This window comes from Lepisosteus platostomus, chromosome 3, assembly GCF_059453375.1.
Source record: "Lepisosteus platostomus isolate fLepPlt1 chromosome 3, fLepPlt1.hap1, whole genome shotgun sequence".
Taxonomy (NCBI): Eukaryota; Metazoa; Chordata; class Actinopteri; order Semionotiformes; family Lepisosteidae; genus Lepisosteus; species Lepisosteus platostomus.
In genome coordinates, this window is record NC_142613.1 from 72,414,556 (window position 1) to 72,991,271 (window position 576,716).

The 576,716-nt window shown below is 41.3% G+C and overlaps 13 protein-coding genes and 1 pseudogene across 27 annotated transcripts; 6 read left to right on the forward strand and 8 right to left on the reverse strand.

Annotated features, from left to right (window-relative positions):
• Positions 1–9,780: 9,780 nt before the first annotated feature.
• On the forward strand, positions 9,781–14,006 carry pnrc1 (proline-rich nuclear receptor coactivator 1). Its single transcript, XM_088626746.1, has 2 exons — positions 9,781–10,954; positions 12,219–14,006. The coding sequence occupies exons 1-2, from the start codon at positions 10,523–10,525 to the stop codon at positions 12,690–12,692; spliced, it is 906 nt and encodes a 301-aa protein (XP_088482872.1). The 5' UTR covers positions 9,781–10,522; the 3' UTR covers positions 12,693–14,006.
• An 8,391-nt stretch (positions 14,007–22,397) lies between these two features.
• LOC148675421 (xaa-Arg dipeptidase-like) lies at positions 22,398–30,478 on the forward strand. The gene is made up of 7 exons (XM_088626748.1): positions 22,398–23,144; positions 24,976–25,124; positions 25,635–25,777; positions 25,935–26,089; positions 27,473–27,608; positions 28,627–28,734; positions 29,088–30,478. Exons 1-7 carry the CDS (start codon positions 22,716–22,718, stop codon positions 29,288–29,290), a joined length of 1,323 nt encoding a protein of 440 aa, XP_088482874.1. The 5' UTR covers positions 22,398–22,715; the 3' UTR covers positions 29,291–30,478.
• A 219-nt stretch (positions 30,479–30,697) lies between these two features.
• LOC148675422 (gamma-aminobutyric acid receptor subunit rho-1-like) lies at positions 30,698–66,936 on the reverse strand. The gene is made up of 11 exons (XM_088626747.1): positions 66,388–66,936; positions 51,284–51,358; positions 50,308–50,367; positions 48,378–48,484; positions 43,343–43,410; positions 41,618–41,841; positions 37,107–37,189; positions 36,854–36,994; positions 36,307–36,459; positions 35,808–36,004; positions 30,698–34,710 (listed from the first exon to the last, which is right to left on the reverse strand). The coding sequence occupies exons 1-11, from the start codon at positions 66,489–66,491 to the stop codon at positions 34,417–34,419; spliced, it is 1,506 nt and encodes a 501-aa protein (XP_088482873.1). The 5' UTR covers positions 66,492–66,936; the 3' UTR covers positions 30,698–34,416.
• Positions 66,937–95,861: 28,925 nt separating this feature from the next.
• LOC148675423 (gamma-aminobutyric acid receptor subunit rho-2) lies at positions 95,862–130,385 on the reverse strand. 4 transcript variants are annotated; one of them, XM_088626765.1, is made up of 9 exons: positions 126,455–130,385; positions 123,947–124,053; positions 111,068–111,135; positions 106,569–106,792; positions 104,968–105,050; positions 104,076–104,216; positions 98,879–99,031; positions 97,732–97,928; positions 95,862–96,866 (listed from the first exon to the last, which is right to left on the reverse strand). In XM_088626765.1, the coding sequence occupies exons 1-9, from the start codon at positions 126,577–126,579 to the stop codon at positions 96,561–96,563; spliced, it is 1,404 nt and encodes a 467-aa protein (XP_088482891.1). In that variant the 5' UTR covers positions 126,580–130,385; the 3' UTR covers positions 95,862–96,560. The 4 variants fall into 4 exon arrangements, with proteins under 4 accessions (XP_088482891.1, XP_088482892.1, XP_088482895.1 ...); XM_088626766.1 differs by lacking the exons at positions 123,947–124,053; positions 126,455–130,385 and adding an exon at positions 118,619–119,645; XM_088626769.1 differs by lacking the exons at positions 123,947–124,053; positions 126,455–130,385 and adding an exon at positions 116,675–116,697.
• Positions 130,386–130,728: 343 nt separating this feature from the next.
• Positions 130,729–156,160, reverse strand: ube2j1 (ubiquitin-conjugating enzyme E2, J1). Its single transcript, XM_088626771.1, has 8 exons — positions 155,816–156,160; positions 142,472–142,545; positions 141,666–141,797; positions 140,810–140,894; positions 138,508–138,613; positions 136,887–137,016; positions 134,982–135,110; positions 130,729–131,509 (listed from the first exon to the last, which is right to left on the reverse strand). The coding sequence occupies exons 1-8, from the start codon at positions 155,844–155,846 to the stop codon at positions 131,261–131,263; spliced, it is 936 nt and encodes a 311-aa protein (XP_088482897.1). The 5' UTR covers positions 155,847–156,160; the 3' UTR covers positions 130,729–131,260.
• Positions 156,161–158,353: 2,193 nt separating this feature from the next.
• On the reverse strand, positions 158,354–184,252 carry rragd (ras-related GTP binding D). Its single transcript, XM_088626770.1, has 7 exons — positions 183,701–184,252; positions 176,698–176,993; positions 175,588–175,787; positions 174,176–174,290; positions 170,664–170,806; positions 164,694–164,842; positions 158,354–160,799 (listed from the first exon to the last, which is right to left on the reverse strand). Exons 1-7 carry the CDS (start codon positions 183,831–183,833, stop codon positions 160,648–160,650), a joined length of 1,188 nt encoding a protein of 395 aa, XP_088482896.1. The 5' UTR covers positions 183,834–184,252; the 3' UTR covers positions 158,354–160,647.
• A 1,012-nt stretch (positions 184,253–185,264) lies between these two features.
• LOC148675426 (ankyrin repeat domain-containing protein 6-like) lies at positions 185,265–239,640 on the forward strand. 4 transcript variants are annotated; one of them, XM_088626762.1, is made up of 17 exons: positions 185,267–185,422; positions 205,469–205,590; positions 220,773–221,045; positions 225,119–225,217; positions 226,683–226,781; positions 228,042–228,140; positions 228,757–228,855; positions 230,483–230,581; positions 230,980–231,078; positions 232,191–232,268; positions 233,090–233,194; positions 233,815–233,931; positions 234,241–234,417; positions 235,353–235,505; positions 236,336–236,449; positions 237,172–237,409; positions 238,099–239,640. In XM_088626762.1, the coding sequence occupies exons 3-17, from the start codon at positions 220,923–220,925 to the stop codon at positions 238,695–238,697; spliced, it is 2,298 nt and encodes a 765-aa protein (XP_088482888.1). In that variant the 5' UTR covers positions 185,267–185,422; positions 205,469–205,590; positions 220,773–220,922; the 3' UTR covers positions 238,698–239,640. The 4 variants fall into 4 exon arrangements, with proteins under 4 accessions (XP_088482887.1, XP_088482888.1, XP_088482889.1 ...); XM_088626761.1 differs by lacking the exon at positions 205,469–205,590 and having other exon boundaries at positions 185,265–185,422; XM_088626763.1 differs by lacking the exons at positions 185,267–185,422; positions 205,469–205,590 and adding an exon at positions 214,504–214,816.
• A 1,202-nt stretch (positions 239,641–240,842) lies between these two features.
• LOC148675427 (insulin pseudogene) lies at positions 240,843–241,183 on the forward strand (annotated as a pseudogene).
• A 39-nt stretch (positions 241,184–241,222) lies between these two features.
• lyrm2 (LYR motif containing 2) lies at positions 241,223–243,348 on the reverse strand. Its single transcript, XM_088626772.1, has 3 exons — positions 243,163–243,348; positions 242,668–242,808; positions 241,223–241,884 (listed from the first exon to the last, which is right to left on the reverse strand). Exons 1-3 carry the CDS (start codon positions 243,205–243,207, stop codon positions 241,804–241,806), a joined length of 267 nt encoding a protein of 88 aa, XP_088482898.1. The 5' UTR covers positions 243,208–243,348; the 3' UTR covers positions 241,223–241,803.
• Positions 243,349–244,711: 1,363 nt separating this feature from the next.
• Positions 244,712–325,435, reverse strand: mdn1 (midasin AAA ATPase 1). Its single transcript, XM_088626750.1, has 102 exons — positions 325,158–325,435; positions 323,791–324,017; positions 323,439–323,663; positions 322,391–322,498; positions 321,176–321,359; positions 319,226–319,435; positions 318,649–318,780; positions 317,318–317,421; positions 316,564–316,678; positions 315,288–315,484; positions 313,115–313,196; positions 312,354–312,449; positions 311,723–311,835; positions 310,685–310,833; positions 309,815–309,875; positions 308,560–308,771; positions 307,428–307,531; positions 306,849–306,993; positions 304,699–304,795; positions 304,385–304,498; positions 304,140–304,287; positions 302,509–302,616; positions 302,246–302,397; positions 301,140–301,318; positions 300,358–300,566; positions 299,826–299,972; positions 299,606–299,747; positions 299,178–299,312; positions 297,870–298,008; positions 297,069–297,207; positions 296,477–296,607; positions 295,919–296,057; positions 295,563–295,692; positions 295,076–295,315; positions 294,574–294,771; positions 294,255–294,463; positions 293,900–294,022; positions 293,421–293,618; positions 292,806–292,913; positions 291,750–291,938; positions 290,206–290,295; positions 289,624–289,899; positions 288,944–289,199; positions 288,472–288,631; positions 287,263–287,379; positions 286,792–287,000; positions 285,711–285,859; positions 284,959–285,161; positions 284,239–284,459; positions 283,619–283,732; positions 282,899–283,028; positions 282,503–282,624; positions 281,981–282,117; positions 281,698–281,858; positions 281,233–281,353; positions 280,638–280,851; positions 278,575–278,818; positions 278,207–278,330; positions 276,388–276,555; positions 275,960–276,174; positions 275,087–275,477; positions 273,531–273,643; positions 272,606–273,269; positions 271,691–271,846; positions 270,824–271,100; positions 270,255–270,490; positions 269,917–270,012; positions 269,734–269,828; positions 269,477–269,601; positions 269,093–269,248; positions 268,332–268,441; positions 267,953–268,026; positions 267,563–267,746; positions 266,806–266,959; positions 266,101–266,247; positions 265,740–265,866; positions 265,267–265,372; positions 264,763–264,878; positions 262,467–262,913; positions 262,034–262,263; positions 261,462–261,605; positions 260,875–261,053; positions 260,311–260,472; positions 259,663–259,800; positions 259,104–259,242; positions 257,246–257,427; positions 256,739–256,879; positions 256,338–256,482; positions 255,840–256,132; positions 255,258–255,422; positions 254,671–254,772; positions 253,697–253,895; positions 252,417–252,584; positions 252,096–252,259; positions 251,264–251,353; positions 250,801–250,916; positions 249,916–250,090; positions 249,475–249,548; positions 248,645–248,759; positions 248,056–248,122; positions 246,700–246,842; positions 244,712–245,997 (listed from the first exon to the last, which is right to left on the reverse strand). Exons 1-102 carry the CDS (start codon positions 325,251–325,253, stop codon positions 245,812–245,814), a joined length of 16,656 nt encoding a protein of 5,551 aa, XP_088482876.1. The 5' UTR covers positions 325,254–325,435; the 3' UTR covers positions 244,712–245,811.
• An 833-nt stretch (positions 325,436–326,268) lies between these two features.
• Positions 326,269–341,515, forward strand: casp8ap2 (caspase 8 associated protein 2). The gene is made up of 10 exons (XM_088626751.1): positions 326,269–326,398; positions 327,603–327,707; positions 328,198–328,284; positions 328,396–328,502; positions 330,068–330,142; positions 331,118–331,233; positions 331,701–334,336; positions 334,713–337,263; positions 337,877–337,976; positions 339,508–341,515. Exons 2-10 carry the CDS (start codon positions 327,647–327,649, stop codon positions 339,568–339,570), a joined length of 5,796 nt encoding a protein of 1,931 aa, XP_088482877.1. The 5' UTR covers positions 326,269–326,398; positions 327,603–327,646; the 3' UTR covers positions 339,571–341,515.
• A 2,567-nt stretch (positions 341,516–344,082) lies between these two features.
• gja10b (gap junction protein alpha 10 b) lies at positions 344,083–349,129 on the forward strand. The gene is made up of 2 exons (XM_088626764.1): positions 344,083–345,805; positions 347,099–349,129. The coding sequence occupies exons 1-2, from the start codon at positions 344,297–344,299 to the stop codon at positions 347,135–347,137; spliced, it is 1,548 nt and encodes a 515-aa protein (XP_088482890.1). The 5' UTR covers positions 344,083–344,296; the 3' UTR covers positions 347,138–349,129.
• A 2,662-nt stretch (positions 349,130–351,791) lies between these two features.
• bach2b (BACH transcriptional regulator 2b) lies at positions 351,792–458,969 on the reverse strand. 7 transcript variants are annotated; one of them, XM_088626755.1, is made up of 5 exons: positions 458,627–458,969; positions 380,784–381,038; positions 369,292–370,827; positions 359,766–359,972; positions 351,792–357,204 (listed from the first exon to the last, which is right to left on the reverse strand). In XM_088626755.1, the coding sequence occupies exons 2-5, from the start codon at positions 381,024–381,026 to the stop codon at positions 356,698–356,700; spliced, it is 2,493 nt and encodes an 830-aa protein (XP_088482881.1). In that variant the 5' UTR covers positions 381,027–381,038; positions 458,627–458,969; the 3' UTR covers positions 351,792–356,697. The 7 variants fall into 7 exon arrangements, with proteins under 7 accessions (XP_088482881.1, XP_088482885.1, XP_088482883.1 ...); XM_088626759.1 differs by lacking the exon at positions 458,627–458,969 and adding an exon at positions 456,489–458,558; XM_088626757.1 differs by lacking the exon at positions 458,627–458,969 and adding an exon at positions 456,245–456,456.
• A 21,657-nt stretch (positions 458,970–480,626) lies between these two features.
• Positions 480,627–511,549, reverse strand: map3k7 (mitogen-activated protein kinase kinase kinase 7). 3 transcript variants are annotated; one of them, XM_088626773.1, is made up of 18 exons: positions 511,257–511,547; positions 510,821–510,909; positions 506,818–506,928; positions 506,374–506,439; positions 505,996–506,041; positions 503,715–503,853; positions 502,792–502,920; positions 500,609–500,733; positions 499,325–499,455; positions 498,312–498,393; positions 498,000–498,130; positions 497,366–497,525; positions 495,511–495,591; positions 490,467–490,534; positions 487,754–487,853; positions 486,971–487,032; positions 486,337–486,452; positions 480,627–483,954 (listed from the first exon to the last, which is right to left on the reverse strand). In XM_088626773.1, exons 1-18 carry the CDS (start codon positions 511,315–511,317, stop codon positions 483,774–483,776), a joined length of 1,878 nt encoding a protein of 625 aa, XP_088482899.1. In that variant the 5' UTR covers positions 511,318–511,547; the 3' UTR covers positions 480,627–483,773. The 3 variants fall into 3 exon arrangements, with proteins under 3 accessions (XP_088482899.1, XP_088482900.1, XP_088482901.1); XM_088626774.1 differs by lacking the exon at positions 495,511–495,591 and having other exon boundaries at positions 511,257–511,546; XM_088626775.1 differs by lacking the exons at positions 480,627–483,954; positions 486,337–486,452; positions 486,971–487,032; positions 487,754–487,853 and adding an exon at positions 488,417–489,935 and having other exon boundaries at positions 511,257–511,549.
• Between the last annotated feature and the right edge of the window lie 65,167 nt (positions 511,550–576,716).

Sequence of the window (576,716 nt, forward strand, 5' to 3'; positions counted from 1 at the left end):
TTTATTATCTATAGTTTGACCCTGAGACAGTGGCAGCAGTGTACAACATACAGAACAGAAGAGGAAACTAGACACATGTGTGTTATCACGGACAGCAGATTTACAGGACCATTAGTATAAAACTTAAACTTGTAGTGAAGAGTTTTAAAAGAAATTAGAATGCCTTGTGCCCGGTCTGTCCCTTTGAAAAGGCACACATGACATTTTTTTTAAATGTCTCTGTTTCCATGATAACTGCAAGGCATTACTAAAGATTAGGTACAGCCATTTTATTGAGCAGACATGACAAAGAAAGATTCATCATGCCATCAACTGGTCAGATTGACAGGGATTACACAGTGAAATCCACAGGCTAGTAGCATGTGTGACCATGTCTGGAAGCAATAGAAGTTGTGGGTAGCTATAGCTGCAGGAGCTCACAGATGCTGTCTTGTGGGATTGTAGCCATTTTTGTAGTAGTGCCTTGATAAATCTGTGCCTTTTCATTGGCCTCTGAGCCCATAGTCCCACACATTGTCCCAGTTCATCCCTCAGATTTTCAATGGGACTCAGGTCTCACAAGTAGGGTATCTACACATCTACACACCTACTCCTCTCGCAAGAAAGCCATTGGTACATGAGCAAGATGAAGACATTCACTCTCCTGCTGGAATATTGTCAGGTCAGCATGAGTTTGCCAGCGATCATACAACTCTGCAGCTCACCACTGGCAGCCCACTGAAGCTCAGCAGGTGTGAGCCTGCTCAGTACCTGGATGGGAGACACCTGGGAAAAATAACGTTGCTGCTGGAAGAGGTGTTAGTGGGGCCAGCAGAGGGTGCTCACCCTGCAGTCTGTGTGGGTCCTAATGCCCCAGTATAGTGACAGGGACACTAAACTGTAAAAGGGGCACTGTCCTTTGAAGGAGACAAAACCAAGGTCCTGACTCTCTGTGGTCATTAAACATCCCAGCGTGTCTCTTGAAAAGAGTAGGGAGTAGTTACCCTGGCGTCCTGGACAAATTATCCACTGGCCTTTACCAATCATGGCCTCCTAATAATCCCCATCTCTGAACTGGCTTCATCACTCTGTTCTCCTCCCCACTGATAGCTGGTGTGTGGTGAGTGTTCTGGAGCACTATGGCTGCCATTATCTAGGTGGGTGAGGAGAGTCCCTATTACCTGTAAAGCATTTTTAGTGGGGTGTCCAGAAAAGTGCTATATAAGTATAAGCAATTATTGTTATTTACAGGAGGAAAAGCCAGTGGGCTCCCAGGACTTGATCTGTAAAACACTGTGTTGACAGGGTGCCAACACTGAATGCAGTTGGAGTTCTGTAGTGACAAGCCACTCCTCCCAAGTCTGGGTGATCTTAAATGTTTATTTTGGGGAAATTCCAAGTGTTAGTAAACTGGAAAGCGAGACCATTTTAATAAAATGAACAATTCCCTAAAGTAAAGCTCTCTCACTAGACTGATGTTAAAGAAAGAAACTGTCTACAAGACTGATGGTTTGCCACAAATCTGAAACATACAGCCCCTTCTCCTAAATTTTATCTGGGTCCTTCCAGTACCAGATACTTGACAGGTTTCTGTTTGTTAATGGGAGCTCCAAACTGCGGTACTGTTTGTATTACACAAACTCTTAATTTCTCTTGTTTTTTCTGTGACTTTTCCTCATTCATCTTCCTTGCTTTGATCTCTGCTTTAAACAGTGTTGAGCACAAGTGCTAGCCCTCACCTCAAAAGGTGTCAAAACATTTGGTTCGCTCCACAAAATTGTGAGCTTCTGTCCAGTCTAATTACCCAGAGTTGTAATTACTTTACAAGAATTTACAAGAGACTTTACAAGAATTCAGAAAGAATGATCATAATGTTACTTTTGTAACTTGTAACTTTTGTAAGTGTTGAGTACATTTAAAGAAATAATGTTATGATTATTCTATCAGTTGGGGGCTGCGCGTTGGTGGTAGTGAAGAGGGGTCCCCATTACCTGTAAAGCTCTTTGAACTAGTGAAGTGTCCAGAAAAACGCTGTATATGTACAGCATAAGGATAACTTATATGTATTATTTATAATAGTGCTATGGGTTCTTAAATATAAATCTAAAAACAAGAAGAAGAAGCATTCCTCCAAAATTAAGGTGTTTCTGTTTATTTACTGTATGTATCTAAATATAATAACCCGGTATCAGAAATCAGTCTCAGCCCGACATACATACTGCAGCGATCAGCTGATCACAGCCGTTTCTCTACTTTCTTTAGTTATGTAAAAAATGAAAACTTGCATCTTTTTTTATCTAACCAATCAAAAGGTAAAATTCAAAGTCATGTGATGAAACTTTCCCCCAGCAACACGGACTAGGGAGCTGTTGCCTGGCATATTTCCGAGTCCAATCCAATCCAGCCTGAAAACCCTGCTTAAACGCTTTGCCACCCTTCTGGGGATGCATCTCTAGTGCGCTGAATACAAATGTCTACTTGGAAAGCAGACCAGTATCTGTGTATCGGCATTGGTTCACATTAAATTTTTTAAAATTAAAATACAAACTGAATGCAAATTTCTCGTTTTGTGCTTGTGTCCTGCGTGTAAATACCCAAATCGAGTAACTACAGCAGATCGCATTCCCAGATAGCGCCTTTAACTCGCCATTACTGACCTTTTTCATAAAACCACTAAATACAATAATACAATCGAGGATAAGAAGCGGTCGGGGAAACGAAGAATCAAGGCCAAGTTTCTATCAGCTAGTGAAACTAAAATTGTACAAATTAAACCGTCCAGTTGTTGTGATGGTGCTGATTAAAGGGAATATGCTGTGGCAACGGCTTTAAAAATACTGTATTTTTTAAAAAATATAATGCAAAACCGGATTTTTTTCTAAGAAATGCAAATTGCAACTGTAAAACAAAGGAAACATTTGAGCGCACTGAGCACAGGTGACTGGCCACGTCAGCGCTGTACAAATTGTGAAACGAAAGAAACGTCTTGGAGTCGGAAAAAAAAAAGACGACAAGAGGAAAACAGACGAAGCCACAAACTGTGTCGAGAATCTGCTGACATTAGTGTGGGCTGTTAGGTGAAGTGTTGAACCCGAACCCGACCCCAGAATTAACGCACCCACTAACAATCACTCCCGGTGTTTTCTTCAGCAGCTCTATAAACACTCATAGCCCTAGCAGATTTGTTTTGTTTATCGTTAATGTCACCGAAGCACTGTTTTTTTTTTTACTGTTCTCAATTACGAAACAACAACAGTAATACAATAATCTCATCCACAGCCATGCCACTGTACATACAGTAAGAACAATGCTTATTTACTTAAAAGACAGAAAAATATCCAAGACGATGAAAGAAAAAAAAGGTTTCCATTTGATTTTATTGGGTTCATACTGGCCACTGGTCACCAGTCCATCACACACAGAGGCACAAACACACACTCATGCCAGAGCCAATTTGCCCAGAAGCCAATCAACCTACCAGTATGTCTTTGAGCTGTAGGAGGAAACTGCCAGAGGAAACCCATGCGAACACGGGGAGAACATACAAGCTCCACGCAGACAGCACCCCAGGGCCCCAGCACTGCTTACCACTGTGCTACCATGCCACCCTGTTCAATGTTCTTGTTTAATAATATTGATGATGTGCAACACACAACACAGTATAAAGCTCCGCTGCTGCTCTGCATGCTATCATAACATACTATCATTGTCAGCAGCCACATCACCCTGCAATTAACAGCTGGCAGCCCACTGAAGCTCAGAAGGTGTGAGCCTGGCCAGTACCTGGGAACCTAAGGTTGCTGCTGGAAGAGGTGTTAGTGGGACCAGCAGGGGGCGCTTGCCTTGCGGTCTGTGTGGGTCCTAATGCCCCAGTATAGTGACAGGGACACTAGACTCTAAAAAGTCTTTTGAATGAGACCTAAAACTGAGGTCCTGACTCTCTGTGGTCATTACAAATTCCAGGGTGCTTCTTGAAAAGAGTAGGAGTGTTACCTTGGTGTCCTGGCCAAATTTCCCCCCCGTGTTTATCAATCATGGCCTCCTAATAATCCCCTTCTATGAATTGGCTTCATTACTCTGCTCTCCTCCCCACTGAGAGCTGATGTGTGGTGAGCGTTCTGGCACACTAAGGCTGTCGTCGCATCATCCAGGTGGGGCTGCACACTGGTAGTGGTGGAGGGGAGACCCCATTACCTATAGAGGGCTTTGAGTGGAGTGTCCAGGAGAGAAATTATTATTAACATACTGCCTGAGACTCGGTGTATCGACTGAGAGATCCTGGACAGGCTTAGAGGATGCGAGGGATGTGCTTGTCATGTTCGGTAGTCTAAGGTACAGTCTGGAAAGGGCTTGGTTCTTCCTGGATGAATAAAAAACTTAACAGCAAGGACACTGCCTCTCATTTTGCCAATTCCACACCAGCACCGGCGTCAGGAAAGCAGAAGGAATGCCAGGGCGATGTGATCTGTCCCAGACACAGGCTGAGGGACTCAGAAGAGCCATCAGAGCCCACCTGCTCCCGTGGCAGCGAGGAGGGCGTAGACACCCTCCCAGACCCCAGGGGGCGCTGTGAGATCCAGGGCAGGGTGAGAAGCAGGTAGGAGATTGCATCACCTTGGTGCAAGGTGGCGGTGTGTGGTAGCTCCCAGAAGACACCCGGGTGTTGATGATCCCACGCCAAAGAGAGTGTCACGCCCTCTACTCACCACATTCTCACACGGAAACGCACACGCACTAATTACACTCCAGCCCTGTGCACTTCTGCCAAACGACACCGCCCCTGCAAATCAGCCAACCCCAACACTTCCTCAATCAACACACCTTCTCCCTCGCACAGTACTTAAACCCTTCTGAACCCTCTGCTCTTGGCCTGGTATTGTTTGTTCTTTTGTGCATCTACCTTGCCTTAGAGTCTGTTCACGTCTCACCCTTTGTTACTAACCTCGGAACTCACCTTCAACTACATCTACTGTCTTGCCCTCCTTCGGATTTGGAAGCCTTCGCCTTTTGATCACGGAACTGCCTTTTTGACCACGACTTCACCTTGCCCTGTTCTGGATTGGAAACCTTCTCTCCTGCCTTTTTCTATGAACCTCGGAACTCGACTCGGACTTCGCTTCTCGTCTAGCCCCTTAGGTACCTCATAGGGTCCATCTTCCCATTTCCTCAGCGGGTCATTTGTGACAGAGAGGAGAACTTGGCCTGTTGGCAACAACAGGCAATGACAGGCTGCTATCTGAACTGATAGGGGCTGGTGTGCCTCGGCGACAGAGTCAGCACAATGACTTTTACACTCTGGCATTAATCAATTGGTAAATACCTAAAAGGATGTTTCATCTTGGAGAAATATTATATACAGTATATGATTTAGTGTTGTATTTTGTTGAATCTACTTTTTCTGTTGTCTTTTCATATTTAAATGGTGCCTTGGCACATTCAGTAATTTCATCCCCTTTTGAAAGTGAAGGTTGCTCTTTTGCTAATTAATTCAATGATTCAATTAATTCAAATTGCTGAGCATTGGCAGCAGTGTCCTAATTTGGCCTTCCACTAGTCAGAGCCTTGGGAATTTCACAGGGAGAACAGTCTAACATTAGAACGAGATCATAAACCATTCTATATCAAATGTGTCTCAGTATTACACAGTTTAAATTACAGATTAATTTGTTCCATGGTCTTTATTAGAAGTCCTTTTTTAAAAAAGCAAGCATGGCTAATGATAGCTGACACTGGCCATGCTAATAAATGCACTCATTTTGAACACACACAAGCATTTTAAAAGGACTACAATATACTGTACATCTATTAATATAGTATTTGTCTGAAAAACAGTGTACCTCAATAACAGACTACAGTGGACCACACAAATTGTGGTCTTTCATACACCCAAATGCTACTGCATAACGCAACACTTTGGATCGTCCAAAGACCTAATTTGAAGGGCAGTTAGATCTTGAAGATACTCCATAAAGTGGTTTACATTAAACTTGAAGAGGCATTGGGATTCACACTGCTTTACAAATTAGCCAATATTGTAGCAGGGAAGTAGTACCCTACAAGAGGATGACGAAATAGAACTGAAAGGAATATTTGCATAAGAGCGTGCCTGATATTCAGTAGTGGTGTAATTGATGCCGATTGTTGCTGGTGATGTTCTGAAACTATTCTCTGTGTGCTAGCTGACAGAATGTGTGGGCTCTAGCACTTGGAACCCTGTAGGGTAGTGTCTACTGGGCAGCTGAGGAGACTTCAGCTTTGGCTGCAGGCACCTGGCAAAAAATGGAAACATCTGGGTAAAGGAGGGACATCAAGCAGATTGAAAGCTTCTACACAGGTGTGGCTCTTGCATTAATCCAGTGAATGACATTCCAGCATGTTTAGGGTCAAGAATAAAAGTTCTGGACAGGTCAGAACTAGCATGGCTGAAAGAGGAGATCTCAGTGACTTTGAGAGAGCGGGTGCTTCTTGGGACGTGTTTGGTAAGAGCTTCAGGGACCAAGATGGCTCAATTTCCTGAGGTTTCATGAGTAACTGTGTTGGAGGTGATGTCAACATGAACTTCTGTGGGGAAAGCTGGGTGGAACAGTGGAACGGGAGGGCCCTACTCCAGGATTGTGAAATCTGTGCATTTGTTTGAAGCTCAGGGCAAAACAGTCGAGCAACTGGAGATCAAACTTTAATTAAACGGGCTGGTGATGGCTCCACAGAGCAGGACATCATCGGGCTGCAATGCACAAACTGCTTGTTGCACCTGACAGTGCATGTTTGCAAGTCCACTGGTGTAAAGAGTGCACTGCAGAATCATGGAGGCATGTGATCAGATGATTCATCTTTCACCGCTTTCTCAGTAAATGGATGAGTGCTGATTTGAACTCTATTGCTGAGAGTGCCTGGTCCCAGCTGTGAAGGGTACTGATGGTTCTGTGGGATTGCGGGGTTCATTTGTTGGTATTTGGGCAGACTCATTCCTCATTCACTCGGTCAATGCCCATAGCTTCTTAATGGGTTTGAGTGACCATCTTCAACCCATTTCTCTCCTGCCAGCAGGGTTGTTCCTGGATGATGCAGCTCCTCTCCACAGAGCTCCTGTGGTCACCCGGTGGTTTGCGCATGACAGTTATCCATATGGATACTGGACTGGCCTTCTCAGTTACCAGCCCTGAACCCACTGAGGTGTTTATGAGATACTCTGGAGTACCTGCTTGCTTTCTACATCCATTAACCAGGCATGAGTTGTCTGATAGTTGAGATGAGTTGCCACATCCCTCCTGCAGAATTCCAAATACCCATAGACTCTGTGCTGTGGTCCATATGTGCCACACAATGCCCTATTATGTGTGTTTACATTGTTTGCATTTGCTGTCCACTACCCATAGGCAGTCAACGCTTTGTGTGAAGAAATGCCTCCTGTTCTCAGTAAAATATACTCCCTTGCACAGCTCCATCTGAGTGCTCTGGTTTGTGTTGTTGAGTTGGAAATAGTCCCTTGTATTTTGATTACTGAATAAGTTCCCCTTATTTTATTCTCTGCTTCACCATGTGATTTCTTAGTCTTAATTTGTGTTAATCTTACAGCTCTAGTATAACTTCTGAACTTAACTTACTTTACCACAATCTAGATTTTTTATATAAATTAATAAGAGTAGTGGTTTTCATATAGCTCGTGTCGTATACCACCACCTACAACTCCCCAGTTTTAACACACCTTTGCTTTCTGTTTTATATGCATTAACCAATTCTCAATTCAAAGACACTTTACTTTGATTATCCACCACTTGCAATTTGAGAATTATTTTTCTGTAGAATTTTATCAAATGCCTTCTGAAAACTTAAAAATACAGTAGTTCTTGTTCTACCCATATCTGCTTTAAAGAAATTGAATACTTTGAAGCGTATTTATTGTGAAACCAGCTGAATGAGATTATTGTAAACAGGGGCCAAGCAACTAATTGCATAACGTGTTAAAGTATTTTTTGTACAGCTGAACTAATTTCTGTTTGACATAGCAAAGGGGTGAAAACCAAAAACATTATAGTTTTTCCTTTCAGTTTTTGTTCACATTTCATTTCTTTCACCCATTAAAAGTTTTGATTGAAATAGTGCGTGCATCGCTTGCATTTCAGTAAAATAGGACATCATTGGAAAAGAAGTGAATAATTTCGCAGGACACGAACACGAGAGGATGCAAAGTATTTTGCAGGACATTCTTTTTGAATGCAGCATGTGAGCATTAAAACTGAATAGCTGAACTCTTTTGCCCCATGCCCTGGCTAATCCAATTAGTGTTTTTTTTCTATGAGTTGTACATAATTATATGGTTTGTGAATCTATTGTTCAATTGTTCAGTGTGAACAGGAAGGGAAATTAAAAAAAACATTACAAATACAATTCAAGAGCTGTTGGTTTCATTTTATTATTGGAAAATCCTTTTCCATGAGGATGAAGTGAATTCACAGTAGAGGATTATGGACATTTTTTGATCAATTTAAGTGCACATTGGGAAATACCACAGTTAAGTGCAACTTTCTTTCTTCCTGCATGAAACATAAAGAAGAACATGACTGCACAAAGAAATTCCAGGAATGACTCTCACTTCTACTCTTCATTCTCGGTGTTGTAATAATTCCTTTATTCTAGAATTTGTATGGCTATTTAATGTAGATTGTTTGAATATTTTTTCTTATCAAATTCACTTTGTAGTAGTTGGATCTGTGTAATTGAGTTGAAAGACTATGGGTTCACATTTTCGATGGAGCACTGCTGTTCGCTCATACTTCTATGGTAGGAAGCCGAGCTGTATAAAATGATACACATGGAAGTTGCTTTCGTTAACAACATCAGTTAAATAATTATTTGACTGAATTACTCTGATTCTTTTAATTATACCAAAATATTTAAATTACAGTAATTATTTATATATATATTATGTCAGCACTCAAATAATCCCTGGGTTACAGTACAGCACGGTTACATCTCAAACAGTGGCCAAGTCCTGCTCTTGTAAGCTATATTTAAATCAAAAGGTTTTAGGGTAAAATACTGTACCACTTACCCTGGTTATGAGTATTAGGAGTAGAATGGGAAGCATCACTAGCAGTAGTATTTACAGGAATATTCTCTTGAAATATTCCTGTAAACGTCTGTAAATTACATCATATAAAACTTTCCAATACAATTGACCTAAATAAGAAGGAATTGATAAAGTTGATAAGGAATACCATATATATACTGTATAAACGTAGGGATGTCCGTAGTTTTTGTAGCTCACTAAACAACTGAACTTGTTGTTTCGCTAATACAGTTTAGCCTGTATTAGCGAGTGAGAAATTGTATATGCACAATAAGTGTTAAGCTACAACACTAAATGAGCTAAATATTTTCTGTACAGTATTTCATATTATGAAAATGAGATTTATAAATGTTTTATAGAGCGTTACCAAAGAACAGTCATCAGAAACAATCCACGTTTTCATAGAATTTTAATTTAATTTTAATTAAGTCGGTTACAAATGACCAGATTACAGGGCTTCACATCGCTGATAATATATATATATGAAAAATATTAAACATATATGCATTACATACTTGTATATAAAGACCGACTTTACACTGTGAATTCCTTTGCAGCGCGTCACGCTGAATTACTGTACATTGCATCATTAAGCAGTTTCCACTACGTAAGGCAACCGGTCGAAGTTTTAATAACTTCCTCAAAACTCCCAGTTTCGGAAAGTCCCTGGTACAACGAGCAAATGAGATTGAGATGTTGCGTATATGACGTCTCTTAAAAAGGAGGTCCCAGTGGCAGGAATAGAAACGGGCGATTGGCGTAGCAGTTGTAGTTAATACCTTCGAGGCGTTCCCGTGTTTGTTTTAGCCTGCATTGTGTTGCTTTTATAGAGGAGGTGCGGACGGGGTTTGTGTTGGTAAAATCATTAAGCAACATAGTGGGAGGCGGCCTTGAAAAGCATAAAGTTTGAATTTCTGAGAACATTTTAGACAAAGGGCAGCGTCTTGATCGACACCGAGTAGCTCGACCTAACACATCTAACTCAAATTTGCGTCGTGGTCTTGACGTTGTTTACGAAACGTAGCGCATTAAGTTTTCAGGTTTCAGAATACAGATGTTAAAATCCACGCAAAAGGGTAGATCGGCGAAAGTAGCACTCGTTTGCTTTTTAATCTTGTTTTTCTTTGCGCGGAGTCGTTGGCGTGTTCTCGGATTTTTTGTTTACAATAAGGAAGTGAATCTTCCTGCTCCGCCATTTTCGTTTACTCTGTATCCTGCGCCATCTCTTTAAAGGGGACTTTTTGGCAAGAGAAAAAACAATTTTTTCGGAAAGAAAAGATTTTCGGAATCGGAAGATAAACAAAGGCCGAGGCTCCAGGTACAGCTTTACTTGACTTGTTTAGCAAGCGAGCAGGTTGGACTCAACAAAGAGTGAGGAAACGGCCGTGCGGAGCAAGTATATGGGCTCATTGACAAGGAGTCGGAGCTGTTTTGAAAGGAAAGTTTTTTTTTTTTTGCCGCTCCAGGTAGCCGATGTATCCTCCTTCGTGCGACTTTCAGATCATGCTCGGGGAAACTCTCAGCCACCACATCGAGTCTAAACTCGATAACATCGAGAACAGCAAGCCCACCCCCGTCGGGTCGAACCTGAACAAAAGGCAGGCGCTGCTGAAGAAAGCGGGGAGGCGAGTGCGCTCAGCCTCCACGGGCTTGCAGAACCGACACCATTACCACCTCCTTCACCACCACCACCACCACCAGCAGCAGCAGCAGCAGGGCCAGAAACACCCGGCTCTGCTCCGAAATGGCACCACACGCTTCACAGACATCAACAACAACAACAGCAGCAGCAGCAGCAGCAGCAGCCCCGGGGCTGGCATCAAAAAGACTGAGGCTGTCGCCAACCGAGCGCAGGCTGCTACTGCAATTACACTCCACCACCTCAAGCAAGGGGCCAAAAAGGAGGTAAGATGTCGATTAAGTTCTCGTTTGTGAAACATCACCGGGTGCGTGATAAAGACGAGAACAACGGGTGGCGATATTACTGTTGTAGAGGGTCCCAGGAACCGTGTCATCGGTGTCAAAGGTGGTGGGGGGCAACAGCTTGTTTTGCTACCTGATGTAATTCGCTTGATGTATACCAATAACGGAAGTGAACATTTCACGTTTTATTTGTTTAGAATAGTTTAGTAACGCATCCATGCGTAAATATTGTGGTCGTTGAGGTGACGACACTTCATTAAGGGCTGTGGGTCCCCAGCGTTTGTTTTGTATACATTGCCCATTATGTGGTGCGCTGGGTTAGCTGCCCGCTACCGCTGTTCCAATTCGGCGGAAATCAAACGAGTTTGGTTGACCCACCGCTGGAAAATATGACGACGGTTCTCAGATCAGCCAATCAGCGCGGCGGTCCTCGGCAGTATGAATAAGTAATGAGGAGCCGCGAGCCTGCGGGGGCAGGCGGTAGTGGGTTAGGTTGTGCCAGGTGCGAACGTGCAGTTTGAGCCGAGGTTGATGAAGGATCCTCAACAGTTTTCTGATGGCGCTGTGCCAAGGCGGTCGGGTTATTATGTAATAATAATCACCCCGAAACCGGATGACATAGTCTAATAACCGCCTTGTTGTTTAAACGTCATTACTGGATTTATTTTTCTTGCGATATAAGCTTGACCTGCCCAGGAGCGGGATGAAGTTGGAAATTACCCCTGAATGTTCTTCGGTTACCTATTGTAGAAATTACATAACGTCTAGAATCACTACTGTAAACAAAAAAACGCAGATTCCTTTGTAGTTTGTGATTGAAGTATCGGATAACATGGAAAGCATGTTGCACTATTGTGCTTTTTCGACACTCAATCTGTATATACCTATGCACGTCTTGTTTTACAGTGAGCGTATTTTGCAAACACTTATATATTTATTGTGTATTACTGTACGTATTTTAATTTTCCGTCTATTCTGATGTCTTGTTTTTGCTTGTCTTGGGCTGGGCCTGCTGTAACGCCTCGATTTCCCTTCGGGATCAATAGAGTCTTGTCTCTCTGGAACATCAAAACCTCTTTAACTGACACTGAAAGTGACAACAAAGAGTTCAAACAGCGAGGTCGTTTCTCCGATGTACTGCGAGATGGGAGAAACATTTTTCTAAGGAGCCGTCCTTAAACGCGGGTTTAAGTTGTTGCGATCTAAAGGCGCATTTATTCTTTTTTTTTTTCCCCCACCCCCTTAGGTATTGAAGTCAAAAACAGGAAGAGCCGACAGAGCCCCCTTTACCAGCGGCCACTCTGTGTACAACCTGAACAAATGTGAGCAGCCAGCCCAGCCTCTGAATGGCAGCAGCCAGAGGGCCAGGCCCAGCATGCTCGGCGAGGTCTCCCCAGCGAGGGGGCAGGAGAACGGCCCCCGCCTCAGGTCTCCTCCTCTGGAGCTGTGCGGCGGCGAGGGGAAGAAACCGCTACACTCGGGTGACGTTTTCCACAAGCTGGCCGCAGTCCGCGCGGCCGAGCCCGGCCCCGAAGAGCCCCTCAGGGATGGCGAGAAGAACTACGCGGGCGCCAAGTTCAGCGAGCCGCCCTCCCCCAGCGTGCTCCCCAAGCCCCCGAGCCATTGGGTGGGGGAGAGGGGCCCCCGGGCCAGCGGCCCCAGCCGGGAGCTCATGACCGTTCACCTGAAGACTCTGCTGAAGGTCCAGGCGGAGCCGTGACTGGAGATTCGGAAGCAGAAGGAAAAAAAAACGTCGTACCCCTCTGGGAATCGGCACTGAAAACACGACTCGGAGGAGCACTGGAATAGGAAATCGTTGCAACAGGAAGTCCCGAAGTTTTGGGCTGTTTTAGATTTTATACTTGTGCAGAACAGCGGCCTTGTACAGTTTAAGGAACTTGTGTAAATGTAAATACTGTAATATTTGTGTATATTTTTTCATGTTATTTTAACCAAAGTAAAATATAGTTTTGTTACTGAAACTTAAAATGTATTAAGCACCCCGAGGTGTTGCACTTTTTAAATGGTTTTATTTTGTCTAGAAAACAAAACTGAACAAAAAAAACCTATACATTTGAAGACTGCAGTACCCATTGGGGCACAATGAAGGTAAGAAAAGATTCTTACAAATTTGCACAAGACTGATAACCACACAGGTGCTGAGGCACCTAGCTTCTAACATATATGGAATGAACTGTGGTTCTTAAAACTGCGTCATCCTGAATGGCTGCTATTCATTGAATGCACTGCGGAGGATTCTGCAATCCAAGTGGCACAATCTTTGTGAAGTCCAAGAGCTGGGATGAAGATGTGAAAGTTTTATAATGTAAGAATTGCGACCTCAGAGAAGGAAAGCTGCCTGCTAGACTGTTAAAGAAGCATCGTTCTTGAGGTGGTATTACCAGCACTGACCTGAAGTTCAAGAAAGAACATTTATTTATGTGTCTTTGTTGTATCTTATAATGTCATCTGTGAGTTCTTGGGTTAAGATCCAAAGAAAATATAATGGAAGTTGTCAAAGGAAAGATGTTTTCTTGTGATTAGATAGGTTGATTTTAAAATAGGCTTGTTCTCTCATGCCGTTTTTTAGGGGTTCCTAGCTTGTAGCTTTGAAATGTGAAATCCAGCAGGGTTTCAATGTCTCCTGTAGGTAGCTCTTCATCTAGGAGAAGTGTTAAATTGATCCAACTTTAAGATTTAATTGGAACTTTTTCCACAGCCTTAAGCACTTGTTTTAAAAAGAGACACGAAAGACCTACTGGACTCTAGTCCATAGCTGGGAACCTCTGCCATATGTAGTCAGGCAGCTATTGTGATTTCTTGGATCTAAAAAGGTGCAGAAATGGAAAGTAATATACAGTATCAAAATTCCAGACTTTGTGTTGCAACAGTTTATTTTTATTATTCCAGGATCATGTGATAAGAAAAAAAAAGCATTGCTGCTTGAGCCCACTAATCTGCAATTTGTTGAGTGTGTGTCACACACGTGTGTGTGCTCTCAAATTTGAATTAAAATATTTGGCATCCCCCACAACAGCCTTTTTGTCCTTCATTTAATTTTACCTTGAATGTGTTTTGGTTAAAATCGTTAAGTCCAAACATACACCTGTAACTGTCAGCCATCTTGTTCTCTGCAAGGAAAAAAAAGAATCTATAGGTCCTCATTGCTTTCTCTAACGAGGAGTATACAATATGGAGAATGATTTCTAGAAGAGATCTCTGTGCTACAGGGTATTCGAAAAATGTAAAATACACATGGCCGAATGTACAAACGTGGTGTTGTGATGGTGCGTGGCTCAATGTGATTGGTTCCCAGCCCATCACATGCTCTATCCTGTGACACCGTAAAGTTCGAAACGTGAGGTGAATGCAGTGGCTCTTGGGTAGAAAATCATTTGCAAACAGTATACAGAGCTCCACGCATGTCGCCAAAGCAGTGGGAATAGTCGAGATGGAAAACCCAAACTGTTTTGTTCAGCTAGTTTCTAGCTTGTTTAACTCGTCTAGAGCTGATCTGGAATGAAACCCAGCAGACACACCTCCTCTCTAGGACATGTGGACACATCTGGTCTAGTCCTTAATTGTATAAGAAGCAGACACTGGCTTTTGACACTGCAGGTTGTGTCTGGTAAGTAACCTTTGGGTAAGTACAGAGGTTTTATTGGTTATACATCCATCTGATGCACACTACGTGTCGACCTTTATTGGCATGTTTAATAAATACAAGAAGGAATAACCTAAGCAAAAGAAGAAAAGTGTGAAACAATGAGCCTGATTGTAATGAATGCAATATGTGTGTGATCGTGGTCTTGACAGCTGAGCAGTAGATCAGTCTGCCTAGTGTGTTGTCGTTAGTCACGACCAGCCAGAGCTTCAGCAGCTCATCAACTTGGAAGTTGTCGTTTGACACTCCAGCAGTGTTTTACAACTGAAATTATGTAAAGGCCTGAAATGGAAATCTAATAAGTAAATTGATTCTTAAAATGTAGAGAGCTTTAGGAAAATATATAACAAGGATGTAACTGCTGTGCTCCGTGCAGATTTTTAGAAGACAGTGTGTCAACAAACTACGCACTGTCTAGGTTACTTTTAGAAGACAGTGTATCAAAACAGGATGTACTGTCTGAGTCATTAGATTAGCCAAAGGTAACTGTTAAGCTTTGAAACAAATCTATTGGTGCTTCTTCTTTCGTTTTTATGATGTAATCTGTTTTGTCTTAGGGAAAGGGGAAGTGTTAGAAGGGACAAAGTGCTGAGCTTTCTCTTACAGCGCAACATCTTATAAAAACCCTGTCCTGCTTGTAACGAGTTGAGCCTTTAATGCACGCTGCAGAGTGGCAGCAGGGCTCCCAATATTGCAATATTGAAATAAAGTCCTTACTCAGGTGAGAACTCTCTCTTGTGGCTTCCTTGATAGTTATATTTCCATGACAGGCCCCGTTTGACTATTAAAAGCACATTGAAATTAAACATTTAAATTCAAATTTATTCTGTCTGCTGTTTGAGCAACAGCCAGGATGTCTGTCACTATCACTAAGGTGCCTTATTATGCCAAGTTATAAATTCACAACCATCTTCCAAAAAACAAAAAAAAATCAATGTTGATCAAATTTCTGATTACCAAAAGGACAGCCAGAGTAGCCAGAGCAAACAAAGCAATATCACAGTGTCTCTGTGCTGTTCAAATGTGTGTGTGATGCAGTTACTTAGGATCATAATAATTAATTCTTTACACTTATATAGTGTTTCTCCAGACACTCCACAACCACCAGTGTGTAGCACCACCAGGATTAGTCAACACCCCTACTCTTTTAGAGAAACACCCTCAGATTTTTAATGAGCACAGCAAGTCAGGACCTCAATTTAGGTCTCATTCAAAGGACAGGGCCTTTTTACAGTACAGTGTCCACATCACTATACTGGGGCATTAGGACCCACATGGACCACAGGGTGAGCGCCCCCTGCTGGCCCCACTAACACCTCTTCCAGCAGCAACCTTAGTTTTTCCCAGGAGGTCTCCCTTCCAGGTACTGACCAGGCTCCCACCCACTTAGCTTCAGTGGGTTGGCAGGTGTGAGTTGCAGGGTGATAATAGCCACTAACATGACAGTTCATTAATCATTTGTACTTATGACTGAAGGCCATTTTTACCATTTTAAATTTCTCAAAGGTTTTCAGTTTGATTTATTTTTTTTTCATTTTAGAAAATACGATAACATGGAATCCAGATGAGAAAAATTCAGTTTTATATCATCCTGTATAACTGATATGTACATCTTATTTTTTTCTTCCAACAAATTGGAGGGCGTTGTATCTCATTTTCAGAAAGCAGGGTCCTGCTATTTAAATATGAGCTAAACCAACACAGAAATATTGGCTATCAAAGAATCAGAGCAGTTGACTGCACCTCAGCTACAAAGTAGTCAGAACTAAGAACAACGCCTTGTATTTCTAACATTGTTATAGCCTGTTGGTTATAGTTAAGGTCTTATCCTACAATGCAGTAACTTCTGTACTGTTCAACAACAGTGCTGGTAGAACCCAAACTGCTGCTATATATCATGTAAACTGTAGAAACAAAGTTTAGCAAAATACATGTATTCATACATTAAGGGGCTGCTTACACACTACAGTATGTGTGTCACGATTGCAGTCCCTCCCCCTTAAGGGCGCTCCGGCTCGTTCACTTTTTAGTTGCTGTTGTGCACCTGCTCCCTGTTCCAGCCCACCTTTAAAAGCCCGGCGCTCACTCTGTTCCGGGCTCTGCTCGGGAACACGGACGCCCGGAGACTCGCCTACCACCGAGTCGCCCTACGTCCGCGGCTCGGGTGGCGTTCGCCTCCTAGGTGTCCTAACCCAGCCGAACCCGGGACCTGGAGCGCCTGGTTCCGTTCCCCCTTCCCCCCCCCGATCCTTCGCCGGATCCCGCTGCGGTTTTTAACTTTGTTTTATTTCGTCTTGGATTGATCTCCCGGCCCTGGACTTTCGCCTGCACTGGATTTCCCTTTGGACAGTTCGCCTGGACCACGGGCCCCCGCCCGCTTCCTCGTCTCCCCCCAGTGTGTGTTCACTCCCCTCCGGATTGTGTCCTCTGTTTAGGGTCCTGAAAGAACGTCTCGTAACAATGTGCTTATACGTTATGTGTTGTGTAGATATTGTGCAACCTCTATAATTATACCAACTATAATATAAATACATTTATGCGTACGTGCATGTCTAGTCCGGTAACAGATGTGTTGCTTTTCACTGCTTTGCAGATTTTCTTGCTCTGTTTCACAGCACTCCAATCAGTGCCTTTTGATGATCCACCTTCAAGCCAGAAAGGTCGGACAGACCTTTTAACCGACCTGCTGCGAAATGCAGATCAATTTCTTTCCACAGTGGGGAAAGTGAGACAGACCGTGAAGAAGCCTGAAGCTGTGTGATCGATGCCAAGGCTGTGGACTTTTATGAAGACGTAACCAGTTAGAGGAACATGACAGAAGCGTGTGAATTCTCCTGTAATTTAAAACAAAGAGCTTCTCTTTACTTTCTCAGGTTATTACAGCCAGCTGAAACATTTAATAGTGCAATTTTATTTGTCTTTATTGTCGGTAATAATTAATCGCTTTGAAAGGTGAGAAATGATCAGCCTCGCAGTTCGCAGTTCAATGTGGCTGTTGTAATATACTGTAAACACAGATGATGGATTTTGATTCACAGATGCCGAAAGCCCCCTGCTGTTGAAAACAGCAAATCTTGAATGTAGATTTTTGGGTACAATTCCAACTACTAATGCTGCTGCTGCTACTACTATCTACTACTGCTGCTACAAGTAGTACAAGTCCTAATTCTCAAAGCACCCTAATAAGACCACGGTAAAAAGAAGACCGCGCCCCCTAGTGGCAAATGTGAAAACCTTCTGCGTTTGTAAACAACGTGTCCTGAGTTTATTCCTGGGGGTTGTAAACATCAAAGCTTTCGAGAACTTTGTAGAAGTCCTGAATATGTACAGTCATATGTGCCTTGTGGGTAATGGTCTTTCGTGGGAAAAAACAGAAAAAATCTCAGACGAATAGAATGTACAGACACAGAAAACGATTGTTTTTTTAATAGTAATAATTTTATATATATGATAATAAAAACTATAATAAACTTTATTTTATATAGCACCTTTAAAGGTGGCTTCTCAAAGCGCTTTACAGGATGACAACAACAATAAATAAGGAGAATACACAAGATAAGACACAATTACAATATACAGAGGAGACATGGATGGTGGTACTAAGAAGAGCAGAGGGGTGAAGAATGGAACCAGTTAAGTAAAGGCTTTTCTGAAGAAGAGGGTTTTGAGTCTGGATTTGAAGGAGTTTAGAGAAGGTGACTCTCTGATATCCTTGGGCAAAGAGTTCCAGAGCTTGGGGGCATAACAGGAGAAGGCCCTGTCACCCATACAATGTAGACTGGCTTGGGGGACAGTAAGGAGGGCAGAATGTGAAGAAAATTTGGACATACTGCAGTTTGTTCAGAGTAGATTTTGATACCCCTGCGAGTAGAGCATTGCAGTAGTCAATTTGAGAGAATACAAATGTGTTGATCAGCTTTTCAGCCACAGTTAATGATAGCATAGGGCGTAGTCTTGCGATATTAGGTGAAAAAAAGATTTTTTAGCAGTATGCTGCACATGTGGGTCGAATGTTAAGCCAGAATCGAATATAACCCCAAGGTTTTTCAATTTTGATTGAAGCTCAAATACAGAGCCATCTACAGATAGGGTTACAGGACTGGCTTTACGAAGTTGATGGGGGGTGCCAATAAGCATGACTTCAGTCTTGTCACAGTTAAGATGAAGGAAGTTTTTAGTCATCCAAATTTTTATGTCAGAGATGCAATTAGATAGAATAGAGACAGCCACATCAGTGTCGGGTTTGGTATGGATGTATATTTGAGTATCGTCAGCGTAAAAATGAAAGCTGAGGCCATGTGAGCTTAAAAGCTGACCAAGAGGGAACATGCAAATGCTGAAGAGCAAAGGGCCCAGTATTGAGCCCTGAGGAACACCAGACTTAACAAGACCAATTTCAGACCTGTACCCATTAAGAGAGACATAGTGACAGCGATCAGTGAGGTAAGATTTGAACCATTTGAGAGCAGTGTCAGAAACTCCAAACACAGTCTCAAGATGAGAAAGTAAGATGTTATGGTCAACAGTGTCAAAAGCAGCACTGAGATCAAGGAGGATGAGTATAGAAAGAGAACCAGAATCAGAAGCTATTAGAAGATCGTTGGTGACTTTGACCAGGGCCATTTCTTTGCTGTATTACGTATTCATTCACAGCTCGTCTATATATTTTTATTTGATGGGAAGTGGGGCTGCTGGTGTAGACGTAACCGATTGTGTAGCACTGCATAAAGCAAAAAACAAAATCACACAGCCCCAACTTCCAGAAACATAGGCATCTGTTTTTGGGATTTATTGGCTTGAACGGCCAAATACATTTAAACCAATCTATAACCTTAAAAAAGTTAATCTTGAGAACAACTTTAGAACCATATTTTCGAGGAAATATTGAACATCTGCTGTATGCCTGTATGCCTGTAATGTCATGTACTGTCACACTGCTTCGTTAAATGCCTTGGGGCAACCTTGTTGTGAAAGGCGCTATATAAAAATAAATGGAATTGTATGCTGACAGGAGTGCTCCTTCTACTGATGTTGTTACATAAACATTCTTGACATCGTGTGCTCACCAGGAGAATCGAGATGCTGTTTTATTAACTATTGTGGAAGAAATTCACATATAAAAATTAGATCACTTCACAAATAGCAAACAGCACCTTTAAATCACCAAACCCTACTGGTAATGTGTCACATCCTATCACACCAAATCAAAACTGCAAGCAACTCCTCAGCTGTACGCAGAAATGTCTAGTGTGTAACACCATATCACGACGTTACTGCCCAGTCCACACTGGACGTGTGTATATTGGATAGCTCTCGGATATCCTCAGAACTTTTATTACATTTCCAAATTGGCAAAATCCACACAGCTGCTCACTAGAAGGGCTGGACATCGTTTAATGCTCCTGGGATGTTCCCGAGGAAGATCCTGAGCGAAGCAGGTGAGTTGCACACACTTCGGATGACAAATTCCAATGAGAATGAAAAAGAAAACTGAGTGCTCCCCGTCAGCCTCACTACAGTCATCATTTCTGCCCTCTTTTTCCAAAACCATTTCCAGACACCCCGAGTCTCCCAGAAATCAGCGTCTCCGCCCTGACTCCCTCCCACCAGTGATCCATGATCTCCTGGAAATCGCCCCCCCCCCCCCGCTCCCAACGTTTTCTGTTGGCCACACCCCCGCCCCCAAAAACCATCAGCAAATTATTTAATGATATAAAATGACCTTGAGCCATCTGAGAATCTGCTCAGAACTGCTTAACATGCCCCATCTCTGTATGACGAGAGTTTGCAAAGAAAGTGAGGTTATTCAAGTGGACTGGTGAGTTATAGTATTTATAGTGTAATACATACAGTATATATATTATAGTATCTATCGGCAAATTATTTCATTACATGGCTGTGATTTTTTTTAAAGGGGGACGGGATGGACAACCCCCCCCTTCCTGAAAACAATTTTTCAAAGTTGGGATGTCTGCATCTCCTTTTAATTCTTACACCCACGATCAATCCATCTGGTCCTTTCTACGAGCCCTGGCACTGCGGCCCTTGGTCTTGCCTCATTGCCCCACGTGACTGGCACCTGACACCCGATCCCTGCACAACAGTGGAAGGGGCTGGAACTGAAAGAGGGGTTTAGACTCACGTCTGCAGCTCCCACTGCCAAGAAAGCTGTTATTGTCCCCCGAGCGCTGCAACTGATACCAAGAATATCACTGTGACTGATTACTTTCCAAACTTGTTTATGCTCACTAGTTTAGAAGAATGCAGTACACTGTAGATATGAATTCTGTAAACTGTATAAACACTTCCCTTGCAAACTCTTCTCTCAATAGAGATCCTTATTGAGGTACTAAGTTGATCAGATGACTGTTTTGTAATACTTGGAACTTTCTAGTTCCAATTGCAGTAGATGCAGTGGCACAAAATGTCCTTACCATATTGTAACAGACAAATAAGTTCTGGATCCCGAGATCAAGTTTAAACAACTGAGTTTATTGCATGAAAGGAACAATAAGATTAAAGTATTGTTTGTAATATAGGTACAAAACATCCAGTTTATACAGCAAACTTCAGCCACTTCTGACGCAACTTGTTACCATGGTAGTTGGGGGAGGTCACCTGTGTTCGGGCATTCCCAAGACCTTGAGCACTTTGAATGGCCAGTTGTATCTTCCCTTAGTTAGGGAGTCTGTCTTGAATTGGATTCTCTTATCAGTTAACTCCCATCCCTGCCATAACTCAAAAGTGCTTAAGCACTTGGAATGTCTTGCGTCACGAGAAGTCTTTGTGCAGAAAGAAATCAGTTAACCCGTTTTTCATATCTTATATCTTTCTTCAATCTCATTCAGTACAGTTTCTAGCCTGCCACCTTACCACGTCCTACTCTTCCACATGATAATCTCCACAGTGGACTCCAGTAACCCCTAACCCTGGACTATCGTATTGTACAGTATGTGCGATATGATAGCCAAATACCAGCCACTGACCTACTAATCCCCTGCCACACTGGGGCTGAGCAGGATCTGGAATAGGCCTCCTTCACAATATCACACAGGAGAGACGTATCCCAATATGTCTGGGACAACACAGCATGAAGAACAGCAGGATGCAAACTACTGCATTTTGGAAGGGACCCAAAGACTGGCACAGCCATGTAAGAGATGTTTGCTCTGGGATTGAACGGCCAACACAAGGGGCAGGAATTTATATACAGTATTTCCCCCATTTTCATATATAAGTGTGGCTCCCTCGAGCAGGTGGAGTATGATTTGAAGAGTATTTCGCGCCAGGAATGGACAGCAGTCCCGCACCACAGAACAGCAGGTTCCAGGTTCAATAAGCGTAACTTCATTCAAAATCCTATTCAAATCCTTCTCTTTATTTTCGGAGTGCCACCTACCTCAGTTAAAATGTTTCCCTTTAAGGAAGAGTGTCTAATGTATTTTAGCTTTGTAGAGGCCCGCATGTTAATCTGCTTTTCACGGTACCGTGCAAGACCAGTTTTCTGGGAAGTCAACAAATACTTGATTGACCGTCCCAGTTCTGCGGCAGGTTGCGCAACTTCACGATCTGCGCCTGTCAGCAAACACAAGCGTCTCCTGGCTCAACGTCCAGAACTGGAAGCAAGAAAAAGCTAACTGCATGCATGGACATGTAGTACTGATCAATTTTGCTGTGAGGTTTTTCTGCCTGAAAGCAATTTCTGAAACTACAGTTACCACAATGCATCGATACTGACGGTCCCTTTAAAGAGAGGTTGGTCAGGGTGCAGAAGTGTATTGGTGCTTGGGTGTACAGTAGGTGGCTCATGTAACGGGAAAGCTCAGCTAATTTAAGAAGAGGACAGCTGTCATTAGACTTTTAGCGACACAAATAAAATGTATTATTTTTTAAAAGTCAGAAATATACAGTTACTCATACAGTAACTGTCGGATAGCCCAAAAGATTATTAAACTCACAGTTTTACCTATAGTTCAGGCAGCATCTTAAGGGTAAATCTATTAACTGGTATAGATTGACAGTTTTCAGACTTGTCTTCTGTCGGGGAAACACAGAGCAGTGGCAGGTGTGGTCTTGGCCATGTGCTCGGCGGACCGGGAGGCAGGGACGTCCCTGCGGCAGCTGAAACGACTCGCCGGCAGCTGTATCGACGCGGCTCGGGACAGGCTGTGCGCCTTGAGCAGGGACATATGGAGCTGCCCCGAGCTCGCTTACGAGGAGAAGAAGTCCCACGACATCCTCGTCCGTTTCTTCCAGGAGGAGAAGGGCTGGAGCGTCGAGCCCCATTACAAACTGGACACCGCGTTCCGGGCGACCTGGGGACCCAGCGGCGGCGGCGGCGAGGATGGGGAGAGTTGCCTAAACATCGGGTTCCTCTGCGAGTACGACGCCTTGCCAGAAATCGGCCACGCATGCGGGCATAACCTGATCGCAGAGGTCGGTGCAGCCGCAGCCATTGGGTTAAAAGGTGTGCTGGAAAGCATGGGCGATCCTTCCGTCCGAGTGAAGGTAAGGCACGCCGAGCAATGTACAGTACGAATAGTGTTATGAGCTTATTATTATTATTATTATTATTATTATTATTATTATTATTATTATTATTATTATTGCCTTCGCCACAGTCAGCAGGATAAGCGGCGTCCTGATGATATGTAATGTTGTAATTAGACATGCGATAGAGGTGTCTGTGTGGCGCGTTTATCTTTGCGTCTTTTCTGTAAGTTTATATTTAGCTGTGCAGTGAGAGCAAAGTGCCTCCTTCCCGGCTTGCAGACAGTTTTGAGACACTGCGAGAGGGCACAGGACAAGTCATTTTGCGCGAGTGTCATAAAACAAGGTTAAAAAGTGTCAAAGCGTTTCATAAGCGACAATACAATCAATGATTTTGCCACGGAGGCAACAATGATAGTGCAAATTAGCTCTGCGTGTATAATTTCACGTACAGTATGTTGGGCACACAGCGCAGTTGTCACGTCATGTCATTTGCCAAACCACTTTATATCATACGGTGTCGCGGGAAGCCGGAGCCTACCCGGCAAGCAACGAGCGCAAGGCAGGGTACACCCTGGACGGGACGCCAGTCCATCGCAGGGCAAGTGCAAGCCAATCATACATGGGGACAATTTGGAGGCCACGGTAAAGGCCGAGGGGTCAGAATGTGTCCCGGACTCCGGCATAACTCCGTACTCTTATCGAGAAATGCTCCTGGATCTTTAAGGACCACTGAAAGTCAGGACCTCGGTTTAACGTCTCACCCGAAAGACGGCAGCGCAGCGGTCATGTACCGTATTGCGTCCGTGTCTGTGCGCACGGTGGTCGCACACGAGAAATCCCTTTCGAAAGCTCTAGAACCTCCGGTCGACGTCAAACTTTCCCCCCAAGTGATAGGACTTGCAACATAGGACACAGCCATTGGAATCGAGCAAAACTGAGAACAACCAGCTGCCTGGGCTGTGTTTTGGATCAGTGTAGTTGTAGCGAGTTACAGGTCCTGTTGGGGACCTGGGATAACAGGAACATGTTGTGAAGAGCGCTGCCGGCGTGGGGGAGGAACAGGGTGGCGAGTTTTACAGACTCGCTGAGAGTTTTTTTGCCCCTTCCATTGCCACCTGTATGTAAATAATTTTCTATAATTTATTATATTTTTTAATGATTTTATAAAATTTAATAATCTTCCAATAATTTTCGATTTTTGCACTTACAAAATGTAGCCATATGATGAGCTACTACTGTTTCCCCATAGCAGAAAAATTATATGTTCAAATATTCGGTTTTTGGTTGCAAAAAAGTCCCAGCCCCCAGTTACATATCTGGATCCCTGACCACGGAGCTACACTGCTGTTTTGTGTCATGTGCTGTACAAGGCCTTTCCTAGGAAAAATTGTACAGTTAACCTTGGCCACCCTCAAGGTCTGGTTGGGTGCCGAATTAACCGTGATGTGAGTGCTTGAAATTTGTAATCCTTACAGTGCAAAAAGCTTCTACAGAACAGTAGGTTGGGAAATGCTCATGACGCATGCCTAATCCGGTGTTGGTGATCATGGTGCATGACTCGTCAGCCTAAGAGAAGGGTAATTTATCAATATTTTATAGGTAAAATATTTAGATTCTTTGGTAAAGCTGCAGCAAGTTGGCCTGGCGGCGGAGATATTGCTTGTTCGTGTCTTCACCGCGGCAGGAAGCCCGTCTGTTTGGCTGGCGCAGGAGAAGGCAGTGGCAGGTGCCTTGGAGGCTTCAGTAATCCAGAAGCCTGCTGCCGCTTCTACGGTCATCTCAGGCGCTTGGCGGGACGATGGCGGTGCCCTCCCGTGCGTGAGGAAAGAGTGTTTGGCGTCTGCAGGTGACAGCGATCGGGACTCCGGCGGAGGAGGACGGGGGAGGGAAGATCGACCTGATGGAAGCCGGGGCGTTCGAGGGCTTGGACGTGGTGTTCATGGCTCACCCCTCTCAGGAGGATGCTGCCTACCTCCCTGACATGGCGGACCACGAGTAAGGGGAGCTGGTTACCGCCGAGTGGGCACACGGGGGAACTGCAGGGCTACAGATGGAAAGCCCAGGAGCAAGCGTTTATGCAATCATTGTCTCCCACACCTATGCAGAATCGAAGTACAGCTTCAAAAACATAGTTATTCATTGACCAAGCCTCGGCATTTAGCCGCAGAGTGATCCGAGTGGCTAATGCTAACTATAAATGTTACGGGACAGTGATGAACTAAAGATCTATACTCATTTTGGTGCAAAGAATCATGAATTGCGTTGGGAATTAACTCTACTCTTGAAACTCCAGTAAATAAAACAATGCAAATATGTAATTCCTCCAAATGGTATAGCATGACCAACACTTTATCTGACAAAGGTATAGAGCACTGTTGCACACAGAGACCAAAAATAACCATATTAACCATATTAAGTGGTTTGTAAAGTGCTTGTCCGTTGTGACCAAAGCTAAGTGAGGTCTGAATTTACCAGTACAGACGTTCCCGTGTTTTTGTGTTTCAGTGTGACTGTGAAGTTCTATGGAAAGCCTTCCCATGCTGCCGCTTACCCCTGGCAGGGGGTCAACGCGTTAGATGCCGCGGTTCTTGCTTATAACAACTTGTCTGTGCTGAGACAGCAGTTGAAACCTGACTGGAGACTCCATGGTGAGGACCCCCGCACTACTGCTGTTTATATTCCCTCTCGCTGACCGCGATGGTTACCTGAATGTAACTGTTTGCGAAACAAATATTGCTTTAGCTCCACGTGACCGGCTGGCTGAAGTTTCCAGTACTGTTGGTGTCGCCTCCCTTCCTGTTTCAGGCATCATCAAGCACGGCGGAGTGAAGCCCAACATCATCCCGGCCTATTCCGAGATGGTGTTTTACCTGCGGACGCCGAAGCGCTGGGACCTGCCTGTTCTCCGAGAGAAGGCCGAGAGGTGCTTCAGGTCCGCGGCCTGCGCAACAGGCTGCCAAGTAAGCATGAGGAGCAGGGTGTTAGTTTGGACCTCACGGTCTTGCACTTCGCTGTCCTCACACGCCACACGGGCCCCTTGTAGAAGGGGTTTGGACGGCAGTTGTGAGCATGAAATGCACCCCGCTGTAAAAGCAGCCTGGAAGATGTCTTAGAGCAGGGGGTCGGCAAACGTTTTACAGCGAGGGCCACTAAAAAGTTCTTACTAACCTTGCTGGGCCCCCCCACGTGAAATCCTCTTATCTAGCCGGTAAACTCACCGACTGGACTAGGCCGCGTTTCTCCGCGCACATCTCCTCCGCGACCTCTTGCACACGCTGCTGAATAAACTCCCCGTCCGCGGGGTTCCAGGTTTCGTTAGGCAAAGCAGGTCTTGCCAGCTGCTGCTAGAAGCCGTGATACTCGATAACTAGCTCGGGTAGCCCCAACTTTTTCTCAGAATCTTCTCTTGAACAGTTTATGTAGCCCCCTAAGCTTTCAACTCTTCTGATTTTTCCCTTTGTCCATCTCCTGTGTGTTCCGGAAACTTAGCCTGATGTTTTGTCTTGTAAGACCATTTTTATGTTGTATTCTTTAATCAGGGCGATTGTTTCCTGAATGATAAGACGCTGTACATGACCTTTTCTTTCCAAGGGACACAAAACGTGCTCTTCTGACCACTTGTCGTTGAGTTTCCGACCCTCCGCATCCATCTTTCTTTTTTTCGACATGGCAGGAATATCTTACAGTTAGCCTCTTGTCAGTTATGACTTTTAGAACCGTTTGAAATCATGACCTGCTTTCAAACAAGATAGCAAACAGTAGACGTCATTTGCGTGACTGAGCCAATCACAGTAGGCAACAAAAATCCGAATGTATCTACGGTAAGAATCAGCTGTAGCACAGGCGTATGTAACCTGAGCTAAAGCTAGTCTGATAGGCTAAAAGTCAAATGCTTTGTGCAAAAGGTGTTTTTCTGCAATTGACCGATAGTGCTGAGATAAAGCAGCAGAGCCACTGACGGAAGATTTTCAATATCTGATGCAAAAAGTTACCCCCGAGATTCAAACAGTAGTGGGCTGCGGGCATTTGGGCCGCGGGTCGTAGTTTGCCAACCCCTGACGTACAGCCATATAGACAGGACTATCCTCTCCTTAAAGAGGATCCTTCCCACCAGACAAGTTCTGAGGCCCGTTGTCACGGCACTGGTGAAAAATGGCCTGTTTTGTGACGCTGCAGTTGATGGACTTTCTCTGCGTTGGAGTCTTTGGATTTTAAATTTTCCATCGAGTCCTGAAAGCTTCACATGAAGTAAAAGCCGGGACGTTATGAAGCAACAGTTACACAGTGCTTCTATTTTCAGCTCATTGTGAAATGGCAATTCAAACCAAGGCTTTGTGTTTCAGGTTGAGCTTCAGTATGCGGCACATGAATACCACAATGTTCTTCCTATTAAAACGCTTCATCGCCTCTATGAGGAGAATGGAAAGTTACTTGGTATCGAATTTACAACTGATGAGGAAGTCCTAACTACTTCTTCAGGTAAAAATAAAGCTGGTTTCACACGTGGTGCTGTTTTGTTGCTATGTTAGTAATACGAGTGGGCTGGCACAAATACAAACTTGTTTCCAGCAGTGGGGAGCGAGGCATGAGTAATATTACATTTCAGAAACCCTTATGAAAGTTAGTGGTTCAGGAGCCAGAAGCAATACTAAGTCAGCCACAAACCGCTTTTTAGTGTTTAGTTTTTTAAAGGACATCACAACTGACAATGTGCAGTGAAGCATTTTCAGTCATTCCTGAAGTTTTATGCCAGTGTCAGGGCTGTGTGACTCTAATTGTTATTTTTCTCTGCTCAGATTGTGAAGATTTTAAATTTATTCCAAGAAGTAAAAGATGGGAATAATGCTTTTCAGGCAAAAGAGAAAAAAGGCTTCCTGACCAAAGTGAAAATAGAATGAGATGAACTGTTAGCTGCAGAGTCCATAAATGAAGCCAGTTATTTAAGAGCAAATAACTGGTTCAAGAACAAACCATGTTTAAAGTAGAAACAAGGACAAAATCCTTAAGGACTTAAACTCGCACTACGTACATAGGAACATGGAAACACGGTTTAAGAAAATTGTTAGTGGCTATAAGAGACGGTTGTGTGAATATCTTCTGAAGCCACATACTTGAAGTGTAACACAGTTAGACTTTGTGTGACGTATTTTAACTCATGTCCAAATACTCCCCTTTGGATTCCTGTGTAAGTGAGGTGATACACCTCCATGAAGCCTTGGGAGTATACGGTTTTAAATAACTCTTTTAATAAAAGTATCAGCATATCATTTTAGTGAAGTTCAATAAAACCCTTTAACAAAAAAGACAGGAAAAAGAGTTTATAGCACTTCTGGTTGTTGGTGAGGAACCTTGAATTCAAGCCTGTAACTCGTTTAGGACTGGCTTTTGAAAGTCTTATGCTAGGCATTTCTGAATGAACCTAGTTTAAAAAAAACGTTTTTGTGTGATTAATAGCACTCCAGTAATTAAAAAATAATCTTGTTTTTGTTCTTCACAGGCTCCACAGATTTTGGCAATGTGTCACAAGTAGTTCCAGGAATCCACCCCTATTTTTACATCGGCTCCGAAGCACTAAATCACACAGAAGAGTATACTGCTGCCGCCGGTACGACTGAAACACGGGTCAAAACGTCTACCGCTGTGCTGTGACCAAAATCCAGAGTGATGATCATAAATATTAGCTCCATAGGCGCCAAATAGCATTTCCTCACATTCAATAACAAAAACCTGTTTCATTTAATTACTGTATTTGTTTACTATTTCCCTTTTTATCTTTCCTGTTGAAAAGTTGAACTTCAAATCCATGCAGTTCCAGGTTTCGTTAGGCAAAGCAGGTATTTGTAAGACTAATTAAACGAGGTTCCAGGTTAGCAGGCATGGCTCAGTATTATGCCCACGTCTTTGATCGTTGGTGTTTTTGTGCTGAAATGTAAAAGACAGCATTACTCTCTCCTCCAGGTTCAGAGAAGGCTCAGTTTTACACCCTGAGAACTGCTAAAGCCCTGCTGATGACGGCCCTGGACCTGATTTTCAGCCCGGAGCTGCTGAAGCAGGTGAAGGAGGATTTTGCGCTGACCAAGCGGAGTGAGGAAAGACAGCTGCGAAGGAGAGAACAGGGCAGAGAGTCAAACTCTGTGCACTGCAGTGGGGCGTCTCAGTGAACCAGAGCACCAGGCTGCTGTCCAGCCGGGCACCTGCTTTTATTCACTGTTCACCATCACTGTAACACTCTTTCTACTGTCAAACATTGTACCAGTGGCCTTTTGTACTACATATGCTGCATAGACTTTTTTTTTGCTTGAGACTTTTTATAGTGTGTTACCTTTACAACTTTGATATTTTATTGGATTGTGACGTGCAAGCTCTCCTGATGGAGCTTTTAAGGACTGACAGTGGAAATAAGGGTGGCATCTTTCCTTTTTGTTTTACTTTTTAATGAATCGTCAGGCAGCAGCTTGTCCAGGCAAGCCTGGGTACTGACCGGGAGCACAATGTGAACGCTGGCCATTGCTCCACACCTCCTGCTACAAGAGGACATATTTAATCCACCAAAGACGCACCGGCCTCAGGAAAGCCAACCTGGAAAATCCCTCCTCAACAAGGCTCATCCAACACCCTCCTGGCCTTCACCTCCCAAGACAAAAGTGCTGCACTCTGAACTGCTTTAGGACTCAGACTAAATTAAAGACTAAATTTAGGACTTAGACTTAGACTAACTTCAAAGAGAAGCTTCAGGAGAGGAGTCTCGAAGAATCCTAGTCAAGTCTCAAAGCCAAGGCAGGTAATATTTAAGGCAGAGAGGTTGGTGAGTGGAAGGACCTCTGTTCAATTATAGTGAGGTTTTGAATTGCTTGTTATTTTTAATCTCGCTGATGCTTTAAGTGAAAGCATTTATACTCATTTATAGACTTGTTGAGAAGAACAGATCACTTTGATGGCTTTGAACTGTGAGGGAACTCCAGATAGGCTGGAGGCCTGTAGATATTAAATACAAATATCACCCATTTTGGGGGAAAAAAAAGTACTGTATTTAGCAGGACACTTTAGGTTGGTAGTACACTAAAAAACTTGTTTCCATTTCTTGGACTTGCCAGGACCAGATATTTCAGCTGTTCTAACTACCCTGAATACAGGTGTATTCCCACAAATACAGGTGTATCCTCTTATTCAGTTTTCTGACTGCTGCAGGACAGTATGATGTCACAGTTTTTAGTCTTTGTGCTTCCTTTTAGTACAAAAGTATAATTTGCATATAAACTTTCCTCTATGAAGGTAAATGGATTTTTAAATTAGAAATGGAATACTTAAATTATGGCAAGAAACAATTGAATAAAGACAAAAGTGGAGTGTTTTGAAGTACATTTTATCTTCACTAAACTACATCTCTCACAAAGTGAACACAGATCTGTTACCTCATATTAGGAAAATAACAAATCGGGTTCATTCTGACAATAATAGTTAATCTTTCAGAATTTAATGTCTTTTCAACCTGTTCACAAAATTGTGCTTTCCATATTTCAAGTGGCACATAAGACATTGGGCACAAAAAAGCAAATTCTAGTCTGAAAAAGTGTTGTTAGTTTATTAACGGTTTCGGGGGGTCACATCTGAAATCTTGCAGAAAGACAACATGCCATTCTTCCAAAACTCAAACATGATCTGGCTTAAAAATAAGAAAGTGTGACAAGAAAAAGTTAAAGTTATTTAAAAACAATAGCAAATATAAAAGCAAGACACCCTGGAGGTCCCTGGTAAGGAAACAAATATAAAAACCTGCATGTTCACATACAGCACGACAGTTTGCAACACAGTGATCATTTCAGCTGAGCACTTCAAGCTTTTCCAGATTCAACGTATTGGTGAAGTAGTATATACAAATCAGTTAATTAAAATGATTACAAATAAGACAGATAAAACATGTTTTAAATGCTACCAGGAGCATCTACAAAACACTCTACTGCACTGACTCCTCCTTCTAAGGACAAATGCTATCTCTAGCAGTCTAAGCTAATCAGTCTGTTGCTTACGGCCTTAGATTTTAGGAATGATAAAGACAGTTTAACTACAATACATTTTCCAAACCTACAAAAGATTTAAGACCATTCTTCAGAGCACTGCAACAGTGTTTTCCCAGTATTTATCCTTCTAAATGGAAACGAAGCACAGAATTGAACAGTACTATGTTATCTGGAAGCATCCATGAAGTCCACGAAAAAAAAAAGGTTTCAGATGTTCCTGGTTTGTTTTGTGCACTATCAGACTGAAAGACACAAAACACTATGCAAGACATTCAAGAACTCAAGTTAGTATGAGCACTAAGCTCAAATACTGAAGTCGACAATAAATGCATCATAATAGTTGCGCAAATCATTTCAGGTAGTGCTGTAAGCCAGCTATTTAGTCAGAAAAAGTGGATGAATTATACAATTATAAATGCATTTCAGATTCATTTACAAAGAAATGTAACTCAAAATGTCAACATATTTGTATTTTAAATAAATTGTGGTTTAGTTGCTCACTTCTACACTTGTAACGTTTTAGGGGAGTATGTGGAGCCTTTATTTCCTCTGAAAAGATTTTATTTAGGTATTTCAATGGTCTATATAAATATATAAAGAAAATCTGCCTTATTGTTAAAAAATCTATTTAATTTCCAAAATTCAAAGCAAAAGGTTTTCGGGATCTATGGTACCAAAACGCTGAAGGAAATCTAATTTAAAGCCCTCTGTTGAACGATGATGTACAGCATACTACCACCAGAGGGAATCGTTTGCTACATTTAGTTTTTTTAACTGTTGTAATATCGATCTCTACTCCTTTTTTTAATAGCAAATGTTCAGGACTTAAAAACTTTGAATGATTGCGAAGACTGTTAACTGCCATACTTTCACGGATTATAAACACTTGGGTCACCAGCCTGGCTCGCTTGTCTTGTTGTTTCAGAGCAGCTGAGGTGAAAAGGCTGACGAAGGAGAAACTTAAAAGTTGTGGCATTCTAGGTTCACAAGTTGAGACGTGATCTTTGCTGGGAAATGTAAAATAAATTAATCTGTTCAATAACTCACACTAAAAAAATAAAATCACTGTTGTAATAGGTCCTCCCTGAAGTGTGTTAGTATATGGAAGATTTGGGGAAAGGAGAAGGAAGTGTGGCCTTTGGACCATCGGAGGTTCAAAAGTGTTTAACGCGGTTTTAAAAATGTCAGTGTAAAAACACAGACGTTGCATTTTTCAGGGAACAATAACATCAGTAGTAAAATGCCGAACCTGTAACTACAGAATGTGACTTGTAGTCCTGAGTGTCAGTTTCCACAAATACTACAATCAGGTATTAACGCAGCCTAAGTATCTAAAAATGTACAATTTCCTTGTGGTCTCCTAAACATTTTCAATGATATATGGTCAGCATCTGGAGAAACGTTTTCATCACAGAGCTGTCTTCTCAAGCCAGTGACACTGATGAATTGGAGGGATTTATATATACTGAGCCATCAGATCGTCACTTCTTTTAATGAAAGATAAGCACAATGAAGTAAATGTGAGGGGCACAGCTCCACAGTCGTGATCATTGCAGAGCTCCAGCTCTGAGGCCCTGGGTTCAGTTCCAGATTTGGGGCGCTGTGTGCGTGGAGCTTGTATATTCTCCCCGTGTTCGCGCGGGTTTCCTCTCTCACAGGCGTGCTGGAAGGTCCATAAGCATCTGGGGAAACGGGACCTGGTGTGAGGGTGTGTGTAATGGACTGGCAGCCCCTACAGGGTGTACCCCACCTTGTGCCCTTGGCTTGCAGAGATTGGCTGTGGCTCCCCTGCACCCCAGAATTGTTTAAGTCATTAGGAAATGGATTGATAGAAATAAATGTGCAATGAATTCAGAAAAAAATGAATTATACTCTATGTATTGTGGATATTGATGAAAAGCTTTCTGGTATCATTTGGATGAATTGATTGTTTATTACTGACTGTGACCTTTTTGCCTTGCGTATTAAATCACCTCACCTTTGCACCGTCAGTATGTCACTGATATAAACTGGGAAGAGCAGTGGTCTTACTGCTCTATTTCTTGACTTTCTCCTGAGGCATTGTGACATGACTGGATTCCAGCAGCAATACAATAGCTTTCTTATGACATGGCAATGAGACCTGAGCCCCACTGGAAATCTGGGGTATGAGCAGCCCCGACCTGCGGCATCTGGGGCTCAGAGACCAGTGAACAGGCACAGACAGTACAGGTTCAGGGTCTATGAGGAATGAGACCCAGTGCAAAGCACGTGTCGCAGTTGTGCAGCTTATAGTGCTTCCATGACTTTCACAGCAGACCAGGACAATTTCTTTTTGGCATAATGAATTTATGTGATTAATAAAAATGTCAGTGGTGCTTTTTACAGAAAGAAATGTAATTTTCCTCATGTGAATTTGTGGATGTTCTAAGTTTGTTTTGGTGCTCCGTGTACTGTATAGGAGTCTGAACAGGGTTTCCTTTCACCGTATCCTTCCTATAAGGCAGGGGTCACAAACAGGTGGCCCTGAAGACCTTTCATTGTAGCCCTGAGAGGTTACAGTTATAGTTTATAGCATGAATTTCAATGTCAAAAGTACACCTCTCGGGTTTTGCATTGCTAAAGATAAAAAGCTGTGGGGGAAATGATAAAAATAAAGATAAAAATGTTGTTCTGTGTTGTTTGTGCGTTTATTCTACATTAGGACTGAGAAACTGTGGGAAAAGGTTATAATTTTAAGTGAGAAATGGTGGGAAAAAGTTTTACACTGTATTCTCAACTAGCCACGACTGTGTTTCTTTAACACTGGTGATTGCGTGGATATGCTCCAGAGAAAACGCATTATCTAGTTGTTTCTTCTTTTTTGGCTCATTGTCAAAGGTTTCTGTGACACCTATATGGCGAATTGAAATTTTTACATTCCACTACACGTTCTACACTTGCCATTTTGTTTAGGAGCTATTGAAAACCTGCACACTTCCTGCGGCAGTGCGAACTGTAGGGTAGACGGCCAATTCGATAGTGATGCTTTCCCACGTTCACGTCCATTGGTCTAAATCTCCCCCAATGCCTCCTCCTTAGAGTACAGCCGTGTATATCTGACATTTTATATCTGGACTGCATTTCAACTTTCAAAGTTTCAACAAGATTTAAAAACCTGAAGTGTTCTTGCTAGAAGCCGATTTTAAAATCGGTAGACAATGGTACTAAAAAAGTAAGAATTATTGCATCGCCACTTGAGTTTGAAACCAATTGATCTGCAGTCGTTTCCGAGCAATGGGACTGCAGGACTAAGAGTAGATGGACCAGTAGATGATGTTGAAGAGGATGTAGGCACCAGGAAAGATGATGCGGGAGTACTTGTCGATGGCGTGCGTGTCGATCCACATGCTCACGTAACTTCTTGAGTTCTTCCTTCTACTCGTCGTCCGATCATCCCCCAGCGCCAGGTGCACTAAGATCCTCTCCTGCTTTTCCCCGTTCTCGGGCACGCCGTAGGTCCCAGTGGTGTTGACGTCGACGTCGCTGTAGCTGGTTCCCATGATCAGCTGCCGGGGATGTGCCAGGCCGCAGGTGCAGGGGAGCTGCCGGCGGAAACACGGATCGCACAGGTCACCCGGCTACAGAACGCGCCCAGCACAGGACAGCCGTCTCACCTCGACGCGATCGCGCATCAGGCATAGGGAGTGCTCGCTCGTTAAACTGTCGCCTTTATCGACTCGGGGTGACCTGTCTTCTAATGAAGGTGTTCACTCTGCTCGGCCTGTCTCGGCCCTCGGGGTCTCATCTTGCCTCGCCCTCTTGCCTGTCCGTTCCAGGAGGGAGAGCGGAACTTTTGGAAATGCCCAGAAAAGTTGCGTACTAGTGTGCAGGAAATGACAGATGTGAAAGGGCCTCTTTCTTTAACTAAACGCTCCTAACTCAAAAAGAGCTGGAATCTGTGAAAGAACTGAGAGTTTTCAAAAGAATGAGCGGAGAGAGAATCTAGAAGGTGGTAGATCCTTTGCAGCTTGCACTCTAGTGCAGCTCCACTTCAGAGATTTGAGCCTTACGCATTTGAAATAAACAGGTTTATCGATGCAGGGCCTATTCTCGCCTCCCATTCTCTTGAGATCTCAGATTTAAACTCTTTCATCAATATTTATGCTACACACCCACCCAATCTGGGCCCGCCAGTTGTGTTAAGACTCATCTTTCTGGCAAGGTCTCCTGTAACAACTTAAGAAAGTGACATGTGGTCATGCTGCTCTAGAGCTTGTCACGTGACACTTCATCAGCCCCACAAGGCCTAACAGGAGTGTATTCTCCAGTTCAAGTACATCCCTGACTGATACCTCTGTGTGTGCCGGCAGGCACCTGGAAAGATGCAACACTGTGTCTCTGACTGTCCTGTCCTGGCTAAGACAAATCCCACCAGCCTGGTGTCACTTCTGTGTCCTGTTGCTCCAGAACACCATCATAGTCAGCTAGTGACAAGAGCTTAATTAATGTAGGCTTAATGAGGCATAGATTTGGTACATCTGGGCTCAACCTACTCTTGCAGCAAGCACCTTTACTGAATGAGCCTCTCGACACTTTCCCTCCCCCTTCCCAGCGACAGCAGAACTTGTGTGCTACAATAATAGGGATCCTACCCACATCTGGAATTCCTCCTCCTGCTCCGGCACTTGACAGATCTTACCCTGTCTCGTATCTTTCTCTCCTTCCTCTCCTGCACGGTGGTCAGGTAGTTGACGGCGGCGTACTCCAGCACCGACAGGAACACGAAGACGAAGCTGACCCAGAGGTAGATGTCCACCGCCTTGATGTAGGAGACCCTGGGCATGGAGGCGTTGACTCCGGTGATGATGGTGGACATGGTGAGCACCGTGGTGATACCTGCACACAGCCAGAGAGCACCCTCGTTAACACGGGGCCCCGGGGCTCCGGCTGCTGCTCAGCCAATGGAAGGCAGAAGGCAGGGCTGTGGCCAGCGAATGGGAGGACCAGAAACACCCACGAGACTTGGCGGCAGCTGATATGGCTGCAGAGAGCAGCTTGCTATAAATTATATAGGAAACCAGTGCAAACAGCGTGCATGGAGGTGTCGATAGAAATACTGTTATAAGTCAACATGACTCCCTCAGATCTTTCTCATTTCCCCACTGAAGCCAGTACTGGCTTTGAAAAGACGTCCTCACCCAAAGGGACTCGAGCTGGTACGGCCCTGCGGTCGATCCAGAAGGACACCCAGGACAGCATGACCATCAGAGTGGCCGGGAAGTAGGTCTGGAGCAGGAAGAAGAAGATGTGGCGCCGCAGAGTGAAGTTGATGTACAGCCTGTTATACCAGCCTGAGAGGGAAACCACAAAACACACCGCTGCACTTACTGTATAAGCCCATGTTCCCTAACACAGTCTGGGATGCTGAGTGCCTTTTCCAAAGAGGGGGACTTTTTCGCTGCTCTGCTTTTGCAGATTTTGTTTCAAGTGATTTCACTATTGTACGGTGTAAAAACAGTGGTAAATTCAAGATGGAGTTATTGTAAATGGCACGGACATCTCAGCATTTGAAACAGGCCTCTTGCATCTCGGTGTCAGATAAAGAACACATCGGCTTCCTGCCTTTTGTGCAAGATGCTCTTTCACTTCAGAAACCTGCATATGCTTCTCAGCATTGATAACGCCGGCAACATTTTTTGTCATGAATCTCCACAAAGAATATATAACAGTATCCAAAAACAATACCTGTGCTGCTGTAAAATGCCAGCTTTGTGGTTGTGTGGAACTTCTGAATGAGAAACTGGGACAGCGATATCCTGTCATCAGTTTTGAGCGAGTCATTCCCTTTCTTCCAGTACAGCATCAGATCATCATCAGTGTAGGCATCTGAAACAATATCAACTCCCTTGATTGATACAGAGACGATGAGCTGCCCGATTCTCTCAGCTCTACAATAATTCAGAAAGCAGAAGGTTCCTGAAGGACGATGGAAACTTACAGCTCTCGATCTCTAAGGAACAGGTTTGAGTGTCCAGTGGGAAACGACTCAGGTCCATGTTGCACATGGCCGTGACTGTCACCCTGAGGATACACAATAGTATTAGGGACGGTGTGGTGGCTCTGTGGTTAAGGATCTGTGCCTGTGGCTGGAAGGTTGCCGGTTTGTATCCCACGGCTGCCAGAGGAATCCTACTCCATTGGGCCCCTGAGCAAGGCCCTTAACCCCAACTGCTCCAGGGGTGCTGTATAAATGGCTGACTCTGTGCTCTGACCCCAAGCTTCTCTCCCTGTCTGTGTCTCATGGAGAGCAAGCTGGGGTATGTGAAAAGACAAATTCCTCATACAAGAAACTGTATATGGCCAATAAAGTGATCTTATCTTAATAGTAGGGTAATGGGGGTACAATAAAATGTATTTCTACTTCTTTTTTAACAAGAGGAATGTTTTGGTTTATCCACTGGTTGGAAGAAATACACTCAAACATTTCACACATTTTAATCTATAATAGTTAACAATGCAACGATAATTGAGTACTCCTGTTAGGTGTGATATCATGAAATTTCATGTTGAAAAGTGGTCCACACAGGAAGCAGGAAAATACACTGAAATAATTCCTTGCATTTATACAGCACTTATAATCCTTCAGTATCTCAGAGCACAACATGTCCACCTACTACACCCACCACTCAAGTGCAGTAAACCCTTGTGGATAAAAGCAAACACAAAATTGCAGTGATACATAACATATAAATAATGATACAAATGAGAGAAAAATGTAAAACAACAGGCAAGGGGCGTTATTACAGCTGTAATTTTCTGGCTGCTGGGGAAAGGATGACCAAAGAAAAATAACGATATATTGTTAAGTTGTACCTGACTTCCCATTGTGTAAACACGTCATGTACCTCACAGTTATGGCAAGCTGGGGCGCCAGTGGGAGTGCTACCTCACAGCTCTTGGATCCACAGTTCAGTTCTGACCTGGGAACACAGTCCGTGGGGAGTTTGCATGGTCTCTCCCCAGCCAAGTGGATTTCTCCCACAGTCCAAAGACGTGCTGCTGATGCACACTGTCCTCCCTGTTACCCTCCTCAGTGCACGTGTCTGACTGGCTATCTGCCCTACCCTGTGCCCACTGTCTGCTGCCTGGATCGCGCTGTGTGGTGACTGGAAACGGGTGGCTGGGAGAAATGATCTTTTGGCTCATGTGTCAGGAGCTGTCAAAACAAATTTCCAGTTTGTTTTGGAAAAAAAACTGCTTATGAAAGGTGGCAAGCGGCCCACCAATGTGTTCTTGGTGTCTTCGATGCACCAGGGTGGGAGTGGGGGGTTTTAACGGAACAGCTGTCCGTTGTCGACACGGTGATTTAGATGCTTCCCACAGATCTCCTTATAGATTAGTGCCGTGTTCACTGTGTGAGCATTAAGCCTGCAGCCTCCCTGCGCCAGTACTCCTGTAATTAATGACATATTTGTTCTAAAGAGAAATGACGTGGGTGGAAACCCTCTTCTTCACAGCTTGTCGTGGTCAGTGGCAGGCGCTAGTACTCTGATTTAGCTGTAACGTGTTCCAGAGAATTAACTTAAAATAACGCACCTCAAATCTTAAATTCACCCATCTGCACTCATGCCTCTGGGGTAACCAAAACATTTTCTTTGTGCTTGATAAACATCTCTTCATTTCTTTATTATTTTATACAATTCTATCTTCATTCAATTAACCATTATTATACCATTCTAAAGGAAAGCCCACAAGTGCTGTATTGGATTGCTGTAGGTCTGTGCCAGTATTTGAATCGGCTGTTTTTTTTTAAAATAAACATGCAAGTATTGGGATTTTAAGTTTTCATTCTGTTAGAAAGTGAATATTTCGCTTGAAAGAAACATCAGATTTTAAACGTCCGGCATGAACATTCAACAAAGTGGTGAAAGGAAGTTTTAATATTAATTAATAGTATTATTTTCACACACCTCTAGAAGAGGAGTGTGTCTTTTTTTTTTTTGATGTGGAATTTACATCTGCTGGCTTTGCAGCTGCCTTTTACGTTGACACGGCTCCCAAAATACAGACATCACATTTTGGTGTTTTAACTTGTGTATGTTCTGACTGGCCACAGGGCTACTGAGCATGTGCGTCTGGATTATCGTATAGTCACTCCGTTCAATCCAGACGGAGGAGAGCTGTGAAGTCTGTAAGGAAGCTGTGAAGCACACAGATACATAGAAACCCTTCTTTACGTCGGAGGTATAAAAAAATTGTGACTAGTATGTAGGAGGCACATGCCCGGAACAGGAGATCAATTTCTCGAATGCTTTATAATTATATGTGGAAGACTGTGTTTTGGAGGGAATTAAGTAATACTGGACCTGCCACTAGTGGTCACCAACAGCCTCTGGCACATGTCAATAGGAGCAACAGTTGATGTATTTACTGGATTATTATTGACGGGATTAAAAGTACAAATTAATGGTGTGGTGGTATATAAAAAATCCAGGCAGAGGGAAAAAGTTTTGGTGTCGAGAACAGGGTTCTATGGTTTTTGACCTGCTAAACCTCCACAATCATCATGAACCTCGAGTACAGTTATCGTGAGCTGTGCTCTCAGAGGTCTGGGCCCTTTTTAATGTTTTTTTTTCTTCAAACTGTGTAGTTACCTAATCTGTTAAATTATTAAAAAAATATTGTACACATTTCATAAATATGGGAAAAGCTTGTTGTGATACTTTCAGACTTGAAGACCTAGCATTTCTCTCCGGAAATCTCTTGAAGTGAGAAAATACTGGACAAGAGCAACAGTGCATTATTTCATGTAACATAACATAACTTTATTAGCCCTATACAATTTCTTGCACTAGAAATCCGTCTTTTCGCATACCCCAGCTTGCTCTCCATGAGACACAGACAGGGAGAGAAGCTTGGGGTCAGAGCACAGGGTCAGCCATTGTACAGCACCCCTGGAGCAGTTGGGGTTAAGGGCCTTGCTCAGGGGCCCAACGGAGTAGGATTCCTCTACCGGCTGCGGGACTTGAACTGGCAACCTTCCAGCCACAGGCACAGATCCTTAGCCACAGAGCCACCACTCCGCCCCAAAGCTTTTTTCTTTGTGGGCTTGAACCCAGATCTGCACTGACCAGACATTAGTCTGGGTATGTACCCCATACAAACATTGATGCTTCAAATGTGTGGCCATCAGAAAGCCCTTTGCACTGGAAATGCTTACACTCTCCCCTCAGACAATAAAAAGAAGGTGGAGAGAAACTCAAACTCACAGCAACAGGGACTGCCTGAGTTAGAGTATCAACATAAGCACATGAAACAATAATGGTTACAAATGAAAGGACACCATTTGACTGATCTCGTTTGGTAGTTAATTGAGCCAAGGATCATACAGCTGTTTCTTGAACAACAACAGGGTTTCAGCATCAAAAACACAGCTGGGTAGCTTGTTCCATACTCCCACAAGCCTTTGGGTAAAGAAGTGCCTCCTGTTTTCAGTTTTAAATGCACTTTCAGGTCGTGGAAACGGCTCTTGCTTGGCCATTGTTGTTAAATCGGTAACTGAAGCTCTGCGGGTGATGAGATCATGCACACAGTAAGTGGACCTCAACTCCATCTGGACAGATGTTGTGTGAGAAGGGTGTAGGCATGTTCCTAGAGCAGGCATTGCTCCGCATAATCAGAAGAATCCCTTTGGAACTCGGCTGTGGATATTTACTATGGAAATAGTGGAAATGTCCAAAAGGAAAGCATTTGCTTAGTGGGTTACAATAGTACTCCAGTGTGGCATCTGGTCAACTAAGTAACCACAACCTGGTAATGAGGTCCTGAAAAGAAAGAGAGAATCCCCTGCCTATCACTGTGCTGTGACATGTCAGAGCAAGACAAGTGTTCTTCGTTGGCTTGGTGTAAAGAATTTCTCTTAAATGATTACTTGGTAAGGTTTGCAGAAGAATGGGGAATGTTTGAAATTCTAGCAGGGATATCTGTCTGCAAAACCACTCCGTCAGCCTGGCCCACCTCCTGTTCGTCTTGGCAGATTGCTCAGGATAATGAGGTTTCGCCACCCAGTTCATCAGGCCACCCGGGTGCAAAGTGATTACATCTTTTATGTAACAAGAGTCTTTGGCTGCTAAACTGTTACCCAAGCATCAGGGCTTCTCCCTTGCCTGTCTGCCCATCTATTACATGGCCAGTCCTAGTGTTTGATAAGTACTGTGAAAAGCACCAAACAAATGATAAACTACACTTCCCATTTCGTTCTGCGGCACTGTGGGCACCCATTTAGAAGGAGGTGCAGTTAGAGGCTCTTGTAGTGAACAAAAAATAACTAGAAATAAAAGGGGAATGAAACAGTAGAGCCTTGATCAGGAGAAGAGCTGGGATCACGATAGCAGAAAGGGAACTGCCAGTTCCCAGGAGAGGAACCACAGAATTACCTCGCACCGAAAAGGGTGCAGATTATGAACAAACATATTGGTGCATCAATGTTTTCAGAAAACGAGTTATTACCTTAAGCTATAAAGGACCTTTCCATCTGGGTAAACTCTCAACATGACATTGTCGGTGGTTGTGTCGTGGATGAAGGACCTCTTGGAATGAACAAAGAACATGTCTGGGACCCAGATCTTCTTCACCAGTCTCCCATCAAAGGTCATGCTCTGGTTGTTGGTGCTCGGAAAGGCTAATCGCTCGTCTTTCCAGTAGTGTCTCAAGTACAAGGTCATCGTGAAATCCTGAAACACGCAGCAACAGTGTTAGATATTCTCAAATCGCAAAGTGGATCAATGGCAGTAAACGTGATGGCAGCAAACTACACTTTTCAGAAGGCTTTTTCTAAAGTAATGAATGTTTTTGGATAGAGAACTGCTTAACCGGTGAACAGACACCAGCAGAATAGACACTATTCAAAATTATCTTTATGTTGACTAGTTTGGGTTTTATGGGGTACACCTGGTTGCTATTTTTTGTTAAAATATTTTGTGTTCACCCTCTTCTCTACAAAGTGCTTTCATGTGATGGGTGTAGGCCTGTTTTTGTTTTAGATTTGAACGCTTTTTTTCCTGTATCTGGATTTCATCAGTGACCAGGAAGGGGCTTCCACAAGACCCAGTTGGGAGGATGTTTCAAGAGCAGAATGTGGTGGGCACACAGATTTCACCACTGGACACAGTAGAGGACGGGGACACCAGAGGTGTACCCTACAGAAGGAAGGCTTAGAATCCATCTACCTCACCCTGCCCTGTGTCAGACTCGCAGAAACAGGGTGAGGGAGGATAAGGGACCTAACTGTTTAGGAGGAGCAGGACTGAAGAATTTGCCTATCAACACCAAAGGGCTATACAGTGGAAGAAGACACACTAGGCTACAGATCAGAAATATTTCATGTGAGTATTGCTTTTAGACTTTTCTTTCCTTATTTGGGCCTGTGGTTTTAGTTTACTGGGGACTGTGACCATAATGTGTTTCTGTGAGTGCATGTGTCCCTTGTGTCCTCTGTGTGATGGGTAGGCAGTGTTGACTGCTGTACTTGCTTGAGAATAAATGTGGATGTTGCCTTAAGCAATCCAAATGGTTTTCAAGCCTGCTGACACGTCAATGATTCGTAATGATTAAAAACTAAGATCTCAGATTATTCAAATAGAACTTGCTATCCATAATGAGGAAAAATGGAATGGTTAGTGCAAATATTTAGATTATCACAAAGTAGTAGTCAGGATCCATTTAATGTCAAGGGACGTTCATAACCAGCACATCAATTTCAATCAAGTTATTCTTTTTGATTTAAGCAATTTAGGAGTAATCTGATGGTGTGCTTAAGGTTACCATGCTGCCAGACAAACCCTTAATCAATTAGCTCAGATTACTACACTGATCTGATCTGAATGTAACAGACATTACTACTGAACTGTCCTCCATTTTTGTTGTAAGCATTTTTGGCAACTAATACAGTTAAAATTCTTTAGACTTACTTTGTATGTGTCAACAGCAATGTCCCTGTGAAACTTTACTTACTGGCTTGAAATGCCCAGCAGCTACTTCATGTAATGCAGCACATTGGAAGCTGTTACACCAGCACGAACACATTAAAAATATGAACAAAGCAAAAGGGCCCTCCGACGTCCCAATCAAGAGGCCAGGATAATTCGATCTTGGATTAACAGGGGTAAATGCAATACAAGTCTGGCAAGTCAGTCAAAAGCTATATGCCAAATTATTTGAATTTGAAATGTTTACCATATCAACTTCAGAAATCGTATCAAGGCTCTCAACCTGAACATCCACTCCAACAGGGATCGCTGGGCCTAGAATAAAATCAGAAAACCATTAAAAGGTTTACCCCTCTCACTCACCATGACGTCACAGGGCTGGACATCCAAGCTCTTTCACTCATTCAGACAGATGCTTGACACACAGACACATACAGTGCCTTGCGAAAGTATTCGGCCCCCTTGAACTTTTCAACCTTTTGCCACATTTCAGGCTTCAAACATAAAGATATACATTTTTTATTTTATGTGAAGAATCACCAACAAGTGGGACACAATTGTGAAGTGGAACGAAATCTATTGGATTTTTGAAACTTTTTTAACTAATAAAAAAATGAAAAGTGGGGCGTGCAAAATTATTCGGCCCCCTTGCGTTAATACTTTGTAGAGCCACCTTTTGCTGCGATTACAGCTGCAAGTCGCTTGGGGTATGTCTCTATCAGTTTTGCACATCGAGAGACTGAAATTCTTGCCCATTCTTCCTTGCAAAACAGCTCGAGCTCAGTGAGGTTGGATGGAGAGCGTTTGTGAACAGCAGTTTTCAGCTCTTTCCACAGATTCTCGATTGGATTCAGGTCTGGACTTTGACTTGGCCATTCAAACACCTGGATACGTTTATTTGTGAACCATTCCTTTGTAGATTTTGCTGTATGTTTGGGATCATTGTCTTGTTGGAAGATAAATCTCCGTCCCAGTTTCAGGTCTTTTGCAGACTCCAACAGGTTTTCATCCAGAATGGTCCTGTATTTGGCTGCATCCATCTTCCCCTCAATTTTAACCATCTTCCCTGTCCCTGCTGAAGAAAAGCAGGCCCAAACCATGATGCTGCCACCACCATGTTTGACAGTGGGGATGGTGTGTTGAGGGTGATGAGCTGTGTTGCTTTTACGCCAAACATATCGTTTTGCATTGTGGCCAAAAAGTTCGATTTTGGTTTCATCTGACCAGAGCACCTTCTTCCACATGTTTGGGGTGTCTCCCAGGTGGCTTGTGGCAAACTTTAGACGAGACTTTTTATGGATATCTTTGAGAAATGGCTTTCTTCTTGCCACTCTTCCATAAAGGCCAGATTTGTGCAGTGTAAGACTGATTGTTGTCCTATGGACAGACTCTCCCACCTCAGCTGTAGTTCTCTGCAGTTCATCCAGAGTGATCATGGGCCTCTTGGCTGCATCTCTGATCAGTCTTCTCCTTGTCTGAGCTGAAAGTTTAGAGGGACGGCCAGGTCTTGGTAGATTTGCAGTGGTCTGATACTCCTTCCATTTCAAGATGATCGCTTGCACAGTGCTCCTTGGGATGTTTGAAGCTTGGGAAATCTTTTTGTATCCAAATACGGCTTTAAACTTCTCCACAACCGTATTACGGACCTGCCTGGTGTGTTCCTTGGTCTTCATGATGCTCTCTGCGCTTTCAACAGAACCTTGAGACTATCACAGAGCAGGTGCATTTATACAGAGACTTGATTACACACAGGTGGATTCTATTGATCACCATCAGTCATTTAGGACAACATTGGATCATTCAGAGATCCTCGCTGAACTTCTGGAGTGAGTTTGCTGCACTGAAAGTAAAGGGGCCGAATAATTTTGCACTCCCCACTTTTCATTTTTTTATTAGTTAAAAAAGTTTCAAAAATCCAATAGATTTCGTTCCACTTCACAATTGTGTCCCACTTGTTAGTGATTCTTCACATAAAATAAAAAATTTATATCTTTATGTTTGAAGCCTGAAATGTGGCAAAAGGTTGAAAAGTTCAAGGGGGCCGAATACTTTCGCAAGGCACTGTATTGTGTTTAATTTTAACCTACACTTTATTTATAAAATCAACCTACATGCGAGTATCAGCCTACAAACTTGTTGGTGCTCATTCCACTGTGTCACCCAGTCAAAGCAATGGGAAATGTTCTGCATCAGGTACCTTATACAGCAAAGTCTGCTCAGCATTTGATCAAAAAGAGCAATTTGTGGAAATGAAAAGCAGGGAAATTTCATGCAGTGTGAAATACATTTTCTAAATTTACATTATATCAAAGTAATGTTTTAATGCTCTTAAGATGTACTGGAAGTAGAACAGTCAAATTGTTCAGTAAGCCTGTGCAAAAAATAATTCCCATAGATGTAAAGTGTGAATTCAAAGATTAGTTCAGAAATTAGAACGTGGTGAAAATAAAATGTCCTTAAATAACGAATGGTTTCTTTTTTACAAAGGGGCACTGTGTGCAGTGAGCTCTTAAAAAATAGACCTAAAGTTCTACTTTAGCAGAACTGAAGTGGTGCAGGAATTTCTAATGGATACACAGAGAAATCTGATGATTTATCAATCGTCTTTCACTCCCTTTAAATATGTACTGGTATGTACAGTAGCTGTTTGGAAAGGGTGTTGCTTCAGCACAAAACATGGCTTTGTGATTTGTCTGTGTTTTGGGGTCATGTTGTGATCATAATACTATTTTATGGTTGCTTTTGTCTTAACCTTGTTTCAGCTTTTGTGGTATGTCATCCTCAGTGGAGCAGAAACACAATTAGGTCAGAGCAGAAAAAAACTCTGGACATTTAACAGCTGGACGGCATCCAAGCAGCTCTTTTCCCTGCAGATTTTAAGCTCATCAGGGTGAACATTCAAAATTGTAGACCGCTGAAAGAGGCCAGTAGGGTCATTTTCTTCTGGGTGATCTTTATTGGGATTATGGAAGCATTTTGTTTTTCACCCAGGGGCAGCTGAGGAAGGTTTTCCTTTGATGCAACAAATCTGTTATTATTGTTGTCTGGTGCATATTGCCCAGTGTAGCGCAGCCATAAATCCTGATGTGAAATAGTTGAGGTAATGGAGAAATTTGACACCTTTTTGCTCAACCTGTTGCTGAATATTTTTTCAACACATTTTATTTATAGCCAGCTGACAAAAATTACATTTCATTCTGGCTCATAATAATGGTTTCCCCTGACTCCTGGCTAAAGGTGAATCAATTGTAGGTACTTGGTCTGACTATAAATACAGACAAATGATACTGTACAACCACTTCACAAGGCATCTGAATGCATGTACATGACATGAATAACTCAGGGTGATGTACACTCATTGGATATATAGTATTTATTGTTGCCTGTCCTTTGCTTTAGGGCGGTGCAGTGGTTCTGTGTCTGAGGATCTGTGCCTGTGGCTGGAAGGTTGCCGGTTCGTATCCCACGGCCGGCAGAGGAATCCTACTCCGTTGGGCCCCTGAGCAAGGCCCTTCACCCCAACTGCTCCAGGGGCGCTGTATAAATGGCTGACCCTGCACTCTGACCCCAAGTTTCTCTCCCTGTCTGTGTGACTCATGGAGAGCAAGCTGGGGTATGTGAAAAGACAAATTCCTCATACAAAAAGCTATATACAGGTATGGCCAAAAAAGTGATCTGATCTTTACATTTTAGGCATCTTCTGTGTTCACTTCATATTGGTGTCTCCAAAGTATTTTTGCCCAGTTTTAAAAAATACTTACTGTAAATGGCTCACACCTACAAAAAGACCTTCATAGATATTTGATATTTAAAATGCAATCTTGGGTACACTAATTATCTAGAACATAATGAAATCCAGCACTTAATTCTGTTGTCCAAAAATCCAAAATATCTAAATACTGTAAACCCATCCTGTTTATTAACAATATATTCCAGTAAGAAATGGAAATTCAGAGTAAGGTTGGTTTGCTTCTGTGTATCAACAGGACTACACTGCAAGGTGCAAATGGAGCCCTAATTGCTGTGCTGGAAGTTTCCAAAATCATCTTGACTTAACCAGCTGTCTTGTGCAGAGAGTCAGCGGACAATGGGCTATAAGATCAAGGAAATGATATAATTTAGTACAACTTCCAAAAAAAAGAGAGGAACATTTTAAATTGGATCAATTACAGAGAATCTTGAATGAATTATGTGCATTTATAGCGAGCAAAAATACACATCTCCTCTATTCACTGTTTGTGCTGATAAAATCCCACACTAAAAGAGCCTGCAGCTCCGAGCTGCAAGACTGGAAAAGATTAAAGAACAACTTCCAAAAAATAAAGCTTGAAACTGGCTCAAGACTGGAACTAATGACTAAACCAGCCAGCGCTTAATCCTGTGTGAGTTATGTGACCGACAGATAGCATGAACTTCACAAGACTCTCTTGTTAACATCCAAGATGTTGTCCCTTTTATAACTAGAAGATCGGTAAAAAGAATTATCGAATGATATCCACATCAGAAAGACAAAAATTCTCATATACGAACCTTTCTGGGGAATATTTTTCCCATGTCATATCTTCTGTGCACGAGGTCCCAAAATTCTTTTTTGTTTTTGTTTTGTTTACTTCAAAGACAACACGAGGAAATAATTCAGGCCACAGCTCACCTGCAGTCAGTCAGCAGTTATAACCAACTTTAAGCCGTTCAGGGGATATCCGTTGGCATGAGAAACAAATGACTTTTTGTATGTTTTTCAGTAGCTCTATCATTGCCAATCACAGAGCACTAAAATAGTACAAGGTAATTTATCTGTAGTCCGTCTATGCCGCTTTGGACAGATTCACGAGGAATGACAACGCCCAAAATCGAAGCGCAATGAACTACCGTGGAGCGAATATTTGTCTTAACCCGCTTGGCTGAGGGCCGACCTCCTGGCCAGAGGACGAGGAGGCCAGGACTCCCTCTCAGGGTAACCAAGGGGCCGCTGCAGAGGTGGAGTTGGGCTGGAGGTGGGATGCAGAAGTCACACGCGAGGGAGAGAGAGATAGCATTCGGTATTTATAGCGTTCGGCGGAGGAAGGACGAAGGGAGTGATTGCTAATCGCCGACGGCTGGGGATGATTGAGCGTGGTTGTTGTCACCCCTCCCAAACTTTAGTTCAATAAACTCCATTTATCTCTTCCACTAACCAGTATTAGTTTAATTAATAATTGTTCACAGTAGATACGGTATTTGGTCACTATTCAACAGATAAAAAATACAGAGTACACATCAAGAAATCTGGATAAGTGCCTCACCTCCAAATCCTGGTCTCATTGTAAAGTCATGGTCGTCTATTCTTAGAAGCTGTTCAGATTTGGTCAGTGGTGCTTTGGTGATATCCGGACTTCTTTTCAGGATGGGGCTGGAATGAAACACAGATTTCAGGTGGCTGTTGGATAGTCCCGTTCTCAAGATAACAATTCTAGCATGTTTCATCTGAGCTGTGCTTCTCCGATAGGCAGCAGGGGACAGAGGGTTTTCTACATTTATAGTGACATAACTGTATTCTGGATTGGCAACGTCATTTAAAAAGAATGCCCTTTACAGGGTAGACATCCCATACAAAAGCGAGCAGTACATGCAAATATTTTACACGTAAAAATAATATTTTTGAAGGCTTTTGTTGTCTTAGACAAACAAAGAAGAAAAATAAAATGCCATGAAATAAGTTTTTAAGGCCTGTGAACCACTAGCTTATGTAGTTTAATACTTCTCCCCAAAATGAAAATGTTTCTTCCTTCTTCTGGGGAACCTGCAGGCCACCCTAAATCCTGAGTTGCCTTTCCCTGCAGTGAGAGTCAGTCCGAGCAGGACCGAGGCACTCTGGCCACAGAGATTGTAACTGCCACGGTATCACGGCCAAACAGTTAGGAAGCAGAGGGGCTTAGTAGAGTTAAGCTCTCTAAAATTGTCTTTAGTGTTGTACGTGGATTAAAGGCGGGTGATTAATCAAAGCTGTTTTTGATTCTGACCTCTTCAGCCGGGGGTCTGCACAGTCTTGACCCTGGCTTTATTATTACTTTTGAGAAACAATATTAAAAAATTGTACTTGTCAAGATAACCCTCACTGCATTCACAGCAGAAGAAAATACCACTATTATTAATACTACACATTGCTAATGAAGACAGCGATGGGCAACCTCCTAAGGTATTCAACTCATCCAAGAGCCTAATTAATTGAATTAATAATTTGAATTTGAATGAATTAGATCCTCTTTTGAGGTCTTATTTAGGTGCCAGTTGAACAGCTCCTGTTGTACACACACAGGAGTGGATTTACATGCCTCTGATGTCAGATATGAATATCTGATAAGAACCATGTAAAGGCTCATACGTGACCGCGAGTCCTCCCAGCTCTAGTGAGTTCTTTACCGTGTTTAAACATTTTCTACCTTGTAATCTCCTAGTGAACTTCCATTGTTCTGGATGTTTTTCCTTGTGATTGAGTGTCGCCACAGAGGCGCCCAATCAGTAGCATTTTGCAATCCTCTGTAATACAATTAAAGATGCTGAGAAAGTGCTGTGGGGAACTTGATTACTTCATAAAGATACCCTTAGCACACCAGCATATCAGACTTCACAATGTAAAAGAATCAATATACTTAAGACTAATTTACCGTATCTAGGACTAAATCTGTAATCTACATGGCCATAATTACTACCACAGATAATTATATTTCTGCAATTCATAATTTTTTAGTTTTTAGTGTATATACAGTCTAGCATCACTTTTCAGTGTTGCTTCTTCACAGCTCTATACTCCAGGATTCAATTCTAGTTCTGTGCTACGTCTCCACCTGGAGTTTACATGTGCGCGTGTGTTCATGCGGGCTGTATCCAGACACCTCCCAAGGACACGCAGCACAGGTCCGAGCGTCAAATTTAAATCATCTCCGCCCGTCTGCAGCCCTTGGCTCTCTTCAGGAAGGGAGCTGGTGGAGCAATTTCATCACATGCCCAAGAATGGCACAGAGGGGTTCATTAAAACCTTCAGATTACCTGTACCCAGGAGCACAGGGGGTAGTTCTGTTCAGATTCGCAGAAAGAGTCCCCTTTAAACATTATGCTTGTAAATCTTTGCAAGTGGGAAATGTTCCTCCCGATCCGGACATTTCAAAAGGCTATGTGGATATTTGGGAAGAACTTGCCTTCGATATTCAGTGCAGCCTGTGGCTCCCCACTCACCTGCCAGGCTTGTGGGTCTCTCCTTCCTGTCTGGGGGCTTCTCTCTTTGCCCTGTGGCCCCTGTGGACAGTCATGGGGAACAGCAGAGACCCACGCATTAATATGACAAACACGCAGCTGTATCCTGTGCAGTTTCTCATGATGCTGTGGAGAATGTCTTTGAGCGCACAGCTGTGATACTAACACGAAACAATGCCCCAGGACAGCGACAGACCACAGGACATACCGCATCGTTCGGTTCAAAATAATGTGAATTGGCATGTCATCTCTCCAGAGTGCAAATGTTGGTCAAATTTAGCATCACTGGCAATATTGTAATGTTAAGCTAACTAAATCACTACATCACTGTATTGTTCACTACAATAGTTCACAACTCCAGTGTGCTCTTATTCACTAGGCATGAACAAAGGTGCCAGTGAGCAAAACCTCCAAGTTCAGTGCTGCCTTAATCATAAAGACACTTAAAAAACATTGCATTAATATACCAAGTGACATTGCATGGGTCACTACTGATGCATCCAAATAATTCGACTAAGCTCCTTTTTCATTATTTCCAGGAACGCTCTTCAGATTTGTGCACGGTTGCACAAGTGCATTATCACCTCTCTGCCCTCAGATCATCAGACTGATACTGGCTCTTCCTCAGTGCTCCTCTCCTATTGCCTTGGAGACCAGCTATTAATAAAATTAACCAGCTATTAACTACCAAACAGATGAGATGAGCTGGATCACCTCATGTCAACTGGAACATTAACCATCAATAATGTTAAAATGACAGCAAAAACCACAGGCACATTGAGCCAGAAAAGCCTGAACTATGAGGTCTCAGACATGTAATGACATTCATTTAAGCATTATGTTTTCAGACACTATACATCTAAGAGCTGTGCTCAACAAATATCCAAGCTCCTCTCTTGGAAAGACTTCACAAGTGAGAAACGGCAACGTGAGGCCTGCTCAGTCCTGCAGCTCGCACCTGGTCAGTTTGCGTGCTGCTGCTGTCCTCCAGGGCCTCTTTGAAAATGTGATGTGAACTCTGGAGGGTTCCCTCCTGGTGGAACAGCAGAGAGAGTACAGTATTAACGCAAGACAAGGCCACCCAGAAGGACACTTCCCACACAAGAGAGAGGGAACGGGCTCATATCCCGGGACTTGTTATCTGAGACATAAGGAAAATAAATTTCCCACCTGCAACGCTGTTCGGCAACAATCATCTCAAGCCTTATGAGATCCGGTGTATACGTAACCAGGGTACAAATGAATGTGACAGGTGACAGACCAGCTTTCTTTCCTTCATGCTGAGTGTGTTTGAGCTCTTATCTTCATTATCTTATCTTCATTCCCTACGGGATTAATAAAGTATTATCTATCTATTATATCCATTGCTTAAGGGCCTAATGAACTCATTGATCTAGGAGGTCATTCCTGTAGTTTTGTTTCTTTTTCGTGTTCTACGGTGATTTTAACATGAGGGGCTAAGTCAGTAAATAAAGTGAATTTGCTAATAACCCCCACCTGCCAAAACCCTGTTTTATTTTGCCTCCGTAATCCAATGATGTAGGTTGGTCCCTTGGAAACGCCTGCTGTACTTGGACTTCAACGCCCCCATTGAAGATCTGACCCGGGACGGCTCCCTCTGGGAGCTCAGACAGGTGTGAGGGTGGGCTTTGCAATGCACTGTACTGCAGCCCTCTCAATGCAGACATGCTTGGCCATGTGGTAGAAGGGCAGTGGGGGTGAGCGCCCCCAACATGTCTGGTATCAATCCCAGAAATGCCGAGCGCGGGAATCTGTATTGACCAAAACATCCTCCTGGATCCACAATATTTCCACCTTGCCTTTTCTGACACTGGGACTTGAGGTGAAATTGTGGTCTACTGCATTGTATGAAGCACCATTCATTTTTTACTGCGCTGTGTAGTTATTCTCCCACGACTCCTCACTATGTAACAGTGAGCTTTTGTAAAGACTTAATTTGGCTGAGGCTTTTTTCCAAAGAAGCTAGCAAAACGGTACCCGTTTACTCCCACCAAACAGACTGGAACAAGCTGTGTAACGTACCTTGTACAATACAACGGCAGGGTTGTATTATTAAAGCGTATTAAAGAAAAGGCACTCTAATATGAGCAGCAGACACGTATCTAACATGCAGGTATGTAACCAGAACAAATTGAAACAACTCTGCAAGAAACTTAAAAACAGGACCATTTCGGAATTTCTCAGGAATCCTACCACAACCGGGCAAAAGCCAACAACGGACAAAGATAATCTGACATCACAACACATAGATGGGAACATGATGTGCAGTAGGGAGCTTTAGATATTTTGGCCACAGACTATCTAGGATTACATCAGGACAAAATGGGCACCAGTCATCTTGACACGAGGATCCATGAAGGAGTCCGATAACATTTAAACTGGGAATGGATGAAGGGAGGAACCGAAGGTCATCGAACAGGGAATTACAAAGACCAAGGGAACCAAAGGGAAAAACAAATAAGCAAGCAAGGCAGACACCGGGGCACAGCGGTGAGCACTGCTGGGGCCCTGTGCTCAGTTCTGGCCCTGGGGTGCTGTCTGTGTGGCGCTTGTAAGTTCTCACGGCTTTTGCCTGGGATTCCTCAGGGTTCTCCAGTTTCCTCACACAATTCAAAGACATACAATACATACATGGCCAGCAGTCATATCACCCTGCAGCTCACCCTGCCAGCCCACTGAAGCTCAGCAGGTGTGAGCCTGGTCAGTACACCTGGATGGGAGGCTCCTGGGAAAAACTGTGTTTGGTGCTGGAAGAGGTAAAACTCCCAGGGTGTTTCTCAAGAAGAGTCAGGGTTTTCCCCTTGGCCTTTACTAGTCATGGCCTCCTAATAATCCCCATCTCTGAACTGGCTTCATCACTCTGTTCTCCTCCTCACTGATAGCTGGTGTGGGGATTGTACTGGTGCACTATGGCTGCTGTCACATCATCCAGGTGGGGCTGCACACTGGTGGTTGTGGAGGAGAGTCCCCATTACCTGTAACGTGCTTTGAGTGGAGTGTCCAGAACAGTGCTATACAAGTGGAAGCAATTATTATTATTATTCTTATCCTGGAAGGTTACACGGATTGCTTGTTGGGATAGGCTGCGTTAACCCTGCAACCCTGTATTGGATAAAGGGGTTAGAAAATAGATGGATGATCAAGTAATTAAGTGTTTCTGTCTAAATGCTGGAAATATCAGAAACAAAAATCACATTAGAAAGCAATTATGATGTTACTGGAATCACATAGACTTGACTCACCAAAAATGTTGATGAGGAATGTAACAGTAGTGGATACATTCTGTTTCAAGAGAGAACAGAAAAGAGGAGCAGGTGTAGCACTACATCAAAAAGAGCATTCAGCTCAGGAACTCACGCTGGAAGAATCAAGACTCTCTGACTACTTATTGGTCGACTCAATAAAAAAAAAACTATCCAAAGGCATAGGGTTAGGAGTATGACTTAGTTCACTAAAAGAAGATTTTCTTTATAATTCAATCATCAATGTATAATGAAATAATAACTTATGTGCAAAAGAAGAAATTGTATGGGGATCTTTCCTGACAGAGTAAAGAGATCTCTAGGAGTATTAGCAGCAGTGGTACACAGCTTTCTCAGCCCATTCTTGGAGCACCTACAAGAGGAAATACTTGCACAGATCTTTCCACACGAAGATGGTGCGCTTTCAAGTCTGCTCTGAAACGGTTCAGGATCAGTCCAAAGCAAAAGAGAGTTTAACATTTCCAGGAAGATGATTTAAGGAATGAGACAGCTGAAGAGAAGTAGAAAGGGACAGAATACTGTGGTGATGGCCAACCCACAAATCACAAAATGTCGCTCTGATGCAGCTCATCACCTTAACACCCGTGCAGCTGAATGTGGTCCGCCACTGCATGTTACAGACAGAACCTCTTTGGGCCCCAAGATGTGCCAGTAGAGAAACCCGCACAGCCCACTGTTCGGCTGCTTGTCCTTCAGAGATTTTAAGTAGCACACGCAACAATCCATCGTCCACTCTTCAGATCAACTCATCCGTTTTCCGTGTCTGGAAGGCCGTAGTGGGTGAACTCCTTAAGCTAGGTCTCTCCATTACATGACACAGACTTGTCCCTTGTCTACTCAGACACCTTGGTGCCTTTAGCTTAGCTCAACCCTTTACACCCAGTCTCTTTACTGTAGCAGTACTAATCACCTTCCCTAATGGGACACTGCAGCTTCATAAACTAAATACTGGCATAGATCACCAGAGTAAATGAGCTACTGTCACTCTGGGTCTTTCTTTCAGTAATCACCACAAATCCTTAATCGCAGCTCTTGTGAACTTCTTTATTCACACTCACTCGTGTTAGAGCTTCTCTGGCACAGAGCCTGAAAGCCTGGCCTCTGGTACTGGAGCACATGAGCCAAAAGACCGCACCTGCGCTACAGTACCTACATGGATTTCTGAGCTCTCACTCTCTTGAACTTGAACTTTATTGCCATATGTAACCGGTACATGTACTGGTACAGTGGAATTCTTACTTCCAGAAAGTCTCTCGATTGTTAAAACAAGTGTAAAAACACAAAGTGGAGACAGAGCATCAAGACAATATACAAACAAACAGTAGACAATGTACAAGTAAACAAGTAAACAGTTTGAATGTAAACAATGCAGACATGTAAACAGTGACTGGAGATGTGCGATAGATAAGAAATCATAAAGAGGTAGATGGTGATGGTGTAGGTGTGGTCCGAGGGGCATGGCCAAATGTGTTCGCCGATCTCACTGCTTGTGGGTAGAAGCTATTGAGGAATCTGGTGGTAAGTGTCCTTATGCTCTTGTATCTCTTCCACTCCTCCAGGAGCCCAGACACAGCTTCCAGTCCTTGGCCAATTACCCACAGAGCCAATGATAGAATCCACCTGTGTAACGTCACACTGGAAGTCAATAGAGTGAGCTATACATGTCTAACCTTCACTCCAATAGGGAAAAACAAAGCCCCCACTTTCACCATCACAGACAGGTAACGGTTACAATTAGGATGGCAAACTGATTCTGCTTAAAGAGCAGAACAAATTTACCCAAAAAGAGATTAACTCCGAAGTTAAAAACATGAGCACAAATGGCTCAACAAATAAATGAGGAAAAAACGATATGAGAAAAGAGAACCAATTATGAAATTATATAAAAACAACAGAATCCAGTTAAAGACTACAGAGTACAACAAGTTGCAAAAACAGGTACAAAAGGATATTAGAAAAGCCAAGAGAGAAACTTAAAAGGAATATTGTAGTTGGGTCTAAAATACATAAGACATTCTTTCAGTAATACAACAGCAAATGCACCATCACAGGTGAAGTAAAATGTATCTGTGACACAAGAGGTAAGCTCCTAGACAATGACAGGAAATGGCTGATGTACTGAACAAGTACGCCACTTCATTCATTCTTAATTGGACAGTATTAGCATAGGAGACGGATGAGTGTTTTGGATATAAGAAGCAGTCAAGATAAGTAAATCCCCAGGGCCTGAGGGCATTTTACCCACTGTAGTCAAGGAAAAGACCGGACTTGCCTAACCAACCTGTTAGAGATCGTTCAATAAGCAACAACAGGCATGGACAAGGGGCATATGGCATGGTGGGATTTAGATTTTCAGACTTCCAAAAAAAGCCTCAAATAACAGGTCTTAGACATTCAGGGAAAGGTTTGGGTTGAGAACGAGCTAGGATGAATGAGCATGCAGGGTGAATACTCAAAGTGGGGTGTGGAACACCACAAGGCCCTGTTCTACACCCACTGCTCTTCTTAATGAATATCAAAGACCTAGACTGCGGAATAATGAAGTACTTGCCACTCTGCAGATGTTACCAAATCAGGAGGATGAGCAAACATTGTAAAAGCAGGAAATAACATTAGAAATGATTTAGATCAAATTCAAAAGTGGGCAGAAGACATTCACTGTAGACAGCAGTCATGTAGTGTAGGGTATTGCACACAGGCAGTAAAAACTTAAATACATACAGCATGGGAGAGGTTGTGTCAGGAGAGACTGCTCAAGAAAAAGACCTAAGTGTTTATTTTGACATGTCATTTACATCTTCGAGACAATGTGGGGAAGCAAATAAACAGGCCAACAAAATGCTAGGATACAGTATATACTGTAAGATTTAGATGAAGGGATGTCATGTTATAGTTGGATTGTACCAGTAAAGCCTCATTTGTAATATTGTGTGCAATGTTGTTCACTCCATTACTGCTGCTTTACTGGAACCAGTCCAGACACCTTTAAGGGCATAAATGCACAATGTTTGGTCTTGAACAAAGGAAATCCTAATTTGGGCACTTCTTTACCCAAAAGATTGTGCAAGTATAGCTCCCAAGCTAGCCAGCCATGTTGTTGAAGCCGATACTCTGGTTTATTTCAATAAATGGCTGGATGAGATCCCTCAATCAATGAACTACTATCAACTGGTCTATCTGAGACAGATGGCCTCCTCTTCTTTGAAACCTTTCTTAAGTTCTTATGTTATTATTACATCTAAGGGCTTCTGCATTGTGACCCATTCATATTGATGTAAGCTACATCTAGCATATGGACAAAACAGAAAAAGAGAAAGCTCCATATGTTGAGTTTATGATATAGAAATGTTTTCAGTCCAAATTCAATCACTGCATCAAAATTCCCCTGGGTATCTGCAGTTTAAGTAGAAGAAGGTAAATGCCTTTACATACAGCCAAGGAATTAAATGTTACACAATAGCCAACCTCACAGGACTTCCAGGAGGATTAGACATGATGCTAACAAATAAAAAAAATACCCAGAAATAAAGATATACTAATAATACGTAAAATAATACAGAACTCTTGATGCTACATGACCTCACAGCCTTGCAGCTAATGCATCCAAATACACATATCACGTTTTTTTCCTCAATGGGAATGTTATCCATATGCTTTTAATTCCAAACACATTCCTCCAAAGAAATAATACTACCCTTTTCAAGGTCATTGTAGATTATATTTGAAAGTGCTTCAGTTTATCTGTTAGCCTACAAGGATTATGACCATAAAGTTGAAAATCCATCTGTACATCCATCATGATTGTATCCTTCTGTTTACTGATGTCTTTTGAAAACAACATTATTAATAACAATCCCAGGTTTGAGAAGCAGTATTATACATTTGGTAATAATACACTTTAATAAGCATAATAAGCTTATTCCCATGTATTGTTTTACACACTAGAACAAAAATAATAATTAATAATTCCTTACACGTATATAGCGCTTTTCTGGACACTCCACTCAAAGCGATTTACAGGTAATGGGGATCCCCTCCACCACCACCAGTGTGCAGCCCCACCTGGATGATGGGACAGCAGCCATGGTGCACCAGAACGCTCCCCACACATCAGCTATCAGTGGGGAGGAGAACAGAGTGATGAAGCCTTCTTTTGAATGAAACATTACACTGAGTTCCTGACTACCTGGACCTTGAAGATTCACCGTTATCCAGACAACAGTGAATGGAAATGCAAAATATTAGAGTACTGTAACACTAATGAATGAAAATCACTGCAGCTTGTGCAAATATCAGGACTGATTTATGCCTATAGATGCAGTGTTTAATCATATTTATTTCTAAACCCTTAAAGGTATCAAGTACTTTCCTCTTATCAGCATGAAAGCAGCTCTTACCCTAACATCTGCAAGGCTGAGTCTTTTGGAACTTGGTGCAATCGAGAGCTGTCTCATTCTGTGCACCTGTAATTTGTCACTTTCTTAAAGAGCAAGAACTGGTTTGGAGAGGAAAACGGCAGCCATACACCTTCCTATCCGAAAGAAGATGTAAAGCTGGAAAAACCTGTGTGAAACATATCAGTGTGATTTTGTCACGATTGTAGTCCCTCCCCCTTAAGGGCGTTTCGGCTCATTCACTTTTTAGTTGATCTTCTGCACCTGCTCCCTGTTCCAGCCCACCTTAAAAGCCAGGCGCTCACGCTACTGCATTGGAACACGGACGCCCGGATGCCCACCTACCACCGAGTCGCCCTACTCCCGCGGCTCGAGGGCATAGGCCTCCTATCGGCGTCCCGAACCCGCCGAGTCCAGGACCTGGAGGGCCTGGTCCTGTTAATCGTTTTTATTCCCCACCTTGCACCGGATCCCGTTCCGGCTTTTACCTGTGTTTTGTTTCGTCTCCTCTTGCATTTTTTGGATTTTTTTTTTTTACTTCACCCCGGTTTTTCCCCTGGATTCCCTTCGGACTGTTTGTCTGGACCACGCCCCCCTGTTCGTCTACCAGCCCAGTTCCTCGTCTCCGCCCCGTGTCTGTTCACTCCCTTCCGGATTCTGCTGTCTGCACAGGGTCCTGAAAGACGCTTCGTGACAGATTTGCCAGCATCACCATGATCCCGATGTCCTCCTGTCACGGTACAGTATATTTCTTATTTGTCTGCAATTTGTGACTTTGTGCTGTGTAGCGACATGGAGAAGGTACTGAGGGACTGTCACCAACCAAAGAGGCAGATTTCCCCACAAGAATACAGAGCACTGAAGTGTCTAATCTCCCTTTCTCCCGCACAGAAGGGAGTTCTGAGGCTTAACCTTTTTCAGAGAGAAAAAAGGGCAATAAAGAAAACTAACACTTCTATAAAAAACTGAAAGGAAAAAACTGTCTCAACCTTTAATGTCGTTAACAAAGGATTCCCAGGAAAAAGCTCACCGACCTTACTCTGTGGTCAGGGTAGTATCCTCACTAAAACTGAGTGCCATCTTAAAGTCTTGGAGAAACTCACTGAGATGGCTTCCAAGCAATGCACAGTCAACCACACTGCGGAAGAACAATATAAACAATACATTTACAAATTCACAAACACAGAAGGCCAGGGGTGACATACATAGAGACTGGCAGTTTAACATGGAGACAAACGCCTGCTCTTCCCACACTGGCATCAAAATGAAACTTTGTCACTTGTAAAAGTGTACCAATGTCAGTTTACAGCGGTAAACTGTGAGGTTCTCTTTTACATTATATGGTCGAACTGACAATATTTTAAAAATTCGACAGTTCCAATTATTAAGCAGTTTTGCTTCTAGCTTATAACCGCAGCGTGGGAGGACAGCTTGCGCCTCTTCAGGGTGTCTTGTGGATTGTTTTTCTCTCTGTGCGGCCCACAGGGTTAACTGACCACATGTCCACAGTGTCCACATGAAATGGAGGGGACTTCGCTGCCGTAGAGTCACCATGGCCGGTGATACACGGTCACTGTTCTGTAAGCGAGACACTTGCAGCACGTGCCACAGCTGGGGCGACACAGTCAGCTAACGCCAAAGCCAAGACCGTCAAAGCGGAGATCACTTGGGCCCGTGGTTCAACCTGCACGCTGAATGAATACTTTCACATCTCGGCTCACTGGGAAGGCTAAATTCTCCTGCTGTTTTCAGTAACAACAGTGCTAAACCCTGCATTTTCTCTATCGATGACATGAATCAATATTTTCATACGCTGTATTCTGTAGCGATGCATGTGCAGTACACAGTATGTGACTTTTCAAACAAACAGATACAGTACATTTTAAAAAGACCCTGCCTTGGTACCAAAACATTCTCTATCTAAATGCCAGGTACAGCTTTAGTTAAGTAAAGCCTCAATATATCTGGTCATTGTTTACATTTGACGTTACCTATACAATTTGAGAAAATGAAAATAAAGATAAAGTGTTCACGTCAATGCCATCTGGAGCTCATATCGACGGGGCGATGTAGCCATACACGATAGTTTATATTCTATCTGGCACAGAATTAACCAGGATATTCTGACACATTTAGTGACTCTCAGTGCATTTTCAGTTTGAGGAACTGACTGAAGTGGTCTGTTTGAACCAAAATATCTGGAGCATCTGATAGTAATGGTACAGTTTAGAATTACACTGGTGACCCACTGATCAGTCCAAGCTGTAGTAGTACAATAACAACTTCGTTATGCTCAGCACTAAATTCTGATGACTTTCTGATCCATTTTCAATACACATATAGAAGCTACATAAAAAGTGAAGAGCAACATTTGCCATAAATATTTTGAGTTACAGTATCTAAAGGCATATTCACTCCTCACAAGGTTTGCCATGTTCTATGGATCGCGCATCTTGAAGTAGCGGCTGGCTTCTCTTCTTTTTCATAGGCTTATGTGTAAAATATTTGACCAGGAGACATATAGTCATGCTGTAATAAGTTTATATCTGAATAACTGACATCAGGTTTATTAGTTATTTTTGATTTGCAACCTGTTAGAGGCTGGTGTGCCTAAATGAAATCCCAAAGATCATGTGTTGAGAGATATAAATGCACCGTGTCTTTAAATACAAACATTTATTTAGATTCCTGGAAAGCAACTGATGTGCTTTGCAGAGTGACAACTGCTGGATAAATTGTGGCAGAATCTGATGCTAAAAGTTTAAGCCAAGACCAGCTGCCTGCTAATCTAGCTGAAGCTATAATATCCAAACTTCCTGTACCCACAGTAAAAAGCTGCCTCCTCTTTTCCACAGGGCCACACATTGTCTGTAACCTCATATTCTGAATGAAGCTGAACAGAATTGGATGAAAAAATAATATTCCAAAGCCTACATACAGTATATTATGAAAGTAAATTAGAATATTTTGTGTTCTTTTGTTTTAATGCTGGTGTATTGCTCCAAGGGGGGCGTGTCCAGTGTGGAGGCGGAGCCCTGGTAGAAGGGTGACGCCTTGTCTTTGTAGTCCCAGCTGTCCTGGCTTCTAGATGATGAGCCCCAGCCGGGCAGGTCCTATAGAGGCACACTGGACACCCCCCTACGGGACGAGCTAGGACAGCCCCGGAAGGGGGAGTTTATACCGACAGTCCCAGAGGGGATTGCACCTGTGTAAGGTGTTCTTTTTCTTTTTCTTTTTACCTGTCCCATCACAATTTCTCCGGGGCAGGCGCACACACACAAACACCTTTTTCACCCACAAAGTTCTTGTTTTGTTTTTCCCTTACACACCCTGCTCACCAGACTGGACCCCGCTAAACCGGGTAAGCCCAGCCTGGAGGTCACGAGGCACAGCGGCACACTTTCTTTTTACCTTATTTGTACATTTTGTTTATTCACTCTTTTTGTGTCATTTTTGGTCCCTGCCAGTGCTTCTGTCCCCTCACCCGGGGCGTTGACTTTTTACCGGTGCCTGCCGCGGCGCCTCCCCCACTGCACTGTCACAGAGGATAGCACAGTGGACAGTGCCCAGTGGTTGGCATTGCCGCCTCACAGCGCTGGGGCCCCGGGTTCAATTCCAGACCTAGAATCCACCATCTGCGTGGAGTTTGTATCTCCTCCCCATATTCACATGGGTTTCCTCCAAAAACATACTGATAGGTTATTGGACTGCTGGGAAAACTGGCCCCGGTGTGAGTTTTTTCTGTTTGTCCTGCGACGGACTGGTGTCCTGACCAGGGTGTACCCTGCCTTGTGCCCACTGCATGCTGGGATAGGATCCAGCTCCCCTGCGGCCCTGAACTGGATGAAGCGGTCAGAAAATGGATGGATGGATAACGATTCGACAATATTCCACTTTAGATGTCCTTGTCCTAATATTTTCATGAATTAAATTGGAGTTCAAACAAAAGTCTGTGAAGGGTGAGGGCAGCCAGCCTAATTCAGCTCAGCTGCCGCAACCCACAACCAATCCTGATGTAATTCCTCAGATTCCCATATATACTGTACCACGTCACCCTCTCCTCTTCCTCACTCGTTTTGCATCCCTCCTCCACCCCAGTTCCACTTTTGCAGCTGCCCCTTGGTCACACCTCACTCTTCACGGGCATCCAAGCCTTGCTGTCCTATGGCCGAGAGATTGCCCCTCAGCCAAGTTTCCACAGACTCAATAAACTCTTCACACAATCTTCAGTCGCCCTCACTCCTCCTAAAATACAACGACCCTCAACACGCAGGCAGATCTACTCTATTACAGTTTGAATGAGGAAGAAGATATGGGCGGAGCGGTGGGACTGTGGCTCAGGATCTGCGCCTGTGGCTGGAAGGTTGCCGGTTCAAACTGAGCGGCTGGCAGAGGAATCCTACTCCGCTGGGCCCCTGAGCAAGGCCCTTAACCCCAACTGCTCCAGGGGAGCCGTAGAAATGGCTGACCCTGCGCTCTGACCCCAAGCTTCTCTCTCCCCGTCTATGTCCCATGGAAAGCAAGCTGGGGTATGTGAAAAGACAAATTTCTAATGCAAAAAATTGTAGATGGCCAATAAAGTGATCTTATCTCATCTTATTATGCATTTTGAATTGGCCAAAAGACATAAACCCTATTGGGATGTGACAGCAGAAACTGAAAGGAGCTGGTGATGGAAGGCCCTCAAATGTCCCCGACATGAAGCACTTCTGTAAAGACCAATGGGCCAGAATTCATCCATGTTTTTGCGAGAGATTAATCAAAAAGAAATGTCTACCTGAAGTAACTTCTGCTCAAGGAGGTGCAATCAGTTACTGAGGATATTTACTGTTATTAATCATCTTAATCTTTTCTTAAAGCTTTCATGAAGATCAAACGATCTGGTCATTAATCTATGAGAACACAGACCGACATAGGGGCTCCACAAGCTTTTCCTTGGCACCATATGTTTTAGCATTTACAAAATGGAGTGGTCAGGTCTGGTAGGTGAGATATAGAAGACAGCCTTCAGCATACTTGTGTGCTGAGCTGTACCTTCCTTTCCCCATAGCAACGCTACAGAGCTGGTATCCTGCTATGCTATTAAATACTGGACAAAACTATAGGTTAAATGAGATTACTGGCAAAAAGGATGATTCAGATAAAAAAGGAGATTGAAACCTGACAGAATTGTTTTATGTCCCTGCTGGAGGGCTGTAGGACTAAATCGTGTAAATAACTAATCCTCATTCCAATGCCTGCCCATTAAATCCCACCCCCTTTCATTACGTAAAATACACTGTTCAGCTGCCATGCTAAGAGAATGATAGGTGAAAAAAACATTTTTTGCGATCGGGTTCAGCAACAAAACCAGGCACATTTATAATACACCCTAAAAACAGTCTTGTATCTCATTCTACCTGTAAATCAAGGATACTGTGTTCCAGAAAATCGGTGCAGTTGCCGAGGTGATGCATCATCATTGACTTAACAATGTCTTAATTGAAATTAATCTAAAAAATAAATATTTTTTCTATAATGGGCAAATTAAAATTTAACAACTAAATCTTCATGGGAACATTTTTAAGTTGCTGTATTGTAAACCAGGACCCAGTAAGAGCTCTTCTGCTGCTCAAACCTTAATCATAAATGCTATTTTCAAAAAGAAAGCAAAAATGTTTAACTATAGTTTTCAAAACCTAAACCCTAAACCTTGTGTCTACCTCCAACAGTTATCTCTACAATAACTCTGGATTGATAGATCAGAATAAATCTTTACCTGATGATTATTCACATTTCTGCTCATATACTGCAGTATCCTTACAGTTTTTTTAAATATTTTAATTAGATAACAAAGCTTTTATCTTAGGAAGACCGGAATACTCTTTTATTTGTAATCGGTTTTCTCATTTGTATTTGTATTGACATATCATTTACATCTTCAAGACAGTGTGAGGAGGCCATACAAATGCAAACACAATGTATATACAGTACAGTCAACAATACAGAATTGAAATCAAAGAATGGTACATTAAAAACTATATATTGCATAAGACTTGTTTAAAATGTACAGTCAAGAGAAAAGCAACTAGCTCTAGTACATTCCTAGCCTCACACTGACACCTGGTCCCTTAGGAATGGCTGGGCAAGTTCCTTGGATCAGATAGCTACTAACCAAACTACATAAGATGAATGGACTACTGTCATTTCTGACCTTGCCTGTGTTCTTCATATTTTCCAATCAGTTTGACGCTTGGAGCAATAACAAACTACCACCTAATTTCTGGCCTCTCGTTAATAATTAACCTAAATAATTAATAATTCACAGAGCTAACACCCTGGAAATCACATTAGCACTACATACTATAATCCAGTAGCTGCTTTTAGATCACACCTCTTAGGAATTGCATTAGTATAATAAAGCCTTCTTCCCTGCCTGTAATTGCCAAACAGCTGCCAAAAACCATTCAACAGTATAATTGCCTTGACAATAGTAGGCTGCTACAAGTTGGGTCATATACTGTAGATACAGATTTAAAGAAAGGTCTACAATACTGAGTTGTTGACCATGTTTGTTTAGAATTTTTTTTCAAGTATTTCATAAGAAGTATTTTATAATAGAAAGTTCAAGAACAAGAGTAACAGACTCTGATTCTGGCATTAGCTAATACAAATAAAGCTCATATTTCAGAAGTGATGGAGTTCCATGGGTTGGATGTGTAAATATAACATTACATAATTTATGTCACTGCTGTGACAGGGAGTAGGTAAATACCACTCAGCACTTCACAATGATTAAAGAGCACGCTGTAAATCCATGGAATTTTTCTCAGATACTGTCAAGGACAGCAGTGGATACAAGAATTACATGGCACTGGCTTGGACATACTGGGCAAACGGTAAAAAGTCACTGTTCAAGTCAGCGTTAGTTATATCTGCCTTCTAAATGGCAGACACCTCACAATTTAAAACTGTTCAAAAGTTGCCAGAATACAAATTGATTGAACAACATCAAATCATTTCTGGATCCTCACATGTAAGGAAAGCTATTAAACACTACAATACTAGGTGAATATGATTGTTTAAGGCTAGAAAATGGGCAGTATAAACTTTTTTTTAAAAAAAATTTATTGCACCACACTTTGATAGTCTGTTTTTTTTCCAGAAACCTGTCTTTGTTCGAAGCAGCTATATTTTACCCACACAGAAACGCCCAAAACATACAGACAGTACCAGTAAACTTTACATTACAAATAAATATAACATTACATATCAGACGTATCTATCCATACATATCCATTTCACAAAGATAACTGAGATCATTTCAGATTGCCCCACTTAATCACAACAACCGATTATTAAAAGAGGGAGGTAATGACTCTACTCTTAAAACAGGGAAAGCAGTCTTTAAACATAGTCTTAAACGACTTTAATATAATAATACACATATTAATTAACTCACTTTTTATCTATTGTGCACGATGTAATACTTATTATATTATATATTTAATATATAAGCGTTCTATTGTGGCACAGCCATAAATATATATGCAGTATTTTTAAATATTCTCATCCCATTTTACTATTCAAAAAGAAAAAAACAGCAACATTTGAAATCAACACTCCATGATTACTAGCAGGTTTTCTTCTACATATGGATAATCGGTTTTAATCAAACACACTTCTGGTTTCCCAAAGTAAAAAGAAAGGCGGGCCGTGCTAGCCTATCCTTCCCTTGAGATAACCTTGACCAAGCTGCCAGATTGCCGCCATCTGGATGATTGCAGAAAACTGCAATAAATTAAAAACGCAGGACAGCGCTGGAACAATAGTAACGATTAACGTCTTTCAGGAGAAAAGACTAATTCCAAGTCTGAACTCACAGACGTTGTCTATTTTTCCATTTCAGGCAGTAAAATAATTTGGACCCAGATTCGTTAGAAATGTGGTGATTTATTGTCAACAATAGCAACGAGATGTGAAAATCTCAACAGGTTGACATTTCCTCTAACAAATGGCTTTGAGGTGCAACCGAAAGAACATCAGAAGAGCTTTTGAACAAAATAGCCATTCCTGTACTGTCTTTACTGAGAGGGACGTGTATATTACTTTGCATGGTACTAGACTGGCAACTGCATGAGCCGTTTACAATCTCCCCCAAAATGACACGATGTAAGTTTTTTTTTTACATGAATAACGTAAGGATCACAAACCGTGAAACACTTTCAGTATTTCCAAAAATGACTCACTTTACAGGTCCTTAACATCAATTTGTGATTCCCCCCCTCCTCTAAATCAGATCTGATCTAGTCTTATCCAGAACTCCCCCCCCAGAAAAAGGCAAAGGCATTCCCTCGAAAGGTATCCCACACCCTCTTGGTTTTCTTAAAAGGCTTCTTCCTTACCTGCTTTTCTTGTATATTTCAAATGCCTGGCTGCTTTGCCGAGCAAATCTCCCAGCAGCCCCCAGCATCCAGAGGCAAAGCAACAGCAAAATATCAACCTGCATGGCGCACACAGCCCAAAGTCGGACCCAGGCACGGAAATCCGAAAGTTCAGTTCCCCAGCAGTCGACGTTAAAAAAAGAAATCTTCTCCTCCCAGTCACATTATCGCTTGCTTCAGCGTTGTAACAATGTGCAGTTATACGCCCCCCAGAAAAACTACCCCACGGTATTTAATCTCCACAGTGGGAAAGCAATTTCGTCTAAACCGATAAATCCTTCAACGTCAGCTGGCAGGGATTTTCTTTTCAGTCTCAAATACGCGTATCTCCCGGACTGTTTCTCATACGCATTTTTTTTTTTCAGTCGCGCAGGTTAAGGTGACTTACATTATGGTTCATCCACTGGCACTAAGCAATTCCATAACGAGTTTGCAAGTAGTACTGTACTCGTAATGCTCTTCATGTTGAGACTCTTGTGCTCCTGTGCAAGCGTTACAATGATACACTTAACTTTCATTCCACGCATTGTGTTGTGCACAGTGTTTGGGTCAAGATTCATACCTAATTGATGTTGCAAGCTGTAACTCAAAATGGAAAACGTGCACATTCTAATCTGGATATTCAGACATTCATAGTATTCTGAACTGTGCAAATTTCAAAGGGCGTTGCTGATAGAGCTTCTATACAATATCATACACACTTCTCCGTGTTCATTAGAATTATTTTTCTAATTCATTTTCACTCACAATACAATTACTGGAATGTATACTTTATGCATTGGCATGGATCCTGATAGACCAGTGTTTCAGCTGCAGTTCAGGCAAAACTAAATGACCTGATAACAAGATATTTAAGGGTTAGAAACTGTGGGGTAGGCTTATAACTGTCACTATAGTTTTAGATTACAGATTGTTGGGGAATCCCAAGAGCTGAAAATAAAAAAAATGAGCAGATTTCAGAGGGATCAGCATGAGATGGCTAATCGTTGCATTTTTAAACTGTGGAAATCTGTTTTTTCCTCTCCTGTATTCAGAAATTTAAACATAATTTGGTTAGGACATGAAATCACATTTAGCCCTTGCCAAATCAAACAGGACATTTGGATAGAATTTATACATACTGTACTGTATAAACTTTATGCACACTTTGTTCTTATGGTCCATATGCTAACAGAGTAATTATGAAAGGTGAAGACACAACTTCAACCTTGGAAGAGTTACAGCTGAAACATTCCCTCTCTGTGATCAAGAGTCAAAGAAAATTGTATAAAACAATGTTAACTTGTGCTGAAGCAAATATTACAGTAGGTAAGAGCAGAATCTCTAATGCTTAAACAGAGTTGCACAAATTTGTTGCACAGGGGAACATATCAGAACAATGGGGTTCAATGCACGTGAACCCACAAATTAACAACAATTAAAATATGTTTATGCAAGGTTTTCCCAAATTCATGTATTTTTCACTAAGAAGAAGACCAGGCTTTAAACAGGTTCTATCTTGTGAAAGAAGTATAACTTTTTGCTAATTGTTTGCTTCAGGACAGAATTTCCACAGATTGCACACCCTTCACTTTTTTTAAGGCACACACAGAACAACTAGTTTGTCGCCTGATTCTTTGTCTTGTAACTTGATTTCATAGTGTCAAAGAGAATTCAGTCTTCACTCAGGTCAGGAGATTGTCAACAGAGATCTTTAATTCAATCAGCTGAAGGGGAGCACATCGCAGAGAAAGGGTTTCCCCTAGCACTCAAGACATGCTCACTGGACTGAAGTTGTACTTTCCTTTTTATACATTAAAAGTAGGCAAGACTTTAACATGTCAAAGAAACATACAGGGAAAGGGGCAGTGTCAGAAGTCATACGAACAGGACAGGAAGATGCCATTTGGCATCCTGCAATCTGTTTCAATTCTCTCTGGTTAACTGGGTGTGAGGAATCACAGGCTTTAGTTTGCAACTAAGACATTGGTCTTAGGTGTGAACAGAAAACCTTTCCCGCGCAGTCACCGTCTTGACCTTTTGTCTCGGTCTTCCACAATAGCCAACATTGTACCATTTAAATTGCCTTCTTTAATTTTTCCACAGTACGTCAACATGTGGCCAGTGTAAGCATAATGAAAGCAAATTTCCCACTTTTTCCTTTCTCATGTTCTAAGAAGTAAAGAGTTTCTACCGAAAGTTTGGGAGGGCTGACAACAACCAAGCTCAATCGGACTCAGCTGTCAGTAATTAGCCATTGCTCCTGACATCCATTCGTCCACTAAAACGCTATAAATACCTACGATCCCTATCTCTCTCTTGCATCCCACCTCCACCCTAGCTCCCCCTCTGGAGCTGCCCCTTGGTCACCCTGCAGGGCGGTCCTGGTCTCCTTGTCCTCTGGCCGGGAGGCCAGCCCTCAGCCAAGAGGGTTAAGCCACAATTTTGCTGCATAATCCTTTCATGACGCTTTGATCTTGGGCATTGTCATTCCTAGTGAATTTCCTTTCTCATGTTCTAACAGGCATGTGGGAGTCTGGAACAAGCTACAGTACAAAGCTATGTTGTTGAAGCCGATACCCTGGATTCTTTCAAGAAATGTGAGATCCTTCGCTCAAATAACTAGTAACTACCAACTAGCCTAGATGACCTACAAGACCTCCTCTCATTTGTACTTTCCTTGTGTGGCTGGGTCTGGGAAATGGTAAATAATGTTGGAGGACCAAAAGGGTTTCACTTTGCCTTCAGGACCCAGATTTCCAAAGCCCAGTCCACATCTGTGGTGACAGGGGCCCCTGCTGTCCGAGGTGCTGTCCTGCAGATGTCCTGACAACTTGGCCATTAAAGGGCTCGCTCCTAATCTCGTCTACGGAAATCTGTCCCCTGATTCAATTCGTGAAGTAATTTCTCACTACACTGTCTGATCTCCTGTCCATAGTGGGTGTCGTACATTACTCAGTCTGGAGCTGGATGAAGTGGGTTTCCTTCATTTTGGGATATAACGACCTATGCAAACAAAAATAAGATTTATCAGCACATAATATTTTAAAGGCTCAGGGGGAAAGGCGTTACTCAAGAAATATCTTTTCATAATGATCTGGCAAATCAAATATAAAGCGTGATTGCTTTAAAAAAAATAGGGACCCACCCCAAAATAACTAATAATAGTTCTTTTGGGGTGGGTCCTCTCACACCCAAAGAAGGCGCCATGGCCGAAATGTTGTGTTTTCTTTCTTCTCTTTTCAGCATGGAATAAACCTATTACTTGTTCCTTAACCTAACTAATAATATATACTGTAGATGCAGCAGCACATATCGTGATGCAGCTACTCTTACAGGAGTCTTTAGGCAGTCAGGCAGAAGCAGTCAATGTCAGAGAGGACGTTAGGAGCCCCAGGTTGGACCCTATGCGGCGCTGAGCCTGAAGGTGATAGCCACCGATTGGCATCCAAATCCCGAAAGCAAAAGGCAAAAGTTGGGGTTGAAACAAAAGAACAAAAGGTCGGGTAGCCAAAAGAATCAGGTCGAGTGAATCCAACTTCGAGACGAGAAGCGAGGGGAAGTCGAAGCAGGAGGAAAGAAGGTCGGGTAGCTGGGAATCAGGTCAAGAGTAGTAGCGCGCACGAGAGAAAGCCCAGGGTTATTCTCACTAGTGAGCGGGGACTGAGTGGAGTGAGAGGGTATTAATAGGGAAGAGTGTGAGGAGTGACAATTGATTAATTAGTGTGCGGGTGTTGGCGGTGAGAGGTGTTCATAGGAATGCGGTTCGTGACAGAAGAGAGGCTGACTCAGAGATCCCTTTAAAGGAGAACTGCAGTCCCAGTTCCTCAGGCTAGTTATTAAATATCGGTAACAGAATAAATTCATTGATGGTATTGCAAAATGTTTAAAAATTCAGAATTAGGTACAACATCTCACAGGCTAGAGTGTGCAAAAAATGATGGACTACAGAGAGAGTTCCCATGAATTGCGGTGTGATGTGGCCCTTCCTGCTCCCTAGTCACTGTGATGACTAATGTAACACGATGTATGAGCAAATAAGTACAGGTTGTGCCGCAGACATTTCACCACAGTAGAGTTCCAACATGATCTGCACGCAGAGTTAACAAGTAAATTGGTCCTGTAATTGTCGGCAAAACCACCTCGAAGACGAGATCGGTATTTCTATTGGATTTAAAGAGGTCGATTCACAAGCCTGCTTGTTTACAATGTTATAGGTGTGCTTCACCTCGCTGGAAGTTTTATTGCCTCGCTCTGAATTGCAGAATATGGCACCATGCATAGAAATGTAGTCTATTTTGTGATGGAAATTGGAGGTCTTACACATTCTGTGTACCCTTGCTTTCATTGTGATTGGAAATGCATTCATCAATGCTGATTCTTTCAAACCCCGAAGTATAAAAATAGTGTTGGAGTTCCCCTTTTAAGTCCTGTGAGTGCCTCAGTGAGGGGTTCTGGTTAGGGCTTCTGCATTCACACTACTCATCATAGCTTTAGCTGAACACTTCTGCCTGTCAGGAAGCCAGTACAGTCTAGTACAAACGACATCCACTTGCTATGGTCAGAGCATACTAGAAGCACACAATACTCCCCTGACACACTGTAATAACAAAGAGAGACACAATTCAGTAAATAGGATTGTTTTTTGATAGGTTGAAATGGTAAGTAACGAATCCATTCAATTCTGTGCCAGACAGAAAGCTCAGATTAACACATATAAAATGGCACGTTGATGCTAAAATACAGCATCTGGCAACTGGAGCCCTCTGTACAAATGCTCAGTATGCTGTTTTACGCAACTAGCTTTCTCCTCTGCAACCCTCAAATTAGGGAGAACAAGTTTAGGCTTAAAGCACAGAAGCCAGATGTAGATCTTCCTAGTCTTTAACTTCACAGTGAACAAGCTGTGAACCTAAACGCTACCTTCCTTTTGCAATGAACAACGGCTAATGGAGAAAAAACACTGAAGTGTAAATTAAACTCTGATAATGAGGTGTGTACCTGTAATAACATTAAAAAAATGATAGCACCATTTTATTTATTGGTTGTGTAAGCAATACCACCTATGCTTAATTCTTTATGAAAAGTGGGATCATCAAAAGAAACCTTTAATAACGGATTTATTTAAGCACAAAACACAATTATTTAATGTTGTAAAATGTCCTGTTTAGTGTGAGTGTAAAGTTAGGGAGTAGAATTGCTTATTTTTTTTGCTCATCATGGTACTTAACATTTTCTTACATTCTCACCTCTTCCCTTTATCTGCAGTGCTTTAACCTGATGGTAGAATGTGGTAACAGGACTCAGAAATAATCTGTCACTCCTCTACAGTTAAGATTAATTTGATGTAATTCCTATATAGGGCTGATGTGTATTTGTAGCAGTATACTCAAATGTTGGCTGCACCCGAACTGTGCTGTGAATATCATTGCATCGCTGTAAATTATGTCAAAGGGCTGATTCCAGTTGCCATACTAGGCTGGAAGACAAGGGTGCCAGAAAGTCAGCATCCGCCAAACTCAAGGCATACAAGGCTGCACCTTGGGCTAGCAGGGGGGTATTCATCACTGTTATTTCGTGGAGTTTACAAATATCCAATAAACTACAATGAACCACCATCCTCCTCCATCTTTAGAACCTTTCTAATGTTCTTGAACATGATGCCAATAAAAAGGGGGCTTTTGGGCCAACTCACTTCTTGACGGTGAAAACTCGCGGTCACTCATTATGAGAAACTCACCAACGTCAGTTATAACTGAGACCTAGATTGAGTCCATCCAAAGTATTCAATATTAAGACAATGTAAGTCCAATGTCCCTCAGATTTCTCCCAGTCCTATTTAGGAGGAATGAGTTTGAATTTCCATATTCTTCCCACTCCTGACCTACACTTTAATCCAGGGGGTAGTGTGATTGAATTTCTCTGCGGCTCTTCCTGTAGCCTGAAACTGCTGTCTCATTCCGGCAATGGGACTAAACTGCAGACCGACACGAGGGTTTCCAGAGCACAGCTCGAGAGCTACAGCCCAAGGCTGTGTGTTTGAGCCTGGGCCTAGTCTCCCCTGCCAGTTCTGGCCTGCATTGCCCACGCACACGCACACGACTGGCAGGGTGCCGCTGTGGGTGAGGCTGGGGTTCGTCAATAATGGGGTTCTTGCGGCTCTTCAGAAAACCAGTGACTCCCGGACATCCCCCCTGCCTGTCACGCCCTCTGCAGCCAGAGGGCGCTCCTTCTCTGTCCTGTCCCTAGTTTCCGGTCTGCTGTCCTTCCTGTCCCTCTCTTTCCCTTGGGCTATATATTTCCGGGTCTTGCACTCTGTCCTCGCTCAGCATTGACGTTCGGATGTCCTGAGACCCGCCTAGCACCAGGGCGCCCCACGTCCGCTCCCTGAGGGCATAGGTTTCTATACGGCATTCCTGAACTCTTTGCACTAATGAGCCCGGGCCTTTTTCCCGTCTCGCCGCTACGCATATGGGTCTTTTTCCGCTCTCCTGCTCCCCACGGTTAGTCCCTTTGGACGTCCGTGACACTGCCGCAGGCTTGGTAATATAAAGAGTATACAAAGATCCATCTGTCCCACACTTGGCACCATCACTCCTGGGAGGATCTCCAGTGGAACTCAAGGTGTGTAAAATGAAGGCCTGGATAACCTCAGCGCTTCCCCTCTTGATTGGAATTCATCAGTTTCTACAGAACTGTTCCCCTGTGTGGTATTTTAGTCACTTCTTTACCTGGTCCAGTTACAGCACCACCCCAAGGTCAGGCCAGACATTGTTTCCTTACTGTTCAAAACTGTAAATATCTGCTCAGGACAGGTTTCGAAAAGGTGTCTGTAATTAAAGTTTCTTCGTTCCTGACTTTGGCATTTCTCATTAAACACAGAAGTAAGTGGAACCTACTGTACCTATTTGGCCTTTAACAGTGCTGGTTAATTTCTGTACTGTAATTAACCAGCACTATTAAAGGCTAAACAATAAAATAAAGATTCCCACACAGCAAGTTTTGATACAAAGGTTAACACTTTATCTTGAACATGCATGGCATGTATGTTTTGGAATTTTATTTTTCAGGCTTAGTAATTAATTTAGAAGTTACAGTACGTGTATGCATGCAAAATTGGATTTTGATGTAACAGATTTGTAACAAGTGGTCCTGGTTTTAGAAAGTACATAGTGAGCATAGGTCTTTTCATATGTCCCCTTTTGTCTCTTTATTTATTTAGCCACCTGAACAGTTGGATTTTAGTATTATGATTTGGGTAATCCCTGCCAAAATACAATTTAAAAATTAATGTAAGCATTGCTACGCACTGATCACGTGAAGAAAGGAAACAGGGACGTTTCAATCGACTTAAGATCTTCAGCACACAAGCAGGATACATCCTGCTGTTGTTGCTATTAAACAGACACATTGAAATAGAAATATGTAGGTCAACACTACCGGGCCTGTGCTACTGCAGAGGATAATGTGATATTTTTTTCCTTCTACTGCTTCCACTTTGAATTCCATGGTCTAAACTCGTGTCTATACCTACAAAATGCCATTAGTAGATTTCTCTCATTATCAGTTACAACAATCATACATCACAATCTGGTAGCATGAATCACATATCAGTAAGAACAACTTTATTTTAATTGTATTGTAATGAATTAAAATACAGCCAAAGCAGGGATGAGATACAGTGAGTTTACCTTCCTTTACCTTTAGTAAAGAAAAGGCAAGATCACTGTATCTCATCACTGTGAAAGTAAAGAAAAGAATGGACTTCATAAAAGGTGAATTAAATTATATTTTACATAGGCACACACATAAACTGCACTCGCTTCCACATGCACATATAGTGTATACAGGTACTGTATATGCTTTTTGTGATCATATTGTTTCACAATCAGTTTTTGACCACAAGGTCATTTCAAATGACTAATACTGTACATTTAGGTTTCATAGCAGGATGAACTGCAAAATTCTTTATATATACTGTATAAGTATAAATATGACATGTACTGATGCATTCAATAAATACATCAATTAGCTCTACTGGATTTATTCATATATTTTAAACATGCAGTAGAAAACAAAATCACAAAGATTTAAAGCAATATGGCTCAAAGAGTGAAGGTGCATTGTCACAATGAAATTTTACAATGTTAGCGCTGGGTTTGACTGCCCTGCACATTAACCCAGTCCTGACAGTTCTGGCACACGGACTTGTCCAGTCTTGGATCAGGAGAAAAAGCTGGCCACTGCAAGACCTTGACATTCTTTTTCAGACATACTGTAATGTTATTGTTACCGCAGCACTGTGTGGTCTTGCATTGTCCTGCTCAAAGTACTGATACTTATTTAGTCTGAAGGATTTAAATTAAAAGACTTATTCTAAAATTACAGGTGATAGGCATTTAGGGAAATACTTATGTTTGGATTGAGAATCAGGGAGTGGATTGAAAACAGGGTATAAACAGGCAGTGAGTGTTATTAGTGGCATACAGTAGGGATCTGTACTAGGAACACTGCTCTTAATGGATAATATCAGTTATCCATATTCAGTTTAGGTTAATAAACCTCTTGAAATATTTAAAACCCTTGATGGCATTGACAAAGTAAACTCACTAGAAAATATAAGTGGAAAACTACCTGGATGTATATTTAAACTCAAGAACAGGAAGGACTTCTTCATCTAAAATGTGTGTGTATAGAACAAGCCACCCATCCATGTTGTTGAAGCTGATATCCTGGCTTCTTATATAAAATGATTGGAAGAGATCCTCAGTTCAGTCTTCATAGTCACTAATCAGTGAGCACTACTCATACCACAACCTTCAATGGAGCTCAAGTCAGAGTAGGGCACTCATGGCATAAATGCCACATTTGCAGCTCCCAACAAACTGTTGTTACTGTACATGAGCAACATGAGGACATGTGTTGTCCTGGTTGAATGACCTCACATTAGAATGGACCTGCAGGGAAGAGAGAATGAGATCCTGAAACCTTATCCATGTAGCACCATGCGGTCGGGTTGCCACCAATCACTACAAGTGGAGACTTCTCTTTGAATATATACCAAAGAGAATCCAGGAGGAGAAGGCAGAAGGCAGACAAATCCAAAACGCTAGACGAGATCAAGTCAAAAGGTAAGATCCGGGTTCGAGTATCCAAAAAGCCAAGAGGAAGTTAATAATGCGAGGCGAGGAGTTCCGAAGAAGCTAACAATACCGAGCAGTGTTCAGTGAAACAGAGGAGGCATAAGTAAGTCTGGAAGTGGAGGGTGTGTCGGCAAGTGAGGAGCTCTGATTGGATTGAGGGATAGATCGGCGGCGGAGTTTGCGGAGATTGCCTCCAGCGGGCGCTTGATTGGGACGAGACCGTTTGTGTGGAGGGTTCTGGTTAGCAGTGGACGTGACAGAGATAGCCACAGGGAAGGGAGTGAGATGGAATCATGTTGCACCAGACATCATTGAAAGCTAATATGCCATCGTGCCTGGTGCAAGCTTGATGTTCCAGAGAATCTCAGAGCAAAGATGGTAATTAAGGGTCAAGAGCTGCTGGTTCTTTCTCCGTCAGAGTTCTCAGCTTTGTAAAACTTTTGTATTCAGAAGGTGCCCTAGCTGGATCTGAATTCAGTTTCTTCTGTAGTTTATCAGCCTCAATTTTCCTGAGACTGCTTCCAAATTGAGATTTGTTATAACTGGGGTTTTCCATGGAGACCTTCGGGAACGCAACTATCACCTTACGGCAGGACTGGCTGACCAGTGCTGGAAAGGACAGATCTCATGGTTTGGAGGAGCACCAGTTGCCTGTTATAGCTGCTGAGGGCTACAGTATGTTAAGCTGCTACCCAGACCATCTGTTGCCACCCCAAGCATGTGGACAGCAAGTCTGAGATAGACAAGCACTTTGCCAGACAACAGAAATGTCCCCAAATTGCACATCAAGTATATTAACAATCAAACCAAACATTAAAAAATATTGAAAGGACGTCTGTTACTCTTCTGTGAATAGCCTGGACTGTGATTATGCCTTAATGCTTTTAAATTGTCAGGGTTGTTGTTAATAACAGCATAATACGGCCTGGGACTTTTCCAAACTCATTAAAGCGTTAAATCCCAAACTGGTCACAAAAACCTACGAGACTAACATTATACAACAAATCAGTTTGAAAAACAAGTCTCAGCAGTCCGTTACGAAATATGCATCTGCCAAAAGCATAAAGAAGCCCTGTTACCAGTTTTGGTAAATAGTTCTTGCTAATCTGTTTTTCTGTATTCAACCTTAAACACATGGATGCAACAAGCTGTACTGGTGGCTGAATATTCGCATAGGACTACTAATAGATTCTGCAAACATTCATCATGGAAAATTAAATGTTGGTACATTTGGTGCTAGAAATGTAGTGCAATAATCAGAACATGACTGAGCAGTCTGGCTTTTCCTGCTTTGGTTCCTAACTATAAGACACTTTGCAGGAAATAAACCAATGTAATTGCTAGAATTTATAAGATGCGAGGACTAGTTTCTTCTTGCACAGGTTTGCTGCTGTGCACCAACAGAGCAGCAAAGGGTTCAACTTCACAGAATTGCTGTATTATTCTAGCAATTACAATAAGGTGTCAACAATCTACTTGAAAACAAGGGAACACTAGAAAAAAACAGTACCCAAGTGTCCACAAGTGCAACACACACATAAAAAAGAAATTAATATGGGTCCCATAGTCCCCAGTCACCCCAAAAAACAAATACCAAGGAGCATTCCTTACATAGTATATAGTCTCATCCCTCTCTGTTCCTTGCCACATCCCCAAAATAATTCAACAGGGTCCAGTTTCTCAAATTATTCTTCAGGCCTGCTTCTTTCTGCCATAATGAAGAAGAAGAACTCATTGCAGGCCATTGGTAGTCTCTAGGATCCTCATGTAATCAAGCTCCTTACATCATGTTCTATTATACTTCCCCCAACCTGTTGTCTGCAACACATACTGTACAGAGGAGGGGACAAATGGTCACACCGTGTGTTGCTGTTTTGTCCAGTGCTACACATACTGTACAGTCAGAGAAGGCAGTATTCAGTGATATGCTCTGGTAGGCTTTATTTCCCTATTATGCACTTAGCTGTAGCTGTAGCTGAAGTTTTTCATTAGAATCGTCCATTATGCTTTTGTTAATCCCACCCTGTTTAGTGGTGTTCACATCTCCCTTATGGGGTCAACTGCAATGATCTTAAAGCTGTGTACCAGCTGGGGACAATCACATAGTTACTATGTAGTCCATTCTAATTCCTTAAATTCATTGTAATTGACCTTCAATGCATTGATTGCTCCATAGTAATATGTTTTGTATCTAAGCCTTTCCTATGTTATTTGTGGATTGTATTTGCAAACATCCGTGTGTTTTTTCTTCTTTAGACCTTAATGCATTTCAAAAGCTAACTATGTCCTGAGGGTTTTTTCTTAATTGAACTATAGACTCTTTAGATCTCTGTTCTCTTGACTTTCTCTTGATTGTGTTTGGGAAGACTTTTCTGTGTTCCTCTGGTAATACTTTGTTTCCGTCTTGCTGACCGTCCACAGTGATGTGACAGAATAAAATTAACACCTGTGTTTTGTTACATTGAAGTTCTTAACTGAAGTTTGTGAGGGAGGATGACAACCAAGCCACATTCACCCAGCTGTTCTTGTATCCCATGCAACCCGCCTCCTCCTTTGCAGCTACCGGTCAGTTAACAGGTTTGGCCAAATCTCACTAAACATAAATGCTGAACAAAAATTCTCAAATGCATCTAATTCTCGGGTGTTGTTATCCCTCATGGAATGTATCACACAGGATTTAGACTGTTGATGCAAGTCTAATATGGCTTACTCATGAAATATGAGTTGGAAAAAGGAGGCAATGCGCTTAGAATATAGAGAGCTATTCAGTGAGCTCCCCTGGAATCGGTCTTATCCATTGCGGGCGTTAGAGAAAGGATGAAGTGTGTCGTACCGCAATAAAAAAATGAACACAATTTCCAACAGCATTATAAAATAAACAAATACGCAATGGAACGAGTTTTATGCCTGAAAAGGTTATCTTGTTTTTAGTAATATACTGTAACAAGACAGCACATGCTAGTGTCTCCTCTCAGCTGGCAGTGAAAAATGTTTATCTGAGAGCGCCATCTTCTGTTTGGTTCAAGCATCAACATTTCTGGCGGGTAAAGGCACAGACTGGAGCTTATTGGTTAACAGTACAGTATAGGAAAAAACAGATCTCTACTGCTCTCTGTCTACAACACATCCGCACAGCAGTACTTAAATACACCAGGGCCAGCAACAACATGCCTCCAGTATTTTCTTCCTTTGACATCTCAGTTATTTATCCTTCTATCCTCAAATTGTTTCAATCTCTTAAATATTTGTAGGTAAAATTACATACTGGTGTCATGTAACAAGTTAAGGTTCATAGCGGAGAGAGAGGCACCCTGGCACTGATACTAGAAAATTCTTGAATTAAATTATTTTGATTCATAGTAATCATACAATTGGGCTTTGTTTATTTATTACATATCTCTTACAGACTGTATGTGTTTTTTTTGTAAATGCCTAAACTGTTAATTGTCCTTTATTTGGTATTAGATAGTTTTGCTTGTTTCTGTTAACATTGTGAATGTAACGTATACTCTGAAAATCAATTAAAATGAAAAAAACTGTGGACAAAATAAATAATTAGCTTAATTTAAACATATTTCTGCTTAGTGATTCAGACCTTGATTCCTTTCTGAAGAACATGTTAGAAATGAACATCTAAAGATTAAAACAGCAGATTTTTTTGTATTTCGTTTTGCTACGACTGTTCCTGTATCCATGCTCCCAGGCTGGGACATTTGTCAAAGAGTCCAGATCTTGGCTGGCTGAATAGGTGACAGACTGTGAAAGGAGGTGTGTCTGTTATGGAAATAATAACTGTGTGCTAAGAGATGGGCGTCTGGCTCCCACCAGAAAGCTCCCATGAATGAGGGCCACGTTATGTCACGCCCTCTGCAGCCAGAGGGCGCTCCTTCTCTGTCCTGTCCCTAGTTTCCGGTCTGCTGTCCTTCCTGTCCCTCTCTTTCCCTTGGGCTATATATTTCCGGGTCTTGCACTCTGTCCTCGCTCAGCATTGACGTTCGGATGTCCTGAGACCCGCCTAGCACCAGGGCGCCCCACGTCCGCTCCCTGAGGGCATAGGTTTCTATACGGCATTCCTGAACTCTTTGCACTAATGAGCCCGGGCCTTTTTCCCGTCTCGCCGCTACGCATATGGGTCTTTTTCCACTCTCCTGCTCCCCACGGTTAGTCCCTTTGGACATCCGTGACACGTTAGGAGGCATTTCCTGAAACGACTACTTCTCTTACTTCAGAAATAGGCGGTGATCTTCGCTCCAGAGGATCAGATGCCTATTCTGTCTTCAGGGGTCGGAGGGCAGCACTGCTGACGCTGTGGAGCGCCTCGTCCTGCCTCTGACCAGCGGGGGTCACGTTTCCGGGGGGCTGTGGGAGGAGGAAGCACTTTCTCCAGTGGCCAAAATGAAAGGGTGGGGGGGGGGGGGGAGTGACCTACCCAAAAAATGGGTGAAGGCAAAAGAGAGTGATGGGGGTAGCCTCTCCTCCCCAGTTTCCCCGCTGTGTCACTGGAAGCCCGCAACGGGAGCACTGCCTCAGTGGGTTTGTGTTGAGCCCAGTGAAAAATAGGGGCCTGAATGAACTGGTGGAGTAAGAAGGAGGAGATGCAGGTTGTTGACGGAGCTGCTGAGAGGCTCAGTACTACAGGTGCTGCTGCTCATAAACAGGGGGGATCATGTTTTCATTCCAGGCACTTTGCACTGGTTACTGCACACTGGTTCGGTGATGCCAAACAGGGATACCTGTCCACAGTCAGCAAAGCCAAGAGACAGAAGGACATTAGGGGCAGGAAAACTGCTGGGCTTATATGCCACTGACACCTGCAGTCAAAGACAGAGCAGGCTTTTGCAGGCTTGTTGAGAGGCCTATCCTGCCCAGCCTACATGACCACCCAACCCCCACCTCCACCCAATCACCGGACTCATGAAGTCTGGACCAAGCGTTGCCGAGAGAGCAGAAGATAAACCTGGAGGACAGGGAAAGCAATCAGAGACTGAGGAGGACCCGAGTTGCCGGAAGAGGTGGAGGGAGAAGCCTGCGTTGCTCCACCTGAGAAATCTGAAAGCTCCTTCTATGGTGAATGAGGAAAGCATGGCCACCTGAAATCTAAACGCTGCAACCAAAAAAAGACAAGTCTAGAGCAGCTCTCTGTGACCAAATACTTCTCAGGGAGTCTAGTTCTAGGGACAGACTGGTGAGGGCAGCATTTTGTCTCTGGACAGCTGTGACCGATTCAACACAGAGGACAGCTTGTGTGCGAAGCCCAGGCCAGAGGGCAGACTCTAGTTCTTGAATTCTGCCTGGCCCACTGATCCATGCTTATCAGGGCTTCATTTTTTCTAGTGGTTGGGGAGCAGCTGGAATTAGGAGCTTGAGAGTTATAACCTGGGGAATGGGTCTTATGGGTCATCTCACTGACTAAGAAGTCCAGCAGTCAGTTCCTCGATCCGGAGGACTGTCAACAGATGTTGGAGCTGGATCACAGTTGAGAGCCGTAGGCCGTGCCAGTCATGGAGCATCAGTGTGCCCCCAGGGGTGGAGAGAGGACGGGGCCGAGTCAGGCTAGCCCTGAAGAAGCCAGTCCAGACAGCAGATGGAGGGTTGCGGAACACCCTCCGACCCGAAAAGCTGAGCCAACTGCTTCCTGTGGTGAGGGCCAGGCAGAAGAGGAGCTCTGGGAAAGCAGCGAGCGTGGTAACGGGGTGACTCGGGGACTGAGCACAGCCACTCCCCGAGGGAACACAAGGACAGCGCCAGCCCTCAGCTCCCGGCCACCACAAGGGCCCGTATGAGGAGGCAGAAGCAGACTGCAGCTGGGAACATGGTTGAAGCAGATGACAGCAAAAACACCGTGACTGACATGAGAGGCGACACCGACCCAGAGGATGCGGACTGGATTTTCCCAGCCATCTCAGAGGACAAGCCGAGGCCCAGGGACTGTAAACGGCAGCTGCCCCTGCACAACAGCAGCGGTGTGGAGATCCCGACTCCGGGGGCAGCCGGGCCAAACCCGCCAAGCGCGGGCTGAGCAGCGGCAGCCTGTACTGTAATGGACACAGTGAAAAGATCGGCGACAGCGAAGTGCGGCGTGGCTCAGTAAGAGTGGGAAGACAAGAAAAACGTGCTTGCAGCTGGGGATACTTGGGATAGAGAGGCACACCTGTCGGGAGCAGCATCGATCCACCAGGAATAAAGACACCTGGGGATGAAGCGTATTGAAAGGATTATAGAGTGGTTCAGTCCAACTCTGGCTTAACCTGCTTGGCTGAAGACTGACCTCTTGGCCACCGGACGAGAAGGCCGGGACCCCCTGCAGAGTGAGGAGTGACCAAGGGGCAGCTGCAGAGGGGGAGATGTGGTGGAGGGGGGGTGCAAAAAGATGTGTACAAGGGAGAGAAAGGGATAACATATAGGGTTATAATATAATATATTACTCGAGGAAGCGACGTCACGAGTGACTGCGGATTACTGACAGCTGAGTCTGATTGAACTTGGCTGATGTCATCCCTCCCGAACTTTCATTAGAAACTTCATGTGCTACAAACTCTGTGCTACCGGGGGCACCCCAGCAGGCCTGACGTGTGTTCAGCCACCGAGCTCAGACCGGCGGGGGGGGGGTTCCTGAGTTATGGAGGATCGTGGTGGAATGGTTGAAGCAGAAGCAGAAGACGCTGTGGTCTACAACACGCAGGGGTGTGAGTTTGCCTTTGGAGAGCAGGTCAGCAGCTTTTGCGCCCCATTACGATCAAGGACTTTCACCTACGTTGTTCCTGGCCTGGAGGGGACTCTGTGTTGTTGTACTGGACAGACTTTCAGGGGTTATTTAACAGGGCCCAGAGTAGAACTGTGTAAGCGAACGAGTAGTTCTGAACCCTGTGCAGGTCACTGAGAGGGCCCGATGGCTACGAGTCTGAGAGGAGTGAGGCAGCAGAGTGGTTGGTAGCTCCAGGCTAGAGGTCGGAGTCCGGTTAGAGAAGCCAGCGAGGCAGCGAGGTCAAAAGGTCCAACGCTAGAAAGGGCTGTATTTCAGTAGCCAGAGGTTCGAGGACGTTCGAACCCCTGGCTGCTCAGGTGGCAGATGGATTCCTGATACCGAGCGATGTTACCGGGCAAACTGAGGGTTTAAATAGTGAAGGAAGGGGTGTGTGAGGGAAACTGGGTAATGAGGGGTTAATAAGGACCAGCTGCAGCCGTAACAAACCGGGGGCCAGTGTGAGGCGCTGGGACAATGGGACAGAGGAGCCTGTAATGACCGAGGAGGCGGACGGCCTTCTAGCGCCCAGGGCTCCTGTACTGCCACCCGCGGGCCTGAGATGTGGCTACGGTACTCAGCAGCCCTGGAGTGCCTGGCTGTTCATGAGAGTCGTGCAGGAAGGCCGGGACTGTTGTGTGCCCAGGCGTGTGTGAAATAGCTTCTTTTACAGAAATAAAAACCTTTCTCCTCGGTGAAGGTGACCATAGGTTCTGTGTTCTGTCCCACTGATGCACTGCGCCCAAAACAGTTCTGTGACGAGGAGATGCAAGAATCAGGGGTGATCCCTAGAGCAGAAAGGATGACAATTGTATTTTTTTTCCAAGCTGAAGAGGACTTAGGACTTGTCCAAACACCCAGCTAAGGGGGGTGGGGACAAGTCTATGAAGGAAGTCGCAGCAGAGGGGTTCTGCAAATGTCAAAAAGCTACAAAATAGGTCAAAGGGGATTCGGGCAAGACCAAAGTGTTCTTCATTGATAACATTACGCATTGCAGTACAGTGCATTACAAAACACATTGGGCCCCATTAGAACTGACATCACACATCCAGATACATGTAGTTATACTTCTGTACAACATCAGTATTCTGTAAGAAAATAAATCAATGGCATTGATAGTAATTTCTTCCATGACACTGAACACAGGGATGAATGTAGAAAATAAATCATTAACTTTTTCATTGTAACTATTATTTTTAATTATATTATTATGAAAGGAGTAAACAATGGAATTGCTGACCACACTCGGCACAAAGTGGGCATGGCATCGGTATTTGAATATCGTTAATACCTCCTGTGTACCTGTCCTTTCTCCCACATCTAACCATTTGAACCTTTCGAATAAAGAACCAGAAAATCCTTCTTTGTTGACATTGGAAGAAGCCGGGCACAGTTTTACCACAAACACTAATCTTTCAGTTCTGAAAATGTCAGATTTTTCTGCAATCAAAACGTGCTGAAACCCTTGCTGTTGAGGTGCAGTTTTGTGGTACCTTGGACGGTAATTTTCGAGAGCTGCCAGATTTTTTTCCCCCCCAGCGGGGTTAATCCGGATTTTATGGTGAGCTGTGGGTGGAAGATTGTAGTACTTGATGTAAAGCCAAACGCATTACATTACATAAGGGTTTTTTTTCTCCTTCATTAGGAATTAATCTGTACTAACCAACTGTCAACCGAAGGAGACAGATCAACAGAATATCACAGGAGGGATATGGCAGTTGTATGGCTAGTTTTATCTGATGCTTCAGCGTAATATGAATAGTGAGCAGCACAGGGCTCTTGCTTTTGCACAAATTAAGTTCTTTCATTTTTAAGCCTTTTTGCTCACGTTTTTTCCTTTTAAAAGACAAGCATTGCAGTCCCAGAGTGGCTTATCTGATAAAAGCTTCATTATTTGTCAGAATGTGCCCTATGGCATGTGAAGGCGTGTTTCGAAGCCAGCCTCTGTAACCACCTGCCTGCTGTCAGAAACTCACAAGTGGCTGAGCTCCAATGGCCTTGTCCCAACGTCCTCCAGGGGCAGAGAAGCGTACTGTACATACTGTATGACAGGGACTGGCTGCCCCCCATCCCAAACAAAAGCCTTGCTGTTAGCTCTTTGGGCTACTGAAAAGAGCAGTACAAGCGATCTGACATTTACATGACGTAATATTTGATACAGCCCATTTCAAAGCTTACCGTGGTGATTTTGCACTTTTACCATGGATCCATCTTGCAATTGCCATGTTTCCCTTTGAGTTTTACTCTGCTTGTCTTCACTGGGCCTTAGCAATGCTGTGATATTCCATTTCAATTATTGTTTACAACCAATCTGAGGGGAGAGGTGCGTCAGTGTGCAGCTGCAAAGGAACAAGTAAAGCTTAATTCCATACTATAAACTACCAGTGTGAGAACTTGGAGAAAACCTAACAGCTGAAACCTTGTGTTTCTTCCTTCTACTTTTCAGAGTGGAATAAACTTTTACGAGTTTCTGACCAACATCGACTATGTTACACCATCCATCCATCCATAACCAGCAGCTATATCACCCTGCAACTCTCAGCTGGCAGCCCACTGAAGCTCAGCAGGTGTGAGCCTGGCCAGTACCTGGAGGGGAGACCTCTGCTGGAAGAGCTGTTTGTGGGGCCAGAATCTAAGTTCAGACTGATGGATTTCAGTCCATCAGAGTCTTATAGCTGAAAGCTTTCTTTGCAACCATAATGTGCTCAGGGAACTTCGTCTTAAAGAATACCCTATATTTTGAATCGATAGAAGTTCATTGAAACAAGCAGGAGCATCAAGCTGGATACATTTAAAAAGAAACTGGTATCAGTGCAGCTGTCACCTGTTGGAAAGCAATAAGCATTGAAGTTTCTCATACATTAGACAATGGTGGGTTCTATAAGGACATCCGAGAATAAATCAGCATAGATTGTTGTAAGTCACATCCAGCGTGGACAGCTGAATCTTAGATGCTTTCCCATTGATTGTCACCATAATCTATGAGCATCAGGGGCTGGGATACAAGTGTCTTTCTCATGTATATATTATAATTAATGTGTTTTACAAAACACAATTCAGAGTGAATCCTCAAACCTAAGCATTTCATGCATTCGAGCCTTTCAAGTGCTGAACCAACACTGGTATAAATGATCAAAGTATGTTTTACAGTTCTCAGCCTTTGTCTTGTACCGTATAAATAATATAATGTAGACTTTTTCCTGAGTAAACCTACTACTTTTGCGTTGCATCAAAGTCAGTTTGTAAAGACATTTGTATATGACAAATTCAAATTAGAGGTGTAAAGCATCTGTATATAAATGAATACTTGAAGTTGTACATAATAAGCATAATACTTTGATCAGAAACCAGACTGAAATGGTCGTGATAAATTGAACTCATTAAAACAATCAGATATTTGGGAACAGTTGTACAGATTACTGATATCATTCTATTATTATTTAAATCAGAATTGCCACCTTTATAAGGCACATGCTAGACTATAGACCTTTAAAATTGTGTTGTTGAAATAAATTCAAATTTATTTTCAGCATTATGCTCTTATAATGGGACAGTAACGTGTATCTGAAAGTTATGTTACAGTAGAACCTAGCGCACCTTCAGCAGATGTGTTTTGCTCAAAGTGCAATGAAAAGTCTATGGAAACATTCAGAAGTTCAATTTGATCAATTTAAATAAAGAAAGGAGGTTCTGAATGAGGCAAATGTGCAATACATGAAACAAAATCTTACCAAGCACAGAATACCAGAATGAAATGAGTGTAACGGTCATTGACAATTTCACAAATGCCACGTGTTGTCCAACCAAGAGTGAAGAGGCCAACAGAAGACTCAATCTCTAGAATATTTTGGACTAAGAGTCAGTAAGTCAACTGCACATTGCGGAAATGAAAGCTGTGGTGCTACAGAAACTTCTGAAAGAATGGTCACCTTGCTGTGTGTCTGTGTGGAATGGCTGTGTTTTCATTGCGTTTCTGTGCGTCAGAACGGAATGGAAAGTGCAGAAGTCAGCAGGGGATGTGGCAGGACTCTCCGCACGCTCTGCAGGGCAGTAGTATGGAAGAGATGCTCCTGGCAAAAGAATGACATTCATCTGAGGAAATCCAGCACAAGATCATGACACACAACAGAATTTGAAGGGGTTCTGCACAACCACAACTGGACGCAGATATATTTGGGGCTTTTTCATAGAAATGAGGAATGAGTGCAGGCATTGTGGCATGAATACATTCAGGTATGTGTCCAGTAATTGTACAACTGCTACGCTGCTGATTAGGTGAGTAGATGAGAATTATGCATGTGTCTTTATGAGCATGTACTTAAGGTACTGTATGTGAGCCACGTTCACCAGTACATCCGGAGGTCTGTGAACTTTGTCACATTTATTTGATTATATTAAGAATTTATGTATCCTGTGTTGATATTGTGTAGTTGGTATTTTGACTGATGATAATGTTTGTTAAGGGTTTGTCATATGATTGTGCCGTAGTGCCTAAAATGAACATTTCAATCAATTTCATGTTTTGATTCTATGAGTTGCTTTTACATGATGTACAGTATATCTCACATTTCCCTCCATTCCCTGCTACAGGTTTTTGATGCTTGCATGAGAAGTCTGGGTTTTTGGTGTTAAGAGTTTTGTACTTCAGCATGGATACTTACTGTATGGTATGTGTCAAACCAAAGGTAATCAGTTGAAAATTGAAACCAGATTACCAAATTACAATTCTGGCCTCTCCATTATGTATCATTGTAGATTGTGTGGGGAAAACACGATGCCTTGTTGACGACAGAAGAAAAATTGAACCACAGAAAAGCCACACACTTAAGGCCTCAGAGCAAGTGCCCTGAGACTGTAGAGGATGACTAAAGCTGATGGTGTCCAAATTGAAGGCAGTATGGAACCCATCCATAAACACTCAGTATCTTAGACCTACCTACTGACCATGGTTTTACACATTCATGGATCCCTGCTTTAATTAATCTTAGACCTCACAACAACAACGGGGTGGAGAGGTGGCTCTGTGGCTAAGGATCTGCGCCTGTGACTGGAAGGTTGCCGGTTCAAATCCCACAGCCGGCAGAGGAATCCTACTCCATTGGGCCCCTGAGCAAGGCCCTTAACCCTAACTGCTCCAGGGGCGCCATACAATGGCAGACCCTGTGCTCTGACCCCAAGCTTCTCTCCGTGTCTGTGTCTCCATGGAGAAAAAGCTGGGGTATGCGAAAAGACGAATTCCTAATGCAAGAAATTGTATAGGGCTAATAAAGAAACATTATCATTATTATCAATACAAACGTAAATGCTTGATGTCTAAATGACCTGGCGAAGATGAAGCTGTAGTCCCATTTAGGAAGTAAACACGGGTTTTGCTAAGCTACTGTACTTCCAAATGGTAAGGTTTGGGCTTTCAGTGTTCATCAGGAGGAGGAGGAGTTTGATTTGATGTATTACCAGATTTGATTCCTGGCTGATCTGCAGCCCTTTTATCCAGGACAGGCCACCAGCACTCGGGAATTGCAAAGGTGGCACTAACCATCTGTCAGCAGGGACCAAGTATTTATTCTGTATAGTACTGTACGTCCCTGACGCAATGACTGGCAAAGCTCTGCATTTAATGGAAAGATGCGCATTAAGATGTATCAGTCCTGATTAGGTAGCAAGAGAACAATGCGTTTCTGACCAACGTCGGGTGCTACCGTAGGTTACTCTGAAGGCCTGCAATCGCAATGTGTCGTACACATATTGAACGTATGAAACAGCTGCTTTATTGAAGAATGAATTATTTTAGGCACACAAAAAAAAAATCAGATTCTCATAAAGGAGGATCATGCGAGGCTTTGGAGTTTATTTATGGATTTCACTATTCAATTCTGTGTCATACTCTACTTTTCAGCTCAGCAACCCCAATGACAGCATTTTCTGCAGTGTTCGTGGAGGTCAGATTTGTGGTCATTGTGACATCTACGCATCTGTCTGTCTAAAAGTAAAGAGCAGTAAGCATGTTGCATGAATGTTATTCTATAGTTCCCAAGGGGCGAGTCCAGGTCTCTGCTGAGAGTTTCTGTTTTCAGTTCTTTGTACATTTGGACAAGTTATAAGTTGACCGATTCTACCATATTTACAGTATGTTCACTCTATATGGAGGAATGTATGCAACACACCGCATACTCTGTGATTTCTGTTCCACAACAGCAGAAAAAGACAGCCAGATTTAAAGCCTCTGCTTTTTTGGTTCTGTCTCCCAGCCACTTGTCTTTTATGAACAGGTCAGGCGACTGAGGATGGCAGATCAAAACTCGTTGCCTTCTGAGAGAAGCTCCATCTTTTCTCAACCTACCACCCTGCTGCAATACATATGGAGAATCATTTAAAGCACAGCAATTTGCCATTAGCAGAGGATTTGCTGAGTAGAAATGAAGGTATTGCATTATGCAGCTCTTTAAATGATGCCTCTACGTATTACAGGTAACAATCAATGTGGTGCACTTGCTTTTGTTTTTAGTTACTCATGCCTTCTGCTCTCTGCAGTTTTGTAAGAAGAGAGAAGTCTTTATTAGCAAACAAAAATAGTGAATTATTTTTATTAGATATTGACCATTGCAACATTAATGTATGTACTGTAAGCTGCTTGTATCAATATACTGACATTTTTCTTGATATCTCCCCTCTTCGGCCCTTTGAAAGTGAAGTAGACAAACTTCAGAACTGCAGTTACTGATTTTTTTTTTCACCCTGACTGAACCTGATTGAGTAGTAAAAACATTAAAAAAACAAAACTCTCCACAAGAGGGACTCACTCTTGATGACAAATGTCTTTTCACGCCTATGCATATCTGTGTCTAAGGACTTGGAAATGGATTTTAAAAAAAGCAAGAATCAACATTGTGTGAACTGAGATCAATCAAACTGGAGGCAGGCAGCTGTCTTCTCTTGCTGTGATTCTCAGTTGGAATAATAAGACCAAAAAGGAGGCTTCACACGATTGTAGTGCAGAGTTCTGGACAAGGTGACATTCAAGGGTTGGCAACTTCAGGACTAAATCTTTAAAAGCTCCAAAACATGCAATTAAACCCTTCCAAGGAAACTGAAATGACTTCTTGATACATAGCCTCACCTCTCATTACTCCATATTCAGCTGGCCTCCCAAATCTAAATCAGAGGGAATATTCTTAAAATCTGCAGAATTATATGAAAACCTCAGACAAAGCCCCAAATTAAAACACTAGTGACATATTGCATTAGCATGAAGTGATTTCAATTTGCTTATGTCATCTGCCCCTTCAGGCCATTAGAGAGGCATTTACTACAAAGAGATTAAATAAAACATAACCATTTGTATAGACAGAGTCTGAATTCCATAATACCCCATTTTTCAAGTTTCATAAACATGAACGTTTATTCGTTTTTTCCTAAAAATAAAATTCAGTCTGTGAACCAAATATGCAATACAAAGCACATGAATATATACAGTATTTGTGCTATACAGAGTAGACACCAGTAAAACCGATATTTAATACTCACATGTAAAGCTCTTGATATGGTTCCTTTTCCAGCTTCTAGTAGCTTCTATAGATAACCAGTATATAATTCATTTTTTCTCTGGTATTGTAGAGCTCTTATGACGTTTACCATCATCTTCACCAGGGTCAATACAAATCCATTTGCACAAGTGGAGGTGGTCTTTTTTATCTCTTGTAAAACTACTATCACATTCACAGTTATTTGCTACTTGTAGTTGTACTTTTGGAAACTACTACTCAAAAGCAGTTGTAATTTATTTTGAAATATCATCACAGTCTTGAGACAAGCATTTTAAGCCTCTGGTTTACATCATAAAATTGCACCACAAGATAAATCCCAGCTTCGCTGAATTTTCCATCGCACTTCAACATCAGTATTTATTATGATCTTTGAAGGCATTTATATTTAAGTATTGACTCAAAGGTTTCTTCTATTGCCTCGTTATAAAGTAAACAATCTTTCTCACAATTATCTTTATACTTGTCGTATCATCTACTAACTTGATGGCTCGCAATGTAAAATCAGTTTCAGCAGGTTTTCATACTTTGAGTCCATGCCAATTTGTTCAGAATTAATTTCCTATCTGACTTTCTATACCGAGGAATTAAAAAAAATACAACATTCTGTTTTCATGACTCTTAGAATAGTTGGTGGGTTGAAAAAGTCCTCCCGTTGTGAGCATGAGGGTTAAAACAAGCCCATTACAAGTTTATCATGGAGTCCTGTCTCTGGCATAAATTGTGTTTGCTCAGTTCTCAACACATTATTTCCATGCTGTGGAAACTGTTTACAAGCGGCCTCTTTCCTGGCAATAGATCTACAAGATCTATTTTGCAACACTGTTGGTATGTTACATGTAATTTTAAATAAGATAAATGAGCAACGACATCAATAGAGACGTTACATTAAATCAGACAACACTGCCACCTTGGTGCCCCTGCTGTGTGCTGTGTGTGTTGTACACTAACTCACAGGGAGGATGCCACTCTTAATTATGTGGGGTCTAAATTCCACTATTCAGAAACAGAAATGAAAAGATGAGGGATACAATCAGAAACCAGATACCAGCTGTTTATGAGAGAAAATGCAAAAATGTGGAAATAAAAACGACCCTTAACCCAGGCCTGCCTGATATCTGAATTTCTGGCCTCTCTCTTCATACGAGTTACAGAATTGGGTCAGAGAGACAGCCAGGGGATGTTAAAGGGATGCCAACTTCCTAACTGGATTTACTCAGAAGAGCGGTTTGATTGCGCTCTGATAGTGTAACAGATCCTTCCGTGAAAGACATTATACAGCTTTATGCAACAGAGGAGCAATTACAGCAGATCAATGATGGTTTCATGGTCGCTTCAGACTGTTGTCAAATTGCTGAAGCAAATCTCTGAACTAGTAGAGCTAGTCTGTTGTAATGAATTGAAACGTCCGTGACCTTATTTTTTACTTGAATTACAATTTCAGAAAAGTGTGTGATTACTATGGAAGAGCGTTGCTTCCATCAACAAAATATTTCTTCAGTTATCTCGTAATAGCGAGTAAATTATCTTGGAAATACGAGATACCGATGATCATTTGAGTGTACGAACAACTGGTTGCATTGTGCAATGACGACACCTGGAAGCTTCCGGGCTCGGCTCTGACTGTGGAAAAGCTTTGGCTCATCTTTGGCTGTGTTCGTGACCGTGTCCAGCGCTCAGAATGTGCACGGTCATACTTTCCACCTGGGTTTAGTCATTATGACGTGTTTCAATTTGTGAACACAATCGTTATAACCATGAGGACAGTCACGTGTATTGTTAAACAAGAATGAGTGTAACATGCAAACGATTTCAAATTGAAAGTCAGCTAATGATAATGTAGGAATTGCATGGCAATTGTGGTGTCGTGTGATGATCACATACAGTACGCAAGAATGTGCTATCTCATTATTCCGATATAGTCTGCTATCTGGCAATTATGAGATAATTTTCTTGTTATTACGAGATAACTAAAAAAAAATGTTTTTGTTGACAGCAGCAATGTGCAATGTGTGGGCTACATCTCATTCACAAATGTATTCACCTATAAGGCTCTGCATGGCTTGGCACCTCAGTACCTGTCTGAACTATTATCACCCTACTCCCCACCTCGCAACCTTCGCTCTTCTAATTCTGGTCTCCTTACTGTCCCCCAAGCCCGTCTACATTGTATGGGTGACAGGGCCTTCTCCTGTTATGGCCCCAAGCTCAGGAACTCTTTGCCCAAGGATATCAGAGAGTCACCTTCTCTAAACTCCTTCAAATCCAGACTCAAAACCCTCTTCTTCAGAAAAGCCTTTACTTAACTGGTTCCATTTTTCACCCCTCTGCTCTTCTTAGTACCACCATTCACGGTCTCCTCTATATATTGTAATTGTGTCTTATCTTGTGTATTCTCCTTATTTATTGTTATACTCTTCTTATTTATTGTTATTGTCATCCTGTAAAGCGCTTTGAGAAGCCACCTCTAAAGGCGCTATATAAAATAAAGTTTATTATTATTATATTATTATTATTATTCTGATGCCAGTTCCTTAGCTTTCTGAGTGGTATTTTCCAGCAAAGGTAAGGAAAAAAGGGCACCTGAAGACATACTGGACATCCAAACTCCCCTCAATGAATTTTTTGAAAATAATGAACTGTAACTTTGCTTGTTTTTGTGACCAGCAGAAATCAATCCTTTATATACAGTAATGACCTAAAACAACATACTCTTTGCTTTCATTGATAGCTTCTGTCATCCATGAACTGGAAGTCCCTTGGAAAACACATGACTCGACCTGTGGCAAGTTGTTTTTGTGTATGATGACTCAGCACAAACAGTGGCCCTGAGAATTCCCTGAATGTCTTATGTAAGACCTCTGCCCGGCTGGATTCTCCAAATAAAAGTTGACAGGATGCGGACTCGAGTGCTGGCGGCGCAAAGCACTTAATATGATTTGTTGATTGTGGAGGATTATGTCGTTCTGGAAATCTGGATCAGACCGAAGTACGTCACCCTGGAAGATAGTCTCAGGACTGTAGATTTTCTTCTGGGTTGAATAAAAATATGCGTTACCACGCCGCTCCTCATCAACAGAAAGATGAGGCTGCATTATGGAAGTGTTACGGGCACAGCCGGACCTCGTTAATTACCGATCAACATTCCGCACATGACTCTCTATTAAATCCCTCTTCAACCCGCACTTCACTGCTCGGTATTGGACAGCCTGCTGTTTTCCTGAGCTCCTCCTCCACCTCCTGAGACCTTCAGTGAATAACCCCTTCTACTGCTCTGGATCCTGACACTGCTTGCCTCACGACTTCGTCTTCGTCTGGCCCCTTCGGGTTTGTTCGCTCTCGTCCACGGAACTGACCAGCACAGGGTTCTTCCTGACGCTCCGTAACAGGAAGTTCTTCACTGACGGTCAGGAGTGAGAGCATTGACCAGTGACTCCTGCCTCAGCTGTTCCTGATGTCATTTCCTGAAAGTTGTGTATCGCGCGTGAAGCTCTGTTTTCCCATCCTTCCACCTCTGCTTCTACTCCTCCCTCTGCAAGGGGGATCTGAGCCTCCTTGTTCTACGACCAGGGGCCTGGTCCTCAGATAATAATAAAAATAATAATAATAATAATAATAATAATAATAATAATAATAATTATTATTATTATTATTATTATTATTATTATTAAACAAGAATAACAATTTATTATTAAACCCACAGATGTGTGGGTTAAGCCAAATCTCACTAAACCGAAAATCAGGCTATGTTATTGGTCATGAAGTGCCTTTCAAATGACTGCGGCTCGTTTTCAGATCTGAACGCGCAGGGCATTGGTTAACAGGGCCGAAGTGGCAAACCTTTAGCCTGTTAAAACTAGAAGAGTCTAAAAGAAAACACTGTAGTTTGTTACAAGGGTTGTTGTAAGGTGGGTGGGTATTTTGAAGGGTCTCATCACAAATGGCATTCGAGTCAGACTTTGAAGTCTGAAGTGAATTAGAGTGGGGATCTGTGGTGTGTTTCTGATAACACAGAGGCTGGAAGGCAATGGAACAGCGTGCAGGCAAAGTCACTATTTCCCAGATGTTATAGCTTGGATATTTAAACTGAAGGTACATGTCTTCTTTTTTTTTTAAAGGTTTACCACTTCACCCCTCGACCGCAAGTTTTTGAAAGGGAGTTTCTGATTTTACTGCCTAGGTTATTTCTCAACACTGGAGGGCAACCTATATGTACATTATGGGAAACTGAAAACAATATGGACAAGAGTGTGTACACCACAAGGTCTGCGGATACAGAAGACAACAAAAGTACTGCACAAGTAGTATGACAATTTATGCCAGCAATGCCTGATAGTGTATTTTCATTCTTTTCCAGGATACAGTATTACTTTAATCACTGTCATGATCGTAAACCCCTCCTCTTAAAGACACTCCAGCCCTACCTTGTTTATACTCATCTCCCGCACCTGCCTCTGGTTCCAGCCCCCTGCGCTATATTAGCCAAACGTTCCTGCCTATCGGGGTTCAGCTTTGGAACATAGACACCCGGAAGCCCACCTACCCACGAGTCCAGGAGCGACTCGACGGCATCGGCTTCACAACGGCGTCCTGACCATCTGGGTCCGGGATCAGGGAGCGTCTGGTCCCGTTACCCCTTTTTTATTCCCCCATCCCTCCACCGGATCCCGCTCCGGCTTTTAACTCTGTCTGTCCGGATGGATTACCCGGTCTTGGACATTTGCTACACTCCTGGATTTGCCTCGGACTCCCTTGGACTGTTTGCCTCGGCCACACCTCCCCCGAACACCAGCGCACCATGGACACACCCCCTGTTCTCCTTCCAGCCCCTTGCATGCCTCTTTCCCCGTGTTTTCTTCACTCCCCCCCGGACTGTGTTGTCTGCATAGGGTCCTGGAAGAACGCTTCGTGACACTAACAATATCAGTCCTATCAACGGTTCCAGTGATGTACAGTATTTGCAATTGTAGCGAGTTTGTTTTCTGCAAGTTACTTAATAAAGACTTAATGAACATCATACTCATAGCCACGTTGCTGCTGGCGGTAGGTCATAATTGTGACAGCAGACTCCTTTTACTTTGAATTACCGTTTAAGGCTTGAAGACAATATTCTCCTCACAGATTGTAGGAGTTTTCTTTTGTTTATTGAAGCACCTAAAAACAGCTTGGTTTATGTTTTTCTCTCTATTTTATTGCATTGGTCTTACATCTCATGAATTGGCTCAGCTGCCTGAGGCTTCTTTTTCTTTTTTTGTTAGACTTATCTTCAGACTCATAATGGGAAAATAAAACTGCAGTCAGGGAAGCGCTCACAAACACCCAGTGCAGTCCCTGAAGGGGTGTGTGGCATAGGCATGGGGAGTTTCATTAAACCATGATCATGTTAAATATTCATGAGCCATATTCTTCAGAAGAATACACAGTGAGTGAAACCATTTAAAAACAGCGACAGCCTGAATGTTAATCTTCGAGAAAAGTAATTGAGGCAAAGCTGTTTATTATCCATAGATGCATTTAGAATATTTTTAGTGTTTTCTATCCAGTTTTACTATGTAGATCCTGATGAGTCTTCTTGTTGTGTTTTTAATAATATAAACAATAATGGAACGCGCATAAAGTTTTATAGTATACACCCATCATCCTCCCTTTGAGCAGGTAAATTATAATGAGCCTACTAGTGTGCTACCAGAATGAAAGTTTTTCCTCCCTTCAGAAATACCTTCAATGTCAGCTCTATTTCATGGTGCAGCTGATACCATCACTGCCTTGCAGTCCTGAGCTGGGGTGCTAACCTATGTGCAGAGTTGGTATTTTCTTCCTGTGTTCGTGTGGTTTTCCTCCTGGTGGTCTGGTTTTCTCCCACAGTCCAAAAACCTATTGGAAGCTGAATTGGTTTCCGGGAACACTGGGCCTGGTATGAGTGTGTGTGCCCTGCGATGGACTGGCGTCTCTGCCTTGTGCCCATTGCTTTCCAGGATAGCCTCTGGCCCTGAGCAACCCTGAACTGAAAGAAGCAGTTAGAAAATAGAGGAATGTTTATGTGTATATTTAACAAATATATACACATGTTTACATACACACATATATGTACAGTATATAAAGAAAGAACTTGTCAAACAAACTCAGGTGGGGCTCACCCAGATTTTGACTCATAACTCATAACACCCGAAGAAGGCTCCACAGCTGAAACGTTTCTGTTCTTCTCTTTTCAGCAGGGAATAAACCTTTACGTGTTCCAGTTGTAGCTGTAAACGCCTGGCAAAATTGCATAAAACCATTGTGGAGCTTTTGCAATCACATTTGAAAAAATCTTTCAATATTGTTATTTCAGTCTTGTGTCGACAGAAGTGGGCAGCCGACTGCAATCTTCAACAACTGAGATTTATCTGGCATTGTTGACTGATTCTTGTGTCCGTATCCATCAGTCTCTGCAGTTCCCTTGTCTGGCAGCTGGGATGTCTTACTTGTTGAAGCACAATGTTGTTTTTGAAGGTCACAGGGCAGATACGGTAACGAGGATCGTGATAAAGCTGGAGTCGGTTAAAAGCCGGAGGTACGAGAAATCTTTGACTTTCGAGACGGAACATGCCAGACAAAAAAGACACCCCAACGCCCGCCGGTCTGGAGCGCGCGCGGCGGTCTGCCCCCCCGTCCCTCCCTCGTCAGGATCCTGCTGGCGCCGCCGTGCCGGCTGGAAACAGACGTCCGGCGGGATCCCGCCCTGGAAGATCAGCAGTAGACGGACCAGTATATCAAGTTAAAAAAAATGTAGGCGCCAGGGAAAATCATCCTGGAGTACTTGTCGATGGCGTGCGTGTTCTGCATGATCCGCAGTCCCCTGATCCCCTTCTTCTTGGCCGCCGTGGACTCGCTGCTCATGGACAGGTGGACCACCATGCGCTCCTGCTTCTCCGGCTCCTCGGGCGCCACGGCGGTCCTGGTGTAGCCCGCCAGGCTGTTGGCGTCGGCCTCGCTGTAGGTCCCGTCGAGCATCATGGTGCGGGTGTGGGACATCCCGCAGGTACAGGGCAGGGACTGCGGGAGAGAGGGAAGACACAGCGGCCGTGACCCATCCTGGCGGAGCGGTGGCTCTGTGGCTCGGGATCTGTGCCTGTGGCTGGAAGGCTGTCGGTTCGTATCCCGTGGCCGGAAGAGGAATCCTACTCTGTTGGGCCTCTGAGCAAGGCCCTTAACCCCAGCTGCTCCAGGGGTGCTATACAATGGCTGACCCTGCACTCTGACCCCAAGCTTCTTTCCCTGTCTGTGTGACTCATGGAGAGCAAGCTGGGGTCTGCGTAAAGACAAATTCCTCATACAAGAAATTGTAGATGGCCAATAAAGTGATCTCATTGGGAGGCTGACATTTTGACTCTATGTACGTGGAGTTTTGTGTTCACTCTTTTCCACATGTTTTTTTTAATGTTTCTGATTTTTTTGTGTTCTTTTTTTTCCCTCGGTGTACTGTACATGGGTTTGGCCTTTAAACATGAGTAGGGCAAGTCCTAAAGAAATGGAAACAAATTCGGTATCGGACAAGTTCCTTTTTTATGTTTCTAAAGTATATTTGGAAGACACACGCTGCACCTTTGCCTGACAATATAATAAAAAGCAGTACCAGTTATACCAGCAGTGAGGCAGTTATTCTACAGTCTTTTATGCAGGATGTCTATTTACTACTCACATCTGTAATCTAGAATTGAGTTGTTAGTTACTGTTTTTACATTACTTCAGCACCTACCTCCTCCTGCCTGACCTATGCTGATGAAACAGTTTGAAACGGATGGAGCAAACGCTGACTGCATCACTTCTACACACCACCAGGATTAGGTCTGACATCCAGACAGAATCCATATGATGGCGGCTGTAACAGTCTTGTGTTGCAACCTCCCAGTATTCTCACTTTTTCTCGGAGCTTTCTCTCCTTCCTCTCCTGCACGGTGGTCAGGTAGTTGACGGCGGCGTACTCCAGCACCGACAGGAACACGAAGACGAAGCTGACCCAGAGGTAGATGTCCACCGCCTTGATGTAGGAGACCCTGGGCATGGAGGCGTTGACTCCGGTGATGATGGTGGACATGGTGAGCACCGTGGTGATACCTGCACACAGCCAGAGAGCACCCTCGTTAACATGGGGCCCCGGGGCTCCGGCTGCTGCCTGGTTATGAAAGATGACTGATTTCTATAATGGAACAAGCCGAAACGTTGTTTCTTTTCTTTTCTTTTCAGCGTGGCATAAACCTTTACTTGTTCCTCTGCAGCCTACGCATGCTGACGCAGCTGCCTACTTGATTTCTGTAATTGTATTATGGCTGTATGTCTTGAGAAAAGGTAAGCGTGTTAAGAGAGTAATCCTACCTTGAAACTCATCGTCCACATCACACAACACAACATCCTGTAAAACACTGACATATCCCAGTTACGTTTATTGTGTACGAAGCGAATCCTTTCTAGTTTTCCTCTTAGGCACTACTATGGTAAGTTCACCCAGTGATGGGAGAATGAAAGGAGTTCTGTGTTTTGTCAGACGAGTGAAAACTGCTTGTGCTCGTGAAATGTTCACTTTCTGGGCTCAGCGTACGTTCTCCTGCAATGATGCAGATCAGGAGCACAAGAGAAACGCAAAAAAGGGGTTAAGAACAAAAATTACATCAAGTAGTGTGGTAAAAAATATTTAGGATGTAAAATTCTGCATCCATCCATTTTCTACAATTTATCCACTTTTTTCTACAGTTTCTCCATTTCTGGGTCACAGAGGAGTCTCTGCAAACAGCATGCCCAAGGCAGGGTTCATCCTGGACAAGACACAAGTCTATCACAGGGCAGACACACACACAAACATCGACACAGACAACACGCACACAGTCACAGCAGATTGTAGGCTGGAAGTTAGCATATAGAAGGAAATATTGAATGAAAGGTTCTTGTCATCTGACCTCCCGTGATGGGTAGCATGGACTAATATTGCTACATAATAGGTTTCTGCAGCCATTTGGCCCGTTCAGGGTCCCTACAACGAAACTCATCGTGGTGACGTGTGACCTTCTCACCCAATGAGACTCGAGCTGGTACGGCCCTGCGGTCGATCCAGAAGGACACCCAGGACAGCATGACCATCAGAGTGGCCGGGAAGTAGGTCTGGAGCAGGAAGAAGAAGATGTGGCGCCGCAGAGTGAAGTTGATGTACAGCCTGTTATACCAGCCTGAGAGGGAAACCGCAAAACACACAATTACTGGTCTTGCATTACTTCCCAAAACAATGATTATGAGACCAATTTGCTAACTGTATCATAGAGAGAAAATGTCAGAGAGAGGAATATCAAAACATTTCATAAACATTTAAATGATTTATTACACTTTTTGGAATACAGTTGTAATAACAGCAATACACTACGGTCATTTTATCTAATGAGATTTTGTTCAAATAAAGCACCATTATCTGGAGTTTTCCTAAGGGCATCTTACTCTGGAATATTTACTGCATAAGAAGTTCGTTATAGAACAGTAACGGGAAAGAATACTGAGAACACAACGATGAGTTGATAAACGTCCTCTGTAAGGTCACCCATGGTGTAGAATGCCGAGAGGAGGAGTCTCCTTTCTGGCCGCTTGTGTCTTGAGAGCCTGCAGTCTGTAGACTATCAGTGATTTGGTGAGCTACAGGTGTACTTATACACTTCAGACAGAGAGCCGGCGGGATACAGAAAAGAGGTGGGAGAATGTTCCTCCCGAGCCGCATGTTGTAGTGTTGTTGTGTGCGCCTGGCACATGTGGAAGCACGGCAGTAAGGGCAGCAGGACCTGGAGCAGCCAGGTATACAGCATAAGGCTGTCGGCTCCATGTGTAGTTGAGTAATACAGGAAGCCGGTAAGCAAAGTAGGCGGCAGTCTTCCTTCCCTGAGTGAGTGTTGTAGCGTTCTTACCCCGGAAGGGGAATGAGAGAGCTGCACTGTTCTTACCCCGGAAGGGGAATGAGAGAGCTGCACTGTTCTTTTCCCGGAAGGGGAATGAGAGAGCTGCACTGTTCTTACCCCGGAAGGGGAATGAGAGAGCTGCACTGTTCTTTTCCCGGAAGGGGAAGGAGAGAGCTATACTGTTCTTTTCCCGGAAGGGGAATGAGAGAGCTGCACTGTTCTTTTCCCGGAAGAGGAATGAGAGAGCTGCACTGTTTTTTTCCCGGAAGGGGAATGAGAGAGCTGCACTGTTCTTTTCCCGGAAGGGGAATGAGAGAGCTGCACTGTCCTTTTCCCGGAAGGGGAATGAGCGAGAGCTGCACTGTTCTTTTCCCGGAAGGGGAATGAGCGAGAGCTGCACTGTCCTTTTCCCGGAAGGGGAATGAGAGAGCTGCACTGTTCTTTTCCCGGAAGGGGAATGAGAGAGCTGCACTGTTCTTTTCCCGGAAGGGGAATGAGAGAGCTGCACTGTCCTTTTCCCGGAAGGGGAATGAGAGAGCTGCACTGTTCTTTTCCCAGAAGGGGAATGAGAGAGCTGCACTGTTCTTTTCCCAGAAGGGGAATGAGAGAGCTGCACTGTTCTTTTCCCAGAAGGGGAATGAGAGAGCTGCACTGTTCTTTTCCCGGAAGGGGAATGAGAGAGCTGCACTGTTCTTTTCCCAGAAGGGGAATGAGCGAGAGCTGCACTGTTCTTTTCCTGGAAGGGGAATGAGAGAGCTGCACTGTTCTTTTCCCGGAAGGGGAATGAGAGAGCTGCACTGTTCTTTTCCCAGAAGGAGAATGAGTGAGAGCTGGGAACCTGGTGGAGATCCGTGCACAAGACTTCAGTAACAGCCTGTTCTGGAGGTGTGCCAAAGGAACAGCTGCAAAGCTGCTGAGCTGCTTGTCACGCCTGTATGACTGAGGACTTAAGCAATCTACGTGTAAGTTTAGTGGCCTTATGTGAGTTACTGTAATGCTTGTGCCTGCAATCCCAGAGGGTACTGGAGTACTGGGGCGGAGGGGTGGCTCTGTGGCTCAGGATCTGCGCCTGTGACTAGAAGGTTGCCAGTTCAAATCCCGTGGCCGGCAGAGGAATCCTACTCCGTTGGGCCCCTGAGCAAGGCCCTTAACCCCAACTGCTCCAGGGGCGCTGTACAATGGCTGACCCTGCGCTCTGACCCCCAGCTTCTCTCCCTGTCTGTGTGTCTGTGTCTCCTTGGAGAAAAGCTGGGGTATGTGAAAAGACGAATTCCTAATGCAAGAAATTGTATAGGGCTAATAAAGAAACATTATTATTATTATTATATAAAGAGACAGCCTGATCTGGGAGTGAGAGAGAACAGGTCTGTCTAAGTGAAGTGGATGTTTACTCACAGTATGTGTGTGAAGTTTAGTGAGTTAGTGAACGAAGTCCCGAGAGCTGTGGTGTGACAGGAAGTCCCTCACCTCTACACGGAAGGTCCAGAGTGATTCAAGGGTCTGACCAGCTGCTGCCTCTGGCCGTGGCGCGGAGCACGGGCTGGCAGAACACAAGTTATCCCGGTAGCTCCAGGGTGAGAGTGACGGTGAGACTGGGCATGAGGAAGATGTGGCAGCAGCTGTGTATATTGTACAGTATGAGTGCTCTTTGTTTATTTTAATATGGCAGACTGGCAGCACACGAACGGTTATCTCCACGTTATCTGTTAGTTAATGCAGCCTGGTGGTGAAAGGTACAAGCGCGGGCAGCGGTATGCCAAGAGCAAGTCGGAGGGCAAGCTGGCTCAGATGGCAGCGTGATGTCGATGCAACTGACTGGCAACTATCGGCGTGTTCAAATACACCAGCCCAGAGCTCCCATAAACAGGCCGAAGAGCCTGGTGCTCTGAGTTATGCATCTACTCCGTGTTTTTATACCTTAAAAATGACAGGAAATTGATTCCAGTTGTCAGATCACGTATACGCATACCTTAGCTTTGTGAAACAACCTGAAACTTTCGGGTACCAAAAATAATATTATTGCTAAACATATGCCATTCTAATCTGCAAGCGACCAGAATATAGAATACGAATTTTTGTATAAAAATGCATTAAGTCCTGTTCTACACCTGCATGCTTTGGAAGCACTGGCCTACCTGTATACAAAATATACAAAATGCTTTTAAATCTAGCATTACCACACACATTATATATATAAAAAGTATTGATTTACAGTGCCTTGCGAAAGTATTCGGCCCCCTTGAACTTTTCAACCTTTTGCCACATTTCAGGCTTCAAACATAAAGATATAAATTTTTTATTTTATGTGAAGAATCACCAACAAGTGGGACACAATTGTGAAGTGGAACGAAATCTATTGGATTTTTGAAACTTTTTTAACTAATAAAAAAATGAAAAGTGGGGCGTGCAAAATTATTCGGCCCCCTTGCGTTAATACTTTGTAGAGCCACCTTTTGCTGCGATTACAGCTGCAAGTCGCTTGGGGTATGTCTCTATCAGTTTTGCACATCGAGAGACTGAAATTCTTGCCCATTCTTCCTTGCAAAACAGCTCGAGCTCAGTGAGGTTGGATGGAGAGCGTTTGTGAACAGCAGTTTTCAGCTCTTTCCACAGATTCTCGATTGGATTCAGGTCTGGACTTTGACTTGGCCATTCAAACACCTGGATACATTTATTTGTGAACCATTCCTTTGTAGATTTTGCTGTATGTTTGGGATCATTGTCTTGTTGGAAGATAAATCTCCGTCCCAGTTTCAGGTCTTTTGCAGACTCCAACAGGTTTTCATCCAGAATGGTCCTGTATTTGGCTGCATCCATCTTCCCCTCAATTTTAACCATCTTCCCTGTCCCTGCTGAAGAAAAGCAGGCCAAAACCATCATGCTGCCACCACCATGTTTGACAGTGGGGATGGTGTGTTGAGGGTGATGAGCTGTGTTGCTTTTACGCCAAACATATCGTTTTGCATTGTGGCCAAAAAGTTCGATTTTGGTTTCATCTGACCAGAGCACCTTCTTCCACATGTTTGGGGTGTCTCCCAGGTGGCTTGTGGCAAACTTTAGACGAGACTTTTTATGGATATCTTTGAGAAATGGCTTTCTTCTTGCCACTCTTCCATAAAGGCCAGATTTGTGCAGTGTAAGACTGATTGTTGTCCTATGGACAGACTCTCCCACCTCAGCTGTAATTCTCTGCAGTTCATCCAGAGTGATCATGGGCCTCTTGGCTGCATCTCTGATCAGTCTTCTCCTTGTCTGAGCTGAAAGTTTAGAGGGACAGCCAGGTCTTGGTAGATTTGCAGTGGTCTGATACTCCTTCCATTTCAAGATGATCGCTTGCACAGTGCTCCTTGGGATGTTTGAAGCTTGGGAAATCTTTTTGTATCCAAATCCGGCTTTAAACTTCTCCACAACAGTATTACGGACCTGCCTGGTGTGTTCCTTGGTCTTCATGATGCTCTCTGCGCTTTCAACAGAACCTTGAGACTATCACAGAGCAGGTGCATTTATACAGAGACTTGATTACACACAGGTGGATTCTATTTATCACCATCAGTCATTTAGGAAAACATTGGATCATTCAGAGATCCTCGCTGAACTTCTGGAGTGAGTTTGCTGCACTGAAAGTAAAGGGGCCGAATAATTTTGCACTCCCCACTTTTCATTTTTTTATTAGTTAAAAAAGTTTCAAAAATCCAATAGATTTCGTTCCACTTCACAATTGTGTCCCACTTGTTGGTGATTCTTCACATAAAATAAAAAATTTATATCTTTATGTTTGAAGCCTGAAATGTGGCAAAAGGTTGAAAAGTTCAAGGGGGCCGAATACTTTCGCAAGGCACTGTATATTAATGTCGAGGACATGAGTGCTCTGAGTTAGGGGAACCACACGGTGTGGAAATAGGCTCCGAAATCGTGGCAGGCTTGGTCCCTGCCGTGTCAGACCGCCGTTAAGGTTCAGGACGCGGTAGAGTGGTTCTGGCCAAACAGGGATGACTGAGAGATGGGTTTGGCACTGATGCTTCCCATGAGCAACATTTGTCCGAGACAGCTCTGCTCCGAGTCTCCGTGAGTAAGGGGAGAAGGGTGGGATGCAGCTGTGAAGAGGAGTTTCATGAAGAGAAGTTGAGACCAGTCTGAAATCCATGGCTTAGTTTGAAGGTGTCACGGGTATATTCAGGTGGGTAGCTGCGTCAGCATGCGAAGGCTGCAAAGGGGGTATATGGGTGCATTCATGCCAGACTTTAAGGAGATCAATTTCTACAAATGAAACCTGCCACAGATTTCTTTAAAAACAATTTCAATTGTTCAATTTCAATTCCACTGACTGTTATACCTGTGCTGCTATAGAACGCAAGCCTGGAGGTAGTGTGAAACTTCTGTATGAGGAACTGGGACAGAGATATCTTCTCATCTGTTTTTAACGACTCGTCTCCGTTTTTCCAGTACAGCATCAGATCCTCATCAGTATAGGCATCTGGAGAAAGAATTCAAGCAATCAGACCATCTCGGTTTCCTCATAGATTCTACTTGTGTCATGTCTGTTAGATTGAATTGTCAATGTAAGTCCTACATTTCTGTTCTTCCATATCTCCAATACTTTTAGTAAAACACATTTACTCTACACCTCCTAATGCTTATTAGCTAGACTAAGTCAATGGAGAACAGTAGTGTCACACCCAGGAAACACATAAACATGCAGATTTGAGTCTGGAGCACTAACATTACTACATACTGTATTGTCCATATTGCCACTATGTTGTATGAATTCCGTTTCAATAAGTCGACAAGTACTAACCTCAGTACCGGTATACCACAGTAATGTAATGTAAATTAAAAACCATTTAATTTACCACAAATGTAATGTAATACCTGATATTTAAAAATGATTACTCTTTCTCATAGATACATTTATAAATTAACAATTTCACGCAGGGCCTCTTATGGCTACATTTCTATTTTCTGAAGCCGAATTTGAGAGAAAAAAATATATGTTAAAAAACGTCAGCTGGGAGCATGTAAATTATGTTCACAGTTTCAGATTAAAACCTGATAACATGTACAAGTCACGATAGGTACCATTTCTCTACCCTTATTAGTTACAGCCCCCATTAAATCTATCTCTCAGCTAGCCCAGTTTAAAGCTAAGTGAGCTGGCTTCACAACTGTGTGTTATCTGTCTGCCGGTCTGTCTATGAAATTCTAGCTGGTAAATAAGTGATACTTACAGCTCTCCAGTTCTAACGAGCACGTTTGGGAGTCCAGAGGGAAACGACTGAAGTCCATGTTACAGGCAGCTGTTACAGTGACCCTGACGAAAATAAACCACATAGCAGACAGACTTGTAATCTAAAAGTTATTTCCAAACTGATTTCAAGCTTTTTAAAAGTTTTTTTTAAATAATGTCAGAAATTTAATGTCAGAGTAAATTTTACAAAAAAGCAATGGGTATATTCATTAACAAATAGTAAAATATTTTAAAATACACATTAATACAGTTTTGGCAGCTGGATTCAGTATTACCTATTTTATGATTAAACATTTTCAATTGTATTTTATTAATTGTGAAAAGTTTTCAGTTCAATTATAGTTCATTTCTACTTTTTCAGCAAATTTGATTTAATCCGTGGTCAAGTTTCATGTTGACTGGATTCAGAATCCAGAGCAAAAACAAACTAGGACAGATTTGCCAACAGTGACGTCAAGGTCTTTGCATGCTGGATGCATGTCCTTGAAAGGTCAAAGAGATCTATAATCTCTTTCAATTATTTAAAAAAGAGGCCCTGTCTGATATTGGTACAAAGAAATATACAAACTCAGTGTCATCACCAAGCCTCTGGTGTTTTTCTTTGATGTGATGGAGACATAGTTCAGCTTTGTTTTCTTCTGTCTGGTGCATTTCAAAATGTGTAGACATCCTGCTGACCTCCTTACAAAATGTGAAGAAACACAGCCATAACCTATCCCAAGTTTAATAAGAGGTTCACTTCTGCATCCAGTAATTTTCACACTGCATGACCCAGGATTGTGAAAGCAGTTGGGGCATTATGGAGTCTTAAGCAAGAAATCCTGAATTGTATGTTTTTAGAGGGGGGTACAATTATTAAAACAGAGAACTATTATAACACGAACTGGAGGACACAAGTGGAAATTCCATGGAAGTGCACTTAAAAACAAGAATAGGAGGCACTTCTTTAGACAAAGGATAGTGGGAGTATGGGCCAGCCTTGCCAGCCATGTGGCTGAGGCTTATTCTGTGGCTTCTCTAAAATGAGATTAATAATAATAATAATAATCGCTTATACTTATATAGAACTTTATTTGACACTCCACTCAAAGCGCTTTACAGGTAATGGGGTCTCCCCTCCACCACCACCAGTGTGCAGCCCCACCTGGATGATGACGGCAGCCATAGTGCACCAGTACACTCCCCACACACCAGCTATCAGTGGGGAGGAGAACAGAGTGATGAAGCCAGTTCAGAGATGGGGATTATTAGGAGGCCATGATTGGTAAGGGCCAATGGGAAATTTGGCCAGGACACCGGCCCCACTCACATCACTTCCAGCAGCAACCTTAGCTCTCTTCCCAGGAGGTCTCCCATCCAGGTACTGACCAGGCTCACACCTGCTAAGCTTCAGTGGGCTGGCAGTGGTGAGCTGCAGGGGGATATAGCTGCTGGCCATAATGAGATCCTTGAATCAATTAGAGACTACCAAATTCGCTAGATGTTTTTGACCTCTCTTGTGCTCTCATGAGTGCACAGGATGTTTCACCCAGACACTAGGAACGGGAGTGCAAACTTCAGGGAGAAACAGCCTTTTCTCACCTCAAGCTGTACAGCACATGACCGTCGGGAAACACCCTCAGCATGATGTTGTCTGTGGTGGTGTCATGGATGAAGGACCTCTTGGAGTGGACAAAAAACACGTCAGGAACCCAGATTTTCTTCACCAGTCGGCCGTCGAAGGTCATGCTTTTGTTAGTGGTGCTGGGGAAAGACAGGCGCTCGTCTTTCCAGTAATGCCTGAGGTACAGGGTCATGGTGAAGTCCTACATTGGAGGAAAAGAGATCAAGGTATTTCACCCAGCACGGAAACTTTGGGCCCTTCTACAAAAACGGAGAAACATGAAAAATGACCACCGGATGGCTGTTATTTCATTGCTCATTTCCTTACGTTGTCCTGAAATGAAACTGCAACTTCACTTCAACTATTCACAGCAAGGGAGGGGAAGCGTGAGAGAAGTTAAGATTGGAAAACGTCTTAACTGTATCTCACCAAGCAATGCACTCCAAAATATACCATGGGAAGTAATAAGAAATCTGGAGAGCTTTACGTGTAGTTAAACAATGTCTTTGGCACTGTTTTGTAAATGAAAGATCGAGCCTGTAATGTTCTAAATCCAGACCCTTTAAAAATTTGTTTAAACTCTAAATTGTGTTTGAACCTTAAGCTGTTAAATTTAAGATGTGTGTATGATGCCATGACATTTCAATGCATTGTTTTCACCTTTAGAAAACAACAGGTGTGACGTGAATATAGGAAGAGAAAGCAGAAGAAGGAACTCATGACAATGATGTGTAATAAACATGCAAATATTCTGGCAGTTTCTTATGATTAAAACTCTTATGATATCAGTATATCAGTTTCTTATGATTAAAAGATGGAACTATTATAAAGCAATGTTAGAATGCCAAACACACTGTACAATGAGAGCTGTAGTAGAATTCAGCAAATACTTGTTAATCACAAAATGTATTGAAACTGGACGGATGGAGTTGTTAATGCATGTGGGTTGAAATTCTAAATTAACTGCATCTCATTCTGACTCATAAACCATATACACATACAGTCTGGCATAGGTGACGCGCTGTCAGCTGGGCACATTTTGTATCTGAAGTAACAAACATAGTTTTGTAACGAAATTAGATCTGGATGACGACCAACTCACTTTTGCCCAGCTGTTCTAAATCATAATGTTCCCTGGCGTTATTTCTCCTGAGACATGTACGGTATACATGTCACACACCGAGCCCTCTGCTCCCACCTCACCTCAAGCAGCCCAGCTCCACCTTTGCAGGTGATCTCCTCTCTCTACTGGGGGGTCCCACCCTCCTCGCCCCAAGTGGGTTGAGCCTAATACCACCTGTCTTGATTATTCAAACCTCCTCAGACACATCTAATTCCAGGGTGTCACCCCTGTTAGAGTGTTTCTTCACATCTTCTGTGCTGGATGACACAAACAGGAGCCCTTGCTATACATGGCTATACAGTACACATAACAACACGCATTAATTCTGCTTTCTAAAAATCCCACCTGTAGCATCCTCATCACAGTTAATATTGTGAGATCGATCTTAAAACATTCATCTGGAAGCTTATTAGTGCCATGGAGAAAATAAAAATGTTTGCATTTAAACAAGGTAGTATTGTATTTAAATGAGAAACGTATTGTGTTTATAAGAGATAGTATTGCATTTAAACAAGAAACCTCTTGCGTTAATACAAGATAGTATTCTGTTTAAATGTGATAATTAATTTGTGAACAATATTGCCTTCTATGTTAATATCTTGTATTATATATGCAGCAGTACTGTCCCATTCAAATTTGCATTGACTTTAACAACAGAAGAATATTATAATGTTATTCTTTTTGTAAAAAAATAATCTACAAGAGCACGTGAACTGTCTTTTATATACCTGAAGTATAACACAGTGTCCGTGAGCATTCCTGGGTTAAATGCGTGTCGTTTTCTGTTTCTGTACAAAGTAGAAATAACACAGCTTTCCCAATGTATGTTACTCTGTTTCTCATATGAAACTGCAGAATCATGTACTGTACATGGGTTTCTGCCTTCTCTTTACACATTGAACGGAACACAGTCACGATGACCTGACAGTCACTTATACCTACTGTTCGCATGTGATCTGACACAAGTTTCTTTTTCTTACTAAAGTATCTGTATTAATATACAGCAGTAGCTCGCTGATGGATCCAAAGATTCATTCCCATGTGGTACAATTACATAAAGCTTGCAATTCACAGTCTTTAGTCACTGAGTTACATGAACTGAAGCTGTAGTGCCGAAGGTCTGCTGGTGAAGTTCATGATGAATAGTAGCAGAACGAGCACTAAATTCCCAAGACAGGTTCACACTTTGGATCAGTAGCTGTCAGTCCTTCCTCTAAACCACCCATCCAGCTTATAAACTGTCTTATCCAGTCCAGGCCTGCAGGGGAGCCGGAGATTATCCCGGCAAGCAACAGGAGCAAGGCGGGATACAACCTGGGACAGGCCCACACTCACACCAGGGCCAATCTTCCCAGAACACACGTAACCCACCAGCATGTCTTCGGGCTGTGGGAGGATACCGGAGCGCCCGGAGGAAACCCATGCAAGCACAGGGAGAACATCCAAACTCCACACAGTTACCGTAGGGCCCCGGGAATTGAACCCAGGGCCCCAAGATTCAGGATTTCTTTATCTGCCATACACAACAAGTGTGTTGCAATGCTTACTCGTTCAGCTGTGCCCAGTAACAGAAGAGAAACAAAATAGGCACAAATGACAAACAGACATGGACAATAAATTTAGACAACAGACATTATAGTACAGCCAAGACAGGGCATACTGTAGTGCAAACAGTGCATTACCTTAAACTGCAGGCGCTAATTTGTGCAGGTGCTAATTTGAGCTGTTTAAGATGCGGCCTGCTTAGGGGAAGAAACTGTTCTTGAATCTATTGGTCAGTGTTCTGATACTGCGATACCTCCTAACAGAACCCAGGGGTGAAACTAGGTCGTGGCCAGGGTGAATTGGGTCCCAAAGTATAGCTTGAGCCCGGCTGTGGCAGCGGTCGAGATATATCCTGTTGATGGAGGGTAGGTCGGTCCCAGTGATTTTCTGCGCGGACCTCACAACCCTCTGTATGGCTTTTCTGTCCTGTACTGTGGCTCCAACAAACCACACTGTAATACCACCGGTCAGGACACTCTCAATGGTATTACAGTAAATATTGGTGAGTGTTGTCTTGCTCATCCCCCACTTCCTTAACTGTCTCAGGAAGTGAAGGCGCTGGTGGGCTTCAGTGAGGATGGGAGCAGTGTTCTCTGACCATCTCAGCCTCTCAGAGATCTGGAGGCCGAGGAACCAGAAGGTTCAAATGGTTTCGACTGGAGCCCCGTGAATGATGATGGGTGTGTGATGTCCATCGTGCCTCCTGACGCACAGTGTCCTCAGCACTGTATCCCCAGAACTGTGAGGCAGGAATGCAATAATGTGCCAACCCCCCCCAGACCAGACCACCTGAAAACAAGTACGACGCACCAGGACACTGTGCTGTAGGACGTACTCTCCTTTGGATGAGATGTTTATAACTGAAGTCCTGATTACTTGGTCTCTAAAAAGTCCACGGGTGTTCACTCTGGGTGTTGAGTGGATAACTTTCACTCAGCTGTCCAGTCTGACATCCCTTAAATTTCCCCCTATTGGTGTAATAGGTGATAGTAATTTCTCACTTCTCTACCTGATCTGCTGTGCACTGGGTGCAAAACTTCAGGTGTTCTCTTAGTCCAGAGGGATTAAGTGTGCTCCTATTAGACACCCTTTAGTCTATACTTTTAAATAAAAAGTGGTTTGGGATCTTTACAAAGACAGGTAAATAAAATCCATACATAAATGCAAGGAATTATTATTATGTGAAGAAGACCTGGCTAACCACAGTTCAAAAAACAATTAATGTCCGTCATGAGCCTTCTCATTCCAGTAAAAGACCACCCCAGATATGATGAGTTAACCATAGTTCAATATATGTTCAAGCTAATTAATGCTGCATATTTATACAACTGTTTAAATGGAGCTATTAGGATGTAGTAATTTAGTGATTGGTGTTAAATTGCCTGGCTAAGGAAATGACAACCCTGGCTATAAGGTCAAGGATGACAGAACCCCCCCCCACCTCACTTACAAGGAATGAACCAGGGGGGCAGCTGCAAGGGTGAAGATGGAGTGGAGAAGGAGGTGCTAGAAAAGATGTTTGCAAAGGGTCGCTCAGCAGGCAAAAAATGTATATGTGTGAGAGTGGAAGTGAAAGGTTACAAATGGACCTCCTGAGCTTCTGTTTAACAATGTTTCTCATTTACACAACTACAAAGGCTGCATTGCAGGACCTCTTGGGTTCTGGATTTTGAACACTAACACAGGACCATCTTACCCTTCAAATCTTTGTTGTTTTTTTTTAAACAGAGGTGTCGTCTCTTGATTCTGTGCTATTGTGTTTTTGTGTTTACAAATGAAATGCACGATCATAAATCTTGATGTTCTTACCATGTCTACTTCGGAAATACTGTCCAGGCTTTCAACTTGCACATCCACTCCAACTGGAATTGCAGGGCCTGCAAATGAAATGTCAGAAATCAGATACTTTTACACGTTGGTTTCAAGATGTGACAATGAGCATCAACATCAGCATAGCTAGCTCAGGAGCAAAAATAAAAACTAAAATGAATGTGTTTTAGCTTCTCCTCACTGGGTCACTGTGGATTTCAGAATAAGATTCAAAATCTCTGATATTTTTTTTCCAGCTCCCTATACTTGAAGACAAATCTCAAAGTCAGTGGAACAATCTCCTGCTCATTTAAGATTTTGCAGGTCAGTCAGCACTTTCGAATCCTGTCTTAAAACCTACATGTATGCACATAGTGTGCACAAACATATCCATTTTAATGAGTATTTATCTCCAGTTGCCTTAGACTATGTGTTGACAAGGTCTTAATCGACTTTAATAACATGGGTATCTTGTTCTATAAGCCTTTGTGTAACGAAATGCCTCTTGCTCTTCGTTCTAAATGCATTCCACATACAGTAGTTAGCACTTGTGTCCCCTGCTTTGCAATTCACTGTTCAATTGGAAGAAATGTGGTGCAGTTCAGAGTGAAACAGTGTCAAGATAAGGTTCAAGCTCTTTGTAGATATGAGAAAAGCCCTTGCACATGTCCCAGGCAGCCCCTGCCCAGGGACAGAGGTTTTTTGGCATCACTGTCCTCCAAGGTATGGCACTGTAAAGGCTGCAGCATCATGGATTACTCTGTTTTCCACCTTTGCATGTTCGTATTTCACAGCTGTGTTTAAGAACGCTACAGCTCTTGATTTCTTTACGATCCTTGCAAAGAGCACATATGAGCACATATTAATTTTCTATTCTGCTCTAGAACACATATGAAGTAATACAGCATTCAGGCAGCATAGATTCAAGTAATAATTTGAGTTAAACCACTTTACATCACTCAGCTGTACATCATGTAATGCAGAGGGATTACAACAGATAAGGGTGTTCTTTTTAGACCTTGGTGAGTCTACACAAATACTGTGCATTTGCATGAGAAAAAGCAGCATAGCTCATAAGAACTACTACATTAAAGCAATATCATATTTATTTTTTCAAGTACATATCTGTTCATGAACGTCTACACAGAACCATTTCCAACAACAACTACTGGATGTTGCATACCTGTAGTCTTCTATTACAAAATCCACTTACACCTTCAGAAAAGGGTCATTTCTACCAATTGGCAAGGGGCAATTTAATTCAAGCTTTTTAATTTAAAGACACTGATATATACAATATATAAACAGAGGGACAATTTGTGTTCAGTCTTACAATACACTGTCAAAAACGGATACAAATGAATATCTGGTGAGATTTCTTTCGGTTTACTGGTCGATCTACAGTAGCGTACGTCTCTGTCCTCACCTATGGTCATGAGCTGTGGGTAATGACCGGAAGAACGAGATCGCAGATACAAGCAGCAGGAATGAGGTTTCTCCGCAGGGCCGCCGGGCTGACTCTCTGTGACAGGGTGAGGAGCTCGGCACTCCGGGAGAGCCTCGGAGCAGAGCCGTGCTCCTCCGGATTGAGAGGAGCCAGTTGAGGTGGCTTGGGCTTCTGCTGGAGCTGTTCCGGGCTCGTCCCACTGGGCAGAGACCCCGTGGCAGACCCAGGACACGCCGGGGGGATTATGTCTCTTGGCTGGCTTGGGAGCGCCTGGGGAGGAGGAGGAGCTGGAATCTGGCGCTGGGGACAGGGAAGTCTGGGCTGATCTGCTCGGCCTGCTGTAGCTGCGACCCTCACCAGGAAAAGAGGAGTGAAGATGGACGGATGGATGGAGATTTTATCTTCTGGCAGTATGGTGGCGCAGTGGTTAACTTTGCTGCCCAGGGGCCCTTGGGATCAATTCCAGACCTGGAGGGCTGTCAGGGTGGAGTTTGCACGCTCTCCTCGTGTTTGTGTGGGGTTCCCCCAGGAGCGCTGTCAGGGTGGAGTTTGCACACTCTCCTCGTGTTTGTGTGGGGTTCCTTCAGGAGCACTGTCAGGGTGGAGTTTGTATGCTCTCCTTGTGTTTGTGTGGGGTTCCTCCAGGAGCACTGTCAGGGTGGAGTTTGCACACTCTCCTCGTGTTTGTGTGGGGTTCCTCCAGGAGCACTGTCAGGGTGGAGTTTGCACACTCTCCTCATGTTTGTGTGGGGTTCCTTCAGGGGCGCTGTCCACGTGGAGTTTGCACACTCTCCTTGTGTTTGTGTGGGGTTCCTTCAGGGGCGCTGTCCATGTGGAGTTTGCACACTCTCCTCATGTTTGTGTGGGATCCTTCAGGAGCGCTGTCAGGGTGGAGTTTGCACACTCTCCTCGTGTTTGTGTGGGGTTCCTTCAGGAGCGCTGTCTGTGTGGAGTTTGCACACTCTCCTCGTGTTTGTGTGGGGTTCCTCCAGGAGCACTGTCAGGGTGGAGTTTGCACACTCTCCTCGTGTTTGTGTGGGATCCTTCAGGAGCGCTGTCAGGGTGGAGTTTGCATGCTCTCCTTGTGTTTGTGTGGGGTTCCTCCAGGAGCACTGTCAGGGTGGAGTTTGCACACTCTCCTTGTGTTTGTGTGGGGTTCCTTCAGGGGCGCTGTCCACGTGGAGTTTGCACACTCTCCTTGTGTTTGTGTGGGGTTCCTTCAGGGGCGCTGTCCATGTGGAGTTTGCACACTCTCCTCATGTTTGTGTGGGATCCTTCAGGAGCGCTGTCAGGGTGGAGTTTGCATGCTCTCCTCGTGTTTGTGTGGGGTTCCTCCAGGAGCACTGTCAGGGTGGAGTTTGCACACTCTCCTCGTGTTTGTGTGGGGTTCCTCCAGGAGCACTGTCAGGGTGGAGTTTGCACACTCTCCTCGTGTTTGTGTGGGATCCTTCAGGAGCGCTGTCAGGGTGGAGTTTGCATGCTCTCCTTGTGTTTGTGTGGGGTTCCTCCAGGAGCACTGTCAGGGTGGAGTTTGCACACTCTCCACGTGTTTGTGTGGGATCCTTCAGGAGCGCTGTCAGGGTGGAGTTTGCATGCTCTCCTTGTGTTTGTGTGGGGTTCCTTCAGGAGCGCTGTCAGGGTGGAGTTTGCATGCTCTCCTTGTGTTTGTGTGGGGTTCCTCCAGGAGCACTGTCAGGGTGGAGTTTGCACACTCTCCTCGTGTTTGTGTGGGGTTCCTTCAGGGGCGCTGTCCATGTGGAGTTTGCACACTCTCCTCATGTTTGTGTGGGGTTCCTTCAGGAGCGCTGTCAGGGTGGAGTTTGCACACTCTCCTCATGTTTGTGTGGGGTTCCTCCAGGAGCACTGTCAGGGTGGAGTTTGCACACTCTCCTTGTGTTTGTGTGGGGTTCCTTCAGGGGCGCTGTCCACGTGGAGTTTGCATGCTCTCCTCGTGTTTGTGTGGGGTTCCCCCAGGAGCGCTGTCAGGGTGGAGTTTGTATGCTCTCCTTGTGTTTGTGTGGGGTTCCTCCAGGAGCACTGTCAGGGTGGAGTTTGTATGCTCTCCTTGTGTTTGTGTGGGGTTCCTTCAGGATGAATAAGCACTTATGGAAAGTGATGATGTGATAAAACACATGTACAAGTACAGGCTAATTCCATCAATGAAAGTAGAAAGAAGAAATAAAGTTTTGGTTACTGAAACTTTTTCAGGTGTCAACCTACTAAATTTCTAACGCAGTTAGGCACATGTGCTTGCCAAGTCGTTCCACTTTCACATGCTACCATGTACAGTGTCCAGGACATGTTAATATATTTTATAGGCTTCACACATCAGGAGCATTTACACCCTGTCTCTGTTTTTGAAATGTTCTGCTACGAATGTGAATCCAGCTTTAATGTCATCCATGAACCCTGTGGTCTATATACTCTCCCTGCAGTGCAGGTCAAATATTCTGTCATTAGGATTGGGGGATTCGGCTTTTGAATTGAGCCAGTTAAATAGATATGTAGCTCCTCAGATAAATCGATTAAATAGTGCCCTGAGTGCAATCTAATATAAACTTTGTGCAACTCCCTGAATGACCTTTGTAGGGGGTTTATGTTTTGTGGATTATTTTCCCACTGTTTGACATCTAATATTCAATTTTGCAGACAATGCAAGAAAGATTCTATGTGTACCAACTCAAATCAAGCAGTTATAGACCAACTAGTTTAACTTGTATTGCATGTAAGGCTACGAAAAAACAATAATGTGAACTCGAGGATCATCTGTATGGCTACAGGATTGTGGAGGATAACCAACACCAGTTTAGAAATGATAGATTTTGCTTATCAGGCATGTTATAGTGCTTTGAACTATTACGGCTGTAAGGGATACAAACAGATATAAAATACATATTCTAATGAAAGATGAATTCTCTGTTTGAAGGCATTCAAGGTAACGTGTTTCTCTGGATTGAGACTTGGTTACTGGAGTGAAAACGGAGAATACAGTTATGAGGTGACTGCTCAAATCAGACCATAGGGATCTGTATTAGGACCACCGTTCCCACTGCTCCTTCTATTTTGCAGTGATCTACTGTAGATTCTGGTATAATAAGTAAACAACAGTAGGCATGTTTCCAGATCATACGAAAATACGAAAATAGTTTGGTCGGTGAACCAAATAAAAGCAGAAAGGGACCTTCAAACAGTCTTGGAAAAAAATCAAGATTAACTGAAGACCTGGAAGATGACAGGAATGCTGCTCTTGATACATCCCAGAGGAGAGCAACCAGATACATTCCTGGGTTTAAAGAAATGTCCGGAATGTTTCTAATCGTAAAGGCAGAAGACAATGAGGAGAGTTGATCTAAGTTTTCAAAGCCTTGAAAGACATTGGCAACGGACTTCTTCATATTCAGCAGTGACGAATCAGCAGTGAACCACAAGCCAGAAGAAACTATAGAGAAGTGCACTAAAAATTGAGAACAGGAGGCACTTCTGGACACAAGGGGTTGTGGGAGTATGGAACAAGCTGCACAATCATCCTGACAAAGTTAATACACTTAATTCTTTGAAGAAACAGGTAGAGCAGATCCTCAAATAAATTAGGTGATTGCTTGTAATGGTCCTTATTTTCTTAATATCTGAAATATTTAGCAAACTGAGAAAACTATGCCTGTAAAGTATGCATTTCTCTAAAAACAATCTTTAATGTAATTTTACTATTCTAAAGATCCTCCCTTCACAAATCAATGCTTTTTTTGTATAGTATAGCATAGTAAAGTAAACCAAACATAAATACACCAGAACCACAGTCAGCCCCATTTTGAGAACAGCTCTCAGTGGAACCTTGTCTGTTGTCTTTATAGATGAAACCTAAAGGTCAAAAAGGAGATGGGCTGTGTATTCTCCTTACTTCAGGGAAAGTAGAAGGGAGTGAACTCACAATTACAGCTTGAAATGGGGAAGTGTTCATAGGATAGCAAGTAGGATTATGAGACTTTATCTACCCTAAATTGTGGAATAACCTCCCAAAACGTGCCCCTACACTCAGCCTTTAAATCAAGAGTCAAGACCTATTTCTTTAGTCTGTTTGTTTTAGCCTTGGTCAGCCTGAATGCTCTCTACAACATAGGATGGTAAAGAAGGCTAAGAGCATTATAGTGCGAGTGGCTCACCATCAGCACTGTGAGCTTTACACTCCTCCCATCTGGGAGACAGCGCTGTGCGCCCCGGGGTAGTGGCTCTGCGATCTCACTCGCAAACACACTAAAATGAAATAGAAGTTAAAATGATATATTCTAATGAAAGAGAAATTCTCCATTTGTATACAGTACGTTCAAGGTAACACATTTCTTCGGACTGGGAGATGGTTAATGGAGTGAAAACAGAGAGGGCAGACACTGTATCTCTTATTTCCGAAAACACTCCTGTGTCCCATTCTTTAATGGCGTTACAGTAGCTGTCCGTCTCTGTTGTACTGTTGTGTTGCACTCTGCCATAAAACAAACTTCCCCCAGGGGATAATAAAGCTTGAATTGAATTGATCTGAATACTAACGGGGATGCCAACGTCCAGAGTGCGTCAGATAAAACATGGACCTTAACTGCTTCTCCTGGTCAGTGTTACACACTTTCCCAGCTTTCTGTTTTCCCATTGCCTGGATCCTGGCACTGGGATCTGACTCTGAACACGCGTGTCCTGACCGACTGCCTGTGACATCTGAATCTGGAGCACCAGACGCAAGCTGGCAGACTCAGGAAACCTGTTACTTTGCCCAGATAACCCTGTCGACAGACCCAGCACGACAGAATCCCAGCTCTTAGCCTTACGGAGACTGTTTGTGATCTATTATGATTTGTGTACCACTAAGTGCCAGGAGGGATACCAACCACTTGGTCTGGAACCCCAGGGGTTTCATTCCTCCCACTGGGAGTTTCTGTTTTCTGCTCCGTAACCACATGACCCAAGTGCTGCTGGACAACCAGCTGCCAGAGCAAATACAAGAATGACCAAGCTTTGAGGATGACGGTAATTCACATGCTGTCTAATACACTATCTGCCTGTTTCTCTGTCATGGAAACGAAAAACAAATGTACAGTATTTCTCTCAAAGTACTGTGCAGACTTTTTGGAACAATACGCTTTACTTCCCCAGTGTGAGTGCAGTTATATTAAAAAACGAAGAAAAGAGCAATCACTTGGCTCCTGCACATTCCAGTCCATCCTAGTACTTAGTAGCATGCAGGTTGTTAATAATAATAATAATAATAATAATAATAATTGCTTACACTTATATAGCGCTTTTCTGGACACTCCACTCAAAGCCATTTACAGGTAATGGGGATCCCCTCCACCACCACCAGTGCTCAGCCCCACCTGGATGATGCGACGGCAGCCATAGTGTACCAGTACACTCCCCACACATCAGTTATCAGTGGGGAGGAGAGCAGAGTGATGTAGCCAATTCATAGATGGGGATTATTAGGAGGCCATGATTGGTAAGGGCCAATGGGACATTTGGCCAGGGCACTAGGGTTACACCCCTACTCTTTTCGAGAAACGCCCTGGGATTTTTAATGACCACAGAGAGTCAGGACCTCGGTTTTACGTCTCATCCAAAGGACGGCGCCTGTTTACAGTAAAGTGTCCCCGTCACTATACTGGGGCATTAGGACCCACATGGACCGCAGGGTGAGCGCCCCCTGCTGGCCTCACTAACACCTCTTTCAGCAGCAGCCTTAGTTTTTCCCAGGAGGTCTCCCCTCCAGGTACTGACCAGGCTCACACCTGCTGAGCTCCAGTGGGCTGCCAGCTGTGAGTTGCAGAGTGATATGGCTGCTAATAAAATTGAAGAAATGGCTACAGTGAAATGAAGAGCTTGTTCTTGTTGACCTTGCTGACCTGGACACTGTATTGCAGGGGAATGAATTGGGAAATTCCTTAGCGGAGAGACCCTATCCCAGACCCGTCAAATAAGGTCTGAATATCGAAACTGGATTACACACTCCACCGCCAGCGCTGCAGTTTCGCAGGTTGAGAGAAGGCCGGGCCACAGCTCTCCTCAGTGCTGAATAAGGTAAAATCTACAAACCAGACACGGCTTTTTTTTTATTTACTTACTTCCAGCAAATCGCCTTAATGCTACTGCACACGATTCCCCTCTGTGCAGGCGGGGCACCTGGCCTGGGCCAACAGCTGCCGCGTGGTCACATGAGTCAGGGGGCTGTTGCGCGCATTAATCTAAGCAGTCATCAAAAACTCCCGCTGGCCTAATCTCCCGGCACAGAAGTCAGCTGCAGAGCCGGCCATGGCCCAGATGGTTTGCCGAATTCCGACGCGTCGCGCTGCTTAGAGCTTAACGGGAAAGCGAAATCCAGAAAAGCGCTTTGCGCGCCTCATGCCCCGTGTGTGCGGCTGCCGGCCCCGCGGGCGCGGCCGGGGCTGAGGGTGATGTCAGTCGCTGCCGTGACCCGCCCTGAAGGGACAGCCGCTCATGAAAGGAAACCGAATGATCACCAGAGAACAGAGACAACAAAAACAGTGAAGCTGCACAATCCAGCCACTTAAGCAATTAAATCCGCTCTTTATCCTCATCGAATTTCACACGGACGGTAAACAGACACTTGGCATATTGCATTTGTTACTACAGCATTTACAATAGATTATCAAAAGATGTCTGTTTATGTTCCCAAATGTGAATTTATGATGGACTGCTTATATTATCTTTGACTCAGCCTACATCCTGATTTATAAACTTCCATTAAATAGCAAAACACATTTTACAGCTCAGAGAGTGGCGAGAGTTGTGTTGTTTATGAAGAATAAAGTTGATTCAGTATTTATCAGAATCAAGGAAGAAATGGAAACCTGAGTCTCCTATGTCCTCCACTGCAGTTCGGGAGCTCCAAGCATTTAAAAGGAGTTGTTTCCTGGGAGATTGTGGTAATTCTGTACCTCTTTGTAGTGTCCATTTACGCCCTCCGGTTCGTGTTTCACTGTTGATTGGAAAGAAATCTGCTGAGTTCACTGTGTCAATGCCTTTTAAGATGAAAACAATCTAATTTAAGTCCCATTGTAGTCTTCTGTGTTTAAGGTTAAAAAAGCATCAGTTCTTTGAGCCTGTCAGTACGAGACATTCCTTCCATTCTGGAAATGCATATTGAGAGAGTCCAGCCCCCATCAGAGATACAGGTCAGGCCCTGCTCTAGCACTGAAATCACACAGGAGGATTATCTTTGTCCTTCTTGCATGTTTTTGGCCAGGACTCAGTCAGTATTGTATATATCCATTCCTTGGCATCCTCAGGTGTCCCAACTGTGTACACGCTGTGTGTAGCTGTGTAATTTTACAAAACGGCAAACCACAGCAAGTACAGTACCTGAACACCTGTGCACTGCACATGCTGGGCTGTGCGGCAAGGGACAGTCAGATTTGTTGGCTCCGTCCCTGCTGCCACTAGTCTGATACAGCAAGGGTCTTTGGCACTTTCCTGCTTGTGGACCTGTTCTCAAGAAATTACTTTTATTGTTGATTAACTTATGTTTTTTTATTGACATACAAAAGGTAACCAGAAAGAAAAAGAGTTGCCAGTCATCTCAAAACCTCACGTATTACAAATATGAATGAGTATAAAGTCTGTTGTGTATCATACGTTTGCACCTGTACAGAGGGCGTAAGGCGCAAAGTAATTCTCATTAGGTTCTAGAAATAAGCCACCTCTCCCAGTATCTCTCAGAAACTTTCTTCTGGAGTCTTAACTGAAAGGTAACTTTTTTCCATTTCATAAATCTCTGAAACAATAACAATCCAATTTTCTTAGGTTGGGGGGTCTCTTTGTAACCATTTACATGTTGTAGCTTTCTTACTCATACTTTCAGTTTGGGTGTCCAGTTCAAATACTTAATCTGGTGCAGACACAGTTACTCTAAATCATTCTAATCAATACTATTCTTAAAACCATAAAAGCACATCAACATATCCCCCATACGGTTCACCAGTCCCCTGGATGAAAACCACTGTGCTATAAGCAGACAACAGCACATCTTTTCATCAAGAGCACGTGCTGGGAGAAAGGAGATCCAGGCTACGTTCCCTGGAGCTTGTGTGAATACTGCCTTTATATTTGGAAGACACAAACTTGCACAGAGCATCAAAACAATAATAAACATAACCACACTGTGGTATTCATATGATCTGACTGTTAGTGTGGGGAAAACACTTTCCTATCGGTAGAGAACACAATAATGTACTGTAGTCTCACATAGCTTTAGCGTCACTACATGCATGCTGGCTCTACAACGTTATTTATGAACAGGCAGTTATTTTTGGAGCACAGTCATCATCATTTTTGGTTTGTCTTATTGTCTTATATCTTGTTGTTCCCTTAAGCTATCATTATACCAATAGTCTTTCTCATTCTTACAGGGAGAATGTGTTGTATTAGCCAAGAAATGAAGATGACATTATAGGTGTAAAGGATTAATATTATAAAAGCCATGTTTGCAGTTATTATATAAAGGTTATATACCATTGTCTTAAATGAAGTCTGGTCTGTGGCAAAACTACTATTTTTGATTATGAGTTTTTTCTATTTGCTATTTTGAAATTTGCTACTTTGTTGAATTTTTCATGGCTCAATAACAGCTATAATGCTATTTGATTTGCTTGAAACAGTAAATTAAAAAAAATAATTCCTGGTTGTCATTTTGTTGATTACATTGCCAGAAAATATAGCAAAATCAACTTTGTCTACTCAAAAAAACAAATTGGGACTTTTCAGTTTTTACAAACCTTTATCAGGACATACAGTCTTTTGGATAGACAATGACCTTATAAAACAACCATTCCAAGACTTTTGGAATTCCTTGTGCAAAGAAAGCCTTTTCAGAAAGAAAACAGTCGTGCAGGGTATTCCCTGACCTGGGGGTGTATGTTTTATATATCTGGTATTAAATTGCTGTAGCTATTACAGTCGACAATCAGTCACATGAAGTACCCCTACAAATTCTATTTGTTGCGTTTTGTGAATAGTTATGCCTGTTTGAAATAACGGTCAAAAAGAGTGGTGTGCTTGTTACATACTGTATGAACACACAAAGTGCCAGGATGAGGACTAACAGGACAGGTTGCTGTATCTAAGGTGATGAAAACAGTGTACATAACCTCTACAAAAAGCAGAAACACAAAGAGCTAACCACTTCGAGAGAAACAGCGAAAGAGTCCGAATTATGGCGTGACTTTGGACAGTAGAAGTGTGTATATGTTTGCGTCCTGCAGCAGTGCTAAGCTGTCATCATTCTGCCTTCAACTTCAATCTATTAATGCGCAGATTTCCCGCCCCCACAGATCTCCGCAGCAGTAGGTTTACTGGCCATTTCTTATTACACTCATTTTAGTAATGGTCGTGTCGCGGAAAACAAACCAATTCAGGGTGGCGGCTGATCCAGGGCAAGCAACAGGCGCAAGGCAGGATACGCCTTGGACAGGACGCCAGTCCGTTGCAGGGCAGACACACAGACGCAGATGGATATATGCACACAATCACATCAGGGACAATTTGGAAAGCAAACAGAAATAATGCAGAACTGAGACAAATCTGAGTATGGTGAAAAAATCTGAACACGGCACCAGGTCCATACACTGAAGTCAGTAATAAAGTTCCAAAATAATTACATTACATACAGTAGCTACAGAATATGAGCTCTTTTATCTTCTGTGTACTAAGAGAAATGCATACTAAGTCTCCACTTAAAAATTAGAAAGAATTGTTCCATGCAGGAAAACTATGTTGATATTTATATACAGTACAATATATTACAAAGGAGTGTTTGCAGACAGGTCTTTAACAACATAAACATTTGTGCTATTCTACTTTAATACAAGATTTATTATGGCTCTTATTGATGACAACTTGATCATTAATCTTATCCAGAGCTAACACAGTATGTCAAAAACAGCGAGGACTGGCCATTTTACTAAAAAGCTAAACACAAAAATTACTAAAAACAATACTCTGAATAAAAGGTTAAAAACAGCTTTATTTTAAGAAACCACAATTATGTTTGTTGTATAATGATCAATACAGAATAATCCATGAAAATCTATAATTATGTCCTTTCTTGTACGGAAATGTAAAATCAAAGCAGAAAATGAGCAGGAATTTCTTTGGATATCCTTGTTGTTCTGCATAGGCAACACACACCATTACTGGTGAATTAAAACGATTAAGTAATAAACTGTTCATAAATTAATTGTGAATTTGATAAACACATTTTGCTTTGTTTTTTTCTTCAGTATATATCAGATAAAACACAAAACCTATGTCCCGTAGTTTTGAGTCATGTACTCTAGAGGGCGCAATATTCAACCCTTTTGTGGTTAACAAACGGCAGCACTCCTAGAAAGTACAATTCCTATCGCTCAATCCCCAAGACAACGTTCTTTACTTTATCCCACACAGCCTTAACCCATTTTCACTGACAGTTTAGTGTGATACAGGTGGAGATTAACCCAGCGCACCACAGGCACAAGGCAGGATACACCCGGGACAGGCCATCACAGGACACACACATATTCAGGGGACAACTGTGAGTCCTCCATCAACCCTGATGGCACGTCTTTGGCTGGTGTGAGGACACTGGTAGAATGCCTAAGCAGCAATGGGGAGAACATGCCAGCTCTACATAGAGGAAGGGAGGTGCCCCAGGCCAGTATCAAGCCCAAGAAACTAAAACATCTGTGAGGCAAGACCATTAACCCGACCCCATGACAGTAAGGCAAACTCCCTGTATCATTCAGTGCTTTTGAGTCCCAGATATTGATGGTGGTGTTCTGAACATCTGATCCATTACTTCACTAGTGCTTTGTGATTTTTCAATAATAAGGAATCCCAAACCACCACGTTATGAATATGAGACAGAAAATTACTTCACCAATTAGATTAGACATAATTTAACAACAACAACAACAATAATAATAATAATAATAATAATAATAATGCTTTTTCTGGACACTCCACTCAAAAAATTCTACTCCCCCTCACCACCACCACCAATGTGCAGCCCCCACCTGGATAATAATTAATAATAATTCCTTACACTTATAAAGCATTTTTCTGGACACTCCACTCAAAGCACTTTACAGGTAATGGGGTCTCCCCTCCACCACCACCAGTGTGCAGCCCCACCTGGATGATGTGACAGCAGCCATAGTGTACCAGTACGCTCACCACACACCAGCTATCAGTGAGGAGGAGAGCAGAGTGATGAAGCCAGTTCACAGATGGGGATTATTAGGAGGCCATGATTGATAAAGGCCAGGGGACACTGCGAGTAACACAGTGAAACAAACTGTTGAGTGGTTGATACTGTATACAGGTGTATCAAGAGGAGCTCCAGGCACCACTTCAGTGCAAAATCGCACATTTACAAAAGGTATTTGAATCATTACCTGCAAATGCTGGTCTCATTGTAAAATCGTGATCGTCTACGCGGAGCAGGTGGTCCGTCTTCACTTTTCGCGTTTTGGTCACGTCTTGTGTCTTCTTCGACAGAGGACTGCAAAAACACAACACCCGTGTGTTCCTCGTGATTTCGACCCCGGGCCGTGCTGACAGCGCAGCTCTGAGAAGTGCACAGCCACCTTTGAGAAACTACCAGCTTGGGCTGGGACCTTGCAGGGTGAGCTGTAAAAGAGCGTGGTGCTCGTCTCAACGAGCAAGCCACTCGCTCACTTGCTGTGTTGATGCTCAGTGTGTGGTGAAGACCTACACATTTTACAGCGATACTCTGTCGCAGGCGATATGCCAGCAGAGTTGTGATGCTCTAACTCTCTATTTCTGCGCTTCACTTCAGTGAAACTTACAGTAAGATCTCATTTTAAAACCCGGATCATCAGAAGGTTCCCCTTCCACAAATATACAGTCTGGTAAGCACTGGATCATTAAAGAGAGGAAATGGCACAGAAAAACAGCAGCCCCTGATTTGGAATTTGGATTTACCACAATACCACACAGCTCTCCTCACGGTCAGTGTGCAACATCTTCTCCTTTTCCCTACTGCAGCTGATCCAAGGGAAGACCTTGAATCTCGTGCCATTGTAGCCTTCTAATAGTGGGGTAATATCAAAGGGTTCTGATGGACACTGGACCTTGTTATGGCAAATTTACAGGCAGTGTTTCGGGTTCATTTTGAGAATCAGGTTGCACAAGGCAATCCATTCTGTAAGCTCTGCTGTGATCCAGGGCAGTCTTTAAGGGTTGTTTTTTAACGCATTTGAACGGAAGATGGGACCAATGTTCATATTCTTCATGCAATGCAAAAAGATCTAAGTGATAATAACTCTGACCTGGGGGTGTATGTTTTATATATCTGGTATTAAATTGCTGTAGCTATTACAGTAATAACTGTATGATTACTGGATATGAACCCTACATATCAGGCGTGAGGTTGTTTTAACAAACCGCTGCAAAAGCACCTCAATAAACCCACTTCCAAGAGCTCTCTCATCGCGATTCCGCACTGGGAACAGGCAGTTTATACGTAATTCAAGGACGTCGCTGGATTCAGATAAAGCACAGCTCTTTTTCGGAATATTAACTCTAATATTTAGCTATTTTGCTAAACAAAGGCTCTAAGGCATTTTGGGGGACAATTTTGTCCATCAGTTTCCACATAAAATTAAAATTTCAAAGAAACGTACCATTTAAAAAGAGCTTTGAACACATTTAGAAACATGCTTGCTTTCTCCAAACTTCCATATTTAAGTCCTGAACATGGGCTAGTCTGGCCCCATCCTTATAGTTCCTAACATACAGTAAATAACATTCAATAAATAACATTTCGACTGCTTGAGGAGACCAGTTCCAAATGCAGCAGCACAAGCAACAGCGATATTATTGTCAATAAAGATGGTGATACTGATTGTTACATTTAAAAATATCCTATGATACGATATGGGAGAAAATGTAAAACGTTTTATTTTCTGATCTAACGGTAATCGAATCACTTTATTTGCCTGTTAGGCATTTACAGGAAAAAAACACAGATCTGTAAAAATACTCAGTCGTAAAAATGCTAGGATCTTCTGAATGGAATTTGATTAAGACACGAGGTGAGATACATGTAAACAAATCAAGAAATATCGATTGCCAAGATGGCTTTGCAAAAATAGCGGATATCTATTTAGCGCAAACAAAACGTTTTCTTCAATGTATAGGTAACTGAGAAGTTAAAACGAAGATTACCTGTCGAACAAATCAATCGCACAGTAATGTAAAACAACTAGGATCGCCCTATCCCAAATTACTATATCAAGTGTGGCTTTAAAACCGCCGGATACACGTGGAGTAGACACCCTCACGTCGGCAATACAGCCCACCTGTCGCTGAGCTAAAGGTGAGAGAATCACCTGTGGAGGTGATGTCGCGTCTGCTCCGAGTGCCCTTAGTGGCTCAGTCTGTGTCGAGCAATGCCAGTTGTACGCGTTTGGCAGTATGAAAAAAAAACAACTAAATCGCCTGCTATTTACACGGATAACGGGCGGAATTCAGACAGGCATAAAGACGAATAAAAATATGCCGAAAGAGGATCCGGTATCCGCAAACGGAGCGTGTGTTCGCTTATTCCAGGTACCGTATAAAGTTATATGTATTCTTGCCATCATGAGCGATACACCAGTTCCCAACATAACATACAAGCAGTGCTGTATGTAACTGGACTGCAGGTAAATTGTACGGTTAACGAAGTATACTGTATATTAGCGGCCATTCTCAAAATAACTTTATTGCTAAGTACAAATAAAAGCTGCTGCCAGCCGTGCAACGCGGGAACCGATCTTTGAAAAAACCCTGGATATTTGGGAAATGCCTTCATAGTAACTAGTATTAACAAATGACTCCAGCTGCTGAAATTATAGCGTTTTGAAAACCCGTTCTTGGGGAAAAAAATCGCCACTTACGAGCCATGCTTATGCGGCTCCACGGCTCCCGTCCATCTCCTTCTCCTTGTCCTGTGCTTTCGGCACTCACCGATGAGGATCAGACAAAAAAGTAGAAAAAGTAGTTTTTCAAAATAAGGCATCATGAGTGCATGCTTAAAAATCCGCGAATAAGCTCAGAAACCCCTTTCATTAGTCCTGCGCCGCGAAGGAGTGCGCACTGGATCATCTTTCTCGCCAGAACCGAGGAAGCGCCGCGCCCGTCATCGCTACGGGAAAGCTCTCTGCGGGTTGATTAAATATCGGAGACTGATATGTTTTCGACTCCAAGCGGCTTTATCGTGCTTGTTTTCTGATTGGTTCGCCGTCGTACAGATGTTTGCGGTGATTCAGAGCAGAGCACCCCGCTCGTAGGGTCGCGATAACGCTGAGCTGTGTGTAGTAAGCTTAGAGTTTACACAACTGGCTTAGATGCAGGGATGGGATTGTGTTCACACACTGCATTGTGCGTACATACTGTACGTATCCATCACAAACATTTGGCAGTGGGTAAAAAGTGTGAATTCAATACCACCTTTACAACGGGAAGGTCTGTCAAGACATATGGCTTAGTATTGAACGCATCACGACAAGGGAATGTCTTGTAATTCTTGTAACAAGAATTGCAAATTAAATAAATAATATTGGTGAATGGAAAATATGTATTTTCCTAAAGCTTCATTGTACCTAATTTGTGTCTGTGGGACCGTATCACGGTTTTTGTTCCGCAAACAGATTTACGTTTTTTAAGATAAAACCTTTTGTCATTTCAAGGAACATCTTTCAGGGGTTATGTTGTCTTTAGATCAGCCAACACAATGCAAATATTAATTGGCTCTTTCCTTCTAAACGCACACACATTCTGTACATTTATGACACATTTTGCTATTTTATTGTTTCAACTCTGTCATTAAAATACTGTCAATCTCAGTTGTACATAACCTGGGCATTCTGTTATATAACTTCAGCTGTATTTTGCTCTTTACTGTTGCCCACATTGTGGTTATCTTTTGCCATGGCTCATTTGATGTCGAAAACAGTTGTCAGTGAGACTTCGGAACACAATGTTTCTATGAAATCTGCTATTTTTCTATCTCAATTCCGTTTCTTCAGCAATTTCGTTGGTCAACGTGTTCAGCATAGTAACTTTAGTTTCAAAACCCATTTTCTTTCAATGTGCTGGTATCAATTAAACTTTAATGATGTGCTAGCTGCACTGAAGCATGGATTTGACTTCTGTTTTAATTGGCGTACTATATTCTAGGAAGAGATTAGGGCTGTTTAGACTAGAAGCAATATACTACTAAACTTAACTTAAGCACAAAATATGTGCTACAGCAACAGCTGAAACGATGACATGCCTTCAAGACGAGTATATAACAGAATGAAAAAAAATGTATTTAAACTCCTCCGGAGCCGATTACATTTTCAAGCATTAATAGTTAATGGTGATTTGTTCTCTCTTAGTTGCATTTCAGAAATCTGTGCAGATGAGCCCATCATTTTGCCTACTGGTTATGTAAGGGAGATCGTCCTAGTAAAGGTTTTTTTTTTTTGTGGGAATCAGGAATAGGAACACTTGCCCCACCAATGTAAGATGAGTAACATTTCAGAATATACTGAAAAATACTGAAAACCGGTGTATTTTCTAATCACACTTTATTCGACTGTACAGCATTTTCAGCCATATGAAATGAAGGTGCTGCATGTGAACAGATTAATGCCCAGTGGGAGTGAAACACAAAGCAATGTTGAAGTGAGAGTGTATGTCTTGGAGGGGGTTGCTTCATATACAGTATTGCTTTGTGGATTTTACTGATCCACAAGGGACCACAGGACAGTATAATATCTGGTCTTTAAAAAATAAAATGTATAGATGACTAGGAGGAAAAAAGTCAATTGTTTTAATGGCCTACAGGATCCTAATTCAGAAATACTGTAATAATGTTTTAACTCTTTTCTCTCTGTAAATAATGGCTAGTAAACAGCATCTGTAGATACATGATTTACAGAAACCTGGGATTTACAATCCTGTATTGCTACTGTATGACAGCTATGCCACAGAGTAACTAATAATTAACCTAAGCAACAGTTAGACAAACTGTGAATAAGCAGGCTAATCCACAAGGTGATTCTCTAAACTTTCTACTCCAGACTAAAATCTGCTCTAAAGTTAGCAGCAAAAGACACCATACAAGCAGACACACACATTTTAACACCATATTGTTGGTGTACACATTACTGAGCTTTTCAGAGATCACAGCACTAGGCTCCACTTAGTGAACAGCACGCTACATTATACAATTATCAGTCAGCCCGTCAGCAGTGAGAGGATGCCGATAGTTGTGAGGTTAACTTCTCTAATTATACCAAATGCGTTTAAGGTGTGTCATCAGGGGACAGTCCTGGCCTTTGTACACCATTGCTTGCAGGAAGCCGAGAAGAGTAAAATCCTCAAACTGTTTAGATCAGGCTCCTCGCTGTTGCAAAACTCACGATGTGGACAGAGCGCAACATCACAATGTCTGGTAGTTATCTGGGTCTCTGGGGCAGCACTGGTCATCACATTCATGATTTGTAACCTTCTGTTGTGATCTCTTTAAACCTCAGAAGCTGCGAGAGGCCGGGACTGGTTTGTACAGGGACAGGAGACTTCTGAAGAAAGAATTTCCAAAACCTGTTTAACAATGGTGCTAGTGGACACTGTGCTGTCCTTTGGATAAGACCATAAACTGAAGTCATAATGACTTGGTCATTAAAGATCCAATGGCACTATTTGCCTGAGCAGAGGTGTTAACCTTGGTGTCCTGGCTGAATTCTGCATTAGGCTTGCACAATCGGGACAACCTACATTTCCTCCTCTACCTGATCTGCTTTGTTGGGTGGATGTTGGTAGATAATGGCGGCCGAAGTGGGTCCCCTCCTGTATGTGAAGTGCTTGGGGGATGTTTGGGACATTTGCTAGGGTGATAAGCGCTATACAAAAGCAATTATGGTGGACCTGCAGTCGAAAGCTGGGTTATGACACCTGCTCTTGACTGTTTAAGGATACCAGATCTTCACAACTGCTCCCAGGGTTCCCAGTAAAAAGCAGAAACAACCTTTGGCCACCGTGGGCTTTATACCAGCACCAAACTGAGGCAAATCCTCAAAAGAAGGATCTGGGAGTGTTGAATTAGCACTAAGATGTAGAACAAGTGGCACTTCTTTACCCAAAGGCTTGTGGGAGCATACAGTAAGATACCCAACATTTTGTTGAAGCCGATACCTGGCTCCTTTCAAGAAATGGCCGTGAGATTCTTGGATCAATTAACTACTCACTTCCACATTGGCTAGACGGTTTCAGTTAATTTGTAACCTTCTATTATGTTTTTACCTGCTCTATAAAATCCGGGTTTAAATGCACTCATGTGGGTTGCAGAAATAAATACCACTGATATTCTCTGGGACAGCACTGATCATCACATTCATAGTTTTTCCATTGCAAATCCAAACCTACACTGCCATTTCTCAAGGGTGACCTGAACTGCGATTTAACCAGAGGCCAGCATTATTGTAAACCAACTATTGCTAAAAAGGGACAAGTGATAGGTTTATTCCCTGCTGAAAAGAGAAGAAAGACAACACGTTTCGGCCGTGGAGCCTTCTTCAGCTCACACCTGAAGAAGGCTCCATGGCCGAAACGTTGTGTTTTCTTTCTTCTCTTTTTTAGCATGGAATAAACCTATTACTTGTCCCTTTGCAGCCTACGCATGCTGATGCAGCTGCCCACCTGAACTATTGCTGAAAAGGGCACATATAATTAATATACTTTATACTATAAAAGTAAAAATTGTAGTTTTTCTCTTAATCATGTTGGGTTTCTGAAATAACAAGCCTGATGTGAATGAAACTGTTTGTAAGTGACTGAAATGTAGTAACATTACAATGTAATGGAATATAACTGAAAAACTGTTAAGTAGGCCATATTTCTGTTATGGGTATGCTTTTCTTTTGCCGACGTTTAAACCTGAATATTTAACAAGACAACAGAAATGTAAGAATTATTTTTCAGTCCAACAGATGTTTTGGAATTTTAGGAGGATTGTATTTGGAGAAAGAAAACACAAAGCAAAACTTAAACTTTACAACTTTACAGACACGAACTATGTATGTCTAATTCTCTTTCAAAATGGGTACAGGAGCTGTGCTGGGGTCTTAAAAGAACTACCATTTCCAAATTTAGTGGATACGCAATTGAAAATACTTGGCAAGTCTAAATTTTTTGGAACATTATCATGTCACAATTTAAAATGTTGCTGTTCACACATTATGATCAAAACCAACTGCAAATATAGAGTATGGTGTTAGTATAAGAGTTGAAAAGTATGCAGTTAAGCATCTGTATTAGTATTTTATTACGGGAGCGATTTAGGTCTAAACATTTGGAAGCACAGGTTTCACAGTTGAGATATGCAAATATGGTGAATTGAATACAATTAAGTTTAAGTGTTTCTTAAGAGAGAGGCAGAGAAACAGAAGGAATAGCTAAGCTACTGCTGCTTCTTTTTGATCGGGAAGATCATCAAAGACCACTCTAATATCAAGGTCTGCTGCTTACTTGACCTTGATCTGCAATCTGACCACTTGCTGACCTCTTGTACACAAACCACGAGCGAATCAGCTGTACGTATTGCTTGCAAGCCACCTCCCTCCGCTGCTGTAAACCGATGTTGATGGGACACGGCAGCAGACGGGACGACAGGCTGCGACGCGCCGTGTCCGGTCCGTGGCGAGGGGAGGGGGAGGTCACAGTTCGTAGTCTAGCTTGTACTCGTTGGCGAGATAGATCCTGCGGAAGATGAGGGCTGCCAGCGCCAGGGTGAGCAGCACGATGAGCACAGCCGAGCCGGTGTGATGGGCGTCCGCCGGGCGGCGCTGGATCTGGGCGAAGGCGGGAGAGGCCGGTCTCCGAGGCTGCTGGGCGCGGCGCTGGCGGGGGCTCAGGCGCCGGCTGGGCTGGGGGGGCTCTTCAGTGGGGTCACTCTGAGGCGCAGCCTGAAAGGGAGAAGAGGGACATGGCTTCTGTTCCGTAAAAAAACAAAACGCTGAGACGCATATCTAAAGGCATGTGCTGAAGGTCTGCATTATAAAGTTGCCTCATAAAGTAAATTAATTTTAAAGGTTAAGTTTACTCCTACCGTACATCACAAAAAGTGTGGTTCTGGAGAAAAGGCTTAGGGCTCAGTGCGACTTTGGGGACACAGTTTATGTTGTATAGATCCATACGTATGTTGTTTTTCAAGGCACCAAAGGCCAGTACCACAGGTGGTTTGCAGATTATTTCAGAAATTAAAAAATATTGCAAAGAGCCAAGTTTAATATTCAAAATCCTTCTTTTTGTAGACAGTGCTGTCATAATGCACATGACTGAAGTGGTGGACTTCTTTCCACCACTACATTGCTGATCCAGCCAGCAGATCAAGGTGTAATCGCGAACTTTAAAGCCTATTATCTAGGCAGGGCACATTCAGGAGACGTGTCAAGGATACAGATGGCCAAGGAACACCGACCATGCCAGGAATTTGGAAAACTTTTAACATAACGGATGCACTGATGGACAATGGGGCAGCAGTCAAGCTTTTTTTTTCAGCTTAGTTTGTTTTTTTGCCATTAGCCAGACTTTTCATTGCAGGCCCACTCTGTACAATGCCAAGCCCTGACCTAAACTTTCAAGCTCTAACCTCCATTACTGGCAAAATCACCCCCATTTAGTAACATGACTAATATATTCTAATATAGGGAATCACTGAATTTTAATAACAGGGAGACATAAACAATCCTGAAGGTCAATATTGGTTGTATTACAGCCAACCTTACATGTCTTTATAATAAAACTCGACTGACCAGGAGATGGTCGTCAATTATACCCTGTGGCAGACTGGTGTCCCGTCCAGGGTGTATCCTGCCTTACACCCAGTGCTTGACGGGATACACTCTGGCTCCCCAGTGATCCTGTATTGGATGAAGCAGTAAGAAAATGCATAACCATCCATCCATTACCAGAAAGCCGCTTGTTCCTGTTAAGGGTCACAGCAGCTCGGAGCTTATTCTGGAAATTTACAGAAGTACACAAATCAGGACTACATGGACTTTAGATCTGAACATACAAACACCAGCTCAAAACTGAACCCAGGACCCCAGAGCTGTGAGGCAGCTGCACCAACCACTACACCACCATGCCAAGAGAAGGAGATAATAATATTCTCATAACACAACACCCAGATAATCCAGAAGGATATTTTAAAACCTAAATCGCGATCATTATTAGGGAAAAAACATTTATTTTAAGTCGACTTCAAAGCAACGCACAGGGAAGAGCAAGCAAGACAATGCAGTTTTATTCGGAGTAAATCTTAGCCCACCAGATTCAGAGCAAAAGGCTTGAGGGGGAACCGTGGCTCACAAAACAAAGAATTAAAAACTGGCAATCGCACAGGGTTTCTCCCAGCTTCGGCTGACCACAGGCTGCTCTGCCTTCCAGGAAGAAGTGCAGCAGCTGTAGTAATAGACAGCCCCTCGGTACAATGGTGGAGAGTTGGCTCTGCAAGCTGCAGAGTTACAGAGCTGTGTGTGTTTGGGGATTCAGGGCCGTGAACCGTTTTCTGCAGCACGACCGGACATCACATGTAGCAGCAGATGGTCTGACGTTTTATGACCCCCCACTCATCTCTAGTCCTGCCACTGCGGAAACACAGCTTATCCAGGATTGCACTACAATTTATCACCGAATACCAGGCTGCATTCACTTGAAAAACGGTGACTGTACTGGACTAATGCCAGTGTCTTTAAAGGATCAGTTATGTAAAAGTTAGTCTGGCTTCCAATATGAAAGAATAAATCCTTTTGGTTTATTTAGGTACGTTTCACTTCCTCTGATATTTTTATATCCACAGTTATTTTTACAAAAAGCCCTCTGAAATACAAGGAAAGGAAATACCTTGTAATAAAAATGAAATGATTGCACTCATTGGAGAACAGGACTTGATATTTCTAATTTAAATGACTATTTAACATGTTATGCAACAAGAGTCTGGTTCAAAAATGAAGATCGACACTGAATTACAGTCTGTACCAGCAAGAATTGTATTAGCCTAAGCACAACAGTGCACACAAACAACAAAAGTGGACATTCAGAAATATAATAACATACCCACTCATACGTTAAAAAATAAAATGCAAGATGTATTGTTTTAATTCAACACAATGAAAGCAAGAAAAGTGCTTGAGTTGAAAAATTCTTTATTTGCAAGTATTTATTGAAAACTGTCAAGTTTAAAATGTAATATTTTTTAAACCAAAAACTACATTTTTTAGTAACTCAACTTCTGTTCAATCTAGCCTTGTCATAATACCCCACACCGATACATACCAACTGTGGAGTCTCATCTAATATCCCAACTCAGGTTGATAGCATCTTCTAATGTTTATCAATAACGATTTAAAACAGGTCATCCCTGAAGGGAACTGATGCTGAAATGTGAGGAGTAAAAATAGTCCCCCCTCAGTGCTTGCTGTTCCCCACAGAGAGCAGTCCGCACCTCCGCTGTGAACTTGCAGTTTTAGTCAGTGGTTGGCGTTGTGTGAATTTAATCTATCAACCTAAAAAGTATGGGACTCATCTAACATTAAGGCCAGAATCTTTATCCAGACAGACTACTTTAGAGCTGCTATTATAAAAATATCATTGATCTACAAAAGGAGCTACACTTTGAAGAATTGGAAGATTACATAAACCACTACCAGAAATAAGGGATAACAGCAATTATATACTCCCTCTTTATCCTTCATTGTAGCTGTACATGACATGCTCAGATATTGAGCAAAAATCATTTTGCAATGAAACTTCTACCATAATGGGACTATTACAAAAGAACAAAAGGGCTGAGGTGGATTTAAAGATTTGAGTATTTGAGTGAACTGACAGCAAAAGAACCTGCTTTACTGTTGAAAACACTTTTGCCTCTCCTTTTCAAAGAGGAATATAGTGACAGTCATCTTTTTTGCTTTTTTGCACATTGCCTGTTGTTGTTTTGCACATCGTCTGTTGTCGTTTTTTGCACATCGTCTGTTGTCTCTGTCTTTCTTTTGCTACAGAATTGTATTGTTGTTGTTGTTTTTTTCTCTTTGTACTACTTATGTCCGAGAGCTAGCTAAATAGCATTTCGTTATACCATATACCATGTATATGAGTGCAATGACAAACTTGAACTTGATCTTAAGAATTGCTCTAGGACTACACGGAAAGCACTTCGATATCCCAAGTGTCTGAGGTCGACACACTGATTTTTTTTATCGGGCAACCTCACATTTTGCTCCCGTGCACCAAATGGATTTGATCTGTATAACCGCAAAGTACAGTAAATAGCAAAGCGAGATAACTTTATCCCGCTAATAAAAGTTGGTTTTGCCTGGCTGCAGAGGGAAGAGGGTTAAAGACAAACAGAGGCTTCAGAGAAGCAGGTCTCACCGCTTCAGGCAGAGCTGCTGCTGCTGTTGCTTGTGTCCCTGATGAAAGGGCCTGTGCCTGTGTGCCAGAGGTGGGGCTGCTCTCTGCTCCTGGGCTCTGTGCATCTGTACTAGATGTGCTCGACTCTGCCTGCAGGACAAATGGGGAAAGAGCAGGCACAGGATCCTGAGAGGTGAGAAGGGTCAGAGTATGTATTCAACTCTGGGACTGACATCACCTGGCTTAATTTAAGGCCTAACAAGTCAATCAAGTTTGGAGGCCTTAAAAAAAAGTCTCAATGGATCAGGGTGCCCAGACTTTCGCACATGCCACATTCACCGTTGTATTTATTTTCAATCTGTTAAATTCTGCAAGTAAATAATAATTATCCATTGAAATGTGCAGAAATATGTCATGTTTACGTTTGTACCCTGTAGAGGTTGTGTTAACTTGTTTTCACTGAGAGATTCGGCGAAACATGCGATTTGACCAGGGGTGCCCAGCCTTTCGCCTACAACTGTACCTGTCACTGGGAAAAAAATCCTGACCAAACAGTACACAGCAGCATGTAGAAAAATGCTTTAGTATATAATCCTCATCACCTTAATAAGAACATAAGGAAGGCTGCAAACAAGAGGAGACCATTGGGGCCCATGTTAGGAGCTATCTGAGAATCTCTTCCAGCTGTTTTATGAAAGAAGCCTGGGTATCTGCTTTAACAGCTGCAAAGAAATTCCCCCTCCTCTCCTGATTTGTGTCCTTTGCTTTGGTTCAGTCCACTGGGTGGCGTTGGTCAGGCAAGACGTTTTTTCCGAAAAGTTGAATCAGGTTCCTCTGCAATCTCCTCTCTGAGTGGAGGAGGTTCTCTGAAGCCCTGGCACACCCCCGGTTTCTCTTCTCTGGACTGATTCCAAAGCAGCAATCTCTTTTTGTGATGTGGTGACCAACAGAGTACACAATATTCTACATAAGGCTTTACAGGTTTATGTAATACATTGTACAATTTTCAAAATGATTCTAACCTATTATCTAACCAGATAAGACATGAGAGAACAAATTCTCAATTACTGTGATATGCTGGAGAGCACCCATTTGTACAGCAGGGCTTTAACATGGAGCAATCGGAGTGAAACCCCTTGCTCAAGAGTTTAAAATATCCGCCCACCAGGAATTAAACCTTCAATGCAGAGTCCTGAGCCCTGATGACTACTCCACACTGGTGCACATATTAATATAAGAAGCTTTAGGCATACTTCTCCCTGTACATGAGGTGCTTTACTACCCTGCCAGTTAGTAGTGCCTCTCTTGAGATTTCCATGTGCAAAACTCCTGCCAGCAACACTTCCAAGACTACATTCCCTCTCCTTCAAACCCGTTACAGTACGACTGAAACCAGTGAACCCGTATGCTGTTTGTGCACGCACACATCCTCTGCAAATTCACATTGCTCCGTTTACCATACTTTTCAGCATTTTGTACTCGGGGGGGTAACAAGGAGAGGGAAAAGCGATGTGACTTTTGACATTCTCTAGGGGGCAATCACTACTCAACCAGGTTCAACAGAGAGCACATCGTTTTCAACACCCAGGCCTGAAAACACACAACGTGGCAGACTAAAATTTCATGGAAATGTATTACATCAGAACTGAGATTTGAACCACTGCATGTGCGTGACCAGGTAATATGCAGTAGAGGGTAACTATTAATGTGACGGCTGGGATTATGAGCTGCTGCATGAAACGTAATAAATTAAAAAAGACAAACAGAACAGTTGGCAGAAATATCTGATGCACAAATCTGTTTTTGAGAACCACCACTATTTGTTTTGGGAGAGGTTACAGTCAGTCACCACCTTGTTCTTTCTGCAATATGTGCTGTCACGAGTAAACCCCGTCGTAGGTACACAGATAATTAGCCAGCTGCTACCTTGAAGTTGATCTGTTTTGCTAGTTCTTTGGCTTCCTTATCCTCCTGGCTGGGGTTGCTGTTGGAGGTGAGAGGCATGAGAGCCGTCCTCATGGTGCAGCCACAGGCCTCACAGTGGAAGTCCTGGGACCTGGAACACACAGGTGTGTGCGTCATTGTTTAACAGGTTGTCCATCCTTCATTACACAACTGACTTGGAACAGATAACGTGAAATGGAGAAGAGGTGACACACCACAGTGAAGAGAGATCATTGTTGTTTGCGATTGAGTCACAATCCACTTGGAACAATTTTACATTTAATAATTATAATAATAATTGCTTACACTTATATAGCGCTTTTCTGGACACTCCACTCAAAGCGCTTTACAGGTAATGGAGACTCCCCTCCACCAACACCAATGTGCAGCCCCACCTTGATGATGCGACGGCAGCCATAGTGCGCCAGAACGCTCACCACACATCAGCTATCAGTGGGGAGGAGAACAGAGTAATGAAGCCAATTCATAGATGGGGATTATTAGGAGACCATGATTGGTAAGGGCCAATTTCAAATGCTAATACCAATACTATCAAAGGAGAGAGCTGGCCATATCTGACCTAAGTGAACTAACTGCTACTGTTAAAACTGATAAAAAATCACATGGTCCAAATCATTCCAAACTGATTATTTTAGGGTGATTAATAATATCTGATGAACTGTGTTACACCGGACTTCAGTGCATTACAGCCTGTAGGAATAACAGTCGAGGAGTTTAATATTATAACATACACAAAGTTAAAAGAGCAACCTCTTTCGCAAATAAGGAGCTGAGTCAACCTAGGGCAATGTGAAGCCACATTTTATCCGGGATAAGGACAGAGTTTTATTTATAGAAATGAAGATGAGCTGTTTATCACATTGGCTTTTCGTCATCCTAATGAAGCCGTCAGTTACTGATACTCCTTCTGGCTTCCATTTCTACATCTCTGGAGCAAAATACACAAATTGTCTATCAAGAAATACCACAAACACTGTGATCTACATTTTTATTTGTGATTTATTTCAAATAATCCAGAGTGCACCAGTAGCATGGGGTCTACTTAGATTAACCACCAGTTACTACTAGTGGCAGCTACCCATTAACATACAAACTCAACATCTGTTTTCTCGCTAATAAATTAAAAAAAAATTATAAATTTTTGCTCTTTCAGCTAACTAAATAAGAAAAGGCATAAATGTACATGAGATAAAATAGAAATTCATTTGCAGTAGTGCACATGCACACTGATGTAGCTCTATAGGGGCGGAGAGGTGGCACTGTGTCTGAGGATCTGCGCCTGTGGCTGGAAGGTTGCCGATTCAAATCCTGTGGCCGGCAGAGGAATCCTACTCCGTTGGGCCCCTGAGCAAGGACCTTAACCCCAACTGCTCTAGGGGAGCTGTATAAATGGCTGACCCTGCGCTCTGACCCCCAGCTTCTCTCCCTGTCTGTGTGTCTCATGGAGAGCAAGCTGGGGTATACGAAAAGATGAATTCCTAATGCAAGAAATTGTATATGGCCAATAAAGTGATCTTAATCTTCATCTAAAGTCTTAAGGTGACAATGTGTGCACTGGCGCAGGGACATCTCAGAGACTAACTTTTTGGCAAGAGATTTCCTTTCTTCTGGAGTATAATCGAGAGATCCAATCGCACCCTCTCCTTTGGTTGGCATGAATCCAATTATAGCTATTAGTGCAGTTCTTACTGAAAGAGAAATAAACATAAAAAGACAAAAATTAAAACTCAAAACCCCAGCCCATCGTTGCAATGATAAATTAAATGAGTCTATAATTCACATGAAAGAACATCACATTCTCTAAAGTTAAACACCCGTGTTATGCAACTCGAAGTAATGCATTGTTTTTTTCCCTGCGTAAGCCTGGATTTACAGTCTTTCTAAGGACAGATTCCCATTGTGTTTCTCCTCAAAAGCCCCCGGCTGAGACAGGCCGGCTTTCCCAATCCGTTTGTGTTGAGCAGACATAAGGTTAAGCCACGGTGTCGATCAACAGACATGGGGAATACACAGGGCTGCAATACACTCGGCTCTGCTGAGCAGAGGAACATGGAAAGCAACAACATGAAAAGCAGCATTTGCTGGATTAGGCACCTCCTGAAACGCCTACAAACACGCGGGCTCAGATTCACTGACGTATAGCCACACAACATGACGGTTATGAAGTCCAAAATTTTAAAAGGCAAGACCTGCAAATTAATATGTGCAGAAACTTTCATTTTTCTTTTTATAGAGAGCTGTAAACAGAGTCTGTTGCTCTCTAGCAGTTTTGCAAAACAGTTAGCCATGCACTTTCTTCACACAGGTCTGGTGTGAGATTTAGATCTTTTCCTATTTTGAAAGACTTTCTCTTCAATATGCGCTGCTATGAAAAATTAAATCCTCCTGTCAGTCCTAAAACCAAAAATTAGCGTTATCTTTCTAAAATCCAAATGTGGGAAGGTCCAGAACAAACATTTTAGTGCAGCAAATGCAAAGTACAGAAAAACCACAAAGAGTGAGTATGATCAGTAAAAACGAACAAGTAAAGGCTTATTCCATGCTGAGAAGAAGGCTCCACAGCAGAAAAGCTGTTCCTTTCACCATAGAATAAACCTTTACTTGTTCCTTTGCAGCCTACGCATGCTGACGCAGCTCCCTACTTAAAGGTGCTCACAATAAAAACACAATAAAAATTGTGAACGATAATTTAATTTAAAAAATGGTATGGATCCCCAAATGGCATAGTAAGTAAAGAGTCTTTTCTTAGTATATTAACACAATACAAACATTACTGTTGGCTCAAACATGGCTTTAAAAATCTCATGAGTGAATACCACAAAGGGATCTCAGATTCTGCAGTTGTGAGACATGATATTCTGAAGGTCTAGTCTTTTCTTCCAGACTATCTCTGAAATAATATAAAAAACAGATAACTGTAGCTGATGAGAAAAAAATAATTTTGAAAGTGCTACTGGATTTCCTTGGAGGGATGACATGACTGAAATGAGTTCTGACAAGCAGAGCAAATAATAAAAAGAGAGACTAACAGGTGTATGGAAACAACCATGAGCTAATAACTGGCAGCAATATTACGGATGCCTGTCAGCAGTGAAAGAAATCTGTTATAGTTTTCTTTAAAAAATTCAGCAAAAACCTGCTAAGAATAAAACCATAAGAGAAAGACAGAATATCACATTCAAATCTCTTATACCGAGTTATATCTAATGTTGAAAGACATCCCACAAATTAACGTCTGGGCCCTGTTGAATTGGTTTTAACATAAAACTACTGTATTTTCACACTTCAAATATTTAACTGAGATGTTAGCCAAAATATTTCCCCCCTAATTCGTTTACTAATGGTTTCGTTTTGAATCTTGTTTCCGAGTTACTGCTTCTAGCTGTAGTAACAGATAAATAAGTTCTGGAACCCGAGATGAAGTTTAAACAACTGAGTTTATTGCATGCAAGTAACAATAAGACCACAGTATTGTTCGAAATATAGGTACAAGACTTCTGTTTATATAGCAAATTTCAGCCGCTTCTGACGCAACTTGTTACCATGGTAATGGGGGGGGCACCTGTGTTTGGACATTCCCAAGACCTTGAGCACTTTTTAATGGTCGGCTTTATCTTCCCTTATTAAGGGAGTCTCTATCTCGCACTTGGAATTTCATATCATTTAACTCCCATCCCAGCCATAACTCAAAGGCGCCTAAGCATGACATTTCTTGTGCCACAAGAAGTCTTGGTGCAGAAAGAAATCCGCTAACCCCTTTTTCACACCTTGTATCTTTCCTCATAGCTATGGGAACTGCTTGGCACACGTACTGTACATGACCGTTCCGTATGGAGAGCGTTCAGGCTGAGAGTTAAGCCCCGGAGAGCTCTGTCTCTACTTACTGCTCCAGGAGGGCTGCCAGGTCTCAGGGTGGTGTCCAGAGATGCTCAGGCAGATCTTCTTACCAACTTCAAATCTTCCATTGGACTGTAAAAACAACCACACATCAACACTTCATAGATCTCCCTTTTGACTTAATTTACCATGTGTTTTATATACAGTGTATTCTTAAAGCCAGTCTTCAACAAACACCATGCAGAAAACCTCTTAAAAGGTGACAGATGAATTATGAATTGAAAAACTAACATCCAGATAATACATAAATTGCTTTAGACCAGAGAGTTCTTGACTATAGTCATTCCCCCAAAACATCAATAATGTAATTTTAGGAAAATCTCTTTGAATTCCTTTGTTTCTAAATAACAGTTTTTGCTCTATTGTACAGATTAAAAAAAACATTTACAGTATGCATTTCTGAAAGTGGCAAACAGTTTTTCCACCACTTTGTAAATGTCGTGTGCATTGTAAATCACAGTACTAACAAGAAGTGTCCATTATCAGCCATTTGTAATAATTAAAAACAGTGTTAATCAGACACCAAGTACTGTATACGTCTACTATCAATATTTACATGTCAACATTATAATATTAGCAAAAGGTAAATTTTATTAAAATACAGACCTAATGAAATGCTAATAATTAACTCAAGGGGGTGGTTGAGCACTTTAAAACACTGTTTCACGTAACAATAAGTTGTTCACAAAGTGAGAAAGTTTTGAATTCGGAGGATTCAGGCCAGGTGTTGACCTTGTTTGGAGGACCACAGGCTGACACTGGAGCCTGATGCGAGGGCCCTCTCGGATTACCCTTATCATCTAGAAACAGAAACGAGTGTGCGGCACGATGACGGGCTCTTACGGTGAGGAGGATGATGCTGGGCGGCTTCATGGGGTAGTCCGGAGGAAGCACTATCCTTCCGTGATAGACCCCACCGTCGAACTCGGAGTCAGGAGGGCCCCTTACCGAGAAGTGCCACTCAAAAAGATTATCCTGAACGCAAAGGTAGTCAGAGCATGGAGACGGAATTAGAACAGTCGCCTCTTCCGCAGTCTACTGAAAATACCCAGGCAGTAAGACCTGCCTTTCTTGTAGTCAGCAATACCGAATTTGGAGGTTCCAAAGAAAAATCTCTTTTAGCAAATATTTTACATATAATCAATTTGCAAAAACACGTTTCCTCCTGATATTTTTTACACTACACATAATTAATAATTGTATTAATCTAAAGTTGTTCATCTCCAAGGATCCTGAGGCACTGTACACATGGCCTACTGTACCACTCAAGCAGGAGCCAGGACAGAACACAGGATGCAATGGGCACTTTCTTACAATAAGGTCTCTGGTCACGCTAATGGGGCACTGGTTTCTCAAAATTGCTGTGCACTAGAGGTCATGAGATTCTGACAAGATAATAGTAACATAAGTGCTTCAGGTTATGTGAAGAAGCAGGCTGTACTGTGCTATGGTGTGAACAAACAGGAGACAGAAAGGAGAACTTCCTCGTTTGTTAGAAATATGTCCTCCAGAAGACATGAAATCGAATTTTAATTGTCTCTACAGGCACCTAGCAAGACGTGTCATTTTCATTTCCCATCAACAGAGTTAGTACCCTTGTGAAGCTGTTTAGCTTACGCTGCTGCTGCAATATGTCAAAGTCGTCTCACCTCTAGGGGCTGTGCGTGGTAATGTTCTGTTGGATCCCTGAGCTCAGCTGCTTCCTTCATCAGCCGCTTCACAGCTACAGGTGCACAAAAAAAAAAAGATGTAAAACAAAAGGCTGATTTCTCAAGTGCAGGGACATGTCAAGAAAGGACTACACTCTGGACTTGATGTGTCCACCACAGCCCACCGCAGAGTGTACGCACACACGTCACAAGAGATGCCAGTGACCCTGGCCAGTACATCCCAGGGAGGGGAGACATGGAAACTGCATGAAGAAAAAAGCAGTCCAGACTGCAACTGAACCCAGGACTCTGATCTGATCACAAAAAGTGTCTTCTAAATGAATCATGTTTGTTAACCAGTTTGATGCGATTTTTGAAACCTGGGAGTTTATCCCAGTGGCACTGTAAAGCTGTTCACTGGGAAATATAGAATAACAATCTGTCCCCTTCTATCAGTGGCTTTCCATCCAGATGCAATTAATGAACAAGAGGGAGGCCAACTTAACCTAAACTGTGTCTAGTTAACTGAAGCCATGTACTGTACATCACATGTTTAAAGGAGTGGCAAGCTGTTTGCTAACATGGTCATTTGCATGAGGACACATTTCTCTTTGCTTAATCTGTGCTACTCCTAACTGTTTTTGTATGTGGGAAATGTTTTAGTCTGATTGACCACTCTTAACTGAATTATATCGACAGATTTATTTAAGAAATCTAAAACAAGACCGTTATTCCCCAAGTGTGCAGGACAGCAAGAGGCAGAGGAAGATTTAAAATACACTTTCACTCGGGAGACTGACTGATGGTTTGAACTCCTTTTACATTTTGAAATACTTGCATTTGCCAAAACAACTGCACAGCAAAAAAACAAAATCAGGCTCATAACGGAAAAAATGGCATAAACAAGTTATTAAGGTCACTTAATTACAATCTGTGGGCATTAAGACACATGTGACATCCTTCCAGCAGTGAAAACATCTGTGCATTTTAACCCTTGAGTTAAAAGTACGCTGGGCTACAGGGCAAATTTTAATCTAAGGAAAGACAGACCTAGTTTTAGCCCAAACCCGATTATAGAAACCTGGGCCATGTGAGAACATTTCTGGAGAATAAGTTGTGGTTTATGTAAGGAAACTTAAGAAGCAGCCTCGGGCCTTAATGCTGTCAATGACAGCTGCTGGAGAGTATAACTGCAGAAGACATCATGCTTTAATCATGCTGCACTGCAATCAAAAGACAAAATGAACACTCCTCCATGCTGCATTTGTTATTCATGCATATTTATTTATTTTTGTGCTTATCTTCTCGAACCCTGATTGAGAGGAGGTGCGGTCTTGACATTCAATCTGAATGGGAGGATCTGGTATTCCCCTGTGAGATCTGTCAAACCATCCTGAGGCAGCCTTGCTCTCTCTTGCACAGGGCTTGGCCTGTGGTTTGACTGCTTTTGCGCATTAATGGACTGACTTAGATGTTTTCTTGACATGTTCACAGTGCCTTTCGGGGTTCGATTTTCTCCTTTTCTCTTTCGTATCAAGGCCCCGGCTAGCTCTGTTGGTAGAGCATGAGACTCCAATCTCAGGGCATGTTTTGTCTAAAAGTCGTTATTTTGTTTTATGTAAAGATGGCAGTGTGAGTTTTTGGGACTGAGGCAAGTTAGTGTCGGAGTATGTTTGGATTGAAGAGCGTATTTTTTTTTTTGTTTCGTTTTTGTCTGGAGAAAGGAAATAAAGGCCTGTGTTCCGTATGAAAATCTGTTGTTTCTTTTAGGTTTTGGTGTATGCTACGTTAATGATATTATAACAGAACCGGGCTTTAGGCTGTAACAATATTGTATGAATATATCATTAATAACCATCAAGTTGTACCCAGTAAGACGAAAGGGCTATTACAGGGCAGGGGGTCTGAACCGTTTGTGCAGCTCCACAAGGCAAGAGGTGCATTCCTGTCTCCCCGGGGGAGCACTGCAACAGCCTCATGGTTCAATAAGACCAGTTACATTCACGGGACAGTGCACAGCAGGGTTTCCCCACAGTGGTATAGGGGTCAGGTGGGCTGCCTGGCCAAACAAATGCATGATCGCCAGCAAAACGCACACAAGAAGTCTGTATTGAATCAGCGTTCGGTAGTGATACACTGCAAGATCATCTGTCAGCCAGCAGCCACAATGGTACAAAGAATTCAAACCACCTGCCCATTAGGATGCCTTTCGTTTTACTGGGTACAACTTTATGGTTATTAATGATATATTTATACAACACTGGCATAATCTTACAGCACTCAAGTCTCACACACAGCGGGACCAAGTCTCGTGGACTCATGCCTTGGTCTGACAACCTCACGCATCTGCCATCAAGTCTGGCTCGATTAAAAAAGGACAAGATGAATGGAAAATCTTGAAACTGCTGTAGAGATTAATTAACCAATGCGTTTCTTTATACCTGAATAAAGGAAACAATCAATTCAAGAACTATGCAATCGCAGTTTTCGACAGAAAATCTCCCGTTTTAGGGATTTGGGCCTTTGAGAGCTACGTTAGTGACTGATGAAGAAACCCCCCCTCCCCCAAAAAAAAACCCTGCAAAAGTTGGCAACAAACATCGTTTCTCGAGAATAACAAAGGAAGCAGAAGCCACTTAATCATCAAAGTGAAAAAAGACTTACTGCCTCAATGAGCATAAAATAAATAAACAGCGTCTCAACAGCAAAAACAGCACAGCGATGGCTGGATGCAGACAGAAAACTGCACACAGCAATGCATTTCAAGCACACAGCTCTTCCCTGGGCAGCATCATGAGCGGCTTACATCTTTAATGAAGCCCACACAGCGAAACTAGTTCTTGTGGTCACATGTACTGGGACAGGGTGTATCGTGCCATACTGAGCCTGCCAGTGGAGCGATCAAACTGCAGCTGAAAATGGGATTCAGCACAGACAGGCAGGTGCCCGAGTCCAGCAGCAAATACCAGCACTTACAGTATACCAGCACAGTGCCACCCACACAACGGCCTGAAAGGGGACTATCTACCAACGTACCCCTGTGTCAGGACAAATAACTACGAAAGAAGCAGAACAAAAAAAATGGCAAAACTAGACCTCGCTGCTACAGTTCTAAAAGACACGGGCCAATAAAAACCTGTCTGTGATGCAGCAAACAACCCAGACTGACCCTAAGCGCCACAGACTCCTCTTGACAGACGGGTAAGACTCACGTAAAGATTTAAACAGGAGGCGGGTGAGGGTCTGCAGCCAGACACAAAATGGCAGAGTAGACTGGAGACAAGGACAGCACTGTGTCTTGGCTGCGGAGCATGTACAAATACAAGTAACAATCCATCCATCCATTTTCTACCCGCTTTATCCAACTGGAGGTCACGGGCAGCCGGAGCCCATCCTGGCAAGGCAGGACACACCCTGGATGGGACGCCAGTCCACCGCAGGGCACACACAGACACACACACACACACACACTCACCGCAGGACTCCTCTTCCCTCAAGCCAGTTAACCCACCAGCATGTCTTTGGACTGTGGGAGGAAACCCACACGAACACAGGGAGAACATAGAAACTCCACGCAAATACAGACACCCCAGGCCAGGACCTGAGCCCGGACTGCAAGGCAGCCATGCTTACCACTGTGCCACCAATACACAATTCAACAATACTCATCATAAAAACAATGATGATGTGCAAAAGAATAAAAATAGAATAAAAGTATAAAAAACTACGTATTTGCAATAAACTAAACTACTGTAGGAAGGAAACAACCACTGATGAGCAGTGAAGGTGATGGCACAGAAGCTATCAAGCTGGTTCTGTTGAAACATCTTTTTCTCACATGTTATCTCAAACTTGCTGCACAACATATTTCACAGCTAATCAACAAGGCCTATAGGGAGCTCTATCTCAATGACAGGCATTTGTGCACCATTAAAAGATTAATGGTATTTATGACGAATATTGCATGCTAAACCCTTAAGGACACAGAAAAGATTATGATATGCTCATACAGTACCCACTGATTGGAAAATACAGTGCAGAATATTGCTACCACCAAAGAGTAAAGATGTACAACAAGTTTGTTTTTTGAAGGGTTTCTTCTTTACATTACTTTGAATACATTTTTGATGAGACCAGTTAAGCCACCTTCATTATCTGAATGAAATAAGCATTGAACAAAAATACACCAACTTCTTTTCCCACAGTCCTGCTCTGAGCATAACAAGATGTGTTTAAAAGCTACACAAATGATACAACCTACACAAATTTCTATGAAACTCTGGTTCTCATTTGGGGGGGGGGGTCTCGCTTTTATTTGGAAAGGTTAGGTTCTTGTTCCACTTTTTTAATGATAGCCTTCTTTATACTAAAAGCAATATAAGATCAGATCACTTTATTGGCCATATACAGTTTCTTGCATTAGGAATTTGTCTTTTCACAGACCCCAGCATGCTCTCCATGAGACACACAGACAGGGAGAGAGAAGCTGGGGGTCAGAGCGCAGGGTCAGCCATTTATACGGAGCCCCTGGAGCAGTTGGGGTGAAGGGCCTTGCTCAGGGGCCCAACGGAATAGGATTCCCCTGCTGGCTGTGGGATTCGAACCGGCAACCTTCCAGCCACAGAGCCACCACTCTGCCCTTCTCCTGGATACATCATCTCCATCCCATCTTTCACTCTTTGAACTGGGTTCACTATAAGAGTCCACCACTGAAAGGACACATCTGACATCTGACCAGAATTTCAAGACAAATACCAAATCTGCTGGAAAGCTCTTGCAGTTGATTTTTAAAAAAAAAAAGACCATTACATGATGCAAAGCTTTTATGAACAAGCTGCCTTTCTGCAAAGCTGACAGACCATTCTGAGGGCAGCTTACAGGGCAACGACAGTGAAATTAAACTACTGGCTCGGGAATTAAAATAACAGTTATATAACTTTTAATTATTTTTAAACTTCAAACCATTTGTTATGAAGATAACACTATAAGCCTTTCCAATGAAAGTTAACGATGTTAATATAATATTGCCTTTTATTAGTCATTGCAAAATATAATCCATCGCACAGGATTTGTCTTCTTGCTTCAAAAGTTCTGACAGTTTCCAAAGGCAAGCGTTTTCCTCGAAAATGGAGTAAGCCAATATTGTCATTTTTTGCAAAAAAAAAAGCAAAAATCTGGAAGTTTAAAACAAAGTTTCGTCAAAAATGTGTAGCTTCAAGGAAGCTTTTTTTGTACAACGCCTTCAGAAAAGTTTTTTTTAACAAAAAGAAGCAGAACCATTATTTACTGTAACTCCTGAGCGCTCTTGTGTAATACGTGCATCTGTTACAAGGGCATAACAGAGAACACGAGTTGAATCCAGTCACTTAAAATAAAACTCTCCAACGAATGCGTTTTGCAGTGGCTGGAGATGACAACGCGAGACAGTTCTGTTAATAAACATCTTTTAAGAACTTCGCGTGATGGCAGTGATGACAGAGGAGAAATAACAGGAGGGTGGAAGCAAAACTATTTTTAATATCCCTGTGGGAAAAGGCCAGCTGCGCGCAGCACAGTACCTCTCTCTCTCTCTCTCTCTCCTCCGAGTGGGTGTAAAATCCAATCCAGCTTCTCCAGCAGCAGATGAAAAAACCCTCAATCTGAAGTGACAGCTGGGCAGGCTGGGGATGAAATGTGTCCTGACAGTGTCTGCCAAGGCCATGGCAGAGCTGGCGCAGTCCTGCCACAACCAGGTTCGGCCCAAGAAGAGCCCCTCCTTCCAAACAGGCTGGAGGATGCCCAAGGAAGATCTCAAAGTGCAGTAAGGGCTCTGCGCCGATTTCCACTTGATCACGGCAAGTGTGCACCAAGGACGGGAGAGTTTGTGGTCAGTTCTTGGACGAATAAAAAAAGGTGTTTCTGGAAATCGTCAGCAACGTCAAGGAAAACCCCAGAGTCTATTCACATACTGCTGATCAGAACGTTAATCAATTGCTTGTTTTAAAATAACCTGGACCAAATCTGATTTGAAGTAGAAGATGATGTGAAAGCGCATCTTGTTTTCACCTTGAATGTTTGAAAAGAAAACAGAAGGTGGTAGGGCACTGTCATACACCTGGAATCTCTGACTGAACTAGTGAAATCCTTCAGGAAAGGTGGAAGGAGTCAACAGCCTGGAAGCTGGCTGATTGTTGGAAACTTACACCACACAGGACCCAACCTGACGATCTCTGCCAAGCAGACAATTTTCTGGGGGGGCGATCTTCTCTCTGACCTCCCGGGAGATGCTTTCAGTAGGGGAAAACCCCGCCTTTCAGAGCCCTGGGCTGAAACGGTATAAACAGCCAGGCAAACAACTGCTTCTCAGGCCAGGCAGAGATTTCAAGGTTTTATTTTTAATCAGGGGGTGTCAACAGGCACGTTGCAGGTTAAACTCCCACATGCAGCAGCGCACAGGACCACAAATATTCTCAGAAAAATCAGAAATACTGTATTTCTAAACAAAGGGGAGGGTGGATTTTGTGTCAGGTATGCCCCTGTCCATTTGAAAACCAAATACACAAAGGCAGGAACAAATCTGGATTTGACATAGAAATGGTCAAACGTTAGTTGGACTTCGTTAACAAGATAGGTGAGCACATGTGAAAACAGCAGCTGGAACCACAGATAGCACAGTGAGGCCAGTAGTTTCAGCTGACTTGCCACTAGAGATTATCTAGGCGTCTACAGTGTGGAAACACGTCCTGAATATTAAGTTAGATAACTGATGAAGAGCTGAGAGACATTTTCACACACGGTCAGATTTGACTCACCGTGCTAGTTGATGTTGTGTTGCTTTTGAGAATGCTGTTGTTTAGGGGGTATAAAGGTACATAGGATTTTTGCTGAATACAATCTCTTAGTTGCCCATCCTGCTTTCTGTGTGCTCAGAGGGAGGGCTGGCATGTACAGCTGTACACAGGCAGGGTGACAGACTTCTGCGGTGCTGGCAGGAGTAGGAAGGCAGTCAGAATAATAGGATGAAATGGAACAGAACGAACCAGGGAAAACGAGAGGAGATCCACTTTATCAACCAGTGAACTGGAGCTTCCACCTCAGTGATACAGTCCAGCAGATCAGATGGAGAAATGAGAAATGACTTCACTGATTACATTGTTCAGAGAAATTGAAGTAGAATGGACACTCATTGCAAGTTTAAATTATGTCCAAATTAAACAGGAGGAGCACAAATGTTACAACAAAACAATCCAGGCTGTAACCTGGAGAAATCGGTTTCAAGTTTCCTGCTTCCACTGTAGAAAATGCTTTAAAAAAAGCACAGACTTCGTCTACTGAAAATGGTGATGACCTAGAGTCTCCCCTCCCCAAAGTGTGTGAAGAGAAAAGGAAAATTTAAATAGTAAAGCTGAAAATCGCAAGTCTCAAAAATTAGAATTTTTGTTGCAAGGATCTTTAAATCCTTGAAAGCCGTTTGGCCTCACAATGCAGTGCAGCCTACACAAAGCCATGTAGACTAATACAAAGAAACAGAACTTAGCATTAGTTTATCACTACCAAGCAGAAAAAAAAAATCGCCTCGACTGCTGGATTTAAGGACAACAAAAAATAAACAGAAGGGAAGTTGCTATGGGAACTACCTGATTTGCAAGTCTGAAGAGTAATCTTCGCTCACCTCCCATGCCTGTTACTGAATGTAACACTTGTGTTTCAGAGGCTGCTGCCTCAACACTGGCATCTTCTTAACTGTTCTGTTCTGTTCTAGAGTGCCCGTCTAAAATGTGTAAATTGACACGAGCATTTTGTTCAAGCAAATCGGCAATTTACGTAGGAGGGAGCTCATTAACATGACTGAAAAAACGGCCGCAGTATTAACCGGGAAAAAAGTTTCAGATTCAGGACAACACGGGTGAAATCAATATCCTTTCACAACAAAGGCTGGAAACAGGTCCCTCCCCTAAAACACAGGAAAAGCTACAAGGGAACCTTAAAGCTATGACGGACCAAAGACTGCAGCAGCTTAGTTAATTTCATGTTGCACTGAAGCTTCTTATCAGACTGACATAAGTGGTTACTAACCCACACCTCCTCTTTGTTTGCAAAGACGTAGACTAATGCTAAGTCTTTCTTAAGATACTTTTAGTACTGAGACAGATTTAAACTATTTTGCAGAAATATCTTGTGAAAGTATGGTCCCATTGCTGTTGCAAACCCCTGATCTTGCCACGGGGGAGAGCAACAGTTTCGCCAAACTTGAGATTCACATACAGCAGAAAAAAACTAATTAAAAATGACAAAACAACAGTGAGACGGATCCGTATCGGAAGTGCAATCCCTCTACAGCGCGAAGCAGGGTGCGAGCACCGTCCATTGAGCACTAAACGGCGTGCAGGTAAGGAATCAGCGACTCCAGTGACGTGGGAAAGGCACGGAGCAGAGACCAGAGCGAGTCCGTGATAAAAGCTCACAGCTGTGTGACCAAGATCAAAGGTGCCGTCTGAACAGATGAGTGTTGAAGAGATGCCGAAAGATGGTCACAGGCTGAGCAGCTCTGATTTTAATGCGTTGTTCATTTTACCACCGTCACCAAACATATGAATATAAATATTGTAGTAGGCTTTACATTTGTATCTCAATGCCCCTGTTTAATCTCTATTTAACCAGCACCACATCACTGAAAACCTGTTTATATGCTCTCTAAATGTCATTTGGAAAGAACTGTACTGCATTTTTACATACATACCCACTGAATATACACCATCTGATCTCATGCAAAAACACAAATATAAGACTAATTACAGAGCTGATTTGTTTTGATATTTTCATTAGCCACGGTAACGGTATGACTGCCTGTTCTATAGAAATCCCATCTTTTCTTAAGCTAAATGAAATATAGCAGGTATAGGTTTGATATCATGGTCATCGATTGTAATATTCACTGACAACTTATATACTCTGATTCTGTACATTTTATCACAACATAGTGACCTGCACTTTAGTGCAAAAGTTGACTCTCCTAGTGTTCTCCGTTATAAGCACAGCCTTGTTTAACACTTGATCAACAAAGCAAAGAAAACCACACATGGCCATCTATTATAAGGCTTTTACCAGCAGCTATATCACCCCGCAACTCTCAGCTGGCAGCCCACTGAAGCTCAGCAGGTGTGAGCCTGGTCAGTATCTGGATGGGAGACCTCCTGGGAAAAACTAATGCTGCTACTGGAAGAGGTGTTAGTGGGGCCAGCAGGGGGCGCTCACCCTGCAGTCTGTGTGGGTCCTAATACCCCAGTATAGTGACGGGGACATTATACTGTAAAACGGCACCGTCCTTTGGATGAGACGTAAAACTAAGGTCACTCCACTCAAAACCCTTTACAGCCATAGTGCACCAGTACGCTCACCACACACCAGCTCTCAGTGGGGAGGAGAGCAGAGGGATGAAGCCATTTCAGAGATGGGGATTTTTAGGAGGCCATGACTGGTAAAGGCCAATGGGAAATTTGGCCAGGACGCCGGGGTAACACCCTTATTCTTTTCGAGAAATGTCCTGTGATTTTTAATGACCATAGGTCAGGACCTCTGTTTTATGTCTCATCCAAAGTGTCCCCGTCACTATACTGTGGCATTGGAACCCACACAGGCCGCAGGGTGAGCACCCCCTGGTCCTGCTGGCCCCACTAACACCTCTTCCAGCAGCAAACTTTGTTTTTCCCAGAAGGTCTCCCATCCAGGTACTCACACCTGCTGAGCTTCAGCGAGCTATAATGCACTTCTTTGAGTTTTCAACTACAATATGGTTAGGAAACTGCATCTTGAATTCTAATACTAACTGGCTAGTATTCCACCCATCAATCTTCTAACGGCTTCTTCCAATGCAGAGTCACAGTTGAGCTTGAGCCTATATCAGTTCACAATGGGCACAAGGCAGGATACACACTGGACAGGACGCCAGTCCATCGCAGGGCAGACACACACACAAACGTTATGGTGCTTATAAATGTGATCTTCTTATTTACGTATGAGTATAAGTAAGAGGATAATCAATGCATTTACAGTATACAAATCTGAAAACACAAAGAACTATGAAAATGTGTTTTAACATATTTTGGTTTGATTTCTAATGTGAATTTTTAAATACAATTTGCACCCATTCTGTTGTGATTAATTTACCTCTCCTTGAAAAATTACTGAACTATGGTGTGTGTAGGGGGAGTGGTATAGAAACAAAAAATAATGCACTGCAAATACCACTTCTTTAAATAAGGATTTCTAAAAAAAAATAATTTACTAGCAATTCAGTATTCCCAGCTCCACAGATCACATGTTTTAAAGTTAAACAATGTAAAAACAAATGAACCTAAACTCCCCCCCAGCCCCAGGGTGCCTGTACTTTAACACACTGATTCTAACTAGTAAATGCCTAACAGATCAAAGTGCAGTGATGACGCTGGATTGGCTGAAAGTCATTTTCCACAGCCGCTCGGTCAGCCAGATGGCAGCAAGATTGAGATAAGACTTGAGCTTTGGCTCGTGCTTACTGTACTTTCCCATTACTTTCCCTGGTGAATGGAGAGGTGTAGGTTTTTGCAGCTTCGGTTATCGGTGAGAAAAGAAGTTGTGAGAATCGACAACTCGGATCAGCGGTCGCCTTGTAAAACAGCATCTCGAGAGCAGTGACCCAGCTAAGTCTGCAGTGTCAGCCTCAGCCTCAGGCACCGTCACTGTCCACCCTCCTCTAAACTATCCTAGAACCCCTTTCCTGGCCCTTCGGTTTATGTATACCGTGGTTCCCCAACAAATAAACCCCAAAGATACATAGTGCAAAGATGCTGCTGGGAGTGGAGGAGATTTTTAGTAAGAAGGCAGTTGGTGGGTTTATGTTAATTAGGCCTTGTGTTTACACAGTGATTTTTATCCAAAGTGTTTTACAAATAGAACAGGACCAAAACCCCCACCAAATCGCAACAAGGGATCTTTCACGACAAAGCAATCGGGACCTTGGACAGCAGCTCCTACATGTTCCCAGTCATCATACTGGTCTGTTCTGGGGAAATTCAGGTCCATCTGCCAGTATGCCAACACCACTTACTGCAGGAACCTGCAATTCCTTGGAGCTCTCGTCCCAGTACTGGCCAGGTCCAGTCTTGTTGCGGTCTGACACAATGAGGCTAAAAGACATATACTGTAGTTCAGGTGTGGAGCTGCATCAGCATGCGTAGGCTGCAAAGGAACAAGTAAAAGGTTTATTCCATGCTGAGAAGAGAATAAAGGAAACAACGTTTCAGCTGTGGAGCCTTCTTTGGGTTTGACACCCAACACCCAAAGAAGGCTCCACAGCCAAATCGTTGTGGCTCTGGTCAGCATGGAACAAACCTTTACTTAGACACTCTGTGATAAAATGTGTACAGGCAGAAGACACTTTTGCAGAAATAGCTTGAAACAAGCATGATGCTTGAAATCCTGCACAACAATTCCTAACACTGTTACCAGCTCCTCAAGAAGAACCTGATTAATCTCTCACTTAAATACTGACACCTATTTTGGGTTGACAGGGGTTTATCTACTGTTACTAAACACATTACATAGTGAAATCAGCTACATCAAGCAAGGTACCCAAATGTGGTCAAATTGCAGGCAGCAGTCACTACAGTACTTTTAACAAAACAGCACATTATTACTAAGATCATCGGTGACAAAAAAAGTCAATCGTTTTACAAAGTTAAACGGGACTTACTTAAAACAGAGAGAACTGTACCCTTAAGCCTGTGCACAAATAAATACCAAACTGACATTCAGTCCATTCTGGTCCTGCACATTAGCATAACGTTGGTTAAGAATTTACATTTACATCGTTTTACTGCATGTGTGGAAGAAAGCAAACAAAAACACTTGCTACGTCGTCGTTGCAGAGACGCTGTTGAAAGAGAAAAGACGGGCACAAGGCCTTGGGCAACACTGGCGAAGACGCACAGCTACCCTCCACTGTCAGCAAGGGTGGCTATATCGAGGCTGACGGCAGCCTACCCTGACTAATTTTCAGAGGTTCTTTTTCTGACAGCTTTTTAAAAAATGTTTTTTAAGGAATAAAGATGAATGAAAGTGACAGGAATAGCCCCTCCTGTATCCAGGAATAGATAATGGGAGCGACTCCGGTGGCCCGAGGGCTTTCAGTTAACTGCCGCAGGGGAAAGATTACAATTCAGAGCACACAGCCCTGTTGTATGAAGTCCCGTTTTTGAACTGAGAAGTATTTTTTGTCAAGCAAGGCTGTCGGTCTTACAAAACATGTCACATCTCAAGAGAACCAAACGCAGCTTTCAGTTAAGCCCAATATAAATTCTATCATTTCCCCCCAAAAGATGAAAAGGTTATTTTCTGTAGGCCTAAGCACACACAGACAGGACTGCATGGGGAAAGCCAGTCTTGTCTGTGATTAATGTCACCAGCTGCAGGAAGCCGGTGCTAAAACGGTTGGTTTCAGAACTAGTATGATGCTGTATATTAACATTTTATGTAAACAAAAAGCACAAAAATGCAGAAATAGTTGCACACTCCAACAACAGTGCTCACCACTGAAGCAGCTGCAGCCAATCGATGTCCTAGCTTCTCCGAGTGCCTTACCAGAAGCTACAGACTCTACAGACCATTACAAACTGGAAGAAGATGCGATAAGACAACCGCAGAACAATACCTTACTGTCAATTACATCAGGATCCTTCGCTTGTCACAGCCCTGATACTCACAATCTCACAACAAACACACATTTATGTTACGGATGTCATTTTCGCTCTACAGTCCGTAGATTCACCCTCGTTAAAAAAAAATGAAAGGGAAGAAAAAAAAATATTTCTGACACCTCTTTATATCATACTTTAATGCTTTATTTTCCCCATTTCCATTAACTGCTACAACACTTCACGCATTACTTTGTACTGTATGTCACGCCAGTGCGGACTGATTGAAATTCAGTGCCGCACAAGTGCAGTCGGGACTGAAGAGGACTGAAAAGGCCAACAACATCAACCAGCCCACTGTCACGGACTCACGAAGTTGATTAATTTTCAAAAACTACCAGGGCCACAGCTCCAGCCCCACTATACACGATACTGCCCGCGAATAGCAATAAAGTTGACTTGAGCACAAAACGAAACAAAGCCGACTGGCCGTCAACACAGCTCAGCGGCCCTCTGGTAAAGATTCAAGATGATCTGAATTGAAACTACTGCGTGATTGCGAGCAGCCTTAACAGAGCGCCCCTGTGGCAGAATCACCCCTCATATTTGTAGAACAAACAAAAATAGAAATACGGAAGTAAACCACAGCCCCCCACAGTGCCCCTCGGCTACAGTCACAGTCTGGATCGCTTACCGGGACTCTTCAGGTTGTACTTGGTTTCCATCTTTATCTGCGCAGGTGGACGGGGGGCGGCGGGCGCACGGATGTCTTCCCACGTTGTTTTGGTCCGAACAGGGTTCGGTTTCTCGGTGCCAGCTAACGGCTTCGGTTTGTTTCCCGGCCCCCTAAAGCTGCCATAACATAACGGAGAAAGCCACAGGAACTACAAAAACGCGTCCCTTTGGTGTCGTCGTGCCGGAGTAGTTAACTAGCATCCCAATCTTAGTAGCCTGACGTGGCACAATCCTCCTAGTTTCGCTCAGCGGCACCGTGACAGGTTTGAAATCACTTTCTGTTGCTCTACGAACATGTCACATGAAGAGACGAAAAGAGGAAGTGTACATTTGAAAAACGAAACTTTATTTACATCCCCGGCCAGGAATCAGCTGCGTTTCTGTCGGTGACTGGCCAAGAGAGCACTGCCTGTCTCCGGGATGAAAGGACGTCCTACTGTACAGTCATCATAATACTAATTGGTGTGACAGGATTAAACTTTGTTATATACGTCTTAAGACTGTCTAAAGCACGCATTGCGTTAGAAGAGTCAGAGCAATACAATACATGACAACTGGGTTGAAACCAAAGACAAAAGCAGTTTGAAGTAATGCGTTTTAAACGAAACTTTTAATGAAAATGTTTTTGCGTTATGTTCTCTGTTTAACTGATAATAAAGAAGCTGATGTATCACGATTACCGTCTGATTCCTTTGCTGTCCGTAAACTGAGTAAGCAGATTGGTAGGAGACACTAATGAGACGTGATGTGTGTGACGCATAAACAGGAGAGAAAGTGTTTAATTCTAGCCTGACGGAATAAGCCCTGCAGGGAACTGTTTTCAAGTTGCAGTAGTTTTGGGTAAATTTCAGAAGTGTATACAATAACACAATCAAAACACACCCTTATAACTTCAATGACACACCCATCATTTCACAAAAAAAACATAAGAAATAAATATGCAGTGCGCTGTATTGGTAACAAATGTGCAAATATGACAAAAACAGCAGCAGTGCTACCAGGCATAAGTACAGACAGCAGCAATGAACCAAAATAGGTGGTTTCAGAAATGTATAATTTTCTTCAGTTAAAAGAAGCACCTTCTATTAATTGGGAATATCTGGCAAAAAAAAAACATTTTAATTCTGTTCTCTACTGTATGTAACAGGCATTTTCCTCAAAAGCTTCACTTTTTTCAGTTAATTCATTGCACATCGCAGGCATGTCAGGACACGAGTGAACATTTGTTTTTCATGTAACATACGGTACCTGTATGCCACATACAGTATATACTGAACATCCAAAAAACATTATTTATGTGCATTTGTAAAAAAAATAAAGCATACTGGTTTTAGATAATGATAAGTCAATATTATTAGTTGCTTGGACATGGGCGATGAGGCGATTTAACCTGTTGAATGTCAAAGATGTGAAAATCGAAGATGAACAACACAGCAAACGATAAGCTCCCCATATTGATAGAAGTAGACCTTCATGCCTTAGGTATGTTGGAGGTTGAAATAAGCTGAGTCAAATGCACTTGCCAGCAATGCAGTCTTCTTTCGTCATGAATAAAGAGCCTGATGGACATCAGTGTGTGTCAGATGTGCAGAACGATGCGCTGATTCTGTACAATAGAGCAACCAAGGGGAAGGTCCCAGCCTCACGGTCTTTAGTAAGTGGGCTACAGAATTCATGCATGACTCGTCCTGTGGACCTTGCTTGTTTGCCTTCCCGTGTTTTCATCTTGCAGTGACAACTCTCCTCACGCTGCTCGTGCATCAGAAGCCTTTTTCCGTGACGAGATTGTCTTAATTATCTCCTGCTTGCCGCCCTGAGTGAGCATTTCTGGGATCAGCTAAGACGGTGTGCGCCATCTGGAACAGACAGAGGTGCTTGCCCAGGCTCAGGGAGAGCAATGGGACGGATCCCCACCAGGAAGCACCTGCAACCTGCCACAAGCCATGCAGTACGTTGCAGATGTACAGCTTGTATGGTGACATGCACTGCAGGGGCCCTATACTACACCCTGTTGAGAGCGAACGTTAATCAGAGATACAGGTCATGTCTGTTTAACATAAGATCAGTGCACCTACTACAAAATAGATTGTGTATTTTCCAGATATTTTGTGAATTTGGTGCACTTATAAGTGAAAAGATTTTTTGTTGCACATTATATGTACAGAGGCTTGAGAAATAAACAGAAAAGAAATGACTTTGTTACTTCTCCCTGCTCTGCCTTTGACTGATGCATGACTGCTGTTGTCCTGCACAGATTTAGCATTTTCAGTCTTCAAAGCATGTTTTGGAGGAGTATTCATACAAGGACTGATTAGCATAGCCCCATTTTGCTCAGGGAGTCTTTTTCATCTTTGCTTTATACAGGCAGTGTAAGCTAGTCATTCAATGTCTTCATTGGACATATAGAGAAGCTGCCCCTCTAATATAATATTGATGTATCCAGTGTACAGGCAGCTACAAAACCACCAGAGGTGACCATTCAGTTATACAAACAGTATCCTACACCAGGGATAGTCACTTTATTATCATTTACAAAAACATTTCAATTAAAAATTCCTGTATGGGAGAGTGCCTGAGCCCTGGCTTAGAAATTTAACTTCTGAACAATACATGGGAAAAAGGCAAAAAGGTAGTCAAAGAAACAGCACTGTCGAGAGAGAGGAGTATTTTGTTTTGCTGTTGCTGCTTACATCTAGATACCAACATCTGCTGGCTGGAATCACAGCATCTGGCTCTTTTGATCCCTGTTTCAGCAACCATCTCCCACTCAAGACCAGAAATGCTGCAACGCTGGGTGATATGAAAGGTTACATACGAGAGCAGGCCAGTCCTTCCATCTAGCCCATTCGGTAGTAAGATCGATGGTCATGTTTCTTTTTGAATAGTGAAATGTCCTTTAACCGGATTTGCATTTCTTTATGTTCTGAGTTTCAATTTGTACTGTGCCCTACAATGCTTTTACATTGAGGGTGCAATATGCAAATACAGTGTGCATGTTGTAATCTAACTCTGCACAGTAACCCATGCTGTGGAGATATACAGTATTGTATACTCCTAGAGTGATCTGGTGTTGAAGCTATGGCTGCTCTTCAGCTGCAATTGACCATGGCAATTACTGTTTTTTCACTTCATATTCTATAAGCCTCTCATCTGCAAACTACAGATCACCATGAAAGTACATCAGTACTCACAAAGCTTACTGTACAGCGGCATGTACAGTATGTGTTCTTATAGACTGCAAACACGAGACTGCATGATATGGCTTATTTTGATTTTAACATTATCTACCTTTGGCACCTTGGTACCTTTCACAGGTCCTGCTCACCTGCTGTGGTTGGTTCGGTTTTTTGTTAAGATTACTTTATTAAGATCACTTTATTAGCCATATCAAATTTCTTGTTTTAGGAATTTGTCTTTTTTGCTTGCCCCAACTTGAAGCTTGGGGTCAGAGCGGAGTGTCAGCCATTTATACGGCGCCCCTGGAGTAGCTGGGGTAAAGGGCCTTGCTCAGGGGCCCAACAGAGTAGGATTCCTACAGCTGTAAAGCCAGGCTGTAAAACAAGAACTGGCAATTTCACTTCTAAAAACAACAAACACCTTTTTCCTCATACAGAAATGGTGTCGTAAAGTAGCTCTTTACCTTTCAACATGACCAGCCTCTTTAAAGGGCTACATGTATCTTTTCAACATTATTCAGCATTAAAAAAATATATCTTTTAAAAAGATTTCTATAACACCTTAAATCTTTTTTTTCTGGACTCCAATTAAATGTCAATTTTTAGATTTGTCACAGGCCAGATTGTTACAGATCTGGATCCTTTCAAGTGTATTTTCAAGTGATTAACAGCGGTACCCGTGTAAAACAAAACATATGTTTCAGATAGATTTTTTTTTCTTCCCATGACTGCAATTTACCTCCTTAAGTTGTATGGCAATTGCCCTTAATATTTTTTAATTAAGGGCAATTAAGGGCAATTAAGGGCTAAACAAATTAGCATTGGAAAATGCCTCAATTAATTTATCTTGAAATGTTTCTCCCATAAAACCTACTGATTGTCAGATAATTTTGTATTTTGCATACTGATGATAAGAGTGTAATTCTTTATAGGTTTGCAATGTTTAAAGAAACTATATTGATTTAATTATTTTAAATGTTGCAATATATGACGTGGACTTGTGAGTTCACATTGCAGTAAATCAGCCAAATGATGCTGTATATTGTCAAAGTGTACAAAGTGTGGTGCCATACTGTGACCTCCATCCACTTCCACGAACTCAGGGGTGTGTGCTCTTATCCAGCCCATTCTTCGGAGTCTTCACTTGTAATGACCTTTCAGAGTGTTTGAGCACCTGTTTTTCACTCGGGGATCATGTGTCGCAGTGTGTAAATAAAGGTAAAAGAAATTATTTTTAATGCGTCTTGATTATAGGCTGCTAGGCGACAAGATGTGCTACTCTGGAAAGGGCGTGGAGACCTTCTGCAGGCACTGTAGGTGGTTTGCAGGTGTCAGGCTGCCTTCTTGTTTAGCCCGACGCGTGGGAAGAGAGGACAATTTGGTTTCTCCGTCCTCGATTCTAAGACGCAGGCAGTATCTGACAGGTTTTCGAGTTCCCAGGTGGCAGCTTTCCGAATGTCCTACTTAGCAACGACCGCCGACGGTCTTGGGAATGGAGCGGACAGAAAGGTGCTGGGCCGAGCCTTAGGGGCCTGGCAAAGCTCCACGGCCACAGGCACCTGGGCTCGGCTTCGCACGTCCCCCTGCCCAGGACGTCCGGCGGACGGGGAGACAGTCAGTGCGGGAGTCCTGGAGTGCCATTGGGAGTGGCCTGCTTACTCCTTCTTCTCTGGCTCAGAAGCCTCCGGGACTGCAGCACCTTCACCCGGACCTCGAACACCTCCTGGATGGCTTTGCGGAAGCAGTGGAAGTTGTAGTCGATCAGTCCTGAGAAGAGACAGATCAGAGAGATCATTGTATACAGTATATTTGACTATACAGACTAGATATAGGGCAACTCCAATCTTTGAAGTTAGAGTCTCTCAGGTTGTACAAGTACCACTGATTAAGATTAGAAAAACAGACAACTTGATACCAGGCAACAGGCAACTTCATTGAAAATAATTAATCTACTTAAAAGTTATGAAGATCACAGGAATCATGAAGGTAGAGGGCTCTGCTGCCCCAAAAAAAACACTGGAGTTCCAGGCCATTTTAGTTGGACATGATCATAAATTAATATTAACTTAAAATGTAATACAGTATATACTAGATTGTATTTTAGAATGATCTATAGATATACTCATGATCTTGGGTACATAGCATATTGAAATACAATGTTTATATTTTGAATTAGAAAACAACAAGAAAAAATCAAACTCGCATAATAGAATACAAATGATCAAAGAATCAAGAACAGACTGAGCTATGGTTATTGTACATTTGAAAATAGGATATCTAAAGTCACTTGGGACCTTGGGTCTATTTTAATTATCTAAAATGAGGTGCCACAGGTTTACAGACACCCTTTATGACAAGGTACAGTATGACCACTTTTTAATTACTACGGTTTCACTACTCAATTTCTTCACACCAGTGCCAGCTTAGAACTCTGAACGCCAGTCAGTGACATCGTTCTGACAATCCAACAGCAGTATTATCAATGTTCATCCACACAATCTCCCCGTAGGCTTCGATCTGCTGTGTGAATGATGTGAATGTGACTGCAAGGTCATTAGGTGAGACGCACTGTATGTGTTTAGGAAATGGTGGCCAAAATATGTACCACTTGATGACAACCGCAAACATGTTGTTTGGCTGTATTGACTGACGACAGAAGAATGGTAGTTACTCAACTCTGTTTAAAATAGTCGTTAATTTGTAACTTTAACATGAGGTGGAAATGTGCCGACAAGTCAAAGTCTAATGACTAGTCTACTTGTTCATAGTAGCATACCGAGAGGACAAACACAAGATTTTTGTTCTCCATTGCAAAACTGCAGAAAATGGCCAGAATAAAAGATAGGACCCCAGAGCTGAGAACCTCATGTGTATTATTATATAGGAATAGGTCCATATACAGTTGTGTGCAAACATTTAAGCACCCCTGGTCAAATTTTACGTTTCAGTGGATCTAAGTGAAAAGAAGCTGACACAATCTCTGCATGGTACAAACGTAAACATCTTTCTGGAAATTTAAATGCACAGTTAGTATTTATGTACAGTTTTGTAGATTTTCAAAATCATAAAACAGTGTACGTGGGAAATGCAAACATGTGGGCACCCCGTCAGTACTTAGTAACACCTTCATGGAGATGAAATCACAGCTTCTAAACGTTTCCTGCAGCCAGCCAAGAGTTTTCTGTTCTTGCTTTTGGAATTGTTTCCCCGCTCTTCCTTGTTCCATTCTACTCCAGCTCAGAAATATTCTTAGGTCTTCATTGACCTCCCCGCAGATTTTCATACTTTTCAAGTCTGGGGACTGTGGAGGCCATTCCTTTCGTTCCTGTAAGTACTTCATGGTTAATCTACAGGTATTTTGTGGATTGCTGTCTTGCTGATATATCCGACCACTTTCCAGCTCCAGTTTCTTCACTGACCCTGGGATATCAGCTGCTAGGACTTGATGATATTTAGTTGAATCCATTCTTCCTTCTACCCGCACAATATTTCCTGTGCCACTGGCTGCCAAACCTCCCCAAAGCATAACAGATCCACCCACCCCCATGCTTAATGGCTGGCAAGCTGTTCCCTTTCCAAACGCTTCTCCCTTTTTTCTACAAATGTATCTTCCGTGGTGGTGGCAAAAAGTCCAATTTTCATTTAATCACTCCACAGCCCTTTGTTCCAAGAACTTTCCATTTTGTCAAGGTTGTTTTGTTGCATACTTTAGACATTGGGTTTTGTGATGAGTACAGTACAGCAGAGGAGTTTACCGCCATATGTACCTGTACATTGGAATTCTTATGAAGTGGTCGTGGGAAAGGTTTTCTTCTGACAACTCTCCCATGAAGATCATTTTTGTGAAAGCAATGACATACTGTGGACCTGTGGACAACTACTCCTGCGTCAGCTAAATTGTTCTGGAGGTTCCCTGTAGTGCTCTGTTGGTTCTGCTTCACAGTTCGGACCCGTTTTCGAGCAGTTCGGTCAGAGAGTTTTCCGTGTCTTCCAGATCTTGCCTTGACTGCCAACAGTTTCCCTTAACTTCCATTTTTTAAGGATGTTCTGAGTCTGTCCCAGCTGCTCAGCTCTGAGAGGCAGCAATGCTAGAGTAACTACTGCTCCACCATGCCACCCGCACCTACAGTATTATCTAAAACAACAAAGAGCACCATGTACTGTATTTTCTACTTACATTAAAGAAAGGCTGTACTGTACATAAGGTTTAAACCAGATGTTATTTTTGGCACCCCAACTAGCTGATAAAATGATAACTGAAAAACGATTTTATAAATTTATGAGACAGAGGTATTCCATTTTTCTTTACATGAATATACTGTATGGTGGGAAAGGTCATTTTTTGAAAAAAAATGATTTTTTAAGTTCTTATTACTGAGCTAGATGAAGAGGAAAATACTGTATCCCTTGCGTGAAGTAGGATTAAACGCAATCCTGTGGTTCTTATTATTAACATGTGAATGTCGGAGCCCTCAGGGCTGCATTTTGATCACCTCTCCCCCAATAAATCAAACCTACCAGATGTCTACTCCCACCACACACGACACACACTGGAGACATTTTAAGCAAGCCAATCTTAACAAGGCTTTTAGCTCATAAAATGAGCTTTTCTAATTTTTAAAATCTCTGGGTATTATAATATAGGGCCTAACATTAGGGATAGATTTATATAAAATAGTACTGAAGTGGAGGAAGACAGGGGAACGTGGGTAATTTCATCTAGGAGTTTTCAAATCATGAGACCACAACCTCTTTCAAGCCTTCTTCTTCAGGCCTGCGCGCTCCAAGGGACAGGACGTCCTCATGCATATATCCCTGCACTGCAGTTTCCTGGCCTCCTCTCAGGAGGATTCGCAATTGGAAATGTCCATTTGTATGACACCCCCCCCCCCCCCCCCCTGCAAATTTCTCTGTGTTACTGCCTTCCAGTCTCATCTTGTCAAATCTCATAAAATCTACTGGATCCACTGCAAGTTGACGGGCTGGGAGACCTCTAAAGAAAACTGTGCTGTAAGTGGTGTTGGCAGACTACACCAATGCTCAAGTATGGTGGCAGGGGACCTCTGCCGTACATTAGATGAGACGTAAACTGAGGTCCTGATTATTTGGTCATCAAAGATCCCATGGGATTGTCTGAAAGAGCAGAGATGTAAAACTAGGGTCCTGGCTAATTTATATTCTGGGTTCATGCGATCTGTTTAACCTAAACTTCCCCCATTTATTTCAACTGGTGAAGGAATTTCTCAGTTATCTTCCTGCTGTGTTGTGTAATGTGGCTGCTGGCACACAATGGCTGCCGCATCTTGGCCACGTGGGGGCTGCGCTTCAACGGTGGATGAACTGGGGTGCCTTCTATACTTTATGTTCTCCTTTAGAACCCAAAAGCAATATATAAGTTACAAAGAATTATTACTACATTATTAATGATTACATCAAGAAGAAGAGTGTGTTTCATCTTTTAGGCAACTGCTTTCAAAGAACAACATATGTGAAAAAGGTAATCTACCGAGACTTTGAAACATGACATACTGTAAAAGTGTCACAATTAATCTCAAAGACAAGACTGTGGAGTTCAACACATATACTTTTCAGGGATATCACCAACGTTTTTTTCTCACTCCTAAACAGGTTGAAAGAAATTCCGTGTTTTACAAAACTCACCTTTCCTTTCAAAGCTCTCCTCTCTGAGGAAACACACCAGAGCCAGGAACTTGGTGACCTCTTTCAGGTACATGACCGTGGTGTTGTTCAGCCTGATGATTGCCATCGACTCCTTGTCATAGGGAGTTGCCATTTCATCCCCTGTCAGACTGAAAACAGAGAACTGTCCAAATCAAGTACAGGGGACTGCCTGTGCCATGCCCTTCATAATAATAATAATAATAATAATAATAATAATTGCTTACACTTATATAGCGCTTTTCTGGACACTCCACACAAAGCGCTTTACAGGTAATTGGGTCTCCCCTCCACCACCACCAGTGTGCAGCATCAGATATTGAATCATACTGCACACCTCAGCTGTAGTAATGTTCACGCAAATGTCAGTCTTTATATTGATCTGTGGCATTAACATGGACCAGTGGTGAACAGCCCTGAGCTGGTGATGATCATGTTACTGCACTGTATCAATTCAGACACATGAAGGTATGCGGCTCTAGCTTTATTTATTGAAACACCTTTTTCAGGTTTTACAGTCTGCAGGTAAACTACTAGTATTCAGATTCCAGGTGGAGAACAGCACTACAATAACAGCTCACATTACTCTACATGAAGGATCAACAATTATTACACCTAACATGTGTTTAAAAACAAACAAACTCCGTTGTCTGTCCAGACATTTCCAGTTTGCATAAGAGCTAAATTCCTATTTTATCTCTCTGGATTTTCACTATTTTATTTAAAATTGCTACTGGAGGTCAAAGTACATCAATAATATGTGCTGCAGTATCGCATGGATGTCTACTTAACGATGCATTTAATATCTTAAATGGTGATGCTCTTTTGTTGGGTAATCAGATTAATAACACAAAGCTGCCATCATGTGAGTAGATGGTTCAGTTTTATGATGGAGGTAGATTAAATTGCATAAACACATTTGGACAAAATAAGCAGATGCTTCTGCATTACAGTTATGAACAACTAACACATTTTTCAAATTAGGCTGGACATAATTCAGATTGAATTATTCTGAAATGAACAGATATCATTAAAAATAAGTAAATCAAAATCTGTGCTTTGATTGGGATTAGATAAAGAAACTGTGAGTGGTCCTAAGCAGAAAACACATCAGCTTGGGTCCCAAAATAAATGCAAGAAAGAAAATCACTGCCAAGATTTCTTTCTCTACAAATCTCAAATGAGAAAAAATATTTTCCAGTTTTGCTCTATAAATCCATGAAAATACTTCACTGCATCATTTTGATATTCTAATCACTTTCCAATATTATATAAAGGATGACCTGACCTGATTACAAGATTCAATATCCAGGTGGTTCTGGATAAATGAACACCACTCGAGAAGCAAACAGAAGTTCACATTTTATGCTAGCACTAGGACTTTTTCCTTTCAAGATACCCTGACAATAAAAAAAAATGACCAATTCTAAATCAATTTTCCACTTTATTACCAGAAAAATGGCAGATATGGCAATCATATTTGTACAGTAGCAGGTACACCTAAACTTTACTGCAGGCAAGATACAGATAAATTCCTTGCAGCGATTTGTCATCCGAGGGCCTACAGTGAAGGTCTCAAACTAGTAGTAGCATCTGTGGTCACTGTCAGAATCAATACAAGCTGTACACCTACAGTACAGTGTCTCCTGTCTTTTGATACAGCTGTGGAGTTTAGCACAAATGTTCCTGCCTCCGGCACTGATGTTTGAGAATCATGCTGAAGATCCCACGGATCTATGTTTTGTAAGCAAATGAGTGGGGCACCGTAAGTGACGTCTGCGGGGAAAGAACAGTGATGCTTGAATCAGAAGTGAATGAGACAGTGAGGAGACTTTTCAATCGCACACACATTTTCTGCACAAGCCTTCACCTACCTACAGTACCTGGAAACCCCTTCACTGACAGCTACTGTACCAGCACTCCCCTTCTCCCATTTCAGAGCTTTGCTCGCAGCATCGTGCTGTCCCAAAACTTCTTCTTCCATCCCTGCTTCTTGTCCGTTTGTGTCAGTGGAGTGTTAATTTATTATAGATAGTTTTGGCTGTGATTCTTTTGACATACATCCTCAGGCAAAACACAGTTTCTGCTTTCTGAGCTTACAATCATGACGATTTTCAAATGGGACTTAATATTTAGGATTTACACAATCCACTACAAATTGATAAACCTACAAAATGCTGATGTGTAAGCTGGCAGGTGAATTAGTATTTTAACGATAATGAGAACGCTCTTAATTGCATATGTATTCAATCCCTTTGTTACAATGACCTGAAGTCTGCACATGTGCAGAAGTGAAGCTTGAAAGGTGACAAGACGTATGTAGTGGTTATTGGGATGTATCTCATCAGCAGGGATTGGGAGGTTTGTGTCTGACTTGCTCGAGAACTGCAGGCCATCAGCTATCACCACAATAAACCCATCACTGGAGTACTGGAGAATGTTTTCCAAAATGACATCATCCTGTCAGGCAAAGCTGGTAGAGTCCTATCCACTTTGAGGCAAATATTAATAGTATAGGAGAAACGCATGTAACCAGGTGATTCTGTAATAGGTTTTCAAACTGTATCAAGGATTGTCTATGCAATAGATAGAGTGTTGGTAAGCTATTTTCTACATAATCAGAGAAATGCTTGGAAGTTCTTCAGCATTTTTTTCACTTGATTTGTTAAGTTTTGTTTAGGAAAAAAATGGCTGTACTGTATGTGCATAGCACCTACTGTACACAGTGGAGACACTAGCTTTGTGATGGGACAAAGATGAACCAATAACTGATATTGCATTTATGAAAATAAACAAATGAGTGGGTAAGGGCGAGGTACGAGGAAACATTCTGATTTGATCTTTTACCAGTAGGTGCTGAAAGGCTCGATTTTTACATAAAGATTATCCTTATGTTATCTCTCCAAAAGAAAAACTTTTAAGCAACAGCAGTTGTAGGAGTCTAGAGGAATATACCATACCTGTGCTGTCGAAGCCCATACCCTGGCTTCCGCCATGCACGGTGCCCTCCTGCGTGCAAGCTTTCTTGTCCGAATATGTAATGGTGTGTGAGTAATGGGGTGGAACTGCCCACCAGCTGAGCCAGGCTTTACAAGGTTTGAGATACGGGCTGTTCTGGCCAGGGAACGTGAGAGAGTTTGTTCATTTGACTGCGGCTTCCTAGTATTCTGAGGAGTAAATGCATTAGATCCTGTATAAGATCTGTCCTTAAGATTTTGTGCTTTAACTCTCAAAAGAGACTCTGCGGTAACGCAGCACAACAACATCTAGACAAATGATTCAATTCCTACCGCCTGCCCCGTATGCGTTGGTTTTGCAATGTTATAATGAAGGTATTCTACAATTAAAGGCACTGTATAAGCTTCCTAATTTTGATGATGTGCTCTGTGCAGGACATTCTCATTTCATTACATAGCTGGTGCTGCATACGGCCACTTTCTTGCTGCTCTCTGGTTGGGTTTTTTGAGGTCATGTTCCTTCGAACATCAGATCTGTATCCTGATGCGGGCGCTCTCCCGGCCCATCTGCTCTCCCAGCCCTTGCCACCGGCCAGCTGTGCTGCCCCCGGCGACGCCCCCGGCGACGCCCCCATCTCCCCGCGTTCCTGCAAGAGCATCCCTGCGGAAAACCACTTCCCAAGCAGAGCCCGTCAGCCCGCGTTGCCGGAAAATATCTTCTGCAGACAAAGAAATATCATCTCTCTTATGTGATCCCAAAGAGATATTTTTTCCATACAGGAAGGGTTCTTTCTGCTGGCCTCAACAAAAGTTCAGTAAAAATGAATCCAAAAGCCAAATGCGACGTACTGTACACTTAATAGGTCTAAATACCACCTCACAAATTACTTTTCCCTCACATATTCAGACCCAATTACAATTTTGTGAAATAGTAAGTAAGACCTCACAAACAAAATAAAATGCTATTGACTGGTTTTGTAACTAAGTAATAACTAGTAAGGGACTGAACTGCATTTAATACAGAGAACAGGGGGCAGGAGTGTAGGAGAGTGGAACCAGCTACCCAGCCATGCTGGTTGAAGCTGGTACCCTGGTTACTTTGAGGAAATGGTTGACGAGATCCTTGGATCAATTAACTACTAGATACCAAATGGACTCCTCCTTGTCTATAAACGTACTTATGGTTCTTCCTAAGGTGAAGTTAACCTTAGGCTACCAATGTATTAAGAGTCTGCACTCCTTTTCTACAGAAATACACTTGTTTCTCATTTAGAAAACAGCAATTTTGGCATAAGCTCATTTTACTCACCTGCAAGTCCAAATTAATATTACCCAGTAATGCTAAAATTTAACCGTACCCAATAAATTCATTCAAGAATCATTTAATGTCTCATCTGATACTGCGTTTTGCAATCTTACCATGTACTATACATACAAAATAGGAACAGCCGAACGAGAAAAAGCTACTTATGAAAAAGTCTTACAGTAGGTGTTTATGGTGACATGGCTTTTATCTTCTGGACAAAAAACACTAACACAACATAAAGCTATGTAGTATGTAAGGGCAATGTTGCTATCAAGGAAAAAATATTTCATGTGATATCTCATAATTAAGAAACAGGAAATTATATTGGAATTACAAGATGCTCAACTATCCCAGAATTCTGCAATAGCAATGATCATTTGAGTGTATAAACCACCTACAGCAGTTCAAGCAGGGAGCTGCGTCAGCATGCGGAGGCTGCAAAGGAACAAGTAAAGGTTTATTCCCTGCTGAGAAGAGAAGAGAAGAAAAACACCGGTTCCTGAGCCTTCTCCAGGTGTCACCTGAACATGATTTCAGGTAGAAGAAGCTATCAATAGCTCAGCTGAAACTTTAGTGTTCATGACAATTCCAGTGCTGTAGAATCTGCACAGTCCTGTTCTCCACTGGGGTTTAGTCATAATGAAATGTGTACCTGATGAGAACAGAATCATTATAACGATGAGAACACTCACACGTATCCTTTGACAAGAAAGGATGTATCATGCAAGCGCTTCCACTGTTTAAAACTGAAAGTCAGCGAATGATAATATACAGTAGGTATTGTATGACAATTGTGCCATTGGGCGACTATCACATAAGGTACGGGAGGATGTCCTATCTTGTAACACTAAGATCATTTTCTTGTAATTACGAGAAAACACAGGAAATATTTGTTCTTCCTTAATGGCAGCATTGTGCTTCAGTAATACAGTCAAAAGCTTCACATTTTTAAATTAACAGATGCTATGCAATTGAAAGGCCTCTTTTACAATCTCGGTCACCACACTGTAGAAACGATACTGCAGCTCTAAAGTCAGTTCAGAGAAGAGCAGCTACACGCTTTCCAAAACTTAAGAGAATGTCCTACACTGACAGGCTGAAACATCTGAACCCTTTTAGCCCTGAACAGCGAAGACTGTGAGGGAACCTGACACCAGTATTCAAATTTCTCAAAGGCCTGACAAAGTCAAGCTGAATAACATTCTCCAGCACCAACAGCGAAGCACGGCCCACAGGGCACCCGTGTATACTGTGTGGCAGTGCTTGTACAGTACAGCCAAGATCTCTCAGCCAGCTCGGGAGCCCCCCAGGAGGAGCTGGAGACTGCTGCTGGGGAAAGCGGAGTCCGGCCTGCTACCACCACGACACTCTCCGGGAGTACTTGTCTAAAAAATGAACCAATGAACGAATCCACAGAACATCTAGCAGCATTCCAGAAACTGCTGGATGAGAATCTTAGATTATTTAGCTAATAAATACCAAATAGGCTAAATGGGCCAACCTGCCCCCCCTGATTTATAACCATTCTATGTTCCAACGTTTACACATACAGTAGCAAATGTAGTAACATCACAGCTGTCCTTAGGAAGACAGGTGAATGCATCGAGGCACAAAAAGGTGACAGTGACACTTATGACACCCAGACCCACTGGTGAAGGTGCCATAGACATGTCTGCACATGCAACTCACCCGTATATGCAAGAGATATCAATGACCACGTCGATCATGTCACAGCACAGCTCATACGTCTGCATGTCCACTGGTGTGCTGTCTGTTGCGATGTAGATTTTACTGACAACATCAAAAAGAAATGCCTTTTCAATCCCAGAATTCTGCAAAGGAAAACATGAGTTAAATAAATAGAGGCATTTATTGAACAAGTGCAATCTATACATACTATATACTTGTACACTGATTACCTAAAAAAATGTGCTACTCAGGTTTTGTTAGTATTGATGGAACAAAATATGTACATTTGTTACTTTTTAGAAGCCAGTTTGCATTTGAGAAGGCAAAGCCTGGCCAAATCTTTCACTATTTCATATAAAAAACGTGTTTAGAATGGGGACCCTGAATTGAAGAAGCCTGTCATCATCAAATCTGCTAACAGAGTCAACTATTCAGTCTGCATAAATGTTCACATTATATGCGCTTTTACTGTATTGTTCCACTTGAAGTCAATACCCTGGCTTCTTTCAAGAAGCGAATCATTGAGATCCACAGATCAATCAGCTCCAAACAACCAGACGGGCTACATGTGTCAAATAGCCACCGCTTCTCAGTACACACTCTTGTGCTCTTACACTGAGTACCGGGTCTCTTACTAAAATATCAGATTGATTACCGAATCCCAGACATCCCAACGTACCCTACTTTAAGTGAAAACCTCTCTCAATTAATATTTTTTCAGTGTCTGCTTTACTACACAAATATGGTATTTTCTTTTTGCCACATATGGTGACCCAATCTTTTTTAAAATCTAAAACTGGGGAGTAGTGTGTGGGGAGGGGGGGGTAAATGCAATGGCACTTTAATTCAGTGACCTTAAAAGCCTTTCACATCTGTATGCCTCCTTCTAAATCCAGCTCAGGCTACGAGGACATTTGCCTTGCTGCTCTTCTCCCCAGTGCGACTGGCCCACATCACAACACTACCTCAAAGGTTAGAACAGCTGGCTACAATGTTTACGGATAAGAGGGTGGATATTCAGCTAGTGCTTCATTTCTGTACAATTCTGGATCCGTGCCGTTCACATGCGACTTAAAAATCTCATTATTTCTAGTCCAAAATTTGTTCGCCCATCTTGTAATTTGTCCTCCTTGGGCAAGTTCTTGTGGTAACTCATACACCCACCCCCAGCAATGTTAAACATTTTAGGATAAATTCAGAGATTGTTTCTTGCATCTGTGAATCATTTTTTCCAATACCAAAATGAACAGGACATAACCAATTCTCTTGGAGCTGTGTTAATACCGCTCATGAATCAGCCACAGAAATTACACGCGGCTTTAAAGAGTCATCAACACGTTTTATTTACGGACCCATAGTATTAGCCGGCATCTCCCTTTGCAGTTCCATACGATGCAATAGTTTACTTCACACCCTGCATCCGATTTACAAAATACCACACCAAACCTAAACGCATGTAACGGTATGAATCAAGAAAACAACAGTCAAGTATACACAATTAATATGTATACCATCTATGAACTGGCTTCATTACTCTGTTCTTCTCCCTGCTGAGAGCTGACGTGCGGGGAGCGTATTGGAGCATTTTGGCTGTTCAGACGGTGGTGGAGGAGAGGTGGAGGACCTGTAAAGCGCTTTGAGTAGAGTGTCCAGAGAAGAGCTTTATAAGTGTGTAAGAAGTTAATAATAATAACAACAATAATATTATTATTATTCCAGATGGAGATCATATTCCCCCCATTTTCACACGTACAGTGCAAACTCACAGTACTATGCACATTCTTCATACACACATTCAGCATCTGATGAGTTTAAAACAAACTACTCTGGGGAATTTCAAATGAGCACAAAGATCGTTCTGACCCGAACTCAGTTGTGAAACGCTGGTCTGAACGGGGGAAGAAGGGATAGTGGAGGCTTTACTGTTTTAATCTCCTATTGCTAGAATACGGCATCATATGCTTTAAAGTTTGATCTCTTGTCAGTGGGGCTGAAATGCTACGCATGGAGGTGAAGCATGACTTTCTGCTTTGCTGTCTGCTTCCACCTGCTGTCTAAACAGAGCCTAGCAGCTTTATTGGTGTGTAGCGTATGCACGTTCCTGTACAGCAGCTCTTCCCAGACCGGGTACTGCCAGTTCACTTGAGTCTTCTGAGCTCCTAATCTGCCTATTAACCCCCTAAGTGAACCGAACGATTGATTAACAGTTTTGCAGGACTTCCTCTTATAATCTGCCTTATGTCTGCCATATTAAGATATGCAGTGAGTGGGAAGTTGTTTTTAGCTTGGCTTACAATTGTTGTTCACCTACAGAATAGCTTTCAGATCAGCTCTGTTTTCAATTGATGATGCACATATACGGGTGGGAAGGGCTGTCAAGCATCTTCTCAGTCAGCTGTGTTGGCGTGGCACGGGCCCACTGGTGAAATTCCAGCAAGGCACTGATAGTTTCATCCCAGCACCTGGTACAGGTTTCATGCTACTGTCTGACCCCCCCAGAAAAAAACAATGGCAAAGCCCAGCTGGAATGAAAGACAAAGGAGTGCTCCCGGACCAGGAGGGGAAGCACCACAGTACATAGTCCCCCTGCCACACTAGGCAATAATGTGCTCATGTCCAGTTGTCCCGACACGTGTATTACCATACACTTCACACACGAGTCTTGAACACATGGGTGTTTTTGAAAAAAATTATGTGTAAGGAAACATTTAGTAGACAAAACATTACCTAGTTTTTTTGCCCGGTAAACATAAAACAGTTTTTAAACTCCTTTTCTGTTCAAAATGCTTAAAAGTGATACAGTATGTCTGGATTTGAATGTTCGCCAGAATTTTGTGGTTTATAAAAATATGAGCGTGGCAAGAAAGCTAGTTAATGTGCAATTTAGATTTAAAACCATTACTGGAGATTAACCTCTAAGCCTCTTCTACACTCTTTGAAGTATTGAAAAGAGTACTATAAATGCACTGTTCGGTAAACAAATCAACTAAACTGCAGCTACAGTATATAGCCATTCAAATGATCATTGTTTCTCCACACTGTGGTTCTGTAAGTGATGCCTTTTATTTAATTCACTGCTGGATGCTATGTTAAAGAAAGAAACTGCACCAGATAACACATCTATACCATCACAAAAACGAGAGAGTCTGATTAGTACAATAGAGCAAGGCACCGTGTACTAGTAAATAACTATTATTGCTTTGATAAACACTACAGGAATGCCTGTGTCACTGCTTAATGTTTATTCTATTTCTAAAGAAAAGGATTGTTCAACTCTGGAACCTAGTGAAGATGTACAGGATGCAAGAGCGTTTTTCCAGCCAATCAAACACGTCTCTGCACTTACTGGGTAACCGGCAATACTCCCCATAGTGCCTACAGCCCAACTTCTGTACATGCAAGTGTTTAGCACTGGAGAAACATGGCTGACATGTCAGATTTTATTCCTCTCTAAGTGCATGAGTTTCTGTTGCCATTATTTATAACTTTGCACTCCGTCAGGTTCTACTTACAGAAATAAAAATGTTCAGCAGATTCTCCAGTGTAGGAAGCTGTGGGATGAGTTTCTGCACCACTTTGCTGAAGGCCTCAAATATGGAGTGATCATAAATGCTAGTCAGATAAAAGCTGGAGGCAGAAAGATGTCAGATTAGATTTAGCACCACGTTATTCCCAGAAAACAAACCACAAAAGGTTATTCCCAAAAGTGACAATAATAAGAAGGAGCAGAAACTGTGAGTAGTTATGCAACACACTTCTTTTTTTATTTTCTTAAAGTGTTACATTTGAACTGCCATATTATTTTACAAAAGGGAAATTCTGTTCAGTTTCTCTCTGGATGGCAGATGCATGTATTCTTCTTGAGGGTTTGCAAAAAAAAAACAATGCCAAATAATTCAAGAAATAAATCAGATGAATATTGATAAGGCAAAAGAAAAACTGTGTTGTGAGAATTAATAATATGAATAATTATTATTACTGAAGTTTCAAATGTTACCGATACAGCATATTTTGGGAAATTAATGTACATATCTGTTTAATCACAAAGAAATGGAGAAGAAATAGGGCCAAACACATGATGTTCTGTTTAATTATCTTTTATACAGACCAACGTTTTTGATCCAGTGTGCCTTCAGACATTAACGGGTGTAACGCAGAATTTTGGAAACGCCACTTTTGAAACAAAAAATGAACGAGCTGTCGTTTACTTACATGTATGTATATTTGGAGTAACCAAAGTGTCACATTGCACATTTGGCGTAGAAACACATACAGTACAAGCTGTTCTAGGGTTGTTGACGTGGGAATTGCTTGCGTGGGCTACAGTACTTCAATTCTTCAAGTTTGACGGACATAAAAAAAAACCCGAAAAGAAATGAAACTGTGGGAGCAGGAGCTCCGTGTTTCCCCGGCAGGCAGCTCCTGCCCGGAGGGGACGACTGCGCCCTTCGGGGCCAACTCGGAGAACACCCTGAAATCCGCTTCGTTCCCCAAGTGAATCGTGTCCCTGGGCCGGTGACGAGTCTGAGCGTGTCGGAAACAGGGGCGGTGTGCCGTGGGAAGGAACAGACAGACCGGGTGCTGGCTTTCAGCCTTGTGGCCCTCGCACACTCGCTCATAAATCACGTGTTACTTCATTTAGCGTACCTCGCGTAAGGTCCAAAATGGCCCCGTTTACAAAAAAAAAATCAAGAAACAACTGCAAAACGCATGGTGTGTAGACGGCTTATCGTCACTGCCCAGGAACAACCGAGCTCATAAAAACCACACATCTTTCTCTTCACCTCTGGGGGCGTCTCCTCAGGACAGGGAAGAGAACCAAGGCGGCAGGCTCATCGTTTTAAAAGTTTTTGGTAAAACTTCAGTTTCTAGTGCTTCCCAACCACTTGCTTCATATGAACGTTCATTAAAAAAAATACTCTACCTTAAATGTATTCTTTCTAGAGCAGCATCTGCCAGATCGTCATTGGCTCGCTTGTGAATATCCCTCTGCTTTTCAATCTTGTGATCATCTGACAGCCCGTCCACCTTATGAATGAAAACTTCGAAGTTGATGTCAGGATTGACTTTGTAGGCTCTGGTCACGGTAAGATGAAGCCTGTTCAGAGCTTCCACGTAGTCGTCCTGTGCAAGAACACGGAAAACCAAACTTGCAGGGACGGACTGGGACAAAAACACATTTCAGACATTTGGCAAAAAAGGACAAAAAAGAATGCTGATAAACTTTCTTATCTTGTTAATGCCTCTTGACATAAAAAGGTTAATCGGTACTTAAGAAAAAGATTTGGTACACAACGGCAGTGTCGTTTTTTGTCATCAGAAGTAGTTTTTTTTTTTTACTTGTGAGAATGCGTTATGCATGTACAGTATTTCGCTTTCTTCTCAAATGCTGTCAGTTCAGATTCTATTTAATTTACGAGACAGAAATGTGATAGGGCCTGTTCAAAACACAGCCCAGGGCACAATGGCATAGCTTCATGCTTTAAGAACACCGAGGTAAACAGGTGAGTAGTACCGACATTCAACCCAACTCCCCTTGAGGACTTCGACAGCCACATCAAATGAGTTCCCATGAGCCTTTTACAGTATGCCTGCGCCAGTGCAGCTAGTGAAACTCCAGAATACAGACACAGCTGTTCTTTCACTGTGGTCAGCACTGGGACATGTGGCTGGAAATCATGAATTTTCCCGAGTCCAACTGCTACGTAACATTTGCGAATTTCAATGTCATTCAACAGAATGATCATCTTGATCGCTACTGAGCCAAGAAAGCATCGTGTTACACGAGAGGTCATCTAATTTATTTGCCGCAGATAAACAATTTAAGAAGCGGTTCGGTCAAAAAGAAAACAAGGGAGCACTGGCCCAGATTCTAAAAGATGGAATAAACAGATTATATTTAGTCTGCGCCAGAATTAAAAACACCCTCATGTGCTCCGGTTACCTTGTGAAAGTACCGTAACGTTAGCATCACGGCAGAAACTCAAGACACACGCTAACAGGGCCCGCGCGGCACCCTCTGGAGGAGCCTGACCTGGGAGTCGATGACGAAAATGAGCGCCCCCGTCCCCCGGAAGATCATCTCGTAGTCGAAGGTGGGGTCGAAGAAGTCGATCTGGCCCGGGAAGTCCCAGATCTGGAAGCTGACAAAGGAGCTGTTGGACACGTCCTCCCTGCAGATCTTGTTGGTGCTCTCCAGGAACAGCGTCTCGTTGGGGGACATCTTGTGGAAGACCACCTTCTGGATGGAGGACTTGCCGCTGCGCCTCAGCCCCATCAGCAGGATGCGGGGCTTCACCTCGCTGCTGAAGGGGTCGCCGAGCCCCAGCACTGAAACACAACCGCACGGTGGCTCAGAACGCGCCGCGGGATGGCAGCAGGCACGACAGGGTGGGCCCGGGAACGAGGGGCTGTCGGCCCCCACCTTCATGACAGGAAAAGGCCGCTTTGAGGAAAAAAAACGTCTCTTGATTTTGATTTTGGTTGAAAGCAAACAAACTGCATAGGCAGCACAGTGGTGCAGTGGCGAACACAGCTGCCTCACAGTGCTGGAGTCCCGGATTCAACTGTAGACCTTAGGCTCTATCTGTGTGGAGTTTGCATGTTCTCCCCATGTTTGCGTGGGTTTCCCCCGGGTGCTCAGGTTTCTTCCTATAGTCCGAAGACATACTGGTGGGTTAAATGGCTTCTGGGAAAACTGGCCCTGGTGTGAGTGTGTGTCTGCCTGTGTGTGTGTGTGTGTGTGTGTGTGTGTGTGTGTGTGTGTGTGTGTGTCTGCCCTGCAGTGGACTGATGTCCTGTCCAGTGTGCCTCCTGCCTTAAGCCTGTTGCCTGCCGGGTTAAGCACCAGCTCTCCTGCAATCCTATATTGGATAAAGCTGTCAGAAAAGGCATGGATGGATGACGTGCAGAACTAACATAAACTAAAGTTTGACTCTTCTCTCTTCAGCAAGACCATCAGCTAGTGCCATCAGCTGGCTGACCTACAGTACAAGGTCTGGGGAACAGCAGTAGGCACGCTGGTCATCTGAGCAGAGCAGGTATCCGGTGGTTTCTATGACATTTTAAAACACTGCAAAAATATAATGCCAAGATAGGAAATATTGATGAAACAAATTAATTAACTACTGTATAAAATAACACTAGAAGGGTTTTTCAAGACTGCTCTGCTTTCTAGATGGTGTCCTTATACCTGTCATTAGTAATTAGTAAAATGACTCCAGCCTACATGTGGTTGAAAGAACCTTGTTCCGGGGTGCAGTACTAAATCGAATCGGGGCTGTGTCAGTAGTGGACTGTGGACTGTACCACTGGTGTTGGGTGGGATTTACACAGCCTGTGGGTCCTCATCCCACCACACAGCGGAGACTCTGGGGACAGCAAGCAGCCAGTGCTGTCAATGCCTGACGGACACCTGCTGCTTCAACCTTTTAGCTGTCTCAGTGGCGCTCGGGGCTCACAATGCTCTCAGGAAGCACGTGCTCTGACAACTACACCCCCAAGATGACACACACATGGTCTTGACCTCTCCACTGCAAGTACAAAAGTTACTACAGTGATCATGAAAAGATGATCTGAGGGGATGAAAGGGAAAACAAACTTGATTCTTAGTCCAGACAGTCTGATAATGAGAGCATTTCTTACCTAAATTTGAAGGTTCCGATATGTATTATCTCTACAACTACAGCTTTTACAAAGAAAGGTGGGTTTCCACTGTATTCTCTGTTGACATCATTAGTTCTGCTAAAAACTGCAGGTGTTAGGCTGACAGTGAGATCAGTATTTATCTTTGTATGACTAATGAAAAGAGAGCTAAAAACAAACATTAGGCCATGCCAGGAAATTCCAGATGAAAGAATCTGGAAGTGAGGAGGTAGGACTGTGGGTTTATAATCACAAGGTTGTGGATTCAGGTCCCAGCTAGGAAAGCTGATGTTGTATCCATGAGCAAGGTACCTCCTTGTGTTTGTGCAACTTACATACCCAACTAAAATGTAAGTTACTTTGGATAAAAGCCCACCGAACGAAAACAGTTACAAGACGTACGAGCGGAGATCTGCGTCATACTTGTGTTGGCAGCGCAGGAACATGTTAAGGTTACTTCCAGGCTGAAAAGACTGTTATCCCTCCTTTAGCTCCCACACCGACTGTCCCATCGGAGAAGCCAAGAGCTTTGTACCACAAGCAGCTCCACAACATCTTCCTTTTATTACCAGCCTTGTCAGGGCTCTCCTGTCCAAGCTCCGTTCCTCAGGACAGGTAAGGACAAAAAACAACTCAGTCAAAACAACACTAATCTTCTTGCAATACCCTCTCAACTTCCCCTTTCATAGGATGAGAGGCCCCTGCTCAGCAGTGGCCTCAGTTTTGTCCCAGTCTGCGAGACAGTGGATGCCCCATGGACCCAGGCTGACATCATCCAGCATTTTTTAACGCAGGATCTGCCTCAGAGCACATTTCTCTAACAAGACCCCCTCGCACCCAGAGCAGGCGCTCCAGCCAAAAATGCTGCATTTCCCTATTTTTCAGCATATAATTCACCTTCACCTGTTCAATAATAATGCATACAGTACGCTGCAATGCCATACAGCAACGCAGGGAGTTCTATGTTCCTCCAATCACATGCTCAGATCAATTTAGAAACTGTGACCTGGAGAATTAAGTGGAATATATTGCAGCATTTAACAAACAAGAGTTCTGCCAGATTCCTTATCTACAAATAGTATATCATGTTTTTTTAAATCCACCCTTTGTTTCTGCTCCCAGGCTAGAAAGCATGCCAGGGTACTGGGAAATACAGTGTTGGTCCATTTTACAACATAAATCCTAAAAAACTTTTTTTGGAACTAGACAGCAGCTTCAAGTCTGAGAAGGAAGATCTTAAAGCCTGTAAATAGATCAGCTTAACGTGAGACAAACAACCTCTTCTTTTTCTTCTTTCACAGGAACATAGAAGTGAGATGTAAACAAGTCTAGTTTAATTTTATCACATGGTTATTTCAAAATACTCTACAGTGCCGCCCTTCTTCAGAGCCAAGTGTAGACCGTGCTCATTAAGCGACATTCAGCTTCACTGTGAGACTTTTTAAAGCAGATCTGTTAACTGTAAACGCTTTTGCAAAAAAGCATGTTTTAATTCTTTCTGATCCCCCAGTGTTATTGCAGTTAGGAGAAGCACAACACTCATATTAGCCTGTTAAATGTGTTTTTGCTCATCTATACTCCAGTGCCAAATGCATTAGCAGCTTGTGAAATGAGCACATACTGAACATCCCCTTAGAGCATAACTGAGAATATTTAGCTACCCTGACCAATCTTAAATGAGGACCATGAATAGAGCTGCAACTTCAGGAGATTCATCAGACTTCTGTATTTCTCAGGGCTTGCAGCATTTTCTGGATTTCAAAATTGTATTAAGTTGCATGCGATCATTTGACTGCATTATGGCGATTTAATTTTAAAAAAGTGAAAATCTTTTCACTATATACTGTACACTCAATTGAGTTTATCAGTGCACAGTTGTCCAAGAACCTAACTTATTTTCCATTACCTTTTAAAACAGATTTACTTTTTCATAGAAACTGTGCAGACCAATACAAAAACTGTAACGAAAAATGCAAAAAAAAGAATGATCTTAAAAGACGAAAATACTATTTTTTTTCCATTTTAAGTTACAGTTTTTGTTTTTTTCCTCTGAGTTTATTAAGGCAAATATGTCCACAATGACTGACAGAGGCTCAAGTGTAACGCCTGTGCAATAAACCTGTCATGTACTGTAGCGTGTTGATCGGATTAATAAAAATCAGCCGTGTTCATCCACACTGCCAAAAGAAAGGCCGCATCACAGCTACTGTACAGCATCTACAGAAACTACCACTGGCTTTATGTTCACAAAGTCTGGGTTCAGTGGCCATATTGAATATAATTAAATTAACTAATAAAGTTAATTAAACTGAAATTACAACCTTCACGCCCAGTACACCTAGAGAACACTCTACTTCTCTCCTGTCCCTAGGTCCCTGTGATTATTCATGTCTTTCCAGTGTGTCTTGTTGTGTAGCCTATTTACTTCCTGCTTCTGCTCTGCTCCTGGCTCGGCATTGGTGTTTAGTTGCCCTGAGACCCGCCTAGCACCAGGTCACTCCTGTCCTTGGCCTGAGGGCATCGGTTTCTACACGGCTTCTCCAGAACAGCTGAGCCCGGGCTAACCCCCGTCTCGCCGCTACGCATAGGGTCTTTAATCGCTCTCCTGCCATTCCACGGTTCGTCCCTTCCGACATCCGGTACAACAACATCCCAAATCCCACCTCAAGTGTCACCAGTCTGGACTGATGATAAAAAACAACAGCAGGTGAATATTAAGTATTCTCAACTGAGAGTCAGTCTTCTTCTGGGACACGCCATCTCCAGATTGGAGCAAAATCCAACAGCCATTGCTTACTCTCACCCCAAGCTTTCCCAGGAAAGAGATCTGAGAGGGTGACTGTCCTGCCTTGTGCCGGAAAGCTCATATTGGAGGAAGAAGTGTGGAACAGTGGGGAGGACTCAGCACTACCTAATGGGAAGGCAGCAGCTTCAAATCCCAGACGGTATACCACTGCTATACATGTGAGCAAGTACAAGAGTACCTACAGTAGCTAACTGTGTTCGGGATAAAAGTGTCGTCAGGATGCCGGAGTTACTACTTTAACCATCATTATTGGGAACAAAGCGACAAAGAGTTGTTGTTTTTTTTTTTTGTTTAAAAGAAAGGGAAATCTGACTAAACATTTGTTAAAAAAAGAAGCACAACAGATCTAGAATTTCATTTCTATTGGCCCAAAGGGGTGAACTGTGGAACTACTGTATTTTGTCTGGCTTCCTACAGTGTAATTGATGTAATTGTAAGTGCCCTGAGTTAATTTTTAAGCCAGTTTTGTTTTATGTGTAACTTACATGGTAATGTTTAATTGACATAATCTACTGATACCTACTTCAGGTGTCTGGAGTTTGTATCCATTAATTTTTGGAGATTATACAGGTATTTGCAGTTCAATAGCTGTATTATTTTGTATGTGTTCTGTGCACAAAGATCTTATTGTGATGAAAGTCCTTGTGTTTTTTTCTACAATTTCTGTGACTTGTGGTACTTTCTTATACAAGTGCTACTTTAGACATGCAAGCATCAGGTGTACTACATTATTTTCCACTGATTCTTTAAATAGCGTCTTGGTGTGTATCGTGGAAATTTGGTTCTTAGAAATCAACATCAAACCCTAGAATATAATAAATACAAAAAGATCACTTTTGCTTATGGTGTACTGATTCCTGATCTACAGAATAACAACATCTCCCCTTGACACAGCAAGCACAGTACAACCACAAAAAGGTGCAGATAAAATGCAACACCGCAATCCTGAAACAGAGTATTTGCAACTGGTCAATCCAAAAATACATGCAGTGCTGAAAAACTAAACTAAAGTCACATGAAAAATCTAATGAAACTCCTGTTAAGGGGAGAAAACAGCAAATTTAAGCTGTTTAAATAATTTAATAGAACACCAAGTCTTCAGCTTCGCGCCGATGCCATTTCAACATTCACATGTCTGAAATTTTCAGATCCAAGAACAGCTAGTATATGAGAGGGGACTGTCAAAACGGTGTATGTCCCTGCAGTACAATATTGTAAAACAAAGATCTAGTGTTGCTTTTGTGGTACACAGTTAGGGGAAATGGCTTAATATCATCCCATTCTCCCACATCAAGATACAGCCTCAGAAAGCTGATGTGTTGATTTAAGGCCCGTTTTTTCAGAGAAGATAATGATAACGAAGCAAGATGTTAGTTGGAAAATTTGAATTTAACTGGGAAAAAAAAGCAACGTTTAAAATCAATTCACAGGTCTCTCCAGTCTCTTGTCGACATGGAACTTGTTCAACAAGACAGTGGAACAGAAGACTGCAACCATAACTATTATTAATATATTTTTGGAAATGCTTATGACTGAATGGACACAAATGGACAGAAATCTGAATGTTTTCTAATCTTTCCCTAATTTGCTACATTTCACTGAGTCTGTTCAGGTGACCCTATACTTTTTGCACCAGTTGAGTATCAATCAGAAACCCCAGGCATACAGCAGTCCTTATGACTGTCCACACTGGTTCTTTGTGAAATCTGGTCAAAAGCAGCTCTCTGTTTCCATATGAAGTGTTTAGGGAAAACTAGACCATTCCATCATATTTGGGTGTGCGACAGTATTTTTAAATTATCAGGAATCTACTGGCACATCACCACATACTGTATAAAAGTAACTTCACAATCCTAACCACATACAGTACAAAGAATGGAGAACTACACGAAGCATTGACTAGAGCCTGGTAATACAACTGATCCATTTCAAAACAATTCTTGAGCCCTCAACTGAGTCAAGAGAGCCCTGTGTAAATGTGGGACAAGGGTGACGGGCATTTTGGATGACGGGCTTCAGAGTGAGAGGAGAGATGTGTGCGATATGCTACCATCACTCCAATGAACTGTATTCTGTACACTACACACCTAAGGGATGTTTTAAAGGTTGCTTTTTTAAATGTGTCGTTTCTCTTTTCAGATTCCGGCAAACCGGGACTCACGAAGGGAAAACTTGATCATGATACCCCAGTTTACAGTAGGTAAACATTTGAAGGCAGGGCGCTCCTGAATTGTAGTTTCGCAGCTGTTAGGAGCGAGTCTGTCTTCCGTCAGTCCCCTGTGGACAAGCCCTCGGACAGTCTTCAAGCACTTCAAAAGTCATTTCCTGCATGCAAAATGTAGCGTCATAGTAGCGCTCAACGTTTCTCCTGTGGCGGTCTGGTTCCACACGTATGACACGACTACCCAATATCTTAGGTTACGGTAACAGAACTAAAGAGAGTTCTTCTTTTTTTAAAAAATGTAACTTTCCAAAGATAACGAAAGAAAGAACTCCGTTATGTGTATCATAATCAATGCTCGCTCGTGTCGTTATCTTAAAATGTTTTGTATGACCTTAGGAAGTTGTGGAAAAGAAAGTGTCCTACCCCCTTCATCGCAGCTACTACCAAGCTCCCCGTCCGTGAAGGCGTCGAGGTCGTCATCGTCGTCGTAGTAGTATGTCGCCTCGTCCTCTCGGTTGTCTTCTTCGACGTACTTCGGGGTCGTTTCGCTCGTCATAACGGGGGTTTTCCAGAGTTAAGCCGCCCGAGGACTCCGGCAGCTACTCCACACATTGTCACCTGATATTGCCATGTCTTTGGTGAACTTTCACCCCCCCCTTCCTCCATGCCCGGACCCGTCCGCCTCCATAAGAGGAGAGCAGGCGGCCGGATCTCTCTCCTCACCCCGTCACACTGATTACTGAAGGACCGGGACTGCGCTGTGACTTCTCTCGGCTTCTCCCCCTCTCAAATAATAATAATAATAATAATAATAATAATAATAATAATAATAATAATAATAATAATAAAAAGCAATCGCTTTGTGTGCAACTATCATTGGCGTCGGGATGGAGACTCTGGCTTCTGTTCCCGTTGAGTTGAGTTTCATTTAAAAAAATTCAGCACCGGCCTCTTCCAGCCCGGGAGAAATTAGGACGGACCCAGCAGCCTGTGCCTGCTCGTACCACCTGCCAGCTTGGGATCTTGGGAGGTGTAGTCGGCCCTCTCCTTTTCTTATTTTTGTGGAGGGTAACGCACTGAACAGGGGGTAATATATACGACTGGGGTCGTATAAAGCCCAACGCAGACCTGTGGTGTTGTATTGCTGGATTAAGGAGCAAAAAGCTAAGCTGTAAACATATCAGTACTCCATAGCGATACGAAAGAAATGTGATGCAACCTGAGCTTTATTCACCTGTTACTGTACCTCTGCTGTACGTGGTATCTAACCAAAATAACAACATTTGCCATCGCTAGTAATTAAGTCCTTTGAGGACAAGGTCCAAAGACCACATTATGTAACCCACTTCTTATACAAAAAATACCCTTACGATCTGGGAGAATATGAACCATAACAAATACGACATAATGATGTTAACTTCAGGACCAGGGACAGAGCATGAGTGCCTCATCTCTTGCGACTGAATGAACAAACATCTCCGTTTTGTGATTGTATGTTCTGTCCCTCGTTCCCCAGAAAAAATACAAATCTTAGCTCGTCCAATAACAGAAAAAAAAAGAAGAACGCTTGCTAAAAGTAAGCAAATGGTTTCTGCTCAAAATACGTTTACATCTATCTAAATAATGCCAACAAAGGTAGTTAAGCTTCAATCATAATTAAACCGTTGACGCCTTTTATCGTATTTAGATCGTTTCCAATGTTTACGGCAAATGGCACGTCGGCATCACACTCGATTTAATTTATTTTTTTCTTCTGCACAATTTCTGGACACTGCGGTGCACATATACAGTGATCAGCGCAGTATACGCACATTATGTATACAGTATATGTTTGGTCATACTTTTCAAGGACATCAGTTCTTAATTCGTGTGCTAAGTCAAAGCACCGAATGAATAAAAAATGGAAACGTTTTACGGTACCTTCAAAATAAGCGCCTCTTTATTTTTCACCACTAGAGGTCGCTTAACGATAGGCTTCCCAGCGGGCAGCGTGAACGCACTGAAGTTGGAAATGTTTCAGTTTCTTTCACGTTTTTGTTCTCACAGAGACTACCAGGGCAGTTATTAAGGCAGCTGTAAATCAAGCGCTTGCTGCGTTTATTATTCGTTTAAAAACACCCCGTTTGCAAGTCAGGATCACAGAGGGTAAGTTCAGGTCCGCTTCGGGACTTTTCTTTGGGCTGTTTTAGGTTTCCATAGCATTTGTAAGGCACCGGTTTTGTTTATGCTCAGTTTAAAGCTTTTAGTTACGAACTTTAAGGAGTCTTGAAACATATCCTTCCGATAAAAACAACATGCTGTTTATTGTTCTTTTTAGAATCCATGGGTACACATACACATCAGAAATATTAAGTTTAAGACGGTACATGTGCAAGAATGTGCATCGTTGTTGTAATGTGTCCGGTATTGGCCGTGTACGCGCAGTTGTAATTTATTTTCTCTTTAAGCGTATCCGTTTAAATGCATCGTAAAGAAAGTATGCCAGTGCGAATTTATCGTAGTATACTTTTGTTCTGGTTTTACGTTAGCTTCATTTTGTTTACACATAATTTTAAGATGCTTTAGCCCTGCTTTACTACACCGTATATTGGAAATCGTAGAGTGTACAGTGTGTTGGTATCCTCATCGACACTACTACTGAAGTGAGGTAAAAATCACGATATCAGTACGAAAACAGATTAAGGATTAACCGTGATAACCTAGTTTAAAAGTTGAGGGGCGGAGAAAGTGTGCTGGTCAGATTTCTATCGCCAAGTAATTTGTATCCGAGGAGAAGCACAGTGTAACTGCGTTTACCGTTTACAGTAATGTATGTTCACGCCTTGTTTTCTGTGAGTGCTTAGTTGAAGGGAAACGAATTGCGTAATTTATCTTCCTCTGATTTCATTTGAAAGACGAAGAAATTAACATAGTTCAGTTATCACAGATACAGTACATTCAGTCGATCGCTGCGTATTATTCTTAACGGTAAAATAATCATGAGAGTCTGTGTAATATTCTGGTTGGTGTGCTCGCATTTAAAAGTATGAGCGTTTGTATGGTGTTATCTATACTTTGATGCCTGGCTTTATTAAAGGGTGATAAAGGGGTGTACTAAAGTTGAAGTGGTCTTGTAAAAAATTAAATTGGAAAGTTGACAGCGATGTAGAGGTCGAATTTCACCTGGGGCTCCGTTGCCCTGATTGTGATGATGACTCAGTCCGGAGCAGCGCAGCACGCGAGTGGAGTGGGGCTCGCGGTGCACTGCCGCCTGACACACATGCAAGCGCGTCTTAGTCCGCAGAGTCATTGCGCCTGGTCTTGTTCGGGCACTGCCACCTGACACACATGCAAGCGCATCTTAGTCCGCAGAGTCATTGCGCCTGGTCTTGTACGGCCACTGCCACCTGACACACATGCAAGCGCATCTTAGTCCGCAGAGTCATTGCGCCTGGTCTTGCACGGGCTCAGCCAGTGCAACCTTTAACAGGCATGCCTACTGTATGTTCAAGTACAGCATCAGAATCTTTGTAAAATACTTCATCTCGTATCTGCACTGCAGCGAATCAGGCAGATGGCTTATCTTCTTGTACCCGGTTCAAGTTGGTCTTTTCTTTTGAATGATATAATTAGGGCTCTGGATTTAGAAACTGTATTTGTGATTCACCTAACTGGAGTACATCCACGCACAAGAGTTTTACAGTGTCAGTGCCCTATAGAGACTCTGCTTGACATTTTAGTGTTGTGTAATATTGTACAGTAAATAGTGTATTCTAGCATAATAGTGCTTCTCAAGAATGAAAGGTATGTACAGTATTTGAACTAGTTTTTACTTAACTTGATTAATCTTGATAAACAGCAGCAGGTATATTTGACAGAGGTTCCCAAAGATTTAGCACAGTCTTTAAGTCTTCAGTAATAAAAGACAGGATTACAAAGAATGATTTTAAAATTTGATTAGCATATTATTCCCAGAGACAGTGGTGTTGCGATAATATAATATTACAACCTGCTAATGTTTAGAAATTTTAGGTTTAGTTAGTACAGTAGCTCAATATGAAACTTATTGTGTTACTCATACTGTACATTAATGGTTCCCCAAGGGATAATCAGTGAACTCAGTGATAATCGAATAAAGACGCTGTAAGAGCAGATCACGCAGTGGAAGAGAGGCCTGTTGCGGTTTTGTCATTGTGGAGGTACAGCTGACTCAAGCCACAACAGCTCAGAGCTTATCCTGCTTCCCAGGGTGTTAAATGAGCAAAGAGCTCCTACAGTACCTCCCAGCCTGGATGAGTCAGCAGTTCATCGCCGAGCCCCTCAGCATCCTCCACTCTCCCTCCATGTGCTGTAGTTAGGCGGACTGGAGCTACTGGGGTAAAGGACCTCAGTCTAGGTACAGCAGCACTGTCCACAACAGGGACTCGAACCCACACCCTGCCAGTCAGGAGTCCAGAGACTTTTCCACTCCTCTGCTACACTGCCCTTTCGGCCTCAGGTGGGCTCAACGGTAATAATACAAACAGTAGCCACTGAGCAGCGCTGGAAAGGCCTAATGAGGTTTATTACAAAAATCAGGGAAGGATGACGACAGCCAAGGTCAGTCAGGCTCCACTGGCAGTAATTCGCAATCACTCCTGCTGTCACTTCCTCTCCCGAAACACCATAAATCCCGTACTGGATCCCCTTCTCTCCCTCCGTCTCCCCTCCTCCCCCTCCGCAGCTGCCCCCTGGTCACTCCTCACTCCTCAGGAGTCCTGGCCTCCTCGTCCTCTCTCCAGCAGGTTGTTTACTGTCACTAAAATACTCCGCAGGCCTTTCAATACACTCGCTGTAATTGTTCCTAGCGAACCTCTATCCGAGCCTGCCCTTGATGTGGCACAGTAGCCGTGCCTCCTGGCTGAGCGCTGGCTCAGAGCAGCAGTCAGGCTGTGGCGGTGTTGGGAGGAGAAGTTGCTGGAAGCCTGGTTATTAGCCTTTGATCTTGCCGTTAAAGCTCTGGAGCCTCCTGCCAGGTTTATAGTGACAGTTTTCTCTCCCCGATGGGTGGGAAACCTGTTTCGTATTCACTGTATTCCCTGTTACACTGTATTGTTCTGCACATGACAAAAACAAGGTTAATGTCTGTCAGATTTCTGGATCATATCTTCGGCAGATCATCTTTAAAGCCCAGAGTGATTTCAGTATCGCCTTGGTGCCGGCTTCGTTAAAAATACGGAATTACCTGGTATCAGATTATGAGGCATACCTGTTCTACGTTAAGTATTCTTGTGATGTTTTATGTATTAAAACTTCTAGGGTACTACTACCACTGTATACAATATATACTGATGGGAAAAAGAAACGCAACATCTTCTGGAATGAGAAAACTATAGTATAACTTGTGTACTTTCACAAAAAGTTGTCAATTTGTTTTAAGCCCTCTGACCAGCAATACAGCTTGTGCAGTGAGGCATTGCAACTTGCCAATCACACAAAAACTCGTTAGGTGCACTTTTACCCAACGAGGTCCAGGTGGACCAATGCCTGATCAGGTCACATTTAAAACCTTCAAAGGTTAGGTCACTGCAAGAAAAAGGCCACAGTTTTCTATGCATTCCATAATGCCTGGAATGTCACCAGAAGCAAGGGAGAGGGCCATCAGCATGCTGCAGGCAGGCCTGTCATGTGCCAGCATTGCCAGACACTATGGAGTGAGCCGCTCCACTGTGTCCCGACTGCAGAGAGTCCATGATCTGGTCGCCCTCGAGTGACCACACCAGAGCAGGACCGACACGTCAGACTGGTCCCTCTGAGAGATCGGTTCAGATCTGCCACCCGTACTGCTGCTGAAACTGCAAGCAGGCACAATGCCCGCCTCAGTGACAGGACAGTGAGGCTCCATGCTGCTGGCCTGAGAGAAAGGTGACCTGTCAGAGGCCCTCTGCTCACACCTCCTAGACGTCACACCTGACAGGCTTGGGCCACACAGAGGGGCTGATGGACTCGTCAGCAGTGGCATCAGGTCCTCTTCACAGACGAGTCACTCTTCAGCCTGTTCCACGCAGACGGGAGGGCCAGAGTGTGGAGCAGGAGGTGTTGCATTTCTTTTTTCCATCAGTATAGATAATACCATACAGTATACTGTATATGAAGTATAAATAAAAAACAAATAATCCTTTCCTTATTTTTACATTGGTTTAATGTTGGTTTTTTCAATATAAAGATGCAGTTGGAATGACAAGTAGGAAACCAATAAATATATCTTACAAATATCACAACATAATGGCATTTAATGCCATTCTTGATACACTTATTTTTAAATATCTAACCCTAAATATCTGGTAGCTTACTGTTTGGTGTCTCTAAGCACTAACCACAACTGCATGTAGCTCTCCCTAATGCTGGTACTTGTTTGACCTCATGATCTATGAAAACATCATTAAATGTTTAGTGCTTTAACATGTAGCAGTGTGGAAAAGCAGGGTGTTTAAGTTTGATTCCAAAGAGAAAAAGTCAAATTCTAAAGAATAAAAGCATGATATGTGGTGTTTGTTGCATATTCTCTTATATTCTTTTAAACATCCTATTTTAAGACAGCTGGTCATTCCATTGTGTACTCTATGTCTACCTGACGAGATACGGTATATCAGACACAATATGTGACGTGCTGATATTTGCAAGAATCCGTTTTTCCACCTCGTCAGTGACATTATTGCCTCTGTTAACATCATCAACCACATTCTCAAGAGCAAACTTGTGTTTCAAACCCAAGTTCCTGGAACAAACTGTGTGTGCAGAAGAAGGGATGGGTGTGTCAAGGTACTGTATATATATTGAATACCTCACTGTAGTTTATTGTCAATCCAATAACAATCTGGAGAATACTGAAGAGTTACTGTAGTCAGGATTTGTTTTTGTGCAAACTGGATTTCAGTAACAGTAACTTTAGACTACACTACACCATTGCATACTCGCTGGTCTGACTGTTGGTTATTTCAACTCAGAACAGAAAAGGTGTAATAAAACGATGGTGCTACATGAATACTCCATTGGCAACATGGTGGGGCTGTGGTTAACATTGCAGGGCCCTGGGTTCAATTTCTGGAGTTTGCATGTTCTCCCCATGTTCGCATGGGTTTCCTCCGGCTGCTCCCGTTTCCTCCCGCAGTCCAAGGACAGACTAGTGAGTTGACTGGCTTCTGGTGTGTGTGTGTTTGTTACTACTGTATGTGAGCCCTGCAATGAACTGGCATCCCACACAAGTGTTTACTATAGTGAATTTGCCTGAGGCGTTTCACACCTTTCCAGTGGTTTTATGGGGTTTTTTTGGTGATGGATTTCCATTGTTTCACTCTTTTTGTTGACCGCTGATCCACAGGAGCAACATGATGAAAGTTTCCAATGTTTTCTTTTAGTGGATTCTTGAGGAGCACACTGCCCACTGTTCTTACTCACCACTACTCATTTATACCTACTGTAGGTGGTAGTAGTTCAGGTGGGTAGCTGCGTCAGCATGCGTAGGCTGCAAAGGAACAAGTAATAGGTTTATTCCATGCTGAAAAAAAGAAGAAAGAGAACACAACGTTTCGGCCGTGGAGCCTTCTTCAGGTGTCAAGAAGAGCCTTCTTCACACCTGAAGAAGGCTCCACGGCCGAAACGTTGTGTTCTCTTTCTTCTTTTTTTCAGCATGGAATAAACCTATAACTTGTTCCCTTATACCTATTGTATATGTCCCAGCAAACCGCAGTGTAACAGTCAGGAGAACTTAAAGCACACAGAGTTGGATAGTTCCAGCCCTAACAATAGAAAATCGTGTGTGAGGTGAATTCGCTGAGTAAATGGAGATTGAATAGGTCAATTGTGTGAGAAACAGGTTAAGGTAGTCTGAGCTTTTTTTTATTGAAAGATGATCTGCCCATGCCCTGTGGTTGAAACACTCGGGTCTCTGTCAGATGTTATAGTAATGGCAGATTCATTAGCACGCCTTCTGGATTTTGAAGAAAACAAGGCCAGAAATCCCCTTAGGCAAGTGCCAGTACAGTATTCTCAACCTGCTGCATCAAAGGGGCTATCTTTCCATTAACGTCTGATCCCTGGACACTTTACAAATGATTTAGTGCTCACTGTACCGTGTTTTAATGAAAGTAGTGCCCAATCACAGCTAGGTCGCTTTTCTTACCCTCTTTTCCCCATCATACCTTTATCTCACAAGATGTTAGCTCATGGCTGCTGTTTAAGAACACACTGCAAACCGCAATAAATTCTTCGGGGGAAACCCATTTTAGGTCCTTAAAACACTTTAGCAGTAAAAATGATTTGAAATTGAAGTATAATTTTTTTTGTGGGTTGTCCTTCAGGAGGAACAGCTGGTTAACAGGACAGGTAGCTGCCTGGTGTCCTCTTACACACATTGACTGGGTTGCATTGCATGCCAATAAATTGTTTTAATGAGCTTATTTTATAGTATTGTGTCTAAGTGTCATCACTAAATTGATCAACATATTCCCCATAAATGGGTAAAAAAAAGGTTCTTTGAAATTCCGCAACATTTAATGTGAAAGCCACCAAACCAGGTATATTTTAGACTAATACTTATCTGCACTGCAACATTTTTGCCTTCCTTCCCGCCTCATGAACTGTACTGTGAAAGATTTTTAGTTCTGTATTTGCAGACGCATCATGACCTGTTGGCGCTTAACTCGTGTCCCAGTGTTATGAAATGTAATTCCTTTTTTAAAACCATCCGGGCAGGGAGCATGCACGCTGGACATGCAGTACGTAAATGTGCCGTATCAGCTATCTGCATGATTTCAAAAATAATAAAGGAATTCTCAAGCCCGATCAGCCCCGTGTTTCCGTCAGGTACAGTATGAGGTGTTTTCAGTATCACTAATCTCAGAGTTCGTTTGGACTGAAATTAGAGCAACGGTAACTGGTGGGTCAGATAACCTCACTATTGGACTGATTCCCCAGCATGTTTGACACGGGGCAGGGACAGATGTGTGCTCTCTCGTCAACGGTCACATGCGAGCAGCTGGCTCTTAAAAGCGACACGTTTACTGTCAGAAACGTCCAGGAGGAAACCCTGTCTCCTTCCCCTGCCAGCCTGGCTTCCTCACCCAGCTGTCTGCCCCGGGGCAGTGCCCCACACATGCCCACCTCCTAAAAGAGGGACACTTTGTTTTTCTCCGTCTCGTCCAGAAGCTGTAATTTGCTGGATTCCGGTAACATTATCCGTTTGGCAGCCCTTGTCATAAATCTTGCCGCTCTCTGGCTTCAGTCATTTCCTGGACCTGTGCTGGCCTCCCTTTCCCATTAGTCATCCCTTTTACCTGAAACGCTGCTTCGCTGTTCTTGGAGGAACTTGAGAGGGCGCGGGGAGGGCCTCTGCTCTATCATGACGGATCGGAGTCACCCCTCCAGCGTGAGCCTTTGTTTGGAGTGGCACTCCCTGGCAGGCAGAGAGGGGGGAGAGACGGGCAGGGCTGGGGGTGAGGAGAGGTTCTCAGTAGCTTTGCCCGCATAATGTGTTTGTAAAACACATTTTCATGCTTGAACCGCTTGCTTTCTGCGTGTGAGGTTCACAGCTGCCGGAATTTCTCATGAAAAATGTTGCACACGGAACAATTTTTTTTTTTGCCAGCTTGTTTGGTCATCTCTTTCAGTCTTAACATAGGCATTTGAGAAACAACACTGCTGACGTATTTTAGACCAGTACCAGTACATATTGTAGCGCCCCCATCAGGCAGTGATGGGGCACTGAGCAGACAGGCAGTGGGGCAGGTGATGTCAGCCCCAGGAGAGCATGCTGGGATAGTTGGGAACTGTCAGGAACGTTGTTGACTCTTGGGACTCAGGGGGAGGGGCAGAGGTTTACAGTACGCATGTGGCTGTCCCATCCTCTCTGGCCTCAGGTTCCCACCCTGCCCTGCCTGGCCTCAGTGAGTCAGGACCCCCACCTTCACCCTGTGTCACAGGTGCTTTTGTTTGTGCTGGCTGGTGAGAGCAGTCTTCTTAAGGATTTCTATTTGTGTTTTCCATAAAATGTGTTTTAACTGCTTGAAACCATCAAAGCAGTGTTACTTTATAGCATTTTTACTACTCATGCATATTTAAATAAGCTGTCTTTGTTTAAATCCTACTTTGTTGCTAGAAATAATTTAATAGTACTGTTTCTTTTTTCATTTTTTGTAGTTGAGTAAATGTTTTCCTTTGAAGTTGCCTTGCAAAGGCAGTAATTTAATAAATTAAAGTTCCTACTTTAAAAACACACTACCGTGTCGCTGCTTGCAGAAGTTAATAATAATGGAGAGCCATGAATTTGGTATTTCCTGATTATTCACTGTGAGTGTCACTGGGGAGTACAGTCTTCTTTCACCGGCAGGTATTGAGATTACATCAACATTGTCCTTGCGCTGGAGGTTAGCTTGTTTCCTGCTCTGCTGGTTACTGCTTGTTAATGGACGGAAATTAATTGTTTTTCTCCACTATATTGTGTGACAGAAGCTACTAGACTCTTACTCCTGTGGAACTAACAGTGTTCAGTTTCCTCCACCCATTAGTATCTGTGCATAAAGGTATCTGTGCACAATTCACAACTAAATGGGTCCTGTAACATTTCATATACTGTGTACAGTACAGCATAATCAAAGACAAGAATGGAATATAATTTGTTTGATGTGAATATTTTAAAAAATGTTTCCAGACTGTGTAGATCAGTACGGGGGGTGGCTCTCAGCAATGAAATTTTTTAATACAGCAAGGGATGGGGTTTGTGGACAGAGACAAACAAACAGGCTTAACAGAGCAGTTTTATTATCGCGACTCAAATAAAAGAGTCTTGTGTTTAAAAGTCTTTGGACCTACATCAAGTTCAAGTTCGAGTTGACTTGTCATTCCTGCCATAGACAGGTATACAGAGGAGCGAGATATCGTTCTCCAGGTCTACGGTGGGAATACAGACAAGGGCTGACAGGACAATGTGACAGTGGGATAGGTGTTATGCAGGTGCTTGGCTTGGCTGACTGAGTCCTGGTGCGGTCTGAGAGGTGATGTTTCTGTCCGCTTGTCCCGAAGAGGCCTTAGTCCTGCCTGTGTAAACTTACAGACTGCTTGTCTTGCCATACACACTCTTCCTTCCTTCTTGCTAACGAAGTCTATGTTGGAACGTGTTTCTTTTGGTAATGTTTTGTTTTCCATCACTTTATTTCTCTTAGAATAAAATACTGTCATATTACCCGTCCTTTTCAGTTTTACACTGCTGTGTTAACCGGTTAGCCTGCAGCTGGCTGAGCTTGTCATTAAACATGCAGAACCTTTAAGAGTGCGGTGGAAGTGAATATTTAGGCAAGAATCTTTTTTCTTTGTTTTAGTCTCACGTTCTTCTGTGACTTTACACTTTGACATTTTTTTATGAGGCTGACATTTACAGTCTGGAATTTAGAAAGATCACTCGTATGACAGCCTATATTCATTTTTGCAATGTATGAAATATTATTTTTTTCAGTTCAGTATATGGCACTAAATGGGTTCTGCTTACTTGGAAATGTACGTGCTACAAATGTGTGTGACACTTTATTTCTTGTTGTCTGATGGTCATAGGGGGTGGCATGATACAAACGTGGAACTCATGGTCATTCCTTCATCTGGAACACTAGAAAAATGAGAGAAATGCCAGTGAGAACTGATAACTGTTTTCAGTTACATTCTCTCACGTACTCACTGCTCTAAACCTTAGGTGCTAGTCAAATACCTTTCAGAAGTTACAGAACAGTGTCCAGAAGGTACATTTCTCTGGCTCCCCAGCAGGGTATAGAAACAGATTGCAGTATTGCTTGAGGATACGATCAAAAGAATTGGGGCGTAGCCTCCCGAATGCTAGATTTACAGTTTATTGCTTTTTTAAATTGGTTCTAGTTAAAAATACCACTGCGTGTCTCAGAGTGCTTCCCAGAGAATATATTAATCAGCGCACACTTTATGTCTAAAATGCCGTCTGGAAATGAGAGGAGATATATTGAATTCAGAAGAACGCGTTTGGAATGTCGTTGCATGCATGATCTGCAACGAAACACTTTGCTCATAACAATGTGTTGGCACTGTTTGGGTAGGCAAATACGGTTGTGAAAGTTTTGTTGGAACAATAGATTTGTTGAGACCCAGGTGAATTATTAACAGGCTGCACGGTCTGTGAGCTAACGTAATGAATTATTAATTAAAAATAGAAGGGGACACTGAATGACTTGAGTGGTGTGTGATCAATGCAGATTCTTTAGTTTTTTTGGTGCAGAAACTGTTTTTGTAAAACACGGTTATGCCTGTACGCCGCTTTAGAGAATTGTAGTGCTGTGCAAACAAAGGCAGCAAATCTTCACATCTGCCAACATGTTAAGGCAAAATGTGTTGAGCACAGGAATCAGGCACATAGGTGCTCCCTGTGCACTCTGCTCTACTTATGGATGGACAGCCTCACTCTAGACCATATACTGGGACTTCATTATCCCAGAGGCCAAAGGTCTTCCAAATGGCACAGCTTTATGTCTAGTGTAGGAGTGAAAGAAAATAAAGCCTTTTAAAGTTTCTTTTCAGTGTCTGTAAAGCCTTGATGGTATTAAGAAAAGTAACTGTGTTTTTGTTTAATACTTGGACACGCACCAGAGACTTTGCAGGAATTATGCTCTTCTCGTTCTTGAACAGAATGTTTGATGATAAATCCGATTGCTTTCCTGCTTGAGCTTTTGTGAGTCTTTGCGTGCGTCACCCATGTCGGAGGTGGGTGAAATGAAGTCCTGTTATGTGTAAAACACTTTGGGATCCTCCAGGGTGAAACGTGCTACAGTATAGAAATACAAGGAATTTTAATAAGGAATGTAACTGTTCATCATGTATATTCTGCCCACGGAAAGTGAAAATAACCCAACTCTTTCCCAATACACACATTTAAAAAAGAAGCGAGATATTGCAGTGTCCAAAAGCTGCTGTTCCAAATGTTGACTCTGGCCAAGTCACTGGCCTCAGCTTCTTCTAGCACGATAGTTGTGAGATGAATGATGGGGCCTGTGAAGAAGATGTCAGAGAGCACGGAGGTCACCTTTTCTTTTTGATAAATTGGACATGGGTGAGTAGTGCGGGTGTGTTCCGATGGGACAGCAGCAGATGTGGCCTCTGCTCTTCGGACAAAGAGCACCGCCAACTGCTGCAGCTCCCTGGGGTCCTGTGATGTTGCCAGAGGCCCGCCGAGGTGCGTTGTGGGAAGGAAAGACAGATGGGAAGGGGCTGGGTGAATGACAGCTTCCTAATAGTGGCAGATACTAAACAAGGTGACAGACATTACAGAGGGTTCTAGTTGCACAGAGCAGTAGCAGCACTGCTGTAAACACATTTGTGATGGAAGACCAGGTTATTTTTTGATGGTACAAAAAATGTCTTTCTATCAGTCCTCCACCCAGTATCCCTATCTTAGTTGAGATCTGATTTCCTGTGTTGCTGTTGGAAATGGCCTCCAGCTTTTATCACTGGAAGACGCTCTTTCTGTCTGCAAGTGAATCGTAGTGCTGTGTTGAAAACCCTTTGTTACCAGTGTGGCGTATTGTACCGTTAGTGGGAGGGAACACCTCTCTGTACACCTTTGATGCAGCAGACTGCCATTTAAACCTCAGGAGATGATTTCATGGGATTGTATCAAATATTATTGAAGGGTGTATTCCACAATCAAAGATAAGAGGTTGAAAGATATACTTACAAAAATATCTGCTTGCTGGTCTAATTTCCATGTGCACATTCTCTGAGTCATGCCCCGTATTTGAGGTTGAGAAAGCTGCTTGCTGCCTTAATGTGCTAATAGGGAACTGTTGGCTTTTGCTAATATACAACAGCAGTTCATGTCTTCAGGAACTTCATTCTAATTAGGTAACAGTATTCATGCAATATAATTAGACTAAAATTCCACTTTCTTTGATAAGTGTGGTAACTGTGTGTAACAGACAGAGAAGTACTCTTTATGAACTTGTATTCATTTCAGATATTGCAAGGACAGAGCAAACAATGCCACACCCCAGTCCCCTCCCAGTCCCTTCCCTGTGACCCCAGTCCCCTCCCAGTCCCTCCCCTGTGTCCCCAGTCCCTCACCTGTCCCTCCCTTGTGTCCCCAGTCCCTCCCCTGTGACCCCAGTCCCTCACCTGTCCCTCCCCTGTGACCCCAGTCCCTCCCCTGTGACCCCAGTCCCTCCCCTGTCCCTCCCCTGTGACCCCAGTCCCTCCCCTGTGACCCCTGTGACCCCAGTCCCTCCCCTGTGACCCCAGTCCCTCCCCTGTGACCCCTGTGACCCCAGTCCCTCCCCTGTGACCCCAGTCCCTCCCCTGTCCCTCCCCTGTGACCCCAGTCCCTCCCCTGTGACCCCAGTCCCTCCCCTGTCCCTCCCCTGTGACCCCTGTGACCCCAGTCCCTCCCCTGTGACCCCTGTGACCCCAGTCCCTCCCCTGTGACCCCAGTCCCTCCCCTGTGACCCCTGTGACCCCAGTCCCTCCCCTGTGACCCCTGTGACCCCTGTGACCCCAGTCCCTCCCCTGTGACCCCAGTCCCTCCCCTGTGACCCCTGTGACCCCAGTCCCTCCCCTGTGACCCCAGCTCCTCCCCTGTCCCTCCCCTGTGACCCCAGTCTCTCCCCTGTGACCCCAGTCCCTCACCTGTGACCCCAGTCCCTCCCCTGTGACCCCAGTCTCTCCCCTGTGACCCCAGTCCCTCCCCTGTCCCTCCCCTGTGACCCCAGTCTCTCCCCTGTGACCCCAGTTCCTCCCCTGTGACCCCAGTCTCTCCCCTGTGACCCCAGTTCCTCCCCTGTGACCCCAGTTCCTCCCCTGTGACCCCAGTCTCTCCCCTGTGACAGTGCTACTCCCTCCCTTCAATGAATACAGAAAGCTGTAATGGAAGTACAGCGTAATAAGGATCTGATCACGTCCATAACAGCACTCCAAGCCTCCACTGCCTCCACTGCCTTCCCTCACTGTGGACCTGAGTCCCATACCAATAAATAATGTCAGGAGACAGAGTTGCACTCTAGAGTAAAGCATCAGTACAATTGACACATCAAGACCTTCAATGCCACCTTACAATATACCACTATGACGGTTGCATTAAAATCAGATTAAAAGTTTCTGTTCTATTTAACAGACCACCTCCTAACCCCCTACTTCACGCTCACAGAAAAAAAAGGGGCCATTGGGAAATATTTGTCATGAAAATAAGTATTTTATTGTTGGATCTTTCTATGTCAGGTGCACCAAATGTTCGTGTTATATAGAATCTTTTAAAAGTAATCACCCCAAATCCCTTTTTGCGATAGATGAGAAGCACAAAATCAAATTACAAAGACAAGGAAACAAATCAAATACAGAAGTAGTCATATAAACCTCTCTAAAATAGTAGGCCTTCGCGACAGATTTAAAAGCACGCATTGTGGCTGAGTCCCTAATTTCTTTTGGGGTTGGTGTTGCAGGGCTTGGGGACAGAGCAACAAAAAAAGCACAGAGTGCAGACACGTAGACAAGCAGCTGGAACAAACAGACTGGAATCAGCTGAGCCGAGGTCGGGTGGAGGGGAGTTCATAGATCACACTGGGCAGCTATACCATGTAAAGTAAGGACGTCCCATCCTGGTCCTGGACAGCCTGTGTGTCTCCAGGTTTTCGTCCCACCTCAGCATTTACCAATTGTAATCTTCCCTTTATTGCTTTAACTGGATGAGTTGAACAACTTCTTACAGCTTTTCAGGTGCTGCTACTTTAAAGAGACCTTGAGAACCCAGAGCAGCTCTGGTCCTCTAGGACCAGGATTGGACACCCCTGCAGGAAGTGGAGGCCTTTTAAATCAACTCGAGCACTGGCAGGAAGCAAGGGGGCAGGGGTGATGAGCTCACCTGTCTGTAGAGGATTCGGGCTACTGAATGCTGCATGTTGTAACTTGCTAGGTGAAGTTTAGAGGGTTACAGTTATCAATCCTTGAACATACTATCATTTGAACCAGTTTTCCAGTTATTGATGCAGACAGGATGTAGCCCGGTAATATTTCCAATCTGGAAAAATAAAGTTTGTACAAAATCCTGCAGTGTTTCAAAATCAAGCCAGGATAAAATCATTCTTCATTTTGGACCTCAAGCTCAAGGTGCCATCAGTTAACAAGGTTAACTAGTACAAGGTAACAAGTTATCTAGTACATAACTAATGGAAAGAACCTAATCACATGACCTCAAGTCTTAATTAAGATACAGAAATGTTGTCTAAGATCTTACTACTGTATATACTGTGACAGAAGTGTAATCAGTACTTAATACGGTACTTAGTACTTAAAACAAGTACTTCGGTGTCTGGTTAAGTGTGAAAATAGATGTAAGTTTTATCCACATGGAAATATTAGTTCCGTCTATGTAAGTTTAGTATTTAGAAGTTGAGGAAACATTGAAAAGCAGGGGTCCCAGTATTGAGCCCTGTGGAACACCTGATGTAACAAGTCCAACCTCAGAACTAAAACCACCAAGAGAAATTAAATGTTTGCAATCGGCTAATAAGATAAGATTAAAACCATTTAAAGGCAGTAAACAGGAGCCAAACAAATCATCCAACTGAGTATGTGTAATGTCATTATTCACAGTATCAAGTGCATCGCTGATATCTGAGGGAGTTAATCTAACACTTCAGATGCTGTGAGGAGATTATTAGCAATTGTAAAAAGAGCAGTTCGAGTCCTGTGTAATTGTGCAAAGCCTGATTGAAATAAATTACAAATGTACTTGCACTTGTACTTGTATATTCCTATATTTTGGTAAGCAATGGCAAATTAGCTATTGTCTGAAAAATATGCAGATGAGTTAAAGCCATATTAGTTTGTTGCTACTGTTTTCAAAATGCCTAGTGCTGCACAAGAGGTTATTTGTTGGGTCAAACACAGGGGGCTGAAGGCAGAGAAGCAGGAGTGAAATAAAACAAGCTGGAGGTGTGATAAGACATGCAGGTGCAGTCTGTGTGAAGTGTGATAAGAGAACCGGTAGAGTCAGCCACAGAAGGAGGCAGTGCTGCAGAGGCATGTGAAGAGGTAAGAGTGTGGTGCCAGATATGAGCAAACTTCACTGTCAAAACCTCCAGAAAGGTTTCGCACAGACGTGATGAGACAGGTCATTTTACAAGGCTGTAAGGCTTTATCATCTGGGTGGTGGGGGAAAGCAGGTGTCTGAGATTATTCTGATTATTCTCAATAACAAAGAAATATAGCTGGCTCTTGCACTTGCTGTAGATTCACTATATTCAGTCAGGTACTTCTTCCATGACTGAAGATATGCACTCCAATCAGAAACTCACCACCGACACTCCAGTTTGTGATAAACCAGCTGTACAGAACATGGCTGGGCAGGATACCACAAAGCATGGCAAGAACAGGAGACATTGTGCGTTTCGCCAAAGGTCCGAGTATTGAGTATATATTTTGAGGGAAGCAATTTAACTAAGGGGCAGCACAGCACAGTGGTTAGCAGTGCTGGGGCCCTGGGTTCAATTACAGACCTGGGGTGCTGTCTGTGTGGAGTTTGTATGTTCTCCTCATGTTCGTGTGATTTTCCTCTGGGTGCCCTTAAATCCTCCCACAGTCCGAAACCACACTGGTAGTTAATTGGTCTTGGTGTGATTGCTGTGTGTGTCTCCCCTGTGATGGACTGGTGTCCCATCCAGGGCGTGCCCTACCTTGTGCACTTGCTTGCCTTGACCCTGAGTTGAAAGAAGCGGGTAGACAGCGGATTGATAGAAATTAACAAAAAAGCATTTACTGGATCTGTTGCTGCTCTTTCTTTACCTTTGTAAGCTTCAGAAATGTTTGTGTGAACCCTGTTAGACTGCCTTTTGTATACTTTGAATGCTCCTGATGAGGAAATGCAACATGCAGGGCTAGACACCTGGGTTTATCTTGATTTGATAACATTTATCTGTGCCCAAGCAGTTAAGAGGAAAAGCCGTATCAGCTGGTGATAAACAGCGACTGACGTCTTTCCCTTCGTAATGGCTCGTTCTTCTGTGAGGAAGTGTTTGTGAATCCTGTCCAGGCAAGTCCTGTTATCCTGTGGTAGTTAACGGCTTTATATCTGTTTTTGAGTGATTTAATTATGTTCTCAGGAAAGGCTCCAAGTCTCTCTAAAGGTTAAACTTAATACACTTGGGAGTATTAAATTCATAGATCATTTATACTGTGGATCAGATACGCCTAAGTGCCTAAATGTTAATTTTGCCCATCTGGCCTGTTTAGTAGTTCATAGTGAATTGAGGATCTCTTCCAGCTGTTTTGTGAAAGCAGCCTGGTTATCATCTTCAGAAACATGCTGGGTAGCTTGTCACATACTCCCACAGATGCACTCCGGTGTAGTCTCTGAAGAAATCCTCTGGGTTGACTTTTTCATTGCCTTTGTGGATTTTGAATACTGTTCAAGACTGAAGAGTGTTTCTTCACCCTGTCAGTGTAGGACCCTCCTTTCAACCCCAGATTGCACCTGGTTACTCACTGTGTGGGTGGAGCTGTGGCACTGTGGCTCAGGATCTGTGTTCAGTTGATTTAAAAGGCCTCCACTTCCTGCAGGGGTGTCCAATCCTGGTCCTAGAGGACCAGAGCTGCTCTGGGTTCTCAAGGTCTCTTTAAAGTAGCAGCACCTGAAAAGCTGTAAGAAGTTGTTCAACTCATCCAATTAAAGCAATAAAGGGAAGATTAAAATTGGACAATGCTGAGGTGGGATGAAAACCTGGAGACACACAGGCTGTCCAGGACCAGGATGGGACGTCCTTACTTTAGATGGGGTGGTGTGGTGGTTTTGTGGCTAAGGATCTGTGCCTGTGGCTGGAAGGTTGCCAGTTTGAATCCCACAGCCGCCAGAGGAATCCTACTCCGTTGGGCTCCTGAGCAAGGCCCTTAACCCCAACTGCTCCAGGGGTGTTGTATAAATGACTGACCCTGCACTCTGACCCCAAGCTTCTCTCTCCCGGCCTCTGTGTCTCATGGAGAGTAAGCTGGGGTATGCAAAAAGACAAATTCCTAATACAAGAAATTGTATTGTATATAGCCAATAAAGTGATCTTATCTTCCCTGGACTGATTCCATGGCTGCAATATCTTTTCTACAATGCGATGACCACAATTCTGATGTAAGGCATTACTAGTGTGTTATACAGTTTTAACATAACATCCTTTGATTTCAATTCTGTGTTATTAACTGTATATTCTAAGATTTTGGTTGCCTTTTTACAGTATTTGCATCCCCATGTTGCCTAAAAAATGTACATGTTGTGTGAACACATAAGTCTTGTCACCAAGTAGCCCCTTCTGCCTCAGCATTTCCTGTAGTGCATTTATAGCTTTTTTGTATTTATAGTGTTTGTTTTTCCGCAAAATATGATCATCTGTCAGTTTGCAGATGGTGCAAGTGCAAGTGGGTGCACAGCCTGTTCTCTCTGGACAAACGGGTCTGCTCAGTTTCTATGGCCAGACTGTGGTCACTGATTCAGTGCTATGTTAGTGTCCATTTCTGTTTGCTGTCTCTTACCCTGGTTAGATGCTCAGCTATTGTGTATTATTGCCGTTTTAGGGTCCTATAGCTTTATGCTTTTCGTTGTGTTTGCGTGTGGCCCGGTGGGTAAGGTAGTGCTCTTTGGCTTGTGCTGTTATTGGGTTGACTTTGAGTCGTGTTGTTGTAGCTGTGATATTCTGAGGCTGGTTGGTGTCGGTGGACCACAGGACCAGCTGGCTGAGCTGGCTCTTCTCGGGGCTCAAAGTTTGGGTCAGCAGGGCCTTGTGGTGGTAGTGTTGGTCACTGTTGTTGAGGTGTGTCCAATATTGTATTATTCTCTTCTGTATATCGAAAAGCAGTGGCAATTCTCTGCACATGGAGAATACCGGTACAGGGCTTCCACAGGGTGTTTGATCCGTTTAGTGTGATTGGACTCCACACCTCACAGCTGTATAGAGCCATGTGTTGGATTGCGCTTCCAAATGTTTGGAGGTAGATTTTTGTGGGGAGGTTGCAGGACCTGCTCTTGCATTTTGGGGGCCCTAGGCAAAATCTCAGAAAGGGGCCCCTCCAAATGCCGATTTGTGCATTCACTACTATTATCATCTACTCCCCACACGACCGTATTTTACTATTTATAACAATTAAATAAGTGATTTATATAACTAGAAAACATTAACCAGCTTTAAAGACCACATAATAAGTTACAACTAAGAATATGAAGCACAAAGTTTACAAAGATAACAAGTATGTTAACTTTGAAACTCTAAAAATGGGAAGAATAATTACAATAAATAACAATAAACAGGATCTCTGTTACTTCAAAATTATAGCAAATCAGAACTTACAGATTACTGCATTGAAACCTGCATTGAAAGGAATTGTAGGAATATCTAATTAAGTAAGCAAATAAGTGCACTAAATAACAAGGGAGGTACGCTTGGGCAAGATGGAAATTTAAAAAAAAAAACGTTCAAGATTTCAGGAGGCAAGATCATCAATTTCACCTTCATGTGACAGTCACCGACTCATTGCATGATTGATACTCATGGTGGCCAGTCCACTGAGACTGTATAGATCACTTTATTAGCCATACAGTATACAATGGTTTGCATTTTTTGCAAAATTTGTCTTTTCACATACCCCAGCTTGCTCTCCATGAGTCACACAGACAGGGAGAGAAGCTTGGGGTCAGAGCGCAGGGTCAGCCATTTATACGGCACCCCTGGAGCAGTTGGGGTGAAAGGCCTTGCTCAGGGGCCCAACAGAGTAGGATTCCTCTGCCGGCCGCGGGATACAAACCATCAACCATCAGGTGCAGATCCTTAGCCACAAAACCACCACACCACCCCATCTAAAGTAATGATGTCCCATCCTGGTCCTGGACAGCCTGTGTGGCTCCAGGTTTTTGTCCCACCTCAGCATTTACCAATTGTAATCTTCCCTTTATTGGCTTAATTGGATGAGTTGAACAACCGCTCTGCTCTGTATTGTGCCAGGGCTGACCTCAGGTGTGATTTAATCAGCTGGAGCTCTGAAAAACTCCTCTTTTTTTCTTTTGTTTGCCCAGGCTGCGCCGATTTTTAACCAGGCGACCCTACTTCTTGTTGTTTAGGTTCGGAGAACTGCAAATGCTAGCTTTTTTGACCATTGTAATAAAATTAAATACCAGTAACTTCATAAAGTCAAAGATAAAATGTTCCCCATTTTTATTATATGCCTTTTCCATTCTCGGGTGCAGTCTTAAGTGATTTCATTAAAATGCTCCTTTTCCACTACTCATATACAGTACTGTATACCTACTACTACGCCTATTTCAACAACTATTCTACATGAAGCATGGAATTGCTTAAATACTGATCTCCAGCATTGACGCACAAGTAAATACTTTATTCCACGATGACCACAAGACTTTCAGTTGTGGAGCAAACAAGTGGTGTAATTTTCGATGTGCTGTGTTTTCTGAGAGACGTACCCATGTCGTTAAGGAAGTACAAACTTTAGGCATGTTCATCTGTTTCTATTCCAGGGAGGCACTGTCCCTCCCTGAGGTCACAAATACATGGTGGTGGTCTTCCAAACAGCACGACCCATGGTTTTCACCTGACCCCCAGGGCGCTCCTGAACAAAGCCTCTCGCGTTCCTTACAGCACACTGAGTGAACCGAACGATGAAAGTGCATGGGCCCTTCCATTTGAAAAAACAACAGCACCACTTTTTCGGGGTTCAAAAGGAATAAAAAGAACTGAAAATGTGCTACTGAAAGATTTTATGTTTTAAAATTAAAAGTAGTGGTTTTGTTCTCCGACTGGTCATTTTGTGCTGGCTTAATACACGAGCTAGGCTCTGGGGAGCTCTGAAAAGCCTCAAATGAAAAGGAGATTAAGTCTTAAACCATTCAGAGAAGGTTGACTGTGGTTAGACAGCAACTGAAAGAGAATTCCTAAGTCACACTGATTGAGTACCAGAGAATATAAACATTCCCAAGGTGCCTAGCCAAGCACCAGGGCTAAAATCCCTCCCACCCCCCACCCAGCCCTTCTCCCCAGCAGCACACAGGAGCAGTCAGACACAGGCCCGGCTGAGAGCTCTCTCCACTGCCATTCATTCCGCTGACAGAGCCTGGGGATGTGGCTATAGACATGTAAATTGGAAGTGTTTTGCTACGGGTGAATACTGAGGGGGTGTTGTTGTCTCCAGCTGTCCGTGTACGTCGTCTTACTCGCTCGCTGGCACTCTGCGCTCACCCTCGCATTTGTACAGATGTTCCTCCTACACGACATTGCAGGCTGAAAGGATCAACTTTTCTGGGTCCTGTCACCGTAAGTACCACCCTTGTACCCTTTTGCGCTCTGTTTTTACTCTGCATTATAGGATTTTACAGCCGTGTAACAGGCTTAATAAAGCATGGCTAGTCTCATGAGTCGATACCCAATTGCGAGGTTCCGTGATTATCCATTCACTTGCAGTATAGCACAGGAATGGGGGACACTTTTAGAGCCAGGTCTAATTTGGTGTTCGTCTTAGGAATTGCAAAAGGGGTGTTGCCTAACAAGCTTCAAACAAGCTACAGTATTATCATAGTAGACAGAGACTGCAATTTAATACTGCACTTTTAAAACTGCTAGCAGTCTCCATAGCTCATCCAACGTAAAGTGCCAGGGCTGCGCTCAGTGCTTCCTTCGCCACCAGAGTTAGCCCACGTTCATGAGTCTTCAGGTTTATCAACGCTGAGGGTAAAGTTAGTTGAAATGTGATAATCATCTAAAATGTGGCTGGTTTTGACTCAGCCATCCTAGATGTAGGTCCATTCATTGATTATCAGGAAGGCAGTTATTCCTGGTAAGTTATTCTCCTATGGTTCTGGAGCCAATCCCACAAAACAGAGGGCACAGGGCAGAACTGTGGCTGAATGGGACACCAGTCCATCACAGGACTATATGTAGGTCAGTATATGAAATGTAAACTTCATGATACTGTCATCGAGTGTTTGTGAAGATTTGTTTTTTTTATTTTCATATGCAGAGAGAATTAAACATCTAAAAGCACAGTATGGAAATATTGCAATGTAACCAAAAACTGCCTTTAATAATATGCATACTGGATGTGTATTTTTCAACTAAAACATTTAAAACTCTTGAAATATACTGTAACTAAAAAAAGATTTCGGCCAGAAGAACTTTTAGCTCTGGTGTTTACATTTAGTTGTTTACAGTGTTTACAGTAAGTAGACGTAAGAAATAAAAGGGTAAATGTTCCTTTTCCCTGGAATGTGAGTAAGACCTTCTCAGATTCAATTACAGGGTAACAGAAATTATGGTGGTGAGAGCAAATAATAAATAATGAGCAGGAAATCTCCTCTAGGGCAGTAAAATTTAAGTCTGATAGAAAGCTTATTTCTTGCCTTTAAATAAACGTGTGAGTTTCCAGATTTTTTGGAGAGATTTACATTTAAGTGATATGAAAATTGAAATGAAAAGGGAGAGCTGTGGAATGTATTATCTGTAGGAGTTATGGAGCATAGTATTTAATGACAAAAGTCATTGTTTCATTGCTTTTGTATTTCACTAGGTTGTGTTCCTGATATGCTAAACCCCATTGAAGAGAATCATGCAGACAGCTAAACAGGAAAATACATCTTTAAGAAAGAAAGGCTGTTGTTCTGCTCTTGTATTCAATACACAGGTGAAATTACAAAGAATTACTTTTAAAGTGCACAAATAAATTGAATAGGACAAAGACAAAGTAACTACTGTTTAGCAATCTTTATAATTATGTTCTAGTTATTCAATTTAAAGAGTATTCTTATGCTTATGTTTTTTTATAAGGTTTCTTAAGTGACTCTCTGAGGTTACAGTTGAAGAGTTTTTCAAGTTCCTTGTCTACAAAAGCCAGTTAACCTAAAACAAACAGAAATCTTTCTGGGATTATGGTACAAGCAGATCAGATTTCAGAAAATCAGAGTGACAGATTTATTCCTGCTCATTATGCTTCTCACTTTGTAATCTATTAGACTGCATTAGCCTGCCATGTGTTACTGTAGCTGAAGTTCCAATCTGCTATCATGTTAGTTTTAAAACAGATTTATACATTTCATCTTATGTATTATCCAAATCCTCAGTCAGGTGCAAGTGTGATCATTTTCAAATTGCAAGCTATTGTTAGTGCTTACACTAGTGAGCTACTCACTGGGATTATTTTTGGAAAAGACTTGTGTGGTTTCACCAGATTACAACAATTCTAAATTACCTGCTTGAAGAGGCCCTGGAAAGAATGAAGTGCAAATGAATATGAAAGCATGGGCTTCATAGCTCTCACATTTGCAACTTGACCATTTCACCAAGACATCACAGCAAAGCAGCTCTTAAATAGTTGGAGAGGGTGATGGTGTTTATATGCATGTATGGCTGTGCATGAAGCAGAAATTTCTACTATATTTGCAGATGTTGAGAATATTCATCAGGGAATTCCTGATTTTTTTTAGTCCACAAATTGCACTGTAATCAATTTACAAGTGTATCTCATTCACTGTTCATAAAGCCCAAGACGCTCCTGAGGGAATGTATTGAAGGAAATTCAGTTATTTAGGGGTAGAGGAGGTAGCAGGTGTGTCATGTGGAATTGTGGTCCTTAATGGGTTTTACTTACAAGCTGCTCATTAAACGCACACAGTCTGGTAAAGTGAGCCTTGTGCAATTATATCCACACGTGAATACAGACAGTACTGTATGTATGATGTTGTGGTTTTCTCTCTTAGAATAGTTGAGGCAGGCTGGTCTATAAGAAGGATTTAGAAGCTGAGAATAGTTTAATTCTGATATAATGAGGAGATTATTCCTTTATTAATGATGTGTTTATCATATCTAAATAATGTACTTTCAGTTTACTTTTGTATTTAAGTATATTAAAATACTTAAAGAACTGAACTAGAGAACTATTTCTTTTGACTGCATTAGTAAGAATTTGAGGGTGGTAGAGTATAATATGCTCTCAAAAGGCTGTTCTGAAACATTTTTACTGCTTTGAGGGGTTTTCAGAATGCCAATGAATAGCTACAATAAAACTGCCTTTTGTTCTCTTTCTTGCTTTGCTAGAGCAATACATTTTCTGTGTTTATCACCTTGAAACAATAAACAGAAACTCCAGTTCTGCACAGCAGTGATTATTCAGAGGGACAGCATCTGCTCTCATTACATGTTTCAGAACATCGAGGAAAGAAAATATTGTGGTTTCATCTCATTTCTAAAGACTGAAATGCAAAGGTCTCAACAAAGCCAAACAGGCTCTTTGCAGCATAACTGGATTAGCTCTTCACATCTGCCAGTCTGCATTAATTATTCCACTCCTGCTTTACACTGGGTCTCCAGCTCTGAGCGTCTTTCCAACCTGCCCCACTGATTTTTTTCAACATAATGTAATGGTCTTAATCTGGAGCACTGCCAGCAAAGACAAATTCCTGATTAGGCTGCTTGGGAATGGCAGCAAAATGATGCCTTTTTACTTGGGAAATGTAATGGGCCCTTCTTTTGTAGTTCGGGTTCTACAGAGTGATGTATGTAGGGTGGAGCAGTGGAACTGTGGCTAAGGATCTGTGCCTGTGGCTGGAAGGTTGCCGGTTAAAATCCTGCAGCCGGCAGAGGAATCCTACTCCGTTGGGCCCCTGAGCAAGGCCCTTAACACCAACTGCTCCAGGGGTGTTGTATAAATGGCTGACCCTGCACTCTGACCCCCAGCTTCTCTCTTTGTCTGTGTGTCTCATGGAGAGCAAGCTGGGGTCTGTGAAAAGATAAATTCCTAATGTAAGAAATTGTATATGGCTAATAAAGTGATATCTCTCTCTCTTATAAAACCTGTGAAATAGCTGGTTATAGTACAGTATGTATCTGGATGAATTCGAATTCGGAATAACACAATAGAATAGCAGCTTCTACATCTAACTGCTGAAACTGGTTCAAGAAATCTGTTAAATCAATATTTGTCTGTCAGAAGAGCATGCATACTGTAATGGTGCAGTGCTTCAATTCTGTTGAATTCTGTCCGGTTCTTTTGGACTAGTGTTGATTCACATACTGATTATTCAGTGGAAGAAGTACTGTATGTTGATCAGCATTACAGAAACTAGTGCATTGAATGTATCCACACCTGTTCAGACATTTGTATGGGTATTTACGTCAGTATTTCTGGGAATGTGTGTGATTCATGGCCATGGGCATACAACAGACAATGCCAGTTTGGAGTATGGGCGTACTCCCTGCAGAGACTATTATGACTGAAACATTATCATAGTGTTACATATTCATACCAAAGGATGCCAGAATGGTACAAAATGGTAGATATCTACATTTTTATATGCTAGATATCTATACCAAAAACTAGTTCATTTCATGTATACAGTGTATATTGCATTTTAGGGTCCCATAGTGCTTTGCATAGGGGAAGGGACCCACATCATTCTGCACCCAGCTGGGAGATACAGTACAGGGTAGCCGTTGAACACCAGCAGCTGATCAAGTGGAAAAGTGAGAAATGGCTTCACCAGATACATTAAGGGAAACATTTACAATGGAAAGAGTGCGATTCCAGAGGAGGGCAGAACAGGGCAGAGTGGTAGCTCTGTGGCTGAGGATCTGCGCCTGTGGCTGGAAGGCTGATTGTTCTTATCCTGTGGCTGGCAGAGGAATCCTACTCCGTTGGGCCCCTGAGCAAGGCCCTTAACCCCAACTGCTCCAGGGGTTCTGTACAATGGCTGACCCTGCGCTCTGACCCCAAGCTTCTCTCCCTGTCTGTGTGTCTCATGGAGAGCAAGCTGGGGTATGCGAAAAGACTTCCTACTAAATTCCTACTGCAAGAAATTGTATATGGCCAATAAAGTGATCTGATCTTAGTAGAATTGCACTAGGAGCCTGGAGTTAACACCCCTGCTCTTTCAGAAAGTCATGGGATTATATGAAGTAATCATGACCTCAGAAACTCTTCTTGTTCTGCCCCTTACAACCTTGCAACCTCTCCCAGTGTTGCCCTGGTATGTTTCCCACAGGGTTGTGTGAAAGAACAAAGTGCAAAAGCTGCTGTACGTGTTTTACAGATTTGACCATCATCATTCGATATGACTTCTGTTGAACAGGCATGGTCTCAGGTGCTTAATAGGATGGATGCACACCATTTCGTTCCATGAAGCTGTGTTTTAGAATAAAAACAGAAAAGCTACATGTGGTTGTATTGTTTGGCCAAGAACCTTGATCTTCAGAGATCACTGTCATCAAGGCCGTTTTGACATCAAATAGTTGGGACTCTGGAAAAGTGTTATATGAGCCAATGTGACACTTTAAGAAAGTGGGAGTCCATTGCCTGGGAACTCATGCAATGAACCACTTCCTTTATTCATTATAAAAAAATAATGCAGGTTCTGCATCTACTGCCTTGTTACTTGTTGTCTCGCTACAAACACCTGCTGTTCACTTCTTGGGTGACAGATACTGTATCATAGATGAGGGTCTATCTCCTGGATTTTTGGGCTTTTATTCTTACATAATGCTCTAATCCTTGAGGAGCTGGTTCACACAAGCTGATATACAGTATAACCTTAAACCTCGCTCTGGTGTTGAAAAGGTTAAATCCTACTGTATGATATCAGAGAGCATGTTGAAACAGGGTCTTTTTATTGAGTCTTAAGTTGGTCCTGACTTCAGAATGAGAGTGACGTTTGCTCCAATTTAAGGGGATGAAAAAAGGTCCGGCAAAGAAGCTAAAATGTCTTGTTTTGCATTTCATTTATTTTGTGTGGTGATAGAAAATGTTTTTGTTCTTCCTGTTTAAAAAGTAAAGCTATGCTGCTCTTAGTTATTCCATTGTTTTGGCAGTCGACTATCTGCGGTGCCAGATATTATTTGGTATGTCACATTATCCTCAGGGGAAGCTTCTGTTTCTGAAAACAGTTCTTTCTGTGTGTTTCTCTGTGGATTGTGCTTCAGGTCTTCAGCCATGCATGAAAAGCATAAAGCACCAACTGCGGTAGGTGCCTTCTCAGTGTTTATACAGCGATTTCAGTTTGAAGGGTGATTGTGTAAACCTACTGGAAGTGTGAAATGGAATGCAACTGTGGTTTCCTGTTTTATACTTTTCCCTTTAATTTACCCTCAGTGCAAAACAGAAGATTAAGAATCTTACAGAGGAATGAACAAACAAAATGTTTTGTATTGCTGCTTGTAGTGACATAAATATTTATGTTGATAAATTTTATAATTTTATGGTTATGTTTGTTTTTTCCGTTTTTGTTTCCTGCGCATGGTTATGATCATCAATGCTGATAAGATTTTAGATGTAGTATTAATGCAGAATTTAACCCATAAACTAACTTATCTGATTTATTTAGATGACATACTGTAGAAGATGTTTAGGTGTTGAGCTTTTATGGGGTGAAACATTTATTTCTTGTGATTTAAAAACATTAAACCAAACTCATGTGACATAATGTCAGCATGTTCTTTAATTGTTCCGTTTTGGCTAATTGCAGACCTTTCATTAATGAAATGAAATATAATTATGAAAAAGGATGCTTTTATGATAAGAGATGGATGAAGTGCTGTAGCTGTGGACTTGAATGAGGTGAAAGACGGTGTTATCTCAACATATAAAAGGTTCTCATGACCAGAAATTGTGGGGGTCATTATATTGCTTCAAACTTTCATATATACTATATGGTGCCCTGAAAAAGTATTCAGACCCCTAGAGCAGTTTTGACATTTTTGTTGCTTTGACACTTATGTGTTACGTATGTAATCCCAACCAGAGATGTATAACATTAAATTCACATTAAAAACAAGAACTAGGTTCTTATTGTTGCTAATGTGGTCCGCTTGAGTTACTTGCACAAAAAAGTTATACTTCTGAGTGGTGCCTCCACCCAAAATGATTCTGAACTGAAAAGATTCTGTTCAGGAATTCCAATAGTACTCCTACCAGTGATCACAAAATGTCGTGTTTGTGTACCCAGTTCTACCCTTCACAATACACTAAATTGAACAATAAACTTGGTTCTTCCTTTTCAGATTGGAACTTCAAACACATAGAAACCATATGCTGTACACAGTCAAATTTCCAAAATAGAATAAAGTTATAACCATTTGGAAAATGTTAATATCAAGAGAGTGCACTCAGTCTGTTAAACCAAAGGGAAAATATCATCGATGCACTTGTTAAGAGAAGAAATGCTCCATTTCCAAAGCATCATGGAGCATTAAACAAATTGTCTTCAAGGAAGTAATGTCTTGAAAGTAAAGTCAGTTTCCAAAAACAAAGACTCATCCACGGTATTAAAGTGGTCTACTGTATGTGGAGTCACAAAAAAACGATTTTCCCAAAAAACCCCACAGCGCTGCTGACAAACAGAATATGCTACAGTATGTCCCGCGCCAGACCGTTCTCAGGTGTAAGTTATCAGGTTTCCTCTCAGCCTCAGACTTGCTCCTCTTTGCTGAGCTCCGGCAGATCCAGTTTTGGTTGTGGGGACGAACGTGGATGCTTCCTCCTCGTACACCACGATCTCCACACCTGTCGTCAACTGTTCGACCTGAATCCTAAAAGAACGCTCCGTTTTCATAGAATTAAGGCAACCTTCAACATTAGCTCATACTTCACTATGGCAAATTGTGTATTACATCCGATTTTCCAGTGGGATGGCTAAGTGGGGGCGGAGCAGTAGCACTGTGGCTCAGGATCTGCGCCTGTGGCTGGAAGGTTGCCAGTTCATATCCTGTGGCCGACAGAGGAATCCTACTCCGTTGGGCCCCTGAGCAAGGCCCTTCACCCCAACTGCTCCAGGGTTGCTGTATAAATGGCTGACCCTGTGCTCTGACCCCCAGCTTCTCTCCCTGTCTGTGTGGCTCATGGAGAGCAAGCTGGGGTATGTGGAAAGACAAATTCCTAATGCGAGAAATTGTATATGACCAACAAAGTGGTTTTAAGTATATCACCTTGATTCCTCACAGCACTGCTGTGTTAAATGACTCTGACTTTTGGGACATGAAGTTTCAGACCCTCTCCAGTTTATTTTTTCAGTACATATTTGAACTTCAACCAAGTTAGTTAAACATAACTTTTTTCACCTGAATATATTCACATTAATATATATATATAACTTCTTGAAACATACACATTTTGATATTATAACAGTTGACATTAATTTACTCAGGGCTACACATACACAACCTACTCCACACATTCAAAGCAAAGAAAAAAGTCAATTGAACAATAAATATAGTAGGAAAATTGTAAAGTCATGATAAGTACTCAATTCTAAGTGCCCTTAATGAGCAACACAATCAGCTGAGTAGCAGTAGTGATTCACTTGTCAAAGGCACTGTGTCATGGAAGGCTTAGTTATTTTGATGACAAGTGTTTTGCGGGAGCAGAAAGAGTTTTGCCAAGGGGATGAGCTGAGACTGCACTGGGTGTGTGTCTGAGTGGAGGAAAGTGGTTTCTGTGGCAGAGCCTCACGAAAGAAATACTACCTCAAGGCACCTTCAGGAGTACAGTCATTGTAATTAGCAACAGGAAAATTTAATTGTTTTATCTTTGCCAAGAATAATTCTTCTTTTAGTTATTATGATGTGCATTTTTATGATGTTAAGGATGCCTGTTTCATCTGTACATTTGCCTTCAGTGATGGCATGCATTTTAACTAAAACAGAGGCTTTAAACAAATTTATTATGTATATAGTATGATAGAAGGAGGGCAAAGTAATTTAAATGTGGAGCATCTACAGGGACTGTAGATCCCTGTAGATCCCATCTACAACTAGTTTGCCTTTTCTGTTTCTTTTATAGTTGATAACTGTGTACAGTCAATATGTCATGTACTGTAGTTCTCTACTTATGATCTCCCAGTGTTACAGGTAGCCTGGCATCTGTGAAAGCTCTGAAGTTGCCCTCTCAGCCTTTGCCTCATATTTTTGTCACACCCCAGTGCCAGATTTAAGGCACTGCTGTTTTTTTCTTTATTTGTACCACAACACTTAAGATTTGAATTGCTTATTTAAACATCTCAGTGAGATTTGTGTCTAGCTCACATTTTCAAGAAAACGAAGCTGGTGAAACGGCGTAATCAACATATAGGGCTATCCCACCCACACAAGTCCCTAGATGCTTCCTGCGGAATAAAATGTTCACAGCACAGCTGAGGAAGAATGTCTGTCTGCGTCTGCTCATGTAATGTGAGAGGTGACTTTCCCTGATAAGCTCTGTCTTACTCTCAGAGCTTATCAAACTGCAGTTGAAGGGAGAAGGTTCAGGTGTTAATAGGTTGACCTCTGTCTAGAAAGAAGTGCAATACTACCGACCTAGTGAACGCCTCAGGAAACCAGCCTAACAATCCACTTTGCCTTGTTAGTGCAGACAAATGGAAAAAAAAGTGAGTATGATGAAAGATAAGGACCAGCAGTCGCACTCCTGGGCATTTTCGGCTAGTCTGCTGTCGGTGGCTTTGGAGTGAATCTGTATTACAGAAGGCACAGCACTTCACATCGTTGGCTGCCAGCAACAGATTTAAAGGTCTGTGGGGTTTTATTTCTTGTCATTAGTGGCATCTACACAGAAAGCACTGAAGACCATGAGAGCTTGGCATTTTTAGTGCTGGGATTTGTAATGTCGACGGAGTTATTAAACGGCTCTCACAAAGGCACTGTTGCCTAGCTGCACTTGAAGAGCTCCAGCCTGTGTGCACTTGTGTGGGTCTCTCTGTATGCCTGGGTGGAGGTATTCAATAGGATATCACAGGCTTTCTGAAAGTAAGCCCTTCTGAGCACTTTTGAGCGGAGGCACTTTGCGAGAAGAAGATTTTTTCTCGCTGCGTTTTATTAACTGTTCATTTTTCTACAAGCTAAAGCTCATCCCTGGAAGAGCTTCACGTGTGTTCAACTGGATGACTGCGTTTGCCCAAAAATAAAAGGAAAGCCCCAGCTGTCATTATGTAAATGCACAATGGGGACTGAGATAATGGTTCATTTCCTTGAAGTGTATTTATACAGTGGACCAAAGTCCGCTGTAACGGGTTGCATGTTTTGCACTGCATGAGACAGTCCACTGACCAGTGTCATTGTCAGTGAGTATGCGTTCCCAGTTCATTTATGTATCTCTTCATTTTGCCACAATGCTCCGTTTTACTACGTTAATGTAGATTAATGATATTGTAACATAGATGAATGATTTCACCAGCAGCCATATCAGCATGCAACTCCAGCCAGCCCACTGAAGATCAGCAGGTGTGAGCCTGGCCAGTACCTGGAGGGGAGACCTCCTGGGAAATCTGAGGCTGCTGCTGGGAGAGGTGTTAGTGGGGCCAGCAGGGGGCGCTCACCTTGTGTGGGTCCCAATGCCCATGTATAGTGACAGGGACACTGTACTGTAAAAAGGCGCCGTCCTTCGGATTAGACATAAAACCAAGGTCCTGACTCTCTGTGGTCATTAAAACTCCCAGGACGTTTCTCGAAAAGAGTAGGGGTTTTACCCTGGTGTCCTGGACAAATTTCCCTCTGACCTTTACCAGTCATGGTCTCCTAATAATCCCCATCTCTGAACTGGCTTCATCACTCTGTTCTCCTCCCCACTGAGAGCTGGTGTGTGGGGAGCGTTCCGGTGCACTATGGCTGCCGTCGCATCATCCAGGTGGGGCTGCACACTGATGGTGGTGGAGGGGATCCCCATTACCTGTAAAGCGCTTTGAGTGGAGTGACCAGAAAAGCGCTATATAAGTGTAAGCAATTATTATTATTGTTATAATGTGTCAACTATCTCTATAAGCAACATGTGCTATCCTGATACCTTAGTTGGTAAGCTGAATGAAGAAGACCTGCATATCTTCTGCAAATATATTTTAGTTTTTGTAGCACCTTACCTAACGTTGCAGTCTATTCATCATCACCTTCCACTGGGGAACTTTTAGAATGTATGACAATTCTCATATTTTAGCGGTATTATGTTACTGCTCTTACTCCCTTACTGATGGAGAGGGTGCTGCCTCATGATTTCATGCTGTAGTTGCGATCGGCTCTGCTGTAAGCCTTTCTTCACCCAGCCCTGGGTTATATTATCCACACTAAGATACAGATTGAGAGCAGTGCGTCTAGATGCCATCAAGGGAATGAGCAAGGAATGGTGCATAGTTTGCAGACTGTGTAATCCACTAAGACTGAGTTGTCTTGACTATGTGTTGAAAAGGACCAGCTTGGAAAAACAGAAAGCATACCTGAGTACTTGCAAGAATGAGGAGTTCCTTTCACTGATTAATTGATGGTCCTGCTTGTATAGTAAATGTTAGATCCGGACTACTTTGAAATCAAAGGATCTTATGTATGGGGAATTTGAAAGCAAAAGTAAAATGTAGTTGTACCACATGTATTAATTTGTTTTGATAGATTTCAGTAGGTAATTTAGCATCTTAATATGCTGAAATGTCACACACCATTCAAAGGGAAATACAAGAATGTGTCACCTTGTGTTGTATACAGTGGATAGAAAAAGTCTACACACACTGATGGAAATTGCAGGTTTTTGTCATGTAAATCCAGAAATCAAGATAGATCATGTCAGACATCTTTCCATCTTTAATGTGACCTTGCAACCAACAAAATTTAAGAGCACTTTTTTTTCCAAGTTTTCTCTTGGAAAAATTGAAAAATGTCTGACATGAGTTCTGGCTTTACTTTACAAAACCCTGCGATCTCAATAGACTTTTTGTATCCACTGTAGGTATCTCACACAACTATTTGATCTGTCAGTGAAACAGCAGTTATGATTCAGGCCCTTTTTACTTTCGTCGAGAGGCTGTTTAAAATCAAGCTCAGTAACTTAGTGTATGTAATAAAGCAATGTGCAATTATTTATTCAGGGTGTGCTGGTCAGAACTGCAATCTTACAGCTCTAGGGTCCTGGGTTCGATTCAGACCTGTGATGCCTTTTCGGTGGAGTTTGCATGTTCCCCCTGACCGTCCCCCTGTCTCTGCATGCATTTTCACTTCATGCTCCAGGTTCGTTCCACAGTCCAGACAGGCTGCTCAGTTTAATTAGCGTCTCTAAACTGCCCCGTGTCTGTAAGTGAATGTGGATGTGTCTGCCCTGCCCTGGACTGGCATGGATGAGTTTGTTTAGATATTGCTTCATTTAGGACAGGCCAAAGGGCTTTTGAAGTGTGTAATTTGTTTCCTCCATCTGTCAAGAAGAGATGACAATCTGGAGATGTTTCTAATGAGCTCTGGGATATCCAAGGTCAGTTTTATCTTATTTCTAAAGTTCACTCAGTTGGCTTGCCCTCTTTTATAAACTCTGCATCCTTGAATATTACAATTCCTTGCTACTGAAGGAAAGTGGATGTGTGTCTCACAGCCAAGAGGGGAATAAGATTTGGCATTGCCCCCTGCTATTCAGTAACTTTACAACTCTACTCAGAAAGCCTTGAAGGTACTGTCCAGTGCAGTAAAATCACACATTTTCATGACAAGTAATTATAGTGGATTACAGCGTGTGATTAATTATTGATCTGACTACAGAAGCTGTCTCCTAAAGCGCTTTTTATAGGCAGCTTTGTCATTTGGATAGATGATAGAATAATCATGCAAGGCCAAATATTTGAACTTTTCAGGAGAAGAATTTATGACTAGTAATCATCTGCTGTAGAAACGATTTTTGCAGTTCTGTCAATATGCACAAATGGCTGCTGGGTTTTGTTCTGTTTCGTGTACTGAGAGATTTTGTTTTCTGGTGTTCCCTCATGTCATAAGTCACGTCTGTTCGGTTGGGATGTGTTCGTGAAACTCGAAAAGAAGAGTACCTTAGCTGAGATGTTGTTTGATACCAGGATCCCTAGATTAAGATATACAGCTTGTCGTGGTCAGATGGTGGAAAGATTAGAGTTTTAGGATCTGTGCTTAATCTGTGGGCAGCATTACAGAAACAGAATCTCTCAGATTAATCCTTCTAATTGATACCATGAATTGTGTGTTAAAAGCCTGATTGCATGGAAACCCTGATTAAAGTCTCACTGAGCGCAGAAGCAGTGATTTAATTTGTAGAGTCTGAGAGCAGGTCTCCATTTCAAGCACAATAGTCACTGCTTCAGTTCAAAATACCAGACAACGCTGAAATGCGGTAAATATTATTTGCAAAACATTGAGTGATGGTGATTTTTTTAAGTCCTATATGAAAACTAAAAGTTTAAGTATCAATACTATTCCCATGCTTTTGTACTTCTGGAACCTAGTGATGAATTAAAGATTTGTACAAATAATCATTTTGCTAAGACATGTGCACTACTTAACACAAGAGAGGAGCAAGTCTGACCCCACTGAAGTGCAGTTTCCAGAATGTAGTTGATTTAGTGTTGTAAATGGTTCTTCTCCTTGCCTCCTCCACTCTGACAAAATGTCATGAAAGCCTACTGCACTTGAAGAGCTAGTATAGCTGAAAGCAGCTAATGGGAAAAGCTAACCTACTGTATTGCCTCTGCAATATGTAATAATGCATAATAAAATACTAACAAAAGGCATTCTTAATAAGTGTTAGGCACACCTAGGCATCTCAGAGCACTTTTCCAGCTTCACTGTAATTCTATTTAATTGCAGAGTGCAGTGATTTGAATACTGTGGTTTATCATTCTCTCCTGTATATATATAGCGATGCACAATAAAAATACAACTGCCTACTGTAGGTATTACAAAAGCTGGTTATTATAATGGTCACATGATATTATTTTCATTTTAAATAGCAGGCTTGTCTTGTTAATTGAGTTTTCCTTAGGATAACAAAATGCTGAGCTCAAAATTCTGAGATGTTGGTTAAAGTTACAGCTCTTAACATCAGGGAATATAATAAAAAGAAAATTCCTCAATATATTAAACTGACAAACCTGGCAGACACTTTTATATTGCCAGAACTATAAAAATGTGTTTCTAATTGAGTACTACTCATAAAACGTTTTTCTGAAAATTGACATTTAAGTTGAGTTAAAATGGCAAGAATTTGTTAATTAAGAATATGTAAATACAGTCATTGAAGAAACCTGCTTTTAGTTAAAACAAGAACAGCAAACGGTCATGTCCATATCCTGCAGGCATAATCCATGTCATGGTTGCTGGCTGCATTACTGTCAGAAGATGTTCTGTTTAAACAATCAGCAGACCAATCCACAGAAAACCGGCTCTGACTGACAGGCCATGTCCTGAGAATGAGAGGATTATCACACTATCACATCCAACCTGTCCATCTGTGTGTCAGAGGAAAGAACCTGCACAGCAGCAGAATGGCGGTAGCTCCCAGTCTGCATGAAAATGATCGTCCTGGGGATTACACAGCTGAGAGACAGACTGAGAGGCATCTCATGTGGGTCAGGGCATGTGAAATGATAGACCTGGTGGAACACAGATATGGAGCGATGGTGGTCAGCACTATCCTGATTGTTGCGTAGGTCACACTGATCAGTGGGTAGTGAATGTGTGGTGATGTGAGGAGGAGTTCCTTTAACACAGAGATCTACATCTTTGCTGCAAATTGATTTTTTTTCCCAGCCGTCAATAAATTGACAAAGTGCTTCTTCAGTCAGCAGTGATAATAAAGATGATAGCAGTTTAGAGATTCACAGAATGAACCATTTTATTGCATCCCCTCTTATTACTGAAGCTTCTTCTCCACTAGGAATAGGACTGGAGTCTTTGCAATATTTTCCTTTTATGGAAATGCAACAATTCTGTTTTTATTTAGTTTTGTTTTAATATCATGAACTTTTTAACTCCATCCCTCCTAAAACACTGAAGGAAAGAAAGATGTCTACACAAAGTGCCTTGCGATGCTTTTGTCGCTGTCTTGGAACAAGCAGAAGTGTATGTCACTTCACTGCACACTTGAGCATGCGCAGGAAGCATGTGCCTTCACCACCTAAATCGTTGGCCATCTTTCAGTTTGGACAGTCAGTCTGCTCTTTACCTGCTGGTTTTGAACGCTGGCATGACTCGTGTTTGTCAAGGGGGAGGCTTTGGAAAAGCCAGTGTCTTCCGGCGAGTCACCTGCCCTGTGGTTCCAGGTGTCATCACTCAGCGCAGCCTGGCTGGGCCACAGAGAGGACTCCATCCTGCTGTGTTGAGCAAAAACACTTGCACCTGCTTGTTTGGGGATTTCACTACGTCTTGGAAAGTGGTTCTAGAAGAGTACAGCTGTGCAGTCATTTATACCGCTGGTCTTGCAGAACTGGCTGCGCTCCACCCCAGGCCAGAGCTGACTTGGGCTCGCTTAGAATGGGTAGTGTGTCTGCCTTTGTTTTTAATAATTAAATCACGGCCTTCGACTTAATCCTGTGTGTACTCGCAATGTTTGACTTGAGCAACATAATTGAAAATAGAATACCTCTTGTAAGGCGGTGAATGTCAACACTTATCTGACAAGCCTCATTGTAAATATAAGTATTCTGTGCATGTCTAGGCCTAGAAACTCGCTGACGCTGTCATTTCCTTTTTTATTGCAGAGCTAAAAGATGACATGAAGAGAGGAGCCCTGACGCGCAGCAGGACAAGGCTCTGGGATGAAAATGCTGTAACTAGACTTCCTGTGGCTGCCCTGGAGGGACACGTCGTGCCTACCAGTTGCTCTGGAGACATCACAACTCTTCTGATTCATGAGCCAGCAGGATGCTGCGGTCCATGTGCTTTCAGAACGGCTCCTCGTAGCAGCGTACAAAGGCCAGGCGGATGATGTGGTGCAGCTGATTAACAGGGGCGCAAAGGTAGCAGTTACAAAGGTAACTGGAAAAATGACAAAGTTTGTCAGTCCCTGAGATACGTGGAATACAGTCGAGTTGACAAACGTGAAGTTAAAAAGTGGCTGCATGAGACAGGATTACTCAGATTGTGTTTGTGAGTTAGTATGCGTCTTTGGCCATGTACATACTTGTAAAACACGCAGCAGTTTGGTTAAACATTGCTCCTGCAATTCAACATCTAACACATTACTGATTAGAATTACTTCTGGAAATTTGTTTGGATGCTCTTATCAAAAGGAGCTCGCATTTGCGTCCCTCTGTTGTGCTGGGTATTTTACTGTAGCAATTGAGGTAACATACCTTGCTCACAGACAGGACAGCACTGTCGCTCCTGAGACTTGCAGCCATATCACCCTGCAACTCACAACTGGCAGCCCACTGAAGCTCAGCAGGTGTGAGCCTGGTCAGTACCTGGAGGGGAGACCTCCTGGGAAAAACTAAGGCTGCTGCTGGTAGAGGTGTTAGTGGGGCCAGCAGGGGGCGCTCACCCTGTGGTCTGTGTGGGTCCTAATGCCCCAGTATAGTGATGGGGACACTATACTGTAAACAGGCGCCGTCCTTCGGATGAGACGTAAAACCAAGGTCCTGACTCTGTGGTCAATAAAAATCCCAAATTTCCCATTGGCCTTTACCAGTCATGGCCTCCTAATAATCCCCATCTCTGAACTGGCTTCATCACTCTGCTCTCCTCCCCACTGATAGCTGGTGTGTGGTGAGTGTACTGGTGCACTATGGCTGTCATCACATCATCCAGGTGTTGCTGCACACTGGTGGTGGTGGAGGAGAGTCCCCATTACCTGTAAAGCGCTTTGAGTGGAGTGTCCAGAAAAGCGCTATATAAGTGTAAGCAATTATTATTATTATTATTATTATTATTATTATTATTATTATTGTTATTATTATCATTACTTGAGCACACAGCCTTCCAGATACTGTACAAGTCCAGAGCCCTAACCCCTGCTCCCCCACTGCGGATATATAGAAAGGTAACTAATATTACACTGGGCTGAGCTTTGACTTTGGCTTTGTTGTGGGTGGAGATTGTTTTAATGGAAGACACGTAAGAGTGAGCAAGGCAAAGACAGTCCGGAACTGCATGTGAGAATGTAATCCTTTTAACTGCACAGTCCTCTATTCCTCTAGTGCAGAATTGTTGGAGCTGGAGGTACAGCCCTTCAAAGTTATAGGAGTATATCTCAGGGCTGTTTACAGTATATCTCATTGCAAGTATTTTGGCTGATAGTCTGTCTATACAGAGCTGAGAGTACATAATTTTAGTTTAATAAAATCCAGATGAATTACTAGCAGGATAATTATTGGGTTGGTATGCAATAATTAGGTTTTGCCAGGGCAGTAAACACACAGTGTATCTCTAAATAAAACACATACAGTAGGTCCGCAGTCTCTGAGAGCACCAGTCATAAATATACAGGCTGTCACTCCAGAGCAACTGGGTAATACACACGCCTTAGGTCATGTACTGGGTTACAAACTGCATGTCTGAAGCTGGGGCTTCTTCATTCAGGTTTTGTAGGAAAGCTTTAAACAGATATTGGCAAAATGCTTTTTTCGGTAGTAGATATTTGAAATGTTAAATTGAAGACACCATGAAACAGAATGGTACATTTGCAAGAATTGAAAAATTCCATAAACAAATCTAAAGAAAATAACACATTGTTGCTATGGGAATTGCAGACTGAAGCATTACCATAGTTAATAGTATCACACTATTTTTTGATTAATTTATTTTGTGTATTTAATTTTTTACGCAAGAACAGAGAAACCACATTTTCTTGACATTAGAAAGCCTGATTGAATACTCTGTAAAGTGAAAGTTAAAAGCAGTTACTAATAGTAAGAGACCTTACTATTGTTTCATTTGAAGCGGAAATTGTAATTCTGTTTCATCAGGTTAAAAATAATAAAGATTTACAGGATTATTTTTACAGAGATTATATGCCGAACGTTACCGGGTCTCATTCCAGGTTGTTCAGCAGTCTTTACTTGATTAAGAGAAGTAGTTTTCTGAATAATGATCATTTGATCGACCCCTTTAATGTTCACTTTTTTGTTCTAATATAGACATTTTTTTTTTGTTCTGAGGGTGATTTCATCTTTCTTCTTTCTGCATCTGCTCCTGAATCCTCTGAGGTTGTCTGCATTTAGCAGTGAAACAGTTTTTCATCGTAGAATGCAAGTGTTGATCTTGGGTAGCATAGTGCCGCAGTGTTTAGCATTGCCACCTAGCAGCACACGGGCCCTGGGTTCAATTCACAGAGTGACTGCTGTGTGGAGCTTGTACGTTCTCGCCATGTTCGCACAGGTTTCCTCCAGGTGCTCCAGTTTCCTCCCACAGTGCCAGATTATTGGCTTCTGGGAACATTGGCCCTGGTGGGAGTGTGTGTCTGTGTGTACCCTACAGTGGACTGCTGTGCCATCCAGGCCGTATCCTGCCTTGTATCTGTTGCTTGCTGGGCTAGGCCCTGTCTCCCAGGTGACCCTTACTGGATAAAGCCAATCGAAAACGGAGGGGTGGATGAAGTGTTGAAGCTGAGCTTTAATTTCACTTTTGGAGTGAAAGATTAAAAAATGGGATCAGAAAGAAAAGAAGACATGGGCTCCTAGACACAGACAGTGAGGTTAGGAACGTTTAACCCAAGACGTGAACCACAAAAGTACAATGAACACCAGACAAAGCGAGCCCTTACTGGTTGCCTAGAGACCACGGGCTCCTATTCTGAGCAGAGTTACCTGAAATGTGGCTTTGGCCTCTCTCCAGGCTTAGATGAAATGTAACTCTCCTCACTGATGCCCTGCCAGCCATTCATTACCACATCCATTAAAGCCAATTATTACAGCTTTCGGATACCGCTTGACATTAAAAGCGATAAGTTAACTGTTTTATGTCATCTCATAAGAAATGTTTTTAAAAATCTGTTTCCGTTTAGCTTTGACAGCTGAGCTATTATTACCTTGTACTAAATAGAACGGGTGATTAAATATTGCTGCCGGCTGTGCATTTCTGGAAACTAATGATGAAAGTGACAGGCCTGGACTAAGACTTTATTTTCCATTGTATTTGAAAGAGCTAACAATTAGTTGTCTCAAGTCTCTTAATGAATCTTGACTTTACCAAAACTGAAAGATTATTCATTTGGACATAGGAATAAAATAAGCCACTGGAGTCGGGACCTTTATAGTGTAGGACTTTCTGATTGTGCAATAACTGTAATTCATAAGAAATGTATGTCCTTTCATGCAAAAAGTGTATGTATGATAAAATAATTGTGCTTTGGAAATATGAAGTATCTTAAGTATCTAATTTAAGCTGGAGTGTTTAAGGATATTAGTGAATCATACTAATTCTGTTATACAAAACTTATACAATACGAGATGCGCATTTAAAAAAGAAATAGAAGTTTAACTCTAGACTGATCAAAGCTGTGTGGAATCTAAAGGAACAGTTTCAGAATGTCCATGTGAGTAACTTCCACAGGAACAGTGCGTTGTGATATACAGTACAGTAAGATGCACATCATTTGTGGTTGATAAAAAATGGAAGGTTAAATATGTACAGTAAGAATGTACTTGTGTGTTATGGTAAACAGGGTAAGTGTTCAGTTTCAGTTTAATCTCTAAGACTCTTCAACCTTTAGCTTTCTTCTGCAGGTATAATACATGAAAAAAATGCTCTGGCAGGTTTTGCAATATTCCTTTTTTCTCTCTGTTGCCCTCTGTACTATCTTTTTTTTCCCTGTGCATGCAATTAATAATAATCCTTTTCTTAACCATTCTTCAGCTTATCATCTAGCTATAAAGCAGTACAGTATAGGCATATTGAGTTCAATACTTTATTTTAAAACAAATTTTGAAGACCAATTATTTGTCTTGCTTTTTTGCTGAATACCTGTATTTTTGGGGGCCACTGCCCCGGCTGGTTATTTAGCTGTGTTGTGACTGTGAGTGACCGTCTGCCCTGAAGGTCCTGTATTGTTATTGAAATCAGCCGGCGCCTGTCACATGATGGACTTGCATGTCTTCTCTGTTGATAGTACGGCCGCACTCCACTGCACCTGGCTTCCTACAAGGGTCACGTTGAGGTCGTCCGCATTCTGCTGAAGGCAGGCTGTGATCTCGACATTCAGGATGATGTAAGTACTCCCAGTGTGAGTCTGCTATGAGTGCTGACGGACTTCGTCTTCTGCCACTGCTCCTCGTCCTCTGTTTTTACTGACTGTTGGACATAACCCCCCTTTCTACCGTGTCTTTGGGTTAACCATCCAATATTGATCCACTCTAGCGCTGGAGATACCGAGATACTGTTCCTACGCTATGCGTTTTTACTTTAATGAAACAGGTGCAAAGATTTTAAGGTTACCGCCTGATCTGCTCTCCCACACGCTTTTTAATATATTATCAGGAGTGAGTGCTTTACCCTTTCTTCTTTAATATTTTCCTTTCGGTTCAACACACCAGTGATAAAACCAGTCCTGTACGTCTACTTTTTGGACTTTTTACTAGCAGTAAAGATACCAGTCTTTAAAGGTGGAAGTGACACATTTTTCATTGGATCATGGAAGAATTACAGGCCAGGTGTTAACTAATTATCTTCTGGTTTTGTGTAACTATTATGTCAGTTTATCTTGGGGGGGGGGTTATTAGTTTGCTGCTTGAAAATCTGAAATGTGGGGTTAATTTGCATGATGGGGTTAACACAAAGAAGTTGGCTGGTAAATATAATTGTAATTTGATTTTCCTGCAGATGCTTCTTAGAGAGTCTTAGAGAAACTATTGCTAGTAGAAGAATGACCTCCAGTGGCCTAGAGTGGGATTATTTTGACTGCCAGCTAGATGAAGCCAGCTCTCTGGTGCACATGCCCGCTGGGCACATGCTTTCCTTGGCACCAGCGCATGCCAGAGCCTACCACACCTGCAGAACCACATCTGACGGGTCACTGAGCTCTCAGACAGCCCATACCAGTTCCTCAGAGGTAGCCAAGGACACATTTGCCATGGTGAACAGAAACAAGGAAGAAAGTGCTAAGACAAAGCAGTGGAGAAAGGCTAGGAGGCAGCCTACAAGATCAGAGAAAGTGAAGGAGGTCAGAGCACTTATGCTAAGCCAGTAGATGAAAAAACATTCTCACATTCTCCTCTGGCTGCTCGGCTTCTGGTGAATGGGATGCCTTCTGTTTCTGCTGTAATTGTCACACAGGGGTGGAAATTTGCATGTTTGGGGTTCTCTCTACTCTAAAAATCAAATCTCATAAAGTGACTGTGACACACCTCTTTAACATCTACTACAACAGTAAAGAGGTACTTCCTGCCCACAGGAAACAGTGACCAAGCCATGTCTGCATTGCCTCACGAGCACAGATCTCATTTGATTTCCAGATTCCCCTTTTCCTCAGTTTTATTGGTGTTATTGGCTGAATGTGCTCATTAAAAATCTGTCTACCACTGGCTAATGTGTACGTCAATGCAAGATTTAAATGTCTCACATCCTTGTTTCTTTGGTTAGTATCTGATCAGTGTGGTAGAAGTGTACTGTTTCAAGACCTGCAGTCTTCTAGCGAGATGTCTTCATTCCCTTGCTTTCATTATGTGTTTCTTCAGGGTGACCAGACAGCTCTCCACCGGGCAGCAGTGGTGGGGAACACTGACATTATTTCAGCTCTCATCCAGGAAGGCTGTGCTCTGGACCGGCAAGACAAGGTAAGTCTCTCCACCGTCCGGAAGTTTAGCACCTGTACATCTATACACGAGTTTCAACACAGCTGCAATTGGGAATGAAATGGAGTGTTTTTCTTGGGGGCTGTCATGTTGTAATTTGGGATTACAGGGAAGACAATTTTGTTATTTTCTCCCAGTTATTTGCATACGTTACAAAAGTGCATTGCATTGCACTGAGACTTCTGCAGTGCGGTCTTGACTTTACTACTCTGGGACTAAGCAGTGCAAAGCAAATGGCCCTGAGAAAATGTGAACATTCACTATGGAAAACCACTTCTTCTGACTTTTCAATTTTAACGTAATTAAGTTCCATTATGTCAGCTTTTTATTCCTTTTTTCTGTTTTAAAAGTTCACTTGTGAAAACAAAAACAGTAAATGGAGTTTATAACACAATTTCGGGAGGGATGACAACAACCAAGCTCAATCGGACTCAGCTGTCAGTAATTAGCAAATCCTGACAATCCATTCCTCTCCCAAACGCTATAAATACCTACAGGATCCCTATCTTTCTCTCTTCCATGGCAGGGTAGGGTGGAGTGGTGGTTCTGTGGCTAAGGGTCTGTGCCTGTAGCTGGAAGGTTGCCGGTTCAAATCCTGCAGTAGAGAAATCCTACTCTGTTGGGCCCCTAAGCAAGGCCCTTAACCCCAACTGCTCTAGGGGCGCTGTATAAATGTCTGACCCCAAGTTTCTCTCCCTGTCTGTGTGTCTCATGGAGAGCAAGCTGGGGTACGTGAAAAGATGAATTCCTAATGTGAGAAATTGTATATGGCCAATAAAGTGATGTTATGTTATGTCTTGCATCCCACCTCTACCCCAGCTCCCCCTCTGGAGCTGCCCCTCGGTCACCCTGCAGGGGGGTCCTGGTCTCCTTGTCCTCTGGCCGGGAGGCCAGCCCTCAGCCAAGTGGGTTAAGCCACAATTTTGCTCCATGATACTTTATTCTTGGGTGTTTGTCATTCCTCGTGAACTGTTGTTAGTTCTTCTGATGTAAATTACCAGCCACCCGTATTATAAACCCAGGCAAATGAAAATGATGGCAGAGAAAATATGGGTAGAGAGATTGTGAAATCTCAAGTGCAGCTCCATCTGAAAAATCATGATTTTGAAGAAAATGGTCCAGATTTAGGACGGAAATAACTGTTCTACTGCTGTTTTCTGTGCTGTGCTGAGTGTTTAACTCCCCGTCATCGAGTTCCTCCAGCTGGAGCAGGTGATTCACAGTGTTCGCTGTGTCTTGCAGGATGGGAACACTGGTTTGCATGAAGTTTCTTGGCATGGATTCAGTCAGTCCGTCAAACTGCTGGTCAAAGCAGGGGCTAACATTCATGCAAAGAATAAGGTAAAGCAACCAATTCAGAAAGTTATATTGAAAAATCTATGAAAATAAAAAATGACCTGTAGCAGGTGCGCTGATGTTTTATTGAATAGATATGATGTCGATTAACACATTGCATCAGTAGGGTGCCCTACGGTAAAGGTCACAGGCTAGTATCCTGCGTAGGCTTTTGTTGGAAAGCAGTATAGTAATTTATGTGATTTAGTGTTTATGCAACAAAGCCACTTGAGTTTAACTATCAGTCCCAAATCATAAACTAATCAATATTATGCCAAAACCATTTCATCTACAGTATATTAAAATCATTTAGATTTTATACAGAAATATCCTTTGATTTTCTAAAAACATACATGGATCTGTAGTCGTGTGTTCTTGACGCTCACTATGCTGTTCTGTTCCCAGCAAACTTGTTCTGTGTTGAAACATGTCTGTGTTGGTGAATGAGGACAAAGTGTGAAATTGTTTTTGTTGGAATACAAGCTTCCTTCTAACCACGCAGTTGTCTGAACCTTGAAAAATATTTATGTACAGAAATATAGTTGAGCCTGAGAGCTACTTTACAAAAAAAAAAAACTGTGCCTACAGCTAATTTCTCAAACCCCGGTTTCTCTTCTGCAAGGCAGGGAATACAGCTTTACACCTGGCATGCCAGAATGGCCATGCCCAGAGCTGTCGGCTCTTGCTCCTGGGAGGATCCAGGCCAGACAGCAAGAACAACGTGAGTTTCAGGAAGGCCTGTGTCCGCACCGCCTGTCTCTCTGTTCCTCGGGTGTCACGCCGCTATCGATGAAGAGGATTTCCTTCGTGCTCCTGCGCTTCCCGGCCTCGGACACTGCACAGTACACCCCGTGCCTTGACAGAATCAAATGAGCACACACACAGTTACAGTATCGGCGCTGCTCATGACTCGTGATTATTCATATCGACATAGACAAGGTTACACTCTTATTTGGTACTGTATTTTATTCATGAGAAATAAGGAACTTCACACGGAGAGGCAGTAGATCAGTCTGTAATCAATACATCTTTACTGACAGACTGGAACAGCCCTCTTGAAAACCTGGAGGCAGCAAAGGAGCCTTAGATTATCAGTGCCTTGAGCGAAGGGTTCGTATTGCTGGAAGAAAAGTCTGGACCAGGCTGTACATTCATTCATTCGTCTGTTTTCAAACTCCCCCATCAGACTTTGGATGGGGGAGCCTGTTCCGGCAAGCAGCGGGCAGAGGGCAGGGTACACCCTGGAAGGGACGCCAGTCCTTCACAGGGCCGACACACACACACACACACACACACACACACACACACACACTCACAGCAGGGCCAGTTTCCCCAGAAGCCAGTTGACCCACCAGTATGTCTTTAGACCGTGGGAGGCTCCCAGAACACCCCAAGGAAACCCAGGCGAACATGGGGAGAGCGTTCAAATTTCACGCACACAGCACCCCAGGAATTGACAATGGGGCCCCAGCGCTGCGGGGCAGCACTGCTAACCACTGGGCTGCCCTGCCACACGGATATTATTACAGGAACAGCTTGTTCATTCTAAACAACCTTTATAGCTGTGAGTTTTTCAGTCTTCGGAGCTGTGAGATTTGCCCTGTGTAGCTATTGTAACACTCAGGAGGTGTGTTGGACCAAGAGGGACCTGAGCCCTTCAGCTGTTGCCATCTTCCACTGCCAGCACCTAACCTCCCTGCAGGTCCGGACCTGCTGGCTCCCAGGAATCTGACTGCCTTGAGCGCTGTCACACTTGGGGGCGTCTCTTACAGTATATAAAATGACACTTCAGGGCAGCGGAAAACATGACACATTCGTTTAACACGAGACATCTGTTTGATTGATTGAGATTCATTCCCCTAGGAAGCTGCTTTTATCAGACCGGCTTATCCTTGAGGCGTACGCTTACCAATGGCTTTCATTTTTCATCCTTATTCTGTTCCACAAGATTGCTGTTGGAATTTGGTTGCTGGATGCGTTTTCCATAAATTACAAATTCCTGTTAAATGCTGAATACGTCCATATTGAATTATTGTATGTAAAGGTTCATTCCATGCTGAAAGGGTGTGACACGAAGAAGGCTCCACAGCCAAAACCTTGTGTTTTCTTTCCTTCTCTTTTCAGCAGGGAATAAACCTTTACTTGTTCCTTTGCAGCCTATGCATGCTGACGCAGCTGCCTACTTGAACTACATATTTAATTTACTGCATTGCTACTGAAGGGAATCAATTTGCGGGACCCACGTCTGTGCCAACACTTCCAGGATGTAGTCGTTATTATTAATTAATAATAATGTACAGTAATTGTGAGAACTGGAGTGATGATCTAGATTATTCAATGTGTTTCAGGCAGGTGATACAAGTTTGCATGTTGCTGCCCGCTACAATCACGTGGCCATAATCCGAATTCTCCTGAGTGCTTTCTGTTCTGTGAACGACAAGAATCAGGTCAGTGCACACGCTGGACACATGGCGTTTATACCGTGTTTGTGATGCCTTTCATATCAGGAAAGTTCACTTCTGCTTTTCAGCAAGTGGCCAGCACATCACAAAAGACCATTTTGCGATGAACAGTTCTGCGTTGCACACAGTGCCTATGGATAATTCAAAATCCAATAGCTGTTCCGCTACATGTAATTTGAAATCTGTATGCTAAAACAGAACCTTCAGTTTGTGATCTGAAGAAAAGAAGTGATGGTCTTGATGGAATGGCAGGATATCAAATAGGAATGATTGAATATTTAGACCACTTTTGTCAGTTCTCTCCTGATCTTACTCTCATAGCTAATAATTCCATTATTTTTGCATATTGTTAACCGAAAATCAAATTGTCTATCTTTCAACAGGCAGGGGACACTCCACTTCATCTTGCTGCTTGTCTAAATCATAAAAAAACTGTAAGGCATCTCCTGGAAGCAGGGGCTGACTGTACCGTGCTGAACAATGTAAGCTGCTGCCCCTTACGTTGTCAATTGGCAATTCAAAACTAACAGCGACACAAAATTTGTATTACTTAATTAACTACTTTTATTATTTTATTTTTCATTAATTACTTAATTAAGTAATATTGTCCAGTAAGAAAGAAGAAAAGAATAGTATTTTTCTGGAAAAATGACATGTTGATCTAGCTCATATGTTTTTTTTTATATATACAAGTAAGAGGTTTAACAAAGCTATAGAAAATTAAATACAATACATTTTTAATATGAAGGGTTCATGATATTCCACTGGTGCCATAAAAGAATGTTTTGAGGGTGCGTCCTTAAGCCTTATGATACTGACTGCAGTGACTGCTTTTTATCTTGTGATGATTTGTTATGAACATAAATCTTACTTACCTTAGCTAATGTTTAATCCAAAAAAATAATGCTAAAAGTATCGTCTTCTTTAGTTTCACAAAATATTAATTCTGTGAATTGGTCTTGAATAAAAACAAAAACCTCTGTTATCATATGATTTCAAAACGTAAGTCTGTTCACTTTCGCAGGTTTTTACACAGACTATACAAACAGGGTTGTATAATAAATGAGAGGAAGTCTGTAAAACTGGATATACCGCAGTGTAGATTATTATAGTGAAACTGTGTAACCTCCAGGTGCAGAGGAGAGGAAAAGAATAAAAAAAGCTGGAAAAGGGAACATTGAGTGACTGTAATGATCAGCACTCTGGACTTGAATGTTCAGAATGAAATGCACTATATAAGAATAGAAATGATTAATTAAGTTTTGTTGTTTTTTAGTTTTTAATAAAGATTTATTGACTTCTTGGAAGGGAATTTCTATTTTGTTAGAGAATATATTTGATAAATGTATAAAACCTGTAGATATCATTATTTTAATCTTGGACTTTATGTCATTATGGTAAATGTTGAACATTTGCTTTACATTTTTAACAATATTTTTGTTGTTGCTTTTCTGTTATGCTATGTATTCTTTTATCAAACAGTATGAACAGTTTATAACAGCCAGGTCTATAAATTGAGGGGAATGGTGCGTACTATAAGGTTTGAAAGCTGTCTTCTCTTCCCGCACTGGTGTCGATGTTTTCCTGTATGCAGGCAGGTCAGACTGCGCTGGATCAGGCCAGAGAATATAATAACCCAGAAGTAGCTCTCCTCTTGGCCAAAGCTCCTCAGGTCAGTTGGGGGTCACGCTCTCAGAGAACAGACTATGTAGGAATGCTTACAAACGAACCGTTGGGCCCATATAGTCCATGTGATACTTGGTTAGCTACTGTACTTGTTGCAGGAATCTCATCCAGCTGTTTTTTGATGAAACCAGAGTACCGGCTTTATCAACAACATGGATAGGTAGCATGTTCTATTATTCTCAAGGCTCTTTTGCAGACAGTATATCTGATTTTGTGTGGTTTTAGAGTACTTACAACTTTCATTATAATCTGTTACACAAAGGAATCAGGGTTCTCTATTTTTCTGTGAAAATGGAAAACGTTGAATTGATTTTATAATAAAGTCTATCTGTGTTTCTGTTTCACAGAGTTTGTCAATCCAGGACTGGTGCTAAAACCCACAACTGCACCCAGTGCGTTACTGTTATTCCAGTGGTTTTATAATTAAACAGTAGAGCCAGTACAAGGAGGAACAGGCCAGACAAACAGCTTTGACATACTGTAAACATCTGAGTATCTGATGAGACCCCAAAGAACTGAATAGAAAAATAATTTAGGAAAATTTGCTCAGTATTCAAATGTATTGGCCTAGGAATGAGCAGCGTGTATACTGTATAACTGACCGGACAGAAGTCAGGCCTTTTCTTTCCTGGCTCTTGTCCTGTACTTCAGGAAGGCTATTTGGATGGGTGGCATTAGGCAGATGAGTTGTCTGGCGCGTTCTGATCTTATGGTGACCGAACCCCACCATTCAGCCCCCGTCGAAACAGAACCAGAGGTGTCCGACCAGGCAACTCTTGCCAGCTGACAGTTTGCTCTTCTGGACAGGTCCAAAGCTTTAATCGTGGGAGGAGTGTGAGGAAGAGAAGAGAGAAGTTAAAAGAAGAACGACGGGCACAGTCCGTCCCTAGAGACGAAATGCTGCCGAGCAAGGCAAGTGAAGTCAGCCTTCTTCAGAACAGACTAAACTTATGGTTTAAACACACTTTGAAATAAAATAGATTTTACCAAGCAGTTGAGGGTAAGAATATATCTGCAAGAGGTCTCATGGTACATGGATGTGTATTTTGAGCCCTCATTTACAACGGGTTGTCTGATGAAAACATACGCATCCACTTCCACACAAATACGTATGTGGTCTTCAGCTGAAGTGTAACCTTGAGCTTTCACAGGACCACGGAGAATCGCTGAAGTCCATTGGCAGCTCAGCACTGTTATAAAAAGCCCTGCAACAGGTTTCTTAATGTACTACAATGTCCAGTTTAATTTTTACTGTTATATAGTAGTAAGGCTAATATTCCTTATACTCCACAAGTATTCCTATTAGTAAAAATACATCCGCTTGTTATACTTTAAGAAAAAAACATTTTGGGAAACTAAACCTTAATCCATCGTCTTATTACATTTGAATGAACTCAGTGTGGCTGCTGTGTGATGTTCGTTCCTCTTAGTGGTGGTGCTTCTTTTATGCCAACCTCGTTAATATCAAGCGAGCTCCGTGCAGGGCCGCATTCTCCGTGCTGACCCCTTCAGCGTCCTGTGCCTTTGAACAGGGGAGCGTGTCTGTGGCAGACGATACGCCCAGCAGCGACCAGCCACCCCAAAGAGGGGGGGAGAACCAGAGGAAAATCTCTTCCAAGAAAGACCGGAAAAAAAAGAACAAGGAAAAGGTACAGTATACCGGCGCTGGAATCAGAAAGGGGGTCTTTGCCAATAAAAGCTCTGCTGGGCTTCTGTGATCTTTCGGCACTTGGGATATGGATTAGACCTGCTTACCTTTGAAATACGCACCGGAGGTGTTTGGAATTCTGTCCGTAATGCAGTATCTTTGTCTTTACCCACTTTAGTTTTCTTTATTTCCAGTTCCTGTTCTTCATGTTCTGCCGCTCTCGGTTTCTCACGTGCTGTAGTTTGGCAGGGGCCCGGTAGCTCTCTGGTGCTCTGCTGGAGTCCTCCTCTGCTGCTTGTGTCTCCTGCAGCCCTCGCTGTCGGACCCCCTGTCGAAGACAGACACCCAGCGCCGCGAGGGCAGTGGCAAGAAGAGAAGCAAGCTGCACAGCTCTTCGCCTGCGGCCCCACAGCCTCCTCTTCCTCACAGCTACAAGGCCTACCAGCTGTACACTCTCTACCGGGGCGAGGACGGCAAGATCATGCAGGTGCGCGCCGCTCTGTGCAAGAAGCGACAACGTAGACGGTTTCTGGGTTTGCCGTATACAGAGGGTTCCCGTTATGTCACCCCAATATTCGACTTTGGCTTATACAACACCAGTTAAATTTCCATCCGGTTGCAAATGGCTTCTTCCAGTTCAGGGCTGTGAGAGACCTGGAGCCTGTCCCGGCAAGCTACTGGCACAAGCCAGGGTACGCCCCGGATGGGACGTCAGTTTATCTTAGGTCAATTAATTAAGGAAACTAAATTCGTTACACACCTGCACTGCACAGATTTCAAGGCTCCAGACGGCGGCCGGGCGACTTTCGTGTAGTCTGGGCTGCAGGCCTTGTGGTGCGGTGTGAGGCAAACCTCAGGCCTTTGTGTTGACCTCCCGACTGTCTGGACGTTTTGAAGGGAATGCATCACGAGCACACACCTATATTCCTGATACATTTATGTGGCTCTGTAACCATGGCTGGGACATCAAGTGTTGGTGCAAAGTTAAGTGCTATTAGCAAGAGGCAACGTGTAAGTGGGAGTCTTGCGGTGAAAAAAGACATGATAAAGCACATCAGAAATGGTGAATAAAATACGAACAATAATAACATACTTGTCTTATGTATTTCTGTTGAATATTTTTAAGGTTTATAGGTACATTATGTAAATACATGTGTATGAACTATATATGTAATATTATTTATTCCCCTTTTTTCCTGTACTTAGCAATACTTAGGAATGTAAGTTACTGTATAATAGGGACCCTCTTTACTTGACCCCAAAGGTGACCAATTTTGTCCACCTGATATATTCTGTACTTTAATTGAATCTTTAGTTTCTTCATTGTTTGAAATGATTATATTTCAGTTCCTCACCAGAAATAGATTGGCGTGTTCCTGTGTGGACCACGAAGGCTTAAAAGTTTTCTCTTTCCTTCTGCAGGCGCCAATAAACGGCTGTCGCTGTGAGCCCCTAATTAACAAACTGGAGAACCAGCTGGAAGCTACCAAAGAGGAGATGAAGTCTGAGATCCAGACGGTGCAGGACCAGATGAACAGCAAACTGGGGCAACTGGATTCCAAGAACAAGCATCAGGTACACTCGAGGTTTTCAGCCAGGGCTCTGGGGACTCCTGGTGTCCCATAGATGATTTCCACAGGGTTCCCCTCATCCACTAGTGTTTAGAATTAATACTCGCACAACAGTGGCCCTGCTGACAAGGGTTTACTGTGGGTCTACCAGTCTGGTGTTAGTTAGTCTGCTCCTAGTATTTTATAATGAACAGTGCCGTTATTTATACAAAAAAATCTAGACTTTAATTGGATTTTAGGTATGAATTGGAATGCTACTTCCCAACAGTTTATATAGACCAAGACCCATGATGTGGATCCATCCATATTGTAGATTCTAGGTTAGTACATCGTCCTATACACATCATCCTGTACACAGAATGCGATCTGACAAGACTCAAATTCAAAGAAAAGGCAGACACCTTACATCAGTGGTACCCAATCCTGGTCCTGGTGATCCACACAGCTGCTGGTGTTCATTTCATCGTACCTTCATAAGATCATTGATCCCTTAATTGATCTAAGAAGTTGCTTCATCGGAAGATTTGCATCTGGTTACCAGTCACAAGTTTGGGTTTTAATTTCACTCACAAGTCACAACGGGTTTAAAAGTTGAGAACCAGCAGTTCAAATGCAAATGCTGATGAGTAAGTCGGTGAAGGGTCTGAGAGTGTAACTGTCTCAGGTCCTGGACTGGGAGGGACAGCCTTACACAAACACCACTGGATGGGAAAATCACCTTGTCACGGCGGAGGAGTAAAAAAAAAAAAACTTTTTACAGCTCAGTCTGGGGCTCAGAGTTTTCCCGCTGAATAAAGCTGAAGGAAAAGATTTTGCCGTGTCTTCTTTTCCCAGATGAAGGTGTTGGAAAAAATGACGGGAGAAAGGATCTCGGCGGAGAGGACAGAGTGTCTGCACCGCATCGACCAGAGGGCGGGGCTGGAGCGCCTGGAGGGGGAGAAGAAACAGGTAACGGACAGCGAGCGACGCCGGCGGGCCCGCGGATTTGAGCGCACTTTGTTCGAGATGTTCAGATGCGCGCGTGTCGCAAAACGAGATCGCGAGAGCCGCGGTGGTCTGGTCCCTTGGCTGTTTTGTACAGGAACGTAAGACATTTCTGGCGATGGTAGACTGCAGCTGAGAGCATGTGAAATGTGTTTCACGGGGAATAACAGCACTCAGGAATTCAATCATGAAGTGTACTGGAAAGCAACGGGGCTCAAGCTGCCGGGCTGAGGGCCTGGTCACAGGCTGAGGAGGTTGGCATTCCTATGAAGAAAGATGAATGGGAAGGAATAAAGGAATAATGAAATATTATGTATAATGTTAATCTTTCAATGACATCAATGACAGGAAATGACATCAGTCATCTAGTGCATTTGGTGGCTAATGGCAACAAATGAGCAGAAGGCAGAAAATTCAGCACTTGAAGGAAATATGGTCCGACAGCTGTCCAGTACTCAACTTCAGAGTTTCTTACCTTTGACTTTTCCAAATTCTTCTACAATTTGAAACAGTCTCTGTTACACTGTTGCACACATCAACTAGATGCATTTAAGATTTAAATGATTGTCCTATACTAGCGGTCTAAAAGAACTGAGCCTTTTTATCTGGAACAGCCCTGGACTGGATAAAGTGGTTAGAAAATGGATGGATGGAGACCGAACGGCTTTTTTGTTTCTGTCGAGCAGGCGTCCGTGGTAAACGAACTTAAAAACTGGTGCTTGTCGAAGATTCAGAACATGGAGGTGCGTATTTCCGGAGACTCCAGGAACGCAAAGGCCAGCCCGCCCGCGTCGGCCGGCGGGGCCGACCCGGAGAGCCAGCGTGTCGCGCAGGAGAGCGTCGCAGGGGGAGCCAGCGTGGGCCCCGCGGCAGAAGAGACCTCAGGGAAACAGTACTTTGTGGTTCAGCAAGACAGCTCTCCAGGTACCGAACTTCTCTAATAATATACGACATTTTATCGTACGGATACCAAATAATTAGTCTTCATTAATAGTATTAATCAAGCACTTTTTCTGAGTACATCAACGAATACATTTCATCATTTTTAGCAAAAGGAAATACATTGAAAGACGGATTTTTAAGCTCAAAACTATAGTGTGTCATTGCCTGTTTTAAAGACTCGTTGCATTTTTTCCCCACGACTCTTAAATATTGAATGTGGCGGCAGTACTGAAGCATAAACCTTGGAGCGATTAGAGTTTTGCATTATTATACATGACAGGTTGTATCAATGTATTCCCGTTTAACTAGAGCTTTATGAAACTGTTTGAAATGTGCCATTATTATGAACCCATAATGGAAAATACAGTAATGTCATTATAATAATTTATTGCTTACACTTCTGGAACTCCATTCAAAGCGCCCTACAGGTAATGGGGACTCCCCTCCACCACCACCAGTGTGAAGCCCCACCTGGATAATGTGATGACAGCCATAGTGCGCCAGAACACTCACCACACATCAGCTATCAGTGGGGAGGAGAGCAGAGTGTAACCAATACCACAACATTTGTTAATAGTTAAACAAACCTAGACTCGTCTTGACATTACGCACTAATAGACTTTCATGTAATTCCACATTTATCAGCAGTTTTGTGTGTGTTATGTGTGTAGGTGACAAGCAAAATGTTCCCGAGTTCTCTGGCGCAGCCCAGCCGGGATCTCCTCAGGTCGTGAGGCCCAAGGAGCGGGCCCCGGCCTCTGCTGCCCCCAAGAGGCCGCCGCTGGAAGTGCGCGAGCCGGAGCCGCCGGAGTGCCAAGCCCGGGGGGCGAACCCGCAGGTCTCGGAGAGCCGCCTCCGCAGGTCGAGCAGCCTTTCTCCGGCCACCGAGCGGCGCTGCGGCAGGCCGGACAGGGACAGGGACAAGGAGAAAAGCAAGGAGAGGGGAAGACATGGGAAGAAAACCCCTCTCGGCAAGGCGAGGCCCGACGCGCCAAAGGCCCAGGCAGGCCGCACCCAGGCGCCCTCCGGCGGCCAGTCCCGGGAGACCCGGCACGCGCTTGAAATCACGCAGTACTTCTTCGAGGCCGTCTCCACGCAGATGGAGAGGTGGTACGAAAGGAAGATCGAGGAGGCCCGCTCCCAGGCTGACCGGAGAGCCTGGCAGGACCGAGAGGCCCTGCTGGACCGCATCGGCAGCCTGGAAGACGAGCTGCGCCAGCTGAGGGCGAAGGCACAGAAAGAGGGCGAGTACGAGGGCTGGCAAGGGTAGCGTGCTCCCCGACTTTCGACAGGTGGCATCAAACATCCGCTGGCAACTCCCATCAGAAGAAAGGCAACACATAAAAAAAAACAAACGCACCCATTCTTTGTTCAAATACAATTTTTACCTGCCGGTTGCCTTCGGCACATCAAAAGGTCATTCCAGGAAAACCGACTGAGACGATGTGCCCTCTTCCTCGTTTTCCACTCGGTAGTCTTCTCGTGTGAATGTAAAACCAAACCGAGGTATTTATTGGAAAAAAGTTTGTCGAAAACAGCCATTGACACTAAAACAAGTGTCAAAAATAAACTTAATATGAGGTTCCTGCATGTAGCTTTCACTTCATAATGATAATGAACCGCGTTTGAAAAGCAGGTTGCATTAGTGTTAGAACACTTCCTCCTGCCTTTTTTAAGAGGTTTTTTTTTATAAAATGGAGCACCATTTCTATTATCTACTGGAATCTCTCTCAGATTTTTTACCTCTCTCAGTTCAATTTGCATTTTGAAATGTAACAAAAATGTTAATTGCTAGATGTTTTTAACATTCCACTGTTAAACTACTGCTTTACTCCGTATCCATCTGGAATTAACCTACCTGCTGTTAACCAATTTCAATCCTATAATATCTACAGAACTTTTAGAAAAAAGGTATTTTGAGGCATGTGAAACTGTAAATACTGGAATAAACTGGTACATCCTCTATATAGGTGAAACCCTTAGGCATTCCCTCGTCTCTTGTGGAGTTTATGGACTGCACATACCGTATAATACAAGGGGAACTGTGTTTTTAATACAAGTATGAAAAACTGTGAAATGCAGATATAAGCTTACTTTCACATTTCAACACTGTATCTTTAAAAGGAAGATCATATCTCAATTTTACAATTATGTGTTACCATGTTAAAAAAAACTAACCACGTTTTGTATAAATAAATGTTGCATTTCTTTAATCAAGGGATTTGTTTTTGACATGCCCATTGAAATGTTCTTTTCCTCATTCACATGGTGATAAGGATAAAGTTTCAAATGTCGTTTCCTTACAAGGAAAACCTTTCAAGATGATCGTGTCATTAATAATAATTAATTAATAATTGCTTGCACTTTTCTGGACACTCCACTCAAAGTGCTTTACAGGTAATGGGGATCCCCTCCACCACCACCAATGTGCAGCCCCACCTGGATGATGCGACAGCAGTCATAGTGCACCAGTACGCTCACCACACATCAGTTATCAGTGGGGAGGAGAGCAGAATGATGAAACCAGTTCAGAGATGGGGATTATTAGGAGGCCATGATTGGTAAAGGCCAATGGGAAATTTGGCCAGGACGCCGGGGTTACACCCCTACTCTTTTCGAGAAACGCCCTGGGATTTTTAACGACCACAGAGAGTCAGGACCTCGGTTTTACGTCTCATCCGAAGGACGGCACCTGTTTACAGTATAGTGTCCCCGTCACTATACTGGGGCATTAGGACCCACATAGACCGCAGGGTGAGCGCCCCCTGCTGGCTCCACTAACACCTCTTCCAGCAGCAACCTTAGTTTTTCCCAGGAGGTCTCCTATCCAGGTACTGACCAGGCCTGCTTAGCCTCAGTGGGTTCCCGGTTGTGAGTTGCAGGGTGATATGGCTGCTGGCTATTAAGTGAAACTGTGACTAAATTATGGAAATGACTTTTACAGCAAGTAGCTCTTCACAAAGCATAGTAGACTAAACAGGCTCATAATTCCACCTTATGCTTAAAGTCAGAGTGAGCAACTTTGTTGCCTTATAGGGATGGAATTAAATTAATAGCAACTGCTTGCTCTTGACTTCACAAATCTAAAAGGAATTGCTTGTACAGTAAGATACATATAGTATAATCTGTTTCTCCAGGCAACGTTAACTGCACCTTAGCGTTGCCCAGCTGCTGGTTCCAGTATGGGTGAAGAAACCTGTGACTGCTAACTTTGACTTGACATATGCAAAAGCAGAATAGCACTAGAAAACAGATGGAGCTAACTTGCATGTGAAGAATTAATGATTCACCAAGCCCCACAGTATCTAATAGGAGAACTAACACTGGGTGGAGGGACAGCAAACCCCTCACTGATCTTTTACTGATGCCACTGCAAGCTGGCAGGTCTGGAGAGGTCTTACGGATGTCCTGAACAAGCTCTCTGCAGCACTGGTACTATGGCTCTGTGGTTTTCTCTCTGCTCGCCCTGCTTGTCCTGTCTTCTCCACCCATGACTGAAGCAACAGCCATTCAGCATCTCTGCGGGTCACACTCTGTATCTGGTCTGTGGAGAAAAGGGTTTCTTCTACAACCCCCACAAAGCCAAGAGAGGCATGGAGCCAGTACTGGGTCTCGTTGCGTGAAAGGCTGGACAGGAGAATGAAGCAGACGAATATCCATTCAAGCAGCAAGGAGAGACGGACATGGAGAGGCATGGTTGAACAGTGTGGCCACGAGCCTTGCGCCATACACGAACTGGAAAATTACTGCAATTAAAGCCAAGTGATTACCATTAATGTGATTTAAAATATCCAATTGTTGTTAATTATGCATTTATTAGAAACATTAAAGATGGACTTCAGGTTTTTTTTGTCTGGACTATGGGAAGAAACCCACACAAGCATGGGGAGAACATACAAACTCCACACATATGGCACCAGGGTGTCAGGCACTATAAGGGAGCTATGCTAACCCCTTTGTCACCATGCCACCCAGTTTCAAACATTCTTTAATAATCTATCTGAATGTAGAACTGAGTATTTCAAATGTTTGCACTATGAACTTTTTACATAGTCTACCAATTTTGTGGTCTGACTACTACATATTGTTCCTTTCGCCTACATTGTGTGTTGTTGTCTATTGTACAGTGTATGTCCGTAGAGATCAGTGTGATTAAGAATTCCACTGTACGGGTACATATGGCGATAAACTACACTACTCTCTTTTGTTATAATCAAGAGCTGATTATAACAACCTGCACAGCTAAGCAGACTGGAATGTTCCATTTCTTCCTCTGTTGAACCAAACCATAATAAATAAATCAGTCAACAAAGTCACAAAGACGCTCCAACAGTCTGTCAAAAAAAGTGTCCCAGTCCCAGAGTTTCTCGGCGCTGCTAGCTTCCAGCCAGCTGAAGTGTCTTCTGGAGGTCCTGGAGGTGCATGTTCCCTTGTGTAATCATCATTCGAATCGCATCCTGGAGAAGACCAAGAAGAGTTGTAGAATTCAGCACCACGGAAACACAACACCTGTGCATCTGTACAGTACAGCGTCAATAGAATAATTATATTTGCCTTGTGCTATTTAGCTATGAGGTTGTAAGTGCTGCACTGTTTTATCTCCTGAAAGAAAAATCACATCGGGGTGGAAGTGTTCAGCAAAGTAAATTCTTTAATAATGCCTCAAAATCTCATCCTGTCACACGGAACCGGCCATGCTTAAAGGGAGTGAAATCTCTCCCGAGTCTTTCATGTGTGTCCCAAAGAGATATCTACATGTAGCTGGATTCCCTTTATCTTTGTTCGGGAAACTACTCTGAGCAACTCCTAATCAGAAAACGCTTTGTGGGTTTGTTTGGTGTGGGTGTGAACATTACCATGAAGGTTTACTGGGCGATACCCGTTTACGGTTTTCTGTCAATGCTTTCCCCCCGGTGTCATGTATATCAGCCTCGACACGATATGAAAAACCACTCTGCCGGTTCCTACGGGTTTATTTTTCCAAAGATGTTCTGTTCACTTCTGCCTCTGTAATGACGATGTCCCTCGTGATCAGCAGCAATTATCGGCGACAGGGCATACAAGAAGTCAGAGGAATAATATATACTGCAAGCTGATACCAAAAACATCTACCATGCGAACTACGTCGAAGCTCTGTCCTCATCGAGCAAAAATGATTAAGTTAAGATCACTGAACCGTCGCCGTTTGAAGGGACATCTTAAAGCATGTCTGTGTAATTACTGAGGAGACGAGTCCGCACCTGGTCCGTCGCACCTCTGTTCCTCCGAAACTCCTCTCTTGCCCAGCTCTGAAGATACTGTCGGTCCGCTGCGTCAGGGACCCTCCGGATAGTCCTCAGCATGCTCCTGTACAGACCGAGCACCTTCTGTCTCTGTATGAACTGGGACATTGAACACGACTTAACAGGACAGGACAAACCGCCGCAGTCGCCGGCATCCCCACTGAGCAGCGAGGTTCAGGCAGAAGTGCGCTCTGGGGGGTCTCGCAGTAAAAACACAAAGCCAAGCCTCCAGTCAAACGGTAAACTAGCATAACCTAATGCTTTTATCCTCGCCAACTCAGCACATTTCATCGGAAAGAACACGGATTCGCAATACATTCTTTCTGTTGCATGGAGAAAAATACTTGACATGTCCTGACTACAATTTTATTTTTAAAAGAAATCTCGCTGGCAAATTACTGTGACCTTGCCGAACCGCTTACGGATACTTTCACCGCGTCCTTCATTATTCACCTGCTTCAGAGTTAGTGCTGTTGGAGGCAATCGTGAAGTTGCCATGTAGACCGATAACCTCTTTTTTTTTTCCTTCAACTATTTTTTCAAGTTTTCTCCAATGACATATCCCAACAACACACATTACACAAACTCGCTTTAGGAAAACACGTGACGTTCGAGCTACCATAGAAATGCGCACAAAAAAAAAGGTGGGACAACGGCGCCCTGCTGTGGAGGGAAGGGTAACTGACTGAGCGGCTCCCCTTGTAGCGCCACCTACCGGCGCCCACACTAGCAGACATTGAACAATCTCCATCTTCCTATCACCGGGCGGGACTGACCTCAAAGGTGAACTTCAATTATGCAGTCCAGAAACTGGGATTGTGTTTGTATTGTAAAACATAACCTTTGATTCCATAGGACACACTCGAAGAAGGCTCCACAGCCTAAACATTGCATCTGCTTTCTTTCCAGCATGGAATAAACCTTTACGTGTTCCTTTGATTCACATTACCTTCATCTTGGACATTTTAATTTTTTTTTTAGATGCAGGAGGTTTCTTAGAAAGAAACATTCTGTCTCGAGTTTCTGAGTCCACTCGATGACGTAGGACTGAAATTTGCAGTGTTTGTAATGGTGTGTTTTGTTTGTGGAGCAGTATATAAGATGTGGAGCTCTAGTCATTCCAAAATGAAAGCAAGGACTAGATATCGTGCGGGTGAAGGATGGAGAACAGTGAGAAACTGGAAAAGAAAAGATGTGCTATACTTCGCCGAGGCCCTGGGTTCAATTCTGGACCAGGGGTGCTATCTGTGTGGAGTCTGTATGTTCTCCACATGTTCATGGGGGTTTATTCCGGGTGTCTCGGTTTCTTCCCACACTCCAAAAACATACTAGTAGTTTAATTGGTTTCTTAGAAAATTAGCCCTAGGTGTGAGTGTGTGTCTCCTGCGATAGACTGCCGTCCTGCCCAAGGTGTATCCTGCTTTGAGCCCCTTGCTTGTCGAGACCCTCAACAGAAAGAAGAAGGAAAGGAAGGTAACCCATGTTTTATCTGAGAAAAAGTCCTGCTTAGAACTACATTTCTCTTTAAAATGTGCTCTAAAAAAACAGGAACGTATTTTCCTTTTCAGAACAGCACATCACTGAACAGTGAGAACTTTAGATTTACTCCTTAGTCCTTAGTGATCATATTAGAGATTCGGGTCTCTTGAAGGAGGCGGTCTCCTGCAGTTTCTTCTCATTTTTCCTCTATGGTCTCTCTTGTTTTGTGTTTCTACGTGTTTTTTTTTCTGGTCTTCTCAGCTGCTCCTTTAAAATCGCTGACATTCATTTAGACAGAAATGTGTTTAGGCTGCATGGCACAATAGTGTAGTGATAAACATTGCTGTTGTATTAACAATTTCTATTCTGTAAATCCATGTGCAGATACAGCATTTTATGTTGCCCTATTGATTCTGGGGTAGCCATAAAAGCAGTCTCACAATTTACTCTTCCAGTAAATTCAACCATCGCTTATGAAAACAAATAACAGGAAACCAGTTCACAACAGCAATGACAAGGCAGCTCATTGAAATATTTTATTATAATCTTGACGAATGTTTTGTCCCATAAAGCATGCTATGAAGCAGTCTTTGATAAGGGTACACACTAATGGTTAGTGTGCTCACGGTATTGCAATGTCACCTTGCTATTCTCCTGCTGACCTGAGCAATATACAGTTTGCATACTAAAAAAAATGACAAAACATAGTTCAACCTTTTAAATTAGGTTTTGAATAATGATATCCAGCACTACAGTTACTGTATTTTGAAAATAAATGTTGATCTGGTTAAAGTATGAATTCTGCTCATTTGGTAACCTTTCTTAGGTGCTTTGGTAATTACTGCTATCATTATTCAAGGCAAATTAAATGTTCATTACTCTTGCGTGGAAATAAATGAAGGCACAGCATTGCAATTTGATTAAGGTAAACAGTGACATTTTCCCATCAGAATTGAAGAGCAACTTGTACTTAAAACCTCTAGTGCATTTTAACTCCATCTGGTTTCACATTCTGCATTACCAACAGTAATGCTGATTACAAACATGAATATAACTGCTGCTAATGCAGACTGCATTAATACATTATCTATTTGCACTTCCATTATTTGCAAAACACATACAATAGAGGTAATACATTGCATTTCTGTACAATAGTCTCACAAACGCAGATCATGTTCCTGTTCCTTCAGACGTGCTGATTTCTTTATATCATGTTTTGCCTTTATTGAACTTATTGATGCACTGTAAGGAACAACACACCTTTGAGGTGACAAGGCACTTGCTTTCTAGTACTATGTAACCTGATTCACAAACATCTTACTGTTAAAGAAAATACTAAATTTTGCTGTGTAGGGAATAGTGACAATTGCATTGTTGTGGGAATCGCGTTTTTCAAATCCCCTGGGAAGAGCTAAAATTGTAACGACGCCCAGATTGATGCATCTGCCTCTCCGATGCATTTGAAGGAAAGTGAAAAGGCAGAAGATCGGCGGTAGTGAACAGAAGTTGAGCTCGTTCGTGAACACCTCAAAGGGCACATAAGCAGCAGATGTACCAGGACTTTGCTTCTGAAGGAGAGCAGCCGCCCAGATGCACAGAAGGCCCACACGGTTTATGAAGAGGCTACTGATCTGTGGTGGTGACCAACTCGAACCACTGCCGCAGGGCATCGCTCAGCGTCTCTGGGAGCGCATTCACGTCTCGGAGGATGATGTAGAAAGGGAAAGGAAACTCCTCCATGTAGGAGCGGATCTCGGGCATTTCTCCTGGGCCTTTGAAGATGGGTACTTTAATATCCAGTACCGAGTCCTGCAGGACACAAACAGCAGTGAGTGTTGTCATCCTCGGGCAGCTGGAGCGAGGACGGAAGGAAAGGCCATTGCAGGGACAAGCAAGACCCATGATGAGTTAGCCCACTGAAAAACCCATCTCCCTTCATGGCAGAGAACTGAAGGATGTTTGTGTTCTGCCACAAAGCAATGTATTAAAGCCTTTTTTAATAAAGACAGCGTTCACATCATTCAGACAAGTAAACATTGGTTAAATAAGAATAAGGCAGCACATTTTAATACATGACAGAAGGCTCCACAGCTGAAACGTTTTCTCTTGTCTTTTCATACCAGTTCCTGTGACACTACTAGTTAAGTTGTCCTCGTGGAATAAAATAACACTTTTTTTTCCCCACAACATTTCACAGAGAACCAGCGAAGGTTCTACTACATGAAAATATTTTTTTTCTTTACAGACCGTAAACTGTAAATTAGAAAACGGTGTCATTCACAGCATTTCTCATTCCCGAAAAAATAAAACCCTTTGCGGTCATTCGAGCAGTATGTCTCACTCCCAATATACTGAAAATATCAGCACTACAAAACCTGGCCACTCTTATTTTCACTACACTGAATTCTGTGAAAAACAGAACGGCTTCCCTGCCCTCGTGACATCGCAGGGATGGAGATCTGAAGTCAGCCGAATCTCATTCTGTCACACTCGCAGTGCAGCGGCGCTTACCCTGGAGTTGGGATTGTCGAGCACCACGAAAATCACGAAGACGTTGGCAGTGCGAGCCGCCTGCACTGCGGCCGTCACGCGCTCCTTCCCCTCAAGGAATAGGCCCCTTCCGTCCGACACGATCAGCAGCAACTGGGCCGTCTCTGCGGGACGAGTCACAGTCTCCATCTCAAGACGCTTTTCAGCTCGCGAAAAAGCGCAATTGAGCCAACAGGCATGAAACAGCAGCCATATCGCCCTGAAACTCACAGCTGGCAGCCCACTGAAGCTAAGCAGGTGTCAGCCAGGTCAGTACCTGGATGGGAGACCTCCTGGGAAAAACTAAGGCTGCTGCTAGAAGAGGTGTTAGTGGGGCCAGTAGGGGGTGCTCACCCTGTGGTCTGTGTGGGTCCTAGTGCCCCAGTATAGTGACGGGGACACTATACTGTAAAAATGCGCCGCCCTTCAGATGAGACATAAAACTGACTCCTGACTGTCTATGGTCATTAAAAATCCCAGGGCGTTTTTCTTAAAAAGAGTAGGGGTGTTACCCTGGTGTCCTGGCCAAATTTCCCCCTGGCCTTTACCAATCATGGCCTCCTAATAATCCCCATCTGGCTTCATCACTCTGTTCTCCTCCCCACTGAGAGCTGGTGTGTGGTGAGCATACTGGTGCACTATGGCTGCTGTCAGGTGGGGCTGCACACTGGTGGTGGTGGAGGGGATCCCCATTACCTGTAAAGCGTTTTGAGTGGAGTGTCCAGAAAAGTGCTATATAAGTGTAAGCAATTATTATTATTATAAATAATGCACCATCATGCAGATGTGAGAGGTAACAGTCAGGAGTGTAACTGTAGGCACATCCTCCTTCTGGGTGAGCAAATCCAGACAAATGTGGCTGAAGTGCTGAAAGCCCTTAATGGAGCTGACAATCATACTGTGATTTTTTAAGATGTACTGAGAAATATGAACCAGAAAACAGAAGTTGGAATTATAGTAAACGCTGAGAACAAGCAGGTTACACAAAAGGTTGTGGGTGCCTGGAACAAGCCATTGTTGTGTAGCTGAGTAAGGTACTTTTAAGAGCAAATAGTAAGTGATCTAAGGATCTCATCTATGAATGAACACTATCCGTTTCTAACAGAAAAATGTAGAAAATACAATTTTCTTATGTATTTACATTACTATGCAGATCTGTAATTTTACCATCAAGGTAATCAAACAATCAGAATGTGGCAGTAAGCACCTGGGATTTTCTAAAGGCAAGATAACATTGTGCACCATCTACAAATAAGCCCTGTGTTTTGAATGTGGACTGCAATATTTATATATATATTTATATTTATATATAACTTATTTAAATGTATAACAACTCACCTGAGTTACTGCTGTTTTGGGATTGTTGCCGGGCTGAAACAAACATGTTGGCTGAGGTTTCCAAGAACTGAAGAAATGGAAACAAGCAACAAAGTTTACATGGACCTTATCAGAAAAGTGCTAGAATGTTTTTAGTAGATGGTGATTTTAGAAGATATTTTTTTAACAGAGGGCTTATACAATTCAAATATTGTTGTTCAATTTTCAATGGTGTCAGCTCAAAAAATTATATTAATTCTAAATGGTATGTCCACCTGCAGGAAATACTGAAAAAACAGAATGCTAGCAGACGATGGCTCTTCACTTCTTTGACAGGGTGAGCACAATAGTGTGCACTCAATGTGATGTAACACCAGCAGTTTGGGAAGGGATGGAGGCACCTTTATAAACACAATCTGAACTGAAGGCAATTTTATAAATTCTAAAATACACCCTTACGCTCAGTATAGCATCAATCTGATGTCATTTATACAAGACACACATGCAGAAACGAGAAATGTCATTGAAAAGCAATGTGTAAAGTAATAAGAGTATCTAGCTGCTGCAGGCGAGATGACAGATTGTTCGGGAGAGGATCTGCTGTACTCACCTGGGCTATTCTTGTCTTCTTCTGCTCAAACTTGCAGAGTCTCAGTATTCGGGCTCCAGACTGATCACTGAACTGTTCATGGAATGGGTGCAACAGCTGTACGGTCTCTCCAAAACTACAGGAGGATTGGAAAAAACCAACATTAAACCGATGGCCCGACATTTCACGGCTTACTGCAAGAGCAACGTATTTGCTCAGGTGTGTATGTTGCGAGCAGCTTGACCAGAACACAGCCCTTTGTGGGTGATAGCATTCAGAGGAAGCTCGAAGGGGGGCATATCTCGTCTTCCTCTGCTATAAAAAACTTGAGCAGTTCACCCCTTTGCACACTTGTCCAGCCTGACGAGACTGTCTATACCCACAGTGCTGCGGTATGGAAACACACAGCTCTAATCACAGTGGTGCGCCCTAGTCTTGACACTGTACCAACTCCATTCTCGACCCCATGATCCATCCGTGTTCTAAGCACTTCTTCCAGTTCAGGGTGGCAGGGGAGCTACGGGCGCAAGGCAGGGTACAACCTGGATGGGGTCGCCAGTCCATCACAGGGAAGGCTCAGACTCGCACACACTCAACACCCTAGGCCCCAGAAGCCAATTAACCTACCACTGTGTTTTTGGAGTGTGGGAGGAAAGCCACATGGACAAGGTCAGAACATACAGACTCCACACGGACAGCAACTCAGGTCTGGTACCGAACCCAGGGCAGCGACGCTAACCAGTGTACAGCCATGCCACCATTGGCAAGATCCAATCAATTCAGATAAGTTAATCGTGTTCTTTTGCATCAAGCAGAAAGTGACCTGTTCCTATGGAACTGCACCGCCCCACCTGCACACAGACACCTGTCCGACTTCGAGGAGAGTGAGAGCATTCCCGATCACCGAGAGGGACTCGAACGCCAGCTGCAAAACAGCAAACAACAGTACTTATACAGGGCTGCAGCACTGCTCCCACCGGACAGCATCGGCCTCTATCCCGAACAGCCCTTCGGAAAACTGAGCTCCGGTCTCTTTCTGCACACAAGAACCAGCGCTTTCCAACAAAACAACTCTCAATGACAATGCCTGACAAAATATAACACACACTACACATCCAAATAAACTATATTCCAACTTGCAATTGACTTTCTATGGCTTAGCAAGGATCTTCATAGCATTACTTTGCAAAAATGTAACTTTCTATATGCTTTTGAGTCTATAAACTATAGAAATACATCTGAAAATGGAAACTGTAAAGAAAAAGAAGCGCACTGCGTCATGAGCCCCGTACCTGTTTCGTATGGTTATCTATCATACTTGAAGAGTCATCGATGGCCAAGCAAATCTGGTACTCCCTTTTGCTGGGCTTGGTTCTCCTCAGCCAGATTTTATCCTTCCGGAACTGACTGGCAATGTACGGAATAACTTTGCGCATGTTCAATCGCTTCCCCGTCCGGAAATCTCCCCTATTTCGAGCAAAAAAAGAAACGATAAACAAAGCGATAACCCACTATTACGCATGACAACTGCAAAAATACTATAAAATAACCACAAAAATACTATCACTCCGCAGCTCACCACTGGCAGCCCACTGAAGCTCAGCAGGTGTGAGCCTGGTCAGTACCTGGATGGGAGACCTCCTGGGAAAGCTAAGGTTGTTGCTGGAAGAGGTGTTAGTGGGGTCTGTGTAGGCTCTAATGCCCCAGTATAGTGACGGGGACACTGTACTGTAAACAGGCGCTGTCCTTCGGATGAGATGTAAAACCGAGGTCCTGACTCTGTGGTCATTAAAAATCCCAGGGTGTTTCTCAAAAAGAGTAGGGGTGTTATCCCGGTGTCCTGGCCAAATTATCTACTGGCGTTTACCAATCATGGCCTACTAATAATCCCCATCTCTGAACTGGCTTAATCACTCTGTTCTCCTCCCCACTGATAGCTGATGTGTTGTGAGTGTACTGGTGCACTATGGCTGCTGTCGCATCATCCAGGTGGGGCTGCACACTATTGCTGATGGAGGGGATCCCCACTACCTGTAAAGTGCTTTGAGTGGAGTGTCCAGAAAAGCGCTATATAAGTGTACGGAATTATGTTTTCTAAACAAAGCTGACAATATTAGACATTGGTCCATTCTAAAAAGCACTCCAGAAACGATTCTGTTTGACAGGCGAGATCTCACTTGAGCTTGGCGGCCCTCGTGGGCTCCAGGATGAGGCGCAGCTGCTCACACAGCTGCTGGGACAGGGGGGAGGTCAACGCCTGATACTGCTGCCACATCTCGGCCGCGGCGCGCTCCTGCGGTGAACACCGGCCCAGGGAAGACACGGCATCAGCACTCGCTCACCCCAGAACCCAGCCCAGGTGGGGACAGGAAGTTAACCGAACCAAGGATCTCATCCAGCCCTTTCTTGAGAGAAGCCAGGCTATCGGCTTCAACCACAAGGCTGGGCAGCTTGTTCCACACCCCCACAACCCTTTGGGTAAAAGAGACCAGGAGGAGGCTGGTGTTCTTGTTCTCCTGTTCTTGCGTTTTAAATGCACTTCCACGTAACTCAATATTTTTCTGGTATATAGAAAAATCTGAATGTCTCATTATATTGTTCCTTCAGAACCTGCATTTACAAAAAAAAACAAAAATGTACCTCATCCTGGGTTCCAGGAGGCAGTTTCTGCCAGGCGTCCAGCTGCTGTTCCAGCTGTTTCCTCAGCTCTTCGGGGTCCCTCACCTCAGTCTACAACAGCCGTTGGGGTTACAGTCAGCACCAGTGGCAATGTGTTTATTTCAGAGTTCAGGTTAACAAGACTCACAAAGAAATGGCAGTGAGTGGAGAATGAACTCTCCATGCTTTCTTGTAATGCAAGGAGGACTAATCCCAAAATACAGACCCAGAACTATTTCACAAACGTACTGCTCCTGATTTCTGCCCTGTGCCTGTCTGTGTGCCCCATCAGCAGGGCAACATTATTTAACCAGCACCTCTCTCAGCTCTCCTCTGGAGCAGACAGTAGCCCTGTCACACGTGTTCCACGTGGGGAAAGGGTGACCGCTACAATATAAACTGGCTGATTACTTCCAAGTGCTCATCAGACAAAGTATACCGAAATCACTGTAGGCTTGACTTTGCCGATTAAAATTCATGATCAGTCTTCCTTCAACAAATAATAATGCTCAGATAGAAACTTAAGAAAATATTGATGAACAGTATTAAGTGGATTTTTTAATTCAATATAATGAACCCAGACGACACCAAATCTCCCTAAAAAGAAAACACACGTGCAGTGAATTTTTTTGTTTGTTAATTGCCTGCAGCGCTGTAGCAGCAAGACTGTGAAAGCCTGTATTGCTCCATTTATTTTGTCCAAAGTAAATATTACGGCTGGTGTGACATAACTGTACTTTATGTTTCCAAATGAGTACTTTAAAAAGCATGTGAATGATTTTGACACAGTAACTGTGTTATAATGTGGGAATACCTGCAGTTGGTCTTCCAGGAGCTCGGGGACAGTGTGCACTGTGGACTCAGAGCTTCTATCTGGCAGGACCTCCGACTTGTCTTCTTGGGAGTCCTCAGTCTTCATGGTCTCTTCTTCATCTTCATCTCCCAAGGGCTGGTTCTCCAGCTCTCCACTTTCCACACCTGAAACGTGAAGATTAATCAGGGCTGAAGGAAGACTAAAACCCTGATGCGTCTGAATTTTGTAAACTAAAAACACAGAACTTGTACAAGACTGTCTGATTTAAGGTAGAACACAAGGAGAACCCCTGTGCACGGGTTCTGGGGAACACCAGCGTACCCTGTGGTCTAGTAGAGGTGGAGCGGTTCTGTTCTGGCTTGAGTTCCTGGGCGTTCACTTCTTGAAGATGCTCCTCCTCTTGCTCCGTTTCCATGGCAACATCGTCCTCCTCCTGCTCTGGCTCCTGGCTGGCTCCTTCAGCTTTCTGTTGTTCAGTACTGGCAACATCTTGGGATATGAGTAGACAACACAGATTGAAAACCGCCCCTTCTGATTCTGAATACACACGAGAAGGAGGCCGTCTGTTACATTATGACACTGCACAGGCATCTTCTGTTTCCCTTGCCCTCTCCCATGATACCCGACTGCTGGCCTGGTCTTGCCCTTCTTACTCTCTGCCCCTGGATCACAAGTCTACCTCACTGCGTTTCAGATCCCATCCCCACTTATCTTGTCCAGATCACCAGCTCCGACTCTCCGTTTCAACATCTCTCACCTACTTGGGAGCAGGCACCTAAAATAACCCCCACTCTGCTCTCGAGTCCCTTTTCTGCTCAGGCCGCTCGCCCTGCTCCTCTCTGACCACCTCGTGTGTGCCCCCCTCTGCTCTAGTTCCCATCTTCTGTGTGTGGCTTCCTTCTCCTCTTAATCCTCTGTGCTCTTAACAGCTTTCAACACTACTGCTCAAACCTCACTTTTACCCCCTCTCTGAACTTGACAGTTCAGACGCTGGTTCTCTTCGTGCCTGCGTGGCAGCAGAATGCGCATGGTGCAGAGGAACAGGTAAATGATATTTCCATGCCTTCTCACACTTGGAGTAGCTGAAACATTGTGTCTTTTCTTTTCTGCATGGAACGGACCTGTTCCATTATCGTAGATGGTCATAATAAGCATTTCTCAACATACATTTGTTTTGACATATATGAAATTGCGGTGCTTCATCCTAGGTTACAAAAAGGTTTTTGTGTTGTTCTCTGTTCTGCTTGAATGAGCTGCAGTGGTTTTTGGCACCACAGTGCATAATTAGCCCCTGTCCAAGCCCTATCCTTTATCACAGTGCAGCAACTCGGCAGAAGAACTAGAAATAAGTCAAATAAAAACTTGAATCATTTTCAGATTTTAGAACCACGTCACGAAGCTCAGAACAAAATAAAAGATTGTTCTGGACAGTTTTCATTGGTTGGCATGCCGACGAGACGAACTGCACTATGTTCAACATCAAAAACACATCCAATGATCCCTCTTTAGATGCCAAATGAACTGGATTTTCTCAACCTGTACAAAGAAAGGACACAGAAACTGCACATCCGAAGAACACGACGGACGGCGAGTCGTCTCACCGTAGGTCTGTGCGTCGTAGGCCTGCTCTCCTTGTCTGATGTGCTCGTACACGTCAGCCTCCTCCTGGCCCTCGGGCGGAGCGCTCTTCTCCTCCCGCTCCGCGCTGGCCTCCACCGTGCGCAGCCTCTTGTGGACCCGCTCGTTGCGGTCTCCTGTGGACCTCTCGTTGTCCGCCCTCCCCGGCTTCCGCTTGAAACTCTAAAACACAAAACACTCGTCCCGTCAGCCGCTTTGAGCCAAAACCAAGGATCTCCCCCTAGACAATCTCGAACCAAAAAATTTAAAATAAAGTCATTATGTTGCCATTTACCAGCGTTCTACCTTTCTACACAAATTACAAGTTGTACATCCCCTCTTGTAAGGCATCTGCCCTCGGAAGTGAAAAGATTTAAAGAGTGTTTTCTTTCAGAAAATGAAACTGATTTCCAACACAATGTAGTTCTATTGTCATATGGAGCAGTCACTGGTCCAGAAACAAGGTAAGGAACATCAGGCAAGGGGAGATCTGCAAAGGGACAAGTAGTAGGTTTATTCCATGCTGAAAAGAGAAGAGAGAAAACGCAATGTTTCGGCCGTGGAGCCTTCTTCAGGTGTGAGAAAGACAGGGCAGACAGCGAAGATAAAATAGCACAGGAGAACAAAAGCTGGGAGAGAGGAGGAAGCAGGAGGGACAGAGAGGCCACTCAGGAAGTGGAAAGTGGAGAGGGGTGAAGAAAGGTGTGAAGTAAAAAAACCTGCATGAGAATAGAGAAGACTACACAGAAATAAGTCGGTCATTGAGAGGGGAATGGTGTGAACCTAGTTTCAAGAGGAGATCTGGGCCATCTTGCATGTGTGGCAAGAACTTAGGTAGCAGACTTCCTTTATAAACGGATGCTTGCTTCAGACCATTTGTTTACACGTGCATAAGGAGAACAGGTAAAAGCTAGAAACTCTCAAGTCCTTCCATCAATGACTCCGGAATATCTCTTACCTCCGTCTTGCTCCTGCTCTGTTTAATGGAGGAGACTCTGGCCATCAGCTTGGATTCATGACCTTCTGACTGGCTCGCATCGGCAGCCCCACTGCCATGCTCCTGTTTACCACAAGCAGGACAAACATGTAAGAAAGTCATTGATTCCCACGTCCTAAGCACCAGGAATAAGAAGGAAAAAAACACTTTAATCTGATGTACTTGAACAGATTTAAAACGGCATGTTTCCATTTATCAGTCTGGAAAGGACTGGCGAAGTAGTGGGTCTTCCAAGACTCACATTCCGACCAGATTCCTTTCTTTGGGACGATTCTAATCGGTCTCCAGGTTGTAATGAAAATGTGGAAGCAGTTTGCTTCCACCACGTGTGGTCAGTCTTGATCCTGCACGTTATAAGTATGGGATATCTGTGAACAATCAGTGAAAAACCTTCCACTCCTTAACCAAATGCGAGTGTCAGTGAGGCCTGGCTCCCAGATAAACTCTCTAAAAGCACTCAGTGGAACTGTTAAGTGAGGTGAACAAAATGAGCCACACTGAACCAAAGTGACCCCCCCGACTGAAGATAAGCATCATGGGAGGTCTACCTCCTTAGCCTGGTCTCTCTCAGAAGCAGCTCCAGCCAGCTCTACAGCAGTGTCACTCTGCACGTTCTCCTCTCCGGTTTGCCCATCTGCATCGTGCTCCTTCCTCTCTGCAGACTCGGGCAGGTCTTGCTCCTCATCCTCCTTAGTGGCCTCCTCCTCTTCCCCCTGTGAGCAGAGTTATCAGGAAGTTAATCATAATTCCAGGTGAGAATACTTCATCAGGAAGGGAACAGCAACCCTTAGGAAGAAAGATTAAACGAGTTTTATACTGCGCAGTACAACAATCAGTCAGACACGTTTACTCAGCATAAGGTGGAAATATGTTCCATTTAAGATGGGAATTTAAATCAAATAATTGTAGCAAAAGCATAATGGCTATCATCTCGATTCTGTTTTTGCCACTCCAGTAGCACACCACAGTTATGAATTGCATTCACAACTGCAGCTATAATCGCAATTCTTTGTGAAGACATGGATCCTGACAATGTGATGAAATGTCTTTCTGAAAGACTGTGGGCCCCTTCTCTGCCTCCAACATGAACCTTAGCAATGTGTGTGTGAAAGTACAAGTGGGGTACAGACCTTGGGCTGCTGGCCTTGAGCAGCAGGGTCTCCCTTTTCATCCTCCTGGCCAGCATCGCTCTCCTTCTCTTTCTCCTCCTCTCCAACGTGCTCCTCATCTGGCTCTGCAGCAGCCTCTCTTTCAGGCTCTTGGTCTTCCTCCTTCTTTTCCCCCTCCTCCATGTCCTCCTCCGCTTCCTTCTGTGGCTCCTCTCCCTGGGCCTCCTGGGGCTCCTCTCCCGCCTGCTCCTCCACAGCCCCTTCCTTCTCCTCCAACTCCATGGGTTTCTCCTCTATATCAAATGGATTGTCTTCTAAAAAAGACAAGAGGAGCAAGGGGCTGCCATGTCAATACAGTTATTGTTAGCAGAGAGAAACGGCCACCAGAAAAGAGCTAAACTAAAAAGCAGCAGATCAAGCTGTTAAAATAATGCGCATGGTTACGAGCAAACATCCCCCCATTAGTGTTGTCCTTTGGTTTCTACTGCCTGTAATAGCCATTTCCTCCTTTCCTCCCACCTTCGCCCTGCTCCTGCTCCTCTCCGGGCTTCTCGTCCTCCTCCTGGTCAAGGTTGAGCTCCTCGGGGAGGTTCATGGCCTCGGTGTCCGGCTGCTTGTCCTGCTGGCCGTGGTAAGGGTCCACCTCGTTCTCGTCGTACTCCCGCTGGGCGACACAAACAGAGCCGACACGCCGTGAGCCCCGAGGCGCCCGGACACCGCCTGCAGCCACTGAACACGTTCTCGGCACCAGTCCCACCGGGACTACATTTGACTCGAACGTCAACGACCCCCCCGGACCAAACACAGAGACAGATTACACCACCACGTGGAAGGCGGTACAGAACCGGTGTGGGATATCTTTTTATGTGCATGGAAGCCCTCTCAGTGAAAAGGGGCTCAAGGCAGGGGGGGTGTGGTACCTCATCAAGCTGCTCGTGGATCTTCTCCTTTCCTTCCTTGTTGTCTGCTTGTTCCTCCTCCTCCTTTTCCTGCTTTTTCTTGTCATCCTTGTCTTGTCCAGCGTCCATGTTGTCATCCTTTGCCACGAGCTCAGACTGCCCCTGCAACACATCCAAGAAATACTAGAACCTTCTCTTCACCTCCGCTAGCAATGAAGATAAGAGAATTACTGCTATACCGAAACAATAAGTAACTAGGCTTTTAAGTGGAAATGATTTGGAATCGTAAGGATTTTGCGTTTGTTTTCTTTCTTAATTTCGGTCCACATGGCTGAATTTGTGGCCAAGATGGAGGCCTGGCCTCATGTTGCCTAGATTTCATGGCAATAGAACTAGCTTGGAAGTTGTCAAAACTTCTTGCAGTTCTAACATTTTTTAGAAAAAGATTAATTCTGCGTTATTGAAAACAGCTAGCAAAACACAATTTATCAAGATTACGTATAATATTATAAACCATCTCTGTTTAACCTCATCCATTCCTTGTCCAAACTCCTCTTCCTTGTCGCTGCCATCTTGGTCTTCATCGTCATCGTCCTCGTCTCCCCACAGCCGTTCATCCAGTTTGTCTGTTTCCCCCTCCCCAAGGTCCCCCATCTTCTTATCGAGGTCCTCTTCGTCCTCCCCCTCGGACTCCTCCTCTTCCTCCTCCCCTGCAGGAACAGAAAGGCGCTTAGAACAAGACACTCCACCCCACTCGAGGCGTAACTGGGGGTTACGCCACCAGAGGGCGGCGTTGCACCAGTCCCAGTGATACATTCCCCTGCACCCGCACAAGGAAATCAGGAAATCGGCTGCACCTGGGGGGCGCCAGCGCCCTAAAACTCCTTGTTAGTGTGGAGTCAGAGCTGGTCTGTCAAGACCCTCACAGTTGCTCTGCACAGCGAGTAAGAAAGATATCAGGGTGAGATCCTCAGAAAGCGTTTATTTAAAGGTTCTACAGTCTTCAAGCGGAGTGAAGTCGGGTAGAGACTCTTTTTACCAAGTAGCAGCCTCGGTTTGTTCCCCGCCGGGCCGCTGGTGAGAAAGAAGATGGGCAAGAGCGAGACAACCAGGTGAGGGCCTCTAACCAGGAGCTCAACGGGCAGTAGAGGGAAGAGCTCTGAGGAGGCTGCGGAGTAACATCGGACTGGTTCCCTGGGCTGGTCAGTCCCCCAGGCTGGGTTTATTCGCAGACTTTGCTATTTTTGCCTGAAATCTAATCTCTCTCGCCCTCGGGGTTGGGTTTAAGTGCAGACCAATTGGTTACGTTACCACCTGGTCAGGGGGATCTGTTACAAAGCTACAAGGAATCAAACTGCAGAGTGAAATTGCTCACATTGACTAAAACTCACAAAACTTAGAGCCCCAGATTAAAAAAACAAAACAAAACAAAGCCAGCAAGATAAAAAGGAAATAATGTGATTAGTCTGAATCCTGACAACTTTCTTCACTTGGATTTCAGCCTATAGCTAAGATGGTAATTGGTCAAAAACAACAAACAGACCACCTCAAACTGGCCATGAACGCGAGAGCCGTTTTCACATCAAAGAACAGAAGTCAGTTTTTTACTTTTTAATTTGAAGTGCTGCTTTAAAGAAAGAAACAGTCCTATAGCATGATTTAATTTCAGGTTCTAAAATTGGATTCGATTTTTTTCCATATAAATTTACAATCGCCTCTTTGTCCTGTTCCCCTCACCAGCAGCAACACCGAATGCCAGCATTATTATTATTATTCATTTATTATTTTATTTATAAAGCACCTTTCCAAACCTTAGGATGCTGTACTAATAAAAAAGCACAATAATAAGTAAAAAACAAAAGCATACAGATGGAATGTAGGTCAATTACACTCACTCAGGCGAGTTTTGAGTTTGGATTTGGAAAGAAATTCTCTCTTGCAGGTTGAGGTTGGGCTTTCCATGACAATGGAGCAGCGACAGAAAGGGCACAATCACCAAATGTCCGAGATTTAGTTCAAGGTACAGTGAGCAAAACACCAGCCAGACCCTGGCTGACTTATACCATCCTGCCCTTAGAGGGACTCGACTAATTTGCGAGTTTGCTGCCTGGGAAACTGTAGTCGCATCTGTCCAGCACTGTGACCGGACTCAAACCTGTGCCCTGATCACAGAGTTCAAACTACTCAGCCAAGAGTGTTCACTGGCTGACGTCTTCACACAACAAAGTTGTAAAACACTTTAAAAAAACATTTAAAGAACAAAACTCTATCCTTAGATCATTCATTGTTTCCATTTACCACTCCACAGGAAAGAGAAAAAGTCAGGATGCTTATTCTTCGCAGTTATTCTTCGCTTATTCTTGCAATTCTTCAAAAATCTACAAACCTGGCTCTTTGCGGTCTCCATCATGTAATTTTCCATCAAAGTCCTCGGACATTTCAATGGCATTGTCTTCCTCTTTGATATCCGCCCTGTCCTGGTCTTCTTCCTTCTTCTCCTGCCCTTCCTGGAACGTGTCCTCCACCTGTGTGCGATTGTTTTAGTTCAGCAGGGAAAACGCACTGAGTTCTTCTCTAAATGAAAGCTACTGTTTCAAATCTAAAAGGGCCCTCGGGTCTGGAAAGGTGCTTAATAATAAAAAAATAATAATCATCATCGTTGTCGTCGTCATCATAAAATTTGCATTTATAAAGCACCTTTCCAAACCCATGGATTGTATTCTTAATGAATAATTCCAGAACATCCTGGTGTTTTGTCAGTGTGCTAATAAAAGCAATGAGAAAGTAAGTAAAAAACACAAGACAACTCTTTCCAAAAATTACAGTTGTGAGAAATGCCCAGAGTTAACCGGAAGGGTGTACTTCAGTTCTCCCTGCTGCTTCATCTCGCTTAGCGCCGAGACACTCCTCACACGGTCACCAGTAGCTCAAGCCGGTGTCCTCACCTGCTCTTCGTTCTCTATCTTGTCGCTGATGTCCTTCGCGCCCTCTCCTTCCCCGATCCCTCCTCCCTCGTAGTCATGGAACTGTGGGGCTCCCTCCCCTGACCCGTCGTCCATCAGCTCCTGGGGAAGGCAGAAGCCCTGGACAAAAAGAGACCGTGGTTGGGAAGGCTTCTCTCTCAGACCAGGAAAGCTCCTCTTCCTCTGGTTCTCTCTTTACACCGTGGGAGGTGAAGCCTCACTGCTAAAACTGGCCTGCTGCAGCGGTGCTCTTGGGTTTGTAACCCAAGGGTATAAAGGAATTATTGAGCTCTGCTACACTACAGCACCTTGCTTTACTAAGGGGTTATGCTGAAAACATCTTGTACAACTACTGTTTTGAGTCATTTTTAGGGCACTTTTCCAAATATTGGAACACACATCAGCTCATTATAGACTGAATTTAATCAAAAGGCCAATAGCAATGTCCAACACTTTCTCTTAACTTTGTGCTCCAAATCGTGTATTATTTACCCCCATCACAAATCTGTGGGCTAAACCTCTCCTCGTATCTGAGTACTCAGGGGAATTGTCCCAGTTTCACAAAGGGGTGTTGAATACCAAGAACACGGCACAGATGAGCCCTAGGGCCCGTGTAGCCACAAGCGATACCTTCAGCGCGAGACTCGTGAAGACGCTGGCCAGCACCGCCAGCAGCTTCCCGGTGCTCCGGTGAGCCCCCAGCGAGACCGCGAGGTAGTGGCGCACCAGCTCGGAGTACACCGCCAGCATCGGCTGCATGCGCAGCAGGCTCCCCATGGCCCCGGCCACCTCCTGCACGGAGAACAGAGCACACAGGAGCGTCAGCAGGAGACACCTGGTGTCCTTTAAGATCAAGCACTTTCCTCGGGGGCTCAACAGGTAAACGCTGCCTAATGGTTAAATGCATTGAAAACATGACACAGTCTGCAAAGCTTTACCAGTAACAGTGGCTAATGCAAGAACTTTAAATTACACACAAGCCTGTCCCTCATCTGGGACTTGGCTTTTCACCTATTCTAATACTCAACACCTAACCTGGTGTTAGGTGTGATTCTGCATCACACAATAATATAAAATGAGAGCTATCATCAGGGATAAATGGAACACACACACACACATACACACACACACACACACACACACACACACACACACACACACATCCAGCTGTTCCTGCCGATGGCAAAAACTAACCCGGTACTGATGTGAGGAACACAAGTCCCGATGTGATCTGAGCATCTCAAGTAGCTGCTCCACTGAACAAGTGACCTTTTGCAGGGAAAGAGACGCCACGTCCATCGACAGTTCGTCCTCCAGCAGTTTGGTCAAATGTCCAGCCTTGAGCAAATCCTCTCCTTGTTCTTTCTCATTTTCTACAAAAATAAAGGAATGTTTTAACTCCTGCTGGAGGACCTACTTCATGCAAGATACAGGTGTAGGGACGTAGATGTTCTTTAAACCAGAACCTCTGGAAAGTAAGGGCTACTTTTATTTTCAATTTCACTACATTTCTTTGAACACTTTTTTGTCTTTGAAAAAGGTGATTTGTGTCTTTACGTACAAAGTCTGATTTTTTTTTGTGTGCACATTTTTTTTAATGGTTTGGACATATTTATTAAAAAAAAACTAATTATAAGACCCCCAAAAATTCACAGAAAAGGTCATCAGACGTGATAGAAAGACAGGAAGCAGGATAATGAAAACGTGATGCGCACTGCGCTGGAGCCACGACACTGATTTCTTAACGAACAGGAAGCGGGAGAGTTCTTCTGGCTCCCTACCGTGCGAGGCCTCATCTCGCTGCTGTCCCTTCCCATCATCACTCTCTTGTCTTCTCTTCACCAGGCTCTGAACTGCACACAGCACGGAGCTGATGCCATTTTCCAGCTGCTCTGAAAAGTCAACTGGGAACGTGTTGGGGAAATCTGAGCAACAGAAAAAGCACACAAAACACGGGCGGTTATTGGATGCGTTGCACTTGCATGTATAATAAGCAGATTTAAAAACTCCTCTATTAATAATGTTAGAAATCTAAGGCATCAAGGAGGGCATCTCTTTGATCAAAAGTTATTTTTCGTGACCACATTTTTATTTTAACAAAGAACACAAAAAAAATCAAGACCTCAACTGCTTAATTTTCATATCAAAACCACAGAAATGAATAAATCTATAATGTAAAAAAAAAAAACAGAAGTCTTCAAAAACTTTATAAATATTCAGAGGAAGAAAAAGCTCACCAGCCGTCTTGTAAATATTCTGAATTGTGATATTATGTAAAGACACTAAAGGGTTCATATGATGTGACTCCTCTGAAGAGCCTGTGAGGTCCAATTAGAGAAGCCTCATCCCTTACCGCTCTCAGTACTGCCCAGAGTGAGCAGCTGTGTCTTCCAGGAGGTGAATTCTGTCAGGCTGTTTTCCACCTCAAGTCTGAGGTACTGCAGGCTCTGCGACAAGGCTGGTTGGGCCTGGTTGGCAGTCTGGGCCGCAGGAGCTGGGTTAAAGAGCTTCTCCACGGGCGACAGCTGAGCAGCCACACCTCCAAGCTGACTGAGCCCCGAGCAGCACGCCGAAAAGTGGCTCCTGTGGGTAAAACAGCATGAGGCTTAAAGCTGTCGAGTTTTATGATTCAGTATGGATCCCAGTCAATTAACTTCTAATTGAAGCTAATTTTCTCTGTACCCTCTGGGACTTCCCAATCCACCTAAAGGAAAACACGTGTGGAATACTGCGGCCTGCTTTGGAGAAAGATACGCATGTGGCCACCTTCAACAGCATTTGCTTACCAGCTCTGCAACTTCCCTTCTGTAGGCCAGGGGTTGAGCTCATCGAGCTTGGCCTTTAGTGCCTTTGTTTCAGCCAGCATCCTCGTCACTCGGGCAGTCAGCTCTGTCCAGGCAGGGTCAGCTCTCCTCATGCGGCATCCAGCTGGCAAGCTGTCGGCGGCCAGGGGAGAGGGGCACCCCACTGCAGGATCGATCTCGGGGCTCCCTCTGCCCGCGGGCGCTTCAATGACCTGCGCACCTTCAGCCGAGGCAGGGGCAGAGGGCTTCTCCTCCGGGCAGCACCGCAGGGTCAAGGACAGCTGCTCCAGCACCAGAACACACTGCGCCGCAAGAGCCTGGCTCCGGCGGGTCCACTGGAGCAGCGGCTCCTGAGGCGGCAGCACGCAGTCCGCCCCCACGGGCTGGCTCGTGCCCGACTGGATCTCCTGGATACAGCTCAGCAGTTTTCTAGGGGAGATACATCAAGAGGTGTTACCACTGCTGCCAGTATTGCCACAACGACACGCCTCATCCTCATCCGTTTCTCATTTCTAAAAGCCGACGCTGAAACTGTGGAGTTTCATTCCAAATAGGTCTCAGAATGCCACCAATGATCAAAATGGGTAATTTAATCGAAATCAGTACCTGGATGGGAGACCGGTTGGGAATAGCTAAGGTTGTTGCTGGAAGAGGTGTTAGTGGGACCAGTAGGGGACGCTCACCCTGCGGTCTGTGTGGGTTCTAATACCCCAGTATAGTGACGGGGACACTATACTGTACAAAGGCGCCATCCTTCAGATGAGACGTAAAACTGAGGTCTTGACTCTCTGTGGTCATTAAAAATCCCAGGGTGTTTCTCGAAAAGAGTAGGGGTGTTACCCCGATGTCCTGGCCAAATTCTCCCTGAACTTTACCAATCATGGCTTCCTAATAATAATAATAATAATAATAATAATAATAATAATAATAATAAACTTTATTTTATATAGCGCCTTTAAAGGTGGCTTCTCAAAGCGCTTTACAGGATGACAATAACAATAAATAAGAAGACTACAACAATAAATAAGAAAATTTCACAAGACAGGACACAATTATAATTACAACAATACAACAATAACAATAGAGGAGACCGTGGAAGATGGTATTAAGAAGAGCAGAGGGGTGAAGAATGGAACCAGTTAAGTAAAGGCTTTTCTGAAAAGGAGGGTTTTGAGTCTGGATTTGAAGGAGTTTAGAGAAGGTGACTCTCTAATATCCTTGGGCAAGGAGTTCCAGAGCTTGGGGGCATAGCAGGAGAAGGCCCTGTCGCCCATACAATGTAGACGGGCTTGGGGGACAGTAAGGAGGGCAGAATTTGAAGAGCGGAGGTTGCGAGGTGGGGAGTAGGGCGATAAAAGTTCAGACAGGTATTGAGGTGCCAAGCCATGTAAAGCCTTGTAGGTGAGCATGAGGATTTTAAAGTCTACGCGGAATTTGACCGGAAGCCAGTGCAAGGACTCCAGGATAGGAGTAATGTGAACACTTGCACTAGATCTGGTCAGGATTCTGGCTGCTGAATTTTGGACATACTGCCAAATCAATGCCCATCAATGAATTGGCTTCATCACTCTGGTCTCCTTTCCACTGATAGCTGGTGTGTGTGAGCGTACTGGCTGTTGCATCATCCAGGTGGGGGCAACACACTGGTGGTGGTAGTGAGATTCCCTATTACCTGTAAAGTACTTTGAGTGGAGTGACCAGAAAAGCACTATATAAGTAAAAGGATGATGAAGCTTACAGAAGAAATGTCATTCTTCTCCTTTGTGAAAGGCCATTGAAAGCAATCTGAAGGCAGATTAATTGTTGAGTGTGAAACAACAAGCAACTGATAACTGGCCACATTTTAGTCACACAGGGGATGTTGCAACAGTGTTACAGTGTTCACAGCTCTAAAGAATTGTTGTTTTATACTGGGAGGAGGTACAGTAATGATTTTTCGAGGAGTCTCGTTCAGGTATATTAGTTGGATAACAATATGTGTGCCACCATTAACTGATATTCCAGTAAGTCTGACCATATACATTTGTAAACTGATTTAAATATTACTTTAGTTGATACCAATATTTAACTAGTTGATGGGATGAACTTCTGGAAAGACACCTTCACAGTTTCTGTGTCCTTCCTACAACATCAAAATGTACTTGGTATGACTCAGTCCAGAATGATCTATTACTTGCCAAAGCAGTCAAAGATCGGATAAAACTGGTAACACTTAAGATTCGTCACCAAAAGTTACTTGAAAGAGCAGAGAGAGGAGATGGCTAAATAATAGACCTACCTAAGGTGGACCCAGTTCTGTGTAAGTCTTGCCAGCCTCTTCCTCTGTCTGATCAGCAGCTTGAGCAGATGAGCTGAGAATCCCTTACAGCGCTCCACGCTGCCCAGGCCCAGCTCCTGCAACACACAGCCGCCACTGAGACACTGGGGCAAGAACTCTTCAACTCTTTTTACTGTAACTCGTTTTACAGCTCCTGCAACACACAGCCACCACTGAGACACTGGGGCACGAACCCTCGGATCAGCTCTTTTTACTGTAACCCCAGCAAGGGCCACATGGCTGGGTTAGGTAACACCGCCAACACAAATAACACAGCAGATATAATGCGTTCATTTGAAGTGCATCTGAAAGGAGAGCTGGCCAAGACAAGACATTTAACACAACGCTCCCACAGTGGCAGAGTTGGTTCAAAAGCAACAAACGACGAGGAGAGTGAGGCCTCGTTAGAGGGCTGTTCTTTCCCACCACAGTGTTTACCGCCGTTCACTCCTTCTCCAGTCTTACCTTGGCGGGAGTCTGGAGAGCAGTGTGCAGCGCGGCCAGGCGGGCCTGGGACCTGTAGAAATACTTCTGACAGCCTTCCCACGCCGCAGTCATTTCCGCCAACAGCCTGTAAACAGTCACATCCCAACTCTCACAGTTCTTCATCAACTTTTCCGTCTTATCTCAGACTCAGAGAAAAAAGTGGTTCTTTTAAATCGTACGAATTTGATTCACAGTGCGTCTCCCACCGAGACTGACAACAGGCTATAGCAGGGATACACCTACACCAATATCACGGTCAGAGACGAGCCAACAAGCTTTAAAGAGCACTAGGCTGCTTCCCACACTTTGCAGATCACATTCCAGGTAATAAAGGCAAATCTAAAAAAAGTATTTTCTGCGCATACACCAGTGAGGTACTTCTGTGTTAGAAGGTTTGAACGCATTCTCTCTGAAACTGTCCACTGTTTCTAACAGGCCCCTGGTGTCCTTACGTGCTCTCCTGCTTGTCTGCAGCCTTCACCACAGATAGGGCACTTCTCAAATCCAGGGGCTCCAGGCACAGAGTCTCCACGGGGTCAGCTACTCGCCTCCAGGTCACTCCTTTCCGGTAGGACAAGCCTATGTGTAGCAGTAACACAGTCAGCAGAAGAACCTTACATTTGCTGCTTCAGATACAGAGCACCTTTCTGGTGGGAACTCTAGCCGATGACTGCAGTGGTCTCTTGACACAAGGAAGTTGGATTCCGCAGCAGACACTCAGAGATGGGGGGCAGCAAGATGAGATGTTCCATTACACAACATCCTGACAGTGGAAAATATGACTGCCAGTTCCCAAGACAGAAACAAACTTACCAATCTGAGCCAGCATCTTAAACAAATCCGAGAGGGCTCTCTGTTTGTGCTGAAGGATATGCTTGACCTCTGACTTCTGCTTCTCCTTTTCTGCTGATGGGGTCACAGTGAGCTTCTGGAGCTCGTGCACTGATGTTATGACTTCAGCTGCAATTACGCCAAAAATGAGAGAAACACAAGTTTTCATAACGCAATTATACAGTACTAGCATATAAACCTACATCTCTATATACTTAAAAGCGACCAGCACCATGTATAAAAAACTGCTTAATTGAGCTTATTACTTGTCCATGAGCTTTTATACTATGGTTTCCACTTCAGAAAGTTGAAATCTTCCCTACAGAGCTTCAAGAGATATTCATTTCAGTTTGCCGAACATAAGTATTTCTGATCAAAGAAGCACACAGGCATAAGCACGCTAATTTTCCCAGAAGCCCAATTAATGCTTTTGGACACTGGGAGGAAACCGGAGCATTTGGTAGAAACCCAGACAAACGTGGCAGAAACATACAAACTCCACACAGTCAGCAGCCCAGAAGCTGAACGCAGGTCCTCTATGCTGCAAGGCAGCAGTGCTAACCATTATGTCACTGGGCTGTCTGCTTTAATTATCACGGCATACTTTTATTAATTTGACTAAAGGAGTTTGCAGGTGTTTCTAGATCGATACAGTGTCATGTTTACACTGGACATCTCCATCTTTACCAGTAAACTGATCCAGCTCCTCTGTTAACTCTGGCAACGGACTCTTCTTGACCAGGTTGACACACATCTTCTTCATCTTCCCCGTGAGGAAGGGCAGGCGGACTTGCAGGGATGAGGGGTCCAGTGGGGTGGGTCCTTCCTGGGGGACTTCAGCCTGCCAGACCCAGTACACAATTCAGTTCAGTGATATACCCTGGTGAGCACGCACTGGGCATCGGGAACTTCTCTGTGCTGTAATGAATTCGCCTATTTCAAAAACTGCAAAATGTTTATTTTATAAGTTAAACTATTCAATATTATCCACAGTGCATAAGAACCTAAGTTCTCATAGGCGTTAGGACCCAAACAGACTACTCACCCTGCAACACCCTGTTGTCTACAACAAAATATTTTAAGACACTGCCGCAATATTATTTTCAACATTTATATTGTCACTTATAAATCCCAAGTTCTCCCAAGATGATCTACCAAGAAATATATCTTTCAATAGTAGAATATGATGTGACACAAATGAATGGATTTAAAACAGCAGTGGTTACTTCACTGATTATTTTAAAACTGGTTGGACTATTAACATCTGCTTTTACCGAATGTCACTAGTATATATAAAAGATGGAATCAGCGTAGCAAGTATTTCATCTCACAGTAAATGTTTTCAGTGGGAATCTGAAGAAGAGAAAGACCAGAGCTTTTTCTGCGGGTCTTGTTATAAAAGTTAGTTAGAAAGCTAGAAGGCGTCTTTCCCCGTGAAGATTACCTGGGATATTTTTCCTCTCCCTGGGATGACCCTCTGCAGGGCTCTGTGGAGCCTGTGGATGGGCGTGTCCTCTGGCTGACTATCCACACAGTCCAGATCTGCACTGCTCCCCTGCTCTGTCAGGGCAGGGCAGCACGGACCGCTCAGAGCCGCCTCGAACTTCTTCACAAATTTAAAAAGGGTTCTGAATAAAAAAATAAGAGCAAGCATTTAAATCACTGTCCAATCTGGATTTACACGTTAGGCAGACGCATACATGCATGCATGAATGCACACCTAAATGATTCATTTCCTTAAAGCTAGGTTAATCTTTAAGAACTGATCGGGGAATTCGGCACATTAGAACATTAATATTCCACAACATGTGATATCGCGCTGTATGAATCTCACCGGTGAGTCTTTTCCACCGACTGCTTGATTGACCAGAAACTAACGTCATTCCACCTGGAGATTTTCACAAAGTCCTGCAGGTGGAGAGCGTGAGAAAGAAGAAGTGAACGTGTGTTTGGTAAAAACGAAACTTGGATAAACTACGTGCTTTCAAATGGCCATTAATTTAGCTTCGCTTATTGAGAAGCAGATTAACTTCTACAGCTATAGCTCCAACCATGTGCGCAGGGCATCTGTGAGGTTAGGTCAGAACTGTAGCATTAACAGATGACAAAAACAAAAACAAATCCCAAGAAAAAACAACAGATAACAGGTGAGGCGAGATTCGCTAAATGTTCAAATGTTTTAATTTTGTTCAAAAGACAAGATTTCTTTTTACCTTCAATTCCTTTTCAATGGGATGACGGAGTTCACTGATTTTTGTCTGAACACTCTCAGAAAACTGCTTGTAGTAGTTGTACAAGTTCCACAAGAGGCTACACAGGGATTCTGCAGAACCAGACATATTCATCAAATTGAGAAAAACTGTTTCTACCACACATTAGTGATGACAACTAAATTTACTTTTTACATATCATAAAACACTGCATTAATGTTGATCTGGACAAGCTTTAATTATAAATAGTATGAAATAGGCATGAAACTTTCAACGTTTGTATGAGAATTGAGTCAACAGCCTGTACTAAGAAGAGAAATCTTCAATTGCCAGTACTGATCTCCATTACATGCTTTTAATATTACTCATTTTATTTGGCTGACCACTTTACCCAAAGCAATCTACAAAAGGTACCCATTCTGGGAATTTTTCCGGAGCAATGTTTTGGGTGAAGTACCTAGGTCAGGGGTAGAAAAGCAGTGTCTCCATTGGAAGTCGAACCCACAACCTCCCAGTGAGAAGTCCAGAACCCTACATACTGCTCCACACTGCTACCCTCTGTAGGGACTGATGGACACAGCACACTACTGCAGACTTGCAGGAGGGTTTTCACTTTTCAAACATGACCAAGCAGTATTGTAAGACAAGTTCAACCCTGATGCCACTGCACAAGTGAAGAATGACTTTGAAAAGGGAACACGGTGGGGCCGGTTTTTAATCCGGGGTGCGGTATCGGAGAGGCTGTGGGGGGAGGGCGCGCCCACCTTTCTCCTCCTGCTGAGGGGCGAGAAGCACGTGGCAATGGAAGGCCAGCAGCATGTCCAGGCGGGTGTGGAACTCCCCCAGTGAGGCTCCCTCTATGAAGGCCTGCAGCGTGGTGGACACCGAGGACAGAGAGGACGCCCCCTCTGCATCTCCATCTGTGAGAGAGACAGGCAGCCGAGCAGTCATGCCTGACAGCCCAAGAAAAACAAAATATTCTTCCCCATCTTAACAGAAAGCTAACACTCACGCCAAGCACCTCTGTGAAGTTAGGGCTGATTAGTGAAAGGAAAATGCAACGTCTTTCCATTTTAAGAGTTTCACTTAAGTAACTATTTCATAAACATCTGCTGCACACAAAAAGGCCAAGAGCAGCGGACCATTACCAGCCATGCCGCCCTGTCTGTGGTCCTGCAGGTGCTTCTCCACCAGCTGGTAAATGGAGAACCAGCGCTGGGTGGACTTTTCCGCGTGGCGCTTCAGTGCGTTGTCGAGGCTGCTGGACCAACAGCTGTGCAAGGTGGACAAACAGACATGTGATTCCCATAGAGCATCTGCTGGCGGAAGGAGCAGGCGACAGTAACACTCAACACTTCCGCTTTAAAATCGGGAAGAGTCCTGCGGCCAACACGCCAGCTCTTACTTCAGTTCCAGTCTGCGCCACTGTATGACGAGCCGCGTCACGGCTTCCAGCTCCTTCCTCAAAGACACGGACCGGCTGGCGTTGCTCTCCCAGTCCTGGGAAAGCGGAGGAGAAGTCGGTTACAGGACACTGCTCCGTCTCGCCCAGGGGAAGAGTCCGTCTAATCGGACGCGCCTGCCTCACCTGTGCTTTAGCTAGCAGAATCTCTAGGCCATTCAGGAACTTGGCCAGCGGGCTCGATAGGCTGAATCCCAGGATTCGCTCCATCACAACCAAGAGCTGAAACGAAACCACATGCGCACCCGTTTCACAGACATGTAGAGACACAGTGGATTCGGCAAAAATCGAACACCTCTGACAGCTACTTGCTCTTGCTTCTGTGGATCCATTTTGCAAAGCCTTTCCAACCCAACTGCGCCTGAAACCACCCGTGGCCCGACCCTGAAATTCCTCGATCCCCATCCCCCCCGTAGTGAAGGGCGGGGCGGTTTTATAGAGGCAGCAGAGCGCGATGCCCTCACCTGCACGAGCGCGGGGTGCTCAGGCCAGTCCTCCAGCCGTTGCTTGACCGCCTGGCCGAGCCCTTCCAGGACGGGCAGGCACTGCCGCGCCTCGGCCGTGTTGGGGTGCTGGTAGAAGTCGTAGGGCCCCCTGGATTCCAGCTGTAGGTCAGGCTGCCCCCCACCTCTGACTGCGTTCAGAAGGAGCGAGCCCAGCAGGAGGTGGCTCCCCATCAGCTGCGCATTCACATCCGAGCCTGAAAGAAAGCGTGCGGATTTCAGGAGGGACAAGGTTTCTAGTACCTGACAACGGTAACAAGAATGAACAGTACATTTTGCCTAGCAGACGGCCTTATCCAGCGAGATTGGCGGCCCTTAATTCCGGATTAGGAGATTTTAAACGTCAACATCAGGAAAAATGACAAAAAAGCAAATGATCCACGCAGTCCCAAGTTTTTATGAAACACCCTGGACGTATATTGCCAACTGTGATGTAAAATGCATGTTACATCTTGACGATTCTACCTCCTTAACAACTGTGAGGTGGAACACTGGATGCCCCTACAATAGAAAGAGACGCGTATACATACCAATCAAGTGATAGAAGCGCGTTATCAAGGGGGCTGCGATCTGATAGGATGACACAAGAGCGCGGAGAAGGTCTTTTTCATAACTGGCTGGCAGGTGGGGTTGATACCACAGTGAGCGAGAGAATCCCAGGCACAGCTGCTGATGAACCTGCACCACCATGTTCATGCAGCTCTGAGAGACAGAGCCGCTGTCTGCCAGCTCGCTCTCTGTATTCTCTTCCTCCGCCATGGCGGCATCCTGCTCGAGGCTGGGCTCCGATGTGATGTCTGCGAAATCCTGTGTAATAGAGCAAGCAGAGCTTAAGCATAGCACTAAGGATATAATACAAACCTAAAACAAGCCACATACATCAAACAAATTGAGCATGGACTGTAAATAAAAAAAACAACGTCTGTGTTGGAGAAATAAAGTGTTGCAGAATTTTTTTCCCCACTTCCCCTTAAAAGCCAGTCAGGAGTCCACCTCAGAAATTAAAAGACGTTTTTATTTCACGCGCATGAGGGCGAAACACACACAGAGATGCTTGGTGTATGCGTCTCAAAGTGATTAAACAGAAGAACAGCCCTTTAATATTTGTATCTAGCACGCTTTCCTGCGCTGATCAGAATGGCAGCGTTCCAGAATCATGCACAGCTTCCTCTCCCCTATATGCCGAAGACAACTTCTTTCAACAGAATAGGCGACTTCGTTTCGTAACATGCGCTCACAACACAGCAGCCCTCGAGACCCGGGGCTCTTCCACTCCAGGCCAAACCAGTGCTGAATGTCCAGAGCTCACAGAGGCCCTCTTCACAGCAGCAGCAAGACGCTGTTCAAGGTCAGCAGGCTCACCAGAAGCAGCCTGCGCGGCGGCGGGAGCAGGTTACCTTGCCGTACTGGGGAAAGGAGCGCCGGAAGGCCCTCTCCTCCTGCTCCTCCTCGCCGGCTCCGGGCCCGTGGCTGCGGGCGCGGTACAGGCTGGCCTCCTCCCGCTCTCGCTCCCGCGCGCGCCGCTCCTGCTCGTCCCACTCGTTGACGACGGCCTGGGAACAGCGACGCCTGGCGTCAGTCTCGCGGCGGGGACGAGGTCGCGCACGATTTTCTCAACGGCTCCCCGAGGAGCCCCGTGAAGACGGCACCCCTACCGAACAGCCCCAACAGTGAGACCCACCGCACTCGCACTGCTTTCCTGGCTGCCTAGAGGGTCCTGTATTCGAGATCTTGTTGCTGACTCTGAACAACCTGACTCCATCACACATCTCTGAACTCCTCCATGTGCACACTATCCCCCGCAGGCTCCATTCAGGTCACTATCGCTGTGCGCCGGACTAAATCACGGACTTCGGTGACCGTGCCTTCTCTGTCGCTGCTCCAGTGTTGTGGAATGACCTGCCTCAGACTTTACGTGAGAACTTCTTTCAAGTTTAGATTTGAAGAGAGTTATAAACTTGCCTTTTTACCGAGGTGTTTATCTGCCTACAGTCAACATGTAAAAACCTGTATGCTCTTTTCATTTACTTTTATTGTCTTTTTCTTTGTTCAGGATGTACAGCGTCTTTGGGCTTGAATAAGCGCTTTATAAATAAGTTATCATTATCATCATTTTCATTATTATTATTATCATCATTACTGAGTTCCAAGCTGTGGGGTGCTCTTTGCGCGATGTAACGTTCCCGAGATATAAGCACAAACAAATGAGGTGGGTTTCGTTCTCTGTGCCCTGTGAAGGGGTGCCAACTTCACGGAACTCTCTTCATATCACAGAAAGGCTATAAAATGAGGAGAGGAACTGGAGTATCAACCTGGCAGACATGTCGGAAGAGTCCCACGGTGTCCTCTTCCATCAGGCCCTGAGACAGCGTGTGGCACTGCAGGTAGAGAAGGGCATTCGCCAGCAGAGCCGACGGTCCGGGGATCAGCCTCCGGCTGTCTTGCGGAGGAAGGAGTTTCTCAAGACCCCGGAGCGCGTCCAGGCAGGGCCGAGAGCAGAGGTAGTCGGCGCGGGCCAGGTAGGAGGGAAGGCCGGCAGAGAGGGAGGGGGAAGCCGAGAGGCAAGAGATGAGCTTCGGCAGGCCGGGCAGCGGGGCCAGCGAGGCCGACAGCTCGGAGGCCAGCAGCCTCATGCCGTGCTGCATCTGCAGGACGGCTGCCCGCAGCGGGCCCAACACATCGGGGTAGAGGGCGTACTCCTCCCCCAGCTTCCTGACGAAGTGCTGCTGGGAGGACTGCCAGGCGGCCTCCTCATTCAGCAGGCCCCGCACGCCGGCCCCGGGCCTGGGGGGCCGGAGCGCCCGCAGCAGGCGCGAGAGCAGGCCCTGGATGCGGGCGGGCTGCGCGATGCTGCCGACGTAGTGCTGCACGTCCTGGAAGAGCTGCTTGTACAGGGGCTCCTTGGGGCGGCACGCCTGCTTCCGAGACAGCTGGGCAATCTGGTCTTCCAGCTGCCGCATCCTGGACCAGAGGAACCTGCGGTCACAGAGAGGCAGCGTTTAACTTGCCGCCGAGACGGAATGACAGCACATGTAGCTTCGTTCTAACACCTCAGATTAATTACCTCAGTAATTAAGCCTCAGATTATATGGATTACCTTGAGACTAGGAAGTGCATGCCATCACTCTATGTCCCAGGAGCTGCTGTTCTGTAGGCATTGTACTTGACGATTGGGTACATGTGGAATGTGCACTTGAAAACGCGCGCGCCTATGGTGCAGCAGACTGCGTTACACACCTGATACGGGGGTGATGGTAACTGTGAGAGATGTCCTTCTCTCCCAGCGCAGACCCGGACAGCAGCTGGGCGGACAGGCTGCGAGCTCTCCACTCTTCCTGCAGCGAGCGCAGCTGGAGCACAGACACAGAGCAGCACGGGTCAGCACAGCCCACGCAGTGAGCAGGCATCACCCACCCCTCTGGGGCAGGAGTCTGCAGCTGCTCACAGACTCAGTTTAAGGTGCCTTTAACTGTTTTCCAGAAGAAAACCCTTCATGTCTTATACACATACATACTGTACTGTGGGAGAAATAGACGTTAAGAGTTTGGGGCCTTGCGTTAACATGCAAGCTGAATGGGAACAATCACTGAAACAATAAGTGACTACATGATTTTTTAAAATCTCTTTCTACAGATTACTTCCTTCTACAATTTCTCTAGATTTTGTCACAAAGATATCTTTTTACTCCTCTTTTTTCCTCTCCCTGACCACTTTTGTTCTCTTTCTTCCACATTGACTTACATATCCGAAGAAGTAAAACGTTTTTCTCTTTCTCATTTTCTAACCGACATTAGCCTTGACCTTTTACTCTACTGAAAACTGTAACACACATACTGAGCATCAAAAGAAACCACCTTTAAAACACAATACATTTCCCTGAAAAATAAATATTTTTGCAGCGGGTGTGCCGACACGTCATTGAACAGACAGAGGTAAACAGGGATGACAAACAGGAGCTCTACTATAAAAGTCACTGACTGGCAGCATGAGTGATCAGCTTTGAAGCAATATAAGCTGCACATCTGCAGCATGCTTTGCTCCAGATTAAGGTTGCAGATGCTGCAGAGTTTCTGTCCCATTCCTCTCATTCAGCTTGAAGGTTTCCAGCAAAATTGGAAACAACTACAGGCTTTAGACATCTACGTCAAGCAAACAGTGCAGAATGCTAATATAATCACTGACTGTCATGACCACCCCTTGCAAAGTGAATTTGAACTCCTTCTGTCTGGGTGTCAAATCTAGATAGCGTAGATTCAAGAATAATAGAACTAAGTCTGCTTTTATTCCAGCAACCTGTTCAACTTGGACAATTGACAATCTATACGTTTATTTATTTTCTTTCTCACCATGCATCCGTTAAATATGTTGTGTTATGGCTTTTCCTGCCTTCAAAGCAAATTCCCATCCTTGACAATATTGTTTGTAAGTGAGGGTCCCAGGACTTGATCAACATAGTACCATGTAATCGGGGTGCCCGCACTCACCACACGTAGATTTGGTACATCTACAGCCGCCAGAGTCGCTCGAGCACATCGTGGTCAGTCATGGATGTTCAAGTAATCACAATGACACCAAAACATTTAATCAATGTCCAAAATCCATGTGCTTTAGTTTTCTAAAAATATACATACACTGAGTGATAAGCTTCTTTTGATGCTCAGCGAAAAAAAAAAATCGATACAGTTTACCAGCACTAAAGAATCACAAACAAACGTCTACAAAAGGTCTACAACAGAGGCACCTAAACCTGCAGCGGGCAGTTTCTGCAGAACTATTGCGCAGACCGAACTCACCTCCTCCTGGGCGTAAGTGAGCTTGTACGCTCTTTTCACAGCAGGGTCAAAGATGGTCTGGGGTGTCCAGACCTGGACCTGCAACAGGCCCATGTTGACCCAGAACACAGCGGACCGGGCCAGGGGGGGCAGCTCGCCGTCGGACAGCCTGCCCTGACCGAACTGCTGCAGGCACGTTGTCACGGTGGCAACAAAGCCTTCAGGAAGCAGGTCCGAAGGAAAGGCGGCGCCGAGCACCGACTGCACCGCGTCCACTGCCGCGGCATCTCCCGTCTCGGCCAGGCCCTTACAGCTCTGCAGAAAGCCCTCCTGGAGGTCCGGAGAGAGGAGCCCTGCCAGAGCCTGCAACTGCCTCTGCAGCACCAGCCCCTGAAGCCGGCAGTCTGTGATCCTAGGAGGCAATGAAACACGCCTTCCGGTCTGAACCACTGCGGACGTACTCATAACGAGGCACTGACTTGAGAGTTCGTAAAATAAAACATACTCGTGTTAAAATGGGTGCATAAAAACATAAGAAAGGGTACAAATGAGAGGAGGCCATTCACTGTTTGGTAGTTAGATCTCATCTGAGCATTCCTTGAAAGAAGCCAGGGTAGCGGCTTCAACAACACTGCCGGGTCGCTTGTACCGGACTCCCCCAGCCCCATGATTGAAGTGCCTCCTGCTCTTGATTTGAAGTGCAGTTTCACTTAGCTTCCCCTTGTATTCCCTGGTTTGTTTGTCAACCACAAGGCAAAATCTTATCACGTTCAGGGCATCGGGAATCATAACGAGCGCCGGCACAGCATCGCTGCGGCGTGATCACTTGCGTGTCGAGGTAACCAGGTGAAGCGACGGGCTTTACTTTCCCTCCCCCCCTCCACGGGGCCCTACCTGAAGTCTGCCACGGAGGCGGAGGCCATGTTGGTCCACAGGAGCGTGCCGATGTCCTGCAGCTGCCTTGTCCGCTCCTTCCACTCTCCCAGAGTCACGCGGGAGCAGGAGAGCACCTCAGTGCCGGTGGGCTCCCAGCGAGCGGCCGTCTCGCAGCTGGTCAGGATCTCAAACAGACACTTGGACCACACTGCTCTGCTCATCAGGCCAGGACCCTTTGCCAAAACGGAGGCACACCTCTGTTAGCAGGCCCCAGAGGACACACTTCCCATGCCCACCTCTCAAATCCTCAGCATTACTAAATTAAAAACGAATACATCCTGCTTTGAAGCAGTTTGGCGCAGTACTACTGCAAGTCCCACGAGTCACTTAAAATATAAGGAAGGTCTGGCTCTCATTGTTCAACACAATGAAGTGCACCCACTCACCTTGTCTGCTGTGCTCAGCAGCGTCGGCGGCGGCTTCTGCTCCTCCTTGGAGGTCAGGGGGTCCCACGCCAGCCAGTGCTCGGGGTCAGAGGTCACGGAGCTGCTCCAGAACACTGCCAAGGCCTCGGACAGCAGCTCGCAGCGAAGGAACTGGAGCTCCTCCGCCGGCTGGCCAGAGACAGGACAGACAGTGAGCGAGAAGGACTACCGTCAGAATGGTGACACCTGGCCAGACAGGATCAGACTCCGGGCCAGAAGAGCAGCAAGGAGACAGACTTAAGCCAAGCCCAGTGCTGCAGTGGACTTGCTTCCTGGTGCAAGCCTCTGGCCAAGAGGCGACTGACTGGCTCGTGCTCTACAAACTCGTAGGAAAGGCTTCCTCTAGTGATACAATACTTCTGTTTATGGAACATTGCACGTCAAGCGGGAACAATTTTCCCCATTAACCACTGTTACCTTCCATCTTTGTTTTAGGAATCATTTTATACCTTGATTTCACTATTGTTATTTACATGTACAGAAGGATGACATGTGCAGAAATGCATTAGCATGCCTGTATCAGTATTGGCAAGAACGGACTGGATTTTTTTGTGTTGGCATGTCTTTTAGTGTGTAGGAATGGGCGAGCCTCCTTACTAATTATTAAGGACAAGACCGTGTGCTTTGTACCTGGAAAGAGCTTTAGTTCTATAGCCTTCAAAGAATTAAATCTATCCATTTTAGTACTTCAAAACCCTTCTTGAACTGTGACTCAATGCATCTGATTTTTACCTCTAGCTTGCTGATTTGTTGCAATGTAGATCTGTTCAGCTTGAAGGCATAAGAAATTGTACTGCTCTGTAATACTCTAACTGTATAAAGCTTCGATGTTAAAAAGTGGAAGTAAACTGATTGTCTCTTTTTATCAGCTCTGCCACTGTCAGCTTTTGTTTTACTGCTGATGGTGTTAAAAATAGCCAACTAAAAGTAGTCAACTAAGGGACCATGGGGTCACCTTTGATCTGAGTTTTGCACTGAAAGTTTGCATATTTGCCATGTTGTGAAGGTGTCTTTAAGTCAACTTTGTAAAACACTCATACATGGTCATCTCTCCAATCTGATGCACAGAAACGAATGCACACATTTGTCTTTTTCAGACTTGATTACTGCAATGTAATGCTTGATCATATACATACACCATACTTATCAATATTCAAATTGTTGAAAACTCAGCTGCTTGGATTTTAACTTATACTAAAATGAATCTCTCCTGTTTCAGCTTCCTTGTACTGGCTCCCTGTGGATTTCAGAATATAATTCACAATATTGGTCTCAATTTTAAGTACTTGAAGAGATTGGCACCTGGCTATATTGGTGAACTGTATTCTTTTGCATTTGAACTTTGACCTTATCTCATCACCACAAGGCTGTGGAATGATCCCCCAGCCCTAATTAGATCTTGCAAGACTGTCAATATTTTCAAATCTTACTTTTATCCACTTCAGTTTAATTGTTTATTGTATGAAATGGTGTATTCACGTTTCTCTTTTCTATGAACTCTGTACATTCTTTTACTTTTGTTTTTATTGAAAAGTGGCTCCAAATAATGTCACACCAGGCTGTATATTAAAAGATCACCTGGAATACTACAAACCAGTTAGACTGGAACTTTCCTTACTGATAAAAACAAATAGAAATTAGGGTATACTCTTGAACACCGTCTGTTGAGGTATCTTTTGTACATATTTTCGACAACATAACTACTTCTACAAAAAACTACTTAACGAGATTGTCCTACATTTTCTTTCATAGACATAAAGGACGGAGAGCAGTTTCTGACCTTATCACTGTTCAGTAAAAACCAGAGTCCCTGGAGCTGCTTCACATTCATAGGTGTGGAGTGCAAACAGAAGTTTATGTGCTGAGAAAGATGATTCTTCAAGGGAACGGCAAGGTTACTCTCCCTAGGGTAAAGATGGAACAAGAAATGAAAGCGGGCAATTCCGAAGCCTCGGTGAACAGGATGAGGAGGTCCTGAAAAAACTACGCAAATAACTGTAATCATAACTGAAAATTCTATACAATATCATAATGCAGTCCTCAAAATAAAAATTAAAAAAAAGAAGAGTATGAATGAAGTGGCTGTGACTCCACCAGTCAACCGATTGAGCTGGCACGGTGAAAGGAGGAGGCTGGAGTGGCTCATACCCCTGCGGGGCAGACAGGTCCAGCAGGTCCGCCGTCAGCCGGTACTGACTCAGGACGGCCAGGTGCTCCAGCAGAGGCCACAGCTGCGTCCTTCGGCAGAGCTGCCGGAGGTAGGCCTCGCTGGCCGGGCGGGGGTCCCCGACGCCCCCGTCCTGTTTCTGGCTTGAGTGGGGGACGATCAGGCCCGTCGAGGTCATTTCTGACTGCCGGAGCTCCACAGAGGACCTGAGCACCTCTGAAATTTCTTCATGCCGCAATTAAATGAGATGGAAAAGGGGAAAATAAGGCAGAGAATTTAATAATTTGCGTTTCATTGCATACACTCGATAAAACAGTAGAAAAATTAGAAACAGTAGAAAAACGACCGAGAATAAGGCTGTTGCTATTTACAAATCAATATCCATTTCTTTCACTAGATGTGGACATCACAGTCAGAAGTACACTGAAAGTCTTGTGTGACTTGCAAGGTACCCTTTTTAATTAAAGAATAAAGTACAGTTTAATGGTATTACGTAATGGGTATTAACATCTGTGGTTGTGATGAAGAAATAAAAAGAAAATTCACATCTCTAAAGATAAAAACTATTGATAATTATAAATAACAATCAGTGCAAAAAACATGACTTTTGTGTAAATATGAACCGTTTCCATGCAAACACAGAGTCTAGTCCCAAGTCAGAATCTTCTGATCCTATGCTTATCCTGTTAATTTCATTAATATCACACGAACACCTACAAAATGTACAATCAAATGGCATTCAATAACTATACGACATACACCTATACCTCTTTTAACAAATATTAATTGGATGAAAATGCGATACTAACACGCACATGAATTGTTACCCACAGTTTAGCGAAAGCCAACTTCGAAACTGTGAAGAAGCACTATTTAGAAAAATTTCGAAACCTCCTCCAAAAGAAGAGAATGAAGAGGAAGGCATCATAGGAAGGTTTCATATCGAGTGTCTTTCCTCTAACCAGTGTGGGTGAGCCGCGCACAGCCTCTGGAGCGGCTGGAGAGACATGTGTGAGGCAGTTCAATATGCATGGCTTCATGCGTTGTGTGCGCTTACTTTTCTTAAGAATGCTTGTGGTTTAGACTTTATTATGGACCCTAAAGGGGTTAAGAAAATGACAATTGTGAGTGCGCGTGCAATTACATGAAGAGGATACTGTACAGTATGGTAATGTACTGTACGTAGGTATAATTAATGATGTCTAATAACTGCAGGTAAGCAGTATATTTTATTACTAAAAAACCACAAACCAAAGTATGAGGGTTAGTTATTAATGCTTCTTTTGTCATTTTTGGTGAAAAAAAGTAAAAGTAGGGGGTGACATTTGTGTGGTCTGGAACAGATCATTTTTCCCTATAAGAAATAACGGAAAGAGGTTTTTCGTTTTTATGAATTTTTGCTATATGAAACAGTTTCTCAGAACAAATTCAATATAATACCATTTAATTAATGAAATCATAATTTAATGTCACTGTATTATGGTCATTTAGTTAATTAATTGTTAGAGCTCTTTAAAACTTCTCCACTTTGACGAGATTTAAATCGTTTGAATGATGTTTGAAATGATTCTTGAGCTAAAATCGTCACTTAAAACGCAAACTGGACCCGACTTTTATGACTTCATCTACTGGTCATCCCCTTCAGCTACAGAGTTCTGAATGACCACTCAGGGACACTAGAGGCACCTGGACTGGCAAATATATAATTTAATTGAGGTTACCGGGCCACTAGGCTATAATATTGAGAAGGTGTGATGAAAGAATTAAATATCTCAAATTGTATTACATGGCACATTTGTGTTTCTACGCTCCACTTAGTCCAGATAAACACAGACTTGAAGCATAAAAAACATAGCATTGCACACTCTGCTGTGCTGCTGACGCTCTGCGCAAGCCGCCAGTGTAGAGTGAGTCATTGGCTCCAATGGTTTTGTATCAGGAGGGACAGGGAGATGTCAAGTGAAGTAAACAAAAATCTTGTCAAAAGCACGACTCGAGTGAATCAGCCCAGAGAGGGCTCCGGCTGTCGATTTACAGCAGTTACCCGTGCAGTGGGGCTCTGGGCGATGGTTGGATTGCAGAACCAGGCCCCAGGCTTCCAGAAGGCCTTTCTTGGTGCTCAAGCCCATAGCTGCTTCTTCCAGCCTGCGGATCTCCTGGCTCCACTGGGATCCGGTCCGCTCCGGCCTGAGACGGCACACATCCAGCAAGCTGCTCAGGACCCTCAGCTGAGAGGCGCACTCGGCAACAGACTCCGCCTTGATGGGCGAGAAAAAGAAACTGCGAGCTTAGAACTGCCCGGTCAATGGACAAGGTCCGGTCCAGCGCAAATCCAGTCTGGTCGTGGGGAAAAAAATAAATAAATCAGAAAACTGAATGAATTTGTAAAGCGCCAGCCCTTAAGGGACATTGGACAGGCTTTATCTTCTCTTTCACATCAGCCTTTCTTTTATGTCTCCATGCGACACACTTTAGACTAAGCAATGCGTTTGTAGAGCCCTTAAGATGTGAGACATGGCAAAAGATACAGCGTGCATTATCGGCAGCTTCTCTGCCTTTCCTCCCGACTGCCTCACAAACCCGGAAATGAGTGACAACAGTCGTGTGTACCGTCACCGTCAGCCACACATTCGAAATACCTTAAATGGAAGAGGTTTGCCCAGAACCTTCTGTATTCCTTTCACAGCAGAGTACACACAAGTGGGACTGGAGAGTAATTTCTGAATGTTTGTAGATACTGACTGAACCTCCTGTTCACACCTATTGGGGGGGAAAAAAAAAAAGATGAAGGATGCAATGGAAATCTGAACGGTTTGCCGTTAGTTGCTGGCAAAAACGAAATCAAGCAGCTTTCCGTGCTCATTTCCACAGACCGTCAAACAAAACCAATTCGATTTCCTTCAGGAAATATTAACAATGCAGAGAAGCTCAGGCATACAACGCACATCTGAATGTCTCATTGATTTTGTGCCTTTTTTGTCTACTTATGGCACATAAATCTAATAGAAAATATGTAGTATTACAGATATCTCCACAAGCAGACGCGCAGGCCGCCAGTCTGACCCTGCTTTGGATTCTGAACTCATACTTATTGATGTACTCACTCATACTTATTTGGTCCCACCAGGAGCCGGGGCAGTTTATCGACAAGGTGTTTCTGCACCCACTGCCAGTGCAGCGACAGCAGGGCGATGCCCTGAGGGTCTGCCGCGACCGAGCTCGAGACGGCCCAGAAGCGGTCTCGCCACTGCAGGAGGCCCAGGACCTGCGGGAGGAGGAACCTGAATGAATTAATGAATCCCGCCGGGTCTGGGCCCTGCCGGCGGCAACCAATCTCTCGGACTGAGGTTGGGAATGCAGGAGAAACCGTTCACAGCTTGCACTGACCTCAAACATCACATCGTCCGCGAGAAGCGTGTCTTGACTAGCCCGGACGCACTGTAGCACGCAGGCGTCCCACCGGTCAAAGAAAGAGCGCAGGTGGGCCAGCACCGGATGAGGCAGGTGACCAAAGTCTACTGTCCCTTTCAGGTCAAAACAAACACGCCTAAGTGGTCCATCTGTAGACCTTTAAATAACTGCAGTCCCTGAACTGCCAGTCTGCACAAAAACCAGGTTATCCAGGATCAATGGTCATAACGGTTTGCCAATTAACTGGTAAAAACAAAAGGTTTTCCCATAGAAAACAGTGGACGTATAATAAAAAAACAAGATTATGATATCAACGCTAGATTTACTTGGCCTGGAACAAAAGGGGCATTATGCCGCTACTTTGAATCAAGACCTAAAATGCTAAACAAAGACAAGTACCAAAATATAACCAGAAAAATTTAATTTAATGTGGTCAACAAACGTTTTTTTTTCCCCCCATATCCCCTACATCTACAGAATTTCTTTGTGTTGGTTTACCTTTACAGAAGGCAGTTGATAATCTCAAGGCACTGTTCGGAGCGGATTTCTTAGCAGCAAGACAACCCAGAAGCACCTGTTCTTTATGGGCCTGCTCCTCTCTGTCCATTAGAAGAATCATCCTTAAAAAACAAACAAAGGCGTAGGGATTAAGTTGTTTAATTATTAGTAAGTCATTTAGCACCATTAATACTCCAATACTCTTCACTGGTTTTCCAAATCTGGATTATTTACCAAACATGATCTGGAAGCCTACAACACAATCAGGTTTGTATTAGTACCAGTGTGATCAGCACACGTTGGGACAATAATTAGCTCTTTCAACTAACACACTCTACACTAAGTGTAAACCAGAAGTTCCAGTGACCTATGGGGAGAATGGAAAATACTACAGACCTGTTTGTTACTGAATTCAGGAACTCCAGGTACTCCATGTAGCTTTCCTGAGACCCGAAGTTGAAAGAGGTTGTTAAAATATCCAGGTACTGTTTGTTCCACCGCATGTCCAACAAAACCCTGCTGTCATCTGCAAAAGAGAAGGGAAAATGTACAGTATATACACGTTGTATTATCGCAGCTCTATAGTAGGAAAACAGGCGATTTCAAGTAACTAATAAGTCTGCAATGAGCATTTACTAAACAATTAAAATATCTGGGGATTTAATATTGCTTCCGTCTTTATGAAACACCAAACAGTCTTTTAGTCTTGCAATTAGGATCTCATTTACTTTTTAAATTAATTCAATTTGGTTAAAAAAAACCCATAAGAATATCAGTACCACACACAACGCGCTATTACTCATTTACATCTTTTAAATAATCACTAGCTTTGTTGCCTCACGGACACGAAGGCTGATATACAGATTGCACAGTTTCACCTACAATTTCTGTTAACTACAAAATCGTGACCGGAAGACCATCTGTACTTTAGGAGACGTACACGTTTAACTTTTCTTCGCATCTGCGTTATTGAGACAGAGCAGAAAGTAAGCACAACTGAAAGTCAATGATTCTGACTGCCAGCATGTTTATCTGGGTCAAAGGGCAGTCCAGCGCAGAGGATGGCATTCTGGGAGTTCATCGAATTCCACACAGAGGATCAAGGTGATGGATTACCTTTAGCGTGGGACTGCAGGAGGCCGATCAGATGTTTGCCCTCTTCACTCAGTTTACTGGAGAAAGCTGCTTTCAGAGCCTTGACCCCTGCCTCCAGCTGGATGTGGACCAAATCTGCAAGACAGAATATGTATCTCCTAAGCAACACCTGCCTCTGTGACAGGCACACCGAAGACAGTACGATGTACAGGGCTGAAAAGAAAGACTTTTGCTAGGAATACTGCTCAGTCCCCAAGAAACAAAGCCATAATGGGATCTGTACAGTATACAACCAGAAGTAACATAGATTGGTTTAAATTACATATAGAAAATAAAATTCTAATATTCATCATTATAAGCAGAAGAGAATATGAAAATAGAGGTGTACACATTTTACTGTTCTCAGACTTGAACTCAGTATTTCCCCGACAGTAAAAACATGTGAACCCACGTTCAGTGTTTCCATTCAGAAAATGCTTGGGTGAGCTATAACCAGGTTTCAATATCCTTTTCATACTACTTTTTTTGCTAAACTGTTCCGCCCCCAAGTAAAGCCTGATACACTGGCACGTGGTCACGAGGTTCGGTGGCCCAAAGCTCTGAGGATGTCTGAGGGATTCTCGGTCGCCGTGAAGACGCACCTGGGGCGTGTTTGTGGCTCCTGGACAGGTGAGAGAGCCAGCTGGCCCTGAGGAGACAGTCGCCGTGGGAGGCCCTCTCGGTGACCAGCCTCACGGCTGCTGGCAGCCGTCGGAGGGCCTCGCCTTCGGGGTCCGCCTCGCCCCCTCCCACAAACACCTGGCCCTCCAGACTGCCGCCCTGCAGGGCTCTCCGCATGTCGCTCAGGCTCAGGGGACAGGTCCTGGGGAGGTCAGGGAGAACTACTAAACCTAATCCAAAAATGACACACTTCCACCCGCACTTGCAAATGTGAAGCAATTAAATGAACTTCTGCTCCTAATCCTGCAATGCAAATATAATTCATCTGGACTTACTGGGCCCTACCATGTGTTTATTGTTCTGCGCATTTAATTGTTCAGTAGCAGCCATTGTATGTTGTTGTGCTTTGTTGTACTGTCATTACTTATTATTTACTGTTTTGTAATGTATTGTGCACATTGCGTGAAAGTGTTGTACTGTGCAGTGCAGATATGAATCCCAATGCACATGTACATATGGCAAAGTAAACTCCTCTCTCTCCCTCCTTCTGCTATTAGATACATTACTTTTTCAAGCTACATTAACACTGGCAAAAAATGTGAAAGGCATAAAAAGCTGAACACAGCTTGAATACAGTTTTGATGTTTTTGCACCTATAAAGCCAGCGATGAAAAGACTTGCAGGGCTACCACACCATGTACCTCTTTCCCGCCAGGCTCAGCGTGGACAGACAGAAGGACAGAACCTGTCCATCTCTCCGGACGGTGGAGAAACAGGAGTCCTCAGCTGCCTGCACGGCTGAAGAGAGCCCGTCTGGCCACACACCAGCGCACAGCAGGCCATCTCCCCAGGACGCGTCAGAGGCCATGGTCGAGACGTGCTTCTCTATGATCGCCGCCGCTTGCTGGAAGCAGGAGGAGCGCAAACGTACCGCGTTACCGCAACAGGACTGCTAAAGAAAACTACCAGAAGTGTTTGACACTGAAGCTAAAGGATACCAACTGATACAGAAAACCACTGCTTTACTCTTTCTCTCCAGATTGGACTGTAAACAAAGACTCCTTTATTTCATGGTTTATACTGTCATGACATCCACGGCCGTCACATCACTTAAAAAAAAACATGGAAGCCGCTGATTTTTAAAAAATCAACACCGTTTGGGATTTAAACCGATTTGGACACGCATTAATACAGACATATTCCAATAGGAAAAAAACAGCTTAAAACCGCCAATTTCAACATGCTGAAATGTAGACTATCATTTATGCCGCCCCATAAAAAATGATGCTGTGAAGACGGAAAACATCTGAAACCTCAGAAGTACACAGTATTCACACGGCATCATGCAGGTAGAGTATCGTAGCTGGCTGCCTGTATGCCAGCGGATCACGGCGAGCTGTGGGAGGGATCTCGCAGTGAAATGAGGACACTGAATCGCACAGAGTGCGGATACCTTCTGGCTGGATGGGGATCGCTGGGAGAGCGAGTACACTTCTCTGCAGGCCTGCTGGAGGGCGCTGGGCAAGCTCCGGCCTCTCTGCAGCTGGCTGTTCAGCAGGGCAGCAGCGTGAAGCAAAGAGGAGACCGAGGAGGCTGGAGAGCCTGCAAACACAAATCGACGTGATCAGATATGAGCATCCCAACCCAGAGAGGAACGAGGGCGCCGACACACGCTCCTATATTTGTTTGTAAACTCCTTCCAGTTTGAAATGACAGTTTTGTATGTTACACCCAGGGCCGTCTCGAGGAGGGGGAGAATCCCCAAACGCATAGAAATATAAATCCATACATGTTTAAATATTTTAATAACGCGAACACAAAACTCTAATTTGAACTCCAGGTGAAATCTAAAGTTAGCGGGAGAGCAGATGCTTTATTCAGAACTGGAGGCATGTCCCGCGATAACTACGTCATGGGCCATGAGCTGCAAGCTAAAAGTGATTACGGCAGAACTAAACCAGGCTGGGAAAAAAGTTAGCCGGTGGAAAATGGCGAGCACAAGCAGAGATCGGGACAGATTTAGAAAATTCGACAGCGGGTGCGAGAAAAGAAAAGGGAAGCAGAAGAGGGAGGATGCAAATGCGGCCCTTAAAGGGTCTTCAGAAAGGTGCGTTGTAAAAACCAGGAGAAACGGACATGGGTACGACGACAAGGATGCTGGCATTGAGACACCCGAAGGTACCGATAGCATTAGCAACAACGGCGATTAGTAGTTCTGTTCGGTTGTGTATGTCTGTTTGCGCAGGTAGCCATTTCATCACCTCAACGCTGCTCCCTGCCGCCACCACTACACACAAGAACCCGCCCACCCTGGGCCCCGTGACACCAAGCCCGCCCACCCCTTGAGACGGCCCTGGTTACACCACCCAGCTTGCACTCATGTGGGTTGCTTGTCAGCTGTTTCCGGCCACCATACATGTAAACTGAGCACCAGTGGACGTGCTCCCTCAGCGCTGGTCTCTTTGACACACTTCCAAGATAAACTCCGTATGTGAAGCACTGACAGTTGACAGTTGCTCCTTCCTCCAACTCACCCAAGATGGTGTCCTTGATCTCCACATGCACCGCAGACAGCAGGTTACATGTGCAGTCTCCGGTCACGCCAGCCGCATGCAGCACTGTCTTCAGATCCTGGGGGTCCCAGGGGGCTCCCTCGCTCTCTCCGGGAATGTAGATCTCCACTCCTCGATTCCTCATGGCACGGGAGATCTCTCCATGGGCAGGATCCATGGTGAGAAACAGTCTGAAGGGGGGAGAAGCAACCAGGAAGGGCTTGGAATGCAAACATCACGCAAACATGACGAGTAGCTGCACAAGAATGTCGGCACATTTTAGACAGGAACGTACTCGTGATCAAATTCTTCCGAGAAGGATACTGTGTGAAATCAACGGAACGCAAGTAACCCGGTCAGGGTCTCGCTCAGCGTTATGGCTCGCCTGCTCGAGATGGACAAAGGGGCATCACCGTCCTTTGCAATGAACCCGCGCTCCTCCCAGCAGCTCACCTGAAGTTGGGGTGCGGCGTGATGGTGGGGGTCGTGCCGTCAATAACGCCGCGCTCGCCGACGGAGAGCGCCCCGCCGGGTTCCAGCAGGGCGTTCAGGCGGTCCAGCACGGAGGGGCTGCACAGAGCACAAGAGTCACCACTGTCAAAGCGGCGCAGAACGCACACCAACCAGAACCGTGCAAGGAAAACGGCTGGTAAAGATCATGCCGCCACACAAGTGTTCTTTCCGTTTTACAGACCGAGTCCTCCTCGACAGTTTATTAACTGATTATTAATTCATTAGAAAGCACTTTACATCCCTAAGGAACCCTGAAGAATATGACATCAATTTATTGCATAATTTAATTTTACAGGAAGGGTCCTCTTCATATACCGCTGAAGTACGGGGCCCAGCTGGGTGACGTGTGGCAGCTGTATCGTCCAGCAGCTCCACTACACTGTGTGTCAGGTGACGAAACGTGAAATTCGTGTGTCAACAGAATAATGAGATGGCTTTATGTTTGCCAAATGGTTTAAGTCCAGAGTAGAAATTAGCTTTGTCCCCAGGGTTATTACCCCTACACATTTAAACACTGCAAAGACTAAAGTAGTCCCATTCAAAGGACTGAATGTCTTACAGTCTACAGCCACCGTGACCTTGCTGGGACTGTGGTTCAGACATTCTGGTCCAAAGAGAAGAATTCTATCTTGTCTTCTGGTGCAATTCAATTCCACTCACAACTGTTAAATGGGAATTTCATTAGAGTTCCCAGTACTGACCAAGCCTTGCTCGACTTCTGAGATCTGACACTAGTGTCAACAATACAAAATCTTCAAGGATACATCAGGAAAACCCACAATTTTCCACTCCTTCCAGCCCTACCGTTCTTATTACAGAGATCTATTGCAATTTCAAGGGTATAGTTTAATATAGTTATACCATCTTGTTTTTCCCTGGTAGAGATTCTTCCAAATACTTCAAAATCCCTATAAAATGCACAGTAATCAAAAGAATCCGTTAATTATCAGAAAATGTGCTTATTCCTGGCAAGTGTTGCAGCAGCCCATTCTGGAAGCAAAGGGCGCAAGGCAGAACTATACCAACGAACACGAACAGACAGACAATTTAGAGACGCTGAGTGATTTGCTTAACAGCCCTGCTGAAATTTCAAATCAGATTTAAACCGATAACCTCCAGGGTGGGTAATGTCATCCATCTGCTCCTCACCTGCAGAAGTTGACATTGTCCATGAGTAGCCAGTCACCCGCTTGGAGGGCCTGAATCAGCATCCCATCAATCCACTCAAAAGTACCATGAAGGTGACCACCCACGACCTGACGGTGCTTCTCCTTGAACTGCAGGAAGCTGGGTACCAGCTTGGACATATCTGCAAACGTTCGGCAGGTGAAGTTAGAGATTAACCGTTTCAGAGAGCATGGGAAGCAGACGGAGTTACGAGCTCACATGGACAAGCGTGATCTTAAAGCACAACACAGAATGAAAAATGGCACCATCACTTCAGTTTGTCATGAAGTTTAAAAGGCCAATTTTCAATGGAAATATTCATGTAAAGCAAATATTTTAGATCTTTAAGCCTCACTGCAATGACTGAAAGGTTGGTTTCACATGAGCAAAAACAAATCTTTCCCCTCAAGGAGAGCAAGAATCTTTCGAGAATATTTTTCATATTTCCATTCACCTGTAAAAACCTTTAGCTTGGTGTTGAGTTTCTGCAACAACGAGATTATGGCCTCCAGTTCATTGAGGGCCTCAGTACTGACTCCACTCCGTTGCTGGTCTTTTTTTTGGGCCTTGCGGAAATCACTCCATTTCTTTAACAGGTGCTCCGTGTCCGGAACAGCCTCGTCTAGAGACAGAAGGCCTCTTCTGGTTACCACAGCAACAACATAGTCCACGCTCTCCAAAAGCTGCTGCCAGGGTCGCATGAGATCCACCTTCGTGTCAGAAACAGGAAGAGACAAGCTGGTGTCTGCATTACAGCAGCAGGACATACAAGCAGAACTGACAGCAAGTGCAGATTAACTCCTGTCAATCCATTAGAGCTCAGCTGAGACACCAAATAAAGTTCAACTCGGCAGAATCCCGAATAATCTGAAAAGTCCAACCAGACATTTCTGAAACAGAGCCTGGACTGCGGACAAAGTGAACAGATCTGCTCAAAGATGTGTAAAGCGAATTGCTCGGCATTCAGAAACAAAGCAGAACTGATCGTGCAGAAACTCTTTTTATTTCTTCTTATGCATAAACATTACCTGCTCAAACCCTCCCAGCAGCTCTGTGGTGCCCATAGCATTGCTCGGCATTCAGAAACAAAGAATTGATTGTGCAGGAGTTCCTTTTAAGCAGAAACAACATTACCTGCTCGAATCCACCCAGCAGCTCAGTGGTGTCCATGGCGCTGTTCATCGCCATGACTCTCAGCTTGTGACCGGCCAGCAGTGAGAGCAGATGGACCAGGCTGGTCTTCCCGCTGCCTGCTGGGCCCACCAGGATGGCCATCCAGCCCACCTCCACGCACTTCATCAGAGACTCCAGCGGCCGAAGGGCTTGGTGCAGGATGGACAGGGGCAGCTCCTGGCGCAGGGAGCTGCCGCCTCCGCCGCCGCCGCCGCGGGAGAGGACGGAATGGCCAACCTGAACACGGAACGGCAACGGGAAAGAGGAGACAAGATGGCCGAGAGGTTTTTTCGAGGGCCTACGGCAGACGCGCATGAAAAGCTTTCACATGTATTCCACTGAAATTTAAAAAAAGAAATCAGTGCGCTGGAGAATTTAGAACTTAAGAACTTGAAAACAAAAACAATTTAAAAAAAAATCAATACTGTAAAGCGTTTTCTCACGTTCTTTTAAAAGATTGAAAGGTAACTACTGAATCGAGATGTGTCCCGAAGGGATGTGAATCCAACACCAGAAAGATGAAATTTGAGAAGTCTGACTCACCTGAAGACTGAGAGGAGTGAGGTGAAACTGCAGAGAGCCAGTGTACGGCACATAGTCTTCACCAAAAACATTCCTGAATACAGACAGGACCTAAAACACATTTACTTTATAAGCAGAAGTTTCCACAGCAAAAAAAACATTGATAAATTTCACAGCTCCTTTATCAGTGACAAACTCATAAAGACTTTACAGCAGTTTGCATTTACACGACTTGAAAAATGTTAACAGATAAGCAAACTCACTGCACACAAGTGAGGTTAAATTCACTCTTAAGCTTTTTGTCTATTTTTGCTTGGGAAAATCAACTATTACTAAACTGTTAAGAGCAGCTTCCAGAAACAAAGGCCAATTCACATTATTGCAATCAGTACTCACAACCAACACTGCCCCCATGCTTCAGAAGTGGAAGTATTTTTGATTGTTTGCTGTAGTTTCTATTCAGTTGTTCTTTTGTGAGATTCATTTTTCCAGTATAATAGGAGTTTCTGAGACTTCTCAGTACTAACCATGGAAATGACAAGGTATGAGGTTTGTATGAAAGCTTCACAGCTCAGTCCACAATTCCTTACCAATAGGAGTGTCACAGCATTGTACGCCCTCAGGTAACTCAAATTCTATACTCTTTGCAAAATAACATTAATTGTGAGAGACCAAGAATAACAGCAAAATGACCAGTATGCAAGACCAAAGATGAGAAAAGGTAAATCAGAAGAAATCTTTCACAAGGAATATGCAATTGAAAATAAACATTCCCTTGAAAAATGAATTAAAATATGAATTTGTCCTGAGGGGCCAGTTGATTGCACACGGGGCTGATCGTCACCCTGCAGGAACCCATGGACCGAGGGGGACAGGTTTCGCAGACGTCTGCTCTTTATTGTGCGTCACTTAGAACTGACAGAAAATGGAACAACCCACCATGGCACCCTGGTGCCTAAACACAGTAGCCAAAACATAAGCCCAACAGCCTTGTAAACACAACTGGCCGCTGTGCGCCAACAAAACACCGATGTCTGTACCTGCAGGATACACAGGAGACTTTCAGTGGCTGAGGAAATGTTGTACAGTAGATACTACACCAAACATCGAACTGACAATTTGTACATGTACATTTAGATAACACATGGATGCAACAAAAAAATAAACCAAAATTAAGACTTACTAATGAAAGCCTGAAATTTGTGACAATTATGGTTCACAATGCTTATGATGGAATGAATGAAAAAACGCTAATTGGAGATATTAACTTTAAAATGCCTTCACCTTCACTTTCCCCCAATATCCTTGAAAGAAGCATCTTCTGGAAAATGTCTGCCCTGTCTTTCTCACACCTGAAGAAGGCTTCACAGCCGAGACGTTCCGTTTTCTCTCTTCTCTGTTCAGCATGGAATAAACCTACTACTTGTTCCTTTGCAGCCTATGCATGCTGACACAGCTACCCACCTGAACTAGCTTCTGGAAAACACCCGTGTCTTAAATGTCATAGACACAATCAAAAAACGTGTTGTTTTTTTCCCCATTACGATCACCAGGTCCGGCGTTACCTGAGCCCGGTCTGCCTCGGTCCTCATCCGGTCGGCGTACACCAGCCCGACGTGCTTCCCTGGGTCCCAGAAGCCCGGCGACTGATCGGCCTGCATCAGCTGGCACCAGCGGGACAGGTCCCGGAGGTTGAACTCCCAGGGGCCTCCTCTCTGGCCCCATTTCCTCTCAACAGACACTTCCCGAACCAGCTGGAAAACGACGAGAACAGCCCGTTGAAAATCGGTTACTTCCCCTAGCACAAAAGTCAAACAATCCAAACGGTATTTATGCTGTCAAGTGCCATTTTTCGTGAAGGCTCGTCACCTACAGAGTTACCACAGAGCAAGTGTAACAACCAGCTAACCAGCTGTACCAGATAACCATACAGTCACAGTGCACAGCTAGCAAGCTTTCTTATGGCTTACTTCTTTAGTGGTAAGCCTTTGTCTACCATCACTCATGATAACCCAATGAAATTGTTTTATAATTACCCCCACAGTGCAATAATGTAAAACGTATACTCGTACAGTACCTGTGTGATGCTGACTTTATTGCTCTGGGAGTTAACAACATACGGTCACCACTGGAGTAAGGTAGGCATGCCACTTTGGAGCGCCAGAAAGCAGCAATGATAAAAATGGTTCCGTCAGAGACTGCTAAAACCGTCAACTCTGCTCTGCCACAAGAGTTCAAGTACCCTTTGTGACTGGTAAGGTCGGCTGTTCCCTGAGCATCTTTAAAGGTCAGTGCTCCAAGTGGATCTATTCTGGGAACATTTTGGTCTTCTATGAGCCAACAGCTTAATATTTCCATTTGTTAATGGCCTACAATCTGCATGCCAGGGCACATCAGCAGCAGTGCGTGGTGACGGCATGTCCTCGCTTGGCTCAGGGGAAGCGATCAATACTGCACAGGAAGGGGAGGCGGGACATTCCCACGCTGCACTGCTCTCAGCACAAACCAGCAGCGGGGAAGCCATTTCCAAATCCTTCTTCAACCCCTGCTCATCAAATCCCGCTTCTGGAAAAAACGGGCATACAAAGAAAAAAGAAATGCGATTTGCCTCGCTTTCTTACCTGACTGCTGAGCTGCACGATTTTGGAAATGATGTGGTGGTCTATGGCAGGAAAGACAAACTGCCCGATCAATTCCATGTCTTCATCTGAAAGGTGGTCCACATATACCTGAACACATGAAGCACTAGAGATGATCTGTCTGAACCCAAAATGCAATCGAGGTGCATCATACATCTGTGCATTCATCCACTATCATCCTGTTATTCCCAGTAAACATATTCTGGGAGCACAGGACAGGAATGGCAGGACTGCACAAGTTCACCCCAGGGTACAGACATGCACACAGGAGGACAGGGCAGAGATTCCAGGCAACTTTTCAAAGAAGGAAGGAAAACAGAGGAGCATCTATAATCACTTTTCCCTTTTTGGATCAAGTCCCTCAAATGGCAGTGGTAAAAGCTGCTGACCTTGAAGGGTTTAAAATGGAGCTACTGTTATATATATACTTCCAGTTGAAAGAATAAGCGAGAACGATGATTTTTCCACAACTTCATTAGAAAAACAGAAACTATGCTAATGCATCATGCAGCATCATACAAAATAAGTTGGGAAAACGCCACTCTGTCACAATCCCCAGAGCTGGAGAATTGCTGGAGGAGCAGCAGTGGGACTCACCTGCGTGAACCTGTTGAGGAAGGACTTGGGCAGGCCCTTCCGGCCTCCGCCTTGCGCAAAAGGGTTCTGGCAGCCGAAGATCTTGGTTCTCTCGTGCTGCACTTGGAAGCTCATCCCCAGCTCGGGCACAAAGATCTCTGCTCGATGGTCAAAACAGGCGTTCAGCCCTTCTAACACTGACTGAGAGGCCAGGTTCAGCTGCAGCACAAACAGACAGGAGGATTATCATCTGCTTATTTAGGGAGTCCAGATTCTGGTTAAAATCAGAGCATACACAGTTTGATATGACCCAGATACCATTCCAGCTGACCGGAAGGGAAATGATCCCTGATTTACCTTAACAAATGCACAATTTTCTTTTTATAAAATGCAACTGGAAACAAACCAGCTTTTTGCAGAAATGAGCATTTCTGAGTCAGTAGAATATTTGTGTGACACTAATAGCGACAGTGTTCTGCTGTGATCTTTCCCTTCGGTACCTCGTCCAGTACGATCCAGTGACCAGCCTTCAGGGCTGCCAGTAGAGGGCCATCACGCCAAGCAAACTCTCCTCCCTTTCCCCCTTCCACAGGCAGGTCTGTCCCGAACAGGTCCGTCACGTCCTGCAGCCAAAAAGACAACGGCCCATAGCTTCTCATCTAACTGTAAACATCATATTCGAATGGGTTCTGACAAACTCAGGGCTACAGCTAATTCGGAAACACAAAGTTTAAAATAAGACATCACATCCTTACATTATTGCGAAACATTACACCCACCACCACCCCCTGGATCTACATTTCGGCTTCACTGTTTATCCTAAAAAACAGAGCGAGTTAAGAGACGGTATCTTACAGTTTGCTCCGATAAGTTGATTCTAATGAGATGGTTCCCAGAAGCCTTTGCCAGAGCCGCCACCAAGCTTGTTTTGCCAACCCCTGGCGATCCCTCCAGCAGGACAGGCCTGCTGAGCTTCAGCGCTCTCAGAACCCGTTGCGCGTTCACTGCAGTGGTTCCCGCAGCTAGAGCGTAATCCGCCGGAGAGCCAGCGTCACGCAGCGGGCCTGTGAAAATAAGAGCCGGACAAAACGGCGGCCATCTTTAAATACACCCCTTCAAATGGTCACTGGATGCTGTATGTATGTGCTTTGGAGAGAGAGAAAAAAAAAATCACCCTTTGCTATGTAAAACGGATGGATCCCAAAACAATTCTCTCCCCACGTAGGTTTTCTTGCCGAAGTGGTCTCGTAAATTTGGAGCGCGCTTATTCTTTCTTCGTTCAGGGACACAGATCTGAGCAGCTTCTTGTGAAGAAAATCCAGACATGCTCTCCGAACCACAAAAGCACTTTCTGCTGCAGGGGATGTTGTGCCTGGAACACAAAGGGTGTGAAAACTGACAGATCAGCAACTATACAGGATTATCATAGAATGACCTAACGGGGAAAAAAAGAGCCCAACAGTAATACAAAACAATAAATGGTTCATAATTTTATTAATTGACTTAACTGCTGTTGTTTTTTAATTCGGAATTTACACCTGTAAGACAACTTTCAACAAATTTCTACCGAAAATGACTTTGGAAATGATGTTTCATACTGGTGTTTGAATGGGAAAGGTTTTTCTCTCAGTCTAGCAGAGTCAAGAGTTCAAGGTCTCTTTGTGCTTGGGATTTACCTGAGCCAATTCCATCAATGTACACAAGACAAGCCGCATGTACAAACGCAGTCACTGGATCCACTTTCAGGTCCCAGTCTGCGTCCGTCAGCCTGGGCTGTGCGCCGGTCTTTTCAGACACCAGGTTCATGAAGTTCACCCACGACAGCACGTCGCGCACACTTAGGATACAGCGCCGTGCAAATTCCTGGCGGGTCAGCCAGTCTATGAAGTCTAGCATGAGCTCTGCAATGTCTCTTCCTGGAGCAAAAACAAACAAATGTCTCTTTCACTGCTTTCAATTTTTCTTTACCAAGAAAAAACATTGAGCTGCTTTTCGTCATTTCTAGCTCTGAATCTTCAAAAAACAAAACCCCTCATGAAAGATGCCCCAATTAGAGGTTTAAATTATTCACTCATTACCACACTCATTAGTTTAACCTTATGTAGTTAATGTTTTTGTTGGGGGGGTTGGGGTTCAGACTCTTTTGCTAGATGAATGACTAACCTTGATGATTGATATGATCCAGAGAAAGTCCAGACCTCAAGTTGTGTTGAATGATCTGGACCAAATCGCTCCGGCTGTTGCTTTGTGGGCACCAAATTTCTGTGAACCTGTTCCTTAGAGCTGGGGAGAGCTGAAAATACACAACATTTTGATTATAACAGTTACCTTTAGCTACATATCCGAGTGAGAAAGTGTAAGACTACATTCGAACATACCTATGGTACATGCCCATATGATCACACGTCATGAGAAGGAACCTGGCAAAGATTTCTACCTCATCTGTTTACACAGTGTTATATCATTGTCTAAACTCTTCCAGGTCTCTAGAGGTTTAAACACCTAGAAATAAGTCTTACCTCTTTTTTACCGAAGTCTCCCCCAGGGTTCATGGTTGCTAAGAGACGGAATTTCTTGCCCGCTGTAATTAGCTCCACGTCATCATTGTCTCCACTGCCTTTCTCAGCCAGGACCAGAGTCTTCTCAGTCTCCAGCACACTGAGGAACATCCAGCACAATGTGAGTCGGGAAATGTTTTCGGCGTTTGCCGTCTAAAAGCAAACATCTAAAACTTCTGAATAAAAACGATTCAGTACTTGCGAGTTTGTAACCTTCGGAACATCAGCCAAATCAACTACTGCACAAAACAAACACGCCAATTCATGACTCATTTGTTTCATACTATTTTAAAACCAGGATCTGGTTGGATTGCCAGCAATTTGAAATTTCATTAGCAATTTACAGACAGAAAATAAATTTTAGACCTATTTGTTGAATTGCACAAAATGATATAAATGCAATGACAAAAATCTGTACAGAAAAAATAATGAAAAATGTGTTATCCTCTCCGAGACTGCAACAAAGTGTAGGTGGAACTTCAAGATAAATTACCACTAGCCGAGTCTGTTTTCTCTTACCTGTTGAGTCTCTCTAGTACGGAATCGTCCGCCAATGAAATCTCATCCAGAAGAAACACGTCGTCCTCCTTCATCGCCAGTACAAGGGGGCCGTCGTGCCACTCAAACAGTCGTGTGCCTTCACCATCACCCTGCGTTACACCACATGTTTTAATGAAAATGACCATTAACGGGTCCTGAATGAATTCACTTGAGCCTGGAACAACTGTTCATGGTTAGGACAATGATCAAGTGGAATGAATCTGACCACGTACTGAGAAAATACTCTCATTTCAGATACATCAAGCATCTAGTTGGCTCCAACGCCATTTACAGCTTGCCGTTTTATAAGGCGTATAGGATTTTTTTTTTTAATTCCATATAGATCCATTCACCTGGAGCAAATTGATAAAGCAGCAATCTGAATGCTAAAGACGGGCAACACGAGCTCTTTCGGATCACTGCTTAAATATTTCTTTTAACAATAAGAACAGCACCCAAGGTAATTAAAAACTCCAACAAACATTTATAAGCACAGAAATATCTTCTGCCTATGACGCTGTTTTACCACTAGTGCCATGAATGCTTGTGGAAGTGGCCTGCTGACAGGTACCTCCTCTTTGCTTGTGTGTCTAACAGGTCTGAGGCCCCCCAGGAAGTCTGATGTCTCCATGTGCAGGTGACAATTCACGGAGAAGAACTTCTGTCCTGCCAGAGCTGCAAACAGCTGGCAAATAGTGGTCTTACCACACCTGTTGAATAAAACATCTATTACAACATCTGTTACGGTTTCCTGAACCCGACACAATTCGGACCTAACGCACTTCACTCCCATGCTTCAATGTACTCGGCAACTTACTTCAGAAATAAAATCATGACATTGTGCAAATCAAACCGCAAATACAAGTAAACCCGAAAACCCACAACATTGTTCACTGAAGCCATCCATCCATCTTCTAACTGCTTCTTCTAATCCAGGGTCACAGGGGAGCTGGAGCCCATCCCAGCAAGCAACGAGTACAAGCCAGGGTGCACCCTGGCCAGGGCGTCAGTCCGTCACAGAACACACACACTTCAAGTGTCGCAGAAGCCAATTAACCAACCAGCGTGTCTTTGGACTGTGGGAAGAAAATGGAGCTCCCAGAGAAAACCCATACGGACACGGGGAGAACATGCAAACTCCACACAGACAGCACCCCAGGTCTGTAATTGAGCTCAGGTCCCCAGCACTGCGAGGCAGCAATGCTACAAAACCACTGTGCGCCTGTGCTGCCCCACTGAATACACGCTGACCTAAATTTCGTTTTATTAACAAACTTTTTTTTTTAATTATAATATTCACGGGTTGACTAATTAGCATGACGAGACTAGCAAAACGGGAAATGAAGTTGCAGTGGGAGGTCAGAGGTCATACCCAGTGTCCCCAACGAGGAGGACCGGCTCCCCAAATCTCAGGGCCCGTCCAGCCAGAACGGCCAGCCTGCGCATCCCCTGAGTCCAGACGACATGGCGGAACTCCTCGGGCAGCTCAGCCACGTTCGGCGCACCGTTACCTGTTGAGGAAAACTTTCAAGTCTCAAACTCACAGAACTCGCTGCCCGTTTTAAAACAAATCTTCGTGTTTTCTGGGCTTCAACAGCTAGGTTGCATGGAGTAAAGCCAAAAGCGTGAGTCGAGAAACATTCGGTTCAAATTACCTTCTGAAAATTTGTATTTAAGAGCAGACATGCAGCCTGTAATAAGAGCTGAACTTCCTAAATTAGACCAGTTCAACGACTTGTCAGATAATCCATATTAACTACACTTAGCTGCAGACTGGCTGTGCTTAACACTTGTATTCTGTATTCAAGTTATTTGATATATTTTAATCATGTTCAAAAAACACTGAAGGGAAAGGACATCGAGGCAGAGAAGATTTTAAAAAAATCAGTTTTTTTTGCAGCATTTGTATTTTGGACTTTAAAAAGGATAACAGAAGGATTAATTGGAAGAAATTTGTCTAATCCTTCTTAAATACTAGAAATAATTAGATCAGTAACTTATTCTGATTGTTACCCAGTTATAGATCCCTTAAATTTTGGACACTTTACGTTTTCTGGCCTATAATTTGTAAAATATATTTTGCATTTCTGCTTTATCCATGAATGAAGAGAGATAGTTTCATGTTCTGTCCTTCTGGTTAGTTTGTTGTCTGAAAAGAAAAAGTTTTAATTACAGAGCTTTCAAAACCAAGGATGACTTGGGAATGACTGTACTTTGGTGTTCACATAACAGAGATGTTTTGAAAAAACAGTGTTCTTAGGGCAGGTCAAGCAGCAGTAGCACAGATATAAAACCAGGTTTGCTAACCCAGACTTCATAAGACCTCCTTGTAAGAAAAGACAAAATAAAGGGTGACTGAAGCTGTGTGGACTTTAATTACTATAGTCTGTCTCTGAAGAGCTCTGAATGCTAAATCAGTTCTGTTCCCTTAAATTCACCTCCAGTCAGAATCTTACATAACGTTCACAGACAGACAAAGCCAGACTGAACTTGTCTTTTCTCACTGTCGCAAGAGACTGGAGCTCCGGCATACGTTTTTCCATGGAAAAATTCAGCGCTTACAGGACCAGTACTGGATTAAGCACAGACATGGTAAACATCACCTTTACACAGTAACGAAACGGAAAAGTTTTCCGGTGCGCTGCTGACCTGCTCTGTCCTGACTTCCCCACTTACTTACCGAACTGCCTTGCCACGCCCTCCTCCGAGAAAAGAGCTTCTGGGTTCACCTTCTTTTTGAAATGCTTCTCCAGGATGGCCTGGATGGTCTTCGCTTCTTCAGGTTTCCTGACGCGGCCTGCCAGCAGCATAAAACCTGACAAAAGGCGATTTCAGTCAAGTGACAGCGGTGGGGGGTACTCTGTGAACTTCATCCATTTCCACAGTTTACTTCCAAAAGGACCAGGGGCGATCATTACAAAAATGGCGCAAGAGGAAAATTTGATGTCTTTGAGAAAATGTTATTTTCTTAAATTAAGAACCAACAGAGTTGAGACCCCGTCCATTGACTCATTTTACTTAGCTAAGCTTAACTTTAAAACTTTATGCCGGGTGGGACAACCACCACCACTACACTGCGGTGTGTGTTTTAAGACGATCGCACTGTACCATCGTTAGCCAAATGCTGAAGCCAGTCATAGGAGCTCTCAGTCTGGTCCTCAAGCCTGTATCGCTCTGCCCACCTGAAGAGGTCCCGCAGGGTGATGAAGCCGTACTTCCCAGCAAACACCGTGGACCCCCTGCGATGGGACTGAAGGAGGAACAAAGTGTTTGGAGAAACGATCTTTCAGACCGGCTGGAGAGGAACTACACCCAGCGCAAGGCTTACCTGGAGCTCCAGCATGACTTTAACCATCCTGATGCAGTAGGAAGGGGGCAAGCTACACCTCTTATGGAGGATGATCTCTAGCTCGGCGCTGGGAAGCTCATCAAAATGCAGCTCAACAAAGCGATTTCTGAAAGCCCTTGACAGCACCTGGAGAGAATGGACAACCCTGTGTGAATCCACCCAATCCTGCCAAGTACCCACCGCTATTATGATAATTCCACTCACTACCAGCCATTCAGCAACCTGGAAACAGGAAGGATGTTACCCATTGAGAAGCACACATTTAACAATATGCCTCTTTTCTTGTGCATGGAAGCAGTACCCTGACTGACTGAGGAGACTATATTGATGGAGGAGTTTTATTGTACCTATCTTAAGCACCTCACCACAAATGAGTAACAGATTTGATTCATCAAGACATTATGCCAATGATTTCCATGTGTTTTCGGTTGATAAATTCCATTAGACACAACTGCCACAATATTGCCCTTTCCGAAGGTCAGGCACTTTATCAGAGTGACAATTAGGATACCTTTCTGCCTCCATAGAGTCCAGGGGGGTTCTGAGTGGCAAACAGCATGAATCTGGGATGTGCTTTCACGACTTCCTGCGTTTCGGCAATGAAGAGCTCGCGGTTGTCGTCCAGCAGTCTGTTCAAGGCCTCCAGGACATCAGTGGGAGCCAGATTCAGCTCGTCCAGTATAATCCAATAACCTTTGCGCATAGCGTCGATAAGAACACCTGCAAAAGCAAAGGGACCATTTATTATCCCCACACAAAATAAAATTAACATGCTTTCAGACTATGCGTTTTACACATTTAGACTTTTATGCTGGCACTTTTAAGGTTATGGATCGGTTATGTACACCCACTGCACATTTTGCTGGTACCTTAAGATTACAATTAATCCTTTCCAGCAAGTTTCTGAATATGACTGTCTGCAACCTACAGTCCCAACGGACCATCTGGAAAACTCTTTCCTTTAGATCAGATTTTTGTTTGTTCATTTTAGGAAGACATTTCTCTTGTTCAGCTCTGATGGTGAACACCAGCATATTTTACAATGTGACTATCAAAAGGCAAGACCTGCAGATAACCTTTCAGCGATCAAGCGAACTTTGCGGAAATACATGAAACAAATGTTATGTTTAAGGTTGATTCTCTGTAGCCTGATTTCATGATCATGAGGAAATAAAATCTTAAAGGTGATGTAGTGTCTACAACAGAAAAGAACTTGATGATGGTTACTGAAGATATCTGGGTCTGAAAACCCAGGCATGAATGACTCCAACAACAACTGATGAGCACAGCTACCTTCTTTGAATACCAGTTTGCCCCTGGTGTCAGAGGTGTAGCAGCCAATGTACTCCTGTATATCGGTGTGTTCGTGGTTGTTGATTCTCACACACTGGTTTCCAGTGGAGGCTGCCAGCCATTTGATCAGACTGGTTTTCCCAACCGAGGTCTCTCCCTGGATGAGTACGGGATGTGTCCTAAAAGAGGCATTAAGAAAAGAGTAGAAAATGTAACATCGGAGGTCTTAGCAGAACTTTCTATCTCAGCTCTAGCAAACACCTCACTTACAGTTTAAGCAGTAAAGAAAGTTTTCATAGTACTTGTACTAATGTACTTTATACAAAGGCAGGAATATTATTTTTCTTCCTGAATAATCACTCAGTTGTACTACAAGTAAAAGGACCCTACGATGACCAAGAGCAGCAGTGAACACAATAAACATCAGGTTCCCAGCATGTGTGAAACCCAGCAGATGACTCAAAGGACACCCAATGAAGACAAAACCCTATCCAGATATGGGCACCCTCGATATTTTGTGCATACAGTATAACAGGAAACCTTTTCATACCATTGTGTCTCAATCACTTCATTCCAAAAAAAGAAAAATAAGATGAAAGCAACTGTAATTGAGATCTGTAACAAACTTGGGATTCATGTTTCAGCTGCTCCACTGCATGGTACAGCACAGGAAAAAGTGCTTTCTGTGGTTCCCTCAACCACGGTACAAAATATTCTACTTATTTTCTGCCAAAAAATGTCACTGCCTGCCCAGCAGAAATCTTGTCAGAAAAGAAAACTATGGTATAGAGAATTATCTACAAGCCCTTTCCACCACTCTTATATTTTATTACTCTTTCTAAAAGGAAAAAAAAAAGCCTAGATTGAGTCAAAATGTGCTGAAATATTTTACACTTTATACCTGCTTGCTTTCTTACTAAGGTACCAAAGCAAATATAAATACCCAGCATTCAATTTGTTAGAGAAAGCAATTTAGCTTTCTCTAGTACTGCGACTAGAGAAAAACTTACAATCACAAGATTTGAATTCTTCATCAACAAGATAATATATAGATATTCATGCCCTTATATGAAAGTAAGTAAAATGTGTGCAGTTCAGTATCCTACCCAGCAGAAACGACTCTGGCCAAATCTCTAAGGTTTAGCTTCACAGTGGGGGTGAGAGTGTAGCTGCTGTCAATCACAAGCTCCATGTCTCCCTTGGAAATCCAATAGCCTTCCACCTGGACACAGTTTTTCTTGGGAGGCTCTGGAATGGGCTAAAAAGAAAATCCGAAAATCCGAAGCGCAGTTAATCATGTGCACAGCGACTCACTATGACCCGTGATGATACGATTGACTGAGAGCCGCTGTTGATTTTTCCTGCCTACCTGTTTCAGACACTTGGTGTTGCCTCCAAGGACATGCTGACAGATCAGTTTCTGGACGAGGGGATGGGAAGCTCTGTCCAGCTGCGTCAAGAAGCTCAAGCAAAATCCCTGTAAAAAATAAAGGTTCTACATGTTCTGTTTCTTAACAAATACTCTAAAACCTCTTTAATTCCTTTGGTGTGGGTTTCTTGAATAATTTCTTAGCGTTTTCCATCTAACTGCAGTAATAATATTATAATAATACTTCCACTTATATAGCGCTTTTCTGGACACTCCACTCAAAGTGCTTCACAAGTAATGGGGACTCCCCTCCACCACCACCAGTGTGCAGCCCCACCTGAATGATGTGAGGACAGCTAAAGTGTGCCAGTACGCTTGGCACACACCAGCTATCAGTGGGAAGGAGAACAGAGTGATGAAGCCAGTTCAGGCCAGGAGAAAATGTTGCCAGGATGTTGGACTAACACCCCTACTCTTTTCGAGAAACGCCCGGGGAGTTTTAATGACCACAGAGAGTCAGGACCTCAGTTTTAACGTCTCATCCGAAGGACGGCGCCTGTTTACAGTATAGCGTCCCCGTCACTATACTGAGGTATAAGGACCCACACAGACTGCAGGGTGAGCACCCCCTGCTGGCCCCACTAACACCTCTTCCAGCAGCAACCTTAGCTTTCCCAGTAGGTCTCCCATCACATTAAACTCAGACATAACAGTCTGAAAATATTCACGAAACAAAACCAAAAGACAGCAACGGAAACAAGTAAAACGTTTTGCTTTCCACCATCATGGGTATTATAAATGTCTGCTACTCTACTATAACTAGTTCTGCCTTTGTTTTTGCAACACTAGATTTGTCATTATTCATAAGGACATGAGAAAGGTACTGAAAGAGAATAGGCCATTTGTCCCATCTTACTCTTAATTCAATATCTCAATGAGTCATAATTGGTGTCTTGTCGTTTCTTGAAGGTGTACGGAGTTTGTCGCTCAACCACCTGGCTGGAAGACCTGCAGTGTTTTCCATTTGTAACTCCATGTGCCTGTTTCACTACTGTGAAGTAGTCCCTTGGGGGAGACCTCACCAATAACCCCTACCTATACTCACAAGTATGTACGTGGATCACCAAAACCAAAACACCACGCTCTAAATCATTTCTTACTCATTAAAAGTAAAGAATGGGCACAGTTTGAGTTGATTCATCGTTCACCATTTTTGCTATGAGCTCAAGCATTCCATTTGATTTTACACTGCTTGTGCATATTGTCTTAACAGGAGGACAGAAGAAACTATACTGAAACATACTCAGTTCAATATCTTTTAAGTTAGAATTTCAGGATACAATGAACCAAAATAAAAAAAAATTGGTCTTAAAGTTGTACTGGTCTGTTTTGTATTTATCCCCAGCAAGGCCAGATGAACAAAAATAAATGGCAGATGTTATACAGCATGAAGACTTGCTTATTAGGCAAAATTAAATTATTTTACGAATACTCCAAAGTGTAAGCTCTTTCAAGTGTGTGCAATCTGTGTGGAACAAAACACGCATGAAGCAGTATCCTAACAAAGAGCAATGTCATTGACGACAGCAATAGAGAACCTGGTCAGGCAGTGGAAAGACACTCCTGCATACCTCGTAGAGAGAGCGCTGAACGCTGTGGCAGGGATTGGAAGCTGCGTATTTCAGAGCTCGGCAGAGGGTCCGCAGGCTGTAATGAGGCCGGTGTCCAGTTCCGTCCACCAGTCGGGAGTTTGCCTCTTTGCGCACAGCCAGATAAAAGCTGATGAAAAAGGAAAAATAATAAATATCCATGGGGGTGCAAGTGAAAACCTTGGGAGGGTATTAATATCAACCCTGAAATGAGGGAGGCTCCTTACCTTATGATTCCACCGAGAGTGGTCTTGTTCACGTTCAAACCCTTCAGGTAGTCGGAGACAAGGACGCGCAGATCGGTCTCGTTTTCAAGTTCTTCCACATACAGCTCTGTGAACCTGTTGGGGGAAATAAAATATTTCACCGGCCACGCTTGAGCAGTTAACACAATATAACAACCAAGACGCAGATGCGTACAGCTTTTCTTACAGATGAATCATCCTTCATCCTGCAGCTCCACTATGTAACCAGGGTATAATAACCATTCTAGACAACGACCTGGCATTTCTGTTTTGCTCATTGGCTTTCTTGCACTAACCTGTTCCTTATTCCCGGAGGCAGATTTCTCTTCCCGACATCAGTGGCTGGGTTCATGCAGGCAAACAAGCGGAAGTCCTGGTGCCGAACTAAGGGTTCTAAATAAACAATAATAAAAGGCACACACCATCAGCACACACCATCCGGTGGCTCTGTGACTCAGGATCTGCGCCTGTGGCTGGAAGGTTGCCGGTTCGTATCCCGCGGCCAGCAGAGAAATCGTACTCCGTTGGGCCCCTGAGCAAGGCCCTTAACCCCAGCTGCTCTAGGGACACCGTCTAAATGGCTGACCCTGCGCTCTGACCCCAAGCTTCTCTCTCCCTAGCTGTGTGTCTCATGGAGAGCAAGCTGGGGTATGCAAAAAGACAAATTCCTAATACAAGAAATTGTATATGGCCAATAAAGTGATCTTATCTTATCCAGACATCCTTCCACACCACATTCATACAAGTGTACAGAAACAGAAAACCAAAAGACGAGACACTTTCTTCATTAACCGCAAGAGGGCGTTTTCAACTTCACAAAGCTGCAGTATGCAGTCGACTTTATAACCACAACTTCAACATATTGTACTTCTAAGTTACAAAATCTCCCAAGCACATATTATAAAAAAATAATACATTTATACACATACATTTGGCAAAGAAAAGAGAGACGGTTCTCAATTGTAACAGGTTTAATTGATGGTTCTTTACAGGTAATAATAATAATAATAATAATAATTGCTTACACTTATATAGCGCTTTTTCTGGACACTCCACTCAAAGCGCTTTACAGGTAATGGGGACTCCCCTCCACCACCACCAATGTGCAGCATCCACCTGGATGATGCGACGGCAGCCATAGTGCGCCAGAACGCTCACCACACATCAGCTATCAGTGGGGAGGAGAGCAGAGTAATGTAGCCAATTCATAGAGGGGGATTATTAGGAGGCCATGATTAGTAAGGGCCAATTGGAAATTTGGCCAGGACACCGGGGTACACCCCTACTCTTTTCGAGAAGAGCCCTGGGATTTTTAATGACCACAGAGAGTCAGGACCTCGGTTTTACATCTCATCCGAAGGACGGCGCCTGTTTACAGTATAGTGTCCCCATCACTATACTGGGGCATTAGGACCCACATGGACCACAGGGTGAGCGCCCCCTGCTGGCCCCACTAACACCTCTTCCAGCAGCAACCTTAGTTTTTCCCAGGAGGTCTCCCATCCAGGTACTGACCAGGCTCACACCTGCTTAGCTTCAGTGGGTTGCCAGTTGTGAGTTGCAGGGTGATATGGCTGCTGGTTAAGTGGTAAGTGGTAAGGTAGCACTTACCACTGTAAGGATTCCATTTACATTTCTCTGAACTGAATACATATACAGTAAAAAGCATAGGTATTGGGACAGCGGAGAGAAATTTGTCATCTTTGCGGTGTACAACTAAAAATATGAATTCTGAAGCGCACATAAATATTGTGACTGCCCATTTCCAGACACAAAAATATCTCCAACGCCTTTGGGCAAGTATTTACCCAGCTGCAAGACACTGACTGAAAACACACTTAATCAGTGGAAACTTCTGAACTGGCCAAGTCAGTCTCCTGATTTGAACTGTATAGAGCTGCATTACACTTACTGAAGAAGAAACTAAAAAGTAAAAAAAAAAACACAAATATGCAACAGCTGAAAGTGGCCGCAGTTAAGGCTTAGCAAAGCTACACAAAGGTGTCGCGGCACGACTTCTCCACCAACCCCGCCAGTCAGGAGGCGATCTGGGAGTTTGTCTCCAATCGGGGTGCAATTTACTCACTGGGATCAGAGAAACTGATTTGATTTCAGTTAACTAGTAAAGCAAAACCAACTTAGCAAGGATCCTAATGAAAAGGGCAGACATCCATAGAAAACACTTCCACAAACACAGTAATCTTTTAACAACCACTTATGCTTAATTAGGCTGACTTACCTGTAACTAAATGCTTGCTTATCCCTGTTAACACCTGGACGCGTTTCATCATTTTACAATAATCTGACACTCATCCACTTGACTACATGATTCAGTCATGCAGCACTGAGCGCTGAGGCTGAAGAGGTTATCAGCTGGTTTTGGGACTGTAGGTCAAGTTCCACCACTTTATTTCAGGCACCCTGTGACGAAGAGTACAGGACCTACCTGTGTCTCCCCTGTCCAGGAGCACCAGAGATCCTGCAGTTCCTTCCAGTAAGCCACTCAAACACTCCAAGGTCTCAGCTGCTGCTAAATTAATCTCGTCCAACAGGATCCACTCGCCTTTTTTAACAGCTTGTGCCAAGGTACCCTAAAAGAAACAAAAACATCTAAATCCAAGATCCTTAGTTTTCTTTTTGTGTGATATTTTATTATGCTGATATTTTATTATCCAATATTTTAGGCTTCTGTGCAGTTATGTAATGATTAGACAGGATAATCAACATATTTTATATTCACTGATTAAATTCTCTATATAAAAAATAAGAAACTGAAAAGTAAAAGCTTCTAAAAAGGATTTTGTGTTGAAGCAATTGGTAAATAATGCCTAGAGAGACTATACTATCATTAGTACATTTAATCATGAATATTAAATTATTCCTATTCCAATTCAAAAGTACTAGATTTCCAGTCAACTTTATACAGTCTTCTCCGGCCACAACAGAACATAAAAGTGTGTTGGAGAAATTTCCTTCACAAGAAAAACAAAAAAGAAAAAAAATAATATGTAGAAATGAAAATCACCTCCACAAAGGCGAAGACCAGAGCGGATTCGGACACTTTAATCTGTTGCTGGGCCTGGCTTAACCTCAGAGCAAGAGCCTCCCACTGTTCCTTCAGCAGCGCCGCTAACAAAGAGCACACAGCCGCAGGTTAAACAGGCCGAGAGGCCCACGTGCACATGACCAGACCCCCAGACCCCATACTGAAGCAAAGACACCTTTCACACACACAGGCATTTCAAACCACAACAAGATAGAATGATGGCTGCTCAGAGATGGTTTGCTCACATTTTAAAGGATTTTTTAGTGTCCCACTCACACTTGCAAGTGAATCGTTTTTGTTTTTAGAAGTTAGACGCCACAAGAGCAAAGAATATGCGCTCTCAACCCAATTCCTATTTTCGGGATCAACCACTGGTAATCGAGAACTCCGTACAACATAAAATGGCAGGGGATAATGTAACTAAAAGAGCTGTATATGGTGTTTTTCTTACACACTCTGTAATGGTTCAGTATCTGTAAAATACATGAAAAGTCTGGAATAAGTAGGGGTCTTAAAACTCTGGGGTCAACAACACTGGGATCCAGTCCTGTGTCTAGTTTGCCTCTTTAAAAGTAAGAAGGCAATAACAAGAACAACAACCAAAATCATACAAATACACAACTCTTGAACATGTGACATCAGTGGTCTTAACAGAAGCATTTGGTGTTGCATTTCTGATTGTGTAACTGCCACACTTGATACATGACGCACAGTCCATTTATTAATTTAGAAGTGACAGGGCAGCAGCAAAAAAGTTTGAAAAAACAAAAGGGAAATAAAAGTCTTAGGTGTTAATTAAAACAAAACTTTGCCCCTACGGTCACTAAATGGACTGTTGCTTTTTGTTTAACAGATTTGCGACACTCCATTCCCCAGGAAACTTGCCACCAGCCTCTGGGGTTGTGAATGGAAAGGTCTTGATTTTATCTGTGCGATAATTACTTTTTGGAATAAAAAACACGTTCACATGGTATGAAAATGGCCTTGTGAAAACAAAGCTGAATATGAGGGAATGTGCAGCGAGGAGACGAAAAGGATCACTGCTCCATTTCCAAGGTCTCAAACCCGTTGCTTATCCCAGTGGAGCTCACGGCGATGGTGGGACACGTACCGTTTTCTTTCTTGCTCACTTCTTTGCTGATGGCTGACCTACAGACGTGATTCATGAGCTTGAGCAGGTCAGGCCAGCGCTTCGCCTTGAAGCAGGTATTGACGTGTCCCAGGAAGGTCAGGTTTTGCTTCCTGGAAAAGGTCTGGGAAAATAAGTCCTCAAAGGCCTCCCGCAGGGGCAGGAGAATCAGTTTATGGTCCACTGGCTTGTACCTGAGGACAAGAACGGGAGAACATTAACAATACAATGCCAATCACCTTACACGTTAACACAAATACAGCACCACAGTTTTTACTATTGCAGCATTACATTATTTGTGTATGGAAGCTGTAAACCTAAGGTACACTATGTACTTGAAAAAGGAGGGCAGAAGCAAGCATACCTTGAACACCTAAGATACCTGCAGAGCCAAACAAATCTGTTTGGAAACAGGTAACTAGAGACCGGCCAGTACATAACCCCATCCCAATACAATTAATGACCCGTTGTAAACCATATAGCGATCAAACTTCCACTTGAATGAATAATGGGACAGAAAATACACATCTTGTAAAAGCCTCTGTGATCACATTGACGTAGAGAACACTCTGTCACATAACAGGTTCAGCATAACAGGTAACATCCCTGCAAGCTCATCTGGAGCCTGGAGTCACTATTATCACCCTACAAGGAACCCCTGGCCTGCAGTGGCCCCCCAGAGCCCCTTGGACCCCCCAGAGCCCCCTGGAGCCCAGCCCGCTGTAACCTGCCGAAAAGAGCAGTGCTTGGCCAGCCGTGTACTGCGGCCTGGAGATCACCAGCCACAGCCGAATACTGACTCAACTGACACAATGAGGGATGGATCCTGGACCGGTCCTCTCAGAAGCCCACATTTAGGGTCCTGATTTAAATGAAGACGCAACCCAGCTAACAATACTTCAGAAAGGAATCCAATCTGAAATATTACTGGACTTGTATTTGGTGCTGTAAGAACTCATTTTCATGACTGGGAATACGACCTGCCTATTTGAAAACCATTTCAGATTTGAGGCTTGGGCTCCTGTTCTCATGATGGTGTTCAGTGATTACAGCATGAAAGGGCACAAGCTAAACTTTAACAGGCAGAATCACAAACGAAAGTTCAGACCGGTATGATCTGAACACACTGCGCGCACACTGCGACCCTCAATCATTTCACTGGATGACTACGATAAGGCTTTCACCACCATAAATGTCAGGAAACATCGTTGAAAATAAGTGCAGCTCTTTCACTCACCCTCCTAAGAGGTCTGCCGTGTCGCTCTGCTGGTTCATGTTTACAACCCGTAACCTGTGGCCTGCAATATGAAAGACCATGACTTTAATTTCTGTTATTCTTGCAGCTTTATATTACATGCAATACACATTTGAAAACATAGATGTAAAACATGGAATGGGAACTTCAAAATACAGAAACACACAGAAATAATGACTGACTAGAATTTACCCTGAGCAGTGGTGACTTTCTGCAGAATAGTGACGAGAGGGGTGGCCACACCTGGTGTGGGAGAAGCGGTCAGGGCTGGGAGTTGGGAAACCGGGTCACCCTTAAATGATCCATTTGTAAAGAACTGAAACACGAGTTTTTATCAATTAAAGTTCATCTGGTCCTCTGGAGGCAAGGACGGACAGCGGTGGGCTGAGAGCGTTGCACCGTGTTCGATTTTCATTTCAGATAAAGTTTAGAGTTCGCAACTGAAAACATCGCCTCCTTAAGCCGTCACAATGACTCTTCCAAGTGCTTACAAATTGCTGGCGATGCGCAACACCCGCTAGACTGTGGCTCTGCAGGACCGATGTTGGCCACTCTTGGTTCAGGATAAGGTCGGGATCATAATGAAGCTCATGGCGAGAGCTGTGGCTAGCAGGAATGCCAATGCTCAGCTCAGGACTCAAACGAGATTTCAAGCTAGCGTTTGGCAGGAGGGTAGAAACTCCTCTTTCACTTCACAAACCGCACCCTGAACGAAAATGCTGGTGTGAAACGTTTCAGAAGACTCAAAATACAGAAAGAATACACAAAGAAAATACAGCTGCAGCAAGGCAATCTGCAGTCAGGAAATGTTCCCGACTGGCTCCTCCAGTACAAGAAGCGGTCAGCGCTCACCTGTGATGCCTGCAAGGTACTGGACTGTGGAGGTCTTGCCAGTTCCCGTTTCTCCCACCAGCAGAATGGGTTCACCTTTGTTCACGCACACCGACAGCTGCTCCAGCAGAACAGACGAAGGCCGAGTGGCTGCAAATGTCTGCTTCTCTCTGGGGGGAAAAAAAAACTTTCTTTCTGCTCCGGTTGCTAAAAGATGATTCATTGTGCCTTCAGCATTTCCAACTGATACAGAATGAGCGACCAGTAAACTTAAAGGCAAACTGATTTTTCCACCCCCCCCCAAAAAAAAAACACAATACAGAAATGTCCAAATATGTTCCTGAAGTCTTCAATGTTTTGGTGAGAAAAAAAGTAATTACCCATTTAATCAATAAACATTAAAACTAATAACTACAAAGCTGAAAAGATGAGTATATACCATACACAAGATACTTTAATAATCCAAACTTGACTGAATCAATTCCACTTTCAAAGCAACACATAACATTTAGTATTTATAGTATTTTAAAAAAAAGCACATGCATAACCATTACAAGGCTCACTTTATATCATTCTCTGTTTGCACAGGCTGATTTTAGTTTTTATTCTTCAGGACTATAAAGTTACTTCCCATTTCAGCGCTGTGCTCAGGCTTAACAGACCCAATGAAACTACACTTTCTAAGACATTAACTGTTAAAATAAGTGCATTATTAAATATAGAACACGAAGGGACTTATATACACAGTATTTTTAATAATATATATATTTTTTTACTCATTTTATAAGACATTCTGTTGTGGGTTGACTCTGCTCCTCAATAGTCGATTAAGAAGGCTATCAATTGTTTTTTAAAGAAGTAGAGTTATAGGGATATAATAAGGGCACTTTTATATGCTGAGGGCAGAAGTTTTATCTATCATATGGGAGAGATCAGGAATCAATTCAATGTTTATTCAAATAACCAACAAGGAACTTAACACTCTGCAAGCATCTGTTGACCTGATCATCAGACTTGTATAAAGATCAGAGGACGGCCCGCAGTCCCAGACCAGCTTACACGTAGAGACGGATTGCTTCATTCTGTTTGCGGGCAACCGCGGCTCTGCCCACTGCCACTTCCATCTCCGACAGCCTAATCGCTGGCTTGTACATCTTGCAGAAGTGTTCCGCCTGTTGCAAGAAGAGCACCATGTCCATTAACTAGCCCACTGACCAGGCCAAGCCCAAACCATTTGACATTTTTCATTTGTGGTTTAAAATCTTTCAAACAATTACACAAATTACAAATAGTTTTAATCTGCAGACCCCTCAATGTAATCAAAACAGTCTATATAAAATCAAAATGCAATTATGGCTCTTTAAAGCCAACTGGTTTATTAGACCCTATATACTAATCTTCAGCAATGAGATCAATATACTGTAGCCTGGTAATGTAAAAATCTTGACTTCTTAAAGTTTTACAAATGAGAACTGAGCTTGTTTTAAACAAGGGACCATCTATTTACAGTATTTGAAACTAAGCAAATCTCTTATTCAAGTCTGTAAAACATTAGTGATGTAAATGTGAAAGGTCTTAAGGTGACACTGCACTCGGGAGTCTCGTGCACATTCACTGAAGCAAGTGGTTACTGCTGATAAGGGCCTGATGGATGGCCACAGCTGTTCACAATGAACCATTTAATCAATACCTTTTCTTTTGAAATGTTGAGTTTGCTCCCGATGATTTCTGCAGTTCTCTGCCTCCTCTCGGGATTAGACAGCATAGCAGCAAAACAATCCAGTGCCTAAGAAAAGAGACAGTTTATCAGATGAACACAGCGCTCATTGCTAAATAAAATAAAGCACAAAAGACACTTGCTATTATTCTGGTCCTACTCCACAAAGATTAAAACAGAATTCGCTATCAATCTACTCATCTTTATTGTTTTGAGGATTATCAGCTCAATCTAGTAAAAGATGAAGTGAGTTAAAAGGGCAAAATGATTGAGATAATATAACAGTCACTTATACAAAGTGCTGTATCCTGTAAGGAATCATAAATCTGCAAAGAATAATTAGGTTGTTAAACAGGTATACAGTTTTTAACATTTTCAAGCCTTATGTTGCAGTAACTGTAACGTTGTCAATTTTCTAGCATCTGGTACACAGTGCATCATTTATTAAGATTTTAGTGGGGCTCATACAGATTTTCAACTGCTTCATGAACCCCTCCGATCTACCCGTTTAAGGACGAGCAATTGAGAAGCCAAAGCGTAAACCACAAATGCAAACCCGAGCCAGACACCCTCATGTGCTACAAGAGGGGGTCAGCTAAATTCCTTATACAACTGAATCGCAAGGTCCCAAAAAATCAACGACTGGGCATCCTGAGTCTCCCGCTAGCAAAGCGAACGCTGCAGCTGAACCAACAACCTCACCCCGGGTGAACCCCAGGCCTCTGGAAGCTTACCTCTTGGAACACATTGAGTGCAGTGGAGGATGAAGTGCTGTCAAAGTTATTGGCAATTCTTTCGCACCACTTCAACAAGTCTCTGAAAGAGTTTTGGACAAGAAAACGGGAATAAGCTCAACAACAGACAGGCGGGCAGGTAAATACGAAGGTTGTCATCCAAGAAGGCTGCCCTCACACGACACATGCGACCTCTGCGGTCCCTGTACTGAGGAAAAGCCAATCGATCTCCCATCGACTGCGGCAGGACACAGCGGAAAGCTAATTAAAAGCCAGAGGGCTCGTTATCTGATGTGAAGTACGAAGCGAACTTGGTACAACGCTGCTGTCAGGAGGACTCATAGACAGGAAGATTTTAATAATCCTTTATTTTCCTATCCTTAAAACACTGCTTCTGTGGTATTATTCAAATGTGCAAAATGGTTCCCTGCCATTGAAATGTGCCTCACAATGTTAACATTCACCGTGTTCATCGTGAAGTCAGGAGAATAACCTCTCCATAATATTTGATATTTCAAGTAACTTTGCTTCCCATCATGTTATCATTTCTTCCATCCGGGTTTTGTCCAGGATGATATAAAGGGATGCTATTGCTAGGTAAATACAAGACACTGGGTCCAACACAAAATATATAGAGCTTCTACAAAGCTAGTGTGTAAAAGAATCGAAGCATTATTGCAAAAAACTAACTAACTTTGCTTTTAGAAACATATTTATGGATGTTGAAGGTGACATCTTTGCGTCTTTTCAACTTATTTAGCTGAAAACAACAGCGCTTTATCAGAAATTATACAGAGCAACATATTTCTAATCTTGCCCATAAAGACCTAAGATGACCCAACCCATCCACTCTTTATAGAACATACTCTCCTACCCTGTGGAGGGTGATACCAGATCCCCTCTATAAAGACAAAGAGAGAATTTACTTCCTTTATAAATAAAAGCATAATTAATTATAATAATTAGAAGTTTGTTTGTGGGTAAGGATGTTATTATTAATGTTGTTGTATTAGACATTTTACCTTCTAATTGACTATTTTTCTTATGGTATTGGACTGAGCTCTGACAGAGCAATGTTGTTAAATGTTGTTGTGCAGCCTAGTATTGTACTCTTGCTGTATTATCGTCATATACAGTATGTTACAGTATATAGGAAAATGAAAAGCTTTATTCCATGCTGAAAGGAAAAGAAACAAGAATGTTTTGGCTGTGCAGCCTTTTTCAGGTGTCAACATATATATGAGCTATTGATGTGTGGCTCCCTTAGGCAATAAAGGTTCACTCAATTCTATTCTCAATAATAACCCACACAATAGCAGATGATTCAAGCGTTATGTGATTCTTAAACTAACTAGCTGAAAATTCTTTGATTTTTACAATTTGATAATCAGATTTTATTTTTTTAGAAGTCCAAAACTCTTTAAAGAGCATTTACTTCCTTTATACCTAAAAGCATTCAATTGTTGAATAATGAAAAGATTGTTTGCAGATAGGGATCTCATTATTATTGCTGTTGTATTAGACATTTTACCAGTTAATCGTCTGTTTTTAATCTTACGATACTGGATTGTGTTCTGAGTGAGCAATGTTGTTCAATATTGTTTTGTATCACAGTATTGTACTGCTGCTGTACTGTATTATTGTCATATATGTTATATATTAAGAGCTCTTGATGCGCAAGAAAAGCTCCCAATAAAGGTTAATTGAATTTCAATTCTCAATAATAATTACCAGTACAATGTGAGAGGATTCAAGCATTATGATGTGCGTCTTAAATTAACCATCTGAAAATTCTTTGGTTTTTATAATTTGGTAATCAGGTTTTATTTTCTTTATAGAAGTCCAAAACTGGATTTGTCAATGTCAATTAATTTGGCCTTACAATACATATACTGTGTACAATACTGTTCCACCACCACGTGAACAAACTCACACACTCTACCTAAATAAGCAGTGTTGAGTAGTTCACCCTTTCCCCCCCACTGTAAGCCTTTCAGTGCCCATAGCAGAGTCAGCATCAAGCATAATAACCAAACAAGTTTTTTGCAGAGAACGTACATGATAATAGATAATAACACGTGACTGATAATAGTATGAAGTTAAACACAGCAATAAATATGCTAATGGAACCAGAACTGATGGTGAACAGAATTCCCTGCTGCCGAGCTCCTACCTCAGAGACAAGCCTCTGCCCTCAAGGCCTGCTCCTCTGTCCTCCATTTTGGTTGGAAACATGTCAACAGTCGGATGACTTCCTTTGCTACATGAGGAGAAATTTTCAGACTCGCGTTTGTCTCCAGTCAACTGGCAAAAGATGTCTAGAAGTCGGTCTATCACAATGGATAGATTAGGATATCTCTTAAGCATCACCTGTTAAAATATGTTTAAAGAAGAAAATTTGGTGTTATACCGATATACTTAATCATAACTTGACATTCATTACAAAGGTTCACAAAACCTCAGAAGACATGTATTTCATTCCCATTTTACATGTTTATTCACTCCTTCGAATATTTTCTTTTTCACACTTAGATCCTTGATTATCTACTATAAGCATAAATAATAAGTGGCATTCTACCACATTTTAATCGTTGATCTTTACTAGTTCTAGAACTTACTAATAATATAAGCTTCCTCGTTCCTCTTTCTGGTTACTTACACCTCCATTCTCCAATGGAGAAAGCCTAAAAGTCTCCCTTAAACCGGTGAAGCAATGTCATTTTTCTCCACCTAAATGGAGGCGTAGTCAGTCTACTGGTATTTAATGTGTGAACCATCACCCAGGTGGGTGCTACATTTCAGTGTCAACTGAGATCTTTGTGATGAAAATGTACTCTATAAATGAACTATTTTTATACACACTTTAAAAGATCTTACTTCTAGTAAGCGAGATGTGAATATTATAGATGAAGAAATGTCTTGGAACCATACAGTATTAGTATAAATCTGTTGCCTAGTTCCCTAGTCCTTTGTACAGGCTTTGTCCAGGCAGCACTGTTAACATGTTGCGGGAATGTCCAATTAAGGTTACTTTGGAAACTGGTTTGTTCTTTTTTTTATCCACTGCTACGAATAAGAATACTATCAGCTGCTGATGAGTACTTTTACACAAATTATAACTTGAAACTTGGCTCAACAACTGAAAGCATGTCTCCCACCACAGCAGAAAAAATGTTGGTGCTGTGCTGGGAGACTGTATATGAACCCTGCTGCCGCTGGTATCCATGGCGACGCAGGAGTGCTGCAGCTGAAACAGTCAAATCCTGACTGCAAAGTGCCTTTATCACAGCTGTCTAATACTGCTTGAGGGGCGCTCATGGTGTAGAGCTTTGTTGTTCGTTTGTTCTCATTTTAGAGAAACTTCAACTAATAAAAACACTAGTTCACAAGAAAAAAATAAATAATTCCATGAACACTATCATCTTCTGATACAACGATTTTGATCTCACCTCCTTCAGTTCCTCTTGGCTCATACTGGTGAGCTGTATCCTGGCCCAGTGTTTATCCAAAAGAGCTGCGTGGCTGTTCTGTGGCCTGTACAAGCCCCCACCACTGCTCAACAACCTTCAAATCAATAGAAAAATAAAAGACATGAGACAAAAAACTATCATAAAATAACAGTTATTTCCACTACCACATTCTCATTTGGACAGCACCATGGAGTTAGGACTGGACTCAGGACTCTGGACTCAAAGGTCATGGCTTTAAACCTGAGCTAGCACACTGCCGTTTCACCCCGATTCAAACTGCTCCAGCCAAAGCATTATCAATGGGTACTTCTTGAGGTAGAGCTTTTACAACGAGTAAATCTAAATTGACTTGGTTAAAATGATTTAAAAAAACGCAATATTTTGTCATAGTAAAATTACAGTTCTATAACATGTCAAAATATTTCAGATACACTGATTCGATAGAAAAATAAAGGTCAAGGTAAACTATTTGCTTTACAATGTGATGAAAACACTGCTCTGATCGTGACTTAGTGACTCAGTCAGAGCAAAGCCCTGGGGCAGAGGAAGAATATTCTGCTGTATGAGGAGAGGGGAAATGCTGTACCTCAGACTTTGACAAGCTACGTATAAACGTCATTAAAAACTTCATGTTTAACTCTCACTATTTAAGAAAAAGAAAGGAAACTTCGATCTCTCTTTCACTTTCAGGAATTTCCTCTTGCTGCTCAGAGAGCTCCCGATGATTTCTCACCTCCTTGTTGCAAAGAACTGAAAGCCCGGGGCCACTTCGATACAGTCTCCGCGGCCAGGGATCACGAGTTTCTTGTTCTCCATCAGAGGGATCAGCACAGAGATCTGCAGTACAAACACAGTGAGCGGCAGAATGATCACTGAAACCACCAGCGGTGAACTTCTCATTGATTCAAGAGCTAATTTGCTTCATTTTATTCCCCACAATGGCCTATGGTCATTTAGATATACTTACATTATCTAGCACGTAAAATTCACATGAATACACAGGGGGGTACTGACAGATGTTGAAGGTAGGGACCAGAGAAGGGCTACTTACACTGACATGACTTATAATTAATTTCACTTATATGGCGTTCTTCTGGACACAAAGTGCTTTACAGGTAATGGGGACTTCCCTCCACTACCAGACTGTACCAGTACGCTCCCCACACACCAGCTATCAGTGGGGAGGAGAGCAGAGTGATGAAGCCAGTTCATAGATGGGGATTATTAGGCCATGATGTACAGAGGTGAGGGGGGAATTTGGAAATTTGGATTTTCTTCTCAAGAAAATAATGTAAAATAGGAAAGATAAGGATGTGGACCTGAGAACATGCACAACTCAATTTTCTCCTCATAAGAAATAATGGAATATGGTAGGAAAAGAGACTATAAGTTAGAGTAACATTGGGTATTATGTGTGGTGATCCAGAAACTGTACATGTACAGTACAGGTATTTTACTGTATAACACACATGCATATTTAGAACAATTTCTGAGCTTATAACATCATTTTCATCAACCAAACACCTAATTGAAATCTGCATTAAACTCTTTTTCTTATATTATAGATATTTTATTCAGGATTAATAGAAAACCATACTTAGATTACATTTTAAGACCTTAAACTATAACCTCTCACACTTAAAAAAATGTAAGAATTATTTTAATAGAAACCCATTATAGTGCACAAAAACATTTTAAAAATAAATTTGCCTTGATACATCAATCATTTTTATGATCTTGAGAAGCCGACGAGTTGTGGTCCTTTGACCTAATGATATATAACATAAGACAACTCAGACAGGACGTAAGGAATAGATGGTAACCCAACACTGATGCAAAATGCTGTACCGTATGACTTTGCAGTCTTTTTTCAAAAGAAATTCACAAAATGACTAAGTTAGGGCACTTTTCCCAAACTCACATCTTTTACTTTTTGAGTAACCAATTGTAAAATCTTATCATTTCAACTCCCTGAATTTATACAAACCTAACTGGACAACCAGACCTCTCTGCACTAGATTTACACCTAAAGCCTACTGTTTGCCCCCACTTGAAAATACCCACCACATCTAAAGGGGCATGATCGATGTCTTCTAGGAGGATCCAGTGACCACTGGCTACAGCTTGTGTCAAAGTGCCAGGCTGCCAGACAAACTTTCCAGGAACATCCGTACAGCGATACATTCCCAGCAACATCTGTGATAAAACACAAACAAAACAAAGTTGCTTCAGTATTGTACTTCATTGTATCTCCACAATTAGAAATAACACACAACCATTCCTGAGCAGAATGCTGCTTCTCCAGATGAGTGTCTCAGAAAGAGAAAGTGCATTCCAGAAGCACAGGGTTACTCTCCTCCGCGAATGAACCGCAGAGAAGTTGTGCTGTCTGGAGAAACCAGACCAAGAGCAGGGAACTATAAGGCAGCACTGCTAACTACCATACAACCATTCTGCACAAAATAATAGCATACACAAACCTTTAAAAGACACCATTTTTAAACCAGCAACCATTATGGAAGCCCACACAGAAGGAGAGAGAAGAAACACACATTTCCTTTTGTCCATTTAACCTTTGATAGGTACCAATAGGTGTCAAACCCACGGCTTCAACCGATGTTTAGCTATTATTTTTTTTTACCTTGCTGTCTGTTTGATCTCCAAGTTGCACCTTCAGAATTTCTGGAGGCTTTAGGTGCCCAGTCACTTCAGCCAGGTATTCTACCAGAGCGGTTTTGCCACATCCAATGGGCCCTTCCAGCAGCACAGCCTTCTGGGAGGCAACAGCCATAGCGAGCCTTTGCAGGCTTTGGCAGGTAGAATCCACCAACACAATGTCTTTCGCACGGCCCTGTAAAGTCAAAAACACAAGCTAAATCACCACATACTTTATTCTGAGGTTTAAATGTGCATCTGAAAATGTAGTGTTAACACCTCGTTCCCTAAGACCATGAGAAAATGTTTTCTTATCTTAATTGATAAAAAACACAATCTTTAAAACTGATGCTGTCAGCAAAACAGAAACATTTAACTATAACTTAAGGATAAAAAATAAAGTCTTCACTACCACATAGTCTAAGATTGCCATCACGCTAACTTATCCTACATACCGTACTTTTTCAGTTCTATTATGCTATACACCATTGTCTATGAAGTGTTCTAATGTTTTATTTAATCTCTTATTTAACCAGGCAACTCCATTAAGAACAAGTTCACATTCATCCATTATACAACTGTGGAGTAAAAATCCACCGGAGACCTTTTTGCTGAGCAGAAGACGAGTTCATTGTATGTTCGGCTAAAGAGAAGCACCTTCCTTGCAATTAGGAAGATGGTTCCCTCAAGAGAAGTTACAGCTGACCTTTTATACACTTCCTTGATAGGGAACACAGCTTAATTCTCAAAAGAAAAAACTTCAGTCTTAATTAATTTCTATTGGTTAAGCAAACTTCTGCTTTAATGTGAAACTTTTATGGAAGATGTCTATGTAACTAAGCTATATCAGTGTTTTCTTCAGGCAGGTAGTTATAATTGGCCTTCTACACAAAGTTAATTCTTTGGGATTCTTAAAACCAGCGTTCTTTGTGTCTGCAGGCCCCTAGTCTTATCAGCAGCAGATACTGAAATGTTACAGCTAGCAGTTTTACTGAACAGAGAAAGAATTTTAACCCTTCACAACAAACAAATTTTCTCTAACAATCCTAGTATTTTGCTCAAGAGCACAACAGCAGCGTCCCATCTAGGGAACTGAACCCGCAACTCTACGATGCAGAGACCAGGGCCCCAATAAAACTCCACACGGATGTCCCTAGCCACTTTTCCTTTGACTTCAAAATGGCATGTTACAAGTGGAGGAAGAAAATACCCGCTGAAAAATCTTCTCAGAAAACCTGCTTGGAAACTTGACTGAGAAGCACTTTTAGACAATACTAACCAGGCCCAGACCATTTGGAAAGGCCCTGCACTCTGGAAAATATAACAATAACCAAACAAAATCACTTGGAAAGTGCATTAGTGAATTAAAAATGGATGCTTTATGCTTTTCATAAGCAAACTACAGAGTGCTACATAGTGCTTTCTATTGCTAACCAATTGTACTATCAAAAATTGGCTCCTGAGGAGCTGCTTTAAGGCAGGCAAGTTTAAGTTGAAGCAATTGGTCCACTGAGTGGACATCAGTGTTTACAAATAAAAATGAAACAATATGCCTTGTAGCTGTTAAATCATCCCCTAATCTTGTTTCAATCTACCTTGCTATAGCTACTACTGTCACCACAGCTACAACAATTTCTGGACATCCCTTCATACCCTATTTTGCCCACTATTGCCCTACTGCCATCTATCCCAACACCACCCTGCAAAATGTCCATCTCGAGGTGCCATGGCAGAGCTCTCAGCTTACTGAACACAACTCTGATAAAAGCAACTGTTGGAACCCCTGCTTTTTAAAAAGGCAAAGATTCCCATGCAGTCGTCAAAACAGTCACACAAAACAAAAAACATTTCCATCACTTGTTACAAAAAAAACAAAAGCGATGCCTGATGCTCTACACAGGTTCGAATCTTGCTCCTGGACATTCTTAGCACCCACCTGCTCTCGGCTCCCGAGGGCCCTTCTTGGTAGCAGAACCCCACAGACTGCAACGACATTCTGGGACAGGTCATCAGGCCCGACCCGGTCCCGGGCGATCCCTCCCTGGTGTGTGGGTGGAGTGCCTGGGTTGGCCAGCATTAGGGCTTTTTCAACATTCTGCAGCTGCTCCTCCTCCAGGCTTCTGTATTAATCCAGAATGTGAAACACACACAAACACACACATCAGCACTTCAAGTCTGAGAGGACGAAACCCCAGCAATTACTATGAGACGAGTCGAATTCTGGTGCTTTCAAATAAACGTTGCACAAAATGTGAAACACATAAGTTCCATAAGTTTCCCCAAACGGTAAATACCTCGGCCGTGAAGAGAAAATCCCGATTAGGTCTAAATCAAAACATAACACTGCATGCTCCACAAGCATCCATTACTCTACAGTAGGGTGTATTCGTGAACCTCACTTATTCGTGATTCAGGGTTTTGGTTGGAAAAAGAGCAGAGCGGGATCAAATAGAACCGAAGATTTTTTTAAGCGCAGCTTTCAAATGTATTGCGCCACACACTAGGAGCGCTTGACACACCTGGCCCCTGAACACGCTTCTCCCTGCCCACGTACCCAGATCTCAGCGTGGTCTTGTTTTTATATCGTAACGGACACTCCGGGTTCTGTGTCGGCTGCGTGGGAATGACAGACTGGAGCCAACTTCCCAGGCTCACTGACAGTTTCATTACCCTTTGCATTACAGTGGAGTGTGCTAATCATGGAGGCCCGAGAGAAGAGGTGCAGGCATCGGCCAGGCACCAGGGAGGGATTCATGTTGTTTATTTGAAAATGGAGGCCGAGAGAAGAGGTGCAGGCATCGGCCAGGCACAGGGGAGGGATTCATGTTGTTTGAACTGATTACTATAAGTTTGTTTATCAGTGTTGTTTCTTTTAGTTGATTAATGTTATTTAAACTAACTTAAAGCCAAAGCATTAGTACTTTAATTATCATGCGTCTTATGTCTTTAAACTAATCACACTATATACTGTAGCACATTTACAGGGGTGGACTTGGTTATATGCGAAAATGGCTATTCGTGATGGTTCTCTACACAAACCCTTGCAAAAGTCGAGACCCTGCCGTACTTACTATGTCACAGGGGACTGGAAGTGTATTCATTTAATATCTTTCACAATCACATTAGGGAACTATATCGCTGATGCTCTTACTTTATTTTAAGATGGAGTATTTCATCGCTGGTAAAGATCTTTCTAAGGAAGATTTTTTTCTGGTTATCATTCATGTGCGACACCATGGCCAAACAGTGTGCGGTATACCTGAAAAACAACAGAAAAAAGATTGCAACCGTGTTTCACACAACTAGTACTCTTGACTTTTTTTATATACACATTGAGACCTACACTAAAAGTATATTTGTTCACTGCACTTAAATATCACAAAAGATGGATTAAACACCACCAGCATGGTGAAGGAAATGCATCCGTCACAGCAGTGTGTGTGCTCACCTTTCTACATGCATGACTCACACATAGAAATGATTTCTGCAAACAAAAATTTTCCACCCCGATCCTGGAGAGTTCTATGACAGATCTCGTAGGTAACTATTAATCAATTTAGAAAGACTTGAAATAATTTGTGACTGTTTATACAGATGATTACTTCAATCAAGTCATTTAGAGATCATCCATCCATTTTCTAAGTGCTTAACCTTGGCAAACGCCAGTCCATCACAGGGCATACACACACACACACGCACAGACTCACACCAGGGCCAATTATCTCTAATTAATGTGTGTTCGGACCGTGGGAGGAAACTGGAGCACCCAGAGGAAACCCATGTGAACAAAGGGAGAACATACAACCTACACCCAGAGAGCACCCCAAGAACTGAACCAGGGCCCTAGCGCAGTGAGGCAGCAATACCGTCCCACCATCTTTCGAGATGGTTTGGAACAAAAATCACAATACTTGGCTTATCTATCCCTCAAGGATACAAGTTCCTTAAAATAAATCACACAAGACGTCAAAGAAGTAATATACAAGTACGCCCAGCCTTTAGAAATAGGTGATATTGGTTGACCTACAAAGCTAATCGGGTGGTGGCTCATGGAGGAACATAAAAGGACTGCAAAAACCTGAAATCAAGCAATCACTGTAGCGTTTTTACGAATTGAATTACTGGATGCAAGATGTTTCTGACAATACTTGATAAGATGTCATCAGGTAGCAGAACAGGTTTAAAAACGCAGCACAGACCATTTAACCATGACATCGCTGGTCCGGAGCTGTGAGACGCAGACACTCCAGTTCCACAGCTCTCTGAACTTGGCACAGTCGCTCTTCAGGAACTTGAGGGTGGCACCCATCAGGTCCCGCAGCTTCATGCGCTTGGGTCCATACGAGACCGCGCCAGATTCCGCGCTGGTAAAAAACAGCCTCTGAAACACGGGTGGCGCCTCCTCAAAATATCGCAAGGCAAAGCTGGAAGTCGAAATGAAATAAAAGTTGTTGTTTGTTTTTTTGTATTTCCCACAAAGCATCACTTTCACTCAAGCCAACTTCTTCCCGTTATTTGGAAATGGGAAATTCTCTGATAGGAGTTACTCACGGCAGAGCATCGGGACTGATATGCAGGAGTTTGCCGAGGGCCACACACAGCCTTTCGTGCAAATCATGGTTGATCCGACCATCTGCTTTGATTTTCTCTGCGTTCCTTTCTAGCAGCTCCAAAACCAGGGGCCGCAGGTGCCGTCCGATGAGAAGGGTGTATTCTTTGTCGAGCAGTAACTGAGCTAGGCAGCCGAGGATGCACTGGCGGTCCTGTCGACTCCAGACCTTTCACAGGCGGCAAAACACAAAACAAACACAGCGGCGTTTGTGCACAATGGTTAGTCCGCTTGATCCAAAACCACCCCTGCTATTTTAAAGCTTTTCAAATGTCTGAGGGCTAGTTTCTACAACCACACACCCCATATTCTCTATTGGCTTTAAACTGACATAATAGATTGGGTCAATGAAGAAAATAACCCCATTTCTACTGTTGTTGTAGCCTTTTAGATCACACATTACCCAATAATTTATCACACAAGTAAGATATTAAACCATGACATCTCTTCATCTTTGACCCACTGTAAATGTACAGTATACTGTCTAAAAGGTGCATGCCACATGGACAGTGAACACATAAACTTGAAAACAATAAAACATTAGATAAAAAGCGGGACCTTCATATGTTTTGACAATTTGACATTATAGCATGGTTTGTTTTTAAAATATAAATACAAAACCAGCAAACTAATCAGACCCTACAGTAAAAGAAAAGGCTACAGTTCAAGCTTTTTCCTATCCAAGACTGAGACATCAGAAAGCCCAAAGTAATTGCACACCTACCACCACATACAGTTGTGGGTGGTAATCCTGTTTATTTTTCCATTCATCTATTGATCTACATTCCCTGTCCATGTGGCATGCACCTTTTAAACAGTATACTGTACATTTACAGTGTGTCAAAGATGAAGCGATTTCACGCAGTTTAATATCTCGCTTCTATAATAAATTAATGGGGAAATGCGTGATGTAAAAGAATACAAGAGTAGAGAACAGATTGTTTTCTTCATTAACCCAATCGTGTATTTCAATTGTACAAACAACTTCTAATATTAGACATGTACACAGATAAGACAGAATAAAATGTTATAAATGCAGGTTTTTATACAGTAAGACACTAAAACATTCATTCCTAAATTGTCTATAGTGCCTGTCAGACTGACAAAGAACAGTTTAACAATTTAAATGCGTTTAATCACGAGATATTTATATTTATTTACGGTATGTACAGTGAAATAGGTTAGACCTCCACTTAGTTATCTAGACTTCACGGAGACGAAAGTGGATCGGATTCTAATTTTTCATATGTGACCAAGTTACACTAAGCCCCCTTCGTGTTTTCTGTCCTTAAATTAAAGCAGATCTTACCTGCTTTGCCAAGTACGTGCCGAAATCGCTGCTGCTTTTTTCAACGTGTTTCGAGATGATACCAAGTGATGACAGACTCAGCTCTAAATTCTCCATGGTATCATTTGCGTTTCCTTTCTTTTGTGTCTCCCGAAAGCTTTAAATGTAATATATTATAGTATCCAATGATATTTCTTTTCCTACAACAGGGGTAGCTATGTCATTACTTGCTTTCCTTAGATGGCTTCACTAAGCATGTTCGCCTCAGTTATCACAGGCAGTCCACACGTGGGTATTTTAGTAGTATTTCCGGGTCAAGAAGTATCTCTACCCAATAAGAGGATTGCAGTGTGGTTTTTGCATGTTTGTGTTTCTGGTGTAAAGTCAGTGTTATGTGACATACGAGAAATGTTTGTTTCCTATATTCATTTAAAGTGTCTCCGAGCAGTACGTCTTGTATTGATATATAGCTAGTATATAATCAGTAAATTAACAAGTAAAGGTTTATTTAATGACCAAAGTGAAGAAAAGAAACACCGCTTTTCTTCCCTTTTCAGCATGGAATAAACCTTTACTTTTGCAGCCTACGCATGCTGACGGAGATACGTACTTGAACTATATACAGTATATTTACATAGACTTACAATTGCAGTTACGGAATATAGTAGAAATATGTGTTCTCAAGTAGTTACCATTCATATTTTTAATTGTATGGCCTCATAAATGTTTGATGGGGATTCCAACAACGATAATTACTATTCCCAGCAACAATAATCAAGTAACAGTAATAATCAGCCGCTTTCGCTGCAACATATCGATTTTATTCAGACGGTGAGCTTCGTGTCCTTAGAAACTGTAGCGATTGCTGACAAGCTTTGAAAAAAAAATAGATAACTATTTTTCAGTTACATACAGGAAATAAAAAATAATAATAATAACTTCAGTCATCTTAGGATTGTACTGGTCGGCATACTTATGAATCCAAAACGTGAGAGAGGGTGACTCCTTCTGTGCCTGGTTTATTATAGCTTTCCTTCGACCTACAAGCCCATCGCTGTTGCTAGGAGAGTCACCTGCTTCAGGCGCCCCGTGCCTGACAGTAACCCGGCCCACTCCGACCGGAAGGGGGCGGTGTTTCTGTGCGAGGCAGACCGCGGGAAAATGTCGTTATTTCCTGTTTCGTGAGGGTGGCTGGATTGGCGCGCCTGCAGCTGTAGGGGAGCGCAAAACAACGTCTGTAGGGTACTGGACACTTGGAGTTGGTAAGGCCGTGATGAATTTTCCAGTAATGTGTGCGTGTTTTTCTAAGAATTCCTGGTTATGAAAAGTAGACGGGGGAATGCCTAACATCTTTTTCAGCAGACCAGGCGTCGTTTTCGAGGCCTCATTTTAAATAGCAACAGATGCATAACGTTATCGCCTATCACTCAGCGATTGTATGAAGCAGCAGCTAACCCCTGAGAAAGTATTAGGTGAAAAAAAGGTCTACTGATCATCTGTAAACGCAAAATAATGATAAAAACAAATGCTCAATAACCCTGTCGCCGGTCCAGTTTGTGTTGTGTAGCTGCCGGCAAAATGTGCTTGCTGAATATCCAGACTCGTTTGAGCACGAGTTTTACGTACAGCTTTTATGTATTGCCATTTGTTTATTTGCCTCTTAGCGACTGATAGGTGTTCTGTCTTTAAGAGTGTCAGACTTCGCATTTCCCCTGACAGCTGAACGAGGGTGTTTTGCTGTATTATCTTGTCTGTGTCTTAACATGCACTCAAACAGCGGCTGTCCTCTGCTTGGAAGAGCTGACAGTATCCACATCTGTCACATACAAAATCCCGTCTCTTAATCACAATAAAAAGCTGTCCTGTGATGATCAAATCTGCTGTTTGCGTTTGTGTCGTTGAATTTAAACACAGGAATCGTCGGTGTCAGCTGTGCTTTCCAGCCCCAGCTTTCCTTACTCTGATGTGTGATTTATAACATCATTATCTAGCTGTTATAGTGAAGGGTGTGATGGGATTTACCAAAGACTTTTAACAGTGAAGTGAAGTCCTTTTTGTCAGTGCATTGCAGTAAAAGGTTAACCCGGGGGCAACAGTTAAGTTTTTGTCTCTGCTCCTTTCCCTGTTCAAGATGTCTCCAGCAGTTTTGAGAAGTCTAGTCCTTTCCCATTGCAATTTCTCTGTGCTAATTCGCAAGCTCTTTATTCTGAGGATCAGGTGAAACAATGCAGTTGTTTGTAGCTGGTACGTTGTGCAACAAGTACAAGGTTAAACGATGGAAAAAGACCGTGGAGATCAAATCAGCACCGACAGTGGCATATATAGACCTACAGCTTGATAGAATGTGCTTTGTGAACACGCATCTTACACTGTGTCCTGTGTTTGCGTGCTCAGGTCATGCCATTGATGCTCCACTGATCTCTAACTTTTCACATTGCTAATAACAGACTTGTATGTGTTTTTAAGGTTCCAAGTGCATTTATATGTGAATTTCGGAATACAGAAGCGATATGGAAGCGGAAGGCGATTTCTGTGATGAACTGTACGGCGATTTCAGCCAGGGTCATTCTGGTGAGCATTTTTCGTGTTGGGTATATGCCGCGGTCGGTTTTCTTGCTTTTAGAAATCGAGTGGGTCCTAAGGTCAGCTTGGTTTCCTTATTTCTGATGTTGACATGAATGTAACGAGGGTGGCGTGGTGGTGCTGTGGTCAGCATTGCTGCCTCACAGCGCTGGAGCCCTGGGTTCAATTCCTGGGGCGCTGTCCATGTGGAGCTCGTATGCTGTAGGTTGCCTCCTACAGTCCACATCCTTTCAGGTTAATTGGCTTGTAGGAGAATTGGCCCAGGAGTGAGTGTGTTTGTGTCTGTGTCTGCCCTGTGACAGACTGGCGTCCCACCCAGGGTGTACCCTGCCTTGCGCCCGTTGCTTGCCGGGATAGGCTCCGGCTCCCCCGTGACACTGATTTTGGATAAAGGAGTTAGAAAAAAGGATGCATGGCTGAATGTAATGAAATGGTTTGAAAAGTACTAATGAATACTTGCTTCATACATACGTTTCAGATTCGCCTTTAGTCTACGATGACAATTCGGTGGATATCTACTCGGGGCTGGACGGTGAAAACAGTCCCAATAATGCTGCAAGTGCAGGTGAGCCTTGAAATAAGTAGTTAGACCCTACCGTATTCGTATTGTGCACATCCACTTTCAGTCATCCTTAGACAATGAATAATACTGTTCTTGTGTTTTGTGTTCTTCAAGAGATATCCAGCACGCTGTTCTCACCAGACAGGCTTAAAGAGTCTATGGACTTGTATGAAGAATTCCTCACTGAAGAGGGGAAGAAAAAGGAGGCCACTTACAATGACGTATGTCACCTTATCACTAGATTCTAAGGCATTGCGTGGCTTTCAGTGTAGTGAATACCTTTTTATACACCATCCAGCACGCACATGGGTTCCTGACATGGGAGTGATGCCCTGCCACGTCAGAGGGATTTTCTGAATGAGCGACAGTCACCCACAATAGAATTCAGTCGAGTGCCCTTGAATGGCAGACCATTCTCAGTGTTCATGTAACACCAAGAAAGCCTACACAGCACAAACGGCATAAAAAACAGACCATGGTCTTATAGATGTGTTAGACTTATATACACATTTTTCTCAGTTTAAAATGCATCTTTCATTAACCCCAGACCTTAGTCAGTGCAGCCGATTTGTTTTGATACACGAGTTAGTGGTTTTTTTCTTTTAAATGTGGAACTTGATATAAGCGAATAAGTGAGCCTGTAGATTAAAGGACATTTTTGACATTTTTATTTTCTGCCAGTCTCGATACTGTTGCGTACATTTTAAAATTACTGGGAGGAAAATGGAACTCGGATGGGCCCACAAGTATGTTTTTTTGCAGAAATTTGCTAGAGCCTTCCTTCTCTCCTTTAACTCCTTCCCCGCCAGGACTCTGGCCCCTGACGAAAGGGAGAGTGTTATTGTCTCACAATGCTGCATGTTGGAATTGTATTTGTTAGTTGTTTCAGTTCTGCGGTTGTCTTGTGGACGTCTGGTGTTTCACAGGACTCAGCAGTGGGGCGTCTGCTCTTTGGTGTTTATTTCCTCCTGGTCTGAAATGACACGTTCTGAATGGTCATTTTCCATGTAGGTGATATGAGGGTCTATGTCCACACTAACCTGAAGTCCAAGGTAGCTATTTCAGTGCTCGCCAATTGCATTTCTCATACAAACGTGTGGAGGACATAACATATTTGGTTTTTAATTGTGATGAATCGGGTGATATTATTGGGTTCCTCCCATCAGTTGCATCAAACCAGTACTTTAGTCTCGTCAATTAATGTTTGTGTGCTTGAGCTGTGATCTGAAATGAAGAATGTGGGGGTGATCTTGATCTCTGATTGAGATGAATCCTTTTAAAAGCCGTTACATCCTCATTTTGGAAAGACATTCTTTTTTTTCTATCTTAAACTGCCAGGCTACATCCTATGCTGTCGATACCAAACTGGATAACGACAGACTTTCTTCTGTGTTGGAAAACCATTGAACACATCTAAGGGCATCCTAGTTTTGGCCACCTCTGCCCCTTGCATGCTTTTATACGAGCAAACTCACAAGTACATTTCTTTCCATGTGTATGTTGTCACTTTCATACTTCAGAAGTAGCAGGAAGTTCAATTAGAGGATATGAATTTTAATGTAAAGTCATATAACAGCCCCTCATAATATCGTGCTGAAACAGCTTAGCATTTCTTTTTGTATAGTGAGGAGTGGCAGTGTTATATATTTCTGCATAGTTTCAGCTCTCTTGAATTTTATTATTGTGTCTATAGGTCACATCTGGGCACTGGTGAGCTTAATGAATTTTTTTTTACTCACTTTGTAGATTTTTGTGTATACTTTAACCTTTTTTCTTTTCACTACAGCTGAAGGCTAAACTGGGGGAAACACAGAAGCAGGTTAAAGAATTGCTTGGGAGACTGCAGCAAGTTCAGACTCAGGTTTGTCCTCATTGTCAATAGCTTTGTGATAAATCAGACCAGAAGGACCACATGCCTTAACTGTAACAGGACTGCGGTCTGTGTTTAAATGAGACCGGATTTCCCAGGAAATGGATCTTCTCTGTTCCTTCCAACCTGTCATTTTTGATTCTGGAAAATCCGGATTTAAAGGGTCAGTTTATACAAATCACATTGGAAAGGTTAACTAGGACACCCTTTAATCCATTGTTAGAACTTGTTAGTAAAATAAAACATTATATGGCTTGGGAAAATTAGCATATTCCGACGTAAAGTGGAAAAAAAACAGGTCCCTCAGCCTATTCCAACTTTTGAACACTGTATGGCTCATACATGTCTGCTGAGAAATTCTGATTAATCATTTTGACTTGTAAATAAATCGTGCCTTTCTGTAGATAAATCATGGTTGCGGGTCTTTTAATGAAAAGCAGATCGCTGAAAGGGCATTAATGTTGCAAATTATCTATACCAATGAGCGACACCAATGCTTTGAGCTACAACTTGGTGTGCTTACTTTAGAGCCATCACTGCCAGTTGAAACACTGAGCATAGTATAAGTACTGAGTGTTGTTTATGTCATGAATTACCATTATTGTAAGCAATCTGCGATTCAGAATATCCTCTGATTTGCAATAGTTTTGAAAATACAGTTGTAGAGTATGATGTTAATACTATAATTGAGTACAGATACTGTTATTTTAGATCTTTATTACACTTTTATTGCATTTTATTTTTAGAAGGAGGAGCTACAAGCATGCAGCTTTTGAACCTGACAATGTAGGACCCGTAATTTGTGTTATTTGTAGTTGTTTTGCTGGCAGTGTTGCTCGTTTTTGTTCGAACAAAAAGATACTAGAAAATTTAAGCTTATGCGTCTAAAGTGGAATAGCAGGGGAGTCTTGCATTTAAAAATTGTATTGATTGTGCCCTGATTTTGAAATGTCATTGTCTTAAAAGAACATCGCTCTGCATAACGAAAACGCACATCTGAAGAAGAACATATGCTCCCTGCTCAAGACGGCTCGGATGGAGATCATCCGCAAGGACGAAGAGATCAACAGACTTAATCAAAGGTAAGTTTGTACTAAAGCCTCAGCATAATGCAAAATGTGGTTAGTTTAAAGGCATCCTGCTTGAAAAAAAACTATCAAATTTCCTCCAGAAGATGGGCGTTCTATAAAATTAAGTAAAAGATGTCAAAGTTAGAGTACAATTGATCAGGTTAATTAGGTAATGATGTGGAATGATTTTGCTGTTCCATTACTGAGTTTCATTTTAATGATTTGAATGGGAGCAATGAATGTGAAAACAAAAATACTTGTTTTTCTTCTAGCAGATTTTAAAAATGGATGAATGCACTGGAGGCCTTGATTATATTATATTGTTTTAGTCTAAATTTAAGGCTGAAGCAGTAGTGATTCAGTTACATATAAGTGGTAGAATTTGTGGTTCCTCCCACTTGGAAATTGTACGACTTGTCATTGAAAAGAACTCTGTAAAAACAGGGGAAAATTAATTGATCACTTGTGCTGGTTTTCAGATCTGTTCGTGGCGGATTCAGCCATTGTCTTCCTCGGCCAATGATGAACATTAGTAACAAGAGACGGAGTTACACAGAACCACAAGCACCTGTTGGAACATATGAAACCCGAGTTAACTGCACTTCAAGGGATGCATCTCAACAGATGCACAAGGACAATACTTCTAGTCACACAGATGGAACTTTGAATATAGAAAACTCTGTTATAATACCCAGCCCTCATAATAGTGCAGGGTGTAGTGTGAATTCACTAGTGTCCAGTAAACACGCTGTTTCAACTGCTGACAGCTGTAGTAAGGACTCAAGAAGCCTGGTGCCTTTATGCAGAGAGGAACTTGGTCTGTCCAACAAGTCTTGTTTAGAAGATGACAAGAGACAGAAACCACCAGCAGAACCTCCAGAAAGCAGGAGAGCAAAGCTCCGGTACCCCGAAGAAAAGAATAAGGTTGATAAAGATTTGAACAAGGCGGATCAAACGAAAGACAGGGAAAAACCAGACAGAGAACCTAGAGACTCCGATAAAGAGAGTATGAAATACAGCCGAAGAAGAAGCCAGTACCCGGAGAGGGTTTCTGAGCTACCCAGGAGATCTGGAAGAGGGAAAAGCCCCCCGTTTGATAGCTCTCAGCAGGCGACTGCTGATTCACATGGTTCAAAGGGCCGCGTCAGAGACGGCGAAGTTCAGACGAGAAACAGCAGTCGGGATAAGAGACAGAGCCAAGACCAGGAGCGCTCGGAGAAAAAGCAACATGAGGCTGGTGGCAAGGAAGGAAAGACCGCATCGAGCTCACATCAAAATCGCCACCGAGACAAACTTTTAAGTTCCTCCTTAAGCAGGAAGGGGGACAGAAGCCCCCTGAGAGAGGAGGACAGGAAAGAAGAGAGGAGGAGGGATGACGCAAAAGGGAGACGGCAGGAGGCTAGCAAGAAGCACGAGAGAGCAAAAGAAAAGCAGAAGGATAAAAGGGAGAGAAGTTCGGAAGTAAGAAAAGATGAAGAGAAAAGACCGTCTGATTGCTCTCCTAAATCTAGTAGGCACAAGGATGTCTCTTCTTCTGGCAGGCATTCTCCTGTTAAAGAAAGCCGCACACCAGTGGAGAAAACAGTTGTGGACAAGAGCGTCAAGCAGAGGGAGAAGGAAACCCAAGCAAACACAGTGGACAAGTTAGAGACTGTTGTCAGGACTTGTGAAGGTGAACATGTAAAAAGCCCTGAAGACAGTAGGAAGTTTAAAAAATTAAGCTTCATGGAAACTCTGAATCTCACTCTTTCACCCGTGAAGAAACCAAAACTTTTCACTGAAAGCTTGGAACCAAGTAACTGTGTTACAGAAGAGGGAGTTCCGGAGAGTCAAGTGGAACAGCCCAGTTTGTTTGAGTTAGGGGAGAAATATTGCGTCATAGATGAGATTGAAACTAGCAGTGAGTCTTTAGAACATGCAGAGGAGGTTATTGGATTTCAGGCAGAGATCAGTTCAAGCTGCACTGCAACCGATCCCATAGAGAAACCTTCGTCCACTGCACCACTGAGTACCGGAGGGCAATGTGGGACACCTCATGAAAAGGAACAAGTCCAGCTCAACGTCGCCAATATACATCCGGAGTGTGAAGCGGGAAGAGAGCTGGATCAAGAAGTAGCCTCGGAGACTGCTGAAACAGAAGTGCCTGATGAAATGGAACTGGAGGTCAAAAGTACTGAATCGGAGAAAAACCCAGTTCCCAGTGGTTCCGACTCCCACACAGAAATTCGGGGCTCTGACTTACTTTTAAAACCGCCCAGTGAGTCTGTTAATTGTGATTCCCAAAGTGACGCTTCGGTTCAAAGTCTAGCTGTGGATACTGATCACCATGCATGTGAACCTCAGCATTTAAAAGAGAAAACTTCAGATTCCAAAGCCTGTGATTCAGTAGCCCAGGATACTCAAAGCCTGATGGATGCATCTCAGGAAAACTGTGAGGCACAGAACAGTGTTAACTCAGAGAGCCAGAACAGTTCAGCTGTTATACAGACACAGACCGTTACATTAGATGACGCAAACAGCCCTGTTACTGTTGGCGCTGGTGTCCAGGATGCTACACTGAACACAGAAGACAGCAACGCTACGGTGTCCAGTACCGTCAGCATAGAAGTGGAATCTCAGAGTTCTTTCAGTGCTGCAGCTGTTTCAGACACGCGTGAATGTACTGCTCCTTCTTGTTCGGTTGCCGCAAAAGAAAAAGGAAAAGAAACGCCTGACGCCCATCTCAGTCCGCAGAAAGTACAAGTCCCAGATGTGCCCAGATTGAGCTCCACCTCGGCTGCTGAGATGGTGCCTGCAGACGAGGGTTCGGTTAGTTCTTCCAAGCTGCAGGAACCTTGCCAGAGCTCGGAAGAGACGGAAAGGACCAGCCGTAATTTAGAACCAGATTCTACCAAAGATGAAAAACGGGATCTTGAGCCGTCTGCCCCGGAGCCAGTGTCTGACCGGCTGGCAGAAATTCAGCTTTGCGATGAAGACTCCATGATGGGCGCACTCAAAAATATCCCAAACATGCCTGTAGCTATTAGCCCCCTCACAAGTCCTGTCCGGCCTGCCAAGAGAAGTCTAGGGCCTTGCTCACCTAGCAAGGCACCGTATGTTAGGAGTCAGAGCAAAGGTATGTTTCCAGCTTTTTTTATTTGGGCTTATTTGCTTTTAATTGTGTAACTTTTTTTTCTGTAGTAAACAGAACAAGAACCGGGTTTGTCCATTATCTGAACATTGTTCTATGTAAATTAAAGTGATTTTAATTAAATGTTTTAGTTCAATTACATTTTTATATTTTTTCTTGGCATGTTACAATTTTCATTCTGGGTCAACTTTGGAAAATGATTTTTCCTCTCCTGTTTTTGCTGCAGTTTTATTTTTTGCATGACAGACTTGTTTATTATTAGTTATTAGTTTCAGGTAATTGACATCTGTATGATGAATGTTATGTTAGATGTTTCTTATACCTTTTCTGATGCAATCTTTTGTTTTCCTATTTGCTGAAGAGCTATCCACTGTGCCTGGGATCTTCACTTTAAACTCCAAAATGATGGAAGTGAACAAGGAGAATCAGAAACCAGACTGCAGTTTGCTGCAAGTCCCATTAAAAGACACTGAGGACACCCCACCTTCCTCTTCTTCTTCAGACGAGGAAGAGTTAGAGGAAGGAGAGATAGTCAGCAACAGTGAAGCAGAAGAGGTTTCAGTCATCACCAGTCCCCAGCAGGATAAACAGAGTCCAGAGAAAAGCAGAACAAAGTTATCCAGCCCAGAAGAACCGACTCTGCCAAAGAGGAAGCATGCTAAGAGCCCACCAGTTTCTAAAACAATCCCTGCCAAGAAAAATAAAACCATCTCTCCTACACATAACGGGTCACCTTCCAACAAGAGACGCTTTCGCACAGTTCTGCCTTTTTTGCCCAAAACAGATCCTTCCAGTATACATGATGTCATGGACATGTTAAAATTCATACGCAAGCAAATACGGAAAAAGTATATGAAGCTTCAGAAAAGCTTTCCGAAAAAAACTTTCTACAGCATCATTGACATGTCTCTTTGGGAGTTTACAGACTTTGTTAATAACCTGAACTGTACTAAACTCTGCAGCCTGGAAAACAATTTGAAGTCCAGGCTGTGCAAGATTATTTCAACCACTCTCAAAAAGATTTCCAACAATGGTATAGTGAACCGCATCTTTGAACAGCAGGCCCCTAATCTTAAGAAAAAGCTTTGGATGTTTGTCGAAGATCAGTTTGATTTCTTATTCAAAGAACTCCAGACTAATCTCGTCAACATGTGCAAGTCCTCTGACTCTGAAGTATCAAGCACAGCAAGAAGGAAAGTAGAACAGAAGAGAAATAAAGAAGAGCACCAGGCAACAAACTCTCCAAAACTAGTTTCCAAAGGCAAGGAAAAAATAGCTGTATCTGAATCTAAAACACAGGAATTTAAAATTCAGTCCTCAACCATGAACTCTATGAAAAGAGGCTTAGGAAGCAGAGGCAAAAATCTGAAAATTGCCATGGAGGATGAAATTCAAAAACCAGAAGAGCAGTGTAGTCCGTTGATCCCAGATAAGCAAGACTCAGCAGTTGTTAGCAAACACTCTGCAACCATGGCCCCCAAAAATGTGTCTTCAACAGAAAGCCATTGTCGAACCGTCCATAATAGTGCACTCCATGATAAGTCAGACTATGAGATCCTTACAGAGCAACAGGCATCTAGCCTAACCTTCAACCTTGTTACAGATTCTCAAATGGGTGAAATCTTTAAGTGTTTGCTACAAGGTTCAGACCTTTTGGAGCATAATGTTCCTGGGGGAGACAACCATAACTGGCCCATTAGCACTCCTCGAAAAGAACCCCCCTGTGGGGAGAGTTTTGTGGGGTTGGCCACTCCAAGTAAGACTTTAACACCCCTAAAAACGGCAGCACTCATCCCTTGGTCAGCCATGACCCCGGAGAAATTCCTGTCTTTGAGCCCTAAAACGGGGGTTCCCTTGAATCCAGCTGTGCTGGATGAGAGCTGCATGCTGGAAGACCCATCTAATATGCTTTTTAACAAAGCTGCACCATCCTCTACTGTTACCCTCAGATCGTATTCGGTTTTGGCTGAAGATCTAGCAGTTTCTCTCACCATTCCTTCTCCTCTCAAATCGGACAGCCACTTAAGCTTCCTACACCCCGTAAATGGAGCAGCCCCACTGGCACCAAATAGTGTTCTTAGAGCCCATTACAGCGAAGATGCCTTACTGGATGAAGAAGATGCAACTGAGCAAGATATCCACTTGGCCTTGGACTCTGACAACTCTAGTAGTAGGTCAGAAGGTGGCAGCACGAGGCAAGAAGATCCACCAAGTTTCCAGTTTAAACCCCATTTGCCCATGCAGGCAGTAGTGATGGAGAAATCAAATGACCATTTTATTGTCAGAATAAGACACACTTCCACTGGGCCGGATCAGGATGCTCCAAGCGATGAAAATGAGCCACTGAACGCCTCTGAAAATTCGGAAGTACGACCAGGTAACGCGTGCCCAAGCACGGCTGTGGCGTCTTGTTCTGACACCCCTTGTCCGAGTCGTGATGGAACAGATGCCTCCCTCGCTGACAAAACTCCGTCAGAGCTCCCGGGTCCAGGCGGCAGCCCCCTCGGTCAAGAGGTCGACTTGCGCGGTGGAAACGGTGAGCATATACCCGGGGACCCTGCAAAGAAATTACCGGACCCCCAGGAAGATGACTCCGCTGGAGCTTCTGAAGAGCCGCCCCTTCCTGCCGAGAACGGCGGGGAGGCCGGTCAGGACTGTAGCGACGACCGCGTCGCCAAGAAACGGAAGAGGCGTCACTCGGCGCCGAAGGCAAAGAGGGCCAAGACGGACGTGAGCCCGGAGAGACGCGCCACACCGAAGAAGAGGAGGAGGTCCAAGGAGAACGTGGATAAGGCGCGGAAGTCCCCCAAAACCAAGGCGAAGGAACGATCTTCTCTCGCGGTGTCACCTAACAGCCTTTCCGCCAAGAACGTCGTCAAGAAGAAGGGCGAAGTGGTGGTGGCGTGGACCAGGTAACTGCTTTGCTGGCCCCTGTTCTTCAACCACTGTATTCACTGCTTCCTTCCATCAGTCACGGACAGGGTGTTCAGCCTGCAGAGTCCCTAATTGTTAGTTTTGTCTCAGTTGATGTTAAAAGATTGCTGGGAGCGTCAGTTGTTCACTTGTGCACAGCTCTCTTTTTAATGATGGACACCAGTGATGTTGATTTATTGCTGATATTGTTCAGTATTGATATCCTGAATATGTAATTGTTTCAAGTCTGTAATTTAAGACCAGAATTTTTTGTTGAAATCGGCAAGATCTGTTGCCAAGTCACAGGTAACACCCACCACCAGCAGCTCTTCATGGAGACTGATTGACCAAATATGGTTCAGACTGTGGCAAAGTCAAAGACTATTGGCCATCCTTTTGGGTTTGCCTTTAGTGAGACGTAAACTAGTGAAATCATGCTGTGCTCATTCCCAGTTTTTACCAGAATTTATGCAAAACGCATCACAAAAAGTCACTTTTTCCTTGAGTTTGTTATAAAAATGGTGCTTTGCTTTAGCTTTGCTAGAGATGTTCAAGCCAGTGTTAATATCCAGTACACTCTGTAGTTATACACTCCTGGCGTGTTTCCTGCAGGGACGATGACCGGACTATTCTGGTTGAGCTCAAGAGGAAAGGTGCTTCTGAAGAAACCTTCTCTTCTCTTTCTGCAGATCTAAACAAGTCACCATCTCAGGTAATTGCAGTTTCCTTCACATGCAAAAGAGTTACATCACTGGGATTTTTTAAAAAGTACCACTAGTTTTTATGCCTGCTGTAAAGACTGAATAATTGTTTCTTTACACCTTATATTTCAGTAACTATTTGCTCTTCACCTGGCACCTGCAGAATAACAATATTTCTTTCATCCAGAAATCTTGTTACAATTTATTTTTAATTATGGTACCTAGCACACTCACATGGCAACAAAATGTAGCTGTTGTGACACTTTCAAATAGGACTTTACATTTAGAATCTACACAGTTAACTCCAAGCTGATCAAGTTAAAACAAATGTTGGTAAATAAGGAAATCAGGAAAATAAGATGATTCTCATTGGCCTTTTCTTTGACATGCTATTGGCCTTTGCTATGACAAACCTAAATCAGTACAGTTATAAAAAAATAGTTTGAAAGGTGTGTGCAATCAGAAGTTTAACCTGACTTCAGAGCAAATGTATCTGCCTCTGTATATCCCCTCAGTTAGATATTGAATGTCAAACCATAGCTCCCACAATGATTTGACAGGCCAAGCATGAAGGCTAAGGGCCAGTCATGGTTAAAGTAGTAGAGAAGCCCAGATCAAGAGAAGGTTACAAGAAAATTGCAAAGTTTGAAGTGGTATGTGCATCATACAACTGACCTACTGCAGTTAGCCTTCCAAACAGAGCAGCTGGACAAGCTGAATTTTCTCCCCTCTTAGTTACTGAACTCTATAGCCCTTTCAAAAAACTCCTTTGTCCTCACTGCGGAATCCCTAACGTGTTTCCTCCCTGCCCGTGCTCAGTTTGGAAAGTCATCCTGATCTAGGCAGTTTGTGGTCAGTGGTACGATGCACGTTCCACTTCTTGATGATCAACTTCTCCATGCTTGAAACGATATTTTTAGTGTCTTTGAATTTTTTTAAATCCCTTTCTCCTGATCTGTACCCTTCTACAAATTTATCCCTGTGTTGTTTTGAATGCTCCTTGGTCCTCATGATTAAATCTTTGCTTGAAATTGACTGACTAAGGGACCTTACAGAGACAGGTTAATGGGTTATTGTATTCTGGAATCATATGAACCACTATTATTGCACACAGACGGAGAGGATACAACTAATTATGACTTGGCCATAGTTAATTTTGTGTCTATGGACTAATTTAGGTTTGTCGTAGCTAAAAGGTGAAAACTGGTGCAATTAATATTTTATCTCAGTTTTTCTTTAGTTTTTTACATCTACAGTTTGCAAAAAGTGTATCTGTCACCTTTCACATGTACAAGTGTTCAGTTTAATCATTGAAGTTTTGCTTACAAATGTTGAAAAGATGTGTATACATTTGCAATTCAGCAAAAAGAGATCATCGCAGGCGGTGAATACTTTTGCAAGGTGCCGTACGACAAATACATTATTAGATCTGCTCTTCAACAACTAGTACGATTGTAACTGTGTCTGCAGTGTTAAGCATGTCTTGAGAGAGAGTCTTATCAAGTGAGGTGTATGGTCAGTTTCTTCATTATTCTTTTCTAGATTGCCGAGAGGTTCTGCCAGCTGATGAAACTCTTCAAAAAGAGGGAGCGAATGAAAAACTGACTTCCTTCAGGCCTTGTGGGAAAGGCAATGACAGCACGATGAAGCAGTGTGGAGTTTCCACATGTGGAAGTGAGAATGCAGCCACAGAATCACAGTATTGGCGGCATGGGTCAGGAACACTGTGGCTTGGAAGACTGTGCGTCTCACTGCCTGTCCGTGTTCTGAGGACGCAGGAAGTAAGAAGGTGGATCTGCGTGGGTTACTGATCTACAGATGCACACGCCTGTATCCTCAGGAAAAAGAAAGCATCACAGTCCTACAAGGACCTAAAAATTACAAGGGCTTTTGATGCTGTGCTACACAGCACAATGGGAAAGATGTATTTTCTGTGGCTTTAAAATGGCTTTTTTTTTTCTCCTGGACATCTGGCTAAACTGAAAGTGCATTGCCAGAAAAATCTGTAAAGAAACTCAAGGTCAAGTTCAGCACTGAGAACGACAGGAGGGCAAAAATGTTTAGCACAAACCTTTGTTTCTTCAGGTGTTGAAAAGGCTTGAACTCGAACTTCATAATGGCATGAAGATGCACAGAATTCTGAGGCAGAAATCATTCCAGCTGAATACTGTAATGAAATTGTGTGAAATGATGACACCTAGTGGGGTAAAAGAAACAAGATGTAATGTTTTTGAACGAAAACGTTTTTCAGTTTTAAATGACTGAGAATCGTAGTGCATTTTCAAGTACTGAATTAACTGAAACAGCTGTATAATGTGAATTTCTCATAAGCATTGCACTTTTGGCAGATTGCGAAAAGTGTGCTGAGATATTTGTTAAAGTTCTCAAACCTAGTTAATCTGCATTGTCAGTCCCTGGAGTTACTGTATATCTGCAGGCTTGATTATACTTCATTTAGCTGCTTTTTAAAAATAAATTCTACCTCATTTTGATTTTTCTATCAAGACCCACAAAGCTTAACAGGATGTCCTATTTTGATTAATGCACATGCTTTGTAGCAGCGTTGTTAGAAGAGCAGTGCATGCAATTTCAAAAAGACAGCTGAATGTTTTAAACAGCTTTTAGTTAGGGAATAACTTCAGTTAACACTTGAATGATTTCAATTCATTTACTTTGCTATGAAAGTGCATTGGCTTTGAAGTTTAAAATTTAAGTATTAACGCAGCTAATAAATTGTCTGCAAACTACAGAGACGGAATTCTTCCATCATGTTTCATTATGCTGTGTCTCAGTATGTTTTTAAATCACTTTTCATTGCTGGACCATACAAATGTCAGAATCCACAGGTTCACTGACTAGACTTTCAGCGTTCAGCCGTACAGTTGACATTTGCTCGTATTTTATTTCGGTATGTGTTTAGAAACACCATGCTGGATTGTATCCCATAAGGTTCAAGTGTCATCAAATGAGGATATTTATTGCCCATTCTAAATATCTGTGCTCACATAATGAAAAATATTCAGGTAGTACTTTAGACATTTGGAAAATTAGTTGAAAAGTATGCATGTTTTTTCCAGTTTTTGTTTGTTTAAAACATGGTTAAATACTTAAAAATGGCACTGGAAATGACTTTCTGGGTTTTATGCCCAGTTTTCTTTGTTAATGGTGTCAAATTGTGATGTCAAAATTATCTTTTGACTATCCAGGCTTTCTTGCTTTCTGAAGTTTTAACTGATGTTTTTAAGCCAGTCTTCTTTTTAAAGTTTATATTTGAAAAATGCCAAGCAATATAACTAAAAATGTTAACTTGTATAATACAACTGCTGTGTAAATACTTGTACATAAAATATAGGGATTTTTTTTCTGTGTAAAGTTGCTTTTTTATTTCAATTGCCATTATCTATTTTGTGTACATTTTGATAACGTTGAAGAGCAGTAAGACTTAACTCATCAGTATCTGAAATTTCTGTTCATTGCAATCAAAGCCTAACTGTGAATGTTGTATATATTTTTCATAATGTTTTAAAATAAATTAATTTATTTCTGCTGACTGGATTGTTGATCCATTTTAGAAAATTTGAGACGAAAGCATTTATTTAACATTAAATAAATTCAATGGGGAAAGATTATAAAAACTTCGTTATTCCAGCTCTGGTTTTCTATATTATATTGTAATTTCAGGAAGTGTATAATACATGTTCCTACGTTTTTTCTGATGTTCTTTTGAAGAATTTAGAAACATCTGCAAGAAATACACCAGGAGTCTGCAGAGGTGATCCTGGAAATCCGGAGTCCTGCAGGTTTTAGTCTAATCCTTGCTTATTCGGTAGCATTAAACTGATCAATCCAATTAACCCACTAAGTACCCGGGTGTAGTGAAAACCAGAAGATCCCGCAGCTCTCCCGGACACGAGTAACGGATCCCCGAACCAGGTCAGCTGTTTTGCTCGGGAATCAATTCCGGACATGGGGTGTTATCAGCATGGAGTTTGTTTTCCTTGTGTCCACATGGGTTTCCTCCCGGTGCTCCAATGTCTCGCACAGTCTACAGACATACGGGTAGGTTAAATCAAATCAAATCAAGTCAAAGCATTTTCTAACTGCTCCACCCAATGGAGGGAGCACAAGCCTTACCCAGCATGCAGCGTGCGCTAGGTGGGGAACACCTTGGACGTGACCCCAGTCCACGACAGAGTACATGAAGACAGGTGATGCCCCCACTCCCTCCCATCATACTGTGGTCTCTCCTCACTTGGTTAATCGTCTTCTGGGAAACTGGCCCTGGTGCGAGTGCGTGCGTGTCCCTGTCTTCATGTACTCGGTCATGGACTGGGGTCACGTCCAAGGTGTTCCCCAGCTAGCGCACGCTGCATGCTGGGTAAGGCTTGTGCTCCCTCCATTGGGTGGAGCAGTTACAAAATGGATGGATGTTGATCTATTGGGTGAGGGTTGGGCCAGAGTCTCTTTTCTCATTTTCAGTTCGATGTCATTATAGGTACACGGGTGCATAGTATAGTGAAAGTTTTTCTCATTAGTCTTGCAGGTGCAGTGTATACATATAGACCAACGGACAAGACAATAGACAGACGTACAATAACAATAACAGTGTAAACAACAGCATAGTGCCGGTGCAAAATTGTCAAAAATTGTGCAAATACGCAGAGACAAAAACAGTGCGAAGGTAATACGGCGAACAAGGAAAAAAAATAGTATGGTGATTCATGAATAGTACAACCAGTACAGTTTTACTGGTTTACAGAAAGTACAATTTCGGCTTACATTGTTGTCGTGTATGTAGTGGTGGTGGAGTACAGTCATTGTGGGTAAAGGAAGTAGTGAGGAGAGATCAAAGTATGATTGGAGGGCGTCACCAGCTTGACGGCTCTGGGGAAGAAGCTATTTTGGAGTCTAGTTGTGTGTGACTGGAGCGTCCGGAACCTTCTACCAGATGGTAGGGGAACAAACAAGTTATGACTGGGGTGAGTGAGGTCAGACATAATTCTGTCAGACATAATAATTACACTTTTAATATTAAACATGTTTCAGTAATCATTTGAGTAAGGTGTTGGAATAACAATTAACAGTAAACCTGCCTCAAGAACTGGAATTGTTCACTCCTCTCTGGAGATATAATTTCCAGTTTATCCCTCAAAACCTTTTAACATCACTTCTTTTTGGGTTGTATCGCTGCTGCTTTATCACTTAAGCCTCAGAGTTCTAACTGTAAAATCTCCAGATACCAAAATGTTAAGAAAACATTAAATGCATAGCTTGTATTTTTTGTTTCTCGTATTTTCCGATGTACACCTCCCTAAGCTCTTGTAAAATATTTGCTTAAAAAACATGCAGAAGACCCTGAACCTCATCATGGTATTGTCTTGTTATGCAGTAGTAGTGGTTTATCATGGTTTTAACAGCTATAAGATTTAAAAGGAAGTCAGCAATTCCTTAATTCTTCTTTTTCTCTTTTTAGAATGGATTAAAACATGTGGCTAGTACATTTTTATCCTGTTCAAAATTCTTAATGCGTTCAGATGCGACCCACCTGAAACTGTTTCTTGCATTAAAAACGTACTCGCCATATTTAATAGGGTTCAGCTTGGGTGACAGCTTCAGAACACCACAAAATGAACCAGAGTGAATTTGGTTGAATAAGTACTTTTAAAGGTTTTACACGTTTGTACTTGGGCGTTTTATTCATATGACTGGTAGACAAACCGTGGCTTAAAATAGAACCACCATGCAGCTGACTATGAAATCGGACATGACTTATTGATCATCTTGTCTGGCTGTACACAGCACAGATTAGGCATTAGAATAGGCAGGGATTTGCATCGTTGATTTATGAGGTCTAGAAAAGTAAATGCTTTACTTTTCAAACAAGCCCTTTGAAAGCTAATATGGAATCTACTGTAGAAATTTGAAATTAAACGAACACTTATAAGGTTTAGAGATCAGAAATGTGTTATTGATGGCACCAGAAACTACGTGTTAGGCTGGCAGTGCGCTTTGCAACAGTTGCATGGTAAATCTTGCTGCAAGGCATTGTTCAGTCAACTAAAGATCAATTTCTATATATTCTCAACTCTGCATCCCAGGAGCTGTTAGGCATTTGGAGTGCAGGGGTGTACTGTGTAGCAGGTGAATTCTGGACTTAAAACATCTATTCCATGCAGGATGATCAGACTGGAATAGATCCTAAATTACATTTTTGTATGTCGTTTTTTAAGTACCTGGATGTTGAACTTCACCCCTTGTATTTAACTCCGTTTTGTGCCTGGCGTCTGACAGTCTTGATTCTTTTTATTGTAAGGAAATGCGGCACTGAAAAATGGGGGACTGGAACTTGCTCGGCAGCATCTTGGAAGAAGTCCACATTCACTCTACCATAGTGGGGAAAATATGGCTGACCATCCTCTTCATATTCCGGATGCTGGTTCTGGGAGTGGCGGCTGAAGATGTCTGGGACGACGAGCAGAGCGAATTCATTTGCAACACGCAGCAGCCCGGGTGCAGAAACGTCTGCTATGACAAGGCTTTCCCCATTTCCCTGATACGGTACTGGGTACTGCAGATCATCTTTGTCTCTTCGCCCTCCCTGGTGTACATGGGTCACGCACTCTACCGGCTGAGAGCGCTGGAGAAGGAAAGGCAGAAAAAAAAGGCTCAGCTGAGGGCTGAACTGGAGGAGATTGAACCTCTTCTGGAGGAGCACAAAAGACTGGAGAGAGAACTGAGAAAGTTGGAAGAGCAGAAGAAAGTCAACAAAGCACCTCTAAGGGGCTCCTTGTTACGGACGTATGTTATTCATATCCTAACAAGGTCAGTGGTCGAAGTTGGCTTTATGGTGGGCCAATACGTCTTGTACGGAATCCAGCTGGATCCGTTGTATCAATGCGAAAGGATGCCATGCCCAAACGCGGTGGATTGTTTCGTTTCCAGGCCGACCGAAAAAACCGTTTTCATGGTTTTTATGATTAGCATTGCTGCGGTTTCGCTGTCTCTGAACCTTCTTGAAATTTCCCACCTGGGAGTGAAAAAAATCAAGCAAAGTCTCTACGGGATCGACGGGAAGCAAGGCGCCGACGAAGACAGTGTTTGCAAATCCAAGAAAAACTCTATGGTCCAGCAAGTGTGCGTACTCACGAACTCTTCGCCACACAAAGTGATGCCATTGACGCAGACAACGTACAAAATCCTTCAGGAGGGACAGCTGGAACCCCTGCCCATTTACATGCCCTCGGCTGGATTTAAAACGTTGAATGGGCCCAGTGACGCCAACAACGAGGTTTTGAGAAACAACAACAACTGCGGGGGCCGAGACCAGGCGGACGGCCCCGAACCGCAGCCAAGGCACTTCCGAGAAGCCAGTCACGGAGACCTCCGCGCTCAACACCAGGAGAAAACTTCGGAAAGCCGCAATACTTTAGAAAACCGGGACCATTCGTGCAGCAGTGATGACTCCAATAGCAGGTTCCACCATAACGGCATGTGTCCCAAGAACTACAACCTTTCCAAGCACGGCGCCCCCTCTGCCAAGGCTTCTTTCCAGTCGAGCCAGCTGGAAATCCCCGCCGCTGTGCGCAACGCGCTGCGCATCCAGAGCCGGGTGAGCTGCGGCAAGGACTACAGCGAGGACCGGAGCGATTCTCCGGACAGCGGGCACTACCCTTCCACCAGGAAGGCGAGTTTTATGTCCAGGGTGGTGTCGGAGAGCAAGCTGGCGAGTCGGTCCGCCAGCCCCGACTCCAGAAGCGGCTCTGGATCCGAATCCAAACGGCTGGGAAAAGGAGAAAGCCCACCGATCACCCCTCCTCCGTCGGGGAGGAGAATGTCCATGGCAAGTAGACGAACCACAAGACCCGCCGGGCCTTCCGATCCGATCACCTTGGAAAAGATATTATAATTGCCCCCCTCTTTAACATAACGCCTGAGTTCCGACTCTGTCGGCCGTTGTCCGTTTCTAAAGCTCTCAAACCCTGACGATTCACTTTCGCCTGGCCGAAACACGTTTCTGGGAAATAGCGAAAAGGGCGCTAACGGCGAAATCGGTCAACTCTCCTTCTCCTCTTAGAGATGAACGCATTCACTGATTATATGAGTGACACCAGAAGTATACAAATGATAATCCACAGATTTATATAGTAAATTTGACATTTTAAAGTATAACGCATAATAATGACATCTCGTTCCTCATAATTATTCTTGCGCTGGGCGGGGAAGGTTTTGGTTCCAGACTTTAACTGGTTTTGTACTTTTGGTCAACTTTCATCACACAAATATTTATTCCCAAATACCCAGCTTTATGCAAATATGTGCCGAATTAATATTGTTTTGACAAGAGTATCAGGCGAGTGTAAGATGAGCTCAAAATGATACATTATTATTGATGGTTCTACTATGACCAATGCCGGTAATGGACATTAGTTTTATTGTAGTTCAGGTAGGTAGCTGCGCCAGCATGCGTAGGCTGCAAAGGAACAAGTAGAAGGCCCCACAGCCAAAACGTTGTGTTTTCTTTCGTCTCTTTTCAATTTGGAATAAACCTATCACTTGTTAGTTTATTGTTATAATAATGAAATGAGCTAATTTGCCAAATAGGCATGCAGTTAAAAATGCAGTTTTACACATGTGACCTGTAAGCTGTGAAAATGAAGACCAATTCTCATTTTCCAAGAAAAAGTTTTAGAACTCCAAAAAAAGAAATACCATTTAAAAAGAAGTAACATTTCTGAAGTCCAATCTCAAGTTTTGAAGTTTATACGTAACTTTTCTGTGAAGTGGGGCTTAAATATGAACCTGATTAGTGACCTAAGCACACAAATCTCACATTTCATGTTCAAAAAATGTTCCAAGGTACCAACAAACTTTTTTCTGATAGCATGTATTGCAAAGCGTGCCTAATAAAAAAAAAACTGTTGTTCCTCTATTTTACCAACAGTCTTCAATGTGAATAAGCTGTACAACTGTATTTAATTATACCAACTAGCATGTTAATAATGCAGTACATTTTAAGTTTGTTCTTTTATATTTACATTTTAAAAGAATTAAACTCTAAGTACACTCTTACATATCAGGTAGACTGTTAATACCAAGGAATCACACCTGAAAACTCTTATTTTTCTTTTTTCAGAGCATGATCTTGGAGCTTTCATCCATCATGAAGAAATAAAAATTGAAAACTGAAGAATGAAGGCGTACAACAGTGCTACAGTTGTTGAACAGGGCTCACCAGGAGACCTCCCTGAAACACCTTACATTGTTCACAATTGCATTTTCATAAATTAACACTTTGCTTTCTGCTGAGTTCAAAGGCTGTACTAAGGGTGAAAAATGCTGGCAAGTCTATGTAGTGCTAATAATGCCTGTTTTTCTAACTTAGATTTTTCTTCCATATACAGTAAATATTTAAAGCACTTTATAATGATCGCATTTCTGTTTATTGTAAACTTGATTTCTACCTATTTTAACCTGGGAGGTTGCTTATCATAGCAAAGGAAGAAACTGGCAGAAACGAGACACTAATATGCTCTTTGTATAACTTGCTGGACAAAATAACCTTAATTTTCACCCTTCCGATTCAGCAGCAAACGAGAGGCAAGCTTATCTGAAGTTTTCACACTACAAGAAGCTGCTTCTTGCTTGGTAATAGGAAGAATGTTTTAGAAATGAGTACTAAATGAAGCAGTTACAGAAATGCTGATTGAATGCTGCTCTTATATTCATCAATGACTATGTTAAGATACTGTATAGTCCTGCTTCCTTGCTTCCTGGAAGTAAACTAGCCAACAGTGAAGTACTGTATTCAGAATAAATCGCGATTACAGGAGAGTTAGAATTGCTGGGCAAGTTAGAAGCAGCCTAGAAAATTGCACAGGTGTAATTTACTGATTTGAGAAATAGAACATTTCTATTGCATGTTATTGTGAAATTTAAGTTTAAGGGCTTTTTCTTCCAGTTTCCTTGCTAGAAGACAGAAATGAAACCACCTAATATCTTGGGATGTTGTTGATCAAACTTGAGTTTTACAGAACGTAAGTCTGGAAGGTTCTTTTTAGTGGGCAGTTTGAAGTGCATTCATTTATGTGATTTTATGCAGATTTTTCTTTAAGAGAAACCAGCCAGTACCAGCTGAGAAGAGTGATCCACATGCTCTGTATATAAATTATATAAGATTGCCATGTGGCTCTTACTAGTTACATTTTAGCACTTTCAGACTTTTTAAACAATTTTATCCATTCTAATATCATAATTACAAAGTAATGTATGTCCTCTTTACTTACCAAGTACTATTGCAGCTTTTCTGTAATAAAAATACAAATTTTGTGTTAAAATCAAAGTAATCAGTGCACTCAGTAGGAGAAATGTTAAAATATGTTGTCCCTTTCTTTACAATAGATAGTTAAACCTGAAAAAAAAATTGAATATAAGTAACCCACACTTTATTTCTTTAAAAGTATTTTGATGTCAGGGAAATTAAAACTACAGAAAATGGAACTGTAGCAAAATTCCAATCATGGCCAATTTCAAGTTTTTTTTGTCAAATGGCATGTTTAAATGGAGTGTTCTAAAAAAATAAAGAAAAAAATAATGCATGGTAGTTGAAAAACGGTTCATAACATATAGATACTTTAAGGCACATATATTTGACATCCCTTTGTAAGTTTCTTTGTCATACACTGCTTTATTCTCTAGATTGAGGTAATTATGAATCTTTCCTTTCTAGAATCATTATGAATTAAAATTAAGGAAAAAATGTTCTGATTTATTGACCTTAAAATAAAAAATAAAAATCTTTTGACAATCAATTGAATAGATATAATGAAAGCCTTAGGTTAAGAACCAGTAGATAATGCAGGTTCTTTAAAGGGGCATTTTAATAACATTCAGAGCTTTGTAGGAATATGCCATTGGAGGCTGAGATATTATAAGTATCAAAAACAAGATTAAAATCATGTTTCATTTAAATCATAACTTGGGGAAATTAAATGCCTTGTATTTGGAAACAGAAGAAAGTGGAAAGATCTTGCAAAATGTTTTCAATATTGTCATGTCAGTCATCGGATCTAAATAAAGCAAAATACCCTGCAGACAAAACGTTGATAATTTTCTTAACTTTCATCTGGAGTAAAATAATTAAATGGACATTTTTCTGTTTTAAAACGTTTTTCAGATTGTGAGGTTGTCTGTTTTTATTTCAAATAGTATATATTTTTATAACATTAACTAGGCTTTGTCTACAAACATACCACAAATGAAGTTTGGACTGTCAGGCTCGTATGGCATTTACAGTTCTTTATAATGATTTTTTGCAAATGTTATTTTCCCATAAAGTATGTCTTTGGCAAATTGACACTACAGCTATTTAAACTGAACCATATTTTCAAACATAAAGGGCCGATGGTGTGTACAAACATGACACAATTTCGTAGTGCCCTCCGTGTTTTCCAATGCTATTATTTTGTGTTCAGGCATCCAGAGCATGCAGAAACATATGTCCCATGATCTTCAGACGATGAACACTGCAAAAACTAAGAAACTGACTACTACAGACATGGATGCGACAGCAGTCAAATCTAATTTTTGCCTTAATGTCAAGAAATTTGTGATAATTTGATTAATACGGATGTTAAGAACAATATACATTTTTTGGCTAACTCATTTACACTAATATACACATTTGATCATATTGGAACAACCCAGTGATTTCATGTGAATGCAAGTATCGAGACACATTCACTCTGCCCTCAGAGAACAGACGTAAATTGAGTAAACAGCAGGATTTGAGGTTATAACTGCATGGAGTCTGTGGCTCATTGAGCTCGCCCATGTCTTTGTGTGATCATTTGAGCTGCTTGTCGGGAGCCGTTTTGAGTTCCTGTTTATTTGTGGGGTGTTCTTCTGGGTTCCAGCTTTAATTTAAATTGGTTAAAAATGCTACTCAATTGGATTTACAGCTGGTGACTCTTGACCAGTCTAATGAACTCCTTGCCTGAATTGGTCTTATGTTATTGTGTAGCATAGTCTCATAAACGCGGAACAAATTCTGTAATTCCAAGCAAATTCGGAAGCATATAGGAAATATCATAGCCTAGGCATGTGTAGTCATTTTTGGAACTGGCTTTCATGATGTACAGTGCCTTGCAAAAGTATTCAGACCCTTCCACAGTTTTCACATTTTGTTGCTGCAATATTACTATTTGCCATACTGTATGTACAACCTACTTCATATATTTAAAGCAAAAAAATAAATAGATTATGTTATAGAAAAACAGAAGTCTTGACTGCAGAAATAGTCAAACTTTTTTCTGTGGAAAACTGACATTTTGGAATAGATAATTAAAATGACTTGAACATGCCACATAATAAGTGGTGTCCTTTGTCTGTGAGCAATAGTAGAAGTTCAAAACAATGACTTCACTATAAATATACAGTACCTGTATCTCTGCATGGTCCCTCCACCAGGTAGTGAATTTCAAGCAAAGATTCAACCATGAAGACCAAGGAGCTTTCAAAACCACTCAGGGGTAAAGACACAGCTCAGAAGAAGTGCACAGGAAACATTTCAAAGACCCTTAATGCCTCTTTGAGCATGGCAAACTTGATCATTAAAAAGTGAAAGGCATCCCAACACTGCCGATATCAGGCTGTCCCTCCAAACTGACCTGCTGGGCAAGGAGGAAACCAATTAGTGAATCTACTTGGAGGCCAACGACAATGTTAAAAGAGCTACAGGGTTCAATGGCTGAGATGAGAGATAAAGCTCATCAATAAAGAAGATCCTATTTACTCCACAAAGCTAGCCAGTATTACAGATTAAAAAAACACCACTTACTGTATATCCCACATAATGTTTGCAACAAAGCACCTGATGGATCCTGCAAAAATTTGACAGAAGGTTTAGATCGGGGGAGACCACCTTTTTGGTCTAAATGCCAAGTGTCACATTTGCTGCAGACCGAACAACCCATCGTCTACACCAGTCCAACCCCACGATCAAGCAAGGTGGTGTCATCATGCCTCAAGGATTCTCAGCGGGGACTGGAAAGCTTTTTAGGACTGAAGGAAAAATGGACAGAGCTTAAAACTGGAGTGAAAGTTTACCTTTCAGGAGGACAACAATCCAAAACACAAGGCCAAAGCTACAGTGGACAGTCCCAGTGAAAGGTCTGACTTGAATCATATTGGGAATCTGTAGCAAGACTTGAAAACAGCTGTCCAAAAATGATCCCCAATCATATAAGCTAAGCCAATTAACTTTAGAGAGCTTGAGCAAATCTGCGGAGAAAAACACGCACAAAGTGCAATGAACCGATGTGTCAAGTTGATCCCAACTCAAAATGACTTGCGTCTGTAAGTGCTGCCAAAGGTGCTCCCATCAAATACCGGGTTCACTGCTCTGAATATTTATGAAATAAACATTTCCTTCTGTTTTTGCTGACATTTTCTGTAAGTTAAGTTAACCTCAGACTCCTAAACATTCATGTTTTGAAAAGTGAAGTTTAAAAAAATGGGTATGCGTCATTTCATTTTCTTACAGTTACAGACAGCCATGCAATAGATGGTACTGTATATGTACTACCTCTCTTTTAACAATTATGATCCTAAACAAAAGCTGAGAATCAGATGCAAAATATAGATTGAAATTAGTTTTAGTTAGAGTTAGCATTCTATAAAGGAACAAGTAGTAGGTTTATTCCATGCTGAAAAGAGAAGAGAGAAAACACAACGTTTCGGCTGTGAAGCCTTCTTTCTTTTGTGTAGCTTTAACCGGTTGTTTCAAGGATAAAATAAAATACAAGAGAGCAGAATAAAACCCACAAAGATTGTTATACTTGATATGTTCTTTATTTCATTAACAGAAATGGTGTCTAGACAAAAAAATCAGTAATTTTATAACACTAGCAATTCAAATGAATGAAAGGGGATTTTTTGCACAATACTGTATTTACAATGGGTTTAGGGAGTCATTAAATTCATTAGGATCATGTAGCAATTTTGAAAATAAAAACGGTAAAAACTCTTAGTAACAGAAAAAGCAAATAACAGCTATCTCAAATCGACAATATTAACACAAAAACACAGTCTTCTAGAAAAAAAAATAACTTGGAGACTACAAGCTTAAGAACCAGTACATTAAAAAATGATGCACCAAATCTACTAATACAATAATCCCATAGAATCTGTGTAAAAAGCATGTAGAAAAAACACCTGATGCAGTTTGTTGATACAGTCATTGACCAGTTATGAGAGGTATGAAGGATTTTACAGGTAGATAAGTGTGAGAAAGTCCATACTGTTGACAAGGGGGTGGGGGGCTTAGGCCCCTGCATACACTCAGTTCACGCTGATGTGAATATGGCCTCTGAAATTTGTAAGGCAAAAATTGGAGGTGCACTTGTATCCACATAATTCTGAAACAAACCGGTCTACTGACAAGTTGTAAAACGCATAGTAAGTAGTGGGCATTGTCATTCAAACGTATCTCAACACATTATCAGTCTCTTCTGGCAATTTTATTTACATGGCAAATCGCTAAAAAAAGGTGACACTTTTTGTAAACACTTGTCCTTTGCTGTAAATTATCTCAGATTTTTGCGTTCCGCGAGGATACCAGTAATTATAAAGTTTAGCAAATTTTCAAAAAGGCGAGTCGTGTTCACTGTGACACAAAACTATGTGTACATAGCCAGTGTTAAAAACTACTGTCATGATAAGCAGCACAGAACACCTAAACGAACCCCTAAAAGCTAGCAAGGATAAGAGTACTCTGTATTCAGTCAAACTGGCTTTTCAACTTAAACATTAACAATATAAAATACACTTTAAAAATCTCTGTAAATCAGCCCACTATATGCAGCACAGATAACAAATCACTATAACACTGCACATCTTTGAGAGTTTGTTTGGTTTTTCGAACATGTGGATATACCTGTAGTTCTTATGCTATTCTACAACTCTTCAAACTAGTTTTTATAAATTAGACCTGGTCTTTGAGGCTCATTTTGCAGTGTCAGTTTTAGCCCTTTTTGGGGATTTCTTGGTTTTGTGCAAATCTAATTTCTCAGCTTTTGCTTCTGATCAGCGATCACTTTCGAGCTCGTACAATTTGTAGGTGTGGGGCAGGGCCCGTGGATGCAAACACAGCCACCCAAGCAGACAAAACAAAATCAGGAGGAAAAAAAAAAAATCAACCCATGAATGAATAACAGTAAAAATGTCTGTTCCAGAATCATAAATGGATAAAAAATATCTTATACTTTTGGCACCCTGAGACAACATATGAGAGCATCTGCCCTATATACAGATTACTACGTGCTCCAGAAACAGACGCAGGTATACGTGACCGAGGCGACAGCAAAGGCTCCTCGTGAAGGACGGCCGGGACCATCAGGCCTCAGGGCCGATGAATCACACCTTTGTTTTTGTTTTGTTTTTTTTTCCCCAGTCTCTGGGAGACACTCAGAGGAAGAGAGGGCGCGGGTGCAGATATCGCATTAGGGCCACAGACGCTGGGGACAGCGGAGTCCTCCCGCCACGGTTTCCCATCTGACTCCGACTGCCCTGTGGCAGTAAGCATCGCATTCCAGTCCTAAACAAATCATCCCCTAGACTGCTACATGGCGGAGGGGGGTCGCTGTGACATGAAAGGGATGATCTGTATCGAGTGACGATTTCCGTCTCTGGCCACTGCACCACCATCAGATCTCTTTTTCCCTGGGTGCTGTTCCAAGCAAAGCCATGGAAAATATTTACAAGACAGAAAGTGCTATGCACTCATTGCTACCTAAAGAGCACAAAATAAGAACAAAGAAAACGTTACCTATAGCTTATAGTTATTTATCTACGCAGGACAAGAAACCTTCAATGTGTTTGAAAAAAATCACAGCCCACTTGACGTAGATGGAGATACTTCTCAACATATACAGAATGTGCTTTTCATACTAGAAGGTCACCGAAATTGCTTTCCATATGATTGGAACATTAAGTAAGAAAGAACAAAATTATAGGGATGACCTGCACATACTTGTACACCTCCCTAATTCTAGTCTCCCTTTTATTACCTGATATTGTTTTTTCGAATTTCAATAAAATTCCATATAGCAAAAGCATATGGACTAGCATCTGAAGAAAAAAAAACACAAGAAAAGAGTAACAACTTTACAGACTAGTCACAATAACTAGCTAGCTTTAAATTCGGAAGCTTAATAAAACATCATGTGGATGAGCAGTGGTTCGTATAAGTTTAATTGTGGAAGCTTTTCCGCAGTGATTTTACCCGGAGTTTGTGATGGCCAGTTTCACTGCTGTTAGTTGCTGTAAAATGTGAGCAATTGTGGTTTGTTAACCACAGAAATAGTCTCTTAGCTATTGGCTTGCCAAGACAGTACAGTTTCATTCAGTTTTGTGTTCTACCAGTGTTAGTGAAGGACTGCCAGATTATTCCTCAATTCCAACATGAGCTGGAACATTTTGTTTGCCAACACAAATATTCCATATTGATTTATGCATAATGAAGCTTATTTTTAAAATGGCAATGTAAAATTTATAATGGATGCTACCCATTTTTTAATAATGAAATGGTTCATTACAGCATTATCCTCTGTATTTTAGGGTAATGATTTTCAACCATATTTCAAGATTCTTAGTTCTTTGTCAAATTCAACAGTGGGAGAACATACTTCATCCTACAAATGAATAGAAGGCATTCAGCCTCTTCTCCTTGCACTTCAGAATACAAATATTTGAAATTCCCTGTGTTAATATCTTTAAAAACACTTTGTTTGTTGCCTTGTGCAGTACTCATGATCTCCAATTGTTGGTGTTTTGCAGAACACCACTAACCTAACAGTAGTTAAAGAGCTGCAAAAATTTTGTGGACTTAAGAAATGGAAGCAAATACAGATGACTAAAATGATAAAGGTAACAGGCATTACATTATTCCACAAAACACATATGCATGGGATTGTATGTTCTCCATAAACTTCACATTGAGGGCAAGTGATCAATATGTGACTGTTTTTAAATGATATTTTCTTGAATTATAATCTAATACCTAGATAGAGGATAAAATATCAATTTGACTGGGCTTACTTCCTGTTTTATAAATAGAGTTTTTCCGTATGATGTTAAACTAATTCTCATAATGAAAATCACATGACAATGGCAAAAGAACATACTAAAATCAGATTCCAATTTATTTTAAGGAAAAGATAAACGGGATTCATATAGAAGTGTGAGCCTAATATTCTTGACAATAATAAGAATTATCCACGAGAAGCTGGCTTCTACGTGCCAAATTAAGTGCTTTCTTCAAGTGGTTGTGGCTATGATATAACCTTTATGAAGTGCTCATTTGTGTTTTGAGTGCCAGGTGCATTTTGTAAAAAAAAGTGCCAATCAACTGACATGAAATGCAAAAGTAAACACGAAAAAAAAAACACATTAGCTAGAAGATTTAGCATATCCCGAAACACGTTTATCCTGTTGTTTCCAATTATTTCCATATTCTTTCACAAAATCAAAAAGTAACACTGAAAGAAATTCACAAAGGTGAGAAGTGTCCAAAATCTCACCAAAGTTATTTTTTTAAATACTGACTTTTTTTCTTTTAAAACTCTGAAACACAAACCCTATTTAAAACAAAACTGTTCTCACATCTACAGAACTGTTAGCAGGCCCTCATAAAATTCACACCTCACATGACCACTGGGTAATATCCCACAATACCTGTTTGCCGGTCAGTTTGAACACCCAATTAGCATAAAAGAGGCGGTTTTATTTTAAATAAGCCTGACATCCTGAGTGTAGGAATACTTTACTGTATGGAAAACAATAGCCTACTGGCAGAAAACATCTAAGAAATCACAGGAACTTTATACTCCTGGAAAAGGTACCTGATGTAACCCCAGTGTAAATGAAAGTTTAACCTTTACTGTACAATTTTTTCATGATCAAAATCACCATGCTCATGGACACCCTTACAGTGCCACAATTATATACATTAATCTGTCTGCCTAACAAAGATTTTAAATATCTAGAATTAAAAAAGCAGAGAATGATATTGCTGATGTGTGGGGACCCCTAGCAAAGTAACTGATCATCAAACCAATTTTTCTTTATTTTTCGCACTGTAAAAGGCAAAAGAGGAATGTTTAAATACAAACTTCTGTACAATACACATTAAGTGTTCCAGTATAGAAACTCTAAAAATGAGCGATGCAGAAGAAATTTTTGCATATGAACGCATACAGTCTAGCTACTGTATAAAACTCTCAATGTACAGAAACCGTCTTATTTTTTATGAACAATATTGAACATTCAGAAGAATTCCTGAGCTTGAATTGCTGTGACCAGGGCCACTGAGAAACTGAAAGAGAGAGACAGATAAAGAGAACAAAACAGTTGCTGTTAGGTCCATAGAGGTTTTAAATCTGAGATGTCATCTGCCCATTCCTCTTGCGAATGAACTTTAATACATAAAAACAGTGTTACCACTGTTGTGATCCCTGCTGGGGCAAGGTGTAGCACCATTATGAGGGTTTTAATTCCCCACTTGTTATGGTTAGGAGAGAATACCTGGAGAACGATATTGCTGCTGTTAAGACAACTGTAGTGTCAACCTTTTTAAAAAAATCAACAACAACAAAAAAAGTTCTAAAGAACACTGGCAGATGATGACCCACCCCACAGCCTCTGGGAAGGAGGTGTTTTAAAAAATGCCCACCACTACTAGGTACAGTCTTTCCTGGGCTGTTCGTCAGTTGTACATTTATCAGTCATTTCCTGGCAAAAGTCCACCGTGACTGTCTGGTTACACTGTTCAAACGATGACCCCATGTCAAGGAAAGTGCTGGGGTCATGCTCTCCTATCGTGATTCCCCCTAGACTTTCGGCTCCGTTGCCTGGCAGCCACTGAGCGCCCATCTGAACGGGGCTGGGGTCAGCGCAGCACTGCATGCTGTCCCCGGCACACGGCGACTTGGCGAAGTTTTGTTCCGCCCCAGCTGCTGCAGAGCTGGAGGAAGTGAGGTTGATGCTGGTGTTGGCGGAGGCGGGGGCAGTTTGATCCACAGGCCTGAGGACTGGACAGTACCTGTGCAGAGACTGAACCTGCTCGGGGCTGAGCTGCACGTCCCTGCACACCTCCTGGGACAGGCAGGAGAAGTTCTCCCACAGCTCCCCCATGCAGGCCTTCAGCTGGTTCCTCTCCGTCAGCAGTTTCTCCTTTTCACATACCTAGCAAGAACACAGAGCGGCAAGTTTAAAGCAGTTGTAGCTTGGAATACGTAAGACCATTATGCCCTACTTCACATTAAGTAGAGCTTTCTGGGCGGAGCGGTGGCTCTGTGGCTAAGGATCTGCGCCTGTGGCTGGAAAGTTGCCGGTTCAAATCCCGCCGCCAGCAGAGGAATCCTACTCTGTTGGGCCCCTGAACAAGGCCCTTAACCCCAACTGCTCCAGGGACGCCGTAAAAATGGCTGACCTTGCGCTCTGACCCCAAGCTTCTCTCTCCCCATCTGTGTGCCTGTGCCTCTCAAGGAGAGTAAGTTGGGGCATGCGAAAAGACAAATTCCTAATGCAAGAAATTGTACATGGCTAATAAAGTGATCTTATCTTCTCTCTCTAATACTCAGACAGGTATTCTCGAGGGAGAGCTTCACTGAAAACATTCAAATGGCAAGGAAACAAGGGGAGAATTCAGGACCTCTTCTGTTGGAGTGCTGGATGTGGTTTTTTAATCTAAGGCCAACATACAAAATTAAAGTTGTGCATGGCTGTGCTATCAAGTCGAGATTCGCTGGCATCTGCGACAGCCTCTCGTCCTGTGAATGTGCACTCATTCCCAAACAATGCAACAGATGCACTTGCAGGCATCTGATGAAAACTAGATTGAGTTTCTTGTGGCTTTGAACCTGTGGTTATCTACACAGAAAACTGTGACACAACAACAGCAACAAAACCATTTGAAATCGCGCTGACGCTCATTTGGCTTTATTGTAACGACTCTCGACATTTTGTTCGCCACTATATGGCGTGGATGGCTTGTCAATGAAGCTAAATATCAAAGGCTGAAAAAAGACACAGGCTTCTGTCCTGTCATGGAAACATCCTGCGTCCCCACGCAAAGCTACCTCCGCTGATGCTGTGGAAGGAAATCTGTGGGCGTGTGCTGTGGGGGAGATGGGCAGCTCTCAGAATGCCACTCTGGTTACACATGCCGTAGTTAGAACGCGGTTTGGTTGACCTACATAATGCTTTTTCTCCAGAACAGCTAGAACTGGCAAGAACTAGCATCTAATCCCTGCTCACTCCATCAATACAACCATCTGCAGTGCAGGGGGCAAAGGATGATTTCCAAAGGCTGCACTTCAGCAACTTGCTCAGAAGCAGATTGCAGAGAGATGATCAACGAGTTTCCCACTGCAGACTGTAGAAACATCAAGACAATGACGGCTCTCCCTGTCAGTTAACAGGCAATGTGACACTTCACTATACCACCAAGAAAACCAGGGATCATCCAGATTAATATCTAAACTATAGCAAAGTGGTTCATTACTAAAGCACACTGCTCAAAATATTATACATAGAAATCCCTCATTTTTGTACTGAGACAGGGTCATTCAGTCCAAGATCCAGAGCAAATATCCTAATAGTCTGAAGAAACTTATGAGTTCAAGTTATAAAATGACAACAAAAACTAGCAAGAGACAGTCTAGCTTTAGAATGGAAAGTAAACATTAATTTATACATCCATTTTTACTTTATCTAGTCTAAACTAAACATAAAACAACTGGAAATATATAACAATAACCCCGAAACTAATAAAAACAAAACTACATCCTGAGAGCAAAGAGTGACGTCTTTGGTTTAAATAAGATCTCACTATTTCTGTGTAAGCTTAAAATGAGCGCTCGTTCCATTTAAAGGTTGACCTGCTGTTGCTGAGGTGAGGGGCAGGGTTTGAGAGACTGTGTTCCAGAAAGCGCATTCAACAACCCCCATTTGAATCAACTGTACGTGACATTTATTTAACCCGTACGAACAGGCAACGAGACCAGTGTATTTCAGTGAAGACCAGTGAGACTTGCTAGTCTCTTAGCCAGCAGCCATATCACCCTGCAACTCACAACTGGCAACCCACTGAAGCTAAGCAGGTGTGAGCCTGATCAGTACCTGGATGGGAGACCTCCTAGGAAAAACTAAGGCTGCTGCTGGAAGAGGTGTTAGTGGGGCCAACAGGGGGCGCTCACCCTGTGGTCCATGTGGGTCCTAATGCCCCAGTATAGTGATGGGGACACTATACTGTAAACAGGCGCCGTCCTTTGGATGAGACGTAAAACCGAGGTCCTGACTCTCTGTGGTCATTAGAAATCCCAGGGCGTTTCTCGAAAAGAGTAGGGGTGTAACCCCGGCGTCCTGGCCAAATTCCCCATTGGCCCTTACCAATCATGGCCTCCTAATAATCCCCATCTATAAATTGGCTTCATCACTCTGCTCTCCTCCCCACTGAGAGCTGATGTGTGGTGAGCGTTCTGGCGCACTATGGCTGCCGTCGCATCATCCAGGTGGGGCTGCACACTGGTGGTGGTGGAGGGGAGTCCCCATTACCTGTAAAGGGCTTTGAGTGGAGTGTCCAGAAAAGCGCTATATAAGTGTAAGCAATTATTATTCTAATTATAATTTCTTCCCGTGTCATTACTTCGGTTTGGCGCTGCTCAAGCCCCTCTCCAGCACCCTGCTTTGCTCGGTCCTGTGCACTGACAAGCGTGGTCAGGGCAGGTCTGGAGGGCACGTACCAGCTTGCGAATCTCACACTCCAGGTTCTGAATGCAGTCCAGTTTCCTCTTCCGACAGCGCTGCGCGGCTATGCGGTTCTTACTCCTCCGCCGGACGTCGTGGATGAACTCCAGCTGCTCTGAGGTTAGTTTGTGCATTTTTATCATCATCTGGAAGTCGTTCCTGGGAAGATCTGTGATTTGATCGACAGGGAAAGGAAGCTTGACCTGTAAGGTTGGAAGAAAGGCAGACGAGTTAAGGGAAGCCAAATTCTACCGGCTGAAATCGCCTACTTCGCTCGGAGATGGTCAGGTTTAAAAATGTGTTCTCTGTTCTCAAAGCAAAAAGTAAAACAAAGATTGTTTAATGATATAATTCCCACTTTACAGGCATGTCACGGTGTACACGCTTGCTCTAAGGGTTCAGAATGTTGGATTTGTTTTCAGACGTATGTTTTGTAATACAATTGTGAGGTCTGGGCCAGGAAAGCCAGACTCAGTTCCTGGAGAGCCTAGTACCATCTGTGTTTTTTTGTTCTAACCTGATCTTTCTGTTATATTTTGGGTCCAATTACTTAATGAACTGTAATACTTAGAGCTTGGTTCTGAGGTGTTTGATAAATACAGCAGCTGTAGCTTTAAGGTAGTGAGCTCTTTGAGGAACACACTGTAAAAGACCTTACGTAACCTTCTGTATATGCCTGACTGAGGAAATGTACAGTATGAAGTGACTGTTTTGAGTCATCAGCTATAAAGGACATTAAGTAACATTTTATATACTGTATGTCTGATGTGAATTGAGTACTCAGATTGGAACAATAAAAGGCAGATACTAGGCCCTTCTATAAGAGATTTGGACACTCCTGATCTAGGGACACTTAAGTGATTCATGCAGTAAAAGCTTTATTCCGGGTAGTATTACGAAATGTGGTGCATGAAGCTCGGTGGGGTGAGATTCCCAACTGGCACTGGCAGAATTGGAGAGGGAACCACTGTGAGCCCAGATATAGGCGAGTTCACGTCCTTTTCTCTTTCACACTGAAAATAAAGAGAACGTTGCTGCAACTAAAATTTACCCTAGAGGATGGGGATGGATAGCTACGCTTCTTTATAAAGGGGGTTGAACAGCAAGAGGTGATTTAAAATATCAGTTCTAGGTGTATACATGAATATTATAAATACTCTTTCCATCCTGACATGAAATTACTGTAAATTCCAGTTTTCTCCTGTTATTTTCAATACTGTAAAACAACATTTTATTCTATTGGAATTTGCATACGATGCATTCCTGAAATATGGTGTTCTGATTCTGACTGTAATTTAGGTGATAGAACAAGAATATAGATATTTATTATCTTCACATACATATATTAGAAAAGTTGATATACTGATTATCTAATATGATCTACATGTTGCACCGCTATTTAGCACGTACTTCCAAGCTGAGAGCAGTTATGAGAAATATTTCAAGAGATCGCTAGCAATATTCAGTGCTGCCACAAGATGGCGCCATCATTTTACATACAATGAAAACAGCTGCAAGACGGTGCGACTCAAACTGCTGCATCGAAATTTCACCTACACATCAGTTTAGAAGTGAAGGTGACCCCAGACACTCCTCGTTTCCTTATTTTGTCTTTTTATTTTACAAATAAGAAACTAGCAATGTATCAACACCTGTCTAGAACAGGTACAAAAGAAAACGGCACGACAGATAAAACGAATCTGCACATTGTCACAGGCCACCCTATTTAATATAACATGTCAGCGAATTCACAGGGGGCCAGATCTGCGTATGAGAACAGAACCTGTGCAGGAGAAGGAGATCGGCATTTACCCCACTGGGAAACTGTACCACTGGTGTAGCAGTGACAGCCCAGTTAATCATCATGTAAGATCATTACAATAATAGGAAAGACCAACTTAAAAAGCAAAAATGATACCTAGGTGGGGTGAGACTTGTTTCTTTACGATCTGTGTAAATGAAGCTGGGTAACCTAGTTTTGGCCTCTTTCTTACTGGCCATGGATAATGGTGCCTTATGTTGCCACTGGTTTGGCCAAGATATTAATTGCCTCCCTGATTTTTAAATCGTCAAAGTTGCCTGCCTCTGTCCCACATGATCAATGAAGTGTAGCTACAAGAACAGTCCAGAATAGCCCTGGGAGATGTAACAGGGGACTCGGAATGACAGTCAAAGAACTTGTGCGTGAGGTAAAGGTGAGAGACAGCTTGTGAAAAACAGGTTTTAAGAACAACAACACATCTCGGAAGAAAGCATTCTCTTCCCAAACTGCCGTTGTTGAACTGCAACCAGCGTCATCGCCAGGATATACAGTACTGTACAACAACCCAACTCCATAGCTATCAGCAGGGTTAAAATCATTGTGCCAGGAAACATCGTACATAGAAGGGACTGAAAGGGGCCTGGATGTTCTTCATTTGCCTATTTATCCAGCCATGTTGTTTCTGTCAGAATTGAGCACTACCTATGTTTATGGGAGCAAATAGACAAGAACAGGGATTCGCGTGAAGGTGGTGAAAAAACAAACTTTAAATACAAAATGGGAAACAATGAGACAGATGAGGCTACTTATAAAAAAAAACTTGGGTGTTTATGTTGATACATTGCTTACATCTTCCAGACTATGTGAAGAAGAAATAAAAAAGATAACCAAAACGTGGAGCTACACCATGAAAACGTGAAGAATTAAAATCAAGGGTTGTGATGTCAAAATTGTACAGTGCCTCATTTAGAATACCGTGTACATTTTATGTCACCACATTAAAAAAAAAGATATTGCAGTCCGGAGACGAGCAACCAAACGCCTTCAAGGATTTAAAGGAACATCCTGCACTAATAGGCTGACAGAACTGAACTTCCTGAGCCTTGACCAGCGAAGATGACAAAAGGGCTGGAACAAATATTCAAAATCCTCGAAGTCTCTGATACAGTCAGGCCAGCAGATTTTTTAAAAAGAACAGTGAAACATGATCCAGAGGACACGAGTGGAAACTACAGTATGTGAAAGTGCATTTAAAACAGTTGCCATTACGCAAAGGGTTGTGGGAGTCTGGAACAAGCCACCAAGCCACACAGTTCAAGCCAATATTTAAGACACGTCTGAATGAAATCCTTGGATCAACGAACTGCTACCTGCCAAAATGGGTCAGAAAGACTGGATGACCTCAACTGGTTTGTAACCTTTCTTATGTTCTTAGGAATCATAATTAGAATACCATGAAAAGGGAATACTTGGGAAATACATGTCTAGTAGTAAGGTAGATGAGTGGCAATGAGGTATAAATTTATATATTTTATCTGGGTTCTAGCTGGGTAGATAAGACATTTCTCTTGAGAGCAGATGACTTTGGTTCAGCCTCTTCAGTATCTTCAGTGCAAAGCTAAGGACAATAAGCACTACCCTGTGTACCATTGCATTACTTTTCTATCTCGTTGTATTCCTCAATGCCCATAATATTTAAAACTACTATATTTAAAATTACTATAGGCTGTTTTTTCCAGCTGACATTCTCGAATCCTACATACATTTGGAAAAATTACAGATTTCAAGAAGGATGACATAGGCAAAAAAGGGATCATAAAGAAGGCACGAATTTGCTGCCAATACAACACAAATACACACTAAGTATTAGCTACCAGAAACAGAAGTTCATTTTTGTTTCAGTAATAGATCTCCCTCTCCCATTTTCACTATCAGAAGCAAGCCCCGAGGGCTGTCTTCACTGCCTGCAAATAAATATGTTAAAATTTCATTCTTTCGGTGTAAGCCTGGAGTTAACAAGCTCAGCTGCTTTGCCATTCACAAGGACAGAGCCCAGATCAAAGGTTCTAATTAGTGAAAATCAACTGCAGCCTTTGTTTCAGAATTTACACCTAGATGGAGGTCTGCAGTGCTTTCTATATGATTAATGCCACCATGCCTGTACGAGGCACACTGTGACAGTGTGCAGACAACCTTCAATCTCTGTGACCGTGACTCCATGAAGCTCATACAGATAATGCTCAAAGCCTGCACACAGCCAAATAAATGACAGCTCTTTTATTTGTGTTCTTTAACTGTGCAAGTGGAATATAAAGTGAACACAACAGAGGATGCTCCATACTCAACCGAAAACACAAATCCTCACAACCAGAAGTCAGAAAAAGCATCATTGAAAATTAAAAATGGATCAAAATGAAATGGATATTTTCTCTGTGTTAAGGGCATTAAGAATTATTATTTGATAAAGCACTTTTCATTAGGAGCCTTTAGCCTTCAAAGAATTGCATAAAACCAAAGCAGAAAAAAATAGGAAAAAAAATACAAAGAGTAAACCCAAGTCTTTGAAAAGTTTAAATGTGAATTTTAGGTGAGATCTAAAGGATTCCAATAAACCAGATTCTCAGATGTCTTTTTAAAAGGCATTACATAGCCTAACATCACTGGAATAGAAGACTGTCAGCTCTAGTTTACAGTCTCATCTGTAATGCATCATACTGGAAGTCTTTGTGCTAGACTTAGTTACCAAAGAGTCCAAGTTTCTTGAATACTCGTTCATCCTAGAAAGTGGAGTTAATATATCCTGGTGAATGGGCTCATTGCCAGTACTAATGTCTGCAATTCTACATACCACAAAACCTGCAATTCCTTTTTCTGACTGAAATAAGTTAGGTTTTGTCTGGATAGGTTTTCAGGATTATCATCATATTGAAAACAAACCCACAAACTACAAATCATCTTCCTGGCTGTTTCACTTAGTGCTTTGACTTAGTACTTACTGTATGCAAAAGTCAAAGGAACCTGAGTGTCTCATGTACTGTATTCATGGTCAATCGTGAATGATCGATTAATTAAAAATGTGCCAAAACGTTGAATCAATATCCAGCATCTATATACTTTAATTTTCTACATAGAGTGACAGGAGTCTTTCAATGCTCAACACACTTTCTATTCCTCCTATTTCTGCACAAACAAAACAAGTCCATATCTTTACATTACAGTACCTCATCCACGATTTATGAAAGATATTACTCAGTCTTTTTATGTGCTATTCCCTACTCAGGCAAAATCCAAGCCAACAAGGTGAAACAATAATTTTTTGAAAGCTTATACAGTAGATTCAAAGGAAATTACCACATGGTTTGTAAAAATGCTTTTACATTGTGGGTACTATATTCTACATAATTCAGCTGTCTGAGTTGCTATCTTTCCGCAAAGTTCGTCCCCCCTATGATGCCCCCCTACACACATCGTGATTAAATAAAAGGTGATTTGCTGTTTTTATGAAAAAGCAAAAAAAAAGGGAATTTACAGGCCATTAAACACTATCAGGAAGGCTATAGGAAACAGGTTAGATGTGACCTTGTAAAGTTTCTTTTCAGCTGTGAAGAAACTCCTATATATAGCAACCCCACAAGGAAAACTAGTCCAGTAATAAGGTTAGGATGACAAAGTGTGCTTCTAGCAGCAATCATAAATCCCATCCCTCTTGTTGCTTTCTTGATGTTTTTTTTTTATATCGTTTCTGGTCATAATTTTAAAAACAGGTTGTGAAAAAAAGAGAAACGACAGCTTCTGAATAATGATGCAAAACATCTTTCGCAACAGTACAAGCTAAAAATGAAAATGAAACTAACTGGTTGCCTTCTGGTTATGAAATCTAGGTACATGTACTGCAACCTAATTTTGTAGATTAAACTATAGCTGGGCCAGTAGGACATACAGTAAGCACTATAATATCAAAGGAATAAAATACTGAAGTGCAGTACATTTTTTATTGAGCTTTGTAAAGCAACAAAGCGTACAATACAGTTCTTAGAGGATCAGAGGAAAAACAAGCTGTAGGCCTTTGCATACTGTACGTACAGCACATACACAGTGATCTGAGTTTGATGACATGTAATGTTGTTACTGTGGATGTGTTTTGAGTTCTGCTGATTAATGTTACCATGCCTATTTGGTTTGGTTCCTGGAGGCTTTAAAAAACATACACAATACCTATCCCTGTAACTGGCTGACACACTGCAGCTGTGTGGCTCACTGTATTTCTTTCAAACAAAAGAGAGGCAAGGCTTAACCTGTGCAGCTTAGTAAGGATGTCAAGGTTTCCTACAATCAATGATGGCAAGTAATAAGAATAATAATTGCTTACACTTATATAGGGCTTTTCTGGACTCTCCACTCTCCACTCATTACGCTTTACAGGTAATGGGGACTCTCCTCCACCACCACCAGTGTGCAGCCCCTCCTGGATGATGTGATGGCAGCCATAGTGCGCCAGTACACTAGCCAAACATCAGCTATCAGTGGGGAGGAGAACAGAGTGATGAAGCCAGTTCAGAGATGGGGATTATTAGGAGGCCATAACTGGTAAGGGCCAATGGGAAATTTGGCCAGGACATTGGGATAAACACCCCTACTCTTTTCGAGAAACGCTCTGGGTTTTTTTAAGTACCACAGAGAGTCAGGACCTCAGTTTTATGTCTCCTCTAAAAGATGACACCTTATTTACAGTACAGCGTCCCCATCACTACACTGGGGCATTAGGACCCACACAGATTGCTGGGAGAGCGCACCCTACTGGCCCCAGTAACACCTCTTCCAGCAGCTAACTTAAGTTTTTCCCAGGAGATCTCCTATCCAGATACTGACCACACCTGCTGAGCTTCAGTGGGTTGCCAGTTGTGAGTTGCAGAGTGATATGGCTGCTGGCTATAAAGAAGTGTCAGTCACAAGGACCGCTAACACTTTGAGGAAGACGTTCCACTCCTTGTTATAAGGAAAAACATCCGAACTAAAGGAGTGTACAAGAAAAATAAACCAGGAGGAGAAACACACCACAGAAACACAGACCCTGAGACGCAGTTACAAACAACAATGTAAAACATAATTTAATGCGGTTTTCAGATTTCAACTAAACTTCTTATGCCTAATAATATTTAGACCACAATTTATCATATCGAGAATAGAGAATGCTTGTAGAGATCGTGAAAGAACGGAACTGGTGTTTCGGGCATTTTATTTCCTGTGTGAGTAACACATTCACTTATAAGTTAATATTCAGCATATTACCAAATAATAAAACAGCAGATGTTAAAAGAGAATTCATCTTCAAGTAGATGAGGATAAAGCTCATTAAAAGAACGCTGTATCACATTACTGTAAGAACAGAAATGGATCTGGGTGTAGAAATTATTCAATCAATTCAATGCTAAGAAAACCAAATCGACCATTCCTTGTTTTTATGCAAATAAAAAAAAAGATAACCTTGTGCTCTGTGTGCTGGGAGCACTCAACTCATGTCTCAGACCTTTTGGCTCTGAGCCATCTGCTGTTATAGCCCCAGAGAAATTCCATATATGTTGACTCATCATAGGTTTTACCTCAGCATTTTGATTTAGGGATGATGAAAAGAATTCTACATACAATGGACAAGGATGATGTTCATTTTGTCCTGGCAACATCTAAACACAGAATGTACTTTCAGACTGCTGCACTCATGGCGGGTTTATTTTCTAGGCTTGTGCCAGAAATACAGCTACGGCTTTCTTGCCTTGGGCACAGAGCATCAGGAAAACCCTGTGAGACTAGAAGCACCTTGAATAACTTTTGCCTTCTGAGATAAGCCTACAGTTTAACAACTTCCTTCCTTACTGGAATCCATTGTTTTCAGGCTCTCTGGTTTCTATTTTAAAAATGCACTTTCAAGACAGACATTGTTTCTGCTTATAGTTGGCCATAAAAACCTCAGTCCCAGCAAAGCTTATTTTTCTAGTTGACTCTGAAGATGGTCTTGAAAGCAAGAGAGTAGTAATTTGTTGATTGGGGTCTAATGAAAGCACTTTGGCTTGGCACATTTGACACTAGATTATTTTAATTAAGCATTTCATCTCCACTGTTATTAAAAGCCCCATATTAAAATCTGAGACACCGCTATATTCACACAGAAAAAGGTAACCGGCCCATCAGAAAAATAAGCAGGTTCCCATCCTTCCATTTTCTAACCTTTTTCCCAATCCAGTTGAGCCACAGCTTATCGCGGCAATTAACAGGCGCAGGGCAGGATACACCCTGGACGGGACGCCAGTCCATTGCAACCCACACACTCATACCAGGGTCAATTTTCCTAGAAGCCAGTTAACCTACTGTACCAGTAAGTCTTTGGACTGTGGGAAGAAGCCAGAGCACCTGGTGGAAACCCATGCAAACATGGGGAGAACATACAAACTCCACACAGACAGCACCCCAGGAATTGAACCCAGTGCCCCAGCACTGAGAGGCAACAGTGCTAACCACTGCACCTCTGTGCTGCCCAAATTAGGTTCCAAATTAAGAAAATAAAATACATATTAATGATGACCATTATTACAATGAAATTCTCTGTACAGCAGTATCTATACAGCATACAGACATTACATGACTGACAGCAAACAATAATATGATGTTTACAAATTCCGACTAGGTGTAATTTTAATGCTTATCTGTTTGTGCAGTAAAACGGGATTTACAGACAAATTCTTGCCATAGTTCAAATGAAACCTGTGTTACAATTTTCTCATTTTTCAATTCAGCAGCCAAGAACTGTTCAGAAATGGAGATCACCATGGCAACACACCACTTTCTTTTGCCAGAGAAAATGTAGTTTTCCTCAGATGTATGCTTTAAAGATGACTAGACTGAAAATCCACTTCTTCGTTATGAATAAAACAACACATCGACTTTCTAGAAGGATATCATTTGTTATTTTCCTAGCCTGCAGTCATTTAAAAAGCTTTTAAGTCATAATTAAGGCTTTAAGATAGTTAGCTCCTAGTAATTAAAATACTATGTCTTACTCAGCTAAGAGGATTTGCAATTAATAATACACATGTTGATGTACAGTTTACATTGGAGCGTTAAAAAACAACATCAGAGTGCAAGTGTTTATACAAGTCCATTTCCAAATTTCCAAAGACAGCTGCGTTGAAAATAAATGAAACATATGACTGTTTCCTGGTATGTGGGCACTATTGTTGCTGCTGATTGATCAGGAGCTGAAAGGTGAGGCAGCAAATTTGGTCAGCTTTAAGTCACTTTTAACGGGTTCCTGAAATGATCAGAAATAATACTGAAAACCTGTCCGTCCCACCTATCACAAATATCAGAAAATTAGTACATTTAAGGTTTTCTATTCCTTTCCCTAAAGCTATTAGAATGTGCATCTGTCCTTCATGGCTGCTCTATGAATGCACTAACAGCCAATGCATGCCAACCGATTCATCCTAATAAAGACTAGTCTGTATTAAAATGTGCAGGCAATGACACTAGTTACTTCTTCTTTATGGTAATACTAAACATCTTGATCTGTGTATTCATATCACTAAAATGTATACTGAGAGGCATTAAAATGCAAACAAATAAGACATGCTGTGTGTTTAATGGCTCTCAGCATATTTTCATTTCACAAGAAAGACTGTCATGTGGCCAAGAGGGCCTTATTTTAAAGACATCACAGCAGTCACAGACCAAGGGTGGAAGAAACAGCATGAAAGTGTTCTCTTTACCTCAGGCCCTCTTTCCTGGACATGGCACGACTCGCTGTCTCCTTCCGAGAATGACCCCGACTCATCGCTGGAATTGGTGCCGTAGGACTGCTCACATTTAATCTTGGGCCGGACCTGGCTGTACATGGAATCCCCCGCCATCCCCTGGTCTTGTTGATCGACAGTCAGGCATCGTGCTACGTTGGAGCACGGAGAGGAGGAAAACTCAAACTGGGGTAAACTACAGGGGGAGCCCCCGCTTCCGTCTTCGGCGTAGGAGTAGGAAGAGCAGGAACTCGAAGTCCTCGTCCTGGTTTCTGAGGGGGGAGAGCGGGGGCACACCTTGATTGGCACGGGGCAGCTGGTGACCGGGCGCGACCGACATGGCAGCATGGGTTCTGAGGGCACCCCGCCGGGGGAGTAGGTCTGGGAGCAGGGGAGGGACTGGCTCGCGCCAGTCCAGAGGCTCTTTGGCATGTGATCCGAGAGGTCTTTTTCCAAAGAGTTCCCCCCAGGATAGGAATGCGCTGGAGTTCCCAGGCGATCGCACGATCCTGAGGAGAAAATGACACTCCTGCGGTCGAGCTCCGACTCCTGTTTGCAGACCCCGTCACACGAGGTGGTCTTTAATGATAATTCCTCAACCTCCTTAGGAGATGCCACAGGCAGCCCCAGCTCCCCAGCGAAAGGCCCATAGTCCTTTTTGTGGTCAACCTGAGTATCTTGGGGGCAGGCCAGTCTGTTGGTATAAAGCTGCTGTGGTGTGTTTGGCAGGCTCACCAGTTCAATGTTCTTACTGATGAGGGACCTCAAACACGTAGGTGACTTGCTTTTAGGTCCGTCCGCAAACATGTAGCTATGCTGCTTCCCATCCATCTCCATCTCCGACACTCCATCTTTCTCTTTCATGTCTTGCTCGTCTCCCGACAGGCACAGGGAGATGGTCTCTTCCTCTGCGCGCGGCTCGTTCTTTATCTGTCCCAGCGTGAGCCTTCCTGGTACGTGGGGACTGCTGTTGCTGCTGGAGCTGCTTTCCTTGAATGTGCTTGGAAAACCTGAGGTACTGGTGTGTGAGGAGCTGTCATTATTGTGCTTGGCACAGGCCCACTGGTATTTCCTGTACTTGGGACAGCGAGGAAGGTCCGAACCCCCTTGTTTTTCAAAGTCCACCCTGCCATCCTGAAAGCCGCCAGGGATGGGCACAGCTAGCCTGTCCTCATCCAGCAGCCTGGATGACTTGTTGAAGTCCAGGGGCTCTGTGCAAACTCTGGCCCTGGGCGACGTGATCTTGGTGGTCTCCGACTGCATGCTCACGTCCTCCCCCTCCGAGTTGTCATCCTCCTGGGACTGGGGGTAGGGAGCCACTTTGCGACAGAGGAGCAGACCATCTTCCTCGCTCAGGAGCTGGGCTTCCAGGAACCGAAAGCAGGAATCCTCCAGGTTGTGCATGCGCAGGAAGTCTGCGCAGCGGATGACCTCCTGGATGTTTTCTCTGCTGAGTAACAGCTTCGCAGTGTACGCAAACTGCAACAATGGGCCAAATCCCCTGGCAGTGACCTGCAAAGAAACACGGACATGGGCAGCATTACCATCAGCAGTGCTATTGTTCTGGAGTTTTCAAGTGTGGTGAGATAACCCGACAGGTCTAATGTCTATAAACAAACACTGTAAAGTATCAGTTAATCTTTCATCAGGTCAGCACCCCACATTCTGTCCCAGAGTAAATACAAACTAGCACAGCAGCTCAGCAGTGTCTGGCTCTGTGTAACCTATTCTCATCATAATAACCCTTTTTAATATCTTTATATTAAGATATAACTTTCGGCTTTTTAATATTGAGTCGCTCCCATTCTTGAATCGAATCACCAGTATTAATTACCCACCGATATTCCTCAACCTCCCGCTGTCTCAATTTTGTTACTAGTTAATATTGTACAGGGCAGGATATCTGAGACTTATCAGAAAAAGTCATGACAATGCCTACTTGATCCTGACCAGCAATGTCAAGATCTACAATTGTAATTCATGATGGTGAGACCTGAAGGTCTAATATTGAAAATTTCTAAAGGTCTTGACAAAGTACTAAATTATTTTAGTATTGCAATGAAGAGAAAATGTTATTCATTCCAAGTTCCAAAAAATCATCTAACCAAATAAGGTGTCTTTAAAATATGAATTTCTGAAACATACGGGTGTATAAAGTACAAAGAAAAAATGCAAGGAACAACAAGTTTTTAAGGACCAAATATATCTCTGTATTTACTGGTACTTTACTTTAATGTTAAGTTAAACACAATCAAATGAGAATATTTCCCACCATCAGGATAGTAACAGCCTAAGAAGTCGATATCAAAAACCCACTCTGTAAAACTGAAGTTTTTTTTTATTTCTCATTTTAATCATTAAAAAGCTTCTTTCACATGTGGGAACACACTGTATACATCTGTTGCACAAAACTGTAAAGCTGATGTTTTTACATTACTACCCGTTTGTTATTGTTATGAATCCAAAAATACCATTTGGTAAGTAGACCCATGTTGCCATGAAAATTTGTCCAGAGACTCTAGACTGTCGAAATGCAGCTTTAACTAAACTTTTGCGTCACGTGAAAGTCAAGAACTGGCAATAAATTAAATTCCATATTTTCCAACTCATTTTGTTCTTTAGGTAAACGCATTTGAATGATTCGGTTTTATTTCCAGTATTCAACACTGAATTGCAGGGAAGCATGCACTCAAATACAAAATCAGGTCACTCTGCTCCTTACAGTAATGTACTTCCAAGGCCACAAGTCTGGCAGACAGGATCGAGGGTGCCTTACATAATAATTTAACACACTGTCTTCGGCCGAGGAAACTCCCTTACAACATCCTTGCCAGACTACAGCTACTGTAATTCAGGGGCATAATGACAAGTGCCTGCCAAGTCCACTGTAGCTGCCTGACTAATCTACAGTATATCTGATCCTCATCCTCCAAGATCCCCCAGCTAAAGTTGTCCTGCCTGTCCCCTTTGGCAGACAAAAACACAAAAACAGCGAGTGTCTTTCTACTAAACGAGGTCTGTGTGTAATTGTATGGTTGCAAAGCGCACGTTATTTGTTTGGGAAACAGGGACCCCTGATGGTGGGTGTATCACAGTGCATTACCTCTGGAGAACTGTATCATTCACTCCAAGCATTGTCTCCCCGTGTCCCACAGACAAGTCTCTACCCACAGCTGGGCAGGAAGCCAGCTGTACGAGCATAGTGACAGGGACTTCTTTTTTTATGAAATTGAAATAAAAACGTAAAGCAATATAAATGTAGATCAAGAACACCCTGGTTCATAATGCTATAAAACGTGCTAACATCTATCAGTTCACAAGCGCAATAACAATAGCCGGTGCACTGTCATTGGAGGTGAAAGTCATTTTGCTTAAACAAGGCTTTGAGTTCTCCTGTGCTGAGAATGCTACTAATAAATAGAAGAGCTTGGGGAAAAGTGCTGAGCGCACGCTGGATCTATTTTCAGCTTGCATCAGCAGCTGCTGCCCGTGGGATCACGTCTTTATGTGTATCCTACACCATATGCGATTACTCTAGTGTTACAACCAGCAAGCTAATGAAGGATCGCGGCACAGGGAGAGAAACACAATCTTTACTGGAAAGGAATATGAAATGAAAGAAATAACACTGGAAAGTACAAAATAACCCACAATTTCTAGTCATTAGAGCAGAGACTTTGACATATGAAGTGTTTCAGCTGTTAATAGCACTTATTGTACAGAGTGGAGACAAAGAGACAAATTAATCAAACTGACAGATCTGGGACATTTTATGCTAATGCAAGCTTGTGGGCTTGAGATTGCATTGCTCTCTGTCTGCCAAACTGATATCATTACAGCACAGGAAACTGTATGCATATAATACTTTACAGATCTTCATATTTTACACACCATTTTCAGGAATGCTGCCAAGCTCCCTACAAATAAGCACATAATGTTACCCTCTCCCAAGAAATCCTCTACTCTTACAATGGCCTTTGCTTCTGTAACAGAAGCAGCTAATTTATGTAAATGTGCTTCAGCATATTCTTACATGTCATGCATTCTAATGAAACAGGCCACGACAATCATGCTATTTCTTTTGCAGAAAAAAAGCATCTGTGCCTTTCTAGAGTTCATTAAATGCACTGTAAAACTGATTTTTGCTGACTAACACGAATCTTCATTTTTAAATACACTCATCCATGTGGCCCCGCATCAGAGTAATGTAAACTTGTTAGTGGACAAGGTTATATTTCTTTTCTGCCCTTTTCATTTTTAAATTGACCTTTTGGAAAATAAATAAAACCCACAACATCAGTATAAATACAGGTTGTCGATAAATATAAGCTATTTTCATTCAAGGCCAGCGTATCTGACATTTTATCTAGAAGATCTCCACAAGTGACCTAACAGGCACACTGGGAATCATAAAAGCAACATACAGAACTTACTTACATACTTTTCACTTTCTGGATACCTACCACATTATACATTAAGCATTCCCTTACTTCCTTCCAAACACATTTTGCTCAATGTACTAGTATGCCTGAAAAGCCAAGTGTATGTACTATAGACTCTGTAGACAGCTTTAATTAGCAAAGCTGCCTCACCTTTAGAATAGTTTTGAACAGTGCAATTTCCTGCTGAGGGAATAATGAGTGCACAAAAACTCTTGTCAATTCCATTACATATTATGAATACTGTAAGTAATTCCTTTTCAGGGACAAAACATTAAATTCAGCAATGCTTGACACACACAAACACAGTATAATACTGTATATGTAATTGTACGTGCACATACTGTACAGCCATTGATCTTAACAAATCCAAAAAGCAGCTTTTGTGATAATATCTTTGTTTTACTTCAACACAATCACACATCTTAATGTACAGAATGTATTTACCTACCTAAATATTAGATAAGACATACTGTCCAGTATTAACACAAAATATTAAAGACACAATTATAAGAGACCTCTTAAAATTGGGACCTCTCAGCAAACAACAGTTGAGGCAGCTCTGAATTGTTGCTTCATGTTTTCGTTGGTTTAGCTACCAAACACTGCCAATAAACACTACAGCCTGTCTGAATTGGCACATTAGCCACATCTGTTGTTACTTTCAGCAACAGACCAGAAGCATGGTGTGACGTCACTGCTTGAGGTTTTGGTAGTGGTTCAGTTGTTTCTTGAAACCTTAGCTGAGCCTCCAGTTCACTGTCTGTCAACCCAATGACGCATGAACAGAGGCTGTTCACCAGCAGCCGATGATGATGATGATATTATTATTATAAATTAATAATAATAATAGTAACAGTTCTCAGTGGGGAGGAGAACAGAGTGATGAAGCCAATTGAGAGATGGGGATTATTAGGAGGCCATGATTGGTAAAGGCCAGGGGGAAATTTGACCAGGACACTGGGGTAAAATCCCTACTCTTTTCAATTTTCCATCTCATCAGAAGGACAGTGTCTCTTTACAGTATAGTGTCCCCCTCACTATACTGGGGCAATAAAACTCACATTGGCCGCAGGGTGAGCGCCCCCTGCTGGCCCCACTAACACCTCTTCCAGCAGCAGCCTTAGTTTTTCCCAGGAGGTCTCCTGTCCAGGTACTGACCAGGCTCACACCTGCTGAGCTTCAGTGAGCTGCCAGTTGGGAGTTGCAGGGTGATATGGCTGCTGGCATCGTCTGTCCTCTATCCCGCTCATTAATCCCAATGAGTCAAGGCTTTTCCCTTTTCCCACTACATGGGGGTCGACGGCCAAGTCCTTGGAATGCAGTTGTCTAATATTTTGGTAAGGCGCATTCTTTTGTGAAACAATATCTGCATTTAACAAGATTGTGGCACACTTTTATTTAAAAAAAAGTGGGTATCTTTATACTTCTCCTCACCTGGTCGCTGAGCATCTTACAGTAAAGGTGTTATGATCTGAAGAGGAGCTGCACATTAAAAATGCACACCCCAGCAGGTCACTTTGCAGAAGACATGCTGAAGCGCTAGGGTTTCTCTGAGATGCTCAACGTGATCTAATTAGCTGCTCATGAGAACACAGACAAAGGTCCCAATGAGGTCTGGCTCAGCATGAAGAACAATTTGCGACCTTTTGCGTGAGAATTACAGCCGAGATGCTTGTCTGCAGTAAATATAGCAGTACCAGGTCCTCACTCATTACCAAACTCCCAGAGTGGGTATATGGAGACTGCACTGCTGGGTGATGCCATCTGTCTACCAAGCTCTACAAGTGTTATGCAATCTGCTTGATGGGCATTAAATTCACTTAATATATGGGTACTTATTCCCAAGTTGACCAGTATTGGTTATATTTATGGCTTCAAGCTATCTGTGATTTTCCAGCAATACATGTCCATTTAAACAGTAATTGCAATATCTACATCCTAATTAGGAGAAATCACTTGCATGTTGGTACTTCCTAAAAACTGTGAAAACCATTCAATGCTACTGTTTTGTTTTTCCAACGAGTATACATGTATGCAGTTAATTTATGCTGAAATAATATGTCTCAGCAGATCTCGTGCAAAAACACATGTGAGGTGAAAATAGCTGCGTGCAATGACATACAACCAGATATTGAATATTAGGTGACTGGAGGAGTGAAATATGAGATTCCAGGGAACAGTGATCAACACCACCTGTCAATTGTGTTCCAGATACAAACGAGGTGAAACAATCAACTGTTTAATTAGGGCACAAATGTACAAGCTACTAAGCTTGTTTCAGAATGAAATAATTCTTGTTATTTTAGCTATAGTACAGTACGTATAAAGGTGCTTTATGCTCTCACCAATCAACAAAGAACCCTTCTAGCCCTAGTTCTTAATATTTTGGATACATTCTTTACAAGGAGAGTAATGACTTATTCAAGAGGCAGGATGTAAGGTTGTTTTTTTTTTTACCTGGAAGAGGTAGTGAGAGCGAGCTCACTAAAACATTAAAAAAAAAAGTTTTCATCTTTATTCCAGAAAACCCAGCAGATGCATCAATATTGCACAGTCAGTTAACTCTGCATGCTGCACCCTTCAATACCATTCAAGGAGTGCAGTCAACACTTCAAATAGATGCTGAAGCAATGCTCACAAATACTCTAGTTCACAGTTACAGTATACGATAAAGCACTCATTAGCAAAGCCTGCAAATACACAGAGCTCCCAGCACAAGTAGGTCAATCATATTTTAAAATGCTCTGTCAGGGAAAAAATCTCAGTTTCACCATATCTGAAAGAAAGGTTTTCCTCTTGTCACATTTTGGTACCCCAACTATTTTCAGATTGCTATATTTACGTTCTGAAAGTGCAATAATGAACTATCTTTCTTCATAACCTAATTAAGATGTTTTCTGGGAAAATGTTTTGAACCTCCTTTTTGTGATGGTTTTGTTTTAAATATGACTTTCCACAAGGTATATAAGCAAGAGGAGTATTGCGACTGAATAAAACCAATCTTTTTACCTTATAAATGAAATAACCTTATAGAACTATGGCACTCTAGTGCAAAACAGTTATCTGAAGGGCAATATTGAAAACTCTAAGTCAACTGTAGCATTACAATGATATACAAAAAGGTAAAAAACAATTCTTTAAGACCTCTCCTTATTCTTTCCTTTTGAGTAGGAGAAAGTCAAGGAAAAGGAGATAAATCCTGTCTATTAGAACTCTCAAAATCATTCTCTACTGCAGTTTGCTTGCCAGCTCATATTCTTATTCAAAGAAAAAACCCAAACAAGACACAAACACTCCTTTCACCAGTCAACAATTACGTATGAAAACAGCAGAAAGGGTCACTTCAGTCACAACGATGCCTAGATTACCAGGCTCCCATTGGAGTGGATAAGTCAGGAATAGATGATGTCACTGTATGTAGCCCCGGAGGCTGATCAATGAATGAATTGTCTGTCTCGCATTTCAACTGGGGACAGTTACACATGCAGTAGTTGCAGCTCCTGTGTTCTAAAGCCAAAAGAAAAAGAAAAACGTAGGTTGTAAAAAAAGAAGTGAGCAGCTCTCTTTGATCCTTGTTACCCTGTCTTATAAAAAAGGTGACGGTGTTGTACAGCACACTGCACACTGACCAGTCTGCCCTAGTGTAACCAGGCATGCCCACACTGAACAACACTGCTGCACTTTAATGAGGTCCTCGAAGCATATGACCTACTGCCTCATCAAACTGACAGGAGGTCAGATCTACCCATCTGGGACTTGCTTTCCATTAAAGGCACTTCAGTCTCAAGGAGGATGTCCATAGCAACAGCACACCTGCCACAATCCTAGCTACATCAGGTTATTTATGCTGCTTTGAAGATATGACTAAAAAGGAGAAAGTGACAGGGCACCTAACAACGCGAGCAGTGATATCATTAAATTATATTCCCCCTTGCTGTGAGATGACACTTCTTGCCTGCACAAGAATAATTTAATCACAGCACCAGTATAGTAAATACTGTGTTCTGCTAAACTGCCACAAATAGTGCACTCTAGTTTTGATCTGGAAATGTTAGTTAAGCATTACACCTGGCTGAATGTAACATTTATTCTGAGCCCTTTATTCAGCATTTCTCACCATTCATTAGCAAACAGAAGACACATTTTTAACCTCCTATTAATGTGTCAGATATCTCCCTTTTCCACACACAGCAGACACTGAAGCAAATGCTTTCACAAGTTAAGAATAACCGCTTAAGAAGGGAGATTACAATACTCTCAGACTCACAATAGGTAGATTTTTATTTTTTTTTAATGATGATATATCCAAAATAGACTCACATTTGTGTGTAATGAAGAACAATACCTACAACTTGTGCATCATTTTAAAACAAAAACTAAAAACTTCATGCATCTCATGATGCAGCCTGGCTATATGTCCCTTTTGCAGTGCCTTGCAAAACTACCTTTTCCCTTCCAATGTCCCCTTTTGTTGAATTACAATTGAAATTTACTAAAGTGTATATTTTTAATTGAAATTGGAATGCTCAAACTGAACATTTTTATGAATGAAAGAAGCTAAATATCAGCAAAAATGGAAAAAGTAAATAGAAAAAATAAAATATTTCAATTGCATATTCACCCTGCTGAGTCAGTACTTAATAGAACACCTTTGACAGGAACTAGAATTGCAAAATTATGGGCAAGTCTCTGCCAAATCTGCACACCAGCATGGTGCACTGTGCAAATTGCACCTATTCTATTTTTACTTGCTAAAACTCTGTCAAGTCATATGGGATCTGCGCCTGTGGCTGGAAGGTTGCCGGTTCGTATCCCATGGCCGGAAGAGGAATCCTACTCTGTTGGGCCCCTGAGCAAGGCCCTTAACCCCAACTGCTCCAGGGGTGCCGTATAAATGGCTGACCCTGCGCTCTGACCCCGGGCTTCTCTCCCTGTCTGTGTGTGTCATGCAGAGCAAGCTGGGGTACGCGAAAAGACAAATTTCTAATACAAGAAATTGTACATGGCCAATAAAGTGATCTGATCTGATCTGTACGGGGACTGTTGATGGGCAACAAATTCCAAGTCTTGCCACTGATTTTCAGATTCAAGTCAGCATTTTGACTGGGCCGCTTAAAACACAACTACTTTGCTTTTTGTTAAGCCGTTCCAGTGTAGCTTTGGCCATGTGCTATGGGCAATTATGCTGCTGAAATGCAAATTCCCAGCATTCTTTTAGATCGTTAGCAGACTAAAACAGATTTTCCTCCATCCATTTTCACCTCAGTCTTGACAAGTTTCCCAGTCCCTGTTGATGAGAAGCAGCCCCATAACATAATGCTGCCACCACCGTGCTTGACAGTAGGGATGGTGTTAACTGTGTTGTGTTGGGTTTTCATTTGAATATATATATATACAGCAGCAGAGTGCAAATATACATCTTAAACAGACATTACTGCTAAACACTACTTTAGGTCTTTAGGTGAAAACACTTTGTTATTAGGTACAAAAGTACTGAAAAGCAAACAAATCCACAGCAAATAGAATTAATGACACCAGAACTAAAATTCTATGTTGTGGTTCTAAATTGTTTTAAGTTATAAATGCAATATCTTTTCCCCATTTTATGAACCAAAATATAACCTCAGAATTCAATCTCAGCTTATCCTCTTGCAGGCCACGTACTGTATAAGTGTTGAGACCAGTGATGGTGACTTGCTCAGATTCTTTTTAAATTAAACACTGATGGTTCAGTGCCACTGGGCAGTCTGACTTCAACTGCAGAAAGCTGAATCTCTGTCGAAGAGTTGAAGTGACGAAGATCTTCCATTCATTGGAGCTCCTCTCAACAATTCCAAACTGTCCGCAGTGTGCAGCTGAGACGTGGAATACTATTCTTGTGCACACAATGGCTTTAGTCATTCTTTTATGGCTGTGTTCCACCAAACATTTACATCATACAATTTACCTGTTCTGTTTCTCCAAGACAAATCTTATGTCACTTTCAAACTGCCATGGGATCATAAATCACATTTTTTGCAAGAACACAAAAGGACTATGTCTGATGAGCAGTGCAGAAAATAAAAGGTTTTCTTGTGAAAGAGATGGCATGAAATAAGTGCTACTCAGCTTTATTGCAGAAGGTGTTAATTGGTGATTGTAACACTGCCAGCTGTACTGTTATTGCCAGTGAGATTCACCTATTATATTTCATCGACAAGTTTCACCTCTTTGCTATTATCTTATCATAAATTAAATGCTTGATTAAATTATCCTTTTAAACAGAGGAAGTCAGGTGCCAGCTATGAATTATGATGCTTCAGTCTTTTGTTGTAATAAAGTGATTAAATATTTGAGCAATGCCTTGTGTAAATACAGAATTAAACACTTTTTAATCAGTGCTTTTTAATCAAAGCCTCTTCTATCTGAATACAAAGAGGCAGAAAGACTATTCAAATATTTCAAGCAGAATTAGCGACACTTTCTGAGGTACAGTAGATGCCTATTTGTCTGAGATTGTGGAGTGTGGCAAAATGTACACAAATCTAACTTTGATAGCCAAAATAACTGCCACACTATTTAGAAAAACAAATGTCCAAGTCAGTGTAACAATTCTCTGAGTTTTGTGAATAAGATGCCTTTTGTGATTTTTTATTTTACTAATGTTTTATGAAGATCACATCAATGGATTCTGTGGTGTAAACCTCACAGTGTGTCACACTGAAAACAAAATATTATACACTATACATAAGTTCGGCTCATATCCCAATAAACATGTTTATCATAACCAACGACATACAGTAGTAAAGCAGGTGGGGCTGTTGAAATCACATTCCTTTGCACAATTTCTTGCTACCTAGTGTCTCATTTGGACTAACATGTATCCGTGTCCGGTATAAATGACTGGAGGACACACTGCAGGAAAAAAAATGAACGCAGAAAGAGAACAGTTTTACAACAATGGCAACACAGCAAAAGGGGACGGGGAGGGGGGGGGGGGGGCATCTCAGGAGGTGGTAACCCTGTAACTTTGCTCACGGGACATACCTCCTCAGGCAAGCTGATAACCAGCTCATATTCGGTCTGTCCCACCAGGACCTGCAAGAAGTACTCGCTGCAGGCTGCCAGGACAGCTCGGTGAGCCCGGAATTCCTTCCCCTCCACCACGATGGTCACATCACAGAGGATGTCCTGCTTCCGCTGGTCATTGAGGCACAGGAGGATATTGGTACAATGAACTGTCGACTCATACACATACATGGGGGATTCAGGCTTCTCATTCACGGACATTCCGCTCACACCCTGAAACAGAAACAAAACAAAACAGAGGAGATCGCGTTACAGCAGGGCGCATACCGCAGGGCTGACATCACTCCCCCTCTCACCCCGCGGAGCTTCTCCCATGCCAGCCAGCAGCGTTGACGAAGATTCAACAGCTCAACCCCGACGTGCTTTTGCGGCTCGCTCCCCGCCAGAGCAGCCCCTGAAAAAGGCACCGACAGAGGTGCCCTTTCGCTGCAACGACACCCTGATCAGTCCAGTGGGCTGAAGGGATCTAAAAAAGAAAAACAACTGCGCACGACCCCTTCATTGGAAGACTCTTGAGCCAGGAGCACATCATGCACATACTGTACAGTAACAGGGAAACATGCAAGACAGAAAAAACAAGACAAAGAGAAGGCAGAGAGGAATTAAAACATGGGGACAACACGGTTTCTTTTTAAACCGACTGGACTGAGCGTGTTTATGAAACACGAGGACTGTACATGCATCATGCTTTCACATGGAAAAAAAAAGTTCTGCTTTTGGCAATCTTAACTTTCGACAAATACTTTCCACCCACATGGTTGCATAAATTTGTTCCACATCTAGAAGCGTCAGATGTCAGTTCAACATGTAATTCAAATTTTAATGTCCTGTTTCTTTCCGTAAATTTACATGCAGTGCATAGAATTTGAACGGCTAGTTCTCCATTTCGTTTCTGACACTCACCACCACTAATTTAGCCTCATTTAGGCCGCTACATGTTCTGTAATTGCTTTTGTTAGCATTCCGATGTTACTTAATTAAAAAGGGAGAAGTAACAATATTTTCTGTTCATTAGATATATTACATGTGAATTAGTGAGCATTAGTTTTATTCACATAAGAAAATGACTGCGCTACTGTAGCTCTGCTCTTATTTGGCTCCTCTTCGGTGTCTTCTTCAGACCATGGCACTCCACAAAGCCACGGCACATCTTATCTCATTCTCATTTTAATATATAAACATACCTCTTGCTGCCATTTTCAAATACCCCACTTAAGCAAAGCGTCCCACCTACGCAAGGTGAAGTAATTCTTGACTCTTCTACCTCGGGTTAATCCCGGCTTTGTAGAAGTGCAATACGATATCACGGTAGTAAAAAAAAAGAAAAAAGGATGTCTCTTGACTACCCAAGAGTGTTCTTTCTTATGTTAATCGAAGCGACTTGATTTTTCTAAGGCTGATTTATTCTCACAGAGCCCAGGCTGTTGGTCCCCGATCGTAACCGCGCGCATCCTAGGCGAAAAGGAATATTTACAGCTGTCATCCAAACGCAAAGCACTTAAATTGCATCAACAAAGGGTTATTGTGTATTCTTTTTTCCACACATTACTGCCCTTCAAAAAATGGAGGAGCCTTGAATTTGACATCTTTTTAAACAGAGTTTCTTTTCTCTTTTTAACTCGAGGATAACACCACAGATACAGAATGGATAATCATTCTGAAGAGCAAGGAAGAAAAGGCAATCTGCAGAAAATACGGATTTATATGAAATGCATTAGCCTACTCAATAGAAGGTGCAATAGAGCACATTGTGGCATTGTGGTACATTGTGGTATCATGTGTCACCAGCGTCTGGTGCCATTCCAAAGAGGACATGAAATAAACAACTTGTCAGTCTGGGGAGTGGTTGTTCCCCTTGAAACTTTCATATTCACAGGGGGTCCTCCCCTCCCTTGTTTTCCCCACAAAGGAACTACAAAATATTTAAACTTCCACATTTGCATAATTCACCATAGAAACCGATAACTGCTGCCACGTACAACCATGTCCTGAGACATTGCCAGCTCCCGTGTGTTGCTGCCATTTCTCATTGCAGTATCAAACACAGCCACACGCACTCTGTCTAGTCTGTCTCAGCCCTGCCTCTACAGTATATGACTGCAAACTGTATGGCTGGACCGGGTGGCTAGGGTAACCATATGATATCTTAACCATCACTCCTTTTTTGGCTTTCCTGTCAAGCCCTTCTCATTATCTTCATGTTCAAACTTAATGTTAAATGTTTAGCATCTTAAAGTGTTAAGGTTAAAGAATTTGTGAGATTTCCTGTTGTTCCTCATTCTGAATGTAGAAATGTATGTTTAGCTTTTACACTAATGCTTCTATGTACAGTTGTGTTTCACTAAGGTGTCCAGGTGTCACAACAATGACAGTCCATATATGTACTGTTGAGGTATACCTACGAAATTCCTCTCTTTTTCAATTGAGTGCTGTAAATACCAGCTGGAAGAGCTACAGTATGCTCCTACACAGAAACCTAGCATGCTCCACCTAATCTCAGATCTTCTTTGTTCTCAGAAGAAATATTTGTCAAAGCCTGGGCAGAATTTCACGGTGGTTGTCAAGGAAGCTTGTTTCATTACTGCTAAATGTTATTTTTTGGCTTGGATGGGTAATGACCTGTCTTCCAAGAACAATACTTCCAGATGTGAATGCAAGGTTCAAAACAATTAAAACATGACAATCTTCCGCTAGCGTTTCCTTGCCTGTGCTTCGCCACGGAACAGCTGAATTTCAATCACAATGAAGGAGAAAAAGTGTACCGATCTGGTCCCGTTATTTTTTAATTAGAATTGCAGAGGGTGGAAAGGGAATCACACTGCAGGCATTTTAACTTGTGATACGTTTAAAAAAATGTGATGCAGCTAACAGGCTTTCAGAATAAAACTCCTACACAGATCAAAAGCCTGGGATCTCAGGGCATTTCTGACATCCATCTACACTACAGATCTCTGGCTTCAGGGTCTCCCACTGCTTCCCCTAAGCAGTGATAGATCCGAAGGTTTAGGATTAGTATTAATCTGTTCTGCTGAATGAAGAAGGAAAAGCTGCCTCCCTTATGGTGTCAATATTTACTTGTCCTGAAGGCTTGGATCCTCACCAGCGCCCTGAGTTAATACCTCCAGCCTGAATACATTATTTAAAAATCAGGGCATAAAAATATGATGGAAAACACAGTGCTTAAAGGGGAACGTGGTAATTATAAAGGTTCCTTCAATCCACATTTCATTTTAACGATCTGCATGTCCCTGTAAAATCTACCTATAGTTAAATGGCTTATTCCAAACCGGAACTTAACTTTAGCAGCATGGAAAACCTCAACCAAAGAATCCCCAAAACCAACCGACTAGAATCAGTTCAGAGTAAACAATGTATCTTTCATGAAATATTTCACGCATCACGGTAATCAGTAGGAAATACAGCATACAGCACAACTCAAAGCACTGCCACACGGTCATGACAGTTTCTTCAAAGTTTACATTGAAAAAAAAGGCAAACAGAAGGTTGAACTTTTCTTGCAGTATTCTTAGGAGAACAAAGTGGTTATTGTTGTATCCACTGTATTGCAAAAGTATTCAGACCCTTCCTATAGTGTCCCATTTTGCGAAAATACAAAATATTGCATTTTAAAAAAATGTATATATAAAAAACTGAAAGCTCAATCTTAAGACTTTTAAGGGTAAGAAAAGTGACAACTAATGTCAGCAAAACTAAAAAAGAAAAAATCAAAATATGCTGATTGCACAAGTATTTGGACCTCTGAACTCAATAAATCACTCAACACAACAGGTGGAAGCACCATTGGCAACAAAAATTGAATTAAATGTGAGGCTCATGCAGGTAATTTTCTGCACCTATTTTACTTTAGGTTTGTCACAGCAAAGGGTTTGGACACTTATGCAATCAGGACTTTTTGATTATTCTATCATATTAATTATCTATTCACTTCTTTTTGTTTTTTGCTTTGAATGCATGAAGTAGGCCTTGTATGTAACAAATATTCACTGCCACTTTAATGTGCAATGACTAAACTTCAAATAAAACACACGAATACCACGCAAGGTTATGAATACTTACACAAGGCACTGAATGCAAATAACATTTTTGCTTTGACACGCTGATATAGCAGTGTGCAGTACTTCATTTCTTTCTAGGGTACCCAACTTTCACTATGTAACAAACATATTTCCAGCTCTAGCTGTAGTTTTCTGAAGAAAAAGAACATGAAAAGGGAGAGAGAGAACTGACTGACATGGAACTTCTTCTTCAATGATATCATTGAATCGTTTTTTTTTTTTTCCAGAGCTGTGTCAGTCTGTCACATAAACTCTCAAAAAATGTTTGATTTTTTCCCTCAAAGCTGCTAATAGGCATCAACATATATTTCTGAACACGGAGAACTGAACTGCAGTGGCAAAAGTTGAGTGGACAATGTAACTACAGCTACATCTGGACTTTGTGCCTTAATGTCAAGCAACAACAGGACAGTATTCTTTTTTTACAAAGCACTTATTTCCAGTTCTGCAAACACAAAGCATGTTTTCCTTGTGTGGATTAATATAAAACATAAAACAACAAACAAATACAGTATATGTAGTTCAGGTGGGTAGCTGCGTCAGCATGCATAGGCTGCAAAGGAACAAGTAATAGGTTTATTCCATGCTGAAAAGAGAGGGAAGAAAACACAATGTTTCGGCTGTGGAGCCTTCTTCAGGTGTGAGAAGAAGGCTCCACAGCCAAAACGTTGTGTTTTCTTCCTTCTCTTTTCAGCATGAAATAAACTTATTACTTGTTCCTTTACAGTAAATATGTAGTTGTGTATTTAACAAAGACACAGCAATGATATTTTTTTTAATGTACAGAAGGCCATATTTATATTTAAATAATATAATATTAATATTTATAACAATGGTGTTACAAAAGTCTTATTGTCAGAATTTTACAGATTCACTCTCAGGCTTGCTTATGCAAAGTGAAATCGTCCAAAGCAACAAAAAGCAATTAATGAACTGTTTCATTTGCAGTATTGCTTCATCTCTGCATGACGTTTGAGGCAGATGAAGACAGACAGAGTCATGAGCCCCAGTCAAACCCAGACTGCTAGGACTTTTAACAACTTCAGGCCACAAAGGTGCACAGATACTGTAAATACTGACACCCTGCACACTAAAGTTAAAATAACTTGTGTTATGAAAAGTAAGCATAGATTAACATAATCTAGATTAACATAATGTTCGTTAGTGTAACATTAGTCAATAACATTTATTTAAATACCCATATTCAGCCTCACCACTAAATTCTGAAAATAAAAAAAAATCAATCTACAGTATTCATGAATTAAGAGTACATTTTTTTTCTTGTCCACAGTAGCAACTGCATGATGAATGGCAAAAATACTTTTCCAACATGTAGTAAAAGCTCTCCTTTAACCTTTCTGACATAAAAACTGGTTCAGTGGCTCATTAACTACAGCACACAAGCTCCTTGGGGAATTAATAATAGGTTCTATGACTAATCCCCTTGTTCCACATCCCCACTAATAAAATGTACTTTAGACTGCAAAGAAATTTAATTACATGGTTCATATATACAAGGCAATCAAAACTGTTCAAAGTAATATTAATACTAAATAATCTCTAACATGTTGCCACTGTCTCACAAAATGCTTTTACTCAAACAATTAAACTCGAGATCCCTTTTTTAAACCTGATAATCACTCACACGCATATTTGTAAGATATAAATTCCTGTCACTGTCTGTGGAACAGGCCACATAATCAATCACTAAACAGAAAGCTTCAATTGTTGTGTATTAGCTTTTCTTCTTAAATTCTTAGTGAATCGATTATAGATAGAACTAAAGGGGCTGTGTGGTAGTTAAAAATAAGTGAAGATCATGTGTACCAATTCATATCCAGTTCCTGTTGGTATGACATGCGGATCGATGATAACAGCAGCGCTATGAGAAATGGTAGTTGAAATAATGAAACACCTTAGTTCCTGAAGTCCACTGTTGTGATTAATGTACTGAAATGAAAGAGTGTGTAGAGCACAGAATAGACACCTCATTGGACAGAGCAGGGAGAAGGCTAATAACAACAGACTAGAGGTTTGATCTAAATGCTAGCAAGCAATAGGTCAACAACTACTGTATACAGGTAGACCCTCAAGTATTTCCACTCCGTATTCTCAGGATTTTACAGCAGGGAAATCAGCCATAAGCCAAGGATCAGAAACATGATTGTACAGAAATGGCACAGATAAGGCCTAAGGCCACAGAAAATAGGGTACATAACAACAGAAACACATGCTGTGGAGTTGTTAGTCCAATTATACATTGTCTGCTTTCTTTGACAATCTGGACATGACAGTAACAAGGTTAGTTACCGTCATGGCTTGTACGATTCAGTGCAGGGGTGATATTGTGAAAGGTGACATGATCACAAGCAAATATCTTCGCATTTTGGACAAGGTGGTGCTACCAGCATAGAAGGGATTTTACAGTGAAGTCTCGTTCATTTCTCAATACAAAGAAGCAACACTAAAACAAATTAAAACAATATGCCACCAAGCTTGTATCGTGACTCGGAATTTCCAAAAACATTTACTCTCTTACTTATTTAACATCCGGCATCACATTCTCTCCACTACGGATATAATTTCCACACCTCCTCCCTCCTCATCCAACTTCTCTGGTTCCCGTCTCTCCAGCTTCTCTCTTCTTGACTCAGCATCCCTAAACAAACTAGTTACGCGCATGAAACCCACCACATCTATTTTAGATCCCATTCCCACCACTTTATTCCAGTCCTGTTTCTCTTCTCTCTGTCCCATTGTCCTCAATATAATACATGAATCCTTGAGCACCGGCATTGTACCAATGGTCCTCAAAACTGCTGCTATTACCCCAGTGCCAAAGAAGCCTAACATGGCTCTCGACAATCTTAACAACTTTCGCCCCATCTCCAACTTACCCTTTCTCTCTAAAATTCTAGAACGTGCTGTCACACTTCAGTTACATAACCACCTCATGACAAACAACCTTTTCGAACCCCTCCAATCTGGCTTCCGTCAACTTCACAGCACAGAAACCGCCCTAGTCAAAGTCACCAACGATCTCCTAATAGCTTCTGATTCTGGTTCTCTTTCCATACTCATCCTTCTTGATCTCAGTGCTGCCTTTGACACTGTTGACCATAACATCTTGCTTTCTCGTCTCGAGACTGTGTTTGGAGTCTCTGACACTGCCCTCAAATGGTTTAAGTCTTACCTCACTGATCGCTGTCACTTTGTCTCTCTCAATGGGTACAGGTCTGAAATTGGTCTTGTCAAGTCTGGTGTCCCTCAGGGCTCAATACTGGGCCCCTTGCTCTTCAGCATTTACATGTTCCCACTTGGTCAGCTTTTAAGATCACATGGCCTCAGCTTTCATTTTTACGCTGACGATACTCAAATATACATCCATACCAAACCCGACACTGATGTGGCTGTCTCTATTCTATCTAATTGCATCTCTGACATAAAAATTTGGATGACTCAAAACTTCCTTCATCTTAACTGTGACAAGACTGAAGTCATGCTTATTGGTACCCCCCATCAACTTCATAAAGCCAGTCCTGTAACCCTGTCTGTAGATGGCTCTGTACTTGAGCTCCAATCAAAATTGAAAAACCTTGGGGTTATATTCGATTCTGGCTTAACATTCGACCCACATGTACAGCATACTGTCAAAACATCTTTTTTTCACCTTAGAAATATCGCAAGACTACGCCCTATGCTATCATTAACTGTGGCTGAAAAGCTGATCAACATATTTGTATTCTCTCGAATTGACTACTGCAATGCTCTGCTCCCTGGGGTATCTAAATCTACTCTGAACAAGCTGCAGTATGTCCAAAATTCAGCAGCCAGAATCCTGACCAGGTCTAGTGCAAGTGTTCACATTACTCCTATCCTGGAGTCCTTGCACTGGCTTCCGGTCAAATTCCGCGTAGACTTTAAAATCCTCATGCTCACCTACAAGGCTTTACATGGCTTGGCACCTCAATACCTGTCTGAACTTTTATCGCCCTACTCCCCACCTCGCAACCTCCGCTCTTCAAATTCTGCCCTCCTTACTGTCCCCCAAGCCCGTCTACATTGTATGGGCGACAGGGCCTTCTCCTGCTATGCCCCCAAGCTCTGGAACTCTTTGCCCAAGGATATTAGAGAGTCACCTTCTCTAAACTCCTTCAAATCCAGACTCAAAACCTTCTTCTTCAGAAAAGCCTTTACTTAACTGGTTCCATTCTTCATCCCTCTGCTCTTCTTAATACCATCTTCCACGGTCTCCTCTATTGTTATTGTTGTATTGTTGTAATTATAATTGTGTCCTGTCTTGTGAAATTTTCTTATTTATTGTTGTAGTCTTCTTATTTATTGTTATTGTCATCCTGTAAAGCGCTTTGAGAAGCCACCTTTAAAGGCGCTATATAAAATAAAGTTTATTATTATTATTATTATTATTATTATTATTATTATTATTATTATTAAGTCCTAAGAATCAGTCTTATCCTTCAGTGCGATGAATATTGCTGGTACTGGTTTACTTACAGTAGCTGTTACAATCTTACAATGACATTACAATTACAATCAGTCATGGATTATAAACTACTCACTGGGAAGTGGAAGTGAGACTATAGATTTGAACTCAGACTTGGTGCTAGCAAAGTACAAAACTACAAAATATTTTTTTGTAAGTTCAGCTGCTTGTACTAAAAACAGCTTTTCTTAAACGCTAAAATAATGTCTTCACGCAACCTCCTCTGAACAGCTGATGTTGAAACATCTGTACTTCTAGTTGCATGGAGCTCAGCTTGTACTTTTGGAAGCAGTTAGTCGCCGGTTTCGCAGACTTGTGACTCTAAAGAACGTATTCCCTGATTCTGAGGTCACCTTTGGCCTGCCTGAACTTTTTCAGTCCTCAGTTTCTTCATATCATTTGATAGTCTTGGCCACAGCAGTTACTGACACTTGCAAAGTTCTTGCAATTTGTCTAAAAGATTGACCTTCATTTCTTAAAGTAATTATAGACTGTCTTTTTTCCTTGCTTAACTGAGCAAATTTTGCCACGTTCATTCAGGAATTACAACCTTTTGCTCATGCTCCCTATATTTATAGTAATCGTGAACCCTCACCTGTTTACCAATAACTGGTGAGAGAAGGTAAATGAGGTTAACTGTGAGAACATCTAACAAAGACGATTTTAAATTTCTTTGAGTGTTCTAACACCATGTTATACACATTTCTGACTTTTAAGTAACCTGGACTTCAGACTGAAATCCACTTGTTTTGGGTGTTCATTTTATTGAAAATGAAAAATTAACATTTTCAATGCAGTTCACTTAAGATTATAAGTACACTTATCACGTAATTAAATATTAAGTGTTTGTAGACAAGTTTATAAAGTTTAAAGCACAGATAATCATGAAAAACCTGGTTTCGAGGACATGTACTCAAACTTTTGACTTGTACTGTGTCATAACCCAACAATTTTGGTAATGCAAAATATGCCCAGAAAGAACAGAGCCAAAGAGGAATGTAAGAAATTAATTAATTCAAATTATTTCAGCTTCATTAATGATTGATTAAGCCAGGAAGTTTCAAAAAAAGAAATAATAATGAAATATTCAGCAGTTCCTTTACGAACTTCTGTCTGTCCTACAAAACCTACTACGATTACAATAAAATAATGTATTGCCCTGCTGTTTCTATGAGATACATACAGTAAATCTCCCCTGAAACAACATAGCTATTGCCGAGTTAAGTACGTAATTATAGTCAAAGCAGAACATTTTCCCTTAAACAGCGTTTAGCTTGTGTTTCTTTGCATGTTCATTTTAGCCACTTACATTGTCAGTATCATGTCAGACATGATAGGATGCCAGAGTTTGTGAGAAATCAGAACCAGACAAGGAATAGTATGACAAATATCAAGAAATCATTTAATAAAATAAGAAATATCAAATGGAACAAAGGTTTGGAACTCTTAGGTGATAAATATGCCTCTAAAAAGTATTCTTTTGTAGTTCCTCTATACAAACACTGCATATCATTGTACTCTGTGGAAAAAAGCTGGGTTTCAGCTAAGGCAATCGTACCATGCACTTTTTCCATATATCAACCTGTTTAATAGGAACTATTCAGCTGGAATCAGTCCTGCAAATTCAGACAATTTTTATGTATTTAAACTTCTTGTGTAGAATTAGCCTTCCCCGATGACCAGTCACAAACCTGGGAAGGATGAGAAAGCTATATTAATGAAGGAGGCCTAACGTATCTTCAGCAAAAGGTTTGAAATCGTGAGATTTTACCATTAAGAAATTAAAGATATAGTGGGATTAAGGTTAAAGGCTGGAGTTTGCGGCCAGGATTAAGGTTAGGTGAAGGGCCTGAAACCCTTACATTTCTCTCAAATGTACCCAGGTAAAACACAGTGCTGTTGACACACTTGCGAGACTGAGACATTTCCTGACATTGAGTCTGGGAGAAGCGATGCAGCCACACTGTTGAAGCTGGCCTCCTTCAAGAAACAAATGGGATTCCTGGATCTATCACGTACTAGGAATAAAGCACGTTAGACAGCCCAGATGGTCTCCCATAATTTGTTACCTTTCTTATGTTTTTGATTATAGGCTTTAGTTAACACAAGGCGTATAAAGTATCTTCACCAGTCCCTTATACATTTTTATAGTACTGTATACTGTATATTGTGACATATAAAACAGTTATATGATAATATACTTTGATTCAGTGGAATACTTCACCAAAACCAGGTGAAGTAATCCACTTAAAATGAGACTTTTAATTGTTAAAAAATACCAATTTTCATACAGTATAATGTTATTCACTAATGGAGTTTTATTCTATGCCATCTTTAAAAAAAAAACACAAACGCTATTACAGACTGCCTACAGGAATTCTATTAATAAAGATCAGCAAAGGTTTCTCATTTTTTTCTACCAAAACTTTAGATTTATTTTTTTTAAGTACTGAAATATAATTTAATTTAGAGTTCTTCAAAAGTGCATTTGTAGCACAATACTTATTTCCCTCAGCTTCCTTGCAGCTTTTTGTGGAACCATAAACCTCTGTGCACTGTACAATACCAATTCAATTCCCACAACCAGTTTCCTACTATAATGCATTCCTCGACAGCTACACTTTCGAAACAGCACAAACAACTTAAGTAATGAATGTGAACATGAAAGCTGAGCGGTATTTTAGCCTTTCAACCTCTGTTCCCTTTTCTGCGTTACAAAAATTGTGTATGTCTTATTAAATCCCGATAAATGATACATTAAATGTCAAATATACCCTGTTTGCATTACCTAACTTTTGATTTTCACCTGAAACATTCTTCTACTTTCAGGACTGTTGTTAAATTCAGTGTCATTGGTGCCTTTCTCTCACTTTATTACCCTACATGTCAATTATGTCTTTGTTATTGACAGCCAGACAGCGAGTATAGCTTTTACAGTTTGGAGTTAAGCTGCAAAATGTAACTGTGCTTTGAGAGAAAAGAAGCTGCTGAAATCATTTTTAGTTTCAGAAGAAAAAAATTACCAGGCAAACTTGAGAAACTATGATTATCCCGGCAAGCCACAGGTTTAAGGTGGGTTACACCCAAGACAGGACGTTAGTCCATCACAGGGCACACACAGGCACAAACACACAACAGGGCCAGTTTACCCAGTAGCCAGTTAACCTACCGGTATGTTTCTGAATGGTGGGGAGGAAGCTGGAGCACCCAGAGGAAACACACACAAACACAGGGAGAACATACAAACTGCACACAGGAATTGAACCCAGGGCCCCTCTGCTACAAGGCAGCAATGTTAACCACTGCGCCACTGTGTTGTCCTGATCTCCTTTTTTTACTAAATAAAATGTTGTAATGATTGTCAGCACATCCAGTCTTTTCTGATCCGTGCTACCATGTTTTGAATAAGAAATAACACAGAAAGAAAGAATCACATGTACAGTGCGAGGTGGTACACGTCTAGTGACATACAGTATTATATTCTGTAGTCAAATGTGTTTTTTCCACTAAATTAGTGGCTGCTTTGAGAAAATGGGCTTGCAAAATTGTACCCAGCGTCTGAGTTCTGGAGAAACAAGAAAATATATTTTAAATCCTATTACTTTATTTTAATTTTACTCTAATTAAACCAAGAGTGTTCCAGTTTTTGTAGTGAAACCTCCATATAACCAGTGGTTTAATGTCAGCCACCCCTAATGTAATCTTCACACATGAAGATATTTGTAGGGGAGTATTTGAACATTCATAGGATCAACAGAAGCAAAGCCTGTGATTCTGGGAATATGCTTCCTTTTTTTACTAAATTCTAATCTTCAGTTTTTTACATTTGGAAAAAAAGTGTTGCAATGAAACAGGCATGTAGCCTAGCAACACTGACACACATAAGGGTTTTTATTCTTTGATACAAATACAAAGCAAGGATTAAAAATAATTTCGTCAGTTCTTTATAATTATCGGGTTCATTCGCAATTGCTTTGGCAAACTGAGAGATTAAACACTGACCCCTCGGTGTAGCTCAGCATCAAGACTACTATAAGGCTGAAAAAATAGGAACTGGGTACTGCTTAGCTACAAGGTTGCTACAGTGCTGTCATTGCATGTTTGTGTTGAAGTGTACGTGAATCTGCAAGGAAGGCAATCTTGCTGTTTTTAAAATCTGCAGTCACTACTGCCATGACAGCTCTGGCAGAGCACTTAAACTGAAGGGATTATCAGCAAACTGTAAATAATTTATTAGGGACTGTAAGAACCAAGAATCCATTTTCTGTTGGAGTGGATGCAGTATAATTCATTAAAATATTTCATATTTAAAGCTTTTCACAAGAAACATGAACAGGCTGCTCCACCAAATGCTGAGTCCTTTTCTGATGGTGGCAAATGCACTCCACTGCATTTTATGACACAGAATAAAGCTCGAGATATTTTTGTATGCTTTTCAGAATCTTCTCAACAAAAAAAAAATTCTTCCCCTTCCTAAATAAATCTGATCTGAATTGAACTGAGTTTCAGACAACAGCACACAACAGATCCAAACAACCACCAGCAACCTTAGTTTTTCCCAGGAGGTCTCCCATCCAGGTACTGACCAGGCTCACACCTGCTGAGCTTCAGTGGGTCGCCAGATGTGAATTGCAGGGTGACGTGGCTGCTGGCTATGATAATAAAGTTAGGCAAATAATGAAGTTTGGTAATAACGAGCTCTACTGGAATGAAATCCGAATGATCCCAAATTATTCTAAGATATAAACTGTGAAGGTGTATGGAACATCATCTGAAACCAAATCCACCCTCACAGCCAAGCTATCAGGGAGGATGCGCTGTAGTAATTCAGTCAGTTAATCCTTCCTCCTAAGACACGAAGAGCTGGCAGAACTCACTGTCTCATCCCACTTGCTAGTGTCTAGTTGTAACAGCTGAAGAGAAGAATGAGCATTCTGGTGTGCCGCCTTACTACTGGTAACACTCACACATCAAGGGTATGATGAGAGAAAGCAATCGCACAGACCTCTCTTTTCTCTCCGTGCTCACGTACAGTCATGCTAAATGCATGAGAGTGATAGACCAGGTACACTGAAATCACATGGAGAAAAAATACATTCCACAACCATGATTAATACCACAAGCATAGCAAAGACATGTATCTGTAAAAGATATTCTGTGTATTATTGCAGATGGAGCATTTACGTCTGTAAAATGTGTTAAAATAATCACATGAATTTACATACAAAAGCAATGTAACGACGGGTCTTCTGGGGTAACCCGAAAATAAAATGCTATCTTACATTCCCCACAATAGATATGCAGCCAATGACGGTAACAAAATAAAAATAAAATCATCCTCACTTAACAGAAGATTTTGTGATTGGAGGGAATTGATTACCGCCACAGTTCTGAAGCTGTTCTGTGATCAGCATGCGCTTATAAAATATACAATTGAAACATTTTTTCTAAAAAAAACCTAACAAAACAGAGTGCAGAGGATTTAAGAAAACATTCAGCCGCTGCACAAGTGCCACCTTTCATGTCAAGGAAGACAGAAAAAACATCTCGACTTTCACGATAACAGTTGTATCTCAATCACATGTAGAGGTATTTAACACCTCAATTTGATAAGCCACATTTGCTGAGAAGCAATGTATTAAAAGCTTCTTGCCAAGACAGAAATAAATGACAGAAACCGGCATATAAGCCCGGGCAAAACAATTGGCAGATCACCAGTTCTAGCATTTTCTTCAGTTTAAATATTCATGCTTCAGTTTCTCCTTGCCACGTGCGACACATTTATAATTGAAAATGCACGGGATGAAACATGGCTTTGCAAAGCCGAGATTTCAAAGCCTGCAGCCACTTGTAATATCTGGAGTTTGGTGCTGACAGTCTTTATTCTCATTCAGATGCAATTCCTCCAGGTCTGGCTGAGTGATGTAATTTACCAGAAAGAGAAACTCCCATGATGCCTGCAGTAGCACTCTGTGGCAGCATCATTTATACACCACACTTTAATGGCATGACACTGAGGCCCTGACTTTCATCGCTCATTCGCACTGGAATGGGAAATTTCACCTTCTATTCTGCCCCTGTGCTTCACGCTTGTACACATCTGCTCTGCTCTCCAGCTAATGGTCTTGCTTTACACTAAAGAGATTATCTTTACACGGGGAGGGAAAGGACGTTTTCTTTGTTTGACAAGAAGGGTTAAATAAATCTGTGTGGTAATTGCTTCCGGAGAAAGAGAGTGATATGGAGAAATCAGTACCAATCCCTGCATATCCATGCAAGATGGATCAATGATATGCTTGACACAACATTCATAATGTCAAGTAGCTATATAGTCTTAAAATAAATGTGAAAATCTTTTGAAAAAATACAGCTGTTGAATTTTATTATACGATTGAGTGTTCTTGCAAAACAACACTAAGAAAGTAATTACTTAGATGTATTGCTCAATTAAAACAAAGGATGGCTACAATTAGTATGCAGTTGCAAGCAAGGACAGCAGCCCTGTCAGTGTACACGAAGACAATCAGCATGTACAGACCCTTTTAAACCCAGTTCTCAGAAATAAGCTTTCTCATATGATGCTTGGGGTCCCCTGACTTTTTATCATGATTGATTTTTCAATGGGTTGCATCTTAACAAACAAAGAGCACAACAATAGTTATGCTACATAAAGGAATCACATTTATCGTAGTCCCTTTTGTGGATCTTTAAAATCAAACTCCTTAATCATCCCATTTCAAACTTCCAAACGTTCCTTGAAATGTACGTACTTATTTGTTTATGTTATTTAATTTGACCTGCTTGACCAAAATGTTTATTGCAAAACACTGCACAACATCAAAAACAAGACATAATTACAAAATTCCTAGCTTAATTCTGCTTCACATGATCATACAGTATATGTTTCATTTAAGGCTTAATTTATTCATCATTACAATGTTAAAACCAAGCTATTTTTCACTAAATGTCCCACAAATCATTTCTTCCTGGAATTCAAATACTTATCTTTTAGTCATTCAGTTTGCCACCTACTCTAGCTTAAAATTCCTTACAGAAGTACTGATATATACTTCCATATCAGTAATGACAGTTGATTTAAGGGTCTTCAATTCAGGCAATTAACTGCTGCCATACAACCCACAGCAATAAGATTTAATCTTTAGTATGTAAATCAGTGCTTGTAACACACACCATTTGCCATTAGGAAAACAGAGGTTATCAAAACAGTACAGGAATATAAGCATGGTTACAAATGAGAGGCCATTTGACCCATGTACAGTAGCTCTAGGTTGTTCTGGAAATAAACCAGGGTATGGGCTTCAACAATATAACTGGGTAACTTGTTGCATTCTCCCACCACCCTTTAGGTAAAGAAATGCCTTCTGTTCTTGGCTTTACAAGGACCTGTTAGAGAAATGTGAAGACACCCCCCCATGCAATGTTTATATCATGAGGGCTCAAAAGCAACAACAAGCACTTGAGCTAAAATGTCTATATTTTAGTTTATTATTTAATACTAATATATTATAATATATCATAAAAACAAGATTCCACATTTTCTGGGCTTTCTTACATTGCTCATAATTCAGAGCTGACCCCAATAATGGAATAAATCACTACAAAAAAATTTCTGTGGGAAGGGGCCAACACAATTTAACAAAATACAATAACCGAATCCTATGATCAACAGTCTTCCCAGGTCTATCCGCCCTCTGTAAATCCTCGCTCTATTTATTCACTTCCAGCTTCTGCATCTGCAGTTTTGCAACACAGATGTGGCTAAAGATAATGCATTCCCAGTACAGGGTTATATCAGCATCACACCTAAAAGCAGTATTGCCGGTAGGATAACAATACATTAAAAATGACATTTTGTTGTTTGATTAAAGCTACATTGTGACGAGCTTGTAATTTTACGCATGCTCAACATTTTCACACAAAAATGTCCTTCCTTCCTCGCTAAACAAGAAAGGTGTTTGAACAACCAATAGATGAGAAAATGCAAATATATTCAATAGCAGATTCTCCTAAGAAGGATTTGAAAAATTCATTGGTGGTAAATCTACATCACACTGTAACAAAAGATTGATGATCCTTGGCTAATTACTCCTTTGGTACTGTCCGGATTAGGTCTTTGTCCTAAATGATTTTACGAGTTTCACGTCAAAGGTAAGGCTAAGTAGTGTGTCAGAATCATATCTATATAAGATTAAACAGAACAGATTAAGATATATACATACACAAAAATCAGATATGATAGAAGACCGCATGAAATATATCCTCACTCAGTTAAGAACAGTAACACTTTCAAACTTGAGTTAAACTTGAATGGCGGCTAATACTTAAGTATTTAGAGCTCATCACTCTTTCAGTATTGATTGCGAAGGGTTTGAAAAGAGACCTGACCACCTGTGTGATTGTGCTGGTTATATCAAGGCTGTTTCGAAGCCGCAGAAACTCTGTTCAACATTATGCAAGACAAAACCGCGGAGCCACTATATTGCATCCTTAAAATACAAGAGAGGCAAAAATTCTTAAAATGCAAGCGAGATAAAACAGAGAAACGCTACAGTACTTTACACCACTTCCTTCCAAACACGTGAGCGATGCAGTTCATGCCAGGAATTGCCTTACAATACAGACAAACACGATATTACCTTAGAACAACGACTGTGCAAACCCCTTATTTTTTTTACTGCCGTTTTCATCCAGTTAAGTTCCATGGTCATTACATTCCTGTGACTGTAGTCAAACAACGTTTGCATTCCTAAAAAAAAATGCCAACAAGACAATATGACACAATGCAAAACTCAAAACCAGGGTTGCATGTTCATGTTGCACTGTGTAAAAGACATTGTGCCAGAGTATTTTCGGCCCAGGATTATTAAATGCAGCTCAGATGAATCATTACTTCCCACAGTGCATGTCAGAAACCAAAGTGAGTCATAACGGGTTCTAATATGGTAACACAGACATGTGACAGAAATACTGAGATATTTATAACACAAAAATATTATAAAGGCAACATTTTATAAAGCACAAGCCTCATTCATTGCGCATCTTACATCAAAAATGAACTGATCTGTGTGATGATGATTGCTAGTGTCGATGCCAGTTTTGCTCTTTCTCACCGATTTCTCCACTTAAAGACATTACACAAAAGATTCCTGTTTATAAGTATAGCTGTAAAAAGCTGCACTATTCAAAATAAGGATTTAATAGCAACAACATCATCATGGTACACTATTAGGCATGCAGAAGTGCATGGAATAGAAACAGCTTCATCTTGTGTAATTTCTCTTCATTTCACATTATTGTATTTTCACAGTGAAGCTTTTTTCCAGCTTGCTCCTAGAGAAAATCCTCATCAACCAGCGTAGGATGTACTTTATTAAGTGAGTATTGACTGGAGCTAATAGAATCATTGGAAACGTTACTCAGAGATGGCTGAAAGCACATCGGTGTAGAGGAGTCACAGAAATGTCTGTTAGTACAAGAAAGGTTATGTACTGTATATAATCTAAAAGCATTTACTGCGTACCTGTGGCAGGAATACCGGTGCATCTGTAACGTGAGAACAGAAGACACCCTTTTGATCATCTTTTCTGTTTTAACCAAAAAGGAATAGACTTGAAAAATGTATCATCTGTTTTCCCGGTTGTGTTGCCTGCCAGACAAGTATCATATTTATAAGAGAAGAAACAAAGAACTGATTTGCACTCACAACTATGGTGTTTATTAACAATACCAGACAGACTACTGCCAAAATTCTGCTGATGCAAACATTGTCCAGGTTCCGCTTAACACATAACTGTCAGTTTATCAACCGGGGCGTTGCTTCATTTAAATCTGATATTTTACTTTTAAAGTCCAATCTTTTAATATTACATTACAACAGACGTGTAATCAAACAAAACCTCTAACAGGAACATTAAAAAAGAAAAGCCTAATTTTCTTAAACTGTTAGTCAATATGATACTAATTAGTAACACCGCATTCTGCATCTCCTATTTGATGAGGTATTTGAGCTGCATTCTAGCGTGAAACGACTCAGGAGACTTCCACTTAAACAAAATCCACGAGCCAATTAATGCCATGATTGATAAGCCAGTAGGCTGCTAAGTTTTGCCAGTACAGTTGACAGGCATCTATGTAAAGCAGGATTTTCTGTGCTAATCCTGGCTAATTTCATTGTATTCTTAACAGTAAATGATGACACAGGAATGAAAAGGAAAATGCAAATCTGTAAATCGATGATTACCTTTCTCCTTACTGTGGATCCAAGCTAAACTCCATCCAAGGGGGGGAAAATCTTTATGGCAATGCACATGAATAAAGCAAAGCACACATGCAATACAGATAACAATACATGTGTAAGAGCATAGCTCTAATGGTGTAAATGCCAAAACACAAATGGAAAGTATTATCATAGGAAAGAGAGATCTTAGAACCACCTACATCTGTCCTCCTACAAATATAAGAGTGTGAGTGTTTGTGTGTGTGTGTGCTTGTTTATGTAGAATTATATACCACCACCAATCCCAGTGCGACACATACTGTACTGTCAGTACTGGTATTGAAAAACACAAGTCAATTGCGGAGAAGAATCCAACATTTAAAAATGTACATTTGCTGTAGTTCTGTTTCACATTACCTTAAAATAGAATGACCCAGAATAGAATTTCCAGAATGAGAAATGTTGGTTAGGAAAGTACAGTAACTCCTTTACCTTTTACCTTTGACACTCATGAAATCTGCAGAACGACAAGCCTACTTACAATACGCATGTCGCATGTGCAGGATGCACTAATCTTTATACAATGCAACAGATTCTTATTAATGCCCCATAGCTTTTAGGCGGACAACCTACATTGACATTATCTGCGCCTTCCTATCAAAACATTATGGTTACAGAAATCACTGCACAAACGTCTCAAAGATGTCTTGTGGAAGCAGCCCTAAATCTCCCTATAATCACACAGAATAGTAAATATAGAGAAAAAAAAAAACTACTTATGTTTTAGCTACGTCTTATACTTGCTACGCAACCACCAAGCAGTTATCAATAGTATTGAAAATGAAAATCAAATACAGCAGTATCGATAAGAGGTGCGGAGGAAATCTCATTTATTACTGTTACGGCACAGTGCCATCGCCTAGTGCTATAGCAATCTGAAACTTTGTCTCATATCACGACCTGCATAAAAATTCCTTTCAGTTGTGCATTTGAATTTTAATATTGCGCAGAGGAAACAACATTTTAAAGGTTCCTTACACTTCCTTCAGCTTGATCCCCAGAGTCTCAGGCATGTGCCCATTGCAAAAGCGACTCACAATCTCTGGCGAGACAATGACACATTTCGGCTGGCTCTGTGACTCTTCAGTTTAACTCTGAGCGGAAACCTTGTGTGGGAGGTAACTGGCGTTAAAATGTTATCTCTTAGATAAAGCATCACTTCAGATATATCAGCGCATAAAAGAAAATTTAATATGAGCGCGTAATGATTTATAACAACTGACATTTAACACCATAGTTTTGAACGCACACTGAATTCGAACTGCATCCCTCAGCAGTTCAAAAAATACGTGAAAGGAAAAGAGTGGGTTCTGATTATTCTGTATCAGAAAAATTCTTATAACAAAGTTCAACAACAGCTGGAAAATTATTAAGAGCCTTTGGAGAACCGATCATTAAGGTATTACATGTTTCAGATTTTGGTTTCATACACCAGGTGCCCCAAGATGGGAATGTCAGAATTTAGCCTGGGTCAAGCAATCTCTGCATAACAAGTGATGACTAGACTGAATGTGTGAAAGGAGCACTTGACTACATAGTGACATGGGAATATACTATTAATCAACCTCCAGCCTCCTCTCTGAACTGAGGGTTGCACTGGTGAGATAAAGTCATAGTCTGGGAATTCCTCAGTGGGAAGAGTTTTAAAAAAAAACCTTCAAAAATTTCTGACACAAAGCTTACTTCACGCTTAAAAAAAGAGATTTGAGATAACAGGAAAAATGAAAAAGCAGCAAATCGAATGGTAGGGAATTTAAAGAAGAACCTTAATTTTTGATATTGGGAGAACAGTTCTAATACTAAAACAAGGATACTTGCTCTTCCTTTAATATTGTTGCTAATAGTTTTGTACTTTACATTTGATGGAGGGGGGTTTTGGGGGTTGCTTAATAACACTTCTAGTTAAGCCACTATTGTAGCTTTGGCCTTGTGCTTTGGGGTCATAGCCCAGCTGAAATGTGAATTTTTGTCACGGTCTTTATAAGACTGGAGCAGGTTGTCCTTTAACAACTGTCTGGTTTACTCCAATCCATTTAATCTCAATCATGACTAGATTCCCAGTCCCTGTTGATGAGAAACAGAGCTATGACACAATGCTGCCACCACCATGCTTGACAGTTAGGATAGCGTTGCTGGATGATGTGTTGTGTTTTGGATTGCGTCAGAAAAAAAAATTCCAACTTTGAAGTATGACGAATCTAAGCACTGTGATAAAGATATGAATGTGAAAGTAAAGGATTTATTGGGGGAGAAGCTAAAGTTCGCTTCATAAAATGTGTATATCTCATTTGCAATACCACAAAATGTGACACGCCTGGAAGGCAGCGAGGACTTTTGTAAGGCACTATATGCAGATATTACTGACACGGCTTCTGCACTGAGATCAAACAGATATTACACCTTTTTTATATTTTACACATTTCTTCTGTGAGGCTAAGGAAACTTATATGAAGACCTAGACAGTATGCTTCTTTGCTGTTTACCTGAAATGCTGCCTCTGTATATCTTCCTTACGTGTTGAGGTTTTGCATATATACAGTATAGGCTGATACAAACAAGAAAAAAAAAATAAAGTGTTTGAATATGACTAACAGGTATAAAAAAAGAATACGTTATGTAGTGTCTTATAATAGAGCAGACTTTTTTCAGACCTTGAAATGACACATTTGGTTAACATCGTATAAAAGGTTAAGGTGTCCAGATATGTACAATGTGTCACCATTTGCATGGTTAGCATTTTTAAGACTGCAGTACACAGAATCTAACACAGATGTAATGCCCCTATTGAAGATTTTACATTGGAAAGGACTCCAGATATAATGGAAATATCCTGTTGGAGGGAGTAACATTAGTTTGTACCGTACAGTGTAAAACAAAATTCTGTGCCTACACTGTGCAGCCCACCGAGCATAGCACGGACACTATTTGAGTCTCAGATTGTCAGCTCTCCTAAGCACATTTATTCTCATACAGATCAGAAAGTAAAACACATGGTTCAGATATGTCACAGAGGAAGACAACTACATGAAACAATGAAAGAAATAAGATGAAAATATGGGTCATGTAGCAATAACTAGAAACCACAAAAGTACCCGATGGAGGCTGGATGAGTCTTAGCTCTGCGATAAAGACAGGAATGTGAGCTCAGTGAAAGTAAAGCCTTTTCTTTTGTGGTGAAGCTGAAGTTCAGTTTTTACTCGTGTCAGAAGACAGAAATTTACCGTGCCGTCGCGTTTACATAGTTACCTCCTTAAACCGAGATGGGACAGCCCACCGGAAAAAAAGACAGACGTTTATCGCACAATTGACAGAAACATCATAAAAACAAAAACAAAAACAGAAGACGTGCGCGTGACACAGCAAACCCAGAAGATGCCCAGCTTGCTCTGTATACGGAGAGACTAGCTGTATGCAGAGTAAAGACCGTTGCACTAAAGGAAATGTCAACTGTCTTTCTCAAAAGTTAGCAAACAAATCAGTGTTTTCTTAACAGGAAAAATGTTAGCATTTGATTAAAATTTAATTAACTGTTAGTACCATATGTCTGAATGCATTCTTAAAAATATTTAACTGTATCACGACCCCTATGTCTAACAATTCTGAACAAGCATATTGCAGTTTGACATTTGAGCTGCCTACAGTCTTGCATGCACACTATTCTGAACATTTTTTTCCCTGTTCCAATTTACATGCACAAGCTGCAACAGTGCCTCAGCAACCTCAGACCAGGAGTCACTTTTGCTCAAAAGAAGGCTAGCCTGTTCCATTCCCTCACAATCCCTCAATCAGATTTCCATTGGTAGTACGGAGAAGACTTGGTGGAATTTGTTCATTTCCAAAATGAAACTCCATACTGCGGGACTTTCACTGTTCCTGGTACCTTTTGCCCAGAGTCTGTGAGACAGTTACAAGAGGTGAAGTGTAAGCAATAGTATTTATTGATGATAATAATCATAATTTCTTACACTTATGCAGCACTTTTCTGGACACTCCACAACACTCGAAGTGCTTTACAGGTAATGGGAACTCCCCTCCACCACCACCACCAATTTGCAAACATCCACCTGGTACAGTACTTATAGGCCTGTCTGCTAATGGTAATTGCCTGGAAGATCTACCAATTCCCAACGTAGTCCTACACTTGCAAAATAATACTGCAAGATCAGGCAGTGAAGCCAAGCCTAGATCAGCCCAAAAAGTATTTTGCATTCTTTCTGTTATCTAGCTAGAACCAGTTTGAATATTGTTGCTGACTTTGGTTGATTTTGATTGCCGACTCTAGTAACGCTTTGTTAGTTATGATTTTTGTTGCACTGAAAAAAATGACACATAGAAATGCATTAATCTTTGCTGATTAGTGCACAACGGTGTACTGATTACATAAAACAACTCAGTGAATTGTAGATACTGATGTTAGACAGTAACCGATATTACTGCATCAGCGATTTCTCCTTGCAGACTTGCCACCTTGTAGAGAATCATTATTATTTCTATAAAACAAAAGCATGAAAAAGGGTAAAACAATATAAATTATGCTAACCAAAAACGTATTGCACATTTTCTAGGAATTCTATTTCTGTTGCTATTTCTGCTTTTTATTATGGAATACTAATTATTGTTAACGTCACAAAGATCAAACATGAATGAGAATAACATTACAGACTGGACACCTGAGCAGCTCAATGATTCCCTGAATACTGCAAGGTTCTGCTTCCCATTCATTCTTTTAATTATACTTCATGATACTGCTTTTATTGGTGCTTGAGGTGGAAGTTTGTAAGCCAAAGTTCAACCAGTGTAATTTACTAATAACTATGTACAGCATTCAAAACTGATTTGATATGTTTGTAATATACAGTAACCTGAAAACACAATGAAAATGGTTTCAATATCAAATACTATAAAAAACATTTATTTTCCTTAAATGTGCAATGTGCAATTCATAAATACATGAAAATATACAGTATTTCCATGCAGCATGTGTCCTGTTTAGGCCACATGTTTGCACAGAGTATTACAATATGAATAGGAGTGTATGGAAAGGAATCAACTAAATGTCATCTCAGGTTCACATTTATGGCAGTGCCTCAGGATTATAGCAGCACAGAATCACAGACAACTGAAATATTTTGTTGACTGAAACTACCTATTAGTACTGAGAAGTGTCCACATAAAACTGCCTTTTGTACAACTAAACTACTAAAAGCGTTCTTTATAAAAGCTAAAATTAGTTTGTGAAACAGTTGTTGAATTAATCGAAAACTAATCAAATAAAATCAAATAACTCTGCACATACACATACCCATATTTTAACTCCTCAATGTGGAGAAGTGAAATTTTTCAACTGAAATTATGAGAAAGGTACTAAAGTGGTTTGCAGTAGTGAGAACTGATGCATTTGACAGTAATCAATTAAATCTCCGCAGTCTGCCTTCCTGATTTGAATTAATACACTGTAATTGGTCAATGTGAACCGGAGGACCTACAATTAACAACATAACCAGTATGAGGCCGTTGTTTTTCTAAAATCAGAACACTTTTTTAATAGCTACATTCTGGGCAAGGCAAGAGCTACAATCCTAAGCCTTTTATTTCAACCTGTGTTTTAAAAGGGTTAAATAATATTTTCTTTCCTGACTTCAACAATCTATGATGATTAGAGATTAATGTAAGAGCTAATGATATTAGAATCCTGGCCCACAATTATCCCCAAGAAACTCTGACTTATGTGTCAGGAACATAATCCCTTTGTTAAAGAGCATTAGAGATCTGCAAATAAATAACACAAAAAGGGCAGTGCAGTGCAGTGCAGCCTACAATCTAACACACTGGAATAAAAGCAATTTGTCCCACCATCCTCATGGCTGGAATTCTGAGTGATAATAAGGATGACAGCATTTCACTAGGAAAACTAGCAGGAGAAAAGGCCAGAAAACTTTCTGTCAAAGGTGTGATTTAATAAACCTGCAGCGCAAGTCCTGCCTCTTTAACCAAATCAGCTTATACAGGACGTGCCTTTGGTGATATCCAGACAGGTTTGACCTCAGCAGCGTGTGGGAACGGAAAAGAAAACAGCTACAGTATTTCAGGGAAAATTCAAAGCCCCCTACAGATGAGAACCACACAAATCAAAGCTATACCCAAATTCAAAGCTGCACTCATTCAGAAAGGAGAGGATAAATGAGGAAAATTACACAAGGAGGCAGCTCTATTTTCGGTACAAAGGGATGGCTGAAACTGCATGCTAGATGTCTGTACAAGAGCGGGTTCCTTTTTCAGCGTGGCTCGGTTCTTGGAAGACATGATTGATGCTCACGGCTGGCAAAGCATGGTCCTGCATCCTAAGCATTTTATTCCCATCTGCAGTCTGTATCTCTCCGTTCCCCAGATAGCACGAGTAGAAACCGGATCAGCCTTTTAGCAGTCTTTGAATTAGTCTCAAAACGATGGTGACACTTCTCTTTTTTATTTTTTTTGGGGTGCTCCAGCCAAGGCCAAACTGCAATAAGGCGCAAATTGACCACTGAAATATCTGGATTGTACTGACAGTTTTTTTGGGGGGGTTGGGGGTGATCTGTGAATGATATACAAATAATTTATTCTCATGAGAGGATAAGGAATGATTTTTAATAGCCATCTACAAAACAACCAAGAAAGGCTGGTTTCTCTCCATTACACCACAAAAACAACTTAATGGAATGATGTTTAAATCATTCCTAAATTATTTCACCTATAATTAGTACAAACTTAATGAAGGTGATGTAGCAGACGTATCTACCTCCAGTTCTTATAATAAAAATGAGACACGGTGCAGCCAATCGCATGAAATTATGAAAAATGGAGAAATGGAGGTTACCACGCGGAATACTTGACTTCACTTTTGCCTTTGTGTTTGTACGGAGTCACAAACATGTCAAAGGCCAGGCCATGCTCTCCACTCCAGCTAATTCATACTTATTAATCGACACCCTTTCTGTCCCAGTCACAGGACATCTCAGTATTTACGTGTAATTTCCTCACGGGTGTGTGACCCAGAGCACATCGACTCAGATCATGATACAGCGTGTGCGGTACTACCACTTATGTATGTAAGAGACAACAATGAACTCTACATCTGTGGTAGAAAAGGGTTCTTTCTGCAGCTGTGGTGCAGTGTTGCTTTACCCAGCATTTCCTCTTGGTCTAAAGATGCTTTCAAAGCAAGTTCTTCGAAAAAGGCAAGTTCTTCTTGTGCAGGATTGTGTTTATTCTTAGACATTTACAAAGGGTGAAGAATGAACTTTTTGTAGTAAAAAATGAGGCTTTGCTAAGTTCTTGCTGGATGTTCTCATATTTTCTGCTATTGAAGCTAAGCCTAGTGCACCACTATGTTTCAAGGACAAGATGCTGCTTATTATAACCGCATTAAAGATTTCAACAGTAGCAGTTCTTTGCTCCATTGTTGGTGGAGAATGTCATCGGCCTCTTTTTATTATGGTCGTTAGAAAAATAAGACAAGCTTATTAAAAATGATATGAAAATCCGCCTGGAGAACTGAACATGTTTAAATTTAATATCAGACTAACAAACAGCTTGTTAACTTGTTAACTGTAAACTATAAAAAAGCTTTGTGGATACAACGAATGCAAGCAGCAAACCCAAAATGGAAAAATGGAAAAAACCCAACTTAATAAAATTAACAAGTTCTGCTTAGAAACAGTGCACTCCAGACTATAAACTGTAGCGCCAATGAAAAAGGAACAACAAAAATCACCATCCCAAAAACGCCATCCCAAGGCACCCAGGCAACACAACCAAAACTTATTTCACTTGCCTCACAGTCAAGAAATTTGTAAATAAGATTTATATAAAAAATACAAATGTAACATTGTATTTATATTGTATCCTTTTTGTTTAGATTTTTGTATTTATTTTCTCTAGTCAAAACAGTCCAAAATGTATTTTGGATTCAACTCAGTGATTTCAAGTGACCATAAGTGATGGGACACATACACTTTAACCCTTCGAAGTAATAACGTCATGAGGTATGTGACCCATTGAGCTCTGCCTACTCTTTAATAATTACGCAGTAAAAGTCTTTTACTCCAGCTATTCAACTTCATATTTATTCTTGCTGTGTTCTGACTTCAATTACTTCTTCAGCAAGTAACTGAAGTTAGATTTGCCACAGCAAAGGGTTTGAATACTTATGCTATCATGACTTTGCTGTTTTTCTTTCATACTAATTGACTGCTTGATTCACTTGTTTCTTTTGTTTTGAATGTGGAGAGGTTTGTATGTATGATGTTGGGTATATTAACGTTTGTAGCAATTGCTACTTCAAAGTATCATGACTGTAAGCTGTAAAGCAATAAAATGTGAAAACTATACAAGGGTTTGAATACTTTTGCAAGGCACTGCATGTAAATGCATCTACTTAACTGTGCCTGTATTTTAACCTCCAATTGAAGAAAAAAAAAATCCAATTTTAAACAGGGAACAAATACTGGAGAGGAGAACGGTAACTTGTGAAAATGTCGTGGGAATGCAAGCTGAATGCAAGCTACAGCCTGGAGCATAACACTGCATCAGCCCTGAAAGATTCACCAGTGCTTTGCTTTAGAATGTTTTGAAATCCAGCAACAGGATTTTCTGCTCTGTCTTAGGGGACTTTGTAGAGTCCATGCAATATAAACCTGTTTCATATTTTTCACTTGTCGTAGATTAGAAGCAAGAAGACAAGAAGACTGAGTTTAAATACTTTGAGGATTTTGGTAACATTTAGTTTATTAACTATTGATTTTGTTTTTGCGAAGTATCCTTACTGAACAGTGATATATTCTCTAGGTTTATTGAACACTTATTCGTCTTACCAGATGATAAAGATGTGTAATGAATTAATTAAGATAGAGGGTGTGAAGACGTATTTCTGCAGCCTCATATGCATAGAGAAATACGCACATGCAGATAACCCTATATAAAATACAAGATTGTAAATCCCTATGAAGTCATACACGCCATGGGTTCTACGGAGACTGTAATATTAGCTTTGCGGAATATTTTCTGAGTCATCTACTACTACGTCTGTGAAATACTGACTCAGAAAGAGACATGTTAACTATGTGGCCCGGATGCAACAGGAAGTGCAAAGTTTCAGAAGGTGCTGCCGAATTAACAGTCCTAATTTACTTTATATACAGTAACTTCACTTTCTTATCCTTCGTAATTTAAAGTTTTCTTTGAACGCAGGCTGTGGTCCGTGTTACATCACGAGCGTATTCAGGCGTCATCGTCAGCCTTTCATTTTTGGATTTATGAAAGGAATTCCGTGGCTTGATTGCACGGCCTCCGGTGATGTCTAATGTTATAATCATATCTGCTAGGACTTGTTCTAAATCTTCCGTCAGACAGGGTGTTGGCAGATGTGCTCAATGAAGAAAAAAATTACCATACAATGGTTGGCATTATTTTTGAATTCTAGAAATCAAACTATAGTGATGTGGTTTATGTTGAGGTTGTGTATTCTTACTAAATCTGCAAAGCAGCGTTCCATTGATAGACAACTTCTTGTATGTTTTTTCCTAAAAGAGTCTCCAGGTATATTCATACGCCTGTTGAAAAAGGAACAAAAACATCACATAACATATAGGATTCTCAATTGGGTGCTGTGTATTGCTTTAAATGAAACAATTCTTAAAATATTATGCTGTAAAGGCAATAGCACTGCACAGAGCAAAGTTATATGTATAATAACTAACTGAGTCTCAGAAAACACAGGGGTTACATTAATTCACACCTTTTTTTCCTTGTAATAAAATCCAACAAAAACAAATCCACTGTAACATGCTGCTCTTTGGAAGTGCACTGAAAGCATCAGGAACTATAAAGTTCATGAACGGCTTCCTTTTTCCCTCAGGTATAAGAGGAACACATGGCACACGTTATACTGAATGAGATACGTGCAGGATCGCCTGCCTCATCGTAATTAAGATAAGAGACCTCTCCAAATACTGTTGGCCAGCGGTCATTGACCTCCCCAAGCTTGAGGATGACTATAAAAACCCATAAAGGGTTGAATCAAGCACATTCCACTGTAGTGTCCGCTGTGAAGACATTTAAGGCTGCTATTTCGAGGTAGCCCTTCCAGGAAGAGGATACAAGTGTATTCTGCCAGACAAAAGGTTCAGGAGGCAGCAGTAAATCCAAAGGCAACAGTTGGAGTTCTCCAATACAAAAAAAAAGCCAGGTGACAGTTTGCTCAGAAGTGCAAAAAAGAGCCAGATGAGTTTTGAAACAAAGCTTTACAGACAGATGGGACAGAGTGATGAAAAATGTAAAGCATGGAGAAAGAAGTCCAGATGCTCCAAAGAACACCACTTCATCGGTGAAGCTTGGTGGGAGTAATGTCGTGGCCTGGAGTTGCATAGCTGCTTCTGGATCTTTCTCACACATTATTGATGTTGTAGCCCATGATGGCAGTAGAAAAAGGTGTACTGAAATCTACTGTAAGACCTCATCTGTTTGTGCAGAAGAAAATGTTTCCATACTTATTTTGGCATTCCTTCATTGTGCAGCACGATAATGACCCAAAACATACGGCCAAGTGTATCCATGGAGCTCAAGGACAGAAAAAAGTGGAAATCTTTGATTGGTCAAGACACTCTCTGTCTACCAATCCAATTGCGCTTGCATTTTACATGCTGAAGAAGTAATTGAAGTCAGATTTGCCACAGCAAAGGGTTAGAATACTTATGCTATCATGACTTTGCTGTTTTTCTTTCATACTAATTGACTGCTTGATTCACTTATTTCTTTTGTTTTGAATGTGGAGAGCATTATTCTCCAGTGTATTTCATGCCTACAATATCATTCTCCAGCATATTTCATGTTAGAGTATTATCCTCCATTAAATCTACTCATTTCAGACACTGCAATAAATGAACTAGTGTTTCAAGTGCCTTCTACAGAGTCATGCTAGGAACTGGAGCACTATTTCTATGTAATAGGAGGGAAACGAGGATGTTTCTTTTTTAATTGATCAGTGAATTAGTCAGCACTGCATAAAATTATCTGCTGAAAAATGACTTTGTTCTGTATCACAAGAAACCTAATAGCACAACAGGTACTTGTTTAACTTCTGTAATTAAACAGTTCATTGATTCTACATGTAACGGATTTGCAGTTTTCAGCCTGAAGGTGTTATTCTTTATGATTCAGATGCAACTTCACTTTTTCCAGTTCCTGAAATCCTACCTGACAGGAATTAAAGCATCACAAAATTTTCAGTTAAGCATTAAAAGATAGCAATCTCCCTAGACAAAACTGATAATATATATATAAAATACATACAAGTAATTTATAGTTTGCTATAAAACAAATTTTATTGTGCTTTTTTCTGTATCAAACCCAGCCTTTGCAACTTATTTTGATTTGTATATATTTGTCTAAAGGATATTTAAAAGTGTGTCAATACATTTTAATTTTTCAGCTACAAATACATTTGGAGAGGGAAATGTATAAAACATTTAGACAGAAACAGCAAAGAAAACCTTACAACTAATGCTCACTAACCTTTCAAATACTGTATTTCAAGTTTAGAAAATGTTCGTTTCAAAAGGAGGAATGCACAGTTTACTTTTCACTGTAATCCTCCTTAAATACTTTTTGTTTGTGTTGACATAGGCATTATGTGCAACCTGTTCTGTAGTCTGTTAAGTCTAAATAAGAGCTATACCTCCTCCAATAGGAATATCTACTGTACACATAAATTAAGTCAACGTTTATTAATTGTTATGAAGACTAAACAGCGATTTTCAGATTAGCAACCAGCCAGCAGTTTTTTCCTTGACAGCGAGTACCAGTATTAACTCAGCAGTGAACAACGAGAAAACGACAATAGGATCCATAGTACTTCAAGCCTGATACTGATGTCATACAGCTCATTTAGACATTATCTGTTCTATTGATTGGAAGCATTTCACCCTACAGTGCAATTATAGTAGATTATATCTCCCAACAGTCTGTAACTCATTTATGCAAACATGGAATATTTTCAGCATGATTTCTCCAGGATTGTGGATTAATTCTGCAAATGTTTAGTACATGATCAAGTGGAATATTCACAGCCTTGTGTCTCTTGTCTTCGCCTAGTGGAAATACAGTAAGGCACACAAACCTGTTTCAAAGATCTCCAGGTAAAAGGATGTAGCCATTTCTATACTCTTTACTCTCAATGCCTTTGTACAACAATCTGTATCAGTACTATCATATCCTCAGAGTAATTTAAAAACCAAGGGCTTAATAAAACAGAAAACAAATCCTTTTTTATAATTACACATTTAAATAATGGTTGCATTCCCTGACAAAAGACCCTATTAAAATGCAGCAGTGCACTTGCCAGAGAATTTTCCATTGTTGCCAATTCTGTCATCATAATGAGAATATAACTATTAAAGATGGTGTCATATGGCTTTGTTAACAAATTAGTCACAGACAAAGAGATGAACATCTTTTGCCAAATGCATTTTATATGGAAAATCTGAATTGCACAGAAGAACTTTTTTTTTCAAAGAATAAAGTCAAGCTGGAAATGTGGGCTGTACTGTGCTTTCAGCATTTCCATGGGGGAAAGGCAGTATGATTTTTACCAGAATCATAGTTCATTATTTTCTCCTTCTGTGGGACTTTGAACTCTTAAGTCAAGATCATTTTTTTTTGTGTGAAGAAGCTAAAGCAGTTAGGATTTTGACTAATGGTTGCTTTCAGAGCTGTAAACAATTTTATTGTATTTACCTAGCTTGAAGATTTTATCCTAAGCAACCTACATTTGTACTCCTTTATACAACAGGGCATCTTACTGGAGTAATTAGGGGTAAGTACTTTGCTCAAGGGGTATATCAGTAGTGCCTCACCTGGGATCTGAACATCTAGTGTCAAGTCCACAGCCTCAGCCACCACTCCACAACGCTGTTATTTTGCAGGCCAAGCCCTTACTATGTAATGTTTGCACCTCTTCAGTAAGGTTCAACTATAACAGTGACAAAGAAAGTTATTACCTAGAACGTTACTAATATTTTGTAAAACAGACACGATCGAACCCGATAAAGACATACAATTAATGTGGCTAAGTATGAAGTTGCTTTACTGCATTTAACAAAGACCATAGCAAAGAAGAAAATTCTGTATATAGAACTGGCTGACCCAATAAAACTGATACATTTAGGGTTGTCAGCACAAGACAAGGATTCTGTGAGTGATGTTTCAGGTAAGAAATGCTGTACAGACTTTTTAACAACTGGTCTGCATGTACCAACATGTCTGAAAATATAACATCATCATCATCTGTAAGTATTCTTGCAGTGAACATCTATGAAAAATTCTGAAATTTACAAAACCAAGTACTATAATTCAATAGGAAAAAAAACATCTTTACTCAAATTATAAAGGAATCAAAGTAGTACTCTCTTTCTTTATACATCTTTCTGTGTTGTCATTAGACATTTACTCGAACACTTTTGGAGATACAATCCTGCTTGATACAAAAATGGCCAAATAGTAGATCCACAGTAACTTCAAAAAAGAATGGTAAAAAAAGCAAATCTTCACCAGTACAGTAAATTGAAGATATCAGAGACATCACATACAGTACATGCAGCTTCATCATTATCTCAATTCAGAAAAACTTTGATCTTCCCAAGAATTTCCCAGGAACATCTGCTACAGTATCGGAACTATCAGAAGCCACCTCAATTTTTTGCTCTGCAGGAGAATAACACAAGAAATATCGCTTCAATAAAATGTTCAGTCGCACACATTTGAAGTGTAAAGAGGAAAAGTTGTACAATTAGCTTGGAAAAGTTAGGTCTCTAAGAGCAACGGCTATGAAAAAAATGTTTAAGGTTAGCTACCCTACAAGGTGTGAAAGTCTTAAATCTGCCCTACCCATTCACCTCATTGCTGGCAAAGTGCCTAGGTTTTGTTATGTTCTGAAGTCCTTGATAACACTGACATCATTTCTTGCCTGAAACTCTGTTTTTTTAACAGGAACATCACTCATTGTACAGTTGTTGTTACATGACCAACACATTATTAGTCTTATAGATCAGATGTCACAAAACCTTAGTGCTATAGATTTAGCAATGTCTTCAGCTGAAACTCTTGGGGAACTCACAGGTCCAGTGTTACTGTACTTTGTGAATGAAAAGGAAGTCAGCAGAAGTTTTACTATAATTTCTGGGTCTACAGGGAGAGAGTAAGGTGCACTGCAGGACAGCACCGTAGCGAGGTGTTTAAGGCTTAGTAATTTAATGTTATGCAAAAAAAAGTAATGTAATGCTAAATATCAATTTAGTAAGATATATTAACTGCAGAGATACAGTATACGATCTGCAATGCTTTTGAACTATTCTGTGTACTAATCTGGAGCTGTTAGCTGGACTGAAGATAGGTTTGCAGTTTTAAAAAGAGCAGTTCTACACTTCACAGTACATACTGATTCTAGCAATTTCTGCACTGCCTTCAGACTTCAGGCTCTTCAACCTAGTAGTTTATCAGTGATTACAGGAACCTGTGTTGCCTGATTTTATCTACCAATGTTTTGTTATTCTAGCCACAAACTGAAATATAAAAATAAATATATTTTAAATATTTCAGCAGGTGGGGAGGAAGAGGCTGTACAGATGTTGAAGAGAAAATCTGATTGGTTTAATGACCTGTATATATTCTTTGCAAAGCCCAGCACTGCCTGCCTGCAAGTGTAAAGACAGGTTTGTTCAGTTCAGTGGAAACAGATGTCAAACAGGAACTCTGTGTTTACAATTTTCTGCACCAAGTTTCCTGGAGTCTGATTCTGCTGCTGAGTTGTTGGTTACTCTGTAAACTGCTGCCTCATACTTTACTGAGGTCATTTTATGACCTACTTTCTTGTAAAGAGAGAGAGTAAAGATATCGAACATACAGGTAGAGTGTCACTTCTGTTGACAGGCTTTCCTATCAGATAAATTGCACTTCAGAAACTGAAATGCAGTGCACACGTCCAGTGCCTATAGTATATAAGTCATCCAAAAACACTATGAAATGAAAGAGCACATGTCCTATTTCTCCTGTTGAGCATCTTCATAGCCATCGTAAATACAGAATACAGGGATGATAAGTGTTTGGTCATGTAAAAAGCACAAGTCTATTTGAAAAAATGAATCATCCATGACGCCTTTTTAAAGTGTTTGTATAAACTTTGAAAAGCTAGACAGATAAAACAATTACTTTTCCTCTCCCTTAGATTCCTGTAAAGAGTCTAAATATTTTCTTGCCAAGTTTTTGCTTTGAAGCAGAATACCAAAACAGTGAAAAAAAGAAAAAAAACTTTAATAAGTGACTATGAAAAAATGTCTAATTGTGGACACCTTTTATTGCAATTGCTAAAAGTAACTGTTATATTATAGTTATACTATTCTCAATACTGCTCTAACTGACCAAATTACAGAATGTTTTAGCTACTACCCTCAGTCTATAAAAAAAAACATAAAATGAAAAGTAGTTCAAGTAGGCAGCTGCGTCAGCATGCGTAGGCTGCAAAGGAACAAGTAGAGGTTGACACCCGAAGAAGGCTCCACAGCCAAAATATTCTCTTTTCAGCATGGAATAAACCTATTACTTGTTCCTTTGCATAAAATTACAAGTATTATCTGTGGTAAATAAATAACAAATAATGCCAGACACAAATACATTCTACAGTTTTTAAGAAACAAGTTAGCAATTTGTCTTTTCATTATTCACTTCTTGATGAGAACTTAAACTTAATCTCCAATGTCCAATGGCAGCTCTTTTGAGATGTCAGCATGTAGGTGTGTCCTTAAAGCTGCTGTCTGATATTACACCAGACATCAGCAGCTGGCACTTCAGTCATATCAAGATGTGTAAAAAGGCATCGCTCTTGAAGCTGTGAAGGATATCTGTGCATGGTGACTGACATTCAGACATTCTGAAAGATCTGTAGTAACACTAGTTTTAAAATTTGTCCTCACATGAACAATTAAAAGTAAAATGATGTGTTATGGAAAGAGCTGAACGAACACACAATGAAATTAAGAAATAATATTTTAGAACCCTATTTTATATCCTTTAAATTATTGTAGAGAGGAGGTTTTAAAGGTCAGAAGAAATATAAAAGAAAATACAAAACTGGAAGCCCAACATACAGTATAATGCTCAATGTACAATCACAATTGTATTACAGACATACAATTATAGTTTGCTTGTCTCCAGTACCCATCACAACTGCAATTAAAAGAACTTAATCCTCCTAAATTACTTTATATTTTCCCTAAACTCTGTGCTAATCTTGATAGCTACACTCAATACTGCTCACATACTGTAGGCCTCCTGACCTTCCTATAGGACACTGTTTCTGGACAAATCCACACATACTCTAACTCTTGTTATAGTGCATCAGCTTGCATATACTTTCTTTGGTTGCATCAATTAAGGCAAAGGGTGCATAGATACAGAAGTATCTTTATTTAAATATACTATAAAATGACAGATACATGCGAGGTAACTGCAGCCAAGCAAAATACAATTATTTTTCATCCTAGGGGCAGACCCCAAGATTAATGGAGTCATTGCTTGTTTTCACTGGAGAATAGATATACTACATCCTAATTCTTACAAAAAAAGGCAATTTAACAGCACTCTTCCTCACAGAGGTGAATAATTGATTTCCCTTCTGTGTTGTAATGAATTCCAACATGTCAGGTTCAGTGCTGGTACAAAACACTACATGCAGGTTCCAGTGTTCTTTCTGTCCGTCATCTCCAGGAAGAAAAGATGGGCTGAGTCATCTTCAGCAGTCTTCTATTTTTTTTTTGCCACGGTCATCACTGCATCAAAGACCTTGGCATCTACAGCACATTGACAAACACAACTAAGGTTAATAAGGAAACCCCAACTATTCAGCTACAGATACTTCCAAAACTGTAGACTGCAGCCTGTTATACTAGTCAGACAAAGATAAGACCTGCTGGCAATGATTAATCCAGAATAAACACATAAATCTGCAGCACAAATCTACTGTAAAAATGTAACCGACACCCACCAGACAACACATTTTCCACAAGCATCTATCAGCCATGCTTTCAATATCTATTGCTTTGTCAGCCTTTTTCATGTCTAGCTCAGAAAACAAGTCAATTTCACTGCAGCCTCCTGCTGCCTCTACTAACACAATGAAAGTAGGCGCAAAGTAGCAGAGAATTCTGCATTCATTGACACAGTATTTCCATGCTACACTACCCTGTAATTTATACCGACAGGATAAAGCTCCTTTGATTCTGCGATTTTTTTCACATATCGTAGTAACCCTGATTAGCAATGAAATTGCACTGCAGGCAGGTGCGTGTAATCCGTGCAGTGCTGTGGATTATTGCTCTTCACAAAGAAAAGGAATGAGAAATTCCGCGAGCTCCGCTTTAACAAAGGCACAGGGATAAGGTGCATATGGTCTTCTTCCTTAGGAATAACAATACAATCAGGAATCTGAAAATGTATCCTTAAACGCATCTAAAAAATGAAGGGTTTGGGTAAAACACGCTGACAACAAGGCAAGGACATGGGCTTTTGAATGCCGTTATTAAATATCTATGAGCCTACTTCCAGTCATCAATTGAAAGTGATTGTCCACAAGATTCTGGTTGAAAAGAAGAAAGCATTTGGTTCCCAATACACTGTTGAGGAACATTCAGCAAATGCATTCTTTAAAAGGACACACAGCCAGGCTAAATTATTCAAAATGTGTTTTACATGCAAACTGAACTGAAATGGTTTTTGAGGTAAAAGTCTCTGTTTACATGTGCAATTAAAGGGTACTAAAATGAAATATGATGGAAATGTTAACTCTCATAAAATGCACAAAAAAGAAAGCTGTTTTTTAGGCAGTAAGAGCATGCCAGATTATGTTATCTGAATAAAATTAGAATTAGAGAAAATAGAATTCTAATCAATTTTAGTGTAGATGGTAAATAAGTCAGCATCTAGACAATTCCATTATTCAATAATTATAATTTTCAAATGATCAGAAATTACAAACCTTACATCATTTGTAACCTATTATAAATTTTAACCTTCAGAAAGAAGACAGATTAAGAAAACCCTTATTTATTTGTATCTGTTGGTTATATTTGCCCTGCACACTGTATACCTGGAGAAGAACAGAACATCCTGAGATTTGGTAACAGTGCTTTAGATTTGGTTATGTCAATCAATTTGTAATACGTAACTGAGAGACAAAACTCCCAAAGAGAAGACAATCTTTTTCCACAAGCACACACAGCAAAACAAGAAAGATCAGAATGGCCTGTCATTGGATTTCCTCCTCCAAGACGGCTTATAATGGTTACTATCATTATTCTCAATTTATATAGCACTTTTCATCCCAAAGGATCACCAGTTTACAGAGAAAGACTATATCCACAATACACAAAACAGCAAAGTTAAGTTTAGGAACGGATGTGGGAACTGCCCTCTGATTAGATTAAATAAAGCTTAAGATACATAAGGTGGTTGTTAATGATCTGAGAAACAAAAATGAAAAATGAATTGAACCCTGAAAATGAATTAACATATGCACCACATTTATGTGTGTAGCCATTATGAATAATCCTGTTTCCGTCTTGAATAAAATTGAAAAATATCAATTCAAATATCAAAGAGGGATCCATTTTTGCAGATAAACATATTTACGTTTGTTTTGTAATGGTTAAAATAATGCCACTGCAAAAAGGACCTGATTAAGGACTCAAATTCTTCTTTCAGATGGCAATTTTAAGAGTCACCATGATAATATATAAGCCAGGGAGTATTCATATGTTTCAATAAAGTCTAATAAAAATGATTCCTAGTCTCAGCGTTTCGAAATTAAAATTGATTGCAGTTTCGAGCCTGGGTCATGTCACTAGCCGACTGTGACTGGCACTGGCCAAGCAGAAGAATCGGCTGAGCACCACTGAGGGGGGAAGGGTAGGAAAAGTCCGCTGCCAGGGCCAACTCGCGGCTCTCTGCAACACGGTCACCCAGCACTCGGTCGCGGAAACTGTTGTGAGCTGAGACATGAAAAACGCACAACTAGCTGTTTCAAATTGGGAGGATGTAACAAAAATAATTTTTTGTTTTAGATTTACGGAGCAAGTAAAAATACGGTTACAGAAAATCATATGCTAATCCTCATTTTCTAAAAGATTCCAAGTAATAAGCTGACTGTTAATTTCAGCCTGGGTCATGTCACTATCCAACTGTGACTGGCACTGGCCAAGCAGCAGAATCGGCTGAGCACCACTGACAGTAAGGTAGGAATAGTCCTAGGAAGAAGGAATAGGAAGAAGAAGAATCAGCTTGGACTTGCATACGAGGCACAAGTCCTCATTCATTCTGCCGAATAAATAAAGACATTTAAGACTAAGCAAATGTTCCAAGAAAATGTTATTCTTTAACTGCAGCTATTATGTTGCTGGTATGTGTAATATCCTCCAAGCCACTTTCCATTCATATCAATATTTTATCATCTGTCTCCAACATATGTTCATCTTGATCCCAGCATCCCTGAGGGGGGAATGAATGTTAGTCCAGAGGACAGCCAATCGAAGAGCAGCCTCATTGAGCATGCTCAGAGCTCTCTTTGCTTCCTGAGATTTAAAGTCGCTGACTCAGTCCTCTTTGCTCACCAGGTTCAATAGGTTCAGCCTGTTAATAACTGATTCCTAGATTGCATTCCTATACTTCACTTCATTCTCATGTCAGGAGCGTCTCTTGGGATTCCTGAGGTTTTATTTTTTGATTGCACTTAGTTGCAATACACTTCTGTGTGTTTTTTTATGTTTCTATTGGATGAACTATGCATCGTGCTAATTTAAACTGGTTTCTGCGAACCAGCAAGGGAAAGCACACTCTTCTTTCACGCTCTACAGCCCATTAGGAAGGCCACATTTGAGTCATAAAATCCAAGTGGCATTTTTTCTTCGAGTTCAATTTAACTTGATACAATGCAAAAATCTTTAGAGCTAAGCAACCTAACCTATAGTGTACAGCATGTGGATTAATACACCCCGAGCACTGCAAAGAGTCTGGTTGTGACACCATCTGGCTCAGCTTCTGCTAATCACCTCTGCCAGATGGGTTAGCAGATTTTTTTGAAAGGCTGTTTTCAGTCATGGCAAAAAGGTTGCACAATTCAGGGTACCAAATGGCAACAGTGCATTTATTTTTTTTATTTTAAATTACAGTTTCCACTTAAGTGGGTGGAATTTACTTACATACTGAAAAGTTATGCAGCTGGGATTTTATTTTACTGTATTTATTTGATTAACGCCATTTAACAAAATATATATTTGCATATATAATTTATATTTATATATACTATATATAGATCAAAATGTAGGTTCAAACTATCTTCACAAGATGGTAGATGAAATCTTAGATTAGGTACAGTTCAGCACAAATTATTTTCCATAAACAGCATATATTTCAGAACATCTGCTCTGAATGTTCTATTCATTTTTCATCTGCTTTAGGTTTAAGCCGTTTACTGTCAAAATTTAAAAGCCTGTAGCTCAGGTACTGTGCCATTCATACTGGCAATGGACAGTTTAAAGGGCTGCACACAAAAATGATTCTTTACCACTCAGTGGAAAACTGATGTCAAGCTGTGAACAGGATTTTCCAGTGGTTGGTTGAGCAACTATGCACAAACAGTCGACAACATTCTCGAGCAAATGTTAACACAGGGAAAGTGCAACTGCCTACTTCACACCACAGAGACGTGGTTTTGCATCAGAAACAGATTTCTCCTATTGCTAATTGATAAAATTGCAGGTTTGGGATCAATATGGTAACTATATCCTGTCCATGACTCCTCCCAGCAAAAACAGCTACAACATGACAGAAGACACGATCTGCAGTTTAAATGCGAACAAAATCTCCCCGAAAGATAAAAAAAGAGATGTTTAGTGTTTGTGTAAGAATTCAGTCCCTTAGGCCAGTACTTGGTAGAAACACTCGTGGCAGTATTTCTGGATAGGTGTCTACCAGCATAGCACAGTGGGATAGTCTAACTTCTGCCCATTTTTCCTGACATAAAATGAAATAAATTTTATGACAAGTTTGTGGGATACAGTTGATGGACTGCAATTGTCAAGCTTCAGCACAAATCTTCTTTTGGATTCAAGTCAGGTCCTTAACTGGGCCACTCAAGGACATTTACTCTCTTCTTTTCAGACCACTTCAGTGCAGCCTTGATCTTGTACTGCTGAAATAAGATTTTCTGACCCAGTTTTAGATTATTGAGTAATTCGATAGGTTTTTCCCTACGACTTTCCTGTACTTTTTTCCTCTCAATCTAGACAACCTTCCCAGTTCCTTCTAATGAGGAGAATACCCATAACAAGATGTTTGATAGCTGTGATGGCGCTGACTGGGGGACATACTTTGTTGGACTTGAAATAATGCTTTGCATTTGGACCAAAGTGTACACACAGTAGGTGTTTTTAGCATCAGTTTGGAGTAGGCAATGTATGTAACAATGAAATAATCTAAAATTCCCTTTCTGCTTGTTATTGTTATTATTTATTAATAATAATATGATTTATTTATTATTATTAATAATTACTAACACTGGTTTGACACCTACAAATTTGGAATAAATGCCCAGTAATAAAAGTAATGAAATGACAGTCTACAGAAGTCAAGGAGTTTTGGCATTAGCCATGGTTTCACAAATTGTTACCAGAGCCACAGCAAATATGCTGTGTGGCAACAATCACAGAAGGTCAGTGGTTTGGGTTCCACCTGGGTAAATAATTACGTAACTTAATTATTTACAATTCTTTACTCATAACCAACAGTTTAGAACTTCAGTCAATCCTGTTTTTCAAAACGCCTTTTGTCAAAGCGGTATTTTCGATCATCGAAATGTGTATGTTGAATTTTTCTTTGGAACTTGTTGAATCCTGGCACTGCGCTTTCAGAAAAGAAGCGGGCTCGCTTCAGAGAGTGCAGTTCTACACAGCTACAGCAATAGCAGACAGCAACTACCCCAGGGCTGTTCCCATGGAGACCACAATAGGCGGCACACAGTGACCTCACCAAGCATTTCCTAAATTTTACCTACATTCCAGAAAAGAAATGTCTGCTGCAAAAAAAGAGTCTGAAAATTCTGTTATTTATCGAGTTATTTATAAGGATTTAGAAATATAGCCTTGAAGGCCTGCTAGCCATTTCCACTATATCAACAGTTCCAGTAAATATTACGTAGTTTTGCGGCAATCTGCTTAACTAATCTCCCTTTTTTACAAAAAATGAAAGGAAGCAAATGTTTATGAGAACACAGCAATTAATGTGGAAATGTTATGTTTGCAGCTTTAAGATACAGTTTGTTTCACAGCTGTTCCACAAAGGCTGGAGGGACTAAGTGTCCTCGATTAATTCCTCAACTGCGTTTGATTGTACTTGTAAAAACATGTAAAACATTTTACATGTGGTAAAAGACACTGCCTGATAAAGCTTATAAGGTCACTGTTGTTTACACCTGCTATGAGCCGGCACAACCACCTTCACCCAGAGAATCACTAACAACAGATGGAGGATTATGGCAAAAAAAAAAACCATAACCCATACATCTCTTCCTCAGTGTCACGTACATCTGGTCAAGATTCTAGTGATTGTCTGGTGTGTGACACTAGTTCCCACAGAAAACATTTGCATGAAAACTGGCAATTTACGATGTGGTTTAAAGTAGTAAGTCATATATTCAAGTGTCTGAAACAAAGATGTATAAAGACAAAATATTGTGAACAGCTATTGATTTTTACAAATTTACCTTATTCTAGTGTTCTCAAAGGGAAAAGAATCATTTTACAAGCTTATTAACAAGGTGTTTTCATTTATTCTGAGCTACAGTACATTGCTCTTAAATGGATTGGTTGCTCACAAAATAGAATCATGCAATATTCATTACCTAACATTTTATTACTTAGAAATATGCAAACCTTAACTGTCTTTGTCAACTTGCCTCTGAACTGCCCTGAGATTCTATATAGTTTGAAAGACTTGTTACTTACAGCACATATGGAGATCTAGTCATTCTGGAAACACCAAAATTGCTGTCACCGAATGGTTAACCATGGAGAACAGTATGTCAATAATTTTTTTAAATATTTAAATATTAAATATTAAATATTTAAGGTACCAAAGATCTTTTAAGTGTACTTTTCCAAAGAGATCCAAATGCAACAAATCTCCACTTGCATTGTGACCAGAAATGGCGTTCTTTCACAGCATTAGGAAATAGTCATAAGATGTGCTCTAGGAATAGACTCCTTTCAGCAAACGTTTTTACTACTGTACTCATGGTTTAATTAATAAGATAAATCCCTCACCCAGAACTCTGTGCCAGTACTGTTAAAACCATTAATTAAAAAAAAGTTATACTTGAAGACTTCAGACTTATTTTCCTTCAGTGAAATGTATCCGAAGGCTTAAAATCTGCAGTGTATTGATGTCACAGTTACTTTTATTACCCTGTTAAATTTTTCTAACTTCAGTGAGAACGTTCTGCACATATTACAGCATTTATTTCATTGTGAGATTCCTTTTAATGTAAAACAGTTTTTTTTATTACAGATGAGTTACAATATTAAATAAGATAGTAATGTAACTTAAATTCACTAAATGTGTATTTGACATATACTCATATTACTTACGTAATATATGCTAATACATATTAATATTAAGTTTTAAGCAAGATAACAAACTAATATGAATTGGGATTAAATATTTTACCTTTTCTCATCAACTAAAAGAAATATAGGCCTAATTCATTTTATGTTATATATTACAAAGTCACAAAATACATCCATGGTGAGTTTTTAGAAAGCTGTATTAATAGTCTCCTTTACTGAAGTTCAGTTTCCAAGGTGATTAAAGAATTTCCCCTTTTTACCTCAGCAAACAGAATCAAAATAGAAGTACTTTGCTACAAGGAAAGTAAAAAAAAGGAAAACTGTCTATATACATTAAGGTACTCCAGATGACGGCTTCTACTATGCATAAAGCTTTCTTTGTAATCTATGGTTTTCCAACATCAACATGCTTTCAACGTGGAGTGCAAAACCAAAGATTTAAACTTTGGGAACCATTACACCATGCACTACTCTAACAAAAAAGTTTTTGTTTTTTTACCAGAAAACTATACTTACACAGTATAACAATACATCACATCAGTACTGTATATAGTTCCGGTTTATAAGAATACATCAGAAGTCCCTTTATTGACATTTCTCTCCACATATTTAGCGCAATGCATTCTAACTCAATGGCTCCCATGATGCAGAATACATCTAGTCCTCAGCTCCACCATCCTTGGCAACTGAAAATCTGACTGGATGTACCAGAGGGCAGAAAACCCATTTCACCATAATCTCAGGATGGGTTTTCGCATTAGGATGTGAGAAGACAGTGCTTCATGCTTCCCTGTCAGACCTATTAAATCATCAGCCATTCAAAAATGTATCCTCCTGATCAAGCCATGGCCAACTATGCCAAAAAGAACAGCTGACAGCTACTGAACCATGTCATGTTGGGGAGTCATCCGCAAAGGTGTCTGAGTACATTACCCCTGTCACAAGAAGGGTCCCGCGGCATAATTAGATCAGCATGTCTGTATACCGTTATTTACCAGTTTTTCCAGCCATTTAAAAGGTAAACTTGCACAGTGCATTTTGTAGCATGTCTATTATAATCCCCCGCATTTAAATAAACACTGATAAATTATCTGGTGTCATGAAACAAAACATTTAAGACAATACAACCAGTGCAATTCCAGGTGAATGCCATTTGATTTTTACAGTTAGCACTAGTTGTGCGACTCATGCCATGAAATATAAATCGGCCACTTCTTGCATAAACAGTCCGTAGTTGATATTCCCTTCAGATTCTGCTCAGACTACATATGAAAGTGCAGTTAATTTCAAAGAACGTATTAAGAGGTGTTAAAAAAGTTCAGAAAAGTTTAATTTTAAATTAGATTTTTTTTTTTTCAGGTTTTGTGCCACTCAACTTATTTACATTTAATTCAATGACAAAAGAAAACTTAAGTCAAATTGTTACAATGCTCAGCTATAACTTACCCTGCAATGAAACATTTGAGATCAGTTGGATCACAGAGATGGTTTTTTATGACTGAAGAAATTCCAACCTAACTACATTTACCATGAACACAGAAAGAAATCTGGTCATCGAAGTTCCAGATCTCAAGCGACCGGACCTTAAATGAATGAACCGCACAAAAGAGAATGTACATTTAATGTTTTTTTGAGAATGTGATGAACTTGTTCTGCTGGGGTACAGAACAAGGGAACAATGCTATCTATCCAAGTCAAAGGTCAACACAGAATTGTTGACCGCATCCCCTTCTAAATTTGCAACTAATGTGGATCTACAGCAGTAGACATTTGTTCCTAACCTCTGTCACCTTTAGCCTAACTATTAATGTAATCCTGGGGCATGGTTACAGCCTGCAGGATTCCCACCCCCAAATACTTCTTTGCCAGCAATGTGTTAAAATAAATCTTTGCAGATGTCCCCACCCCTAAGTGTCTGCTAGACATTACCTTATACAAGACTGACTCTGCTGCATTCCTATGTCTGTTGCCTGTGACCAGATTTCCTACACTCCCCCCTCCACAGCCCCCTTTTCAGTCTCACTGTGTTTTTGTGTACATGATCTCACATGACTCAACAAATCCATCTGCCTGGAGTAGGCTAAGTTCGGAGCCTTCCCAGGAGGGAGGAGAAGAATTACTTTGTGGAAGAGACCTGGAGCTCTGCCCTTTTGCTGGCTCAAATTACCCGCTTGTCAGGCCTGATGGATTTGGCTAAAAATAAAAGAAAGCGGGCCATGAAAAGCAGATGAATGAGCTCAGCAGTTCCTTCGATAACACACATCGGTGTTGCCCAGACCTTCAGAACAAAGATGTTTCAATACTGGGCATAGTTAAGAGCCCCATGTCAAAAACAAACGTCCATTTTCCCAACAGCAGAGAGAAAGAAAAAGAGAATGCATAACGAATGAAAGCTTAGCCAAGATAGTGGGAATTTTTTTTCCCTACCATCATGCTTTTTTTTCACAGAAAACAGAAAAGTAAGCCTCTAGACTGGAAAGAAGGGGGGGGGATCTAAACACAAAAACGGCAAAAGCCATTCGCTTCCTTTTGTGTGCCAAGTTAGTGCTAAAGTCATTCCAATCAGTGAATGCTCAGCACTCTTTTGTGTGTAGTAAACACTAAACCTGGCACAGATTTACAGACTGCAATGCACTGTAAATGCAATGAGCAATGCCCTGGCTCAGGAGGTTCTTTTAAAGTATTTTTTAGCTGTTTACCATATGCTTTGCTCCTCAGAGGTCCGTGCGGGTGTTCTAGTCTGCCATCTGGTTCCTATCTCTGCTCTCAAGAATAGTAGTACAGTAACAGCAGCAGCAGTAGTTTCAGTAGGTGTCAGAAAACGTTCCGCCAATACATTAGGCCACCCGGGTAACCGGTGGGTCCCCACTCCCATTCAGCACTTCTGAACAAAACCTAACTTCATACGTCTCCCAAGGCATTTACTATAATTATTCAGGAATGCAGCGTGGTGTTGCAGAGGGGACGAGGGGCAGGCAGATAATAGCCCACCTCACAGCCGAGCTAGATTTCTACACACATCGAAGCAAAACCTCCTCCACACTCAACAAAAGATAAAAACGGCAAATGCCGATATGTGATAGTGCAAGGTTTAAAAATAGATGTGCTCCTGACAGATACAGCAGATTTTTATGGCCTGCCAGCTACTCAGTTTACACTCCAGTGAAGTAAGCCTGAAATTATTCAGTGCAGCTGAACAAAAACAGCACTGCAAGAGTCTTGCATTTTGAATCTAGAGAGGATGTACTGCTTAGATTATTTTAACAGTACGACTGGAAAAAACAGTAACTCACTCGTTAAAAATCTCACTCGGCTTTAAAGTCTGCACCTTATCGGAAACAGAACTTCCAAAAAGGAAAGTACATATTTTGGTATAAAGTCTAAAGCACAGTCTTAGTGTTCAGAGCCCCAACACTTTCTGAATTATTATTATATACTATGAATTACAGTTTATAGTATGGAAGTAAAGCACTCTCTCAAAATGTGTTTCTCAAAAAATGTATTTTTTTCTCAAAAAACTAATTTGAAACATCAAAACAGTTTAGTTTCACCATTATAAAAGCAATAAAAAAACATTGTGTGTCATAAGCTACATTTGTGCCTTTTAGCTCAAGTATTCAAGAAAACGTTTTCAAAGGGTCTTTGAAAATCATGACATAGAGACTTCTTCTATCCTGATGTGTAGTTCTAAAAAAAATGAATTAAGAAACCTTTATTGCAGCTGTATCTGTGAGTAGATCATGAAATTATTTGTATGGCTCAGTCTTAAAGCAAGACCTTAATTCTAGACCTCTACAGTAGATAGCCCTCTTCTATTACCTTGCTCTGTTTATTCAACTACAGAACTTGTGTGAAAACTGTTTTTAGCAGTATTTTTTTGTACAGGGAAAATTAATGAAACTGTATTATTCTATAAAAAGGTACTTATTTGTGTTTTACATTTTTGGATCACAAAAAAATAGAGAAGATGCTGTCAAAAATGTTCCATCAGCAGAAGATATATATTTTTTTTCCTATGGACTTCATACATAGAAAAGAAAAAAAAAACATTGGTATGTACTTCAGATTCAGGAAGTCTGCGAAACATTCTATTTTGTCTGCAATTCATGTTTAAAATAAAGTGTCAGTTATCTGTACCATCACATGGGAAAATACAGAAGTATGGGATATAAATGTGCATTCACATATTTTCAGAACAGAAACGTTCTGTAAAATCTTCGCTTCTCAGATTCCCTTTTAAAAACCACTGGAAACTCAAAGCTTGCCATCTAGCACAATCAAACATTAAGTCAGCAAAGAACTCACCCCGACTCAAAGTTATCAACTGCCTAAAACGCCTATAAATTATATCCATTTTACACAGGGGTTTCACCTAAAAAAATAAGAAAATAAACTTTTGCCTTTTTGTCACAGCTCATTGCCCAAAGCTAAATTATAAAGTGTCTCTATTCTTCTCACTATTAGTTTTAAGCAATGATCTTTGAAGCATGTGGTTACTCCTACAAAATAAACATTAAGATGTACGCATCACAGTTTTCTTACATATATGACAAATGCAGAACATAAAGCAAGAATAGAAAGACTAGAATAAATTAGTCTAAAGACTAGTTTAAAAACTATATAAAGAATAGAAAGACTGAAAATATTAACTTGTGAACTGAAAGTTAATTTCACAAATACTAGTGACCATGCTGTGTTCATTACATATTAGTCATTTTTCAATGAAAGAAAGAACAGAAAATCTAGAACTGAAGTCAGTTGTGCATGTAATATGCAGTAATATTTTTCAGATAGGTGGGATATGTTACAGAAACGCTTGTCCTTTTTTAAATTCAGTAATAACGGTTTTCATTAATTTAACACTCTTTCATACGGTCATCTTTAGCTTTTTTTAAAGAAGATGCTCAAAAATGTTTGGTTTCGTCTGTACACAAATTTGAATATTAAATACTAAATATTTAGAATACTAAATATTTTGCAGTCGTCATTCTAACCACATCTGGTTTAAAACTGGATGTAAATGTAGTGTTACTTTCACTCCTCAAACACCATTCGGCCATCAGGATGTGTGAAAAGTAAATGGGTGGGTTAATCTAGTTCTTTACAATGCTAAACAATCCGCGTAAAAGAAATCCCAGAATTAATAGCTAAGTACTCCTACTCAGAAATGCAGTAGCAACCTAAATAAAGTATATGCAGCTTTGGCTTGGAGGGACAAAACAATAGACTCTTTCACTCGCTGGCTAATGAAACCAGCTGCAGTGTCATGAAGGAAAGAAAGCATTCTTACACAGTGTCTATATAGGCTCTTAGCTGTCCTCTAGAAATTGAATGAAATAAAGGGTGACTCCAAAAAACAAGTTTCTTGAACAGTTTTCTCTTTATGCCTTGAATGTGTTGTGAATGCAGAGAGACTTTATTCATTTAAGAAGCTGTGCAATCCTATAATAACATAAACTCTTGAAAAGCAGGTTCTACAAAGGTTATGAAGCAATTTCAAATCTGAATGTTTTATGTACAGGCTGCTTGAAAAGACTTGGATATTTCTAATCTTTTCAATTTCATACTGTGGTTATCTTCTACTGAAGATGGGCACCACTTTTCAAAACCGATTACACTGCTCCTGTCAAGAAATCAGCAAGAAAAAAATCTGTCAAGATAAAAAGCAACCAGACTCACTGCTGGGAACAGACAGCTAAAACTCTAGACTTTAAATCACAGGATGTTTGTTGTACAATGCACCAACCAGGAACTCATTCATTTCTGCTCACCTTATTAAGAAAAAGAAAAAATATTACTGGAATTAGGAATGTGGTATCAGTTGGGGGAAGAGGGACCAGATATACTGTCGGCTTAAAGAAATATCTTCCAATGACAGGCTAGAACAAAGCTTTTTTTGGTTGTGAACAGAAAAAACTACAAGGAAACCCGATTCATGCAGAAACAATACTGAAGTACATTCAAAGCTGAGAATAGGAGGTACTTTTTTACACAAAGTATTGTGGAACTATGGGACAATACCCAGCCATGCTGTTGAAGAGAATACCTTGACTTTCTTTAAGACACAGCTGGATGGTCCACATGGATTAATTAGCTTTCTGGCAACCAAATAGTCTGAATAGCTCCTTTATTACTTTAGCAATTATGTTTTAAGGTCTCAGCTAATCCTGATAGACCTGTATTGTACAGCACAAAAAGTAGCCTTTAGTTACGTGTGTACAGAAGAACAAATTACGTTCACAATGAGGAACACTTGACAATGAGTCAACTAAATGTGATAAGTAAATGTGCCGAATTAGCTACAGTAACACCTCAATTTAGCTGTTCATTTACTAGTCTACCTTGAGATGCTGTGATCACGTTTCTGCAAATTCGGATCAATGTAAATGAAAGATTGATAAAAGATAAGCTTCGTTTCTTCTAGCCACATTAAAGCGTACAGTAGGGTCTCGACAGCTGCAACTTCAGCATTTGCAAATTCACTTCCTCGAGATTCAGGCTGGCCAGTGGGGCCTTGGATGGAAGAAGAGGAGAGGGGGATGAAACGGAGCCGAAGGTTGGAAAGCGCAGCTTTCAAATCAGCTGTGGGACAGACAAAGATCGAGAGATGAATCTAGTGAGTGAGCCTCCCCCTGTCCCCTGCCCAAGCACCCACTACCCAGCCGCAACTCAGCATGTTTTTATATTGTACCAAACGCTCCTGGTCCTGTGTCAGCAGTGTGGGGAATGACAGGTTGGAGACGGCTTTCTCCACACTTCCCTCTGACAGTTTCACTGCTCCTTTTGTTACAGTGGAGTGTGCTAATCACACAGGCAGAGAGAGAAAGTGCAGGTATCCACTAGACACAGAGGAGGGATTCATGTTGTTGATTTTAACTGATTACTATACGTTTGTCATTACTGTTCTTTGTTTTAGTTGATTAATGCATTATTACTGTAATTATCATATATAAAAGAGGGTTACATTTCTCTTTTAACCATACATACTTTATACTATAGCACATTATGCGATGGGATGGGGAGGACTTGGTTATTTGTGAATTTGGCTGTTTGTGAAGGTTCTCTGCACTGAAACCTCTCAAATGTCAAGACCCTTCTGTATTCATAGATCTAATGGATAAATTAAATTAAATGGATACATTAAATACTCAGCAAATGTAAAGGTTTCAGAGCTAAACGGTTTTATTTGGAGCTACAATTCCGTTCTAAATGGAACTTTGCATGTACAGCCGCTAGCCTGCAAACAGAGCAACACAATCTTCAGGACACTCCAAGTGCAGTGCAATCCTTACGATATACCCCTTTATACCGAGTATTAAAACTTACAAGCTACATCAGAGAGGGTTAACACCCGCTGCACCAGGGTTTCCATCTTCACAGTAACTGCAACCCCTCACTCATCACCACCCAGATTCATCCTGCAAAGGCTTTCAAGGGACCAAGCAATGAAGACTAATCACAATTCAAAACTCTAATAATCTCAAAACCGAAACTGAAGCCCTTTTCCTGCAAGCTCATATCATTGTGAGCAATAGCTTGCTTACACATAACAACCTGCAGTGTTGAAGGGCTGTGTGAGAATGTGACTGCCCGTACCCATGCCTCCGCTACAGTAACTGTGATGTTAACCTTAAGCCACAACCCTTAACCATAATGCTAAGACACAGTGGTTTTGTTAAAACGGTGCCTAAACTCTACAAGAGGGACTGCAGAGAACCACGACTTTTCACAGAAAAGTTCATATCATATTGGACAGACTTTTCTAAAAGGGAAAAGTTGATAAAAATAGTCGAAATATGAAATATGATGCACACAGTTTAGATTATAATTGCAAGCCAGAAATGTTTAAAATGTTTATTCATTCTTGTAAAAGGCTGTCTTAAAATTAGAAGAGGGCACAGAATCTCATTTTATTTGAATAAGGTGAAGTTATCTACTGTATGTGAATCAGGATTGACTAAGTGCTGTTGGATTTTCTTTGTTAAATATTGTCGCTTTTAAAGAACAATAACAAAACTAAAAAAATAATGTCTGAATTTAAGGTTCTGCTTAAGCAAATTTTGGCGTTAAATAAAAGCATAAAAATATACACCAGTTATTTTTCAAACACCTGCAAAGGAAGTAACAAAGGAAGCATTATTTCCTTTCACAGCTTAAACAGTCTCTAATGGAAGACCCCATGGTTTACATTTAAAATTCAAACAAAAATAATTTAATATAGCTATTAACTTAGTAACAAATGGTATACTTCTATTCTATTTTTAAAATACTCAGTGAAAATAATTCAATATACCATATATACGGTAAACTATACGGTAAACTCCTTATTCTAGAATTAAACCACCAGTGTTTCTCTGAAATATTAGATGTCATCATTCCCTCAAATGTACTGCTGTAACATCAAGGTTACACTTGACAATTGTGGTCTCTCCAAGTATCTATGAACTTTTAACCTTCCTTTTTTCCTAGGGTTCCTGAAAACAGATTCTTTCTGTACAAATCTTATGGGACATGACTGAACACAATCTCCCTGAAAACCAACTATGTGGTTTGCAGTGCACCTTATTTAGTGAACACTCAGTACATTTACTGGAGAAAGTGCTTTTCAAAAATAGGATGAAAATGTTGTGAAAATAAATTAAATCATCACTGCTCTATACCTCTATTTCCCTAACCAAATAGAGCTGTTTTAAAAGCTCATTTTGTTCAATTTTACATGTTTATTTTTTAAGTTGAATAACACTAGCTGCTCAGTACGGCCAATATATGTGCACAAAATGAATTACTCCCTTCCCTAACCAGACAAAGAGATCCAATACTAAAGCTGGAATGTTCTTCGGTAATATGATACCACATTGTTATTATTTACAGATAGGAATGACCAGATCATATGTACACAAGAAGAAAACTGTTGAAAGGGATGTTTATCTGGAACACTATTTTATGCCGTTGGCTTAATTTGGCTTTGTTGTAAATCCTGACAGCTTGACTGGGAATGAAGAAATGAAAGTTCAAGTTATATGATGTCAGATTTAAGTTCCCCAAAAGGGGCATTATTAGGACAAGCATGTGCCCTTTGAAATATTCTAATACTTTTCCAGGAAACCATGTTTGCAAGTCTTTTGCCAGCATGAACTACGGCATATAATTAAGGAGAACATCAAGTACAGTATCTGCAAGGATACAGCAATGTCAGGACTAAACCAATCAGATGGTGGCCACAAAACAAAAGGAACAGAAATAAAATGTAATGTTTGACAAAGACCCCCACCACCACCTCCATTTTAAACTGTGGAAAGGAGCATCGAATGTTTCTTCCCATTCCACATGAATAAAGAATTTCTCATATTCCATCTAACCTAATACTTTAACAAAAGAGGAATTCTCATAGGTCATCTATCATAATACCTTAACGATGGAGAAAGTCTCACGTCATCTATCTTCATAACTTAACAATGGAGAAAATCTCATATCCCATCTATCCTAACAGCTTAATGAAGAAGAAAGAGGAATCACGTGTCTTAAAAAAATCAAGAAAAAGAGAACATTCATTTTATTAGAGACACAAATTGAGGAAAACTGGAAAAAGACAGCTTTTCCTAGAAAGTCGGCTTCCTCCACTGAAAACTTTAGTAGTAGTAATACACACACAGACCAAGTAGTTTTAAACCCTGACAGATCATCAAACACAAAGGCAGGAATTTGGAATTTATTGCCCACATACTGTACATCGGAATATCATGAGCATACAGCAAATGCAATATGCAGTCTGCAAACTCATAGATATTCTCACATGAATTGGCCAAAGTCTTCCCAGCAATTAAATTAAAGAACAGCATAGAGAGAAGCAATCTGCATGGCTCTGTGGCTAAGGATCTGTGCCTGTGGCTGGAAGGTTGCCGGTTAAAATCCCGTGGCCAGCAGAGGAATCCTAGTCCTTTGGGCCCCTGAGCAAGGCCCCTAACCCCAACTGCTCCAGGGGCGCTGTATAAATGGCTGACCCTGTGCTCTGACCCCAAGTGTCTCTCCCTGTCTGTGTGTCTCATGGAGAGCAAGCTGGTGTATGTGAAAAGACAAATTCCTAATGCAAGAAATTGTATATGGCCAATAAAGTGATCTTAATGTGGAGGCGGCGACAGCCAACACCAGACTCAGTATGACTTTTAAAAAGAGTCCCTATAAGCGTGGTGCACTCATTTGGTCCAAAAGGCCTCCAGCAGTAGAAAGTGCAGGATCCCTATGTTAATAACCCAAAAAAGGATCATTTCCCAGCAAGTCAAGCACTTACTCTGATGATTGATCGTACAATGTTCCAACTTGTTCATTTTAAAGGTAATGATTTGCAAGAACAAAAAGGTACTGGAGTTTTTCCTTAAGTATTTGTTTTTAGGTCTTCTCCTTTTAAACTTTCCTGGTCGCCTAAACCTTTTCTTCCACTATGTAACTGGATTCAACAGTAAAGCCTCTTCTTCCACGCCTGAATATCCTTTCCTTGCCTCTCCAATTTTTAGAAGAAAAAAAGTGACATTACAGAACGAGCTATAAACTGGACATTTGTTCACGCCACTAGTGATGGGCTTCAAGCCACAATTCCAGAAACACGTGCCCTTTTCTCTTCAATCTGGAAACTGCCAGCTATTGGAAAAAGGAGTCTCCATGGAAAACAGTGGCCTCGCCTTTGATGATTTTTTTTTTAAATCTAAGGTCAAAATAGTTTTTTTATCAACAGAGAAACGTCTCGAAGGTCCATCACCATTGTTCTCACTGGCCCCGAGATTTTCCGTTGTCCATTTGTTTACTCATATCTCGACAACTGTTTCCGTGACTACCGCAGTGCTCTAACTCTCCAGCGCAACCTGGAGCACATCCTGGGTGCAGACCCGAGAGCAGGAGTGCAGCAAGGACACCCCACTGTATCACCACGATCTAGATCAGGGCTCCTCAAACTGTGGCCCTTCCAATCCCCTCCTTAAACTTTTTTTTCTGGGTAACATCAGTTCTTTAAGTGTCGAGTTTATGTAGAACGGAGGTAGGAGGGGTTTAGAGGGCTACTGCCATCACCTGACCAGTCCGGAGATCAGACAGGCCACAGCATCAACCAGGAAGCAAAGAATTCCTGGTAGCTCCAGCAAACCTTTCGCCTGCATCAGGGTGCAGATCCTTTCCAGGGCTACTGCACAGAAGGGGGAGAGAGAGTCAATGACCAAACCATCCAGCCAAGTGCTTGGATTTTTTGTTTGGCCATGTTATTCTGTTGTGTTAAGCTGGTAAGCAGCTTAGTTGCCCGCTTAATAGTCCTGGACTCGAAGGGGCAAGTCAACACAGCAGAGAAGGTGTGAGGCCTTTGTTGAGGAGTCTGGTCGGGCATCTATTCGTCTTTATCGCTTTGTCTGTGCTGTGATAATATAAGGAGCGCTGTTTTGCACCTTGTCGCTGCCTCAGCTCGTTTAATTCCCCAGTTCCTTACATGTTCAAAGAGTCCATGGCACCAAGCCACCCCACATGATGTCAGCCTTACGACAGCAGGTAAAGAGCTGGTTGCGCTGAAGAACTGCAGAGGAGTGGAGTGGAACAACTGTTAGTTGAGAAGCCCTTTGCCAGGTAATACTAAACAGACAGAATTCTAAATGTCATCCATGAGCACACACACATGACTTCAGGACTGCCAACCCAGGGTCAGTTCAAGAACCTTCCCCTAACCTGCTGAGCATTTGATAACATCTGCCCTGACTACACCTTTCATCTACTGACCCACATGGTAGAAGAGGGCACTTCCTCAGATACCGTTTTTCATTTCATCAGCAGTCACCACTCTGAATATGAGGCCCCGCTGCCTCTTCCTTGTTCAAAGCTTAACTGAAGTCACATCTCTGAGATGAATCCCTGGGAATTAATTCATTACCTACTATAACCCATGTGATGTTTTTGTTATCTGTTTGAAAAAAATATTCAAAAGAAAAAAAACTCATGTGGTATCTGAACAACCCCACCTCAGTTTATATTAAATCCCTAGCTTAAATAAGCATTTCATTGCACTTGTGCACATGATTACAAAAAAAAACGAACTGATTATATAATAGAAGAAGGAATTAACTTTTAATTCTATTATGTATCTACACCTTGAGAGATCCCTAATTGGCTTTAATATGCTTGTGGCTATACTGTTAAGATGAACCTTTCACTGCTCTGTATTAAAGCTCTGAAAAGCACATTGAGATGGTGTTCATTAAAAGAATGCATTCTGTAAAACAAAGACTTCCAGAAGTGCACTTAAAAACCATGACTGGCTAAGTACTTCAAATAAAATGTACAGAACATAAACAGGAAAAAACAGGTGCAATTCTCAGGCACTATGGAGACACGTTCTAGCGTTAAAGAAATTTCAGCACTAACATTTTTTTAACAATGGTCACAACAAAGCTAGATGTCATTTCTTGAGAGAAAACTTTCTGACATCTTAATTAGTAGTTATTAAACTACCCAACACAGATACAAGTAACCAAAAGCTGCAGTGTAAAGCAACTTTTGAATAAAGCCTACCTTTCAAAAAAGATGTTACATCACTTAGAAATAGATCTTTTTATGTAGGCCTGCATGACACGACTGTAAATCAAAACAAGCATACCTGAAAACACAGCAACATAGTGTCATTTACTCACAGAGCATAAAGGAAGAATGAAATAAGTCCATGTCAAATACTTACATTTATGTTCCACTTTGTGATCTTAATATGTAAATGTTGAACACAATGCTGCACGGGGAACCCAGAAATTGTAATGCTCGATTTGAGCAAGAGCACAAAGCATAGACACCAAACAAACTGAAACATAGAGTGGGCCTCTCAACGTACAGGAAATGAAGGCACCTTTGTCATGCTGCCCACTTACTGTAGTCTCCCAGTTTCTCAGACTACGTTAATGGAAACACTCACATGTACTGTGGGCAGTACCACTTTCTTCTTTTGGTACTGTGGGAAATGTGTGTGACAGCACATAATCTTTGACAGTACATAAAAAAGAATAATTACTTTATATATAAACCACAGCTTAAATACTAGCTTTTAAACCCCCCTAAATATTGTAACTAATGCCTATACTGTATGAGATTTCAGAGTACAGAATCATAACTAAGCTGTTACTTAACAAGTAAATAGGAAATAAGGGGATAAGTAAATTAGCTTTGTAAAACATCTTAATATATCCGACTGCATTCTAATGCATAGGATGAAAAAAAACATTATTAATTGCAGTAAATTATTAATGTTTCCCGGTTTTATTAATGCCAAACATCTGGCAGATTTATGTGCAAGATAATGAAACAGTCCACTTTTTAAAAGGGGGGAAAAACCCAAAGAATTAGTAATTTTGTAAGGGGCAAGGGAGACTCTCAAGTGTTTCAAGAAAGACTGCAAAGAAATCACAGACGAAGAGAAAAGCTGTCTCTTCTTCCTTTACACAACAAATTCTCATACCAAAGGAAAACAGGAGAGCGAGTCAATAGATTCCTCTCAGACTTTGAAACCCTTTAATGAGGTCAGAATAATCAATAAAACACTTTAAATGTTTCTAAAGAAATTGAAGTTACCAACTCCACGAGGCTTCATGCTATTTTAGAAATGAAGCAAATCAGCAGATATTGAAATTAAACAGATTTTTGTAATCATATATATATATAACAATAATGTCTATAAAAAAGTGCACATCGTGAAAACACCAACAAGGAAAAATAAAGCAGACACCATCTAATTTGCGAGTGGTGGCTTGGCCTTCACCTAATGCAGATGAACACACTTAAACCACAAAGTTATACCTTAGGCACAGAAGTACTGTGGGAATGCTGGACAACTCCACAGCATTTTGCTTATTTTTCATTTTAATACAGCACTGATTCGTATGCTGATTTCAGACCAATAAACCTACTGTATCGAAAGATTTATTCATAAGAGAATCCAAATTGATTTTGTTGGGGGCACTAGAAATTACATGGTCTGCTATATTCAAACAGGTCTCCACAGCACAGAACATTCTGTATTGGTATTGTTTGTGAAGACTGGCTTCCTCTTCAATCACTGTACAATGAGGTAATGTAAGTTACCACAGCTGTCTGGCTGAACACTAAGATCCTAAAGAATCAGACATGCCTCTTTCCAATGAGATTCATCGAGAACGTGCTTGGTGAAAAACCAGTCGTTGTTTTAGCCTGATATGCAATCATCTTCTGTGTGTGCTGGTCTGTAGATAATGATTTTCTAATTATACTCATTGTCAGTTAACATGCTTCTAATAAAATGTACAACTAAAGAAATCACACAGTAAATAACAGAGAAAATTCTTTAAATCATTAGCAGAAAGTTATTTCAATGACATAATTTGCTCTAGAAAATACCCTTTCTTAAAAGGGACATTCTGGATTTTCTGCATTACAGTAGTTTCTGCTGTCTGTATTAATAATGGCAAAGGTAAAACACAGTATCAACTATTAATTTTACGTGCAAAAGAAAGAAGTAAACATCCTGTTAATAAAAATGTAATGAATTACAAAACTTCTTTAGGTGAGGGTAATATTTAAGCCAAGTGATTATACTAAAATGAGGAATATGAGACTAAAATGTGTAATCCTGTCCATTTTGTGCTATTTTGTACATTTCATTGTGAACAAAACAACAATTCTTAGTATATTCAGTGTTTATTATGTGGAGTTTCAGCCTGAAACATGAAACAGAATGTGCACACTAGCCTCAGTTTCTTCACTTTCTTAATTGAACATTTAATTATCTTATTTTTAAGGTCTCATTTTTTTAGTGTACAAAAACAGCAAACCAATTTAAAAAATCAAAATGTAACTAAAACTTAATCTGTTGATAACATTGAAAAACAATGAAATCACAAAATACAGGAGAAACTGAACAGTTTACTGGTAACATCAAACTGAAGTCTAAGTCTCAAAACACAGGAAATGCTGCAGAAATATTACAATAAATAACTGGAAACAGTTTACAAATTGTTGTGGATGAATTCCATTGCTGTGTTCTTTAACCACTCCCTTGCAAATGTGCATATGTGCCTGAAATTTGTGATGCATCAGTTTGTTTTTTTTATTGGCATGAAAACATCTCGAGATTATCAATAGGAAGATTATTTTTTATGACAATAGAACATTGCTTACTTTTTCTATACCAAAACTAGTGCAGCTCAGGCAAAATTCACAAAATTTAAAATTACTTTTAAGAAGGTAAATTTAAAAGTTAAAAATAAGAGTTTTTTAGAATATCTAATGAACAGGAATTATTTACTGTACATGTGCATTTTTGCACAGAATATATAATGGCATTTTCTTTTTTAGAAAAATATGAAGAGGTTGATGCTTGAGGTAGACTAATGAAATTAGTAGAAATACTTCAAATTGAATTTTAGGTAAGTAATGATCAGTCTAGAGGAAGTATATCAAGGATCTGTAGGTGATTCTTTTACAATTTCACCTACTTTACTTTTGGAAAATATACTTTTACACAGAACATGACCTTTCAACCAACCATATGTTCTGTTAAAATTCAGGATCACACTTCTGTCAATTTATCTTCAGAAAATATAAATGTATAATGAATCAAAAGGAAAATAAAATGGCAATATCCGGATTCTCTACATAATTATTCAAGACAAAAGGGAACTATCTTGCAGAATGCCAAAAGAAATGATCTGCCCAAATTTAACTCCCATGTCAAGCAAAAGTTATTTGATTACAATCCAACATAGGTGATTGAAACAGTTTTTTTTAGATAATTTCACAGGAAATGGAATCTTAAATCATTTACAAACATGTAAAGAAACATTTTAACTGAACTAAAAAACACTGATGCTTTTCTAAGTACATACATCTTCTAGTAAATTACTAGCTTTGATCATGTTGGGGGAACTGTCATGGACATTTTCTATAGAATACACTATTGTGATTTTTAAAGGCAAAAGCTGCATTAAACATCTACATTTCTGTCAGTAAATATCTATAGAGAGGAAGGAAATTGGTTAACATTACTGTTTGTATAAAAAACCTAGTAAGGACTTTTAGTTATAGGATAGCAAGCCTTTTCCATAAATTATCAATTTGCCATTTCCATTTCCAGTTATTTACTTTGTAATAACTACAAACAAAAAATTATATTTGGGTTATTTATATTTAAGTTCAAATTAGACCCTTAACTTAAAGCCTTTCTTATTAGTTTACAAAAACATTACTAGAATTCATGCTTTTCTGCATCACTGGTAACCTGAACAGAGGTTAGACTGTGTAATACTTTCCATATGCTTCTATAAGAAATCATATATTTTTGCTGTCATTGTTTTCTCACTGATCTCTGCATCAATTAACTGTGGCGTAGTCATATACGTGACCATTTTTTTTCTAGAAAAAAATAATGTTGCTGCCCTGATAATTAATAATATCAGCACGTAAGTTTTTACTGAACATCCACACTACTGCCCTTTGTGAAAGCATGTGTGATCTCCCATGTATCAGTTCTTAATTAACTTTTTTAGTCAATGGAAATTACAGATGACACTGGAAAACTAACAGCTAAAGAAAGACAACCTTCTTTCAAAAGGCAGACATTTGAATCAGAAATATCAGTGCCTAATTGAAACCTGACATTCCTAACGTCGACTTTGAATACAAACTCAACCTTATCATGAGGCATTTAACATATTTTCCATCCAATAAGGTCATAGAGATTTAACACCCTCTTTCCGTTAAAATAAAAAAAGCTTTATTGTGTCATCTGTGAGGGCTGCTGAACTTATTGGTAGCAGAAGCACCTCAAATGTGGGTAACTGACCTTTGATGAAGATGCACTCTGAAAAGGAGGGGGTTATGTGTACATGAAAACAACTAACCTTTCTAAACACTGAACATTTTTGTGAGCTTGCACAAATACTGGAGGAGAATTCCTTAGTGTTTGGAGTCTGATGCAGAATGATTTTGTTTCTGTATTATGTAATGCAGTCTGCAATCAACTGATACAGAAACTCTGTCAGCAAAACAAAAAAAGCATGACTGACAAGAGCAAAAAAACAAAAACACGACTTTTGAAATTACTCTTGAAAATCATCGCCTAACAAGAACTTAACATCCTGCTGAGTTTCAAAGAAAACTCAGAGGTATCTCTAAGCAGCTGGTATGATGAGCACAGCAACAGCTTGAACATTTTTGTTCCAACAAGAAAACTTCGGAAAACGCCTAGAACAGTCCACTACATACAAACCGGTGTAGAGGGAAGGAGGAGCTTTTTTTATATTATTTTTATTTGTTATTAATAATATCAACAACAGCAATTCGGTTTACAGCATACCCATCATTAATAATCAGATAGCCAATAAGGCAGCACATCATGTCCACTGATACAAAGAAAAAACAGATGACAAAATATTGTAATGTAAATTACATTAGAATTGGTGATTTCCGATACAAGACCAAAGGGGTGACCAGATCTTCCAAAGATGTTCAGGTCTCGAATGGGGATCATATGTTCTTCATTACAAGAGAATAAGCCATCCCAGAAGAAAAACAGACCTGTCACAATGTTGTTGGTTCCTACAGTACAATACAGCTCTTTAACTGTGTGAGCAGGAGATTTTAATAGAAAAGGATCATTCTCTTCCTGCATTTCACACAAAACTTTCAGAATGCCCTAGGCTCCAAACAAACTAAGCTAAAACAATAGAACGTAACTAAACTGCTGCACTAGTCTCTGCAGTTCCCAGACCATACTCCCTCCAAAATGTCTCCGGGTGAGATTTGCAAGAGAGGGGAGAAAAGGATGACTCTGACAAGAATAAGCATAGGACAAGCTCCGCAGGCTGACTGGGACTGAATTTACAGAATCGGAGTGCAATAATCGGCAAAAGAATTTGAATCAATGATTCCTTACTGCTCAATGCGCACTGCTTTCTCTGCCCATGGACTGCACTTCTAACCTATACCTGCTTCATGGTTTTGTTTTACTTTTCATTTGTGTGTCTTACTTATTTCTGTTACAGTATTTGAATGATTTTCCTGTATTAATGTATTTTTGTAAGCTGTCTTAGAGAAGGGAATTGGATGGGTAAATAAATAACATTATGACAAAGTTCAATCTGAATGTCCAGAGATGTCCATATACAGATCTCATTGCTAGTGAGGGGGACAATTTTGATGAGAAACATCTGCAATAAAATCCAGGTGAAACCTATCCTCTACTGACGATTCTTTTGCAGTTATATGAGCATAGCTCCAGTTCAACAGCTTAGCGATTCTTCATTTTTTAGGAAGTTGTGTTTCACCAAGTCTTCCAGGTAACCTCTTTTAATTTCGCCTGCCAGTGCACATGCATTTGCTACTTCAACTTGTGTATCTCTCTGGAGATAAAACAACAAAAGCAAAAAGAGAACTCATAAAACTGTGTGCCATGAACCGCAGGTTCTGTCGCTGAAGACAGTCAGATCAAAAGCAGTGAAAAGCCACCGCAAGCAAATCCTGTTGATCTCTGTGTCAGGAGATGGACCGGTGGGTTACAGTACCTCACAGTGTACGACACAGGAAGTGGGCGCGACGCCCTCCTTCAGCTCCCCCTCCTCCTCCCAACCACCTGTACAAGTCTCACAGGATGCAGACGCCCCCCAGGTCCTCCCACTCCCCACCTTCGCGCTCACAAGACTCCATTTCCAGCTGCATTGTAAAAACCACAGATTGCGCATTTAAAAAAGAAAAGAACTTTCACGCTTCATTTGTTTGTGATGACTAATCTGCCCATAAAAATATATTTTTTTTCTATTTAAAAAAGCACGGGGCTCGCTCAAATCTAACGTATTCAAATAAAACGAGGGTGAACTCAATGTTAGCCTTTCAAAATTAGCATACTACAGTATAGTGACTTTTCCACTCCCCTGGGGGACACTGGTGATAGACTCTGTCGGACGTCTGATAGACAAAAAAAAAACATTCTGTTCTATATTAGAACTGTTGCATAGATTAATAATGTTCAGTTTGTGTCTTCTTTTCTAGAATGAAATCAATGGCTCAATAAGGTTCTTTGACACAAAATGCAAGTGTAAAATAATTCTTTGCCATTTTGACTATATCATGAGGTCATTGTCGGACTGGTGGCATATTAAGAGGTAATTTACTTATTTTTTAATGTAAAACCAGGGTACCCTTCATTCTGAATTAAGCCATTAAGATCAGGAAAAATAAAGTTTTTTGACACCTTTTTTCACTTCCACTTCTCAGATTATACACGCTTTCTCACTTCCACTAAACAGTAATATGCCCTCAACTGAAAATATGCTGGGCCCCCTGGAGCTCATGTCATTTTTCAGCAATTAAGGTTTTGCTCATCATCCGACACACTGATAAATCACAGGACCAGCTCTTATGAACTACTTAATAAGTATGAATAAACATAATTAAATAGCAAATCTGTTTGTCCGAGTGGCTATGTACTGAGAAATCCAAACATATCAGGCTCCAAGAAGTTTTGATCTGTATGAAACCCCACTCTACCTCAGGAACACCATCCAAGTCAGCGAGTTCACAGCGCTCACTGAACAGCCCTGGCAGCCAGACAATAACGACGGAGCCTCAGGGTCATCCTGGCCCCTTTCTTTCCCTTGCATTTCATAACAATGACCTCACTCCTGTTCCCGGGAATGTGCCGATTGTTTTTAAATATCCTCTGCACTTTCACGTGCTAGACTGACTAGCGCTCCCTCCCCATCCTATGAAAACCTCCGACAAACAAGAAGGGGGGGAAGAAAACAGACTTCAGCAGGGAAAGGAAATCTTGAACCTGCCACTTCATTCACATGGGCTTTTAACCGATGGTGCTGCAAGTGACAGGGGACAACTCAACAAAGCGTCTGTAACTCTGTAAGAGTCAGAGCACATGGGGAGAAGATCCAGCTTTTCAAATGAGTTATTTTTGGCAACAGTAGAAGGAATCTGATGACGAACACTACTGCCAGTGCACAGGCATACCCAGAGCTGACATTTTCCCATGCACATACTGAAAACTTCATAGGCTGGCCTCCACAGATACTGAAAGACGCTGCATGACTGGACCTGGGACATAACTCAAAAGACAGAAATGACCGAGACAAAATTATGAAAAAAATGATTTTCTATCATCACCAAATATTACTTTACATTTACAGATATAAATCAACTTAAAATTTAAAATTGGACACAGATGTGTAGACCAAGATTATTGCTTTTTGCTTGTATGTTTTGTACCAAATGTGATTTTTTTAGCTTTTGTCTGCAACTCACCTACCCCAAAACATAACTTATTCAGCTCCTTCACCACTAGGATCCTTCAAACCCTCTCTAAATGACCAAGTTAGAACACGACATGAAAAAGTACTAAACATTTCTAGAATCCGTGAAAACAATATTAAAATGTTGTTGTTTTTTCACGTGAGTTGTCAAAATTGCACAAGTACATTTTGAAATAAACAATTTGCAGATAGACCACAACAAAAAACATCTCATATTTTCCAATTCTGGGGTAGCTAAACTGCTTCACTAACCACAGACTCTGCAGGTTTTATTAATAGTACGTACAATATTGACATGCTAGAAGTGAGTCATATGTGCCGGCAAAAGTCAGTGACACCCATGTACTCCCTCACACATTTCCTCAGTCTCTGCAATGTGGTTTTCAAAGGCGACATTTGATGACAAACGTGCAAAGCACCTGTCCTGAGCAATAACCTCCTTCCTTCATACCACACTGGCATCTCCATGCCCAGGTGAAGCCAGTCATGTCAGCTACAAACTTTTCACTGCAATTCTCAAACGAGATAACTAAATAAAAGACAGGCGGAATGATCTTTTATCCTCACTTGGTAACTCCAGTTGGAATTGCAGAGATACAATAACGAACACAAACTTCCCAAATCGCATACAGACAATGGAGCAACACAGCATGTCGGTACTCTGTGGAAGCTGTGGCAGCTGTGCAGAGAAAGGAAACTTTGATTGCACTTTCAAGAAAAACAACGAAGAATCTGTCAATAGCAAGTGGTCACTAAGGTTACAGTGGCTCTATCCCACATGTGACTCAGCAGCAAACATAGGAAAATGCTGACAGGTTGTATCATTCTAATCTTAACAGCAGCACAAACACCTACTTGTTCAACACAAGTTGAGAACATCAATAGAGACACCTCCACTGAGTTCCTGTTTACAAAGCAGCACACTCAAGAACTCAAAATAAACAAGGCTAATTTCTTAAATGCTTAAATAAAACACTTGTGCCACAGTGACAAAAATGAATCACCCTCAAGGAACTTAAATGTCACCAACACAGTGCTGATCTTTCTTGTAAACAGCTTTTACACTGTGAATCCTAAAATAAGAAAAACTTGACCATATTCCTTGAAGCTATTTTTTTGGCGTTTATGTATTGACTTACAGATGCATGTGTGGGTTAAATACCACTGAACACAGAAATGCCCTTTGGAAGTATGCAGTTACGACAGTACTAAAAGCTAATGTTTTGAGAAAGCATTCTGATTTTAAGTACTACTGGGCAACTGAAGCAGTTTCAGTACTTAGGAAAACAGAACATCTGTTTCTTTTAGGGTTTCAAAAGTATGATATGGGCAGATAGAATCAATATAGCACAAAGCCACAGAAGCGACCGAGCACCATATTAGTAGCAAGCATCAGAGCTTGTACCAGATACACACAGAAAAATCCCTTTCTAATATTTTGCTTACTTTACTAAACCATGTCACTTAATTACCTGAATTCCCCTATTTGAAAAAGCAAGGGTTTATTAATTTAATACCCAAAAAACAAAAATATTCTGCAGTTTCTAGGGAAGTTGTACATACTGTACCATTTGCAGTTCATTTTTACATACTGCATTACCCCAATGAGTACTGCACTTCGGTGGTGAATGGTTGATGTTGTGTTTTATCCGAATTGCTTTGGGATTCCTTAGGAAGAAAGATGCCACACAAATGCAATGAATTACTATTAACAGGTATCTGCTTCAACCCAAAACATGTTTTTGTTATCCATGGAGGACTTAAGGTTTTTACAGGCAATCTAGACTTCAAATAAAGCCAATAGATTGAATGTTTCATGGCCTTTAGCACAGAGAGTGATTTATTAATGTGTACAGGAATTTCTCGTTTTTCCTCAAATTTAACTATTATTTCATATTAACTGCTCCAGCAAAAAGACTTTTCAAAAAGTAAGGAAAGAAGAGCTCTCATTGTTAAAAACAAGTTACGCTGGCAAGTTTGACTAAAGCATTGTAATACCATGGCCGGCTCAGTGATGTAGCCCACAGAACTGTACCACCTGTTTATAGTAATTCCTAGGATCGGCTGTCCTATCTATACACATGGAGAAACACTGAGGACATGATCGTATGCACAAAGGCCTCGACAATGGCTGAAGTTCAGTGCTGTATCACTGAGGTGTCCACCGTGTCATGGGAAGAGGTGTGGGTGGGGTGCAATACTTTTCATAACGGCAGGACTTGAGATGAGCAACAACCTGGACATCCAAGTACCCCCTCAACAGACGAGAATGCTTGGAAGCTGTGGAAGTCATGGAAGACCGAAAAGTGAAACCTGCTCCCATTACATGCAAATGCATGCAAATATGGCCAACTGCCAAATCACCCTGCAACTCACACCTGGCAGCCCACTGAAGCTCAGCCTGGTCAGTACCTGGATGGGAGACCTCCTGGAAAAACTAAAGTTGCTTCTGGAAGAGGTGTTAGTGGGGCCAGCAGGGGGTGCTCACCCTGCGGTCTATGTGGGTCCTAATCCCCTAGTATAGTGACGGGGACACTATACTGTAAACAGACGCCAACCTTTGGATGAGACATAAAACCAAGGTCCTGACTCTCTGTGGTCATTAAAAATCCCAGGGAGTTTTTTGAAAAGAGTAGGGGTGTAACCCCGGTGTCCTGGCCAAATTTCCCCCTGGCCCTTACCAATCATGGCCTCCTAATAATCCCCATCTGTGAATTGGCTTCATCACTCTGCTCTCCTCCCCACTGAGAGCTGGTGTGTGGTGAGCGTTCTGGTGCACTATGGCTGCTGGCGCATCATCCAGGTGGGGCTGCACACTGGTGGTGGTGGAGGAGAGTCCCCATTACCTGTGAAGCTCTTTGAGTGGAGTGTCCAGAAAAGCGCTATATAAGTGTAAGCAAATATTATTATTAAGTCAACATTTCTCTGGGCGCTGGCTGCCAAACAACTCGTGGGCATTTGGGTGCTGCAAGGTGTTGGCTCGCTGGATATCGCAGCCACTCACAGATGTTCAGAAAGCTGCCTGGATGGGGCTCTCTCAGGAGCATTTGACATGCTACTCCCGGCCACACAGTTCCCAGCTGCATCCATGAATGATCATGGCTTTACATGTGGGCGGCGCTGGACCACCCACCCACCCACAGCCGTGGCCCGACACAAGTGACTTCCATCCCTTCCATCCCTTAAAGAGACTCCTGCCCAGCAGATGATCTGCAACACATAGGGTGGGGTAGCAGGCCCTTAGGTTTTGGCTCTAGGAGACTGGCGGGTTTCTTACAGCACTGAATATGATGATTTGGTGCCATAGCACAACACATTTAAAAAGGTTTGGACATGTATAAGGTTTGTAGTGTATAAGGATCTTCTTAATGGTTTTATATCTGCTTCAGTATAAATAATGGCACTAGTATGGGAGCTCTTATTTATCAACAGACCGTTGTATAATTCAGTCATGTGTGTTATGAGTAATTCATATTTTTTTATCTCCATGCTTGTTTCCTTCTTAAGAAGTTAAGTCTTAAGTCTGAAGAACATTTTTTTCCTGCACATCAGCAAGTGACTCCAAAAAGTCTGTATCTTATCCTCTCAAAGCTGTATCGTGAGGTATTGATTTACCTGAAGAAAAACAGTGGGGGAATGTATGATTTCCTTGGAAGTAATATAAGTCTTGCTCAGTCACATACTATGACATTTTAGTCATGTGTTAATGAAACGGTATGAAAAGGTAATCATGTGCAAGAAATACAAAGAACAGTCATACAACTTTCTGAAGATATCTCCATGTATAATTACAACAATTAACTTACAACAAAATTATATTCATAAGAGAGGCAATAAGCACTTTAGACTAAATTTGTTCTTCGTTCAGATAAAGCTGTCATATGTAACAGGACTAGAAAAATAATAGTTCAGGTGGAGAGCTGCGTCAGCATGCGTAAGCTGCAAAGGAATAAGTAATAGGTTTATTCCATGCTGAAAAAAAGAAGCATGGAATAAACCTATTACTTGTTCCTAGAAAAATAATGCCTTTCAGGCTTGAAAAGCATGCTTTTCGATTATGCTTGAAAGTAGAATTCCGATTTCATTCATTCAAGAATTCTGAAGATTTTAATGCTTCACTTTTTAAAATTTATTTTTTTGTCTAAATTAGAAGCATTTTGGAGGGAGTAGTAATTGTTTTTATATCTAACCCTTATCTGTGCATAGCACAGAAATTACCTGACATGTCATTGAAACCCACTATAAATCAATGCCTGAAAATGTCATATGTTGGATCTTCCAGGAGCATTAAGCTCCTTTATTGCTTTCCTGGGCATCTGTTTTTCACACACATACCTAGTGTAGGTGATGGCTTGAAAGAAAGGTAAACCTGGTAAATGTTTCCTGTGATAAAATGTACAAAGAGGCTCTCATCTTTCCTAGTGAAAATGTAAATTACAACAATCCATGCAGTACTTTATGCTTAGACAACTGCCACAAACACTTCACATGGACTATCTCTGAAATAACAAGGACTAACTAATACATTTATTAAAATACATTTTAGACTCAGAAATACCAGGCAAAACTGAGCTAAAGTACCAAAGCAATATTCAGAAAAAAATTTAAATGCAGCCAAATGCAAAGCAATACTTATATCAAATAAGTGTTATCAAATTTAAAAAAAGGCATCAAACACCTTCACTGCAAATCTGAATAAAAATACTAATAAAATAATTATGATCCATTTTCAGTATGGCACATGATGCACAGTTAAAATGAATATAATGTTAATCACAGGTATTACCTCCCTGATCATTACCACAACCCTGGAAGCACAGCAACTCAAATCAGCTACTGGACAAAGTGCTTTGGGATATCCTGTCTGTCTCTAACTGGTGAAGGTTGGCCAGTCATGGTTGTCTGCTGTTGACAGCACTTATCCCATAGTTCTATGGTACACAGTACTATTGGACTCAGGTCAGGAAAAAAAGCTGGCTGTGGCAAGACACCGACATTGACATTGACTTTTTGAGGTTATGCCATTGTAATCCCAGCACTCTGTGCTCTCGCATTGCCCTGCTGGAAAATTAATTATTCTTGCAGGATCATAAAAACTGCTGGGTCAAGGGATTTATTTCTCAGCAGTAAGGTAGCTACTGATTTGGACCACAGGCATTCTTGTGAAAAGGAGATTCCTCGATACATCACATTTCCATCACCCCACAGAACGGCTGGAACAATACAACAGTCAGCATAGTAATCGCCACGACATCTCCACACTCATTGTCTTCTGTCACGTCTGCCAAGGACAAACCATCATTGACTGGTGAATTAAATCCTCCGCTACTCTCTCTGCTGACGTTCCCTGGCCACAAAAGAGGGTAATTTCATCTCTCACTTGTCAACACGATACCTCTAAGCAGCCTCTGTGAATGCAGATCATTTCCGTGTAGACGACAAGCTACAGCCTTTCTGTTGATATGTGGGATATGTCCTCCTGGAATCTCTTGTGATGGAGTCACTGCTGTCTGAAAATGATTATTCAAATGGATGTAATGATCCCGGGCCAGTGTGATGACCTGCTTTTTAGACTGCGTCCTGTCCTTCACAAAGCCAGCTTTGTGGTTTCTGCTGGTTGTCGAAGCAGAACATCTGACTCTCCAGGCATCGTCCCTCAGACTGTCTGTCTGTCTTCAATCACATCAATGACAATCACACACTCATCCTTACTCATCCAACCCTTTGTCGTTCACGTATTAAATCAAATCCTGTCTTTTTAAAGATAGATTCTTAATCATCAAATTTTAGTAATCTCACATCAACTGCAATTCTATAAATGGAGTATTTATGAAAGTATTTTATTCATCCCAACGTACAACCCTACTCAAGAAATTTACAAAACTACCACATTTGAAACAAGGTAAATAACCATATGTACAGTATGTGACTTAATGACGTAAACGCTTGCTCCATTTTGTGTCATTATATAGGCCAAATTAAATTCTTATGCACAGTGTGATGACGGCATGGTAGAATATTTCAAGTAAGAATAATAATAACCAGACATAGCATCAGAGCTCATTTCTTTTTTCAGTCAGAAAAAATACATTTCTAACAAGAAAATAAAACAAAATCAATCTTCACAAAAAAACATGACCTACAGTATGCAAACTAAGTGCAACCTCTAATGAATCATGCAGTGTAATTGATATGTGAGGTATAGTACAATTTATTTGACTCATTCGCATTCCAAAAAGCTCCTCTTCAATGCTGGTCTAGTGCCATTGTGGAGACAGGACTGGTTGTCTTTGTGAGAAGAGCTCACCATGCCTAAATGGCAGCTGCGCTGTGTTAAATATGCTCTCTCAGCTATGTGTGAAAAAAATCACTTTGAAAGATGTGCTGCCACTTCCCTGTAGTAGTTTCTTTTTCACTCATTTTAAAGTGAATTACAGAGGAGCTCCCCCTTACTGCTCTAGAAAAAAAAGCGGAGGCTGTCATAACATGTAAATCACAATGTGATCGGCACTGACTGATCTTTGCAATCTATTTCTCCCCAGCAATAGATGGGCAAAAAGTTCTGTTTTTCTACAATACAGACCCAAGGCCCCCCCATCATACAGTATATCAAATTACACCTTTCCAATAATCTGTTAATTTATCTAATTATGAATGTCATTCAAAAAAATCTAAACATAATGTTTTCCCTTTAAGGTGGCTAAATTCATGATTAAGGGCTTTCTGGCTTGTGATCTCCTAAAACCAGCTATGATATGGCAAAAACAGAGTGTAAACACAGTTGAAAAGATCTTTTCCATGCCAGCCTTGATAAAGGTTGCTGACCTACAAGAGGATACTGTGTTGTGGACAAAAATGAAAAGCCGTCAATTTTGTAAAAAACGTTCCCATATAACCGATCTCCTGGTCCACAATTTACTTGAGTCTTCAAACAAAACACCTCTGACTAGAAATGTTGTGTTTTTAGATTGATAGCTTGACTATAATAGCCTGTTTTTGATTTAAAAAACGTGTTATACAATTAATAATATATTTCTATTTTAAAAAATAAAACTAGTATGGATAGGATATATCAGAACTGCTATTGCAAACCTCTTCCGATATGCAATTCTCTATTCTTAGATAATCATCATGCATATGTCTAGGAGAGACTGGCATTCTGCTGCGTACGCAGCTGGAACCAGTGTCACAGGCACACGCCTGAGCCTCAACTACTGTAGCATCAAATCAAATCCAGTTTGTCAAAAAAACAGTCCATTAAAGTGCGAGGGCCACAGAACTCTTGCTCTCGACAGATGTGAACCACCATCGCAGGCAGACATCCCAGAACTCCAGCTGCACAAGTCCAATGAAGTCAAACCTGCTACCTCTTAACAGCTCATTTTCTGCAAAATATTGAAATAAGCCTTTAGACTCATGGGTAGAAGTAAACCAATCTGAAATGGATCTGTTTTGAACATGTTGTTTTGTCAGAGGTATTGCATGAAGATTGTTAGTTAGGGGACAATGCAAGCGAACATATAGACACATACAAGGGAGCAATGGGACCATGGCTAAGGATCTGTGCCTGTGGCTGGAAGGTTGCCGGTTCGTATCCCGCGGCTGGCAGAGGAATCCTACTCCGTTGGGCCCCTGAGCAAGTCCCTGAACCCCAACTGCTCCAGGGGCGCTGTACAATGGCTGACCCTGCGCTCTGACCCCAAGCTTTTCTCAATGTCTATGTGTCTCATGGAGAGCAAGCTGGGGTATACGAAAAGACAAATCCCTAATGCAAGAAATTATATATGGGCAATAAAGTGATCTTATCTTATCTTACAATATTGGAGGACAATATCAAGAACATACCTTACCTGAAAATCCACATCCAATCTTCCAACGGGTTCTACTAATCCTACCACACCCAGCCATCTAAATTAAAGACTTCAGCAGCCATCACACGGAATTGGGCTACCAAGACTAGTGCTCACAGCGAAAACCTCAATATTGGAAATACCCTTGGCAGTGTGGCAGCCATTATGCACCAGCCGTCCCACATTATAGAATATTAGGTGGAAAGGTGAAAATTTGCTTCACTAATTGAATTAAGGCCAGATTGTACAAGAGTGGAATGTAGCCAGCCCACTGGGGTTTACACCACTGATCTCAGAGGTGTCAACCCCTAAGATCATGCTATGGGGTCTTTGGTGACCAAGTCAGTCAGGCCCTTAGTCCAACATCTCATCTGGAAGCTGACACCTCACACAGTGCAGTGTCCAGCTACCAAGAAGTTGATGCAGACAGAGAAAAACTCAAATGAGGAGTCAGAGCATGACTGTGTCTATATTCCAAACATCCTGGAACTTTCCACTCTGCTAGACTGAAAGATGGCTGTGCTGGGTCAGTTCAGTAGTCATTAGTCCATTGCCTGCATATTTGCGTGAACCTGTACAAAATCCAATGGTTGAAATACTGCGCAGCGAGGTCCTGAACAGTATCATCCCACAATATCCCTGCAGAGCAGGCATACATCTGTTTTTGGAGAGTCTTCTATAAGGCCGCCATGTGGACCATTCTATAGAGTTATTGCCATGCATCTATACCGTAAACCCTTCTGCAATTTGGTTTCATTGTACGTGGAAAATAAAAGCAAAGAGAATAAATATCCGTCGAACGCAAAACATTTGACTTCATGCAGTCATAAACATGCTGCCAAAAGTAGTTTTTATTATTTTTATAGGTGCTCAGGAAACTCATAGCAATACATATCTTCAACACTTCCACACCATGTACACCATCCTCTCCCTCAGTCTCAAGTACCCTGTTACCACAAGAAGCTCAGTTAAGTCATACAGTTTTGGTAGAGAAGTGGTAGTCGTGGAGAAGTGGCCTTTTTCGACCTTCTTGAACTTTTGTTTTGGTTTCTAGCCTTAAAAAACATAATGGAGTCAAAAGGCATGGCACCTGAACAGTAGGTTCTGGCATGAGTGGGGAAAAAAACACAAATTCTGGATGGTGTGGAGGTCTGAATGTCCTACACTCTCACCATTTAAAGGTAAGCATTGAACTACTTTTGTATCATATGTAAATGTAATAAATGTTTATGATTTTATTTTACAGTAAATATATGATTTTTATATAGTTTCATTTCATTCACTATTCCGTTTGTGTGTAATCATACATGTATATTAGTATTAACAGGCAACTTATACAGCTGCATTCATGTATCCCTATTTATTATATAAGGTGTTAAGTTTCTTCAATGCAAAATAGCCCTAATGCGCCACTTTGGAGGAATGTAACCCCCATGTTGGGCAAAGGTCAACTCTACCTTGTCTGCAAGAGGAGTCTGCCTGCATACTTCAGCAATATGGGTCACTTGTTCAGAACAGACAGGACACAGATCATCTACACAGCTATGGAACAGCCCAGCAATCAGGTCAAATGGCATTCCTGGGTTTCCTATGGGAAAGTTATGGCAGAAAAGGAACTGAAAAAGCGAATCCAGAGCAAAGTGGGGGAACTCTCCAAGGGCAGCAGAAACAGTCCCTAACAAAGCACTGCTGCTGGCTGAGACTACATCCAACCAGAACCCTAAAAACCCTGAGCAAAATGTTCACTTCTAGGTGGATCAATTATTTACATAATTCTTGCACATGTCCGAAGTCGCTTACCTCCCAAAACCAGACAAAGACCCAAACTGTGAACTGCTGACTAATATCCCTGCTATGAGGCAGCTACAGTAACTGCAGGTCACTTGGTGACTAGAACAAATACTTGCAAAGCATTCACAAATTTAATTTGAGATCCTCTGTTTTGTTATCTAACAGCTAAATACTGTATAGCTGCCTTGAACTAGGAATGTTTAACCCCCTGATAGGCATGCAGAGATGTGTTCCTGGCATGTTGGGAACTTATTGATGGGCGATGTAATTTCTCACTCATCTGCCTGATCTATTGCAAAGTGTGCAAAATCCCGTAATAATTGTTCTTAAAGTACACTGCAATTTCACACTCTCACTTTCCCCTTTTGTCGGTATTGCTCATTAACTAGATCCACACCTGTGAAATTAAAGCTAAAGCTCAGTCCAAACACACATTAAATATTATACTGTTCATAAGATGAACAGATGATGCATGGCATAATTGCTTTTATTGCTGTTGTGTTCTGATGCAGTGAGGTGAGATCTAGATGAATTCTGAACTCTGAACAATAATTGCATCGTACATGGTGGTGTTTCGACATGTACATTTTAGTATGAGAGATGTCCTCTCCTTTTTTTACTGCTAGATACAAGTTTTGTGGGCCAGGTTTTAAGACTGAAACTTTAGCATCAAGACAATTTTGTGGAGCATACAATTATCATGGTCATAACTAGGACAGAAAATAATGTAAGAAAGGTTATCAATGAAAAAGGCCAATTGACCCATCTACTGTAGCTTGATTGGATGCTAGTGGCTATGATCTCTTCTCTCCATGTCTTGAAGTATGCCAGGTATATCAGTTTCAACAAGAGTTCTGAAAGAAGTTTCAGCAGAAGCAATGGTTTTTTTTTTCCATTTCTCAACCAACTTCAATTTCAACTGTATCAAGTGGTCCAATAATTTCACATATTGTGCATGTGATTGTAACAGATTTGTTACAGAATCAGTCAAATGGCATTTTCAAAACAAGAATGGTTTGTGTGGAAAACACAGTATTCGTCTGAGCCACCCGCAAGTGTGGACTTCCAAAATGGTTACTGACACTTGAAAACCTAATTCTGTTTCCTTAGTCCCATTTCCATGCCACTCAGCTGTATCTCGATCCAAAATAATAGCTATTTTCCTGTCTTTCAATTAAGACACCCTGGTAATAAGAACTATAGCTAATGTGACACATACTGTAATTATTAATGTCATAAATGTCCTGTTGACTGGTCACACATTGTATTTATTAAGAATCTAAAATATCTTTAGCTTAACACTGTTCAATTAACTTTAGAACCACTATTGTACCATCGTTCTTCTTCTATCCTCCAAGATCACCTGGACTGTGAAAGGGTTGCCTTAGGTTTTCATAATCAATCTCATTTTACGAATCCCGCACAATGCACTGAACACAGAATGACATACAGTGACAAATGTGACAATTCCCATAAAGTACAGAATTATATCCATTGACTTGAAACCCTAAATGATAAATCTTGGTAGAGAACCAGAAAGCTACATTACATCATCAAAAGACTGAACAGCTGTCCTCACTGCTTGCACTAAGGTTACAAGCTGCAGTTGGCTATTATCCGTACACATTGTATACATTGGCAATAATGCACATCTTTTTTTCCAACCAGTCTGCCTAGGGATTACTGCAGCCCAAATCCCAGTCTGCATTCACTGACCTGCATCTGTGTATTCATATTATGCAGCATGTTTGCATATTTTATTATGTGTAATTTCGCTATTTGATTTACAATTTCTTACACAAAAAATGTTGCAGCATAACTGATTTGACGCATTGCAAATATCTATATATGTTTTGTACGTATCAGGATATTGAAGGCAGTGTATTAGGTAAAGACTAAACGTGAGGACACAATTATTCGTAATTCTCGAGCACTGTTAAAATTGTACTCTCCACGAACAGATAGCTGCCTCTGTTATATATATAAAAAGGGAGAGAGCGTTTTATCATTAACAATTAAAACAGCGCGTTTATCAAATGTGTTATTTTTAAAACATGTGAATGTTGCTTTTTCCTCCTCTAAATGAAGAGCACTGACCTATCATCAAACTGTATTCATTCAGAATAAGACTGAACTCATTTTGATTAATATTCTTACAATACACAGCTCCTGCCGAAGGTAAAGATGTTTATAAAGGGGACATCACAGCTACATATCAACTGCACATTAAAATCCCTGGTACACTCCTCGTAATATCTACACTTCTAGTGTACTGTCGTAATTACAACGAAATCTGGTTTCAACTTTATAAAGGGAACCTTTGTGTGTGCCTAAATGTGCCTAAAGTTCGTGGCCACCCAGATTTAAATGTATTGCTAATGCTACTTGTGTTAAGATATAAATCCAGCACTAAAAAGTGCGTCTGTGGAGGAACATTCGCAAACCTGATGTGTGAATAAAACGGCCATAGGCAGTATTTACTAATGCCATCCGATAACCTCTAGTTTCCATTTGTTTGAATACTGAACGCATTCTGACCTCTAGGAAACTCGCCTCCCCTCAGTAGCAGGCACTATCGAATTGATCCATTTTACTGCATACACGTTACCTTTTTAAGGACTTGAAAACCTGGTTTGTGCGACAGCAGCACAATGTACTATGCTTTTGCAACTGTTATAAAATGACATGAAAAACACCCGCCCATTAAATCTCAATTTCTACCATCAGCAACTGCCCATCAAGTTATGCACCACAATACGTTTAAAAGTTGAACTTAAAAGTTTTTTTCCCCCTCTCTCTCTCATTTTCGGCTTTTATCCACAACGGCACATCGACACCAGCCCTTCGGACCAGCCGGGGAACGAACGCACGCCAAGTGAATTAAAGTTTTCCCAACCTTGGAAGAAACGCTTCATCCCGGGTTAACTTAAGAAACAGTGCAAAACAAGAGATCAGACCGCGGTCAAATGCGAAGAACAATGGACTGGGGGAAGAAAAAAAAAACCCCCGCCGCTGCAGCACGCACAAGTACCCCATAAATCAATCCGATAGCGGAGAGGAACGCTATTGATTGAGGTGCAATTCTGCCATGCCGCAGTCTTCACGTGCGCAGTACGGCGAACACGAGCAAATGATCTCACCCTGAACACGCACTTGCCATCACATCCGAGTTTGCCCTCTCCCCCCCACCCCACAATCAGGCTAAGAGCATTCAATGACTTCTATTATTTTTAGAAGCATGTCACTACACTGTAAAAATAGCCGGGAGTGCAGATTTCACACTCAGCTTCTTCCCTGGCCGTCAGTGCCGGGGTACCGCCATTCCTCCTTCTTCACAGCTCCCTGCGATCACGCGAAAGAAAGCCGTTTGCGCCTGGACACGCTTGGAGGAGACTTGTAAATGTTTACGAGGATCCCCCCTACACACACACACACACACACCCCTATCTATTCTCATTTTTTTCCTGCCCACCACAACAGCAGAGCGGTACACAAAGGCGTTTCTTGACTCCGGCTGTCACCCCGGTGCTCCCTACTGCTGCGACCCGCACGCCAGCTTCAGCTACACCAGAACCCATCACCGACGCCGGTGAATATTTCACCCATCAGCACCTTTCGTCTCCGCGGGCACGTTCACTTCCTTCGGGTGATTCTCTGTGCAGACCCCCCCAAGATCTGTTTATCATCCAACCCTGTTATGTGAAACCGCCACAAAACGTCCCATAGACTCGGCACTGCAAGTGGAAAACGCGGATGAGACCGAACGCACACGAACCCCGGTTGACGATCGCTACATCAGTCAAGTTCTTCCAAGATTTCAGGACAAAGCGCTAGCACTCGTGTCAACGGTCCGATTCACCTTTCTAGGCGGCATTCCCATTCGGACTTTACCTTTAGAGCACATTCAGGAGAAGAAAAAAAAAGCGCACATGAGATTGACAGTCTTTTTTTTAAACACTCATCTTTTTTTTGTACTGTCCCGCGCTTCCACGAGTCTATTTACAAATCTGATCAGACACCACCAGAAACCGCACACAAAGCAACTGTATTCATTGGCGGTCAGGTTTAAAAACACACACACACACACACACGTCTATATTTCGAATTGACCTATAGAATTATTTTTTTCTCGGTTAGACATATTGTGCTTGACCAGAAGAATAATCTGTTTAAAGCAAAACCGGACCCACGATCTCCTACAAGCTTGAGAAAACGCGCGTCGACATGCCCCTGGTTTAGTCTGAAGTGACATCTACGGGTTATCACGCCGTTTGCGTTTGCAGCGGAACCAAATAAGGACAGCGGTGCCTTACACAGCAAATAGTTTGCTGATTTTCTGCGGATTAATGGGGATTGCAGCGTGATGGCTTGTAGATTTTATTTCCACTGTGGCTGCAACGAGTACCAAGTGCACCCCGCTTTATGCATCACGCAAACCGGGACAAAAAAAAGCGGTTTTTTTTGTTGCGTTCGTCCAATAATGACTATTTCCCATTTTTGACGTCGCAATCTGCTGTAAAAGGCTGAACGTTAGATACGATGGTGTCAGCGTCCACGGGCGTTAGTACTTATGCCTACCGGCGACGGGTTTTTTTTTTTCTTAAAATATAAATCGCACAGGCACACTGGCCGTTTTTTCACAGCGTGGGGCTAAACAGCGCAGAAATTGGGGTGCACGGGCGAAGCCTGCGGCGGTTTCATTTGCTCTCCTGGTCTCGGTTTCGTTCCCGGGAGCTGCGGGGCGAATGAGGGCGGGAAGGAGTAACGAGGGGGTGTCCGTCTTGGCCGCGGCTGTCCTGAGCGGCCAGGGCCTCTCGCAGCTGACAGCCCCTTCCCTCTGCGCGCACACAAGAGCCGTGCCTGACCCTCGGCACTGCCCCGCGCCTCCTCCTCCTCCTCCTTGCCCGGGATCGTGCCGCACAACGCGCGGCACGACAGGACGTGGGGCTCTCCGGGCTCCGCCGGTTTCACCCGGGCTGTATGCCGAACGGGACTGCAGGCAGAAGCGGTCAGCAAAATGTGCAAAAAAAAAAGAAAGACACTGCCCGACGGCCAGAAAACAGCGCGCACGCACACACACACACGCAGTCCCCTTTTCCAGCCTCGGACGCCAGCTCCAGCTACAGCAGTACGCGTTCAGAGAGAGCCCACCCAGCGCACAAGTTTTGAAACCGCAGTACCGCAAATGTACAAAATGCTACTCGGGAACAAAAGCCAGGAAACGAACATCAGAGATCGAAGCAAAGGATTTAAAAAAAAAAACGTTCATGCTGCTCACCTTTTAACTTTCGATTTTTTTTCTCGTAATCCAGCCTTTTTGTTTGTTTTTTTTGGTCTGTCTGTTTACCACATTAGAACATTTTTTCACATGGTGACTTCCTTGCAGAGTTTCCTAAAGCCGCCCCCCCCACCCCGTGACTGCACGGAGATTGCATTTGATGCTTTTAAGGTTCAGCCGTGTCTTTGTGCAAGAGGGCCGTTCGGTGGTTCTTTAATGTTATTGTTGACGTTGCCCGGTAAATGTCAGTGTGTGAGGCTCCAATACAGCGTGCGGCTCCTTCTCCCCTGTTTGTTACACTCTAATGGAACGCCTACTCTCAATCGCTACATTGTTGACATTCGAGCGCTGACGTCACCCCATCCCTCATTCACAACAATGCACGGTACAGATTGCGTGAATGCCCCGGGCGGTTAGGCACCTACTCAAGAAACTGTCCGCAGCGCGGCTTGGTGAATCGCCCTAACGAGCGCGCGCCGCGCGCCCCCTCGCCTCGCATTAGCTCAGCAGCCTCACGCGGCGGGATTGTGTTTCTGTGAGTGCGGTGCTTTTTCGCCATGACTAATGAAGTATGCAGTTAAGAGGGGGGAGGTTGTGATCTGCAAAGCTGTGTGGGATTTGTAGTACAGTGCGAGAAAATGTCAAATTCGCCCGCATGAGCGCTGTGCGTTCGATGGGAAATCGCCGGTGACACACACAGGAGTGTGTCTCCCGTGTTCTCCGACACGTTTTCTTGGACGTCGTTGTAAATGAATAAGCTGCAGATACACGACATGCTCATAATTACAATTCACAACGCGAGACACCTCATAGACACCCCGTCTATAAAATGCATGACCTTTTTCCTAGCACATTTGCTAAAAGCGGGCTCACACTGTTGCGGCGATTTCTAAATAGAGGAAGTCCCTTCTGACTTGCAGGAGGATTGCGAGTGGACTCACTCTCTCAATGTCAATGTTGAAAACCAACCAACCGGCAATGATAATGGGAGTCCCCTCTTTACCCAAAGGGTGGTGGGAGCAGGGAACAAGCTCCCCAGCCACGCTGCTGAAGCCCTGGCGTCCTCCAGGAAACAGGTGGACGAGATCCCCTGATCAAATATCCACGATCAAACAGAATAGCTGGACTGACTAACCTCCCCCCTTCAGTTCCTACCACAATCCTTTGTAAATCACCGCTCACTTAGTCTCCTTAAGCAAATAATTGGTTCAGCTCAACCAGAGCAGCGCCCAGAAGACCTTGCAGTTCTTGGGGTCTGGAGCAGCCCTCCTCAGAGCAGATTAATAAAAGTATTCAGTTCACTACCCTGCTGTAGAGAAGAACAAAGGTCCCAGCCTGCCTCAGTGTGTCTGGGACAGATCAGCGCTATTTTAGCCTTTTAACCATTTTAAACTATAACACATTGCATGATTTAATATAATACTGCGCAATTAATCAGGTTTAGTATTAAACCAGGGCAAGATTAACATTGTTATTCAGAAATCTTCTTAACATATGTCACGGGTAAATGTGTTCCTGCTAGTAAACTGAGGAAGGTAAAGGTTGTGAGTTGACTATAACACCTGTAATCCAAGCAGGATGAAAAGGATCTCGCATTTATTGGTAAGATGAGTTCCTTTTCAAAATATCCACACTGTAACTGCAGATTAAGTGAAATTTCAAAATACAGTGTTAATATGTGGTAAAAAAAACACAAGAAAAACGCACTTCTGAGAAAAAAAACATGCACATTTGCTCGCAATCTGTTAGTTTACGTGGTTTTCATGGCCTAGCTAACCACAAGCCTGGTGGAATCTCCCAGTCGGAAAAAACGAATGCCCTACTTCACCTTCATTACAACGTGATACAGTATATTGTCAATATTTTTCTGCTGTAAAGTTTATCATTCATTCATATTTTTTTACAAAGCCATCTCAGATAATAGCCAGGATCAACGACTGTCCAACTCTTCATGCAAAAAGGGAGGACTGTAGTATACGTTCAAGTACAGTAGGGAGCTGTGTCAGCATACGCAGGCTGCAAAGGAACAGGTAAAGGTTTATTCCACGCTGGAAGGAAAAGAGACACAACGTTTTGGGTGTGGAGCCTTCGACACACCTCCTTTCAGCATGGAATGAAGTATATCTCACTATACTGAATATACATTCAGATGCAAATAACAAATCTACTGTTACATACATTAAATGAGGCGACTCCATTAATGAACAATTACAAAGCCACGTCGTAATGGGTTGGAGTTTGTATATTGCACCCGTGTTTGTGTATCTCTGCACAAAGACATACTGGTGGGCTAACTGGCTTCTTGGAAATCGACCCCAGTGTGTGTCTGTGTGCTCTGCGATGGACTGGTGTCTCATCCAGTGTGTATCCTGCCCTGCACCAGTCGTTTAGCTGAGTGAGAAAGCAGATGTTGTAATGGGCTTATATGTTTTTTTGTCATACGAGATTTTGTTATGGTCTCTGCATTCACAGTCTAGATGAAACATTATGGAATGAAGGTACAGGAGTACAGGAAAGAGGGGCACAGCCAGCAGAGGTATAAACATCTAAGAAAGGTTACAAAGCAGAAGAGACCTCTGTCTCGCTTGTTTGGCTAATTGATCTAATGATCTCACCAGCCATTTCTTGAGGGAACCCAGGGTATGAGGTCTAACAGTGTAGCTGGGCAGCCTGTTCCACACTCCCACAACCCTTTGCAGTGCCTTTTGAGGGTGTTGGGTCAGGTCCTTTCACTGTCTTCTCAGCTCAAGACTAAAAAGGTTGGGTTTCTTTCAGCCTGACAGTGAAGGACACTTTAAGCTCCAGAATGCAGTTGGTTGGTCTGCCCTAGGCTAATTCCAGTGCAGCATTATCTTTTCAATACTATGGTGACCACATGAATATACTGCGCAGAGTGTGTGAGTCTGTTAGCCTGCATGATTGCTTAGGGATGATATGCTAAGCAAAAGAGTTTGCCTTTTTAGAAAACCTAAAATGAGATTTCTATATGTATCCACATTTTTATGTCTATTTTCCTCTCTCTGTTGTATTTCAAGGAGAGGGTCCAGATGTGCCCCAGATATTGACCACCTGTGTATGTGGATTAAATACATAGCGAGATCTTCTCTTTAGATTATCATTGCGAAAGCATCCCAAACTGAAATAAACTACACTTGTTCAGGATCACTGGTTTACTAGTTGATAAAAACAAAACTATGTTGTCATGGTTACTGTAGTATATTGAGAATGATAAAGGTCTATTACTTCTACAAGTGGAAATAGAAGGATGTTGTGATTTAACCTGAAAACTGTTATACTCTAGGCAACACCTATTACTTAACTTAAGAACTCTGTCCCAACATTGAAGATTATCATCCACAACCAGTCAAATGTTGTTTTTTTTAATAACTCCCGGACAACAAGGCTTTAACTTTTCTTGACCTGTTTGTATCAGGCTCCGCACACGTTCAAATGAATATGTGCGTTTTATCACAGACAAAATGTGGAGTTCCATTCATTCTGGAGATACTGTTTCTTCCACACTCATGTTTTTTAAACCTTCAATTAGCATTAGTTCGTTACTGTCAAGCAGACAGGCCGTGCCAGATCGGCAAATTCTCTGTAAGTCCAGCTTGCCGCACTCTCTTCAGGAAGGGACAAAGTGATGAAGCTAACACAGACGAGGCAGCGCAAGCCTTGTACACTTGACAGACACTTTGTTCAGCACCAGCCCACATACTGTTTGTAGAACAGAGCTTTCCCCAGCATAAAAAATGATTTCCAATGTAGAATTCTGCCCTCCAGGAATTTGCAATTATTTATAAATTATCGGGGCACCACAGATTTTACTTTTTAGATGCCACATCTTCTCTTCCACTCCGCTTAATCTGTACAATCGAAAAGCACTTTCTCCCCGATCAAAAAGAACACCCTGCCACTACTATTTCAAAGGTCCTACAGGAGTGGCTTTAGCATTAAAGGTGTATTTAATAAGTGACAAGAAAAATCGAAGTTATATGAGTTTTGTTCGCTCCTAGTGGAAATTCGTTCTGCTAGCAGCATAATAGAGGTTTCACTGGAACACAACAGGGTGTCTTTTTACCAAGAATGAAAAATGACTTAGCGCCTTCTTTTACGAAATTACAGTTCTTTCTTTCTCATGTCTAATCCAATGGTTTGATAACTTCCGGTCTCCGGTCGGTTTTAAAAAAGAAAGATTACAGCCAGTATTAATAGTCAATACACACTGTATGTAACTTCTGTTTATACTACATGCTAGAAAAAGCAAACCTGGAGCACCCATTGTCAACAACATGCAGTAGGAGCTACAGAAGAAGCCAGTCATGCTATATCATCAATTAGCATCATCCTGTTACTTTAGTTACCATTATGTTAAGGTAGTAAAGAGGGCAGTTTAACATCCTTGTTCATTATTCATTGATTTGCCTTCTCCAAAATTTCATGAAATTTGTTGCTTTGCTGGATCGTATTTAGTCTTGATGAGAAATATCCAGTGATGTGATATCATGGACATCCAAACTTGTTGCATATATGACCTGAGGTGTAGCTTATTATTTGTTCCATATCTTAAGCCACATTCGTCTCCCAACGGCACATAGCTTGCGATTTTTAATAAAGGATGGATATTCTTTTGGGTATTTCATTCGCATTTCAATTTAATTCAAGCTTTATTGTCCCATTTGGGGAAATTTGTTTTACAGCACACAATGGCGGACAAACGTTTACCAACCATTTGTTTAGCTTAAAGGATAATGGATTAATAATGAAAAGATGTACGAGAAGAGTCTTAAAGCGATGATACGAATTTAATTATGATTGTCTTCTCATTAAGCCATTTACAGTATCTATCCTTCTATACAGTATCTGTAGTAATTGTGCCACACTGCACTTGAAACAATGCAGGTGGATTTGCGAGAATGAAGTTTCTCCAACACATTAATCAATCAGCTTTCTGGTACAGCAGTCCCATAGACATTGAAAATTATTTGGGAGGTTTTTAATTGGTTTTCATTTTACAAAATTGCCTTCCGAGACAGCAAGCAAATCAGGCAAAAAATAAATTCCTAGAAAAATACAATGCTATGCTAATCCACCAGATTAGTGACTCCATTTCTACTTATCCATATGTAACCCTTTAGGCTATTTTGTTCATTAATTCCGAACCTGAATATATCTCACCAAAGCTTTGCTGCAAACTTTAAAAATCAGTTTACATTACAGTGAGTATCTGCACTGTGACAAAAAGGCATTGATCTTTTGTGCTTCTGAAGTAAATCTTAACAACTGCCTAGACAGCTCTGTATGTGGAAAATTCCCAGAGGACTCATGTCAGAATATAAATAGTATTAATCCAAAGCAGCACAAGAAGGATTCCTGTATTGTGACCTTCCCTTGTTACTTATGACCCTGTTGATTACATTAAGCATGAGCAAAAGTTTTATATGAATGAACTTTGGGAGATCCATGACGAAGGGCCAATTCTGTGCCTTGGTTTTGCAGTTTTGTCATACTGCAGTGGTTTTCTAGTCTCTCAATGAAAGAGAACGTGAGAATCATGCAGAAGAGCGTATTTAAGCTAATGCAAAAAGTATGTGCAACAACTGATCAAAAAGTAATCTTGAAAAGAAAAATAATATCAGCATTATATCTGGCAGACTACAAATGTTTATGGTCCAATTCACCAAATTATGGTCTTTATTAGCTGGGGTTCATGGAAAGTTTATTTAATACTGTCTAAAAATGTAGCTTCAGTTTATTTTGATCATTTATTGTATGATACTCAGAGTAAATACCTTGCAAATTCAAAGTGTTCACAAAATATGTTTCCTCTTCTTTAGAACACCAGATGAATGTCAGAAGATCCATTCGTGATCCATAAGCTTGACAAAATGCTTCAGAAAGAGACTTACAGTTAGAACATTAGAAACCCCGAAATTCCATTGCCGTCACTAAAAGGGTGAATGTCTTCCAATTAAAGACACATAGTAATATTCCACGTTCTATAGCCCTAGGATGCTTTTTGATGTGTAAAAATACTGTAAAAAAATGGACAGTAAAATAGACAGACAATGAGGAGAATAATAAAAATAGACTGAACGTTAACTATTACAGTTATATAGTATTATAGTCCTATGACTAGTATGTAATTAACCTTTTTGGTGCACACTGATAAAATATGTAACATACTCAGTTCTCATTTGAAATACTGTTGTGTCAGGTTGTTTAGATTTGACAAATGTCACATTTGTTTCATTTGTTATTGTTTAAGATATTACAGAGTTGAATTAATGTTTGATTTGAAAATGAAGATAAGAAGTGTTAATTATATTACATGAAAATGAAATAATATAAAACCTAATATTATCAGAAGAACAAATGTTTGAAGGGACTGTAAAGCAGAAGAACTGACACAAATGTATGCATGTATAGCAGCATTTTCGTGCTCTCCTGCATGACATCAGTTGCAGAACAATTATATAAATATCAGAGAGAGTAAAAAAACTAAAAAGTGTTTCTAATGATTGCGTTGTAGATTTGAGAACAGATACAGATGGCACATATGCTTTAATTGCATCATCTTGTGTTAGAAGATCAAGTGTCTCTCTTCCAATGTATTGAAAACTTTGTGCATTTGAGGAAAACTTGTGTTAGATTGCTAAGTAAACATCAGTTTCTCCATTTCATTTTACATCTTTTAAAATTTCAAATCTCCATTTTTTTAAATAATCATTTTATAGGCCTTTCAGTTTTCTGAAAGAGGTTTTATTCATTGTAAAGCAAATACCTTTTATGCATGAAATATGGTATCCGAGTCAAATATTATGAATATGTAGGGCAGTTTCAGCACTTTTTACAATGCAGAATAAAAGAGAACCATTTTCAACTACCTTTGTAAACATGACCTTAAATAGCCCAATAATAAATAATTAATCTATTTACAAAGAGCTGAGAGCTGGTGTGTAATGAGTGTAGCTGCCACTGCATCATCCAGGTGGGGCTGCACATTGGTGGTGGTGGAGGGGATCCCCATTACCTGTTAAGAGCTTTGAGTGATGTGTCCAGAAAAGCGCTATATAAGTATAAGCAATTATTATTATTATTATTGTTATTGTTATTAATAGAAATAATAACTCTAGCAGGGAGTTCCAATTGCAAAGTTGAAGCGCCTCCTATGATGATGCATTTATTCATACATATCATCATGTATACAAATTACAGGGCAATGGTACACATTACTTTTCCACATAATCTCCAGACCTGCTTAGCTCTGTGACTTACTATGATATCAATGCATTAAATCCAGTGTAGTACATCTCTGTGTTAAGGCCCTGGAGACCAGGCTCGGCTGTCTTCTGCACTGTGCTTTTTTATGCAGATCTTCTGCTGGACAGGAGCACTTCAAGCAGCACCGAGAGGTGGACATCACTGGTCCCACAGCACATAAATACTCACAGGTGGAGCTGGCAGCCCACCGCATCTCTCTGATTTATCCAGTGAGCCAGTGAGCAGTTCCCCAGCTACTCTTGCACAGTAGGGTACACATGAAAATCAAGGGTGCCCAGAAAAATGGTGAGTTTGGTTGCAGTGGGGGCAACCATCACATATAAGTGTTCCATAGTCATGCCTTCAATACAGCAACCATTCTACATGGTGGAGGTAATTGGGTTCCTCAGTGCTCATCTTGAATATCCATGTTGCCGTTAAAAATGACATTACACTAATCTTACTCTTGGCTCAACGACAGAACCTAAAGTCTGTTAAACTCCACCTCCATGTAACATTATGTGAGATGAGCTTTGTTTAAACTGATAATTGGCAGGACCACAAACAGGTAATGTTTAATAATAATGTTTCTTTATTAGCCCTATACAATTTCTTGCATTAGGAATTTGTCTTTTCACATACCCCAGCTTTTTCTCCAAGGAGACACAGACAGGAAGAGAAGCTTGGGGTCAGAGTACAGGGTCAGCCATTGTATGGCGCCCCTGGAGCAGTTGGGGTGAAGGGCCTTGCTCAGGGGCTCAATGGAGTAGGATTCCTCTGCCGGCCGCAGGATTTGAACCAGCAACCTTCCAGTCACAGACGCAGATCCTTAGCCACAGAGCCACCGCTCCGCCCAGGTGACACTCTCCTATGGGCTCAAGATGAAGGAAGCAATGGTGTTACTCATTATTCACTTTGGAAACCCTTCTGGGTAACTTGTTTTGACTGTGAAAGGTCTTGTCACCGCATTTGTGATCCTAATAAAACTAAACAGCTACACCTTATATGCTGATTTGTGTAAGCTTTAAAGGTCTGAAACACAACAAAGCCCATAACAGCGGGTTTACTTTCTACTACAGAAGTGTAAGTACAGTAATACAAAAGTAAAAGTATTTCGATTCCTGTATGTAGTGAGCTGAATATGAGTCATAGCTGGAGTGTTTGGTGTAAAACCAAAACAAACAATAATTCTACATTGAACAAATGCTAGAGTTGGTCAAGGAATCTTATTTGAAAGGAGATGACTCATCTTGAAGTGATTCACAGGGTTTGCGGTCAAGTAGCACTCTGTGCCAGAACACATCCTAGAATATGCTGGCTAAGGATGTAGGCAAGCCCGGGCACTGGTGTGAAGACGTAAATGCACCTTTTTTTACGAGATGGGAGCCGGCACAAGGGAGTCAAATACCTTGATGACGTCAATCATTGCAGCATGAACCATGCTTAAGGGATTTTTCTAACCACCATTCACAACAGGGCATGCTGCAGACAGACTTCCCCATATCAGGTTTCCATCCCGCCAGGTCCCGCTTCCCATACAGAAAGAGGAACAGACAGAGGTTACAGTAAACACAAAACTGTTGGAGCAGGTACAACACCGGCTGAGCGTTTCAAGACTAAAGGCCCAGGGTCCCTAGCCGATCTTCCCAGAGCCACTTACAGTTCTATTTGTGTGATGTAGATGTATCACAGTGAACAAAACAGGAGAACTCGAGCTGTTGCAATCTGAATTTCAGCAGCTGTGGGGAGACCTTTTTGGCAAAATGTGTAGCTGTGAAGAGAAGTTCAAAGGCAGTCACAATAAAAACAATGCACTACAATATTTTGGTAAGGCTTTATTTGAACGTTGCTGTCTAATAGCTTCATTACCCCTTGATACAGTAACTGGTACACAAGAGACTACAATCATATGCCTAAAGCTTTAACAAAGATATGCACAAATGACATGATGTCTGCTTAAGAGGTCATGCCATTTTTTTTGCATCATTATAGCGCTTGCTATGATGCAATGCTAAAACAAATTGTCAAGACTACATATACTGTACACACTCCATGTCATCTGTGCATTTTCTTATTACAGCATTATGCATGTGATTATGATATTTATGTAACAGTTACTGTATGAAGGGTCATGAAGCCATTGTGCAGCAACAGTCAAATAAAGCACTACCATTTTTTAAAACTTTTGCACATTTGTTCTTCTGTGGGGACAGACATGGAAAACATTTTAAAACACAAAGATGTGGCAATGCAAATCTAGACTTTCCTGTACATGAAAGAGTTAAGGAAGGCATTTATGCTTGTGTGCATCCAGTCAATGTCCTTTTCTTGCTAACAAAATATAAAATGATTACTCAATGATTACTTGCTTAATAAATTAATGATTGCTTGCCACATAAATGTGTCATTCACTGCCAGGAAAATCAACAACAAAAACAGTAGGCAAGCTTTTTGAGTCAAATACATTTTGAGTTGGGTAGTGTCTTCAGAGATTACTCCAGTGGGAAATGGGGATCTGAGTGGCCGTTTATGTGTGTTGTTTATATTACCTCTTTCATGTAAAACAACAACAAGTGTGGCTTCTGTGATGTCATGTGACCGATCCTGACCCATTTGTAATACTGTATATATATATACAAGCCTTTGTAATACAAATCTTTAAATCAGCAACTCACTAAGGCACAATGAGCACTTGGTCAGAATCAACACTGAATAACCTGAGGTCGAGTGTTTTAAGCCTTTAAGCCTTAAAAGTTGTGTATAGAATTCTTCAAAGATAAAATTCCATCATTTACTTGCTTCCAGATGTAATTTCCTGGGAGCAAAATGTAACTCTGCTCGTGTTATACAGTCATTTCAGAGTTTAAAGTACTGTATTTAGCAGGCACTCTCTACTGCTAAAGATTTGTGTTCTAGCAACATTTAAAACCGACACTACGCTGTTGTGCTAAAACCTGCAGAACAAACAAACAAACAAGCAGAAGTAAATAATGTGCAAAATGAGTCATCACTTTTAAACCTTGCCGTGCTTTAGTCTGTTGCACATCCGTTTCTGTTCAAGATGTTCACCACAGACACACCTCAGCAATTACCTACTGCCCACATGGTGTCAATCAGGACACTCAGAAGAACTGCAACGCCTTTTTTTTTGTCCCCTCAACAGTATGCAAGAGCACATCATTAAAAAAAAAACACGGGATTTTAATTTCTTGTTTGTTTGTTTTTTTGTTTTTTTTGTGTGTGTGTGTGTGTGTCAGATGTGTCAGCTTTCAACCTGGGAACACAGCGATCTTGGCGATAGAAGTGGAAGTGAGAAGGCATGCTGTAATTAAGTGTTACCAGCATTACTGACTTCACAAATGACAGGCTGCGGCTGTCCTACCCACCCCGCCTGTGTGGGAGTTCAAACCTTCGCCTCGGAATTACAGCTCTTCAGCCCTCCTTCGCTCTCTTTATTGACATTTCAGTGACATCTGGGGAAAAGATGTTGTGCGCTGCATATTTTTCTATGCATGGAGGCTTTTATTTTTGTTCACTATGGTATTACATGATGTCATTTAAATGAGGTTACTGGACTATCACAAAGGAAATTTTCTTATGCACTCTGCGTGGGGGAGAAGCCTGAATTCTCTCTGCGCTTGTCGTCTTGCCTGATGTGTCACTGTCACTCCTGCTAATTATTTCACAAGTTAGTTTAGCGCAGTGTTTAGGCTACACTTCCAGGATGCATGTCTGCCTTCGATACAGATTTATTTCTCTCTTTTTCGGTGACCTTTTCATTTGTAATGTGGTGTGTTCACTATGTTTCCTCAATGAGGACTTTTCTGTCTGCAGTATGCCTGTTGACGTCAGGCTGCTGCTTTTTCTGTGGTTTCAGGGAGATCCTTTTTCTGTTTTAATGATGGGGCACGAGTGACTGAGCTACAACTCTACAAGACTGTTTACTCTCGTCTTTTTCTTGGATGCTTTAACACGGCAGATGTGCAGTTAATGAACGGGTGTATTAAACAATTCCGTATAAAGTTCATTATATAACAGGCTGTGGTCGTGGAAAACTGAGAATCTCGTTTAGACTGTTGCAAGGAAATGTCCTTGTTCTGTGAATAGCTGACTCTTTATGGTTTCTCAAAACTACTTCATTACTGTCTGTGTGTTTTTCATAGCAGAGGGGCTAAACTCTAACAAGAAACACACCCCATCATCTTATGTAATTAAATAGAAGATTGCCTTGTAAGGACCAGAAGGGATTGTCAATCATATCTTTCTACCACAGGATTTTGAGATTGAACTACCTTCTGGACTGTCTGAAAACAAAGAGTGAAATATATAAACAGTTTTGAAATGGTTAATAAAAATGAGTCATATTACCTTGTGTATACTGATAGATCAAATGTTTGTCACAGCTTAGCTGTAAGACAGCTAAACCTTTTTTGAATAGTAGGAACTTTCTGTTTGTTGGGACAGTTGCCCTTTAAAAATAGTTGTCTAAAAAAAGGCAATCTCTGTGGTGAGGTAGGCTCTCTTTACATCATCATCTGTGACCTTTCACATTTTCCGTTATCAGATTCAGAGGTGTGAAAACTAAAGAGAAATCGTCAGTGGCAGTAGTTTTTGTGTGTCTTACAATTGTATTGATAAAAAAAAACAAAAATAGGGCACACACAAAGATAATGTAAGAAAGAACAACAACAAAAAAGTGAGTCCGATTTCTGACTTGAAAAAAAACCCTGCCAATTAATGGTTTGCTCAGAATGTGATGTTCCAGATTTGCATTCTGTTTTTATGTTCCTTGGTTAGATTCAAACAAAACCCAGATGAAAAATAACGAGTGGAGAAGTGATGCATACGTTGAAACAAGTACAGGGTGTGGTGGCAGTGGAATCCACAGGCATCTGACCTTCAGTTAGCCTTACACACGCTGGATACCTACAAACGAATCTGTGCGTTCATTGTATTTGAAAAACGAACTCACAGTATGAATCAGCATGTTATAATTACAATTCTGTATTAACACAACATCCTGTTTACTCCCTGCGAGTAAACAGCTGTAATGACATCTGTGGTTCCATTGGTGATTACTGATCTGCATCGCAGAGAACATTTACAAACAATATCTGTACACCAAATATTAATAGAATTAGGCATAGGACATTTTCTCAAAATCAAGTTTGTCTTCCAAGGCACTAGTTTTTCAGGATAATTGCTTCAATACCATTCATTACATACACACCGTATGTAAAACTCGCTTTTTTGTAAAGCCACATAAAATTAGGAAAATTGTTTAGATTTGCTTGAAGGTGCTCTTCAGTGAAACTAATTCAGGCTCAGTATTTTGTAACACTATATGTTTCTTGATGGATGCAGGATTTTGCTTCCTATGGCGGTTGATCTTTAATGACACCTGATGGACACAAACTGTGAGGCCCTGCCTTCTCATGTGTATTCATTTCTCACTGTGGAGCAAGTGGAGGTCAAAGCCATGCTGAACAGACAAAAGAACTAGAACAGACAAAAGAACTAGAACAGTACACATAATGTTTTGGTTGCAGAGCCTTTCCCAGGTGTGTGAAGAAGAAGGCGAGATGGGAATGGTTGCAGGTAATCTGTTGGAGAAATGCTAAGGGGAAGAGTGAAAAGCAGCAGGCTGTGAAATCAGTCGGTCTTTTACACAAGATATTAGTTGATTGTTGGCACACAGTGGTTAGCATTCCTGCCTCAGAGCACTTGGGCCCTGAGCTCAGTTCTGGGCCTGGGCTGCTGTCTGTGTATTTTTTGTATGTTCTCCCTGTGTTTATGTGGGTTTCCTCAGGGTGCTCCAGGTTCCTCTCACAGTCACTAGATACCAAGTGTATATTTTTTTTGCTGTATGATGTGCTGTACGCAAGTGTCCTGTTTCCTCTCTCAGTCCAAAAACATACTGGTGGATAACTTGGCATCTGGGAGAATTGGCCCTGCTGTGAGTGTGAGTGTGAGTGTGTGTGTCTGTGTCTGTGTCCCATCCCTGCGATGGCCTGGAGTTCCGTCCAGGGAGTATCCTGTCCTGCCTTGCCTGCTGGGATAGGCTCCGGCTCCCCTGCTTCCCTGAATTGGAAGAAGTGATTAGAAAATAGATGGACGAGCGGATGTTTAAGTGCTGTGAGAATATGTGAATGGGGGCCCTGATGTCTTTCCTGAAGAAGTGTCTTGAAATCCTTGGGAAAGGACACAGAGATGACAGCGTAATCGTAATTGGAGGAGGTAATATCCTCCTGCATAGTTCATTGATCCTCACTGCCCTCAAATGGTCCCCAAAATGGATATCCAGTCTTCTTCCTGTTTCCCCAATTTAACTGGCAGGACAGTTTCTGCATGAAATGCAATAAATGAGATTGCTGAACAAACATGATGCTCTCTGGGTGATGCTGAAGTCACCAGACAGGCCACATATACGTGTGTGCAGCTGGATATGTACTTGCAGGTGATACATAGGCTTCTGTTGCAGGTGTGGATAGGAGTTGTGGACACATGAGGGAACTGCGGACAAGAAGGTTGAACAGTGTCTGCTCCTATATGCAAGAGCACCAACCGACCACTGTGCATACAGGAGGGAAAGTCAGAAAATCAACCTCTGAGTGTCCTAGGCTCGCTGGCAGTGGGCTTGGGGAAGGTTAATCATAATGGACCATGAGCAGTTTCTGCAAGGTCCGTGGCTGATATACTGCCCCCCCAGGTCTTTCATGATTATCAAGAGCAGTATCTGAGGTTCCCTAGGTCTGCCATTTTGGGTCTAGTGTTCCAGGTTCCAGTGTCACGGGCTGCTAAGACTCAACATCAGATGCCAGAAGCAGGAGCCCTCCAGGCAGAGGTAAAATGAAACTGTGTTACAGTAACTGCATGGAAGATCGTGGTTTAAGGTGAATTAAATTATATAGCAACTAGCAAACTTTGTCCATTGGAAGCTCTATTAGAATTACAGGCGAAGGAAAACTGTGACCAAACATAGGTCTTGAGCCTTTATTTAAAGGCTGTGATCATTTGGGTATCTCTTATGTGTTTACTGTCCTGGTATGTGGGTGCACAATTACAAGAGATCTCATTATCCATTGAAGAATATTGTAGACTTGCTACTGTACATTCACCACTTGCATGAATTCATCCATCCATCTGTTTTCTTACCACTTCACTGGGGGAGCTGGAGCTTATTCCAGTAAGCAACGGGTACAAGGCAGGATTCACCCTGGATGGGACATCAGACCATCAAAGGGCAACACCCAGACACACACCAACACACCAACACACACACAGACATACACCCACACACACACACACAGACACACACCCACACACACACACCCACACCCACACACAAACACACCCAGACACACACCCACACACACAGAGACATACACCCACACTCACACACACACACACACAGACATACACCCACACAGACATACACACAAACACACACACACACCCACACACACACAGACATACACCCACACCCACACACAAACACACCCAGACACACACCCACACACACACAGACATACACCCACACCAACACACCAACACACACACCCACACACACAGACATACACCCACACACACACACACACACACACCCACAGAGACATACACCCACACACACACACAGACATACACCCACACACACACCCACCCACACAGACACACACCCACACACACACAGACATACACCCACACCCACACACAAACACACCCAGACACACACCCACACACACACCCACCCACCCACACAGACATACACCCACACACACACCCACACACACACCCACCCACACACACACACCCAGACACACACCAACACACACCCACACACGCCCACACACGCCCACACCCACCCACACACACACACAACACCGGTGTTCTGTGAACACACGGAAGGCAGGATGGCAGTCCCGGATGGGTCCTAAAGGCCTGTTCAGACCAGTTGGCCACGGTTTTTACAGATATTTTTAATCTTTCGCTTTAACAATCTTCTGTTCCCAGAATAACTACCATTATTCCAGTGCCAAAGAAAAATACTGCGACCTGTTTTAATGATTACAGACCGGTAGTGGTCACATCCACCATAATGAAACGCTTTTAAAGGCTGGTCTTGAGGTACATTAACACAATGGTACCTGAGTGCTTAGACCCCCTGCAATTTGCATACCGGTGTATGTAACAGGTCCACTGACGACGCTATTTCCCTGGCTCTTCACACTTCCCTGACTCATCTGATAGACAAAGACACATACTGGACGTCAGAATGCTATTCATTGATTACAGCTCTGTATTTAACAGTTCCTTCCAGACTAGTCAGGAAGTTTAGTGACCTGGGCATCAACACCTCTCTGTGCAGGTGGATTATGGATTTCCTGACTGTCAGTCCACAGACTGTGATGGTCGATGGAAAGCTTTCTTCCACGCTGGCTGTCAATACAGGTGCCCCTCAGGGCCATGTGCTTATCCCCCTGCTGTTTTCCTTGTTTACACACGATTGTGTGGCCAGAAACAGCTCCAACTCCATCTACAAATATGCTGATGATACTACGATCACTGGCCAAATCACTGCTAATACAGGGATGAGGTGAGGAACCTGGTGGAGTGGTGCCTGGACAATAATCTCTCCCTCAATGTCGGCAAAACCAAAGAGCTGGTCATCGATTTTAGAAAGCAGGGTGGGGACTGCACCCCTGTTCAAATCAAAGGGGTGGCTGTTGAGATGGTGAGCAGCTTCAAGTTCATGGGTACCTTCATCGCTAATGATTTAACGTGGTCCCAGCAAGTAACTGGAGCTACAAAGAAAACAGTGCCTTTACTTCCTCAGACAGTTGACAAAATTCTTCTTCAACTGTCCTTACCACATTTTACAGGTGTGCTCACATGTGATATTACAGTGTGGTTTGGCAGCAGTTCATTGTCTGACCGGAAGGGGGTGATCAGGTCAGGTCAGTCCATCACTGGAGTACAGCTCCCCTCTATTTCAGACATTTTTGTCTGAGATACCTCTCAGGAAGGCTGGAAGTATCGCTTAGAACACCAATCATCCTGGTTTCTCATTTTTTATCCTTCTTTCCACTGGTTAGCGTTATAGGAGCATAAAGGCATGAACTTCCAGATTCAGAGACAGTTTCTTCCCACAAGCTGTCAGATTACTGAACTACCCCAACCACTGGCTCACATTGATGTTTTTTTTCTAAGATGTATGTTATTTAACTTGTTCTCATTGCTGCCACTGTTCTGTGTTTATGTTGTTGGTGTTTCCTTAATGTCTTTGTACTGAAGCATACATGCAAATAAGCATTCCATTGCACTTGTGCATATGACAATAAACTGAACTGAACCAGAGCCCATTTTCCCAGTAACTAATTAACATACAGTATAGGTATGTATTTGGTTTGTGGGAGGAAACCAGGACACTGGCATGCAGTAAATCATGCAGAAAGAAATACACAACCGGTATCTAGTGGAAGAAAGCTTTGCGTATTAAGTCAAAGGAATACATAAAATACAATGTCACTGTCTCAAATAATGACATATATAATAATATAAAAGTGTTTTCTGTCTCTGTTTAAAACCTAAAGCAGTTTCCTTTCTTTGAAATTCCTACAGATCTTAGAATAATAACCTGCAGCCACATGCCAATCCTAGTACTAATTCTGACACATTCATGGATCAGTCAGGAACCTGGCAAAATTTATAGCCCTCCTAAATAAATATTATGACCTAAATTATGGCCACAGACTTAAAAGGTAGTTGTACAATTCTCCCTGTTCTGGCCTATTTTTACATCCGCTGTTTCCATGGAAACCTGCAGATAACCGTTGAATGAAAGTCAAAGTTAACTTTTCATTTTCTTGCGAAAGATTCCCAAACGTGTCTTTGAGGCTTTCTCATGGATATGTTTAAAATAACACAGACGTTATGATTTTTATTATAAACAAGATAATAATAATTATAATTTTGTACAGAACATTGTAAACAGTTCTTTCCAATAGTTCAAATGTAGCCAATATCAAGAATTCCACTCTATCAGGTTACATAAAGGTTACCCCTCAGATGTATCATTCAGTATTCTTCAGTGGCTCATTTTCTGGCACTTTTTCAGCTTTTACAGAGAGAAATATTGATTTGACTGAATCCAGATATGCACACAACTATAGCAGGTTATGGCAAATCACACTGATTTAAAATATTGATATTTTTTATTTAGCATTTATCATTGTCAACCACTCCATTACTTACTATAACTTGAGGACCTTGGTCTAACCACCGATGATAATGTTCAGAATAATATTTTACTGTAAGAGCCACGAACATTACCCAGCCTACAGTATATTTCAGCATGAGACTGGAGTCAAGGACCAAAGATGGCATAAGACAGTGTATTCTTCAAAATCCCTGGAGAGACTGATAGTGGTATAACCTGTATCTCTTGTTTCCTTTCAGTTACATAACAGATCGAAACCAGCTCATGAGACAGTTACAATGTGTCTTTCTCCTTCAACAGTTTTTAAATTGTTGAAAAACTAAGCGGAGGGAAAGTCAGAGGCAGACAAACACATACAGTATAATAAATTGACCTCTATTTGTACTTGTGCCAAACTGAAAAAAATTCTACCACACATTTATCCATCCATTTTCTACAGTAAATGCTTCTTCCAATTCAGGGTGACGGGGGAGCTGGAGTCCATGCCAGCGAGCAGCAGGTGCAAGACAGGGTACATCCTGGATGGGACACCTGTCCAAAGCAGGGCACTCACAGACACAGGCAGGCACACGCCCACACCAGGGCCTAGTCCACTGAAGATAATGAACCCAGCAGTGCCTTTGGAGGGCGTGAGGAAACAGGGGCACCTGACAAGAACCCACATGAAAACAGGGAGAACGTACCAACACCAGGCAGACAGCAGCCCAGGTCTGGAATTGAACCCAAGGCCCCAGCAGTGTGAGTCAGCAACGCTCACCACTGCACCACCATTCTGCTTACTACCCTTCCTCTCTAAGCAAAATAGGAAACTAGAGCAATAACTGATCACCTTATTTAAAAAAATAATGTACAGAATTAAAAAATCAGACACCTGAACAAGGCTCCACGGACAAAACGTTGTGTTTTCTTTCTTCTCTTTTCAGCATGGAATAAACCTATTACTTGTTCCACTGAATTAAAAAATATGCCTCTTGTCACTGTGCTGACCTATGTAAATGTGAGGTTGTAAGGAGAAGACACCACATTACCAATCGACAGCAGTAGACATCGTTCCCACTCCTGTTTGTATAAACACTGAGGACACCAGGGCCACCATACTTACCATTATCAGGCAAGCAATGGGTGAAAGGCAGGGCACACTCTGGACTGGACGCCAGTCCATTGTAATAATACTACTACTACTACTACTAATAATAATAATAATAATAATAATAATTGTTTACACTTATATAGCGCTTTTCTGGACACTCCACTCAAAGCCCTTTTACAGGTAATGGGGACTCCCCTCCACCACCACCAGTGTGCAGCATCCACGTCCATTGTAGGACACATTGACACCAGGGCCAATTTTCCCAGAAGTCAATTAACCTGCCAGCATGCCTTTGGACTGGGGAAACTGGAGCACCTGGAGGAAACCCATGCGAACATGGGAAGAACACACACTCTCCATGCAGAGAGCACCCCAGTGAAAGATGTTCAGTAAATGTTAATTTGGATAAGAGATATATTGATATATGTCGGATACAGTGAAATGTTTGATCTGTTCAACATACTCACATTCCCTGCACACATTTCCACTGATTATCTCATGGCCAAGCAAATGACACACTTGTTGCAAATACTCCAGGAAGATCATGACAGAAAAGGAGTTCTGCTATAACTGATCTGGCCACACCTGCCCTTAGACACTTCAGTGATTGTGGAAACAGCATCAAATATAAATATATATTCTGTAAATTAAACAGCTGCAAGGGGTCATTTCAGAATTCTATTATGGGTCAGAAAAACAGACATTTGGTGTTTTATGATTTATAGGAAGAAAAACTTCATGCAAAGTAGATAGACCAGAGTAGATCACAGCTCAGTTAATGATCTGTGTTTTATTACTCTATGTATAACATTATTACAGTAACTAAATTACTCCATTTACATTTTCAAGGAGAATGAAAATTTCTCCTCACATAACATTTTTTTTAGCTGTTCACTGGGTTTAGCTTTTAAAAAGTCGCGTTTCTGGCTGATGGACATGGACACGATCTTATAGTGCCATCTAGTGGTAGGAAAGTTTTCTCCTCCTAATGAGAAAAAGTAAGTTTCTGTACCACAGTATATGAGGGTATCACTCCTATTCTACCACAAAATGAAAATACTATCTCAGAGGTTTTAAGAATCCACTCTGGTACTATTTTTTTTAACTTAATCCTTCCGTATTGAGGTGCTGTATATTTAACGGCTGCATATTTACTGTTTGAATATAAAGTAACTTTCTTAATGATGCCTGTACAAGCACAATTCCAGTCTTAGTGTCCATAAGTTGAACTTCTCCAGACCATGCTTGACCTTGACTGCAAACCTAAACTTCTGGAGAGAGGGAAGTCTTGGACCCAGCCATGTGGTCTTTGGCTGCCATCACATGATGTGTTCAATAGAGCTGAGCCAGCAGGGCCTTTGGGCGTTCAGCAATGTTTGGATTGATTGTGGGCCAGTGATGTGGAGGACATGATTGTTTGTCACATGCTCTCTCCAGTCTCTGCCCAGACTTTAGCGAAGACGCAGATGACCAAAACACTTTAACCTGTATTCTTGTCCTGCAAGTAACAAGTAACCCTTGTTTCAGATCAGCACAGTGATGTATTCAAGACACAGGGTCTACAGAAAAGACACTAATTATGAAAGGAAAAAGCCTGTCTTTCCAAGTGTGTTAAACTTTCCAAAGATGGTAGAGGCTTTTCTAACATATGCATCAGGTTCCTTGTTAATTTTAAAGTAGTGATGATGGTGGAGACAAGATCATAGCTCTCTGTATGCTGCAAACTATTCCAAATTATGGGACTTCTTCAGATACTGTAAATTAATCATCATTACTCGCAAGTTTTCAGGTGATTCAGCAACAAAATCATCATCTGCAAAGAGTAGGTTACTGAATAAAAGGGTTAATGGATGCCCCTTTTCATGGAACCTACTGGTTCTTCACAAGCCACCATCTATCCTAAACTCAACTAGGAGCTCAGACTAATCTCCACATGCGCATCTTAAAAGACAAGAAAATTCCAAATGCAACCCTGTCTCATTGCTGTCTCCACCCCAAACTCAGAAGACAGCTTAGCCGCGTACAATATTGTACGCATCAGTACAGTGTTGCATTTATTTCCTCTTGGAACTCGTAAAAATGTGACAGGAAGATCAACTATTTTTATGGTAGACTGCAAATGGCATTTTTGCCGACTATATCAAATGTCTTCTGAAGTTAGATAAGGGCTATGTGGAGCACTGTTTGTGTCTTTAACCAAACTCATAAAAGTCCAGCAAATCCAGGGACTCTTTGATGTACAGCAAAGGGAAAGGTTGATGTAGGCAACATCTTCAAGCATTTGACTAGACTTTAAGTCCTTGTCATCCTTAAGCACAAGAACTACCAATTGCTGTCACTGGGCAGTTTCTGGGGAATATTTTTTTGCTAGGATAGGGTCTTCTGAAAATTGATGTAGCCAATTTCTAAAGCCCAAAAGCCTGCTTACAGAAATCCAAGAATCCTGAATAGCAGCCATCCTCATCAAGTTTAATGATCTCCAATCTCAATCTCCAATCTAATCACATCCCTCCTTTCATGGTATAAGCACTTACAATCTTATTAGTTAATCGTGCAACAGCAGTCAAAACTGTGAGGTTCTCATCTCCCTCCTGCCTAAAGGACAGTAACTCTCTTCATACTCCCTGACGATCTCGTACTAGACAGTTTGCAGGTGGCATACCAAAAAACTGAGCTGTTGAGAGTCGAAAATTGTGGCAGCATTGACACTGGGAGGGAACACTCTCTAAGAAGCTAATTGCCCTCACATTGCCCTCAAAGGCACTCTTCAGTAAGCAATTTCCACCCTGCAATCACTCTCTGCCAGCATCCTGCCCGAAATCACCAACCAAGCAGCGCAGCAGTGAAAAAGCATGATCTCGGCTCATAACTGGAAAGATGCCCTCTTCAACGTCCCGCACTTACAGAACAGTACTGACTAGCTATCAAGGCTTTACTAACTCCCACCTGAGAAGTGAGAATATACTAGACATACAGACAGTGGTCGTGACAGACAAAATATGTAATAGCTAGAAAAATGCTGTATTCTCATTAAGAACAGTAACAGCGATTGACCTTGTACAACCTGCACTGTATATAGTCTGGGGGGTAACGGAAGTAAAAATAATTGCGGCATGAACAGAACATACAAGCAGCGTCTGCTGTGAGGATTGTGATGAAAGATGTTAGAAGTAAAGTACCAGAAAGCACCTTGTTGTGTTTTCATTTAAGGCTGATGTTTTCATACGGAGAAATGTAAAGTTCTTTTTTTTTGTTGTACTTCAGTATGATTGCCCAGGTGTCTGCATATGTTTAATGACCAGTGTGTAAAGATGGATATTTAATACATTGATATATAGACTGAAAATCGCTGTGCTCAAAACATTAAAGCTTACAAACATAAAGCATTGGTTAATAATTTTAAAGCTTGTGTATTAACAATAAGAAACAAATTATTTCCATCCATTTTATTTTAAATGGTTTGCTATAGTCACCATATTCATTCCCATAGCTCAAGAAATCAAACAATATTATGTACAGTACATAGTAAATATATCCATAACTTCATTAAAACCTAAAAAAGGAAAAGCTTGTGTTGGAGAAACCACACCACACACCATCACTGTTTTAGCTACATAGTATTTGACAATACTGTACTCAGATTCACAAGTAGGCTTTCTCCTTTTCCATGATTAAGAAAGCACAATCCTATGGCATTTCATTTGTTTCAGATTTGTTTGTTTTAATTGATAGCTGGTCCGTTCGCTGTACATAATGGAATTTCTTAAACTGTGCAAAATTTTGTCAAATGGTCGCTTGAAAACATGCCAAATTAAACATATTGCTGAGAATCTGAGAATTCAGTTTTAAAATTGACATGCTCATATCCTCCGTTTTCCTATGGGGGGGAAATAAAGGTCAAAGGGTTGTATGAAAAAACAAATGTGGACAGACGACTCAGTGATATCTAATCCACTAAAGACCTCACTGCATACCTGTTCTCAACAGCACTTATAAAGACACAGATGAGGAAGCTGTCACGTGAAATACAAAGCTATCATTGAATGTTCTCTCTGCACAGGAAAAATTGTACAATTTGTGAGGCATATAGGTTCTCCCTATTACATCACCTTGTGATGGTCAGAGGTCATCTGCATGTTAAATATGGTGACTTTTCTGAAGAGTCAAATGTTTCTTTTATCCCGTTTACTAATTCAATTTGCCATCTGTCCAAATAATACAACACACAAAAGCTGCAATGCAATAACTTTAAACTTCCTAAACTTGTAAAACTTTTAAAGTTACTGTAAAAAATACTTAGCAAGCACCATCATGTACAAAACAAAATGTTCAGAGTAATCCAATGTCTATGGCAGCATTTTGAATGGGAAAGAGTAGTGTACAGTGGTGAAAAAGAGCATATATTCCTACGTAGTGGAACTGCTGTAACCTGAAAACCTTATATATCCTACTCAGACAACACTAACACTCTACAAATGTATGATTTACATCACACTGGCAGCAAAGAACTAAGATTTAAGCTGAAGCTTAACATTTCCAAAGACAGCAGTTTAAAACAATGCAAAAATAATCAGTTTTTTTTCAGAAAAGGCAACATATTTAATATGCAAGTACCCTGTGTTGATTTAAGCACAATCTGCATCTACTGTACAGCTTTCCTAGTCCGCCATTTCTTACGAAAGATGAGCCGCGACAATGTATTTTACAGAGACAGATATCCATTCACAGAATCAAAAATGTTAAAATGTAGCATAAAGAACGGAAAATATTGTGCTCAATTTCTCTGTACATCACTTGTTCCAACACTTTGGACCTCTAACTTCCAAACTAAGATCCAACTATAAAATACTTGCCAATTTTTCTTCCAGTACAAAAAGATCAAATTAATTATAGCAAACAGTCTAGTGCTGCATCGCATAAAGAATTTTTGAAATAATTTACGTCATAACAGCCATGCTACTTTTCATGTGGTTAATATATTGAAATGAGGCACAGTGCATAATTAACAGGCTTTCAAGTTGGACCAAGTGATCAAGAGTTAACTACATAAAAAAGCAAGCTGTTTAAGGCAACTTGTGAAGACATTTGTGAAAAAGGAGGAAGCCTATTAACAACAGAAGACTGGAAATGGGGAACAGGACAAAAATAATCACCCTTCATTTTTGTCCACGTTTAAAAAAAAAGAACTTTGTAAAATGAAAATAGAAAGCATGACAAGTTGAACTTTCAATTACATGGAAATGTAATTTCTTGTCAGATCCAGTCAACAAGTAGCATTGGGCTTTTTAGCTTGCTCCTTCAAAGATATTGCTATTATGTGTTGTTATAATGGTGGTCTTTTTAGCATGGAATAAAACATAAATATTTCATCTTTACATATGCAGGTAAATCTAAGGTTTGCAAACTGGTTACGTGGCTTTAGGTCTCACTGTTGTGCGACACCTGATGAATATGAAAGGCATATTGCTTATTTTAAATACATCCCAGGTGCATCGACATTAATATGTGTGGTAACTGCTCCCAGATGTATCCAATTAATACTATGACCTAAGCAGAAAAGCAATGCTCTCTCTGATGATATTTCACCACGGACCTCTGATACTCATCTAATCACGTTCTATGGTCTCAAGATTCCAAAAAGTGAAGAAAAGGATTATGAAATGTAATGTAGAATGAAGAATGTGATTGACCCCTGTATTTTTTGTATTTCTGTCCTGTCAAGAACTTATTCTTTACATTCCCACCTCTGAGAAAAGGCTATATCAGGCTTTTACAGATGGCTATATGACACAAGATGCTGAACAGTTATGCCAGCTAAAAATATATATCTGAGATGGCTGTTATATTCTTTTTGTAATTATGAGCTATATTTCATATATTTTATCGAAGAGTCACAAACGTCTTGATCCAGATGGACATAACTAAGTAAACTGATGTAAACTGGCCAGTGAAACTTCTTTGTCACATTTTAGACACAAGAAAGCCTTCACATTTCCCTTTATGTTTAACTGCAAGGCAAAACGTGCTGCAAACATACTGTATGACATTTCTATGAATGTTATGGTTATCTAGAATGTCTTTTCAATAATCATAATGCCAGATTACCCAGAAAATCTCAAGTTTTGCATGGATGATTCTGAACAATGAATGTGTGCCATATTGCATCCATAAAATCCTTGACAAGAAAGTGTACAGAAGTATACTTTTTACATACTTCTGAGACCATTTTTGATGTACAGTATACAAGAGCACACGTTTATGCAGGGTTCTGGATGGATTTGACTCCATCACTCAGACCCTTTACCCCAGACCAATTATTATATGCAGCATGCTTATACACAGTAGATCACAGGTCTCTTTACAGTGCAAGAAAAGCCACAACCAACTCCGTCATACTGACCAAGGATTAATATTTCACTCAAAAAAGAATAAAAGTGAAAGCTGTTGCAGACATGTATAAGCTTCCAGATCACACAAAAGATGACAATCCTTAAAACAAACCAGCAGATATTACAAAACGTGAGCAGTCCATTTATCTGCAGCATGACTTGGGGCAGGGAAGGCATCAGATCTGGGCATCATGAAGTACCCTGTCTCTTTTGTTGCTGTGCTCTGATAAGTTCGAGCTGTTTTTTGCACTGCTGGAAATATGTGGAGAGACTTTTGTTTTCTTCTAGAAGTTTTTTATGTTCTTGAACCAGGCGGGACGTGTTTTGCTGATCTTTCTCATCCTGGTCCAATTCAGCTATCAGCTCATTCCTGAAAATAATTCAGAAAGAATTAAAGAAAATGTTTTACTTCCTTGAATTTGCATGTAGAGTTTGCTCACCATCACAGCTCTGTCACATCTGTAAGCTAAAGAAGTCTCAAAAATCAAGTTTTAAATTTCGGTTTTCCAATTTCAATCTTGTGCAATGGAGTGTAAAAAGGTATAAAAGGCTTTCTTAAACACTGGTGAAGACACTGGTTTAAATGACGAAACAACAGTGAAATACAGTAGCTAAAACAGGTCACAAGCCTTGTTCACGTAAAGCCATGGATAAGATCAAAGCATGGCCTTGTATAAATTTTCGTGCTTGATTCCCTGACACTCTAGTGTAACAACCTGTCAGTATTTCTCACTGTGCTCTTGGCTTCTGCAGGACAGGTAGCATCAAGCACGACACAGAGGGCAATGCGGACTTGAACACCAAACCTGCAACAGTTGTGTTAAGTTACTGGAGTGTTAAGATTACTGATGAGCGCACAGGTGGAGGTCATGAGCATCTCCCTCACTAGCAGAAAAGTGGGCCAAGGTCTGGAACATCTTTACTACAGAACAACGGGACACCGGACGTATAATAAAAACAAAACTTAAATAATAGTCGAGGAGGGAAAGAGTTGTCAGCTAACAAACTGGGGAAGACAGGATTTAAGAACAAAATGAAAGCTACCACTGCAGGAGAGTTTAAGTGACTGAAATACAGCACGGATGTTAAAGCGTGCGTTCATTGCTGAATCCTACCTAATTCCTTGCCATTTACAGCTGTGTTGCTACAATACCCGTGTCTTGCCTTCCAGGTGGGATGTGTGTATTGCTCTTTCAGCTTGTAATGACATTTATATGTAATGATGGGTATATACGCTGTATATCCATCAGCTTTATTGTAAATTTCATATCTATAGTTTTAGGACAAATACATTTGTAAGTACTATTGTAAGTTATCCCAGATAAAGACATCTACTGGACATTTTTAAAAAATTCTAATTTAAAACCTTTAAAAAAACACTTGAACAAGTCAGTCGGTCTGAAATTACTAGTGAAATTACTAGTACACTTGGATGGCTTATTTTACTAGTTCGGCCTCAAATACTCAGACAAAGCAGCATACAAAAAAGCAGCATGCAAGATTTAAAAGCTAATATTTTATTATTGTTTTAAAACATCAGTATTTGTTTTAAAGACTTGATCTTGACAGACTCTACTATAAACAGGCCTGAAATAATGAAGGGTCTTCGGTTTGGTCATACTGTTATTTTGAGGGAAGAAGGGAATTTTGTTAAATGTTTTTACTCTGACAACAGACAATAAGTGTCAGCAATATTCCTACAAAAATGGATTAAACATTAAGTATCCATTTATAACATTACTAAGCATGTTTTTCTATTTTTTAACTTATCAGATTCACACATTTTTTAATCAAATCCACAATTCCAAGCAAGGGAAAACTACCAAAATGTATTACTGCAATTTTATAAAACGTGTTGTAAGTACTAAGGACATCTCATCGTTTCACTTAAATAGCTAACAGATTTTCTTCACATCTAATTCTACTGCAAAACATGGTAGTATCTCAATTTTCCAAATCACATATGGTTAGCAAGTCTGTGTAATAAAGAATTCTTGTAATGTAAAAGCAGAGTAAATACCGAACTGAACACAAAAGATTATAGAAAAGCGGCATTCCTAATTCAGCACAACTCATCATCTATAAATAAAAATGACTACATGTAATTAAAATATAGGCATGACTTCAGACAAACTTGGCGTTCACTGCTTAGGAGCTCTGTTTGTCTTGGACATGTTGCCTAAATTCAGTAATTGCCTTGGATAGTCTTCTTCAGGATGTATCATAGGCTTTCCTTTAAAGTCCTTCCTTTAAATATAGACGCTTAAAAGCTGACAGGACTTTCGTTGGCGTTGAACTCCTAATTATGTCACGTCCCTCCATGATTGAAAGCAACACAACTCTAATACGCCTATTAAGATCACCTGCTTTCTAAACGTGACAAAAATCGATTATGTAAACTATTCTATGATGATCAAAAGCAGCTCCTTTAAGTAAGACATGTTATATTCCAAGCAAGTACTACAAAATAAAACTAAGAACGTAAATAATAGGTCAGAAATAGTTGTTAGCATTGTTCCAAAATTGGCTTGAGCTGCGGTGAACCTGTACAGCTTTCAGAGCCTCAAAATGAGTTTAATAAAGGATGATGCAAACTCGAACTGTATGTATATTTGTGTAACCGTTTATGACTTGTATGTTACCACAGTTGCCCTAGTGCATTGACTGATCTATAGTGACACATCTTAAAAGACAATAAAATGAATGATTGACCCCTCTGATCTTTTGCTATTTCAACCTTTTCTTCACTTACTTTCTCTGTATCAGCAATGCAATTTCCGTTTGAACTTTTAGGTATTCCTGCGCCATTTTGCAATGCTGTTCAAACACTGCCATGGACTCTTTGGAGTTTGGACAAGGAGCAAGTGGCTGAAAATAAACACATATGTTGCCATTAATTGATACTGCAGCTTAGGACTTGCTAGACTGCAATGCACATGTATTTATACCAGCAATCAGAATCATCTAAGCTTTTAAAAATACACTCCAAAATCAAAATGTCTCACTTGCTTTGCCAAAGTAGACTTATATTTACATTCCACTTTTTATATAGCATCATTTCATCTATTTGCAACAAGAAGTAATCCAACCTTAATTAAATTAACATACTCAAATTTCAGCGTCCTTGAAATCATCTTTTGGTTGTGAAATTCAGCCAAACGATCACACAGGAAATTTTACCACAATTTCTTTTCAGGAAACAATAAAAATGCATCCAAGTTCACAGGAAGCAACTGCTGAATGTTGAAAAATAAAAACTCCCGGTTAACATTACTTTGCAAACTGCTAAAAAATTTGGAATACTGGGTACATTTAAAAGTGAAAGTGAAAATGCATAGCAAGAGATGCCGTTTTTATTTGTGAACACGGAGTTACCAGAAAGGTACCTGCAGCTGGTGATCCAAAGTGAGATACGCCATGGGGATAGAATTGTCAGACCCATTGGTATCTAGGAGATGTGAAGTTAAGAATTAAAGGAGAAACATTAGACAACATTATACAAAATGTAGCCAATTAAGTTACCAACCGCCACCCGAGCAGAACTGTTGAAGCTTCCATTAAGTGCAATGAATGAGTTAATGTTTCCTTAAGAGAGAGCTAGAAGGCTAAGTATCATATGCAGGAGATTTGGAGAGCATACATTGTGCTCTCGACACTCAGAATAAAATTGTTTGCAGATATTATCAACATCTACTTCAACCCTCAATGTAACCTGGCACAATAGTACCTGCGACGTAATTCTCTCTTGTATTCAGACTTTCCCCTTCTAGCATATCTTATTTTAAACCTGATGCAAAAGGCTATTTAAAACATGTATACATGTAAATATGTATTAAATGCTTAAATGCTTATTAAAAGATTTTTTATGCACCTAAAGACTACACACATATTAAGATGACTTCTTTAAAGTGTCTAAAATTAACCAAAACTTACAAATTAATTCTGTGAAGCTGAAATTGTATTGCCTTGAAAAGATGAAAACACTTGTGATTTCTTTACTGTGCTTTGCATTTAAAAAAATACAACTTTACAAGAGGTATTATGGCACTTATAAGACTGACATTTTGTCAGACATTTTACAGATTCACTTAAAAAAATAAGTGGAAATGTCTTTAATCTCCATTTAAAACAAAATGCACACTTCAGATTAACGTGAAACTGGGTTCTACCTGCAGAATCATCAGGTGAGAAGCCTAAACTCCTGGCCTTGTCTGTCGGAGTGATCATCCTTACACTGGGACTGGATGACCGGCTGCTGTTCCTACTTCCCTAAAAACAGCACAATTGGGGAAAGAAATAAGAAGCTGAATTAAAACAAATAAATGTAAAGAAAATATAGTGAGCAAAAACGTAACCCATCGCTGTATTTTTGTATACATTTTCTAACTATTCTTCAGCTGGGTGCTATCAGTGAATTACACATCTTCCTGCACCCTCGTTTCTCCAACGTTGGTGAAGCTTCTGCACTGTACAGGGCCTTAGAGAAACTTGCCAAAGTAAGAGACTACCAGGTGAGTTTACTGAGCATGAAAAGAAACTAATCATGCATTTTAAAAAAAATAAAGCTAACAGAATTTGGATAATTATTGTTTTTTTGTCAATGTGATTAATTTGGTTATTCATGAATGACCATGATGCACTTGAATGACTGCTCTATAAGCACTAAATCACCTCGTTAGCAAGACAAATAATTGGGCTTGAGTGACGAGGTGATTTAATCCATTGGATGTGAAACCTGGTAAAATCTAGAAGGAAAATCACACAAAACCCCCAATGTTTCCCATTTTATCATCAGAAGAGCACCTTTTGACTTCTCATTTTGAGGCTGAACAAATCAAGGTTTTGCACTGGCCACTCCGACTGACGTCAGCACATACAGTGCAGAACGATACGCTACTTGTTGTGTACAACAGACCAGTCAATAGGGAGTTCTAGGTGTACTGGTCTGAGCAATTGTGTCAAGTCTCTACAGAACCCAATGTGATCAAGGCTGATGACAGCATGACTGCACAGTGTTGTACTGATCAAGTCCTAGGACAACACTCGCTGTCCTCATTCACGACAAGAAGCATGTCCTCGTGTGACTGTCACAACACCTTTTTTGCAAGATGAGAATGTGATGAGAACATGACACTTATGCTGTGGATGCAAAAAAAACCTGTGAAGGCACATTCACCAGAGCTGGTTGGTGTAAGAGTTGCACCAGCCTAGGTGTCTAGGAGGTGCAGATGAACTGCAGCAATGCCCCCACTACACTGGCATGCTCAGCAATAGTTGCTAAAGAGCAATGAAAACCAGGGGTAAATTGGGGTCAAGAAAAACTCATTACAAGTAGAATTCATAAAAAAGATACTCATAATATATATGCGGAAGCCTATCTTTAAAAGAGAAGGGAAAAAAGCTGAAAAGAGTTTAACTGTTACAGTAGCAGGTCATTTCCTGCTTTATTCAATTTCAGTCAACGCAGTAAAAATATTACACAACAAAATGAAGAATGAATGCTAGTGCTGTTTCATAAGGGTATGTTCAATAATAGAGTATGTTTTCTATTTCTTATTCTACTACATAAGACCTCTTTTAATGGTCATATTTAATAAAATCAAACGGTACATTTAAGAAAAAATTCTTGGATCCACCGTTTAGTCAAACGTGTAATCATTTATTAAAATATATATACAAATACTGTAAAAACAGAACAAAATTAAATGAACAACAGCATACATTTTTAGGAAGTGTTTTTTTGGGGAAAACATGTTCTGCAATCTGTCAAACAAAATCATGCCATTCAGACAGTTAAAAACAGATTCTACTCATGCGTTTGTTTAAGAATAAAGTATGCAGAACTTGAATATTTATTGTTTTGAATCAGTGCAGTGGAAACGGAAAGATACAGAGCGAGAAAGGCTGTCCTGGCTGATTAGTCTTTCAACAGCAAGGACTGGTGGGCCCAACAACATGGCAGCGATTCCCACTGGAGAACGTGCAGGGCAGGGAGGGTTAATCCACCGCAACTCTGTCCCCTCATGGTTTAGAGGGGTAAGAAGCTCCACAATGTGACGGACAGTCAGGGAAGTTCTTTAGCTCAGTTTAAGGGATTGAAGTATGCCAATTCAAGAATACATCTTTTAACAAAGGGGACACGTACATCTACTGTTAGTGAGAAAAGTTAACGCAGGCTGTATTTTTAACTTATAAGAATGAAGTAAAATCATCTATTACAATTTATAAAAATTGAAAATCCTGACTCTGAACCTTGCCTGCTGGTACCTCATTTTGCTTAGCGTAACTGTACTCTTGCTGTGAACCCTGGTACGCTTTCACCATAACTTCAGTAGAGGGTAGACTGGAAACCTGTGAAGTACAGTAAGTGTGCTGTTCTGAGGACATCAGAGTGGCACACCCAAAGCCAATAGGATGATGGAGGGCACAAGGAATGCTATAGATTTCAAGGGCTTTTTATGCTTTGCTTTCTGGCTGTACAGAGTAACCCTCAGTTACCACGTATTGTTTTTTTTCTGCTCTTTCCCCCTTAACATAGCTTGACAGATGTTGCATTGCTGGACATTTAAGCAATTTCTGAATGCTGTAGGTGTTGCCATTTTTACAAATTTCCAGTGTAGGATTCAACACCACATGGCACAGAATTAAAAAAAAACAAAATTACTACCGGATAAAATAAAAACCGTTGAGGGGAAAAGAGACTGAATTATACAATGCATCTTCATGTCTGATTTTCTAAGGAGATCGGTACAATGATTATTTTTTCTTATGATTGTTTTTTGATTATGTTACGGCAACACGTCATATTTTACATTCCATTTTAAGGCCGTGGTATTTAGACAGAAGAGGCCCTTCCACAGTTAGAGGGTTAAACCACCTTACCTGACTGGATTCTGTTCCTATTCCTGGAAGGTCCTGCACAGATCTGCGCCTCTGTTGTTCACTGCTTGCTAATTAACGAAGACACAACACAGAACAGAACAGTAAGTGCCACTGAGAACCAGTGCCTGCTTCTGATGGGAGCTCTACACATCCATAGAGGGAGGGACAGTGTAATAAGAAGAGAGCGAGACAGAAGGACAGCTGCAGAGATTTAACTCAAAAAATGCTGGCCTGTCAACATGCAGCATAGCCCCTCACACACTGACCACTCCTACCACACAAATAGTTTACCTTACTCTCCTCTGCCATTTTCTGTCACGTGTTTGGACAGATCCATTTGTGTAGGGGGCAGAGCTGGTGATGTTAGGTTTTCACTTAAGCAGTTTTCACAGCAAGATTGGCAATATAAGGTCTCAGGCTCTGCTCAGCTCCTGGGGATATTGCTTGCAGTCCTTTTGCTCTTTAAGAGGTCTAACCTGGCTTACTACGTAAGAACAAAAGTAAACAAATTCCATCTATCTGGCTTAGGTATATAAATAGTTCCATCTCTGCTGGAAAGAGAGCCCTAACTATGTCCTAAGAGTCACGTCTTGCTATGAACTTATTAACACAGAATACTGTAATCTCTCTTGCCACACCTGCTGGCAATTATCAGACAATGACAGCCTTATGGTCTGACTACTCTCTTCACGCAACGAAAAACTATCAATTGATTTCTGTAATCTGTAGTGAATTTCCATGCAGAGCAAAAGACTGAAAGCACCTATTTTTGGATTAGAGCACACAAATCCTTAATATTATCCTTTTCTAACTACGTTCTTCCCTAGAAGGTCATACAGATAAAATGAAAATATTAATATTGGCCTTAAAGGAAATTCTTGCAGTTCCCTACACTTTCAAACTCGTAAAAAACAAACTTTCATTTGTGACTGATCTCAACATTTGGGAAAATAACCAGGAAATAATCAGGAAAAAAGAGGACGTAAGGGGATGAAAATCTGTCGATGATTGTTCATAATGGCCATGTAAGTTCAAAAGTGTTCAAAAAAAATTCTGCCGTGTTTTCAGATGTTCTTTTGTGACAAAACCTTGTTTAGAATTTCTTGTGTAAATTCCTAATGCCGATATTTAGTAAACCACATTAAATGTATTCCTTTAGTAAACAACACAATCATGCAGGGATACTAAATGCGATAACACACCAGTCCTGTTATATCAATAAGGCCTGATTCACTCCTCAGTGTAACATGATTAACTCATTCCTCTGTTCCGGGAGAGGTCAGTTGTAGTTGTGAAGAGCCACAAATAAAAAAATGCTCAAAATGTTTAGGAAATCAATGATATATGGGTCACCTATCATCAATAATCAATGTGCAGTGCTTTACAGAAACTAGAATAGAAGAACACAGCTTGTACCACTTTAGTGACAACTGTTGATGATTCCATTCAAGTCTGTTTTCATGCAAAACGGATCAGAACTTTTCAAGTTTTTCAAGTCTTTACAAATTAACAATCTGACAGTGAGGCTCCCTAGGACCAGGGCTAGCCACCCTTACTCCACAAAAATAATATAAATAAGTTGCACTTACAATAAGTACAATATTGTGAAGCTTTGGGATCATTACAGATTTTGCCTAACATAAAACAAAAAATCTAAATTTCAAATGCAGCTGTGTGTAAATGTAATAGATTTGTTATTTACTAAGCACATAAAATAATATATTCAGTTTTGCAAAAGGGACCAACATCTTATGCCTCAGAGCAGATCTTTTCTACTATTTAAATGCACTCTATGCCTTTAACTACAAAATGTATTTTAGATGATGGAAAACTTTGCAAAACAAAATCATTAAAAAATGATTTACCAACTTTTCAGTACTTTTTGTTTCAGAGGATGAAACATGCTGTAATAATCAAAACAATGAGAGTAATGAGGTGATTGAATACACTTGCAAATAAAAACAAGTAGAAAGGGAAAAAAAACTCTTTAATACCATTTTGGATCTGCCTTAATAACTAAATTAAACTGACCCACCTTCCATCTTTAGGTTTCATCCCACTTCAGTTGTACTCTAAAACACTTCAGTGCTATAAGGTGTAATTGTGGCCTATTGGCATCACAGGCCTAACGTTTTGGCCTGATTAGTACAGGGATGGTGTAGGTGAGGAGTCCTAGAGAGCCCCAATCCAGTAAGCCTTGTAGGTAACCAGTTTTGAAAGACTGGCAACACCCGTGAGCTACCAATAAATCAAACAGAAATTCTGTTCAATCAGGAAACTTCTGGCCCTTGAGTGCCGAGCTGCACTTAAATTTTAGACCTAAATGATCTCTGAATTGCTTGACAATTCACCTGTTTAACTGCCCACAGTGTAATTGTTCAACATCTTTTTGAAACTGGGGATGTGATGGTGACCTACGAAACCTGCTGGATCAAGGCTCTCCGGGACGAAGGCTGCAGATGCATGCTGTAAGTGGTGTTGGTGACCCAGAGGTGCTCCAATTGCATGTGACATTCTTAGAATGAGATAAATCAAAATGTTGTCCTGGTCCTGAATACTTGGTCATTCCTTTTCAGACCCTTTGGAATGAAAGTAGTATATAAACAAGGGGTTACTCATTACTGCTAAATCTCAGACCCTGTGCTGCAAAGAAAACCTATGAGAAAATATTGCCATTAAAAATAACACACTCCTGTTATGTAAGTTTCACTGTCATTTTCATTTTTTGTAGCAAATACTGCCCTCTGCTGATACAAAACAAGATTACACCGTTCTATTATTACGGATGTCTTTCTAGCATACTTAAAACACATAACCAAGAACCGATCTCCTGAGTAGTGAACTGCCAAAAGAGAATACAGTACCAAGTTATGAATCCTACAAGAAAGCTCTTCCCACACATTGGCTTCAAAGTAAACAATACATTTACTTTCCATCACGGGACACACAAACCTGCACTCACTTTAAATTTAGACACTAAGTAACCTGACCAGCATTTCTTTGGACTCTGGGAGGAAGCAAGAGCACCTAGAAAACCCACAAAGCCCTGGGGAGAACATGGAAATGCCAGAAAAAAAGATCCCCCATATTTTCCAGTTCCAGCTACTACACCAAATATTGTTTAGCTCTGCTACCAGCCCCCCAAAAGTACAGGGCAGCTGAGATGCTGCTCAGAAACATTATTACTGCCACTGAGCGAATTGTCGATCGAGTTCACTACCTCTTGAGACCAGGAAGTGCTGGCTTGGAAAATGACTTCATTGGAAGGAAATGGCCAGAAGAGAGTGCAGGATTTTTAAAAAAATTTGTTTTCATGTCTGATGTGCTAGGATGATGCTTCATTCACCTACATTTTATGATAAAAATGAAATTTAAAGAATGCTCCACCCTGAGCCCCATGGTTCGAAGGAGACCTTGCAAATAAAAGGCCAGTTTAGCCCACAGTAAACAGGACAGAAGTGCACACAATCTTTTTTTGTAAATATTTTTCAAGCTATATTTTGGAGAAACTGAGAACAATCATTTATAATTTCCTAACAAATAAGTATTTCTTAAAGCCTGAATACTGGTTTAAAAACCACTTCCAAAACCACAGCTGGTATATTTATTACAAATCCATTCAACTGCTTGCAAAAGCTTTGCAAAAGGAGGAATATAGGTCAGAATAAGAATAAGTGTTTAAAATACAGGTGAAAGTGCTTCTTATATCAGACTGCAAAAAAAAAAGTCCACAAAGGAAGCTGCAATTTTTAATTGCACAACACTGCAAGATTTGTAAAAAATCTAAGTTGGATAAACTGTTAGTAGTACTAAACTGTTAGTAAACTTAATGCAATATTAATTGGATGAAAACCCTTAATGCATTACATCTCACTCACAATCCACTTTCAATGAAGGGACTTGAAACTACACTTTATGTTTTTCCCCTGACAACTCGAAATTAAGGAGAATAGTCAGAGAATTGTAGACAGTCTTCCAGAAACTAAAAGTTAACGAGGTGGTCTTGGATTGTACTGCATGATGTGGTAGCTCTGTGTAATACTTTGTCTGTAGCTCTTGCACAAGACTATATGTGAACTAAACAACAGATATTACACATCCAGAAAGCACAGTGGATGGATTTTATAGTGAAAACCAACAAAAAGCAGAGATTTCTGAAGAAAAATAAAATGGAATAGTTTTTGAAAAGGATTTAAGAAATAAATAAAAAAATCTATGAATTTAGCAATATTTAAATGGTTGTGCTCAGTAATTTTGTTGGTGAAATGTCTGATGGACAAAAGGGAACATTAGTCATGCATTGTATCATTTTTTAAAAGTGACAAAATAAACGACTATTGACTTATTCATCACTTCCATAAGCAGCATGCTGCAAAGAAAAACCATTAAGTTACATGATGTGGATTAAGAAACACAAAACATGAAGAAAGCTTAAAAGCTGCATGTACATGTTGCTCCAGATATGAGAAAACCAATCCACTATCAAAGAATCATTAAACAGTATCTCCTTTCTCCTGGTATTTCTTCAAAAAAATATTTCAAGCAGCTGGTTATTAAAAGCTACAAAGATAAAACCTAACATGATCCAATGAACCTTTGTAGGAAAAAACACCACAATTACCTAAATCTTGTACTGTTATATGTATTTGAAGTGAAAATATAATTTATAATCTAGGCTGTCTGTTATAGAACAGGGCCAAATTCATATTTTACATTGAAAACACATTAGTCAGCCGTCACATTTTCTTTTATATATAAAGCTGATTAAAAAGAGCTACTATTCATTTAGCATAAAATTACAATATTTGTCTTCTAACACAGCTTACATTTGTCTTATAATAGAATATGTTGTTAGCCGTTTGTGAATCACTTTTACCAGGGCAGGGAAATCAAGCTTCTTAAGATACAGGGATAGCGCAAAAGCAAGAAACCGCCACCTGGAGCAACAGGCACTGAGGGAAACAATCACACCAGCAAACCAAACTGCTGATTCAGACAAGCCAGCTACCCAGCCAACGTTGAGCCCAGTTGTTAGCACTGGTACCTGATATGTAGATCTTGGGAACATCCAGAATGGTGCCAAATGAAGCAGTTTTACGGTGGCCTCTTTTAGACTGGGGGCGTGCTGCAAAAATACACATATATAGCTGCATACACATGCAGAACTACACACTGTACCAAAGCATGTTAATAGTCGGATTAACAGAGCCTCTTATTCCGACGAGACAATGACAAGCAGAACGCCTACATGCACAAGCAATGCACAACAAGCGTCCTGTCAAAACGCAAGCTCAGGTGTTAATGCAGAACAGTCACAAGCAACGCTGCTGTAGACATGACCAGGTCGACAAAAACAAGCCTCCACAGCAATTTCCAAACACAAACACTGTTATTCACTTAAAAAAAAAAACTGAAAGCAGAGAGTGCACAGGGATGTTTAGGAGAAGAGGGGCTCATTCAGGGCATTCATATATATATATAATCTGAGTAAAACTGTCATTCACAATAGTTAATCAAACTTCCACTCAAGCATACTATTATACAGGAAACTATGAAAATGACAAATTATCCAAATTTGAAATGTAAAAGAACAGAGTAGTAAATTTGTTCCCCATGCATATCTTTCTCTAACCTGAAAATGCTTACCAAGTCGTTAAACTGGGGCCAAAAAAATAAAACCCACACAGTACAAGAAGCATTGATGTGCAATGTTACAGGCGATAGTAGGGATTATTGGGGAAAATAACTCATTTTCACATTACAAGCCGGTAAAACGTAACAAGTTGAGTCTTGAGTGTAAAACACACAGTGTAGGAAACTTAGAAATTAAAATGATAGCTTTCTATGGCAAAGAAACTGCAAATATATAAAAAAATATATTTGATGTAGGAGTAGTAAATTAAAATGAATATTCCCATTTGGGTCTGAAGATATTTTATGACTTAAAAGATAAAGTAAAAAATCGGTAGGCTAATATTTTTATACTTAACATCACTGGACAACTGAAAAACTATTCTTAAACCATTCTTAAAAAGGATTATAATGAAAATGAGATTCAGACCTAATATATTGTATAATGCAATGTTTTTTGTGAAAGATTAGTGTAGATTAAAGAAAATCACAACTTCACAGAACTATATATTAATGTTGCTACAAAAGAAATGTCACTTCGCTGAAAATTTGCACATAGAAGTTTAATAATTAAAATGAGCAAGACGGTGTGAAAACACTTGTATCTATATTTGGCAATATTTCTTAAAAATGTTCTATTCTCAAAAAAAGAAAGATAACACTTAAAACAACTGTCAACAAGGGATGTTTTCTGAATTGGAATAGTACCATTTTGAATAGATTGCTGACAGCATTCAGTGAATGTTCGTTATTTGTGTATAATGTTTCAGTAAATACCTTTAGCACACTGACAGTGGAAAAAACAGTGGAATCCATACTCTTCAAACTCATTTTTTGAGATGCTAAAAGTCAGGATTCCAGAATGCATCAGAATTGTTCACATTACAGTATCAGAATACATCCTCTTGTCCTCTCACTCCTTAAAGTTGTGTTAGTGTAAAAGCAACTACAGTGTGGTCCATTAGTGCCTGATTCTAACTCATTTACACTGAATTAAAAAAACACTACAAATCAATCTAACCCAGAACTCTAAGATTGAAGACTTAGTAAACAGCATTTGAATTAAATTCTTCATTTGATTCTGGCTGGTGCAGAATTTCATCATCTATGATGAGCTGGTTGCTAATGTATTTACTAGACACTATCTCCAAAACTACTTAAATCTCCACAATCGGAAAACCTAACAAGGGTTTCATTGCTTCATTTCTTAGCCACTCTGAAAGGAAATGCAAATATCAACCATTTATGTACTTGAATGCTAATGTCACCTGCATTTCCAAATGTCATCCTGGAGTCCAAGTCTGACAGGTCTGTACTCATCCTCTTGCTGTCTGCAGAGGCAACAGACTGTGGCCGTCCCCTGGAATCAGACAGGCTTTCTACACTGCCACCTCTGGACAGAGGTAGGACCGGACGTACTGCATCCCCCTGAGACAGAAGTCTAGTTTTAATCTGTTTACATTGAACTGCAAGTACAGTTATCAAGCACTTATTCAAATACAAAACGATAATCCAGGAACACATATGTTCTGAAATTAGGTGGTGCATAAATGATGGTGATTGATACCCAACGGCATTGATAATTGTGGACACTACCTCCCCAGTGATGTAATTCAAGAGTTAATTCTAATAGTTAATTGAAAAAGTATGTTTAATTATATTTACTATACAGTACTAGTCAGTTAATTAATGTTTAAATGTGAAGAAGCATTAGTCTCAACAGTGTACAGGGTGGCTGAATTTCCATCATCATTTCTAATTAGTGTGCTTGAATTTGAGAGATTCGTTGTAGATAATGTTCATATCTGACATTTGACAAAAGTGAAATACTAAGAAATTAAACAAAGGGGGCAGCAAAGAGACGATCTCCAGTGAACACAGAACAAGAACATTTTTAATTACCTTATGTTTGAATGGTGGCACATATTTTGACTCATTTCTCTTTATCGTGTCATTAACCTGGGAGTCAACAGGTTCCATATTAGCATCACTTTTGTTACTGGTGTTTGTAGAGGTGTAGTCCAGAACAGATCCTAATGAAAACAAAAACATTAAAGCTAATTTTTTGGGGAATGTGACAAATGTACATTCCCATAAAACATAAACCAGTAGCCTCTTTCTCCACTCACCTGAAGACTTTATTACTGTGTGTAATACTGCAACATACCTTTAAAAGCCAAGACCTTTGTGTTGTAGCTTAGAATACTAACGTACCTGTACTGGTGGCAGAGTTGCTTTGCCCTTCATCGGAATATTGGCAAGGATAGTGGAGGGGTTCATCAGAGCCTGGGAAGTACTTGAACAGGACAAAAAGCCTTAATAAATATATGCAAAGATGTCATTATCATTGCAACGTTAAAAGAAAATCTGTTTTCTATAAAAAGTGAGAATTATATAAAACGGCACTACAATGTTACCTTTTAAGTCACAGATGATCTTATTAGAAAAGAAAGGTGAGGACATTCTGAAATAGGTTAAATGTGCTGTACAGGTCCCAGAAATAAGCCAAGCAAGGCTCAATGGTCACATTTAATTAAAGAATAACATCTGGAGAACATAAATGCATAATGAAGTGTTTTATATTCTAACTGTATCGGCAGAAATCACAGGTGATTCAAAACTACAAAAGCATCAAATAAACAGTTCAGACCATACGGTCCTGAAAATTAGACTCTTATTTTTTACAGTATTTACGTCATGAATATTCTGAGCAAGTCTTTTGTCTTGCCTATAATAGAGATAAACATGCCATTAAAAAGAAAAATACTAAGTTAAAAAGTACATAGAAATGATTATTACTTAAATTATTCTAATTCTAGAAACACAAAATATGATAACACTACTTGAATGTGAATTTATGTAGCCAGCATAAAACTGTATTAGAGAAGACACATTGTTACACGAATTTGTAACATTCATGACCCTTCTTCCAAATGACATAACAGTTTCAAAGCTTTTCATAAACAGCCAAATCCTAATGCGAATTCTAACCATAATACTATAACATACTTTGACAAATGTAACATTGCAAATTTCATTATAGTGTCATATGCAGGTGACAATAAGCTGTCACATTTAAATAAAGTAGAACCAGAAAAACTGTTTCTTTTTGGGGAAAAAATACAAAGAATCAGGAGATTTTCCACATTCCAAACCGACTTTTTAAACTGATTTTTGTTTAATTTGCTTCATTAAAGAAGAAAATAATAAATCTGTAGGGAAATTACCCGCATGAGATGAGTCATAATCTTCACAATTTCCTCCATGGAAGGGCGCTGTGAGGGGTCTTTGGACCAGCAGCGCGTCATTAAACTCTCTATAGGTTTGGGGAGGTTTTTAATCAAAGGTGGCCGTGTACCTGAAAGACGGGTTAAATACCTGACAATGTAACTGATATATCTAATGAACAGATAAATACAAAAAACACACCATGAATTTATTATATTAGCACGCGTCAACTATTTGTCAGTCATTTTCTTTCTTGATACAAGTCATCAGAACTTTTATCTTCATATCTCTTTATATGCTGCCTATTTCCACATGTTTCACTATTTTCATTTAAGTGTGACTCCTGGGTAGTTTACACTATGTGCGTGTTACTCTGAAGAAAGGGAACGACATACTGTCATATGAGGGGGGCTTACACTTAGAAGCCCGTAGCTGTGGCTAAGAATATTGAAGGCAAACAACAGACATCATTAAAAAGCTTTGGGTTTATATTTTCCCACAAGCCCTGAACCATGTGGTTTTCACTTTGGCTGTGTAATATCAATTTAAATTTGGGGGAACTGGTTCCCTGAAGCGTACTGGGCTGAATTTAAAAAACTCAATTCCATGCACTGTATTAACAAAATTATGAGAACACTGGTACCCAAAATGATACTTAAAACGTAATATTCAGCAAAAGAGATAAAGAAACCACGGGCTAGAAGAGTCAAATCTCATGCTCATCACCCAAATTAACTTCTCCTTTAATTATTCTCTGTATGCATGTAGAAATTCATATAAAATGTCTTCTACACTATTCACTACACAGCTAATATTGAAGTACCTCTTCCTGCTGTACAGGCAATTTCATAAAAGGTCACAAACCAGATGAGGCTGATTAGCCCATTTAGCCTGTGTAGGGCCCACATGTCTACAGAAAGAAAGTGCTGTTCCATTGTCTCTAACCAGCTCCTACTACACCTGCCCACTGGACAAGTAATTCATCTAGCCTTCCTTTAGCTTTTGCAGCTGGGGTTCCTCCTCTTCTGTTTGGGGGAAAAAAAGGCAGTGGCCTGAGGGTAAAAAAATCTATTTGATACTTTCATGGCGTAGACAGAAAATTAATTTTGAACTGTTCCGGCAAAAGTGAAGTTTCAATTTAATTGCAAGTCAAATGGGTCACTCATATTTTCTTCAAGTCAGCTGCCAAAACCCATCACGCTCCTAGGGTCTCACTAGGGAGCAATCTTCCAAATGCAGGCCAAAGAATGATGGAGTCCTGAATATTACTTATTAACACTCACCATTGTGCACGGCCCACATGATGCGAAATGCAGGTCCTCCGATTTCATCAAAAGGTTTCCTGCGCGTTATTACCTCCCAGAGAATAATCCCCCAGCTAAAAACATCACACTTTTCACTGTAATTGCTGCCTGTAACACAGAAGTTTGAAAAGTTATAATCTCGGCTCCTTATCCGCTGTAAGCTCATTAAAAACTACTTTAATATCAGAGGGTGATCGAAGGGATTCTCACTCGTATGTTTAGCGGAAAATTTGCTTTGTGCATCAGAGCAGCTTTAGATTGTCAGCGACTTTGTTGCAAATCTGTACTGTTAAAAAACAGTAGCAATTTTCAAAAGGACATCTTGGGAGATTGTTAATTACACCAGAGCTCAAGGATTGTTAATTATTCTGTTGATTACACCAGAGCTTTTCCATCCCTTGCTTGGATATTTTAAATATGTTATACACATGCCTTTTGATAGGGGAGATGTTTCTGGCAGATAAGAATAAGCTCAGAGGAGTTCAATCTAAGGGCAAAAATGAGAGCTTTAATTGCATAGGAGACCATTATTCCCTTCGCAAACAACACTCTAAACATGCTTGTCAGATATTTACAAACCTAACCCCGAGACATGAAACTAAAGACTCTGCTTGAGAAGGTATGTGTAAAAAGCTGAGTAACAGCACGGGCCATTTTAAAAATTTCACACTGATCTTTTATATAACCCATCCTCAGAATATGCTAGTACAGGGCATTATTAAAATATCTAATTCCTAAAATAAAGAAAAAGGAAGCATAACCAAATGTTATCAAGTCTCAATAACCCTGACAATATTTTAATCTCTTTCAAAGCATGAAATAAGACGAAGATTTCTCTCTCTGTCAGTTCATTTCCAGTGACTGCTTTATTCTTATAGGGTGGCATGGAACTGGGGCCTACTAGGGCAGGAACAGGAAACAAGGTATGGTTGAGCAGATATGCAAAGGGCTGACAATTTGCAAAGGGCAATTAAGAGGACAGCATGCCTGTGAGCTGTGGGAGAAAACTCGGAATGAAAACATGCAAGCTCCACACAGATTGCTCTTAATTAAACACAGGACCTTAAGGCAGAGCTGATCAGCGTGCCTGGTAAATGTAAAATACTGGAATGTAAATCATTATAGAAAGCTTTTAGTATTTACACTTGATGAAATGAAAAAAACTTGAGAGCTGAACCACACCATAATTTGTAAGACAGTACAGTTTCGGTTATCCGACAGCAATTAACATGCTATATACATACATGCTATGTACTGTATGTGTGTGCATGCATACAATATTTTGCTCAATCCCATATTGCTTTGTCTCTCAGTGCACCAAATACTGCCATTGATGTAGCTTCGCTTGTTCGTTTGTGCTCGTATATATAATTTTATTATTTGAGAAACATGACAAGTGCGAAGAGAAAGAAAGTAGTTCTTTCAATGGAACAAAAGCTTGAAGTGTTAAAAAGACTAAAGGGTGAGTCCATGCAAAAAACTGCATCTGAATTCGGTGTGGGACGAGTTACAGACAGTGACTGGAAGAGGAAAAGAAATGAGATTGAAAAGTGGTGCTCTGATCGGGCCTCAACTGAAGGACTGAGGGACAGAAAAACTATGAAGAAATGCGAATATGAAAAAGTCAGTGAAGCTTTGTTCTTGTGGTTCACACAGCAAAGGGATAAGGGCGTGCCTATCACAGGTCAGATACTTCAAGACAAAGCTCTGATTTACAGTAGATTAATAAACCAGATTTCATACTTATACCGCACTTCCATTAATCTTGGATTTGTCTACTTAGTTTCTGCATTATCCGCCATTTTCAATTACCCGACATACTATCGGCCCCATTTAGGTCGGATAATGGGGACTCTACTGTATTAAAAAATGTTCCTTATTTGAATAAAGATTCAGGCTGGCACAAATTAGGTTTTTTTAACTAGCAATAATACCCTTAAATGCATCTTTTAAGAAAAGTCCACACCAAGTCTGAAGGAAAAGGTTTTTTTTTTAAAAAAACAAACAAAAAGCGCTCTGCTCTATCCAGACTTTTTATTTCCTGTATCTAAGGAGTGATTACTGCAAACCTTCTCAGTTTCATAAATGAAACAAATCAGAATTAAACTTCTCTTTACAGATCAGCACTAAAGCACTGTGAATGTTACAGCCACCTGTCATACTTGCCTTCAAAAACCTCAGGGGCCATCCAAGCCGCACTTCCTTTATTGTTGGTCATGTGTGTCTGAATGTCACAGGCCGTACCAAAGTCACAGATCTTCAACACCGTTCCGCCAGCGACCAGCAACAAACTAACAGAAACAAAAAGAGAAAAATCTTTGGGAAAAACAGATCATTTATCAATTCTCAGAGCTCCCGGGCGTGGAATCTGTGAAGCCTAAAAACTGCCGATTATTTTAATGCTAATGTCAAGAGATGGGCTGAGACAGCTTCCAGCTTTGACCGTTTCTGGTCACCTTAACCCCAGAACAGAGAATTAAATTATAGTCATTTCTGGCACATCCCTAAAAGTCAGATATCAGTCACTCTTTGATTACAGTGAAAACCGAGGAATTCTGCAAGGTACAGACACTCTGATTTTAATATAATCTTTTCAAATTCTCTTTTTAGACTTTACTATATTTTTTCTCATTGTTAATTTTAATCTGATTGATATCACACGGTGTTGTAAGGCCATCCTTTTCATCTCCACAGAAAAAAAATGCTTCAGCGAAGGGTTTACAGCAAAATACTTTCCCATTTGTCAGCGTTAATGAGCAACAGAAAGATAAGATAAATTCACTGCTGTAGCATCTTTTCTACACACTGTAGGCAAACATAAGTGATCAAAAGCAATGCTTTTCATTTCAAGCTTGTAATGCGATTTTCTAGATATAAATTTGTAGATCATCAGTTTTCCGTGATGTTGACTCAAGACTTAGAGTTAAATTCATTTTCAACTACTTCTCCTTCAAACTCTTTTAATTCCACACAAAAACACTTGAAAGTTTCTATATGACACAGAGCCTTCGTAGACATCTTTAGGCTTCAATGTTGTATGACTGTACCAAAAAACAAAGCTAGGAATAACTCGGAGAATGCATACTTTGGTGGTTTGAGGTCCCTGTGAATAAGAGCCTTTGGTTTCATGCCATGGAGATAGGACACTCCTTGGGAACACTGTAAACACCAGCTCATGGCATGGGAGGCTGTGTAATAGGGGAGGGGTTCAGCACCATGCAGCACTGTGAACAGAAAACACAGTCACTTGGACAGTCTTTCAAACAACAGCTACACAAAACAAGGCACAAAATCTGCCAACTGTGATCACAAACAAAATCAACACAAAGAAAGGGACGGGGTGTTAAAGAAAACGAACGAGAAGGACATCAGATTCCACTATTTACATGTCTATGACAGCTGATCAGGGCAAACAGGAAGAAACGTTGCAAAGTGCCATTGCTAAGAGTTGATGATTACATTGACATTTACCGTGTCCTCGAAAAGTGCAGGGATAGCAAAGCCAAAACTCTAACGCACACATACTCGTGAGAATAATATTCATGACAGGTACAGTACTACATAATATACATGCTGAAAAAAAGAAGAAAGAAAACACAATGTTTTAGCCATGGAGCATTCTTCAGGTCTGAGAAAGACAGGTCAGTAAGCAAAGGTAATGTAGCGGGAGAACAAAGGCTGGGAGGGAGGAGGAGTGAGAGGCGGGAGAGTCACACCTCTCTGCTCCTATTCCGACTTCACACCTCTTGATTGGCCTCTCTTTCGGTCCCCTGCTCCCGCCTCTCACTCCTCCTCTCTCCCAGCCTTTGTTCTCCCGCTACTTTACCTTTGCTTGCTGACCTGTCTCTCTCACACCTGAAGAAGGCTCCATGGCTAAAACATTGTGTTTTCTTTCTTCTTTTGTTCAGCATGGAATAAACTTATTACTTGTTCCTTTGCAGCCTATGCCTGCCTCCCAGCTTGGAGGCAATTCTACAGATACACTTGATCATATTACAACAAAAACATACTTTGAGTTCAATCCAGAGATTTCAAGTGACCATAAGTATTGGGGCACATTTATTAAGCGCTTTTCAGAGTGTAACATTCAGCATCTGGTTTAACAGTAGTTTGGAGCAATAATTGGATAAAGTCTGAAAAATATATAATCATTGCAAATGCTTTGCCAAGTGATATCTAAGTGGCACTGTGAGCTTGTGCCTATTCTTGGGGTGTCCAGACATCAACCCTTTCATCAGGTTATGAAATCTGGAAATAGACTTGGCAAGTCTAAGATTTTCCATTTTTTTTCATCCCGATGAACTCCTTGATTGCAATGGCTGTCTGTTTTAAGTCACTGTCAATCTTCATGGTATGTGCTTCATGATAATAATGTAAACAATCTTGGAGATAAGCAGACAAAATGTTTCTGTAGCCCACACAATTAATTCTGCTATCACACATAATAAAGACAAGTGAACCAGCTCCAGAGGGGTCTGTGATATTAGCTCTACTGTGCTTCAGAGTTTAGGTGGTTTGCTTTGGAGCATCTGCAGATCCATTATTCTCAAAATATTTAAACTTTCTATTATGCTGGTTAAGGTTTGTTCCCTTGTTCCCATCTATCCATACAATTCTTATTTTCATCTTTGCAAACTCTCCCGGTTCATTACTGTACTTTTTACTGCAAGAAAAATCGAATCTAGCTTTTCTGTTCTTGCTGTCTTGGTTGCAATGTGGCCTTTGAAACTTTGCCGTTTCAGTCTCCTGATAGTGGTGCATTTTTATACCTTTGCATCTAAACTCTGTAGGTCAGTGGAGATTTTACTGACAGCTCTGATAATACGCATCAGCGGATATGTATTTTTTTACATGGCAAAAACTTCTTGTCTACCTGGTCTTGGCTGTTTGGTAACTTGACCTATGATTACTTTCTTCCTCATATAAATTTGGTGTTCTCAATTTCTGTTCTAAGGTTCTGATTAAGTTTTGTTCTTTCCCTTCAGCTTAAAACCTGCCTGCTTCATAAAACAAACCTCTGGTTTTCATTTTGAAATTTGACTACAGACTCCCAACACTGAAGTTAAAACACAATAGGTTGGTATGATGTTTATATGAAATGCCTAAATATATAACAAACACTTGACGGACAAGAGACACCTGCCAGCCAATTGCCCCAGTACATTTTGCCCTGCAGAATAATGTTTTAACAGTAATTGAATTAACTGACCCCATTTTAGTTCATTATGAAAATCGCAGTTAAGGCTTTAGTGTCCCAATACTTTTGGAAGGCACTGTATATACACATATATGCAATAAATCCATAATGCTTCTATGTACTCTATGTAGTTAAAAATTACATGAAACAAAACCTGGTAGAAACTCACCATTGTATAAGGATCCTCCTTCAGCATATTCCATTACTAGACAAACCTAAAAAATTATTAAAGGTTTCATAAACACAATAGATTCTTCAAACCTATACAACACAGCTGTTTACAGTATTTCAAAGGAACTACGCTACAAACTTTTCTACAATCCTTCTGATGGATATTGTCAGCACTTAACCCTTGCATTAATCATACCAAAATTATCCTCCAGAGAGATGGCAAAATGCTATGCACATTCTAGGATTTCCAAAAACATCAAATACAATTCAAACATTTTTTTCCTCCTTTAGGAGTACACGCCTGCAGAAGTCCAAGATCTGCAATTAATCAGTCGTGTTACGGAAAGGAATGACAGAATGAAAAAGACCTACTCACAGGAGAACTACATGATCCATACAGCTTCACAATATTGGGATGATTTACACGCGATAGTTGCCGCAGCTGTTTAGAAAAAAAAACAAGTCCCATATACTACTTTCATTCAATGTTGTACAAAACTGGAAGACTACAGACAACGAAATGGCTTTCTGTAATATTCTACATATTTATAAAGGTAAGTCTTTATAATTAAGTTAAAAAGATATTTCTAAGCATTTTAAAAGCTTTTAGTAGCACACATCAAAATCTTATTTTGTTATCAGTACGAATGTACATGATAGGCATGATAGCTATGTTACTGCCATTAACTGTGTTCTGAATATACTGTACATTTAACACTGTGTCTGTGTGTGCCCTGTGATGGACAGGCATCCCATCCAGGAGGTATCTTGCCTTGAAGTAAAAAGACACTATCCTACTATGAAGTATAAAAAACAACACCTCAACTATGAACGCCTTTCTTTCAGATTCACTTTCTATGGTTTTTATCGCCACATCTTTGCCTCGCCATTTAGCCTTGCAGACAACACCGAAAGCTCCTCTTCCAACAACCTGCAAAACAGCAAATCAGCAACTTGTTAAACAGTAGCAATATTAAGACAAACATCATAATTAGCATGACTGAAAGGCAATTTGCCTGTGACTGCGGGTTTTTGCATATTGTTCTATTTCTAAAATGTCATTCCTTTATCCTCTTTTAGTTAAGCAATGGAAAAAGATATCCATTGATGAAACAGAAGCTCTTACAGTTATAAGGCTTCTAAGACACCCCCTTCTCATAACTGCAGCAAAATGTACCAGGGGCATGAACACTGATGTTAGCTGCAAAAAAGGGCTGTAGTGAAAAGTAGAATCACATTGCTTTACAAAGGAATAGATTTTTTTAGCTTCCTTTCCAAAGAAAAAAGCCATCCTGGTTTACAGAAGAACATTTTTTTCAAACTATGAATCAGCAGCGATTTCTTTCACATATGGCATTGACTGCCTAAACCATTTTTTTAAATAAACTGTCTGAAATTTGATAAAAATGGGGGGAGGAAGTCATCCTGTTTAATGCAAGAGCACTGTTTTTTTAAGATCTGAATCATACTGTACACAGGACGATGGTTTTGCCAAATTGAGAGAAAATGGATTTAAAGCTTTTCAGTGGGAAAAATGTTTTATGCTGAAAACGCACTAAAAGGTAAGCTCAGAAAAAGTGGGTGAGATGGACATCGTGTTTTACAAAGGGAAACAATTTCAAAACGTGATTCTGATTGTCCTTGGAATGCCAGTCTAAAGGAGGTACCAATGTGATGTGAAGAAGTACCATTTACACAACTTGTGTTTCGCAAACCTGAAGCAGTCAATCACTTAACTAGTGCTGAAGATGATAACCGAAAAAGAATTTTGTTGCCATCTTGACTGACAAAAGAGCATATTATCTCACAACTGAAATGTCGATGTTACCTTCCATATGTAATCAGCTACACATGTTGTAATTCAATCAGGAACAGTAAGAAATTTGGAATGGAAAAAAGAAAAGCTTGCAATCACTATAGGCTTCCAGGTAGTTTAATACCATGAAGGTTACTCTTTTTAACTTATTATAAAGCACACTAAGCAGATGCTGTACAGTCTGAAGTCCAAAACTCAGCACTTCTGTCCCTAACACAAGGCTGGAGAGGAATGCTGAATACCACAAGTCCAATTTCTAAAGACTGAAGTTTAAAGCTGATATCATAGCTCAGGCAAACTATGATACTAATTCAGGTGGGTATTTCAATCCAAATACAACTAATTTAAGATTTAACACTCGAACAGAACATAGTTATTGGCTAAATTCAGCATCTGACCTGAGGTCTTCTGTCTCTTTTTGCATGTGTTCGTTACAGCTTTCAGCTGAATAAAGCAGTGCCCATTTCAGATGGTGAAAATGGATACCCAAAGCTAAAAAGTCCATCTTGTGGAAAAGAGATACTGTTCCTCTAAAAGGAAACATCATCTGAAGGGAAGGCTAAGCGTGCACCCAAAAGACAATACTGCACATGTACTGTAACTGACAGAATTACAGACTTCCTAAACCAACATATCGCCCGTAGTTGATCTCTGCAGTAAGAACCTTAAGCCTCAAAAATGATATTGCTAATTGCTTAAAAATCAGCAAAACCTCAAACACATCAGTCCCTATATCCAAAGCACTTAGGTGCAGAAATCCCTATTGCGTCATAAGGGGATTTAAGTGCCCATGTGTTTGGAATACAACTCAGTCAACACCATTCTAAAATGTGAAAGTCTGAATTTCTTTTGGTGGATAACAGGGATGCCAATGATATAATAAAAAGCACTACAATAATGCATTTTAAAATACAGCAATATTAAAATGAGTTAAGATCGCCTTGCAAAGAAAATTGAGGGACCTGTAAGGAACAATTAAAAGTAATGAACATGAGAAATAATTCTCTAACTTTTCACTTAAGCATACTCTTAAAATGAGAAAACTAACCCATTTCAAGACACCAGACAAGAAAAAGGTAACTTTATTCTAGATACAGGTTTGGGCAAGGACAACTACATTACTTTTGGAAACGTTTCTGATGACGTCTGAAAGTCCAGCAGAGTATATGTGAAATGGTATTGTTAGTCACTTGCACATTGCTGGTGTCCCCATGGTTAGTCCAACTCAGTCTGAAAACCACCTGCCAGGCCCTAACAAAAGCTGAATTTTACACATGAGCAGATGCTGACACATTGCATGTCTCCACCAACCTCTTCCACAGGTGCCGGACTAGGTTAAAGCCAGCAATATAAAAGAACAACACACGAGCTTGCTCCTAAAACGTGGCTGGGAGGACTGAGCGACTGCTGCGACGTGGGTTTTGATCATAACTGTACCAAAACATTAGGTTATTAGTGGTGCTGATGTCAAGCCTTAAAATGCCAGTACAACGGATAACCGATAGCAAAAACAAAGACTCCTAAATTAAAATCCCACCTCGTCTACAACATGACTCCACCACCATCAAACATTTCTCCTGTGCGAGGAAGAGAAATTCATCATAGAACAGAATAGTCAGTGCAGCCCAGTGAGTTCGTTCCTATTGCAGAGGTACCGGCACTGGAAACCCTGGGACTTCTGGTGGCCGTAATTGGGTTCATGAATCGTCCGTGATGCTCTATTGCAAGATCACCTGTAGCTGCTGCTGCTGCTGCTGCTGCTATCCAGGAGTGACCCCTCAGGTGGGTGGACTGTTTTTTTTTTTCCCAAAAAAGCGTGTGTCCTATCGGTTTCTGGCCCTGCTGCTGTCCCGTAGGTACACACCTGTCAGCACAATTCCCATAGCATGTCTCCCTTCTCTTTCAGTGAGCAGCTGCAGCATTGCAGTGTGACTGAGTCAAACGAACCAGCGAGGCCTGTACACAATCACAAATTCGCAGGCGTACATTTCTTGGCATGTCCCACATTCTCACATGTCACTCTCGGGGAATAACAAGAAGTGCAGAACAGGCACACCAGAATTAACATTTTCTACAGTCACATCTCACCATTTGTAAAGTCATTATGAAGCTGCTGTCTTGGTTAACGGAGCACGGCTTAGTGAGGAGTAAGGGCACTCATTTCTAAAGTGTTTGAAGTATGATTTTCGAAAAGTATCTGGCTGCATAATGCATAATAATCGACGCAAGTTTTGGCCCAGAGCGAAACCTTTTCTAAGTTCCTTGTTTTGCGAATGCATTGAGCAGGAGTAACTGAGTTTATTATTTTGTAAGCTGTTCTTTTGAGCAATGCGGGCATTCCGAAAACAGACTGTGGGTTTTAGTCTACTTAACAAATACGGTTACAATTCACCACTCTGTGGAATGCACTGTGGTTAAAATGCTAATGTTTCCACTCGATATCTATTAATGAGTAGTGTGTAAGTTGTTTCCCTTTCAACCACAGTAAACTACGTTGTCAGTACTCAATAAATATTTAATGAAGGCCTTGTTGTAAACCACTGTTGTAGAATTCACTCGCATAAAGGGGATTTTCTCTTCTTTTGCAACACAAAATACAATGCTAAAAAGTGAAAACAGCTCTTGCAGCTCTCAAATCAATCGCGATAACCGAAATATGCCGAGGAGAGCAGAGGAAAAAGAATTTATATGCATTTATTCTGTGGTACACAGCAGATGTAACATTTAGCCGATTATTTCCACAAAAAAAACGTCGTAGCCTTTTCACAATCCCAAAAATATTAATTTCATAAATCGCGGAGCTACAGTTTTGCGGGGAGTAAATTTCACTTCCTAGCCAAAACAAGCCTAGACGAATCAATCAGCCCCCCTAGAAAAGAAACGATTGCATCTAACCGTGGGAAGTGCAGACTTCAAATGATGTTTTAATAAGTGATTATACATTCCCTTGAATTCAGTCCTCTCTAAGTGGCCTAGATAAAAGACTTGCCCTTATTTAAAACCTTACCTCTTCGACTTCAATATCATTATAATCAATTTCTTCGAAAGGGTATCCTGGTGGAGTTTCAATCATTTCTGCGGACGGTGCAGACATCGCTATTCGTCAAAGTTGAGGGGTTATCAAAAACATCCGGAAATGCGAAAAAGTTCACATAAGATTCATCGTAATAACGAGCAACAACAGAAACAACTGATCTGGTAGACCAATTATTACTTTGCAAACGTAAACAACAGTCTGGAAAAAAAAAGTCTGAAGACGTTGCTAATATAGCCTACTGACAGCAAGATGCTGTTAACCTAAAAAAACAACAACACGTGGATAAATACCTCACGTTAAAAAAAGTATGCATTTACAGCTATTAAAATCACTGTTACTGAACGATTAGTTATTAAGCGCCTAGGCCGCTGTCGGCCTGGCTACAGCCTAGGGATGAACTGACTACCCCTTGCCGCAGACTGAGCTTCCCACATCGGCGCTGTGCCTTGAGCGAAGGTGCGTGTCATTTACTCTGGCGAACTGCGGCTACAACCCGCGCGTACGAGCAGACCCGTTCCCAAAAAGGAAGAAGTATCTCGGACCCATTTGATCCGGCGATATAAGTTTAAAGCCGAGTTTCCATTGACTACAGTATTTTTTTTTTCCGCAGTTGCTGCGGCAGCTCCAGGAAGTGGGTGTTGCTCGGAAATGCGCCCCTCCGGCTCCGCTGCGTTCGTGCTCCCGCCCGTAGAGGCGCTACTGACAGCGACAGCCGGCCCGCCGAGGCGGCGCTTGAGCTGTGAAGGAGGGGGGGGAGCGGACAGGGGCATCTGCAATTGCCCGAAAAAATACCCCGTTACAGACCACATTATGATCTTAGTTACAGATGTAGTTTTACGATTGCATTGGGTCCGTCTGAAACGCGTATACGTTTAACGCCGGTGTTAACATTTTGAAATTACATGTTTTTTTTTTGGGTGCAAAATAATTAACGGGCCCCGTTAGTTTCCTGCATTGGTTAAGAAATGTTAATATTAAATGCATATTTAAAAATCCATACAGTAGATGGACACATTCAAATGCATGGAAGTATGATAAGCACAGGGGTGGAAGGTGGTGAGTCTCACTCAGTGTCACAGCCCCGGGGCTTGAAGGCAGACTAGGGAGCCTGATGTGAGGAGTTTTCATGATCTGCTTGTAGGGTCTTTACCAGTTCCCAGTCATCTTTCGGAGACACCTGCAGCGTTTGATTTCCTTAGGGGCGACACGCATAAATCATCTTTCAACCAACTAAGTTGTTGAGTTAAGGTTGAAGTTGAGTCCTTTATTCGTCTGCATAGAGGTTTGTAGCAGTGTAGTATATCCTACTGAATACAATAACATAAATGGGATCTTGCTTCTTTTAAGAGACTCCTTTACACTCCTTATTTAAATGAAGGATAATTGACAGCCAGCTGAATTACTCTAAAAAATACAATTGTTTAAAATTAATTTTGTTGGTGTAGTCAAGGGGCCCATCTGGAGTACAGTATCTTGTTTTTGTGCAGGAGAGGAGAGGAGGAAACCAATATTAAGGAGACTGCATGAAAATAAATTAAAATGAGGAGTTCAACTGGATTTGCGAAGTCTACTGTGCTGCTGAGTACAGAAATACAAGAGAAGTGTGTTGTTTGTGCTGTGGATAGATAGTATCGGACCTAAATCTGCTGGACAGTTGTAGCTTGTAGTCACTAAGACCCTGTTTCACTCAAAACAGGTTCTTTATATCTGTGCAACCACAGATCAGACCAGACAGTTAATCTACATCATTATAGTTTTGTTCCTCTGTCAAGTACAGTCTAACATTAATTGTAAAACAACACACAGAAAAGTAACCAGAAGCGACACACATGAGCACACGGAGCAGCACAAGAGCCCCATGGACTACAGTTTCCCAAAACCAATGTCCCACAGGACAAGTCCAGCAGCGCAATTCTCCGAAAATAGCTCCAGCTGGCCCCCGGCGTCTGGCTCTTTCTGCCACAGCAGACCAAACAGACGAAACTCGCGTCTGGTTCTTCAGTGGCCTAAACTGCACGAACTACACTTGATCTTAGCCAAAAGGCAGAGAAACGTTGATGGTCTAAATGACCTGCAGTAAGTGCTCTCTCCAGCTTTGGTCCTCCAGAGACATGTGGTCCATTATGCCTTTCCCCAGCCTTGTTTCCTAGTGTTGTGTGAATACAAGTCAAGTACAGGTTAGGGTGGAAGGAAGATGATGCCTGAGCCTTCCTCTGCTGCTCCCTGTAGAGTCCCCCTGTGATGTCGTCTCTCCTATAGTCCGTCCGCTGGTGAAACCCCGTGTTCCCCGAATTCTTCTCTTTCAGTTCTTCCTGAGTGGGGCTTGTGAAGCCTCTTCCTGCTCCAGAGATCAGGACTCGAAAGCTGAGGGGTGGGTGTGTCCTGGTGATGCCTAAGGTGTGGGCAGAGCTAACGGCTGGAGGCCCAGTCAACAGACTGGCAGCAGTGTCCATTGCTCTCCTGTTCCAGAGGCCCCTCCTGGTGTCAGACCTAGATTTCCCGGCTAGCAATCCCACAAGTCACCTCTGAACCGTGTGATTATTGACGTGTGTCTCTGCAAACTGTGTGTAGTTCAGTCTTTGTGGATTCCCCACCGTCCTACCCTGTGCCTTAGGAAGACCTTAGATTGAGGGGAAGCTTGAAGAGGAAAGACAAATGGATCCCGTGATAAAGACCCTGGCCACCATGTGCAAACTTACTGTCTGTATAGGCCCCAGGCTCCTGCCCCACTCTCAACTTTTGTCGTTCAGTTTTTTGTGACATTTGCCGTAGTTTGCTCTTTAGTTGGCACCTTCTTTGGTTATCATTCCCTGCACAGTGTTATTTTTTTAAATGAGTAAAATTGTGATTTTTTTGTTTCATATTGGGATGCACTTTCTGAAGCAGAGGTTGTAGCGAGTATTGCAAGAATGTGAACTACAGTACTTTTGATGCCGTTGAAATAGTGAAGTTTATTATTTTAAAATATCCTGAATGCTGCCTTTTAAATTATGGTGCTAAATTATACAATTTTAATAACATTTTTTGTCTTTTCTCTTCCCATTAAGACTTACAACCAGAACAAAAAAAACTGCAAGTATGAGCATTTAACATAACAGCCCTGAGTTAATACAATTTGATTATGAAATATACTATCATCTGTATATATTTCTTCAGTACACCACTTCAGAACTCTTGATTTACACATTGTTGACAAATATCTTGCTGTTCTCCTGTCATTACTAATGTGACTGCTACATTGCATAGTTAAAAGGATTAGCGAAACCTTCCCGCTAACAAGAAATCTTATTACAGAAGGAATATACGTCAGAAGTCTAGGAGTAAATGCAAGTAAACTATTAAAATAAAACACCGTGAATACATTCATGTATTTTCTAAAACAAAACATTGATATAACAAAATGTCCACAATAGAGACATATGATATTGCAGCGTCCACCCCCAGCGCTGGACTGCTAAGGTCCGCTGTCTGTCCTCTCCCCTTGCTGCCTTGCACACACATTCACTTCCTCCTTTTCTTTCTCTTCCTCTTGAACTCCTAACTGCCTCCATCTTCAGATTTTAATTTCAAGAACGTAATTGTCATGGCCGATGAATTACAGAGTTGCCAAGACAGAAACAATTAACAGGACATTTACAGACATCTGCGGGCACCACATAGACGTTAACTCTCTGTACCTCAAACTGAGACAACCTGAAAAACACAAGTCTAGGCTACAGGCTGGGAGTCATGACACCTAACTTGGATGCATCATCACCTCAGTGTGATATTCTGGGCACGAGCATCTGGTAGCTACGGAGCCTGCCCTTCCAGTGATTGATGGCATCCTAACTGCACAGCCCAACATTGATCAGGCCCTGGGCCTTCATTTACTGCCCTTCCTGTGGGCTCATCCCGACATGACGCACATCCCAGCAGGACAAACGCAGGACAAAGCCGAGCATTAATGCTGCTCGTGTACAAAAGGCTCTCCTGCAAGATTAGAATGTCACAAGTTCTCGTCGCCGTCGATTCACTGCATGACTTGATCCCTATTGAACACTGGGGGTTGAACCGAGATGATGTGTGGCATGTAGGGCACAGAGACCAGTGAATGGGGAGGTACTGCACATGCTTGTCTAGTATCTGTGAAAGAAATGGGTTAGAACCCAACTTGACTGCATTTGAAAACCTGGCGCAAGGCATGTGAAGCAGAGGTACAGCATAGCTTTCAGCAGTGCTGCTAGCCTAGAAACTTTCACTCAAGATCCCAAGTTCATCATCTCTGTTGATGAAAAATCAATCAGCTGCAACCCGGTGCAGAGCATCACTGGTGTAGAACTTATACTGCTTCCAATGGTGACCAAATGACATCTATCTATGTCATGTCTGTTCAGTAACATGACAGCTGCTGCTACAACAAAGACTGGGTCTTTTTTCAGTTAACTTTGTGAATCTGTTGCAGGTCTTTTGATTCAATTCAAAATACTTTATTCATCCCCAGGGGCTTGACCTATTAAATGTCTTCCAGACTTTTTCATTCCTCAGAACATAGACTTACAATTACTGAGATAACGATGAATGAAACTCTGTGCTTTATTTTATAGATCTGTATTGATCTATATTTAATATTGATTAAAACTGCAAACAATTCTGTACATAGACTGCTAATGTACCCTTTAATTAGTTTTCTGATTCTTTGTGTTTATTTTTAAATCTTTTACCTGTAAAGTATTATTTTAAATGTGACCATTGTTTATCATTTTTGAGGTGACTTCTGATGTCTTTCACTGCATTTTTTTCCTCCTGCCTTTTAGGGAGATCAGTGCCCATTGCCCTACACAAAATTGCATTACACTTCAAAGATAATTAATTTCCTGAACTGACGTGAACCGTCTGGACCAGAATGATATGTGTCATCTGAACATTTAGAGACATGCATACATATAGAGGTGGAGCAGTATTACAAGTTTTATTGGAATTCGACAGGGACTTCATACGTCACAGACTAGAAATAGCTGACATTAACTTCTGCAACAAAATCACATCTGTTGTGAACAATGCTGACTCAGAGGTTAAACTAAGGTAAATTCTAAACCCTAACTCAATGTCTTGTTCCATCTGGCACAGGTGTGCCTTCTGGATGACAGCCATATGATCTCCTTTTAAAAGTATTTTGTAAAACATCGGTTTCTTCATTTTGATGTATAGCCATTTGCTCGATTGGATTCTGGCTGTGAGGGTGCCAACATTTGTAATTCATTCTTATTCGTATTTAAAATCTCTTTAAGAAAGGGCACCTTTTAAATAGAACAGCAATCTATGAATTTTAATTTAGAAGAAAATGTGGCTATTATCTTCAGTTTGTCGTCCTACAGATTTAAGAGATTTAAGCTTCAGAAACGGGCAGAAGTGTAAGTCAAATTCACGAAGGTGTTACCGCGGTAATAACAAAATCTTGTGCAGAGGCGACTCTCTCATTAATGAAGTTATTTAGCGCTTTAAGCAACAGTCAAAATGTTACTCAAGTGCATCTTGGTCAGTTATACACAATCAAGTTATCAAAATGATGCCTAAACAACATTTAATCATTTTTGACAATCTGTATACTTTCTTTTTCTAAAAACATACAGTATACACATTCATAGAATGGTATGTTTTTTTTTCAAGAGCAGTATATGTATTATTAATGTTTCATTAAACAGACATGTACTGGGCATGTGCTAGCACTCAGAAAGAAAGTAATAACACATACCTTTCAGGCCACTCTTCTTCTGAAATTCTACAAATTCGTTTTTTTGTGTAATTTCATTTCACAGTGCTCTCTGAGCAGATATCTTATTCTGTAGATACGTATATTTACAGTATATTTCAGCTAGATTAGAAAGTTCTACATTTTAAGCACTGCAGTTTAACCAACACTTCTAGTACCCAAGCAATATATTATAAAAATGTATCTTAAATAAATGGATAAAAAGGTAACTTCTACAGACAATATTGATACAATATGAAAAATACTACATATTATTATTTCAGAATCTTCAAAAGTTCAAAAAGGCCAAATGCTATATGAACCATATCTGTAGATTGCTGTATTCCTTGAGGACAGCCGTGCACAATATGTTATGCTAAAATATGGAGGATTTCAAACAACAGACACACATGGTTTGCTGAAACCTCAACGTCACTCAAGCAATCCTAATGAAATGTACTCGTTACTTTATATAAGTGTAAAGTACACTACCTACTGAATACATTTTGGATGCCTGAGTGAACAGAACACCAAGTGGGCTCTTCACAGGTGTTGTCCAAATAAGAGTATACAGCCATGTTTTGTTTTCAAATAAAAGAAACTAGAAATTAATTATATAGGAGATCTCTTTTTCTAATTATTTAACACCAGAAAATGAATAGCAGGAAAAAAAAAATGATATCAAAAGCTGAAACTGGGCAGCATGTGTCTGGAGCTGTGAACAGCCATTCACAGCAGTGTAGTGTGCAGTTCTTCAGCTACACAGCAGAAGGCCTGGTTCACTCCCTTTGGTCTGAATTAATATGAAAATTTCAATCCGCTTGCCAGTTTAAATTCCAAACAAATAATGGATGGATTTCTATAGTGGCTGGCCAAAAGGATTCTCTAGCACAGAGAAATCTGCCAAGAATGATTGGAATTTTCAACTAAGCAGATGTATTTAAGTTTTGATGAATCGAGGCCTTATTTATTCTGCTTGCAAAAGATTAGATCAAGATTAAAGTCTTCAGTATGTCAGACTCATTAACATGAGGCTCTTTTTTTTACTGAGTTAGTCTCAAACACTCGACACTATACTGTAAATAAGCGCCGTCCTTCGGATGAGACGTAAAACCGAGGTCCTGATTAAAAATCCCAGGGTGTTTCTCGAAAAGAGTAGGGGTGTAACCCTGGCGTCCAGGCCAAATTTTCGATGCCTCCTAATAATCCCCCTTTATGAATTGGCTACATTACTTTGTTCTCCTCCCTCCCCCTCCCACTCCGATGGGAGCGACGCGCCGGTTGGAGTATTTCTCGGTCACAGTTAATGGCAATGTCAGCTCAAAGATTTGGTTCAAACCACCAAATGGAGACTGGTGTGCCGACAAGCGGACCCTGCTGATGCGGGTTTAACACTAGGAAAAGAAAGAGTCTCAAACACTCCATCAGGTTGCCTGTTTCTGGCTGTGCCGAAGCTCATTAAAGTGAGAACTTATTTCTCATAAATTAAGACGTAGTGTATAGTCTTGAAGTGTGTTAATTTGAAACATGCACATTAAGAGCATGGGAATTGAACATCTACAGGACCTGCATGTCTGTATAATTGCAATCAAGTAATGTAAGGGAGAAGGGAGCTAACCACAGCTCGTTGAATGTACTGTACCCACTCCCTGGGATACAAAAGGGTTTAGTTTCGCAAGTCGTCACTTAACCCAAATTTTACATAAATTGGAAGTGGCCCTTTCTTAACCACTGGATGAACACATACAGTATAAAGAATCACCATTCATGATAACGAGCACCCACCAGCAGTTCATGAGGTAGAGGGAAAGGAAACACCCCCTTTATATAAAAGGAGAGAAATAAAATATTGTAATGCAAATGAGTGATGCCAGAGGCCCGGGTTCAAGCCCCCCCCCAGCGGCGGGGGGCTAATCTGAGGCAGCTGCAGCGAGAGTGCATACCCAAGTGAACCCAAAAGTGCTACAATAACAAAAAATGTAAAAACCCTATAATTGGAATAACTAAACACCAATTACAGCACACACTTACAAAATATACAGCACACTAAGTCAGAGAATGAGCTGTTCAATAATTAACTGTAATACTGTACATTTCAATAATCCACACTGTATTATTCAGCAATTAAACAAAAAAATAAATACACTGTAAATAATAATAATAAAACCACTTGGGTGCTGCCCTGACTTGATTTAAAAAAGGGATTACTCAGTTTTCAGTGAAAAACACGTGTGGCAAAGCACAGCGAGGCCGAAGATTAAATGGCGGAGACCGCCTGAGTCTCACCGCGCTTCTGACACCTGTAACTCCCTTTAATCCAAAAATTGTTATTATGGGACCCAGGGGAGGTGTCGTATTTGCATCAATCAAACGCAAATTAACTCGGGGTGTGAGTCCTAAAATAAGACATTGGTAGTAATAAGTAACGCAAAACACAAATATTACACCCGTAATAATGATATCTTTAGTGAGGGTCGCCCCTGGTCATAGCTGAACTAGGAGACTGCCCGGGGCCCCTCAGTGTGCGACACAATATATCTTTAATAAGCACGTATCTTTCTGCTGCTGCTGTGAATTATCCTAATGGAAGCTCAGTCAAAAAAATGACCACTCATAATCGAGTACGTAATATGTTTCTGAAGCGCAGAAAAGGAGAGTGGGATAAGGGGTCTCAAAAGGTATTGTAACCATGCACAATATGCATCATAATTTGGTTTTGAGTCCGTCAGATCCGTTTTAACTAGCGAACGGTAGACGTGTCATATTTTTAAGCCAGAGACTGGAGGTGTTTTTACTTAAAGTGAACAGATTCACCTTTTCCGCAAATGTACACATGCAGTGTGGGTCGCCCGAAACAAATGTGCAGCGTGAAAGCAAATGTGCAGTTAAAAAAAATTGTTCAACGATTATGCGTAATCGGCATTAAAAGACAGTGTTTTCTTTGTGGCTTCTCCTGTATGTCATTAAATCGGGGTATTGAGAATCAAATTGTAGCCCTTCGGATTGCAGTCAATTTTCAATTCAATTCAATTCAATTCAAGGTGCTTTATTAGCATGACCGATGAGTACAATCAGTGTTGCCAAAGCAAATAAAAATGATAAAAATTACCATGAAATAAAACAAAAAATAAAAGTAAAATAAAATCTATAGACATTTCCTAAAATATTTACATATACTGTAAACATATTCAGCATTACTGGGAGACAGACTCACTGTTCCTTAGGCTGTGACAGGAGATCATATACTGGGCTGCCAGTTCAACTGAGTTGTGATTCTGGCAGGTGTGGGAACTCTGGATTCAGATTTCTGAATTTAGGGAAGAATGTTTCTCTAATCCCAGCGTCTCTGTCACAATGCAGTAGGAAGCGCACCCCTGTCTCTATTTCTCCCCGCTGGCAGTGGGAGCACAGCCTGTGCTCTCTGGGAGTTTTTCAGCGCTCAAGTTGATTACAATGTACCTGAGGTTGAAAATATAGGCAAATTGACTTACTGTATACAACGTTTTTATATAAAACTTTCCCATCTGCCCAGCCCTACTGATCTCACCTCCTTTGTTATTGCGTGTACTTATGTTTATTTCTTATGTAATTTCATACTTATTTCTGCAATTCCTTTCTACAAAGGTTTCAACGCAGTAATTTTTAAGTTACGATTGGCTAAAATTTGGAAGTAACAGAGATCCTGTTTATTATTATTATTATTTATTGTTATCAATGCTTCTTTGCATTACTTTCAATGTTAAAATACGTCGTCTTTTGGAAAAAGTGTGCGTCGTGTTTTTGTTTTTAAGGTGTTTATGTGTTCTTCACAGCTGGTTAATGGACGTTTTCTAGTTATATAATTTATTTTATTGTTCTTTGTAGTAAAATATTGTGTTTGGAGCTGATAATAGTATTGTCTGCGGAAATTGTGATCTGGAGGTCTAGGGCCCCCAAATAGCTAGGGCTGGCCCTGTCTTTAGTGATAATGTCTGTAGCAGTTAGTTGTTTAGTACTTTCCAGGAAAAGGTACTGTACTGTATGTTCACTGTATTAATTTTAGTTCTCCCTTCTAGTTAGGTGTAGTTTAGTTTAGTTGTGGGTGGACTGGTGGCACTGTGGCTAAGGCTCTGCATCTGTGGCTAGAAGGTTGCTGGTTCAAATCCTGTGGCTGGCAAAATCCTCTTCTTTGGGGCCCCTGAGCAAGGCCCTTGGCTCTAGTGGTGCTGTGTAAATGGCTGACCCTGTGCTCTGACCCCAAGCTTCTCTCTCCCTGTCTGTATGCCTGTGTCTCATGGAGAGGAAGCTGGGATATGTGAAAAGACAAATTCCTAATGCAAGAAATTGTATGGCTAATAAAGTGATCTTATCTTAATTACTTTTAATTGTTTAAGTGAACAACTGTTGTATATTCAAGTGCCACTCGCTGTGTGGAGTTCATCTATATCTTGCTCTGATGTTCCTAGCCCTTCGCAGTACCCGGATCTCCCCTGACTTGCGCACCAGCGCAGCAGCCCTCTGTCCTGCCTGGGTCTAATCCCACTGCCCCCCCATCTCTCTGGGGTGGTGGTACGAGCTGCATCTCCTCTCTGGGCCTGTGATAAACACACACTCTTCCGGCACTTCATCTCCTCACTCCCCCCAGCCCCCAGCCTGCTCACTCTCTTCCCTCATTCCACTCCTCCCACTAGATTTTCCTCCTTTTTCTCCTTCACACCCCGTTTCTCGCTATCAGACATCAACTCCTTCCTCCAGGGGCATAAGCCTATCTGCAAACCTATATTCGCTAACCTCTCCCCACTCAACACTTCCAGCCTGCTGCCCCAGATCTTCTTTCCTCTATTTCTTGTCTCCTGATTGCCTTTCTACTACAGGGCTGTTTTCAAACGGGTCTGCATTATACTGTACCTCTCTTCAAACGCCCACCTTTAATCTCTGAACCTTTCATAACTGTCACTCTGCCTCCATTGTTGTGGATAATGAAATTCAGCATGCATTTAGAAAAAAGGTGACTTGTTAGCGTCCTGTTGTTAGCTTTTCATAAGGGTTTTGATAAAAAGGATATGAAGTTCCTCATAAAAAAATCAAATTGAAGGCAGTAGACATTCAAGGAAATGTATTTAGATTCAGAACTGGTTATATGATGGTTCATGATGGGGCAGAGAGGTGGCACTGTAGCTATGGACCTGTGCTTGTGGGTTGGAGGTTGCCAGTTCAAATCCTACAGCTGGTAGAGGACTCTTACTCCATTGGGCCCCTGAGTAAGGCCCTTAACCCCAGCTGCTCAAGGGGTGCCATATAAATGGCTGACCCTGTGCTCTGACCCCAAGCTTCTCTCTCCCTGTCTGTGTGTCTCATGGAGAGCAAGCTGGGGTATGCCAGAAATTGTATAGGGCCACTAAAGTGATCTTATCTTGTATAGAATATAGGACAATATAGAATTTATCAGAGAATGCTCAATCTGAGGTGATGTTTTTAGCAGGTGATGTGTTTAGCAGAGTATCTGTATTACAACCAGTGGTTTTCCTAATTTATATTAATGTTTCAGCCTACATTCTGGCATAGTTAGCAATCTAGTCAGGTTTGCATACGATAGCAATATAAGAGGATTAGAAAACAGTGTTGAAACGGCAATGCTTCAAGGCTGGAGAAAGACCCAGGTGACATTTAATGTAGACAGGTCTGTGTTGACAAATCATTTACATCACAGGTAGGCAATCCTAATTCTGCAAGTTCAGTGTCTCTGTGGATTTTCATTCCACCTGTTTTTCATGTGCTAAATCATCTGGTTGCTGGCTTAACTGGATGAATTTGCCACCTTGTGCCTGGTCTTCAGATGCTGTTTTAAAGAGACCTTGAAAACCTAAAGATACCTGCTCCCTCAGGACCAGGCCTGTCCCTGATTTACAGTACCTTGGTCCTTAGGGTCACCCATCTTCTGGTTTGAGTTTCAGCTGAATTCTTAGTCACAGTCTAATTTATTTTAAAATTTCTCATGGAAGCATGTGCTCAGCTCTTAAAAAGTTAAACTGGCTTGTAATTTACATCATCCTTGTAAGAATTTCTGAGCGTCAGGAATGGAATGTAACCAAAAGGAAGTCTGTAGAAAGAAAATTAAGTTTATTGCTGGAATGTTTGATACATTGTCGTTCCCATCTGTATCTGTTATCGCTTATTAAGAGCAAGATAGACCAAATAAATGCAGAAATAGATTACATAAAGGTCTGCCTGCAAAATACCCTTGAAGTATGTTTTTAAACAGAAGGATGCTGAAACAGATAAATAGAGCACCAGTGGATATCAGCTAAGTGAGAAGGAGGACCAGCAGATGGAGGAGTGCTCCAGGATCAGGGAATAGGTTGAACCACAGCTTGACACTGTGACGAGTCAATGAAAAAGCCAAACATAGTGATGAGATACATAGTCAAAAGCATAGAATTTAAAACAAGGGGTGTACTGTCATTGTCTCCATTTCACACATAAGACACTGCTGCTTTGGAATCTGTCCAGAAAAGAGCAACCATATCGTATCCCTGTGCTTCCTGTCCTACACTGACCGGCTAAAACGAAATATTTATTGCCTTGAACAAGGTAGTTGTGGGTGGCACCTGATTCAAAATCCATAAAGACATTGACAAAACCAACCCCATCTTCAGACTCAACAGTGAAACTCCATTTAAAGCTGGGATAAAGCCGAGAACAGGAAGTACAATTTCATGAAAAACGTTATGTGAATTAGGAACAAGCTACCAAACCATATCACCACAGTTAAATGATTGCTTCTGTGGATGGGTTTCATGACCTCCCATTTACACACTTTCTTCCCTATTTCTGTTCGCTCTAAAAACCCTAAACACAGATCAGGGTCTCCACTCCTCTTGCAGCAGTTGCTGTTTGACCCTCTCCAATATGGCTTTTGACCAGCATTCTCAACAAAAACTGTTCTCCAATTTTACTGATTTTCTTCTTTTCACCTGTCCTCTGTAGTAATCCTTCTTGGTGCCTCTGTTACAGTACCTAAGACAGAGTCAAAGTAACTAAGTAATCCTTAGTGTGAATCATTAGATCCTCCTGTCAAAGCTTGCTGACCTAGGAATTTTCAACACTGCACACTCCTGGGTGGCCTGTCTCCGTTATTGCACGTATAGTACAAGAGCTGTGTCACCGGCCAAGCAAACAGGTTTGGCTCAAAAGAAAAGAAACTCCCAAACAGCAGTCTTCAAAAGCAAACAAAACTGGATTTATTGCCACCAAATAGGGACTACAAAACAAAACCCCTCACAGGAGTCCTCTCTGCACATCTTCCCTCCAAGACACCCTCTCCACACTGAGCTCTCCCAGTCCCTTTTATAGCCCCTCCTCTCCAAGGACCATCCTCTCTTAAAGGGACTCGCTCACGTCTTTTCTCAGACCTTTAACAGAGATGGGCAATTTGATCAAAATAAAGTATTTAACCATCCTTAAAAACGTATACATTTTAACAGAGTCATGCAACAGTTATATATCCACTTAAACAAAACAAATAACCTTACATCTGTTATTTATAGATGTACTGTAACATCACTTATGTTCATATACCCTTGGCCATAAGAACATAAGAAAGGCTAAGGAGGAGAGTTGTTAATTGGTCCAAGGATCTCATCCAGTGGCTTCCTGAATAAACCATCTTCTGGATGTGAATGCATCTTATTCTCAACCTTTTAAAGCCATTCTTCCATCTGCACTTTTGTTGGAAGAAATTGAGTGCTGAAAATATGAACTGGATTTCTGAATATTTACACAAGGAAAGGCATTATATAAAACATCACACTATTTTAAATTGCACAACTTACAAACCGTACAGAAACAATCAGGAGGAAACATTAACTATGCACAGTATTTCTGAAAACAATAAATTACCATTGCCTTCATTATTTTGCTATAAGCATAATTTTACTGCTTGTTATTACACTGCAAAACAATGTTCATTCTTTTGAAGGGTACATAATTGCTCATTTGTTTTTCATTACTGTGCCAATGTTTATTTTATAAATCTCGTTATATTTTATGCACACATTTATCACTGGAAGTGTTGGTTACCAAAATAAGCTTAATAGAAGGGCAATAACCCAGACGTGTTTAGTTAGTGAATGTCTTGCTTACGTTTTTAGTAAATGTTATTCAAAGAAATGAATATTGGTTCTCGGATGGTTTCGAATATGATTTGATGATTCCATTTTTAGGCCAGTGTCGCCCGTCGAAATACAAGATAGCGACTGCAAGCTTTGTTTCTCTTGGATCTATTCATGCACATTAATCATCCGCTTTATCCATTTCCCTGTGTCCATGGCTGACATAGTGGTTTGTTGTTTGAATAGGCAGAATCAGTGGCAGACCTGGTACAATCATGAGAATAATGAAAACACAAAGCAATCCTGTAGTACAAAGGGTCAGTACCTCTGAGCTCCAAGTGCACAGAAATGGGATGTGCTCAATCTTCATAGCATCTTCATCCCTCTAGCCTCTATTTCACATTGACCTTGTTTCCCAGGAAATGCCATGAAGCCTGCAGAGCTCGTATATAAAACCTCACACTAGTCAACCAGTAGACCCCTTGAAAGTAATGGCTTTTGCTATGTGTTGGTATGTAATTAAAAAAAGAAAACTAAATATTTGGCCCTGGATTATTTCCTGATCATTCATCCCTGCACAAGTTTCATTTATGAAAACACTTGGTTAGGACAAATGGGGAAAAGCCTGTAATTTAGTCTGGACATTTAAAAATAGGGAAATACATAGTTGTAAAATGGATGCAACAGAAGCATAACAACATTTATTGTATTTCAGTTTTTCTGGTTTACTGTAGTGTTTTGCTGTTATAAAAGCAACATGAATGCCAACAGGCTTTTCTCAAGTAGTAGTGGTTTGGGCTCGGGACTTTGCTGGGTTGTGGGTTCAAATCCCAGATAACATACAGCTGTGGTGGAGCAAAACAGTTTGCACAGATGAATCCAGTGAATGCCCTGCTGTATACATGGGTCTCCAGGATGTCATTGTAAACAAGGATTTCACTACACTGGTGAAATACAAATAAAAGGAGCTGACATCTACAGATGACACAGCCACCTAACTTACAGTTGAACATGTTTTTTCTCCATTTAAGAAATGGATACAATTCCCTTTATAAAAACATTCAAGTGATTTATGCACTTGAATAAACAGCTTTGAAAATCCTGTCTGTGATATTTATATCATATTCACAAGTAATTCTAATGAGATTAGAAGTGCTTGCTCTAATATACTGCATGTGTGTGATTTAAATCCCTTCACATTGCAATAATGGGTTTAATTGCAGAATGAGCATCTAATTATTATTTTGTTTCCCAGGTCTCTTCACAGACCACAGGCACCGATATATGATGTGGGACTGCAATAATTTTATTGCACTCGTGAATGACTCTTGTTTGTACAAGGCACCTACAGTAGATGAGCTCTCCTAATTCAGCAATCGTAAACTTTTCGTGTTTTCATACACTGTATAACAAAGATGTACCTCCTCGAATTTTTCATCTTCACCTTTGTAATTTTTCATCAGTCTTTGTACTGATTTTATCATATTATTAAACCTGTTTTTCCCCTGATTAGCTTTGAACAGTGTTTTTTTTTCCTGTAATAATTTTATAAACCAGGATTCTATACCATATGTCGTCTGCTAATTACTACTGGTTTACATTCTGAGAAGAATTAAATTAGAGGCTTGGGATTAAGATGTTTGCATAGGAGGTAAGAACACAAAGGAAGAGAAGGAATTCAGTATTCCGGTTGCTAGGAAGAAACCTTGCATCAGACCATTTGACAAAATGATGATCTTTTCCTCCCAAAATAACACTGAATATTTAAAATGATATGCATGGGTTAGTGATTTTGAAAATGCTACATTTAACCTTTTAATATTTTCCTTTTCTTTATCATTAATAAATAACAATGAATATCTTTTCCCTTAAAATATTCCCTTGTACCAGAATTCACTTCAGCAAATTCATTGAGTCAGGTTCATCCACACTTCTTTCATTCCACTATTCCATGTGGGATGATGCGCACCAAAAGACTACTTTAAGTTAGACTTGAGTTGCGGAATTCTTGCCATATTGAAGCTTATTTAGTACAGTAGATGACACACTAGTAAGTAAAGTGTTCCAGTAGCCTAAGCTTGGGAATGAATGTTTAAATACTAATCTACAAGACCAAGTCCAACAAAACCAGCTTTGCCTTTTGTATTTAAGTGTCAAACATCCATCAACAACTGTATTGATACTGGAGCACTTTCATTACAATAAGGGACTTTAAGTGTAAAGTTTGAGCCACAAATGTTTAATTTTAATTTGTTTCAGAGAAATAATTTTAAAGATCTTTTCACTAATGAACCTCAAAACAGCTCATTCACCTCTTTTGAATTGTGTGCAGTGTTGAAACATTATTTCTAGTACAAAGAGTTATTGTGGTGTATGAGTTGATTTTCATTGTACTTTGTACTGAATTTTACTTTCATTGCAAAACAAAATGGCAAAAGACTGAAATTAATTTTGGTATTCAGCTAAACATTCCTTTATTCAGTTTTATTTCTAAAAACATAATATAAATGAGACAGGGCTATTCCATCATTTGTTTCTTCAAAGAAGCCTGGGCATCAGCTTCAAAATATATCTCCTACGACTCTTTGTGCAAATAGATGTCTCCTGTTCTCAGTTTTAAACACTCTTCCCATTAATTACCCGTTGCTCCTCCTGGTTCATGTTTCTAAGCTGGTGTTGAATAACATTATAGAAATGTACAGTGATGTCTTACTAGTGCATTGTGTGATTTTTACAAAAAATCGTTTTATCTGAAAAGTATGGTTTTAAGTGTACATCTTTAATATTCCCTATATAGCTTTTTATTGCTTTCCAACAATATGCAGCAGATGAAAATCATGAGTGTGCACTGTTACTTTTGTTAATGGCTTTATTGTTGAAATAATTTCTTTTAAAATGAATATATGGTAAAAAAGCGTTAACAAATTTGAACTTTGCCTAGTGGTGTATTGTTTGTTTTGTATTTTTTTCTTTTGTTGTTTGTTTCTCAGTTAAAATACTTGAAAATGAGTTAAATTAATACTTAAAATGAAATTAAAATGAGCCCTGAACTGAACTGAAGCCAGTTGAAGTCTTATTTCAGTGCTATTCTGTTGGCATTGTCCCGCTATAACAAAAACTCGATGTAATACACCTAGTGTTCCACATGGTGATGCTGATGCACTATTAAAGTGACCTCTGTATGTTGAAAGGGAAAGTGAAAAAATACAAATGAAAAACAGCAAAACAAATGACAGCCATTTGTATTATTGCATTGGTTTCATTTAATTAACATAAAATCTCTGCATTCATTTCCTTAAGTCAGAACGAACAATATATTTCATTTGGAAATATTACTTTTCTAATAATAATTTGTGAAATTGATTGCATAACACCTTCACAGCTGACTAACATTTATCTTTTGTTTATGGCTTTGAGTTTTAGTCAGTTTCTAAGCATGGTATAATGAATAGCCCTCATCTTGGTCTGAATAAAAATACTGTTGTTTAATTAGAAAAATGCGTAATGTTGCACAGTGGAAATACATAGCTATTCCAAGGAAATATTCAAGTACATACATTCAGTTGGAGGCTCTACTACAATTCCCTGAGAGTGCTGTCACAGAGCTAATGAAACATTGGACATTAGGGACTACTGTGAACTAATTTATCTTTTTACACAAATTTCACTTTCTGTAAGTGCTCTGGACTCTAACTCTAAAGATATGACAAATTCATTTGAAAGACAACATAAATCAACTTTAATTACGCCAAATTGCTAAGTTTTAAATATCCTCTCTACAGAGTTATCCGTTTCCACAGATCATGTATAAAATCAGCTTTTCCCCTTCGGAATCATGTGAAAATTTTACAAGGGGGGATAATCATTTTTGGCCCCTTAGGGGTTCAGCTGGGGTTCTCAGTGAGATTCTCATATAAACCAATTAATTTGGAGAACATCATTTGGTCTTCCAACTTTTTGATGAAATGGTTCATTCTTTCTGACTTGCCTTGAAGAAAATAAGCCCGTGCCTTAGTGCATGTTTCCATAAATCAAACCGGAATTGTCTACGTCTTTTTTTCCCCTCTGTGTTAATCGCTCACACCCTGGACTTGGACTAGTTGTTAATCAGCTCAGGACACTGTCTCAAACCCTGCACCAGCAGAGGGGTTGTGAAGGCTGCGCGTGCACTTTTCCCTGACACCCCTGCTGTCAGGGCATTCGCCAGCCGGTGCACGACAGGCATACAGAGTGCTTCGGAGGAGATAATTCATCGACCGGAGAGGTGATCTTTCACTGACAGCGCTGCGTGCTCACAGGTAACTGGGCAAGTCCCGGGGGTCACAGCCGCATGACAGTCGGAAGATACATAGGCTGACGCCGGCCCACCCAAGCCCAACGGCACTCTGCTGCTCCAGCGCAGCCACTGGGGGTACCCCAGCCACGGCCGACTAATGATTCAGCCCAGGCTTGCTCAGTCACCGCTGGACTGGGGGGCTCGAGCTTTGCTCCAATCAAGTGAGCCCCTCTTGTTATGTCATGCACTTGTGAGGTGCCTCCGTGTGTGTTTTTACCTGACAACTTTGCTGGTAGAGGCTGGTCAGCGTTTTTAATTGTCTCAGTCCTAATTTTCTACACTACGCTGTCCTATTAATCAGCATTCTGCTCTTCCAGTCACCTGCGCGGTTAATTCGCTGTAATCTTTTTTCTAGCTCTTTCTGGAATGAAAAATGTCAGTTGGATTAAAGCAGGACCCTTTGCTTGTCTGGGCCTACTTGAGATTGCGGTGTTCTGTCTGCCTTTTAAATAACTCCATGATTAAAAATTGCCTTTGAAAACATTGCTATTTGCTGCCTGCTGTACACTTCTGCAAGTTGTAATTTGTATTTAAAATGGACATATTTGGTGCATATTTAATGTTGCATTTAGCAGTGTTTGTATATTTTGACTTTAAATGGCCTGACCATTGATCAAACTATTAGGTGATGTGTCCCTTATTGGTTCTCTGAGTTTCATGCACCTTTTTTCTGTTTTAATTCTTGAGTTCTCTCTTGGAAGACACATGGGATGCCTGTGACAGGCAACACCACAAGTTTTGTTCATACTGTGTTAATGACAATTCTCCTCACTAGTTCACGAAGCCTGCCCAGCCCAAGTCTGTGCTGCAGCAACACTATTAAGCTGAATGGGTCATGGGGAAAGGTTGGAAAACCCGTGGCCCTTATGCAAAGCAAATTATATTGTCCTGAAGTGGTTTTCACTAATACTTCCTGATATTTTCATTGCCAATGTTTTTTTGTGTAAACATAATATGCCCCGATTTACCCTAAATACTTTCAGGCTTTACTTTTAAAAAACAACCAAACATTATTTTGTGCTCAAGTCTAACACATTCACCATCAGAATGTGCTGAAGCTATACTTTAGAATTTTTTTTGGCACCCAACCCAGAGTAGAGACTGTCGGCAGCACACAAAGACCAACTGAGTGACCTTTCCAGATTCTTCAGTTCCAGTTCTGAGGCATTATGGTTGATAAGCAGTGCTGAGTGAGTGGGCAGCGAAGAAGCAAAACTATATTTATGACTAGCAATGCTTTACCAGATTGTTATGATCACCTAAGACAGGGATTTCAATGTTTTTTTTAGCGATAGTTTCTCTCACTTTATGTTTTAAGGAGCTCTGACTAAGGGGAGAGGTTGACCTTTTCAGTTCAACAAGACAGTGGTATCAAATTTAATACTTGCCTTAATCTCTTTTCTGAAAGGATGTCTGAGACACACCACTAATTGTTTATACAGTTTTAGGTGTGAATGATATATTGTTTATGACAGGGATCCAAACTGTTCATGAGCTTCCTGTGACCCTGCCTAAAGCAGACCCCAGAGACATTTCTGATAAATCTTTAGAGAAGTCATTGCAACTGAGAAATAATTCCACATTTCCAGTGGCATAAACGTCAACATTCACTGTAACTTATAAAGGAGAGCAATATCAACCCATTACTTAGCACACAAAACCCCAGTGATGCACAGATGCTTGTTCAGACCTGAACAACACATGCAACAGATCCTACACAAGTTTCATAGAGAACATAAAGGTTGTGAATGAAACAAGGCCTGTCTTACAGACGTTTTCAGGCTTCGAAGTGATCTTGGCATCGCATCCAGGTGTTTTTGAAAAGATCTGAGAAGGTCAGTCACACCATAGCTTGGTAGTTTGCTCTCCCAGAAACTTTTTGCACAAAATGTGCCTCCTATTTTATGCACTGCAAACATCTGTTCTTAATTCTTTGCTTCTTACCCCAAGTCTTCATTTTCTGTGGTTGGGGTTGAAGTAACCCCAAGGCTAAGTTCCCCATTGAGAATTGTGAATACGTTAATCACATCCCCTTCTTTTGTGGAGTAAATACTTTCCATTTCTTTGCCTTCTGTGAAATGTCTTTCGCCACCGAGATTTGTTCGGTCCCCTCGTCTTTGAACTCTTTCCAGAAGAGAATTGTCCGTTTTGCAAAATGGTGCCAAAACTAAATGTGTTTTTAAATCGTGCCACACCTGTGGTCTTCCACATCTATACACGTTACTCTTTCAAGCAAGATACACGACCTGCCACATTAACTCCTTCAAGCCTTTGTTCTCAACATACACACACCGTTTCCCCATCTGAACCAGAGTAGTATTCTGAAGGGTCCTTCATAATTCCCGGGAGTTCAATGGAAACAGGAAGAGCTCATGATTAAAACGTTAGTCCCTTCAGCCTCTCTGCTGTATTTCAGGTAAGAACCTTTCATGTCATGTGGCTGTCCTGAAAGAATACTGCGTCTGGAGCACAAGGCTTAACGAAGCCCTAGAGAACAGGGAGAAAATAACAACAGCCTCTGTTTACTGGTGAGGATGAAAGAAGAAAGCAGGAATAAGCCCAAAAAAGGAGGAAGTAGTCTGATTCGGTGAAACGTCTATTTTTCTGACAAATACATGGTGATAGTAGCTTATTTGAATGCTGTATTGCAAAACCTGTGCTTAGTAGAGAGATGACATTTAGTGTAGGGCCAAGGGAACATGCTCCTGTGGTATTCCTCTGCTATAAAAAAGAGGGGAAGTCTTGTTTCTGGTTCTTGTCCTCATCTTCATCCAGCTGATAATCTACATCTTTCTCTCTCCCAGGCCTTTCAGCTTCTCCCTGCATATACAATTCAGGCAACCTATTATTATTATTATTATTATTATTATTATTATATTTTAAAGCCTCTGTGTGAGTCTGCTTCCCGTGCTCCAGCCTGTCTTCCCACACAGCCTGCATCAGAAAACACCGGAGGTGCCGCAGAATACACCATTCTTCACGAATCTCTTTGTGTACATCTGCACGTGCACAATGCGACAGTGCACTCTGCGACTGACAGTTGAGGTGGGTGCAGAAAATGTTAGTGCTCTCTGGCTGGTGTGTCTTCGTCCACAGCAATGTTCTCCTCATTGTCTCATTTGGGTATGCACCTTTTGTGCTCTACTGCTCTACTCTCTAATGGAGTTCTCACCATACAGTAGTTTGTACCATTCACAATTCATTTTAAAACAGATGCCATCTATCTTCCTACTGTATATATCTTGCTTCCTATTAAATATATTAAATAACACTCTACCAATGTACTGCAAAATTCTACCATACACTTGGGAGCAATAAATCCAATTGATTAAAAGACTTGTTCAGCTGCTGTTCTGAAATCCTCAAAAGTACAAGGATTAGCCTGCAATACTTCCTCATGCAAAAATCACAATGAGCCAGATCAGGTCTTCTGCAATGGTTTTCAGTGGTCAACAGATTTTTCTCCTTCTGTTGCTGAGCTGAGGCTGCTGTGCAATATGTTGTGGAATCACACAGGGACTTCAAAACAACACTAATCAAGCTCCTGAGTGGTTAAGGGCTCTAGATTTGTCCCTGGAAGGCTGAGGGTTTAAATCCTGCATGGAGCGCTATATTTGAACACTTGAGCAAGGTACTTCACTCAAATTTCTTCTGTAAAATGTGAAGCTGTATGAATGGGTACAAATGTAGGTTGCGTTGGATAAAAGTTCTAGTCAAATAACTTTATAATAATAACATTGTCAGGAGTATAATTTGATACACAGCAAGTGTGGCCTTTACACTGCTTACTCAGCCTCCTTGTGTTTCTGAGCTAGACACACAAGGTGGCTTTGTGCATTATATGTTATACAATGTTACAAACTTTTTTCTGACTTTTGGTTTCATAAACCTACCCCGTATTCTTAAGGGTAGGCAGAGTTCAAAATAAGCAATCTGGATTGCTACCGAATCTATCTTGTTTCAGACGGAAACAATCATATTCAAAGTGATTTGTGTTTGCCATATGGGCAATTTCCAGCTGGGTGGGCTAGCAATCCAAAAATACCCCCCCGGGAGGCATCTGGTAATAATTGCCCGTTTTAGTTGTACCCAGAGGAGGAACATGATCTTCTCAGGGGCTATCGAGGTTGCATGTATTCTTTTCAAACAATACATTTTCTTTCTGTTCTGAAACGCCGATTGCAATTACATGGGACCTCAGGTCATAGGAAAAGGGTAGATGTATGTGAAAAGAAATTTACACAAAAGGTATTTAAATACATTGGCAATAAAACAGTAATGAGGGGCGTTAAACCTCCTTCTTGCTCAAAAAGGTCAGAAAACCTTTTTTATTTGTCCATTAAATTAAGTTTGAAAAAATATTATTTTTTGCACATGTTGTGTAATCGCCACCTACTTGTTTTCACAAATCATTGACACAGTCTTTAACAAGCAGTCTAATTCTGCTCACTAGGATTATTTCTGCAAATTTCTGCATTTCCTCAAGACAATTTTCATTTTTAGAAGAATGTCCAGATTATGAATATTTGTAGAACTTGTTTTTAAGTATGCGGATACTAAACATATATACTGTTACTGCTGCTACTTATAATCTAAGTTTGCTGGCTTCTGTATTTTATTGTAAAACTGCAATATTCATAATTGCTTGAAGGGATCTGTGCTTTTCAACTCAGCTTTTATTAAAACTGTGATAGTGCTTTTTGCAGCCAACATGTAAGAAAACAATTTATTTTCTGAATGCCTTTACTTATCAGACACTTGCCTGGATGAAACAGTCAATATGTGATAGTTTAAAGAAGCCAAGTAGGACTTCTGTGAGTTTGGAATAATTTATTCAAGTCATACTGTTGAAACTGACATCTTGGCATTTTTTAAGAAGTAGATGGATGAGATCTTTGGATCACTTAGCTACTAAGAACCAAATAAACTAGATGGGCCAAATGACCTCCACTCATTTTTAACTTTTCTTATGTTCTTATGTTCTTTTATCACAGATGAAATGTGGAAGTTCATAGTGTGTAAATAATGACTTTCATAAAAAATGGCACCCTCAGAACAGAAGTAACACGTGCAGGGTGAAAATTACAGACATATATTAGCTAGCAGCTATATCACCCTGCAACTCACAACTGGCAGCCCACTGAAGCTCAGCAGGTGTGAGCCTGGTCAGTACCTGGAAGGGAGACCTCCTGGGAAAAACTGCTGGAAGAGGTGTTAGTGGGGCCAGCAGGGGTCCCAGGGGGTGCTCACCCTGCAGTCTATGTGGGTCCTAATGCCCCAGTATAGTGATGGGGACACTATACTGTAAACAGGCGCAGTCCTTCATATGAGACAAAGAACCGAGGTCCTGACTCTTTGTGATCATTAAAAATCCCAGGGCGTTTCTTGAAAAGAGTAGGGGTGTTACCCTGGTGTCCTGGCCAAATTATATAATGGCCTTTACCAATTATGGCCTCCTAATAATCCCCATGTCTGAAATGGCTTCATCACTCTGCTCTCCTCCTCACTAATAGCTGGTGTGTGATGAGTGTACTGGTACTGGCTGCACACTGCACACTGGTAGTGGTGGAGGGGAGTCCCCATTACGTGTAAAGCACTTGGAGTAGAGTGTCTAGAAAAGCGCTATACAAGTGGAAGCAATTATTAATTTGTATTATTATTGTATAGAAATTACAATTTACAACTTATAATTTATTATCCCCTGGGATAATTGTTTTACAACCAAATTGTATTTTATTACTCCAACACAACAAAAAAAGACAAACATCACCAAGAGTACAACAGTGCCACAGTACAACGTTTTCTGTACAATAGTGTTACAGGATTTATTTTATACTGTTTGAAAGTGATGAAATATTTCTTGACTCTGTTACTGTTACTGTTACACCCGGGTTAACAAAGGTGTCTCCCAGATGGGAGTAGTGTAAATTCACAATGGAGGGGGAGAGCCACACACTCTATAATCTTTTCTGCTCTTTTATTTAAACAACAATGTTGCAAAATTAATTTTCCAGTTCTGAAATTAGAATAATTAAAAAAAAAATTATAGTGAATTTAAATAAGATTTTAAATATATGTGCATGATTATTTTTTGTTTGAAATAAAAGCGGAAGTGTTATCCTTGATGAGCTAGTTGGTAGTCTAGGTAACTGTTTCAGGACAGATTTTATGTTTTTCTGTAAAAGCAGCACTAAAACTAGGTTAATATAAACACAACAAAATGGATAGTGTTATCAAAAAATCTAATTTGCAAGCTTTGAAAACCAACAAATTGTGATTGGTAATAATCTGTGTATAACAACCTACAAAAGAAACATGCTGAAGAGCATTAAGGAAAGGTAAATTTAACATTGCTGAAGAACGCAGTAAACGATCCAATTGAATGCATGTTCCTTTAGGCATCTTTCACTGGTTCATGTTTTAGTTGCTAGATTTTTTTTGCATCTTGGCTTTCAAATAACATTCCACAAAAAAATTATAAATCCCAGTTCAGAAACATTTAGTTAACATTTGTGCTGAATAATGTGTTATCCTTAAAGAATTGTTTAAAAATATGCACCTGTTTTTCATGTGGTTTTGCATAAGCTTTCATACATTATATGTATATCTGCTTCAAATACCCAATCCAGAATTCTCAGGAGTTCTCTCTTTTATTATGAAACCCTAAATAAGCCTATTTACATTCAAGCAGAATTCATATCAAGCAGGTTGTTGAGTCTCTGAGTCCTAAGAAAATGTTGATGTGAAACAGTATATTTTAGTATTTGTTTTCTGCAGGAATTTCCCTGCAATTATGTTCATATTTATTTTTTCAGCAGGAAATTCCTGCAATTATATTCATATTTATTAATAATTAAACAAGATAATTACAAGTGTACAGTATATCCCAAATCACTTTCCAGAGCCTTGTAAAGGTTTTTAACACTTTCAGAACCTCTGTTTTTTCACTAGCACTTAATGTCAATCAGGTTGACATGCTGTAACTGCTGTAAACTCTAGAGAATCCCCCCACAGAACTAATATTCTATGTCTTTAATGTGGATCTATCAGCAATAAGAAAAAGGAGCACAAAGGAAACCTTTTTCAATTGATGTGATCAAGTTCTAAAGGAACTCAATTGGTTTGGGATTCAGGGAATATACTGATCAAAGAAGATAAATTAAGCCTACATGGGTGAATTAAAACCAACCAAATAAAAGTGATTTAAAAATCCCATTACACTATTGTGTCCAGTCCATTAGGGCAAAGCTTTTGTGTTAAGAGGCTGCATCCAAATAATTTTCTTGGAAAGACAAGAGATTCTTGACCAATGTCTGAAACCTAATCCCTCAAGGGTTGTAGTATATGCTTGTTTTCCTTCTAACCAACCTTGTAATTATCACTTGGTCCAATTTAAGTTACTGGAGAAATTCTCTCCATTTTTTAAAAGATACTGTGCAGGTATCTTGCATTATAAAATATTCTTAATCTTCAGATGTGAAACTGTGACAGGCTAAGGAGTAATTAAGACGTTAGTTTCAGCTGACCTGCCACTAGATGTTGCCCATGCCTCTATTGCATGTAAATAGGTTAATTATTGATTGATCAGATCATTGATGAAGGGCTGAGAGTCACATGGGTTTAATTTAGATTACTTGGTATATACTGTATAAAGAGACTCATGGTGGTAGGCTTTCTTTGAGTAGTATGAAGGCTTTTGATAGAAAAAAAATCTTGTATGATGTTTTTTTCCCCCATTGTGATTTTTCTATGTGCTTAAGCCTCATGAGCCACCTGTTTAGAGGCAGGGCTGTGACATTCGGTGGTTTGTCTGATATTACTTGCTGGAAACTTTCTTTACTATGCATGAGGAAAACAAAACAAGGTGGAAAGGGACTGTGATCTTTCTTGGTAAGACCTGCTGCTGTGACTTGGATCTATACTTGAGTGGGAGATCTGAACATGGCCAAGAATCTAGGTAGGTTTCATGGAGGAAGGAGGGAACAGGGTGATGGGACCCAGCCCTCAAGCAAAGGAGCAAAGCAATAGAATCCAACAGGAAAGTATCTGAAACCTGGTCCAAAGAATGTTCTAGATCTACATCCAGTACTGCTTCCAACAGTCCTCTCAATGCTATTAGTCTGCAACTTTCACTGTAGATCCCTCTGTTGGTGATAACTATTCATCAGCACTGTACATGTGCTTCATGTCTGTTCAGTAAAATATATGGTAGGGGCACCTGTTTCAAGAGGTTTTACTTTCCTGATCACTGTTAATTTGTTGTGGTTATACTGCGTGTCTTCTGATGTCTGCTGCGCAACTCCTGTGTCCTTGAACTTCTAGACTATTTAATAAGATTCCAGTATAATAAAGTACAGCCTAAGATGCAAATGAATTGGTGTGCATTTATGCAGTAGTTAGTGTGTGTGAAAATGTCATTGTGAGTGTAATTCTTGAATAGTTAATAAAGGTTCAGAAAATTAATCTGTTTCTTTTCTGTAGCACTTATAGTACATCTTATGGTAAGTTAACAACAGTATCAAAAGATATAAACCAAGTGTGATTCAAATACTTAAATAACTGCTTTTCAATTAAGTAATAAATTGCCTGGACCAAGCCTGACTATAGTCAATAAAAATAAACAGAGCAATATCAACTTTTCTTTACAATAAGTAATACTGGGGTCCTACTGTGATGAGCTGATCACTGTTTATCTACAGGTACATTTGTTTCTCCCAATTCTTCTGCAGAAGGCGTGTGCCTTATTCTTTTTTACACATGTAACAAGCTCTTACTTCAAAGTGTCTTAAGGGTATTATGCACAAGAGGTAACCTGGGGAGATGGTGTACTGCCTGTTTTTTCTGAAGGGTGCATATACTGTACTGTTTTCAGAGCTGATTGCAAAGGGGACATGGCTAGCTGTGTTAATGTACTAGACAATATAATATGACACTGCTCATATAATCCTGATCCTGAATTATCCTCCGAGCACTCAACTGCCTTCCTGTGAGTATACTTGTAAAAAAAATTGCCCTCATTTAGATTTAATATCAAAAGCCTCAAACTGATGGACTATTCCTATGTGCAAATATATGGTGGGAATTGTGAAGTAATTCACAACAAGAGTGAAATGCTAATTTATTAGTAGTTTATTTTCTATTTTTTCCACCACAGAGCTGCCTCAGACTAGATTCAGGGTCTGCAAATATTTACTGAATTAAGGCCTTGATTCCTCTAAATTAAGTTTATTGAAATTTACCACATGAAAAGCTATTGTATCTAATACTGCAATAGTGTAAAACATAAAGAACATTTTTGGGGTTTTGTCAAATACTTTGTACAATTACACTTGGATTCTTTCAAACCTGATAAAACATTAACTTTTATGTTATCTCCGTCTACTGTAGAGTTTTAATTGTCTACAACCTTCTGTGGAAGGTTCAGAATGATGTGCGGTCTAGCATTTGTATTATTCTTAAGATTTAAAAAATAATCAACAGGACAAAACTGAAATAGGATAGAAAGGATATACTGGATAAAAATCTAAATTAACCTTGTCTAAACATTTAACAAAACTTGTACAGTGTATTAAATTAGTTAGCACTGTCAATCTGTTTTTGTCACTTTAATAAAATCCAGTCTGGTGCCTCACTGGTAAAACTAATGTAGTGCGTGTGGCCTGGAGCAGCGAGATGGACAGGCAGGTACACAGTGTGGGAGTTGAGCAGCACTGTGTCATGCACGGTTTGACACATTGCTTTAGAACAGTGTTGGTTGTGACACTGTCTAAAGAGACTTGACCTCAAAGAGCAATAGGACAGGGGATTAATCTGTAAATTGTTAATGTCATCCTCTGTGATTGATTAACATTCACATTGTGGATGCACGGTGTTGTGCATCTTTTCTGTGTCTGCTTGTATGGCTCGTACATGGTACCCCTGAGTGAAAAGGGAGAGTATTCATATACTGGATTTCATGGACTGGCTTATACCTGTAGTTGCATTGCCAAAGATCATGCCTACCTCATAAGGTAACAGCCTAGGGCTAACCTTGAACACATTTTGTTGTTGTTTTAAATGCATACAGTATATGATATGTGTAATGCTTAAACTGTCCTATGTATTTGTAGAAACCAGATAAGAGATATAAGATCACTTTATTAGCCATATACAATTTCTTGCATTAGGAATTTGTCTTTTCACATACCCCAGCTTGCTCTTCATGAGACACAGGCATACAATAGGGGAGAGAGAAGGTTGGGGTCAGAGTGCAGGGTCAGCCATTTATACAGCACCCTTAGAGAGCTGGGGTAAAGGGCCTTGCTAAGGGGCCCAGCGGAGTAGGATTCCTCTACTGGCTATGGGATTTGAACCGGCAATCTTCCAGCCATGCCGTACAGGTGCAGATCCTTAGCCCCAGTGCCACCTCTCCACCCCTTACCTGCTTGAAGGGTAGACCTCTTTAAAATAAAAGTAAGTCACTTACAATGTGGGGCATTCAGTGTGCAGTGCCGTTTCACCAACTCAAAATTTTACAAAAGCAATAATCATCATTATCAGTATAACGTACACTGTGACTGTTCCACTTTCTGTTGAAAAATTTGGCTTTATTTCAAGAAGGATCATCATATGTATTAGTGCTGCCTGAGTGCACCTGGATTTTAATTTGCATATATTAACTCTCTGAAAAACAAAGATCTGCCTTATTAAGTTTTTTGTGTAAAAATGTTTTCCGGTTCTTGCTGCATAGCTCTGAGCCAAGCTGCAGTGCAGCGCAAATGTCCATAAATACATTTTTTTTTAATAAAGCAGTCACTGCTCCTGAAGGCAAACTGTATCTATGCAGAAATGTAAAAAAAAACAACCTGATGTAACATACGAGCCGAGCCTAAATGCCATGAGAGATCTTGGAAGGAACAAATTCAAAGTGACATGTTAAATTAATAAAGGAAATCGAGATTCATTTATACACGCCAGCATCAGCAGGCACATCAGCAAAACTGTCAAACAAAGGTCACACCATGAGTGTGACCAAGTAAACCTGAAGCCAAGTTAAAAATGACTCATTTTCCAACTTCCCTGAGGTGCATTATTTGGTATATGGCCGCAACAGCCACCTTTTTTTTCATGCAAAAGCAATAAATCAGCTGATTTAAGAAGACCTGTCAGGTCTAGTTGGTATAGATTTTGCAAGAAAGTCAATATGCTCCTGATAGAATTACAACTACCTGTCAAAACATGGAAAACGTATCTGCAATAGTGGCAAAAGAGCAAATCAATTGAGCACGGCTTCACCAGGAGCATTTGCAACATGTGCCCCCCACAGTAAAGTGAAAAGGATTCTCCTTCAAACCCTAAAGCAATGTAACATTAGTTGGATGCACTTGGCTGTTTGCCACCTCGTTATCTATACAAATGGGGATCTAATGACTTACTGGTGAGCATCAGAAAAGCTTTTTTAATTTTTTTCTAGTCTGGTATGGAAAAGTTCCCAAGTTTTTTTTTATAATGCCTTAGGAGAGATCTATATAGTGTATACTGAAAGGCACTCAAAATGAAACAAATATTGTTGGTTCTGATACTAATTTCCTTGCCTTTAAATGTAATTATTAGATTCTTTTGCTATTTTTGAAGTTTAGGATCATAGATACATGATGTATCTCTACCTGTTCATTGTGCTTTTTGTTTAACCTCTGTAAACAGCATTTAAAGTCCAAACATCAAAGAAACTTCACCGAGCATGTTCTGCCTTTGATTAGGATAATTGCACTCCTCCTCCTCATCATAAATCAATGCAAATTAACAGGACTCTGTATTAATACAGAGCTTTTAATTAATTTTCTTGGCTCAGAGTTACAACAGCAGAGCAAACCCAGGATCTGAATTTGCAAATCTTAATTCCAAAACCCCCTAACCGCTATTCTGTATATATATATATTAACACTGGTAAAACACAATGAAAGTGAAAAGAGAAATGAGCTGTATTAACAAATTATGTACAGGAAGTAGGATTTTAGGATGTATCAATCTAAATTGGAGCTTGTTTGGTAAAAAACACACATTACCAGCTTTAAACATCTGTCCTACACAGTTAGCTGGAAACCGCCGATAATGGAGTATTGTTCTTAAGGAAAGAATTTCGACGAGATTATATTTTGCATAGTGCGGAAGCTGTGGACAGAGTCAGACCCCTTTTCTTTAAAAATAATCAATCCCTTTTAAGTGTGTAATTTGCCATACATCGTAGTTGTTCTTTGTATTTTTTGGTGTTTATTATTATTGAAATATAATAGCTGAGCTTGCTCAGAGACTAGACATATTACATAAGATTTTATTATGTATTGTATTACCAAAGATTGTAACTTTTTAGAAATTTTGGAATCAACAATTTCTTTCCTCAGCCATGCAGCCCTGGTAAGAGTACATGAAGCTGATCGCTGGTTCCCTCTGACCTGTCCCCGTTCGTTTCATACCATGACAGGGGAGTCAGTGATGACAGCAGGAATGGCACATTTCTGACTGGCGTTATTTCAAGGTCACAAGGGGCTGGTGGACCCTAGGCACTGCTGGTAATGCTTAATTCTGTGCCAGTGCTTTGGTGATTCCCTTCACAATTGGCAAATTACTGTACATGGCCCAGACTGTGACTACTGTGACCGTTAACCCACAGTCTGTGGAAGAACCTTCACTAGTGGAGCAACCTGCAGCCGCTCAAAGCATGCAATCTAAAGGATCCTCTCAAACTTTTATTTCTGCATGTAGTAAAAAGTCAATCGTTTTTTTAATTTTAATTTTGTAAAGGCTTAATTATATTATACTACCTGAGAGGGGCTTAATTGACCTAGAAAATGCAGTTTACTGAAAAATGATACACAAATAGTTTCTCTTAATTGTCTTGAGGATAAGGACACAGTAATTTGGTCAAGAAGCTGCTTTTGTATTAGATTAAGCCAATTAATCTGATTTAAATGAGAAGAGTTGCAGAGCTGTATTCCCCAGAGTCTCGTGTGTAAGCTCTTTACACATTGACACATACACTAGGCAAACATTATCTCTGCTCGCTGCGTTCATCCATATGGTCCTCCCTCAGTACTCGCAGGCACCCTGCTGCAAAAATAAGATAAATGTCAATTATCTGAGATGGATTTTTGTCCAAAAAACATTGACTGTATTGTCACCTTTTCCAACATTTAAACAAAGTTGTTTAACTAATGTCAGTATTCTCACTCAATGAAACGAAGTTAAGTACTGTGAATGTCATTCTCTTTCATGGTTCCAACTGCATTATTTGGAACGGCATTTTATTCAGAAGGCAAATAACAAAATCAGGAGTAAAGAACTTCCATCAGAGCGATTTTCAAAGCTTTTTAATTCTTGATAAAAAATGGCTCCTTATTTTCTGAAAACAATTAAAGCACAAAATGTAGCAAAGCAAAGTGCAAAGAAAAAAATGCAGTGAAAAAGTTTTTCACTTGAGCAGAAGTTTGAACACATCATCTAGAGTGAATCTGAAATAGCAGAGTAGAGGTAATTTTGAACCTGTGTGAAGAGCTTTGAAATTCTTTCAGTTCCTTTTAAAGTTCAGGATAATGCAACTTTAAAGTCAACTGAGGTTGTCTGGCTCTGTATTACAGTGTGTCCCCAGGGCACCCTAAAGTATGTAGGTTTCATTTTTACCTGTTATTCAATCCATTATGCTATTTCTTTGTTATTTGTTGTTTGTCTTTGCATTCAGTGTCTCCCTGACCTCTTCCAGGCTGACTTGCCCAAAGTATATATATTTTAACATGGTTAGAAGTTTAATTTACATTTTTCATTTACAGTTATGCAATTGATAAACATGATGATCATTTTACTTTTTCACATTTTGATTTATGAACATAGAAAGTATTATTTACTGTTGCTATTACTGTATAAAAAGTAAATCATGTTTTTACAATTCAGCTGTTAATTGCACTTCATGAAGAATATGAAGTGTACAGTAGGGATTCTACTTGCTGTGTATAACTTCCCATACTTTATCTGACCAGTGGCATTTATTCATTTAGCCCTCAAGAGTTAGATATGATCGGAATAAGAAAAGTGCAAAGAAGAACGAAATTTGCTTATATCTACTGTTGACATTTGGCAGAGATGTGCTGTCAGAGGTAAACTCTGAGCTTTCTTTTGCCATTAATTGATCAAAATTAATATAATTAATATTCAAAATAATTTTTAAATCGAATCATTAGCTTTAAGATGTTAAGTCCTTCTTTGGGTTCTGCTCGTATTTGGAGAATGGATGAAGATTTCTTAATACAATACACTCAATATCCAGTGCTATCCATCAGATAATTTCCTTCAGATTTTAAGTGGTAGAGAAGAATGATGTCAGATGGAATCAAGCATCAGTCACTCAGATTCCATCTAATTTAAATGGAACTTATAGAAGCCTTAAACCCGCCACTGTAAGTGCCCAATTATTTTCACTGGAGCCTGTCACAGCATGGCTGACATCCCCACTCCATTTTTTTCTCTACTTAATCTATTTTTTTTAATACTTCCCTACCACAAACTAAAAATGGAGCACAAGCCTCTATTGGCTGAATATGAAAGGATCATATCTCATTATTTTGGCAGCCAGCGTTGTGATATAGAAACTACTGTGTTATCTCTTTTTTATACAACTGCTTTCTTATCTGAATATGATATTAATGTAGAAAGACAAATAATAGACTGAGCTATGTTTATATAAAACCTGCATGTCCTTAAATATTAAATCAGAAAACTAGAGGATATGAAATGCATAGAAAAATAACAAAAGGATCTTTTCTTTCTGTGAATCCAATCATAAAAGTAATCAGAGTAATAGATGCTCATAATATTCACATAGAGTTATTATTGAAATTACAAATTTCTTAAAGACAGCCATTTGTAAAAGAATAAAGCACATTTTCTATCTTTTAGGTTTTATGAATCCTAAAAATGCCTATGCCTCTAATCCTTGCACAGTATCTGTACAATAATGCCTTATTAGCAACTGTAATATTATTCTCCTTTGTGACCTGGTAAAAGAATTCGATGTCTCAGTGGATCAAAGTTAGTAAAACTCTATTCAAATTTAAAAAAAAAAACTGTATTTCAACATTTCAAAATGTGTCCCTTTAATAACACTCCATATTGATGATTGATTGTATTTCTGAGTGGTGTGTAGTGCTCAGCTTGCATTTATTTGGTATCACATGCACAGTTTGGACAAATATTTGCACATCCTTTTGTCTTTTCAATGGACTTCTGAATTGATGGTATTATTATTTTGGAAGGCTGTGTCCTATGCTGTCTATCCTGGAAACAGAAAAAACTGGTTCATGCCGTTGTCTTACCCAAGGACTGATTATTGTAATGCCCTACTTGCAGGACTTGAAAACTACATTTAGCAAAGTTATTATATGTTTAGAATCTGGCAACTAGTATCATGTCAAGGTCTCACACAAGCAATTAAAATTCCCCCATCCTGGAGTCCTTGCACTGGCTTCCTGTTAGGATTCAAGTCTTTCTGCTTATGTTCAAGTCTCTTCAAAGTACTACGCCCTCACTTAGTTTATACAGTATGTGTATCAGGTTACTCCCCCAGCTTGACCTTTACTCAGCTGATTCTGGTTTATTTTATGTTTCTACTCTTCGCCTGTGCTCTTTCAGCCTTTTTCCCTCTGGAGCTGGAAAAGGGATTCCCCAGGCTGTAGTGCCCAATTGTCTGAGCACTCTTGGAGTTGGGTGGGTTTGAGGTTTCCAAGACAATCAGCAGCGACCCTTGTAACGTCCTGTGGGCTTGTGAGTTTCCAGTGCTGTCAGTGAGAGCTGAATTGCTTCTCAGACTGATTGGCTAGCTGTGCTGTGGGCTCAGTGGGTCTCACCGTTCGTCAGAGACTGGATGATTCTGACAGCACGCATTCAGCTATGGGCCTGTCCTGAGCCCTTCAGTGCTAGTACAGGTTGGGTTGAAACCTAATTTGATTAACAAGTGCATATGGGAAAAAGCGGGGCATACAGCTCTATTGAACCATATTAGGAAAACGTATAAGGAGACGTTCTTTTCCTCCCTCTCCAACATAACGTTGTGTACAAGATATATAAAAATACAAGACGGCTTCTTATTGAAAGTTCCATCCATCCATTTTCAATATGCATCTAGCACAGGGTTGTAGGGGAGCTGGAGCCTATCCCAGCAAGCAATGGGCACAAGGCAGGATACACCCTGGATGGGACACCAGTCCACTGCAGGCCTCACACAAAAACAAACTCACACTCAAAGGCGCACACTCACATCAGGGGCCTTCTCTACTGCGGCTTCCGGACAGTGTCATTGCACAGGGAGCTCTGGCCTAGCCCGCGTGGCTCCATTTCAGTCAGCTGCTCCGCTGTAGTGAAGGCAGCTCTCTTTCCTGCTCACTATGAAATCGGACAGCTCCATTTTATGATCAGCCTGCGTCATTGACTTCATAGGCTCTGATTGAAGTCTCGTACCCACCGAGCTTTCCCGAAGACTCCCAATGCCCCTCCGTAAACGTCTGCTTGCAGCTCGGCTTGTGTTTCGCCATGGTTCTGAAGCATCAGTGACTGCAGCATGACAGTAAAAACATGCATATCCACATTTCCTACTGTACATGGGTAAATTGGGAATAATTCCAGGTGAATTCCGACATTGTGCTTTGAATAGAAACCAGGTTAATGTGATTAACTTTGTCAGTGGCTATAATTCCATGTTTATCTATAACATTGCCATATATTTATGGCAATGTTATAGATAAATGCATCTATGTAAGTTTATCTAGATTGCCAGCAGCCATATCACCCTGTAACTCACAACTGGCAGCCCACTGATGATCAGCAGATGTGAATCTGGTCAGTACCTGGATGGGAGACCCCCTGGGAAAAACTAAGGCTGCTGCTGGAAGAGGTACAGTATTAGTGGGACCAGTAGGGGGTACTCACCCAGCAGTTTGTGTGGGTCCTAATGCCCCAGTATAGTGACAGGGACCCAGCGTCCTGGCCAAATTTCCCATTGGCGTTTATCAATCATGGCCTCCTAATAATCTCCATCTATGAACTGGCTTCATCACTCTGCTCTCCTCCCCCTGATACTGATGTGCTGTAAGTGTACTGGCTACCAGGTGGATGCTACACACTAGTGGTGATGGAGGGGAGTCCCCATAATCTGTAAAGTGTTTTGAGTGGAGTGTCCAGCGCTATATAAGTGTAAGCAATTATTATTATTATTAACAAATGCTGTCACAGACAGTGGTTCGCTGGTAGTCTCACATATTTTGTCGAGCAATGACATGGGTGACCAACAATAATGTTTCTCTTTTAAAAGTTAAAGATTAAGATCAGGACAATCAGCAGAGAAAGTCCACCTATATTTAAATGCTGTGTTTTAAGAAAATGGTAATTAGGTCTCGAGCTGCACTCAAGAGTCTGTTTACCCTTCAGTCCAATGATGAATGACCAATCCTCACGTCACTAGAGGAAACGTAGGTGAAACAGGGTTCACAGCACAGAGATACACAGAGATTTATTGTGTCATTGTACATCACTTTAGATACAATTTTGGATTCTGGTAAAAAATACAAAGGAGGATATTCCATGTGAAATAAAGACCTTGCAACACTAAAAAGCTATAGAAAGAAATTCAGAGAAGGATCACATCAGACATGGTTGAGGGCACAAAGGTTCAAATCTTTTTAAAAGTTAATCCCTTCTTTGTTTTCTCTCCTCGCTAGCGGGGAAAATGACTAAATGAGACCTAGTTCCTTTGTTTGTGTAACATCTCAAATTACATGGCTGTCTCTGAGACAGTTTTCATTATTCAGTGACAGAGAAATTGACACTGGAACGGAGAGAAAGGGAGGCAGTTAGTCCAAGTCATGCTTTACTTCAGGGGCAGGAAAAACAGTAATAACAGCGAAGTATTCATCTGTAGTGTCACAGAGGGCATCCTGGGTATTGAAACACAAAGAATAGAGTTAGGTTTTTAATGAGAATGCCACAGATTGCTGTTATAATGTGAGAATTTGAGGACAGGTCGCCAGTTCTTGGAATTGACCTTGAGTATTTCTGACATATTTAAGCGCATCATCAAGAATCAAGGGCCCCTTTTAAGTAAATGATACAGTTCAGAGGGCATAAATCCTCATGAATACAATTATATTGTACTCTTCTTTGTTTTTCATTCCCGATATGTCTTTGGTATTATGTCCAAATATGATGGAAGAAACATACTGGTAAAAGACAAGGACCTCTGGAGTTCACTTCATGAAATATTAAACAATCTTTGAATTTTCACCAAGTGTCAAGCTCTGTTGGAGTTTTGGAAGCAGAGGCGAATTACAGTAAATAAAATGAAACAGTAGCTGAAGTCTGCAGGGCAGCAATATATATAGTGTTTTACAATGATGTCTTTTCATTTTAATCAAACAGTGTGTTGCATTTATTGGGTTCTAAATTGCTTCTCAAAACTTGTTGCCTTGATGTGCATTAGCATTCACCACATATAGTACTGCTCCTTTAATAAAGTATGATCCGTATTATGTTTAAGAAAACATGATCAAAATTACATTTGAGGAATGTAATACTGGCTTTCCCAATTTAAATTAGCACTGAACTTTGTTGAATTATATGATGCTACAGCAAATAATGTGGGAAAGCATAAATGTCTTTGAATGTCATCAGCCAAAAAGAGACGTTTTGCTATAGGTTACTCCCTTGAACAGACAGTTTCGCAATTAAGTATAACATTTGGTTAGGCTTAGGAGGGTTTGAGACAGGAGGTATTTTTTGTGTAAGAATTTCTAAGACATTTTTGCATCTTCCTTGGTGGGAAGATGTGAAAGCAGATGGAAACCTGGAAGGAAAACAGATCATCTGATTGCAGCTACAGTACCTTAAACAAAGCCCGACCCATTTAAAATCAAATTAGTTATATTTATAATGTTGATATTGTGAATTAAAAAGAAATCCTCAGTGGTCTACATCAGGGGTCGGACAATGACATTTGGAAGAATTTCATTACAAGATGCTCACCTGCCAGATAGCACTGGTGGTATGTGTGAGGGATAATAATACTAAAATCACCTTTTTGTGTCATTCTTTTTTGTTTTATAGGTTAAGCAGCGTGTTGTATATGTTATAGAAATAATTATTACTGTGGTATAACACTGGTTTAGCCTCCACAATCAATACTTTAGCAATAACTTTTAGTAAGAACATAATAACGTTTGCAAATGAGAGGAGGCCATTCAGCCCATGCAATCTCTTTGTTCATTAATAGCTAACTGGTCCAAGGATCTCAATCAGCCATTTCATGAAATAAAACAGGCTTCAGCAATGTTTCATACTTCCACGGCACATTGGATAAAGAAGTGCCTCATGTTCTCGGCTTTAAAACCCCCACGTAGTTTCCACATGACCTCTGATTTGTGTTTCACGGTTTATTCTGAAGAAGTCCACTGGGCTGACTTTCTCAATGCCTTTGAGGATTTTGAATACTGGAATCAGGTCCCCTTGTAGTGTTCTCTGTTCAAGGATAAAAAGATTTATTTCTTTTAGTGTGTCACTGCAGGACATTCCTTTGAGCCCAGGTTGCTCTTCACCTGAGGGATTCCAGAGCACCAATATATTTTTGTATGGTGGTGACCAAAGTTGTACATGAATGAAGTCTCACTAGTGTGCTTTGCTATTTTAACATAACACCCCTTGATTTCAATTCTCTGTTTTACCGACCATATACAGTATATCCCAACATTACATTTTCCTATCTCTTGCTTACCCTCATTGTCTAGAAGACGAAAATGACTTTGTTTCCTTAAACTCAGTATTTCCTGTTATACATTTGAGTAGTGTACACTTTTGCTTCTTGCAAAATTAGATTAGAAACTCTAATTAGATTAGATTAGATTAGATTAGAGCCCGTTTCAACACCCCGGTCTGACCCGGTGTAACAGAATGTCTGAGCCACCTAAGCCATATCACCCTGCAACTCACAACTGGCAACCCACTGAAGCTAAGCAGGTGTGAGCCTGGTCAGTACCTGGATGGGAGACCTGGGAAAAACTAAGGTTGCTGCTGGAAGAGGCGTTAGTGGGGCCAGCAGGGGGCGCTCACCCTGCGGCTCATGTGGGTCCTAATGCCCCAGTGTAGTGATGGGGACACTGTACTGTAAACAGGCGCAGTCCTTTGGATGAGACGTAAAACCGAGGTCCTGACTCTCTGTGGTCATTAAAAATCCCAGGGTGTTTCTCGAAAAGATTATTATTATTATTATTATTATAAGCCCAGAGCCAGGCGGCGGCAGAAAAAATCGGGACCCAGGGCTGCTGTCACAGCACAACACCTCAGAACCCTGCTTCAGGAAATTCTTCCAGAGGCCCCACGGTTAGCTCCTTCCGCCTCTTCCATGGATACGATACCCCCTGCCTCAAGCCCCGAGCCGCTCAACACCTAGTCAGGCCCGGCGTAACAAAACCAAAGTGGTTTACTCAGTAAATCAAAATCAGCACATCACTGTTAAATATGAAATCCAAACTCAGCACATCCTATGAGTTTGGTCAAAAAATTAATACCAGGATTTGGATCCTTAATTAATTAATCTTATAAAGCCTTTCAGTTAATGAAAGAAAAATGATTTTTCTGTCGGGGTGAAATGTTTTCTGGGACCCCATTGAATAAATCTGTGGCCCACAGAGGTCATTATGCCCTAATTTGGGCGTGTGCGAACAAACCATCGACAGTTTTTATGATGTTTTTTTTTCTGTGCCTATTAATTTAAATGGCGTTAAACGTAAGAGTATTTTTACAAACAAGTCATATTAAATATAAATAGCGCTTCACTTAATTATTGTCTGACAGATAGATAGACAGATGATTAATTACATAATACACAAATCTGAAGTCCAGTTTGAAACACCACTGCTCCTCTAGGCCTTATTTGAGTTTCCCAATTAAAAAGTTATTAATGAAATATGCTAATATGTTAACAGAGTCTGCTGTCATATATGAATAAATATTAATAATAGGACATCTCTGACCGTGAAAAGACTGGGACGTGTAGCATTTAATTAAAGGCAATTGGCTAAGATCAACTATCTTTCCATCATTATCATGGTTTGCTAGCAGCTTTTACAAATTGTTAATTATTTTTTGTAAAAAGAAAAACAGTTAACAATTTCTATCAAATGCATTAATTACCACTTGATTTTAGCACAATTATGTTAAATCGAAGCAGCATCTTGCAATTAGATAAAGGAGTTATTCTTGTTTAATTGATTGTAGGTGGCAATCATTTGCTAATCAGATGCTCGATAGAGCTTTTAGCTTTAAATAGTAACTACTAATGCATATTAAATATTTCAGTTATTTTAAGATGGTACCACTCTTAATGTTTTGTTTCTAATTTTTTTCTTTTGTGGATATGTTATTAAACTTTTTTTTTGCAGCGAATATTAATACCTTGTTTTATTTTCAGTGACTTCTTATATACATGGCTGCTGGGTTTAAATATGGAAAGTGACTGTACTTGGCTCTTTTGTGAAGGGAAATATTACTTTAAGACCCATTTAATATGAGTCTTTGTCTGTTGAAGGGTAACAGTGTCTAACAGAAACCAGAATTTAGTTTTATTCTTCAGTAGTAGCTGAAAATTAAAATGATATCATCTAGGGTATTATGTAGGATGATTTCTCTTTGATTTAATTTATTTTATTTTGTCTGCAACTACAGTGCTTATAAAAAGTGTACACCCCCCTTGGACTTTTTCACATTTTATTGTGTTACAGCATGGAATCTGCCCCCTTGTTCCGTTCTTTATTTAAACCCGGTGCCCTGGAAGCTCAGGGCTCTGCACTGGAAGACAGACGCCCGGAGGCCTGCCTAGCACCTAGTCACCCTACTGTACGTCTACAGCTTGAGGGCATAGGCTTCCAATCGGTATCCTGACCTACTGTAGCTAAATCCGGGGCTCGGAGCGCCTTGCCTCATCATTCTGTTTTTAACCTCCTGTTCCTGTTCTTGATCCCGCTCGGGCTTTTAACCTTGTCTGGACTTGGATGGATTTTGTGCAGCATTCCCCAGATGTGTTAGCTGAAATTTAAGCTATTGGGTCTGAGCAGAAAGGAAGAACAAGCAGTCATTGTGGGAGTGTTACATTGTCTTTCCTACCTGTGTCTGTTAATCATAACGTGTTTGCCTCTGAAGACATTTTAAGTCAGAAATCAGGAAGCAATTTCATAAGAAGCAATTTTAGAAGATCGCATAAAGTTCTGATTGCAGATGTTGTAAGAAATAATCTATATATTAATTAGGACAAAAGACTAGGTGCAAGCAAGCAGGTCAGTTACTTACACCAGAGATTTAGGGTCCTCAGGAAAAAGGCTGAGGACAAGTGCTCTAGAATAAATGTTGTGCTTTAGGACTTCCATGTGAGAATTCGAGAGAGAAGCTATATGTGGAACTCCAAAAAAGGTTGGCTGGTTTGTCTCATTCCCTCTTAGGGTATAAAGGGTTCTGTAGTGAGAACCAGGTCAGGCTGTGTTTATAGTAGATTGTGTCTGCATGGACTCTCCTCTTAAGTGATTCTCTTTTCTGATTTCGACCTTGTATTCACACTCCTGGGTTGTTGAACCATGTTGACAAGCAAACACGAACGTGCTGTTTACCCCCGTCATTGGCAACCTCCCAAGCAGCCAACTCACCATGGGAGTACACACGGGATACTCCATAAAGGTAACCACAGGGCTGTACAGGAATTTGTTTCACTAACAGGTTTTGAACGAAAAAGATTAAGAAGGGACTTGGACTTGAAGGACTAAAAGTCTTTAAAACAAATGACAGTCAACACAATGGATTTCTTCAGAATCAACAGAGAAACAGACCTGAGGACGAAGCTGGAAACTGTATGAGAACATACAAAGGGTCGTGGGAGGCTGGAACAAGCCCTTCATCCAGGTAGTTAAACCTGAAACCCTGTCTTCTTTCAAGAAACAGCAGAATGAGAACGTTGGATCAATGAGCTACTGCCAGACAAATGAGTTAGATGGGCCACATAACCTCCTCTCATTTGTAACCATCTTACTGTATGTAGGATAAAACATCAATCTAGCAGTTGATCTAATAGTCTGTTGCTCACACATACTCCTTTTTTAGCACCCACCCTAGATCACTGATAACTTTGAGCGTATCCATAGAAACCGATCAGAAATATGGGTCACAGGAGAATGCTTGTATCCATGTAAACTTTGCTGGGTTTTACTTGATTGCCAACATTGGTGAACTGCCTGTTGCAACTACAGCAAAATCAGGCTGAAACGTATTAAGGGCTGGTATTACCTTGATATGGACTTACCTTTAATTTTGCCTATATAGTGTCCAAATATTCTGTTTTTTGTCAATTTTCATAGCTTCATCAAAATAGTTTCATGATTTACAGACTAAAATATCTACTTTTTTAGAAGGAAGAAGGTATCTTAACTTCCCATAAGACAACAGACATGGACAGGTATTGACAGCTTCAGAGGATGAAAATAAACCTGGTAATACAAGAAACACTGGCAAATAAAACCAGATTTAATTCTTTAACTTTTTGTATGCCTCCTTTTACCCTATTCGCATGCAGAGCCCTGTATATTCCTTGATATTGACTCTTGATTAGTATTTAAACTAATCAAAATGCCTGAAAATTGTGAAAAACGTAGAAATAGTGAACTTCTTAACATGATATACAAGATTGTTTTTCACTATATTGCAATTTTCTGCCTTTTTTTTGGCTGCTTATGACATTGTATCATTTACCTTGAAAAGCATGTGCAACAAATTCGCTACAGCTATGTTATCCTTTTGTATAGAATGTGGGATGTATATGGTACAGTATATGTTTGGTATCATCTTCATCACTTTCTTCTGTCTCCAAAGTTAACATTTGAATGAGAATCAAATCAACTCCTTGTAGCAACAGAAGCCCAACATTTATCTGTTAAACTGTGACTGACAACTTTAGTTTTATTCCCATTTTTCGAAGCAAAATACTGATACAACTTCAATTTCCGAGATGGTACTCTAAGCCTGTCTGCATGCGAAAACACTGGGAGTCTGCTGCTTTCCTGACAGATCTAAATTGTGTACTAGCATGTCTGCATGTGGTCTAGTCTAAAGAAAATCAGAATAGAAGAAATGGCACAAGTAAGAGACTGCTTTCAAGATCAGTTTGTCATGGCTCAAAAAAGAAACATAACTTGTTTCCTCACTTTACCTAGTAAGATAAATCTTCAACCTCTGCTATCACAATAAATCAGTGAATGAATTGGTTTAGAAAAAGGAGAATGTCAATGATATAATAAAGCTGTTTCCATACAGTAATTCTAATGACAACCATTCCATTTATTCAAATTTTCATTCAAAACTATTGCCTCTGTTTACATGTAAACTGAATGTACTTAATTTTCAAATCCTGACACATTGTGAGTCCATTTCATGAAATTTACATTCATAATATGTCACCCCTATGCTCAGCAATGAAACGGGATTCAGGATATCTATTTTTGTTGAATCAAACCATGGTATAGAAGCCCAGAAATATTTACAATGGTAAATATGTATAATAAGAGCAGAATGCAGAACAATGAAACCAGCAGGGCTCTCAGTAGATTTCTGCAATAAATCTAAATTTTCTCAGGACTACTTTCCTATGAATAATTTGGATTGACCTTAAGATTTACAAGGATCCCCCTATAGAAATCAAATTGAGACCTGTAAAAACCACTGATATGGAATATGTGTGGAATACGTCTAAAATATGTCAAGCAATAATTTAACTCATCCTTGAATTTCTGCTGCCTATGTGGACAATTAGTCTGAAATAATTGCTGATATTTCTACTTAGAGACTCAAAGTTGGGTCACATGGTTCCATCACCTCCAACAGGAAGTTATTACCTTATTGATGCAAGATGAATGGCACCGGCAAAGCTATTTCAAAGCACGGAACAACATTGTGACATTTAGTCTGACATACATTTAAAATTCATGTGGAGCTGCATTTAAATGTGACTAAAGGACCGGATTCTTTGCACAAAGTTTTGTGGGCCATGTTGTCATGTGAGCCATACTGTTGAATCTGATACCACGTTGAAGTCTATACCCTCCTTTCTAGAAAGAGCTGGATGAGATCCTCAAATCAATTAGCTGTTATAAAAAAACTACTACTAGATGGGACAAATGGCCCCCTCCTAAATATTCCTATATCCTTCTGAGCAGACAACGCCAATCGAGAAGGAATGATAAACAATCCTTATAAATCTACTCTTCAGAAAAGCTGAGCTGAAAGGAGGCAATACATGTGAGCCCATTGTAGCAAAGGTGTTGTTTTGATCAAAGGAAGCTTGAAGTCAGCTATAGAGATGGAAGGGCAAGCAGACTGAAATACTGAGGCTTCATCTCTGGCATTCAAAATAACAAGGTGAGGTAGAACAAAATTCAAATAACTTGTTTCTGAAGCATGGATTTCTTTTCCTGAAATCCATGAACAACATGACAGTGAAAATATATATGATCGGGGCGGGGGGAGTTTACAGGATTAAAGTCACAGTGGTTCATGGTTTGACCTCCAGGCAACTGTGATATATCTCAAACCACTGGGTGATAGGGTGATACACTTTTTTATTGGAATTATCTGGGCCCTCAGTGGGAGTGTAGAAATTGTCTCTAAACCTTGTAAGTAAGTGTGGAGATGAGCTGCAGCCTGAGAGTCCTCAAACAAGAATTTTTTAATATGCTTCATTTTCAAGGGGGTTCTGAGAGTAATAGCCTTTCAGTTTCAGAGGTTTCACAACAAGTGCACTCCTTGGTCTGAGGTAACACGTAACAGCAACAGCCATGATTCATGGACACATTAAATGAATATGACATCGATAAATATTGTCCTAACAAGAAAGGAAGTTTACAGATGAACCATTGACTTATACAAAAGTGGGGTGATTCTGCAGATTCCCCCCTAATTCCAGGGAGCAAAGAAAAGAATCAGTATTAAATTGAAACAGACACATACCTTTGGTATCATGATGGCCAGAACCCCAATATCCAATCGGATAAACTAAAACCTTCCTGTATGTAGGAGAATAAGAAGGAAAACTATGTAACTGCAATAAATGTTTAGTCTAGGGGATTGCTACTTCACTGATGGTAATTCTGAGCAAAATAACGATGTTTCCTCACAGATGATAAAAATGCCATCTCTGTTTAAAATAGGATGAGGCCACAAAAGACAGAAAGAGTTCATCTTACTTTCATAATCTCCATGAATTTAAAATGTTTCCATCTTCCATAAATTCATAAAAATACACTCTGGAAGTCATTTACGAGTTGAGAAATAGAAAACAAGAAGAAAATAATTATACAGTATATACAATGTAATAGCTTTCAAAATTCCTAAGTGTTAAATGTACTGTTTTCGTGCTTATTGGTTTAATATATTTTAAAGCAAAAATAAACACTTTGAATGTTCATGAAAGTGTTTAAACAACACATGGATTGTCTTCTGGGAGATTTCTTTTTTATTCAGTGAAGTAATATTCAGGCCACACTTCTCCAGGACTCTTCTTTAAAAATAAAACTTGTCTTTTGTTTTTTTTGTAAATAAAGGTTGTTGGCTTAATGATCAATAGTCATTTTATAAATAAAAATAAAACATCTCCTTTGCAATTGTACGGAAAACCTATCTGCAACAGACATGACTAGGTATAGCTCAGGGGAACTAAAACATATTTTAAAGCAAAAACAGCCTGAAGTACACTGCTTAATTTAATTACTGAACAACATTTGTGTAATCAACATTATGCGAACTCTATAATAAATAGCAAACCTGTTTAAAAACATTATGACTTTTTTATTTTTAACCACAAACATGTGCTGCCACGTGGGAAAGTGAAAACAGACTGAGCAGTCCATCTGACCTGAGCTTTGTGTATAATGCTCATAACAACACTCATCCAGTCACTGTAGGCCAGCACAGATGTAAAATTGGACTGCTACAGTACATATTGAAAAGTCTCTGCAGAGTAAGACTGCTCGGTTGTAGTTGTTGGACAGACAAATAACAATAGTTGTAAATCTCCCGATCACCACCAAACACCCACACCCACAATTCAGTATTTTTGAAAAGCAACATTTGTTTAGAAATACACAAGGAAACTGAGAATTTTCTGAGAAAACTCAGAAAAGCCTTTACTTAACTGGTTCCATTCTTCACCCCTCTGCTCTTCCTAGTACCACCTTCCACGGTCTCCTCTATTGTTATTGTTGTATTGTTGTAATTGTAATTGTGTCTTATCTTGTGTATTCTTCTTATTTATTGTTGTAGTCTTCTTATTTATTGTTATTGTCATCCTGTAAAGCACTTTGAGAAGCCACCTTTAAAGGCACTATATAAAATAAAGTTTATTATTATTATTATTATTATTATTATTAATTATATGATTATTTAGACTTAATGTTTCAGTTATAGGCTTTTTGATGAAGTCTTTCTTTTTCACCTCCTTAGGTATGGGTTGCCATTGTGAGTGGGGATGGAAAAGAGGGGGCCAGGGGGGCAGGGCGGGTTGTTTTATTCTGCTTTCAGATTGTTTACGAGAATAAATGTAACCGGTTACCCTGTAGGTGTAAAAGGTGAAAAGGCGGAAATGTAATTTGACTATGCCACCTAGTATGATAGAGGATCAAGTAATAGGTTTATTCCAGCAGCCAGCAGCTATATCACCCCGCAACTCACAGCTGGGAGCCCACTGAGGCTCAGCAGGTGTGAGCCTGGCCAGTACCTGGAGGGGAGACTCCTGGGAAAAACTAAGGTTGCTGCTGGAAGAGGTGTTAGTGGGGCCAGCAGGGGGCGCTCACCCGGCGGTCCATGTGGGGTCCTAATGCCCCAGTATAGTGATGGGGAGACTATACTGTAAACAGGCGCGGTCCTTCAGATGAGATGTAAAACTGTCCTGACTCTCTGTGGTCATTAAAAATCCCAGGGCGTTTCTCGAAAAGAGCAGGGGTGTAGCCCTGGCGTCCTGGCTAAATTTCCCTTTGGCAACGCAGCTACCAACCTGAACTAGTATGATAGAGGATTAGGTTCATTCCATATCGAAAGACCGATACAGCACTGAAGGTTTATTTGCAATCGTTGAAAATCAGTGCTCGACAATTGTTCATGATAAAAAAAAAAAACAGCACAAATTTGAACTGAGACTTACATTACATCACCACTTTGAAGATCCGGAGGCGGGCTCATGTGAACGAGAGGCTTACCCACTTAAGACCAGGACCAGTCAGCAAAAGAAACCTCCTCCTCTTGGATCCTGGTGCTACTCAACTTAAGTTACTCCAAAGTAGTTTGACCCAGGGAAGTAAAAAAACAAATGGAAGCTCCAGACTTCTGAATTTAATTGGCACTGTGTAAGCCCTCATCACACATTGGTTGTTTAGACGTTCGTCCACTTCCACGCAGTCAGGACATACAGTATGTGTGGGGAGTGGGTCTAGACCTGGAAAAGTAATTAGTACAGTGGCAGCAATCTTTACCTTACTCCCTAGGTGCCCTATAGTTAAGACATGGTGTTGGTCAAGTAAGGGGGATGGGCCGGTCTGGAAATGAAGGACAGAGAGAAAACAAAAAAACTCCAGAGGAAGAGAAAGCTGGCATAACCTGATAGCTGACAATTACCATACAATACTAGCCCTCTGAGTCATCATGTAATCAGCAAACAGCTGTTGTCCTAGTCCTATCTGGAGTCCGAAAGAGAACAAAAAGGAGTGGAAGATAAACAACACACACTGATGCTCGCTAGTTATCATGAGGCATTGACCCTTGGCTGGTACAAAAATCTTTGAAATTAGAATAATTAAACCCCAAATATACTGTAGCACACACTTACAATTTTCCATTACAGCACATAAACTAAACTAAATAAGATTTTTTTAATTAATAAACAGTGTACATATCATTACACTGTATCACAATTTACTGTTCAGTCATTCAACACAAAATAATACACAGTGAGTAATAAAAATAAGAAAATCACTTGGCTGCTTCCCTTACATGATCACAATATGAGTTACTCTCAATTATCAGTCAAAAAGCAAGAGATAAAACGCAGAGGTTACTACAGGTGTGTGAAAGCTGAGAAACAGCATTACAATCACTCCGCACTTTTAATCGCAAAAGAGACTAACTGCACTACTTGCTCTTTACTGCACATATGTAACATAAACTTTCCTTAACAGAAAAATGCAATCATGCAGCCCAGGGGCGGGGTTTATGTAAAGTTGAGTGTAACCCATGGGAGGGTGTGATGAGAAAACAAATCTCATACATGCAGTATACACACAAAGAATACCTTTCTACTTTTATTTTCTGCTGGCGGATTCTTCAGCAACTTCAATCAACATCCAAAGGATAATGCAAAGCTGTTCTCAAATGCTAATGACGCCGCAGCGTTTAGTTTTTCTTCCTTTGCTGCTGATCAAAGCTGAGTTTTCATATCAAAAGAAAACAACAGTTCTCCAGTTAGCGAGTGATATAGCTAGAAATTGTGTGACCGCCCAAAGGTCAAGTGTTGACGTGCGTCCCTTGGCCAAGCTTGTACATGACCATTGGCGATGTCTCTATATTTCAGAACATTGAAGGGCTATTTTAAATGTTCTGCAGCTCCTCAGACCTCTTAGAGATTCAAAGAATTAAATTGTGTACAAACTCCATTTTTCACTCTAATTAACCATTGGCTTCATTGCAGTTCAAAGAGTTGGCTGTCACAGATGGCATGATGCCTTTTGATAATGAACGCTTCTCAATTAATTCCATTACAGAGATACACAGACCATTTTATTTCTATTTTATAGTTTTATTTATTATCGTTTTGTGCTCCCCTGCTTCTGAAAGAGACATTGCTTAATGGCAAAAAATTGGGTGAGGGGCAACAGGGTTTTGGGAACCATATTGACTTCAGGTTGCAAAGAACAGCCATTGTCTCTGTAAGGGAGGTGCATAATGTGTCTTTGTTTTCTGAGCTTCCACTCACATCAAAGCTCTTCCTAGCACAGACAGTGGAGCAGGTGCCAATCGACAATGATTGACTGAGATACTGATTGCGCAGATGCCTGGCAGTTACCATCCAGTTTAGTTCAGAGGTGGGATGTGGGGTAGCTTGACAGGTTTTAACTGTGCCTGTGACCGGGATGGGTGGCTCCAGAACAGGGGAAGAACAGACAATGCATTGGACATCTGCATTTAATCAGTTTGTTAATTAGCCCCGAGCCGTTACCTCTGCCAATACTCAGGACATCCTGAGCCTTGGCTGGGGAAGGACTAAGTAAGTCCAGTCTGAGAAAAAAAATAATACAAAAAGACACAGATTGCAGCATTGGACACAGGTGAGGAATTTAGGAGAGAGCAGGAGAGGAAGTATCCAGCGTCATCTTTTATGATGGGGGAGCATAAGAGACCACGTTATTTGGGACTGCTGGTACTGATGAGGTTGCCTAAGACCATTGAAGGACCACGGACCACAAGGGATTTAATCTTTTCTTATGGTGCAGCCAGAGGAGGCGCACCAGGCCCCCGACCGGAGCTGATTTCAGGAGAATAGCGCTGCTGATCTTTTCCTCAGGGACATCCTTTTGTTTAAAACTTCATTTTGTTAATTGGTGATCAAATTCGATTCACATATTCTAATATTAACCTAGTATTCTAAACAATGCATTTCAAGTTGTTCATTGTACAATTTTAAAATAAATTTCCTTAACGTTTTGTGTTTTAAGCTATATATCACAATTTGTTAAGTTGTATTGTATTGCTTCCCCATTATGAAAATTTTGTAGTTTTGCGTTTTCTCCCAGCTGAAAAGCACTCCACTGCTCAAACATTGTGCTTTTTTACTGTTCATCAAGGAAGTAACTTTAGCTTGCTCCTATGAAGTTGTATTGCTGCCTATAACTCACTGTTATCTGTTAATCACTGTTCATCCTCTGTTACCATCATTTTTCTCAAAATGTATCTTTTGATCGTTTTCCATCACATTGTCTTGTTAAAAGAAAAGAAATATACTCTTTTAGGCTTAGCACTTGAGGCAAACCCTATATCCTTCAAACACACTATTATTGGAATTTTTCCTGCTTCAAAGTTTTGTATCATTTTTAAATAAGCCCTCAATTAAGTGAACTGCACTGTAAAGGTAAGGTTAAAAGACAGAAGTTAATAAAAATTCATGCTGCCCATAGTACTTCATTAAACTATCAAAAAGGGCACACAATCATTGCCAATTCAACTGCAGCCCCGTAGAAACAAAAGTTAAATATTTTCTTTTCTAGTATATACATTCATTCGCTCAGCTTAATTATATACCGTTTAAAGTAATTAATTTCTGAAAGAAAGGGGATGGTGTATCTGTAATGTGTTCTTTTGATGCCACCGAGGAACAGTAAAAATGTCATTACACATCCTCTGGAGGTCCTTCGATAACTCATACAGATGTTACAATTCTGAATTCGAAATGATCCTTGTATGCGAGGAGAAAAGCTATTGAGATACATCCTGGGAGACTGATTAAAGTTTCTCCATCTTACTTACGGAAATTCACAAAAAGTAATTGAAGATTATGAGATGACAGTGCTTCTTGCAGTGCAGTCCCTTCTGATTTCCCAACTCTTTTCATTTTTGTTCAAATCAGTCAGTATGACATAAATCACAGATATTATAGAACCCAATTAAAAAAAGGAGACCAAAAGCATTTTTAAATGTAGATGTACAGACCCTTTGGCAGAATCTGTTTCCTTAGAGTAAAGTGACCCCGGTCTTCAAAATAGTCCAAACTCCATACTGGTATATTGGTTTTTCTGTCAATCAGCTCAAGGAGATATACTGTTGAAATAAACTTAAAAGTTATACCAAGAAAAATATATGTTTTTAAATTTATGATTCATGGATAATGGTTTTTAAAAGTGTTTTTCATATAGTAAGCTAAGGATTTTTAAGACACTATTTATTTTAAATATCAAATGCCTTATGCTGTATCAGATATCAATCATACCAGTAAGGAAGAATACATTTGTTTACTGCTCACAAAGGACTCCACTGCTGTGAAGTTTATATTATTACAAATAAAGAAGTGGCATAGAAAAGTTACTTAACAAAATTTAGGAGTAAATTATAGGTAAGTGCAGGGCTGCACCCCTCAGGGTTGTTTAATAAAGTCAGACATTTGTGCACATTTATAACAGAAGTGGCACCATGCTGAAATTTCGCTGCTTTCAAAATTAACTCATTAGAGGCTAAATTTGTTCAGTCCCGGGTTTGTTTGCTTTGTTTTTTAATTTTTTCAAGGCTCTCGGTGTTCATCTCAGTTTCTTCCTGCAAAGGATTTTTAATCAGACTCTCAACAAAGCCTTTTCATCAAGCTCTCCGGTGAAAGAACACAATATTCATTTGATTTGTTTTGTATAGGATTTAGAAGGATAGGTGCATATCACTCTAATTATGCAGTTCATTAGAATATTACTTACTTCTTCTTCCAATGCGTTTATTTCTTTCATTGTCTTTGGTAAGATCTCATTTGGGTCTTTCTTAAAACGTATCTCTCACATGTATTTAAGGTTTAAGTATTTGACCCTTTTAATTCTAATAATAAAAACAAATGATCAGATCAGAGATATCCTATTTGCATGGGACAATATTCATTTAAATATTTCCATTCTTCCTGTGAACATATGATCCACTGATTAATTATCTGCTTTTGATCATTTTCAACACACATGCCATGCCACAAATGGTCTACGTTTTGTTAATATTGTGGGCTATGAGGGAGGAGGAACTCATTAAAGAAAACTCAGTTAAGTATTCTTAAATAATGACAGCATTCCTATCAATTTGCAATGTTTTATTATCGATTATCTAAATATATTGTGCATATCTTTTAAATATTTTTTACAATCTTACAGTAATTTAAACTACTAATTTTAAACAATAACAATAAAAACTGTATGCAACATATCATTCCTGTATCCCTTGGAGTACTGTACCTGTATTCTGATAGCCAGAATGTAGAAATAGGGAACCCAACTAAATATGGATGAAAACAACTTAGAACTTTATGTAACTATCAAAGTTTCTGACAGTCTCTTACTGTCAATTGTATTATTCGCAAACATCTGAATCATCAATTCACTTTATTGGCTTTTCTTTAGTTTTGGTACCTTGTATTTTACTTGATAAATTCCCCTTATGAATGGTAAAAGGCTAATTTGTTTTGTTTTAATTATTGTGATATATGTACAGAAGTATTATTTATTTTAAATTTTTCAGTTTTTTTGTAAAATGTAATCCTGTTTTTGTAACGATTATCCTGTTTGTTTGTTCTGTTTAGACAGTGTTGCTCATCTGACATTTTCTGCCTTTAACCATAATAAGAGCAAAGAAACAAAGAGTTCAGTTTAACAGGCGCAGTCACAGGTGCAGATCCTTAGCCACAGAGCCACCGGTCTGCCCTAATAACGGCTCTGTGGCTGGAAGGTTGCCAGTTCAAATCCCACGGCTGGCAGAGGAATCCTACTCCGTTGGGCCCCTGAGCAAGACCCTTCACCCCAACTGCTCTAGGGGTGCTGTACAATGGCTGACCCTGCGCTCTGACCCCAAACGTCTCTCCCTGTCTGTGTCTCATGGAGAGCAAGTTGGGGTATATGAAAAGATGAATTCCTAATGCAAGAATTGTACATGGCTAATAAAGTTATCTTATCTTATCACAAAACAACTGGTTTAGTTCTGTGGGTCTGGAAGCTCAGGATGACTGTGAAAGGCAGTGAAAAAATTGTATTTACTGGTTTACACATTTTGATAATGAAGTGACAGACACGAACTGTTTATAATTTAAATTGCATAGAATTATCAACAGCTTGTTGTACTAAAGACAATAGCTTGCTCAATTCCATTATATACAGATGGCTGCATATATAGTGAGATTGATTAAAAACACAACAAATAGTATTGGAACTAACAGAATTCTTTGCATTTTTAACATCTCTCAGTATATATATATATTAAATCATACAGTCATACATTTATCTTTTTGATAACCTAATAAATAAATAAGCAGGTAAAACTTTTAGCAAGTAATAACTGGACTAGCTCTGACTGGGGCTCATAGACAGAGTCTCCATATGCTGATCTCACAACTCTGCTAAGAGTGGCAGTAGAGATCCAGTAATATCGCTTTAGGCTACTTTTAAAAGCTACAGTATGTCCAACATTAGGAGGAAAGCATACCTTGCTAATATTGAGGTGGGGTTAAATATCTATAATTTAATAGTTTTTAGTTTTTAGGGATAAGCTAAATGTAATATACAGTATATGATTAAGAATATAAATATCAGGTTTTGCAAGATGTGTGGAAGAGCTTTTAACATATTGCATTCATTTAGCTATTATATTTGATGACATCCAAGATATAACTGATTCTTTTTAGTACTGTGCTGTTTCAATAAATGTGCTTTAGCTATTATCTGAATTACGAAAATCTGTAAAATGCATGTTATTACTTACAATATGCTTTATTGATATTTTTTTGTATATAAACTACATATATTGGCAGAGACAGATGTTTTTGTTACAGGGGGAAAGAAGAAACAAGGGATTTAAAGCACATCCTAAAACAAATGGAAAGGAAAAACTGCTGAACCTTCCAAAACGAGATGTAATTTATATTTATTTATAGAGTGCTATAAACACTTAGGATTGTCTAAATCACTGTCATTGTACCAAAGAATGAATGTCTCAGTTTTATGTAGGAAAGACCAATATTCTTATAAAACCAACTGCTTGATTTTAGCGATATTTACATACTACACCAATACCGATGAAGTGCAGACAATTTTCAGAACTTACTTGATGCTTTATTAATCCACAATATTATGTTAACTGAGAAACAATAATATAAAATAGTCTTTGTATTTCCCCAGAAAGCTTTAATTTATGGACTGTAAACCATAACTAAAATGTACGGAGCAGTGATTTAAACTTCTTTGTTATAAGTACTGTATTTTCTTGACTACCACTGAATGGTTTCTTTGAGACTTCCTTAGTTATCTGCATTATTTCAAATGTGGCCTCATCCCTTTAAAGAATAATATAATCCATTTTAAACAAAATCTTAGTCATCTTAAGCTCCACATCGGTTTGTAATAGAATATGACCATATTTTTCTTTGAAGTGAAAACTTTCAATACTTGTTTTTGTGGTTAAATCTATCTCTAAACCTGCAAATGCAATTCTTAAAAATATTTCTGCTTCAAAGAACATTTTAAAGTTTCAAAGTTTGTTTGTAATCTTTGTTTGGTTTTGTTTTTGTTCACTTTTTGAGCATTCAAAGGTTACCCTTACATGTTGTGCCAGTGCCACTTTGTGATATGCTTTGTTTCAACAAACCACAAGCAAAATAAATTAAAGAGAAGAGTTTTAGACAAAGGGAAAGCACTTACGTTATACACTTCCATTAACTGTTATATGCTTTTAAACCAAAATGTAGATATAATGAAGCACACTGTATCTCATCATAAATATGCTTATTGAGTACAAACTCCAAACATAACATATGGTGTGTTTTAGCTGGAATGAGTTATCACAAATATAAACAGTATGATCTGAGTGACTTGCAAAAACATAATCACTGAGATGTCTATTTTCAGTTAAAAAGTTTTAAAGGTGTGGTTAGGGTAACATACAGTATTACTGCCACGTTGATCCTAACTACAGTTCAGCGTGCATCTGGTTTCAGAGACTAAGGGTCATATTCTAATCACATTGCAAAGATGAGTGCGAGCACAAATTCACCTGTATTCTGCATAAATGGTGTGTAGATGTGAGGAAAAACCTTAAAATGGTATTCTGGATATATTGGTGAAGCTGTTATATTGTGCCTGACCAAGACCCACAGGAGAATATCACTATTGGAGAAAGGAATTATTATTTTTTATTGCAATTAACATAAAAACCAAGCAAAACCTCTTGGGAAAATCTGGCTGCAAAAATTATACGTTGGGATTTACTATAAAATGGACTAATATTCGATGCCTAATATTCATACAAAAGTGAATAAACATATTTATTTATTTTCATATGCATGCATTTATTTTCATATGCATGCATTGGCCAGCAGTCATGTCACCCTGCAACTCACTGAAGCTCAGTGGCCTGGTCAGTACCTGGATGGGAGACATCCTGGGAAAGCTGAGGCTGCTGCTGGAAGAGGTGTTAGAGGGGCCAGTAGGGGGCGCTCACCCTGCAGCCTATACGGGTCCTAATGCCCCAGTATAGTAATGGTAACACTATACTGTAAACAGGCACGGTCTTTTGGATGAGATGTAAAACTGAAGTTCTGACTCTCTGTGGTCATTAAAAATCCCAGGGCGTTTCTTGAAAAGATTAGGGGTATTACCCCAGAACCCTGGGAAATTTCCCCCTGGCCTTCACTAATCATGGCCTCCTAATCATCCCCATCTCTGAACTGGCTTCATCACTCTGTTCTCCTCCCCACTGAGAGCTGGTGTGTGGTGAGTGTTCTGGCGCACTATGGCTGCTGTCACATCTTCCAGGTGGGGCTGCACATTGGTGGTGGTGGAGGGGATCTCCATTACCTGTAGAGTGTCTAGAAAAGCGCTATGTAAGTGTGAGCAATTATCAATTATTATTAGTTATACCTGTGGATACATGGATCCTTATATGTACAGCACATAACATCACAGCAGGAATTTGGGTGTGGATCTGAAGGTCACATACAGTGAGCCATTACAATCATAGTAAAACGTTTTCAATCAAGCCCCCTGTTTTTAAGAAGGGGTCCATGATGCCTTTTCTCTTTTGAAACGGAGTTTTGAAATCGGAGTTTTTGCTCCAGCAGGGGGACGTTTCTCCCACAGTATGGAAGGACTATTCTTTTAGCTACAAATGTCAATGGTCTGATTAATGAAAGCATTTTCTGAAGTCAGGGTAATCCTTAATACAATACAATACAATTAAAGAAGGTTCTAGCCTAAAGGTTTGAATAACATTTATTGAATGAATTTTGTTGGAATAAGAAAACACATTTGATTGTAAGACAGGGCAGTCCCCTAACATATCTTTGTATACTGCTATTTCAGGCAATCTCCAGCATTTGGTACTTTCCTCCTTTCATTCACTACCTTCCATTATTTAAGTAGTTCTTTATTTGAGCCACCATTTGTCAAGAGCAGAGGTTAGCAACCTATGGCACATTTGCCATTAATACAGTGTTTCTAAATTCTTTTCCATGTCTTAGAATTCAAATATATCTTAAAATCTACGTTCTGCAAGATGTACTGCAATGGTTGTATCCCTTCATTCAAGTACCCATTAAAGACAAGGTTTTTTATTATAATAGTTTTTTATTATTTTATTATGTCATGGTTCAGGGATTAGCAGAATGTTTGAAGCTCTCTAGAAATGAACCACATTCGCAAAAGAATGATTCAATTGGTATTATTGAAGTATTTGCGTAGACTGTCCTTATCTGACAGACTTACGTAAAGTTATTCTCTTTAAGCTGTTACTTCAACAGACAAAGAATGAGAAAATAGTGGGACGGTTAACTCATTAATGATATTTAACAGTGACCACAATATTCTGAGTGAAGTTATTAAGCTTGGCCTCATAGGGATTGATCATAGGACAAAGTAGACCTCCAGCCTGTATGAACAGGGAGAAAGATCATCTTGGAGCAGAGAAGAAGCAAAGTGCAGATTTGTTTGGACATTGACAGAAACAAATGCAGGTAATGTGAGGCACTTGACATTTTATATATTTTTGCTTATTCTGATTTCCTAACTGTGAAATCCACAGGCTCCAAAATGGCTCTCGTTTATTACTGGTGCACTCTTTTGCAATAGGGAGATTGATTCAAATTCATTAAGCATCTGTTTAAAAGAGTGGTTTTAGTTATGGGCAGAATCCTTGTTTGACAGGATGCCTGAAACCTGTATTCAGGTTGTCTCTTTGACCCTTTTTTGGACAAAAAGATGTTTTGCATTTTGATTTCAGAGGTAGAATTCTGTATGCTCTAGGTCTGTAGAAGACAGAGCTCTGATAACTCACTGCCTTTTGGACATATCTGTACGCATTGTGAAACTGTTTCTTATTGTAATAAATTTGCGTCTTATTAAGCTGGCTGCCTGGTTATTACTGTATTATCCAGCTGTCCTGGAGAAGCCAAGAACACACATGCTGTCTAATCCTGGGTACTCACTCAATATGTGGGGCATAATTGTTGTTAATCTTTATAATTTACTTACATAGCGAGCAGGTGTCTGGACCTGATAATTGAGATTGATTTGATGGATCTTATTTTGTTATTTTAACAACCTGCTTATTTTTAACAATATAAGCTGTTGTTTCATATAATTATTGTTTCTTATAATTAGGGGTATGAGGTCCCACCAGATCAGTAGAAACTGGTCTAAAATATTAATTTTCCTTTTTGGTTCCAATGTGTGGAAGATGCTGTATTATTCTGAAATAACTGTCAGAGAGTACTGTGGATACTGTGGAAATCTTTCCAGGATATAGGCTTCTTATTAAAAAGAATTAACGGATTATTCCCACTAATAATGACTGTTGTGGTGAATCGTATAGTGATATGCTCTATAGTCTATATTCAACACATACAAGTGATATCAGTGAGGTTAAAATCGTAGGATGGTCATTCAGGAGAAAGGGAGGTGGACAGAAAGGAAATGGTTTAATTAGTTCAGAACCAAGTAAATTCTAGACCAGGGGAGTGAAACTTTCATTTTACACAATAAAACTACAGTACTGTTTCAACAGGTGACTGTACTGAACGGTATATGAGGTGCACGTTTTGAGTTAACAACTCTAAAAGATGTTAAAATCCTATTTGTGTCTAAGTAAGAACGTAATTACATTAACTGTTTTATTGACATCTTAGGGTGGAATAAAAAACAGAATACATTAGTCCAGGAACTGATTTTGACACCCTGTTCTAGGCCGTTTTAACCTCCAAATAAATGCTGAGAATAGCTTCTTACTTAAAGATAAAATGAGGAATTATACTGACAGCATACATCTCATATATTATTGAATGTAGGAGTGACTGCTATTTTAATAATTTCTATTCTTGATCTAAATGGGAAGATCATCAAATAAAATCTTTCTGAATTGATTCTATTACTCTGGGCATATTATGATACTTAAATATATTTAAAATCTTTATCCACCCAGGTAAAATTAAAATTTTCCAACATGTCCTTCATGCAAAATTGATTTAGTGAAGACAGCTCTGATATATTCCAATTTATTTTAAATTCAGATGTTCTTGCATTACCATCAACTAATTTTAGTAATGATTTAATTGACTGTTGAGGAAAACGGAAGCCTCTCATCTGCACACATGGCTAATTTATGAAGCTGACTTCCACTTTTAATGCCTGCTGTCTCCAAGTGTGACTGGATAGATTCTACTAAGGGTTCTAATGTTAGAACACATAAGAGAGAGATAGAAGAGAGATTGACCTGCCATTGACTCTGCCTTGTGGATGTTGTTTTCTGGGGTAGGCTCCAGCTCCCTTGCAACCCTAAATAGCAAGAAGTGGTTAGAAAATGGATGGAGAGAATATAGTTAGAAGAGAGAGAAAAAAGGGAGTGAGGACCACTGTTAATCACAACCATTGACAGTCTGCTGTAAGTACTCGATATCTGTAACTTTTGCTAAGCCTACCATAGCTATGGGCAATTCCAGCAAGCGCCAGGGCACTGATCAATTGTCCAATCATGACACCACACTAATTACCAAACCCTCCACTTCCCGGGAAGTTTAAACCCTCTTTACCCTCAGGCCTGCACTCGGTATTAGCCTCTAACCTTGGAGCAACTACCTCGCTGTTGCTATTGAGACATTCTCTTTCGGATTGATACTCAGGTCTTTGACATCCTACCTTCGTCCCTTGACTCCGACTTCAGCCCAGCGGTTTGGAAAAGTAGCCAACGATCTCGTGAAACGTTCAGAACAACGTACAGGGTCCTTCCTCTACCTCGTGGACACAGCATTGGTTACAATATCACTTTCAAGAACACAAAGTGCTGTGTTTGAGAGCATATATCACGTGCTTCTATTCACATTGATTGAATGCTTTCTCTGTGTCCTGGAAAGGAGCTGCCACTGGTGTACTGGGACTAAGGTTATGAAAATGTTTATAAACTTTCTTGCATTATCTGCCTCATATCCGTCTCTATGTTATCTATATCAGAAGATATCAAAAACAAAACATTTTTTAGCCTGTTTGCAAGAAACGCTGATATGATCTTGAAACATCAAGCGGTGCGGCAATGCAGTGTGGTGAAAACTATAGCATCGTGTCAAATCTGTACCCTGCTTAGGGAGTTATCAAAGCTTCAGGTATTGCCCCATTAATAACATCTTTCTCAAAAAGTTCAATAAGTTAGAAGAATGGGTATGTACAAGAGATTTATATACCTTGTGTAAGGGGATGACAAGTTTAGACAGGAGGGAGACTCTTCTCTGAATCACATTACCCAGAAAACTGTAAAACTGTCGGGACTATCCTGTTGTCTTCAGTCACTTAGTGACCCGTCACCAAATACTCCCAGTTCTGGTCTGACCTGTTTGGAGACAGAGTGCAATCGATTGCTGTGGTATTTCACCAGAGTGAGAAGGAAGTGACGGAACAGAGTAGGGACTGTGCGACCTACTGTACTGTACACATGAGTTTTCTGGAGATTCTCAGAGAAAGGCAGAGTTTTTATTCTGATAAGAGTTCTGAGAAAAGAGTTTATTTAAGAGTGGGAAGCTGGTAAGCTGCTTATCTGCCTGGTGTGTACAGAAAGGGACTTGAAGAAATTTAGTTAGGAGGTCAAAGAAAAGCTAGGTTTTTGTTTGGTTTCAAAAACCAAACATTTTCTTGTTCGATTTTCTTGGACTATGCTGCACTATATTTTTTATTTTCTTGCGCTACACTATAAATAAAAAACAATTGTTTTGTATCTTACATTTAGTTTTGCTTTGTCTTTTTTCGTGGATCTGCTGAGTAACAGATCGATTACAAATGTCCACCAATCACTGGGTGTGTCACTCTAGTCAGGGAAACCGTCATTACCTAGTGATTTGGAACGTTTAGCTACAGTTACAGGGTTTATCTGTTGGATCTACTAAAGTCCAGTTTTTCACAGGAAGAAAATCTCTGAACCATGCAATTTTTGATAGTTAAAATAAAAAAAGTTATTTCTTTGAAGTCTATACTCAGTATCACCATGGAGATAACAATATAGACAATAATACAGTCTAGCTAAGGTTTGTTTCTTATTTGTCTCCTTTTTCATAATAGGTCAATCCTGACTGAGCCAACACTGATTGTGATGTTGCTTTGATCTGTAACACGTTATATCTTGCTTGGGTTAAGGTATGATATTATTATTATATCCTTTCCAGAGAAAAGATGGAGGAGTATACGTTTTTCTAGTTCAGGCTCTAGTTTTACAATGTTTTCCTCTGTGTACCAGTTTGTTCTCCCTCTTAAAACCTGAGATAGTGATGTTCAGTAGCTTGTAACAGATATATCATTTAGCTTAATTAATTCCTCTGTTTCTCCCATATGAAAAACTATAAAATGAGGTTTGTCTAACACTGAATGCTCAAACCTCCACCTACATTGCCTAAGTACAGTCGGATCCAATCGAATTTGAAGTGTTAGTGTGAGAACTGAAAGAATATGTATTTTGGAACTCGGAACCACTGACTGGCAGGGCAATTTCAGCTGAGCTACTGAATGTGACTGGGTTATCTATTCAGTAAGAACCTCAGCTCAGACGATGTCACACCTTGTGGGCCAGATGTATGATTTTAATCCTTGTCCATGCTTGGCCTCATTTAATCAGAACAGGGCCTTGAAAGACTACCTGAAGGTCATTGGAGCTATAAAGTACTCTAATGCTGGTTTTAATGCTGGTGAGATTTTAGACAGCTTTTTCTCACTCAGATTGCCTGCACATCTAGTTTCTGTTACTTTTCCTGCCATTGTCTCAGATTCAAGTTTTTGTCTCAGTTAATGGCTGTCATATATCTGAAATGCATTTTGGATGAACAGGGCAGTGTTGCCACCCATCTGTCCATTAGTGCTCAGAGGGGAATAAACAGCGGGGGAAAAGGGAAGCTGCAAGGAAGGACTTGCTTTGTTCTTTCCTCTGTGCATATTTGATGAGCGCGAGATTTGAGATCTGTTGCTTAAGTGGAGAAAAACGTCAAAATAGCGATCACCAGAACTGAAAAATTTAGTTTGAAAAAAAGGCAGACTCCCATGTTTTTCTGTCTCTTACCTAGATTGCATAACAAACTATTCAGAGTACCAGTTTTGTATTTTTAAGTGTCTGTGTCTTTGTTGGGAGGAAATGTTGGTTTTCATGAATGTAGCTGAGCTTTTAAAGATGGCTAATGCAAGATGGCTAATACAAGTCTTTGTGAATGGAAATAAGAGAACTGTTCAATGCTGTTTGCTGAGATACTGTACATTACATACAGAGATGCAGTGTGTATTTAATAGTAAAAGGGAAGCATTGTCTGGATTTCGTGGATGGAGTGTCACCAGCTGAATTATTTTACTAGTTAGTCAATGAACAGATAACAGAGGGGGAAAAACAATAAAACTGTAGGAAGAGTTGATGCCAAAGCCCATATTCCCTAAATATTTTGAAAAGGTACAGGTTTCAAGGTCACAGGCTGCTTTTGAAATGAAAGAATGTTCAGCATAAACTGGGTGCCTTTTCAAATCGACCAATGCTGAATTGTCTTAGGGCAACATGATAATGCACCATAATTAGAAATGTTTAAAAATATACCCTTACCTGTTTCAAGCTGTGATCACTTCACTGCCTGTGACCAGGATTCCCCAAGCCTCAGTGCACAACCGAAAAAGTACTTCTGAGAGAGTGTTAGGCTATCAGGGTCCAGGTTTTTCTTTCTGAACTATGGAGTGCATCAGCACCAAGTGAATAGGTACAGACTTCCCACACATACACTGTCTTAACTGCTTAGCCAATAAAACCAATCAAAGTCTTGGATTAAATCAAAACCTCAACTCGTCAACTGCAAATTACACTTTCCCTGGTGATTTCCACAGTGGTTTGTTCCTACAGCCCAGTGGAAACACACAATAAAGCACTTGGTTTGTGTTATGTGATTAAGTGTTAAATTTTATTTTGTCTGGCAGGTAGCAGCCCTAGAAGTCACTACATTTGTAAAGCCACTGTTAACTCAAAGGAAGGTCACACCACAACCACCGCATTCGAAAAAGAATCTACTTCTTACAAAACATATTTAGTACCACCTGAGATGTAACCCAAACAGTTTGACCTCATGAGGGAAAAGTAACTTGTTTACTGAATGAGGACCACTTGAGCAGGTGTAATAGAACAGACAAAACAACATGTACACATTTATCGTTCATTTATGGTAAAATTATTCAAGCAAAATATCTCTTCAATTTGTGCAAGACATGCAGATATGAAGTTTGTCCTGATTATTATTGTCATTATAATTGTTTTCAAATTCACTTTGAAATTCTTAAATACAAAGGTTCTTATTTTCTACTCAAAGCGCATAACTTCATAAACCTTTTCAGAATTTTTATGATAAAAAGAACCCCGCAGCACACTGCATAGTACAGACCTGTTAGCAAGGTCTGTAATTTGTATAGATCCAGCCCCTCATGTAAATTTTGTTAAGGACATTAAAGTTTTCTTACAATGGCGTTACTAAGTTTCCAGTAACCTCATGCTACAATACACACAACACAAGTACTGTAGATTACTCCAGAAGCTGGTGATCAAATAAAAATCTAGAGAAACGTTACATACATATCTTGTAAACATTACTTACAGTAAGACTAACTTACTGTACATTTTTCCCTTTTAATGTTAATATTCCCCTTTGGTCGGTCCCACACAATTCTCCCCTCACTTGCACTTTTCCGAAGATATCCATCCGGGTTTCTAAGGAAAACATATCTGAAATGGGCAAGAGCACGAAGGGAGACTATCATTCAGTTAACTGATAGTAATGAAGGAAGAACTGTGCAAGACTAGAGAAAAAATCAAAACACATGCATAACCAAATGATAAATACATTAACAAAAAATGGACTGAGGCTGTTAGATGTGGATAATCACATAGAAAAGAAAACCATGTTTCCCACACACAAAATAGATGGTTTTTAAAGCAGTATCTCATAGATATATTGGATAATGATAAGAAAGAAACAGGCCTTCAGACCGCTATTTTTTATTATGCCTGTTTTAGTTTACTTATGTTTATATATTGAAGAGTCATCCATTTGAAAACTATTGGACTAAAATCAAACACAGCTGGGTTCCTTAAGGGCCATTTGAAAGACCACCCAACAATCGGTGCTCTGTGAGAAAAGAGTATAAGCAGCTGATAATATTCCTTGGTGCAACTCTGCCATGACTGTATTTCAGCTGTAGGAGCTTTTAATACAGCTTAAAACAAATGCAATACTTTGATGAGGATCCCAACAAAAACACTCCTGTATATAATACCACTCAGGGATGTGGAAAGGTATTTTTCTTCAGGATTTCTGATGTGAAATGTAAAGTGAATTCCAACAAAAGGTGTCAGGCTCCTTGTTTTTGTACGGAATCAAATAAACTATTTTTTTCTGAAGCTGTGTACAAATGCAGCATGTTAAAACTGTACATTTCTTAAAGGGATAAATTAACCTGAAAATATGAAAACAAGTTCCCATGTGTTTTGTAAAAATAAAGTTGAAATGCTTTTGCTGTTACTGGGGTAGCTAACCTCAATAGTTTAATGACATGCAGAAATAAATCAAAGTGAAATGTATTCACGATATTGTGTTTGCACTTGAAAAGTAAAATTTCTGCCCTTGATCTACACAATTTCTCATTACCCTTAGGCAGGTAAGACACTGTAAAGAAGCATCACACCAAATGAAGTGTTTCAGCTTATTTTAAACTGTCAAGCACCTCATTAGCATTCTTTATAATGATGAATTGGTAAAATTAAAGCATTTAAATTAAATTTAAGAAATTAAAGAAGCTAAGAGGCCTAAAATAATGCTTTTTAATAATTAAAGAAATGGGAAAACTGACAAATCTACCTTCATTCCTTAATTGTTCATAGACAAATACAGATAATCACCTCCAATAATTTTGAAGAAAAGTTGCATTCTTCCTTTATGCTGCGTGTTCAGTATATTCTGTCTCTATACATATAAATAGCTACCTCCTATAGATGCTAAACCTTTAGGTGTACAACAGCACTTTTTGATTCATAAATGTAGTATACAAACTAACCCAAAATACCATTTGCATTGTTAATGATGTTTTACGCTATTTAGCCTAACATCGAAACTGGTCACAATTCAGGTGCTTGAGCCAATCGTATAAATAAGTTAAAAAGCTGACTGTGGATGCTTCCTTTTATCTGTGTGTAACAGGACTCATCCACAAGTTGTGGCAGAGGATCCTGTCTTTTGGCATGTGGCAGTTATGCACTGTCTAGGGAGTGGTGCTACTGTATGTGTGTGCGGATACTGTGAGCGACCAGAATCACACCACAGCAGGAACATGGAGAGCTGCACACATCACAGATGCAAAATATAATTAGCAGACTGTTTTAATGTCTGTTTAGCTTGCTCATGTGAAAAGATGAGAGCTACTTAATATTCACATTCAAAGAATTCATAGCCTTGAAAGGTGTTATTTGTAAATTTCAGATGTTTTGTTACTGACAGATGTGAGAAAGGAAAGTAAATGGATAAAAAATACGATTAGTAGCTTTATGAAAAGTAAATAAAAGCTCAAACATTATTAAACTCTTGCAATTCGTCCCTTTGCCATCAGGGAATGCTGTAGTCAAGCTTTTCCTTTGAGTTAATTACAGTGATGAAAATTTAACTATCAAGGATTACTTAGTTATTGCACCAACAATCACTTATCTCACTCTTAGCGTCAGTGCTTTTCTCAAGCTTGAGCCAGCTGCCTTGGGATCTTCTTACGTTTATTCTCTTCACTTAGATTCTGGCTTTTACCTCATTTAAATCTGTGTGATGTAGGTTAATTTCCTCACTCATTACAGAACTTTAGTAGTTTTAACTAATTTTTGTAAAGTTGCTCACAGTTACATAATTTCCCCTAACATTCTAATTATAACACAGAACAACAGGAAATCTTAGTATTTTCCAAAAAGACATAAATAAAAAACTTGTTTTCCCTGAATATAACACAATATTAGGCCTCGTGTTTAAGGTAATGACATAACCTGTTTAGACAACTGGTTAATTCTTTAATAACATATAGTATGTAGAATCTAAATTCTATGACTTTGTTTTTAGTAAAAGACATCCCAGCAATGCAAAATGAGATGCAAAATGCCCAGGACAGTGGTTTTAATTTTCTTCTGAGCCCAGAGCTATTTATATAACTCATATGTAATAAAAGTTCTGGCTTTTGAATATGATCTGCCATAGTGTTGCCTACTGCATCATTGTCCTATAGGGATATGATGCTTGTTAAAGTTCTCTTGTATGTTAGAGTGGCATAATCAGCACAAAAAGCAACATAATTTAAATTCCATACCTCATTGTCTGCCTCATCAAATCAGAAAACCACAAGCTGGAAGTTAGAAAATGTCACATTTTTTTCAAATTGTCTGATTAGAAGATTCTAATACTGTGTAACAGTCTTGAAAAGCTTATAACCCTTTGATGCACTTTTAAATAACAGTGAAAAAACAGCCTTGATTTTTGAATGAAAGTCCTCTGTCATGGCACTGATCAAGTCACAAGTAAGAAATGTTGATTTAATTATCAACGAGAAAAAATGTCCTAATTTGAAACATGTTGAAGTTGAATGGCTTTTTATTTCATTAAAGGAATTAATAGCAGGAGCTGCCTCTGGGTGCTGGTAGTACAGTGACAGTATTCTTCATAATCCAGACAGCAAAAGTTTCACATATTCGAACTATGTTATATAATGCTTGTGTCCAACAATTTATTAAATGTTGAAATCTGTATTGCAGGTTTATTGTCAATGCAACAATAATATGCAATATTACGCAAATAATATGCAATACCAGTGCTAGTATTCATCTACAACAATCTGGATGGAGCTTCAAATCATAAAACATACCATTGTTTAGGAAAATTCAACATTCTTATGTGACAGTGATTATTTCCCCGGTCAACAGTGAAACATGATATACAGTAAATGACTAATTTCACAGAAAATATGAAGATGTATGTTTTAAAACACTGTCCTGCTCCAAACTGGGACGAGTTTCTTAAAACTTCTATTTAAAAAAAAATAGTTATCCGTGAATAATAAATCTCAGCCAACCTTAAAAAACGGTGTAAAGGTATGATCCTTAGGTAAATGTATTTGTATTTCAATCAAATATGTGTATAGAGTCTATTTAATATTATGAATTCCATTCAGAACAAAGGTTTGAATTCATGTTTCATTACTCCTCATGTTATAAGTTTTGCTTCAAAATGGAAGCTCTTAGCTGAGGTTCAGAAGATAATGACAACAGACAAAAGCTTTTTCACCCACCGGTTGTAAATCATAACCATTAGTGACTTTTGTTAAACTGTATGTATAT

Bases quoted from the DNA above. Each gene is read 5' to 3' on its own strand.
- pnrc1 (XM_088626746.1), top strand. From the start codon at position 10,523: ATGTATCCTCCTTCGTGCGACTTTCAGATCATGCTCGGGGAAACTCTC. The intron at 10,955-12,218 runs GTAAGATGTCGA...CCACCCCCTTAG, and splicing joins AGCAAGGGGCCAAAAAGGAG to GTATTGAAGTCAAAAACAGG.
- LOC148675421 (XM_088626748.1), top strand. From the start codon at position 22,716: ATGTGCTCGGCGGACCGGGAGGCAGGGACGTCCCTGCGGCAGCTGAAA. The intron at 23,145-24,975 runs GTAAGGCACGCC...TGGCGTCTGCAG, and splicing joins ATCCTTCCGTCCGAGTGAAG to GTGACAGCGATCGGGACTCC. The intron at 25,125-25,634 runs GTAAGGGGAGCT...TTTGTGTTTCAG, and splicing joins CCTGACATGGCGGACCACGA to TGTGACTGTGAAGTTCTATG.
- LOC148675422 (XM_088626747.1), bottom strand. From the start codon at position 66,491: ATGCAGGTTGATATTTTGCTGTTGCTTTGCCTCTGGATGCTGGGGGCT. The intron at 36,995-37,106 runs GTAAGTTTCCAT...ATATTGTTTCAG, and splicing joins TTCCTTAGAGATCGAGAGCT to ATGCCTACACTGATGATGAT. The intron at 36,460-36,853 runs GTATTGTTTTTG...TTTCCCTCTCAG, and splicing joins GGCATTTTACAGCAGCACAG to GCTGGTATAACAGGCTGTAC.
- LOC148675423 (XM_088626765.1), bottom strand. From the start codon at position 126,579: ATGATGCCTTATTTTGAAAAACTACTTTTTCTACTTTTTTGTCTGATC. The intron at 99,032-104,075 runs GTATAACAGTCA...TTTCCCTCTCAG, and splicing joins TGCGTTCTATAGCAGCACAG to GCTGGTATAACAGGCTGTAC. The intron at 96,867-97,731 runs GTGAGAATACTG...TCTCTCCCGCAG, and splicing joins AGAGAAAGCTCCGAGAAAAA to TCCCTGCCCTGTACCTGCGG.
- ube2j1 (XM_088626771.1), bottom strand. From the start codon at position 155,846: ATGGAAACCAAGTACAACCTGAAGAGTCCCG. The intron at 141,798-142,471 runs GTGAGACGACTT...CTTTGCGTTCAG, and splicing joins ACCACGCACAGCCCCTAGAG to GATAATCTTTTTGAGTGGCA. The intron at 137,017-138,507 runs GTTAGTCTCTGA...TGTGTGTTCCAG, and splicing joins AGGAAATCTCTTGCCAAAAA to GTCCCAGGACTTCCACTGTG.
- rragd (XM_088626770.1), bottom strand. From the start codon at position 183,833: ATGACGAGCGAAACGACCCCGAAGTACGTCGAAGAAGACAACCGAGAG. The intron at 175,788-176,697 runs GTCAGGCTCCTC...GTTCTTGCACAG, and splicing joins TTTTCGTCATCGACTCCCAG to GACGACTACGTGGAAGCTCT. The intron at 160,800-164,693 runs GTGAGTTTTGTA...GTCTCTTCTCAG, and splicing joins GGAGAGCTTTGAAAGGAAAG to GACTGATCGACTACAACTTC.
- LOC148675426 (XM_088626760.1), top strand. The intron at 230,582-230,979 runs GTCAGTGCACAC...ATCTTTCAACAG, and splicing joins CTGTGAACGACAAGAATCAG to GCAGGGGACACTCCACTTCA. The intron at 236,450-237,171 runs GTAACGGACAGC...TCTGTCGAGCAG, and splicing joins TGGAGGGGGAGAAGAAACAG to GCGTCCGTGGTAAACGAACT.
- lyrm2 (XM_088626772.1), bottom strand. From the start codon at position 243,207: ATGGCAACTTCACGATTGCCTCCAACAGCACTAACTCTGAAGCAG. The intron at 242,809-243,162 runs GTGAATAATGAA...TCAATGTCCCAG, and splicing joins CAGCACTAACTCTGAAGCAG to TTCATACAGAGACAGAAGGT. The intron at 241,885-242,667 runs GTGCGGACTCGT...GGTCTTCTCCAG, and splicing joins ACAGAGGTGCGACGGACCAG to GATGCGATTCGAATGATGAT.
- mdn1 (XM_088626750.1), bottom strand. From the start codon at position 325,253: ATGGAGAATTTAGAGCTGAGTCTGTCATCACTTGGTATCATCTCGAAA. The intron at 269,602-269,733 runs GTAAGAGCTGGC...CACCTTGCACAG, and splicing joins TGGCGCAGACTGGAACTGAA to CTGTTGGTCCAGCAGCCTCG. The intron at 264,879-265,266 runs GTAAGACTGGAG...TGTGTGTTGCAG, and splicing joins CTCTCCAGACTCCCGCCAAG to GAGCTGGGCCTGGGCAGCGT.
- casp8ap2 (XM_088626751.1), top strand. From the start codon at position 327,647: ATGGAAGCGGAAGGCGATTTCTGTGATGAACTGTACGGCGATTTCAGC. The intron at 328,503-330,067 runs GTATGTCACCTT...TTTTCACTACAG, and splicing joins AGGAGGCCACTTACAATGAC to CTGAAGGCTAAACTGGGGGA. The intron at 331,234-331,700 runs GTAAGTTTGTAC...GCTGGTTTTCAG, and splicing joins ATCAACAGACTTAATCAAAG to ATCTGTTCGTGGCGGATTCA.
- gja10b (XM_088626764.1), top strand. From the start codon at position 344,297: ATGGGGGACTGGAACTTGCTCGGCAGCATCTTGGAAGAAGTCCACATT. The intron at 345,806-347,098 runs GCAAGTAGACGA...TTCTTTTTTCAG, and splicing joins CGGGGAGGAGAATGTCCATG to AGCATGATCTTGGAGCTTTC.
- bach2b (XM_088626752.1), bottom strand. From the start codon at position 436,233: ATGTTTCAGTTTGTTTGGTGTCTATGCTTTGTGCTCTTGCTCAAATCG. The intron at 381,039-436,107 runs GTAAGTATTTGA...TTTCTGTTTCAG, and splicing joins TCACAAAGTGGAACATAAAT to GGTGTGAGCGGAATGTCCGT. The intron at 359,973-369,291 runs GTAAAGAGAACA...CCAACCTTACAG, and splicing joins TCCAGGAAAGAGGGCCTGAG to GTCAAGCTTCCTTTCCCTGT.
- map3k7 (XM_088626773.1), bottom strand. From the start codon at position 511,317: ATGACACGCACCTTCGCTCAAGGCACAGCGCCGATGTGGGAAGCTCAG. The intron at 503,854-505,995 runs GTGAGTTTCTAC...TTCTGTTCACAG, and splicing joins AGGAGGATCCTTATACAATG to TGCTGCATGGTGCTGAACCC. The intron at 490,535-495,510 runs GTACCAGTGCTA...TTCGTTAATTAG, and splicing joins TCCCAAGATCTACATATCAG to CAAGCAGTGAACAACAGAGG.